At 42.8% G+C, this 490,035-nt stretch overlaps 1 protein-coding gene across 1 annotated transcript; it reads left to right on the top strand.

Annotated features, from left to right (window-relative positions):
- The first annotated feature begins 86,527 nt into the window (after window positions 1-86,527).
- Window positions 86,528-438,679, top strand: B3GALT1 (beta-1,3-galactosyltransferase 1). The gene is made up of 4 exons (XM_044304313.1): window positions 86,528-86,716; window positions 211,406-211,465; window positions 327,874-327,973; window positions 435,614-438,679. Exon 4 carries the CDS (start codon window positions 435,799-435,801, stop codon window positions 436,777-436,779), a length of 981 nt encoding a protein of 326 aa, XP_044160248.1. The 5' UTR covers window positions 86,528-86,716; window positions 211,406-211,465; window positions 327,874-327,973; window positions 435,614-435,798; the 3' UTR covers window positions 436,780-438,679.
- The last annotated feature ends 51,356 nt before the right edge of the window (window positions 438,680-490,035 follow it).

Raw genomic sequence — 490,035 nt, 5'->3', positions numbered from 1 at the left:
CTAGTTTGTGGTCCAATGAGAAGGCTGCAATATCTTTGACTTCCGGAGTAGTGTTGATTGCGAATTTTCGTAATGCAAATTTTTATTGCGAATTTTTCAATTGCCAATCTCCGCAATCAAGAAAATAATGACTGGAGATAACGAATTCTCAAATTCACGAATATAGGGCGAATATTCGCCCAAATATTCTCAAAATATCACAAATTCAAATATTGCCCCTGCCGCTCATCACTAGTAATAACTATGACATTCAAACTACTTCCTTTAGTGACACAAAAACAAAACCTTTGCTATCCTTACTCATCCTTACTTTGTCACCTGTGGACAATCATGTTGTTATCCCAGGGTATCAGTGTAAATTACCTCCCTAGAAGATGGCAATGTAATGACTAAATGCTCACCTGAACCTGAAACTTCAGTAAACAATCACATCAATTAAGAATATGACATTTAATCCTGTATTTCCCTTGGTGTGATTTCTGGAATGTCTATTTTCCACCAAGAAGAGATCATAGTCACCCAAGATACACAGTTGGGTTCTGATGTATCAAGCCAGTGGCATAAATTTCATAATGTTGTTTATGTACACTTGCCACAATGAGTTTGAAACAAAACCATCAAGATCTGATTGAAGTACAGACTTTCAGTTTTAATTCTAGGGATTTTATAAAAAAAAAATATTGCATTAGCCGTTAAGAAGTGCAGCCATTTTTTTTTTACACAATCCTTCAATTTTTTTTTACACAATCCTTCCATTTTTTAAGTAATTAGACTAACTAAAATAATTAGAAATATAGATAATGTTTTTACAATGTAATACTTGGATTCAAATACTTTGCAGTCAATGAGTGTCTGAAGTCTGGAACATACGGATATCACCAAATACCGAGTTGCCTTACTTGAGATGCTTTGTCAGGCCACACTGGACCATGAAATAGAGAGATGACGTAAAAAATCTTTTCTTAACCAATATAGCACGACTGTCACTGTATAGACATAATTTGTAGAGTAATTCTGTATCTAAAGGCAGATCCTGCCACTTTGTGCATCATAAAGCATGTATTTAAATGGATATTTACTCATTTTATATATTTAATATGTTGGCACTAACAAGGGAAAACACAGCTGCCAGGATGCAATGGCTGTTACACTTAAGAACTGAATAAAACGAGGATTTCCACCAAGCACCCTCCTGTGATTCACAGCTTATGACTGTAAGAGAATATTGCTCTTCACTTTACTACTAAGGTGAAGCATCATCTGAGGTGAACCGGTCTGGTTCCAGCTGTAAATAAGATGCATTTGATGTTTTTTCGTTTGGATTTTGAGAAAAACGTGAGGCAAAATCACAAACATCCTCTCTTTATATCCCTTGCTACTGGACATTTACATAAGGTTTTGTTCCCACTACTGTAATTCTGCTAATCTGGACAAAAACACCATAAAAAACACCAGAACCCCCAATGGAAGCCTGACCGGTCTCATTATGAAGGTGGTCATACAGATTAGACTAATGTTAACAGAGCTTGCTGAATTTGGAGGGTCCAACCATTTATTGTCAATGGGGACATCCCAACTTTCTAAATGAAAAAACGGCCTATTATTTTTTTTCTTAGGGAGTTAAGCTAGCATCAGAGGTACCTGGCAGTTACTGACTCTCCTCTCCCGATACAAACTATGTGGACACTCACTTGAGCCGAGTGTGCATGTCTAGGAAGCTGTCTTACATTTAGAACTGGTGCTGGATGCCCAGCTATGGGCCTTTATTAGGGCTGGCGTCTAAAACACCGGTCTTAATAAATGTGCCCCTTACTTTATAATGCTGGAAGCCACGTTCCGGGCATAAGTCAGGCACTGCTAAAGAAGAGTCTGGTTTGTTCATCAGCTACGGCTCCTGCTCCCATCCTCATCCAGTTTTCTTCTAGGGGAACAGGGAACTTATGAATGAGCCAATTCTTCTCTATTACACGTGGCAGGCATTATACGGTAAGTTCTCAGAAACCACTTTAAAATAGCAGATAAGTAACAGACCCTTGAAATCAGCAAGGGCAGCATAAAGTTGATGACTGGTTTACTTTAGGATAATAGTAATAGGTCTCCAATATCAGACTTGCAGGAGTCTGACTACCAACATCCCCTCTGATTCGCTGTTTGAAGAGATGCTGTGTGCCAAAACCAGCAAACAGGAATGGTGGTGCTCCATACATTGTGTAATGAATGGAAGCAGTTCCTGAGAACCCAGACATGGCCACTATGCAAAGTATGTGCAGCGCCCCACTCAGGACACGTGGGAACTGCAAAATTACTGTGAAACAGCATTATCATATTACATGTCATTTTGTATTACAACACCTGATGTATCCCTGTTCATAGGCTGGTCTGGTGTAATTTGTACATCTCACCACTAGATGGGGATAGCACTTAGGTCATAAAAATACTTCAGTCAGGCCTAGTGGAGAGGAGGAAGGTAGAGAAAAGAGAGGAGATGAGAGGAGTAGAGTGAGTTGTTAAGCTGAGGCTACACACCACGGAGTAGTGGGTGAAGCCTGATGCAGAAATGAGGTAGAGCCAGGGTATGAGGGGCAGGAGAGCGTTTTCCTCCTGTGGTCCTCTTAGTTTCCTTATATCCTACAACCAGAGGATAGTGTTGTGTCCCTGGAAGAAATAAGCAAAGAGAGACATCGGTGATAACAGCCACTACCTAAGGCTTAATAGGCACCTTTGCACATGGTGGAGGACAATCTAGCTACAGGCAGCCTCACCATAAATTATAGAAGACAGATTAGCTACCTGTTCAAGGGCTTGGAAGAAACAGAAACAATAGGACTAAGCATACCAATAAGTATTACAGGCAAGTAGGCAACCTCACCAAATTCTACTGGCTTAAAAAGGACATTCAAGCTAAGTTAAACCCAGCCAAACCTATTAACAGTGGATCAACAGAATTCCGCTAAATTGCAAAAGACTGTATTCTGTCTGGATGTATATGCCGCAACTGGAACCAACCTCAGTAAAAGTTGTGAGTTGTATCCTACCACTGTCTACTTCATCCTTCAATACTACTACAACTGGTTGTACCACCATTAACGGTACTGGTGTCACGACAAATAACACCAAGGGACCCAGCCGCCAAAAGCACCCTAAACACCACTGCCATCAAGGGCACCTCAACCTCCATCTAGGCTGGTGCTTCCCTACCACAGAGTGTGCCCCGGATTTTGTGCTGTCTTCCTCAACACTGTGCTGCCGGCCCAGGGAGGCTTTCTGCTAACCGTGAGTAAACCGATGAACTGTGTTATTGTTTGGCCCCTCATCGGCCCACCGTGCACCTCACGTGTCGCCCCTGCGGTTCTGGCTGGCTGCATATGGAGCTGTGCAGTTCCAGGGCCTGGTTTTGGCACACAGTGACTTTTCAAACTGTCGATCAGTGGGTGTGCTAGGAGTTAGACTCCCCTCTCATATCTAATATTAATGACCTATCCTAAGGATACTGTAGTTCCTCAATAATAAAGTCCTGGAAAATGCTATAGCGATACAAACATATCTGGTAAACAGTAAGGCCAATAAAAAGTAAGTCACAACTGGTAAATAGGGAAGTATAGGTAGCTCCAGCTGCAACTAGACCGTTCGACTGGAACATTGTTTCGTCAACATACTGTAGCTCCAAATATTGTACCTAGATAAGTAGAGGACAGAAAGTACTGCAAAGGTATTTCAGCACAGAGTAATGCTACTACAGTACATACAGTATGTTTTTTTGGATGCAGTGATATTATGTGGCTGTAGTATGGCCTTGGTAGTTAATAGTTTTCCAATAACCACAACAGAGCTTAGACTTGTGGCTCCAGGAACACTTAAGATAAATTTACACTGCACAACAGTTTGTTCAATTATTGGGAATGAACGTTACTATGAACACTCGTTTCTAAGAATAGGCTTGAATGAGGAAAACGGTCGTTCATCAGGTGAATTACTAGTTGATGCAGCCCATTAGATCAGCTTTTCTGGATATTTTCTTTTTTCGCCATTTACACTGCACGATCAGCTGCCCAGAAACAATGAACCTGTATGAGTCACAAAATTACTGAATGTACAGTAAATGCACGGCTTTCCTAAACTAGCAAGTAGACGATTATTGGGAAGGAACTTTCCAATAATTTCCTGCTTGCCCGGCACATGCAAATGAGCCTTTATTGCTTTGGTATCTGACCCACTCTGGTGTTTAGAGTGCATGATCCTTGTTTATACTTTTACAAGTATAAACTAGGATCATGGCAATTTTGCGAAACGGGTGCAGACCCATTCATTTAAATGGAGCCGCAAAAGATGTGGACAGCACACAGTGTGCTGTCCACTCCCATGGTTCGGATAGAGCATGTCCTATTCTTGTCTGCAATCATGGACAGGAAAAGGCATTTTCTATTATGGTTGCGGCCATGTGCGGTCCGCAAAACACTTTGGCCATCTGAATGAGGCCTTTTACAAGTGTCAGATGATCCTATCAGCAGATTAGCCAGACGCAGCCAATAAACGTGCGCAGGGGTACTGGCACTCACTGTAATGCCATAGCCATGTTGGTTACTGGTAGGGATGAGCGAACTCGAACTGTATAGTTCGGGTTCGTACCGAATTTTGGGGTGTCCGTGACACGGACCCGAACCCGGACATTTTCGTAAAAGTCCGGGTTCGGGTTCGGTGTTCGTCGCTTTCTTCGCGCTTTTGTGACGCTTTCTTGGCGCTTTTTGAAAGGCTGCAAAGCAGCCAATCAACAAGCGTCATACTACTTGCCCCAAGAGGCCATCACAGTCATGCCTACTATTGGCATGGCTGTGATTGGCCAGAGCACCATGTGACCCAGCCTCTATTTAAGCTGGAGTCACATAGCGCCGCCCGTCACTCTGCTCTGATTAGCGTAGGGAGAGGTTGCGGCTGCGACAGTAGGGCGAGATTAGGCAGATTAACTCCTCCAAAGGACTTGATTAACTGATCGATCTGCAGCTGTGGATCATTGAGCTGCTGATCCTCAATTGCTCACTGTTTTTAGGCTGCCCAGACCGTTTGTCAGTCACATTTTTCTGGGGTGATCGGCGGCCATTTTGTGTCTTGTGGTGCGCCAGCACAAGCTGCGACCAAGTGCATTTAACCCTCAATGGTGTGGTTGTTTTTTGGCTAAAGCCTACATCAGGGTGAAGCTGTCACACCAAGTGCATTTAACCAGCAATAGTCTGTTTATTTTTTGGCCATATACTACATCAGGGGCAAGCTGCGCCTGTCACCAAGTGCATTTAACCCTCAATGGTGCATTTGTTTTTTGGCTAAAGCCTACATCAGGGTGAAGCTGTCACACCAAGTGCATTTAACCAGCAATAGTCTGTTTATTTTTTGGCCATATACTACATCAGGGGCAAGCTGCGCCCGTCACCAAGTGCATTTAACCCTCAGTAGTGTGGTTGGTCAAGCTATCACACCAAGTGCATTTAACCAGCAATAGTCTGTTCATTTTTTGGCCATATACTAAATCAGGGGCAAGCTGCGCCCGTCACCAAGTGCATTTAACCAGCAATAGTCTGTTCATTTTTTGGCCATATACTACATCAGGGGCAAGCTGCGCCCGTCACCAAGTGCATTTAACCCTCAGTAGTGTGGTTGGTCAAGCTGTGACACCAAGTGCATTTAACCAGCAATAGTCTGTTAATTTTTTGGCCATATACTACATCAGGGGCAAGCTGCGCCCATCACCAAGTGCATTTAACCAGCAATAGTGTGGTTATTTTTTGGCCATATCCCAGTCTAATTCTGTCACTAAATCCATACCGGTCACCCAGCGCCTAAATACTAGGCCTCAAATTTATATCCCGCTAAATCTCTCGTTACCGCTGTCCTGTTGTGGCTGGGAAAGTTATTTAGTGTCCGTCAAAGCACATTTTTTGTTCTGGGTTGAAATACAATTCCCAATTTAGCAATTTCATAATTTAGTGGTTTCTGCTGTATCAGAGCTATTTGAAATCTATCCCTAAAAGGGTATATAATATTCAAGGTGCACATAGGGTCATTCAGAATAACTTCACACACCCGCTACTGTGCATTTCCAAGTCTAATTCTGTCACTAAACCCATACCTGTCACCCAGCGCCTAAATACTAGGCCTCAAATTCATATCCAGCTAAATCTGTCGTTAGTGCTGTAGCTGGGCGAGTTATTTAGTGTCCGTTCAAGCACATTTCTTGTTCTGGGTTGAAATACAATTCCCAATTTAGCAATTTCATAATTTAGTGGTTTCTGCTATATCAGAGCTATTTGAAATCTATCCCTAAAAGGGTAGATCATATTGAAGGTGCACATAGGGACATTCAGAATAACTTCACACACCCGCTACTGTGCATTTCCAAGTCTAATTCTGTCACTAAACCCATACCTGTCACCCAGCGCCTAAATACTAGGCCTCAAATTTATATCCAGCTAAATCTGTCCTTAGTGCTGTAGCTGGGCGAGTTATTTAGTGTCCGTTCAAGCACATTTCTTGTTCTGGGTTGAAATACAATTCCCAATTTAGCAATTTCATAATTTAGTGGTTTCTGCTATATCAGAGCTATTTGAAATCTATCCCTAAAAGGGTAGATCATATTGAAGGTGCACATAGGGACATTCAGAATAACTTCACACACCCGCTACTGTGCATTTCCAAGTCTAATTCTGTCACTAAACCCATACCTGTCACCCAGCGCCTAAATACTAGGCCTCAAATTTATATCCAGCTAAATCTGTCCTTAGTGCTGTAGCTGGGCGAGTTATTTAGTGTCCGTTCAAGCACATTTCTTGTTCTGGGTTGAAATACAATTCCCAATTTAGCAATTTCATAATTTAGTGGTTTCTGCTATATCAGAGCTATTTGAAATCTATCCCTAAAAGGGTAGATCATATTGAAGGTGCACATAGGGACATTCAGAATAACTTCACACACCCGCTACTGTGCATTTCCAAGTCTAATTCTGTCACTAAACCCATACCTGTCACCCAGCGCCTAAATACTAGGCCTCAAATTCATATCCAGCTAAATCTGTCGTTAGTGCTGTAGCTGGGCGAGTTATTTAGTGTCCGTTCAAGCACATTTCTTGTTCTGGGTTGAAATACAATTCCCAATTTAGCAATTTCATAATTTAGTGGTTTCTGCTATATCAGAGCTATTTGAAATCTATCCCTAAAAGGGTAGATCATATTGAAGGTGCACATAGGGACATTCAGAATAACTTCACACACCCGCTACTGTGCATTTCCAAGTCTAATTCTGTCACTAAACCCATACCTGTCACCCAGCGCCTAAATACTAGGCCTCAAATTTATATCCAGCTAAATCTGTCCTTAGTGCTGTAGCTGGGCGAGTTATTTAGTGTCCGTTCAAGCACATTTCTTGTTCTGGGTTGAAATACAATTCCCAATTTAGCAATTTCATAATTTAGTGGTTTCTGCTATATCAGAGCTATTTGAAATCTATCCCTAAAAGGGTAGATCATATTGAAGGTGCACATAGGGACATTCAGAATAACTTCACACACCCGCTACTGTGCATTTCCAAGTCTAATTCTGTCACTAAACCCATACCTGTCACCCAGCGCCTAAATACTAGGCCTCAAATTTATATCCAGCTAAATCTGTCCTTAGTGCTGTAGCTGGGCGAGTTATTTAGTGTCCGTTCAAGCACATTTCTTGTTCTGGGTTGAAATACAATTCCCAATTTAGCAATTTCATAATTTAGTGGTTTCTGCTATATCAGAGCTATTTGAAATCTATCCCTAAAAGGGTATATAATATTCAAGGTGCACATTGGGTCATTCAGAATAACTTCACACACACCCGCTACTGTGTATTTCTAAGTCTAATTCTGTCACTAAACCCATACCTGTCACCCAGCGCCTAAATACTAGGCCTCAAATTTATATCCTGCTAAATCTCTCGTTAACGCTGTCCTGTTGTGGCTGGGAAAGTTATTTAGTGTCCGTCAAAGCACATTTTTTGTTCTGGGTTGAAATACAATTCCCAATTTAGCAATTTCATAATTTAGTGGTTTCTGCTATATCAGAGCTATTTGAAATCTATCCCTAAAAGGGTATATAATATTCAAGGTGCACATTGGGTCATTCAGAATAACTTCACACACACCCGCTACTGTGTATTTCCAAGTCTAATTCTGTCACTAAACCCATACCTGTCACCCAGCGCCTAAATACTAGGCCTCAAATTTATATCCCGCTAAATCTCTCGTTAACGCTGTCCTGTTGTGGCTGGGAAAGTTATTTAGTGTCCGTCAAAGCACATTTTTTGTTCTGGGTTGAAATACAATTCCCAATTTAGCAATTTCATAATTTAGTGGTTTCTGCTATATCAGAGCTATTTGAAATCTATCCCTAAAAGGGTATATAATATTCAAGGTGCACATTGGGTCATTCAGAATAACTTCACACACACCCGCTACTGTGTATTTCCAAGTCTAATTCTGTCACTAAACCCATACCTGTCACCCAGCGCCTAAATACTAGGCCTCAAATTTATATCCTGCTAAATCTCTCGTTAACGCTGTCCTGTTGTGGCTGGGAAAGTTATTTAGTGTCCGTCAAAGCACATTTTTTGTTCTGGGTTGAAATACAATTCCCAATTTAGCAATTTCATAATTTAGTGGTTTCTGCTATATCAGAGCTATTTGAAATCTATCCCTAAAAGGGTATATAATATTCAAGGTGCACATTGGGTCATTCAGAATAACTTCACACACACCCGCTACTGTGTATTTCCAAGTCTAATTCTGTCACTAAACCCATACCTGTCACCCAGCGCCTAAATACTAGGCCTCAAATTTATATCCTGCTAAATCTCTCGTTAACGCTGTCCTGTTGTGGCTGGGAAAGTTATTTAGTGTCCGTCAAAGCACATTTTTTGTTCTGGGTTGAAATACAATTCCCAATTTAGCAATTTCATAATTTAGTGGTTTCTGCTATATCAGAGCTATTTGAAATCTATCCCTAAAAGGGTATATAATATTCAAGGTGCACATTGGGTCATTCAGAATAACTTCACACACACACGCTTCTGTGCATTTCCAAGTCTAATTCTGTCACTAAATCCATACCGGTCACCCAGCGCCTAAATACTAGGCCTCAAATTTATATCCCGCTGAATTTGAATACAATACATTGTGCCAAATAATATATTTGTTGTTGTGGTGAACCATAACAATGAGAAAAACATCTAGTAAGGGACGCGGACGTGGACATGGTCGTGGTGGTGTTAGTGGACCCTCTGATGCTGGGAGAGGACGTGGCCGTTCTGCCACATCCACACGTCCTAGTGTACCAACTACCTCAGGTCCCAGTAGCCGCCAGAATTTACAGCGATATATGGTGGGGCCCAATGCCGTTCTAAGGATGGTAAGGCCTGAGCAGGTACAGGCATTAGTCAATTGGGTGGCCGACAGTGGATCCAGCACGTTCACATTATCTCCCACCCAGTCTTCTGCAGAAAGCGCACAGATGGCGCCTGAAAACCAACCCCATCAGTCTGTCACATCACCCCCATGCATACCAGGGAAACTGTCTCAGCCTCAAGTTATGCAGCAGTCTCTTATGCTGTTTGAAGACTCCGCTGGCAGGGTTTCCCAAGGGCATCCACCTAGCCCTTCCCCAGCGGTGAAAGACATAGAATGCACTGACGCACAACCACTTATGTTTCCTGATGATGAGGACATGGGAATACCACCTCAGCATGTCTCTGATGATGACGAAACACAGGTGCCAACTGCTGCGTCTTTCTGCAGTGTGCAGACTGAACAGGAGGTCAGGGATCAAGACTGGGTGGAAGACGATGCAGGGGACGATGAGGTCCTAGACCCCACATGGAATGAAGGTCGTGCCACTGACTTTCACAGTTCGGAGGAAGAGGCAGTGGTGAGACCGAGCCAACAGCGTAGCAAAAGAGGGAGCAGTGGGCAAAAGCAGAACACCCGCCGCCAAGAGACTCCGCCTGCTACTGACCGCCGCCATCTGGGACCGAGCACCCCAAAGGCAGCTTCAAGGAGTTCCCTGGCATGGCACTTCTTCAAACAATGTGCTGACGACAAGACCCGAGTGGTTTGCACGCTGTGCCATCAGAGCCTGAAGCGAGGCATTAACGTTCTGAACCTGAGCACAACCTGCATGACCAGGCACCTGCATGCAAAGCATGAACTGCAGTGGAGTAAACACCTTAAAACCAAGGAAGTCACTCAGGCTCCCCCTGCTACCTCTTCTGCTGCTGCCGCCTCGGCCTATTCTGCTGCTGCCGCCTCGGCCTCTTCCTCCGCCTCTGGAGGAACGTTGGCACCTGCCGCCCAGCAAACAGGGGATGTACCACCAACACCACCACCACCACCTCCGTCACCAAGCGTCTCAACCATGTCACACGCCAGCGTTCAGCTCTCCATCTCACAAACATTTGATAGAAAGCGTAAATTCCCACCTAGCCACCCTCGATCCCTGGCCCTGAATGCCAGCATTTCTAAACTACTGGCCTATGAAATGCTGTCATTTAGGCTGGTGGACACAGACAGCTTCAAACAGCTCATGTCGCTTGCTGTCCCACAGTATGTTGTTCCCAGCCGGCACTACTTCTCCAAGAGAGCCGTGCCTTCCCTGCACAACCAAGTATCCGATAAAATCAAGTGTGCACTGCGCAACGCCATCTGTAGCAAGGTCCACCTAACCACAGATACGTGGACCAGTAAGCACGGCCAGGGACGCTATATCTCCCTAACTGCACACTGGGTAAATGTAGTGGCAGCTGGGCCCCAGGCGGAGAGCTGTTTGGCGCACGTCCTTCCGCCGCCAAGGATCGCAGGGCAACATTCTTTGCCTCCTGTTGCCACCTCCTCCTTCTCGGCTTCCTCCTCCTCTTCTTCCACCTGCTCATCCAGTCAGCCACACACCTTCACCACCAACTTCAGCACAGCCCGGGGTAAACGTCAGCAGGCCATTCTGAAACTCATATGTTTGGGGGACAGGCCCCACACCGCACAGGAGTTGTGGCGGGGTATTGAACAACAGACCGACGAGTGGTTGCTGCCGGTGAGCCTCAAGCCCGGCCTGGTGGTGTGTGATAATGGGCGAAATCTCGTTGCAGCTCTGGGACTAGCCAATTTGACGCACATCCCTTGCTTGGCGCATGTGCTGAATTTGGTGGTGCAGAAGTTCATTCACAACTACCCCGACATGTCAGAGCTGCGGCATAAAGTGCGGGCCGTCTGTTCGCGCTTCTGGCGTTCACATCCTGCTGCTGCTCGCCTGTCTGCGCTACAGCGTAACTTCGGCCTTCCCGCTCACCGCCTCATATGCGACGTGCCCACCAGGTGGAACTCCACCTTGCACATGCTGGACAGACTGTGCGAGCAGCAGCAGGCCATAGTGGAGTTTCAGCTGCAGCACGCACGGGTCAGTCGCACTACAGAACAGCACCACTTCACCACCAATGACTGGGCCTCCATGCGAGACCTGTGTGCCCTGTTGCGCTGTTTCGAGTACTCCACCAACATGGCCAGTGGCGATGACACCGTTATCAGCGTTACAATACCACTTCTATGTCTCCTTGAGAAAACACTTAGGGCGATGATGGAAGAGGAGGTGGCCCAGGAGGAGGAGGAGGAGGAGGAGGAAGAGGGGTCATTTTTTGCACTTTTAGGCCAGTCTCTTCGAAGTGACTCAGAGGGAGGTTTTTGGCAACAGCAGAGGCCAGGTACAAATGTGGCCAGCCAGGGCCCACTACTGGAGGACGAGGAGGACGAGGATGAGGAGGAGGTGGAGGAGGATGAGGATGAAGCATGGTCACAGCGGGGTGGCACCCAACGCAGCTCGGGTCCATCACTGGTGCGTGGCTGGGGGGAAAGGCAGGACGATGACGATACGCCTCCCACAGAGGACAGCTTGTCCTTATCCCTGGGCAGCCTGGCACACATGAGCGACTACATGCTGCAGTGCCTGCGCAACGACAGCAGAGTTGCCCACATTTTAACCTGTGCGGACTACTGGGTTGCCACCCTGCTGGATCCACGCTACAAAGACAATGTGCCCACCTTACTTCCTGCACTGGAGCGTGATAGGAAGATGCGCGAGTACAAGCGCACGTTGGTAGACGCGCTACTGAGAGCATTCCCAAATGTCACAGGGGAACAAGTGGAAGCCCAAGGCCAAGGCAGAGGAGGAGCAAGAGGTCGCCAAGGCAGCTGTGTCACGGCCAGCTCCTCTGAGGGCAGGGTTAGCATGGCAGAGATGTGGAAAACTTTTGTCAACACGCCACAGCTAACTGCACCACCACCTGATACGCAACGTGTTAGCAGGAGGCAACATTTCACTAACATGGTGGAACAGTACGTGTGCACACCCCTCCACGTACTGACTGATGGTTCGGCCCCATTCAACTTCTGGGTCTCTAAATTGTCCACGTGGCCAGAGCTAGCCTTTTATGCCTTGGAGGTGCTGGCCTGCCCGGCAGCCAGCGTTTTGTCTGAACGTGTATTCAGCACGGCAGGGGGCGTCATTACAGACAAACGCAGCCGCCTGTCTACAGCCAATGTGGACAAGCTGACGTTCATAAAAATGAACCAGGCATGGATCCCACAGGACCTGTCCGTCCCTTGTCCAGATTAGACATTAACTACCTCCCCATAACCATATATTATTGGACTCCAGGGCACTTCCTCATTCAATCCTATTTTTATTTTCATTTTACCATTATATTGCGAGGCTACCCAAAGTTGAATGAACCTCTCCTCTGCCTGTGTGCTAGGCCTAAATATATGCCAATGGACTGTTGCAGTGGTGGCTGACATGAAGCCTGATTCTCTGCTATGACATGCAGACTAATTCTCTGCTGACATGAAGCCAGATTGTCTGTTACGGGACCTCTCTCCTCTGCCTGGGTGCTGGGCCTAAATTTATGACAATGGACTGTTGCAGTGGTGGCTGACGTGAAGCCTGATTCTCTGCTATGACATGCAGACTGATTCTCTGCTGACATGAAGCCAGATTGTCTGTTACGGGACCTCTCTGCTCTGCCTGTGTGCTAGGCCTAAATATATGCCAATGGACTGTTGCAGTGGTGGGTGACGTGAAGCCTCATTCTCTGCTATGACATGCAGACTGATTCTCTGCTGACATGAAGCCAGATCGTCTGTTACGGGACCTCTCTGCTCTGCCTGTGTGCTAGGCCTAAATATATGCCAATGGACTGTTGCAGTGGTGGGTGACGTGAAGCCTCATTCTCTGCTATGACATGCAGACTGATTCTCTGCTGTCATGAAGCCAGATTGTCTGTTACGGGACCTCTCTGCTCTGCCTGTGTGCTAGGCCTAAATATATGCCAATGGACTGTTGCAGTGGTGGGTGACGTGAAGCCTCATTCTCTGCTATGACATGCAGACTGATTCTCTGCTGTCATGAAGCCAGATTGTCTGTTACGGGACCTCTCTGCTCTGCCTGTGTGCTAGGCCTAAATATATGCCAATGGACTGTTGCAGTGGTGGGTGACGTGAAGCCTCATTCTCTGCTATGACATGCAGACTGATTCTCTGCTGTCATGAAGCCAGATTGTCTGTTACGGGACCTCTCTGCTCTGCCTGTGTGCTAGGCCTAAATATATGCCAATGGACTGTTGCAGTGGTGGGTGACGTGAAGCCTCATTCTCTGCTATGACATGCAGACTGATTCTCTGCTGACATGAAGCCAGATTGTCTGTTACGGGACCTCTCTGCTCTGCCTGTGTGCTAGGCCTAAATATATGCCAATGGACTGTTGCAGTGGTGGGTGACGTGAAGCCTCATTCTCTGCTATGACATGCAGACTGATTCTCTGCTGTCATGAAGCCAGATTGTCTGTTACGGGACCTCTCTGCTCTGCCTGTGTGCTAGGCCTAAATATATGCCAATGGACTGTTGCAGTGGTGGGTGACGTGAAGCCTCATTCTCTGCTATGACATGCAGACTGATTCTCTGCTGACATGAAGCCAGATTGTCTGTTACGGGACCTCTCTGCTCTGCCTGTGTGCTAGGCCTAAATATATGCCAATGGACTGTTGCAGTGGTGGGTGACGTGAAGCCTCATTCTCTGCTATGACATGCAGACTGATTCTCTGCTGTCATGAAGCCAGATTGTCTGTTACGGGACCTCTCTGCTCTGCCTGTGTGCTAGGCCTAAATATATGCCAATGGACTGTTGCAGTGGTGGGTGACGTGAAGCCTCATTCTCTGCTATGACATGCAGACTGATTCTCTGCTGACATGAAGCCAGATCGTCTGTTACGGGACCTCTCTGCTCTGCCTGTGTGCTAGGCCTAAATATATGCCAATGGACTGTTGCAGTGGTGGGTGACGTGAAGCCTCATTCTCTGCTATGACATGCAGACTGATTCTCTGCTGACATGAAGCCAGATTGTCTGTTACGGGACCTCTCTCCTCTGCCTGTGTGCTAGGCCTAAATATATGCCAATGGACTGTTGCAGTGGTGGCTGACGTGAAGCCTCATTCTCTGCTATGACATGCAGACTAATTCTCTGCTGACATGAAGCCAGATTGTCTGTTACGGGACCTCTCTCCTCTGCCTGGGTGCTGGGCCTAAATTTATGACAATGGACTGTTGCAGTGGTGGCTGACGTGAAGCCTGATTCTCTGCTATGACATGCAGACTGATTCTCTGCTGACATGAAGCCAGATCCTCTGTTACGGGACCTCTCTCCTCTGCCTGTGTGTGTGCTGGGCCTAAATATATGCCAATGGACTGTTGCAGTGGTGGCTGACGTGAAGCCTCATTCTCTGCTATGACATGCAGACTGATTCTCTGCTGACATGAAGCCAGATTCTCTGTTACGGGACCTCTCTCCTCTGCCTGTGTGTGTGCTGGGCCTAAATATATGCCAATGGACTGTTGCAGTGGTGGCTGACGTGAAGCCTCATTCTCTGCTATGACATGCAGACTGATTCTCTGCTGACATGAAGACAGATTCTCTGTTACGGGACCTCCCTCCTCTGCCTGGGTGCTGGGCCTAAATATATGCCAATGGACTGTTGCAGTGGTGGCTGACGTGAAGCCTCATTCTCTGCTATGACATGCAGACTAATTCTCTGCTGACATGAAGACAGATTCTCTGTTACGGGACCTCTCTCCTCTGCCTGTGTGTGTGCTGGGCCTAAATATATGCCAATGGACTGTTGCAGTGGTGGCTGACGTGAAGCCTCATTCTCTGCTATGACATGCAGACTGATTCTCTGCTGACATGAAGCCAGATTCTCTGTTACGGGACCTCTCTCCTCTGCCTGTGTGTGTGCTGGGCCTAAATATATGCCAATGGACTGTTGCAGTGGTGGCTGACGTGAAGCCTCATTCTCTGCTATGACATGCAGACTGATTCTCTGCTGACATGAAGACAGATTCTCTGTTACGGGACCTCCCTCCTCTGCCTGGGTGCTGGGCCTAAATATATGCCAATGGACTGTTGCAGTGGTGGCTGACGTGAAGCCTCATTCTCTGCTATGACATGCAGACTAATTCTCTGCTGACATGAAGACAGATTCTCTGTTACGGGACCTCTCTCCTCTGCCTGTGTGTGTGCTGGGCCTAAATATATGCCAATGGACTGTTGCAGTGGTGGCTGACGTGAAGCCTCATTCTCTGCTATGACATGCAGACTGATTCTCTGCTGACATGAAGCCAGATTCTCTGTTACGGGACCTCTCTCCTCTGCCTGTGTGTGTGCTGGGCCTAAATATATGCCAATGGACTGTTGCAGTGGTGGCTGACGTGAAGCCTCATTCTCTGCTATGACATGCAGACTGATTCTCTGCTGACACGAAGACAGATTCTCTGTTACGGGACCTCCCTCCTCTGCCTGTGTGCTGGGCCTAAATATATGCCAATGGACTGTTGCAGTGGTGGCTGACGTGAAGCCTCATTCTCTGCTATGACATGCAGACTGATTCTCTGCTGACATGAAGCCAGATTCTCTGTTACTGGACCTCTCTCCTCTGCCTGTGTGTGTGCTGGGCCTAAATATATGCCAATGGACTGTTGCAGTGGTGGCTGACGTGAAGCCTCATTCTCTGCTATGACATGCAGACTGATTCTCTGCTGACATGAAGCCAGATTGTCTGTTACGGGACCTCTCTCCTCTGCCTGGGTGCTGGGTAGTGTTGAGCGCGAATATTCGAAAAGCAAATTTTTTTCGCGAATATCGCAACTTCGCGATTTCGCGAATATTTCGAATATAGTGCTATATATTCGTAAAAACGAATATTCGTTTTTTGTTTTTCCCCCCCCCCCCCACAAAATTACAGTACACATATAATTGATTGTTTCCCAAAGGTCCAACAGCTCAGATCTTACTCACATTGCCTAGAAAGTGATTGAGGCGCGAATCTTCGTAAGGCGATTTTATTAGCGCACATGCGAATATCGGCACGTCCCAGAACAGAGGCAAAGGGCTTTGCATTCATACATTAGTGAATTGAGTTGCGAATCTTCGTAAGGCGATTTTATTAGCGCACATGCGAATATCTACACTTGTCCCAGAACAGAGGCAAAGGGCTTTGCATTCATACATTAGTGATTGAATTGAGCTGCGAATCTTCGTAAGGCGATTTTATTAACGCAAATGCAAATATCTACACTTGTCCCCAGAACAGAGAGGCAAAGGCCTGTGCATTCATATAGTATAGCACCATATTCGCGAATACGTAGAACTTCGTAAAATTCGATTTACGAATATTCGTATTTTTTATTTTACTTTCCACCTTACAGATTACATTGATCTGTACTCTGTCAACTACTGTCATCACCCCCCACTGTATCTCGATTGATTCCCAAAAGTCTCACATTCCCTAGAAAGTGATTGAGGTGCGAATCTTCGTAAGGCGATTTTATTAGCGCACATGCGAATATCTACACTTGTCCCAGAACAGAGGCAAAGGGCATTGCATTCATACATTAGTGATTGAATTGAGTTGCGAATCTTCGTAAGGCGATTTCATTAGCGCACATGTGAATTTTGCATAGCATATGTATTATGCGATGCGAAAATTCGAATTATCGCATATGCGAAATAATAACGAATTTGAATAATCGCGAATATTTTACGAATATTCTTTCGAATATTCACAAAATTTCGCGAATTCGAATATGGGACATGCCGCTCAACACTAGTGCTGGGCCTAAATTTATGACAATGGACTGTTGCAGTGGTGGCTGACGTGAAGCCTCATTCTCTGCTATGACATGCAGACTGATTCTCTGCTGACATGAAGCCAGATTCTCTGTTACGGGACCTCTCTCCTCTGCCTGTGTGTGTGCTGGGCCTAAATATATGCCAATGGACTGTTGCAGTGGTGGCTGACGTGAAGCCTCATTCTCTGCTATGACATGCAGACTGATTCTCTGCTGACATGAAGCCAGATTCTCTGTTACGGGACCTCTCTCCTCTGCCTGTGTGTGTGCTGGGCCTAAATATATGCCAATGGACTGTTGCAGTGGTGGCTGACGTGAAGCCTCATTCTCTGCTATGACATGCAGACTGATTCTCTGCTGACATGAAGCCAGATTCTCTGTTACGGGACCTCTCTCCTCTGCCTGTGTGTGTGCTGGGCCTAAATATATGCCAATGGACTGTTGCAGTGGTGGCTGACGTGAAGCCTCATTCTCTGCTATGACATGCAGACTAATTCTCTGCTGACATGAAGACAGATTCTCTGTTACGGGACCTCTCTCCTCTGCCTGGGTGCCGGGGCCTAAATATCTGAGAATGGACTGTTCCAGTGGTGGGTGACGGGAAGCCAGATTCTCTGCTATGGAACCTCTCTCCAATTGATTTTGGTTAATTTTTATTTATTTAATTTTTATTTTAATTCATTTCCCTATCCACATTTGTTTGCAGGGGATTTACCTACATGTTGCTGCCTTTTGCAGCCCTCTAGCTCTTTCCTGGGCTGTTTTACAGCCTTTTTAGTGCCGAAAAGTTCGGGTCCCCATTGACTTCAATGGGGTTCGGGTTCGGGACGAAGTTTGGATCGGGTTCGGATCCCGAACCCGAACATTTCCGGGATGTTCGGCCGAACTTCTCGAACCCGAACATCCAGGTGTTCGCTCAACTCTAGTTACTGGTTTTACAGTGATTGGCTGGCTGGAACGCGTCATCGGGTGCTATATAGCACCGGATGACACGTGGTTCGGCTCAGTCTTAGTCAGGGTGAGCTGCAGCAGAAGGGACAGATAGTGTAGGGACAGGAATTGTTTTTTTTGTTTAGGCAGGGTTTAGTGGTGAAAGGTGTTAGAGATGCAAAAGTCCTTTTAAGGACTATTGTTTTATCTGGCTTCAATATATATTATTAGCGCAACCTGCGCTATATTGCGTGCAATTGTTTGGCCGCTGCTGACAGTGACACAACCTCTGCTACATCTGTTGTGTTACATTTGCGCTGTGAAATTCAGCGCAATTGTTTGGCCGCTGGTGATAGCAACATTACCTGCGCTACATCTCCTGTATAACGTTTGTCCATCCTAAATATCAGTAACATTCAGTCACATTTTTTAGCTGCTGGTGGCAGCGACATAACCTGTGCTACCAGGGCTTCCTCCAGGTTCCTGTGGGCCCTTGGGCGATAAAGTCTCTGTGGGCCCCCTTACACAGTGATAACTCTAAGAGTACAGATAATATAGTAGATATCACCTGCAGTCCAACGTAACAGCACAGATAACACAGTCATGGCTATCTGAGTACAGAAAATGTAGTAGTGTTACCTGCAGTCCTATCTAAAATCACAGATAACACTAGTGCTAATAATGTGGTAGTGTTACCTACGTCCTTAGTGTGCCTCCCTATGTCTCTCCCACGAACTCCATGCTGGCGGCACTGCCTCCTCTTCCATCTTCTTCTTCTTGCCCCACATAGAACGTCCTGATGCAACTGGGTCAAGGCATAGGAACACTGTGGGCATGGTGATGGTGACACACACAGGGAGATAGACACACACACACACACACACACACATGGAGACACACACACACAGACACACACACACAAACAGAGAAACACACACAGGGAGAGATATACACACACACAAGGACAGACTGCGAAGGCCAAATACACACAGGGACAGACACACACACAGGGACAGACACACACACAGGGAAAGACACACACAGACACACACACAGGGACAGAGACACACACACAGGGACAGAGACACACACAGGGACAGACACACACACACAGGGACAGACACACAGACACACACACACACAGGGACAGACACACACGGGAGCAGACACACACACACAGGGACAGACACACACACACGGACAGACACACAGCTAAGGCTCACCACATTCCTGCCAGGCTCCTGTCTGTACAGGAACACAGCTCTCTGCTTCTACGGCTCCTCCCCCACTGCCTGGTCACATGGGCGGATGACATCAGGAAGGTCCTTTAGCCTGGTAGGAAACTCCATCTACACTGTTCTGAGTCCTGGGGCTGCCCACCCCAGCAGTGCACATGACAAAAATTGGCTGCATTACTGGGGTAAGCTGTCCTAGAATTCAGAACAGCCGGTTTAATGAAGACCAGGACACAGCTGCAAGAGTGAGTGGGCACAGTGTGCCCCCAGGGATCAGTGCACTGGTGTGCCGGGTGCTGAAGCCGGCCCTGTGTGCTACATCTCCTGTATAACGTTTGCCTATCCTAAATATCAGTGACATTAACTCTAATTTTTAAGCTGCTGGTGGCAGCGACATTTCCTGTGCTACATCTCCTATATAACGTTTGCCCATCCTAAATATCAGTGACATTCAGTCTAATTTATTTGTGCATACACTACAAAACCTGCACTACTGTACGTGTGACATACTTGCAATCATATATACCATTTAATATACTCAAGGCGAGAAGTAAGGGACAGAAAGTGGCCATGCTGATGATGATGTACGCAGAGGCCGGGTCCTTGGGCACGGAGAAATTGTGCCTGCTGCCAGAGCACAAGAAACACACTCATCCACGATAACTAGCTTCATGTCCCAGTTTGCAGGGCGGCGCAGGACACCACTCTCAACGTCACACCAGTGCGACCAGGTGGTCGGTTGGATTGCAGCAGATAATGCTTTCAGTCAGTTAAGCACCACCCTGTCTTCCACAAAGTCCAGTCTAGTCCAGCCAAGAGTCTGGTTAACAGAATCCTCACCCTGATCCACCTTCCTACCACCATGGAGAGTCTTAGCAAACAAGTAATCCCACACTTGGATATTCCGAGGATCTCTTTTCTTCGCCACTCCTTGATTTGGCCCTCTTGCCAAGCCCACTTGAAATGGTACATGAGGAGATCTTGTGCCCTGATTCCCAAACTCTTGAGCATCCACAGTCATAAGAAGATGACGATGGGCTGCGGCAATTAGCATTTCAAGAGTTGGATGATGATGATGAGACACAGTTGCCAATAAGTCAACTGCAATTAGTGTCTCAAGAGGTTCATGATGAGGATGAGACACAGTTGTCAATAAGTGAGGTTCTTGTTAGGTCAACAAGTCAGTAGGATGACCAGAGTGTGGAAGAGGAGGTGGTGGACGATGAAATCACTGACCCAACCTGGGAAGGTGGCAAGCTGAGCGAGGACAGCAGTACAGAGAGGGAGGGATCCGCAGCACCGTAACTGGCTGGAAGAGGCAGTGGGGTGGCGAAAAGGAGAAGGTGGGCCACACCAAACAGGCCCACAACTGTTTCCCGGAGCACCACCTTGCGGCAATCTCCCTTGCCAAGGGGTAGGTGTTCCGCAGTCTGGCGCTTTTTTGAGGAAAGTGGGGACGATCAAAATAATTGTCATTTGCAAAGTTTGCCGTACCAAAATGAGCAGGGGCATGAACACTAGCAATCTCACCACCACCACCATAATTCGCCACATGGCATCAAAGCACCCTAATAGGTGGGACGCCTGGGTCTGCAATCAGTGTCTGTGGGTCACACCACTGCCTCCTCTTCCCCTGTGTTACTTGCTGGCCAATACTCTGTCCAAGACGCAGGCCCGGATGCCTCCTTGCACCTGGACCTTCGCAAGCACCATCATCTTCCACATCCACTTCTGTGTCCCAGCGCAGCGTACAGATGTTCCTACCCCAGGCCTTTGAACGAACGCGCAAATACACAGCCACCCACCCACAGGCCATAAGACTAAATGAGCACCTTTTCAAATTGCTGGCCCTGGAAATGTTACCATTTAGGTTTGTGGACACCGAGGCTTTCTGCAACCTGATGGCAGTTGCCATCCCTCGTTACTCAGTCCCCAGCAGCCAATATTTTTCATGGTGTGCCGTCCCAGCCTTACACCAGCATGTGTCCCGTATCATCACCCGTGCCCTGACCAACGCAGTTATTTGGAAGGTCCACCTAACGACTGACACACGGACAAGTGCTTTTGGCCAATGACGCTACATTTCCCTAAAGGCACAATGGGTGAACATTGTGGAGGCAGGGAGAGAGTCGTACTCTGGGATGGCACAGGTGCTACCGATGCGAAGGATTGCGGGCCCTACGTCCATCAAGATTTTCTCCACCACCTACATTAATGGCTGCAACCTTCCCTTTTCCAGTCAGCCATAAGTCAGTAGCTGGAAGCAGTGTAGCACTGCAATGGGGAGGCAGCAACAGGCTGTGCTGAAACTTATTTGCTTAGGTGACAAACAGCACACCTCCGCTGAGCTGTGGTAGGGTATAAGGGACCAGACTGAGCTGTGCCTCTCGCCACTCAACCTATAAACAGGCATGGTTGTGTTTGATAATGGCAGTAACTTGGTGGCGTCTTTGGAGCTTGGCAAGCTCACACACATACCATGCCTAGCCCACGTGTTCAATTTAATGGTTCAGTGGTTTCTCAAAACCTAACCCAATTTGCCTGAGCTACTGGTGAAGGTGCGCCGCATGTGTGCCCATTTCCAAAAGTCATCTACAGCTGCCGCGATCTGGCAACGCTACAGCAAAGCTTGTAATTGCCAGCTCACTGACTGTTGTGCGACGTGTGCACGAGCTAGAACTCCACGTTCCACATGTTGGCCAGGCTTTGTGAGCAGCAGAGGGCAGTAGTGTAATACCAGCTGCAACATGGTCGTCGCCTTTCCAGTCAGCTTCCGCTCTTCACAAGCGACGAGTGGCCATGGATGTCCGACCTCTGTGAGGTTTTATGCAACTTTAAGGAATCAACACAGATGGTCAGCGGCGATGCCGCTATTATCAGCGTAACCATCCCACTTCTGTGTCTACTGAAATGCTCGCTGCTTACAATGAAGGCGGACGCTTTGCATGTGGAAGAGGTGGAAATTGGGGAAGACAGTACACAGGGTGATAGCCAAACCACCCTTAGTTTGTCTTCTTAGCGTAAATTGGATGATGATGAGGAGGAGGAGGAAAAGCAGGAGACGGTTGCCTCCGCTACAGAGGGTAGTACCCATAGCAGGTTTATTCCCTCTGTTCAGCGTGGATGGGTCGAAGAGGAGGAAGAGGAGATTGAGAGTCATCCTCCTGATGAGGACAGCAAAGTCTTGTCTGTTGGGACTCTGGCACACATGGCTGACTTTATTTTATGCAGCCTTTCCAGTGACCCTCACGTTATACGCATTTTGGCCAACACCGATTACTGTTCTTACGATTAAGTTCTTGAAAGAGAACTTCTCATCTCTCATTCCTGTGGTGGAGAAGACTAGCAAAATGTTGCAGTAGCAGAAGGTCATTGTGGAAATAATGCTCCAAAAATTTCCAGCTGACAACGCTGGCTGCAGAGTACGTAGTTCCTTGGGCAACCAAGGAGGGGAGACAAGGGGAATACACAGCAGTTCCAACAGAGGCAAGGCAACAATCTCCAAGGCCTGGGGCAGTTTCATGACACCCCGCCAGCACCCTCACCCTGATGCGTGGCCTAGTGTCACAGGGAGAGAAACTTTTTGGAAGATGGTGAAGGAGTACGTAGCAGACCGTGTCAGCGTCCTCAATGATCCCTCTGGGCCTTACAACTATTGGGTGTCCAAGCTGGACATGTGGCACGAACTGGCGCTCTACGCCTTGGAGGTGCTGGCCTGCCCTGCCACCAGCGTTTTGTCAGAGTGGGTATTTAGTGCTGCTGGGGGCATAATAACTGATGAGCGCATCCGCCTGTCAACTGAAAATGCTAACAGGTTGACTCTTATCGAAATGAACAAGGCCTGGATTGCCCCTGACTTCTCTACTCCACCAGAGGAAAGCGGCTGAACATAAAGGCACTTTAAATGTGGCTTTTATGGTGTATTGAATACACTGTATTCCCATGCACCCCTTCCACCACAAAAAAGGGTATATGGTTCAATCTTCCTTTTCTTGTCCTCCTCCTCCTTCATCATATCAACATGCTTATTAGGCTGCCCTCCCTCCTAATGTTTTGAGGGTCAGCTCAGCAGCAGACCCTCACCCCTAATGTTTTAGAGGGTCAGCAGCAGGCCCTCGCCCATAATGTTTTAGATGGTCAGCTCAGCAGCAGACCCTCACCCTTAATTTTTTAGATGGTAAGATCAGCAGCAGGCCCTTGTTCCTAATGTTTTAGATGATCAGCTCAGCAGCAGACCCTCACCCCTAATGTTTTAGATAGTCAGATCAGCAGCAGAACCTCACCACTAATGTTTTAGAAGGTCAGATCAGCAGCAGACTCTCCCCCCTAATTTTTTCGATGGTCAGATCAGCAGCAGATCCTTACCCCCTTTTTTTTTATCGCTCCTAATGTTTTAGATGGTCATATCTGCAGTAGATCCTCACCCCTAATGTTTTAGAAGGTCATATCTGCAGTAGATCCTCACCCCTAATGTTTTAGAAGGTCAGATCAGCAGCAAACCCTCACTCCTAATGTTTTAGAAGGTCACATCAGCAGCAAACCCTTACCTCTAAATTTTTAGATGGTCAGATCAGCAGCAGGTGCTCCCCTTTAATGTTTAAGATGGTCAGCTCAGCAGCAGACCCTCACTCCTAATGTTTTAGAAGGTCAGACCAGCAGCAGACCCTCACCCCTAATGTTTTAGAAGATCAGATCAGCAGCAGACCCTCTCCCCTAATCTATTAGATGGTCAGATCAGCAGCAGGCCCTCGCCACTAATGTATTAGATGGTTAGCTCAGCAGCAGACCCTCACCCCAATGTTTTAGAAGGTCAGATCATCAGCAGACCCTCATCCCTAATGTTTTAGATGGTCAGCTCAGCAGCAGACCCTGACCCCTAATGTTTTAGATGGTTAAATCAACAGCAGGCCCTCACCCCTAATGTTTTAGAGGGTCACCAGCAGGCCTTTGCTCTTAATGTTTTTGAGGGTCACCAGCAGGCCATTAATCATTTTTCAAGGGTGTGTATGATGCCCTCCTTTATGTGTAATAAAGGGTGTATTGTAGTGCCGGTTCCTTGTACTTTTTTGCAGCCCTTTGCACTTAGTGCATAGGCTTTACGAGTGTGAGAGTCCCACTACCTGAACAATTGTACCATAATGTGAATGAGGCCCTCCTTTATGTGATATACAGGTTGTATCAGAGAGCCTCTTCCTTGTAATTTTTGGCAGCACTTGCACTTTTTTATTAAGTAAATATACAGGAAAGAATATTTCCTAACAATTTTTTTCCTCTAAAATCGATTTTATCTTCGGTTTGGTGCATATTATTGTCAGTCTGTAAAAGTGGTGTACTACTCGGACAACATCATTCCCAGCAACGACCTGGTAGTCCAAGAAGCATGCAGATGCTATTCCTGAACCATTTCAGTGGTGTTTCCATCAATGTCTGACCTTTTCCTATGAACCAGACACCCTCTTCTCTTTAGAGAAGGGGGTGGCTGGTTTAATGCTCGGGTTCTCCCATTGGCTTCCATTGTGCTCGGTTGCTCTGCGGAGCACCCAGGCATCCCAAAGTGTTCTACTCGAGCACCCGAGCACTTTGGTGCTCGATCAACACTAGTGATAAAGAAACAAATTTTGTCAGCCATGTTCATAAATTGTAAGGACATAGAGCACAAAAGACAACATGGAACCAGATTTGAAAGTGTTTCCCATCTTTTAAGTCACATTTATAGGATGAAAAGTTGTTAAAAAGCACATCAAGCCATTAGCACCTTCATTTGGAATCTGATTGAGACCTGACAGGTTTTGATATGCTAGCTTCCTCAGGGGTCACAGGGGTTACGGATTCCAAGTTTCACAAAGGTCCCTGTATTGTGTTTCTAAATCAAGCATCAAAGTACAAATTATATCACCGATAAGTTATTTCCCAATAAAACAGTTTATATCTATCTTTGTGCTCAAACCACTTGGAGCCTTCTTTTGTGATAGAGTTCTAAAAATATCCTCCTTCAAGTATTTACTTCAATAGTTGATCGTCTCCTTGATCTTATATTTTACACTTTTATTTATTTTTGTAGGGGAGTCTTTTTTTAAATGTTCTCTAGACTGCAGGGAAAATCATTTTTAATATATCCCCACCATTTATTGGACTTCTCTCCCAGATGGCTTTACACCAAATGGTACTTTGTTGTCTGTGCATGTCTATAGACTATTTTTGGTTTTTACGGGCAACCAAGGACCAAAGGTTCTATCACAAGGTAAGACATGCGAATTTCTGCCTCTGGAAATACTTGTGATAAAGAGAATCTATTTGTTCAGTATCCATCTCTCTCTCCATGCCACTAACCTTCTTTATTGCTTTATGAAATATTTCTGGGGCATCTTTCTTTTACTCAAACTAAGGAACAGATTTTTTGGAACATTTTTAATCCAAGGGGAGAAGTGACAAATCCCACAGGAAGCTGATGTATTTTTTTTTCTCTAAGTTTTTGGGCACTATGTCCTACACTATGAATACTATAAGTGGGTTTGGCAGGTACTGCAGGTTATCCATAAATGGGGACAAACCAACTCTGCTGTCAAATGACCATTACCATTGGGATAAGCTATTTGGAAATTCAGACATCCTATAAAGGTTCTGATTGTATCCAACTTAATATTCATAGACTGGGAAAATGTAAAATTGAAACAGATTGACGTATGGGGTAAACTCCCTATATAGGATAAACTTAATAAAATGATTCTCATTCCACCACTCTCCTATTCAGGGAATAAATCAGATTTTTAGATGTTTTATTGGTGGCAGAGGAGTCCTGAAGATTAAATTAGAAACTCTCCAATTACTAAAGGATGAGAGGGTGTTGGTGGAACCCAATCCATGATCCTATTTTCTGGCTGCTCAGATGCAGTACTTTAAGAGTGTGGCGACTTGGGTAGCAAAATCTACTTTAAATCCTTATGTGTTACATTTCTTGAGACTTTGTTACAGATTACGGCTTTATGGCATGGATTTTTCCCTTTGCACTGAGTAGTAATAATATCATAATATTGGTACCCTCTCAAATGAAGATGGACAGAAATCTTCATCAAGCTCTTCAAGTTTTCGCTTCACTACATCTCTCCTACAAAGTATGAACTTACACTCAGATGCCCTAAATGTCCAGAGAAGCATTAGGCCTACTGCGCATGATATGGACATGCCCTATTATGCAGTTGTTTTGGGAAAAGGTGTACCAATAAACATACCTGGAAAATCAGCTGGAATGTGACCAACATGCTGACTTTCGAAATAACACAACATCTTATGTGTGGACAGGAAGCAAGTTTCTCTATGTATTCCTATGGAAGCCTCAATGTCAGTCTCATAGGAATGACTAGAGAAATAACTGACTTCCTGTCCTGTGTCAGTTGGAGATCAGAGAGTTGGTCACATGACACAGCTGAGGATCATAAGTGGGGTTATAACTCACAAATACAGTCATCAGTGTAAAGATTACCTTCACGACAGATTACATAGATTGTAAGCTCTTGCGAGCAGGGCCCTCATTCCTCTTGTTCTAATTATTGGCTTGTCTGTTGCTATGTTATTTATAACTGTTTGTACATGAAACCCTGAACTGTAAAGTGCTGAAGAATATGTCTTACATTTAGACTATTTTCTATGCTTAAAACAGGTGTAGAAAATGATGAATGAGAAGAGCCCACATCATGCCCACTTTTTTAGACCTGACGTGAGCGGAGAAAAGTTGCAGATTGCATAGCAAAGAACCTTTGCTACAGAAAAACAACTAATATAGGCATATTTCTGTTTAATAAATGACCCCATTAGTTTGATGAAATCAGCGAACTCATAGAAGTCAATAGTATGATTAAAATCTACACAACAAAACATCTTCCACCGATGTCCCTGGGGGCACAAATTTCTTAGCAGAGTGATCAGTAAATTTGATAATCAATGTTAGAGAAAGTGAGCTCCAATCACTTCAGCAATATCATCAGCATCATCGGCAGTTGGTGGACAAACATAGTTTCAGTGCAAATGGATATGCGGCGATGTCCGTTTTGCGCGTTCAGCGCTTTGTCAGGCCAACATAGCAGCAGCATAAAGGTGCCTGCTCAAATACCTGTGTGCACACCCCTAGTATGTCATCACTGGGTGGCGCTCAGCCACGGCGCTCACCTGTGAGGTCATCCTGAGGTGTGTACACCATAGAGTCAATACCTGAATACTAGCATAAAATCAGAAACATAAAGACATACAACTTGATGCTGCTGCTATGTTGGCCCGACGAAGCGCTGAACCTATCTATTTGCACTGCAACTACGTTTGTCCACCAACTGCCGATGATGTTCCTGCATATTTTATCTGAATTTTGGAATTAATAAAGAAGGAATGCAACTAATGGTGAGTGCCACAGATTATTAGCTTTTTCTTAAGCTAAATAAAGAGTAAAGATCTCCCATGCTTGCTTATATTTAGACCATTTTCTACACCTAAAACAGGCTTAGAAAATGATGAATGAGACGGGGCTGCCTGCCGGCCCAACCCCTTCCCGCCCTTGCTAAGCCAGCTTTTCTGGACCTGGCTTGAGTGGGTAAAAGTTGCAGATTGTGGTGCAAAGTTTATTTGCGCCGCCATCTGCGCCAGAAATACGTCTAATATAGGCAAATGGCTGGATAGTAAATGACCTCCACAGTGTCTTTGTTTGAAGATGCCAGTTGTTCCAGTTAGTTTCTTTTGCAAGAAGTATCTCCTACATTAAAATACATTGTTCTTTTGCATCTGATGGTCCTACACTAGACATAGTGTATCCTGTGCTTACTCTGCTTCTATGATTTTCTGACTCCTCATTCATTCTCCCATCTCCATAACATATTACTTATATTGCCCATACTGAGAACAAGGTATTTTTATGCCATCAAAGCAATGTTACTGAAATGCCAATAGATTTTTGCATACACAGCAATGCTGGGGTGTATTATTTACTGTTCTCTTCTAGGATCCCATTACAGTAACATATGAACGCTACGGCTAAAGGTTTGATTTATTTCATTATTTCAGTTTTTTTCAAACTCAGTAATACCTACGTTGCAGTCTCCCAGGACAATATACTGCAGAGACAAAACTGTGACAGAGGAGCCTGAGTTATTCTGGCCTCATAAAATGTTACAAACATATTATTTATTATACTACTTCCAATATAGCTAGTGCATATAGACGCCATGTGTATAAAGCTTATGACGTGTAATTCATTAAGTATTTCCTTGTTTTTCCTTCCAATTTAGGATTTTCTACTGCAATAAGGCCATCAGATCCTACAAGGAAGTGAGAGAAGATGTGAACAGAGAGCCAGGAGTACATTTTAGAATGTTGGGGGTCATTTACTAAAAGCAAAGCACTCCTCTTAATAAATGCACTAGAACTGGAGGAAATGTTTGATGTAGTTTTCTGGCACACACGTTGTTAAAGGGCATCTATCAGCGCTTGGCATCTGAAGGCATCTGTGTTGATCCCATGTTCATATGTGCCCTCATTGCAGAGAAAAATTATGTTTTAAAGGGGTTCTCCGGGAATTAAGAAAATGAAAATACTTAAATATTACTTCATTATAAATATATTCTCCTTACATTAGTCATAATAACTTGTTTTGTCTAGGGAGCAATCATTAGGAGAAACAAAATGGCCGCTGTCTTATTAGTATACACAAAACCTGTCCTAATCACACAGCAGGATAAGTTAGTTCACAACACTGAGGTAAAGAGCTGCCTCATCCTCCTCTCTTACTTGTCAGGGATTGTAATCCCGAACACAGTTGATAAGAACTTCAGCTGAATCTCTATAGGAACGGAGCAGATGTGGCTAATGAGTGCAGTCTCCATTACCATAGCCACACATTACCACAGTTTGTCCTGCCCATCCTCTCTGTACTTCAAGTCTCCTGAACTCCATTCCCACAGAGATTCAGATGAAGATCTTATCAGTTGTATTCAGGATCATACAAGAGGTAGGAGAGGAAGCTGAGGCAGCTCTTTATCTCAGTGTTGTGAAGTAACTTGTCCTGCTGTGTGATAAGGACAGCACAGTCAGAGTCCTGACCTCAACCCTCTTTACAGAACTGTTTCAGTTCAGCAATATTTTTGGGATGACTAGTGTGAATCGCTTTCTTGAGATCATGCCACAGCATCTCAATCGGGTTGAGGTCAGGACTCTGACTGGGCTGCTCCAGAAGGCGTATTTTCTTCTGTTTAAGCCATTCTGTTGTTTATTTACTTCTATGCTTTGGGTCGTTGTTCTGTTGCAACACACATCTTCTGTTGAGCTTCAGCTGGTGGACAGGTGGCCTTAAGTTCTCCTGCAAAATGTCTTGATAAACTTGGGAATTCATTTTTCCTTCGATTATATCAATCCGTCAGTGACTTACGGAATCGGGGTATGCCACTGAGGAAGGGGAAAGCGTCTCCCCGAAACGCGTTTGGCATAAATCTTGGATGAACACCCCGCTTTTCTATGGAATTTAGTGCACTATAAAGAAGAAAAGGAATCTCTTCACCCTGCAACAAAAGACCTCAACACATCATCTACCAGCGCCTGGAAGCTGAAGTCCGTGATCCTCACGTTGGACTAAGACCTTAAGATCAGCTGTGAGAGACACGTGGGACGCGAGTAACTCCGCAGCCGGGACGCTGGCTCACAGAACGGAGGAAAGACTTACCAGCAAGTCCCATTAGACCAACAGCACAGGCGGAGGTAAGCCCACACTCAAGGGTAAAATACTATGAGGCATTGTATCAAGATACGAGAAGGTGAAGTGAACAAACTGTAATAGTCACTCACTAAGGGCTCTTTCACATCTGCGTTATTGTCTTCCGGCATAGAGTTCCGTCGTCGGGGCTCTATGCCGGAAGAATCCTGATCAGGATTATCCTAATGCATTCTGAATGTGAGTGAAATCCGTTTAGGATGCATCAGGATGTCTTCAGTTCCGGAACGGAACGTTTTTTGGCCGGAGAAAATACCGCAGCATGCTGCGCTTTTTGCTCCGGCCAAAAAACTGAAGACTTGCCGCAAGACCGGATCCGGAATGAATGCCCATTGAAAGGCATTGATCCGGATCCGGCCTTAAGCTAAACGTCGTTTCGGCGCCTTGCCGGATCCGACGTTTAGCTTTTTTAGAGTGGTTACCATGGCTGCCGGGACGCTAAAGTCCTGGCAGCCATGGTAAAGTGTAGCGGGGAGCGGGGGAGCAGCATACTTACCATCCGTGCGGCTCCCGGGGCGCTCCAGAGTGACGTCAGGGCGCCCCAGGCGCATGGATGACGTGATCGCATGGCACGTCATCCATGCGCCTGGGGCGCTCTGACGTCACTCTGGAGCGCCTCGGGAGCCGCACGGATGGTAAGTATACCGCTCCCCCGCTCCCCGCTCCTACTATGGCAACCAGGACTTTAATAGCGTCCTGGGTGCCATAGTAACACTGAAAGCATTTTGAAGACGGATCCGTCTTCAAATGCTTTCAGTACACTTGCGTTTTTCCGGATCCGGCGTGTAATTCCGGCAAGTGGAGTACACGCCGGATCCGGACAACGCAAGTGTGAAAGAGGCCTAAGGACTTTTCTCTTCAGCAATTGAATTACAACAAATCAAAACAGTATATATCTGGCACAATAGGAATTAGATACTGTTCACAAAAGGTATCAAGTGCGTAGAAAGTATCAAATATGTGGAGCGCTCTCTGAACACTTATCCCTGGACACAATTTTCACTGACATAGGACTCCAGTAATGCTCAGTGATTTATCAGCATAACGGTGCGATTTTTATATAAAATATAGGATTGATCTATGTCATCATTTTATAATTGGTGCGATTTTTTATAGGATTGGTGTATGTTATTATTTCATGAAGTTTTTAGGAGGAATATCACCTAAGTAAGCGGAGGCTGTCTACGCCATTTTCTCTCCAACAGACCCTCACTGACCTGAACAGGGACCACAATCGTGTCACAGGCTCGGGACCTTTCACAACACTGAGGCCCAAGAGTAGAAGAATGCCACCGCTGGCAAATTATGAACATGTTGACATCTTTTTACAGATGGTCACCAGCGATCTGGAACAGCTGGAACGTAAGGGCACTAGGTCCTTTAATCTTTCCCTGACGGAGATGCAGGCACTTAGGTCTCTGGAAAAGGATCGCAATATCATAATTAAACCATCTGACAAGGGGGGTAACCTTGTTATCCTCGATTGCGATTCCTATGTACATATGTGTCTGGATCTCCTGAAGGATAAAGACGGATACAGGATCCTATCTGTCAATCCAACCCAGTCCTTCCTGTCTGATTTAAAACAAATCCTGATGATTGGTCTCAATGATAAGGTGATTAGCACATCGGAATTTGAATTCCTATTGCCAGAGAAACCCACTATAGCAACTTTCTATGGGCTCCCTAAAATCCACAAGGGGACCACCCCGCTGAGGGGTCGCCCGATTGTATCAGGAATAAGCTCCTTGACCCAGAACTGTGGGGTTTACCTGGACCAGGTGTTGAGGGAGTTCGTTGTGTCCCTCCCGGCATATACGAGGGACACAATGGACTTCCTCAACAAGATTGATGCTCTTAACCTGGACCCAGATTGTATCCTGGGAAGTATCGACGTGGAGTCGCTATATAGCTCGATTCCTCATCAACATGGTCTGTTAGCTATAGGGTATTTCCTTCGCACCAGGGGGATACAATACAACATTCATAATGACTTTATACTAAGGTTATTAGAGTTTACCTTGACTCATAATTATTTCTTATATAACTCAAGATTCTACCACCAGCTCAGGGGGATGGCAATGGGCAGTCCTTGTGCCCCAACATATGCGAACCTCTTCCTGGGCTGGTGGGAGGATACATATGTTTTTCCAGATGTCGCCGTTTGGTGGTCCAGCAACATACAGTTCTGGACCCGATTCATTGACGACATATTTATTGTTTGGAAGGGTGGATCAACAGACTTTAAAAGGTTTGTTGCTGATTTGAATAAAAATGAGATAGGCTTGCGGTTCACCTCTGAATACAACTCATCTGCTATCACCTTTCTAGATGTTAAAGTAACCAAGGTGGGGGATAGACTGTCAACTAACATATATAGGAAGACGACAGCTACCAACTCCCTATTACACTGGAGTAGTTACCACCCGACCCCCCTGAAACGGGGCATCCCTAGAGGTCAATACCTCAGGGTAAGAAGAAACTGCTCCAGCGATGAGGCTTTTCACAGTGAGGCCAGGGCTTTGCAGTCTAGATTTAAAGTCAGAGGATACCCACAACCAGTGTTGAGAGATGCATTTAAGCATGCAGTGACCAAGGACCGCACTGATTTACTAGTCCCCAAAAACAAAACAACGGCTGGTTCTCAGCCATTAAGGATTATTTCCAACTTCGGTGCAGCAAACGATGATATCAAACAAGTCTTAAGGAAATATTGGCCGATCCTTAGAATGGACCCTGACCTTTCAGAGATAATCACCGAACACCCTGCTGTCTCTTATAGACGAGGCAGAAGTCTGAGAGACCGCCTTGTCAGTAGTCATTTTATACCACCCGCTAAAACTGGTACCTGGCTGGACAGAAAACCTGTCGGTATCTTTAAATGTGGCACCTGCAAAGCCTGTGAGTATCTCTCCACTGCCAAAACCATCACTTGCTCAGTGACAGGCCGGTTATTTCACATCCGTGACTTCTTTAACTGTAGATCAAAAGGTGTGGTCTATCTATGTCAGTGCTCTTGCCCCATGGACTATGTGGGTAAGACGATTAGGGAACTGAGGAAAAGAATCCTGAAACACGTCAATGACGTTAAAAACAATGAAGTGACACCGGTTGCCACCCATGTAAATAACGTGCATGGGGGAGACCCGAGGTCACTTCGGTTTTCAGTTCTCGAAGTGATCCCTCCATCTCCACGTGGGGGCGACTGGGACAGGAGGATCCTGCAAAAGGAGAGTCAATGGATCCATAGATTCCGGTCCCAGTCCCCCCGTGGTCTTAATGAAAGATTGACTTTTTCATGTTTCCTCTGATCTCTCTAATCAAAAGGCTATGATATCCTCTATATGTGTCTTTGACCATCTCTTCTTCGTTTTTTGCGTTTAATTATTCAATTAACTAATCAGGTATGTGTTTCCTCTGGTAACGGGTGCCTTTATGTACCCTTGATAAACTCGCCTACCTATTTGAAATCATGAACCTTGTTTGCAGGCCCTCTCACGTGTCCCTGGGGCATCTTGAATCTGTGGTTCCCTGTTCCCCACCCCTTTTCCTTTTCCCTTATGTGTGTGTATGTATATATCCCTCATAGCTTGTGAGGCTCTAGTGTTTGGACTGTCCCTTAAACTGGACCTGGTGCGTAAAGCACCGAATTACTAGTATCAGAAACACAGGAATGACAATAGATTCACTGTGTATATCTCTTCTCCCCTCGATTATAATGACATCGTCCTTTACATTACTGTTTTCCTTTTCCCCATCTCTTGGTCCCTCTGGAATTTGTTGGTGGTTCTACGACCATATTAGGCACGCACACAACATGAGTCATTATACACACGCTATATAATTTAGCAGGTGTATTTATATATGTATAAAAATTGAATATTGACTTTATTCTGAGTGATCTAACTGTCGGACTAAATACAACCCGATCCTGTCATGCCAAATATTAGTATCGATCTTCTCTTAAAGTACAATCTGAGGAGGCAACATAACCTGCTTTGTCTCCTGTACCTGACGTGACGATCAGTAGACAGGAAGTCAGATGCGGTTCAAAGACCGGATATGTCTTGCGTTCCATAACGAACAGACTCTGACCAGAGCCGACTGGAAGCGGACATGTGAGTGTACTGACGTGCGAGCGTGCGTTCCACCGTGGAACGCACGCCTTAAACCATTCACATATCCTGTAGGGTACCTGACACCGGAAGCTGCGGTGGCAGGATGCGTTCCACAGTGGAACGCACGCCCACACCGCATGCCTGCCCTACAGGTGTGAATGAAAACTTTACACATCAGTTGATAACACCTGGGACTAATTGACAGAGGACCTATAAGATGGGGAGGGGTAGTGAGACACAAGCTCTGGACCTTAGGAGGAACAACAGGGGAGGAAACGCCTTGGCAATGACTTTATTGTGAGTAACTTTTGGAGGCCTTGATGAGTCGGCTTAGATGTATCCATTTCCTTTTATTATCTATTCCTTTTATTATCTAGGTTGCCATAATCAACGAGCCGTATATGTTGGCTCATGTCTACTAAATGAGGGACGTATCTGAGGTAGTTTTACTTTTACACTTATGAGATTCGGAAGGTGGTGGTCTCAAATATTGATTATCTCTGGAGACATAGAAACAACCTTATATGTGTTTCTCACTCTTTCAGCTGCACGTATACACCATACGTGGATGCTCGTCTCACACTACTTAATCTGTGCCCCTGTGGCATTCTATATACCACATTTGGACTAACATCAAAACACCTGGATATAGTGAGTTACCCATAAGTGCTGTGTGATTAACGCGGTGGTGGGTACACAATTGTCAGGTGATGAGTTAGTGTTGAATATGTCATGCAATTATATATGTGTGTATTTCTGTTTTTCTTTTTACAGAAATCCACTCTGAAGTCCTGTATGTTTGCATAAAATAACCGCATACACAAGCGGTGCACGATACTCGATGTGCCTCCTCCTCCTCCTAATAATAATATCGTCCAATACCATCAGGTCCATTTCTAATTGATATCTGTGTGACAACAGACACCATCACACTGAGAACGGTGATCAACACCCATTAATACGGCAGTCTTATTATAATATGGGTCTCCGCCCTCTCTTAGTGTGATTTATTAGTTTATATGTTACTTACCTTCTACACAATTTATGTTGATGCATTATCTAGTTAAACCTATAGATCCATTTACCCCCTGATGATCCCACACCGTGGGGGAAACGTGTTGGGGTTCAGTGTATCATTCGTTTGGGGTTCACGTATCAATTGTTGGTGACCACAAACATTTATTTAATAGGGTGTCTTTTAATAAGGGAGTCTAGTGCACCATGTACCTTTTAATGTTTTCACATCAATAGGGGTGTATACATTGTGCACAATATCTGTGTTTGTTTTGTCTTGCTGTCCATGTAGGCTTTCCACTTTCTTCTATCAGCAATACCAATAAGGGATATATCGGAGCTGATAGCCTTAGGCTCAAGGACAGGGAGTCCCCACCATTAGGGGCCGTCCCTGGGCAGAGGGTTTAGTCTAGGGTTCATAAATAAGGATATTGTCCCCACCCATAGCTAACCTACATAGCCTTCTTTGTGGATTTACCTACTATGGACAATCAGTATATGTCTTGAGGTTAAAAATAAAAATTTAAGAGACTGTTATTTGGAAGGGTTAATTCTCTAGCTGGATTTTGCACCCGGGGAGTAGAGCCACAGTAGATCTCATTGCTCAGAGATTCTGGTGGCCGGCTCTTCGTAAGACGGTTGAGGGTTTTGTGACAGCCTGCGAGATCTGCGCTCGTGCCAAGGTCCCTCATTCACGGCCATCGGGGTCTCTCCTCCCGTTACCCATTCCTTCCCATCCTTGGACGCATCTGTCCATGGACTTCATTACGGACCTGCCTCGTTCCTCGGGGAAGACTGTGATTCTGGTGGTAATGGACTGTTTTAGAAAAAATTGCGCATTTCATTCCCTTTCCTGGGTTACCCAATGCTAAGACGTTGGCGCAAGCGTTTGTTGATCACATTGTTAAATTGCATGGCATTCCTTCAGACATTGTTTCTGATAGGGGCACACAATATGTTTCCCGATTCTGGAAGGCCTTTTGTTCTCGCTTGGGGATTCAGTTGTCATTTTCTTCTGCTTTTCACCCACAGTCGAATGGTCATACCGAACGCGTCAATCAGAATCTGGAGACATATCTGCCCTGTTTTGTGACGGAGAATCAGGAGGATTGGTATTCTTTTATGTCCCTTGCTGAGTTTGCTTTAAATAACCATTGCCAGGAGTCCTCTGATAAGTCACCATTTTTTGGTGCATATGAGTTTCATCCACAGTTTGGGACATTCTCTGGAGAGGGGTCTTCTGGTTTACCTGATGAGGAGAGATTTTCCTCGTCTTTGTCATTTATTTGGCAAAAGATTCAGGGTAATCTGGAGAGGATAAGTGAGAGATATAAGCGTGTGGTGGATAAGAGATGTGTGCCTGGTCCGGACCTGAATGTGGGTGATCTGGTGTGGTTGTCTACAAAAAATATCAAACTGAAGGCTCCCTCCTGGAAAATTATTGGGCCTTACAAGATCTTGTCCGTCATCAATCCCATTGCCTTCCGTCTTGATCTTCCTCAGACTTGGAAGAACTATAATGTTTTTCACAGGTCCTTATTAAAACCTTATGTCCAACCCACTGGACCCTCCTCTTTGCTTCCTCCTCCGATTTTTGTTGATGGTAATCTTGAATTCCAGGTCTCTAGGATTGTGGATTCTCGCATTATCCGCGATTCTTTCCAATACCTTGTTCATTGGGAGGGTTATGGTCCTGAGGAGAGGATGTGGGTCCCAGTGGTGGACATTAAGGTCACTCGTCTCATCAAGGCTTTCCCTAGGTCTCATCCTAAGAAGGTGGGTTCTGAGTGTCCGGAGTCCACCCGTAGAGGGAGGGGTACTGTCACTGCCAGTTCTGTGAGAAGGTCTGACAGACATCCTTCTCTACCTCTTGCATGATGTTCTTTGTTTTGGTTTCACTTTCTCATCTCATTTCTTTCTCCCAGGTGTCACCTATTTAGACTAATCCTCTTTCCTTTATATTCTCTCCCATACTGCCTCACTTTGCGGTTTATACTACTTCCTGGATTGAAGTGTTCACTGCTGGAGGCTTCTGCTGCTGCTTGTTCAGATAAGTCCTTTCATGTATTGTGTTTCCTTGCTGGCTTCATTCTAGGTGACACTGACTCCCTCCGTATGAAGTGCAGGGAGCCGGTGGTCGTGTCCCCTCACTATTATAGGGTTTTCAGGTGTCACACAGTCTTAGGTACGTGGGCATACAATCGTCTACCTTTGAGACCCGTGTATGTGCTTAGCAGTCAGGGTGAGCTCTTAGGATTTTATAGGGGTCAACTTCCAGCTATCTGTAACATCATCCGTGACAGGTGGAATGTACCTGCTTCCACAAAATACTGATGAAGTTGTTTGATATTAATGTTTACACAAAATACTGATTGAGGGGAGGGATATAGCTTCCTCTACAAAATACTGATTAAGGGGTTCTATATACCTACTTCCACAAAATACTGATTGAGGGGTGCGATATACCTGCTTCCACCAAATATTGATTGAGGCCTGCATTACACCGGCTTCCACAAAATACTGATTAAGGGGTGCGATATACCTGCTTCCACAAAATACTGATTGAAGGGTGCGATATACCTGTTTTTACAAAATACTGATTAAGGGGTGCAATATGCCTGCTTCCACAAAATACATATTGAGGGGTGCGATATACCTGCTTCCACACAATAGTGATTAAGCAGTTTGCTATACCTGCTTCCACAAAATACAGATTTAGGGGTGCAATATACCTGCTTCCACAAAATACTGATAGAGTGTTGCGATACACCTGCTTCCAGCAAATATTGATTAAGGTGTTCTATATACCTGTTTCCCCAAAATACTGATTGAGGGGTGGGATATATCTGATGACGCCAGATAACGCTCTTGCCCAACGGCTGACTGCCAGCTTGTCGGAACTGCTAGCCCGCCAACTACTGCCATATAAACTGGTGCACTCGGATGCCTTTAGAAAATTTGTTGTCATTGGCACACCACAATGAAAGGTCCCCGGAAGGAAATATTTCTCCCAGAAGCGCATCCCAGAGCTATATGGCTACTTTCAGCGACAATTGAATATATCTCTGGCACACAGTGTTGGTGCCAAAATACATCTGACCACAGACATGTGGTCTATCAAACACGGGCAGAAAAGGTACATAACTTTTACTGCCCACTTGGTGAACCTTCTGACGGCCGTAAAGCATGTAACCCATGGCACCCGTGTGGATTTGGTGTCACCGCAATGGATTGCATGCAGGCCTGCCTTTTCTTCTCCTTCTCTTCCTACTCCATCCTCCGTCTCCTCCTCGGCTGACTCCTCCTTTTTCACTGCTATTGCCTCTTCTGCTGCATCCACCAAGTTCCCCAAAACCTATTTGACGTGCCATGTTGGCATGCTGTGCTGTGGCAGTTGTGCCTGGAAGCCAAGAGCCACATGGGTCCTGCACTGCTTTCAGCTCTGCGGTCACAGGCCGATCAGTGGCTAACCCCGCTCAATTTGACAGTTGGTAAAGTGGTGTGCGACAACTATGCCAATCTGCTAAGCACTGAAACAGGGCAAATGACACAGGGCTTGCTGATGTCCAGCGGTGACACCACCTGCCCGTCAGATGTCTGATTTGTGACAGCCCGACTCACTGGAACTCCACCTTGTATATGCTTGATAGTCTGCTCTAGCAGCAACATGCCGTTAACGACTACCTGTATGAACTCTGCAGCAGCATAAGTTCTGGGAGCTTGATTTCTTTTCAGACTTTTGCAGCCATGTTCGTCCATCACTAGTGGTGAAAGCATTTAGTGGCCTATTTCAGTACAGAAAGAAAAATGTATACACACTTCACTATTGCAGTTATTTGTGGTAAAAGCATTTAGTGGCCTATTTCGGTACAAACAGAAAAATATATTCTCAGTTCACTGTTCCGGTTATTTGTGGTGAAAGCGTTTAGTGGCCTATTTCAGTACAAAATATATATATATATTTGTCTCTTTTAGGGATGTTTTAATTTGCTTTGAATTTATTTACTTCAGCTAAAAGTATTTCAGACAGAGAAGTGCCAGGCCATGGCAGAGGAGTATCAAAGTCCTAAATGTTGTTGGCGCAGGCAGAGGTCGCAGCAGAGCAGTGGCGTAGCGTGGGTTGCAAGCTCCCGGGGAAAGCCAAAACTTGTGCCCCCACGGCTTGAATACAGATAATGTAGTAGATGTTACCTGCAGTCCTATGTAACACCACAGATAACAGTGATAACTCTTGGTGTACAGATAATGTAGTAGATGTCACCTGCAGTCCTATGTAACAACACAGATAACAGTAATAACTCTCTGAGTGCAGATAATGTAGTAGATGTCACCTGCAGACCTGTGTTACACCTCAGATAACACAGTGATAACTCTCTGAGTACAGATAATGTAGTAGATGGGTGTGAGCCCTCAGAATTCAGAACACGTACAGTGTGACCTTAGGCAGGGTAGGCCAAATTCTCAATCTTCTCCCCCAACCCCACATGTGAAACAGATATGGATGGACATAATTATATACAGTAAAATACAGCACCACATACCTGTTACATCCAGTGACAACTCCTGTCATCTAGACTTTTCTCAACGTCTTCATTCAGAGATAAGACCGCCATGATACCTTTTTTCAGCCGCTTCTCGTCTCTGCAGAGTTTCACAGAAATATTTTTAGGTTCCTCACTTTACTATCATCCTCTCCTTCCTGGTGTCTCAACACTGTCATCCTGCTGCCCCCCAATACTGTGCTAGAGCCATACAGATAGTCCCCCATTCCCCATAATATTATTTCCGCTGTATGTTATAATGGCCCCCTCTGTATTAGTATTATTATTAATATAATGGCCCCTTTTTTTTCATTAATATAATGGCCCCCTCTTTATTATCAATATAATGGCCCCCCTCTTTATTAATAATATAATGGCCCCCTCTTTATTATTAATATAATGGCCCACTCTTTGTTATTAATATATTAGCCCCTCTTTATTATTAACGTAATGGCCCCCTCTTTATTATTAATGTATTGGCCCCCCTTTGTTATTAATGTACTGGCCCCCTCTTTGTTATTAATGTATTGGACCCCTCTTTATTATTAATATAATGGCCACTCCACTCTTATTAGTATGATGTCTTCAGTGGTTCTCCTCTTTCTGCTTGTGAGGCATAACGGAGAAGACGGGAGCCATAGGGCCTCATTGAAATTTCTGCTGCCTGGCGCACCCTGCAATTTGGTGCCCGGGGCAACGCCCCCCCCCCCTACGCTATGCCCCTGCCTGCTGCGGCTGCCATCTTCACATTATGTCACCTTGCCACTCTGTGGTGTCCTCCTGATGCTGCCAACTCCACACTATGTAACCTTACCACTCTGTGGGATACTCCTGCTGCTGCCATCACCACATTATGCCACCTTGCCACTTTGTGGTCTCCTCATGCTGCCACCTCCAAACTACGTCCTCTTAATGCAGCTGCTGCTACTGCCATCTCCACACTATGTCACCTTGCCACTCTGTGGTCTCCTCATGCTACTGCCATCTTAACACTGTTACCTTGCCACTCTGTGGTCTCCTGAGGCTGCTGCTGCTATTGACATCTCCACACTATGTCACCTTTCCACTCTGTGGTATCCTCCTGATGCTGCCAACTCCACACTATGTCACCTTGCCACTCTGTGGTATCCTGCTGCTGCTGCCATCTCCACATTATGTCACCTTGCCACTCTGTGGTCTCCTCATGCTGCTGCCAACTCCATACTATGTCACATTGCCAATCTGTGGCTCCTCATACTGCTGCCATAGCCACAATATGTCACGTTGCCACTCTGTGGTCTCCTCATGCTGCTGCCACCTCCAAACTTTGTCACCTTGACACTCTGTGGTCTCCTCATGCTGCTGCCATATCCACACTATGTAACCTTGCCACTCTGTCGCCTCCTGATGCAGTCGCCACCTCCAAACTATGTCACCTGGCCACTCTATGGTCTCCTCATGCTGCTGCCATCTCCACACTATGTCACCTTGCCACTCTTTGGTCTCCTCATGCTGCTGCCAACTCCACAATATGTCACCTTGCCACTCTGTGGTCTCCTCATGCTGCTGCCATATCCACACTATGTTATCTTGCCACTCTGTGGTCTCCTCATGCTGCTGCCATATCCACACTATGTCACCTTGCCACTCTGTGGCCTCCTGATGCTGCCACCACCTCCAAATGATGTCACCTTGTCACTCTCTGGTCTCCTCATGCTGCTGCCAACTCCACAGAATGTCACCTTGCCACTCTGAGGCCTCCGGATGCTGCTGCCATCCCCACACTATGTAACCTTGCAACTCTGTGGTCTCTTAATGCAGCTGCTGCTACTGCCATCTCCACACTATGTCACCTTGCCACTCTGTGGTCTCCTAATGCTGCTGCTATTGACATCTCCACACTATGCCACCTTTCCACTCTGTGGTATCCTCCTGATGCTGCCAACTCCACACTATGTAACCTTGCCACTCTGTGGTATCCTGCTGCTGCTGCCATCTCTACATTATGTCACCTTGCCACTCTGTGGTCTCCTCACGCTGCTGCCAACTCCACACTATGTCACATTGCCAATCTGTAGCTCCTCATACTGCTGCCATATCCACAATATGTCACTATGCCACTCTGTGGCCTCCTGATGCTGCCGCCACCTCCAAACTATGTCACCTTGCCACTCTGTGGTCTCCTCATGCTGCTGCCAACTCCACACTATGTCAGATTGCCAATCGGTCGCTCCTCATACTGCTGCCATATCCACAATATGTCACCTTGCCACTCTGTGGCCTCCTGATGCTGCCGCCACCTCCAAACTATCTCACCTTGCCACTCTGTGGTCTCCTCATGCTGCTGCCAACTCCACACTATGGTATGTCATCTTGCCACTCTGTGGCCTCCTGATGCTGCTGCCATCTCCACGCTATGTCATCTTGCCACTCTGTGGTCTCCTGATGCTGCTACTGCTACTGCCAACTCCACACTATGTCACGTTGCCACTCTGTGGTCTCCTCATGCTGCTGCCAACTCCACACTATGTCACCTTTCCATTCTGTGGTCTCCTCATGCTGCTGCCATATCCATACTATGTCACCTTGCCACTTTGTGGCCTCCAGATTGTGCTGTCACCTCTAAACTATGTCACCTTGCCACTCTGTGGTCTCCTCATGCTGCTGCCATATCCACAGTATGTCACCTTGCCACTCTGTGGTATCCTCCTGATGCTGCCAACTCCACACTATGTCACCTTGCCACTCTGTGGTATCCTGCTGCCATCTCCACATTATGTTACCTTGCCACTCTGTGGCTCCTCATGCTGCTGCCATATCCACAATATGAAAAAAGGAGGGACCCCCCTGCGCTCCTATTGTTTAGATGTTTAGGTCTGCCTGTGAAGGAAGATTCCGCAGCTCGGTGTCTATCAAGGAGCTGTTGTCCTCCTAAAGAATGAATGTAAATCACTAGTGTATCACTCGTGGGTGATATGAGACATCGGCGCTGGAAAAACAAGCTAAACAGCTACTCCCATTAAAGTTCATTTAGGTGAATTGGTATGTATCCCTTGGGAAAAAGGAGGGGGGAATGGTGCGAAAAGGTGGGCTGTGCTGGAATATGTGTAACTACTATATTTGTAAAAAAAAATAGGCAGTGATTGCAAGCGTATATGATAATAATGATGATGCGGTCCGTACCTTATACTACTCCCACTTTATTCTCCTTGTTCTTTCTGGTAATTATGTGGCGCTCTTCTTAGTTCTTTTCTTTTTTCTTTTTTCCTATTTCTTCTTTGTAGCTATCTCTTTAAATGAGAGTGTCCTCCTTGCTCACCTTCTAGCAACCACACTGCCCCGGCCGGAAGCACGCGTGGTGCGAGGGAGCTTGTGATTTGGTTGCCCGGGAAACCACTGTCGGTGACGTCACCGTTGAGAGTACCGGAGCCTCCGTGGGACGCTGCTGCCATCTCCACACTATGTCACCTTGTCACTCTGTGGTCTTCTAATGCTGCTGCTGCTGCTACTGCCATTTCCTCACTATATCTCCTTGCCACTCTGTGGTATCCTCCTGATGCTGTTACTGTCGCCATCTCCAGACTCGGTCATTGTGCCACTCTGTGGCCTCCTGATGCTGCCGCCACCTTCAGACTCTGTCATTGTGCCATGAAATGAAGAAAGAGGACCGGCACTCGCGTTGAATTTTTCTCAATGTAGTTTATTCAGTCACTTATTGTAAAGCATAGTGATGCGTTTCAGCACATACTCGTGCTTTCTTCAGACAACGCAACCATACTGTCATGAAACCATGAACCAGACGTACAACAAGAGATAAGTGGAAATAAGAAGGCTTTATTGAAAATCAAGCTGTAGCAAAAGTCCAAACGGATGGCTAAACCGAAGCAGGGTCTTGCGTAGACAGAGGCCAGGAACCAGGAGGGTAGTCAGACGAAGCCTGGATCAGGAACCAGCAGGGTAGTCAGACGAAGCCAGGATCAGGAACCAACGGGGTAGTCAGACGAGGCCAGGATCAGGAACCAGAAGCAGCAGCAGTCTTAGAAGCATGTGAACACAGGAGGACCAAGCAAGGAACTGAAGCCACAGACCTTCTATATATATGAGCTAGGCATCCAGCTCCTCCCAGTGGGAAGGAGAAGCCGCAGGGATGGGAGGCTACAAGAAACCCAGAAACCAAGATGGCCGCCAGCACATGTCAAACAAAGGAGAACAGTAGAAGGTAAGACCATGACAGTACCTCCCCCTCAAGGGCCCCTCCTCCGCGGAGTAAGGAACGGTTTCTGAGGGAAGCGTGCGTGGAAGGCTCGGAGCAAAGCAGGAGCATGGACATCTGCGGAGGGAACCCAGGAACGCTCCTCTGGACCATAACCACGCCAATGGACCAAAAACTGCAACCGACCGCGGACCAGGCGTGAGTCCAGGATATTGCTCACCTCATATTCCTCACTGATTGCCCACTTGGACCGGACGGGGCCGAGGAACCGAGGAAGTGAAACGATTACACACCAATGGCTTCAACAGGGAGACATGAAACACGTTGGAGATCCGCATGCCAGGAGGAAGCGCAAGGGCATAGGCTACCGGGTTTACCCTGCGAAGCACTCGGAAGGGACCAACAAAGCGAGGCGCCAGCTTGGGAGTGGGCACTCGAAGGTTGAGGTTGCGGGTGGACAACCATACACGGTCTCCGACCTGGTAGGAAGGAGCGGGCGCTCGTCTGCGATCAGCCTGGAGTCTCTGGCGCTGCGCAGAGACCTCAAGGGACCTCTGGATCTGTACCCAAGAAGCACGTAGGACGGAAAGGTGATCCTCCACAGCCGGAGTATCCTGGGGAGAGAATACCTCCGGTAACACGGCAGGTTGGAACCCATAATTGGCCATGAAGGGAGACGTCCCAGAGGAAGAGTTCACCGCCGTGTTCCTGGCAAACTCAGCCCAAGGCAGGAGGTCAACCCAATTGTCTTGGTGATCGGAGACATAGCAACGAAGGAATTGCTCCAAGGCCTGATTGGATCGTTCTGCGGCCCCATTGGACTGAGGGTGGTAGGCCGAGGAGAAAGAGAGATGAATCCCCAACTGGGAGCAAAAGGCGCGCCAGAACCTGGACACAAACTGACTCCCCCGATCCGACACAATCTCCTTGGGCAAACCGTGCAACCGGAAGACCTCCCTGGCGAAAATCGTGGCCAACTCTTGTGCAGAGGGTAACTTCTTGAGAGGAACACAGTGGCACATTTTGGAAAACCGATCCACAATCATGAGAATGACCGTATGGCCTCGGGATGCAGGGAGGTCCACAATGAAATCCATCCCCAGGTGTGACCATGGGCGCTCCCCGGTGGCTATGGGTTGCAAAAGGCCCAACGGAAGGTGCCGAGGGGACTTACTCTGGGCACAAACGGAGCATGCCGCTACATATGCGGCGATGTCGGAACGTAGAGAAGGCCACCAGAACAGACGTGAAACAGCCCAGGACAGCTGATTCTTTCCAGGATGCCCCGCGGCCTTGGAGTTATGGTAGGTTCGCAACAACCGAGTGCGCAACTCCTCAGGCACAAAACACCTGCCGTTGGGTCTCCCAGAGGGAGCACCAGATTGAGCCGCCAAAATCTGCTCACCCAGGGGAGAGGTCAGGCTGGTGCGAATGGCGGCCAGGATCTGATTCGGAGGTATGACCGAAGTCGGAATCGACTCCTCCCCGGACAGCTCGGAGTACTGCCGTGATAAGGCATCCGCTCTGATGTTCTTGGAACCGGGTAGGTAGGAGACCACGTAATTAAAACGTGACAAGAACAGAGCCCATCTGGCCTGACGTGGTGTCAATCTCTTGGCCTCAGAAAGGTAGGTCAGATTCTTGTGGTCCGTCAGGATGAGAACCGGAACCACCGATCCCTCGAGCAAGTGCCTCCATTCTTTAAGGGCCTGCACGATGGCCAATAACTCCCTGTCACCAATCTGATAGTTGCACTCCGCGGAAGACAGTTTCCGGGAGTAAAACCCACAAGGAAGCAGAGGACCCTCTGGTGTTCTACGCTGAGACAGAAGGGCGCCTACTCCCGTCTCAGACGCGTCCACCTCGAGGACAAAGGGCAACCCAGGGTTGGGATGCGACAGAATCGGAGCCGACACAAAGGCGGACTTTAGAGCCTCAAAAGCTCGGATGGCCTCGAGCGGCCAGACCTGGAAATTACTGCCCTTCCTGGTCAGATCCGTGAGAGGCTTGGCTAGCATAGAAAAGTCCCTGATGAACTTCCGATAATAATTGGCGAAGCCCAAAAAGCGCTGCAGGGCACGGAGACCACTGGGCTGGGGCCACTGTAAGACAGCCGAAACCTTCTCAGGATCCATGGAGAACCCCTCAGCGGAAATGATGTAACCTAAGAAGGTTACCTGGGATCGGTGAAATTCGCATTTCTCAAGCTTACCGAACAGCCTGTTCTCTCGTAACCGTTGCAACACTCGTCTGACATCCATAATGTGGGCCTCCATGGATTCAGAATATACCAAGATGTCATCCAAATAGACCACCACACACTGCTGCAACAGGTCACGGAAAACATCGTTGATGAATTCCTGGAAGACTGCGGGCGCATTGCACAACCCAAAGGGCATAACCAAGGATTCATAATGACCGGTCCTGGTGTTAAACGCGGTCTTCCACTCATCGCCCGCCTTGATCCTTACCAGGTTATATGCCGCCCTCAGGTCGAGTTTGGTAAAGACCGTGGCCCCTTTGAGGCGATCGAACAGCTCGGAAATCAAGGGTATCGGGTAAGCGTTCTTGATCGTGATGCGATTGAGACCCCTGTAATCGATGCAAGGCCTCAACTCACCGCCCTTCTTTTTCACAAAGAAAAATCCAGCCCCTGCCGGGGACGAGGATTTGCGAATGTGTCCGCGTGAAAGCGCCTCCCTCACGTACTCCTCCATGGCCTCATTCTCCGCTACCGACAGTGGATAGACTTTGCCACGAGGAGGAACGGCACCAGATTGTAACTCTATGGCACAATCGTATGGGCGGTGCGGAGGTAGGGCAACCGCGCGCACCTTATCGAATACATCCCGGTACTCTTCGTATTCAGGAGGCAACAGAGAGTCCGAGGAAGTACACAGCAACTTGACAGGCCCATGGATGCAACTAGCCCCACACTGCGGTGACCACGAGAGGATCTCGGCCGATCTCCAATCGAAAGTCGGATTATGCTTCTGGAGCCAGGGGTACCCCAAGACCACCGAGTAGTGTGGAGACGAAATCACCTGGAGACAGACCGACTCTCTGTGAACGGCACCAATGGCTATCCCCACTGGAAGGGTCTCATGAGTCACGTGTGGCGGCAGAAGGGGTCTGCCGTCTATCGCCTCAAGAGCCAGTGGGGAACCTCGAGGCTGCAGAGGAATGGAATTGGCGGCAGCGAACACACTATCAATGAACAAACCACCAGCACCAGAGTCCACCAACGCCTGGGTCGTCACCGAGCCCCCGACCCAGGAGAGGACAACAGTGATCAGTGGTTTGTCAACACGGGAAACCGGGGACGAGGAGACTCCACCCAAGATCTGCCCCCGACAGGATCTCAGGTGCGAGCGTTTCCCAGACGGTTCGGACATGCCAACCGAAAATGCCCACCGAGACCACAGTACATGCATCGGCCCTCGCGTCTCCGGAGTACCCTCTCCCCCTCGGACAGGCGAGCAAACCCCAGCTGCATGGGTTCACCCCCAGACAAGTCATCCCCAGGAGGCGTGGGAGGAGAGGGAGGCACGGGTGGGACAGCAAACGTAGGCGCCAATCTGTTAGAAGACCTCCGCAGGCTCTCCTTAAAGGAAGGTCTCTCCCTGAGTCTGGTGTCAATCAAAATCAGGAAAGAAATAAGAGACTCGAGCTCCACTGGTAGGTCCTTAGCTGCAACCTCATCCTTCAAGGCATCCGAGAGACCATGAGAGAAAGCAGCGACCAGAGCCTCATTATTCCAGCCCACCTCTGCTGCCAGGGTACGAAACTCAATGGCGTATTCAGCTACGGATCGTGAACCCTGTCTGATGGACATAAGGAGCTTCGCAGCAGAGGCAGCACGAGCCGGCACATCGAATACCTTCCGAAGAGAAGCAACAAAACCGGAAAACTCGGCAACCACCGGATTGTTGTTCTCCCATAAAGGGCTGGCCCAGGCCAAGGCCTTGTCCGAGAGCAGCGAGATCAAGAAGCCCACCTTTGATCTCTCAGTAGGAAAGGCATGTGGCAGCAACTCGAAATAAATGCCCACCTGGTTAAGGAAACCTCGGCACTGAGTTGGCTCTCCCCCAAAGCGCTGTGGAAGGGGGGCAGAACCGGTCATACCCCGAGACACCGCAGGCGCAGCAACAGGTGTCGGGGTAGACTCTGGCGCAACAACCGGAGCGGCAGTAGGAGCGGGCCCAGGAGAGACAACCGACCCATCGGCAACGGAAGCTAAATGAGCCGTGCGTTCAAGCAGGGTTTGCAACGCCACAGCGAACCGACCCAACAGGTGATCCTGCTGATCAAGTCTGGCAACCAGCGTAGGTAGCGAGGATGGCCCTGTACCGTCAGAATTCATGGCTTGGTCCTAATGTCATGAAACCATGAACCAGACGTACAACAAGAGATAAGTGGAAATAAGAAGGCTTTATTGAAAATCAAGCTGTAGCAAAAGTCCAAACGGATGGCTAAACCGAAGCAGGGTCTTGCGTAGACAGAGGTCAGGAACCAGGAGGGTAGTCAGACGAAGCCTGGATCAGGAACCAGCAGGGTAGTCAGACGAAGCCAGGATCAGGAATCAACGGGGTAGTCAGACGAGGCCAGGATCAGGAACCAGAAGCAGCAGCAGTCTTAGAAGCATGTGAACACAGGAGGACCAAGCAAGGAACTGAAGCCACAGACCTTCTATATATATGAGCTAGGCATCCAGCTCCTCCCAGTGGGAAGGAGAAGCCGCAGGATGGGAGGCTACAAGAAACCCAGAAACCAAGATGGCCGCCAGCACATGTCAAACGAAGGAGAACAGTAGAAGGTAAGACCATGACACATACAAAGCAGTGCCGACCTTTCTCTACAACATATTATCTGTCATTGTGCCATCCTGTGGCCTTCTCATGCTGCTTCCATCTCACCACTATGTCATAAGGCCACTCTGTTGACTTCTCATGCTGTTCCCACCCTCCCCACTTTATGACTGGGCCACTATTTTGCCTTTCGGCCTGGATAATTATTTATTTGACCTTTCTTCTGATCGGACAGAAGGAAGGAAAAATGAGACGCACAACGGATCCTGTCTGTGTAGCAGATGTAAGGCCGGTCCCATCAATATCAGCTTATGATTTGGTAGTCAAAAGCAGGAGTGGGTTCAAAACACAGAAGACATGCAAATATTTAATTAACGTGTCATCTCTGTTTTACATCCACTCCTGTTTTTTTTTTGGGCATTAGCAATACTGATGGATTATTGAGCAAATGCTGACCAAGTGAAGGCGTATGCTTCACAGACTGGATCCATTTTTTGTGGGTTATTGTTCTGATGGATCAGAGGAAGGGCAAATTAATCAGTGACGTGAACACAAACTTACTGCTGACACCCTCTCCACTCTGTCTGTATAAACATATAAACATGTAACAGAACAGGTTCTGTAGACATCTATGTGGAATCCGCTGCTGGCGGTGTAAAAGGAGTGTGCTTCTTCTTGACGCTAACATCGACCTGTTAGGCTGAGTTCATATTTGGTCAGTTTTGGCCCCGTGACTGCCCAAATAAGTGAAGTGTGCAGTGATTCTAAGAGCAGCGCCTGTCATGTGCTTGTCATATGGACTCACAGTATTATTTCACTACCATAGCAGACTTCCTATGCCTGTTACTGCAAGGCACAGTGTTTTACACCCCTATAAAGGCTCTCTTCAGCCTGGAAATAGCTGTTTTTTACCGCGATTCGCAGCAAATAAATTCATATTGAAGCGTATTTTTCTGAAAAATTTGGCAAACCGGCTGAATCAAATTTTTAGAAAAATTTGCTCATCTCTAGCTAAGACCTATGTCCTAAGACCTAGTTTGCAATGTGCAATCTCTAAAACCTAGTAGAACAAAGTAACAGCAGTGCTAGAAAGGTGTTCTTTAGCGTTGAGCGAACTTATGTTTTCAAGTTTGGCGTACAAGGTTCGGGTTCAGGTTATCTAAGAATCCCATTACGGATTCCGCTACCACGGACCATAACGGAATTCAATGACGGCATGCACCACGGAAGCCTATAAGAGGCATTCCGTATTGCATTCCGTCATTATAGAAGTCTATGGCCAAACTTCTATTATGATGGAATGTAATACGGAATGCATCCTATAGGCTTCCGTGGTGCATGCCGTCATAGAATTCTGCTATGGTCCGTGGTAGCGGAATCCATAATAGGATTCTTAGATAACTCGAACCTTTAACGCCGAACTTAAAAAAACACAAGTTCGCTCAACACTAGTGTTCTTCTTCTTTGCCTCCTGCTTGGCTATCTGCAGATACCACATGGCCATCCATCAAAGTCAATGTCTACCCATGTGAAGACCACAAGACCAAGTAGTATTGAACTTTCCAATACCAAAATTACTTAGTTCTAAAATTCAGCAAGGGACAGGTGACAAATCTGACATTCGTTGCATATCCTATTCATACGTCATCAATGTCTATCCCAATATAACTCATTTAATGGAATTCCACATCACCTGCTTCAGTAATTGATGCAGAAAATGAAGTTTCTACAAATATCTTTTACCTGTCCCCTTTCATATTACTTATCTTCTTTCAAATCAATTGACTTTGAAAGGAATAAAAGAACAAAATAACAGAAATGAGTAGAGGAACGTATGAAGACCAATGTCCCTACAATATAGATGATTTGTCAGGATTCAGATGCTGTATCTCCAGGTTCATCTGTGTGAATGATGAAATATCAACGGCAGTAAATATTTACTCATATTATAATCCAAGAACATCTGTGTTTTCCACAGATAATTAGATTTCATATAATATTCTGATATGTTTCATGCAATAGGATGACAGCACATCACTGAAAGGTGCAGACACAAGATAAATTCTATATTTATGCTGAGCGCTTCAGCAGCTCACAGAAGTATTACTATAGTTAGTAAGATTATTGATTACCAGACCTTGATTACTGGTCAATAATTGCAGCAACTGAGTCCCAGTGTCTTGGTTTAATAGATTTTTTTTAGAATAGGTGATGGCAGCCAAGGTCAAGACATTTTGTATACAGTATATCATAGGCAGATTCACTTCAATCTAGCATTGTTCCTTCAGCTGGTACATTGAGTGAACACCTAGTGCAATGACCCCTGAAGAGCCCATGCAGAGGGTGGGAGTGTTAGTGGCCGTAATGAGATAATGTGTTACAGTGTACTACCTAAGGCCGTTGCTCAGTGCACTGAAAAGGTGGTAAAAGGAGTCAGGCCAGAAGTAAAAGAATAAAAGTATCTCTTCACCTAGTGCAAAAAAGGAGATCCAAAAGTAGTTGTATAAAGTGAAATATCTCTTCCCAGATGATGAGGTATGGTGGCTGGAAAAAGGGCAGACAATGGCACCTGTAGTATGATATCTTGCTGATGTCTCTCTTATGAACTTCTGGCTAACAAATGTGTGCTGGCACTTGTGTCTATAGGATCCACTGTGCAAATGCAGGCTTTAGAACTGGTTTGCCCTGGATATGATCTAAGTGATGGGTGTCTGAGCCATAGTCCCTCAGCTGTAGCAGGGTCTGTATAGCTGTAGTAGATGGTCATTCTGCTGACTGTAAACTCCCCCTCCCTGCAGGAAGCAGGACCAGCCCACACTTACCAAGAGAGGAGGAATGGGATGGTCAATCATTCCCATTCGTAATCCCAACCAATGCATACATAAACATGACAAACACAGGGCAAAACGAAAGACTGCAGATACCTCCAGATCTGGGGTACTAGGTAATAGTCACTTTATTATGTAATAGTACCCCAAAAGGGAGTAGTGACTCCTAATAGGTCACTCTAATAGGTAATAGCACCCCAATAGGGAATAGTGCCTTCTAATAATTAATCTAATAGATAATAGCACCCCCAACAGGAAATAGTGCCTTCTACTAGGTAAGAAATGTAGGTCACGGACAAATCTAGTTTCCCCTCGGGAACAGGGAAACAGAAAAAGAAAGAGAGCGCACAATAGTGAAGTATGTTTAACCGGATAAGAATATCATAGTGAGAAATATCCACACTCACCTTATTGAGTTGTGCTCCGGCAGGCACAACTCTACTTAAAGCTTAATAAAAATAAGACTTCTAGACCAGGACTGCAGCCGCAGATTTTGTAGTCTCTTGGGTGGGATGTCCAGTCCCCCAAAAAGAGATTCGTGGTAAAGAAAAGAGGTTCTGCGTCGGCGCGAAATCACTGGTGGAAGCGGTCTTAGGGTTGGATTCTTCTTTTATTCAGAAACAACGCGTTTCGGGGATCAGAGACTCCCCTTCATCAGGTTTCACAAACATATAGCAGGTATTGTGACAAAATCATATTTATAAGTGAATTCATTCAAAAAAACCGCCAAAGGATGCACCTGGGTGACGCCCCTTATGGGAGGAGCTATCTCCAGGTGTCATCCTAAGCATGCCGGTCTTCCCAATATATTTAACCTAAAGTTGGAGTGATTGACTGTATATAATGTTGGGGCTAGAGCCGCTACTTTATTTAAATAAAATTCATAGCCGATTATAAAAACAGAAATGAAGAGTAAGCTACGGTTCCCGGTCATGTGATCGCTAGTATAAGCGTCACATGACTCGGGGATCCGGAAGTGTTATGTTGTTCCAGCGCCGCTCTCATCGGGCGGAAGCAGTAATGTCAGCGCATGCTCTCATAGGCGGTTCGAGCGGCAGCTCGAGTCCATAGCAGGGAGTATCACATGATCGCATGGTGCGGTCATGTGACCTGACATCTTGTAGCACGGCACCGTGGATTTTGTATATTTTGGTTACTATAGCCACAGGGTTGGTTTCTAGGTTTATTGAGAGCGATCTTTATTTTCTATGAACATTGGGCTCATATTTCATAGGTCATACCATAGTTTTTATATGGTTATAAGGCTATTTTCAAACCTATTTTAGGTGCTATGTATATAATGAAATAAAAAAAAAAAAAATATATGATAATAAAAGACATAGCAAAGTGAAGAGTATAAGTAGCAACTGGTAGCTCATAGAATGTCATAAAATTTCATAAGATTCAAGTAACTCATATAAGATTATAATAAAAGATCTATTAAAAAAATTAGGGTCCAGATATATCTATATTATAGACAGTTGAAAAGTAGTGATGAATCTACGTGTACACATATAATGTGTATAAATTCATATAGGTACGGAGATAAAATATAGTTACGGAGACAAAGAAAGCTGTATGTATAACTGTGTGTAAATAAATAATGGAAAAAAAAAATGGAAAAAAAAAAAAAAAAAAAAAAAAAAAAAAGGAAATTAAAATTTATTAAACGATTTATCAAAAAGATTATTGTTTCTTTGTATCTATTCTTTTTAAAGGTTAATTTCAAAGGCCTCATTGAGCCCATACGGATTGAGGCTATTGAGTTTAAAAATCCAATACATCTCCCGACGTCTGATATATTGGACGTCTGTTTGAAGATGTATTGGAATAAACTCAATTGGTGTTATTGTGAACCCTGCAACATTACCATCATGGTGTTCTGCCGCATGTCTAGAGACACTATGTTTCATATATCTTTTCCGAATTTTTGAACGATGAGTATTAAAACGTTTGCGTAGGGTTTGTATTGTGCGGCCAACATATTGTAGGTGACAGGGGCACTCTAATAGATAAATGACAAAATTTGAGTTGCAGGTCAAGTGATATTGGATTTGGAACAGTTCCCCAGTACTCTTGCTATGAAAGGATGATCGTTGATAAATGCTATTACAGCAGAGGCATCTTGAGTTACCACATTTGAAACTTCCAAAGGAAGTTTCAAATGTGGTAACTCAAGATGCCTCTGCTGTAATAGCATTTATCAACGATCATCCTTTCATAGCAAGAGTACTGGGGAACTGTTCCAAATCCAATATCACTTGACCTGCAACTCAAATTTTGTCATTTATCTATTAGAGTGCCCCTGTCACCTACAATATGTTGGCCGCACAATACAAACCCTACGCAAACGTTTTAATACTCATCGTTCAAAAATTCGGAAAAGATATATGAAACATAGTGTCTCTAGACATGCGGCAGAACACCATGATGGTAATGTTGCAGGGTTCACAATAACACCAATTGAGTTTATTCCAATACATCTTCAAACAGACGTCCAATATATCAGACGTCGGGAGATGTATTGGATTTTTAAACTCAATAGCCTCAATCCGTATGGGCTCAATGAGGCCTTTGAAATTAACCTTTAAAAAGAATAGATACAAAGAAACAATAATCTTTTTGATAAATCGTTTAATAAATTTTAATTTCCTTTTTTTTTTTTTTTTTTTTTTTTTTTTTTTTTTCCATTTTTTTTTTCCATTATTTATTTACACACAGTTATACATACAGCTTTCTTTGTCTCCGTAACTATATTTTATCTCCGTACCTATATGAATTTATACACATTATATGTGTACACGTAGATTCATCACTACTTTTCAACTGTCTATAATATAGATATATCTGGACCCTAATTTTTTTAATAGATCTTTTATTATAATCTTATATGAGTTACTTGAATCTTATGAAATTTTATGACATTCTATGAGCTACCAGTTGCTACTTATACTCTTCACTTTGCTATGTCTTTTATTATCATATATTTTTTTTTTTTTTATTTCATTATATACATAGCACCTAAAATAGGTTTGAAAATAGCCTTATAACCATATAAAAACTATGGTATGACCTATGAAATATGAGCCCAATGTTCATAGAAAATAAAGATCGCTCTCAATAAACCTAGAAACCAACCCTGTGGCTATAGTAACCAAAATATACAAAATCCACGGTGCCGTGCTACAAGATGTCAGGTCACATGACCGCACCATGCGATCATGTGATACTCCCTGCTATGGACTCGAGCTGCCGCTCGAACCGCCTATGAGAGCATGCGCTGACATTACTGCTTCCGCCCGATGAGAGCGGCGCTGGAACAACATAACACTTCCGGATCCCCGAGTCATGTGACGCTTATACTAGCGATCACATGACCGGGAACCGTAGCTTACTCTTCATTTCTGTTTTTATAATCGGCTATGAATTTTATTTAAATAAAGTAGCGGCTCTAGCCCCAACATTATATACAGTCAATCACTCCAACTTTAGGTTAAATATATTGGGAAGACCGGCATGCTTAGGATGACACCTGGAGATAGCTCCTCCCATAAGGGGCGTCACCCAGGTGCATCCTTTGGCGGTTTTTTTGAATGAATTCACTTATAAATATGATTTTGTCACAATACCTGCTATATGTTTGTGAAACCTGATGAAGGGGAGTCTCTGATCCCCGAAACGCGTTGTTTCTGAATAAAAGAAGAATCCAACCCTAAGACCGCTTCCACCAGTGATTTCGCGCCGACGCAGAACCTCTTTTCTTTTCTACTAGGTAAGAGTCACTCTTATAGGTAATAGTGCACCTAGTTGAGAATAGTGACCCCCTAATAGGTGTAATAGTCATTCTAATAGGCAATAGTGAAGTAATAGATAATAATGCCCGCAATAAAGAATAGTGCCCCCTAATATGTAACAGTCATTTTAGTAGGTAACAATATCCCAATAGGAAATAGTGCCCCTTAAGGCTACTTTCACACTCGCGTTTTGGCTTTCCGTTTGTGAGATCCGTTCAGGGCTCTCAGTTTAATAGGTAATATTACCCCAATACGTGTAATAGTGCCCTCAATAGATAAATAAATGTGTATAGTGCCAAGACCTCTTATGTAGCAACTGGCACTGACTAGTCTCTTATGCAAATGTGTGATTTGTCTGTGTTGATTGCATGGCGAGTGGTCTCAAGTCGTAATTTACACAGTACCATTACCTTTCATTCCTACGACCTTTTATTTATGACTTTCATTACAAACATTATTAGAACTCAGATTAAAATATTCATCATTATTGAAATCATTAATTTAAATAATTGTCAATTTTTTATTGCTATTGCACATTGCTGATGCAGTAGAGAGAATGAGTTCCTCAATATTGGTTCTTGTCTCAGTGGAGCTTATTATCTCAGAGCATTACATGGCAAGGGTATGTTTCCAAATGGGATTTTTGTAACATCCTCGTTTCCTTTTACATAAAAATGGTGGAAAAATGGCATTATCACTTTTCACAGAATTATCTGGTACCATCTGAAAATGTTTTGGCAAAATGTCACTGTCCAACCTGCATTGACTGTGACAGTGGAGCTGCCAGAGGGCCATATGAGGAAGGACCATACTCAGAGGAAGCTGGATGAGAACAAGAAAGTCTGGGGAAAATAGTGTGTCTACTCTGTGTATCAGCCAGGCTGGTAATGAAGGTAACGTAATTAGCATCCAGCTGAGGAGCTCGGGTAAAGGTGAGCTGGGCTCCTCAATCAGGGGTCCCAGTTTAGGGAAGGAGCAGGTTGTGCAAGGCCTGTGGGAGCCAGGACCCTCTAACCCTGTGTGTGGTATGCACTGAGTGGTGTTTTGGGGGGCTGGGTGGTAGACCCTGATCCTGATAGACAGGGAAAAATACTGTGTAGTTAGTGGCCAGACAGCCGAGGATTTATGTTGTGATGTCTGTAAAAGTGACAATAAAGCTGGTAATGGCCAGTTCACACCCAACTCTGCAGTATTGGAGTGGCTTCTTGAGGTGTGCCAACTGTCTAAGCTGAGAAGACAGAGATCCTGGAGAGCTAACTGAGCCCGAGTTGTCACAGGACGTACAGTAGCATCAATGGAACCCTGCAAAGGTTAAAATGGGGCCCTTATCTAGTGCTAGTTAAAGTGGTTGTCTGGGAGTAAAATATTGAAGAGCTATCCTCAGAATAGGTCATCAAATTCTAATCAGTGGTCCATATCCCAGCCCCTGGCAGATCAGTGGCTCATAGAGTCCGCAGCACTATGGTGAGCACAGCAGCCTCTTCTTAGGCCAGTTATGTCACATTCTTTGTTCATGAGATCTGTGTGCAGCTCAGTCCCATTCAAATGAACGGGCTGGGTTGCAATACCAAGCACAGCCACTAAACAAAGTACGGCTCTGTGCTTCGTATACTGTGAGGAGGCTGCAGTGCTCACTAGGGCCCCGCAACCTCTTCAAACAGCTGATCACGAGGGTGCCAGGATTTGGGCCCCCACTGCTAAGATAATAATGGCCTATCCAGAGGATAGGTGATGAATACACTACAATTGGAAAACCCCTTTAACTTTAGCACATACCTAGCCACCTGTGGATGGAGAACTCGATGCACATTTGTCCAATCTTTCAATGCTCCTTGGGTTAATTCCACACACTATTGTTTGTAGGACCTAATCAACCTTTCAGGTGAGGGACGCAGCCAGCCTTAGTTAGCCCCCCTCTATCCAGGAACCCCGTAGCACCCGCATGGTCAGACTGTATGGTACGTATGCTCTTGCACATTAGATTCTAGATGTTGAAAAATCTGCTAGTAAATGATCTACTATAGGCATATACTGTATATAAACCACTGGGATTCAGATGTTGGTGACATAATGGCATGCTTTTTCCCATGTTAAAATCACATTAATAAAAGGAGAATATTGCTAAGGCTTGCAATACCTCCCCCATTTGTTTCTATTTTCACACTTAACTTTACAGTTTCATTGGATTTCCATACAAGTGATCAATGGAAAGCCTTAATTACCTCACATAACCAATTATTGAACCTGTGGAGTATAACAGCTCCTTAGCCCCTTATGCCCTGTACATTACATATAAAGAATAGCTACCATAATGGTTGGTTTTGCAGTCAGGAATGTAATCTGCCTGGGAAAGTGTGAATGGCGATGTTTTTATACATATACAGTGCCAGGGCCCTCTGAGGGAACAGGCAGTGGCAAAAATGTTGCTGGAGCTGCCAGAAGTAGCAGAAGCCGCAGCAAGAGACCAGAGCTGTACATGGCCTACATATAGAAGTAAGGGCCCCATAGCAAGGATCAAAACCAGTCCCCCCACACAAGACAGAATGGTTTCTGCCTCAACCCTTTTCAATGACCCTTGGGCCATTTTTCCTGCTTAATTTGCTAAAAGTTATGCCTTTAGGGGTAGAGTCCTGACCAAGTTTTCACCTCCAGTAGAAGAGGAGATAATCACAACTAAGAACGAGCCCCCTCTTTCCTTGGGCCCCATAGCAGTGGCATAGTCGGCCGCTATGGTGGTTACGCCCCTTCTGCCACTGTCATTCAGTGGTTGTGTTTTGACCATCAGTCTTAAATATCATCTCAACTCACATCAGACACCCACAGCCAGGAGTTGGTGGGTTACTCTGACACCACACTTAGTTGGCATGGTCCAGGAACAAGCTCTGTGTCCTCACCTCTCCTGAACCTGCCTCTGAGAGTCGAGTGGGAGCTGTTGTTGCGAGCAGTCAGGGACGCGGCCATGAGACTGGTGAGGGTGACATAAGTGAGGAGCAGACAGTAGTGAATGATAATGTAACTGACTGCACGTGAGAGCCAGTTGAACATTGGGCTTTAGCATCATCAGGGGGTGAGGGTGGTAGCTGGCCTGCAAGACAGCGGCATGGTGGCAGCATGTGGCTGAGCCAGCAGGGTGCAAGCGTGGCCCTGAGCCAGCAGGGTGGCAGCAGTGTGAGATCTGGAGCCAAACGTGCCCAGGGGAGACCATCTGCTACTCAGGAGGCTACCTGTCTGGAAACAACCAGTGGTGCATAGCATCATAGAGGCAGTAACAGGCAGTAAGAGGTGAGTCATAGGGGTAAAATGCCATACTCACCAGTGTTGGAATTTTTTTATCAATTCGCCAGAGGACATCAGTGTGGCCGTATGTAGGATCTGTGGGCAGAAGATGAAGGATGCCAATGTTGGCAATACGGCCCTGCATCAACACATGGAGTGTCACCATAAAGTGGCCTGAGAAAACCGTGGTGCATCTCCTATTACCCATTCTTTAGCAGCTGTTTCCTTACCATTGTCTACTGGTCCTGATGGTGCTCCTACTTCTACTCCTCATCACGCATTTCGCTAACAATCGATCACAGAGGCCATTTCAAAATGACAACAGTATGCGTACTTTCATCCAACGGCGCAGGAGCTGAACGTGCTCCTGGCCAAGTTTCTGGTACTAAGTCCTTCCCTTTCCATGTGGTTGACTCTGCCCATTTCAGAGAACTGATTGCTTGTGCAAAGCCAAGGTGGAGAGTCCCAAGCCATCATTACTTCTCTAAAAAAGCTGTACCAAACCTGCATACGTACGTACAGCAGAAGTTGGGCCAGTCCTTGAGCGTGTTGGTGTCTGGTACAGTTCAAGGCAGAGACGACATGTGAAGCTGTAACTATAGTCAGGGCTGATATATGTCCTTTATAGCCCACTGGATAAATATGGTTCCTGCCCAGGCACACCAGCAACTTGGCCTTCACATTCTAATGCTGTGATTTCTGCGCCAATGTCCTCCCCTGCCTCCTCATCCTCAACTTTGTCCTCAGCCTCAACTATAGGCACTGTTCTGGATGGTCCTCCAGCATACCACCTATGCAGAGCACAGCAGTGTCACACTTTTCTGCACCTGGCCAGCCTGAGCGAATAGAGTCACACCAGGGAGGAACTGGTTTGCATTCTTCATGAAGAAATTAAATCCTGGCTGTCTCCTCGCCAACTGAAGATCGGAACAACAGTCATCGATAACGGGAAGAATGGCACAAGTCTTTAATCTAGTTGTAACCTAGTTCCTGAAGTCTTCCACCCAACTACAAGACCTCTTGAAAATGGCTAGGAAACTAGATGTGCATGGACTTCAACCACTCTTACCGTGCTAAACACACCCTCCTTGAGCTGCAAAGGCAGAATAGTGTTCCCCAACATCGCCTCATATGTGACGTTTCCACACAATGGAATATATGAGCAGAGGAAGGCCATGAACAATTTCTTGATGATGCAGGTTTACAGGGGTACTCCCCTGTGTAACTTTGACATTAGCCAGTGGCAGCTCATGCGTGACACTCTCCGTTTTCTCAGGCCCTTTGAGAAGGCCACTTAATATGTCAAATAGAGAAAAGGAATATCCCACGGCGCAAAAAACACCCAGTGGTTGGATTAGAATGAGGGTTCTTATTTATTGAGCAAGCGGTACTAGGTGGTTTTTGCGCCGTAGGATATTCCTTTTCTCTATTTGAACTACTGACTTTCTGAGGGATTCCAGGCAACCCTGAACAGAAGTATTCATCCCGGGCTGCATACCATCCGTTGTGAGGGGCTTGTGCCAACCTGATACATGTCTACATTAGAGTTGTGCCTAATTTAGCACAACTCTACCAGTTGAGCCTCCATTTACTGGAGATACTATTCTTTACCCATTCTAGACGTTATTACCCTATAGTGCGCCATATTTTTTTTTTGTCCTACAGTGGAACGAAGCCTGCTTTTATTACTTAATATGTCAGTCTCCGGTGATGATTCCACTCCTTTATGTCCTGGAGCAGATGCTGATAAATCTGTCTGTCCAGCGGACAGGAGACAGGGCACTTACAACTCACGGCCACCTGAGCCTTGTGGGGACTGAACTGGTGGAGGAGGAGGAGGAGGAAGAAGACATAAATGCCCAGGAAATATATACAGAAATAGGTGATATATCTGCACAAACGACAGGAGAGGATCAGGAGGAGCTGCCCGGCTACTGCACGGCCAATAGTGTGGGATCAGAGTGGGTGTTTAGTGCAGTGGGGGGGGGGGGCATAGTCACCACAAAGGAAACTCACCTGTCAACATAAAAAATAGAGAGGTTCACCTTTAATGAAGATGAATCAGGTGTGGATCGGCCAGGATTTCCACACACCAGTGCCTGATGCATCAGACTCATTCTAGAAATAATGTTCTGACTACAGTGTGCTGCCACACTAGAACTTTGTGACAAAATGTTACTTCTGGCCACGTTCTGCAGCCACTATTCTGATGCTGCTACTTGCCTGATTCCACACACCTGGTGCCTCTGCTGCCATCTTCTCCTACTGCCACCATCTTGTGCTGTTCTGCCACTGCTGTTGCCCCCCATCTCCCCAATCTGTGACTGGGCCACTATGTTGACTCCTCATGCTGTCACCACCGTCACCACTCTGTGACTGTGCCACTGTGTTGACTACTCATGCTGTTGCCACCCTCACCAGTCTGTTCTGGGGACACTAGTATCCCTTTTTGGCCTTGTTGACATCATAGTTTATTTTACCATTCTCCTGATCCATCAGAAAAAAAAAGAAAAACACAATGGATCCTGTCATCTATAATACCTCTATCACATGGTCAGTATTTTGAATCAGGATTTGATCATGTCTTGGAAGCCAAAAGCAGGAGTGGGTCCAAAACACAGAAGCCATGCAAATATTTCTTTCACATGTCATGTCTGTTTTGGAACCACTCCTGTTTTTGCCTCAAATACTGATGTAAAAAATTGTCCAAATACTAACCATGTGATAGAAGCCATTAACCTCCTGATGTCAGAAGCAAATGGCCAAAACTCATTTACATTGAGCATTAGGCCTCTATCACATGGTTAGTATTTTGCATCAGGATTTGATCCTGACTTGGAAGCCAAAAGCAGGAGTGGGTCCAAAACACAGAAGACATTCAAATATTTAATCTTTGTTTTGGACCCACCCCTGTTTTTGCCTTACCAATACTGATCAATTGCTGACCAAATATTGACCACGTGAAGATGGATACTCAAAAGACAGGATTGTTTTGGTTTTTCTTTTTGGTTAATCTTCTGATGGAAAATAAACATTCATGTCAACACAAACTTACTGCTGAAACACTCCCCACTCTGTCATGGGGCCACTACTAGTATCAATAGGTAACAGAACAGGTTCTCTAGCAATCTCTTTGGAAATAACGGATGGTGTAAAATGAGACCCCTCTTTCACTCTATTCACTCTAGTAGAATGAGTGGTTAAGGTTACTTTCACACTAGCATTTCTATTTTCCGGTATTAAGATCTGTCATAGGATCTCAATACCAGAAATAAACGATTCCATTTTGTCCCTATTCATTGATAATGGGGCAAAACGTAACTGAACAGAACGGAATGCTCCAAAATGCATTCCATTGCGTTTGGTTGCAGTCTAGTAGCATAGTAACATAGTGCATAAGGCCGAAAAAAGACATTTGTCCATCCAGTTCGGCCTGTTATCCTGCAAGTTGATCCAGGGGAAGGCAAAAAAAAAACCTGTGAGGTAGAAGCCAATTTTCCTCATATCGGACAGCAAACTGGTTTTCTTTCCCGTCATGGGATTCAGAGCAAGATGGAATGCAAGTCAATGGGGACGGATCCGTTTTCTCTAACACACAATAGAAAACGGATCCATCCCCCATTGACTTTCAATGAAGTTCATGACGGATCCGTCTTGGCTATGTTAAAGATAACACAACCGGATCCGTTCATAATGGATGCAGATGGTTCTATTATCAGTAACAGAAGCAATTTTGCTGGACCCTGCCTGATCCAGCAAAAACGCTAGTGTGAAAGTAGCCTAAAACCATACCTTATCTACCAATCAATGTGGGCACCCTACAAACAGTGAAATGAAACCGCTCTTTCACAATTTAGTAGAATCAGTGGCTAACAGAACAGGTTAACTAGCAATCTATGTGGAAACAGCAGACGATATAAAATCAGGGCCGTCTTTACCAAGGGGCAAAAGGGGCAGCTGCCCCGGGCCCAGTTGCTCCTGGGGGGCCCAAGGCAGCTGCCTCTTGAGCCCTGCTAGCTACTGCCCCGGGTGTCAGGCTGTCAGCTCTACCAGGAGTCCAGGCATCATGATCGTACTGTGTTAAAGTTGTGATTTAGGACCTTAATGACATCATCACCATGTGACCAGTAACCTAGCAATTGCTGGTCACATGGCTATGAGGTCATCACAGGTCCTGTGGAGTGTTGCAGAAGTTAACTGTGGAGCTTTTTTGTGTGAAGATTACATCAGAAAAAGGTGACACTCAGGGGCTGTTATGTTAATATACTGTAAACTACTGTATAGTGGGGTGCTGTATACTGTGGGGGGGGGGCTGTATACTGTGGGTGGGACTGTATACTGTGGGGTGGGACTGTATACTGTGTGGGACTGTATACTGTGTGGCACTGTATACTGTGTGGGACTGTATACTGTGTGGTGGACTGTATACTGTGTGGGACTGTACACTGTGTGGTGGACTGTATACTGTGTGGTGGACTGTATACTGTGTGGTGGGCTGTATACTGTGTAGGACTGTATACTGTGTGGGGTCTGTATACTGTGCGTGGGCTGTATACTGTGTGTGGGCTGTATACTGCATGGGGGCTGTATACTGCATGGGGGCTGTATACTGTGGGGGGACTGTATACTGTGGGGGGGGACTGTATACTGTGGGTGGGACTGTATACTGTGGGGTGGGACTGTATACTGTGTGGGACTGTATACTGTGTGGGACTGTATACTGTGTGGGACTGTATACTGTGTGGTGGACTGTATACTGTGTGGTGGACTGTATACTGTGTAGGACTGTATACTGTGTGTGGGCTGTATACTGTGTGTGGGCTGTATACTGCGTGGGGGCTGTATACTGCGTGGGGGCTGTATACTGCGTGGGGGCTGTATACTGTGTGGTGGGCTGTATACTGTGTGATGGGCTGTATACTGTGTGGAACTGTGTGAGACTGTATACTGTGTGGGACTGTATACTGTGTGGTGGGCTGTATACTGTGTGGTGGACTGTATACTGTTTGGGGGCTGTATACTGTGTGGGGGCTGTATACTGTGGGGAGGCTGTATACTGTGTGGTGGGCTGTATACTGTGGGGGGGCTGTATAGTGTGAGGGTCTGTATAGTGTGGGGGGGCTGTATAGTGGGGGGTGGGGGCTGTATAGTGGGGGGGGGGGCTATACTGCTGTACTGTATACTGTGGGGGTCTGTATAATGTATACTGAGGGTGCGGTATAGTGTGGAGTGCTATACTGCTGTACTGTATAGTGTGGGGGGCTGGTTCGTGTATTGTTTGGTGTGCTGTATACTGTGAGATGTTGTATACTGTGAGGTGCTATATACTGTGGGGTACTGTATAGTGTGGGGTGCTATACTGCATACTGTGTGGTGCTGTATACTACAGGGTGCTATACTGCATACTGTGGGGTGCACTGTAACACTAGGGTGAGCCGAGCCCCGGTCTTCTTCCTGCAGAGCGGTGCCCACTTCCAGCCTGAGCCCAGAGCACTGATCCTGAGCCGCTTCAGAACTGGAAGTATTTACAGTCATTCACTGTACTCTACCAGATGTGTGGATTTTTTGTGTGTGTGTTGTGGTGGAGGGCGTGATTGCCTGCTAAGGTGTGGGAAGGCAGGATCCAGGGGGCCCAAGTAAATTTTTGCCCAGGGTCCAATCAATATTAAAGACGGCCCTGTATAAAATGAGACAGCGCTTTCACTCTATAGCAGAATTTTGTGCCACTGCACAGTTAAGTACATTATACCTGATGCAAACATTGACCTGTAAGGTTGAGTTCACACTTTGGTCAGTTAATTCCAGCAGTTACTGTATCGTGAGACAAAGGCAGGAGCATGAAAAGATCTGCACCTATTCTGTGATTTGGACCTCTAACCAAATAAGTAAAGTGTAAACTGAGCCTAATAATAACGCATGAAACATGCACAGTAACTGTTTCCTTACAAGAAAGAACTAGCTATGCATGTTACTGCAGTGCACAGTGATGTACACTGAGATAAACTCTCCCTGCAGGCTGGGATGTAGCTGAATTAACGCGTTTTGTGACTAATTCGGAACAAATCAAATTGTTTTCGGAAAATTCTGCGAAGCACCCGAATCGAATTGAAAAATTCATTAATCTCTAGTCTTCATGTAAGCACAGTGGCAAAATAGCTGGTAGACAAGCATTCTGTGCCCTCTGCATCAAATGTGTGACAATTGTTTCTCAGATCTCAGTATCCATGTAACAGTGCCAGTCAAAGCATCGGGGGGGGGGGGGGGGGGGGGGGGAACAAACAGAACTATAATATGATTTTAAAATGTCAGCAATAAAAAATTACAAGACGCATAAATAAAGAAGAAAGTTGATGGCTCAAATCCATTTCTAAAGTTTTTTAGATGCATCCCCAGATCTTCTCTACTTGTGGACATCATAGTTATATTGTTTTCCAGAACTTACAAATGCTGATGATCTATCTAATTTGAAAATTCAGCATCGGACAGTATTTAAAGGGGTTGTCCAGCCCTTTTTAAGTGATGGCCTATCCACCCCTGCAGCTGGTTTAGAATGTGATAATGTACATTTCACACACACATTTGACAAATTATGGAGCAGGATATGGCGTGATTTGGCCTGAATAGATTGTAATATACAGCAGGGTGTAATGATATACAATAACATGATTTATTCTTCTGTCCAAAACCATTTGAAGTTTTAAAAGACAATGAGAGAGAGAAGTTATCACCTTAGCTCCCCCTAGTGGTGTCTGCAGACCAACAGAATGTTATCACCCCATGGCTGTGTGAGTGCAAGTAGCTGTTTTGGAGATCTATTTTTTACAAATGGAGCTCCGGTACTTATATAGGGATACAATAAAATTTATCAACATAGAATTTTGGACCCGTTCGGACTCATCTGTCTGCATTTGCTACCGTATCCGTAGTCCATGATGATCTGGATGAATATAACTATAGTGCTGTCCACATAGCTGATTGTTTCAAGCTTTGCTATAATACATGAAGACAGCCAAACATTAATAAAATATGGGATTATCATCAGTAAGCTACGCTGCATCTGTGCCTGCATTCTATGGGGGCCCCTTGGCTTGAAAAAGCTTTTTAACTAAATCTATTATAACCTGGGGTAGCAACAAAGTTAACTGAGTAATACAACCCTAGGGAACAGGTTATAGAATTGGAATGATGATGTGCATATCACGAGAGCATAAGGAAAAATGTATTTAAAGGGCTTCTGTCACTCCACTAAACTCATTTATTTTTTTTTGGTCTCCCTACAATCCTTATGCTGCGATTTCTCAATATATAGGGCTATTACACTGTTTGGTTCAGTAGTTCTATCAAAAAACTGACTTTAATATTATGCAAATTACCTCTCTAGCAGCTGGTTGGGCGGCTACCTGCTGCTAGCAGCCGCATCCTCCATTCATAATGACGCCCCCTCCTCATGTTGATTGACAGGGCCAGCGGACGCGCTCGTCCTCTGACTGGCCCTGTCTGCATTTTAAATCTCGCGCCGGTCTTCAGTTGGTGCAGGCGCACTCAGAGGAGGACGCTCGCTCGGCCGCTCCATCCTCAGTGCGCCTGCGCCGATGACGTCACATGTACACCCGGCGCAAGCGCACTGAGGATGGAGCGGCCGAGCGAGCGTCCTCCTCTGAGACAGGGCCAGTCAGAGGACGAGCGCGTCCGCTGGCCCTGTCAATCAACATGAGGAGGGGGCGTCATTATGAATGGAGGATGCGGCTGCTAGCAGCAGGTAGCCGCCCTACCTGCTGCTAGAGAGGTAATTTGCATAATATAAAAGTCAGTTTTTTTAGAACTACTGAACCAAACAGTGTAATAGCCATATATATTAAGAAATTGCAGCATAAGGATTGTAGGGAGACAAAAAAAATGAGTTTAGTGGAGTGACAGAAGCCCTTTAATATATAATACTATATCACATTGCTTAGAGAAAATGTTTAAGACGGATCTCTTGGATTAAAGGCCCCCGTCACACGGGCGTTGCGGATGAGGGCCGGATGCGTTCAGGGTGCATCGCGGGAAGCCCGCGCGAGTAGGCAGCCATTGCAGTCAGTTTTGTCTGCGATTGCATTCCAATGTTCAGATTTTTCCATGAGAGCGCAATGCGTTTTGCACGCACATGAGAGAAAACTGAATGTGGTACCCGGACCCGAACCCGGACTTGTTCACTGAAGTTCAGGTTTGGGATCGGCGTTCTGTAGATTTTATTATTTTCCATTATAACATGGTTATAAGGGAAAATAATAGCATTCTTTAATACAGAATGCTTAGTATAATGTCAATTGAGGGTTAAAAATAATAAAAACATAACTCAGCTCATCCACTTGATCGTGCAGCCAGCATCGTCTTCTTTCTTCTTCTCTCAGGACCTGCAAAAGGACCTTTGATGACGTAATCGTGCTCACAGCGTGGTGAGCGTGGTGACGTCAGCGCAGGTCCTGCTGAACGAAGATAGAAGGATCTTCTATCTTTATTCAGAAGGACCTGCGTTGACGTCACAGCACTCACCACGTGGTGAGTGCGATTACATCATCAAAGGTCCTTTCGCAGGTCCTGAAAGAAGAAGAAAGAAGACGATGCTGGCTGCGCGATCAAGTGAGGTGAGTTCATTTTTATTTATTTTTAACCCCTCAAGGCACATTTTACTAAGCATTCTGTTTTAAGAATGCTATTATTTTCCCTTATAACAATGTTATAATGTTGCTTGCGGATGCTTGCGATTTCCACACAGCCCTATTCATTTCTATGGGGTCTGTGTTGCGTGAAAAACACAGAATATAGAACATGCTGTGATTTTCAAGCAACTCACAAGTGATGCGTAAAAATCACCGCTCATCTGCACAGCCCCATTGAAGTGAATGGGTCCGGATTCAGTGTGGGTGCAATGCGTTCACCTCACGCATTGCACCTGCGCAGAATTCTTGCCCGTGTGAAAGGGGCCTAAGATTTTTATCACAGAATATTATTCAATTTCAAATAAAAATGAGGCAATGATGACCAGGGCAGTAAAAGAATAAAAGGATAATATGTCTGTGTTGCAGTTTTCAGATATGATGACATCTAGTGGCTAAACAGGTTACACCTCATACTGGTTAAAAAAAATAAATAAAATACGGCATGTTGTAAAACTGAAAGATAAATAGGCCGGCTCTCTAGATACCAAATATTCAATCTATTCCTTCAGGTAATTATTCAATGTTATAAAAAGAATACCAGTACACACAAACAGTGGCTTTTCTTCAATGGAGGCAGACCACTCTACTGCTATGGGGCCTAGAGGGAGGAGAGGCTCAGCACTGAACTCTTTCTTCTGTTCCAGATGTGATTTTCATGCAGTCACCACTGTGGGGGGCTCAATGGAAAAAGATGAATACAGCATCCATTGCAGACAATGGTTCCCAGAAAACACCTATGCACTGAGCTCCCTCTAGTGGTGGCTACAGGCAGAGATTTTTGTATTGTTTGAAAGCTGACATTCCAAGCTTTCAAATAATACCTGAATGACAGCAATATGTTCCGTACAAGACAGGATGCAGTGAATATAGCTGAAAGTAAAAGCAGGTTTTACCCCTAATTATTCCCGACTCGGTTTCTAACAGTGATTTCTTCTCTGTTGCTCTGTTGCTGTTAGTTGGAATGTCAGCTTTCAAACAAAACCAGTTCCATGCTTCTAGCTGCTTCCATCCAGGATATATCAGCCGTTAAAGCAGCCCTCCCCCCCTTCAACTTTTGCCCGAGCTCAGCTCAGCTAGAACAGTTAAAGAGGACCATACATCTGTTTTACTTTTAGGCGCTAAAAACATGTACTTGCGAGGTACCCCCGCTGATGCTGCCACCCCGTTTTTATTTTTTAAACATAGCCCTACGCCCCGCTGCGCCCGCCTGAAGTTCTCGCGCTCAGTATGTAAATACTGAGCATTGAAACAGGGAGGAGACGCCAGGGTTTCTCAATGGGCGTCTCCTTCTCCCTGGCTGTGCCACGATCCAATCACATCGGAGAGCACCACGGCCAGGGAGGAAAAGGTCCTCTTTAAGTACTTTTCCCACAGCGGGAGCGAGCAAAACAGTTAGGTGGGTAAGCTGCATTCTCAGCCACACAGAATCCTACACTGTACTGATGAGGGGCAAGTGCCCTGAAACAGCTGTCTACGGATGGATGTTTGGCTCAGCTATTTTTTTTTGTCATGTTCGAAGGCTTATTATAAAGTCAGACTTTGACTTATAAGGAGCCAATAACAGAAGGTGTCATTAACAAAATAGTTCTCTTTCTCTGGGAGATAACTCTTTGCATATTTTTTCCTCATGGAGCATTGTCAATAAGTCTCCATACACAGCTGGTCTCTTTAACCACCTCCCGACCGCCTAACGCACGGATGCGTCCGGAAGGTGGTTGATCTACTCCTCCTGGACGCATCCGTGCGTCATCTCGCGATAGCCGAGATTTCCTGTGAACACGCGCACACAGGCGCGCGCGCTCACAGGAACGGAAGGTAAGCGAGTGGATCTCCAGCCTGCCAGCGGCGATCGCTCGCTGGCAGGCTGGAGATGTGATTTTTTTAACCCCTAACAGGTATATTAGACGCTGTTTTGATAACAGCGTCTAATATACCTGCTACCTGGTCCTCTGGTGGTCCCTTTTGTTTGGATCGACCACCAGAGGACACAGGCAGCTCTGTAAAGTACCACAAAACACTACACTACACCCCCCCTGTCACTTATTAACCCTTTATGAACCACTGATCACCCCATATAGACTCCCTGATCACCCCCCTGTCATGGATCACCCCCCTGTCATTGATCACCCCCCTGTAAGGCTCCATTCAGAGGTCCGTATGATTTTTACGGATCCACGGATAAATGTATCGTATCCGCAAAACACATGCGGACCTCTGAATGGAGCCTTACAGGGGGGTGATCAATGACAAGGGGGTGATCACGCATATAGACTTCCTGACCACTTCCCTGTCATTGATCACCCCCCTGTCATTGATCACCCCCCTGTAAGGCTCCATTCAGAGGTCCGTATGATTTTTACGGATCCACGGATACATGGATCGGATCCGCAAAACACATGCGGACCTCTGAATGGAGCCTTACAGGGGGGTGATCAATGACAAGGGGGTGATCACGCATATAGACTTCCTGATCACTTCCCTGTCATTGATCACCCCCCTGTCATTGATCACCCCCCTGTAAGGCTCCATTCAAACGTCCGTATGATTTTTACGGATCCACTGATACATGGATCGGATCCGCAAAACACATGCGGACCTCTGAATGGAGCCTTACAGGGGGGTGATCAATAACAGACGGGTGATCACCCATATAGACTCCCTGATCACCTCCGTCATTGATCACCCTCCTGTAAGGCTCCATTCAGACGTCCGTATGATTTTTACGGATCCACTGATACATGGATCGGATCCGCAAAACACATGCGGACGTCTGAATGGAGCCTTACAGGGGGGTGATCAATGACAAGGGGGTGATCACGCATATAGACTTCCTGATCACTTCCCTGTCATTGATCACCCCCTGTCATTGATCACCCCCCTGTAAGGCTCCATTCAGACGTCCGTATGATTTTTACGGATCCACGGATACATGGATCGGATCCGCAAAACACATACAGACGTCTGAATGGAGCCTTACAGGGGGGTGATCAATGACATGGGGGTGATCACCCATATAGACTCCCTGATCACCCCCCTGTCATTGATCACCCCCCTGTAAGGCTCCATTCAGACGTCCGTATGCGTTTTGCGGATCCGATCCATGTATCCGTGGATCCGTAAAAAATCATACGGACGTCTGAATGGAGCCTTACAGGGGGGTGATCAATGACAGGGGGGTGATCAATGACGGGGGGTGATCACCCCATATAGACTCCCTGATCACCCCCCTGTCATTGATCACCCCCTGTAAGGCTCCATTCAGACATTTTTTTGGGCCCAAGTTAGCGGAAATTTTGTGTTTGTTTTTTGTTTTTCTTACCAAGTCTCATATTCCACTAACTTGTGTCAAAAAATAAAATCTCACATGAACTCACCATACCCCTCACGGAATCCAAATGCGTAACATTTTTTAGACATTTATATTCCAGACTTCTTCTCACGCTTTAGGGCCCTAAAATGCCAGGGCAGTATAAACACCCCACATGTGACCCCATTTCGGAAAGAAGACACCCCAAGGTATTCCGTGAGGGGCATATTGAGTCCATGAAAGATTGAAATTTTTGTCCCAAGTTAGCGGAAAGGGAGACTTTGTGAGAAAATACAAAAAAAATTAATTTCCGCTAACTTGTGCCAAAAAAAATAATAATTCTAGGAACTCGCCATGCCCCTCACGGAATACCTTGGGGTGTCTTCTTTCCAAAATAGGGTCACATGTGGGGTATTTATTCTGCCCTGGCATGTTAGGGGCCCGAAAGCGTGAGAAGAAGTCTGGGATCCAAATGTCTAAAAATGCCCTCCTAAAAGGAATTTGGGCCGCTTTGCGCATCTAGGCTGCAAAAAAGTGTCACACATGTGGTATCGCCGTACTCAGGAGAAGTTGGGGAATGTGTTTTGGGGTGTCATTTTACATATACCCATGCTGGGTGATCACCCATATAGACTCCCTGATCACCTCCGTCATTGATCACCCTCCTGTAAGGCTCCATTCAGACGTCCGTATGATTTTTACGGATCCACTGATACATGGATCGGATCCGCAAAACACATGCGGACGTCTGAATGGAGCCTTACAGGGGGGTGATCAATGACAAGGGGGTGATCACGCATATAGACTTCCTGATCACTTCCCTGTCATTGATCACCCCCTGTCATTGATCACCCCCCTGTAAGGCTCCATTCAGACGTCCGTATGATTTTTACGGATCCACGGATACATGGATCGGATCCGCAAAACACATACAGACGTCTGAATGGAGCCTTACAGGGGGGTGATCAATGACATGGGGGTGATCACCCATATAGACTCCCTGATCACCCCCCTGTCATTGATCACCCCCCTGTAAGGCTCCATTCAGACGTCCGTATGCGTTTTGCAGATCCGATCCATGTATCCGTGGATCCGTAAAAAATCATACGGACGTCTGAATGGAGCCTTACAGGGGGGTGATCAATGACAGGGGGGTGATCAATGACGGGGGGTGATCATCCCCATATAGACTCCCTGATCACCCCCCTGTCATTGATCACCCCCTGTAAGGCTCCATTCAGACATTTTTTTGGGCCCAAGTTAGCGGAAATTTTGTGTTTGTTTTTTGTTTTTCTTACCAAGTCTCATATTCCACTAACTTGTGTCAAAAAATAAAATCTCACATGAACTCACCATACCCCTCACGGAATCCAAATGCGTAACATTTTTTAGACATTTATATTCCAGACTTCTTCTCACGCTTTAGGGCCCTAAAATGCCAGGGCAGTATAAACACCCCACATGTGACCCCATTTCGGAAAGAAGACACCCCAAGGTATTCCGTGAGGGGCATATTGAGTCCATGAAAGATTGAAATTTTTGTCCCAAGTTAGCGGAAAGGGAGACTTTGTGAGAAAATACAAAAAAAATTAATTTCCGCTAACTTGTGCCAAAAAAAATAATAATTCTAGGAACTCGCCATGCCCCTCACGGAATACCTTGGGGTGTCTTCTTTCCAAAATAGGGTCACATGTGGGGTATTTATTCTGCCCTGGCATGTTAGGGGCCCGAAAGCGTGAGAAGAAGTCTGGGATCCAAATGTCTAAAAATGCCCTCCTAAAAGGAATTTGGGCCGCTTTGCGCATCTAGGCTGCAAAAAAGTGTCACACATGTGGTATCGCCGTACTCAGGAGAAGTTGGGGAATGTGTTTTGGGGTGTCATTTTACATATACCCATGCTGGGTGATCACCCATATAGACTCCCTGATCACCTCCGTCATTGATCACCCTCCTGTAAGGCTCCATTCAGACGTCCGTATGATTTTTACGGATCCACTGATACATGGATCGGATCCGCAAAACACATGCGGACGTCTGAATGGAGCCTTACAGGGGGGTGATCAATGACAAGGGGGTGATCACGCATATAGACTTCCTGATCACTTCCCTGTCATTGATCACCCCCTGTCATTGATCACCCCCCTGTAAGGCTCCATTCAGACGTCCGTATGATTTTTACGGATCCACGGATACATGGATCGGATCCGCAAAACACATACAGACGTCTGAATGGAGCCTTACAGGGGGGTGATCAATGACATGGGGGTGATCACCCATATAGACTCCCTGATCACCCCCCTGTCATTGATCACCCCCCTGTAAGGCTCCATTCAGACGTCCGTATGCGTTTTGCGGATCCGATCCATGTATCCGTGGATCCGTAAAAAATCATACGGACGTCTGAATGGAGCTTTACAGGGGGGTGATCAATGACAGGGGGGTGATCAATGACGGGGGGTGATCACCCCATATAGACTCCCTGATCACCCCCCTGTCATTGATCACCCCCTGTAAGGCTCCATTCAGACATTTTTTTGGGCCCAAGTTAGCGGAAATTTTGTGTTTGTTTTTTGTTTTTCTTACCAAGTCTCATATTCCACTAACTTGTGTCAAAAAATAAAATCTCACATGAACTCACCATACCCCTCACGGAATCCAAATGCGTAACATTTTTTAGACATTTATATTCCAGACTTCTTCTCACGCTTTAGGGCCCTAAAATGCCAGGGCAGTATAAACACCCCACATGTGACCCCATTTCGGAAAGAAGACACCCCAAGGTATTCCGTGAGGGGCATATTGAGTCCATGAAAGATTGAAATTTTTGTCCCAAGTTAGCGGAAAGGGAGACTTTGTGAGAAAATACAAAAAAAATTAATTTCCGCTAACTTGTGCCAAAAAAAAAATAATTCTAGGAACTCGCCATGCCCCTCACGGAATACCTTGGGGTGTCTTCTTTCCAAAATAGGGTCACATGTGGGGTATTTATTCTGCCCTGGCATGTTAGGGGCCCGAAAGCGTGAGAAGAAGTCTGGGATCCAAATGTCTAAAAATGCCCTCCTAAAAGGAATTTGGGCCGCTTTGCGCATCTAGGCTGCAAAAAAGTGTCACACATGTGGTATCGCCGTACTCAGGAGAAGTTGGGGAATGTGTTTTGGGGTGTCATTTTACATATACCCATGCTGGGTGAGATAAATATCTTGGTCAAATGCCAACTTTGTATAAAAAAATGGGAAAAGTTGTATGGGTATATGTAAAATGACACCCCAAAACACATTCCCCAACTTCTCCTGAGTACGGCGATACCAGATGTGTCACACTTTTTTGCAGCCTAGGTGGGCAAAGGGACCCACATTCCAAAGAGCACCTTTCGGATTTCGCAGGCCATTTTTTACACATTTTGATTGCAAAGTACTTCTCACACATTTGGGCCCCTAAATTGCCAGGGCAGTATAACTACGCCACAAGTGACCCCATTTTGGAAAGAAGACACCCCAAGGTATTCCGTGAGGGGCATGGCGAGTTCCTAAAATGTTTTATTTTTTGTTGCAAGTTAGTGGAATATGAGACTTTGTAAGGAAAAAAATAAAAAATCATCATTTTCCGCTAACTTGTGACAAAAAATAAAAAGTTCTATGAACTCACTATGCCCATCAGCGAATACCTTAGGGTGTCTACTTTCCGAAATGGGGTAATTTGTGGGGTTTTTCTACTGTCTGGGCATTGTAGAACCTCAGGAAACATGACAGGTGCTCAGAAAGTCAGAGCTGCTTCAAAAAGCGGAAATTCACATTTTTGTACCATAGTTTGTAGACGCTATAACTTTTACCCAAACTATTTTTTTTTGCCCAAACATTTTTCTTTATCAAAGACATGTAGAACAATAAATTTAGCGAAAAATTTATATATGGATGTCGTTTTTTTGCAAAATTTTACAGCTAAAAGTGAAAAATTTCATTTTTTTGCTAAAAAATCTTTACATTTCGATTAATAACAAAAAAAGTAAAAATGTCAGCAGCAATAAAATACCACCAAATGAAAGCTCTATTAGTGAGAAGAAAAGGAGGTAAAATTCATTTGGGTGGTAAGTTGCATGACCGAGCAATAAACTGTGAAAGTAGTGTAGTGCAGAAGTGTAAAAAGTGGCCTGGTAATTAAGGGGGTTTTAGCTAGCAGGGCTGAAGTGGTTAAAGTGAACCAGCACCCTGCTTAAGCCAGTTTTGACATGAAAAGGTAAGGCATTCTGTAGAGCCTTTTTACTGCCCATGGAAGTTCTGATGCACTTTAGAAAAAATTATGTGTAAGGATAAATTTAGTGAGATGCAGCACAGATTTAGATACATCGGGTAGGCATTTAATCCATCTTTGTGTTGGATGTTGGAATGGTGGGAAAACATTGTAGCTAGGATGGGGTCATTGGGGACAGTAATTTGGTTGACAGTTTGTTACAAGACAAGACCAAATTACAAAGGCAATCACATGTTCTACATCCATTGTTGGGTCTAACGGGTACTAAATATCCATTTGAGGACCATTAATTTGCTAGTAGCATATTCTTGTTTATGCAGGGAGAAGTACTGCTGCCAGACAATAGTTTTATGTAGTTTTGTACTCCTGATTATGAGATTTCCAAGGAGGAAAGTTAGAAATAAAATATTTTTCATCTGACCTCAGATCAGACCCCCAATCTTCATCAGACCCCAAATCAAACCCCCAATATTTATCAGATCTCAGATTAGAACCCCAATTAGACTCCAAATCTGTATCACACCTCAGATCAAACTCACAATCATCATTAAACTTCAGATCAAACCCCCCAATCTTTATTCGATTCGATAATCAGACCCCCCAATCAGACCACCAGTCTGTATCAGACATCAGATCAGACCCCCCTCAATCCTCATCAGACCTCAGATCAGACATAACATAAATAAATGAACTTACCTCTCCTGCTCCGGACAGCACACTGTTCCTGCGCTCCGCTCCCTGGTCTTCTGCCATCCCTGCTCTGCACTGTGACCTAATGTCGTACAGCATCAGATCATAGCGCGTCCATATACTGGGTGATGTCAGGTCACAGCACGCGGTGCCGGAAGAAGAAGACTGGGGAGCAGGGACTATAGCCGCACCTCCAGCATACTCGATGCTTCTATAATTGAAGAGCTCATTAGTATTTGCTTTATAAGACACACTGACATTTCCCCTTACTTTTGGGAGCAAAAAGTGTCTTATAAAGTGAAAAAATATGATAATCACCCAGCACACTATAAATGGGGCATTTATCAGGATATGGTGTTCAGCAATAAAACTTTTGTTTTCATTTTTCATATGACATCAAACTTTTTTATTCTATGGCTGTAAACATTAATTCAATACTTTTCTAGATTATTCTATTAAAGTGAATAAACATAAGCCAATTATCCCAGTCACCAAGTCGTTTGCCAGTTGTGACAGCTCTTCCAGAAACAATTAAGTATGATCCCTATGAGTGTTGATTGTCTTCAGATTCCTCAACTACTGTATCTACTTGGAGAACAGCAATAGAAGGTATTTGAACATGGTTGCCAAACAGGTGCACACTTCATGGCAGCGTTATAATAATCTACGAATGGGCTCTTTCAAGAAGATAACACCTCAAGAGTAGGCCAGACCTGTAAAGGTTCCAGCATACGTCTGTGCCAGATAGATGTAATTAAGCATCTGCTGGATAAGATAAAAAGAACTATTCAGACTATAAATCAATCAACAGCTAATCTCTATAAAAAAAAAGGTATGGGGAGCTGCAAACCATAATTGAAGGCTTATTTCCAACCACTTCCTTGTTAAATGAGGGTAAAGCTTCATATTATTTTTTGAGGCAATCTAAATTCCCCCCCCCCCCCCCCCCAAAGATTCATGATAATTAATTGTTATTAAAGGGAACCGGTCTCCATGAAAATGTAATCCAATCTGCAGGCGTCTTGTTACAGAGCAGGAGGAGCTGAGCTGTCCGAGCTCTGTGTTTTTCAGGCGTCAACTATAAATACTTAGTATAGACATACAGTTCACCTATAAACTTCCATACCCTTAGTAGTCTGGTTTGGGTACTGCAACCTCGGGTCACCACTGTGAACAATGATTGCCTGCAGCATTCACATCATGTCAACATTTAAGCACATCACTGCAGGAGCCAGGTGAGTAGAGATTGGCGGGAGACCCAGAAAGTGATGGAAAATTATAGATGGTACAGTGATAGATGGTACAATCTCCAATCTCTCCACTACGGCAAACTTTCAAAAGCAAACTGAAGACCCACCTCTTCAGTAAAGCCTACAAATTACAATATTCCTGTTGCCACTATACCACCATATGAGCAGCTTCTACCCTCACCTGTTATCTTCTCCCCTTCCCTTGTAGATTGCAAGTCCTCGTGGGCAGGATCCTTTCTCTCTCTTTCTCACCCTGTAGCTCGCCTATCAGTTTGTTCATATTTATTGCACTTTTTGGGGGGGATTATGTTATGTGCGTAAATACTTCATATGTACTGTACAGGGCATTGGAATTAAAGGCACTTTAATATACTGCTACTATCAATAATAATAATAATAAAAACAATAATAATGTGTTTATGGATATGGCGCATCCTACTGCTGGCCGTGCGACATACTAAAATCTACAGCAACCTCCTAGCTGACATAGGTTACTGCCTGAATTCACGCCAGAAAACTGGCATGAAGGCAGATAAATGTGCAGGACCTGTTGGCCCCTCCCTACCTTGACATGCCCTCTTTTCTTCTCACATCTGAAAAGTATACAATAACAGAGGTTCACTGGGATGACGTAGGTGTATCCCCAAGTGTGAGGTCACTGCTGGGTCAGATGCCAATTAGGGACACATTATTGCTGAGGCCAGTAATTGTCACGGACGGTGTACAGGAAACAAGACAATGCAAGATGCATATATGACTCACTGGATCCAAAGCTAAGGAACCAAGAGGGAGACCCCTGCACAAAACCTGGCACTTTCCCTGGCTGCTCAGCCTATGCAAAAATCCCAGAGGTGGATGGTTGCATATCCACGTACCTCGACTATATAACACCTGAACACCCTACAATAGTGAGGGGACACGACCACCGGCTCCCTACACCAGACACGGAGGGAGTCAGGGTCACCTGGGAACCAGCAAACAGAAAATAACAGATAAATGTACAGCACTTAACTTAGTAGCAGACTGGGAAATAGGATCAGCATGCACACACACTCCAGGAAAAAGTATAAGCCGCCCAGTAATGCATTATGGGGAGGAATTTAAAGGGAAGCAATCAGTCCAACTACATGACAGCTGAGAGAGGCTAACGAGATGAGGAACTGAACAGCACAACAAAGAAAATTCAAGGAGGAGGTTCTGAAAGGCTTCTGTCAGAGCTTCTCAGCTGTCTGGTTGTGACAGTAATTGGCTGCAGTGTCACATGTGACGCCGTCCACATAGAAGTTGACAGATGGGACTGGAAGGCCAGTGAAGACAGATCAGAAGCCAGGAAGCTGGAACAGAGCTATAGGGAGCAAGTTGGTATGGATTTCTCCACAGGTGTCATGGCTGAGGATGGGGAAAACCCTCAGCCGTGCGATGCCAGAAGATGTTAAGCGCTGCTTGGCCAGGACGACAAAATTAGGGAGCAGGTCACCTCCTATCGCGTCCCTAACCTGACCCTGACTCCTAACCATATGAGCCAACCCTGAAGGTGGGAGGGCTCATACACCGGATGCCTTGGGGTCCCTGCTAGCCCTCAGGATTTCCCTGGAACAAGAAGCAGGGTAAGACGACCTGTTCTTCCTAGGCACGGAAGAACAGGAGTCTCACTAGCCAAGCTGCAAAGGGAAAAGAACATAAACAGCCTATGGATATGGCAGGAGGATGAAAAGCACTTCCACACCTACCTGCCACAGACACACAGACTGGATCCCATGCAATACAAGCTAGTGTCCACACCCAAACACAATGACACAAGTTGCCAGAGACAACTGCCTGCTATTACAGCGAGCAGCCTAGCAACCAGCTCCAGCTGCTCTACTGCCACATACTAAATGTTGCCAGCGGCAACCACAAGTGAGGCAACAAACTAGCGGCCCTCACCTGTGATTGAACGAGCAACCAAAACCGCAGGCAACAGCAAGCGGTTCAGGAGTCACGGTCATGGCCATGGCCGTGACAACAGGTACATCTGACTGCAGGGAGTAAATAAAAAAAAAGAAAAGCTGGACAACCCACTTAAAAGTGTTGGCCCATCATGGACAATGGGGTATATCACTAGGATTTCCCCCCATTGTCTGATAGGTGGGGGTCCCATCTCTGGGTCCCGCACCTACACCGAAAACAATGCAGGGAAAGGTGGTGGAGGGTGCACTGCTCATGTGCAGCCACCCTCCATTTATTTCTATGGGGCTTCTGAAAATAGCTGAGCGCTGGCTTGGTTTTTTCCGTCAGCCCCGTAGAAATAAATGGGAGCTGTGGCCACACAAGCACTGTGCACTTCTATTCTATTGTATATGGAGTGCACTTAGCAGTGGCTGGAACCGAGGAAACCCAGTGTCCTCCAGCCACTGCTCTCCCTACTCTGTTCTCGGCATAGCTGCGGGTCCCAAAGTTGGGACACACACTTATTAGACAATGAGGGCATATCCTAGTGAAATGCCCCCATTGTCTATGATGGGCCAACTCTTTAAAGGGATTCTGTCACCAGGTTTGGGGCTATAGAGCTGCAGACAGGGCTGTGTGCTTTTATTTTCTTTAAAATAGGATTTTAGAGATATGTAAATTAGTCTTGTAAGGTGCCCAAGGGTCTGTACGAACCTTCCTGGTGCCCAGCCACGCCCGCCTGTGAAGGAGCCCAGCACCGCCTATGTCCTCCTAATCTCCTCCTTTCGTCCCCGATAGATTGCAGTAATCTCGCGATGGGCGAGCTCGCGCATGCGCAGTGCCGGTATAGTGTTCCTTCCCTGTGCTGGCATCAGCCTCAGGAAAGGAACTGCGCATGCGTGAGCTCGCGCATCGCGAGATTACGGAAATCTATTGGGGACGAAAGGAGGAGATTCGGAGGACATAGGCGGTGCTGGGCTCCTTCACAGGCGGTGTGGCTGGGCACCAGGAAGGTTCGTATAGTCCCTTGGGCACCTTACAAGACTAATTTACTAATCTCTAAAAATCCTTTTTTAAAGAAAATAAAAGCACACAGCCCTATAGGACCGGTATATTGCGGACATGCTAGGGGCGATCTAGCCGTGCATGTCCAGTATCTATAGCCCTAAAACTTGGTGACAGAATCCCTTTAAGTTTTAGCTGTGACATTACTATCTGGAATAGCTGTTTCCTAGTGGAAAGTTATGCCTTGCGACAGGTCCCAAGCTAGTACCCATGTCAAGAGTTAAGGCTCTTTTACATGGGCCAGGATCAAGACTGAATGTTCCTATAAAAACTCTTTCCTGATAAGTGGCCCATATAAAATTGCTACTGATCACCGGACAAATGAGCGAAGGTTCGGTCATCGGGCGATCACATCTTTTAAGCAACACATAAAATCCTTGTCCAGAAACTGTATGGGGACGAACCATCATAGTAAAGATCATTCAGTCCCATACAGCCCTGATCATTGCTTGCTCTCTAGGCCTGTGTAAGAGGGTCTTTACAGCATCATTGGAGGTGTATTTTACTGATAAATGAGTGGATGAGTGTTGCTTTTTCCACACCAATGATTCATCTGTCTTTCCTAGAGCAAACTTCATTATCTACAGTAAAGCTTTTCATTGCTAAGCCCCCAGATTTATTATATCACAATCTAAAAAAAATTAATACATAGCAAAAAATTCCTGATCCTCCTCATATTGAGAACTAAGCCTGGTAAAATTACGATTATGTTGCATTGTTGAAGTTAACATGCTCCTTGTGCCAATATTACATACACTGCAAAGCGATGGAGACCATGAAGATATTCACTGAAGATGCTCAAGTAGTTTATGATTTCCCAAATGAATGAAAAAAATATAAATTATTTGAAAATAAATTTTGCAAGATTAAAAGTTATCATGATTTGCCCAAAAAATAATAATAAATAAATATGATCGGAGTCATAGCTAGGCTTCCCTTTGCCTGGAACAAATAATGAGTTCACTGACCTAGCCTGCAGAGTAAGTTATGGTGCTAACCATAAGGGCTCTTTCACACGAGCGGATGCCATGCGGGTAATCTGCTGCATGAAAGAGAGCCAAGCCCCGTTCTGGACAGCAGAGACACGGAGCATTAACATGAACCGCACACAACTGCTACACAATACAAATGCACTATAATATACTTTCTATGTTAGAAAGTATATTATAACATTGTACAAGGAAGGCAATACATTAGAATATACCTAAAGATAAAATGTAACCTTTAATAATGTTACTATTAAAAGATATCCTTTAAAATGAAAATAAATTATTAAAGTTAAGCAAAAGGCATAGATGTGGTAGGCAATAACAAGTGCTCGGCAGCACTAAATCAGGTGCTCGGCGGCACCAAATAAGAAACCATATGTCCTACCACAATCCAGGGGGGTTCCAGTGCACATCGATGAATCCCGGAGGGAAAGCAAAAAAACATCTATCCCTGGGCTAGATGATGATGATGTGGTATTAAAGGACAGGGTGGGCAAAGAACTGTCCCTGATATTGCCCTACAGGGGGGGTGCTATACCCTCCCTGATAAGAATGACCCCACCCGGAACCTTACCCTATATAAAAATGGCCCTAGTAAGCCCCTAGCCCCTAAGCCCCTGACTTCCAGGTGATCACTATATAGATCTATCTATGTGTTTTTGACTCATTATAAAAGTATATTATAAATATATCACACACCCCTGTGTATCACACCTATCGATAGCACACCTATACCAGTCCTTAAAAGCGCTTTTGTGGCCCTATTAGCTAGCATTTGGTGTCCCTAACAGTCTGTCCCTGCTACCACACAGCAATTTCTCCCTAAACTGGCAAAACATAGAATGTAAAATGGTGGCCAGATCAGGTTTATTTATAAGGTAGGGGGTGTGTCCATGTGCTGAAACGTCTCAATTGGCTGTTCTGTCCCACCTGATGGATGTGTCATGGGTCAAAGTTCTTCACAATGTAAAAGAATATGGCGGGCGCGAATATCTATGTTCGCATGTTCGGCGAATCGCGGACGTGCAAAGTTTGTTGCAAAATGACCTTGCGGGCGAACCGCAAGGCCATCTCTACTGGTGGGTCCACTTCTCCAGCAGACCATTATTACACATAAAATACAGTACCTTTTCACAGTTGAACAATGAGTACAATTAAAAAAAAAAAATCTCACTAACATTTGGCTCGTTTTGTACATTTCCATAGATAACTACTTTTAATAGCCAGAACTGAGACCACCGATCATCAAGTGTGCTTCAGATTTCTAACGGGATATCTAACTCACTGTGTGTAAATGCAATCACTCAATGGGTATTACTGGCAAAATGCAGTACCCCACCTCTGTGCCATGTGACTAAGATAATAATTTTATGGGTTGCGCCCAAAGTGACAAACTACATTCACCTATCCTACCCCGCCTCAGCGGGTCCATCAGAGGCTACTCTCTGCCATATTGATTGTTTGATGCACACAGAGGTGCCATGAAGCAACACACTATATGTGCAGGGTCAGCTCTCCTGAATGTAGAATGCCCAAAGACATAGGTAGGTTTAGAGTAGGTCTTGCCTGATTGAGACCAACTTGGCGTTGGTAGGCGGGCACAGATGTGTTGGCTGAGAATCTCATATTTTATCATATCAGAAGGAGGGCTTAGTCCATACATAATGTTTGCATCTATTGTGTTACTGCATGATTTTCTGTGATTTTTCTTTACATGTACCCATGCACATCCACATATTCATTAATCATATCATGCAGGATGTTTTGTATCTTTTTCTGTGATTTTTGACTCTGTGCCACAGTCTGAAACACCTAGATGTCACTCACTGGGTTGAACCTGCCACCTAACATAAATGCTCTTCTGTGCCTCTGGGGCCTCATGGCCACCATCCTTTAACCCCTTAAGGACCGGGCTCATTATCACCTTAAGGACCAGGCCATTTTTTGCAAATCTGACCAGTGTCACTTTATGTGTGAATAACTTTAAAACGCTTTTACTTATCCAGGCCATTCTGAGAAAGTATTTTCGTCACATATTGTAATTCATGACACTGGTAAAATTGAGTAAAAAAAAATTCATTTTTATTTATAAAAAAATACCAAATTTACCAAATATTTGGAAAAATTAGCAAATTTCCAAGTTTCAATTTCTCTACTTCTATAATACATAGTAATATCTCCAAAAATAGTTATTCATTTACATTCCCCATATGTCTACTTCATGTTTGGATCATTTTGGGAATGCCATTTTATTTTTTGGGGACGTTAGAAGGCATAGAAGTTTAGAAGCAAATCTTGAAATTTTTCCAAAAATTTCCAAAACCCCACTGATCAGCTGAAAAACAGCCTGTTTCAGTTTAATTGTTATTTTCCATTAATTGAATGTTCAAATTTTTTTTGGTCTCACTCTCATTTATTTTTGTTGCATGTTGAAGCTCTACTTGGAACCTTGTTAATATCCAATAATGTAAAATATGTTTTTTTTTTGCCATTTTTCAAGTGTTCTTAAACTTTTGATCAGGACTGTATTTAGGATGTGCAAATGTAACACAACAGATGTAGCAGAGGTTTTGTCACTGTCAGCAGAGGTCAACCAATTGCACGTAATTTAGCGCAGGTTGCACTAATAATATATATTGCAGCCAGATAAAACAATAGTCCTTAACACCTTTCAACACTAAACCCTGTCTAAGAAAAATCAATTACTGTCCCTACATTATCCGTCCCTTTTGCTGCATCTCACCCTGACTAAGGCTAGGTCTACACGGCAACATTTGTCGGGCAACATTTTGTTGCACCAATGTTGCGCAACAATTTTTATAAATGGTAGTCTATGGTGTCGCACTGCGACATGTGACATGCTGCGACTGCGACGCAACAGTCGCAGAAAAATCCATCTCGAATGGATTTTTTGCGACTGTTGCGTCGCAGTAGCAGCATGTTGCATGTTGCAGTGGGACACCATAGACTACCATTATAAAAATTGTCGCGTGACATTGGTGAGTCAAATGTCGTCGTGTAGACATAGCCTAAGACTGAGCCGAACCACGTGTCATCGGGTGCTATGTAGCAGCCGATGACACGTTCCGGCCAGCCAGTCACTGTAATGCAGTAACCAACATGGCTAACATAGCAGCCAAAAAACGTGAAGGGAGGAGACTCGAGCATTGCGCTCGAGCACACCCGATGTTTGGCCATGCTCGAGTCAAAATGGTGTTCGTCCGAGCATGCTCACACAACACTAGTGGGCATGTGTTTTGTGTGCAAACATATGTAGTATGCAAGTTTGTACAGGGAGTGCAGAATTATTAGGCAAGTTGTATTTTTGAGGATTAATTTTATTATTGAACAACAACCATGTTCTCAATGAACCCAAAAAACTCATTAATATCAAAGCTGAATATTTTTGGAAGTAGTTTTTAGTTTGTTTTTAGTTTTAGCTATTTTAGGGGGATATCTGTGTGTGCAGGTGACTATTACTGTACATAATTATTAGGCAACTTAACAAAAAAACAAATATATACCCATTTCAATTATTTATGTTTACCAGTGAAACCAATATAACATCTCAACATTCACAAATATACATTTCTAACATTCAAAAACAAAACAAAAACAAATCAGTGACCAATATAGCCACCTTTCTTTGCAAGGACACTCAAAGGCCTGCCATCCATGGATTCTGTCAGTGTTTTGATCTGTTCACCATCAACATTGCGTGCAGCAGCAACCACAGCCTCCCAGACACTGTTCAGAGAGGTGTACTGTTTTCCCTCCTTGTAAATCTCACATTTGATGATGGACCACAGGTTCTCAATGGGGTTCAGATCAGGTGAACAAGGAGGCCATGTCATTAGATTTTCTTCTTTTATACCCTTTCTTGCCAGCCACGTTGTGGAGTACTTGGACGCGTGTGATGGAGCATTGTCCTGCATGAAAATCATGTTTTTCTTACCTTGCAGACTTCTTCCTGTACCACTGCTTGAAGAAGGTGTCTTCCAGAAACTGGCAGTAGGACTGGGAGTTGAGCTTGACTCCATCCTCAACCCAAAAAGGCCCCACAAGCTCATCTTTGATGATACCAGCCCAAACCAGTACTCCACCTCCACCTTGCTGGCGTCTGAGTCGGACTGGAGCTCTCTGCCCTTTACCAATCCAGCCATCTGACCCATCAAGACTCACTCTCATTTCATCAGTCCATAAAACCTTAGAAAAATCAGTCTTGAGATATTTCTTGGCCCAGTCTTGACGTTTCAGCTTGTGTGTCTTGTTCAGTGGTGGTCGTCTTTCAGCCTTTCTTACCTTGGCCATGTCTCTGAGTATTGCACACCTTGTGCTTTTGGGCACTCCAGTGATGTTGCAGCTCTGAAATATGGCCAAACTGGTGGCAAGTGGCATCTTGGCAGCTGCACGCTTGACTTTTCTCAGTTCATGGGCAGTTATTTTGCGCCTTGGTTTTTCCACACGCTTCTTGCGACCCTGTTGACTATTTTGAATGAAACGCTTGATTGTTCGATGATCACGCTTCAGAAGCTTTGCAATTTTAAGAGTGCTGCATCCCTCTGCAAGATATCTCACTATTTTTGACTTTTCTGAGCCTGTCAAGTCCTTCTTTTGACCCATTTTGCCAAAGGAAAGGAAGTTGCCTAATAATTATGCACACCTGATATAGGGTGTTGATGTCATTAGACCACACCCCTTCTCATTACAGAGATGCACATCACCTAATATGCTTAATTGGTAGTAGGCTTTCAAGCCTATACAGCTTGGAGTAAGACAACATGCATAAAGAGGATGATGTGGTCAAAATACTCATTTGCCTAATAATTCTGCACGTAGTGTATATGTCCATGTTCATGGCCTGCATACACCCCTAATTATAAATCTCTTTCAGTTCTTCACCTATATCTATTTCCGGAAAAGTGATTTTAATAACACAGACTTAATTACAAAATGGTGCAACAACAGACAAGCTGTTTTCACCTTTTATTACTTGTGATAATGCAAGCAGTCATCCATTACAAAGTGCTTCAAGTGCTGCCCTTCCAGTGTATATTAAAGGTTATGTTATACTAGGGGAGTTTGTTATGCGTATGAAGTCACACATGTTTGTGCTTCCAAACTATAGCAAACATCCTTCGCTCTATTGGAAACGCAATTAACTGAGAGCAAATCACAGCACGAGATACACTCTGTGACTAATCTGCAGGAATGATTTTCTTATACCAGGACACCTAGAAAACCTACAGCTGCTGCAGAACCACTTGAGGATCATGACCGGTGTAATCTCATGCCTTACTGCAAGGCGTTCTTATGCAACAGCACTGGATCAGAAACCTAATTACTTTTTTATCATAGCCTAGAGGTATACAGTATGTGGGAGTGTGATGTGTCTTACTAAACATGTGAAATCGAAGGGGGAGAAAAAGAGCATTTATTAAATAGCTGCCACCCACTCCTGCTCTCTCCATCTGTGCACTTGATTTAACCTCTCACTATACAGGGAGTGCAGCAGTGCCCCCCTGTTTAAGACCAGGAGGGGCTTGTGACATCAGGGGCATCGACTTGCCAGGCTCCAGTTTCTCTTTGCACTGAATAAACCTGACTCTGGGCGTATGTGGATTGCAATAGAAGGCTGGGCTTGCGTGCATTGAAGGCAGCCACTGCCTGGATTGGGAGGCCCCTTCTCATTGCTGTTCTCTGCCTCTTGCAGCTGCAGGCAGCAGCATCACTTGCATGTGGATATCAAGCTCTGTGTTTCCCAGGCTGCTGGTGACAACCTCTGCAGTGATTGCTCAGGACATACAAAGGATCCATCCTGCACTGATGGTATGTGCTGCCGGCTTTGTTCCTTATTTCCAAGCAGCTGTGCACCAAGTGCTCCAGCAATGTATGGCGAAAGGATGCTGCATCCTGGTGGGAGCTCCTACATTGTGCTCACTGCATCCATTTCACTTGCTCTCTCTCTATCCCTCTGGTCCTTCTCTGCTAATAATGTCACAGACACAACGGCTGCTACCATTACAGATTTTCTACGCTGGTGACATTAATCAGAAAATGGTAGCTGCTATGTGTCTGGCTTTTTCTTCAGTGCATCCCATCAACTCTGATTTGCTTCCTTGCATACCATGTGTGGATCAAACACTGTTTCTTCAGGGGACAGAGGCTTCAGTTTGCAGGCCATTTCCTGCTAAATATATATTTATATATTAAATATATACATTTAGCCTGGATATGTTTACCAATGCACCTGGCAGGATGCACATCATGCCCATGCTGGGTTCATGTTACCCAATGTAATAATATTTAGAGAGCAAGTTCTAGTCCTGGCTGCCAACTACATATGAGTTGTGACTGTTTGTGGCGATTGTTGCTATTTTAAAGTGATTGTTGGTACTTTATACAATGTTGCTATTGTTTAGATAGATAGATACATAATGAAATAAATGGAATGATAGATAGATAGATAGATAGATAGAGATGATAGATTGATATATTGGAATAACAATCTGATATTGTGTTACTTCTCTCTAGAAGAATGTTGAACATCAAAGAGCAGCTCTGTCATCACAAGTCTGCATTCAGTGTCATTCTATACAATGCTGCCGTTCATATTTTACTGCGACTTGTCTCAAATAGTTCAAGGAGTGTTAATGACAAAAAAGATCAATGTTTGGCATTATGGGTTTGCTATCGTTTACCAAAAGTATCAAATCAAACTTTGAACTTTGTTTTTGGAACAGTTTAGATTAGATGGCTCATGATATTTTTTTTTGCTGTGCAATTTTCTTTAAAGGTGTATCATGGAACTGTAAATATTTTGAAATAACGTGAAACATTAATTCTTCTACTGAAAATGAATATTGGCTATAATGATACAAATGTAACAACAATAATAGTGACATGTAATGATTATCATTCAAAGCCTCGTATGATATTGTTGAATGACCATGGAATATGTTGATGGAATAACTGGAAGAGGTTTCATTCTATCGATATTTAGCCTCTTATTAACCCATCAAGGCAAGATTACTAAATTGTTGCTATATCAGCTGTATATCAAAAATCTACACAAAAGGGATACATTATGCTTATTATTTTTATTTGTATGTTTTATAATTAGTGATCTTGTGTGTGTACACACAAAACCATCTTGTATTAACTGTAGCCTCATATTTGGTGTGGTAGTGGACCGTTTACTCTTGTGTATGATATAATATCCATGTAGGAAATGATCATATTCTCCTAATGTACTATAAGAGTTTAGGCTTCATGATGGTAATGGTGCTATTTTTGGATGACTAAAAAGCCTCACAAGAAAATAAATATCTAGAACTAGAAAGATAAAGGTCAGAGGTGTGAGATAACTCTTTCGCCTGCAGTGCAATAATCAGTTTGTATTTGGGAATACGGCCGAAGCTGCATATAGTACATTGCTGTTGAGGCTTGCAGATCATACCATACATCAGTGTTTCCCAACCAGTGTGCCTCCAGCTGTTGCAAAACTACAACTCCCAGCATGCCCGGACAGTCTTTGGTTGTGCGGGCATGCTGGGAGTTGTAGTTTTGCAACAGCTGGAGGCACACTGGTTGGGAAACACTGCCATACATGATGCAAAATACATGGCTTATATTGTGCAGCATATTCACATTGGGATGTTGTTTGATATTTAGTATGTACATATTTATGGAAAAGAAACACACAATGACAAAAGATAAGTAAAGTAGTTAAATATCAGATAGATAGAGATAGATTTGTGTGAAGATCAAAAAGTAGGTTGCTTCTAAAACAAAAAGTTAGGAAGCTGGAAGTGACCAACTGTGCAGTTACTTCTAGAATCCAGACCATGTTGTCACATAAGCGTTGGAGATCTGCTGCCAGTTGTGAGACTTAATACCAATGAGTGGCTAATACTGTAACTGCCCCTTATGACCGGATTATTAAATGCTGACAGCCTCTTAGTGAGAATGTTAAATAGGAAGTGCTCTGTATGTCACTAGCGTGACTTGGAACATAATATAAGGGGAGACAGTGTTGTGTTGATGGACTGTAATGGCCTAGTGTACCCTATCTGATCCTATAATAGATAGATAGATAGATAGATAGATAAATAAAAATGCAAACAGGCAGCACTCTAAAGCCTTTTTCACACAGGACGTCCCGGAATTTGCTCCGGATGCGTCGCGTGTGCATTGTGGGAAAACAGCACGAGTAGGCACGCAATTGCAGTCAGTTTTGACTGTGATTGCTTTCCGATGTTCAGTTTTTATTGCACGCGCGTGATAAAAAACTGAATGTGGTACCCAGACCCGAACCTAGACTTCTTCACTGAAGTACCGTTTTGGGTTTGGTGTTCTGTAGATTTGATTATTTTCCCTTATAACATGGTCATAAAGGAGAATAATAGCATTCTTAATACAGAATGCTTACTAAAATGTGGCTTGAGGGGTTAAAAAATAAATAAAAATTGAACTCGCCTCATCCTGTTGTTCGCGCAGCTGGCATCGTCTTCGTCTTCTTTCTTTATCTTTCAGGACCTGCAAAAGGACCTTTGATGGACTGCAAAAGGACCTTCTATCTTCATTCAGCAGGACCTACGCTGACGTCACCGTGCTCACCACGCGGTGAGTGTGATTACGTCATCAAAGGTCCTTTTGCAGGTCCTGAAAGAAGAAGCAAGAAGACAATGCCGGCTGCGTGATTAATTGTTTGAGGTGAGTTAATTTTATATATTTTTTTAAACCCCATAAGCCACATTTTAGTAAGCATTCTGTATTAAGAATGCTATTATTTTCCTTTATAACCATGCTATAGGGAAAATAATAAAATAAATGCACTTTAATGAGGTCCGGGGTTACTTTCATCCCTATCATCTCCTAGCAACCATGCGTGAAAATCGCACCGCATCCGCACTTGCTTGCGGATGCTTACGATTTTAACGCAGACCCATTAATTTCTATGGGGCCTGAAAAACGTTGCGTGAAAAACGCAGAATATCAGAACATGCTGTGATTTTCCCGCAAAGCAAAAGTGATGCGTTAAATTACCGCTCATCTGCACAGCCCCATTGAAGTGAATGGGTCCTGGATTCAGTGCGGGTGCAATGCGTTGCACCTCACGCATTGAACCCGCGCGGAATTCTGGCCATTGTAAAAGGGCACTAAAATAATTATAAAAAATAGAAAAGTTAATTCACCCATGTGGACTTGACGTTTTGGCTCAACGTTAGAGCCTTTCTCGTGCACCTGTGTTGTTGTTTTTTATTTTTGTCTTATTCTGGTGCTGCCATTTTTCTGCTTTTAGATAGATAGATAGATAGATAGATAGATAGATTAGATATGAGATATATGATAGAGTAGATGGTGGTGGATAGATAGATAGATAGATAGATAGATAGATAGATAGATTGATAGATAATAGAATGATAGATAGATATGAGATAGATGATAGAGTAGATTATAGGTACATAGATACATAAATGATAGATGTTTTTTTATGTAGAGATGACAGAATTTCTTAAAATTTGGGTCCAATTGGGCTGAATTGCCTTTCCGATTCAATTAAGGTCAAAATCTGACCTGAATTAAAAGCACCTTAATTGCCTGGAAAAATCAGATTTTTCGGTCGAACTTTAGAACTCATTCACTTGTCTCTACTTTTGTGACATGATGTCAAAGTCAAGTTAGAAACTGCTCCATCTATACATAGATAGGCATTATTTATTATCCTGACTTATAGCATATATTCGGCACCACTTTACAGACATTGGAGCTTACCATCTAAGTTACCCTATCAGTACGTCTTTGGAGTATGGGAGGAAACTGGAGGAAACCCATGCAAACATGCTGAGATCATGCAGATGCTGTCCTTGGTTGGATTTGAACTTAGGACCCCAGCACTACAAGGCACCAGATAGATGGATATGAATGTCTAACATCAGTGCTCACATCTATGGTTTTGGAGTTTGACGATTCATATGCAGTAAGTGGAATATTGATTTTGAAAGGTGACACTGACTGGAATCTATGTCCATTACCTATGGAAATGGGATTGTTGCTCACTGAGGCATTTAATGAGGACAAGAAGATAAGTGGTAGGACGTCCAGGCATCATTTTTGAACTGTGCAGTTGTTTACAGACTAAAGTCTATGTATTGTCACTGCTCTGTAAGTAATAAGCAGCTGCACGATTGACAGTGGAAAAAACTCAAGATGCATAAATTTATACATAAATATATACCTTGTAATTACTATTACTAAAGACTTATGGGCGTTATATTGTTGTATTTCTTCAAACTTACATGTTCTGTTTTCTCAGTTCTTATTACAATATAACAACTTTTTCAAAATTTTACAAACCAAGTTAGTTTTTTTCTGGTGCCCCTGTGGTCCTGACCTTTAATTGATAGGTTCCCCATATTCCTAAACAGCACCATCATAATCCATTAATTTCATATGCACTCATTTTGGGTTATGTAAATGTCCAAAAGTCATTTAGCAGGTGCTAGGGCTTATTTATTTTTTTTATCACACCCCAATAAGGAAATACATGAAAAATGCCTACATGGTATATGAGAGACTTATGAACTTCCAAATTCCCTTTATTTTATTAAATGATAATGATATTATATAAAAAAGTGAGCAATGTGCACAAATTGTAATGACTAATCCATTCCTTGACATTTATTATATTGTTTATTGCTCCAACATATCTAAAATAAAATAAATTATCAACCAATATCTTTGGTAACAAAAACCCGACCATTTCATGTCTACAGCTCCTATGCCGACTTATAAGTCTCTAAGGCAGGGATGGCCAATCTGCTGCTCTCCAGCTGTTATAAAACTACAACTTCCACCATGCCCTGCTGTAGGCTGATAGCTAGGTAGTCTGGGCATGCTGGGAGTTGTAGTTTTGCAACAGTTGGAAAGCCCCAGGTTTTCACTGAAATGTGCGTCAGGGTGTGCGGTCTTCCTGAGGAGATATTACCTTTGTAAGGGTATGTGGTTATTTTGATATTTTTATACACTACTTGGCATTTACAGGTAGGGTAGGGTCACTGCCTCTGTTGTATAATACGGCTTGTTTTGCACATTTTTGCACTTTGCACTTTATATGTATTGATGCCCACTCAGCAGGTTTTTAAGTGTCCTCTCCCTATAGCTTCCCTAGTACCACACCCTTAACTTTCATCTCCCAGGGATGTCCTGCATCTAACATTTATACGTTTTCATCTATTTTTTTGTAGGTTTTTACATGTGTCTTAATAAAGTTGCAAGGATTATAGCTAATTAGCCTCAGTGTTCTGTTGTAGGTCATTTTATATTGCTGAGTTAGCTCTGTTTAGAGGGGTTTATGTGGTTTGTCATCTTCTGTTGTTTCATGTAACCCATTCTTTGGTTTAAATATCTGCTGGATGTATGTTAGCAAGACAAGGGGGTAGTGTTGATTAAGCATGATCGGCTGAACACCAGTTCGGCTCGAGCATCTCAATGCTCGGCCCATGGCAGTATTTGGCCGAATACCGCATGTGCTCGAGCGCAATGCTCGAGTCTCCTGCCCGCATGTTTGTTGGCTATGGACAGTGACATTAGCTGCGCTACATCTCCTGTGTAACGTGTGCACATCCAAAAAACATTAGTGGCATCCAGTGTACTTTTTCCGGAGACGGTGTCCGCTGCGGACAGCAACATTATCTGCGGTATATCTCCGGTGTGACACTTCCATATCTCAAATACCTTTTATAATTTTTTTGCGCATACACTAACAAATCCTATGCTACTGTACGTGTTACATACTTTCAAGCATATATAACATTTAAAATGAAGAAGGTGAGCAGTAAAGTAAGGGGAAGTGGCCATGATGCTGATGGTGCATGCATTGGCCATGGCTCTGGGTGTGTTGAAACTGTGCCTGCTGCAAGAGCACAAGAAAATAAATCATCCACGATACTTAGCTTCATGTCCCAGTTTGCAGGGCGGCGCAGGAAAACGCTCTCGTCAGACCAGTACGACCAGGTGGTCGGTTGGATTGCAGCAGATAATGCTTCCAGTGGGGTAAGCATCACCCTGTCTTCCACCAAGTCCAGTCTCAGTAGCCAAGAGTCTGGTCAACACAATCCTCACCCTGATCCTCCTTTCTCCCACCATGGAGAGTCTTGCCAAACAAGGGATATTCCGAGGAGCTCTTTTCAGCACCATTCCTTCATTTGGGCCTCTCGTCAAAATCGCTTGAAGTGGGACATGAGGAGATCTTGTGCACTGATTCCCAAACTCTTGAGCATCCACAGTCAGAAGAAGATGACGGTGGGGAACGGCAATTAGTGTTTCAGGAGGTGGATGATGATGATGAGACACAGTTGCCAATAAGCCAATGGCAATTAGTGTCTCAAGAGGTTGATGATGAGGATGAGACACAGTTGTCAATAACTGAGGTTGTTATTAAGTCAACAAGTCAGAAATATGAGCAGAGTGAGGAAGTGGAAGAGAAGGTGGTGGACAATGAAGTCACTGACCTAACCTGGGAAGGTGGAAAGCTGAGCGAGGACAGCAGTACAGTTCTCCACATGGCATCAAAGCACCGTAATAGGTGGGCCGAATGCCTGGATCTACAATCTGTTTCTGCGGGTCACACCACTGCCACTCCTCTTCCCCTGTGTTACTTGCTGGACAATCCCCTGTCAAAAGCGTAGGTCCAGATGCCTCCGACCCTGCACCTGGACTTTCGCAAGCACCATCGGTGACCACATCCACTTCCGTGTCCCATCACAGCATACAAATGTCCTTAACCCAGGCATTTGAATGCAAGCGCAAACACCCACCCACAGGCCATAGCACTAATTGCGCAACTTTCCAAATTATTGGCCCTGGAAATGTAGCTATTTAGGATTGTGGACACTGAGGCCTTCCGCAGCCCGATGTCGGCAGCCGTCCCTCATTACACAGTCCCCAGCCGCCACCAGCATGTGTCCCGTAACATCACCCGTGCCCTGGCCAACGCAGTTACTGGGAAGGTCCACTGAACCACTGACACATGGACAAGTGCTTTCGGCCAGGGACTCTACATTTCCCTGACAGCACACTGGGTGAACGTTGTGGAGGCCGGGAGCGAGTCGTACCATGGGATGGCACAGGTGCTACTGACTCCAAGGATTGCAGGCCTTAATTCCATCAGGGTTTCCACCACCACCTACCTTAGTGACTTCCACTTCTCCTCTTCCGCCTCCTCCTTCACTCCCACCTCAGAATTATCCTCTTGCAGCACCGGTCAGCCATCAGTCGGTAGCTGGAAGCAGTGTAGCACTGCAGTGGGAAAGCGTCAACAGGCCGTGCCTAAGCTGATCTGCTTAGGTGACAAACAGCACACCCCTGCAGAGCTGTGGCAGGGGATAAGAGACCAGACTGAGCGGAAGCTCTCGCCACTCAAACTAGAAACAGGCATGGTTGTGTCTGATAATGGCCGTAACTTGGTGGCAGCTTTGGAGCTCGGGAAGCTCACACACATCCCATGCCTAGCCCAGGTCTTCAACTTAGTGGTTCAGCGGTTTCTCAAAACCTACCCCAATTTGCCTGAGCTACTGGTGAAGGTGCACCACGGGTGTGCCCATTTCCCCAAGTCATCGACAGCTTCCGCCGGTCTGTTGCGATTACAATTGCCAGCTCACCGTCTGTTGTGCGGCGTGAGCACGTGCTGGAACTCGATGTTCCACATGTTGGCCAGGCTTTGTGAGCAGCAGAGGGCAGTAGTGGAATACCAGCTGCAACATGGTCGTCGCCTTTCCAGTCAGCTTCCGCTTTCACAAGCAAGGAGCGGGCATGAATGTCTGACCTCTGTGAAGTTTTAAGAAACTTTGAGGAATTAACACAGATGGTGAGCGGCGATAACGCTATTATCAGCGTCACCATCCCACTTCTGTGTCTACTCAAACGCTCACTGCTCACAATTAAGGCTCACGCTTTGCATGTGGAAAGTTTGGAAACAGGGGAAGACATTACACAGGGTGATAGCCAGACCACCCTCAGTTCGTCTTCTCAGTGCAAATTGGATGATGAGGAGGAGGAGGAGCAGGAGACTGTTGCCTCCGCTACAGAGGATAGTACCCATGGAAGTTTAACTCCATCTGTTCAGTGTGGGTGGGCAGAAGAGGAGGAAGAGGATGAGGAGATTGAAATTCATCCTCCTGATGAGGACAGCAAAGTCTTGCCTTTTGGGAATCTGGCACACATGGCTGACTTTATGTTAGGCTGCCTTTCCCGTGACCCACGCGTTATACGCATTTTGAACAGCAACACCGATTACTGGTTGTTCACTCTTCTCAACCCCCACTACAAAGAGAACTTCTCATCTCTCATTCCTGTGGTGGAGAGGACTAGCAAAATGGTGCAATACCAGAATGCCCTTATGGAAAAATTGCTCCAAAACTGTCCAGCTGACAACGCTGACGGCAGAGTACGTAGTTCCAAGGAGGGGAGATGACAGGAACACACAGCAGTTCCAACAGAGGCAGGGAAACACTCTCCAAGACCTGGTACATTTTCATGACACCCGGCTAGCACCCTCATCCTGATGCGCAGCCTAGTGTCACAAGGAGGGAACAATTTTGGAAGATGGTGAAGGAGTACGTAGCAGTCCTCAATGATCCCTCAGTGCTTTACAACTATTGGGTGTCCAAGCTGGACAAAGGGCACGAACTGGCGCTCTATGCCTTGGAGATGCTGGCCTGCCCTGCCACCAGCGTTTTGTAAGAGCAGGTATTTAGTGCTGCTGGGGGCATAATAACTGATAAGCGCATCCGCCTGTCATCTGAAAATGCTGACAGGTTAAATCTTATAAAAATGAGATTAAATAGGTAGTGGCTCCACCAACTGGACAGATAGAGAAATGGTGCTCACTCCGCAACACGCCCTATTTGGCTACAAAGTAGAATAAAAATGATGCAGTAATTGAAGGGCACACAAATATCCGGTATCACATGGAGAGAATAACATTTCCCATGAAATTTATTAAAACATATAAAAACAAATAACAAAGTGCATAAAGTACTTGGGCAGTAGTATCACCCTAATAAAGCCGCAACATATGTATCCAAATATCTTAATAACTATCAAGAAATAGTCTACTTAATGATCTATGTTCATCAGCATTTGAATCCTATAATGTTTTTAAGGGTCAGCTCACCAGCAGACCCTCACTTACAATCCTTTAGAGGGACAGCTCACCAGCAGGTCCTTGCATATAATGTTTTAGAGGGTCAGCTCACCTGCAGGCCCTTGCATATAATGTTTTAGAGGGTCAGCTCACCAGCAGGCCCTTACCTACAATCTTCTACAGTGTCAGCTCACCAGCAGGCCCTCAACCATAATGTCTTACAGGGTCAGCCCACCAGCAGGCCCTCACCTACAATCTTTTAGAGGGTCAGCTCACCTGCAGGCCCTTGAATATAATGTTTTTGAGAGTCAGCTCACCAGCAGGCCCTTGCCCATAATTTTTTCAATGGTCAGCTCAGCAGCAGGCACTCACCCATAATTTTTATAATGCTCAGATCAGCAGCAGGCACTTGCCCCTAATGTTTTAGAGAGTCAGCTCTGCAGCAGACCCTCACCCCTAATGTTTTAGATGGTCAGCTCAGCAGCAGGCCCTCGCCTGTAATGTTTTAGAGGGTCACCAGAAGGCCCTTGCTCCTAATGTTTTTGAGGGTCACCAGCAGGCCATTAATAATAATTTTTCAAGGGTGTGTATGATGCCCTCCTTTATGTGTCATAAAGGGTGTATTGGAGTGCCGGTTCCTTGTAATTTTTGAAAGCCCTTTAACTTAGTGCATAGGCTTTATAAGTGTAGGAGTCCCACAACGTGAATGAGGCCCTCCCTTATACTATATACAGGTTTGTATCGGAGTGCCTCTTCCTTGTAATTTTTGGCAGCACTTGCACTTTATATACAAGTAAATATACAGGAAAGAATGTTTCCTTTCAACATCGTTCCCAGCAGCGACCTGGCAGTCCAATATGCATCCAGACATCCTCCCCATGCTGTTCCTGAACCATTTCGGTGGTGTTTCCATCAATTTCTGACCTTTTACTATGAACCAGACACCCTTCCCAATACAGAGCAGGGGGTACCTGGTTTAATGCTCGGGTTCTCCCATTGACTTCCATTGTGTTCGGGTGCTCGGTAGAGCACCCGAGCATCACTAGGTGTTCAACCGGATTACACAGGATTACACAGGATTTGCTTATAGTCTGTAATAGTAAAAACAGAGATCTGCATAGGAGCTGGAGACACAAAATAGTGGGGGATTTTAAATGGAATATTATCTGCAAAATAGCTTTTTTTATTTTACATAATTTTTTACAATAAAAAATGGTTCAAAAGGTGGATATATTCCTTAAACTATTAATGCTCTTAGGCTACTTTGACATTAGCGTTAGCAGTGTCCAGCAGGCTGTACCGGCAGAGGAACAGCCTGCCGGATCCGTACTAACACTTGCACACTTGTGTTGCTGGAAGTCCACTCCGGCCCTATTCACTATAATGACTCCATAGAAAGACACAGTTGCAGCAAATTCGACATTTTCACTGGTATGTGTTGTGTTTAACAGGACCTGTCACATTACATGGCAATATCTGCCACGCCATAGATATTCTGGTACACTGTCAAGGGGGTGTGAACCTAAACATGGAGGGACTCAGAGCTCTAAAATCATACACCCTTGGCAGTGCATGGTCTAAATAGTGTATTGGGAGCTGAAACTAGAAGCACCAATTTCTTGGGAATGGAGGTATAGGAACAAAAAAACTGTGCCGCCATATGTTGCGCTATAGCCAGGTAATGGCAGCTACAGTTCCTGGTTCACATGACAGGTTCATTTCATACGTCATTTTATGGTGTGTTGTGTGTTAAGTGTCAAGTTAAAGTTTGTGACATCTGTATCTAAAAGTATTCATTATTTAATCTGTGTCTTCATTGTGTACAATATCTCTACTATTGATTAGAAAATTATAGATAATCTTCATAGCCACTAATAATATAAAATAAGCCTACGCGAGATCCAGAAAAGCACAGTTGCTTATATTGGATGCCTGATCAGTAGACTGTAATATGGTCACAATAATGAAACATTTTAAGGGATTTTTTGCTTTGGACAATTCTATTTTTATTAGAAGGGTTCCTTAATTTTAAAGGGGTTGTCTGTAGTGCACAGTCATGGGATGGTGAAAAATAACAAAATAAGCATTACATACTCATCAAATCTTGTGCTGTTCTGGCGCCACCATTCTGTTCCTCCCCACCAGTCTTTGCTTACAGGGCTACAGGTCTGACATCACGTGACCACTGTAACCAATCATTGGCTCTATGGTGCACACTGATTGGCTGTGGTCATATGTTGTTGACGTGACATCATCGCTGCAGCCCTGTAAACAAAGATTCCTAGGGAGAACCAGAATGGCAGGCATGGAGCTGTAGATGTTTCAACAGGTAAGTAATGCCTATTTTAATATTTAATATTTTATCATTTTTGGCAATCTCAGACAACCCCTTTAATCTATAGAGGAATTCAGCAAGCATTTATTTTTTCCCTGCAGAGCCAACACAGGGGAAATTAAGCATTGCACATTTTTCATTGGAATCAAAGGGCTGTTCATGTTATACATAGACCCTTCAGACCAAGAGGCACTCTTTATAGCCACTCTTACTAATACAGGGAGTGCAGAATTATTAGGAAAGTTGTATTTTTGAGGATTAATTTTATTATTGAACAACAACCATGTTCTCAATGAACCCAAAAAACTCATTAATATCAAAGCTGAATATTTTTGGAAGTAGTTTTTAGTTTGTTTTTAGTTTTAGCTATTTTAGGGGGATATCTGTGTGTGCAGGTGACTATTACTGTACATAATTATTAGGCAACTTAACAAAAAACAAATATATACCCATTTCAATTATTTATTTTTACCAGTGAAACCAATATAACATCTCAACATTCACAAATATACATTTCTGACATTCAAAAACAAAACAAAAACAAATCAGTGACCAATATAGCCACCTTTCTTTGCAAGGACACTCAAAAGCCTGCCATCCATGGATTCTGTCAGTGTTTTGATCTGTTCACCATCAACATTGCGTGCAGCAGCAACCACAGCCTCCCAGACACTGTTCAGAGAGGTGTACTGTTTTCCCTCCTTGTAAATCTCACATTTGATGATGGACCACAGGTTCTCAATGGGGTTCAGATCAGGTGAACAAGGAGGCCATGTCATTAGATTTTCTTCTTTTATACCCTTTCTTGCCAGCCACGTTGTGGAGTACTTGGACGCGTGTGATGGAGCATTGTCCTGCATGAAAATCATGTTTTTCTTACCTTGCAGACTTCTTCCTGTACCACTGCTTGAAGAAGGTGTCTTCCAGAAACTGGCAGTAGGACTGGGAGTTGAGCTTGACTCCATCCTCAACCCAAAAAGGCCCCACAAGCTCATCTTTGATGATACCAGCCCAAACCAGTACTCCACCTCCACCTTGCTGGCGTCTGAGTCGGACTGGAGCTCTCTGCCCTTTACCAATCCAACCATCTGGCCCATCAAGACTTACTCTCATTTCATCAGTCCATAAAACCTTAGAAAAATCAGTCTTGAGATATTTCTTGGCCCAGTCTTGACGTTTCAGCTTGTGTGTCTTGTTCAGTGGTGGTCGTCTTTCAGCCTTTCTTACCTTGGCCATGTCTCTGAGTATTGCACACCTTGTGCTTTTGGGCACTCCAGTGATGTTGCAGGTCTGAAATATGGCCAAACTGGTGGCAAGTGGCATCTTGGCAGCTGCACGCTTGACTTTTCTCAGTTCATGGGCAGTTATTTTGCGCCTTGGTTTTTCCACATGCTTCTTGCGACCCTGTTGACTATTTTGAATGAAACGCTTGATTGTTCGATGATCACGCTTCAGAAGCTTTGCAATTTTAAGAGTGCTGCATCCCTCTGCAAGATATCTCACTATTTTTGACTTTTCTGAGCCTGTCAAGTCCTTCTTTTGACCCATTTTGCCAAAGGAAAGGAAGTTGCCTAATAATTATGCACACCTGATATAGGGTGTTGATGTCATTAGACCACACCCCTTCTCATTACAGAGATGCACATCACCTGATATGCTTAATTGGTAGTAGGCTTTCGAGCCTATACAGCTTGGAGTAAGACAACATGCATAAAGAGGATGATGTGGTCAAAATACTCATTTGCCTAATAATTCTGCACGTAGTGTAGATTAGGTTTCTGCATGGTGGATCCTTATCAATTAATTCATAATATAGTTTTAGCATATACCAGACAACTTTTTGGATTGTCAAAGTGGGACACTTACCGCTCATTGTGTGAAGGATCCAATCACTGGCTGAGGTGGATCATGGCTGCAGCCAGTGATTGGTTGAGCAACGTTCACAGCTATTTAGTGCCATATTGAGACAGTAGTAGGTGGGGTGCCATGGGGATCCGACAAAGGAATTTTGGCAATATTTCACCATGAATCTTAGTGTCCTGGAGTTCCATGATGTGGGTCAGTTGGCCATGAATCCACGATATCTTAGGAAATGTTTGCTATTCTGGACCCAGTCGATATGAAAGCAGTGGATCTTTACATTTAAGTAGAATTATGCTATATTCCAATATTTCCTGTAGCTTGTTATAACTAGTGATGAGCAGCAGGGATCATATTCGAATTTGCGATATTTCGTGAATACTTTGTAGAATATTCAGCGAATATTCGCAAATTCGTATATTCGTTATATTTTACGATTTTTTACTTCGAAAAATCGACAAAGTAATGATCGTGTACTATGCAAATTTTCGTAATGCGAATTTTATTGCGAATTTTTCAGACAAAAAAGATTATAGCACTATATTAGCTAAATTGCTCCTATATTAGTTTTTTTTTTCGAATATTCGCTATATATTGCTATAACTTAGTTTTTTCGAATATTCGTAATATTCTAAAACAAGAATATATAGCAATATAGCGAATATTCGGAAAAAAAAAATATAGCCTAATTTAGCTAATACAGTGCTATAATCTTCTTTGTCTAATAGTTGTAATTTTTTTCTCATCTGAAGTTTAGATTGGAAAAAAATTACAACTCTAAAAAAAATGATTATAGCACTATATTAGCTAAATTGCTCTATATTAGTTTTTTTTTCAAATATTCGCTATATTGCTAAATATTCTTGTTTTAGAATATTACGAATATTCGAAAAAATTGATATATAGCAATATAGCGAATAATTGAAAAAAAAAATACGAATATAGAGAAATTTAGCTAATATAGTGCTATAATCTTCTTTGTCAAACAGTTGTAAGTTTAAAAATTCGCAAACAACACTACTCCTAAAGTCAAATGTACTGCAGCCTTCTCATTGGCCCACAAGTTAAAAGCAGAGAGGGATCATGTGTACTGATTAAAAAAAATATTGAATATTCGAAATTACGAATATATATATCACTATATTCTAAATATTAGCGAAGTACCTATATTCGAGACAAAAATTCGAAATTCGAATATTCGTGATCAACACTAGTTATAACCATATTGGCACTGCACATTACAGCCAATAATCGCCTAGAGAAGAGCTGATACTATATGCTTTGTATTGACGCCTGCTCTGGTTTGCATGGCTGTGCACGGTAACGTCAGAAATCACTGACTGTAGGTGGGATTCTGTATCTCATAGCAAACACATCTAATAATAGAGCTTTTCACATCACCCTGGAAAGAATCCAATATCTGACAATTGCTTGGAGAAAGAACTGCCATATAAGAAATCATCACGTGCCATTTATTTCAATGTGTCCCCGAAGGAAACTCTGCGTTATAACTGGACTCACAGAGAGATATTGGACAATAACGCAGAATGACTATTTGTACAGCTATTTTACTTTTAATCAGCTTTTATTGAAATGGATAAACCTATCGTAGATAATAATGGTTCAGAAATGAGTCTGCTTTGCTATGCTATGCAAATTATTCATATTGAATTAATAGGCTACAGACTTACATTTTATTTAATTTTTTTTCTTGCTTTCCAAACTAAAAGCATAAACTCAGATATAAAGGGGTTATCTCATCTCATCTTGTCTGCCAAAGCTTTACATGGTAGCTATCCAAAAGGATAGCTATCCATATACTCCATGGTTGGCTTGGACTGCTAAAGGAAGGTCTGAGCCTATGAGGGTAAATGGAGATGAGTTGTCCTACTAGGACTACCCTTTTAAAAGCAAATGTCGGGCAACTCATACATGGCGCCAGTCAATGGGATATATTTATATTCTTATTGTGATCCATGATAGTGTCACGACCTATCGCTGAACCTGTTGAGCCTGGGGTCAGAAAGTTGCAGCGGATGGCTACTCGCTCGGTTTCTTAAGGGATCGCTCCATGACCTAGTGGTGACAATAGATTCCGGTCCAGGTTTCAGTGCTTAGGTTTGCGATCCTTTTTGTCCCATTTAGGAATCTGTAGCTTTTACTTTCAGCTGTTCTCTGTCAGCCACTCCCAGCTACTATATATTCTCCCTTTCTACTTCCCTTGTTGCCAGATATAGACCTTCCTTCCAGATCTTCTATTCTGACCTCAGGTGGACAACTCTTGCTGTGGAGCCATTGGAACTAGAGCTGTTGGATCTCCGGTTCACTCCTGTTGTTGTTGTCTCCCTTCAGGGATTGTTTGTGGTGTTTGTGTTGTTTGTCCTTTCCCTGTTGTTACCCTAGGTGTCAGGGGTGAGGACTGGTGCTCCCACCACTCTACTCATTACCTAGGGCTTTTTCCAGGGTAAGCCAGGGACGTGATCAGCATATGGGTTAGCAGCCCGTCTAGGGACGTCAGGGCAGCCAGGTACCAGTGCCAGGAGAACTAGGGGTCACCATTCCTCCCTCTCCCTAGTGGTACTTTACTCCTCTTGCCTCCCCTCTGCGCCGCACGTTTGTCACCTACCATCTCAGACATAATAGATTGTTCCTTCCATTGACTTCTGAATTTAATGGAAGAAAAAAAATATATATATATAATAATAATAATATATTAGGGCAGACTGGATGAACAAGGTGGTCTTTTCTGCCATCAATCTTCTATTTTTTTTCTATGAAAGAAGTGACTATTGTGTGACAGTGTCAGCGTTGCTATGGTTTCTTTCATCGTGAAATAATTAATGGAGTCATAAAATCTACAGTTAAAATTGCCATATAAACTTGGCCTTGGAGCTCGTAGACACGGCAAGGCCACATGCACTGACCTTGACAGTCTGCATGACCATTAGTCTGTATCATGTTGCCTCTGTGAGTCATCACATTCTCGCCTCCACTTTTAGAGGAGAATATCTCCATAAGGTGGGAAGTGATTGAGCATAACACATTTTCCCCCCTCTATGCATTAAATGTAAAATCTGAACCATGGAGAAATTGTAATGGCCCATAGCAGGCTATTGGAACAGTATTACGGAGACATTCAACACTGATCTGTAAAGCTGTATACAAGGCCTTATTATGTAATTTTTTAAAACATTAGGCACATTCATAATAATTATATTTAGCATCTATCTACTGTATCTATCTATCATCTATCTAGCTCCAGTTCCTGGTCCCAGCTCACATAAGAAATGTCTGGAGATGCCTGCTGGCTGAGCCAATCACTTCCCGCACTGGTCACTGTCCATACTCAGTGACGGGTTGAGCAGGCCTTTCCTGGCATTTCCTGCATTTTGCTCTAGGACCAGAAGACTGAATTTTAGGATGAAGATTTTTTTTTTTCTATGCTGTGTGAGGGGAATTTGTTCACCTTTTTTAGATCCTCTAGGAGACTTGATCATATGATGCACTGCAGTACTTCTGTAGGGCGGAGCATTATACCTGTCAGTTATACATTGACAGGAAGCCTGTTATAAATTTTTTCAGACAAGTAGCCTAGAAGACACTGGCTCAGAGCCTGACATGCTGCTGCACACATCAATGTTTAGGTTGGTAAAATCAGGGCACCCAAAACCCTGCTTCAAGAAATGCCCAGACTTCGTCCAAATCCACCCGCTTATAAGCCTGCTTATGTCCCATTTTGGCCCTGGGACAATTCCAATTTGCTAGGATTGTTTCTAAAATTCAGGACAGTGTCACGGATGGTGTTACAGAAAACTAGAAGACACAAATGAAGATCTGACTAACTTGATCCAAAACTAAGGAATCAAAGGGTAAGCTCTGTAACAGCCCTAGCTCTCTCCCTTACTGCTCAGCCTATGCAAAAATCTCAATGGTAGAAAATTGCATACCCTCGTTTCTCGACTGTATGACACCTGAACACCCTATAATAGTGAGGGGACACGACCACCGGCTCCCTACACTTAATACGGAGGGAGTCAGGGTCACCTAGGATCAAGCAAACAGGAAAACACAAATAAATGAACAGACTTATCTGTAGAAGCATCAGTTGTAGCATCCAGCATGCACACACTACAGGAAGTTGTATAAACCGCAAAGTGATGCAGTATGGGAGGGGATTTAAAGGGATGCAATCAGTGCAACTAGATGACAGCTGAGAGAGGGAAACTAGATGACAAAACAAAAGCAAAACAAAAGAACCTCAAGCAGGAGGTTCTGAATAACGTCTGTCAGAGCTTCTCAGATGTCTGGCGGTGACAGAGAGTTGGCAACTTTGCTTCTGTAGAAGGCATACCCCCCAAAAGAACTATAGTCGGCCTGCCATTGAAGGAATCTCTTACCTTTTGTCTAACCTCTTAAATGTAGCGGTCGCTGTTCAAGGGTTAAACTGCTACTCAGCAGGGGATGTTAAAAATAATTGTATAAATTATGGAAACATGTATATATAAAATAGGTTTCACCTGAAAATAGATAAAATCAATGGTATATGTTGTAAAGGCTCAAAACGTAATTACACTCACTTCACCGGGGAGGTGGCTTGTGAGATAAGCTCAAGACACCCACAAACACGACCTCCCTCGCCTGGGGTATGAGGTAACACCCTCGAAACGCGTTGAGCCGACCTGTGATACCAATAAAGGAATTTACCAGAAGTGCCATCCGTGGACTGACTTTTCTTCCTAAGAGATACTACAAGTGATCCAGGCGAGGGAGGTCGTGTTTGTGGGTGTCTTGAGCTTATCCCACAAACCACCTCCCTGGTGAAGTTAGTGTATTTATGTTTTGAGCCTTTTTGAGCCTTTACAATTTATGTTTTGAGCCTTTTTGAGCCTTTACAATATATACCACTGATTTTATCTATTTTCAGGTGGGAACTTATTTTATATATACATGTTTCCATCATTTATACAATTGTTTTTAACATTCTTTCCAAATTGAACATAGTGATGACCATTAGGTGTTTGATGCTTTTCTTGGTGGCTGGACTTTTCTTTTTTTACTACTACTGTATATGTTTATATGTAGCAGTGATCTCTACACATACTGTCACCATTGGCAGCCTCACACCACCCCTTCTTATCCCACTGTGAATATTCCTCCCTCCTATTGGCACCGTGCAGTTATTCTAAGACCTTTTGGAATTTATTCCAAACAGCTCTTTGATTAGCACTCTGTTTTTATTTTCCTCTGTACCCACTCAGCAGTTGCAGCAGGACCCTGGTTATTTATATCAGCCATGCTCTTGATCTCCTTGGTACAGTACTAGTGCCCGCAAGATCACTATGACTAGAACCAGCAAGCTCTCATGGAGCTTTAATAACATAATATAGACATAGTTGACAACACTCCAAAATTAACAGTGACTTTCCCTAATTTTCATTTAGTCTTGGCAAATTTGAGCTGGCCCCGAAATATGTTGATCTTATGTAGGCCTTGCTCATAAGTAAGCACTCCCACTTGGATTTGGGGGCTGTCCTAGGGGTGAGGTTTACATGCCCCAAATTTACTAACTACAATGTTGGTAAATATGTTTAGATGTGAAATGGGCAGTTACCTTTGATGCTGAGCAGATTGCAATTCTATTAAAGGGGTTGTCCGAGTGTTTTATATCTGATCAGTGGGGGACCAACTCCTGACACCTCTACGGGTCAGCTGTGTGAAGTGGACTCAGTGCTCTGGTGAGTGCCGCAGCGTCTTCTTAGAACAATGACATCACGCTAATCAGCCACGTGGCCTAGGCGCAGCTCAGTCCCATTCAAGTGAATGGGACTGAACTACAATACCAAGCACAGCTGCTATCCAATGTACAGTGCTGTGCTTGGTAAATTGCAAGGAGCTCAAGCCACTCAGTGGTTGCAGGTCTCAAACAGCTCATCTGCAGGGGTGCAATAAGTCAGACCCCCAACGATCACATATTGATGACTTATCCAGGTCATCAGTATAAAACACTCAGACAATAGGGATGAGCGCAAATATTCGAATAGCGAAATATTCGTACGAATATTACAACTTCGTAAATTCGCAAATATTTCGAATATATTAAGATATATTTGTTATGACGAATATTCTTTTTTTTTTCCATCTCAACCCAATAGTCATATTAGTACTACTTTAATATCACTAAATTAGTGCTAGTAATTTTACTACTATACCTAATGAGTTGGCTTGGTAGAATTGTCGAATATAGCGCTATATTCTCAATCTTCGTCTATTCGACCAAGCCAACCCAATAGCATATAGTAGCTTAAAGCCCTTATGCGATGCGATTCACTCGCATATTTAATTGCCGATTTATCGCACAACATAAACTATCTTACATAAAGAGGAAAATTATAAATCGGTAACGATTCTCATTAGTAATGATAATCGTTCCTGATTTATAATTTTCCTCTTTATGTAAGATAGTTTATGTTACGCGATTCACTCGCATATTTAATTGCCGATTTATCGCATAATGAGTCATTACTGATTTATAATATTCCTTTTCCTGTAAGATAGTTTATGTCATGTGATAAATCGGCAATTAAATATGCGAGTGAATCGCGTTGCATAAGGGCTGTATGCTATTGGGTTGGCTTGGTCGAATAGACGAAGATAGTGACTATAGCGCTATATTCGCTATATTCGACATTCAAAAATTCTACCAAGCCAACAGTTACTTACGGTTGGCTTTGTAGAATTGTTGAATATAGCGAATATAGCGCTATATTCTCTATCTTCGTCTATTCGACCAAGCCAACCCAATAGCATACAGCCCTTATGCGACGCGATTAACTTGCATATTTAATTGCCGATTTATCGCATGACATAAACTATCTTACATGAAGAGGAAAATTATAAATCAGTAATTAGAATAATTTAGATAACGATACGTTCGTTCACGCGCACATAATAGCGAGCGACATAGAAAAGAATTTAACGAATATCACAAAATCACGATAACTTCATTTTTAGAATATTACGAATATTCTAAAATACAAAGTTGCAGCAATATAGCGAACTTTCTTATAATACACATAGACATAGTGCCATAGCCAACCAATAGGAAAGTTGCCTTCATGCCTTATACAGTTAAAAAAAAATCGCAATAAAAGAATAATTAAATCGCATATTATTCGCGATAAATAGAATAATGACGAATATTCGATTTCGACGAATATAAAACGAATATTCAATCTAATATTCGCAAAATATCGCAAAATCAAATATGGCCCATCCCGCTCATCACAATCAGACAACCCCTTTAATGGATGGCAAACATTTAAGATTTATTTCATGATAGGAGATGGGATATTACTATTGTTATGTAATGATACCTAAAAGTATACAACTGGATTATACACTTTTCTCATATTGGAGGCCTCTTTAAGACCTTTGCAAAAGTTATTTTTTACATGACAGGAACCCTTTGAGATTAATGTTTATCATATCAGTGATACCTCCCACCAAAGATGGAGTCTCACTGGAATATACTTTATATTTTTTGCAAACATGCACATTGATCATCACTTTAATTATCCATATTTGACAAGCATGCATAGTTTCCAGGGATATTCCCCCTTTTTCTTTAGAAAATTTGTCAGACAAGTATGATTAATAACACAGGCTTAGCTAAACGATTATATAGACTAATTGCATCCAATCTGCTTTTTTCCACTGGTTCAGCTTTTTAGCTAGTCACTGTGAAGTCTCAGAGGTTATAGCAATGAGACCCAGGGACTACTGCGGAAGAATCTGGCCAGTGGATTCAAGGTCACCGCTGATTATGTTTACTAGTGTTGAGGTAAGTGAAAAATTCAAAGCAGAATTCGGACTGAAGTTTAGGAAAACTTCAATTTGCAACGAATCCAAATTTCCCAGCGCTTCGTGGTAATGAATCAGTTTTTCCTAAACTGGCAGCTGCAAGTGTTACAAAGTAAAAGAAGGAGGCTTGGGAAAGCAAGATCATCCAAAGTGCAGTGCAGCCAGCCCATCCGCAAATAGCCACCCCCCTGTGATGGCTCAGCCCTATAAAACCCTCACCCCACACGGTCTCCGCCATTGTCCTATGAGCTGAACATAGGGAGAGACGTGGCAAGCATTCATGCGCTAGGGACAGTGTTGCTGAAAATAATTAATAGAGGAATATTGAAGAGGGAGACTGCAGGGAGACTGCAGGGAGACTTATTCTGCTTCAGTTTAATTTACTTATTCCTACATCAGCTGTAAACTAAGAAATACACCTCTTAGGGGGGCGAGGTCTTAACGATGACCATTCTCATCTTTTGCTGGCTTTCCTTATTCCAAATCACCAATCAAAGTCTCCATGTCATAGAAAAGTCAGCAAGATGTAGAGAGAGGAGGAGCTGAATGTTTCTGATGACATATTCTCATCGATATTAGATGATGTGGAAGAGGAGGATGTAGGGCAGGAGTGCTGGGGTTGGAGAAGTGGGTATGCCAGCGTATTGTTCCCCTACCTAACCAGCCAAACCCTATACCAGTAACAGCCCTTGTTTAAGGGTGCATTAAAGCTACCGCGCGGCCATTAACAATGAAGAAGGACTATACAGCGCGGTCTTCTTTATTACATGAAAGGCAGCTGCAGGCTTATTGGCCGCACAGTTCTTCACCGAAGCATTGCTGCCACTCGGCCGCAGCACGGCCGCTCCGTGTGGCCGTACCCTATGGCAGAGTGGCCTGGGTATACCTGATTTATAGTGATTCGTGAAAATGAATTCAGGACCAATCACATTTTTGGGCTAACTTTGGCTAAGTTGCCGAATTGAATTGTTCAAAACGTCACTCATCTCTAATGTTTACCATGAAGTACATAATTTGCTTGCAGTAACCCTGCAGTATTTACTTCACCAAGTATCACTGCATAGTCACAGCCTTAAAATGAATATCCACTTTCCTGTGATTTCTAAGTCTATTTATCTGTGTGAATTAATTTCATGAGAAATCTTTACATGCCTCCCAAATGGCAAACCCAGTCTTGGATTTCAGCCACTGCCCCACAATCCCAGGGTGGCCAAATTCAACTATATGACAGCTCATTAGGGGAACGGGGCTATGTGAGTACAACATTTTTGTTATATCGTGTCTATTAAAAAATTGGGTGCATCTTAATTTAACAGATTTCCCATTAGGACTGGTGTCTGAAATGTAATCTTACCTTGATAAGCCCTACAGATGTAAATGTTACTATTTTGAGAGCATGTAGCCACCACTAGGGGGAGATAAGGAGTAATAGCATACAGTGATATTGAGTTCAATGGGGCTGCAGGTAGGCAGAGTTTATTATTATTTTTTCTAATAATATGTAGCTCTCTATTTCGTCAAGATGGAGAATAATTTGCTGTATATATTATGAAATGAATCAGCACAGAATTTCAAACCTAGTTATATGAAGGATGTAAACTCACTTTAAGCCATACTTGGCAACTCTCCAGGAACATATATGAGACTCAAGGGAAAAGTGACCTTCAGGACTCCTGGAAGAGTTAGCAAATTTTCTGGGAGCCGGCAGAAGCCCTTGCGTCCAAACACACATTGAGAGGGTGGTGCTGAGGCACATAACAGGGTGTCTTTGATGTGGACATGACTTCCTAAAGGGGGCATGGATGGCCAGGAAAAAAGATGTTTCCAGGATTGGTGAAAAGATTTTTTTGGGCAAGTATGCTTTAAGCTGAGCTTAATAAGTCTTTTGAGAACGGATACATTGTTTCACAGCTACAGTCTTGTATTTAATTTTTAGGGGATGATGTCCCTAGCAAACAATCTATCTGAGGACTAAGCTAAGAGCAGAGAAGTGGCAGGTTTTAAGGGCCCTTATTGTAATAGAAATTATATTTATGTAAGAGAATACTTAGGTAGAGAAGCAGAAATGTATTTTTCCGATTTTCCTATATTGTACAAATTCAGACACATTTCTGTCTGTCACCTGTTTTATATGATATTGTGCCTTGTTCAAGAGGCAGTAATGTCTTAGGATCGAGCTCTGAGAAGAACGTCAAGGCTGCAGCTGCACAAAAAGCTCTTGACAGACAACACCATGTGCGATAACGAATTGTAATCATTTTTAAGATGATGGTATCTATGTAATTGGCGATTTTCAAGTTGATACATGACACTGCTATAGGGACGGAGAAGGTTACATGTGGCAATATAGAGAGACTTTGTTCAGTGGAGAGGCAGAGAAGCTGCTGACCTTTATATTGCAGCGGTGGCTTAATGGCAATCTACACGGAATGAAGCCAGTAAGTATGGCTGAAAGCAGGCAGCTCTTCCTTGACAGATGGTGAGAAGGAGTCAATAATGGTACAATATAAATAAGCTTATATCTGATCAGCACTGCGAAATGAGGAATGGCTGATTGCAAGGGGAGAGGGGTAGTCTTTAGCACCCCAGCTGTTGCAGAGCATTATGGTAAGGCTGTAATACGAAGCCGAACCCAGCTGGCATCTGGAATATGGAAAACATATATTTTCTAGGATAAGATTGAAATACAGATGGGAAAAAGAACAATCTATGTATTCCACCAGGATCTGATTACCTTAGAAAAAACAGTAGAAGGTATAAATCTAAAAACTGTGCCATACTCTGATTCAATCTCTACAAGACCTGTCCTGTAGCAAACATATAGCATATATTTTCCAGTCTACGTAGATAACAGTAGTTAATAGATACTAATGCTAATAATAATATAGTGCAGTACCCCGGAGCAGGGAGTATCTGCAAATGATTTGTTACGTAATATATTGTTGTGTATTGTCATATTATGTAATACAACCAACATAACTATGTACGGTTGGCACAGCCTGGCGTTAACAATCTTGGCTCAGCCCTTGTAGGAGGTTAGATGTGGGTTGGCCCCACCACTAACCTTAAGGCAGTCTAGACTGGAGTTTGTGGAGAAAGGAAGCTGTGACTTATACTCCCTCTCCTTAGGCCAGATAGTCACAGAGACTGAGCGATCTCTGCATGATCTATAGAAGGAAAGAAGGAGTAAGACAAAGAAGAGAGCTAGAAAACTTAGAATCTGCATGCCCAAGCATTGGAGTCAGTATAGTAACCTACTACCAAAAGCTGTTAAGACTTCACTGCAGTGAGGGACACTGTTAAGGCACCCTTCACACCAGGACATGACCTGGCCGGTCGTATCACGAAAACCCTGTATCCCTTAGTGGACACTACAGACGCTATTTCCTGAGTACTGAGTTCTGTTGGAAGATAATTTAGCAAGATAGAAAGAAAAGAGGGCCATAACTACCATCCTTATCTTATTCCATACATCGTTATCTGGGAGAGAATTGCACTGTGTGCAGTTGGAACCGTATCTGCTATAATCAGACTCCTACGGTATTTTTCACACCGTAAAGAGAGACATTTATTCTGCTGAATGTGGCCTGGTTACTCACTCCTGCACCATACGCCCACCATACGCCCACTATTGCACTCTACACACCCACCCTGCCTGACACCCATACAAGCACCTTACATCAGAATCAGGTTGTGCCCTGAGGGAAGAATAGGTGCCCCCTCCTTTCACTGTACTGGCCCTGGGCAGCAATGGTCTAACAAAAAGGCCATGTGACAGATTGTAATAGCTAGAGCCACAACCACTCCCATCCTCTGCTCCTGCTTCTCAGGGGCTAGCTGCAATAACACTAAGTATCTATCTACATGATCTAGATCATCTGATTGCTTATAACGGATTGAAAGTTCTTTCACCATGTGGTTAGTTTGGGTATTTCAATTGAAATGGGTTATTGCTAAGGATGCTGTCTTTATAATAGCCTCTATAACAGCATAGGGCAGCACTATAGAATGCCCATTTGTGTCAGTGATGTGACTAGGCTCACTGCTAGGTAAAAGTCTCCACCTAAAATAGTGATGTGAAGCTCCGTACATCACCGGCCCACAAAAAACAGAGCCTCACGCTACTATAATACCTCCTCTATAACAGCCAAGGGCAGTGCTATAGACCTGTGACATCACCGAGCTCACTGCTAGGCCTAAGTCTCCACCTAGCCTAGTGATGTGAAGCTTGGTACGTCACCGGCTCACAGCAAACAGAGCCTTGCACTAAGCGATGCAGCACAAGGCAAGGGGTGCTCCACTCATAAATAGTAAATTAGTAAAAAGAGGTTATTTAGGGCTGAACCCGGAGAACCCCTTTAAGAATAAATTCTGCCAATGGAGCAATATCTGAGACATGTTTATTGTAGGTTTATTAGTTCTCATGATAAGTAATACTATTCTGATCATTTTGTTAAAAAATAATCTGGAATGCTGCATCCATAGAATCGGCCCATTTTTCATGAAAAAAAATGGGAGATATGGTGTCTCATGAAGGCACCATGCAGCGGCACTCTGGAATGTGTATAGATCCATAACATGGACTGAGACAAAACCAGTGTGCCATTGTACCAAGTCCATGTGGCAATTTCATGACCCACCCAAAAATTACCATATTATGAATTTGTACCAGTTCTGTGTAGTACAGATCCAAAGAGTACGCTGATTTTAAATGCTGTGGGGGACATTTATCAAATCAGAAATGTGAGTTTTTAGGCTTACAAAAGACTAAAGTCATGGCAATTGCAGCGTTTTCTGCAACGTTTGGTTATTTTTTGCAACATTTTGTAATCTGTAAGAGCTAAAAGTGAGAGTAGACCTGTATTGTGACCAGGGGCATTGCTAGGGTCGAAAAAGATCCGGGGCCCAAGCCCCAATGAATATGGTCCAATTCTCTAAGTCCCCCCTCTCCCCACACCACATTTTGCTGTACTTGCTATACATAGAAACATAGAAACATAGAATGTGTTGGCAGATAAGAACTATTTGGCCCATCTAGTCTGCCCAATATACTGAGTACTATGAATAGCCCCTGGCCCTATCTTATATGAAGGATGGCCTTATGCCTATCCCATGCATGTTTAAACTTCTTCACTGTATTTGCAGCTACCACTTCTGCAGGAAGGCTATTCCATGCATCCACTACTCTCTCAGTAAAGTAATACTTCCTGATAGTACTTTTAAAACTTTGCCCCTCTAATTTAAAACTATGTCCTCTTGTAGCAGTTTTTCTTCTTTTAAATATTCTCTCCTCTTTTACCTTGTTGATTCCCTTTATGTATTTAAAAGTTTCTATCATCTCCCCTCTGTCTCGTCTTTCTTCCAAGCTATACATGTTAAGGTCCTTTAATCTTTCCTGGTAAGTTTTATCCTGCAATCCATGTACTAGTTAAGCAGCTCTTCTCTGAACTCTCTCCAAAGTATCAATATCCTTCTGGAGATATAGTCTCCAGTACTGCACACAATACTCCAAATGAGGTCTCACTAGTGCTCTGTAGAGCGGCATGAGCACCTCCCTCTTTCTACTGGTAATGCCTCTCCCTATACACCCAAGCATTCTGCTAGCATTTCCTGCTGCTCTATGACATTGTCTGCCTACCTTTAAGTCTTCTGAAATAATGACCACTTAATCCCTTTCCTCAGATACTGAGGTTAGGACTGTATCACTGATTTTATATTGTGCATTATCTTGCACTTATCAACATTAAATTTTAGTTGCCAGATTTTTGACCATTCCTCTAGTTTTCCTAAATCCTTTTCCATTTGGTGTATCCCTCCAGGAACATCAATCCTGTTACAAATCTTTGTGTCATCAGCAAAAAGACATACCTTACCATTGAGACCTTCTGCAATTTCGCTGATAAAGATATTAAACAATATGGGTCCCAGAACAGATCCCTGAGGTACCCCACTGGTAACAAGACCATGGTCTGAATATACTCCATTGACTACAACCCTCTGTTGTCTGTCCCTCAGCCACTGCCTAATCCATTCAACAATATGGGAGTCCAAGCCCAAAGACTGCAATTTATCGATGAGCCTTCTATGTGGGACAGTATTCTTTCCTAACTGAGGTCCTTTTCCTTCATTTTCCTTTGTAAAAACTAAACAGAAGTATTCATTGAGGCAGTCAGCTAGTTCTTTATCTTCTTTCATATACCTTCCTTCTTTTGTTTTTAATTTTGTAATTCCTTGTTCCTTTTTTCATTTATGTATCTAAAGAATGTCTTATCGCCCTTTTTCCTTGACTGAGCTAATTTCTCTTCTGTCTGTGCTTCAGAAGCTCTTATAACTTGTTTGGTCTCTCTCTGCCTAATCTTATAAATTTGCCTGTCATCCTTGTTTTTTATAATTCCTAAATTCCTTTTTTTTAATGATTTTGGCCACTTCTGCTGAGTACCACAGTAGTCTCTTCCTTATTTTGCTTTTACTGACAAGCCTAATGCAATTTTCTGTTGCCTTCAATAGTGCCACTTTTAAGTAGTCCCATTTCTCCTGGACTCCAATGAAACTGTTCCAATCTGATAGGGACTCGTATACCACTAATCTAATTTTAGAAAAGTCTGTTTTTCTAAAATCTTAAACTTTTGTTTTTGTGTGGTGTGACTCAGTCACTGTACTTATAGTAAACCACACTGACTGGTGATCACTAGATCCCAAGCTTTCCCCTACAGCAGCACATACCTCTCACATCCAGGGCCTCCAGGTGACGTCTTCTCCGATGTAGATATTCTCTGTCATCATCTTCTCCATTTGGTCTGTACAACTTCTTTCAGCCGCACCTTGTCTCTGCAGAGTGTGACACACAGACATCTTAGCTTCACCACTTTTCTGTTATCATCCCCCAACCTGGAGTCCCCACAGTGTTACTATCCTGAAGAAAAATAACTGCCATACAGATAGACCCCCCCCCCCTCCCCATAGTAATAGTGCTCCTCATAGTCCCATCAATAGTAATTCCCTTCTAGAATGCCCTCATTAGTAATACTGCCCCCTACAGTTCCCCCAACAGTGATAATGCTCCCTAAGAGTATCCCCATTAGTAATACTGCCCCCTACAGTGCCCTGAACTGTGATAGCGCTCCCCAAGAGTGCCCCCATTAGTAGAAGAGCCCTCCAGTATTAATAATACCCTCACAGAGCCCCCAGTAGAAATAAGGCCCCCTATTTTTCCCCCAGTGATAATAAAGCTATCTACAGACCTCTCAGTAGTAATAAGGCCCCCATAGTTCTCTTAGTAGAAATAAGGCAGATCTATAAGTCCCTCCTATAGAGCTCTCAGTAGTAATAAGAATGCTTATACTGCCCCCTGGATTTGCAGTGCCCCCTGTAGTTATATTCCTCCCTCCACCATGCAGTTCCATGTAAATAACATCACACCATCTCTCCAGCCCCCTCCTACATACAGTCCCTTGTAAATAACATCACTCCCTCTAGCCCAGGCAACTTTTATTTGCCTGTTGGTTTCCTGACACCTAGGCCTTGGGAAACTGCCTCTTTATGAGCTTTTGTCACACTGCCTGTCCAGGAGCCTGCTCTGCTGTGTTACTGAGTCTTGCCAACACAACACACCTCTATATTCCTGCTGCACTGCCACTGCTGCTGTTGTTCTTGTGGGTCCCTAAAAGCTTGCACTGTGTCTCAGGCTATTGCTGAGCTGAGCCTCACTTCCTGCCAGCCCAGTACTGGTAAGACGAGCGAGGAGTAGCCGAGCCATCCTGACTTCCTGTGCACCCACAGGATAACTAGTAAGAGGAGAAGTGAGGAGGAGCCAGCAGCCAATCAGGTAAGAAGATCCACTGAGGTTGCCGTACTTAGCGCAGCAGTATTGCGCTGGCGCCGCCGGCACCCGGCTGTGTGAGTGTGTCAGCTGAGCTGAGCCAGCCCAGAAATCAGATGTCGTGCCGCAGCTGATGTAAGCGGAGTAGCTACCTTAATAGATGTAATATTGCAGTGTGCAGCACTGCAGCCAGTCACTACCAGTCTCCCGAGTCCCGAGGTTGGGGGCAGCTCTAGTTTGATTTCGGGCACTAACGATACCCCTGATTGTGACTCATTTACGATGTCTGACCTTTGCAAAAATCACAAAAAGGTTTCAACCTACGCCAGGCAACCCCCGGTCTACATTTACACATATACACTTAGCCAAATATAATAATAATGTGCACCAGTTCATAAATTTGGTGCAGGCACAAAAAGCACCTGGATCTGAATACTTTTGTAATTCAGGTCCAGGTGGAGGCACAAAAAGGAAAGCAAGACTTAAAACTGACACATAAACAAATACATGATAAATGCCCCCTGTATTCTTGAATTTTTTTATCCACACTCTGGGAAGAAAAAAAACATAAATTGCCATTAATGCAAGTCAATGACATGGTGAAATGAATATGCTATTTAATGACAGAGTAGAAATAACTGGTGATGTATTATCAGACAATACCCTAATAAAACGCATGGAGCTCAGATGATTAATTGATTGGTTAATTAATGGGTTGGTTGGTTGATTGATTTATATAACAATGGTTGCCATGACAACCACGTGTTGTCTTTACTGTCAGCTAAAATGTCGCTTTATCATATACAGTAATGTTATCTACATAGGCGTTTCTATCAGCCATTTGTTTTTTTTAAGCTTATGGTAAATTGTTAGATTTTCCAGCATTGATGTTATTTGGGCAAAATTAGGCTTTTTCATCTTTTTTTTAAAATCAGTATAGCAACAGATGGAAAACAAATGTCACTTTTCAAATTAGTCATTTCCAGTGTTAAAAGTGAAGGACCTTGCACCCACTAGATGTTCACCTTACATCTACAGTGGCATACCTTTAATGCATGCTGACCACAAGAATGTTACAGAGTTGGGGGGAGGTGGGGTTATGCTGAACTTCTTCTCTTTCTGATGTGACAGCACTGTATTTTTATGCAGCCTCCACTAGATGCAAACAGATTATTACAGATTCCATTTCAATCAATGGTAACTGCATAAATAAATCTGCTCTGAGCTCCCTCTAGTGGTTGCTGCAGGCAGCCAGCTTTGTAATAGATGGGAAGCAGGAGATTTATTAATGGATTTATGTCAGTTTTCTGGCGTAAATGCATCTTTAAATATGGAATCAGCAAGAAGAAGCGCCCTATTTATGAAGCACCTGTTCCACTTTACTGACATAGATGTCAGATAAAGTGGGTGAGGCCAAGGGGGAATTTTTTATTACAGCTTTTGTCATTAAAATGTTGTGCACTTTATTTAAAAAAATGTAAATTCATCAAAAACCTGGGGCATTGAGTTTTGGATTCTGCATAGCCTGGGAGTGATTGATGGACAGATACTGAGAAACTGGGTGGGGCACAGGGCCCATACTAAGTTTTGCTATGTGGCCTTATGAGATCTGTGTACATCTGGCCATCTTTACAGAACATGTGTATGTTATCTCTATTCTCAAAGAAGTTTTCAGAGATTATCTTATTGATGACCTATACTTAGGCAGGGGTCAGACTCTCGCTATTGTTGAAGAACAGCTGTTTTCATAAGCTCCTGTGCCAAAACCAGGTACCAAAACTACACAGTTCCATCCAGGACGCCAGGCCTGGTTATTGCAGCGCTGATCACATTCAAGAAAATGGACGGACTACTGCAGATCTGATCCTGACAACCTATCCTAAAAATAGGTGATCAATAAGTAAACCTGCAAAACCCCTTTAACACAGGTCATATCACTAATAAATTCCAGTAGTCTGTGTAATATTGGATCCCCAAACGGAGTTCCTACTTACAGCCATGAATGGGTGAATCCAACACTCTCATGAACAGTCAGAAAGTTACTCAAATATGGAATCACATCTCACTTATTAAAGGGATTATCCCATGACTAATGTAAAAAATGAAATGACGAATGATGAAAGACATCATATAGTACATGGCAACCTCTTTCCAACAAAGCTAGAACCAGCCCTGTACCTCACATGGATCCAGAGATCTCCCCATGCATTGCTCTGCTAGATTTATATCAAGCTGAAGGCTCAAGGGAGTGTCTTTTCTGCTTCAGCTCAGGGGGCGTGTCTCAGCTCTCCCTATCACAGCTCAGGGGGCGTGTCTCAGCTCTCCCTATCACAGCTCAGGAGGCAGTTGAAGGTTGAAACTGAGCATGTGTGGCCTTCTCAGTGAGCAAGTCAAAGAAATAAGAAAAAAGCAAACTGCAGGTGGCGCCGTACAGATACATTTTATTGAATAACTCAGTGGCTATGCTAAGTTTTTAATTACATGTGATTACAAAAGTATTCAGATCCAGGTGCTGGTTTGAAATCTGTAGAATATTTTTCATGGGACAACCCAAGAAAATTAATATCAAACATAATATAGCACATATAAAATATAATACATGGCAATCTCTATGTGACAAACCTGGAACCAGCCCCGAACCTCACATGGATCCAGAGATCTCCCCATTCATAGCTCCAATTGCTTTGCTAAATTATCTTCAGCCTGGCAGCTCAGGGGGCTTGTCCTTTCTCAGGAGGTGTGTCCTCTCTGCTGCAACTCTTTCTCTCTATGTAGCTTCCACAGATTCTAACAGTAGATATGATTAGTGGCAATTGAAGGATGGAACTGAGCATGTGTGACCAACCAAAGTAGGTGGACGTGAATATTACTATTCAGATTAAATACCAGGATGCACCATTATAAAGAAATAAAGAAAATACCTCACATTTTTGGAACAGGAAATAAATTAGAAAAGTAACTCATTACATTTTACCACAATACGATTTAATAGGGGCACAACCCTTTTACTGAATAAACAAAACATCTCAACATGAAATATTTCCATCAGGCATAATACAATCTAAAGGTGATCTACAGAATTAAAAACTGGAGTAGCAGGAATCCTGGGTCACAGTGATGTCATGAGTTCAAACAAACCAACAAATGTAGACAATTTTAGTTTCTTTGAGGAGTGTTGAATGCGGTGTCTCATCACCATGACTACTGAAATGATACGAGACGCAGGAGATGCAAAGGTTCTCCGTATTCTGCTTATGTTTTCCTTTGTTAACATAGAATAGAGATATATCCTACAACTCGCAAATGAGCGATATGTGGGCATGTAAACTGGAACTAGGTTCATCTGGGAGTCTTTTTTATATATTCAGTTTGATTTTTAATTATCACTATGACACTTGACTATTATGTTCAGATATGAAGTATGTACAGGGGATTTTTGCTATTCATATGACATTTGTATCCATTGAAGCACATGACGTAATACAGCTGACGTTATATCAATTTAATCCATTGAATACCTAGACCTGCTTTTCTGATGAATCCAACACTTTGATTATCATAGAACTTTTTGGTTTGGTTCAACAGGGGCTCGAGTGTTGTGGTACTACGGACATAACAAACGTTTCTGTACAGTATATTGACTGTCAAATACCAACTATGGCAATGAATGGGATAAAATAGCATAAACAAATTCTAAAAAATGTACTGATGGACAATGTGATCTGATCTTCAAGGTATTTATTAGTCACAAAAATTATCTGTTGATACACTTTAGACACGAAAATACTGGCAACGAATCAGGTGATTGCTTTAATCCCCATCCTCTTGAACAATGTAATTCTTTGAAATATGTAACGTGACCCATGTCTTAAAGGATAGCTCCACATCTGATGAGTCTTTGTACAAGACCAATGCCCTGACCAATAACTACGTAGCAGACTGGATGACTAACAAAATCCCCACTAGGGTTGCTATGGTAACCCCGGAATATTGAGTTGCGATGTGGATTTTCTTTCAGGTTTTATTTTTTCTTATTTACTACAGAGGATAAAACCGCGCATAGATGTGAGGATCGTGGACATGTTTTAATATGTAAACAGTAGCGTTGGGCGAACATGCTCGGCCAAACACTAATTTTACTCGCAATGTTCTAGTCTCCTCCCCGCACGTTTGTTGGCTGCTATGCAGCCAATAAACGTGCAGGGACAGATAGTGTCGGGAGTGAAATCCTAATATTTTTATTGAAAAAACTGGTTAGACACCCAAAAGTCCTTTTAGGGCTATAGTTTTATCTGGCAGCAACATATATTTTTAGCGCAACCTGCGTTAAATAGCTTGAAATTGTTTGGCCGCTGCAGACAGCGACATGATCTGCACTACATCTCCTGTGTAACGTGTGCGCAGCCTAAAAATATCTGTGACATCCAGTGGACTTTTTCCGTAGACGGTGTCCGCTGCGGACAGTTACATTACCTGCGCTACATCTCCTGTATAACGTTTGAGTATCCGAAATATCAGTGACATTCAGTCAAATTTTTTTGCTTTTGGTTGCAGTGACATTACCTGCGCTATATCTCCAGTGTAACGTTAGCGCATCAGAAATATCTGACATTCAGTGTAATTTTTTCACCGCTGGTGACAGCGACATTACCTGCGCTACATCTTCTGTATAACGTTTGTCCATCCTAAATATCTGTGACATTAATTCAGGGTAATTTTTCATTAGCCGCTGGTGACAGCGACATTACTTGCGCATCCTAAAATGATCTGTGGCATCCAGTGTACTTTTTTCATAGACGCTGCGGACAGCGACATTATCTGTGCTACATCTCCTGTTTAACGTGTATGCATCCTAAAAATATCTGTGACATACACTTACAAAACCTGCGCTACTGTACGTGTGACATACTTGCAAGCATATATACCATATAATATAAGCAAGGCGAGCAGTAAGGGACGGAAAGCGGCCGTGCTTCTGATGGTGCTCGCAGAGGCCGTGGCCCTGGGCACGTTGAAACTGTGACTGCTGCCAGAGCACAAGAAACACAATCCTCCACCATACTTATCTTCATGTCCCAGTTTGCAGGGTGGCGCAGGACACCTCTCTCGATGTTACACCAGTGCGACCAGGTGGTTGGTTGGATTGCATCAGATAACACCATGCAACAAAAAAAAACCTTTTCGTCTGCTACTGGGCAAAAACTATTTGTCCTATACTATTACAAATGCTAAGTCAGAATTGTTGTAACACGTCACGGAATTTTGCTATGCATAAGTATGCCTAAATGAATTAAGTACTTGGAAAGCATTGACTAATTTTAAACATAACGAGTTTTACTCCAACAATTACCTGATCTACATGAACGTTTGCGTAGTAAACAGTGTATGAAATGTAATAGAATAACAACATTTCAAAAAGTCTTGTTTTTTAGTTTAAAAGTCTTACTTGAGCAAGGCCCAGTACTGTTAAAAGTGCTTCAGGCATCTGCTTTTGCGTTTGTGAACGGTCATATTTTCCCGTTGCAAAAACCAGCAGTAGCCCCCATCATGTTGGGATTCCAGTGGCCTTGATACCTGTTCTCCATTGTAGAAAAAGCTTTATAGAACCGCTCTCCATATTCGTCATTGTCACTTACGTGTCCCAAATTGGGTGGGAAAAAGTGAAGATGGGAATGTAAGAAATGCACTTTCAATGACATTTGGCAGCCAAGTTTGAGGAACGCAAAAAACAGAGCGGTCTTGTGCATGAGGCCTTAATATGTTTAATCTCTGGCAACTCCTAACTATTCTCCAAGCTACACATATTGATGACCTATCTTGAGGATAAACAATATAAGGGTTGTTCAATGAGATATCTACCCCAGAATGTTCTGTCAGTGTTATAGAGCTGAGCTTGTCTGTGCAGGCTGAGACATGTCTGGATATGCAATACACACAGTAGCAGTTCAGTCTGAAGAAAGCACTGGAAGTGACAGGATGGCAAGTGCAGTACAGTGCGGGTCTACAAAGAAAGTGAGGGATTTGGAGCTTTGTTCCATGATTACCGTATTTTTCACCCTATAAGATGCACTTTTCCCCCAAAAAAGGCAGTGCGTCTTATAGGGCAAATGTTGCAGTTTACACTGATACACCACCGACCGCATGCTGCACAGCGTGGTCGGCGGGTGTATCAGTGGGGAGGGAGGAGGGGCTGGCATCTAGTTTTGAATGGCAGCGGGGCCCGGTATAGCCACTGTATTCTATTGCACCTGGCCCCGCTCCCTGTAGTAATCCTATCTATAACTGTAGGCATTGTTTAACTACAATCTTCAATACAATCCATTAATCTTCACCTGCTAACGTCTGTATCAGGCAGGAGGCCGGGCAGGCGGGAGCTGTCACTGGCAGCGTAACTTACTATGTCACGCGCCTGCTCCGCCCACTTTATGAATGAAGCAGGCAGCACAGGGGCATGACATAGTGAGTTGCGCTGCCAGTGACCGCCCCCCCCCCCCCCCCCGCCTGGCCTCCTGCCTGATATGTATGTTAGTAAGTGAAGATTAATGGATTGTAGTGAAGATTATTATAAATAAACAATGCCTACAGTTATAGATAGGATTACTACAGTGAGCCTCCATAACAGTGCCATCCACAGATGCCCCCATAACAGTGCCATCCACAGATGCCCCCATAAAAGTGCCATCCACAGATGCCCCCATAAAACAGCCATCCACAGATGCCCCCATAAAAGTGCCATCCACAGATGCCCCCATAACAGTGCCATCCACAGATGCCCCCATAACAGTGCCATCCACATATCCCCCATAACAGTGCCATCCACATATCCCCCATAACAGTGCCATCCACATATCCCCCATAACAGTGACATCCACATATCCCCCATTACAGTGTCAGCCACATATCCCCCATAACAGTGTCAGTCACAGATCTCCCAGAACAGTGTCAGCCACAGATCCCCCATAACAGTGTCAGCCACAGATCCCCCATAATAGTGTCAGCCACAGACCACCATTAGATCAAAACCCACCAAAAGCACTGTTTTTTTTTTCTTATTTTCCTCTTCAAAAACCTATTATGGGCCGGTGCGTCTTATAGGGCGAAAAATATGGTAAATTGCTTACAAATGAAGAAAATAAGCCTAAAGAAATCCATGAAAGGATGATTCATGTATATGGTGATGATGTACCTTCCTACTAACAAGTAAAGTTTTGGGCCAACAGTTTAAATGGGGTAGGGATCAATTGAAGATGACCCCCATTCAGGGCGACATGTTGAAGCATCTTCAGAGGAAATATGCCGTAAAGTGGAGGCCATGATTTTGGAAGATAGTTTGAAAGATAGATTTTGTCGCCAGTAATTTAGCCAAGAGAATTTAGATATGCTTATAGAAAGTCCAAGAGACTTTTATGTGAGGATTGCCACAGTGAATGATTATTGCCACCAGAGCCACTACCACTCCCCTCATCTGCACCACTCCTCCCAGACCATGGCATAAGCATAGAGACTAAACACCTAAGAAAATAATTCACTCGACAAAATGTTGTCAACGTCAACCTACCACGGCAGAGTAAAAACCCCAATGTACATTTCAGCCTAGCTACTTCCTTGTCACTCAGCACGGTACGGTAATATAGCCAGTGATGCCAAATTATGTCAGTTCTTTGGTGCACATTGTTGTCTAATGCAGATGGACCAATTGTATAATTTATTTTTATTATCGCACCTAAAAAAACTATAACCTTATTGGTTACTATGGACAACGCATTCAGTTTTATACATGTAACAACTTGAACCCATGGAACGTTATATGCATTTATGTCATCAGGGACAACTATGATGATGGATTTAGAATTTAACATAGTAACATAGTATATAAGGCTGAAAAAAGACATGTGTCCATCTAGTTTGGCCTGTTATCCTGCAAGTTGATCCAGAGGAAGGCAAAAAAATGAGGTAGAAGCCGATTTTCCTGATTTAGGGGAAAAAAATCCTTGCCCAATCAGGCAATCAGAATAACTCCCTGGATCAACAACCCCTCTCTAGTAGCATTAGCCTGTAATATAGTCCTGATCAAAAGTTTAAGACCACTTGAAAAATGGCAAGAAATCATATTTAGCATGGCTGGATCTTAACAAGGTTCCAAGTAGAGCTTCAACATGCAACAAGAAGAAATGGGAGTGAGACAAAACATTTTTTGAGCATTCAATTTAATGAAAACAACAAATAAACTGAAACAGGCTGTTTTTCAGCTAATCAAAAGTTTAGCACCACACCTCCCAAAGAAAAAATTAACCCCCCCCCCCCAAAACAGAAATCCAACTTCCAAACATGAACTCATTAATAAGTAGCTCCGCCGTTATTGTTTATCACTTCGAAAATTCGTTTCGGCATGCTTGATGCAAGAATTTCCATAAGGTGAGTGAGAACATTTCTCCAAGTGGTGAAGACGGCCACACGAAGGCCATCTACTGTCTGGAACTTTTGTAAACTTTCCTTGCCATCCATCCCAAAAGACTCTCAAGTGGATTTAGATCAGGGGAACACGCAGGATGGGCCAAAAGAGTGATGTTATTCTCCTGGAAGAAGTCCCTTGTCCTGCGGGTATTGTGTACTGTAGCATTGTCCTGTTGAAAAACCCAGTCGTTACCACACAGACGAGGGCCCTCAGTCATGAGGAATGCTCTCTGCAACATCTGGACATAGCCAGCGGCCGTTTGACGCCCCTGTACTTCCTGAAGCTCCATTGTTCCACTGAAGGAAAAAGCACCCCAGACCATTATGGCACCCCCTCCACTGTGGCGCTTAGAAAACATCTCAGTTGGGATCTGCTTGTCATGCTAGTAACGTTGGAAACCATCAGGACCATCAAGGTTAAATCTTTTTCTCATCAGAGAATAAAACTTTCTTCTACCTTTGAATGTCCCATGTTTGGTGCTCTCCTGCAAAGTCCAAACTGTGGTGTTCAAGGAGACAAGGTATTTGAAGAAGTTTTTTGTTTTTGAAGCCCTTCAGTCTCAGATGCTGTCTGATGGTTATGGGGCTGCAGCCAGCACCAGTATGGGCCTTAAAGGGGTTGTCCAGGTTCAGAGCTGAACCTGGACATCCCTCCATTTTCACCCCGGCAGCCCCCCTGACATGAGCATCGGAGCAGTTCATGCTCCGATGCTCTCCTTTGCCCTGCGCTAAATCGCGCAGGGCAAAGGCATTTTTCTGAGTTCCGGTGACGTACCGGGGCTCTCTATGGGGCTGACAGGAACCCCGGTGACGTCACCGGCACTGATGGGCGGGATTTGGCTCTGCCCTAGCCAGTAAAACGGCTAGGGCAGAGCTAAAGCCCGCCCCTCAGAGCCGGTGACGTCACCGAACACACTGCTGGGCGGAAGTTACCGCCCGGCAGTGTGTTATTTTAAACACAAGAACCTGTGCCCTGCGCGATCTAGCGCAGGGCACGGGAGCGCATCGGAGCATGAGATGCTCCGATGCCAGGCTCAGGAGGGCTGCCGGGGTGAAAATAAGGGTATGTCCAGGTTCAGCTCTGAACCTGGACAACCCCTTTAATTCGGGTCGAGGATCGTCCAGTGTCTTGACGGGCATCCTCCGGCTCAGTGCTGATGAAATTCTTTTGGGTCTTCCACTTTACTTTTTTTGTTCCATAACCCTCAGGATCATTTAGAAATTCCAAATGACTGTCTTACTGCGTCCCACCTCAGCAGCGATGGCGCGCTGTGAGAGACCCTGCTTATGCAGTTCAACAGCCCGACCACGTTCAAAAAGGTTTTTTTTTGCCTTTGCCATCACAACGTGTGACTACCTGACAGAAAATGACAATGAATCCACATCTTTGCACAGATTTGGCCTTTTAAAGGCATGTGGTCCTAAACTTTTGATCAGCTGAATAACAGCCTGTTTCAGTTAAATTGTTATTTTCAATAAATTGAATGCTCAAAAAATGTTTTGTCTCACTCCCATTTCTTCTTGTTGCATGTTAAAGCTCTACTTGGAACCTTGTTAAGATCCAGCCATGCTAAATATGATTTTTTTTGTCATTTTTCAAGTGGTCTTAAACTTTTGATTAGGACTGTATTATTACACTCCAGAAATACATCCAGGCCCCTCTTGAACTCCCCATCACCACCTCCTCAGGCAGAGAGTTCCATAGTCTCACTGCTCTTACCATAAAGAATCCTCTTCTATGTTTGTGTAGAAACCTCCAATAATGATATATCTAAGCAATTTACAGGAAAACTCTCATCTGGTCATTAAGAGAAAACAGGCAGAGCTATAGAGAATAGGGACTATTTAGTGGAATGCCAGTTCTATGAGGATTATCAGGTTTGAAATATTGTTTCTGTTTAGAATGTGCAACCATATGAAGTGTCTAGAAAAGCTATTATCTATGAAAAAGCTGCATTACTGTTCACCATATTGTATCACACCATGATGGAAATCTGTTACTCTGTTACAGAAACTTGACAGGTATTGTATTCCGTTATCAGGCAGTCAATCATAGTATTGTCTTCTAATATAAGATGTTGATTAGATAGATAGATAGATAGATATAGATAATTGACAAGTAGATGATTAGATAGATAGATAGATAGATAATTATTATGTAGATGGTAGATTAGATAGACAGATAAATAGATAGATAATATGTTGATGATTGATTAGATAATAAATCTAAAGAACGAGACAGCACTCCAAATTCAAGTGAAAAGGTGATGACCCAAGTTATTTCCCAGGCAGCGTTTTGGCCTACTCAATGAAGCCGAAACGTTGCCTGGGAAATAAATTGGGTCATCACCTTTTCACTTGAATTTGGAGTGCTGCCTCGTTCTTTGGATTTATTATCTAATCAATCATCGACATATCCATTATCTATCTATTATCTATTTATCTGTCTCTCTAATCGATCATCTACTTATTATCTATCTATCATCAATTATCTATCTATCATCTACTTATTAATTATCTATGTATCTATCTAATCTATCATCTACTTGTCAATTATCTATATCTATCTATCTATCTATCTATCTAATTAACATCTTATATTAGAAGACAATACTATGATTGACTGCCTGATAACAGAATACAATACCTGTCAAGTTTCTAGTGGAAGAGACACCTGTCTTCCCTGACGAGTTGCACCCTGTTCACACCTTCAAACTGTGCTGCTGCTTCATCTGTGTTTGCGATTAGATAGATAGAAAAATAGATAGATAGATAATTGATATGTAGATGATAGATTAGATAGATAATAGATAATTGATAAGTAGAAAATTATTAAGTAGATAATAGATTAGATAGATAGAAAGATAGATAATAGATAGCTAGATATAGAAAATTGATAAGTAGATAATAGATTAGATAGATTGATAGATAATTCATAAGTGGATGATAGATTAGATACATAGATAGATAGATACTACATTTCTATTAGTTGTGACTGCGAGCAGCAAATGAAAAAAAAAAGAATAATTTATAGGGAAGCTGTCAAATTGAGCATGGTGTCAGCTGAAGGTAGCAGGTTATAGAACAGGAAAAGCTGAGCAGATTGGTATATTGCTCTATGGCAAAAGATTCAGTATAGCTTATATTGTTCTAATTTAAATCCCTGCTCTTTCTATGCTTGGAGTCCAGTGGGCGGTTCCTACTTAGTGATCAAGGGTGGATTGGCCATAGACCCTACAGGGAAATGTCCTGTTGGGCCAATGCCCAGAGGGCCACTTAAACCCTCTTCTTGGCCAAAAGTCAGGTACAAAAAGATTTTATGCTTTCAGCATTATTTAGTTTAGACAGTATTTTGTGCTTCACAGTGGTATCTGGGGTCACTTTTAGTTTTTTCCAGGGCCACTTTAAGTTCCCAGTCGGCCCCTGTCAGTGATTGACAGCCTTTTCTGTGTAACGGCGTACAGTGGTGGCTGAGCTCCTCCTGCTCTGTAACACGCTGCCCACAGATACAGTGGATTTGGATCTCTGTCCCAGAAAAACAACGCTCGGACCACTTTAAATGCGCATTAAGAAATTAATCAGTGCAAAATTATTGGGAAAAAATATCATGTTTGCTATACTGTCATCGAGTTGCTGATGACAGATGTTTTTTCCTATTTAGTATTGCTATTGTGTACTTTGAATGTATAATGGTCCCTCTAAATCTCAATGGATCTTGAAGTAGGTCCAGGTAATAAATGTAGTTGATCTGTATAAGCATGGTATGTGCTCACTTTTTCTAATGTATGTCTTATTACAATAATGCTGCTGAGAGCAGCTGGGAGGATGGTGCAGAGAGCTAGGAAAGTCAGCATTTTCTCCATGGAGCTCTGTCCCTCCAATGTGTAAAGTGCTGCTAAATATACAATTTCTTCCCTAAGTGCTCAGGAGAGCCATGACACAGTGAGTCTGCACAATGATTAGCTGCAGAGTTATAAAACTCCCTTACCTTACATTAACTGTCTGCTATATGTGTGAGCTGTGTGCAGGCTTTCCAGTGTATTTCTATGAGATGTAGCATCACACTGCTCTCTCCTGCCTCCAGCTAGTAAAAGATGACTGGGTAACATTTAGCAAAAGCAATATTCAGGATGAAGCTACATCTCATAGGAATACAATACAATGATCCTCAGCAGTCATATGTCACTGATTCATAATTTTCTGCCCCTTAGATTGGACTAAGAACAGAGCAAATGCCTGGATAGCAGACAACCTATAAACAGCACATAAACTAAAAAAGCTTTACAAAAATCTTCCAATTATTAATTATCCCCCCTTCCCGACTGATGCCTAATGTCGATGATTGGCAAAAACGCCAATCACAAATATTTAAACCCTCAGATGCCATGGTCAATTGTGACCACAGGATCTCAGGCAGCTTTCTCTGGGAGTTCTGTGATCCTAGGGCCTGTACGGCTTCCCTGCACGGAGATGAGGGAAGCCATTCATTTTTTTAAATAGTCTGCAAGGCTAAAAGAGAAGCAGTTCCTATTGAGCCTTGTAAGTGATAGTACTCCATAGGAAAATAGCACAATTCTCTCACACTGCAATATTATTTAATTGCAGTGTGAGGAACAACAGGTCTAAGGATCGCATTTATAAGGCCTCTTAGGGGGCCTAATAAAAGTGTAAAAAAATAAAAACTAGAGAAAAGTAAAAAAAAATCTAAAAATTCAAATCACTCTTTTTTCCCCATAATAAAAATGAATGAATAAAAATAAATAAGCATCATAGGCAACCCAAAATGCATAATCTATTAAAATACAAATGTGTTTATCCCGTACAGTGAATGCCGTAACACAAAATAAATCGAAATGGCCGATTTACAGTTGTTTGTCGCTTCGCCTCCCAAATGTTGAATTGAAAAGTGATTAAAAAGTCAACAACCAACTCCAAAATGGTATCAATAAAAAGTATAGATCATTTTGCAAAACAATGAGCTCTCACACAGCTCTGTAGATGTAACTATAACAAGTTATGGAGGTCAAATACAGAAATGCAAAGAAAAAATAAAGTTTTTTCAAAGTTTTTATTTCTTTTTTTTTAGTATTAAAACCCAAGATATGGTATCACTGTAAACAGAATTGTATTACATTCTTTAACTGTAATGGCACTTTGTTAATATTTTTTATGGGGTGGGGGTTCTGGTAATTAATAGGGGGGGCTTCTGGCACGGTTCGTGGGGCTACTCTGACTTGATTTTTTTATAGGGTCATTCTGTTGGTTTGGCAGACATTTATGAGCTGTTTATGGCCAGCTCTAGACTTTTTAGAAGCAGTTTACTAACAAGTCTAAGTGACAAGATGACATGGCATATGTGCCCTCACTGGTTTGTGTCGAGGGTTCGCTGGAGGGCAAGGAGCTTAATTAGCAAGCTTGTATTCGTGCATAATTACACTAATTAAAGGTGGTCTCTTGATTGACAGCCTTGATTGATTGCATTTAAATATCTATAAGTCTTTAGACCAATTTGTATTAATAAAATTATCTGTTGTTACTTTGTACGGCACCTTAGTCAATATGTGCAATAATTTGCCAGTCTCCAAGTGAGAAAAATTGTAGCAGTAAATAGTTAGATACATATTGTTACAACTTACTGCATTATTAAAATGTTCCCCAAGTGTCTCCTATGTGTCTAACATTAACAGCCATCTATCTTCATGCCTCTGTATATTACTACCCCATGGCCAACGCAATTGTATCATATTTATGAACATTTACTTTTATTCAATTTCCGGCCACTGTATATACTAAGATCTACAGTGTGAGATGACCAAATATGAAATGAGACTCGATTATTTCACGATATTGTGTTATGGAATGTCCATCCTGTATATATATATATATATATGTGTGTGTGTGGCCACCCAGTGGTTGTGTTGGGGGTTTTGCTAGCATGTTGCAATATTGCATTGTTTTCATGAGAATTCCTTAAAGGGTATCTGTCACCACATACCATACCTGCAAATAAAGCCTACTAACTTTGTAGATGTGCGCTTGGTGGCTGAATCCAACACACTAAAATCCATGGCAAGGCAACGCAGCACACTCCAGCACGGATCCACCGTGAGTTCATACTCAGGATAATCCAAGCGGGAAAAAAAGGACTGGATCCAACAAGTAAAAATCCCAAATCTTCTTTATTCCATATCAAATATAAAAAAATGCACATAGTCAATGACTAGCAGTCTGACGTGTTTTGGTCGAAAGACCTTACTCATTGTCTATGAGGTGTTTTTTTTATCCTGTTGGGGCAGTTTATGGTGTTGCACTGAGGTATTTTGCTCTGCAGTATGGTATTGCTGCTTGTGTTATCCCTACCTTCTGTCAATTTGGAGCTGGCTGGGCCACTTTTAGTTTTTTCCCTAGGGCCATCATCAATATCATATCAGTGATGGTCCAACACCCCCACAATCAGCTGTCCAGGGAGGCAGCAATGCCAGAAACTATACAATATACAGACAGCTCTGTACATTGGGTAGTGGTTATGCCAGGTAACTTCAGGTCAGCTCCCAAAAAAGTGAATACATTGGCGTCAGGAACTTCACAACGTACATTGAGGCTGCCCAAAACAGCTGATGCCAGGTGTGTAACTCTCACTACTACCATATTGATGATCCATCTGTAGCCCGGCCAACCCTTTTTACTGAGGATTTTTTATTGCTCATACATATTCGCTTTTGGAATTAAGCAAATCAAAATAAAAAAGAAACATAAAAAGTGCGAACTTACTAATTCAGGAATCCAATGGTCTCACCTCCCTTACACCAATTAGGTGCAGTGACAGCTGTTTATTGATGGATTTAGTGTTACATCCTTCACTCTTCAACACTTGAGTTTAAAGGATGTGGGGTTGTCTGGTATAAATCTGTCATACAAGTCAAGGACGACAAAAATAGCTCCGACAGTTATTGAAGTTAATAGCGCTTCTGATCGGTTTCCACTTGTTAACCTTACATAACCTCGCTCCCATACACCAGATTACTTCATCAAATACAGCAGACTTAAAAGCAGACTTCTGAGATACACTCCAAGATTGCAGAGTTTAACCCCTTAAGGACCGGGCTCATTTTCACCTTAAGGACCGGGCCATTTTTTGCAAATCTGACCAGTGTCACTTTAAGTGCTCATAACTTTCAAACGCTTTGACTTACCCAGGCCGTTCTGAGATTGTTTTTTCGTCACATATTGTACTTCATGACACTGCTAAAATTGGGTCAAAAAAGTTAGTTTTTTTGCATAAAAAAATACATTTTTTACCAAAAATTTTGAAAAATTAGCAAATTTCAAAGTTTCAGTTTCTCTACTTCTGTAATACATAGTAATACCCCCAAAAATTGTGATGACTTTACATTCCCCATATGTCTACTTCATGTTTGTAGCATTTTGGGAATGATATTTTATTTTTTGGGGATGTTACAAGGCTTAGAAGTTTAGAAGCAAATTTTGAAATTTTTGAGAAATCTTCAAAATCCCACTTTTTATGGACCAGTTCAGGTTTGAAGTCATATTGTGAGGCTTAGATAATAGAAACCTCCCAAAAATGACCCCATTCTAGAAACTACACCCCTCAAGGTATTCAAAACTGTTTTTTCAAACTTTATTAACCCTTTAGGTGTTCCACAAGAGTTAATGGCAGATGGAGAAACAATTTTGAAATTTCTATTTTTTGGAAAATTTTCCAATATAATAAATTTTTTCCAGGAGTAAAATAAGGGTTAACTGCCAAACAACACTCAAAATGGGTTGCCCTGATTCTGTAGTTTGCAAAAACACCCCATATGTGGTCGTAAACTACTGTTTGGCCGAACGGTAGCACATAGAAGGAGGGGAACACCATATGGGTTTTGGAAGGCAGATTTTGCAGGACTGGTTTTGTTTATACCATGTCCCATTTGAAGCCCCCTGTTGCACCCCTAGAATAGAAATTTCAAAAAAGTGACTCCATCTAAGAAAGTACACCCCTCAAGGTATTCAAAACTGGGTTTACAAACTTTGTTAACCCTTTAGGTGTTCCACAAGAGTTAATGGCAGATGGAGAAACAATTATGAAATTTCAATTTTTTGGAAAATTTTCCAATATAATCAATTTTTTCTAGGAGTAAAACAAGGGTTAACTGCCAAACAACACTCAAAATGGGTTGCCCTGATTCTGTAGTTTGCAAAAACACCCCATATGTGGTCGTAAACTACTGTTTGGCCGAACGGTAGCACATAGAAGGAGGGGAACACCATATGGGTTTTGGAAGGCAGATTTTGCAGGACTGGTTTTGTTTATACCATGTCCCATTTGAAGCCCCCTGTTGCACCCCTAGAATAGAAATTTCAAAAAAGTGACTCCATCTAAGAAAGTACACCCCTCAAGGTATTCAAAACTGGGTTTACAAACTTTGTTAACCCTTTAGGTGTTCCACAAGAGTTAATGGCAGATGGAGAAACAATTATGAAATTTCAATTTTTTGGAAAATTTTCCAATATAATCAATTTTTTCTAGGAGTAAAACAAGGGTTAACTGCCAAACAACACTCAAAATGGGTTGCCCTGATTCTGTAGTTTGCAAAAACACCCCATATGTGGTCGTAAACTACTGTTTGGCCGAACGGTAGCACATAGAAGGAGGGGAACACCATATGGGTTTTGGAAGGCAGATTTTGCAGGACTGGTTTTGTTTATACCATGTCCCATTTGAAGCCCCCTGTTGCACCCCTAGAATAGAAATTTCAAAAAAGTGACTCCATCTAAGAAAGTACACCCCTCAAGGTATTCAAAACTGGGTTTACAAACTTTGTTAACCCTTTAGGTGTTCCACAAGAGTTAATGGCAGATGGAGAAACAATTATGAAATTTCAATTTTTTGGAAAATTTTCCAATATAATCAATTTTTTCTAGGAGTAAAACAAGGGTTAACTGCCAAACAACACTCAAAATGGGTTGCCCTGATTCTGTAGTTTGCAGAAACACCCCATATGTGGTGGTAAACTACTATTTGGCTAAACGGCAGGACATAGAAGAAGGGGAACGCCATATGGTTTTTGGAAGGCAGATTTTGCTGGACTGGTTTATTTACACCATGTACCCTTTCAAGCCCCCTGATGCACCCCTAGAGTAGAAACTCCATAAAAGTGACCCCATCTAGGAAACTACGGGATAAGGTGGTTGTTGTTTTGGGACTATTTTTGGGGTAAATTTGATATTTGGTTGCTCTATATTACTCTTTTTTGAGGCAATGTAACAAAAAAATTAAAATCTAAAATTGTTTCTACATTCGCTATTTAGTTTTGTGGAACACCTAAAGGGTTAACATAGTTTGTAAAGTAACTTTTGAATACCTTGAGGGGTGTAGTTTCTTAGATGGGGTCACTTTTTTGGAGTTTCTAGTCTGGGCTACATCAGGGGGGGCTTCTAATGGGACATGGTGTCAAAAAAAAAACTGTCCATCAAAATCTGCCTTCCAGAAACCGTATGGCGTTCCCTTCGTTCTATGCCCTGCCGTGCGGCTATATAGCCATTTACGACCACATATGGGGTGTTTCTGCAAACGACAGAATCGGGGCAATAAATATTTAGTTTTGTTTGGCTGTTAACCCTTGCTTTATTACCGGCAAAATGGATTTAAATTGAAATTTTGCCCAAAAATAGGTGTTTTGGCACCGTTTTTATTTTATATTTTTAACACCGTTCATCCGAGGCGTTTGGTCAAAAGTTATTTTTATAGCGACGACTTTTACGCACGCGACGATGCCCAATATGTATGGCTCTCAGACTTTGGAGACACTAAGCAGGCATCCTAAAACTGCGGCCCTCCAGATGTTGTAAAACTACAATTCCCACCATGCCCTGCTGATGGCTGTAGGTTGTCTGGGCATGCTGGGAGTTATAGTTTTACAACATCTGGAGGGCCGCAGTTTGAGGATGCCTGCACTAAAACTAATATTTTTGGGGGAAAGAAAAATAGTTTTCGTGTCTCCAAAGTCTGAGAGCCATAGTGTTTTATGTTCTCTAGTGAACTGTTGGGGATTATAAAAATTTAGTACTCCATGGAAGTGTGATACTCCCTGAAGCAATCGATAACGCAGAGGCCCGGATGATCGGGGCACGTGTCGCACTGAGTGGTGGTGTCCTTCCGTATCCCCCTCCTGCGACACACTCTGCACTTTTTTTGGGTTCGTCCCTTCTTTCCAGTATGGGGGACCACACCTGGAAAGTGTTGGCCAGGGACGATCCGGGCGCCTCCAGTTCCCGAGGTACTCCGGCCTGCTCTTTCCCGGTCCGAAAAGATCAGGTCCTTGAGGACTGCCTCATAGAATTGGAGGAATGTCCCTGTGCTGCCAGCGCTTCGGGATAGTACAAAAGAGTTGTACATGGCAACCTGCACCAAGTAGACCGCAACTTTTTTGTACCATGCCCGGGTTTTGCGCATGGCGTTATATGGCGTGAGGACTTGATCCGAGAGATCAACTCCTCCCATATACCGATTGTAGTCGACGATACAATCGGGCTTGAGGACCGTTGCCGCGGTACCTCGCACAGGGACTGGGGTGGTGCCGTTACCGTGGATTGTGGACAGCATAAGGACATCCCTCTTGTCCTTATACCTGACCAGCAACAGGTTTCCACTGGTAAGTGCACGGGTCTCACCCCTGGGGATAGGTACCTGGAGGGGGTAGGCAGGGAGGCCGCGCTGATTTTTCCGCACGGTCCCACAAGCGAACGTAGATCTGGCGGCAAGGGACCTGAACAAGGGAATGCTGGTATAAAAGTTATCCACGTACAAGTGGTAACCATTATCCAGCAGTGGGTACATAAGGTCCCACACGAGTTTCCCGCTAACACCCAGAGTGGGGGGACATTCTGGGGGTTGAATACGGGAATCTCGCCCCTCGTACACACGAAATTTGTAAGTGTACCCTGAGGTACTCTCACAAATTTTGTATAGCTTCACGCCATACCTCGCTCGCTTTGTGGGAATATATTGGCGGAAACTGAGTCTCCCCTTGAACGCAATGAGCGACTCATCAACCGCGACCTCCCTTCCAGGTACGTAGGCCTGCTGAAATGTGGCCCCAAAGTGATCGATGACAGGCCGTATCTTATACAGCCGGTCATAGGCAGGATCACCTCGGGGTGGACATGCTGCATTATCGGAATAATGCAGACATTTCCGGATGGCCTCAAACCGGGAGCGTGTCATGACCATACTGTACAGTGGGGTCTGGTACAGGACGTCCCCACTCCAGTATTGCCTGACACTGGGTTTTTGGACTAGACCCATATGCAGCACGAGGCCCCAAAATGTCCTCATTTCGGCTGCACTGACCGGCGTCCAGCCACCGGGTCTAGCCAAAACTGAGCCTGGGTTTTGAGCGACGAACTGTTGGGCGTACAGATTCGTCTGCTCCACCATCAAATTCACCAGTGGGTTACTGAAAAAAAAACTAAAATAGTCAATTTCAGTAAACCCCACTGTGGGAATCTGGATTCCAGGATTGCCAGCGAAATCCGGAATCTCAGGCTCAAAGTCCACTGGGGGACACCAGCTAAGTTCATCGGCAGGGGTCTCCGGTGAACTTATTTGGTGGGCCGGGAAACCAGTACGAACCCCAGGGCGGCTCGTACTAGGGTGGGCCACAGGATCCCTAGCATGTGCGGCCCCTGGCTCCGCCTGGCGGCGTCTCCGCCGCCTTGGTGGCTCATCGTCATCCGATGATGATGAGGAGGATGCTGATGATAAGAGGAATGTGGGGTCATCCTCATCCTCACTGGGGCTCTCGGAGTCGGAGGCAATCTGGGCATATGCCTCCTCGGCCGAGAACACCCGGCGGGCCATGGGTGTGTGTGCGTGTAGGTGTGCGTGTGTGTAAAACTTTATTATATGTGCGTGTGTGTGGGGGCAACGGGTGTTCGCGTACTAAAAAAAGGAAAAAAGGGCAAGTGTTAGGAAAAAAAAAAAGTTGCTGATTAGCGGTACAACGCTGATCAGCGGTGGGGCAGGCGATGCGCTAACAGTGGACGGACGCTAAAAAGTGCCGACCAGTCAGCGAACGCAGAAAAAAAAGTGGTGGTGAGGGGGCTAGTGGTGGTGGTGGGGGGGGGGGGGGTTGGGGGGAGTGGTGGGGGGATGGGTGGAGGGGGTGGGGGGGCTGGTGGTGGTGGGGGGCTGGTAGGGGGGGGCAAGTGGCAGGGGGGGGTCTGGGGTCTGATAGATGGATCAAAAAAAGTTTTGTGTAAAAGTTAAAAGTTTTTTTTTTTTTTTTTTTTTCCTAACTAACTTTTCCCTTCTTTCCCTGCCTAACGATGCCTCTCCCTCACTGACCCTAACCTACCTGGGTGGCGATGGGTGCAGGAGGGTGATGGATGGCGATTAGGGGGACACAGGAGCTGGTGCTGGACGATGCTGCCGGGTGCTCGTGCAGAACAGGAAGAGGAGGGGAGAGAGGAGCGCAGGAAGTTTGAATCTCGCGCCTCTCTCCCCTGCACCAATCAGCACCCTGGACAGCAGTGTTCAGCACCAGGGCCAGCACCGCCTCCTCAAATCCTCGGACTGCGATTGGTGGTGTATAATTACGCCACCGATCGCAGTCTTTTTCCGGTTCATCGGGTCACCGGACACCCGAATGGACCGGAAACGCAGAAAACCGCAGGTCTGAATTGACCTGCGGTTTTCTGCGATCGCCGATACGGGGGGGTCAAATGACCCCCCCCTGCGTTGTTACGGGATGCCGGCTGAATGATTTCAGCCGAAATCCCGTTCCGATTAACCCCCGCGGCGCCGGAATGCCGATTTTAAGTCAGGACGTACCGGTACGCCCTTGGTCCTTAAGGACTCGGGAAATAGGGCGTACCGGTACGCCCTGTGTCCTTAAGGGGTTAAGGACAGGGTTGATTTCATTTATCATTCACAAACTTCTTAATAAATTATGAGAAAAACATATTTTAGCTGAAAATAATTTTTTACTGTAGTCTTAGGTTTTAATATTTATGTGTTTTTTTTGGTTTTTTGTTTTACATTGATTGAACATACTTAACTATTTCTAATGGAATAATAAAAAACAACACTAAAACCAGCAGAAAGATGAAACAGCAAGATAAGAGAAATTACTCGGCATTCTTTTATCCCGTCAAAGTAGTGCTCAAATACTGTACATCTAATGTTCTATTTAATTAGATAAATTTGCATATCCTAACCACGGAATATCCTTTTAATAAATTGATATACTTGATAATGCAACAACCTTGTGACTGGATTAAATTAAATGTAATTTGCTTAGAACTGGTAGTTCTTGATATTGCAGTTGATTCCCATTCAAGTGAAGGGGGCTGAACAGCAATAACAGACACAGCACATGGACAGATGAAGGAAAACCTGAACAACCCGTCATGGGTTTCTAAGAGATTCAGTCACTCCACAGTGATTTGCAGTTATCTTGTTTTGGAAGCTCATAACTACTGACTTCTACTCAGTTAAACCTCTGAAGCTTGCCTATGACATGTTAGAAGATCATTTGGGCCAGATTTCCCCTGTAAGTAGGTAGTAATAGGGGTACTGCCGTGATAAAGAAAACCCTCCTCTTAAATCTTCCCTGAAAAACCCTAAACAAGCCCTATTCTTCACATTTCGCTGGTAAAAAGTAGCTCTTGATGGAAAATAATGACATTGCAGCATTGGTAGCCCACCAGAAATTTGTTAGCAAGTGTATTGATAATGAGAGTTGTCATCATTTCTCCATCTCTACTTTGGTTGCTTTTCTGCGGGCTCAAGTGAAATATAGGGGGTCATTTACTAACCAGAAATAGGCCTATATTTGGCCTATTTATGGTGCAGATTGGGGTGCAAAGATCCTAAGCGCAGAATCTGGAACTTTTCCCCACTCACGACAGGTCTAAAAAAAAAGGGCTTGGCGTGAATAGGGAAAGGTTTAGGTGTAGGAAATTATCTACATGTAAGACAGCTAGGAAGCTGTCTTACATTTAGAAGTGGTGGTGGATCTGCCAAAGTTATGTAGAGGCCGCCGCCTCTGCATAACTCCGGAGTATCCACCGCCAACTATAGGGGATATTAAGACCGGCGTCTAAATTGCTGGTCTTAGGACATAGTCCTTCCACTTTCTTCAGAAAAGTCAAGTTCTTTGATGATAGCAATCAAGGACATGTCTATAATGAAAGGCCAGATTAAGGTTAGAGGTGCCCATATTTCCGTTTTGGACCCAGTACCCCACCCCTATTGCAGTGATAGAAAAGTCTATAGGCGCAATGCAGATGGCCAAGCCAGAAACCACCTTGGAGGGTAAGATATGTGACCACCTCTCCTCTACCAAACAGTAATAGGAAGATTAGAGATGGAGCCACATTTACTCCTGATTATATGGCCCTTAGCATCTGCAGATGGTATGGGAGCTATGGAGAGATAGGCCTGACTTATGTTGGCACTGCCCACTGCCTTTATGGGCAGTTTTAACCTCTGTAGATTGCTTTATCTCCAAAAGGACATAGGAGAGGTCATCAACATAAGATTGGTGAGAGTCCAACTCCCAGCACCATTGCCGATCACTTTTTTAAAGAGACTGTACTGCTCTGGTGAGTTCTGCGGCCTCCTCACAGCATACCAAGCACAGCCCCATACATTGTATAGCTGCTTGCTATTGCAGCCCAAGCCCATTCAGTTGAATAGGACTGAGCTACACATAGACCATTGAAACTGATGTCACTGACCTACTCAGCAGGGGTGCCCCCACTGATCTTATTTTGATGTCCTATACTGAGTTCTACTGCTGGAAAAACCCCTATAAAGTTTCAGAAAAGCTTCTAGTAGGAACTTCACACTGCACTGGTGGCTTCCATCCCTAATGTAACGTTGCAAGGATAATAATAAGACTGATAAATAAGTGAGAATAAAACATCCATAGGAATGTCCCCAGACGCTTAACATCTCCATTCAACAATTTCTTCTTGAAATCTTACCTGCCTTATCTGTTACTCTGCCTCTTGAGCATCTCCCAGTGTGTTGTGATTCAATGTTTTCTTGGTGTTAAAATTCATGGTTTTTCTAATCTTTTTTGTCAGGTTACCATGGACACGTCATATATCAAATACTTGTATCTCCAAAACTAAGGATCAGCTTGGAATACTATACAAACATAATTCTAAAGAGCACAAGGGCATTGTGGATTATAAATATTGCAGAATACTGTTAGTTAGAAAGGCAAGTTTAGTCACATACTGCTAACACTTCATTTAACTGTGTACTTAATTTTACTTTTATTCTTCTCTAGTATATATTGCTATTGTGGCCAAATGTGAGAGCTATGTGCAACTTACTGACCTTCTTAGTCTGAAACACCAGGACTGTGAGGTCATGGTCAGGTGAATAACATGAATTTGATGCTCGATGCAAAGTGGGCGCAATGAAGTTACAAACATCTGATGCAGAGTCAATGGGTGAAACAACACCTAATGTACAGTGGAACAACAGGTCAACAAAGAGGCATTCACACAAACGGAGCTCCAGCCACCTACAGGTCATCTCAGGGAGAACAGTTTTTCTAATGTTAGAGGTGTCACAGCTATAGCAGTGGTGGCTGCTTCATAGTGCAGATAAGCAAAGGTTTTTGGCTTTATGTCAGCTGAATTGTGAAGAGTCTTTTCTAAGGCTGGTAGTTAATGCTACAACCTCCCCATCCTTTGATTACTATTTCAGTCACAATGTGGTTGGTGTTGCCAGAGTAAAATATGGCCAGGATTAGACTAGTCCACCAGAGGATCCTTTCATGTGCACAGGCTCTGAAACCATAATGGACCCAAAGATCCTAGAGAAAAAGACCCATTTGGTTGCCTTTGGAACCAATCACTTGTCCAAAAGGTATATTTCTTTGATTCAAAACCTATAAATCCTTATTGATGATGAGATGAGTTGGATCTCCAGTCCAAGACTAAATCTGTCTGAACAAACCTAGCACCCTCAAAGTCCCTTCTACCATTATTACACCTAGCTACTGTCTCTAATGGCTAGCGAAGAATGTCACCTGTGTATTTTATTATTTCAGGTCCTTTGATATTGTGCCTTAATAATATTGCTATGTAACTTATGTATTGTTATTAAATGCACTGTGCCTGGTTATCTAGAAGGTGGCAGTGTATCTGGCAAAGAGAGATCTTAAGTTAGAATGGAGCTTACCATTCCACTCCCCTCCCCCTTTGTGTAGAAGTGGGCTAGTACTACATCCTACCAAGCGAGGGGTTGCAGCAGGCTATAGAGAAGTTGATAAAAGAATTGGAAAGAGACAAAACATGGCGCAGTGAGGGGAGCGTCCCTTCCTCCTGCAGCAGGAGTCTTCCAGGAGAAGTAGCTCCTAGAGCACCAGACTCCATGCAGTTCATTGAGTATTACGAGGTGGTCAATGGCCAAAGGCACTCCACTCAAAGGTACCGGAACTTCCAGAAAGTCTAGTAACTAGACTGAAACTAGAGATTAGCACAGCAAAGAGAAAAAGCAAGGTATCCAAGTTTGCCTGCCAGTTTATCCCAACACCTGCTGAAAACAAGATATACAGTTGCAAGAAAAAGTATGTGAACCCTTTGGAATGATATGAATTTCTGCACAAATTGGTCATAAAATGTGATCTGATCTTCATCTAAGTCACAACAATAGACAATCACAGTCTGCTTAAACTAATAACACACAAAGAATTAAATGTTACCATATTTTTATTGAACACACCATGTAAACATTCATAGTGCAGGTGGAAAAAGTATGTGAACCCTTGGATTTAATAACTGGTTAAACCTCCTTTGGCAGCAATAACTTTAACCAAATGTTTTCTGTAGTTGCAGATCAGACGTGCACAACAGTCAGGAGTAATTCTTGACCATTCCTCTTTGCAGAACGGTTTCAGTTCAGCAATATTCTTGGGATGTCTGGTGTGAATCGCTTTCTTGAGGTCATGCCACAGCATCTCAATCGGGTTGAGGTCAGGACTCTGACTGGGCCACTCCAGAAGGCGTATTTTCTTCTGTTTAAGCCATTCTGTTGTTGATTTACTTCTATGCTTTCGGTCGTTGTCCTGTTGCAACACCCATCTTCTGTTGAGCTTCAGCTGGTGGACAGATGGCCTTAAGTTCTCCTGCAAAATGTCTTGATAAACTTGGGAATTAATTTTTCCTTCGATGATAGCAATCCGTCCAGGCCCTGACGCAGCAAAGCAGCCCCAAATCATGATGCTCCCACCACCATACTTCACATTTGGGATGAGGTTTTGATGTTGGTGTGCTGTGCCTCTTTTTCTCCACACACAGTGTTGTGTGTTACTTCCAAACAACTCAACTTTCGTTTTATCTGTCCACAGAATATTTTGCCAGTACTGCTGTGGAGCATTCAGGTGCCAGGTGCTCTTTTGCAAACTGTAAATGTGCAGCAATGTTTTTTTTGGACAGCAGTGGCTTCCTCTGTGGTATCCGCCCATGAAATCCATTCTTGTTTAGTGTTTTACGTATCGAAGATTCGCTAACAGGGATGTTAGCATATGCCAGAGACTTTTGTAAGTCTTTAGCTGACACTCTAGGATTCTTCTTCACCTCATTGAGCAGTCTGCACTGTGCTCTTGCAGTCATCTTTACAGGACGGCCACTCCTAGGGAGAGTAGCAGCAGTGCTGAACTTTCTCCATTTATAGACAATTTGTCTTACCGTGGACTGATGAACAGCAAGGCTTTTGGAAATACTTTTATAACCCTTTCCAGCTTTATGCGAGTCAACAATTCTTAATCGTAGGTCTTCTGAGAGCTCTTTTGTGCGAGGCATCATTCACATCAGGCAATGCTTCTTGTGAAAAGCAAACCCAGAACTGGTGTGTGTTTTTTATAGGGCAGGGCACTTGTAACCAACACATCCAATCTCATCTCATTGATTGGACTCCAGTTGGCTGACACCTCACTCCAATTAGTTCTTGGAGATGTCATTAGTCTAGGGGTTCACATACTTTTTACACCTGCACTGTGAATGTTTACATGGTGTGTTCAATAAAAATATGGTAACATTTAATTATTTGTGTGTTATTAGTTTAAGCAGACTGTGATTGTCTATTGTTGTGACTTAGATGAAGATCAGATCACATTTTATGACCAATTTGTGCAGAAATCCATATCATTCCAAAGGGTTCACATACTTTTTCTTGCAACTGTAGATCAAGTATCATCTAGATGCAAGTTTATTCAAGTAAAACTGTTGAGATTTACCTCGCCTGGACTCAACTTATTCTCCAACAACTTCAACTCTCATCTTTTAATGCTACGGAGGCTAACCCCGGGGGAGCAACTTTACCAAGGTAGGAGCACCGTGCCATGAAACCATCAGGCCACATCACCATTCGGCATTCCTAACACCAGGACCCAATCAGCCCTGGGGGCAGCACATTGCACAAGCAAAAGTCAAACAAGTGCAGAAGATGGGACAAGATGTCCTTGATTCCTAGCATCGACTCTGAAAATAACACCTCTGTGATCCTGTCTTCCCGCCTTACTCTCTCATTGCTGGTCTTAACAATAGAATTATTTCCATTTAAAGGGCCTCTAATTAGGCAGGGAGCAGGGGGCTGTGTAAAATAAAAAAATACCTTAGGGGGCATTCACATGACCTCAAACATTTTGCAGTCCGCAAATTGCAGATCTGCAAAACATTGGAATCGGCCGTGCGTGTTCTGCATTACGGATCAGCATGTCTGTCCCGCAAGACAATAATAGGACATGTTCTATCTTTTTTGCCTTGCTGGGGAACGGACGCGTGGATGTGGACAGCACATGGTTTGCTGTACGCATCTTTTGCACCCCTGTTGAAATGAATGGGCCTGCGTCTGATCCGCAAAAAATGAAGATCAGATGGGGCCAAAACCACATTCGTGTGTATGAGGTTTTTGAGATATCTATGTATGACTGAACAGTATGTCATCAATGAAGATCTTCTCAGCCAATAAACTGTACCTTCTGTGATGGTGGCTTCTCACTAGGATCATTATCATTGCTGTGATAAAGGGGATTTCTTTATCTGTTTTGTAAATTTGAATCCACTTTCTATCTCATTGTTTGGTCAGAATTATCGATTTTTGAACAATGTAAGCATATTTCAGGAGAATTATTTTGGGTTGTCTCATAATAAAGATGTAGATCCTGTTTTTGTCAATTTGAATCCACTTTGTATCTCATTGTTTGCTCAGAATTATCAATTTTTGAACAATGTAAGCATATTTCCAGAGAATTATTTTGGGTTGTCTCATAGTGAAACTATCTCTCTATGCGCCCTATTAGGGCATATCGATGTCATGGAGAGCAGTCCTCCATTTATGAGCCAGAGTGGCGTCCACTTTTGTGGACTCTGCCTATCCATGTACTACATAGAAAACTACTCATCTGAATGCCCATCACATAATGCTGTACTGATATACAGTATTACAAAAGGGACTGAGCAAAAGCACAGCCTCTGTGTGTTGGTACCCATCTAAAAAAAAAAAAAAATAGTAATTTTAGAATTAGAGACAGAACATGAATATGCTTTTAAATTAGGAATTTATTATGGCCACTAACTAAAAGGTGAGAGCTTTCTATTGCCGCTCAGATCACGTATCTAGACAAATGCCTGAAGAAGACCGTATTACGGCCAGAAACATTATATTTAGTGCATTCACTTTGGCGATGGCTATAATACATTTCCAACTTGCGCCCATATTAATGTCTCTAATTCTGGAATTGCATGTAGTGCTACATATCACCTGCCATTGTTTTCTCTGGCAAAATCAGCTGTCTACTTGTAAGTCCTCGGAGCCAGATCCACAGTGGTCACTGGAATCAAAAGGGCTCCAGTAGTAAATATGTAATGAGACAACCTCTTTGAGGCGTTTTCAAGTATTTCTGGCTCCAAATGAAGTCTACTATGCTTTGTAACAGATATATTGTTGATACATATACACTATAGATACTGTGCATCATACAATGCAAATTATCATATGACTTACAATACGACTTATTGATTGATTTGCATTTATTACACATTGATGCATAGTACAAAAAATATTTTTATTCTTCAATACTTTATGTAAAAAAATCCAAACCTAGCCAGGTTTATATCCATGTAGCTCTTCGATCATTTTAGCTACCAGCAAAGATCTATTTTTAACTTTGCTCGGTGAAATGATTAATACTTAATTAATACTGAGCTAGAGCATAATTAAAATAATAAAACACCTCAAATTAACACTTAACAAATCCTGTGTAACATCAAATAATAAAAAGAAAGGAAAAAAATAGAAACCTCGTCCTTTCACTAAATGATCAAAATATCTTTATATGCAAATAGCTCCTAAGAAGTTGAATGATATTGTATTCCGAAGATGTGCTGGAATGGATCCAGTGACTATATATTGTATGTACTGTATACTGTACAGTTTTATGTAACAATGTGTATAATATTTAGAATAGCATACAGTAGCAGGATACAAAAATCTGACATAATGAGCTAGCCGGAGTCTCAGTGTGCTTAAAAAGGCTAACTTTAATGAAAGGGATTTTCCAGGTACATTAAAATGTACAAAACTTTGATTAACACAGATGTAAAATTTTGAAAATAGTGTAATTTAAAGGCTTTAAATGAAATTAGACAAGAAAGTCTAATTTGCAAGAAACAGTGCTGCTCTTTTCCATGACTGCTATTGCAACTGAACTCTACACCTGTGAATGATGCGAAGCTGCAATACCAGAGCTCTTTGGGCTACCTTTGGGTAAATGGAAGACTGCGAATATAACAAATCAGATGTAGATCCTCTGTGTCACTTGAGCGGATTTGACTTGGGGCTACTTCTAAGGGAGTTATCTAAGTGGCTCCTCGGGTCTTCACCCTTTAAACCCTGTACAGAGATCTGGATTCCACTGCAGGGGAAGCACCAGGCCACTACCTCTTGCAGTAGTTTCTGTTTAGTAACTGGTGACTAGTGATGAGCAGCATGAGCAATATTCGAATTTGCAATATTTCCTGAATTTATTCGCCATAAATTTGAAAATTCGATAATTCATGATCTCCAGTGATTATTTTCTTGATTGTGAAAATCGGCAATCAGAAAATTTGCGATAAAAAATTTGCAATACGAAAATTCGCAATCAACACTACTCCTAAAGTCAAAGATATTGCAGCTTTCTCATTGGCCCGCAAGCAAGAAGCAGTGAGGGATCATGGGTACCGATGAAAAAAAATCTTGAATATTTGTGATTACGAGAATATAGCACTATATTCTAGATATTCGCGAATTTTCGAAGTGACAATATTCACGATAAAAATTTGTAATTAGAATATTTGCGATCAACACTACTGGTGACCCACTGGGGTAAAGAGACACCAGTGTGGAGCACAAAGGGATTAGGCAATACAATAGTCAGGGACAGGCTGAGATTAGGGCAGGCAGAGTACATGCAATCGGATGAACAGGCTTAGGTCAGGGCAGGCAGAGTATGTGCAATCTAATAAAACAGTTTGAGGCCAGGGCGGGGAGCCCAGAGTCAGTACAAGATAAGGCAAGGTTCAGATAAGGCAGCAGGTCTATTTCAGTGAGGCAGAAGCCAGTACACAGAAAATGCAGACAATGCCAGACACCTTTGCAGGACACTAGCAAGCTAGAACATATTCCTCAGGCAACCTAAAACAGGGGAAGGCATCTAAAATACTATAGCATGACCAGCCATAGGCCAGAGAAGGAGAGGCTCATGCTAGCCCTTGAACAACTGGAGGAAGCACGCACACACAGCCTATGGACAGCAAGGGGCATAACTTGTAAGAAGCAGGTGTCAGTCTGTAGATGGGAGGCACGACACTACTCCAGCCTCCAAAACCGTTGAGCTGGGCAGGGAGAGGAAGAAACAAGTAGGACCAGAATGACTGAACCCTGGGACCATGGAGTGGGTGAGCAAGGTGGAGAGAGACGAGTGGTGGTGGGGATGGACTGCTGCCAAAACAATGAATATGGTTTACCCCTTCAGGACCTTGAGATTTTCCGTGTTTGCGTTTTCATTTTATTTTACTCCCGAAATTTCTATTTTTCCCTTCACATAGCCATATAAGAGTTTGTTTTTTTGCAGGACAAGTTGTACTTTCTAATGGCACCATATAATAATGCGTAGGATGTAGAAGGAATTAGAAAGAAAATTCCAAATGGGGTGGAATTGGAAAAAATATGCTATTCTGACAGTTTTATGAGTTTCTTCTTTAAGACGTTCCCTATACAGTAAAACTGACCTCTTACCATCATTCTGCAGGTCAGTCTGATTACAGTATTTGCACATTTTATTCTTTTTTATTATGTTTTAATATAAAAAAAAATTAACTTTAAAAAGAAGTTTTGTTCTTTCTACTCTATAATATGCTAACATGCTGCCTGCTGCTTGCACTGCATTTCATGGTGAGAGGCTCTCTAGTCTCTATAAGCCTGTTTTCCAGTGGAGCTATAATGTGGTAGCCACACATAGCTAAAGGGCCATACTGTACCTCTATGTGCCTCTAATTTTATATGGAGGCTCTTTTCCAGTCAGAAGGGGAATTATCTTAAATGTAAAAGCTAGCTAATGAAAATTGTGAAACTCATCGATCTATAAATGTCAAGCTCATTTCAATTAACACCTGAAGTAAATGTTGGTTATGTAATTTGCAAATTGCCTAAGTTTCTGAGGTACAAAATACTTAAAGTTAATAATAGTTCTCTGCAGTTTTATTACCTGACCTTTCTGGATAAGTAAATGTAGGTTTTAAATTTACATATTATTGAGATATTTAACACTGCTTAAACTTCCAGCAGCATAAAACGGATCATTCAGAGTGATTGACTGTGATTTTAACTGATCCAGAAAATATAAAACTGTAAAGTTAGGCTCAAATCCACAATGGAGGTTTCATTAGGAGCCGACACAGCAGATCCAGGCAAAAATGCAAAGCAAAATACCACTGTATGAACCTATATTCTGTTTGGCAGAATGGCGGGAACCATGGCAGAAACCCGATGGACCTTATTATAGTCAATGTAGTCGTTCGGCATATGCGGGTGTTTATAGTTTATTAATTTTTTTCTGTTCTTTCATCGGAACAGAAAAATGGAAAATGTGCTGCAAGACTTACAGCTATCCATCTGGCTGGCTGTATATGTTCAGATTTTGTCCAGATTTTTTTTTTTTTTTTGCACTTTTGAAGCTAAAAGCAAAACTAGATTCATGAAAGAGGCTAAATCGATTCTGCCTGTGAGGCTGTTTCCACATTCAGACTTTTAGTTGAAATTGTTTTAAGTCAAAGCTATGGTAGAAGTGGATCATGAACTGCAGACAAATATGAAAACGCTGTCTTCTCCTCATTTTGAATCCACTCCTTTTTTTTTGGGCATCAACAAACCTAAGCGTGTAAGCTCAGCCTCAAGGTGAGACTATGTTCACTTTGCCATCATTGATTTCTATTGTTCTGCTCCATCCTAGGAGGCAGAACATCGAAAGTGACAGAATTTCCTGATCTGGCACAAAACTGAAACTAACTGTGTCCAACAGATGCCTGGCATTTTACCCTACAAATCAGTGTAGCATGCTGCACTATTTTGTCCTGCTTTTTTTGGAATCTGCAATGGAGGCTCTCCAACAAATCTGCAATGAACCCTAACCGTGCGTCCACACTTTCAGGTGTTTTGTTTCAGTTTTTTAAGTCAAAACCAGGAGTGGCTTGAAAAAGTGGACAAGTTGTATCTGCCCTTAATACTTTCTCACCTAATTTTGGCTTTAAGAACTGCATCAAAAATCCTTAACGTGTGGCAGCAGCCGAAGCATCCAGTTCTTCTGTTGTGTTTCCATAGATTTCTAAATTCTAAGAATTTGTTCACCTGGTCAACCATGCTTTTAAGTATGAAGTATACTTATTATTATTATTATTATTGTTATTATTAATAATAATTACTAGTACTTAATTGAGAAGTCAAAACAGCTTTCCCTCATAATGTATTTTACTCATGTAATCATTTCACGAATGGTTGCCAAAATTCTTGCTTTTCTTGTAGGGTCTGTTGACAGCCCTTTGTTAGCCAAATGGTTTCAATAACCATTTATATTTTTCGCCTCCATCGGGCTGGTGAGACTATGCATATTTCAGAGAACACAAGTAATCGTCTTTGATATGTGATTTATTTAGCATTTATTTCTGATATCAAAAATCTACATCACAACCTCTTAGTACTTCACTTATAATAAAGTGTCCTAAAGCAAATGTGACCACTGAGGCCAGTAATTGACTGCAGAAGTCACAAGACCACGCCACTTACTGGTCAGATGTGGTCCAGAAATCCAGGGACGGCAGTCAAGTGTTTTTTTGTTTTTTAATGACAGTTTATCACCATTGGCTCCTAGACTGGAAAAGTCCTTATTAGAAGTTGTCTGTTCAGGTCGATTGTGCCCAGGAGTACATAACTAAAATAGGTCTAGCCCTATTTTCATACAGCTCATGAAACTGTGTACTGCATGATGGTGCAACCCAGTCTTATTTATGGGTGCATTTATATTTATTTTAATCTCTATTCTCAATCTGCCATCTGCATGGAGGATGACGGGGTGAGTTCACATCCTCATAATCGACTTCAAAGCAATGAGCTCAGAATTTACAGCATCAAAACTTTTTCTATCATATATTGCGCGGCTGTGAGACACTTACAGTTTGTTGTGACATTATTCTTCATAAACATCATTAATCTTATTCTGTACAATAACAGCTCTGAACATTGGAAAGTAGTCAAAGTGTCAGCTTGGTTATGAATACTAACAAGAAGCCATTTTGCAGTCTGTCACCCCATGTTGTGCTCTTTCCTGTTTAATTTTTCCGTGGTATGCTGATTAGCGCTTCATTGAGCAGCTCACTGAAGTAAGCAATACCTATAAGGCTAACTTCACAGATGCACCGCAGGTCTGTTATTCTATTCTGATAAAGGGAGAGAATTCAGGAATCCAGGCATACGCTGGACACCGCCAGCGCCCGACAGATCCCATTGACTATAATTGGGTCCATCAGGTTTCTGGCACGGATATTATTCTGCCAGACAATATACGGCTGCGTGCAGCATTGTGTTGTCCTTAAATGGCAAAATCTGCTGGAAACTCTGTCAGAGATGTGAACCTAGCTTAACCCCACAGTGCATGTAAGGCGGATGTTGTCTCTTTAAAGATGACGCCTGCTCCGGAGCGGAACAAGCGCCATACAGGGAGTGCAGAATTATTAGGAAAGTTGTATTTTTGAGGATTAATTTTATTATTGAACAACAACCATGTTCTCAATGAACCCAAAAAACTCATTAATATCAAAGCTGAATATTTTTGGAAGTAGTTTTTAGTTTGTTTTTAGTTTTAGCTATTTTAGGGGGATATCTGTGTGTGCAGGTGACTATTACTGTGCATAATTATTAGGCAACTTAACAAAAACCAAATATATACCCATTTCAATTATTTATTTTTACCAGTGAAACCAATATAACATCTCAACATTCACAAATATACATTTCTGACATTCAAAAACAAAACAAAAACAAATCAGTGACCAATATAGCCACCTTCCTTTGCAAGGACACTCAAAAACCTGCCATCCATGGATTCTGTCAGTGTTTTGATCTGTTCACCATCAACATTGCGTGCAGCAGCAACCACTGCCTCACAGACACTGTTCAGAGAGGTGGACTGTTTTCCCTCCTTGTAAATCTCACATTTGATGATGGACCACAGGTTCTCAATGGGGTTCAGATCAGGTGAACAAGGAGGCCATGTCATTAGATTTTCTTATTTTATACCCTTTCTTGCCAGCCACGCTGTGGAGTACTTGGACGCGTGTGATGGAGCATTGTCCTGCATGAAAATCATGTTTTTCTTGAAGGATGCAGACTTCTTCCTGTACCACTGCTTGAAGAAGGTGTCTTCCAGAAACTGGCAGTAGGACTGGGAGTTGAGCTTGACTCCATCCTCAACCCGAAAAGGCCCCACAAGCTCATCTTTGATGATACCAGCCCAAACCAGTACTCCACCTCCAACTTGCTGGCGTCTGAGTCGGACTGGAGCTCTCTGCCCTTTACCAATCCAGCCACGGGCCCATCCATCTGTCCCATCAAGACTCACTCTCATTTCATCAGTACATAAAACCTTCGAAAAATCAGTCTTGAGATATTTCTTGGCCCAGTCTTGATGTTTCAGCTTGTGTGTCTTGTTCAGTGGTGGTCGTCTTTCAGCCTTTCTTACCTTGGCCATGTCTCTGAGTATTGCACACCTTGTGCTTTTGGGCACTCCAGTGATGTTGCAGCTCTGAAATATGGCCAAACTGGTGGCAAGTGGCATCTTGGCAGCTGCACGCTTGACTTTTCTCAGTTCATGGGCAGTTATTTTGCGCCTTGGTTTTTCCACACGCTTCTTGCGACCCTGTTGACTATTTTGAATGAAACGCTTGATTGTTCGATGATCACGCTTCAGAAGCTTTGCAATTTTAAGAGTGCTGCATCCCTCTGCAAGATATCTCACTATTTTTGACTTTTCTGAGCCTGTCAAGTCCTTCTTTTGACCCATTTTGCCAAAGGAAAGGAAGTTGCCTAATAATTATGCACACCTGATATAGGGTGTTGATGTCATTAGACCACACCCCTTCTCATTACAGAGATGCACATCACCTAATATGCTTAATTGGTAGTAGGCTTTCGAGCCTATACAGCTTGGAGTAAGACAACATGCATAAAGAGGATGATGTGGTCAAAATACTTATTTGCCTAATAATTCTGCACTCCCTGTAGTCGCCGAGTGGTTGCTGTTTCACAAATCAGCGATAACACAGATCACAGACATTTAACCCCCCAAGTGTGACCGCGGCATCTGAGCAATGGAAACCCAGGAGCACTGCAGTCTCGGGGCTTAAACGGATCCCCCTAATGGCGATCAGGGTAGCTGTTCATTCACTGTGGCAGGCTTGGCCCCTTTGAAGGATCCGAGGCTGCCACTAGTATATTATTATGTAGAAAGTGCCTGTGGCAGGGGTGCATAGGAGCATGGTGAATCTGTCCTACACTTATAGACCTTACACACATAGGGCCAGATTTATCATGACTCTGACAACTCACTCCACTTTCACATATGGCTAAAGTCAGTTTTAGCCAAGTCAGATTTATGATCGGCCCTTTAAGACTGTAATAAATGTGGTTTGACGGTATCAGTTTATCCGTCAGTAAGCAGCTTTACAAAAGTCGCACATCTTTACGAAAAAGTCGCACGTTTTATGAAAAAGTCGCATGTTCTATTAAAAAGTCTCATAAGATAAGCATGGTCCTCACTGGAGTGACTTTTTTGCGACTTTTTAAATAGTCCCAATAGTAAATCTGTCTAGAGATTCATTTACATAAGAAAACACGCACACTTTCAGAAAACTGTGTGCAGAGCAGAAAAAAGTCGCAAATTTGTGCGCAGTTTTAGCGTTTGGGACTTTTTTGGGGACTTTTTCACTCCATTATTCTGACCTGAGCTAATGATAAATCTGGCCCATAAACGTACTTATATAGACACATGCGAGTTCATTGGAGAGAAGCAATCTGATCATCGCATGTTCAAGTTCCCTAGGGGAACTTTTAAACAGTGTAAAAGATTAAAAAAAAGTCTTTAGATATATAAAATAAAATATATGAACATTAAAATCACCCACCTTTCCGCATAAAAATAAAAAAATAAAAAAAACATCATAGTCTTGCCATGTCCCGAAACCCCCGTACTGTTAAAATATAAAAGTTTGTATCCCATACAGTAAATGTCATGAATGAAAAAAATAATCAAAATGGCTGATTCACAATTTTTTCGTTGCTACACCTCCCCAAAAACGTAATAAAAAGTTAACAAGGTCAGACACCCCAAAATGGTATCAAAGAAAAGTACAAATCACCTCATAAAACAAAGGCCCTCACACACCTCCGTATACGTGAAAAAAAAAGCCTTATAGAGATTAGAATATGGCAATGAAAAGTAAAAAAATATAATTATTTCTAAAGTTTTTATTAAGTGTTGTATTAAAACACAAGAAAAAAAAAATACAAATGTGGTATCACTGAAATTGTACTGACCCAGACATTGAAGGGCATGGGTCAGTTTTACTGCATAGGGAACGCCGTAAAAACTAAATCCATAAAACTGTGGTGAAATTGAATTTTTTTTTCCAATTCCACCCCATTTGTAATATTGTTCCAGCTTCCTACTACTTCCTGTGCAATATTAAATGGCTACATTAGAAAAAGGCACTTGTGCTGCAAAAAACAAGCCTTCATATATCTATGTAACCGAAAAAAAAAAAAAAGTTTTTGGCTCCAAGAAGACAGGAAGTGAAAAAAAATAAAAAGTTGAAAATTGCCAAAGGGTTAAAGCAGCGCTTGAATGTGATTTTCTATTAGTAAGCTAAAGTCCAGCATTCAAAATTGCAGGGAACAGATATAGATAACATATATAGTAGACTCCAAAGTCCCTTTTCCATAGACTGAGGATCAGGGCAGTTACTGTATCTGGGACAAACATTTATGCACATGTTGATACCCGATAACTGCCTTTGCAAAAGTGCTGCTGATTACTTGATGAACAAGCACTCGTTTGTTTAGTGATCGCCTCTTTCATGTGGCACCTAAAATTCCTGTTTGTCAGCAGCATATTGCCCCACGTAAACAGGGATAGGGATGAGCTACTGAAAAACAATGAATCTGTACGTTGACGAGCAGTCGCAGTAGTGTTCATAGGGCATGACTTCTACATATAGATGCAGCTTTGCAAGAGCTGAACGATCAGTCAACGATCAAGAAAGAGAGTTTAATTTTCATCCATTATCCTGCACATTGGCTCATGAAAATAAATAAAAAGCTTAGCAAACATACACCCAGTCAATGATAAGTAAACACAAGTCAAAAACATTCCGCCATCATAAGTAGAGATGAGTGAAGTTTTGATAAATTCGATTCGGCAGCTTTGACGAATTTTGAAAATAAATCTGATTTATTATGAATTAGGCCTCATGTGGACCAATTCACTTGAATGGGCCCGCAATCCAGATAATATGGTACGGTGCAGAATAGAGTGCTTCCATGGGTTTTCTGTCCATGTCTCCGCACCGCAAAAAAGTAGTGCATTAACTACTTTTTTGCAATGCGGGCCCTCTGATGTGGATCGCGGGCCCCAGAGGTGGACTAGGAACATAAAGTGGCCTTGGAAAAATATTAAAAGTAGCCCCATGTTGTAGGCGGGTCAAAATTAATAGAAGAGGGGGGCAGCAATTCCGTAACGCAGAACAAAATACTGTCCTAGCAGAACCAAGTGGAGCACGAAATACTGCCTCAGTAGAACCAGATAGGTTGAGAGAATCAGATCTTTATGTACATACCTAGCTGGCGGCCAATAGGAGGGCATCGGTACGCTGGGAAATTTCTCTGTAGGGTCTATGGCCAGTCTGCCCATGGCGGACCCAATTCAAATGAATGGGTCCACATTCACAGGCGGTGGGCACGCGGTCGGTTTGTGTACATGAGCCTTTAATTCAGCACAAATTGCTATGTTAAACCCCCATTCAGCCTATCACTCAATGGGACTGTTTATAACTGCTGCTTAGACAGAAGTGCACCCATCTAACCGCTGTTAATAACTGTAATACACTAGTGCAATATGGCCTTTTGGATTAAACAATTTACTCACCTCATCCACTGGCTAGCACATAGGCAGTCCGCTCCTCTCTTGAATTGAAAAGACTTGGCGAAGGACCTGCATTAAGCGTGATGACGTCACTGCGCAATCCCAGCGTGATCGAGTGGTGATGTCTTTTTCACGCAAGAGGGGAGTGGACTGCCTGTGTGCGAGCAAGTGGATGAGGTGAGTATTTTCTTTTCCGTCTCCTTATAACAACCTCTTATAAAACCATTGTGTGATCTAAAATGCCTTTTAATACTGAAAATGCATGTATACCGGACTGGCTGTAGAGACAATACTAAATACTGCTGCACAGTCCAATCCACATCCAATATCCAATTAAATCGAATGACGATTTAATGCGAATGTGTTAAATTGTGGATCATTTGTCTTTTAAACAGGTTGTAACTATAAATCTTGTGTTTGGTGATGCTAAAGGATTTATTACATTGTGACTGGTACAATATTTTTTCAATCATCTTAACAATTGATTTTTGTCTGTAGCTGTCTTGAACCTTGGAAAATAGGAAAGAAATTATAACCCTAGCTGCTTAAAGTCTCCTGAAAAATATTCTACATTTTTTAAAACTAACACCTGGATCTGAATACTTTTGTAATGGCATGTAATTACAAATTTAGTATAGCCACTGAGTAATTCACTGATATGTATCTGTATAGCGCCACCTGCTGTTTGCTCTTTTTCTTGGTTCTCTGTCCTGCTCACTGAGATGGAAGCACATGCTCACTTCCATCCTTCAACTGCCACCAACTGTGGTAGAAAGGACACGCCACTTGAGAAAGTGCTAGCTGCTAGCTTGAAATAAATCTTTAAGTGCAAATGGAGCAATGAGGAGATCTCTAGATCCATATGAGGCAAAGGGCTAGTTCTAAGTTTGATAGAAAGAGATTGTTGCGTCTGATTTTTCATTTTTGCCAAGATCCCTATATACAATGGCTGTAGAAGTTAAGGTAGAAGATCATTTTTGTAAAATTTGGGGTTCGTTTGTCATAAAAAAAATGGAATCGGAAAGCTTGAACATCTGATTTTTGTTTTTGAGGGATGTTTTCCATAAAGAATTCAACACCAGCTGTTCTCCTGTATGCTACTTGTCAAAGTCTAATTTTTCTCACCACAATAAAGCAGGAAATTCAGAGAGACATTCGGACTGATTGCTTGTCTCCTTTCTGCGCTCATATCCAATTGTAAAAGTGATTCATTAAAAAAAATATATGAAATATTTAATAGTAATCTGTTGTCAGATTTAAATAGTTCTATAACCAATATCTAGAAATAGAATGAATCGAAGGAACGAAAAAAAAAAAATCATTCTTCATATAGTAAAAACGTACACATGAATGTTTTTGTCCATTCCTCTTTTGTAAAGGTGCGGAATCAGAGGTGCTGATTTTGATGGGAGAAGCCAATGGGGCTGTCCTCCAATGGCAGATGCTGGAAGTGGACATGTTGGATTTCAGAGGTGTCTGGCAGTGATTTATTTTCTTCACCCCTTTGAAAAAAACATGCAGACTTGGACATATATGGATCCTGTGGAACTGCATTTGGCCACTAGGTATTGTACTGTATCCCTACTGTAGGATAAGATAGAGAATCACACACTTTCTCAGACATTTTGGAGTCTATAGAAAGAAATCTTTAATTACCCATGTTAAACTTCTCCCATTTTCATCTTTACATGTTTTCCAGTTGTGTTTTTTCTTTGATTATTTGTGTGCCCTACAAGAGCAATCACAGTGTAGGGCAATGTTGTTAGTGCAGGATGGTGTAGGAATATATGTGTGGGAGAGACATTTGGAGTAGCCGAAGGGTAATAATATAGTCACTGGAGAAGTTATACAGAGTCTATGTAGGAGCACACCGCCAACATTGAGCTGTCCTTGCAACTGTCCAGATTCTAGAGTTCCTAAGCACAAACAGAACCAATGCCAGTAGATTGTAGTGTTGATCACGAATATTCGAATTGCGAATATCGGCACTTCGAGATTTTGCGAATATTTCGAATATCGCTAAATATATTCGTAATTGCGAATATTAGATTTTTGTGAAAATACCAGTTTATGCGAATTTGTATGCGAAAATTTGTATGCGAATTTTACGCGAATTTTCGCAATCAAGAAAATAATGCCTGGAGATCATGAATTCGCGAATTCGCGAATATATGGCGAATATTCGTCCCAAATATTCGCGAAATATTGCGAATTCGAATATTGCCCCTGCCGCTCATCACTAGTAGATTGACCCAGGCATTGCAAAGGGTGTCTACCTGTCACTAGTGCTGTGCAAATTCCTTGAAATTCATTTTGGGTCCGATTCAAATAAATCTGTATGTGGATTCGATTTGGGTATTGTGAGACAGTGAGAGGTTTGGTCTGGGAAAACAGGTATTTTCCTCCCAGGTAAGGTCAAATACTGGACCGGATTTTAAATGCCGATCCGGGTTTTGGCAACACCTGGCTACCCTTAAATAGGCAGCTGGGCTCAGAAGCCATGTCTCTGTGTTGGGATCTTGGAGCCTTGTGTCTGTATGAAGGCTTGCTACCTCTTTGGGGTGAAAACAGGTTGGTGCTGCTATCAGCAAGGACTCTTTGAGGCAGAATTGCCGCATGGTGTGAATTACCACCAACACCGCAAGGTGACATTTTATTTGAATATGACTGGTTGTTTTGTCACTTGCCTAAAGTGTGAATAAAACACTGAACTGTTTGATCCAAAGAACTTGTTGTTGCCTCTATACTGCGTCCGCTAATCTTGTCTACCAGAGAGAGTCCCCACAGTACTAATGAATGCAACCTGAATCAAAAGTGCTCCGATGTTCCTGAAAAGTCATGAATGACACTCTGAGGTCTCCTTAGATTGTATACAACCCCTTTCAAGCTCTTTAACGCCAAGACAGCATTAGTAATGTCAGAGCAACAGTGAGATATATGAATATGAGTAACCGGATGGGAGCGGTGGTAAAAAAAACAGCCTGGTTAATAACATATTCAAGTGTTAGATTTTATTTTTTTCATCCCTTTTTGGTGGCAGCTGTCTTTTTCTGTTTCCTGACCACTGTTTTGAATAATCCGTATGAATCGAAGTGCAAACAATTCAGGCTTGCCTTGAATCTGAATGTTTGGGAAATTCAAGACAAATTTGATTCATTTAGAACCAATTTCCTTATATTTGTCACCACTGAACATCTACCCTGAGGAAGGAATATCCATATAATAGTCCATATACTGTCTACGCTATGCATTGCAACTGCAAACTTTCCCTTATATAGCTTCCATTTGTTTCAATGTAGTTGACAACCTGGTTACAGTGGCATACAAAAGTTTGGGCAACCCTGGTAAAAATTACTGTTACTGTGAACAGTTAAGCAACTTGAAGATTAAATTATCTTGAAAAGTTAAAGATTATACATTCCCTTTGTATTTTATGCAAAAGGCATTTATTTTTATTTTTTCAAAATAACAAAATAACTTGACAGAAGATAAGGTCCCCTTTATACTTCTAAGCATCGGTTAGAGATCATCACTAACAAGCATTAGTAGGAGTGCTCATTAGCGATAATCTGACGGTGTAAAGGTGCCACAGATTACCCAATGAACGAGTGAAACGCTTGTTCATTGCCTAATACGATTGTTGGTGCGGTCACCTAAGATCATGGCATCTGAACAGCCTCTGCTCCCTGCAAATAATGATTCTACATGGAGATGAACAATGGCATTAGTGATCACTCCTACTTATACTGTGGAGGAGATCGCTGCATGTAAAGAGTAAAATAAATTAAGATTTGGACCAATGGTTCAAGATGAACTTAAAGTTAATAAACAAAATGTCAATACACCATCTATTTATGGTGCAGCAGAGGTTAATTGTATGTAATTATTTATAATTATTATAATTTATGTATTTGCAGTCACAGGGCTTAAGCAGGTCAACAGACTAACTAGTGGCAGGCCGGCACAATGGTCAATTAATGAACACAATATAATATTGCATTTCATTTATTTGATTGCAACACAGTTGACTGCATTATAAGGCACATAGAAATTAACACTGAATATCATCATTAAAATTGCTTAGTAAACACCAAAAATCAAAACTCAATGAATCTTATATGAATGGAACTTTTCCATGTTTATTATGCAAGATATCGACAACTTGGTATACATACTATGAAGTTCATGGGTGACAACTTCCCAGTGACTGGTCACTTATGTGAAAACGCAGTTTAAAGTATTCTTATTTCCTGCCCTTCCTTGTTTGCAACCTCTCTACATTCTTGTCTTTGATTTATGGTACAGTTTATGTTGTGGTAGATGGAGCAAGTTAATCTCTCTTTCTCTTTGCTGTTCTTCTTAAAGGGGTCGTCCAAAATTTTACTATCGTTGACCTATCCTAAGGATAGGCCATCAACAAGTGATCAGCAGGGGCTGCCACTAAGCCCTGACCCCCTGCCACCAAGTTCTTTTGCATTAGGTCTAGTGACAACTAAGTTGGTTACCCTTTCACTTCAACGGGAGCAATGATGCAATAACCAGTCCCATCCATTACACAGTGGAGGAAACAGTGTAGTCCCAGCACTGGCTTCCTGAGCAACTGCAAAACCTGTTCAGTGGGGAAGCAGGGTTTTGGATGAGATATTGATTAGAGCTTGATGGCCTATCCAGAGGATGGCCAATCAATAGCAAAATCTTGGAATACCCCTTTAAGTAATGAAGTAGATCAAAATAATATCATAGCAAATTTAAGCCCAACCACATTAACAGATGCACAAATTAATTTATTAAATAACGGACTAAAATTTGCACCTACAGCTAAGTTAAATATATTTGACATGTACATTGGAATGGAGAAGTTCATTCGGAAACTATGTTTGAAAAAAGTATCATTTAAAAACCCTATAAGAGAGAACACAAAAAGTGATATAGATAATAGATACAGTCCTGATCAAAAGCTTAAGACCACTTGAAAAATGGCAAAAAATCATATTTAGCATGGCTGAATCTTAACAAGGTTCCAAGTAGACCTTCAACATGCAACAAGAAGAAATGGGAGTGAGACAAAACATTTTTTGAGCCTTCAATTTAATAAAAACAATGAATAAACTGAAACAGACAGTTTTTCAGCTGATCAAAAGTTTAGGACCACATTTCTTTAAAAGGCCAAATCTGTGCAAAGATGTGGATTCATTGTCATTTTCTGTCAGGTAGTCACACGTTGTGATGGCAAAGGCAAAAATACTCTCCCTTTTTGAACGTGGTCGGGTTGTTAAACTGCATAAGGAGGGTCTCTCACAGCGCGCCATCGCTGCTGAGGTGGGACCAGTAAGACAGTCATTTGGAATTTCTTAAATTCTTAAATGATCCTGAGAGTTATGGAACAAAAAAGTCAAGTGGAAGACCCAAAAAAATTCATCAGCACTGAGCCGGAGGATCCAATTCGCTGTCCGTCAAGACACTGGACGATCCTCAACCCAAATTAAGGCCCTTACTTGTGCTGACTGCAGCCCCATAACCATCAGATGGCATCTGAGACTGAAGGGCTTCAAAAACAAAAAACGTCTTCAAAGACCTCATCTCCTTGAACGCCACAGAACTGCTTGTTTGGACTTTGCAAGAGAGCACCAAACATTGGACAGAAAGTAAGTTTTATTCTCTGAAAAGAAGAAATGTACCCTGATGGTCCTGATGGTTTCCAACGTTACTGGCATGACAAGCAGATCCCACCTGAGATGTTTTCTACGCGCCACAGTGGAGGGGGCACCATAATGGTCTGGGGTGCTTTTTCCTTCAGTGGAACAATGGAGCTTCAGGAAGTGCAGGGGCGTCAAACGGCCGCTGGCTATATCCAGATGTTGCAGAGAGCATTCCTCATGACTGAGGGCCCTCGTCTGTGTGGTAACGACTGGGTTTTTCAACAGGACAACGCTACAGTACACAATGCCCACAGGACAAGGGACTTCTTCCAGGAGAATAACATCACTCTTTTAGCCCATCCTGCGTGTTCCCCTGATCTAAATCCAGTTGAGAACCTTTGGGGATGGATGGCAAGGGAAGTTTACAAAAATGGACAACAGTTCCAGACAGTAGATGGCCTTCGTGCGGCCGTCTTCACCACTTGGAGAAATGTTCCCACTCACTTCATGGAAACGCTTGCATCAAGCATGCCGAAACGAATTTTGGAAGTGATAAACAATAATGGCGGAGCTACTCATTACTGAGTTCATGTTTGGAAGTTGGATTTCTGTTTCGGGGGTTTATTTATTTTTTTGGGAGGTGTGGTCCTAAACTTTTGATCAGCTGAAAAACAGCCTGTTTCAGTTTATTCGTTGTTTTCATTAAATTGAATGCTCAAAAAATGTTTTGTCTCACTCCCATTTCTTCTTGTTGCATGTTGAAGCTCTACTTGGAACCTTGTTAAGATCCAGCCATGCTAAATATAATTTTTTGCCATTTTTCAAGTGGTCTTAAACTTTTGATCAGGACTGTATATACATACAAATTTGAAAGCTAAATCAAAAAAATGTCAGCCAAGAAATCTAAACATTTCAGAAAAATGTAGAGTTTGAAATAAGGAAAATAAAAAGTAATAATACAAAAAAGAACAATCTTACTGTACATGGGCTATTAAACAACCACAGAAGAAAATATAGTAATGCGCCCTGAAGATAAGGGGGGGCTATTGTTATCTTGGAGGCGGAGCAATACAGTAAGGAGTGTAGAACACAACTATCAGATGAATTCACATACACAAAACTAAAGGGAGATCCAACTGAAGAATTCAATTGAATATTGGAGGAATATTGTAAGAAAGGATTAATACAAAAAATATTTGCAAGAATATGGGTTTATTCTATATACATAACGAAAATTACCTGTATTCTATAACATACCCAAGATTCAAAAATGTATGAAAAATCCACCGGGAAGCCCTATTATTTTGGGGATAGGTTCCCTTACATCAAACCTGTCCCAATACATAGATAAACTATTACAACCTATAGTAAAAAAAAATACCAAAGCATATTTAAAGGATACAACACAGATTATACAAGTTATTGAGAACCTCAAATTTGAACTAAACCATTATCGACCACAAACAGAGAATAGCAGTGATAAAATCACAATTGAAAAAGAGCGGTCAATTGCATACAGAACAAATAGACTACTTATCAGAAGGAGTTCAATTTATTCTAACTCACAATTATTTTTATTTTGAGGTGGACTATTATCTTCAAATCAGAGGTACCGCCATGGGCACCAGGTTTGCCCCCTGTTACGCCAATTTATTCATGGCAGAATGGAAATATTAAAATATCACCCCTAAACTGGGGGAAGACCTAGTGCTATGGTATAGATACATTGATGATATTATTTTTATTTGGCAGAAAAGTGAATCAGAACGTCATTTTTAGAAGAAATCAACAGAAATTAAAATAATTTACAATTCACATCTAATATTGAACCGTCACGGATTGAATTTTAGGATCTGTCAATTACAATAGATAAGGATAAATTAATTTGTAGTACTTATCAGAAGCCTGTGACGAAAAACAGCTATATCCTTTTTTCTAGCTGTTATATTCTGAGATGGCTTCTCAATGTGCCTACAGGGCAGTTTCGCCGTATCAAGCGAAATTGCACCACTAACGAGAAGTTTGAAGAAGAATCTCAAATAATGAAAGAACTATTTTTGAAAAAGGATTATCCATCTAGAATTTTATCCTTAGTTAAAGTTAGGACAATGAACAGACACACACATGAAATCAGAGTTTCTAACCTGCAGTTCCACCAACGTGATTTATATCATCCAATGCCTCTGCCACAAACAGCATATTGGGAGGACGAAAAGAACTTTGAAAAAGAGGATAGCTGAACATTTAACTAATATAAGGAACGGATATGAGAAGTACTCATTGTCAAAGCATTTTAAGGAATATCATAAAAATCCAAAGGGTCTTAAATTTGCAGCTATAGAAAAGGTGGAAAGACACTGGATAGGAGGAGACCATATCTTCAGAATGTCAAGGCAGGACTCGAAGAGAATCTTTAGTTTCGATACACTTCTCCCTGCAGGCCTTAATTCTGATTTAGAACAGTTCGGCTTTCTGTAGATGGATGGGTGCCCTTCAACGACGGTGGATCGCAGTTCTCTTTCGCTATTGAGCACTGCGATCCCCCCTTGGTGAGAGGCCCCCATCTTCTTGCAATAAACTGGAAAACTGTAAAATAATATTAGATGAAAAATATAATTGATTGGAGAAGGATGATTAATAATTAATGAAAAAGGTCTTTTGTGTATATTTTTGGGAGTTTCTTTATATATGATGGTATTTTTTATATATTATGGTATTATTATTATAATTATTGTATTTTCATAATTCTAATTAATTCAGATTGTCGCAAGAGTATCTAAAAGAGGATATGATTTATATTTTCTGGTCAATATTTTTAGTGAGAGGTTGATAGATAAAAATAATCTATAATAATTATTTCCTGCATTAAAAAGCAATAATGGAGAAAAAAATGGAGCAATTCTAATCATTTTAAGATCCATTCCAGCTTTTTTAAGAGATTTATTGGATGGCTATATAAAGGGAGGAGGATCCCAGCAGGTTCTATCACTGATGAAGGAGTGAGTGTACACTCCGAAATGCGTTTGGTGTTCCAGAACCTGCCTGCAAATGTTAATTCACCCACAGACATCTGGTGATTGAACAGGTGTCGAGATACCGGAGCTACCGTGAAGTTCCCAAAGCACTCCCGCTTTCTCTGACACAATCTGGCACAATAGAAAACGGATCCGTCTTGGCTATTTTAAAGATAATACAAACTGATCCATTATGAACGGATGCAGACGGTTGTATTATCTAAACGGATCTGTCTGTGCAGATCCATGACGGATCCGCACCAAACGCGAGTGTGAAAGTAGCCTTATTTATTTGTCTTGCCAAAAAATCAGATTTTCTACTGTTAGCTCAATTTTAAATAGATACTGTACTGTAAATCTTTGAATAAAACTGCACTCCTTGAGGAGCTGCGTGTAGTGACATTTTATTGAATCCTAGACTACCCTGTCCTATAAATGATTGTTAAAAGCCTTCCACTTAGAGGAGATTTCTTTTACAGGGGTTATGCTAATTATTGCAGTATTTACTTTGCATCTGTATAGCACTATCACAGCCACACTAATCAACTCTTGACAGAAGAAGTGAGAAATTGCACCACAAGGATACGGTTTAATTAGCTTGTAGATCTGAAGCAGATACATTTTAGCTCACTAATTTCAAATTGGAATATCTGCTCTTTCACCTACAGTATGTGTTGACAAAAAAAGCATATTTCTCTTATATGTTGTATTATATGTGTCTCCAGCATTGGATAGTCTAGAAATTCTCATTCTAAACCATATTTTGCCTATGCACAAAAAAGGGTTACCAATCAGAATGACCTCATTTAACCCATTAGTGACCACCAATATATATTTTTATTACAAACTGGGCTTAGGCCTTAGGCTAGTTTTCCGTCTTTTTATGGCCTAATCTAAGTTCTGCACAGATGTCCGGTGCAGCAGAGAGCAGGAGCTTGGCTCTCACATGACAGTTGAGCTCCTTCTTTGATGGCCTGCATCGTTAGAAGCACTGATCCAGGCTGTTTAACCCCATGGTCAATAGCGACCGCAGCATCTAAGTGGTTTAGAGAGAGAAGATCACTCTCTCAGGCATCGGCACCTCCACAAACAAGTTAAAGTCTTAATATGGCATGTGGGTGCTTACTGAAGGCCTCCACGTCTGACCTCAGTGTATGCCCAGGCTCAGGGGCGTAGCTAAAAGCTCATGGGCCCTAGTGCAAGAGTTCAGCTTGGGCCCCCCTTTCCCTCAGTGCTTGTTGGAAAGGGGCAGGGGAGCACATATCCTTCCTGCTGCCAGAGGCAAACATGCCAAATTCTTGACCTAACCCCTTCCCTCCAGCCAGAGGTGTAAATTGACCAGCATGCACTTTCTATAATGCCAGTGTCTTCTTATGTGGCAGAAGGGTCTTTGGGCCCCTCAGGCTCCTGGGCCCAGTAGCGACTGCTACCTCTGCACCCCCTATAGCTACGCCCCTGCCCAGGCTGTATTAGGTTGCACCAGGCTAAGAATATCAGTATCCTACTGATAGCAAAATACATTGTACTGCAGAAGCAGTACAGTGTATTATAGAAGAGATCGTCCCCCTAAGAGACTAATAAATTGTAAAAATAAAAGTAAAATAAAGTTTTATTAAGCAAAAAATACACTTTTTTTCAATGATTTCAATGGGAAAAATTGCAAAAAGAAAAACATCTTCACGTATTTGATATCATCACATCTGTAATGTCCTGCACTACATAATTATCATTAAATTTATCCTATACAGTGATCACTGTAAATACCAGAATTGCTATTTTTAATTATGTACCCCAAAATTTTGCCAATAAAAATTTAAACTTGTACCGCAAAAAAGAAACCCTCATATGACATTGATAAAAAAAATAGTTATAGCTCTTGTAATGCAACAGTGAATAAATGAATAAAAATTGCTTGGTCACTGAGGCCCAAAACATGCTGTCACTAAGGGTTTAAAGATTCCTTTGCTTATAAAAGGAATGTATTACGAATAGGGATGAGCGAACTCGAACTGTATAGTTCGGGTTCGTACCGAATTTTGGGGTGTCCGTGACACGGACCCGAACCCGGACATTTTCGTAAAAGTCCGGGTTCGGGTTCGGTGTTCGTCGCTTTCTTCGCGCTTTTGTGACGCTTTCTTGGCGCTTTTTGAAAGGCTGCAAAGCAGCCAATCAACAAGCGTCATACTACTTGCCCCAAGAGGCCATCACAGCCATGCCTACTATTGGCATGGCTGTGATTGGCCAGAGCACCATGTGACCCAGCCTCTATTTAAGCTGGAGTCACATAGCGCCGCCCGTCACTCTGCTCTGATTAGCGTAGGGAGAGGTTGCGGCTGCGACAGTAGGGCGAGATTAGGCAGATTAACTCCTCCAAAGGACTTGATTAACTGATCGATCTGCAGCTGTGGATCATTGAGCTGCTGATCCTCAATTGCTCACTGTTTTTAGGCTGCCCAGACCGTTTGTCAGTCACATTTTTCTGGGGTGATCGGCGGCCATTTTGTGTCTTGTGGTGCGCCAGCACAAGCTGCGACCAAGTGCATTTAACCCTCAATGGTGTGGTTGTTTTTTGGCTAAAGCCTACATCAGGGTGAAGCTGTCACACCAAGTGCATTTAACCAGCAATAGTCTGTTCATTTTTTGGCCATATACTAAATCAGGGGCAAGCTGCGCCTGTCACCAAGTGCATTTAACCCTCAATGGTGTGGTTGTTTTTGGCTAAAGCCTACATCAGGGTGAAGCTGTCACACCAAGTGCATTTAACCAGCAATAGTCTGTTTATTTTTTGGCCATATCCCAGTCTAATTCTGTCACTAAATCCATACCGGTCACCCAGCGCCTAAATACTAGGCCTCAAATTTATATCCCGCTAAATCTGTCCTTAGTGCTGTAGCTGGGCGAGTTATTTAGTGTCCGTTCAAGCACATTTCTTGTTCTGGGTTGAAATACAATTCCCAATTTAGCAATTTCATAATTTAGTGGTTTCTGCTATATCAGAGCTATTTGAAATCTATCCCTAAAAGGGTATATAATATTCAAGGTGCACATTGGGTCATTGAGAATAACTTCACACACACCCGCTACTGTGTATTTCCAAGTCTAATTCTGGCACTAAACCCATACCTGTCACCCAGCGCCTAAATACTAGGCCTCAAATTTATATCCAGCTAAATCTGTCCCTAGTGCTGTAGCTGGGCGAGTTATTTAGTGTCCGTTCAAGCACATTTCTTGTTCTGGGTTGAAATACAATTCCCAATTTAGCAATTTCATAATTTAGTGGTTTCTGCTATATCAGAGCTATTTGAAATCTATCCCTAAAAGGGTATATAATATTCAAGGTGCACATTGGGTCATTCAGAATAACTTCACACACACCCGCTACTGTGTATTTCCAAGTCTAATTCTGGCACTAAACCCATACCTGTCACCCAGCGCCTAAATACTAGGCCTCAAATTTATATCCCGCTAAATCTGTCCTTAGTGCTGTAGCTGGGCGAGTTATTTAGTGTCCGTTCAAGCACATTTCTTGTTCTGGGTTGAAATACAATTCCCAATTTAGCAATTTCATAATTTAGTGGTTTCTGCTATATCAGAGCTATTTGAAATCTATCCCTAAAAGGGTATATAATATTCAAGGTGCACATTGGGTCATTCAGAATAACTTCACACACACCCGCTACTGTGTATTTCCAAGTCTAATTCTGGCACTAAACCCATACCTGTCACCCAGCGCCTAAATACTAGGCCTCAAATTTATATCCCGCTAAATCTGTCCTTAGTGCTGTAGCTGGGCGAGTTATTTAGTGTCCGTTCAAGCACATTTCTTGTTCTGGGTTGAAATACAATTCCCAATTTAGCAATTTCATAATTTAGTGGTTTCTGCTATATCAGAGCTATTTGAAATCTATCCCTAAAAGGGTATATAATATTCAAGGTGCACATTGGGTCATTCAGAATAACTTCACACACACCCGCTACTGTGTATTTCCAAGTCTAATTCTGGCACTAAACCCATACCTGTCACCCAGCGCCTAAATACTAGGCCTCAAATTTATATCCCGCTAAATCTGTCCTTAGTGCTGTAGCTGGGCGAGTTATTTAGTGTCCGTTCAAGCACATTTCTTGTTCTGGGTTGAAATACAATTCCCAATTTAGCAATTTCATAATTTAGTGGTTTCTGCTATATCAGAGCTATTTGAAATCTATCCCTAAAAGGGTATATAATATTCAAGGTGCACATTGGGTCATTCAGAATAACTTCACACACACCCGCTACTGTGTATTTCCAAGTCTAATTCTGTCACTAAACCCATACCTGTCACGCAGCGCCTAAATACTAGGCCTCAAATTTATATCCAGCTAAATCTGTCCTTAGTGCTGTAGCTGGGCGAGTTATTTAGTGTCCGTTCAAGCACATTTCTTGTTCTGGGTTGAAATACAATTCCCAATTTAGCAATTTCATAATTTAGTGGTTTCTGCTATATCAGAGCTATTTGAAATCTATCCCTAAAAGGGTATATAATATTCAAGGTGCACATTGGGTCATTCAGAATAACTTCACACACACCCGCTACTGTGTATTTCCAAGTCTAATTCTGTCACTAAACCCATACCTGTCACCCAGCGCCTAAATACTAGGCCTCAAATTTATATCCAGCTAAATCTGTCCCTAGTGCTGTAGCTGGGCGAGTTATTTAGTGTCCGTTCAAGCACATTTCTTGTTCTGGGTTGAAATACAATTCCCAATTTAGCAATTTCATAATTTAGTGGTTTCTGCTATATCAGAGCTATTTGAAATCTATCCCTAAAAGGGTATATAATATTCAAGGTGCACATTGGGTCATTCAGAATAACTTCACACACACCCGCTACTGTGTATTTCCAAGTCTAATTCTGTCACTAAACCCATACCTGTCACGCAGCGCCTAAATACTAGGCCTCAAATTTAAATCCAGCTAAATCTGTCCTTAGTGCTGTAGCTGGGCGAGTTATTTAGTGTCCGTTCAAGCACATTTCTTGTTCTGGGTTGAAATACAATTCCCAATTTAGCAATTTCATAATTTAGTGGTTTCTGCTATATCAGAGCTATTTGAAATCTATCCCTAAAAGGGTATATAATATTCAAGGTGCACATTGGGTCATTCAGAATAACTTCACACACACCCGCTACTGTGTATTTCCAAGTCTAATTCTGTCACTAAACCCATACCTGTCACCCAGCGCCTAAATACTAGGCCTCAAATTTATATCCAGCTAAATCTGTCCTTAGTGCTGTAGCTGGGCGAGTTATTTAGTGTCCGTTCAAGCACATTTCTTGTTCTGGGTTGAAATACAATTCCCAATTTAGCAATTTCATAATTTAGTGGTTTCTGCTATATCAGAGCTATTTGAAATCTATCCCTAAAAGGGTATATAATATTCAAGGTGCACATTGGGTCATTCAGAATAACTTCACACACACCCGCTACTCCGCTACTGTGTATTTCCAAGTCTAATTCTGTCACTAAACCCATACCTGTCACCCAGCGCCTAAATACTAGGCCTCAAATTTATATCCAGCTAAATCTGTCCCTAGTGCTGTAGCTGGGCGAGTTATTTAGTGTCCGTTCAAGCACATTTCTTGTTCTGGGTTGAAATACAATTCCCAATTTAGCAATTTCATAATTTAGTGGTTTCTGCTATATCAGAGCTATTTGAAATCTATCCCTAAAAGGGTATATAATATTCAAGGTGCACATTGGGTCATTCAGAATAACTTCACACACACCCGCTACTGTGTATTTCCAAGTCTAATTCTGTCACTAAACCCATACCTGTCACGCAGCGCCTAAATACTAGGCCTCAAATTTATATCCAGCTAAATCTGTCCTTAGTGCTGTAGCTGGGCGAGTTATTTAGTGTCCGTTCAAGCACATTTCTTGTTCTGGGTTGAAATACAATTCCCAATTTAGCAATTTCATAATTTAGTGGTTTCTGCTATATCAGAGCTATTTGAAATCTATCCCTAAAAGGGTATATAATATTCAAGGTGCACATTGGGTCATTCAGAATAACTTCACACACACCCGCTACTGTGTATTTCCAAGTCTAATTCTGTCACTAAACCCATACCTGTCACGCAGCGCCTAAATACTAGGCCTCAAATTTATATCCAGCTAAATCTGTCCTTAGTGCTGTAGCTGGGCGAGTTATTTAGTGTCCGTTCAAGCACATTTCTTGTTCTGGGTTGAAATACAATTCCCAATTTAGCAATTTCATAATTTAGTGGTTTCTGCTATATCAGAGCTATTTGAAATCTATCCCTAAAAGGGTATATAATATTCAAGGTGCACATTGGGTCATTCAGAATAACTTCACACACACCCGCTACTCCGCTACTGTGTATTTCCAAGTCTAATTCTGTCACTAAACCCATACCTGTCACCCAGCGCCTAAATACTAGGCCTCAAATTTATATCCAGCTAAATCTGTCCCTAGTGCTGTAGCTGGGCGAGTTATTTAGTGTCCGTTCAAGCACATTTCTTGTTCTGGGTTGAAATACAATTCCCAATTTAGCAATTTCATAATTTAGTGGTTTCTGCTATATCAGAGCTATTTGAAATCTATCCCTAAAAGGGTATATAATATTCAAGGTGCACATTGGGTCATTCAGAATAACTTCACACACCCGCTACTGTGTATTTCCAAGTCTAATTCTGTCACTAAACCCATACCTGTCACGCAGCGCCTAAATACTAGGCCTCAAATTTATATCCAGCTAAATCTGTCCTTAGTGCTGTAGCTGGGCGAGTTATTTAGTGTCCGTTCAAGCACATTTCTTGTTCTGGGTTGAAATACAATTCCCAATTTAGCAATTTCATAATTTAGTGGTTTCTGCTATATCAGAGCTATTTGAAATCTATCCCTAAAAGGGTATATAATATTCAAGGTGCACATTGGGTCATTCAGAATAACTTCACACACACCCGCTACTGTGTATTTCCAAGTCTAATTCTGTCACTAAACCCATACCTGTCACCCAGCGCCTAAATACTAGGCCTCAAATTTATATCCAGCTAAATCTGTCCTTAGTGCTGTAGCTGGGCGAGTTATTTAGTGTCCGTTCAAGCACATTTCTTGTTCTGGGTTGAAATACAATTCCCAATTTAGCAATTTCATAATTTAGTGGTTTCTGCTATATCAGAGCTATTTGAAATCTATCCCTAAAAGGGTATATAATATTCAAGGTGCACATTGGGTCATTCAGAATAACTTCACACACACCCGCTACTGTGTATTTCCAAGTCTAATTCTGTCACTAAACCCATACCTGTCACGCAGCGCCTAAATACTAGGCCTCAAATTTATATCCAGCTAAATCTGTCCCTAGTGCTGTAGCTGGGCGAGTTATTTAGTGTCCGTTCAAGCACATTTCTTGTTCTGGGTTGAAATACAATTCCCAATTTAGCAATTTCATAATTTAGTGGTTTCTGCTATATCAGAGCTATTTGAAATCTATCCCTAAAAGGGTATATAATATTCAAGGTGCACATAGGGTCATTCAGAATAACTTCACACACACGCTTCTGTGCATTTCCAAGTCTAATTCTGTCACTAAATCCATACCGGTCACCCAGCGCCTAAATACTAGGCCTCAAATTTATATCCCGCTGAATTTGAATACAATACATTGGGCCAAATAATATATTTGTTGTTGTGGTGAACCATAACAATGAGAAAAACATCTAGTAAGGGACGCGGACGTGGACATGGTCGTGGTGGTGTTAGTGGACCCTCTGGTGCTGGGAGAGGACGTGGCCGTTCTGCCACATCCACACGTCCTAGTGTACCAACTACCTCAGGTCCCAGTAGCCGCCAGAATTTACAGCGATATATGGTGGGGCCCAATGCCGTTCTAAGGATGGTAAGGCCTGAGCAGGTACAGGCATTAGTCAATTGGGTGGCCGACAGTGGATCCAGCACGTTCACATTATCTCCCACCCAGTCTTCTGCAGAAAGCGCACAGATGGCGCCTGAAAACCAACCCCATCAGTCTGTCACATCACCCCCATGCATACCAGGGAAACTGTCTCAGCCTCAAGTTATGCAGCAGTCTCTTATGCTGTTTGAAGACTCCGCTGGCAGGGTTTCCCAAGGGCATCCACCTAGCCCTTCCCCAGCGGTGAAAGACATAGAATGCACTGACGCACAACCACTTATGTTTCCTGATGATGAGGACATGGGAATACCACCTCAGCATGTCTCTGATGATGACGAAACACAGGTGCCAACTGCTGCGTCTTTCTGCAGTGTGCAGACTGAACAGGAGGTCAGGGATCAAGACTGGGTGGAAGACGATGCAGGGGACGATGAGGTCCTAGACCCCACATGGAATGAAGGTCGTGCCACTGACTTTCACAGTTCGGAGGAAGAGGCAGTGGTGAGACCGAGCCAACAGCGTAGCAAAAGAGGGAGCAGTGGGCAAAAGCAGAACACCCGCCGCCAAGAGACTCCGCCTGCTACTGACCGCCGCCATCTGGGACCGAGCACCCCAAAGGCAGCTTCAAGGAGTTCCCTGGCATGGCACTTCTTCAAACAATGTGCTGACGACAAGACCCGAGTGGTTTGCACGCTGTGCCATCAGAGCCTGAAGCGAGGCATTAACGTTCTGAACCTGAGCACAACCTGCATGACCAGGCACCTGCATGCAAAGCATGAACTGCAGTGGAGTAAACACCTTAAAACCAAGGAAGTCACTCAGGCTCCCCCTGCTACCTCTTCTGCTGCTGCCGCCTCGGCCTATTCTGCTGCTGCCGCCTCGGCCTCTTCCTCCGCCTCTGGAGGAACGTTGGCACCTGCCGCCCAGCAAACAGGGGATGTACCACCAACACCACCACCACCACCTCCGTCACCAAGCGTCTCAACCATGTCACACGCCAGCGTTCAGCTCTCCATCTCACAAACATTTGATAGAAAGCGTAAATTCCCACCTAGCCACCCTCGATCCCTGGCCCTGAATGCCAGCATTTCTAAACTACTGGCCTATGAAATGCTGTCATTTAGGCTGGTGGACACAGACAGCTTCAAACAGCTCATGTCGCTTGCTGTCCCACAGTATGTTGTTCCCAGCCGGCACTACTTCTCCAAGAGAGCCGTGCCTTCCCTGCACAACCAAGTATCCGATAAAATCAAGTGTGCACTGCGCAACGCCATCTGTGGCAAGGTCCACCTAACCACAGATACGTGGACCAGTAAGCACGGCCAGGGACGCTATATCTCCCTAACTGCACACTGGGTAAATGTAGTGGCAGCTGGGCCCCAGGCGGAGAGCTGTTTGGCGCACGTCCTTCCGCCGCCAAGGATCGCAGGGCAACATTCTTTGCCTCCTGTTGCCACCTCCTCCTTCTCGGCTTCCTCCTCCTCTTCTTCCACCTGCTCATCCAGTCAGCCACACACCTTCACCACCAACTTCAGCACAGCCCGGGGTAAACGTCAGCAGGCCATTCTGAAACTCATATGTTTGGGGGACAGGCCCCACACCGCACAGGAGTTGTGGCGGGGTATAGAACAACAGACCGACGAGTGGTTGCTGCCGGTGAGCCTCAAGCCCGGCCTGGTGGTGTGTGATAATGGGCGAAATCTCGTTGCAGCTCTGGGACTAGCCAATTTGACGCACATCCCTTGCTTGGCGCATGTGCTGAATTTGGTGGTGCAGAAGTTCATTCACAACTACCCCGACATGTCAGAGCTGCTGCATAAAGTGCGGGCCGTCTGTTCGCGCTTCCGGCGTTCACATCCTGCTGCTGCTCGCCTGTCTGCGCTACAGCGTAACTTCGGCCTTCCCGCTCACCGCCTCATATGCGACGTGCCCACCAGGTGGAACTCCACCTTGCACATGCTGGACAGACTGTGCGAGCAGCAGCAGGCCATAGTGGAGTTTCAGCTGCAGCACGCACGGGTCAGTCGCACTACAGAACAGCACCACTTCACCACCAATGACTGGGCCTCCATGCGAGACCTGTGTGCCCTGTTGCGCTGTTTCGAGTACTCCACCAACATGGCCAGTGGCGATGACACCGTTATCAGCGTTACAATACCACTTCTATGTCTCCTTGAGAAAACACTTAGGGCGATGATGGAAGAGGAGGTGGCCCAGGAGGAGGAGGAGGAGGAGGAGGAAGAGGGGTCATTTTTAGCACTTTCAGGCCAGTCTCTTCGAAGTGACTCAGAGGGAGGTTTTTGGCAACAGCAGAGGCCAGGTACAAATGTGGCCAGCCAGGGCCCACTACTGGAGGACGAGGAGGACGAGGATGAGGAGGAGGTGGAGGAGGATGAGGATGAAGCATGGTCACAGCGGGGTGGCACCCAACGCAGCTCGGGTCCATCACTGGTGCGTGGCTGGGGGGAAAGGCAGGACGATGACGATACGCCTCCCACAGAGGACAGCTTGTCCTTATCCCTGGGCAGCCTGGCACACATGAGCGACTACATGCTGCAGTGCCTGCGCAACGACAGCAGAGTTGCCCACATTTTAACCTGTGCGGACTACTGGGTTGCCACCCTGCTGGATCCACGCTACAAAGACAATGTGCCCACCTTACTTCCTGCACTGGAGCGTGATAGGAAGATGCGCGAGTACAAGCGCACGTTGGTAGACGCGCTACTGAGAGCATTCCCAAATGTCACAGGGGAACAAGTGGAAGCCCAAGGCCAAGGCAGAGGAGGAGCAAGAGGTCGCCAAGGCAGCTGTGTCACGGCCAGCTCCTCTGAGGGCAGGGTTAGCATGGCAGAGATGTGGAAAACTTTTGTCAACACGCCACAGCTAACTGCACCACCACCTGATACGCAACGTGTTAGCAGGAGGCAACATTTCACTAACATGGTGGAACAGTACGTGTGCACACCCCTCCACGTACTGACTGATGGTTCGGCCCCATTCAACTTCTGGGTCTCTAAATTGTCCACGTGGCCAGAGCTAGCCTTTTATGCCTTGGAGGTGCTGGCCTGCCCGGCAGCCAGCGTTTTGTCTGAACGTGTATTCAGCACGGCAGGGGGCGTCATTACAGACAAACGCAGCCGCCTGTCTACAGCCAATGTGGACAAGCTGACGTTCATAAAAATGAACCAGGCATGGATCCCACAGGACCTGTCCGTCCCTTGTCCAGATTAGACATTAACTACCTCCCCATAACCATATATTATTGGACTCCAGGGCACTTCCTCATTCAATCCTATTTTTATTTTCATTTTACCATTATATTGCGATGCTACCCAAAGTTGAATGAACCTCTCCTCTGCCTGTGTGCTAGGCCTAAATATATGCCAATGGACTGTTGCAGTGGTGGCTGACATGAAGCCTGATTCTCTGCTATGACATGCAGACTGATTCTCTGCTGACATGAAGCCAGATTGTCTGTTACGGGACCTCTCTGCTCTGCCTGTGTGCTAGGCCTAAATATATGCCAATGGACTGTTGCAGTGGTGGGTGACGTGAAGCCTCATTCTCTGCTATGACATGCAGACTGATTCTCTGCTGACATGAAGCCAGATTGTCTGTTACGGGACCTCTCTCCTCTGCCTGTGTGCTAGGCCTAAATATATGCCAATGGACTGTTGCAGTGGTGGCTGACGTGAAGCCTCATTCTCTGCTATGACATGCAGACTAATTCTCTGCTGACATGAAGCCAGATTGTCTGTTACGGGACCTCTCTCCTCTGCCTGGGTGCTGGGCCTAAATTTATGACAATGGACTGTTGCAGTGGTGGCTGACGTGAAGCCTCATTCTCTGCTATGACATGCAGACTGATTCTCTGCTGACATGAAGCCAGATCCTCTTTTACGGGACCTCTCTCCTCTGCCTGGGTGCTGGGCCTAAATTTATGACAATGGACTGTTGCAGTGGTGGCTGACGTGAAGCCTCATTCTCTGCTATGACATGCAGACTCATTCTCTGCTGACATGAAGCCAGATCCTCTGTTACGGGACCTCTCTCCTCTGCCTGGGTGCTGGGCCTAAATTTATGACAATGGACTGTTGCAGTGGTGGCTGACGTGAAGCCTGATTCTCTGCTATGACATGCAGACTGATTCTCTGCTGACATGAAGCCAGATTGTCTGTTACGGGACCTCTCTGCTCTGCCTGTGTGCTAGGCCTAAATATATGCCAATGGACTGTTGCAGTGGTGGGTGACGTGAAGCCTGATTCTCTGCTATGATATGAAGACTGATTCTCTGCTGACATGAAGCCAGATTGTCTGTTACGGGACCTTTCTCCTCTGCCTGGGTTCTGGGCCTAAATTTATGAAAATTGACTCTTACAGTGGTGGGTGACGTGAAGCCTGATTCTCTGCTATGATATGAAGACTGATTCTCTGCTGACATGAAGCCAGATTGTCTGTTACGGGACCTTTCTCCTCTGCCTGGGTTCTGGGCCTAAATTTATGAAAATTGACTCTTACAGTGGTGGGTGACGTGAAGCCTGATTCTCTGCTATGATATGAAGACTGATTCTCTGCTGACATGAAGCCAGATTCTCTGTTACGGGACCTCTCTCCTCTGCCTGGGTGCTGGGCCTAAATTTATGACAATGGACTGTTGCAGTGGTGGCTGACGTGAAGCCTGATTCTCTGCTATGACATGCAGACTGATTCTCTGCTGACATGAAGCCAGATCCTCTGTTACGGGACCTCTCTCCTCTGCCTGTGTGTGCTGGGCCTAAATATATGCCAATGGACTGTTGCAGTGGTGGCTGACGTGAAGCCTCATTCTCTGCTATGACATGCAGACTGATTCTCTGCTGACATGAAGCCAGATTGTCTGTTACGGGACCTCTCTGCTCTGCCTGTGTGCTAGGCCTAAATATATGCCAATGGACTGTTGCAGTGGTGGGTGACGTGAAGCCTGATTCTCTGCTATGATATGAAGACTGATTCTCTGCTGACATGAAGCCAGATTGTCTGTTACGGGACCTTTCTCCTCTGCCTGGGTTCTGGGCCTAAATTTATGAAAATTGACTCTTACAGTGGTGGGTGACGTGAAGCCTGATTCTCTGCTATGATATGAAGACTGATTCTCTGCTGACATGAAGCCAGATTGTCTGTTACGGGACCTTTCTCCTCTGCCTGGGTTCTGGGCCTAAATTTATGAAAATTGACTCTTACAGTGGTGGGTGACGTGAATCCTGATTCTCTGCTATGATATGAAGACTGATTCTCTGCTGACATGAAGCCAGATTCTCTGTTACGGGACCTCTCTCCTCTGCCTGGGTGCTGGGCCTAAATTTATGACAATGGACTGTTGCAGTGGTGGCTGACGTGAAGCCTGATTCTCTGCTATGACATGCAGACTGATTCTCTGCTGACATGAAGCCAGATCCTCTGTTACGGGACCTCTCTCCTCTGCCTGTGTGTGTGCTGGGCCTAAATATATGCCAATGGACTGTTGCAGTGGTGGCTGACGTGAAGCCTCATTCTCTGCTATGACATGCAGACTGATTCTCTGCTGACATGAAGCCAGATCCTCTGTTACGGGACCTCTCTCCTCTGCCTGGGTGCTGGGCCTAAATTTATGACAATGGACTGTTGCAGTGGTGGCTGACGTGAAGCCTGATTCTCTGCTATGACATGCAGACTGATTCTCTGCTGTCATGAAGCCAGATTGTCTGTTACGGGACCTCTCTGCTCTGCCTGTGTGCTAGGCCTAAATATATGCCAATGGACTGTTGCAGTGGTGGCTGACGTGAAGCCTCATTCTCTGCTATGACATGCAGACTGATTCTCTGCTGACATGAAGCCAGATCCTCTGTTACGGGACCTCTCTCCTCTGCCTGTGTGTGTGCTGGGCCTAAATATATGCCAATGGACTGTTGCAGTGGTGGCTGACGTGAAGCCTCATTCTCTGCTATGACATGCAGACTAATTCTCTGCTGACATGAAGACAGATTCTCTGTTACGGGACCTCCCTCCTCTGCCTGGGTGCTGGGCCTAAATATATGCCAATGGACTGTTGCAGTGGTGGCTGACGTGAAGCCTCATTCTCTGCTATGACATGCAGACTAATTCTCTGCTGACATGAAGACAGATTCTCTGTTACGGGACCTCCCTCCTCTGCCTGGGTGCTGGGCCTAAATATATGCCAATGGACTGTTGCAGTGGTGGCTGACGTGAAGCCTCATTCTCTGCTATGACATGCAGACTGATTCTCTGCTGACATGAAGCCAGATTCTCTGTTACGGGACCTCTCTCCTCTGCCTGTGTGTGTGCTGGGCCTAAATATATGCCAATGGACTGTTGCAGTGGTGGCTGACGTGAAGCCTCATTCTCTGCTATGACATGCAGACTAATTCTCTGCTGACATGAAGCCAGATTCTCTGTTACGGGACCTCTCTCCTCTGCCTGTGTGTGTGCTGGGCCTAAATATATGCCAATGGACTGTTGCAGTGGTGGCTGACGTGAAGCCTCATTCTCTGCTATGACATGCAGACTAATTCTCTGCTGACATGAAGACAGATTCTCTGTTACGGGACCTCCCTCCTCTGCCTGGGTGCTGGGCCTAAATATATGCCAATGGACTGTTGCAGTGGTGGCTGACGTGAAGCCTCATTCTCTGCTATGACATGCAGACTGATTCTCTGCTGACATGAAGCCAGATTGTCTGTTACAGGGACCTCTCTCCTCTGCCTGGGTGCTGGGTAGTGTTGAGCGCGAATATTCGAAAAGCAAATTTTTTTTCGCGAATATCGCAACTTCGCGATTTCGCGAATATTTCGAATATAGTGCTATATATTCGTAAAAACGAATATTCGTTTTTTGTTTTTTCCCCCCCCCCACACAAAATTACAGTACACATATAATTGATTGTTTCCCAAAGGTCCAACAGCTCAGATCTTACTCACATTGCCTAGAAAGTGATTGAGGCGCGAATCTTCGTAAGGCGATTTTATTAGCGCACATGCGAATATCGGCACGTCCCAGAACAGAGGCAAAGGGCTTTGCATTCATACATTAGTGAATTGAGTTGCGAATCTTCGTAAGGCGATTTTATTAGCGCACATGCGAATATCTACACTTGTCCCAGAACAGAGGCAAAGGGCTTTGCATTCATACATTAGTGATTGAATTGAGCTGCGAATCTTCGTAAGGCGATTTTATTAACGCAAATGCAAATATCTACACTTGTCCCCAGAACAGAGAGGCAAAGGCCTGTGCATTCATATAGTATAGCACCATATTCGCGAATACGTAGAACTTCGTAAAATTCGATTAACGAAAATTCGTATTTTTTATTTTACTTTCCACCTTACAGATTACATTGATCTGTACTCTGTCAACTACTGTCATCACCCCCCACTGTATCTCGATTGATTCCCAAAAGTCTCACATTCCCTAGAAAGTGATTGAGGTGCGAATCTTCGTAAGGCGATTTTATTAGCGCACATGCGAATATCTACACTTGTCCCAGAACAGAGGCAAAGGGCATTGCATTCATACATTAGTGATTGAATTGAGTTGCGAATCTTCGTAAGGCGATTTCATTAGCGCACATGTGAATTTTGCATAGCATATGTATTATGCGATGCGAAAATTCGAATTATCACATATGCGAAATAATAACGAATTTGAATAATCGCGAATATTTTACGAATATTCTTTCGAATATTCACAAAATTTCGCGAATTCGAATATGGGACATGCCGCTCAACACTAGTGCTGGGCCTAAATTTATGCCAATGGACTGTTGCAGTGGTGGCTGACGTGAAGCCTCATTCTCTGCTATGACATGCAGACTGATTCTCTGCTGACATGAAGCCAGATTGTCTGTTACGGGACCTCTCTCCTCTGCCTGGGTGCTGGGCCTAAATATATGCCAATGGACTGTTGCAGTGGTGGCTGACGTGAAGCCTCATTCTCTGCTATGACATGCAGACTAATTCTCTGCTGACATGAAGACAGATTCTCTGTTACGGGACCTCTCTCCTCTGCCTGGGTGCCGGGGCCTAAATATCTGAGAATGGACTGTTCCAGTGGTGGGTGACGGGAAGCCAGATTCTCTGCTATGGAACCTCTCTCCAATTGATTTTGGTTAATTTTTATTTATTTAATTTTTATTTTAATTAATTTCCCTATCCACATTTGTTTGCAGGGGATTTACCTACATGTTGCTGCCTTTTGCAGCCCTCTAGCTCTTTCCTGGGCTGTTTTACAGCCTTTTTAGTGCCGAAAAGTTCGGGTCCCCATTGACTTCAATGGGGTTCGGGTTCGGGACGAAGTTCGGATCGGGTTCGGATCCCGAACCCGAACATTTCCGGGATGTTCGGCCGAACTTCTCGAACCCGAACATCCAGGTGTTCGCTCAACTCTAATTACGAATTCAATTTTACTATAGTTCAATTAAAAATGTAGAGAGAAATGATTTGTTTGTTTTATTTTAAAATGTTTATTATTTTTTATATTTAATTTATTAAAACTTTCTGCTGTAGAGGGCACACATATACTTCCAGAATTTTCTGTATAGATGGGGTAATGGGACTAAATAGACAAAAATGTGTCTCAAGGAAGTAATAGAAATCAGCTTTTTCCTACAGAGATAATGGAGTGGCAGAGAGTCTGCATACAGATCCTTATCTGTGTGTATACTGTATAGTGTTGCTATTCTGTATTATTTAGGTCTACAATTGAACAAAAGAGCTGTTATCGGTCTTTATTTCACCTCACACTCTAATGATAAAGAGATGACTCTACTGAGTCTGTCCAAGTCTACACTTTAGACCTGAAAAAAACAAAACTGGAAATATAAGTCTATTATGTGTGTGTCACGACCGTAGACAGGGAAACGCAGAAATTGTGAGCCCTAACTGGAACCAACCCGCTGTCCCTGCTTACTTGCAGTGCAAGACCTAAGCCACAAGTCTGCAACTGGTCAACCGTCCTTATGCTGGTTAAGTGCAGGCTGCAAGTCCAAACACCCATAGTAAAAACTGCAGGGACCTGTTCACACAGCCAGAACCCAAACAGTCAAACACACGGAGAAGGGTCATACAGAAATGGGTCAAAGCCGGGAGGATACCATATCCCAGGATGGATGGTAGTCAAAAATAGCCAAGCCAAAGGTCAAAACCAGATGGGTATCAATGTACAAAATCACTAAACAAAGGGAGAACAAAAGACAAGCCGAAGTCAAATACAAAGCAATTATCCAAAACACGCACAGGAGCAGCAGGAGCACAGCAAGGGTATACCTATAACTGGCAAGGGTGTATTACCAGCAGGGGATTTAAATAAAGCGCCAGGGACTTGGCACCCCATTGGACCAAAATACAAATAGTCCTGAGACAGGCAGGCTGAGCAGTCAGCCTGCATCATAAGCATACATATGATACCTATGATTCATCAATCTCCCCCAGCGAACAAGTGCTGGGAGGAACAGAACGAGCGCTTCGTTGCTATGGTCACCCTCGCATCACCGGGGATGGAGGGATGACTTAGGTGAGGCGCGAGTTGCTGAAGCCCAGCCAGGTAAGTGACTGTGTGCTCCATTTTTGTTCTTAACTTAAGAAAATAAAAACACCACCATGTATTACATATGTTTTTATTACAAACATGATCTAAGTTGCCTTCAACAGTCATGCTTTGCTGGTTAGTGTTGAGCGCGAATATTCGAATTGCGAATTTTTTTCTCGAATATCGCAATTTCGAGATTTCGCGAATATTTAGAATATCGTTCTATATATTCGCGAATTCGAATATTCGTTTTTTTTTTATTATTATATTTTTTTCTTTCCCACTTCTCTAAAGTTGTTCTTACCTGTCCTTTGGATTCCTGGCTTCCTGGCTGCGTTTTCAACTTACTGCTATATTCCATATTAGCTAAATTACAATCTAATCTATATGTGTATTTTACGAAATTTCGCAAATTGCGATGCGAGTAATATAATACGAAATAATCGCATGAAGATTTCAACTTAGCACTGCTATATTCCATATTCTAGCCTAATATGGAATATAGCTGTGCTAAGTTAGCACTGCTCTATTCCACACTAGGCTAGAATATGGAATATAGCAGTGCTAAGTTGAAATCTTCATGCGATTATTTCGTATTATATTACTCGCATCGCAATTTCGACTTTTGCAAATGTTCTTAATATTGCTCTAACTTCGTCTCTTAGAATATTACGAATATTCTAAAAGACGAAGTTAGAGCAATATTACGAAATTTCGTAAAATACACATATAGATTGTAATTTAGCTAATATAGTGCTATAATCCCTTTTTTTCCCTCTAATTTTTTTTTGCCTCTTCTGAACTTAAGTTTTGTAAAATATGTACACTATTAAAAAATATTACTATAGCAGTATATTAGCTTAAATACAATCTATGTGTATTTTACGAAATTTCGTAATATTGCTCTAACTTCGTCTTTTAGAATATTCGTAATATTCTAAGAGACGAAGTTAGAGCAATATTAAGAACATTTGCAAAAGTCGAAATTGCGATGCGAGTAATGTAATACGAAATAATCGCATGAAGATTTCAACTTAGCACTGCTATATTCCATATTCTAGCCTAGTGTGGAATAGAGCAGTGCTAATTTAGCACAGCTATATTCCATATTAGGCTAGAATATGGAATATAGCAGTGCTAAGTTGAAATCTTCATGCGATTATTTCGTATTATATTACTCGCATCGCAATTTCGGCTTTTGAAAATGTTCTTAATATTGCTCTAACTTCGTCTCTTAGAATATTACGAATATTCTAAAAGACGAAGTTAGAGCAATATTACAAAATTTCGTAAAATACACATAGATTGTATTTAAGCTAATATACTGCTATAGTAATATTTTTTAATAGTGTACATATTTTACAAAACTTAAGTTCAGAAGAGGCAAAAAAAAATTAGAGGAAAAAAAGGGATTATAGCACTATATTAGCTAAATTACAATCTATATGTGTATTTTACGAAATTTCGTAATATTGCTCTAACTTCGTCTTTTAGAATATTCGTAATATTCTAAGAGACGAAGTTAGAGCAAATCACGAAATTTCGTAAAATACGCATATTAGCCTAGCCATAGTCAATTAGCATAGGAATGTTGCCTTATACTATCAAGATAAATAATCGCAATACGCGAAAAAAAATTCGGATATTATTCGCGATAATTGAAATAATTACGAATATTCGATTTCGACGAATATAACACGAATATTCATTCGAATATTCGCGAAATATCGCGAAATCGAATATGGCACCTCCCGCTCATCACTATTGCTGGTATCCATTGTGTCCTTGATCTGGCAGAGGGTTTGGCTTCCATTATTCCTGGAAGCTACATGCAGATGTGAACAAAGCCTTTTCTGTAGGTTCTCACATTTTACAGACTGCCTAAACCACCGTCTGATAATTCAGAATATTTAATAATCTGGAGCTGAATAAATTTCACAGTACTTTTCAATTTATTTTTGCATTTCACAAGTTTTGATTCAGGAATCAAGCAGTACTAGCGGGCAGCCCAGACCACCTCCAATTGTTTTCAAATGGAGGTCGCATGAAATCCCACTAGTTAACAAAAGGTCTAACAATGTCACATTTTCATAACAAAAACAATAAACTATCAATTCTGGCTTCATGAATATTCATTGTTTTAATGCAGTTAACAACCATATGGCATGATGTTATGAGATAAATAATGTATCTAGAACACATAGTGACCCTGATTTTATCAAGATATTTTTCATAAATAAGTAGGTGCCCAAAGGCAAATGATGCCTCTTTGAAACGGTCAGGTTCATTTTATTTCTAGCAGACAAAAGATTTATGTATTAAAATGATTTACAACTCAACCGATAAGAGAGGTCCTCCAGGACTGAGATATTGATAGGATAGGTCATCAATAGAGATGAGCGAAGTATTTAAAAATTTGATTCGGCTGCTTTGCCAAATTTTACAGTTATTTGGAAGTAGCGGGTGCAATGACAGGGGCCGTCATTGTACCCCTCAGATGCCGCGTTCGTACATGATTGCGGCATCTGATAATAAAAACAGAGTGTCAAATAAAAAAATAAGAAATACCTACCTGATCCATTTGCTGGCTGCCGCCATCTCGCTTGAAGGGCTGACGTGAAATCTCATGGCGTCATCAGGCTGGCTGGCGTGGTGACGTCATACATTACCGCACACAGGATTTCAGCCGAGATCTTCAAGCAAGATTGCAGCAGCTGGCTCGTCGCGAGCAAATGGATCAGGTAAGTGTTATTTTTTTATTTTATTTTTTTTACACTATTTTAGGTTAAATCGATTTGCTACCACGAAGCACGAGGAAATTCAACTTCGCGGCAAATCAAATTTATCCTCAAATTTGGATCGAAGTCCACGATTCGCTCATCACTAATCATCAATATCAGATTGATGGGGTTCCGACTTCTAGTCACCTGAATGGAGTAATCGGCTCCAACCACTACATAGTGGATCAAACTACCCTTTGGAGAAAAGTTGATGAGCAATTTTGTAACCATTGAAAAATATTCAACATGGTTCCATACACTGGCGTACCGCACATATAGGCAGACTAGGCAGTTGCTATGGGGCCCGTAAGTGTGAAGGATCCAGCCAGGCTGAATGGCTCCGCCCCATTTCCGACCTAAATGCACAGCTCCCTTCCTCCTGGCCCCTGTAGCTGCTGCCATCTGCCCAAGATACCGAGTTGGTTAATAAGCAGTGAGATGCTGTGTTCCCTGCTTATTGACCAGCGGAACTTTCGGGACCATGACCTGACCTGTCCTCCAGTCTTCACTCTGCTTCTTCACTGCCTGATGCGTCCAGTATCATTACAATCATTACAGCAGCAGAGCTCAATTACAGAGAGGGGCCCGGCAACTTCAGCAGAGCTTCACTGCTCTAACCTCCTCCTGACCAGTGACCTGCAGAGGTAGGGATTAACTCTTCCAGGGACCAAACTGAGCCGGTACTGAACCAGTGAGCTCACTACAATATTTACAGGTGACTGCTGTGTCTGCTGGCTTGGTGTGACACATATGTGTAGCAGGGACAGGGTTAGTAGGAGTGCTGGTGTGTGTTTATATACTGTGTATGTATATGTATATACAGTCAGGTCCATAAATATACAGTCAGATTCAGGGATTTGAAATGAAACAAACAAGATGTGCGTTAACTGCAGACTGTCAGCTTTAATTTGAGGGTATTTACATCCAAATCAGGTGAACGGTGTAGGAATTACAACACTTGGCATATGTGCCTCCCACTTGTTAAGGTACCAAAAGTAATGGGACAGAATAATAATCATAACTCAAACTTTCACTTTTTAATACTTGACTGCAAATCCGCTGGGTTTCATCCCTGGTGATGCTCTGCCAGGCCTCTACTGCAACTGTCTTCAGTTCCTGCTTGTTCTTGGGGCATTTTCCTTTCAGTTTTGTCTTCAGCAAGTAAAATACATGCTCAATCGGATTCAGGTCAGGTGATTGACTTGGCCATTGCATAACATTCCACTTCTTTCTCTTAAAAAACTATTTGGTTGCTTTTGCAGTATGCTTTGGGTTATTGTCCATCTTCACTGTGAAGCGCCGTCCAATGAGTTCTGAAGCATTCGGCTGAATATGAGCAGATAATATTGCCCAAAACACTTCAGAATTCATCCTGCTGCTTTTGTCAGCAGTCACATCATCAATAAATACAAGAGAACCAGTTCCATTGGCAGCCATACATGCCCGCACCATGACACTACCACCACCATGCTTCACTGATGAGGTGGTATGCTTAGGATCATGAGCAGTTTCTTTCCTTCTCCAAACTCTTCTCTTCCCATCACTCTGGTACACTCTTGGTCTCATCTGTCCATAGGATGTTGTTCCAGAACTGTGAAGGCTTTTTTAGATGTCGTTTGGCAAACTTTAATCTGACCTTCCTGTTTTTGAGGCTTTACATCTTGTGGTGAACCCTCTGTATTCACTCTGGTGAAGTCTTCTCTTGATTGTTGACTTTGACACACATACACCTACCTCCTGGAGAGTGTTCTTGATCTGGCCAACTGTTGTGAAGGGTGTTTTCTTCACCAGGGAAAGAATTCTTCGGTTATACACCACAGTTGTTTTCCATGGTCTTCCGGGTATTTTGGTGTTGCTGAGCTCACCGGTGCGTTCCTTATTTTTAAGACTGTTACAAGCAGTTGTTTTGACCACACCTAATGTTTTTGCTATCTCTCTGATGGGTTTGTTTTGTTTTTCAGCCTAATGATGGCTTGCTTCACTGATAGTGACAGCTCTTTGGATCTCATCTTGAGAGTTGACAGCAACAGATTTTAAAATGCAAATAGCACACTTGAAATTAACTCTGGACCTTTTATCTGCTCATTGTAATTGGGATAATGAGGGAATAACACACCCGGCCATGGAACAGCTGAGAAGCCAATTGTCCCATTACTTTTGGTCCCTTAACAAGTGGGAGGCACATATGCAAACTGTTGTAATTCCTGCACCGTTCACCTGATTTGGATGTAAATACCCTCAAATTAAAGCTGACAGTCTGCAGTTAAAGCATATCCTGTTCATTTCATTTCAAATCCATTGTGGTGGTGTATAGAGCCAAAAATGTTAGAATTGTGTCGATGTCCCAATATTTATATATATATATATATATATATATATATACATACACACTGCTTACTGACTACACAGCAGCTTCCATATGATTCCTACCACTCACAGACACATGATTGAAATTCAGGGAATTCAGTCTTTCCCCTCATTGCCCTATTACAAATAGCGTATTTCTAATTGGGCAATAAGAGACAGAGACCGAACCCTCTATATATATTTTTATAGATATAGAGAGAAAGAATGAGATCTCTCTCTATATATACTGTAGATAGATAGATATATAGATAGATAGATTTATCAAACTGGTGTAAAGTGGAACTGTCTTAGTTGCCCATAGCAACCGATCAGATTCCACCTTTCATTTTGGAGAGCTCCTTTGGAAAATGAAAGGAGGAAACTGATTGGTTGCCAAGGGCAACTAAGCCAGTTCTATTTTACACCATTTTTTTTAATAGTTTCCTGCTCTGTATATACCCGACAAGATGTGTAGCACTGTGATCACCTTTTAGTGTCAGCTATATAGCTGATACATTGCTCAAACTGACAGGTGTGAACTAGATCCAGTTCTGCCATTTAAACCCTTTGGGGGGGTGGGTCCAATTCGGAGTTTTGCTATGGGGCCCCTATGTACGCCCCTGGTTGCCTACTACTTTTTTCAAAATAGAAACATTAAATAAGATTTTTTTTGTAGACGTTGTCAGTTTTTGAAAAAGGTCTCTAAGTATTATGACCCTCTTACAAGTTCCCCAAAAATAATTCATTTTGCAGCCTCTTAAATTCAATTCATCCACTCTCATTTGTTACACACTTCTGGTTTACTGGGCCGCTAGCCTACATCTACCAGCTTTCTTAGCACCAAATCCTCTTAGCACAGTTGATATGCCCAACACTTCCACCAAGTACCTTTGAGCAAGTTCCATTTTCCTGAACGAGAGGTTTTGGTTACAGTGTCCCTTTCCGGCTTAGGTTATTAAATGTGTTATGTGGGGATATAGGGGGCACCATACATCTTAACAAAGAAGAGTGAATTGATTCTAAAGGAATTGGATTCAAAGTTTTGGTTATTTGATTTCTGAAAATTTTGGGGACAAAGAGAATTAATAAAAAATAAATAAAAAAAAAAGATGAAAAACAAAACAGAAAAAAATTACCTCAAAGTGTAATTTCCAAACTTTCAGACCATTTGGAGCACTTTTGAATCTGGTAGACTCAACTCAGGACTGTATTGAACCCAAATCAAAATTGGAGTGATTCTATCATCTCTAATCTTTGCAACATTTATATGCTTTAAGACATTTATTTTTTTACAAATAAGTTACATAAATAAAGGCTGAACTAAAAGACACTAAAACATGAATTATTACTATTTATATTACAATAACTGTTGAGTTAATGTAGTGGAGTTTGATCCAAATTTGCCACGAATCCGAATTTTTGGGCGCTTTGTGGTAAAGAATCAATTTTAACTGAAATGGTGGTAAAAAAGTTAATAAATAAAAACTTACCTCATCCGTTTGATCACGGAGAGGCTGTCCCGGTTATCATGATTTAAGAACATAAATCATGTGGTCAGATTTTTAAAAACTTCGCTCCTCACTAATTATAATCACTAAAAGTATCATACTTGCTTATTTTGCTCTTAATTATACATATATTTCGTTTTTGCTTTTTACATAGCGAATTCCAGTAAAGTGGACCTCAATAAAAGTCAATACTGTAAGATTTGTTTGCTTGGCTGGTCTAGTATGGAATACATTTGTGAGATAAACCTACATAGCAATTTGCTAGATATTGGAGTCTGTATAATTACTAATTGACTTTAGAGCCTCAGGTAATGGGAAGACAGAGTGCTTTTAAAGTAGATTATTTGTCTATAGCCAAATTTGCTGAAAAGTTAAAATCTAAAGCATTACAAATGATAATACACAGGATGTTTTAAAAATGTCATCCCCTAAAACAGGTCATGTGAGGTCATGTGAAAGCTAGGAGGAACATCACGATATTTAAAGAGGATCCGTCATTATAAAATGCTGTGCAATCTGATGGCTGCTTGTTATAGAGCAGGAGGATCTGAGCAGATTTATATATATATATATATATATATATATACACAGTGCCTTGCAAAAGTATTCACCCCCCTTGACTTTTTTCATATTTTGGTGCCTTACAACCTGGAATTAACATGGATTGTTTGAGGATTTGCATCATTGAATTTACAGAACATGCCCACAGCTTTGAAGATGTTTATTTTTTTTTATTGTGAAGCAAACAACAAATAGGACAAAACACCAGAAAAAGTCCATGTGCATAACTATTCACCCCCCTAAAGTCAATACTTTGTAGTGCCACCTTTTGCGACAATCACAGCTCCACGTTGCTTTGGATAAGTCTCTATGAGCTTGCCACATCTTACCACTGGGATTTTTGCCCATTCCTCCTTGCAAAACTGCTCCAGCTCCTACAAGTTGGATGGTTTGCGCTTGTGAACAGCAATCTTTAAGTTTGACCACCGATTTCCTATTGGATTGAGATCTGGGCTTTGACTAGGTCATTCCAACACATTTACACATTTACCCTTAAACCAGTCAAGTGTTGCTTTAACACTTGTTTGGGGCCATTGTCCTGCTGGAAGGTGAACCTCCGTCCTAGCCTCAAATCACTCACAGAGAGGTACATGTTTTTTATTTTATTTTTTCAAAAACTTTATTAAAAAATAAATATCTGTTACAGTCATATCAGTGTAGCGATGATAGGGAGGGTCTTCCCTTTACAGAGAGGTATTCATGTAACAGAAAACAAACATAAAACAGTATGTCAACACTGAGGATGTATATTAACAATGCTTTGTTCTATGCATCTACTATTCGGGCCCAGTGGGCAGAGGATGGAGAAGAGTACCAAAAAGACTGTTTACTAAGTCTGAGTATATAATGACCACCAATATGATTGAATGAATACATATCTTGTAATATTATATTAGGGGAGACCTCTAAATGATCTCCAATTTTCCCAGATAGGTCTAAATTTGTGATGGGATCTGTTTTCCCAAGCCGCAATTTCCTCAAATCTGTGGATAGAGTCTATCTTATTGAACCAGTGTTCAAGAGATGGCAGATCAGGAGACAGCCAATGTGTGGGGATTAGGAGTCTGGCAGTTATGAGTAAAATCCTAAAAAGAGGGGGTATTTTTGTTTTGTGGTCTTGCGGCAAACTCAATAAGGCTAATGTAGGAGAGGGGGTGATGTTGGAGTTGCAAATTTTGTTGCAATTAATAAATATACTATTCCACCAGCTAAGGATAGGAGGACAAGTCCACCAAATATGGAGCATAGTTCCACGCGCCTCTCCACATCTCCAACAGACGTCCGATCCATTTCTATCATATCGGCAGGTGATATCAGGTATTTTGTACCATCTAGTTAATATTTTATATCCATTTTCCTGGATTCTGGTGCATCTAGAGGATGTATGAGGCGTTTTGAATAGGAGTGTTTGGTCTTCTGGCGAAAATATGGTATTTAACTCCTTTTCCCATTGACATATAAAGGAAGATTTTGGAGGTAAGATGGGTGTACTAAGATATTCGTAAAGTGAGGACATGGGTTTCTGGGGGGAAGAATGGTTGTGGATAAGGCTCTCGAACCAGGTTAGAGGTCTGAGTGAAGAATCTAGTGGGATGTTTTTGTTTATGTAGGCAAGTAGAAAGGCTAACACGTGAGGCTGGGATTTAATTCCTGGGAGGGAGGAGATAATGGAGTCTTGAACTATTTTGTCTGTCTTGTTTTTTGAAAAAATGGAAAGAATAGACACCTCAGAGAATCAAATGTTATGGGGGACGCTTTGTCTGAGTTCCAGAGGGGCCAAACCGATAACATCTCTGACTTGGATCAGGGGTGAGGGAGATGGAAAACCCCATTTAGAGCTTTGAAGCCATTTCCAGGCCTCAAGGGTTGCCATCGCCAAAATGTTATATTTGTGAGATGCGAAGATGTTGTGATAAGGGTCCACCAATAAGGCTCTTAAAGTCGGGAGATATTTAGGGGTTTCCATGGTGACCCATGATTTTTGTTTGGGGCATCTGAACCAGTCAAGGGTTCTGGAAAGGAGTATGGCCCTATTGTATAATAGGGGATTTGGGAGGCCTATTCCACCAAAGGTTCTAGGTCTCTGTAGGGTATTGATATTGATTCTTGCCCTTTTACCATTCCATATAAAAGAGCGAATGGCTTGTTCCAAGGAATGGAAAAAGGAGTTAGGGACAGGGATAGGGAGGACCTGGAGAAGATAATTTAGTCTGGGTAGGACCAGTGACATGACCATATTTTTACGACCAAACCAAGAGAGTAAAGGGGGGTTTAGGGATTCTAGCTGGTCTTTAATGGCGTTGAGTAGAGGGGGAAAATTTAGTTTATATAATAATGAGGGATCTGGGTGGATTTTTACTCCTAAATATGTGATATGTGGCGAGTCCCAATTAAAAGGTGAGGAATAAAGTAATTTAGACCTAAGCTTGGAGTTGAGCCCTATACTGAGAATGTGGGATTTTTTCATATTTATTTTAAAGTTGGAGAGGAAACTAAAATTATCCAAAATAGTATATATGCGCTGAAGGGATTTTTCAGGATTGGAGGACATTATTAGGAGGTCGTCAGCGAAAGTTGCTATTTTATGTTCTTGATCCCCTAATTTAAGACCTGCAATCTCTGTCTCTGATCGTATTAGGGTGAGAAGGGGTTCAATTGTTAAGACAAAGATTAGGGGGGAGAGGGGGCAACCCTGTCTAGTCCCATTTTTTATGGGAAAGGGTTGTGAAGTGGTGTCATTAATCACCACTGACGCCGAGGCATTGGTGTACATAGCTTTGATAGAACGTGTAAAAGCTAAAGGAATACCCAATTGTAACATAGTGCTGTACATGAAGTTCCAGTGTATTCGGTCGAATGCTTTTTCGGCGTCAGTGCTGATCAGGACTAAGGGAAGGTGGAATTTTGAGGCGTGAAGTATGGCATTTATTACTCTTGCTGTATTATCCTTTCCCTCTCTACCCTTAACAAAACCAGTCTGGTCCCTATGTACAAGCTTGGGTAATAGTGGTGCGAGACGGTTCGCCAAATGTTTGGCCAGTAGTTTTAAATCAATGTTTAGAAGGGATATAAGGCGGTAGTTACTACAGTCGCTGGGGTCCTTTCCTTCTTTGGGTATAATAGTGATGTTAGCTTTTGTCATCTCTTGAGAAAGAGGATCACCTAGTAATGATTGGTTACATACATTAAGCAGGTGAGGGAGGAGGGTGGTTTGAAAAGAGCGGTAGTAGAAGGCTGGGAATCCATCTGGACCGGGGGCTTTCCCTTTAGGAAGCTGTTTAATTGCCAGAAGGAGTTCGTCACTAGTGAATGGGGAGTTTAGGGCCTTTGACTGATTACTGTCAATTTGGGGCAATTTAATAGAGCAGAGGAAAATATCTATTCAAGTTCTGATGTGTATGATCCTATGGTGTCACTTTTCTGGGGAGGTAAGTTATATAGGGAACTATAGAAAGATTAGAATCTCTGAGGTATGTCTTGAGTGCTAGTGAGTAAGGTATTATCACTATTGCGAATTTTACAAATAAAGTTTTGGGCCTTTCTTTTTTTGATTCTAGACATCATACATTTAGACACCTTGTCCCCATGGGCGAAGTATTTATATTGTGAATGAAGGAAATATTTAGCAGTTTGGGTGTTTAGATGGTTTTTGAGTTCGTTCCTTAATATTACTAACTTGGATAAATGAGAGTCCAGCAGGGATCTCTTATGGAGAGCCTCTATATCTTTAATTTCCTTCAGGAGGGAGTTGATGCGGGCAAGTCTCAATTTTTTATATATGAGCCTAGACTTATCAGGTGTCCCCTGATAACGGCTTTGTGGGTGTCCCAAAGGGTACATGGGTGGATGTCCGGAGTGTTGTTGGTTGAGAAAAATTCATTCAGCCATTTATGGACTTTTTCTATATTTTCTGGGGTTTGGATTAGCTGTTCATTTAATTTCCAGTGGAACATTTTTAGAGGTCTATTAGGTGTGAGTATGTGTATCCATAACGGGGCGTGATCAGATAGGCTGATAGGGCCTATTTGGGCCTTGGTGCATAAATGGATATGCTCAGATGAGACAAACAGATAATCCAAGCGCTGATATGAACCATGTGGATTGGAAAAAAAGGTATAGTCCCTATCGTTGGGATGCAAGGTTCTCCAGACGTCAACCAGGCGCCGGTCATATAGAAGTTTTCTCAGTTTTCTTAGAGCTTTATTAGAGATAGCAGACCTTTGAGAAGAGGAGTCGACCGGGGGGACCAAAGTAAGATTGAGGTCACCTCCCATAATAGTCACACCCTCTCTAAAGTGGTCAAACGTCTGAAGAGTTCTGTTGAGCCATGTAGCCTGGTTGACGTTTGAAGCATATACATTAATAAATGTATAAACCTGATTCGCTATATTACCCTTAAGGATTATAAATCTACCTTCAGGGTCTTGAATATGATCTAAGTAGGTAAACGGTGTATTCCTACTGAAACCTATACTGACTCCTTTAGAAGCCGATGATTCAGAACCACAATGATACCAATTGGAGAAGTATGCATGGGAGAGGTTAGGGTAATGGTTAAGTCTAAAATGTGTCTCCTGGAGGAGAACTACGGAGCAGCCCCTTTTTTTTTAAATCAGAGAGAACTTGACAGCGTTTGGAAGGGGCATAAAAGCCCTTTACATTGTATGAGGTAATTTGTAAATCCGCCATTAGTTTATAAATTAGAGGGTACTGCTCCATTGCTCCTTACTCCAGAAGGCATATATTCAAGGTTCTCTACACGGCTCAAATAAGACACATAGTTCTCCCTCCCTCTGTGGGGAATCAAGTAATCTATAGTATAAATTACATCCTGAAATAAAAAGAAAGAGTTAACAGAAAGAACAACAAGTAACAGTATTAGCAAAGCTAATTTGAGAGTAGGCATGGTGTGCCTGGGGTTGGTATGGGGGGGAAAGAAGAAAGAAGTAACATGTTAGTTGTCACCAAATGCGTATAGGGCTGGCGGGTAAGAAATAATCAGTTGTCCATAGGAAGTCTTCTGGGTGCTGTTCTTCTGGGATTCCTAGGGCTCTTCTGACGCTTAGGAGTGCGTTGACGTTCCCATATGCCAGGGTGAGGGATTTCGGGTAGATTTCCCAAATCTTGGATGGGGTCCCAGTTTTCGATCCTTAGGGGCTCTATCTGGAGATGGTCGTAGATTGAGTCCAGATCGGTGTAGTTGGATATAGATAGTCTGCGTCCTTCAAACATAAAGGAAAGGCCAAAAGGAAAGGACCATCTGTAGGGGATCCTGTGTTCTCTGAGCCAGTTTGTTAGTGGTCTCAGGGCTTTTCTCTTTTCAAGGGTGGACTGGGCTAAGTCTTGGAATATTTGTATATCATGGCCGTCCCAGGTTACTTTGCCGGATTGACGGGCCTTGTATATAACTGCTTCCTTCACAGGGAAGCTGAGAAATTTGCATATTATGTCCCTTGGAGGGGCTGAGGCAGCGAGTTTGGGCCTTAGGGCTCGGTGTGCCCTTTCAAGTATAACTTCATGTGCAGTTTCTGGCCCTAGCAGGGACATGCATATTTGCACCACTGTGCTGGGAATGTCTCCTGTTTCAACAGACTCAGGGACACCTCTAAAACGCAAGTTATTGCGCCTACCTCTATTCTCCTGATCTTCCAGGGAGCTGCAGAGGTAATTCATCTTCAGTTGTATAGCCTGGAAGCGCTGTGAAACTTCAGTCTGGTGCTGGATGATGATTTCCTGTGTGTTTTCTAGTGTTTCCACTCGGCTGCCAACCTGTGAGATTTCCTGCTTGATAGCAGCAAGATCGGAGCTCAAAGGTTCAAGTGCTGAAGCCAGTGAGGAGGAGAGGATCTCTTTTAGGAAGGTGCGTGAGATAGGTAGGTTGTCAGCTTCCTCCTCACCTCCGGTGGCTTGATCTAGTAGCTCAGCTTGTTTGGAGCGCGGGGCGCGGGACGGGGTCGGCGCCATCTTAGCGTCTCCAGAGACATGCAGTGCCGCCGCTTTCTTAATTAATTTATCCATCTCCCCTGGGGATGGAGCGCTTCTGTCTTGTGCTGTGTGGTCACCAGGTCTGGAACCTCCGATTTTGACCATGTTCAGAGCGCCAGCTTGTAGTGAAAAGGCTTCTGTGGTGACACTGAACACGGAGATGCAGCCTCAAGCGTCCATGCTGTTTCGGCGCTAGCTCCGCCCCCAGAGGTACATGTTTTGCTCAAGAATATCCCTGTATTTAGCACCATCTTTCCCTCAACTCTGACCAGTTTCCCAGTCCCGGCTGCTGAAAAACATCCCCACAGCATGATGCTGCCACCACCATGTTTCACTGGTGTTCTTCTGGTGATGTGATGTGTTGGGTTTGCTCCAGACATAGTGTTTTCTTTGATGGCTGAAAAGTTACATTTTAGTCTCATCAAACCAGAGCACTTTCCTCCATACATTTTGGGAGTCTCCTACATACCTTTTAACAAACGTGCCTTTTTGTTTTTTATTGAAAGTAATGGCTTTCTTTTGGCCACTCTGCCATAAAGCCCAACTCTATGGAGCGTACGGTTTATTGTCGTCCTGTGTACAGATCCTCCAGTCTCTGCTGTGGAACTCTGCTGCTCCTCCAGGGTTATGCCCTCCTTGCCCGGTCTGTGGGTTTTGGTAGGCGGCCGTCTCTTGGCAGGTTTGGTGTTGTGCCATGCTTTTTTCATTTGGTTATGATAGATTTGATGGTGCTCCTGGGGATCATCAAAGATTTGGATATTTTTTTATAACCTAACCCTGACTTGTACTTCTCAACAACATTGTCCCTTACTTGTTTGGTCAGTGATGCCTCTTGCTTAGGTGTTGCAGCCTCTGGGGCATTTCAAAAAAGGTATATATATGTAATGACAGATCATGTGACACTTAGATTGCACACAGGTGGACATCATTTCACTAATTATGTGACTTCTGAAGGTAATTGGTTGCACCAGAGCTTTTTATGGGCTTCCTAACAAAGGGGGTGAATACATACGCACATGCCAATTTTATGTTTTCTATTTCTAAACAAAAGTTTTATTTATACAATTTTCTCATCTCCCTTTATCAACTTAGACTATTGTGTTCTGATCCATCACATAAAATTCAGATTTACAAAACGTTGAACTTAAGGCTGTAATGTAACAAAATACGAAAAAAAAGTCAAGGGTGGTGAATACTTTTGCAAGGCACTGTATATATATATATATATATATATATATATATAACAAGAAAAGTGAGCGGCACTCCAAAAAGTAAAGTGGTGAATCCTTTATTCACACCAGTAGTGCAACGTTTCGGCTCTGATCGCGAGCCTTTATTCGGAATTTTATGTGATGGATCAGAACACAATAGTGCCATAAATTATATTTAATCCATAATTACAGGACCAACCTGGGCAAGGTTAATTAAACACGTATTTACAGAAGCCTATACAGGCAATGAAAACCTATCTTGGCCCGGGTCAAATTAATACTTCACTTTTATTAGATACATTGTTAAAAAGTGTCACTATTCATTGTGAATCACATTTGAAGAAAGCACACAGACAAAAACACACAAAATAACTACTGTGGTGTTAAAAACACAGTTGTGGCCCACCGCAAAAGAATACTGTATGTCATCACATAGAGGCGATATATTGGGTCGCTAACTCTAAAGTTGAGGACAGCAGTATCAATTCTGTATATCCACAAGGAATGATATTGATTTGGGATACTAGTGAATTATTTGTCCAATCCACTACTTTGCCAGCATGCAGGGCTCTTGACAAATTGCTGCCCGTTACCCCTGAGGAAGCCAGCGAGACTGGCGAAACATGTCGGGGGGCAGTTCTAGGTTTTAACTAGCAGTTATGTGGCCCTCACTTGATAATCATCAGTAGTGACCCGTCTCACGTAAATGACTGGTCACATCTGTATGAGGACAGCAGTCTTGCCAGCTCTGTGTATACCATCTGAACTGTACCAACAGTACTAATTGGCGGTGGTTTCTAGTCAAATACAGCACACATCAGTCTGATTGCACTGACATTATCTGGTCAGGCCAATGTCAATATCTTTAGGCCACATTAGTATAGCGATCGCCTCTGGTTAGTGTGAAACTGCACCATGATAATGTCCCAAGTCTGTTGAAGGTAGATGCAATAAATCCTCCTCAACAGACGGTAGCATTAGTCAATTGCCACCTTCTGTGCTGCTAACTAGATTCGTTGGTAGCAGGGTTTTTGGGACGTTAGAATATACCCAATTGACACCAAGCAGTCTTTTGGTTTGTTTAGAACAGGCCTAGTTGTATAGTGGGTGGATGCAATAAATCCCCCGATACATCTGGTGTGTCACAAATCGTTGATTTGTTGCCTATGGGTACTAAACAATTGGTGTTGTCATGAACACGCTAACTTGCGGTCACATATCTTGCTAATGGACAAATAGCGAGTGTGTCTTGGTCACAGCTATTTCTTTGGCACTATTAGGTCCATCCACCTTTTAGTCCAGGGCGTATTTGTCAAGAGCCCTGCATGCTGGCAAAGTAGTGGATTGGACAAATAATTCACTAGTATCCCAAATCAATATCATTCCTTGTGGATATACAGAATTTATACTGCTGTCCTCAACTTTAGAGTTAGCGACCCAATATATCGCCTCTATGTGATGACATACAGTATTCTTTTGCGGTGGGCCACAACTGTGTTTTTAACACCACAGTATTTATTTTGTGTGTTTTTGTCTGTGTGCTTTCTTCAAATGTGATTCACAATGAATAGTGACACTTTTTAACAATAAATTATATTTATACAGTGATCCATATGGTTGAAGTTATAAAAGTACATATACAGGGATGAATTTATCATGAGGGGAATATTTTAAACCAGTTTTGCTTGAGTTTGCATTGGAGTATTATATGCCACATTTATCATATGTCACAGATAGTGTGAGACAAATTGATCAAACAATCTTTAAACCTAACCTTGGAAAGTGACTCCAGTTTTCTTACTCCACCCTCTTCCTGGACTGAGATTCTGACTTTTCTTGCAACTTAAAAAAAAAAGTCTAAATGAAAAAATCTGGATCGAAACTTATTAACACGCCCACTTTTCAAAAATGGAGTCAGTGGTGCCCAATTTTGTGACTTTTCAAAGGCAGAATTCTGGAGTAAAGGCATCATAAAGTAAGGGCCACTGTGTGCATATTTTTAGACTCTATTCCACAACCAGCAAAAACCATTGGAGAGATTTACTTCTAAATATCCAAAAATCTGCAGGTGAGTATTATATTAAAGGCCATTTTTCCCTTTTTGTCAGGTGTTTCAGCTTGTAAAATCTTAGGACATGAGTTTTGTAATCCCTCATTTATGTCTTTCACAGTAGAGGCTATTACCAGCTCTGTTATGGAGCTACATAACATTTTACCTGTCACTGGTGAGAAAAACATAGTTTCTTTTGTGAGTTTTACAATCACGACTGCCTGGTAACCAGCATGTTCGGCAGAGAAGATGAAGAATGGATGGAGCATATGTGCCCTGCTTTGTGCTGCTGTTTCAAGTGATACTTTAGATATTTTAGTCTTTTAAATGGCAATAATCTATGAGACATATTCTCTTACATCAATATATATATATCAGAGAAAGCCTATTGAGAAATAGGAAGTGTTAGTAGTGGGAATATATACATTATTTTATACCTTTTCCTTCCTGTTCAGCAAAGCTTAGTATTTGTGCTGCTCAACACCCTAGAGGCATACATTTTGTAGAAGCTACTGTATACAAGTAGCTTAATCCACCAAATAAATATACACTTAATGACAAATAAAAACTTACTGCACCCAAGAAGTAGCTGTTGGAATGGAATTAAACTTTCTATGTGTGAATGAAATTATGATATTTGAAAAGAGGCTTGTCTCTAACCTGGATGAGATATGGTTGGGCATGGAGGCATACAGGTTCCATATGGTATCCTGTGGCACATTTGACCACAGATGTTACAGCTAGGCCTGTAGATCCTGCACAATCATAGGTTGCTGAAGCTGGAGTTCTAGCTGGTCCCATAGATGCTTGATTGGCGATAAGTCTGGCGTTCAGACAGGCCCAGAAAGTGATTCAATCTGTCAAATACATTCCTAGGAAATCCTTGCTGTGTGGGCGAGCATTATCCTGCTGAAAAAAGCAGTTGGCAGTTCTGCCATAAGAGGCAACTCATGTGACTGCTGGATGTCCTGCAAATTAGTCTGAGTTGGTAGTGTCCCTTGTATCACTGACCATCTGTTGTATCTGATGGTTCCCCAGATGATTACTACAACAGTTGGGGCAGTGTGTCAATCTGAAACAAAGGCAGGATTGAAGCACTCACCACCAAGCCTTCATTCTCAAACCTGAATATCATGAGATCCCAAAAAGGACTAATGTCAGCCAGATACATAACGGTTTTTCTGATGACAGAAACCCTTGAAGAAGACCTAGAAATGGTCTGGACAGTGGACATCAAAATTCTGGGAGCTGCTTGTCGGTGGATTAAACAATCCTCTTAACTGGTGATCTGTCTGGGTCATATGGAGCATGTTCTCTGTGTGTGCCCTCATATAACCACTGCTCCCAACACCTCCTACCAGCACTTTTATACCCTCTTGTGGCAAGACCCAGTGTCTAATCAGACCACAACTTTTGCTTACTAGAATTACATCACTGGATCCACCAGTCAATGTAACCCGCAAGAACGAAAGACCCCTACAAAATTTCAATAAAAAAACTGAATTGTCCAGGTTGTGCCACAGGTATTTTTTGTTTTTTAACCAAGTTTGCATGGAAAAGATGCTTTATACAAAAGTTGGACAGAAAAATATTACTGCCAGCAAGAAGAACACATGTGAATCTTTGACCAGCCTGGTATTCTATTTTAAATGGATCAATGATCCCTGATAAGACCCTACTCACTGAGCAAAGTTCAGAGAAGGACTTTGGGAGAAACACCATTCAAAGGTTTCTACACTTTGGTGACACTTATAGTGATGTTGCATTCACAGAGCACTACAGTTGGCAAACAAGAATTGTCAAGACTCGAAAATACTAATGCTCTTATGGTTCCAAAACATGACATTTCCTAATGAGAAATGTATATATTATTGCTTCTAGAGGCTTGCTCCTTTGTACATAATCCCAATGATTCAAAAGGCTGCAACATCCAGATATGTGGTAAAAACAACAGTCTATTTTTCCACGTGCCACATTTGGCATATTCATGCTTTAAAAATGCTTTGGCAACAAATAAAATAAACTATTTTTTTACTTATCTGGATGTTGTGGTCTTCTTTTTCATTGAAATTATTCATTTTCTCATTACGCATGTTAGCTCATGACTAGAGATGAGCGAATCGAAGCTGACGAAGTGGAATTTGATCCGAATTTCAGGAAAAATTCGAATTTCCTCGCGCTTCGTGGTAACAAATCCATTTTTCCTAAAATTGTGGCTACACGTATGAGGACGGAGGACATGGGGCAAGGAACTCTGGGAAGATGGGATCACCTAGATTGACATGCATGCATGCAGCCAATCAACAGCCAGCCAGCACTGTGATGTCACAGCCCTATAAATACGGCAGCCATTTTAGATTCTGCCATTTTCCAGCATTCTGAGTGCAGGGACAGACGTGGGAAGGCGCTAGGGACAGCAATTGGAAAAACTTAATTGTGAAATAAAAAAATAAAAAAATGAATTATAAGTGCAGGGAAAGGATAGGGAGGAATCAATTCACAGCATCTTAGTACAGGGCGAGATGTCAGAAGGCGCTAAGGACAGTGATAGGAAAGCGATATGCAAGTGCAGGGAAAGAATATTTGGGGATCCAATTAGCCATTATACAGCTATGTCATTCCAGCTATTTGTTCTTGGGGTCCAACTGCTATGTTGAAAAGCCTTTAGTGGCTTATATCTGTGGAAAAATAAAAATATATACACACTTCACTTCTGCAGTTTTTTCTGGTGGAAGCGTATTGGGGCGTATTTCAGTATACAAAATATATATATATACGCACTGCAGTTCTTTCTGGCGAAAGCATATAGGGGCGTATTTCAGTAAAAAAAGAAAAATATATACGCACTGCACTGTTGCAGTTATTTATGGTGAAAGCGTATGGGGGAGTATTTCAGTAAAAAATTAAAAATATATACGCACTGCACTGTTACAGTTTTTTTCTGGTGAAAGCGTATAAGGGCATATTTCATTAAGAAAATAATAATCTATATGCACTTTACTGATTAGTTTTTCATGGTGAAAGCGTTTGATGGCCTATTTCAGTACCATATAGAAAAATCTATATGCACTTAACTGCTTAATTTTTTCCTGGTAAAAGCCTATAGGGGCATTTTTCTTTAACAAAAATAAAAATCTATACACAGTTCACTGCTTAATGTCTTCCCGGTGAAAGCTTATAGGGGCTTATTTCAGTACTACAACAAAAATATATTCGTCGCTTTTAGGGGTGTTTTAATTTGCTTTAAATTTATTTAGTTCAGCAAAAAGAATGTTCGGCAGAGAAGTACCAGGTCATGTACAGAGGAGTGGCAGAGGTGAAATGTTTCTGGTGCAGGCAGAGGTCTCAGCAGAATAGGGGGCTGTGGCAGCAGGAGTCACAGCGAGAGGCCTGAGCTCCCGGTGTCATCTAGCGGTCATGTCTTAACCAACAACCCAGCGGTTCTTGATTGGTTAACTCGGTTGGCCACTTTATCCCAAGTGACATCGGACACCCCCAGCCAACAGTCGTGGGTTCGTCAGACACAACTCTTAGTTGGCATGGCCCTGGAGCAGGCCCTGTGCCCTCACCTGTCCTCAGCATGTCTCTGTCCTTTGCTGTTCCCTCACCCACAGAAGTATTGTATGTTGTGGGCTCAGCTCCATTATACAGCGAGGATGCGCTACTAGAGAACAGTCAGCAGCTACTGCCCAGCTCCTGACCCAGAGACGGTTGAGGAGGACATCAGTGACGTGCAGACACTACTCAATGATGATGAAGCTGATCGCACTTGGGAGCCAGGTGAAGAAGGGGCTTCGTCGTCATCAGGAGAAGAGGGTGCCAGCTTGCCCGTGAGGCAGCGGCTGAGCCAGCAAGTCGCTAGCATGGCTAGGAGTCAGCATGGTGGCAGCAGTGGGAATTTGGGAGCCAAATGGCCATGGGATAGACCACCCACTTTGCAGCAGCCTGCCAGGAAAGGAGTGGTGCATTGGTTCACAGAAGCAACGGCAGTAGCAGTTTTTCAGTGCATACTGTTGGGGGTAAAATCACCTATTCGGCGGTCTGGCAGTATTTTGTGAAGCCGCCAGAGGTGAAGGTGGCCATATGTAGAATTTGTGGCAGAAGCTGAAGCGTGGCCCCGCGTCAACATATGCAGCGTCGCCACCAAGTGGCCTGGGAGAACCGTGGCTCTGATGTGGTGGTCCAGCCTACCGCAGCAACCGCTGCATCACCCAGTGGCACGCCGCACCCGATTTCAGGCAGTCAAGGCTCCAGCACCTCAGCCGAAGGGAGATGTCTGTCAACCCATCGTCTGCTGGCCGATGCTCCTGCTCCTCCTCCTAATCCTCGTCAGTCATTCCGTCAGCAATCGATCACCGAAGCGATTGCCAAGAGACAACAGTATGCGTGCACGCATCCAGCGGTGCAGAAGCTGAACGTGCTACTGTCAAAGTTGCTGGTACTACAGTCTCTCCCTTTCCAAGTGGTGGACTCTGCACCTTTCAGAGAACTGATGGTTTGTGCCGAGCCGAGGTGGAGAGTCCCAAGCCGTCATTTCTTTGCGAAAAAGGCAGTACCAGCCCTGCACAAATATGTAAAACAGAAGGTGGGCCAGTACTTCAGCCTGTCGGAGTCTGCGAAAATGCACGGCAGCGCAAACATGTGCAGCTGTAACTATGGTCAGGGACAATACATGTCCTTTACGGCCCACTGGGTGAATGTGGTTCCTGAACAGCCACACCAGCAACTTGGCCAGGTCACGCCATTAGTCCTGTGACAATGTCCGCCTTTGCCCCCTCATCCTCCACCCTGTCCTCAGCCTCCACTGCAAGGACAAGTCACAGTGCCCCTCCAGCATATCACATGTGCAAGGAATGGCGGTGTCACGCTGTTGTGCACCTGGTTTGCCTTGGTGAACGGAGTCACACAGCGGAGGAACTACTCCGTGTGATTCATCAAGAAATCGAATCCTAAATTCGGAAAGGGCACTAGCTCACAGTACTAGGAATCGACCACTAGGCAGCTGATTATAAGTATGTTCTTCTGCGAGTCGAAATACATACCTATGGTGAATGTGTCCGTGCCTGCGTGCACGAGTAATATCTGTGTTTTATTGCTTGTACACTGCCTATGTTTCCGAAATAAAAATTGTTAAAAAAAAAAAAAAAAAGAAATCGAATCCTGGCTTTCCCTGCGACAACTGAAAATCGGAAACCATGCTGACCAACAATGGAAGAACATGGTGTCAGCGCTGCGTCAAGGAAGGCTGACCAATGTGCCCTGCATGGCACACGTATTCAATCTGGTTGTCAAGCGGTTCCTGAAGTCTTCCACCCATCTGCAAGACATCCTAAAAATGGCAAGGAAACTTTGATTGCACTTCAGCCAGTCGTACACCACAAAACACACCCTGCTTGAGCTGCAGTGGCAGAACGGCATCCCCCAACATAGGCTGAAAAGCGACGTTTCCAACCATTGGAATTCTACCCTCCATATGTTGGACCGACTATACGAACAGAGAATGGCCATCAACGATTTCTTGATGATGCAAGCTGAAAGGAGTACTCTTCTGTATAACTTTGATGTCAGCCAGGGGCATAGCTAAAAGCTCATGGGCCCTAGTGCAAGAGTTCAGCTTGGGCCCCCCTTCTTTCAGTGCTTGTTGGAAAGGGGCAGGGGAGCACATAGCCTTCCTGCTGCCTGAGGCAAACATTGAAAGGGCACCCCCTCAAGCCAAATTATTGACCTATCCCCTTCCCTCCAGCCAGAGGTGTAAATTGACCAACATGTGCTTTCTATAATTCCACTGTCCTATGTGGCACAAGGGTCTTTGGGCCCCTCTGGCTCCTGGGCCCGGTAGCGACTGCTACCTTTGCACCCTTTATAGCTACGCCCCTGATGTCAGCCAGTGGCAGCTCATGCATGACACCTGCCGTTTTCTCAGGCCCTTTGAGGACGCCACGTTATTTGTCAGTTGCCAGGACTACAGGATGAACGACGTCATTCCACTGCTTCATGTCCTGACACAGATGGTGATAACAATGGCTGGTCAGGGCACTGGAGACATGGCACCTAGATCTCACGTCCACATGAGCCCTGTGGGGGCTGGACTGGAGTAGGACTTTAATGCACAAGCAATGTGTAGCCAAATGGGTGTTTTTTATACTCAGGTGACAGGAGAGGAGGAGCAGGAGCAGCCAGAGGAGCTACAGGGTGATGAGGAAGATGAAACAGAGGACCCAGACACACCGTGTCAGTATGCAGTGGAGATGGAGGCAGGGAGTCCCTCTGAGTCACTTGCACAAATGGCCCGATTCACAAAGACAGCTGAATTGTCACCATTCGGCAGAGGGATTACTTCTGGCTCTCCACCTTGTTGGACCCTCACTACCGGTCTAAAATGGGGGCCTTTTTTATACCCACTGAAAGGGAGGGCAAACTGAAGTACTACAGAGACATCCTATGAAGTCAGTTTTACACTACCTATCTATACCAGTGTCTATCCTTTTGCAGGTCTGACCGGGGGGGGGGGGCCTCTGCGCTCACGTTCCACTGCCATGGCGGCTGGGGAGGGGTGGGGTGGCAGGAGCACTACTAGCTCCATCAGCAGCAGCCTGAGTAACTTTATTCACCCGCATACTGAAGAAAATACTAACCAGCAGCAGCAAGTAGACCTACTTGGACATCACCCTGCAAACCCACATTGAATATCCGCTGGACTACGGGACAGCCAAACTGGATTTGTGGCCACAACTAGCAGAGTTTGCCCTGGAAAAGCTGTCCTGTCCGTCCAGTAGTGTGGCATCAGAACGGGTGTTTAGTACAGCGGGGACCAAAGTTAAAATGTGGAGAGAATGACCTTTGTCAAGATGAATCAGGCATGGATCAGCCAGGATTTCCACCCACCAATGATCCTGATCCTGATGCTGCTGTCATATCCCTACTATGTCACCTTGCCACTCTATGGTATCCTGATGCTGCTGCTGCCATATCTACACTATGTCACCTTGCCACTCGGTGGCCTTCTCCTGATGCTGCCAACTCCATACTCTGTCATTGTGCATCTCGGTGGCCTCCTCATACTGCTTTCAGCTCCAGACCCTACCATTGGGCCACTCTGTGGTCTCCTCATGCTGCTTGAACCTCACCACTATATCATAGGTCCACTCTGTGGACTTCTCATGCTGTACCCACCCTCCCCACTTCATGACTGGTCCACTATTTTGGCTTTCGGCCTGGCTGACATCATCATTTATTTGACCTTTCTTCTGATCTGTCAGAAGGAAGGAAAAATTAGATGCACAAAGGATCCTGTCTGTGTAGCAGGTGTAAGGCCTGTTTGTTCCCATCAGAATTGGCTTATGATTTGGTAGCCAAAAGCAGGAGTGGGTACAAAACACAGAAGACATGCAAATATTCCTTTCACAGAAGACATGCAAATATTCCTTTCTTGAGTGAAGGCGTATGCTCCATAGACAGGATCCGTTTTTTGTAGGTTATTGTTCTGACGGATCAGAGAAAGGGCAAATTAATCAGTGACGTCAACACAAACTTACTGCCGATACCCTCTCCACTCTGTCAGGGGGGCTCTACTTGTATAAACATTTAATAGAACAGGTTTCTGTAGACATCTATATGGAATCGGCTGATGAGGGTGTAAAAGGACTGAGCTTTTTCTTGACGCTAACATCGACCTATAAGGCTGAGTTGATACTTCAGTTATTTGGTCAGTTTTGGCCCCATGATTGCCCAAATAAGTGAAGTATGCAGTGATTCTTAGAGTGATGCCTGTTATCTGCATGTCATACTGACTCACAGTATTGTTTAACTACCTGTGATGTCAGCTTCTTCCCCTGCTCTGATAACGTTCCGGGGACAAGCCTGAGGGAGCAGGAGGAGCAGGTCTGTGCACGGAACATTACTGTGAAGGCTGTGCTGTTTGGAGTGATAAGCCATGCCCCCTGCATCGCCTGATCTGCAGGTTGAGTTGTCTGCCCTGTGTTTCCCCTCCCACTGAATTCTTTAGCAAAGTTTACCCCTTCTACCATCATCAGCACAGACTCAGGGTTGGAGGCTCTGCCTCAGGGACTGAGCAGCTGCAGCATTTTCACTTCTCCAGGCACTAAGAAGATAAATGCTGTGCACAGGATCTTCCCTCCCTCCTCACCCTGCAAACACAGCACTGACAAAGACCAAAACATTGTATGCTATACCACAAGGTTAAAAGTGATCCCATGTTTGCGCATTGAACTTTTCCTGTGGTATTTGTTGACACCCACAAATAATCATGAGAAAAACCTCAGAGATTGTTGTTACACGCCTCCACAGCTCTGCAACTGCATGTCAACAAAGGGCCAGAACAGAATTAGGGAAATTAATAAGTATAACTTTTTTTTTTTGCAGAAAACTTGATTATCTTATGTATATATTGCTGACCATCAGATTTACAGTGCTTTATGTTTTTATAAAACTCGGATAACCCCTTTAAGTATGTTATTCCATAAGTGTGTGCTGCAATTCATAAAACAAATATAATACGCTGACCAAGGGAATTCCTTCCAGCCTACCCATAGTCTTTAGTTTAAAAATGAGCAAAAGAGACCCAAAGGAATTTCAAGTAAAGAATTCAAACCAAAGCCTGCGTTATAGAGATACATTATTAATAATCGTGGTATTATTAGTCCTACATGCATATTCTCCATGTAGACTTTAGGAAAAGAGAAAGTTGAAATAGGTTTTACATACATTAATGAACATTAATTAACTAAAGAAAAGAAATTCACAGTTGGCTAACCGTTAACTGTTTAATATTGCAGGAATAGCTCATAGGAATATTTACTATCCAGAAATATGCCTATATTAGGCGTATTTCTTGAGAAGATTGCGGTGCAAAGGTTATTTGTGCCGCAATCTGTGACTTTTCCCTGCTCACGCCAGGTCTAAAAAAGTGGATTTGATCAGGTGGCGAATGGGACGGGCTGGCAAGCTCATCTCATTCATCATTTTCTACGCCTGGTCTAGGTGTAGAAAATGGTCTAAATGTAAGACAGCTCGGAAGTAAAAGGTACAAATATTGAGAAAGTGGAATAAACTATCCCAGCTGACTCTAGTCGAATAGAGGATGCAAAAGGTATTCGGCACATTTAGATATTTATGCTTGCAGTGTTCTCTATTTACTCCCCATTTATTTTACAGGTACACGTTTTCCATCAAAAAATTCAATTTTCTGCTCATGGAATCCTTCAGAATGTGTGCCTGAAGAACACTATCTGCTGTGATTTTATTTAGGGAGTTATAACTCTTTTGAACTTAGCAGTAGCATTTATTCCATAATATTTCCATAAAAAATCTGAGTAGGATAGATCTTTTGTAAACCAGACACTGCTTTCTTTGAAAAGGTGTGGGAGTAAGCAACACTTGCAGAGCTTGTCACAAAACAGAATTGTTTTTCTAAGAAACACAACATTTTATAGTACACGGTCACGCTCAAATAGTAATGGCATGCAGTCCGATATACATCTTGGTGGTATTGCGTTTTGTTGCTTTTTATATACAGTAGAAATACCTGCTGGCATACTCTCATTGTATACTATTTTTCATAGTTGCTATTATTTCTTGTAAAATGGGTAGTTTTCTCCTTATGATTTATATTGTTAAAACTTAGAAGGTTACCTCAAAAATATTCTGATCACATCGTATCTCACTGCTAGCATCACAAGTAGAGATGAGTGAACCGATTCTTTAGAACAGAAATTCAGCCTTAATTTTTCTTATGATTCTGAGGCAAATTTATCAATCTCGCCTGTTTTTTAGGTGTGAGCTTAGATTGGCGTACTTCATTTACCTGTCTTTCTTTTGCTGAGTATTTATTGAAAGTCGCACAGTAGTTGAAGAATTACACTAGGTGTATTTTTATTAGTCTGACCTCTTGTTTTTCCGTTAGACAGATTCACATTCACTTAGACTTGTCTAATTTACTTGCGCAAGAAAAATGTTGCATCTTTGCAGAGAAATGTTGCATGTCTCCTGGAAATATGACTTTTAATGCAAAAAAGTTGTGCTTCACCTCTGGAAACAGAAAAAGAAAAGGACGCCAGCCCTGGGGGGAGGAGTCGAAATTTGACTGTTTTTGCAACAAATTCAGGCTCAGCAGCGAAATTTTTTTTATTTACTAGGGATGAGCGAACCTTTGGAAGTTTGGGTTTGCGGGGTTCGGCCGAACTTTAGGTTAAAGTTTAGGTTCGGGACCCCGAACTTGCCCCCGAACCCCATTGAAGTCACTTTATTATTTTCCGTTATAGCATGTTTATATCATAAAATAATAGCATTCTTAAGACGGAATGTAAAAGAATCTGGCCATTTAGGGGTTAAAAAAAATCTCACCTCATCCACTTGATCACGCTGCAGCAGTCTCTGCTATCTTTATTCAGCAGGACCTGCCAAAGGACCACATTCTGTTTTAGCAGCAGTCTTGAATGCAGTAATTATAGGCTTATTTGCTTTCCATCACATAGGTATAGTAGTCCTCTCCTACTGTCCAAAATAATGCTGATTCCTGATCTACAGTAGTACTGCCATTAACTGTGTTTTCCCCATGTATACTTGTATGTAGACCCCTTAATTGTTCACTTTGTCAAACATAATAGACATTCTAGACTAAATTATATCATAGAAAGGTTATCCTAGAATAGGAGTTCAGTCATACAGTAGGTACATAGTCTCTACCATGTTCCTCCTGAGATTCATTTGGAAAAACCCCTTTACAGAGAATATGTCATCAGAATATTTGATTTAATAATTTTTTGTTAAACTAATTAGTAATTTTATTCCAAAAATCCATGCTATATAAAAAAAATCCTGAAATCCTACACTTTTATCTCTCTCCACTGAGTTTCACAACAGACCAAGGCTTCGGTAGAGATCACTTCTCTGCAGTCATCTCATTATTAGTTATGAGCGGCAGGGGCAATATTCAAATTTGTGATATTTCGCAAATATTATGTAGAATATTCATCATATATTCGCGAATTCGAGAATTTGCGATTATATTCTTGATTGTGAAAATCGGCAATGTTATTTGCGCGTATTGCGTGCGCAATCCAGGCGTAGGGTCACTTATGCTACATTTTTCAAGCTGGTATAATAAAATAAAAATATTATAAATAATAATATATGCTAGCATCTGACTTTAATTAGAAAAGAAAAGTATAAGTTATACATTCCTTTTAATTAGGTCGGTAACTTCATGAATTCTTCCCCTACTTCTTGTATGGAGTACAAAGTAAGACCATATTTAAACATAAAATACACTACTTTGTATCTGTAACTAATGGTGTGTGAAAGGTAAACCTGCGGTCAGGCAGAAAGTGTTGTAGGCTTAGATTTTGGGCTTTGAGGGACATCAATTTAGATATAAAATCCGGAGCCCTTCAAGAAGCTCTTAAAATAACCTTGGCAAGGCAACTAAGCCACAGTAAACATTTTAAGAAGAGCACCAGGGGGTGAGATACTTGAAAGCTATTTCATGCATCATATATCCAGTGCCATTGATAATGGTGGTTTCATTGTACTGTTGGTCCCAGACCAAATGCCCCTTTTCTAAATGTGGCCACGAACTAATCCTTGCCTTTTCTTAGACAGTAGAACAACAGAAGGAGAGGAAGCTATTTCATGGATCATCTATCCAAATGCTTGTCTAGTGGAGAGGTCCCTCTAGTGATGGGCTTAGAGCAAATGTCGCTTTTTCATTATGGCTGTCAGTTTTCCATTCAGATTGGGATGCTGTAGAACACAATTTTAAAATGCTTCATGTTGCAATGGGCTTGTAACATTACAGGATGACATTGAACTATGAATAATTTTGTTAAGACATCTGTATTAGCATTCAAACAGCTAACATCTATTCGCCACTGTGATAAAGAGAAAAGGGATTGTTATGCTTTGTTTGATTTGACACTTCTTGTCTTAAAACAGTATGCAATAAGCTCCTAAACTCCCCCATGTGGGGGATGCTGGAAGCTGGAATTTAATGATTACACATGGTGATTGGAACTACTTCCAGGGCACTTGGTAGCTCATTTGCATTTAACATTAAAGTTTTATATTTTTTTCCGAAAGTAACTATATCAAAATACCAAAGGTATCAAAGGTATATTTCTATTCCATGGAATTGTGATGGCTTTGTTAGGCATAAATGATCTGAACTAAGAATAACCTAATAAATGGTGATGAGCGGCAGGTATATATATTCGTTATATTCAACTTTTTTTTTCTCGAAAAGTCGGCAAGGTAATGATCACGTAATATGCAAATATTATACGATCAATACAGGCGTGGGTCAAAAACAAATATATAGCACCATAGAATTTAGTGCTATATATATGGCCTCATGCACACAACCGTTTTTGTGTTGCGTTCCGCAAAGTGTTGCGTTCCGGTGATCCGTTTCCGTTTTTGTTTCCGTGTGTGTTCCTTTATTTTTGGAGGATCACCAGACATGAAGGAAAGTAAAAAAAAGACGCGGATGACAATCCTGTGTGCCTCCACGTTTTTTCACTGACCCATTGACTTAAATGGGTCCGCGAACCGTTTTCCGTGAAAAAAAATAGGACAGGTTATATTTTTTCAATGGACTGGAACCACGGATCACGGACGACAAACGGTGCATTAGCCGAGTTTTCAACGGACCCATTGAAAGTCAATGGGTCCACAGAAAATCACGAAAAACTGAATATAGGACACGGAAACAACGGTCGTGTGCATGAGGCCTTACCGGTAGTTTTTTTAAAATATTCATAATTTTTTTTCCCCTCTGAAGTCATAATTCCTCCCTGATTACGTTACTTAAGCAAGGAGGAATCATGACTTCAGATTGAAAAAAATCACGAATATTCTAAAAAAACGAATATATAGAGCAATATAGCTAATATAGTGCTATACTTGTTTTTAAGAATATTCGTAATATTCTAAATCAAGAATATATAGCAATATAGCGAATATTCTAAAAATAACTAATATAGAGCAATTTAGCTAATATGAGGCTATAATCTTTTTTTTAATAGTTGTTATTTTTTTCCAATCTGAACTTCAGATGAGAAAAAAATGACGACTATTAGACAAAGAAGATTATAGCTCTATATTAGCTAAATTGCTCTACATTTGTTTTTTTGAATCTTCGCTATATTGCTATATATTCTTGTTTTCGAATATTCCGAATATTCGAAAAAACGAATATATAGCACTATATCAAATATATATATTTTTTAGAATATTCGTCTTTTTTTTTTCAATCTTTACAGTTGTTCCACTTCGGCATACTCCTCCCCAACAAGCGTCCCCGTCACCATGGGAACACCTGGGGGTTAGAATATAAGATTGGATCTGAGTTTTCACGATCTCAGTAAGATCGTGAAAACTCAGATCCAAGGGTATATTCTAACCCCCAGGCGTTCCCATGGTGACATGGACGCTTGTCGGGGAGGAGTATGCCGAAGTGGAACAACTATAAATTTTTTAAAAAAAGCGTCGCCGTCCCCGACAAGTGCCCCATCCCCATATATTCGATAAAGGGCTATATATTCATTTTTTGGAATATTCGTCATTTTTCCCATCTAAAGTGATGATTCCTCCCTGCTTAAGTTGCTTGTGAGCCAATGATTCATTCGCCCACAAGCATGAAGCAGGGAGGAATCATGTTAAAAAATGACAAATATTCGATATAGAGAATATATAGCACTATATTCGAAATATTCGTGAATTCTCGAAGTTGCGCTATTTAAGATAAATATTCGTAATTTGAATATTCGCGCTCAACACTACTAATAATAAGAGTTTTAAACTGGAAAATTGCATTCAATAGTTTTTTTAGCATTTACTTAAGTTCTCTATGATTTATAATAGAACGTGTATGGTATGTTGGGGTATCATGACTATTAAGATGTACAGTATTACAGATATCAGGTAAGTATGATATTACAGGGTGAGATATTAAGCCATAGCCGGGCAAAAAATAAATTCTAAATTTTTTGCCTAAGTACATCCAAATATGATAGGGAAGTTTTATCATAAGTAATCATAACAAGGGCAGTAAGACAATTTTTAACTCCTGTGTACATGAAAAAAGTATATATATATTTACAGTATTAATGTGTGTGTGTATATATATATATATATATATATATATATATATATAGTTGTTCAGTTAATTATATTATGTATTATATAATATATGTATTATTAGATTTATAATAATATCTGAATATTAATATCAATGGTGTAACTAGTGCTTTAGCAGACACAGTAATCATAGGATATCAATCTGTGATCTTATCTTTTCTCACGGGTTTAGTTAGCTACTGTATGTTCATAGCATGAAACTGAATCAGCCTTGAGGTCAATAGTGAGACATAATTGCAGTTGTAGATGGCCATGGTTTTCTTCTTCTGTGGGAGTACTGTGTCACAACCTATAATAAACCTGTGACCACTATATAACACATGCATGAGCTTGTAAATATATACAGCACAGTTCACACATACATAAAACTGTCTACGTCAGTTCTGTTAGCGAGAGTTGCTGTTGCCTCATTTAGGTTAATTCTTGAGTGACCTCATTCAATGAGTTAGATTTACCAGTAGAAAAGATCATGGGTTGTTTGAATTGCTCTTTTAAATTTTGTTAATTTTATGCCTTGATATTTTTGTATAATATTAAAGTTTTTTTCTTTTTCTTATAGTTTATTTGCTGGATTGAAGATGACAGATGAAAAGAGTGCATAATGATTCCAACATCTCCGGTATGTCCTGTGAAATATAATAAAATTATCCAGTTCGGCTGGAGCATTGCTATGCTCGGCACATCGCGGATTTCAGCCGAACACCACATGTGCTCGATGCTCGAGTCAGTGTATTTAAATCTAATTTAGCCTCTATTTCTATGCAGAAGATCGCTGTACAGTGAGGGAATCTCTCAGTGTGAGTCCACGGCTTAGGAGTCCCTGCTATGACTCCATATATAGCTATGTCCATATATGGGGTCAGTGCTTGGGGACACCCCAGTGTATTTAAATAAAATTTAGCCTGAATTTCAGAAAAGTTTCTGCCGGGATTCAAACTCACAACCTTTTGCATTAGAGGCAAGGCACTTAACCACTCAGCTATAATAGCTGCATAGCCAGTTACTTAAAAAAAAAGAAAGAGACTTCTACTGTACTGTACTTCTACTAAGACCTATACAGTAGAAGTCTCATTTTTTATTATTATTTTTAAAGCAACTGGCTATGCAGCTATATAGTGTAGTGGTTAAAGTTCTGGGCTATGATGCAGAAGCTGTGATTTCAAATCCAGTCAGAAACCTTTTCAGAAATAGAGGTTAAATTCGATTTACATATTACATTTTTTTTTTTGTAATTGTAAAAAATGTATGGCACAAAATAAATGTGTAATTACTAGAAAAAATAAAATAATATATATATATATATACCGTATATATATATATATGTATATATATATATATATATATATATATATATAGAGAGAGAGAGAGAGAGAGAGAGAGAGAGAGAGAGAGATAAAATCATACTTCTGATATATATGAATGCATAATATATGGGAAACTACTACTGATGTTTTAGCCATAATATATTGACATATATGATAATATATTATATATTCTAAATATATAATAATATGTGTAAATATATTATGGCTAAAACATATATATGTTTAAATTAAGTTTAGCCTCTATTTTGGATAAAGTTTGTGACAGGATTTGAACTCACAGCTTTAGCATCACAGCCTATAACGTTAACCACTACACTATATAGCTGCATAGCTTGTCGCTGAAAAAACAAAAACAAAAACAAAATTTGACTTCTTCTGTATAGGTCTCAGTAGAAGTACAGTACAGTAGAAGTCTCATATTTTTTTAAGTAACTGGCTATGCAGCTATTATAGCTGCGTGGTTAAGTGCCTGCCTCTAATACAGAAGGTTGTGAGTTGGAATCCTAGCAGAAACTTTTCTGAAATACAGGCTAAATTAGCTTTAAATACACTGGGGTGTCCCCAAGCACTGACTCCATATATGGACATAGCTATATATGGAGTCAAAGCAGGGACTCCTAGGCCAAACTAGAGTCCCGACACCCTCCCCTCTTCAGAGCAGGGAGTGCCTGGTGTTATCCCATTGACTTCCCGAGCATCGCCAAGTGTTTTACTCGAGCACACAAGCACTTTGGTGCTCGCTCAACACTATTATCTATCTTTATTATGTATTATCTGTTCTACATTTATATACCATATTTTTTGTCCTATAAGACTTACCTGCACATAAGACGCACCTAGGTTTTTGAGGAGGAAAATAAGAAAAAAAATATTTTAACCAAAAGGTGTGCTTTTGGTGGGTTTTGAACTTATGGTGGTCTGTGGATGACACTATTATGGGGGATCTGTGGATGACACTGTTATGGAGGGGATCTGTGGATGACACTGTTATGGAGGGGATCTGAGGATGACACTGTTATGGAGGGGATCTGTGGATGATGCACTGTTATGGGGATCTGTGGATGATGCACTGCTATGGGGATCTGTGGATGGTGCTGTTATTGGGATCTGTGGATGACACTGCTATGGGAGGATCTGTGGATGACACTGTTATGGGGATCTGTAGATGACGCTGTTATTGGGGGTATCTGTGGATGACACTGTTATGGGGATATGGATGGCGCTGTTATGGGGGATCTGTGGATAACACTGTTATGGGGGGGATCTGTGGATAACACTGTTATGGGGGGGATCTGTGGATGACACTGTTATGGGGGGATCTGTGGATGACACTGTTATGGGGGATCTGTGGATGACACTGTTATTGGGGAACTGTGGATGACACTGTTATGGGAAGGATCTGTGGATAACATTGCTATGGGGGGATCTGTGGATGACACTTATATAGCATCTTATGCCATCACGTGCCTGCTCCATTAATAAAGTGGGAGGAGCATGCACGTGACGAAGTGCGTGACCGGCCAGCCTGCCTGCCTGCTATGGTAGTTTCATAGTGAGTACTACAGTGGATTGTGATACTGGACCCCACGGCGATTTCTACAGCAGTTGCCGGCCTCCCGCTCCTCCTCCCTCCCCACTGATACATCACAGGCCGCGCTGTGCCCACTGATACATCACAGGCCGCACTGTGCAGCATCGCGGCTGGCGATGTATCGTGTTAGCAGAGTAAAAATGGCAGGATTCGCCTCATAAGACGCAGGGGCATTTTTCCCCCACATTTGCATCTTATGGGGCGAAAAATATGGTAGCTATGCAGTCTCAAACATTTGTATTTACTTAATTCTTTCCATTGTTAACACGTTACAAGATTCAATTTCATTGGAGCGGTAAAGTTTCCGAGAGCTTTTCTTTCTTATAACAGTTAGTTTTCCTTAGTGCTTTTTAAAGGTCACAGGAAATTCAAGTCCTGATTCATATGAGCGCCTGTGACATAATCACAGATCTGGTGTTCCAAAGCAAAGTACATACATCACAATGAAGTTGTTTTATGGACAAAGGCCATGCAGAATTAGTGGATCATAAAAACATTCAGTTGTTATTCTTAATGGGGGGACAAAGAGTTAAGAAATCACAAGTATAACAAATAAAACGTGTGTCTTCCATAAATAATAAATCATTGGGGCACATTGGTTTGGTGACAAAAACATTACATTCTTGCTGACATCATTTAGCTCACAGATAATTTCCTGAAGTGCATAATTTGTAACAAACAGGCTCTGTTCAGATTGTGCTTGAACTTTCTGTTGGTGGATTTCACAATGTATTACTTTGATAGACATCTTGTTATATACAACAGTATACATAGATATGCATTGGCATATATCGCGTATCGACATGTAAAAAAAGTATACTTTTTGAAACTGGATGCTTCTGCATAGGAAACTATTGTCAACTACAGTTCTCTATACAGATTTTTTATTTTTTTTGCCAAACAAGTTCTGAGCCTGAGGACTAGATATGTACTGGTTTTCTGTAAATGTAAAGGTAAACTGTTATCTTCACGTTTACCAAAGGCAGAGATCTCAAAGATGAGGAACTGAAACACAAAGTAAATTGTAAAGTTGCAGAACATTTCATTGTTCAGTGATGAGGTTTAATTTTCATAAAACTGAAGGACTCTTTTAAATTGATTTTTGGGTGTACATCTGACGACAGAGTATGTGCTGCAGATTCAGTAGCATCAAAGTGAAGGAGATTTTACTAAATCTTATCTACATGCTGCAACAAAAATCTGCAGCAGAAATTGACCTGTGATGTGAATTTTAAATCTACAGAATACAAATTTATGTTGTCTATTTTCATCATGAATTTCACCCCTTGCAATGCATAGGGTTGAAATCTACCGAAAATGCAGCAAAAATACTAGAGAAATTTCCATTTAAGGCAATGTTCACAGCACATGTTTGTCTTACATTTCACGTATACAAAAAACATATACTTTAAATGGATGCCCTTGACAGACGTCATACAGTGGCATCTGTCACCAGACTCTGCAGAATGGAAAAGTGTAGTGTACTACGCTTATGTATCCTTTTTTATCTCAAACATATAAGTTACATGTAGGGCAAATATTTGATGTGACCCTAGACTAACACAAGCAGATTTTTGCCATGAATTGTTGTCGAAAGTGCCCCAAGAAAAATCTGCTGTAGAAAGTCCCTTCAGGAAAATCCACCCCATATAGCCTTATGCTAAGGGCATAACACCCTGGTGTGACTGGCCAAATTGTGACCATGCCACACCTACCTGTGGCAACCCATGGCTGAGAAATTGATTACTATGGATAGCTATAGGTTGCCCTCATGTGGCCAACAGCACCATGAAGTTGTACTGGAAATAAGTGAATTTCTTAAAATGCATTTAATCTTTTTTATGTTTTTTCTATCTCTCTCCTACACTTTTAAGCAATAGCTAATAATGTCAGAGTGACACCGACATACACAATATAGCTATGGGTAAACAGATGGTTGACTGTGTGAAACGACTGTTTAGAAAACACACTGCACTGTTGGAGTTATAAATTATTATTATTATATTAATGTTTATTATTATATCAAATTATAAATGAAAGCAAAATTGACACATTTTTGGTAATTGACAGAGGGGCAATTAAACATGCCCTGCTATGAACACATTGGTATTTATGAACTAAAATCCACTGAATTGTAAAATGATAAACAGTAGCAAAATTGCAATTGGATTTTGGAAAGAAAAAGTTGCAATTGTGCAGCCTATACAGTGAAATACATGCTGTTGGTGGTGCTGAGAATATGCCTATAAAGCGTTTATGAACTGCAAAAGCTTTAGGTTTTGGGGAGAAAAATCTAAATAAATATATATTCTTTAAAATCACTACACTATTACCTGAAAGACCCTAACATGGTTGGCTTGTGTCTGCCAGAGACATAGCAGACACGACCTCTCATATCAATGGCTGACCTCACCATGGCATCTAGGCTTTACAACTAGCAGACAGCCTAATAGACCGGCCAATATCCTGCATCTTGATTTGCTGTCAGGCTGCCTGTAATGCATTATGCGCAAGCCTGCCGGACAGCGCCTCTCCCAAGGTTATGTGATACTCCATCTTCATCCTCCCTGCTCTTTTTCCCTCTAGTGTAAAAGTAAAATGGTAAGTGTTTTACATAAATCGTCTGAAGCGAACCACCAATAATTTTGAATTGGTCTTAATGAAGATTTTTTTGTGAAATTTGTGACAAATCCCCGATCTTTTATAACCAATATTCTCATATCTAGGTTTTACTCTAACCCTGTTTTATAAATATACCTTATAGTTTGTGTTGGTCCCATCTTCCTTGCTACATGGTGGTGATTTGCTGTGCAGGAACCTCCATAGAAGCTGCATTGCTAGCAAACAATGGAGTGATAATTAGCCCAAGGGTTGTGGAAAGGGTATGGAAGGACAAATACCAGGCTCTTCCTTACCAGGAGCCACTCTCTATCTATGATCACAGCACATGTTTTTTTTTCCACTGTGTTACATCTCAGGAAATGAAAGTGGAAATGATGAAAATAGGAAATCTAGCCAATCAGAGGTCAATGGCACAAGTGGCAACTTGTAGGAAGCCATTCAATAATATTTGACTTATAGGAAGTGGTAACTTTTTGGATGACGGTAATACACTCGTTCTCTGGCACTCTCACAGTTTATGAGCCCTGCAGTGATGATGATCATTTCAGTGAATATTCACTGACAGCAGAGGGAGACTTTACTGAATATATCAGAGCATCCTTGGGGAAAGCTGCCAACATATCAATTGAGAAAGTTTACAGGAAAAGTAGGGAATGTCCCAGCAACAACCAAAACCTGAGCCGTAAAGATGAAATATACAGAAGCACTGAATGTTTAATCTGGAGATAAGGTTGGCGACCTCAAATAAATGAGCAACGCATGAACAGCAAGAAGGAGCTATATATATAAAGACTTGGCACATTGAAGTATGTAATTACCAGAAAGCAATTTGTAAAGTTGTATGCATCCTAATTAGCATAATGTAGAGCTAGTGGTTTCTAAAGCATACACTGCCGAAATTGCTGAGTTATAAGCCATGTAAAAGAATGTTTTCTAAAAGGCATCAACGTCTACATTCATTCTTCGTAGCAGAGGAATAACATCATTATCCAATTTAGCTATCTCATATAAATTATGTGGACGGCAGTCATAGATGGGAATGTATCTTTGTTTTAAAGCAAAATTATCATAGCATTTAATGATGAGTTAAACAGTTAAAATTTCAGCCTTTTACAGATGAAGCAGGACTAAATTTATGCTGGAGTAGGCTTTAAAGGGGTTTCCAAGACTTTAGAACTGATGACCTATCCTCTGGATAGGTTATCAGTATTTGATCGCTGGGGGTCTGACACCCGGCACCCCCACGATTAGCTGTTTGAGAAGGCAGCGGCACTTACAGTAACGTTGTGGCCTTATCCAGTCTTGCCTAGGCCATGTGACGACATATTCATTGGTCACGTAGCCTAGGCGCAGCTCAACACCAATTCAATTGACTGTGCAATACCAAGCACCGCCGCTTTACAATATACAGCGATGTGTGCTTGGTAAGTATGGAGAAGGTGCTGCACTCACAGGAGTGCCTGTGAGCTGATCGGTGGCAGTCCCGGGTGTCGGACCACCACCAATCAGATACTGATGACCTATTCAGAGGATAGGTCATGAGCATAAAAGTCTTGGAAAACCCTTTTAAACTGCAAAGACCTAATGTGCATACCATAGACATAGACTATGTGGCTGCTCTGAGGCCCTTGGAGAGATTGGTTCCAACCACGGCTTGTGCCATCCCCTTTGTTAGTGAGTGTCAAGAGCCTTTTTAAGACTCTCCTATCCAGAGGAGCTCCATTGTTAGCTAGCAAAATGATAGTGAAATGGTCTAAGGAGCAATTAATGGAGAAACAGGCACCATGCCACCTGAAGAACGAGGCCTCGTAGCGAATGCAGATCACCCAACACATACACAGCCATCCTCCATTCACTGCTATGGGATTCGGGAGTCTCATAGCAGTGAATGGAAAGAATACTGCACTAGCGCCGTGTGGTCTGTATTCACTGCATGCTCCTTCTTGTGAGTGAGATCTCCCAGACACCCAGAAGAACAGGCAAGTGTCCCACACAGAGCCGAAAAGCAGGACTCATGGAAATCATGGAAATATGCATGATGAGTCACAGAAAGAGGGCGGCTGTGTAGTGAAGAGGCATGCCCATTAAAAGGTTATTTATTAAAAGTTGGCAAGTATGCTTAAAGGTAGAGCTCAGAGAAATATTCCCGAAGAGCCGTTTTATTTGCTGTATATTGGATGGCGTCTACAGCTCATTCACAGGCATCTTACACCTAAAGGAAATTAAGGCAGTACACACTTTCAGCAAGTGACTTCTTCTGTTACTATGGTAACTAGTGTCACAATTTGCAGAGTCTTGTATGTATGTATATATTTTTTCTCTTAGTAATACAGTCGTTCAAATATTGGAAGCTTTCCAAGCACAGTACATGTCATTCCATTTGAGGGAAGCAACTGATAACCATCTTGTCATATAAAGTCATATTTACAACAGAGGGGTCCAGCAATATAAATTACTGTCTAGAACCAGTTCCACAATGCACATGATCCAACGTCACACATCAGACCTGTGTATAGGAGGAAAAAACTGGTTGTGACAAATGGAGGCTACTGTCAGCAGAAACAAACACAGAAATCACCGGCCCAACTCATAATGGCCCCCATTCAGTGGCGTGCCCAGGGTGTTTGGCACCCGGGGCGTGTCCTTTCTCTGGCACCACCCCCAATACTTGACCACATACCTCTTAGACCCAGGGACATCTCCTGTCATGTAGACGTTCTCTTTCCTCTTCTCCTCCGTTAGACCGCCATGACAAATTCTTTCAGCCACATCTCGTTTATACAGAGTTTGTAACACAGATACGTTAGATTTCTAAATTTTTCCATCAACCTCCCCATCCTGGTGTCCCCACAGTGTCATCCTGCTGCCACTCCCAATACTATGCCCACTGTGCTCCCCAATGTCCCAGGTACTATACTGCTGAAAAAATTGTGACCCCAGTAGACATAATTGGGGTCATTCATCAAACTGGTTTAAAGTAGAACTGGATTTCCAAAAGAGCTGTCAAATATGAAAGGTGGAATCTGATTGGCTGCTATGGGCAACTAAGCCAGTTCTACTTTACACCAGTTTGATAAATTACCCCAAAATGTCCCTATAGTGTCTACAGCAGCTATAATGCCCCCTAGAGTGCCCCCAGTAATAATAACAGCCTATATTGTGCTCCAGGTAATAATCCCTGTATAATGTCCCCAGAAATAATAGAATGGCCCCTACAGTGCCTTCCCAATAGCAACATCCCCCACGCTGCCCCCACACGGTAATTTCCCCCACACTGCCCCCACACAGTAATTTCCCCCACACTGTCCCCCAAAAAGTAGTGTCCCCCACACAGTAGTGTCCCCCACACAGTAGTGTTCCCCACACTTCCCCCCATACAGTAGTGTCCCCCACATTTCCCCCATACAGTAGTGTCCCCCACATAGTAGTGTCCCCCACACTGTAGTGTTCCCCATGCTGCCCCCACACAGTAGTGTCCCCCACACTGCCCCCCACATAGTAGTGTCCCCCCACATTCCCCATATAGTAATTTACCCCCACATAGTAATCCCTCCCATAATAATTTGCCCCCACACAGTATCCCACCATATTCCCCCCCATGTCCTCCTGTGTGCACCCCTCTAATGTCCCCCAAAGTTGGCACATAAAATAAAATAAAAAAATTTGCCCCCACACAGAATACCACCATATTTCCCCCCTACCTGCGCTTGCCCACTGTGCTGCTGAGTCCCAGCACAGGCTTGCGCAATGACGTCATCACACGCACCTGCGCCGGTATTTTACTACCCCATATGGTGGTGATCGGCGGCGGGGTAGGGAACTATGTGCTCTGCTCCCTGACCCATCACAGTATGTGGGTGTCAGCGCTTCAGCGATGAGCGCTTCTATCTGTATTGATGGAAGCGATCATTGCTTCTGGGCCTGCTGGCACCCCCGTGAGAGCCGGCACCCGGGGCAGACCGCCCCCCCTGGGCATGCCACTGCCCCCATTGGATGGTACCAGGCCTTTATTAAAGTGTGGTGGTGTGAGATGTGCCAAAATTATCACAATGTTTCTAGTGTAACTTGGCTGGCTCATGTGCCCAAATATCAAAGCTACGCCAGCTAAGAGCCTGAGTATCTTTCAGGCATTACTTGCACCAGGAAACTGACATAAGTAATGTTAAATATGTAGGACCATTCTTGCCCCACCTCTTCTCAACCATGCCCTACCCAAGTGGAGAGTGTGGCAGAGAAAGTGTAAAAAATGTTGGCACCGGAATTCTAGCACAGGAGGGCATAATACATCTTCTTCTGTTTAATTTTAAAATCTAACATCCTGTTCTGATGAATTTTGTGATAAATCTATATTGTTCTGACTAGATAAATATGATTCTGGCTATAAGCCAGTTCTGAGCCAGGCCTCCTAGAATTGGCATACCCTGCCTATAGTAGTTATTCCATAGCCTTTAAGTAGTGCTTGAGATGATCAACATGTCCGACCTTACTTTTACAGGTGTCTTCTAAAGATGACATTGCCAACTCTGTTGTTAATAGTCATACCGTGTCTGTTGGCATAACTAGGACATTCCACGTGCCCTATTAGGGTATATAAGACCTCTGTACAAATGGATGTAGTCAAAGTTATCTTGACTGGCTTAATGCAGCAAAATCATATTACAGTAATACAAGGATATTGAGAGCATTGCGAGTACAAGCTTGTGTTACTAGCAGATGTGAACAGATCGATTCTAAACTAATCAAATTTGACCCGAGTTTTCAAAAAATTCATGTCAAATCAAAATAGAGATTTGATTCATGGAGAATTTTCAGATCAGAAGAGCGGAAAGATAAATAAGGAGGATCACATGACCCCAGGCGGTGTGTGTGTATATATACCGGCAAGCATTTTCTTCCAAAAAGAGAACATTGTTCAGAACATTTTTGAAAATTATAACATAAAAAAACCTAGATCAGAAGTTTTTAAAGAAGCTGTTTGTTACCACCAGCAGTCGCTTGTTTACCCATAGCTATACACGTCTCTGTCACTAATATTAATAATGCCGTCTTGGCATTAAAAAAGCTTGAAATGAGTTTTGTACAGTCCTAGGAGACCTCAGAGAGTCATAAACAACCTTTGAGAGTAATTGGAGTGCTTTTGATTAGGGTAGAACTTATTCATACCCAAATCAAATCTGCTGACCAATTCATTAGAATCGGACCCGAAACAAATTTCAAGAAATTCACTTATTACCACTTAGTGGGAAAGTGTGGTGTGTCTTAGATGTGACATTGTCCTCCACAAATTTGGTCCTTTTTTTAGGTAAGCTAAGCCATCAAATAGGTGGCGTAAATCTAGTCTAAAGGTGTGCCAAATTTATCCAGTATCAACCACTGTGATAGACCTGATACAGGAACTCATCGGTGGCTCACATGCTACTTGGGTAACACATTACCATTGTGGTCACTATTTTGGCTGCAGCAGCATATGCAACCCCATCCTTTATGAAAGTTGACAAGTGGGAACCGGAGCGTGGTGGACTGAAGGAGCCAGTACATATGCTTCCCTCTACAGATCTGTGGGGGTGGTTCAAAAGTTTTTGAAAGCTGTAAAACTCCTTTAAGACTGTCTGTAAAAGTTTACACCGTCTTACTTGTAGTAAATCTTCCCCTTTATTTGCCTTTAGGTCTTATATTCTTGATTTTCTGATGTAAAATATTTCAACAGTATATTGACATAGCATCGGTGTTAAGATTATTCAGACCCTGTTCGATTCTCATTACCAAGTTGCGATGTACAAGGAGGAATGTAGGAAATCCAACTGTTTCTATAGAGCTCCCTGCCCTACTTTATCCTATCATTAGCGGTGATGGAGCAGAGTGCAGGTCTGAGGGCACACTTTAAGAAAAATTGAATCCCCTAGAATAAAGTAGTCTCTTACCATCATAGAAAGAGAAATTTGAAGACAGTATGTGAGAAGATCGATGAACATAGACGTAAATAGCATGTACATGTGAAAATCAATATCAAGAAGTAAGTTGTCTTCTTACAAATCGAGGTTATAAAACAGAGCATCTAACATCTTAGAAATAACATATAAGGACCTTCTCTCAAGATCAGAGGTGTATGTAGAATAATACATCTACAGTGTGATAGGTGAATATTAGAGCAATTATATTTGCCATTTATAGGGTGCAGCTGAACAGATGCCCGACATTGACTCCCATTAAAAGGGTTGTCTCACTTCAGCAAATGGCATTGATCATGTAGAGAAAGTTAATACAAGCCTCTTACTAATGTATTGTGATTGTCCATATTGCTTCCTTTGCTGGCTGGATTTATTTTTTGCCATTACATTATACACTGCTCATTTCCAGGGGTTACGAGCACCTCTGCAGCACAGATACGAGGTGGCCCAGAGGGGCCAACACTTTTTCCTATAGTGTGCGAGTACGACCACCACAGCTGAATTGCAGGGTGGTCATAACCATGAAAACAAGCAGCGTATAATGTGATGGAAAAATGAATCATGCCAGCAAAGGAGGCAATATGGACAATCACAATACATTAGCAAGTGCCTTTGTCTTTATCTACATAATAAATGTCAGTTGCCGAAGTGAGACAACCCCTTTAAGGGCATAGCCACACGATCAGGTCTCTGCATGCAGTTTTGGAAGCCAAAAACAGGAGTGAATTTAAAAAGAGCAGAAGTTGTATTTGTCCTTTACACTTTCTCTGCTTTTTACTCCTGATTTTGGCTTCCAAAACCGTATGCAGAAAACTGACCCTGTGGTCGCATCTTAAAAATAAATGTATATAATGTAGTTTGCTTTTTGCTTGTACACAGTTTCATTGAGAAGTATAGGTGCTTATGTTTGCACTTCAGTTGTTGCTGCAGTATCCCATTGTACAGTGTAATCACCCGTATAGAAAATCTATTACAAAAGGGCACCCTTTGGTTAATAAGTCTGTGGGAATGTTGGTGCATTGAATTGAAGATTGACCATGTCTTTTCTTTATTGCTTTGTGTAAGCCTAATATACAGTATGTTTTGCTTTCTTTTTTATTTCTGTTATTGGATTTTTATGTTTTCTTTTTTTTTTCTTGTTGCTTTTTGACATTTCTTTACATTTTTTAATGCTTATATTGTTCTCTTTTTTGTGTGTGATTGTTTTGTCATGGAACATGAAAAAAATAAAATAATAATAACACAGAAACAAAAAAGATTGACGGTGAATTACACCAACGTTGGTGGGATCCCATCAATCTAAAGTGTGTGGGCAGCATAACATACAGTCGCGACACACCAGTCATGACCAGGTGACTTATGGGCCACTGTTGTCTCGTGCAATGTAAGTGCATTGAGTAGCAAATAACTGGTAGCGAGTACAGCGGCAACAGAGAACTTTACTGAAGAATAGCAGGTTAACGCAGCGGCCAAGTCAGTAGCAGTGTTCAAGCCAACTTATCACAGACAACAGTTCATCCACTAGAGAGGCAAAGACTTAAACATCACACAGTCCAAGTTACATTACAACAGTGGTGGTGCCGATGTGGTGCAGGTACAATATTGCACCTTCTTCGTTTCAGGGGTTGGTGGCTATATCATGTAGAGTCTCCTGAAGACCTGCTGAAGTCCTAATGGTATGTATCATACAGAATATCTCTATGACCTACTTGTAGGCCAGGCCCCATCCCTACCTCATTTTACTGTTTCATTAGCTGTGTGGTTTTTGCCACATGGGCAGCAGGAGAATACAGACTACACGTCCTTAGCACCAGTTGGCAGATACCTCGTGGTAATTACATGGGATAAATGCCCAACAAGACTCTTGCCCTCTCAGGGCAGGAAGGAAATTCCCCATTTAGAATGTTTCTACTGGCCCAAGTGAGGAGCACAGAATACCCAACCTGTGCTCTGTCAGGCTGCAGAGGGCCAATGCCATGTACCTCCCCACAAAAAATTGAGTCTTGGGTCTTATCTAACCTATGTTATATTGAAAATATAACAAATATTAAGTACTTACAAATAGGCAACCACCACATTTCACATAAGGCAATTTGCAAACTGTACAGTATAAATATCAGTGTCTATAAACATTTATAAACAAGTGGGTAATCGGGTATATAGAAGACTATCCTCCGTGATTACAAAAATGCAGAATCTGATTGCAGTTACAGTACTGTTGTCTTTTGCAACCAATATTTTAAGGGAGTATTCTAACTACTACAAATGATCTCCATCCACTGGACAGGGGACAAGTATCTGATTGTTTGGAGGCTGACCTGCTGGTCTTCAGAACAAACATACACCCTGCTGCTTCATTCATTCTCTCTGGGACTGCCAGAGATAGTCGACTACAGCATTAGGCTATCTTCAGCAGTCCCGTAGAGAAAGAATGGATTGCAGGGTGCATTCTCGACAGGACCTCCATTCTCAGGTTCAGTGTGGATCTCAGCAGTTGGACCTCCAACAATTAGTTAATTATCCTTTATCCGGTGGATAGGGGGTAAGTTGTAGTAACTAGAATACCCTTTCAGTGATAGATTCCTATAGCAGCTTCTACAAAAAAAATCATGTAAGAAGGTGCTTATACTGAGCCGAGTAAAACTGTGCATTGTGGTGCTTCTTACTAAAGTAAACCTCTGCGAAGTCTTACATTATGAATATTGCATGCATATTTTTAGAACGGTAATGGGACAATATGGCTCTTAAAAGTAACTTGACCTGCAGTTAATGCAATGAAAAGATCAGGTTATGCCCTTGCACCTCATAGGAATTTCATCTGATAGAGCAGCAAATAAACCGCGGCAGTTATTATATTAGAAATATGCATGCACAGAGGACTACAGCCTGCATAGAAATACTAAATGAGATGGAAAATGTACATGATGATCTGCAGCTATAGTACAAAGAAATTAATTTTCCACAGATCATTGACTCCCATATTTGTGGTGTTAGATGTCTGCTTTCAAATAACCTCCTCTCCAATACATTTAAAGGGCATCTGTCGGCAGATTTGTACCTATTGTACTGGCTGACCTGTTACATGTGCACTTGGCAGATGAAGACATCTGTGTTGGTCCCATGTTCATATGTGTCTGCCTTGCTGAGAAAAATGATGTTTTAATATATGCAAATGAGCCTCTAGGAGCAACAGGGGCATTGCCGTTACACCTAGAGGCTAAGCTCTTTCTGCAACAGCCGCACCCTCTCCACTGTGATTGCCAGGATTAGGCAGTGAAAACTTCATCATGCCTGACCCTGTCAATTACAGTGCAGAGGGTGTGGCAGTTGCAGAGAAATCAGAGCATCTATTTGCAATGGCAATGTCCCAGTTGATCCTAGTGGAAGGTCCCTGCTCAGGAGTACTCTCTCCATTAGATGTCATTAATAATCATGTTAGAAATTGCTTACAGTCTGGATGACTAAAACTGGTTCCATGATACCCAACACTGCTATTAATTTGTTTTATAAAATAAAAATTCTAGAAAATTCTATTTTAATATCCAGAATTGGTGACTCTTCTAATGTTACATACGTATACTTATAAACTGATGGCATATCGATGGGATATGTCACCACTTAATGATCGTTGGGGATCTGTCCCCTGGGACCCTCACCAATGCTGAGCATCAAGGTGCCACAGAACTGGTTTAAGCTACTTTCACACTTGCGTTTACATTTTTCGGTATTGAGATCCATCATAGGATCTCAATACCGGAGAAAAATACTTCCGTTTTGCCCCCATTGACAATTGTCAATGGGGACAAAATGTAACTGTACAGAATGGAATGCTCCAAAATGCATTCCGTTTGGTTGCGTTCCCATACCGGAGAGCAAACCACAGTTTTCTTTCCTTCCTGGGATGCGGAGCAAAAGGGAACAGATGCATTTTCTCAGACACAATAGAAAACGGATCCATCCCCCATTGACTTTTAATGGTGTTCATGACAGATCCGTCATTGCTATGTTAAATAAAATACAACTGGATCTGTTCATAACGGATGCAGATGGTTGTATTATCAGTAATGGAATCATTTTTAATTATCCATAGCCGAATCAGGCAAAAATGCAATTGTGAAAGTAGCCTTAGTGCCGTATCCCCACCCACTGTGAAGGGAACTGCATTTCCACATTCTTTATATCCCCAAGAACATAAAGATAGGGCAGTTGCAATCGGGGGAAAGTTGGGAGGACCCCATATACATTCGATAATCAGTCAATCCCACTGAATTTCAGGAGGCTCAGCCGAATGTTAGGCAAATTAGTAAATCTGCATTGTAACTTTTGTTTTTCAATGGTTTTTCATCTTTATTCATTCTTACTCTGAACACATTCAGCTCCAAAAATTATCTTAATATATTTTCTTGCTGCAAATCATAAAATTTTATCTACGATCGTTATGGACCTTTAGTTTACTGCATTAGATTTCAGAATTTCCATCGTACATTGGCTAAGGGGCACTGTTGTTCTACCTGCGGTGCTATATTTCTACATTCATTAAAAGTCTATTGCAGGGACATGTTAAGTAGATCTACGGGGTCTATTCTCAATTAGTATACCTTGAAATTATGTGTGTGACATTAGCTGAAAAAGACCATTTCACCCATGGCTGCTTATGGAACAGGCAATTTACGCTCAAGTGTTCCCCTAGAGTAAGGCAGTATGAGGATTTATTGTGGTCTGATGATATGTCTAACTGCCCTTGTAAATTACAATTAAGCATAAGAAAATGTATAAATCTATAATGGTTTTCATAACTGAACTACAGATAAAAAATTCTGTTTCTGTCTTAGGTAGTGTTGGGCGAATTGAGCTTCGGATCTGCGATTTTAATGTTGCCTCCCTACAGCATTAAAATGTATTGTCTATGTAGAACCAAAAAAATCGCTCAAGACTTCGGTGAATTAAGTTGGTATTCATTACTGCATCTCTAAAAACATTTAAAATCAGGAATCTGAAGTTGGGTTTGGCATCAGCTGGTACCTTGGTACCAAACTTGACTTTGGATTCCTAATTTTAAATGTTTTTAAAGATGCAGAAATTAATACGGAATTAATTTATGGAAGTCTCACGCGACTTCCGGTGAAATGAAGTTTGCCTATATGGAGTCAATACATTTTTATGCTGTATGGAGACAGGTCTCTGACAGCATTAAAACCAAAGTGTTTGAACAAATCGACTTCGGATCTCTGATCCAAAGCTCGATTCGCTCAAGCCTGGTCTTAGGCTAAGACAGGCTTAGTTCTTTTTTACAAAAAATTTTGGAAAGTATAAACTGCAATGGTCAGATGTACAAGCAGCGTAAGGCTACTTTCACACTAGCGTTCGATCCGATCCGTTCTAAACGCTCATATTAATGCAGACGGTGGCTCCGTTCAGAACGGATCCGTCTGCATTATAACTTAGAAAAATTTTCTAAGTGTGAAAGTAGCCTGAGCGGATCCGTTCAGACTTTACATTGAAAGTCAATGGGGGACGGATCCGCTTGAAGATTGAGCCATATGGTGTCATCTTCAAGCGGATTCGTCCCCATTGACTTACATTGTAAGTCGGAACGGATCCGCTCGCCTCCGCACGGCCAGGCGGACACCCGAACGCTGCTCGCAGCGTTCAGGTGTCCGCTCACTGAGCAGAGCGGAGGCTGAGCGCTGGCAGGCGGATGCATTCTCAGTGGATCCGCCTCCACTGAGAATGCATTAGGGCCAGACGGCTGCGTTCAGGGCCGCTTGTGAGCCCCTTCAAACGGAGCTCACGAGCGGACACCTGAACGCAGGTGTGAAAGTAGCCTAAATCCGTTAATGATGTCATGCACCAAACCCCCTCGGCATGGATCATGTATTGTTATGAGGTCAGGCAGGCTTTTCAAAGAGGCCACCAAATTTGTCAGTGGGGACAACTGCGGCATCAATAATGTCATCCCCTGATATTTATCTTAGAGCATACGCTGACAAGGGACAACGGAAGAAGAACAGCTTATACATTTTGCTGGCCACCATGTAGCTGTTGGGAACCCAAACAGAGAAAGTCCTATGGAGGAGGAAGTGAAGGATGATGATGCAGAGCTATCACTGGAGGAGGAGAATGAGGCGCAAGAGGCAGAGGAGTCACATGTTCAGGAGAAAAAAGCTGATGAAGATGATGACAACAACTCCAGCCATGATGACCAATCAATTCATTTGAGGGCGGAGCCGGAGATAACTGAATACTCAGGCATGCTGGAGAGAATGGCAAGCTGTATGCTTGCTTTCTTATGTAATGACATGCGTATCCTTAACATCGACTAGTCTGACCATGCTTTTAGACCAACACTATCAAAGCAAAATGGTGAAATGTTTTCCTGTTGGCGAAAGGGATGCAAAATTACTTTATCAGGAAACAGTGTACACAGGTTGCTGTAGCATATCTGTAGAAGTATCCTTGAAATTATTACAATCTCTTTGTCAAATAAAAAGGAAGACTAAAGGAGGAGACAAGCGCTCTTTGAACTGCATCAATGTAAATGAGATGCTGGGTCAACGGCAACTCTCGAGTTAGGAATTAATTCCTTAGTACAGTAGTTTAAAGTGTTGTTCTGGGCGCTCCTGGACACTTATCTCTTTGAATCATGTGATCATTATTAGAAATGCCATGTTTTGTGAATAATTTATGGAATTTGAAACAGTTTCTGTGGTGCTTTATATGGGAAGTGAAATAAAATGTTTAACATGATCTGCAAGTTTAAAGAAAGTGCGCTTGGCTCTGAAATGATAAATTGCCTCAGCTCATAACATTACTTCTAAGACTGATGAGAAAAACTGATTTCATTTATAATCTTTACCCGCTCAAGGTTTTTTCTCAAGAGAGAGAAAAAAGTCCATGCCCTCCGAAGGATTAAAAATAGATTAAATCAGAATATCATTATAAAAGCTCATATGGCGCACCCTGCATTCGAATGACCTGGTGAGCAACAAAGGAGATTGTGAGATTTTAACAATAGAAATGGTTATAAAAGTAACATTATACCACTGGCCCCCAAAGGTAAATGTCTAACAGGGCCCTCACCTACCAGATGACATTTATAATACTGATGTCTTCTTATATTTCGGATGGGCCCCCTTTAGCACCAAGGTTGGAGTTTGCAGCTTATAGCAGACAGAACATTGCTGTACCTCTTTCCAAATATTGATATTCTCTTAAAACCAGATGCCCCACTACGTGCCGATGTGTACATCCCAAACTTCTACAATTTGGGCATTTCTAAGATGCAGCAAAAACACTTCCTTTTGTGCTGTGCACTGCCATCTCATGTCAAGTGGGATCCACCCACTCCACCTATCTCCTGGTCTACTACACCTCCAACCCCCAGCTGTTCACTCCGAGTACACCTTAGGGCTCTTTCACACTTGCATTCTTTTGTTCCGGCATAGAGTTCCGTCGTCGGGGCTCTATGTCGGAAGAATCCTGATCAGGATTATCCCCATGCATTCTGAATGGAGAGAAATCCGTTTAGGATGCATCAGGATGTCTTCAGTTCAGGACCCGAAAGTTTTTTGGCCGGAGAAAATACCGCAGCATGCTGCGCTTTTTGCTCCGGCCAAAAATCCTGTACACTTGCCGCAAGGCCGGATCCGGAATTAATGCTCCCCCGCTCCCCACTACTACTATGACAACCAGGAAATTAATAGCGTCCTGGCTGCCATAGTAACACTGAACGCATTTTGAAGACGGATCCGTCTTCAAATGCTTTCAGTTCACTTGCGTTTTTCCGGATCCGGCGTGTAATTTCGGCAAATGGAGTACACGACGGATCCGGACAACGCAAGTGTGAAAGAGGCCTTAGTCGTCTGAAAGAATCCACCCACACAGCCTCTTATGGACAAGCTGTGGATTCCATCTCCCTGACTTCCCCTCCCACTGAATTGTCACATGATTATCACAGTCATTGCACTGAGCAATCGGTCGCATGACGTGAGGCATGCATGTGACATCAGTGGAAGTATAATGATAAATGGACAAAGAATAGGCGGCTCACTATCTGGTGATACTGGAGTTGGTGCTCGTGTCCAAATCTGGCTCACCCAGTCAGAAGAAAGAGAAATATACAATAATCAATGTGTTTAGGACAAGCACACAATATATGAAATCACGGATCACCTCTTACGGTTTACCTCGCACAGATTTATTTCCAAATTCTATATCACAAATAAAACTACCTTAAAATATACAATGCAATAAAATAAAATAACATGAGAATAGCACCATAGAACCATAAAATCCCCTCTGCAGTAGTGTTGAGCGCGAATATTCGTATTATGAATTTTTATTGCGAATATCGGCACTTCGAGAATTCGCGAATATTTAGAATATAGTGCTATATATTCGTAATGACAAATATTATTTTATTTTATTTTTAACACAGTACACATCAGGTAATCATCCCTCCCTTCTTCTAGCTTGGGGGCCAATGAGAAGGCTTTGTCACAGATCAGCAATATCCCTAGCAACCAATTGAAAAGTTGCCTACCCCTTGCTATATAAGAACCTCCCCAGCAGCTATTTTCTATAGTTTATTATAGTTATGAGAGAGACAGCAGTGTCATTGCTGTGCTCTGTGCTTTGTTGTATTACATTAGACAGTTAACGTATATATATAATTCAGATAGTTAGAGGGAGATAGTCAGTGTAGGTTAGATTGATCTATAGTGTAGGTTCCAGTGCAGGGTGTTAGGTAGTGTGATAGGTTCTGCTGTCCATACATGCATGCTACAGACATAGTGCTTGTGATGTCACAAGTTGCATGTATTGCAAAAAAATATGCGGATCATTAATTGACGAAAAATTCTATCTGCATATAAAGCTATTCTAATGTTCTGCCGTGCCAACCAATTTCTCCAGTCTCAGGAAACTTATACCAGCTTGAAAAATGTAGCATAAGTGACCCACGCCTGTATTTCACACGCATTGCGATGAATATTACATTGCCGACTTTCGCAATCAAGAATATCATTTCGAATTCGCGAATTCGTGAATATATGATGCATATTCTACAAAATATTCGTGAAATATCGCAAATTCGAATATTGCCCCTGCCGCTCATCACTACTCTGCAATACAGCCAATTGCACTTCACGCAGGTATTACCCAATCTATACAATTCAGTTCATATATTTCAACCTTACGGCCGTCTTAATGTTTGTATCATTTCCCAAAGGTTCAATTATTTTCCAGAAGTTGGGTTAGTTTGTGGTGAACATTGGCAATATACACTCACATGGAGGAGGTTTAATAAGAGTCCATTGCCAACAATCTCCACACTTATTATATGATTCCAATATCAGACATCCACTTTTAACATGTGGGAATAGTATTAGACATCCACCTTACTGCGTCTTATTTATATCCAGGACACGCTCTCCATTCCATCATATAAGCAATGAATTCGAAGGGTTTACTTACAGTCCTTGTCTGCCTGACTCCAATTGTGGCGTCTCACGTGGATGGAAGAACAGACTCGCCTATGTCCCAGTTATGGGTTTGCCGGGCAGTTGAATAAACAGGTGTACTGTGAACTGACTCGGGCTCAGCGTCCCACGTGGATCCTCAGCGTCCCACGTGTTCTGTTGGATAGCTGTGTTCACTTGCGCTGCAGGTGTCTTTATCAAAGCTTCTCAAGAATGCTCCCCTGAAGCTGTTTAGGCATAACTTCCTTCTTCAATATATTGCCTTTTTAAAGTCCCAGGTATACTTTATCTACACTAAACGCGTTTCGGAGCGCATACTTGCTCCTTCCTCAGTGGCCAAGTATACCTGTATGTGTGGATCTTTTTATAAATCCATGTCCTCCACAATTTCAGGAGTGGATTCCTATATATTGTGGAGTTGGAATACATTAAATCAGAGATGGATTTCTATATACTATTGATGTTATCTTGCTCGAGGTAACATCTAAAAATAGTCACCAATTCCATTTGTGCTCCACAAATATGGGTTATTGCAGTTTACTCATGCAGTTTCATTGCGTTATTATTGCGTTTTTGCTCCTGTGTATCTTTGTATATCAATGATATTAACCCTATATACACGGTTTATACTTCCATTCTCAATAAAATTATGTCAGATTACTATTGCGCTTCCATTGCGTTATTCCTGCATTTTTCTTGTAACTCCTATATTTTTCTGGGGATCATTATGAATATATGTAAGTACCCTAAATATAACAAACCAACATAAAAACAATTATTAAAATGATTCCAACATGTTCTGAATACAGAGGATGCCCTTTGCCAAGGAAAACAGGGGTGCTGAATCAAACAGAACCACTGTTATCCATCTGCAGAAAACCTAATGATTCAAGTTCAGCATTTAAACCACCCGGTTGGAGAGTATCGAAATCAAAAATCTTCCTTGACTCTTGTTGCAGGCATTCTCGATATATGGTCCCCTCCCCTCCAATGCCTTTCTACCTTCTTAAAAGCTGTGAAAATTAAACCTGTAGGATCTTGATTGTGGACATTTTTAAAATGCTTAGATAAGGCATGTTTTTCATATCCCTTCTTTATATTGGAGATATGTTCCGATAATCTTACTTTAAGTAACCTCTTCGTCCGCCCTATATATTGTTTGCCACATGGGCATTGTATCACATACAGTACATTAGTGGAATTACAGGTGAGGAGATCTCTTACTTCCATCTTAAAAGCATTTTGGGTAGAATGTATTGTAGTGGTTTTCCCTGGGAAGGTTGTGTTTTTACAATTAATGAATTTTCCGCACCTATAAAATCTCTTTAACTTGCTCCATTGCTGAAAAACACCCTTCCTCTTTTTTTCTACTTTAATTGTTGGTGCCACCCTAAGGCCCAGATTAGGGGCCCTAGTGTATATAATCTGGGGATTGTTAGTAATAAGGGGGCCTATTATTTTGTCCTCCAAAATGTGGTGCCAGTGTCTTTTGATAATATGTTCCACTTTTTTGTAATGTGTACTAAATGGTAGGATAATATGTGGAGTTTCCTCCTTTTTATTTAAGGTATCCCCTCTGTTGCTATTCTTATGTCTATTTTTACTTTCAAAAAAAGGATGCTCTATTCATTTCTCTCACTTTTGATAAAGATGTATTAACCACATGTGGGAGGTATTCTTTAATTAAAAATAGTTCCTTCATAACCTGTGCTTCCTCTTCAAATTGCTCTTCCTTAGTACAATTTTGTTTTAGCCTCCTAAACTGTCCTAACGGGATATTAAGCAACCACCTAGGTAGGTGGCAGCTAGTGTATAGGTTATAACTGTTCCTAGATGTTGATTGTACTGTAAGCCTCCCGTTTTTTTTTGTTTTTTTATTAATTAAGTCGAAAAACTCAGTTTGTATATTATTCACATTAGCTGTAAATTTCAGATTAAAGGGATTATCATTAATTTCTTCCAAAAATCCAAAAGTCCCCTTTCATCTTTTTTCCAGACAAAAATGATGTCATCAATTAATCTATGCCAGAGCACCAGGTCTGTTCCCAGCCTTGGGCCGATGCATATATCTTCCCAATTCGCCATAAAAAGATTGGTGTAGCTGGGGGCAAACCTGGTGCCCATGGCAGTCCCCTTTGTCTGGAGGTAATATTCAGACTCAAAGAAGAAATAATTATAAGACTATATAAACCTCACTCCTTCAGCCAGATAATCTATCTGTTCTGTACACAATTTACAGTTGGTTTTTTTTTTGTTGTATTTTCATTGCTGTGATTCCCTGTTCGTGATCAATCACAGTGTACAGGGAATTCATGTCAAGTGTGCCAATAATCCACTGAGAATCAAAGTCCAGTTTTTCCAAAATTTCTATAATCTGTGTTGTATCTTTATATGTGATTTGGTATTTTTTACCACTGGCTGCAATAGTCTATCAATATATTGCGACAAATTTCTGTTAGTGACCCAATGCCTGAAATTATGGGGCGACCAGGAGGATGTTGTAAGCTTTTATGCACTTTAGGGAAGCAGTAAATTACAGGTAATCTCTGTTAAGTTCTTGTTATAAATTCATACTCTTGCTTTAATAATATGTTGTAATCTAATAATTTCTTACAATAATCAAGAAGCTCCGAATGAAAGTATTTGACTGGGTCTCTCTCCAGCTTTTTATAGGTGCTTTCAATTGTCTTTTTACACTCTTTCCTGTACTGTTCTGCCTCCAATATATCCCCCCCCATTTATATGCTGGACGGATTACTAGATTTTCCTGTTCCTGTAATTGCTTAATAGCATATCTCTCTTGTCTCGTCAGATTATTTCTAATGGTGGTATTTTCCTTTATTTTTTGGATATCCGATTCTACACAGTGATGGAACACTGCAATTTCCTGGCTTATTTCTTGCCTTGGGAATTTTTTTGAGGCCTCCTTCAATTCTGTAAGAAATTTCTCCACGCCAATATACAGTGGATATAAAAAGTATACACACCCCTGTTAAAATGTCAGGTTTCTGTGCTGTAAAAAATAATGCAAAGATAAATCATTTCAGAACTTTTTCCACCTTTAATGTGACCTATAATCTGAGGGAAGAAAAAATATAAAAATTAAATAATATGGTTGCATAAGTGTGCACACCCTTAAACTAATACGTTGTTGAAGCACCTTTTGATTTTATAACAGCACTCAGTCTTTTTGGGTATGAGTCTATCAGCATGGCACATTTTGACTTGGCAAGATTTGCCCACTCTTCTTTGCAAAAACACTCCACATCTGTTAGATTGCGAGGGCATCTCCTGGGCACAGCTCTCTTCAGATCACTCCACAGATCTTCAATTGGATTCAGGTCTGGGCTCTGGCTGGGCCATTCCAACACTTTAATCTTCTTCTAGTGAAGCCATTCCTTTGTTGATTTGGATGTATGCTTTGGGTCGTTGTCATGCTGAAAGATGAAATTCCTCTTCATGTTCAGCTTTCTAGCAGAAGCCTGCAAGGTTTTGTGCCAATATTGACTGGTATTTGGAACTGTTCATAATTCCCACTAGCTTAACTAAGGCCCCAGTTCCAGCTAAAGAAAAACAGCCCCTTGGCATGATGCTGCCACCACCATGCTTCACTGTGGGTATGGTGTTCTTTTGGTGATGTGCAGTCTTGATTTTGGGGCAAACATATCTTTTGGAATTATGGCCAAAAAGTTCAACCTTGGTTTCATCAGACCATAACACCTTTTCCCACATGCTTTTGGGAGATTTCAGGATGTGTTTTTGCAAAATGTAGCCTGGCTTAAATATTTTTCTTCATAAGAAAAGGCTTTTATCTTGCCACTCTACCCCATAGCCCAGACATATGAAGAATACGGGAGATTGTTGTCACATGTACCACACAGCCAGTACTTGCCAGATATTCCTGCAGCTCCTTTAATGTTGCTGTAGGACTCTTGGTAGCCTCCCAGACCAGTTTTCTTCTTGTCTTTTCACCAATTTTGAAGGGACGTCCAGTTCTTGGTAATGTCACTGTTGTGCCATATTTTCTCCCATTGATGATGACTGTCTTCACTGTGTTCCATGGTATATCTAATGCCTTGGAAATTCTTTTGTACCCTTCTCCTGACTTATACCTTTTAACAATGAGATCCCTCTGATGCTTTGGAAGCTCTCTGTGGACCATGACTTTTGCTGTGGGATGCGACTAAGAGAAATTTCAGGAAAGACCAACTAGAGCAGCTGAACTTTATTTGGGGTTAATCAGAGGCACTTTAAATGTTTTGGTTTTTTGTTTTCTTCCCTCCACCTAAACGGTTTCAGTTTATTTTTCAATTGAGTTGTACAGTTTATAGGTCACATTAAAGGTGGAAAAAGTTCTGAAATGATTTATCTTTGTCTCATTTCTTTGAGAAAACCTGACATTTTAACAGGGGTGTGTAGACTTTTTATATCCACTGTACATATCAAACTTATTAAGCATGGATGTTGGTGCAAATTTTAATCCTTTATTAAGTACCCTGATCTGTGCATCTGACAATTTAATTGGACTTAAATTAATAATAACATCCTATCCTTTCATTTCCTGTGGTAACTTCTTTCTTTTTCCCTTTCCGTGTGTCACTCCTTTGTGATATTGTTTCTCTAAGTTGATTTGTATCTGTGTCTGTGTAGGTATTACCTGATTGTGACCTTTGTGCATATGGTGTTCTGTGTTGTTGCTGAGTTCAGGAGTGTAGGTGCCTGTGCCTGAGGTTGTACTGGTGCCCAATTGGTGAAGGTGAATGATAACATCTCTGTGATTCCTGTGACTTTTGTTGTGTCCTCATGCTGTGATGAGGAGGAGTCCCATCTAAAAAATGGTGATTGGATAGTGTTTCATATTTATTTGTGACAGGGATGTTATATTTCCTTTGTGTAACTTCCTCCTCTCTTCTTTGTGTATGCCCTTCTATAACCCCATACTGATGTGTTTGTTGTTCCTTTCTTAAATGCGTTCTTTTATTGTTTTTATATATTTTTTATCTTTTTACTCAAAATCTCCTGTTCCGTTCTGCCTAAGCTCCTACACAGTCTCTCTTGCCATATATTATATTCTTCGTCCTTTGGGACCATTGTCTAATATTGTCTTTTTTTGTTCTATTTTCTCTGTTATTTATTCTAATATTTGCACCCTTCTTTTCACAATTAATCTAGTCAGAGCTATTGACTATGTTAGTAATAGAGCATCCCAATTCTTCAGTGAACTCTGTACTCCACAAATCTTGTGCCGGGGTCTTGGTTAATAATAGCTTCTTCGGAACTTTACCTTGTTCTATATATTGATTCAAGGTTTTGATCTCCCACCTTTGGCGTAATTGTTTCTGGAGGAGGATTTCTACTTTCTTAAATATATCTGACATAGATCTCTCATTCAGTATTTCTGATTCTAATCTTTAATACTTAAATTACCATAAATTATTCTACCTTTAATCTTTTGGTTTCTAAGTGATTCCATATATCCATTATTACACAGGAGGAGCTCAGCCTTATATGGGTGAATATTATAAAATCTTGATAAATGGACAAAGAATAGGCAGCTCACTATCTGGTGATACTGGAGAAACCGTAAAAGGTGATTCGTGATTTCATATATTGTGTGCCTGTCCTAAACACATTTAGTGAAGTATAATGATATCCTGAATGTGGGCAACGTGGCCTGATCTCGCGAACTGGACTGTAGGAAAAGGGCAAGTACATTGAAAATTTTCCTGGATCTCGTACTGTGGGCATAAGGCTGAATAATAGTTCCTTTAAGTTTAAAGGTGAGTTTTCATAGTTCCTTTATGACCATTAAGGTACTCTGATTTCCCATCAATGTTCAAGAAAAGTGCAACCAAATGCTATGTCTCAGTTAAGCCCACAATGTAACAGGTGAATCCCACAGCACAGCATCTCAACCAGCCTATATCAACTCAGTTTATTATTATAGAAACCATCAGGTGGCCGAGATGACTTCTACTTCTGTAGTGTAGTGTTGGCTGCGAATATTCGAATATAGTGATATATATTCGTAATTTCAAATATTCTAGATTTTTTTTTTCATCAGTACCCTCCCTTATTGCTTGTGGGCCAATGAGAAGGCTGCAATGTCTGTGTCTGAGCTTAGCAACATCCCTAGCAACCAATAGGAAAGTTGCCTACCCCTTACTATATAAGAACCTCCCCAACAGCCATTTTCTGCAGTCTTTTAAAGTTCTGAGAAAGAGAGCAGTGACATTACTGTGCTCTGTGCTTTCCACACTACATTAGCTAGATAGTTAGCTTTTATATATATATATATATATATATATATATATATTTAATTATATATTTAATACAGATACCGGTAGTTAGTGGGAGATAGTCAGTGTAGCTTATATCCTGATATAATGTAGCTGTTGCAGTGCAGGGTGTTAGGTAGTCTGATGTCCATATATACAAGCACACCTGCTAAAATGTGAAGTTTCACGTATTGCGCCAAAATATTTAAATCATAAGTGCTGATTAGCGCAATCGTGAATATATTGGAGCTCTCTATCTGCATATAAAGCCATTTTTAATGTTCTGCCGTGCCAACCATGTTCTCCAGTCTCAGGAAACTTCTAGCAGCTTGGAAAATGTAGCAAAAAAGACCCACACCTGTATCTCGTGCACATTCCACGAATATTACATTGCCGATTTTTCATAATCAAGATAATAATCTCGAATTCGCTAATATATGACGAATATTCGCCCAAATATTCATGAAATATTGCAAATTTGAATAAAGCCCCCGCCGCTCATCACTACTATATAGGAAGGGCAGCCAATATCTTCTTTCTTCAGGGACACTTATAATAAATCATATTGAGCATCCTATTGTCTACCTCTAGGTGAGCTGGTAGTATTTTCATGCAGCTGTGCAGTGGCCCCTAGAATGAATTTTAATGGTGGGTGCTAGGGACCCTAGTCTGACACTGGTCTCAGTCACCAGGTGTCATATATATTCTAATCTTATTATCTATCAAACCCAGGAGCAAGTCACAAATATTAAGTAATTGGAAAATAAGTATTGAGCACCAGAGACTACATTTCAGAGGAAATAGCACACAACTCACTAAAACACACACTCTTGAGAACTCATACAAACTACTACTGTGATAGCGTACCATTCCTGCAAGATTCACATACCTGGACCCCTTCCCCAAATAGGTTTTGTAACCTACAACCATATTTGTAGTGTTGGACAGAAATTATACATTGGTATCCTCAAAGCTTACAGGAATTTATTACCTCATTCTCCCTACCCACATAAACAATGTGATTGAGACATTTCCAAAATGCGATTGATAACTATAGCCTGTTGAGAACTGACTATTCACCCAGTTAAGCCAGTTCACTCTGCAATAATAAGGGTCAATAACCCCAAAACAGCTGTCTTCTGATGAGATACTGGCTTAGCTATTATCCAAGTTATGACTCAAGGTCTGTTTAAAGTAGCTCTGTCACCAGATCACCACTATTACGCAGGCACATGGCCTGGTAGGGGTGGTCCTGCAGTTTAGAATAATACCTTTCCCCTCACTGTCAGCACCATGGTTATTGATAAAGTCATACTTTTATTCCTTTGCAGGCAGGCAATTTCAAGCACCAGGAGGTGGGCTTTTTCAGTACAAGCACCGCTATGCAGCACCTACTGACATCTAAACACAACCTCTTCCCCTTGATTGACAGCACTAAAGTACGACTTTGACTTGGCATAGTGCTGTGAATCAAGGGGTGGGGTTGTTTAGACATTTGTCGACTTATGATCGCTACCTTACATCTGGTGGCATCAGAGGTTCAGCTTTCTTTTCTTTTTGGAAAGAGACCTAATTTGAACATGCCAAAAGGTTTTCCAGAATCGTTATTTGATGGGGAATACAATTATTTACTAAAACAGACATGTCAGGACAGCCGACCAAACCTCTTCAAGTCCTATCTATGAAAACCAACTAGATTTTCCAGAGATATCTCTAGGATCTGTTTCTAAAAGTTTTGCAACCTGCCACAATCTGTAAAGAGTTATTATTAGTGCTGGGCGAGTATGCTCAGCCGAACACCATTTTGACTCGAGTATACTCCCCGGACATTTGTTGGCTGCTACACAGCCAATAAAGGTGCGGGGCAGTGCTAGCACTCACTGTAATGCCGTAGCCATATTAGTTACTAACATTACAGTGATTGGCTGGCCGAAATAAGTCATCGGGTGCTATATAGCACCTGATGACACGTGGTTCGGCTCAGTCTTAGTCAGGGAGAGTAGCAGCAGAAAGGAAAGATAGTGTAGGGACAGGATTTTTTTTTTTAGGCAGGGATTACTGTTGAAATGTGTACTATTGTTTTATCTGGCTGCAATATTGCAATTGTTTGGCCACTGCTGACAGTGACACAACCTCTACTACATCTATTGTGTTACATTTGCGCATCCTAAATATCTGTGACATTCAGCGCAATTGTTTGGCCGCTGGTGACAGCAACAATACCTGCGCTATATCTCCTGCATAACGTTTTCGCATCCTAAATATCTGTGACATTCAGTGTAATTTTTTTGTCTCTGGTGACAGCAACATTACCTGCGCTACATCTCCTGTATAACATTTGCGCATTCTAAATATCTGTGAAATTCAGTGTAATTTTTTCTTAGCTGCTGGTGACAGCGATATTATCTGCGCTACATCTCTTGTATAATGTTTGCGCATTCTAAATATCTGTGACATTAAGTGCAATTTTTTCTTAGCCGCTGGTAACAGCAACATTACCTGCGCTGCATCTCCTTTATAACGTTTGCACATCCTAAATATCTGGGACATTCAGTGTAATTGTTTCGCCGCTGATAACAGCGAAATTACCTGTGCTACATCTCCTGTATAACGTTTGCGCATCCTAAATATCTCTGACATTCATTGTCATCTTTTCTTAGCCGCTGGTGACAGCGACATTACCTACGCTACATCTCCTGTATAACGTTTGTGCATCCTAAATATCAGTGACATTCAGTCTAATTTATTTGCGCATACACTTACAAAACCTGCACTACTGTATGTGTGACATACTTGCAAGCATAAATACCATTTAATATGCTCAAGGCGAACAGTAAGGGATGGGGAAGTGGCTGTGCTGCTGATGGTGCACGCAGAAGTCGTGGTCCTGGACAAGGTGAAACTGTACCTGCTGCCAGAGCACAAGAAAACACACTCATCCATGATACCTAGCTTCATGTACCAGTTGTCAGGGCAGGCGCAGGACACCACTCTCAATGTCACACCAATGCGACCAGGTGGTCAGTTGGATTACAGCAGATAATGCTTCGTCGGTTAAGCACCACCTTGTTTTCCACAAAGTCCATACTCACCCTGATCCTCCTTCCTCCTACCATGGAGAGTCTTGGCAAACAAGTGATCCCACACTCAGATATTCCGAAGAGCTTTTTTCAGCACCATTCCTTGATTTGGGCCTCCCGCCAAGCCAACTTGAAGAGGGACATGAGGAGGTCTTGTGCACTGATTCCCAAACTCTTGAGCATCCACAGTCAGAAGAAGATAATGGTGGGGAACGGCAATTAGTTTTTCACTGAGGTGGATGATGATGATGAGACACGGTTACCAATAAGTCAACGGCAATTAGTGTCTCAAGAATTTGATGAGACACAGCTGTCAATAAGTGAGGTTCTTGCTAGGTCAACAAGTCAGGAGGATGACCAGAGTGAGGAAGTAGAAGAGAAGGTAGTGGACAATGAAAACACTGACCCAACCTGGAAAGGTGGCAAGGCAGAGGGGGAGGGATCCGCAGCACCGCAACAGGCTGGAAGTGGAAGTGGCAGTGGGGTGGCAAAAGGGAGAAGGCGGGCCACATCAAAAAGGCCCGCAACTGTTCGTCGGAGCACCCCCTTGCGGCAATATCCCTTGCCAAGGGCTAGGTGTTCCACAGCCTTGCGCTTTTTTGAGGAAAGTGCAGACGATAAAAGAATTGTCATTTGCAACCTGTGCCGTACCAAAATGAGCAGTGGCATCAACACTAGCAACCTCACCACCACCAGCATGATGCTCCAGATGGCATCAAAGTACCTTAATAGGTGGGCCAAATGCCTGGGACCACAAGCAATGTCTGCAGGTCACACCACTACCTAATCTTCCCCTGTGTTATGTGCTGGCCAAACTCCTGTCCAAGATGCAGGCCCGGATGCCTCCTGCCCTGCACCTGGACCTTCGCAAGCACCATCAGCGACCACATCCACTTCTGTGTCCCAGCGCATTGTTCAGATGTCCATACCCCAGGCCTTAGAACGAAAAGCGCAATTACCCAGCCACCCACCCACAGGCCACAGCACTAAATGCTCACCTTTCCAAATTGTTGGCCCTGGAAATGTTGCCATTTAGGCTTGTGGATACTGAGGATTTCCGCAGCCTGATGGCAGCGGCCACCCCTCATTACTCAGTCCCCAGTCACCACTATTTTTCAATTTTTCCCGGTGTGCCATCCCGCCTTACACCAGCATGTGTCCTGTAACATCACCCGTGCCCCGACCAACGCAGTTATTGGGAAGGTCCACTTAACGACTGACACATGGACAAGTGTGGAGGCCGGGAGCGAGTCGTACCCTGGGATGGCACAGGTGCTACCGACTCCAAGGATTGCGGGCCCTACTTCTATCAGGATTTCCTCCACCACCTACATTAGTAGCTGCACCCCCCCCCCTTCTCCTCCTCCGCCTCCTCCTCCACTTCCACCTCTGAATTATCATCTTGCAGTACTAGTCAGCCATCAGTCAGTAGCTGGAATCAGTGTAGCACTGCAGTGGGGAAGCAGCAAAAGGCCGTGCTGAAACTAATTTGCTTAGGTGACAAACGGCACAATACCGCAGAGCTGTGGCAGGGTATAAGGGACCAGACTGAGCTGTGGTTCTCTCGCCACTCAACCTACAACCAGGCATGGTTGTGTCTGATAATGGTCGTAACTTGTTGGCGACTTTGGAGCTCGGCAAGCTCACACACATACCATGCGTAGCCCACTTGTTCAAGCTAGTGGTTCAGCGGTTTCTTAAAATCTACCCCAATTTGCCTGAGCTACTGGTGAAGCAGTGGAATACCAGCTGCAACATGGTCTTCTCCTTTCCAGTCAGCTTCCGCTCTTCACAAGTGACAATTGGGCATGAATGTCTGACTTCTGTGAGTTTTTTCATAACTTTGAAGAATCAACACAGATGGTGAGCGGCGATGCCGCTATTATCAGCATAACCATCCCACTTTTGTGTCTACTGAAACGCTCACTGCTCACAATGAAGGCAGAGGCTTTGCATGTGGAAGAGGTGGAAATGGGGGAAGACAGTACATAGGGTGATAGCCAGACCACCCTCAGTTCGTCTTCTCAGCACGAATTGGAAGAGGAGGAGGAGCAGGAGACAATTGACTCCGCTAGAGAGAGTTGTATCCATTTCATGTTTATTCCATCTGTTCAGCATGGATGAACTGAAGAGGAGGAAGAAGATGAGGAGATTGAGAGTCATCCTCCTGATGAGGACAGCGAAGTCTTGTCTGTTGGGACTCTGGCACACATGGCTGACTTTGTTAGGCTGCCTTTCCCGTGACCCTCGCGTTATATGCATTTACTGCAGTTCCAACAGAGGCAGGGCAACACTCTCCAAGGCCTGGGACAGTTTCATGACACTCTGCCAGCACCCTAACCCTGATGCGAGGCCTAGTGTCACAAGGAGGGAAAAGTTTTGGAAGATGGTGAATGAGTACATAGCAGACCGTGTCAGCGTCCTCAGTGATCCCTCTGTGCCTTACAACTATTGGGTATCCAAGCTGGACACATGGCACGAACTGGCGCTCTACACCTTGGAGGTGCTGGCCTGCCCTGTCTCCAGCATTTTGTCAGAGCAGGTATTTAGTGCTGCTGGGGGCAAAATAACTGATAAGCGTATCCGCTTGTCCACTGGCAATGCTGACAGTTTGACTCTTATCAAAAATGAACAAAGCCTGGATTGCCCCTGACTTCTCTATTCCACCAGAGTAAAGCGGCTGAACATAATGTGGCACTTTAAATGTGGCTTTTATGGTGTATTGAATACACTGTATTTCCATGCACCCCTTCCACCACTAAAAAGGGTATATGGTTCAATCTTCATTTTCGCATCCTCCTCCTCCATCATATCAACATGCTTATTATGTCCTCACTTCTAATGTTTTAGAGGGTCACCAGCAGGCCATCAATCGTCATTTTTCAAGGCTGTGTATGATGCCCTACTTTATGTTTAATAAAGGGTGTAATGGATTGCCAGTTCCTTGCAATTTTTGGCAGCCCTTTCACTTAGTGCATAGGCTTTAAGAGTGTAGGAGTCCCACTACCTGAACAAGTGTACCACAATGTGAATGAGGCCCTCCTTTATGTGATATACAGGTTGTATCGGAGTTCCTCTTCCTTGTAATTTTTGGAAGTACTTGCACTTTATATACTTATACAAGTAAATATACAGGAAAGAATGTTTCCTAACAATTTTTCCTCTAAAATTGATTTTATCTTTGGTTTTGTGCATATTATTGTCAGTCTGTAACAGTAGAGTACTATTTGGACAACATCGTTCCCAGCAGCAACCTGGGAGTCCAAGATGCATCCAGACATCCTCCCCATGCTGTTACCAGTAGTGTTTTCATCAATTTCTGACCTTTTCCTCTGAACCAGACACCCTCCCCTCTTCAGAGCAGGGGGTGCCTGGTTTAATGATCTGGGTTCCCATTGACTTCCATTGTGCTCGTGTGCTCTGTTGAATACCTGAGTATCCAAAAGTGTTCTACTCAAGCACCAGAGCACCCGAGCACTAGTTATTATGCTTTTAAAAATGTAAAAGATAAAATGACAAGTGGATTGAATTTGGGGAAAAGAAACAACAGGCAGTGTATTCTCTGCAATCTCTTCTGCAAGTTCACACCTGTAATTGCTAGTTATAATTCTAAATATAAGTGATTTATTCAGCGCCATTACTATTTATGTGTGGTGCGAATGTGTAGGTGTTCTGGGAAAATCAGCTTTGAAAGTTAATGTATGGAATTTTCCTGTAGATCAGTGTAGCAACAGGAGCCAAGAAAGAATCATAACAAAGCATTATTATGGCATTATCATTTGTATGAAAGCAGGAAAGTAAAGAAACAATAAAATGAAAGGCTGAAATAACAGCCTGAATTGTTTTTTAAGAACCTGACCTCAAAGAGTCACAGGACTCTTATTGATAGATCCTGTATGTTCCAATTAGAAAGATCAAACACCCGAGCAATCTCTACGCCTGAACTAAGACAATAGAAGTTAATTGAGTGCTTGGTTTAGCCTGGGTTTGCCATTGCTGTGCTTTTATTTCATCAAGTCTGCATTGTATGGAGGAAGGTTCTGTTTTACACTGACAGAAGGCTTTATCTGTTTGATGTCATTAATTAAAATACACCATGGCCTTGATCTAACAACACAAAATTGTGGTGCACCTTTCAAGATCTAGGTCCCCTTAGTTGAGCCCCAAAATAATCTTAATAATAGTTGCAATCACGTTGCTATCAGTGTTGGACGAGCCGCAGAACAGGAGGAGCAGTGAGTAGGATTGGCGTGCTAGTGGCTCTGGCCACAATAATTTTTCACAGTGGCAATCCTCACACCGATACACCCTGGGGCCAGGGCAGTGATAGAAGAGTGCACCTTTTCTTCCCTCGGGACACACCCTAATCTTGGGACTCCTGCCTGATAGGTAGTTGGGGTTCCCTTAGTGTTATGAATGTTGTACAGGTGTGAAGCAGAAGGTGTAGGTGCTGTGGCCGGCGAATGGTGCTGGAGTCAGGCCAGTTCTAGAAGATAAACAACTCTCTCTTTAGTAAAGTGCAGAAGTGGAGTTGTAGTACTTCCAACAATATCAAGGAACAATTCCAAGGTAAGTCACAGTGCAGTCTTCCAATAGCTGTACAGTATATAGTCAAACAGCAACAATGATGATAATAGGAGTAATAGTCCCTGAACTTCTTCTAAACACTTTGCAACCTTTCCAAGGTAGACATGCAAAACTCTCAAAAATAAGTATAACATTCCCACAGCGGGGAGCAAATCCTACAAATGGTCAGCCAAGCTTTTATAGTAAAAAGTGTAAAAGGTGCTGTTAACTGTTAATACTGGAACACATTAAATGAGTTCGGGCCCCAAAGCAGATGCTTCCCCTGAAGTTACGCCCCTGTAAGTACCCTTTTCTGGAGTACCACACTTCCAGCAGTTGATATAAAATCTTTCAAAGATGTGCCCCTTTGTGTCCAGGTCATAAAAATGAATCAAGCTATTTCCATGTATTTTAGGCTTAGCCTTACTGAACAATCTTCTTGTCGGGTCAAATTATTTGAAAATAATTTATATCCATAGAAAATGTCTAGAACCTATCAAGATAATACCTTGCAATCTGCAAACTCTGCTTCTCTTCTTCTTTTTAGTTGAAATGCACCGGTGTGCACAGCTGTCTTCTAATGAGCAAATCCAAATGGATCGAGATATTAATGATTTTCTATCACTTCTCACAATTTAATATCCACTGGGTCACAACGTGCTTTGTAAAGTACAGCCATGGGTCTAATTGAAGAATAAATCTAAGGAAGAATCACTTAACAATATAGATTTTTTTTTTCCTCCAAATAACTTGTCAGCTGTTAACTGATAGGAAAAAATTGCTAATGTCCTGAAGAAATTTTTTAAAAGTCATAGATTTTAAGTTAAATCAAATCAAGGATATATGAATTGCTTTGTTTTAGCAAATTCAACTGTTTCCCAAGACCATAAAAAGGGTAATGCTCCAAAGATATAAATGACGAAACCATTAAAATATCATCAAGTCCAGTCCAGGTATTTTGACCATCACATTTCTAAAGAACCATTTTTATAAACCCTCCATTTATTAAATCCTTAAAAAACAAAAAAAAGGTGCTCTTTAATTTGCAGATGATCATCTATAAGTATTATCCTATTTTCCCTGCAGAGGGCACTGATATTACATGATTCCTAATCAAAACACATGGTCATGGTGGGTCCTCCAAAGTGAGGGTCTCTGTTTTATAAACCTCCATCTACAGTATCCATAGGCCTTAATAGGGCCTATGAACACTATCCTGATGATGCTATCAGCTTCTTTTTGTTTGGTCTGACCACTAGGCTCCTACTAATCAATATAACAAGGGGGCTAATGAGCGCTATTTTATTAAAGGAGATGTCCAAGATTTTTATATTGATGATGACTAGAGATGAGTGAATAATTAAAAAATTTGATTCGCTGGTTCGCCAAATTTTTCGGAAAAAAGTTGATTTGATCCGAATATATTTGCAGCAAATTACATTTAAAAATTGCTATTTCCTGGCTGCTAAGAGCCTTTATAGTGGTGTAGAACACTGTGCCTTGCAGTAACATGCAGAGGGAGTGAGCTGGGGTTGTGAAATAATACTGTGAGTCCTTATTACATGCATATGATAGGCGTCGCTCTTAGAATCACTGCACACTTCACTTATTTGGGCAGTTACGGGTCAAAACTGACCAAATAACTCAAGTATGAACTCAGCCTTACAGGTCGTTGTTAGTGTCAAGAAGAAGCGCACACATTTTACACCGCCGTCAGCTGATTCCACATATTAAATGCTTACAGAAGTAGAGCCCCCAGTTAGAGTGGAGAGGGTGTCGGCAGTAAGCTTGTGTTGACGTCACTGATTTATTTGCCCTTCCTCTGATCCATCAGAACAATAACCCGCAAAAAACTGATCCTGTCTGTGGAGCATCCGCCTTCACTCGGTCAGCATTTGCTAATGCCAAAAAAAAACAGGAGTGGATCTAAAACAGAGATGACAAGTGAATGGAATATTTGCATGTCTTCTGTGTTTTGTACCCACTCCTGCTTTGGATACCAAATCATAAGCCAATTCTGATTTGACCATACAGGCCTTGCAGCTGCTACACAGACAGGATCCGTTGTGCGTCTCATTTTTCCTTCCTTCTGACAGATCAGAAGAAAGGTCAAATAATGATGATGTCAGCCAGGCCGAAAGCCTAAATAGTGGACCAGTCATGAAGTGGGGAGGGTGGGAACAGCATGAGAAGTCCACAGAGTGGACCTATAACATAGTGGTGAGGTGCAAGCAGCATGAGAAGACCACAGAGTGGCCCAATGACAGGGTTTGGAGGTGGAAGAGTCTGGAGTTTGCAGCAATATGAGGAGGCCACCGAGTGGCACAATGACACAGTCTGGAGTTGACAGCATCAGGAGAAGGCCACCGAGTGGCACAATAACCGAGTCTGGAGGTGGCAGCAGCATCAGGAGGTTGTCATTGTTTTCATGTACTTTTTGTATATTTGTTGTTTCATAATATATGTTTTACTCACACTTTCAGACGTCACATGACCTTACACGACGTCATTCGGTCCATACAGCAAAAGGAGTTTTTCAGTCACCCATCAATATTACTGAAAAAAAACAACTTTGAAATAGTGACACAATGACAGAGTCTGGAGGTGGTGGATGCAGCATCACCATCATGAGAAGGCCACTGAGTGGCACAATGACTGAGTCTGTAGATGGCAGCAGTATGATGAGGCCACCAAGTGGCAAGGTGACATAGTTTGGAGGTCGCGGCAGCATCCGGAGACCACAGAGTGGCAAGGTGACATAGTGTGAAGATGGCAGCAGCATGAGGAAGCCACAGAGTGGCAAGGTGACATAGTGTGGGTATGGCAGAAGCAGCATTATGATACCACAGAGTGGCAAGGTGACATAGTGTGGATATGGCAGCAGCAGCATCAGGAGGCCGAAGAGCGGCAAGGTGACATACTGTGGACGTTGGTGGCAATACCAGTACCCGCTGAAGATGGTGGGTGAAAGAAGGAGCACTTGGCATCAGATGTGTGGCATCAGTCGGGTAACAGCATCAGGAGCTGAGGCAGGTAGCTAGAAGAAACCAATCTCTTTTGTCAAATTGTTGGTTTGGCACCATGGATAATCTAGTCGGATGCATCAGGCATTGGTGTGTGGAAATCCTGGCTGATCCACTCCTGATTCATCTTGATGCAGTGTCCGACTATGTGCTATATGTGGCCACTTTATAATGTTGCTAAATGTCATTTCAAATGTATTGTGGTATCATACTGTAATTCCCCTTTAGGCAGTGCCATTTACCTTTATTCACCCCTAGGTGATGCTGGCACCACTTGTATATATAGCTGGGGGGGGGGGGAGGGTCAAGTCAGTGTGTAAGTTGAGGATGAGAATGAAGAGAGGAGGAAGTTAATGGAGGAGGTGGAAATGTGTTTTTCCACCGAAATAATTCACAAAAGATTTTGCCACATATAACTGCAGAGCTGAGCGCTGCATGAAATTTGTTTTTCCACCAAAATAATTCACAAAAGATTTTACTCCATATAACTGCAGCGCTGAACGCTGAATGAAATTAGTTTTTCCACCGAAATAATTCACTAAAGATTTTACCACATATAACTGCAGCGCTTAACGCTGAATGCATTTTTTTTCCACCGAAATAAGTCACAAAAGATTTTACCACATATAACTGCAGCGCTGAACACTGAATGAAATTTGTTTTTCCACCAAAATAATTCACAAAATATTTTAACGCATATACATGCAGTGCTGCACGCTGAATAAAATTTATTTTTCCACCAAAATACTTCAATAAATATTTTACCACATATAACGGATCACGGAGATGTAAAGGGTCTTCGGATTCCCCCCGCACTATACGGATGTCTCAGAAATGAACTTCTGCTCCCAACAGCAGCTCCTGGAAAGGTCATGGAGCTTCCCGGTCATCCGGCATCTATTCGCTCCACTGTAGGATTATTTTGAAAGTGTGTAGAAGCCACACGGGCCCCCTTGCTGCAGATTTATCATGGAGACATCATGGAGATTTCACCGCATATAACGGCAGTGCTGACCGCTGAATAAATTTAGTTTTTTGACTGAAATACTTCAATAAAGATTTTACCAAATATACCCGCCGAACTGACCTGACTGCTACCGCCGCTACTTCCATGAACCCCTGCACCACTATTTCCCAGGTACGTAGGCTGCTGCGAAGTAGGTGCTCTACCCCAGGAACATTTGGCTCCCAACCTCCAACCCCTGCCACCCTGCTGACTCCCAGCCATGCTTTCAACACATATAACTGCCAACATGAAATGAGAATGTATTTTTCTTTTTGTACTGAAATACGTCAATAAACGCTTTCAGCAGAAATAAATGCACCAGTGAAGAGCGTATATATTTTTCTTTCTGTACTGAAATAGGCCACTGAACGCTTTTGCCACAAATAATTGCACCAGTGAAATGCGTATATATTTTAATTTATTTACTGTAATACGCCCCTATACGCTTTCAACAGAAAAAACTGCAGAACTGAACAGAGCATATATTTTTCTTGTTGGACTGAAATACGCCACTATACGCTTTCACCAGAAATAACTGCAGAAATGCACTGAGAATATATTTTTCTTTTTTTACTGACATACGCCCCTATATGCTTTCACCAGAAATAACTGGAACAGTGCAGTGCATATATATTTGTCTTTTTTTTACTGAAATACGCCCCTATATGCTTTCAACAAAAATAACTGCAACAGTGCAGTGCGTATATATTTGTCTTTTTTTTACTGAAATACGCCACTATATGCTTTCAACAAAAATAACTGCAACAGTGCAGTGAGTATATATTTTTCTTTTTCTAATGAAATACGCCCCTATACGCTTTCATCAGAAATAACTGCAGAAGTGACCTGAAAATATATATTTCTTGTTGGAATGAAATTGGCCACTATACGCTTTAACCAGAAAACAATTAAATAGTGAAGTGCGTATATACTGTAACTTTCTGGTAGTACTAAAATACGCCCCTATACGCTTTCACCAGAAATAACTGCAACAGTGTGTATATATTTTTCTTTTTTTAATGAAATACACCCCTATACGCTTTCAACAGAAATAAATGCAACAATGCAGTGCATATACAGGTCCTTCTCAAAAAATTAGCATATTGTGATAAAGTTCATTATTATCTGTAATGTACTGATAAACATTAGACTTTCATATATTTTAGATTCACTACACACCAACTGAAGTAGTTCAAGCCTTTTATTGTTTTAATATTGATGATTTTGGCATACAGCTCATGAAAACCCAAATTTCCTATCTCAAAAAATTAGCATATTTCATCCGACCAATAAAAGAAAAGTGTTTTTAATACAAAAAAAGTCAACCTTCAAATAATTATGTTCAGTTATGCACTCAATACTTGGTCGGGAATCCTTTTGCAGAAATGACTGCTTCAATGCGGCGTGGCATGGAGGCAATCAGCCTGTGGCACTGCTGAGGTGTTATGGAGGCCCAGGATGCTTCGATAGCGGCCTTAAGCCTATCCAGAGTGTTGGGTCTTGTGTCTCTCAACTTTCTCTTCCTAATATCCCACAGATTCTCTATGGGGTTCAGGTCAGGAGAGTTGGCAGGCCAATTGAGCACAGTAATACCATGGTCAGTAAACCATTTACCAGTGGTGTAGGCACTGTGAGCAGGTGCCAGGTCGTGCTGAAAAATGAAATCTTCATCTCCATAAAGCTTTTCAGCAGATGGAAGCATGAAGTGCTCCAAAATCTCCTGCTAGCTAGCTGCATTGACCCTGCCCTTGATAAAACACAGTGGACCAACACCAGCAGCTGACATGGCACCCCAGACCATCACTGACTGTGGGTACTTGACACTGGACTTCAGGCATTTTGGCATTTCCCTATCCCCAGTCTTCCTCCAGACTCTGGCACCTTGATTTCCGAATGACATGCAACAGTCCAGTGCTGCTTCTCTGTAGCCCAGGTCAGGCGCTGCTGCCGCTGTTTCTGGTTCAAAAGTGGCTTGACCTGGGGAATGCGGCACCTGTAGCCCATTTCCTGCACACGCCTGTACACGGGGGCTCTGGATGTTTCTACTCCAGACTCAGTCCACTGCTTCCGCAGGTCCCCCAAGGTCTGGAATCGGTCCTTCTCCACAATCTTCCTCAGGGTCCGGTCACCTCTTCTCGTTGTGCAGCGTTTTCTGCCACACTTTTTCCTTCCCACAGACTTCCCACTGAGGTGCCTTGATACAGCACTCTGGGAACAGCCTATTCGTTCAGAAATTTCTTTCTGTGTCTTACCCTCTTGCTTGAGGGTGTCAATGATGGCTTTCTGGACAGCAGTCAGGTTGGCAGTCTTACCCATGACTGCGGTTTTGAGTAATGAACCAAGCTGGGAGTTTTTAAAAGCCTCAGGAATCTTTTGCAGGTGTTTAGAGTTAATTAGTTGATTCAGATGATTAGGTTCATTGCTCGTTTAGAGAACCTTTTCATGATATGCTAATTTTTTTAGATAGGAATTTGGGGTTTTCATGAGCTGTATGCCAAAATCATCAATATTAAAACAATAAAAGGCTTGAACTACTTCAGTTGGTGTGTAATGAATCTAAAATATATGAAAGTCTAATGTTTATCAGTACATTACAGAAAATAATGAACTTTATCACAATATGCTAATTTTTTGAGAAGGACCTGTATATATATATTTTTTTTTACTGAAATTCACCCCTATACGCTTTCACCAGAAATAACTGCAGAAGGGAAATGCATATATTTTTCTCTTTTACTGAATTACGCCCCTTTAAACTTTCAGCAGAAATAACTGCAGAAGTAAACTTTTGAGAAACAGCACCATTTTCATCCATGGGTTGTGTCTGGTGTTTCAATTTAGCCAAATTTACTACTACTTTAGGATGCTGACAGTCATTTATACAGATACTATTCTGAACCACCAAGTCATAGAGTTGTAAACTGCTATGTAACCACCCTGTTTTTCAGATGCTGATATTCATTCTCATCTAGGGCCATCACGAGACAGATATACAGTCAGAGGCATCATTAGACACATTTCAACATTGTCAACCATGCTTGATCAATATTTTGTCACCGCATAGAGATTCAATCACAGGGCTTGAAGACCTGCAATATTTATCAGTCATATTCACACTGCCAAACAAAGTGGCATTGAGATATCATTATTAGTCTGGTTAGGATTTATTTTCTTGACTGCTTCTTCCCCGATGTTGCGCCAGTTGTTAATCTCTGCGCTCCGAATTTAGTAATTGCATGTTGGAACTATATCAATTTTATTTCAATAATTATCCTTGCATTCATCAGCTTGTGACAGATACAATAATTTAATAAAGCAGATTTCATTTACATTATTCCCAAAGAATGCTGCAGCAAATTACACTAAGGCCATATACGTCTTTATACAGATTGTTAACAGTATGTTAATTATATCTAACAAGTTAATAGTGCTTCCATATAAACACAGGAAAAGCAGGTGTTTGTGTTTAGTCCTCTGAAACTCATAAAACAGCGGGCGGACCTAGGAATTTACTCAGATTCTATGGCGCAATTTGTTAAGAGTTTATTTGAAGTGGGCAATATAATTATCTCTAACAACAACCCTCAATTTTCTAGGATTGTCATTAGGTTTTCATGTAAGTTCGGGGGTCACAAAATTGTAATTGTAATTGAGATTGTAAACCCCAGCTTCTGCTTATACAAAATCATACAATTATGGTATGTACAGATTAAACTCGAAAAATTTGAATATCGTGCAAAGTTCATTTATTTCAGTAATGAAACTTAAAAGGTGAAACTAACATATGAGATCAAGCCTTTATTTATTATAATTTGGATGATTATGGCTTACAGCTTATGAAACCCCAAAGTCACAATTTTAAGGTACCCTTTGCTCAAGGGGGTATGGATTAATTAGCTGACTAGAGTGTGACACCTTGAGCCTAAAATATTGAACCTTTTCACAAAATTCAAATTTTAAGCTACATTAATGCAATTCCTTATAATTAGCATTACTGAAATAAATAGACTTTTGCACGATATTCTAATTTTTCGAGTTTCACCTGTATTTAAACATTGAAAACATTTGGACCATATTTATTAAAGTGGTTTCCTGGGAATAGAATATTGATGACCTATCCTAACGATGAGTGAATAATATCTGATCATTGGGGCTCTGACCCCTGCCACTACCAATTAACTGTTTTCCGAGGCCACCGTGCTGTGGTGACTGCTAAAGCCTATTCACAGCATAGTGCCATACATTGTATAGTGGCTGTGCTTTATACTGCAGCTCAGGCCAATCCTCTTCAATAGGACTGAGCTGCACATAGGCCATGTGATAGATGAACATGACGTCACTGATCTAGGAAGAGGCTGCAGCTCTTATTAAATCACTGCAGCCCCTTCAAACAGCTGATCAGCGGCGGTGTTGTCAACATGACGTCCCTGCTTCAGCCAGGTTAATAGAGACCGGGAAAACCACAATGGTAGTACGAGATCTGTGAGGAAAGTACTTACCTAGTCTTTATTTAAGGTGGATTCCGGCGTTTGTCTGCTTTCTATTCTGAAACCGGACAATCAGTTTAGTTTCTGGCTGTAAAATGTCCTGAAATATTCAATTTTCACATGAGTCAGTGAAGACTGAAGAACACATAACAGGTAGATATGTATGTCCTGCTTTTTGCCTCTCATTTTTCAGCTTTGCTGTATAGAGTGGGATAGAGTAAACAGAGTCATCCGTTTATCATTAGTCACAAAACATTTAATGACCACTCTACTATATTTTTGGATGCCTAGATAAGACAGGATAGCTATACACTATTCTCAAAGAAAAGGATCAGAATGCAGCTCCCATGCCCTTCCTAATCTCTGGGGGAGAGCTGTACTTCATCTTTTCCTGGAGAGTGATGCTTACATATATTGATAATACTCAAACACTCAGTTTTTATTCCCATGGGCAATTCCGGAAGGATTCATGTGGCTCTGTTTTACTGTGGATTCTGGGTTACAGGAATAAATAGGCTTAACAATGGCTAAATGAATACATTATTTACTGAATAAAATGATAAGTGACAGTGATACGTGACATATACAGACACCAGGAGTTATATCATAGTTACACATGTTTAAAAAAGACACAAGTCCAACTTTTTCATATAAAGGAATATAAATATACATATATAAAGGTATATAACTTAAATTGTGACCTTGCTCCAATCAGATCTTGGTAAGTTCTGGGCCAATGCCCAAGATGTTGCATAACAAAAAGATAAGGTACCATGTTCAAAAGATGTCTTAATTAGAGCTAACCCTCTATGATAAGCAGGGAGTATGTATACCCTCCTGTGCATGTGGAGCACAGAATATTCCCAAAAATGTAATTAGGAATGGGTTATAGTTCAGGTCAATGCTAGGTACCAGTTTTGGTATCTTGATATCTTCTAACTATTGTGAATAGTCTTTAGGTGGAGGAACCACTAAATTAACCCTTCCATAAACATCCTTTTCCCCCAAATATGTTTTAAAAACAGATTAAAAAAGGTAATAAACACATTTCTTATCTATCTAATGAATGAAACTAAAAATGACATACACAAGACAAGACAATCCCTTTACCTATTAATACTGTGTATAGATTAAAAGCCCAGGAACATATATTAGTGTATTATAAAAGAGAAAAACACTTTAAGAAAAAAAAGCTAGTGCTATCAGGGAGTTTGGGGAGGTCTGCAGAGCTCTGCTTTGTCTTTTCACCCATTAGCAGCAGCCATTGACCTCAATTTTGTATGAGATGAAAAGAAAAGCTCTATCATATAATTATGTTTAATTATAGAGGTAGACAAAAATTTCAGATAAATACTGCATTTATTCCGTGACTTCGTACACCGTATGGAAATAACCTTTTTCCTATCCTGATGCCTTGTAACGACTGTAATTAACTGGTCTTGCAAATAAAAGGCACAAAACTGACAACATACGATTCTGCTCCGAGAGTTATAATTTCTGCATAGCATGGTGTGCGATCAGAAATGTAACCTGTCACAGAACAATAAGTTTATGTCATAAGGAGTGTGCAGAAGTCTATACCTATAAGAAATGCATTGGGCTGGATGGGTACACCACTTGTTACCACTTGTATGACACAACCCTTTTATGACCTCTACCATATGCAGCAAGCTGTATAGCAGCACATAAAAGTCTCCTATGGCTCCATGCCACAGAGCTTCATGGAAATTGCAAGGAATGCATGCCACGATTTGGTGTTCCATGGAGTGTTTCATGTCTAAGATGAACTTCCCCTCAAGCAAAGTTTATTGTGGACTAATACCTCCATACTATGCCATGCAATGGAGTATTCCATGATTGAAAATCGGAGGCATATAAAGGTACAATAGGACCTCATAGAAGTCTGTGGGTGTTGTGTTACAGCTCCATAATATTAGAAGGTTGTATGAAGCTTTGATATAGCCAAACAGTTATGAGTGTAAGTTTCACCAGATGTACAGTAGAAAATGGATACATTTGGCTCATTATTGAACAAGACATTTTAGTCAAGAAATCCTACTCCAGTTTTTCTTTTCATCCCCCTACTGGAGTGAAATTGTCTTGTTTTTTTGCAACATTTTAATGTTAAAATCTGAATTTAACATACTAACTGAAACAAATTAACACAGCTAACCCCCTCTACTTTCCCACCCATTTTTTAAAACTTCAGTAAGTGGTATAAAAAATGCTAAATTTTGGGAAACGTTTGTACAAATGCAACCAAAAAGTCACAAAGCCTATTATGCAACTTTTTAAAGCCTCCTAAAGACTTTCCTTCTGCTCCTGGTTGGCTCTATGTATTTCAGCTACAAATTAGTGCCTTAAACTATTTAAAAGGAACGTATAAGCACAACACTCAGATTGATGTCTCCTAGCACAGGCACGGAGAGGTCAGGGTATGACTTAGTGTTAGGAAACATCAATCAAAGGAGAAGGGCAGGATTTGAGTATGTCAACCTTGGCTTCTTACACGATGGTGCCAGCCTCCTTGACTTCAAACCATAGATTAGCATAAAACAGGGTTGTTGAATAAAAATTATTTTTGCTGCACTCAGTGAGCAGAAGAACAATGTAAGATCCACATTCAGAGACAGCATGAGCTCACTGTAAAGGTACTCCAGGCTGTCTGTAGGCCGGTTGTGTGCTGACAGGCTCTCTTTAAAATGAACCTGTCGCGTTAGTTTCATGCTGTAGAAATCTACTCTGAAACACTGCAGATGAAGTAAGCCTGGCGGGAAGAAGCAGGACAGAAACTTCCCAGCAGACTATTTTCCCTGTGCCTATGTCTTTTGCAAAATAGTTTTTTTCTTCTGAAATACTGCAGTGTTTCAGAATAAAATGTCATTCTTTGTAATGCCAGTATGTTATAAAGCTATCACAGGCTCCCTATAAGTTTTAATTAACAGTGGGTCTAAAAATCTTAACGCTAACAATAAAATGAAGAATCCCCCCAGTTGCAGATTTGGTGTGGATAGTCAAGCACGTTAGTTTTATGGAGGCAGTTGACAGGAGTTCCCTACAGAAATTTCACATGTTCTTTTGGTAAGCGAGTAGGATGAGACTTGAATGTGCAACTATACAGTATATACGCTCCTTTAAAGAACTCCATTGAGCTCTGTGTGATCTTTTAGCCTTTTTCAAACATCTTAAAATATCTTTGTTTCTAGTTGTTTTAATAAATTGAGCAAGTTGTTTTCTTCCATAAATTGGAGATTGTACCAACGTCCCTTTATAACATTAAAAAGTGCTCCTTTGGATTTGTGGTGTGGTTCTCTAGGGAACAAAAAATGTAGAAATGTAGAGAACATAACAAAAAAGGGTCTTAGCGTTCTGTAAAAATAAGAAGATAGTGTCTTAAAGTCGCTAAGATCTCCCAAGGTATTTGTTTTATGTTACTTCCATATAAAATTGAGCTGCAGCTGTAAAAGCAGCTGTCAAGAGGATACACAAATGTCTTCATTAATAACTAAACTGTTGAAGGTAATAACATAAGTGAGCATGCTTCATAGGAACATCTACAAGCTGAATGACTTTAATGCTGTACTTAATCATGATGAACTATAAGTCCTACTAGGTTCCATCAATGCGGCACAGCTATATGGATGCAGAGGTTGCAGTAACACCCAGGCCCTGGTGCCTTTTGTGGTCCAGAATTTCCTCTGCCATATACATCACCAGTATTATAAAAGGCACAGTTGAGATCCAGGAGCTTCAAGTTATGTAAATAAGAACTATGATTTAGATGTCAGGCATGATGGCATAGGCGCATGAGAGGAAGTCCTTGTCTTCAGGGTGGGAGAGTCCAGTCAATGTTTTATTTGATGTATACATCTAGACAGGGTTCTCCTTTTCTGATGGAATAATTCATAACATTATGAAAGGGGGTAGCTGTTTTTAGGGTCATGCTTACATGTTTCAAGGGTCAAAGACAAGCAAATGTTCGATGTCTACTATGTATCACCATGTTCAAGTAATGTAACATATACTGGAGAATTGGGGCCTTCAGTCTGTTGACCGAAGTCAACCATGTCTGATCACTGTTTCTACCAACATCTCCTGTTTGAAGGCAGCTGGGAAGCAACTATAGGCATTAAATTGTCATCGATTTCTGCTGAAGCTGACATTAATTTTAAAGTGTAAAGGCAAATACGAGATATCAGTTGTCTGGAAGAATGAGGGAGATTTATAAAGATTTGTGAAACGTCAAGTTGTCCATTGCCATTTGAAAACTGCCATGGATGACTTGTGCTACACTTTACCTTTGTACCAATTTTGATAACTTTCCCTACTGTGACTGGAAAAATGTGTTGACTGTATTTTTACTCAACCTTTTGATACCACTCCTAGAGATAAAACATTTCTGAATGCCCATTTATTGCCTTTAACCCCTTATTGCCCAGCATCGTACATGTACAGCGCAACTGGACGTGACTTAACGCCCAGCGCTGTACATGTACGGCGCGCTGATCGGGCGGGTGCAGGAGCTGATAGCCGGACCCCTGCTGTATGCGCCGGCATCAGTGAAGGGAGGAAGCAGCGATCGGGTCCGTGCGCTGCTGTGATGGGGACCCGATGCCTTCCTTAGGCATCGTGGCTGCCTTCCGTGTGAGCCTGTCAGATCCAACTCCCTGAATCTCACAAGCAAGCAGGCTGTAAGTGTATCACCTTACATCACAAAAAGTGTAATAGCAAGCGGTCAAAAAGTCATATGCACCCCAAAATAGTGCCAATCAAACCATCATCTCATTCCACATCAGGGCAATAAATATTGACTTTTTTTTACTGTTAACCCTTGCTTTGTTACTGGAAAAAATGGATTCAAATGGAAAATCTGCCAAGAAAGTGAAATTCAGAAATTTCATCTACATTTTCCTTTAACTCTTGCGAAACACCTAAAGGGTTACTAAAGTTTTTGAAATCAGTTTTGAATACCTTGATGAGTGTAGTTTCTAAAATGGGGCTATTTATGGGCCCCACAAAGTGACTTCAGACCTGAATTGGTCCTTAAAAAGTGGGTTTTGGAAATTTTCATAAAAATTTTAATATTTCTAAATCTTCTAAACTTCTAAGCCTTCTACTGTCCCAAAAAAAAGAAAATGTAATTTACAAAATGATCTAAACATGAAGTAGACATATGGGGAATGTAAAGTAATAACTATTTTAGGAGGTATCACTATATGTTTTAAAAGCAGAGAAATAGAAATTTAGAAAATTGCTAATTTTTCAAAATTTTGGGTAAATATGGTATTTTTGATAAATAAAAATGAAATATTTTGACTCAAATTTACCACTGTCATGAAGTACTATATGTGACAAGAAAAAATTCTCAGAATGGCTTGGATAAGTAAAAGCGTTTTTAAAGTTATCACCACATAAAGTGACACATATCAGATTTGAAAAAAATGGCCTGGTCCTTAAGGTGAAAAATGGCAGGGTCCTGAAGGGGTTAAACACACAGAACAACAAATAAATATCAGAATGGCAATCCACTTGTACACAGTGCAATGCTCGTGTTCACTACATGCTTGATAGCACTGAAATTATTCATATAAGTAAACTCATCTATAAGATATGGATAAGTCAGAATGTATTCTGGGCAATGTTTCAGAACTGCATTTCTTATGACGATTGTTCAGCCTGAGGAAATGGCTCTTGTTACATATAAAGAATATTAGTTGGGACGAAGCGGTTTGTTTTAGAAAATGCAGATAAACAAACATATTACATTTACAAAATATGCTTTTTGTCAGTCTATCTATACTGGTGATCTTTATTACTGTGTAGTGTTGTTTTAATGTATAGAGTAGAAACAGGCAACATATGAGTGAATGCACCACAGACAGCACAATGTGGAATCATATTTTCCTAATGACAATGACGAATCCAGCCTATATCTAAACAGCATGGCTGAGAACAAAAAAGACAGGTTCCTCATGGGAGGGTCCACAACAGCCTATCTGGAGCAGATTGGTTTAGAATACCAGCACCCAGTTAAAAAAAATAACAATGAATGTGAGCGCTATTAACCATTGTATGTGCAATGCTATCCAAAATAAACCATTATTCCTTGCTTGCAATGTAATATTTTAAAGAGGTTAGATCCCCTGCTTCCTCTATTTACATGTCTATGTGATTCCACCATGTTAGCAGGCAGGCCAGTCACTGGACATTGCAGTGATCTGATGACCATAATGACACAACCATAATGAGCAGTAACTGGCTAGCCCACTCACATGATCATCGAAGGCCCCATGTCATCACATAGACATAAAAATAGGTAAATGTGTTAAGAATTTTTTTGTCTCCAAGGAAATCCCTTCTGATGAGGCATTGATAAGATCGAATCAGGCCTGAAATGACTCACCAGCATACTAAAGGATCCTCCAATGGGTCCAGACCCTGACACAATAGTCGGCCTAAAAGTCCAGCAGAAGACAACCACATTTGAGTTCACTGAGGAGTAGGGATGAGCGAACCCGTGAAAAGTTCGGGTTCGCCGTGTTCAGCTGAACTTTAGGTCAAAGTTTGGGTTCGGGACCTGAACTTGACCCTGAACCTGGACCCCATTAAAGTCAATGGGGACCCGAACTTCACTTTATTATTTTCCACTATAACATAGTTATAACGGAAAATAATAGCATTCTTAAGACAGAATGCTAAATAAAATGGCCATGGAGGGGTTAAACATAATAAAAAACTCACCTCATCCATTTGATCGCGCAGCCTTGATCTCGTAGGTCTTCTTTTTTCAGGACGTCACTGCATGTCCTGCGGAATGAAGATAGAAGATTCTTTGTCATCGCCGGTCTTTTCTCAGGTCCTGAAGAAAGAAGACCTGCGCGATCAAGGCTGAGCGATCAAGTGAATGAGGTGAGTTTTTTATTTGATTATTTCTAACCCCTCCATGGCCACTTTATTTAGCATACTGTCTTAAGAATGCTATTATTTTCTGTTATAAACATGTTATAGCGGAAAATAATAAAATCACCAGAACACTGAACCCGAACTTCAGTGAAAAAGTTCGAATTCGGGTCCGGGTACCCGAACTCGCAAGGTTCGGTACGAACCCTAACTTTGCAGTTCGGGTTCGCTCAACCCTACTGAGGTTCCAACAACTTGCCACAATTGTCTACATTTTTTAGGATGATTCACAAATAACTTGTGTGGGTAGTGATGACAACAAGGTTTATCACTAATTAAAAGTCTTTGTGTAACAGACAATAGGTTTGGACCCAGTGTGCCAACTAACCAGTTTGATTTTAGGCTAAATCTAAGGATATTGTCCTGAAATTCACCCTTTAACCCCCACATAGAGGAGTTTGGACTTTGTTGCAACCAACGAGGCTGCTACCTTCTGGACTAGTCCTGGTGTAGTTTGCAGCTGACCAACTGAGTCAGAGAAAGAGATTTGAAGCACCAAGGAATCCTGTTAAAGGTGATGTCTGAACACAGTCAAAGATCAGGGCAGCCTGAGTGCGTGCATATTCCAGATGGTTCCAGATAATTCTGATTTTTAGCCATTTCACAGTCAAGTCAGGTAGTCAGACAAGAGATCACACCTCAAAGCTCAGGCAAAGAGATGGAACCACAGCCCAGTTAACTAGGATGGCTGATAAGCACCTTAGTCAGCGGTTGGACAGGCAGCAAGAGAGAGGGACTAATTCTAGCAGCTCTAGTCCCAATACACGAAGGATGAATGAAGCGACAACTGCGCCTGCTCAGGAAACCAGTACAGCGGCGGACATGGGCTGCCAGTAGTGTTGCTTGAGTACCAAAGTGCTCAGGTATTCTGATGCTCGAGTAGAACACCTTGGGATGCTTGTGTGCTCTACTGAGCACCCGAGCACAATGGAAGTCAATGGGAGAACGAGAGCATTAAACCAGGCACCCCCTGCTCTGAATAGGGGAGGGTGTCTGGTTCACAGATAAAGGTCAAAAATTGATGGAAACACAACTGAAATGGTTTGGGAACAGCATGGGGAGGATGTCTGAATGCATCTTGGACTCCCAGGTCGCTGTTGGGAATGAGGTTGTCCGAGTAGTACGCCACTTTTACAGACTGACAATAATACGCACAAAACCGAAGATAAAATCGATATTAGAGGAAAAATTGTTAGGAAACATTCTTTCCTGTATATTTACTTGTATATAAAGTGCAAGTGCTGCCAAAAATTACAAGGAAGAGGCACTCCGATACAACCTGTATATCACATATTGGAGGGCCTTATACACATTGTGGTACAATTGTTCAGATAGTGGGACTCCTACACTCATAAAGCCTATGCACTAAGTGAAAGGGTTGCCAAAAATTACAAGGAACCAGCACTCCAATACATCCTTTATTACACATAAAGGAGGGCATCATACACACCCTTGAAAAATTATGATTGATGGCCTCTAAAACATTAGGGGCGAGGGCCTACGGCTTATCTGACCATCTAAAACATTAGGGGTGAGAGCCTGCTGCTGATCTGACAATCTAAAACATTAGGGGTAAGGGTCTGCTGCTGAGCTGACCCTCTAAAACATTAGGGGCGAGTGCCTGCTGCTGATCTGACCATCTAAAACATTAAGGGAGAGGGCCTGCTGCTGATCTGACCATCTAAAACATTATGGGCTAGGGCCTACTGGTGACCCTTTAAAACATTAGGGGTGAGGGTCTGCTGCTGAGCTGAAACATTAGGAGCGAGGGCAGCCTAATAAGCATGTTGATATGATGGTGGAGGACGAGAAAAGGAAGATTGAACTATATACCCTTTTTTGTGGTGGAAGGGGTGCATGGGAATACATTGTATTCAGTACACCATAAAAGCCACATTTAAAGTGCCTTTATGTTCAGCCACTTTCCTCCGGTGGAGTAGAGAAGTCAGGGGCAATCCAGGCCTTGTTCATTTTGATAAGAGTCAACCTGTCAGCATTTTCAGTTGACAGGCGGATGCGCTTATCAGTCATTATGCCCCCAGCAGCACTAAATACACGCTCTGACAAAACGCTGGCGGCAGAGCAGGCCAGCACCTCCAAGGCGTAGAGTGCCAGTTCGTGCCATGTGTCCAGCTTGGACACCCAATAGTTGTAAGGCACAGAGGGATCACTAAGGACACTGACACGGTCTGCTACATACTCCTTCACCGTCTTCCAAAACCTTTCCCTCCTTGTGACACTAGGCCACGCATTAGGGTGAGGGTGCTGGCGGGGTGTAATTAAACTGTCCCAGGCCTTGGAGAGTGTTGCCCTGCCTCTGTTAGAACTGTGTTCCCCTCGTCTCCCTTCCTCGGTTACACAAGGAACTATGTACTCTGCCACCAGATTAGTCAGCTGGAAATTTTTGGAGCAATTTTTCCACAAGGACCTTAAGGTACTGGACCATTTTGCTAGTCCTCTCCACCACAGGAATGAGAGATGAGAAGTTCTCTTTGTAGCGGGGGTCGAGAAGGGTGAACAACCAGTAATCGGTGTTGGCCAAAATGCATAACGCAAGGGTCATGGGAAAGGCAGCATAACATAAAGTCAGCCATGTGTGTCAGAGTCTCAACAGACAAGGCTTCACTGTCCTCATCAGGAGGATGACTCTTAATCTCCTCATCTTTTTCCAGGCCCATCCACACTGAACAAATGGAATAAACCTGCTATGGGTACTACCCTCTGTAGCGGAGGAAACCATCTCCTGCTCCTCCTCCTCCACCTCATCATTATCAAATTTGTGCTGAGAAAAAGAACTGAGACTGGTCTGGCTATCACCCTGTGTACTATCTTCCCTCATTTCCACCTCTTCCACATGCAAAGCGCCCGCCTTTTTTGTGAGCAGTGAGCGTTTCAGTAGACACAGTGGGATGGTTATGCTGATAATAGCGGCATCGCCGCTCACCATCTGTGTTGATTCCTCAAAGTTGCGTAAAACCTCATAGAGGTCAGACATCCATGCCCACTCATCGCTTGTGAAAAGCCTAAACTGACTCGAAAGGCAATAACCATGTTGCAGCTGGTACTCCACTACTTCCCTCTGCTACTCACAAAGCCTGGCCAGCATGTGGAACGTGGAGTTTTATCGCGTGCTCATGTCGCAGAACAGACGGTGAGCTGGCAATTGCAAGCGCTGCTGAAGCGTTGCCAGCCGAGGCACACCTTCACCAGTAGCTCAGGCAAATTGTGCTAGGTTCTGAGAAACTGCTGAACCACTAAGTTGAACACGTGGGCTAGTCATGGTATGTGAGTAAACTTGCTGAGCTCTAAAGCCGCCACCAAGTTACGGCCATTATGAGACACAACCATGGCTGGTTGTAGGTTGAGTGGCGAGAGAACCACAGCTCAATTTGGTCCCTTATACCCTGCCACAGCTCTGTGGTGGTGTTCTGTTTGTCACCTAAGCAAATTAGTTTCAGCACAGCCTGTTGCCGCTTCCCCACTGCAGTGCTACACTGCTACCAGCTACTGACTGATGGCTGACTGGTGCTGCAAGATGATAATTCAGAGGTGAAAGTGGAGGTGGAGGAGGAGATGGGGGGTTGCAGTCACTAATGTAGGTGGTGAGGGAAATCCTGATGGAAGTAGGGCCAGCAATCCTTGGCGTTGGTAGCACCTGTGCCATCCCAGGGTACAACTCGCTTCCGGCCTCCACAACGTTCCCTCAGTGTGCCGTCAGGGAAATGTAGCGTCCCTGGCCAAAAGCACTTGTCCATGTGTCAGTCGTTAAGTGGACCTTCCCAATAACTGCGTTGGTCAGGGCACGGGTGATGTTACGGGACACATGCTGGTGTAAGGCAGGGACAGCACACAGGGAAAAATAGTGGCGGCTGGGGACTAACGAGGGAAGGCCACCGCCATCAGGCTGCAGAAAGCCTCAGTGTCCACAAGCCTAAATGGCAACATTTCCAGGGCCAGCAATTTGGAAAGGTGCGCATTTAGTGCTATGGACTGTGGGGCTGGATGGCTGGGTATTTGTGCTTTCGTTCAAAGGCCTGGGGTATGGACATCTGTACGCTGCGCTGGGACACAGAAGTGAATGTGCTGGCTGATAGTGCTTGCGAAGGTCCAGGTGCAGGGCGGGAGGCATCCGGGCCTGCGTCTTGGACAGGGGGTTGGCCAGCACGTAACACAGGGGAAAAGGAGGTAGTGGTGTGACCCGCAGACACTGATTGTGGACCCAGGCGTTCGTCCCACCTATTAGGGTGCTTTGATGCCACGTGGCGGATCATGCTGGTGGTGGTGAAATTGCTAGTGTTCATGCCCCTGCTCATTTTGGTACGGCACAGGTTGCAAATGGCAATTCTTTTATCGTCCGCACTTTCCTCAAAAAAGCGCCAAACTGCTGAACACTTACCCCTTGACAAGGGAGATTGCCGCAAGGGGGTGCTCCGGGGAACAGTTGCGGACCTGTTTGCTGTGGCCCGCCTACTCCCTTTTGCCTCTTCCTGCGGTGCTGCAGATCCCTCCCCCTCTGTACTGCTGTCCTCGCTCGGCTTGCCACCTTCCCAGGTTGGGTTAGTGATTTTATTGTCCACCACCTCTTTTTCTACTTCCTCACTTTTGTCACCCTCCTGACTTGTTGACCTAACAAGAACCTTACTTATTGACAACTGTGTCTAATCCTCATCATCAACCTCTTGAGACACTAATTGCCGTTGACTTTTTGGCAACTGTGTCTCATCCTCATCATCCACCTTGTGAAACACTAATTGCCATTCCCCACCATCATCTTCTTTTGACTATGGATGCTCAAGAGTTTGGGAATCAGTGCACAAAATCTCCTCATGTCTCTCTTTAAGCGGGCTTGGCGAGAGGCCCAAATCAAGGAATGGAGCTGAAAATATTTTCTCGAAATGAGAATCAGGGTGAGGATTCTGTTGACCAGACTCTTGGCTACTGAGACTGGAATTTGTGAAAGACAGGAGGGTGCTTAACCGACTGGAAGCATTATCTGCTGCAATCCAACCGACCACCCGGTCGCACTGGTGTGACTTTGAGAGTGGTGTCCTGCGCCGCTCTGGAAACTGGGACATGAAGTTAGGTATTGTGGATGAGTGTGTTTCTTGTGCTCTGGCACAAGCACAGTTTTACTGTGCCCAGGGCCAAAGCCTCTGCGTGCACCATCAGCAGCATGGCCTCTTCCCTGTCCCTTACTGCTCGCCTTGAGCATATTAACTGGTATATATGCTTGCAAATATGTCACACGTACAGTAGCGCAGGTTTTGTAAGTTTATTCGCAAATAAATGACACTGAATGTCACAGATATTTAGGATGTGCAAAATTCATTTATTTCAGTAATGCAACTTAAAAGGTGAAACTAATACCGTATTTTTTGCCCTATAAGACGCAACGGCCCATAAGACGCACCTAGGTTTTTGGGGAGGAAAATAAGAAAAAATATATGTTTAACCAAAAGGTTTGCTTTTGGTGGGTTTGGAACTATAGGTGGTCTGTGGATGGCACTATTACTGGGGATCTGTGGATGGCACTGTTATGGGGGGATCTGTGAAGGACACTTATGGGGGCTTCTGTGGATGACGGACACTGTTATGGGGGGATCTGTGGATGCCGGAAACTGTTATGGGGGGATCTGTGGATGACGGACACTGTTATGGGGGGATCTGTGGATGACAGACACTGTTATGGGGGGATCTGTGATGGACACTGTTATGGGGGATCTGTGGCTTGCACTGTTACAGGGGGGATTTGTGGCTGGCACTGTTACAGGGGGGATCTGTGGCTGGCACTGTTTCAGGGGGGATTTGTGGATGGCACTGTTACAGGGGGGATCTGTGGATGGCACTGTTACAGGGGGGATCTGTGGATGGCACTGTTAGATATGTGCCATCCACAGACCCCCCACCCCATAACAGTGCCATCCACAGACCCCCCAGCCCATAACAGTGCCATCCACAGACCCCCCACCCCTTAACTGTGCCATCCACGGATGTTCTCTATAAAACTGTCATCCACAGATTCCCCCCCCCCCCCCGCCGCTCCAGTATACAAATATAAACTTATTCAATTAAAAGTGATTAAACATGCCTCCTCACTCCTAATATTACTGAACATCCTACCAGCTTCTGTACAATGCAGGCAGGCAGGCCGGACGGCCGGCGTGTCACTCACTGACGTCACTTGCCTGTGCCGCCTGCTTCATTCATAAAGTAGGCGGCGCAGGCACGTGACATCATGGAGTGACGCTGCCGCCCGCCCGCCTGCCTGCATTCTACAGAAGCGTTTAGGATGTACAGTAATATTAGGAGTGGGGGGGGGCATGTGCAATAACGTTATATTGAATAAGACATTTTATATTTGTATTGTGCAGCACTGGAGCGACGGGCCGGCCTCTAGCTCCTCCTCCCAGTCCCTCCCTGCTCGCTCGTACATCGCAGGCAGCGATGTAAAAATGTCAGCATTTACCCCATAAGACGCAGGGGCATTTTTCCCCCATTTTGTGGGGGGGAAAATGCTTCTTATGGGGCGAAAAATACGGTATATGATATAGACTCATTACATGCAAAGCGAGATATTTTAAGCCTTTATTTGTTATAATTTGGATGATTATGGCTTACAGTTTATGAAACTTTAAAGTCACAATCTCAGCTTCTCTTTGCTCAGGGGGTATGGATTAATTAGTTGACTAGAGTGTGACACTTTGAGCCTAGAATATTGAATCTTTTCACAATATTCAAATTTTAATTTGCATTAATGCAACTCCTTTTAGGTTGCATTACTGAAATAAATGCACAATATTTTAATTTTTTGAGTTTAACCTGTACATGATAAATGCCACTTGCGGAAGTGACACAAACCCAGCCTCTTTAAGTATCACTTGCAAAAGTTTGTACAGATTTAACCACTGATATTTTGATGTTAACGCAAGCAAATACATGTTACAGCAATACCACAAATCCCATTAAAGCCACCATCCTGTTGGAACTAGCGTCAAAATACCACTTGACTCATTTGTATTTCTTCAATGCTAAAGAAAGAACATCATCACTGCGAAAAGAGTAACAAATATTTCTTTATTACCTCTAACTAGAAAGCCTTTTAAAAAATTAATAGAATCCACAGGATATTTTAAAATTGTAATGAAAGATGTTCCATAAAAAGTCATTTCTTTTAAACCTTGCACAATAAAAGTCTGATTTCCATACAAACCTGCAGTTATTTGTGATTTGAGAGTGCACTGCCAAATGAAATTGCAGAGTAAGTAAAAATGTTCCATTAAGTATGAATGTATTTCAGCCGGCTTTAATGTTCTACACTGTAAAAAATGGATTTAACAAATTTTTTTTACAAAACAGGTATTTTATTCCTAGTTTGTATGAATCTGTGTAATAAGGTTGTGTAAATGAATTGTCATTTTCTTTTGGAGATTATAAACAATGAAAGTCTTTGTTTATAATTTTTTGGAGATTGTGATGTGTGGACCTATTCACAATGGGCTGGCACTCAGAATTCAAAACCAAAAAGACATGAACCCTCAGTCATGCACCTCCCCAATGGCCATTTACTAGAACAACTCAGTGCAATAATTCAGGGGGTTACTTTAAATGGGTTGGTCACCTTTTGGATAGGTTTTGGCAGACCCCCCTCCAGGCCAGACCTGCAAAGAGAAGCATACTTACCTGCTCCATGCCAAGAGAAGCATACTTACCTGCTCCATGCCACTGGGTTCCTTCCAACTCCTTTGTTCCCCTTCCTTGACTGCCTCACTGAGATCTCCAGCTGTCAACATCCGCTTTAACACAGCTTCAGCCAATCACTCCCCGCAATTTTGGCTATGCTCAGTGATTGCCTGCAGTGGCGTCAAACTGGGTTTTCACAGCAGGGGACCCAAGCGAGACAGCCAAGAATGGGGAGCAAATGAGTCGGGGGGCCCAGTGGTGGGGAACAAATGGGTATGCTTCTCTTTTGCAGGTCACTTTCCCTTCAGTCCCCCCAATATACAATCCCATGTAAATAACATCACACCCTCCCCAGACACCTACAACATACAGTCCCATGTAAATAATATCACCCCCTCCCCCAGCTGTCTCCAACATGCAATCCCATGTAAACAACATCACCCCCTCAACATTCAGTCCTATGTAAATAACATCACTCTCTCCCGCAGTCGCCTTCAGCATGGATCCCCATGTAAACATTGCCCCCTCAACATTCAGTCCCATGTAAATAACATCACTCCCTCCCACAGCAGCCATCAACATACAGTCCTATGTAAATAACATCACTCTCTCCCATAGCCACTTTCAACATACAGTCCCATATAAATAACATCACCCCCAGCCACCTCCAACTAACAGTCCCTTGTAAATAACATGACTCCCTCCCTTGGTCCCTTATAATATTAAGTCCCATGTAAATAATGTTACCCCCTCCCACAGCCTCCTTCAACATACAGTCCCTTGTAAATAACATAATCCCCAGCCACCTCCAACACTTCCCATATAACTGACATCACCTTGCCTCAGCCACCTACAACATGTAGTCCCATGTAAATAACATCACCACTACTCAACATTCAGTCCCATGTAAATAACACCACTCCCTCCCACAACAGCCATCAGCATATAGTCCCATTTTAATAACATCACTCCCTCCCACAGCCACCTCCGACACACAGTCTCATGTAAATAACGTGACTCCCTCCCTTAGCCCCTCCAACATTCAGTCCCATGTAAATAACACCACTCCCTCCCACAGCAGCCATAAACATATAGTCCCATTTTAATAACATCACTCCCTCTCACAGCCACCTCAACACACAGTCCCATGTAAATAACGTGACTCCCTCCCTTAGCCCCTCCAACATTCAGTCCCATGTAAATAACATCACTTCCTCCCACAGCCTCCATTAACATATAGTTCTGTGTAAATAACATTACTCCCTCCAACAGCCGCCTTCAACATACAGTCCCATGTAAATAACATCATCCCCTCCTTGGCCACCTCCAACACACAGTCCCTTGTAACTAACATCACCTTGCCCAAGTCACTTTCAACATGCAGTCCCATGTAAATAACATCACCCCCTTAACATTCAGTCCCATGTAAATAACATCCCTACCACAGCCCTAACACAGTCCCAGTTAAATAACCACAACTCCTAGCATTACTCTGCCTCTCACACTGAGAATCTAGAACAATATATACGCATTTCACTTCTGCAGTTATTTCTGGTGAAAGCATATAGGGGCGTATTACAGCAAAAAAAGAAAAATATATACGCACTGCACTGTTGCAGTTATTTCTGTTGAAAGCGTATAGTTGTGTATTTAAGTACTTCAAGAAATATATATACGAACTTCAATCAGACTCTTTAAATTTTTTCTGGTCAAAGCGTATAGTGGCCTATTTCTGTCAAACAAGAAATATATATTCTCAGTTCACTTCTGCAGTTATTTCTGGCAGAGGCCTGAATGTTTCTGGCGCAAGCAGAGGTCGCAGCAGAGTAAGGGACAGCATGAGTCACAGCGAGAGGCCTGAGCTCCCGGTGTCATCTAGCGGTCGTGTCTTGACTAGCAACCCAGTGGTTCTTAATTGGTTAACTCGGTCATCCACGTCATCCCAAGTGACATCAGACACCCCCAGCCAACAGTCAGTGGGTTCATCAGACACAACCTTTAGTTGGCATGGCCCGGGAGCAGGCCCTATGCCCTCACCTGTCCTCAACCTGACTCTAGCCTTTTCTGTTCCCTCACCACGAGAAGTACTACATACGGTGGGCTCAGTTCCACTTTTCACAGAGGAAGAGCTACTAGAGGACAGTCAGCAGCTACTGCCAGGCCAAGATTTCGAGGAGACATCCGACGCTTCCTCTGCTAGGTGGGCAAGTAGTGATGAGGAGAGTGGCACGGGAGCTTGTGTTGCGAGCGGTCAGGCTCCTGACCCAGAGACTGTTGAGGAGGACATCAGTGATCTGCAGACACTACTCGATGATGATGAAGCCGATCGCACTTGGGAGCCGGGTGAAGAAGGGGCTTCATCATCATCAGGAGAAGAGGGTGGCAGCTTGCCCGTGAGCCAGCGGCGGACCCAGCAAGTCGCTAGCACTGCCGGAAGTCAGCAGGGTGACAGCAGTGGGAGGTCAGGATCCAATGAGCATGGGGTAGGCCACCAGTTTTGCAGCAGCCTACCTGCCTGCGGTAGCAGTCAGCCAGTGAGTAGTGTTGGGGGAAAAATCAGGTACTCGTGGTGTGGCAGTTTTTTGTGAAGCCACCAGAGGAGGTCAACATGGCCATATAGTTGTTTGTAATGGCTCATCTAACTATTGATACCAGTATTGGATGAGTCCTGTCTAGTGGATCCAAACAACTGAATGGATCCAACCAGACATGACCCAAAAAGAAAAAAGAAAACACTATAGAAGGCGCCACTCCCAAGAGTATGGAGGAGATAAATAGGGTAAGTAATCAATCACCCCTTTAATCAGGTGACGATACAGAATAATCTCCTTAGCAGGAAGTTAGTAATTCTGAGTATTAGAGTACTCACTTCACAGGGGGGGTAGTCACAGGATAAAGCTCAAGACACCCGTGACCAACTGCCCCCCTAGCCAGGATCGCATATCAGATGATAACGATTGATGGCCGCCAAACGATGAGGCTTCTGATCAATAGCAGTTTATTATATTGGAAAAATACAAAATATCCCAACGCGTTTCGGAGGTCTCATAACCCTCCTTATTTCACTACTTCACAGCAGCTGGATTTGAGTCCACGTCTAAATCCACTTATCTAGAGACTCTCTTGATTTATGCCACTTGCCTGTTAACTAGCGCCCCTTTCCAGTGCTGAGGGTCCCATCCCTAGTTCATTCATTGCCTTGCATGCTTAAGCTGATGTCTGGACCGAGGAGAAACTTTAGACTGCTGGACACAAATCCTGTTTGTATTGTAGTCCTTTCTGCAGCCCAGTCCACCGCCCGGAACCTCCGCCAACACCGACAACAGGGATCCCGACAGGCAGCGCGTCACCGAACCACAGCGTCACGGCGCCAGCCAATGGAGCAACGGGATAGATTGGCTGTCAGGGCTCCGGTCTCCTCCTCTATCCCGTTGCTCCATTGGCTGGCGCCGTGACGCTGTGGTTCGGTGACGCGCTGCCTGTCGGGATCCCTGTTGTCGGTGTTGGCGGAAGTTCCGGGCGGTGGACTTGGCTGCAGAAAGGACTACAATACAAACAGGATTTGTGTCCAGCAGTCTAAAGTTTCTCCTCGGTCCAGACATCAGCTTAAGCATGCAAGGCAATGAATGAACTAGGGATGGGACCCTCAGCACTGGAAAGGGGCGCTAGTTAGCAGGCAAGTGGCATAAATCAAGAGAGTCTCTAGATAAGTGGATTTAGACGTGGACTCAAATCCAGCTGTTGTGAAGTAGTGAAATAAGGAGGGTTATGAGACCTCCGAAACGCGTTGGGATATTTTGTATTTTTCCAATATAATAAACTGCTATTGATCAGAAGCCTCATCGTTTGGCGGCCATCAATCGTTATCATCTGATATGCGATCCTGGCTAGGGGGGCAGTTGGTCACGGGTGTCTTGAGCTTTATCCTGTGACTAACCCCCCCTGTGAAGTGAGTACTCTAATCCTCAGAATTACTAACTTCCTGCTAAGGAGATTATTCTGTATCGTCACCTGATTAAAGGGGTGATTGATTACTTACCCTATTTATCTCCTCCATACTCTTGGGAGTGGCGCCTTCTATAGTGTTTTCTTTTTTCTTTTTGGGTCACGTCTGGTTGGATCCATTCAGTTGTTTGGATCCACTAGACAGGACTCATCCAATACTGGTATTTGTTTGTTGGGATTGGAAATTTCTTTTCACTTCCCTCTAACACTTGTGCTGCCTTCCCACAATAGTTACCTAACGGCACTTAGACGGTGGTGCTATCTTATTTTATTTCCTTATTTACACCAGCATCTTCTCCCTTCCTCTGGCGCCTGTTCCCCAGGGCTAACAACCTGTGGTGGAACCACTCAACCTCTTTTTTCTCTTCTCCTATTTGTCATCTAACTATTGCACATGGAATTGGGTGCCCCAACCATTATAGACACACCCAGTCTATAAGGTAAAAAGTGAATATAAAATGTAGTATGGTTGTGCACACCTCATTTGGAGGGATTCATCTGATGTAATAGTATAGAACAGGTTCCTATAGTATAGTAGTAATAAATAATTTTATTTTACATATAATAAAAAGGAAAAAACAATAATATCTGATGTATATAGGGTTTGTTTCAAGGGTGTCAGAGATATCCAACAACGGGGACCGTGGTAATAGGTCTCCGTAATGGATTAGGTAATTGGGTCTCCGTAATGGATATCTCGGATAGTCTTCAAATAGTCATATACCACCCTGATGGTTCAGGGGGATATATCTATACCAAAAAAGTAAAAGCTCATCAAATAAGTAAAGTGCGAACATTAGTCAAAGTTCATCAAATAGGTTAAAGTGCAGACATCATTCCAATTGGGATGCAATTCATCCAGTAAAAAGCAAACAATTCATCCACAATAGGGCTATAATAAGTCAAAGTACAGGATTCAGTCCACCTGTTAAAACATCTGTTAAAAGATCATTCGCAAAAAGAACCTTATATATTAAGGTGCAAAGGTAATTCCACCTATAAGAAGGATAATTCCACCTGTAAAAAAAAAAAAAAAAAGGAGAGGTTAGTTCCACCTGTAAAAAAGATTTCTCCAGCAAATAGTTCATCCACAGTGTGACCGCAATGGGTTAAAATGCAAGAGATTAACAAATTAATTGTTCATCCAGCAGGTAGTTTGTCTACTATTAAACCGTATTGTCTATTGCAGTAAATAGCTGTGAGTGCTCCCGATTATGCTACAATGTATCATTTCATTTCTACAGATAGGATAACATATAACATTGTAAAATGAATCTATAGGAATCAATATCTCACTCAATGCGGATTCCTTATATACTCCTCCACTTTTCATAGACCGGCTTTTTTAGTCATGTAAGTGATAGGGCTAGATAGTAAATCCCTTACTCATGGTTAGTTGTTCCAGCAAGCAAATAGCCCGGTGGTATCGCAAGAGATGGAAGGTTGGGAGATTTCCTTCAATGTAATAGATGTATGCCGCAGATTATACTGTTGGCATCACAATGTTTGGAGCAACACTCTGGTGATATTGGTGTCTGTGGCCGCGGCGTCCCACGTGCCTACAGAATTCACGGTGCCTGCGTATTCCGGTGTGTCCTCGCAGTCTGGAGAAATTGCAGGGTCCAAATGCTAGTTTGTTTCATGTTCATTGCGGTTAATGTCAAGTACCGCATATGGGGAAAAGAAGTTAGAGCGCTATTGAGAACAAGGAGGTCCAATGGTAGTAAATGACGTCTGGCTGGGGGTCCTCTCTCACCATACGTGTTTCAGAGATCTCAGTCTCCTTCCTCATGGCCATATGTAGAATATGTGGGCAGAAGATAAAGCGTGGGCAGGGTGCCAATGTTGGCACCACGGCCCTGCGTCAACATATGCAGCGTCATCATAAAGTGGCCTGGGAGAACGGTGGCTCTGATGTGGTGATCCAGCCTGCCGTAGCTACCGATATATCACCCAGTGGCACGCACCAAGTTTCAGCCAGTCAAGGCTCCACCACCTCAGCTGAAGGGAGCTGTCTGTCAATCCCATCTTCTGCTGGTCACGATGCTCCTGTTCCTACCCCTCATCAATAATTCCGTCAGCAATCAATCACCAAAGCGATTACCAAGAGACAGCAGTATGCGAGCACGCATCCAACGGTGCAGAAGCTGAACGTGCTCTTGTCCAAGTTGCTGGTGCTGAGGTCCCTCCCTTTCCAAGTGGTGGACTCTTTCAAAGAACTGATGGCTTGTGACAAGCCGAGGTGGAGAGTCCCAAGCCGTCATTTCATTGCGAAAAAGGCAGTACCTGCCATGCACACACATGTACAACAGAAGGTTGGCCAGTCCTTGAGCCTGTCGGTGTCTGCCAAAGTGCACGGCAGTGCCGACGTGTGGAGCTATAACTACGGTCAGGGACAATACATGTCCTTTACGGCCCACTGGGTGAATATGGTTCCTGCACAGCCACACCAGCAACTTGGCCAGGTCCTGTGACACTGTCCGCCTTTGCCTCCTCATCCTCCACCATGTCCGCAGCCTCCACTGCAAGGACAAGACACAGTGCCCCTCCAGCATACCACATGTGCAGGGCACGGCAGTGTCGCGCTGTTCTGCACCTGGTTTGCCTTGGCGAACGGAGTCACACAGGGGAGGAACTTCTCCATATCCTTCAGCAAGAAATAGAATCCTGGCTTTCTCCGTGACAACTGAAAATCAGAACCATGCTGACCGACAACAGGAAGAACATGGTGTCAGCGCTGCGTCAAGGAAGGCTGAGCCATGTGCCCTGCATGGCACACGTGTTCAATCTGGTTGTCAAGCCGTTCTTGAAGTCTTTCACCCATCTGCAAGACAGCCTAAAAATGGCCAGGAAACTTTGCATGCAGTTCAGCCACTTATACACTGCAAAACACACCCTCCTTGAGATGCAGCGGCAGAACGGCATCCCCTACATAGGCTGATATGCGACATTTCCACCCGTTGGAATTCCACCCTCCATATGTTGGACCGACTATACGAACAGAGAAAGGCCATCAACGATTTATTGATGATGCAAGCGGATTAGAGTACTCCACTGTGTAACTTCAATGTCAGCCAGTGGCAGCTCATGCGTGACACCTGCCAGTTACTCAGGCCCTTTGAGGAGGCCACGTTATTTGTTAGTCACCAGGACTACGGAATGAACAACGTCATTCCACTGCTTCATGTCCTAGAACAGATGCTGGCAACAATGGCTGGTCACATGAGCCCTGTGGGGGCTGAACTGGAAGAGGAGGAGGAGGGGGAGGGGGACATTGGAGCACAGGCAATGTATAGCCAAATAGGTGTTTTTTCTACTCAGCTGACAGGACAGGAGGAGCAGGAGAAGCCAGAGGAGCTACAGGACGATGAGGAACAAAAGACAGAGGACCCAGACACACTGTGGCAGTATGCAGTGGAGATGGAGGCAGGGAGTCCCTCCGAGTCACTTGCACAAATAGCATGATGCATGCTCACTTGCTTGAATCCGAAAGACAAGAACACATATGCAAAAATTTGTATATTTTATTAAATCATCACATAAGGACAACAATAAAGACAGTAATGGATAAAATTGATGAACACAATTGCAGTAATGAAATGGCACTGTGGGCCGGCGCAACACCAAGGTTCCAGATGGTGGATTTATCCCCCAAGCATGTGTCCACTCTTGGTCTAATTAAGCCTAATGGCTAAAATGTCTGAGATAAACCATCTCATAAACCAGACCATAGAGTGGCATCAGCTTAAAATATAAGTAACACCATGCTAGTCTTGTTCTCAGCATAGATGGGTGCAATGTGCAGCAGAATACTCAACATCAGTGGTATAATAAATCACAAGTGACACCTAGCACCCAGATACGCTACCAGCATGAGAACATATACATACATATATCAATAATAACATTCACAGGGGAACCAACCTGGAGACCTGAGTGAGCGCACCCCTGACGCGCGTTTCGCACAGCTTCCTCACTTGCTTGCGTAGTGACAGCCGAATTGTCACCATTCGGCAGAGGGATGACTTCTGGCTATCCACCTTGTTGGACCCTTGCTACCAGTCCAGAATGGGGGCCTGTTTTACACCCTCCAAGAGGGAGAACAAATTGAACTACTACACAGACATCCTATGTAGTCATTTGGCCACTGCCTATCTGCGCCATCGTCCATCCTCTCGCAGGTCTGATCGGGGGGGCCCTCTGCTCTCACGTTCCACTGCCATGGCTACTGGGGAGGAATGGGGTGGCAGAAGCAGTACCAGCTCATCAGCAGCAGCCTGAGTCTACAGTCACTGATGAGTAGCTTTCTTCACCCGCATAGTGAAGAAACTACTCACCAGCAGCAGCTAGATGTAGAGCAGAACTTGAACCAACAGGTGGTGGCATACTTGAACAGCACCCTGCCGCCCCACATTGAAGAACCGCTGGACTACTGGGTAGCCAAACTGGATTTGTGGCTGCAACTAGCAGAGTTTGCCCCGGAAAAGCTGTCCTGCCCAGCCAGTAGTATGGCATCAGATCGGGTGGTTAGTGGCCCCAGCACCGACATTGTGCCTATACACCAGGCCTGATGAAGGGCTACATATAGCCTGAAAAGTTGCCTGGATTTATTACACACCATTATGACCTGCTAAATAAAAATCACTGATTATCTCACCTTCAGTTTTGGAGTGCTGTCTAATTGTATACCTCTATTGATGCAAGTATTCCTGAGGTGGAGCTGGGAACGAATCAAGGTGAGCACCCAGAGAAAGCCAGCTAATAGATGTGTGCTGTCATCATTTGAATTGCGCCATCTCTACACTATGTCACCTTGCCACTCTGTGGTGTCCGGATGCTGCTGCCATATCCACACTATGTCACCTTGCCACTCTGTCACCTCCTGATGCTGCCGCCACCTCCAAACTATGTCACCTTGCCACTCTGTGATCTCCTCATGTTGCTGCCATCTCCACACTATGTCACCTTACCACTCTGTGGCATCCTAATACTGCTGCCAACCCCAGATTCTGTCATTGAGCCACTCAGTGGCCTCCTCATACCTCATACTGCTGCCAACTCCAGACTCGTTCATTGTGCCACTCTGTGGCCTACTCATGCTGCTGCCACCTCCAGACTATGTCGTTGTGCCACTCTGTGGCCTACTCATGCTGCTGCCACCTCCAGACTCGGTCATTGTGCCACTCTGTGGCCTCCTCATAGTGCTGCCAACTCCAGACCCTGTCATTCGGACACTCTGTGGTCTCTTCATGCTCCACCTCACCACTATATCATAGGTCCACTCTGTGGACTTCTCATGCTGTTCTCACCCTCCCCACTTTATGACTGGGCCACTATTTTGCCTATCGGTCTGGCTGACATCATGATTTACATGATTTATTTGACCTTTCTTCTGATCTGTCAGAAGGAAGAAAAAGGGAGACTCACAACGGATCCTGTCTGTGTAGCAGCTGTAAGGCCTGTATGGTCCCATAAGAATTGGCTTATGATTGGTAGCCAAAAGCAGGAGTGGCTACAAAACACAGATGACATGAAAATATTCCATTCACGTGTCATCTCTGTTTTACATCCACTCCAGTTATTTTGGGGCATTCGCAATACTGATGGATTAGTGAGCAAATGCTGACCGAGTGTAGGTGTATGCTCCACAGAAAGGATCTGTTTTTTGTGGGTTATTGTTCTGACGGATCAGAGGAAGGGAAAATTAATCAGTGACGTCAACACAAACTTACTGCTGACACTCTCACCACTCGGGGGGCTCTACTTGTATAAGCGTTTAATAGAACAGGTTCTGTAGACATCTATGTGGAATCAGCTGGTAACGATGTAAAAGGAGTGCGCTTCTTCTTGGCGCTAACATTGGCCTGTAAGGCTGAGTTCATACTTGAGTTATTTGCTCAGTTTTGGCCCCGTGACTGCCCTAATAAATGAAGTGTGCAGTGATTCTCAGAGCGACGCCTGTCATCTGCATGTCATACGGACTCACAGTATTATTTCACTACCACAGCAGACTCCCTTTGCGTGTTACTGCAAGGCACAGTGTTCTGCACCACTATAAAGGCTCTCAGCAGCCAGGAAATAGCTGTTTTTTAACGTAATTTGCCGCAAATATATTTAGATCGAACCAAATTTTTCCCCAAAAATTAGGCGGACCGGCAAATCGAATTTTTGAAAATTCGCTCATCTCTAGTGTCAATAGACAGCCGAATTAGGACCCCCATATGTGACAATTAGAGAGCGAGTATGCTCTGTGATGGGAGTAGAGGGACTGATATCATGCACAGTCCATAATATTCTCCCCATGTGAACATGTAGTGTTTGACAGCAAAATACAGATTATGGGGGTCATTTATTGAGACCAATGTTTTATACGCCCAACTTAATAAGCTCCTGTGCTGGCAGTGGATCCATCAAAGTTATGTAGACACGCTGTCCTCTACATAACTTTGGCGTATCCAGTGCTGGTCTAAATGTAAACCAGCTCCCTTGCTGGCTTAAATTTACACCATTTTCTACACCTAAAACAGGCATAGACAATGATGAATGAGACCAGCTCATCCCCTTCCCCAACCACTTTATTTGACCTGGCGTGGGAGAAGTCGCAGATTGCAGCGCAAATAACCTTTGCGTTGCAATCTGTGCCAGAAATATGTCTAATATAGGTGTATTTCTGATTGTAAATGACCCCCTTTGTCTATTCCTGTGCAGTACTGCCCCCACTGGCCCCTCTCTCCTCCCCTGACTGGTTGACATCTCAGCTGGCTGAAGGAACGGAGGGCTAGCATATATCGGTCTGTATTTCAGCTAAAAATCAGGTCATGAATGAAAGCTGCTGGTATATGCAGCTTTCACCGAGACTTGTTTCTAACGGCTCTAACCTGACTTGACTATCAGTAGCAACGACATATGATAGATAGATATAGATAGTTTTATGCTACATATTCTAATATTAATAAATAATATACATTCTTACCTTTCTTTTTAATATTTAATGAGCATTAGAACTTGATTTTTCTGTTGAATGTATTTGTGGTTAATTCTCTTTCCCTGGTTTATTTAAGCCATGTATTAGTCGGTTGGACATTTTATAATCCTGTATAATTAGGCAACATGGAAAATGCTCAAGTGTGATTACTGTGCGCAGAAACCAACGAGCCAGATTCCTGATTCAAATATGCTGAATGTCTTCCTCGGTGTAACTAGAGCATACACGCCGTAAATGCAGACTTTACAGTGTATGAAACTGGCTGGCTAAACAAAATGTTTCAAGACCCGACCCGTCGCCCCCTACAACCCAGTGCTGGCAAATTTCTTTCACTCTCTCTTTTATAATAGGGCTAGAGTCACAGATTTTAGGATGTTATTGCTAGAGGTGACTTGGGTTACATGTAAAATGCAAATATGTTTGTTCAAGCAAATGCCAATGCTGTTTTCACAAAGCAGAAAATGTTTGCAATAGCAAATAATCCGCAGTCTTTACAATGCATTATTTTGGATGCTTCACAAGCTTTTCAATGGCATTATCATTTCAAAAATGCCAGTTAAAAATGTCATAGATTGGGAAACTGAAACATCTCATAAAGAAAACAGGTTTTAGTCAATAATTAAAAGACAATAAAGTTTCCCAACTGGAGGAACAGTTATACTGGACTTAGTATTAACCAATGGACCTGACAGAACAACAAAGGTGCAGGTTGGGGAACAACTGGGAAATAGTGACCGTAATATCATAAACTTCCAGTTGTCATTAAAACAGGTGTTTTTTCAGGGAGGTGCAAAAGTGCTGAACTTCCAAAAAGCTAATTTTGAGCACCTTAGAAAGGCCATTAGCCTCACTGACTGGGACCACTTCCTCAAAAAAAAAATATATATATATATTTTTTCAAAGCATCCTAAACTTTATTTGTGAAAGGTACATACATAGCTTATGGGAATAAAAGGATCAGAAACAGGAAAAAAAAATCTGTGTGAATAAATAGAAATGTAAATGAGGACAATAAATAACAAAAAGAACCCGGAGTCTCCACTCTCACCAATAGCAGAGACATGGGAGAAGCATTCTCTCTGATTGGTTTGTCTGTGTAGACTAACCTTTCCATCTGAGCCCTGCTGTGTGCCCATAAAAAGATTTATGACCACATATTGGGTGTTTCTGTAAACTGCAGAAGCAGGGTAATAGATGTTGAGGTTTGTTTTGCTGTTACCAGTTGCTTTGTTACAGGAAAATGGATTAAAATGGAAAATCTGCAAAAAAAAATAAAAAAAAATAAAAAATTGCCTCCATTTTGCTTTATTTCCTGTGAAACACCTAAAGGGTTAACAAAATTTGTAAAAAATCTATTTAAAAAAACTGAGGGGGTTAGTTTTTATAATGCAGCCATTTTGGGTGGTTTCTTTTATGTAAGCCCCTTAAAGTCACCTCAGAATTTAATTGGCCATTAACAACACGGTTTTTGAAACTTTTTAGTAAATTTTTTAAATTATATCCAAAATTCGAATGGGAAGTAGACATAGGGGAAGTTAATCCACTTCAATGGAGCGAGATATATCAAAATATTAAGAAGGCCTCTCTCTCACGCCAACATCGGCTGACATAATGGGGAACATTAATAACTATTTTGCAACTAATTGCTTGTCTTAAAATCTGAAAAATTCCAATTTAGAAAATTGCACATTTTTCCAAAATGTTTGTAAATTTAGGATTTTTTATACATAAAGGTATAACATATCAACTCAAATTAACCACTAACATGAAGTACGAAGAGTCGTAATAAAGCAGTCTTTGAATCGCTTGGATCAGTAAAAGTGTTCCAGAGTTATAACCAGATAAAGTGACACATGTCAGATTTGACAAATAGAGCTTTGACAAACTGGCTTCTTCTGGAAGGGGTTAAATTATGAAAAGTTGGTTGTTATTTTCTGTTCCGTTGTTAATGGGGTTGTCCACTTTAGAGATCTCTATTTGGTAAAATAGTTCCCAAAGTATAATATGCTGGGAATTCCGATAATTAGTAATCTGTCTGAGAACGAAGCAGGAAGTGTTTTAAGTGCTACTACAGGAGAAAATAATTTCTACACAGTTCCTATTGAAATTAGTGGGCTGTATATATGTAATGAATGTGTATATATATAATATCTCTCTATATATATAGATATATAGATAAAAAAAACGGACAACACATCCAGTAGAAAACCAAAGAAAATGTATTGAGCCACAGTGGCACAGTGAGGCGACGTTTCGGCTCAAAACACAGAGCCTTCTCAAGGAGAAAGGCTCTGTGTTTTGAGCCGAAACGTCGCCTCACTGTGCCACTGTGGCTTAATACATTTTCTTTGGTTTTCTACTGGATGTGCTGCCCGTTTTCATCTACATTTTATGGGTAAGCAGTGACAACCCTGGACATAGCACCTGTTATCTTATATTGTGAATTGGTGCTGCCACATTTTTTCCTTTTATATAGATATATAGCTATAGATATATAATGTAGTTATATAATGAATGAATGAACCTGCTGAGTTCCTCTAGAGTGAGGGATTCTCATTGAAGCCATTCTCTGCTCCAGGTTCTAAATTCCTGAGTTCTTTAGTGGACATTTTCATATTGATGGTCTATTCTCAGGTTAGGTCATCAATGTCTAGTGGACCAACCGATTAGCTTTTTGATGAGCTGTGCACCAATGATGTCATGTTTATCGGTCACATGGCCTAGGCCTGTTATGGCTAACCTCCGACACTCCAGCTGTGGTTAAATTACAACTCCTAAGATGCACATTTGCTTGGTTGTTCTCAAAACTCCACAGAAATGAATGGAGCATGCTGGGAGTTGTAGTTTTACCACAGCTGGAGTACCGGAGGTTAGCCATCACTGGCCTAGTCGGATCAGTTCCATTCAAGTTAATGGGCCTAGTCAGCAATGCCAAGCAAAACCACTGTACAATGTATGGTACTTTGCTTGTAAAGCTGCAAAAAGGCTGTGGTGCTCACTGGAACAGTTGATCAATTGGGTTGCCGGGACTTGGATTACCCTCAATCTGACATTGATGACCTATTGATGGAAAGGATTATTTACTATAAGAGCAGTGAGACTATTGAGCTCTATTACCAGAGGAGATTGTGATGGTAAATTCACTAAAAGAGTTCAAGAGGGGCCTAGATGCAGTTTTGGAGTGTAATAATATTACAGGCTATAGCTACTAGAATTCTGGAAAAAGGTCATTGAGCGATGGAACATTGAGCGATTGAGTTACCCTGATTGCCTGATTGGAGTTGGGAGGCAATTTTTCCTCTAAAATGAGGGAAATTTGCTTCTACCTCACATAGTTTTTTGCCTCTCTCTGGATCAACTTTGCAGGATAACAGGCTAAACTGTATGGACAAACTATGTTACTGTCACGGCTGAGAATGGGGGAAACCCTCAGCCGTGTGATGCTAAAAGATGTCCGGTCGCTACTCGGCCAGGGCAACAGAATTAGGGAGCAGGTCACCTCCTATTGCGTCCCTAACACTGACCCTGTCTCCTGTCCGTATGAGCCGACCCTGATGGTAGGGGGGCTCATACTCTGGAACCTAATAGTCCCTACAAGCCCTCAGGATCGCCCTGAACTAAGGAGCAGGATAAGACGACCTGTTCCTCCTCGGCACGGAGGAACAAGAGTCTCACTGGCCAAGCAGCATGGCGAAGGGAAATATAAACAGATCTATGAATATGACAGGTGAACCCAACAGTTCCACACTAACCTGTCACAGCCTTGCTGACTGGAACCCGTGCTCAGAAAACGCTGTCCATACAAACATAAGACAAACAGCACACGCATAAGAACACTCAGGAACCAGGACATCCATAGCTGCACTAAAACCAAAGACATAGGACATCAACTAAACATCAGGGTTATGGATTTTATGACCGGAAGGGTGGCCCTTACTGGAAGGATGGTAACAGGATACCAGGAGGACGACTCCAGCAACATGCCTGGAGTACTCCCCCCAAGCTTCTGCCATCCAGCAGGAAGTTAAATAACCCAAGCGGCCACACGCACACTCAGGACACACAAGGAGAGGGAATTAACCCTTCCAAGACTAACCAGGGAAGTGAAACCACTTAAAGGGGAAGTGTCCAAAAACACAACACACTGCAGCTGTTACCGCAGGCAACGACATGGGTGGCAACCATGTCCTGGGAGTCCGCCAGAAGGCCGAGACACTGCCACCACATGTACATAAACCAAACGTTGCCACGGGCAGCTACAGTGAAGGGAAATGTCACAGTGCACACCTAACATAAGACCTCGTGCACACCAGACATACAAAGTGCATACATAAACACACAAGCCAAGTGCAACCGCATGCACTTACAGCAAGCTGCCTAGCCACAGCTCAGGCTGCTATGCTGCAACCGTACAACATAACTTGTTGCCCGTGGCAACCACAAGTGAGGCAGCACACTAGCGGCCCTCACCTGTGATTGAACACCTACATACAAACCGCAGGCAACAGCATGCGGTTCAAGAGTCACGACCATGACCATGGCCGTGACAGTTACTTCTTGATTGGTGGTGACTTGATTTCTAGGACCCTCAACAATTCTCTGAATGATAGAGCACTGATCTAGAGTTCAAGGGAGAATGTTTTGTATGGATGTATGGATTAGACCTGTGTTTGTAGACAGATGTAATATGTGCAGAATATACAATATAGAATCACTTCTTAATTTTATTGTATAATGTTCTGGTATGATTGAAACGATTAGCTGGAGGCCAACAAATATTTTCTTCTGTTAAATACGGTTAGGACCTTCCGTATGTATTTCTAGTTATGCAAAATCTTCACAAGACATTTTTCTTGGTAACAAAATTAATCTTTTATTTTTTTTTCTATTTAACCAAGCTGAAGATGTTCCGCTTATTGACATGTAGGATTATTCAATGTTCTGCTCGTGTATGATACCATAATCTGAGATTTACCACACTGCATTTTGCTTAGATAAGATATAAAATCCCTTATCGTTTTCTGAAATACTTAGAGGATTTTTACATGTTGAGCTTTTGCATTTATTAGAAAATAGATTTTATTTTAAATTGCTGTCATTGTTAAGCTCGCCAGGGACACCAAGTGTGAAACTATGAACATCAAGTAAAATGTATAGGTATATACTGTGCACTATATACACTCACCTAAAGAATTATTAGGAACACCATACTAATACGGTGTTGGACCCCTTTTGCCTTCAGAACTGCCTTAATTCTACGTGGCATTGATTCAACAAGGTGCTGATAGCATTCTTTAGAAATGTTGGCCCATATTGATAGGATAGCATCTTGCAGTTGATGGAGATTTGAGGGATGCACATCCAGGGCACAAAGCTCCCGTTCCACCACATCCCTAAAGATGCTCTATTGGTTGAGATCTGGTGACTGTGGGGCCATTTTAGTACAGTGAACTCATTGTCATGTTCAAGAAACCAATTTGAAATGATTCGAGCTTTGTGACATGGTGCATTATCCTGCTGGAAGTAGCCATCAGAGGATGGGTACATGGTGGTCATGAAGGGATGGACATGGTCAGAAACAATGCTCAGGTAGCCCGTGGCATTTAAACGATGGCCAATTGGCACTAAGGGGCCTAAAGTGTGCCCAGAAAACATCCCCCACACCATTACACCACCACCACCAGCCTGCACAGTGGTAACAAGGCATGATGGATACATGTTCTCATTCTGTTTACGCCAAATTCGGACTCTACCATTTGAATGTCTCAACAGAAATCGAGACTCATCAGACCAGGCAACATTTTTCCAGTCTTCAACAGTCCAATTTTGGTGAGCTCGTGCAAATTGTAGCCTCTTTTTTCCTATTTGTAGTGGAGATGAGTGGTACCCGGTGGGGTCTTCTGCTGTTGTAGCCCATCCGCCTCAAGGTTGTGCGTGTTGTGGTTTCACAAATGCTTTGCTGCATACCTCGGTTGTAACAAGTGGTTATTTCAGTCAACGTTGCTCTTCTATCAGCTTGAATCAGTCGGCCCATTCTCCTCTGACCTCTAGCATCAACAAGGCATTTTCGCCCACAGGACTGCCGCATACTGGATGTTTTTCCCTTTTCACACCATTCTTTGTAAATCCTAGAAATGGTTGTGCGTGAAAATCCCAGTAACTGAGCAGATTGTGAAATACTTAGACCTGCCCGTCTGGCACCAACAACCATGCCACGCTCAAAATTGCTTAAATCATCTTTCTTTCCCATTCTGACATTCAGTTTGGAGTTCAGGAGATTGTCTGGACCAGGACCACCCCCCTAAATGCATTGAAGCAACTGCCATGTGATTGGTTGACTAGATAATTGCATTAATGAGAAATAGAACAGGTGTTCCTAATAATTCTTTAGGTGAGTGTATATGGAGAGAGAGAGATTTTTTGTATGCGGTGCAAATTTATTTTATTGGTTAAGTACAGTTTAGTACAGTTGTAGTAAAAGAGCTTAAAAGAGAATAGAATAGGCTGCAAAGCAAAAAATAAATCTATAGCTTGCCCCCATGTCATGATGGTAGATCCTGACAACTGCTAACCCAATATATGCCTTTCCTTTGGGGGAGAAAAAAAAGTCGAGTAAGCCATGGACCATTTTTTCTTAGTCAAGTTTCTTAACCTCTTCTAACCGAGAGGTTTTTTTTTTTGTGAGAAGTGGGAAAAAAATTGCAAAGGTGGTGGAATTGGAAAAAAATGCTTTAAGCATTTTTTTTTTTATGGCGTTCATTATGCGGCAAAACTAACTTATGATCTTAATTCTTCAGGTCAGTACAAATCCGGCTGGTGCCAGAACATGACCGTTAATGTTTGCTTTCATATTTTTTTTTTTAGAGTGCTCAGATGCCATGGTCAAATGTGTCCGCCACTGGTGGTAACAGCAGGCGCCCTATAGTGGATGGGTCTGTGTTTGCTGCTGTGACATTTATTCAGCGATCCTGGTTTCCAATCTCCCACATTAAGCGTTTACCAATTCCTCTGCAGTGGGATGGATTAGTGTGAAGATGGAACAGTGGGTCCACCTCCATCATAAGATCTCGCTTGAGAGCCTGTTTCACTTTAGTACAGGGCATGCCGTCTATGTGTTTTAAATCTTTTTCAATATAAATATTCTTAGGCATTTAGGTACTGTCTTTCTCACAATCCACTAATAGCTAAATGAATTTGGGAGAAAGTGGGATTGGACAAGAGCCAGAAGCTTTACATTAGAATATACAAGTACATTTGGCTGAGCCTGGTGTGCCAGTTTATGGAGATGGAAGAGATAACTGTTGGCTAAACAAACGTCCATGGCCTCTTGTGATCTTCAGGGAAAGAAAAGAGGACTATGAATTATGGTGCTTAATTCAAGTATGACCCCTGATGTGGGAATAGTGACGAGAAGTTGTCTGAGCAACGCATTTCAAGACTGCATCAGTCCCTTTATCAGGTAGTGTTCAATATGTCAAAAATCCAAACATTGAGTGGTTTAAAAAAATGTTTTGGCAGTAACACTGTCAGGGAAAAGAACCTAGGAATTTTGGTGAACCGCAAATTAAGCTGTAGAAACCAGTGTCAGGCAGCTGCTGCCAAGGCCAATAAGATAATGGGTTGCATCAAAAGGGGCATAGATGCCCGTGATGAGAACATAGTCCTACCACTTTACAAATCACTGGTCAGACCACACATGGAGTACTGTGTACAGTTCTGGGCTCCTGTGAACAAGGCAGACATAGCAGAGCTGGAGAGGGTCCAGAGGAGGGCAACTAAAGTAATAACTGGAATGGGGCAACTACAGTACCCTGAAAGATTATCAACATTAGGGTTATTCACTTTAGAAAAAAGACGACTGAGGGGAGATCTAATAACTATGTATAAATATATCAGGGGTCAGTACAGAGATCTCTCCCATCATCTATTCATTCCCAGGACTGTGACGAGGGGACATCCTCTGCGTCTAGAGGAAAGAAGGTTTGTACACAAACATAGAAGAGGATTCTTTACGGTAGGAGCAGTGAGACTTTGGAATTCTCTGCCTGAGGAGGTGGTGATGGTGAGTGCACTAATAGAGTTCAAGAGGGGCCTGGATGTATTTTTGGAGTGTAATAATATTACAGGCTACAGCTACTAGAGAGGGGTCGGTGATCCAGGGAGTTATTCTGATTGCCTGATTGGAGTCGGGAAGGAATTTTCTCCCCTAACGTGAGGAAAATTGGCTTCTACCTCACAGTTTTTTTTTTGCCTTCCTCTGGATCAACTTGCAGGATGACAGGCCGAACTGGATGGACAAATGTCTTTTTTTCAGCCTTAAAGACTATATTAATATGTTACTAAAAAGGGGACAGAGTTGAGTTTGGAACTACCCTTCGCAGGTTTCCTCAATGGTAGCAAAAAAAAAATGAACTCATGAAAATCACAATCTGGTTTAGAAAAAAGGGGTAGCTTTGACTTGTAGTTAGTATTTGAGAGGTAAACCTCCTCTTCCGAATGTCCAATTGTCCAAGTTTTAAAGAAAAGCTATAGTTTCAACAGTGTTTGCAAATTTTTTTTGTTACATACTTTATTACAGAAAAAATGCATATTTGTCCCCTTATCAGCCACTCCTCCAACCCCTGCCTCCTGCATTGATTATTGTCTACCAATTCATGGGTCAAACCTGTCTTTAGAGAGGCAGAGATAGAGATAGATTAACAGCCTACTGAGGGATCAGGTTACAGAAGACTATGGAGAGGGAAAGTGGGAGACGCAGATGTAGGCAGAGAGAGGTAGAGAATCAATGAGACACCTGTATATTAGAGAACTGATGAAAATGCAGTATACAAATCATATACTGGTCAGAAGCAAGTGTTATTTCTCATGTTCACATTTAATTGCCTATTCTGAAAAGTCACCTAAGGCTACTTTCATGCTTGCATTGTTAATTCCGGTGTTGAGATCCTGCAGAGGATCTCAATACTGGAATTAAATGGATCTGTTTTGATTTTGCACATCAGGATGCATCCGTTCCGTTAGGATGCGGTTGCGTGAAATCAAAACAAAAAAAAAATGAACCAGTCACTATTATTAAGCGCCTAAAAAAAGGATCCGCTACCATTGACTTACATTGTCTTCAGTGACAGATATTTTTTTTCCCGTTTTTGTGACCAGACACAAATCTGCAGCTTGCAGAGGTTTTGTGTCTGGTCACAAAACGGAATGCTGATAGAACGGAAGACATCCTCATGCTGAATCTCAATACCAGAAAACAACAACGCAAGTGTGAAAGTAGCCTAAGACACATAAAAGCAAGAACCTCCTGAACTAGATAGTCATTATATGGGAGAGCAGAATAAGCCAGAAGCTCTTACAGTTCTGAGCATGGAGTGATTTTTGGTATAACAATTCAATTTTGTTGATATGTTAGATGTTGATGTACTGAAGAACAATCATGGTGAAGATAGAAGCCAAGTCAACTAGAAGGGGCACAAAGACTCTGACTGTTTCTGTATCTGGCACTAAATGGACATTTGCATGCTTCACTCATTTCTCCTCAGAGACTACGGATAATAAGTACAGAACATTTCTACTTTCATATCATTTTGTTTGCTGTAAGCATACATTACTCATCCTTGTTCTCGAGAGCAAATTGCAGCAATTTTCCGAAATTCAAAAATTCAGATATATACAGTATATTTCTTATGCTAAGATTACATGTTTTACATTCTTACATTACTTTAGGTCGCTTTGTAGCCTCGTGTTTATCTTTTTTTTTTTTCTTACCTGGAGACATTTTGAGAACCCAAAATGCAGGGGATTTATGTCAAGCTTCGGTCACATTAGGCTTCGGTTTGTATAATTCTCTGATTTTTATTGCTTCTTGCTGGAAAATTAGGCACAGTGAGAAATGATTTAAAACACTTCTTTAATAATTCTAAAGCACATCTTGTAATTCTCCAGCATTCTAATTACAACCAAAATTGGTTTTCTCTAGAGCCCCTCTCAATTAGTAAGATGGTCTCAGTTAAAATACTTCAACTTTAAAAAAGTATCCTAAGTACAAGGATTATAGAATATGTCTTGAAAGCAAGATACAAGTTAAACACTTGTCACATGCATGTCTTTGATGACAGTCCTAGGAACAGGGGCAGACTAACCATATGTGCAAACTGTAGGATTGTTGCACAGGGTCTTATGCTTTAAGACAGGACATTGTCACCTTAGGGGTACCCATCAGACTGGGTTGTGCACAAATCACCAGCAAAATCTCAATGTATAAAATGTAAATTTCATCCCTCTACATTGAAAGTAATGAAATCTGGGTAGATCCATTGCATGTCAATTTACTATGCTGTGGATTTCACCCCTTTGCTAACGTAAACATAACCTTTACTACTACAATTAAAAAGATCCCAGTAAAATAACCAAGAAAAATTCCTGAAAAACCCTACAATTTCCCAATTCCACCCTACCTTATGCCTCTTTCACACTGGCGTGTGCGGCCCTTGGTGGTTCTGCGGGCCGCAAAATGCGGGCCGCAATGCACGAGCACAGTCCGTGGGGCAGCCGCAGCCGCAGCCGCAGCCGCAGCCGCAGCCGCAGCCGCAGCCGCAGCCGCAGCCGCAGCCGCAGCCGCAGCCGCAGCCGCAGATCGCGGACCCATTTACTTGAATGGGTCCGCTATCCGGCCGTTGCGCAAAAAGATAGGACATGTTCTATCTTTTTGTGGAACGGAAGTGCGGGACGAAACCCCACGTAAGCACTCCGTAATGCTTCCGTAGGGTTCCGTTCCGTACTGCACCATTCCGCATCTCCGGATTTGCAGGACCCATTCAAGTGAATGGGTCCGCATCCATGATGCGGAATGCCCACGGAACGGCACCCGTGTATTGCGGCCCGTATTCTGCGGGCCGCACACGCCAGTGTGAAAGAGGCCTTAGATAGGAACTGCCCTCCTGACAAGGATGATCCCACATCTTTGTTGTCCCTAAAAAAAAAACTGTGCACATTAGGATACCCAGGTAATGAAGTGGGGTCTCAAAAAAGTGATTATATTTATGTATACTAATATACCTATGTACACATAAAACGGGAAGGTAGGATTTTAATTGTTCTGATGTCTCAGGATATTAGCTTATGGGCCAAGGCTTTTCTACTCCAGGGTGTCCTTGGGTTCATCAGGGGCTATTACTATAGAGAAAAAAATGAGGGATCGTGGGCAAATTGAGACAACCTTAGATATCACAACCCTGGCACTCCTGGGAAGGCTGGCTTCTCACATTGAGTTGAGCTTCTTATTGGCAACTGTCCCTGATATTGGGGAAACCCTTTAGAATGGACATCTACTAGGGTGATTACTGGATCATTGTCATCCTGGGCAAGATAAGTACTTAGGGCTTATACTGATGGTGCTGCTGCATATACTGTATCTGGCACCCAAGGTGTTCTCTGCTATGGGTATCTCACACATCTACACTGGGGGCAATGTATGACTTTTATTACTCTATCTATATGTACATCACACGTTAAACCTGGTATATTTCTCTATTGTCTCAATATTGCCCTAGTTTTGTGTCTTGCTCCATCAAGTCCTTGAGATATTTATCTTAATGGGGGAAGGGGTTAATATCCAAAGATGTCTTAATTCACCCATTATCACCCATTAATATCCAAAGATGTCTCAAAACACCCTATTATATTAAGAGCCCCTGATGATTCCAGGATAAGACTCCTTGGGGGAAAAACGCATTGGGCCAATAGCTAATATCCTGACACATCAGAACAATAAAAATCGTACCTTCTCGTTTCATGTGTACATAGGTATATTACTATACATAAATATAAGCACTTTTTTGAGATCCCACTTCCTTACCTGGATACCCCAGTGTGCACAGAGTTTTCTAGGGACAACAAAGGAGTCAGTAGGATTGTCCTTGTCAGGATGGCAGTACTGCTTTTAGGTAGGATGGAATAAGTTTTTTCTGGGGTTTTCTTGGTTATATTTTTGGGATCTTTTTTTAAGTGTAGTAATAAGGTTAGATTTTCTGGGAAGTTTTTTGTTTTCTGTAATATAGGTCCCTCTACTGAGAATACCATTTCACAACGTTCTTTTCTCATATTGCATTTTGATAGCATGTGTTGTGACCGTGTCTGATAAAAAGCAGTAGCATAACAGGCACAAGCCTGTAATCAAGCTGTACCACGCACACAGTATATGCATACACTGTATAGCCGTTTTATTTATCATTTTTATTTAATTGGCAGTCCCTCACACGGGACACCATGTCAATCCTTATGCACTTTACATGATGACATCATCCACACCTGCGTGAGGACATCATCCATGCTCCTTCTAGCACATATCAATTCCACATCCCCCCCCCTTCATCCTCCTCTGGCTGCCCAAGAGGCATTACAGGCCCTTCCTGCATTTCATTTACCAGGATGGTCTAATTGTGTCTCCCTCTAGGCCCACAATATAGTCTTTTCTTTCATCTGCCTCTCCGCCATCATTCATCTCCCATATATTATTTAATTTCTTTATACACTTACTATTTCCTGGCTACAACTCTGGTCTTCTGTACTCCTCTATATACATTTGACACCTTTCTCGGTTTGTTATTATTCCGTCTCCTTTTACTATTCCTACTATGTATAATTGTTTGGTTGGGCTTCACACATATTATTTATTATACCATACATTCTTTACACAGATGCGCCTTGATAAAGGTCACTCTGACAAAAATGTTGTCATTTGCCATATCTGGATACATTTTGTTGAATAAGCTGGAGTATACCAATATGAGAAAACTCAATCTATTACTTATTTTGTTATATTGCAAGAAAATAAAGACAGCGTATTTCACCTTATATGAAGTGTGCCCTGGATTTTTTGCCTACAGTGACATAGTTAAAGAACCCTTCCAATGGCAACTTATGAATACTGCATTGTGTGGCTCCACATAGTCATCCTTGTTTCATAGTTCAGACAGCTTGTTGGCATGTTCTTTCCTGCAACAAATCAATTTTTTTCTCTATATGGACAGCCAGCCAGCTTTTTTTTTTTTTTTTGTAAAACTAAAAACCTCAAGTTTCTATAGTGCATAGGCTTATTTCCAGCACCCCAATAGCATACATTTTGCTGGAAACAGTGACCAATTGACCTTTTAAAAAAAATAATTGATTTACCATTTGTAATTGGGCATTTTCAGCGCACTAAACTGAGTCAATGAGCCCAAGTTAGTGAGTGTGTTGTATTACTTTAAAGGGCTTCTACAGTTTTTTTTTAACTAATGATCTATCCTCAGGATAGATCATCAGCATTTGATTGGCGGGGGTCCGACACCCGGGACCCCTGCCGATCAGCTGTCTGAGAAGGCAGCAGAGCTGGCAGTAGCGCTGCGGCCTCCTCGCTGTTTACCGCAGGCCCAGTGACGTCACGACTAGTATCAATGGCCTGGGTGGGGATAAGCTCTGTTCACTTGAATGGAGCTTAGCCATTGGATACTAGTCGTGACATCACTGGGCCTGTGGTAAACAGTGAGAAGGCCGCAGCACTACTGCCAGCGCCGCTACCTTCTCAAACAGCTGATCAGCAGGGGTCCACTGCTGATCAGATGCTGATGATCTATCCAGAGGATAGATCATTAGTTTTAAAAAACTGCAGAACCCCTTTAAGATTCTGTTCAGTTACAGCAAAAGCACTTTACTGCATTTCTATATACCCATGTTAGTGAATGTGTTTTACCACTAAAACTGTTTTAGTGAATGTATTGTATTACTTGAAGCAGCAGTGTAACTAGAAAAGAATGGGCTCCATAGAATATTTTTTCCAGTAGGCCAAAGTTCTTCCTGGGTTTTGTTAGGCACAAATTATTATTGGGGACAAAGAGGATGACATTGTGAACTGTATGGCTCACTCCTCCTTTCAGTCACATAATCCTGATATTGAGATCGACTCTGAATCTGACACTATGTCTTGGATCCAGTGGTCACAGCATTCCTCCTGCTTCTCCTACTTGTGGCCCTAGAAAAACCTTTTAGCTGCATCTTCTCTGTCTTCACTGCCCCTTTTAGTAGGGGTGCCTTCTTTTTTCCTAACATGTAACAAAACCCCATGCACTATGGAAGATGCTCAAGATAGTCTCCCTGTTGATAACTTGTGTGAGAAGCCTCAGTGTGAGCATTTGGACTGCTATGTGGAGTCGGTTTAGATGTATACCAGGATTCCAAGCATAGCTGTGTTGGTGGTGTTGATGGTAGTGGTAGTAGTGGCACTCAGATCAAATATAGAGCAGGGAATCCTGAGGTGGTCCAAGTAGCCCACAATTACATATCACAGTGTAATAAAAGTAACAGGGAGGTTGAGGACTATGATTATTAATGTGCATTGGCTAGTACCTTGGAGCCAGATCAGGGTGTCAAGGAGGAAGTGACACCAGAGGAGCAGGGTGGTGGCTGCTGTGGCATAAAGAGCAAAATCAATGTAAGGCAAAAACCTCTAAGAGAACTGGCAGGGCCAGATCTGCTTCTATTGTGGTCCACTCTAGTACTGGTGATGCCGCTGAAACTGTGGGCGCAGGATGAAAACATGCCAGACCTAGGCTAAACTTGACTGCCGCTAGCTCTCTGCAAATATCTCTTCTATGACTTTTTCTCTCCCCATGGTTGGCTCACAAAACCACAGCCATGCGCAAGATCTGGAGGATTAAATTAAACTGTTGTCTTTCAAACACTAGGTCTCTTTTACATAATCTGGAGCTTTTACTTAGTACCTCCCAACTCTGGTTCATACAGAAATGTAGAAGGAACCAAAACATACTGTATGTATGAACAGTGAGGTCCTAGTAAGGCATATGGACAAGGTTGTCCCCTATCCCTTGAACAAACTTTGAGATGCACCATTTTCTGTCTTCATACACATTCACACAGTGTGCAGTCTGACATTCAACATAAACCTTTCCTGTCTTCCAAATAAGAGGACTGTTCTTTCTAGTCTACCTTGTTTATTGATAAAACAAGATTGTTGATTGGCAAAACAGGATTGTTTGGTAAAACTACAAGAATACGATACCAAGTATAAGTATAAAGCATGGATAGCATGTACTATAACATTTGCATTAACACTGAAGTATATGATAAAATGGCTGCCTGTACATAAGAATACATATCTAGTTAACAGTAGCAACAACTCCCTGAGTAACAATTACAACTAGCTGAACAGCTCTGCATAACATATATCCCTGAAGCAAAGGTAGATCTATCACCAGATATGTTTTTACAAGGATGATGGAATTTAAGAAGGAGATATTCAAAAGGACAGGTCTGCTGAAGTGTCCTGGAGACTGGAGGCTTCTCTTTCCGAGGATGCTTTTCACTCCCACAATGCAGTGCACCACCCACAATGCAGTAGTCTTTGTAACAGAAAAACACAGTGTAATACAACTTAACTCCGCTAGATGGTGCCATAACCAAACTAACCACTTCAGGAATACCATCACTCTGGCAGAATGAACTATAATTATTTTCTAACCCTGCTGGGCAAAACACACCACTTTATTCAGCACATTTTGCTAACTTTTTTATTGACTTTTATAGATTGTTTTCTCATATTTTCATATTAGAAACACTAAGTAAACTGATATATGCTTTATCCTAATAAAATAACAAAAGGAACACAGTAAATTTGTAATCAAGTAGTCAAAGGATTATAAGAAATCTAATGAGTAGACAACAGGAGGGCAATGATTTTAACTTAACCGGCTATTCTGCTTTTTACTATAGTGCCGTTAATAGTAATAATTGTATAATCATTATCACAGCTTGAGTATAATCACATCTAAATATTGTATATCAAATGCAAACCAACAGTAAAATGGCTCCTTTCCAATAAGAGGGGGCTCTCTGCCGGTAATGTACTCTTGCAGATAGTTTTGTTACTTCAGTCAGAGTTTGGTTCATTCAGAGTTCAGTCTATAAGAAAAGATGAAAGAAACAAGTTATATTGTTCCTTTAGCTTCTGAACACATTTACATAATTCTATTATACTTGAGTTTATTTGCTTTGCAGAATTTCCCTTGGGGTACATATGGACAGTCCTTAGAGTGCTTGATTATGGTAAATATTTGGCATTACCACACTAAGGTTATTGCATTTTAGATATAAATTATTTATTGTATATACCACATTAGATGAAAAGCTTTCTTCATTTTGCTCTGTCCTTCTAAGGCTTTGATCACATCACCACTGGGCATTCTCCAGTACCATCATAAAAATTTAAAAACAATGCAATCAAAAAATGAATCCATCACATAATGGGCACCAGTGGTGCCCAATGGACAGATTTGGATTATAATGGAATTTAATGGATTTCTGCCATGGTGTCTGTCATTACACTGGATACAAACTATTTTACAAGGTGTTTTTATGGAATCAGCAACTTAACAAAGCCTTAACAATGCAAATGTGAACATACCTAATACCTGACAGCTACTGTATCTCTCCTGACTGCCCCATACAAATACATGTTTGGGTCAGAAGAGCATGTACAGTATGTGTCAATAAGGAAAGCAGAGAGAGCTGCTGCCAGACACTTCTGGTGGTGGCTTATCTCTTGGTGGAACAGAAGAATATTCTCTTAGCCTGATTACTCTCTTCGCAGACATCATCCGTTGGGAAAGAGATGGGAGCTCCCCATGCACGTTACACATTTTATTGTATGAAAGTTCTAAGGCCATTGTTGACAGAAATATATAATAGCACAATCACTGTTATATACAGTATATTATATACTCTCCTTAGAGAGTACTGTATTTACATCAGATAAATTGCTAAGGTCTACCATCCAACCAATGTTGGATACCTTTTAGCCTGCTGCCAGATTTTCTTACCAACCATGATGAATGTAAGACATGTCACTACCATCAGCCTTAACGTCAAATTCCTTTCACTATCATCATTTTTTTGAATATATAAGCAGGGATAGGATTATTATGAATAAGATTGTAGGAAAAAATCATCTCTGACTAATGCTAGTTATATTATTAACAACATAAATATGATTTCGGGAGGAATATTTATGCTTATAAAATGAATTTTGAAAAAAAGGCGTACAATTTTCATAAAAAGTATTTCCATGATATCTGCCATTGTAATTGTGATAATAACTACTGAAAGTTACTTCTACAAAACAGGAAATCATTAACATAATTAGTGAAAAAATTGCATTATTAAATGTAGATGGTGGCATGAAAAATTAAAAAAAATCTTAAAATCTTAAAAACATATTTCTGATTACTTATTTCCTTTAAGTGCAGTATTTCATGACACATCATGAGTGCAGATTTTGTGTTTAACCTTATATTAAGTGTTCGGAAATAAAAAGTCTAAATTAGCATTATGAAGATATTATATGTCATGGTTCCCATTGTCATTGTCTGAACTAGTCTAAATGTTCTCAAAAAGATACAAAAACTCATAGGTTTATCAGAGAGCTGAACTATCAGCTGCCAAGAGTGGAGTCTTTTTGAAAAATTGGACTTATTATTGCACATATCTATAAAGCAGTTTAGCTATTATACTAGATTTGTTCTTGTGATGAGTTGTACCTTTATCTTTTTTCATAGCATGTGACCACATTTAAATTGTATGTACAGGAGCCTTTATTACATCCCATTTTAGGTCCATAGGCATCAATAAACCCCCCTTCATTTGTGAGATCAGACCCTGATGTTAGGCAACAGGCAGGGGCGGACACAGACAGCAGAGGACCCCTGTGCAAAGTATGTACCTGGGCCCCCCCCCCCCCAAAAAAAAACCCACCCACACAGATATAAATATATACGTGCAAAATAAAAAATACATCTTGATAATATGGGTCAATATGTTTATATTTTTTTTCATACTAGGTCACGCCTCTAATTCCTCACAAGGCCAGCACATAGTAGTAACGCCCACACTATGCCCCCTTCACAGCACTTATGCCCAGATATGTGCCCCCTTTCACAGTAGTTATATCCAGATATGTGCCCCTCACAGTAGCTATGCCCAGATATGTGCCCCTCACAGTAGCTATGCCCAGATATGTGCCCCTCACAGTAGCTATGCCCAGATATGTGCCCCTCACAGTAGCTATGCCCAGATATGTGCCCCTCACAGTAGCTATGCCCAGATATGTGCCCCTCACAGTAGTTATACCAGATATGTGCCCCTCACAGTAGTTATACCAGATATGTGCCCCTTCACAGTAGCTATGCCAGATATGTGCCCCTCACAGTAGTTATACCAGATATGTGCCCCTTCACAGTAGCTATGCCAGATATGTGCCCCTTCACAGTAGCTATGCCAGATATGTGCCCCTCACAGTAGTTATACCAGATATGTGCCCCTCACAGTAGTTATACCAGATATGTGCCCATGACAGTAGTTATGACAAGATATGTGCCCCTTCACATTAGCTATGCCCAGATATGTGCCCCTCACAGTAGTTATACCAGATATGTGCCCCTCACAGTAATTATGACAAGATATGTGCCCCTCACAGTAGCTATGCCAGATATGTGCCCCTCACAGTAGTTATACCAGATATGTTCCCCTCACAGTACTTATGACAAGATATGTGCCCCTTCACAGTACTTATATCCAGATATGTGCCCCTCACAGTAGGTATGCCCAGATATGTGCCTCTCACAGTAGTTATATCCAGATATCTGCCCCTTTACAGTAGTTATGGCCAGATATGTGCCCCTTCACAGTAGCTATGACCAGATATGTGCCCCTTCACAGTAGCTATGCCCAGATATGTGCCTCTCACAGTAGTTATATCCAGATATGTGCCCCTTCACAGTAGCTATGACCAGATATGTGCCCCTTCACAGTACTGATATCTAGATATGTGCCCCCTAGGGGTGGAAACAGAAAGCAGAGGGTCTGCCCCCCCCCCTTCCCCTAGTCCCCCCGCAACCACACATACAGAAATAAACATAGGCCATAGGCAAAGATTAATACACAGTGATGTGTGACAGCAGAAGGCACACCAGATTGTCAGCTCCTCCCGATCCTTCAGGGGAGGAAGGGGTGATCAAGGGCATCAAAGATGGTGGAGACCGTTCAGATCCTGTGGTCCATATTAATGCCCCCTTAATGCCCTCACACAGTAATTATTGCCCATTTGTGCCAGCACACAGTAGTAATATCCACATTGTGCCCTGTCACAGTAGTTATGCCAGATATGTGCCCCATACAGTACTATGCCCTGATATGTGCCCCCTCACACAGACCCATTGAAATGAATGGGTTTGGATTCAGTCTTGATGATATGCATTTGCTGCACACATCGCATCCAGTAGGAAAATTCGCTATTGAAAGAGGATTTAATCTGACATCACACGTGGAGGGCACCGCTGCATGCCATTTGTCGACACCAGACAAAGCAACCATGCGACTCTCAGCAAGTATCGTACATGGACCCTTCTGATTTGATAATTGTTGGGTCTCAGAAATGTTTTTGCTCTTTCTCCGTGTCTGATCAGAAGAACCTGAGGGGGTCATTTATTATCCCAAAATACGCCTATATTTCAGGTGCAGTCGCCGCAATCTGCGACTTTGCCCCGCTCTCGCCATGTCTAAATGAGTAGACATGGAAGGGGAGGGGCCGACAGGCCTGTATCAGTCACCATTTTCTACGCCTGGTTTAGGGGTAGAAAATGATCTACATCTAGAACTGGAACATGTAGAACTGGCGAAGGATCCACCAAGGGTTATGTAGAGGCCGGCGCCTCTCCATAACTTCGGCGGAAGCACCGCCAGATATAAGGGTTATTAAGATCAGGGTCTAAAACACTGGTCTTAATAAATGACCCCCTGAGCAACACTTTTAACCAATTTACACGACACAAACCATATGCATTTTGTGATCTGCAAATTACGGATAACGTCCATGTGCCATCTACCTTTTTTTTGCAGACCCATTAACTAGCCTGCATGTTGGGGACCAGTATAGGACATGTCACATTTTCTATCCTTTGGGGAACAGACATACGGATGCAGAAAGCAAATTACTTCTATATTCTTTTCATATCCGTATGTCCGTTCTGCACAAAACAGAAAATGTGACACGTCCTATACTTCTCTACAAAATGCGGACTGCAGAGCCATTTAAGTCAATGGGTCTGCAAAAATATGCGGATCGCACATGGACCACATCCATATCTTGACGATCCACGGACCGCAAAAAACATGAGTGTGGGCCAGGGCCAGTTACAGGAGGGCCAGAGGGGGCAGGGGTGATGGGTGGGGTAAAACAAATAACATACCAAGTGTCAAGTTCAGTGTCTGGCAGGGACAGTGGGCACAGGGGCCACCTCCAGTCCTCACTTACTTTCTCCTGAGTTGCTGGTTTGCTGCAGGCCTCACACATTAAGCACCAACTCTGAGGTGCTGAACAGCTAGGAGAGGACCAGATGTGGGTGAAGCGACCGATGGATGTGACCACCATCAGTAGACAGGGGCGGAGCTACCGCCATCAGTAGACGGGGGCGGAGCTACCCTCATCAGTAGACGGGGGCAGAGCTACTGTCATCACTAGATGGGGGCGGAGCTACCGACAGCGTGAAGTGGCTCAGCACAGGCCTGCCACAGGAGGCAGGGCGATCACAGATACAGCTCAGGACGGGCTGCCCAGGCCCTGCTGCGCAGAGCTGTGGACGGCACAGCGCGTCCTCAGACTCAAGACAGTGAGCGGCAGATTGCCATGGGGGCCCCTTCTACATGCTGGATGGAGTTATGAATGGTGGAGCTGGGAGCGGGCGGCTCTCTGCTTCACCATTAGAATAATCACCTGTCTGTGCCTCCTGTGGAGGGCCCCCTCCGACGCTGGGCCCCTGTGCAGCTGAACCGGCTGCACAGGCGGTATGTCTGCCCCTGGCAAGAGGTATTGGCTTTCAATCCTGTTCTAGTTCATCCCAAAGGTGTTGGCTCGGGATAAGGCTCTGTTGAAACTAGTCAAGTGCTTCCACACCAAACTTACCCAATCATAGCTTTATGGACCTTGCTGTGTGCACTGAGGCACAATCATGCTGAAACAAAGTTGGAAGCGTACAATAGTCCAAAAAATCTTGGTACACTGAATCATTAAGGCCTCTTTCCCACGGGCGAGATTTCCGCGCGGGTGAAATGCGTGACATGAACGCATTGCACCCGCACTGAATCCGGACCCATTAATTTCTATGGGACTGTGCACATGAGCGGTGATTTTCACGCATCACTTGTGTGTTGCATGAAGATCGCAGCATGTTCTATATTCTGCGTTTGTCACGCAACGCAGGCCCTATAGAAGTGAATGGGGCTGCGTGAAAATCGCAAGCATCCGCAAGCAAGTGCGGATGCGGTGCGATTTTCACGCACGGTTGCTAGGAGACGATCGGGATGGAGAGCCGATCATTATTATTTTCCCTTATAACATGGTTATAAGGGAAAATAATAGCATTCTTAATACAGAATGCATAGTACAATAGTGCTGGAGGGGTTAAAAAAAATAAAAATAATTTAACTTACCTTAATCCACTTGCTCGCGCAGCCGGCATCTTTTCTGTCTTCATCTTTGCTGTGCACAGGAAAAGGACCTGTGGTGACGTCACTCCGGTCATCACATGGTCCACCACATGATCCATCATCACCATGGTAAAAGATCATGTGATTGACAATGTGATGACCGGAGTGACATCACCACAGGTCCTTTTCCTGTACACAGCAAAGAAGAAGACAGAAGAGATGCCAACTGCGCAAACATGTGGATGAGGTGAGTTAAATTATTATTATTTTTTTTAACCCCTCCAGCGCTATTGTACTATGCATTCTGTATTAAGAATGCTATTATTTTCCCTTATAACCATGTTATAAGGGAAAATAATACAATCTACACAACCCCGATCCCAAACCCGAACTTCTGTGAAGAAGTTCGGGTTTGGGTACCAAACATGCCGATTTTTCTCACGTGCGTGCAAAACACATTACAATGTTTTGCACTCGCGCGAAAAAATCGTGCATGTTCCCGCAACGCACCCGAACCTTTTCCCGCAACGCCCGTGTGAAACCAGCCTAAGATTTCTCTTCACTGGAACTGAGGCTAAGTTCAACTCCTGAAATACAACCCCATAGCATTATCTCTCCTTCACCAAATTTTTGGGTTCACATAATGCAGACAGTCAGGTAACGTTCTCCTGGCATTCACCAAACTCAGGTTCGTCCATCAGACTGTAAGGTATAGAACCAAGATTTACCACTCCACAGAACATGTTTTTCACTATTAGAGTCTGGTGGTATCTTAGTAGGTCTGTTTCACACTTGCATTGTGTCTTTCTGGTTTTGAGATCCGGCAGAGGATCTCAAAATCGGAATTAAACGGATCTTTGCCATTTAATACATCTGGATGCATCCGTTTTGGCCAGATCTGGTTGTATTAAATATAAACGGAACAAACTGGATCCGGTATGAAAGTGGTGCCATATCCGTTTTTATGTTAATGTTGTTCCCATTGACAATGAATGGGTACAAAACTGATCAGTTTTGGCCTGGTTTTGAAATCCTCTGCTGAATCTTAAAACCGGAAAGCCACAACGCAAGTGTGAAACAGGCCTTATTGTACCATACTCAAATTGAGGGAGCTCTCTAGAAATACCCATTCTCCAATTAAAGATTGTAAAGGCAGACTGCATGGCTAGGTGCTTGATTTTATACACCTGGGTCTAAATAAAACACCCAAATCAGTGATTAAGAGGTGCGTCTTTGTAGTATAGATATATTTTAGAGATGAGTGAACCGGACAAGAAATTTGATTCAGGTTGATTCATACCCCTTGAACTTTTAAACATTTTATACCTTACACCCACAAACTTAAAGGGGTTGTCTTACTTCAGCAAATAACATTTATTAAAGTTAATACAAGCCACTTACTAATGTATTGTGATTGTCTATGTTGCCTATTTTGCTTGCAGGATTCATCTTTCCATCATGTGATACACTGCTCGTTTCAATGGTTACGACCACCCAGCAATCCATCAGTGGTGTTGGTCATGCTTTCATGCTATAGGGAAAAGCACCAGCCTTTGTGCCCTCCCACAGTCTCAGCCACCAGAGAGGCTGACTCTTTTTCCTATAGTGTGCAAACACGTCCACCACTGATGGATTGTAGGGTGGTCATAACCATGGAAATGAGCAGTGGATAATGTGATAGAAAAAGGAATAAATCCAGCAAAGGAAGCAATATGGATAATCACAATATATTAGTAAGTGGCTTGTATTAACTTTCACTACATGATGCCTTGTGCTGAAGTGATACAACCCCTTTAAATGTATTTTATTGGGATGTAGCAAGTATGTGTGACATAAAAAGAAAATCATACACGGTTTTCAAAATTTTCTAATAAATAAAAATTCTTTTCATTTCACACATACTTGCTACTTTGTGTTGGTTTGTCGCATAAAATCTCAATAAAATACATTTACGTTTGTGGGTGTTATGTGAAAAAAATTTGAAAAGTTTAAGGGGTATGAATACTTTTTCAAAGCACTGTGCGTGTGTGTATACTGTGTATATAAATATAGTTGTATTATACAGTATATAGATGTGATGCTGCTGCTTGGATAGTTGATTTGGATTGTCAGTCTGTTTCAGTACAATCTGGGTGCTGGATGTAAGTAGAAATTATGACCTTGCAGTATGCTTGTCTTTCTTAATTAACTCTGCTGTGTTCATATGAGAGGTCAGTACAGCGTAACACAAAAAAACAGGTGAACGCTGTGAACTGCTGCCCTCTCACATAAAAGTTATGCCACTGACTCCTGTATTTTTAGCCAGACACATTTATGCACTCAGCAGTTTTCATGAAGAGAGAGAAGAGGCTTAGAGCAATTTAAACTAAGAAATCTCCAGCTTTATTCAGACATTTCACTGAAAATAAAAAATTAATGGAGCTCTTCCTGAAGAGGCTCGGATATTGTGTCCGACTACTTTTGAAACCAGGCAGGATGTTACATAAGTAGTGTTGAGAGAATCGACGTGTCCTGAAGTAGACTTTGATCTCAATTTCAGGGAAAATTTGACTCGCTGCAAATCCGAATTTCCTCATCCTTTTTGGTAACAAATAGATTTTACCTGAAATGGTGTAAAAAAAAATTCATACTCACCTCATCCATTTGAAGAGCCCACTGCCACCATCTTGATTGGAGATCCCGCACAAAATCTTGCGCGGCGATGTATGATGCCACCACGCCGGCTGATGTGATGATGTCAAGGTTTTGTGCTGGATCGTCAATCAAGTTGGCGGCGGTGGGCTCTTTGTGATCAAATGGATGAGGTAATTATGATTTTATTTCATTTTTTTATTATAGACCTTAATATTAATGTCAGATGCCACGATCAGAGGTAAACGCGGCATCTGAGGGATACAATAAAGGGGAGCAGCATAATCCGCATTCCCTGTCATTGCACCTACTACTTACAAAGAAATGCTTGTTGTGACAAAGTAATTTGTCACAAAGCAAGTTTTTGGGTAAAATTCGGCAAAGCAGCCGAATTGAATTTTCAAGAACTTCACTCATCTCTATACATAAGGATCCTGTTAGATGGTATTGCCAACCATGAGCACAAGAACTTATACAGTGACACATAATGTCCCTATAGGCATTTTAGCACAACTGTCAATGACTAAACTCCCTAGTCTAATTGTGCTATATTCTTAAAATAAATAATAAAATATCTAAATCTATGTTTTTATTCTGCACTCATTTATTATAGATTTTCAAATTTTGCAAACAAATAAGATTACTTTTAGTATACAGTAATACAGCAGAAGAGGAAATTATAAACAGAGATGGTGCCAAAAGTCCATAAAACAATCCTGTACCGGGCTGGAAAAGGTAATAAGTCCACAATTTAAAGTAAAAACCTACTAAATGAGTGAGCATTGAGCTTGGGCTTGCCATATTAAAAGGGTTGAGAAGTGTCTAGGCAGAAATTGCACTTAGGATGAGGATAGGTCATCAGTAAAAATATATTGGAAAACCCTTTTAAATGTTAATACTAACCACAATTAAATATTTGTCTTTGATGTATCCTCTTTTGTCTAGCTGTTAAAAAGTCAATTTGCTAATTTCTAAACTTTGTAAATACTGTTGGTTCAAAATTATTTTTTAGAGATGATTGAAGTTTACAAAAACTCGATTCGGCTGCTTCACCGAATTTTACAAATTACTTTGTAAGTAGCGGGCGCAATGAATGGGAACTGTGATTGCGCTGCCCCCGTCATTGAACCCCTTAGCTGCCGTGTTCATCGCTGATCGTGACATCTGAGAAAAATAGTGAGGGCTTTCAGTGGTTAACCAGTTACAAAAAAATAATACTCACCTTATCCATTTGAGCGCAGAGGCCACTGCGGCTATCTTGATTGAAGAACGCATGCAAAATCTCATACGGTGGATGATTAAGTCATCATGCTGGCCGGCATGGTGATGTCATACGTCACTGCACACGAACTCTTTGCGCTCAAATGGATAAGGTTGAGTATATATTTTTTTAGCCTCTATTTCAGTGAAATTTGATTACCACAAAGCAGAAGGAAATTTTGCCTGATATTCAGATCCAAGTTCACTTCGGATACTTCAATTCTCTCAACACTAATCTCAATCCATATACTCAGTAGAAATTAAGAAACTTATCTATAATGCATAATTCTAATTATAAATATTGTATAAAATAACTAAACATTTTTTATAAAGGACTCATATTCCCTGTAAAATAAATAATTCTACTAACAGCCAAAGATTGATGTCATGAAATAGAAGGCATCTCCTATAGGCATGTTTTATCCTGAATGCAAACCATCTAAAGCTTTAATGCTGGCTGATGATATCATAGATTTACACACATTTTGTGCAGATCTCTACTAGGTGTAGGTTGTTGCTTTCTTATGTTTTTAAATGAGTATGAAATATTGAAGTAATCTTCATGAATAATAAATTTGATGTTGTTGCTTTTAGACATATCCATTATACATTTGAAATATTCCTGTTGTACTTTATACAAACTGCCAAAAATAACTCCCTTAAAATATTAATTATGCTAAAAGGGTAAGCAGTAAGAATAATAAAATCTTTACGCCAGTATCACTGTGTCTTTCTGTATATTTTCATATGCAGCGAGCCACTTAGGAGCCAGCGCAGAAGATGGGAGTGGTAGTGGCCCTGATGAGTTGTTGTACAATGTACTCCCTCAGGCTGTCGCTCCCTGGAGTACAGTGCAGTGAGAGGCGGTGTGAGGGAATCTGGCAGACATAAGAAAACATCAAACATCTTTCTTTACTGAGTGCAAAAGATAGTCTACGATACCATCCAGCAATTTGTAGGTACAAGGTGCTGTTGATGGGGTATGGTGGCTGGTTAGATGACAATTGATGACATTCAGAAGTATGCTAGCTGGCAAAGTCTCTCTTGTTCAGGCTTTCAGGGTTGCCTGAACTGGGTTACTGTGACGGGTGTCTTAACTCGTTCTCCTTCACCTTGAGCAGTTTCTGTAAAGCTGTGGTAGCTGGTCACTCTGCTGACTAGAATGCCATAAGGGTTGAGCGAACCCAAACTGCAAAGTTCGGGTTCGTACCGAACTTTGCGAGTTCGGGTACCCGGACCCGGACTTTTTCACTGAAGTTCGGGTTCGGTGTTCGGGTGATTATTTTTTTTTTTCGTTATAACATGGTTATAACGGAAAATAATAGCATTCTTAAGACAGAATGCTAAATATAATGACCATGGAGGGGTTAAAAATAATAAAAAAACAACTCATAGCATCGCTATGCTCGGCAAATCGAACAATGTGTGTGCTCGAGCGCAATGCTTAAGTCTCCTCCCCGCACGTTTATTGGCTGCTTACTGCTGGCCGAAACGCGTCATCGGGTGCTATATAGCACCCGATGACACATGTTCGTCTCAGTCAGGGAGAGCTGTGCTGAAGAAGGGACAGATAGTGTAGGGAGTGAAATAGTAATAATTTATAGAAAAAGTTGTTAGAGACCCAAAAGTCCTTTTAAGGACTATTGTTGTATCTGGCAGCAAAATAATTATTACTGCAACCTGCGCTAAATTGCATGGAATTGTTAGAGAGACCCAAAAATCCCTTTAAGGACTACTGTTATATCTGGCAGCATTATATATTATTAACACAACCTGCGCTAAATAGCTTGCAATTGTTTGGCCGCTGCAGACAGTGACATTATCTGCGCTACATCTCCTGTGTAACGTGTGCGCAGCCTAAAAATATCTGTGACATCCAGTGTACTTTTTCCGTAGACGGTGTCCGCTGCGGACAGTTACATCACCTGCGCTACATCTCCTGTATAACGTTTGCCCATCCTAAATATCAGTGACATTAATTCAGTGTAACTTTTTATTAGCTGCTGGTGACAGCGACATTACTTGCGCTATACCTCCTGTATAACGTTTGTGTATCCTAAAATTATCTGTGACATTCAGCAACATTATCTGTGCTGCATCTCCTGTTTAACATGTGCGCATATTTTGTGGAAGCGGATATATAGAACCCCATAATCAATATTTGGTGGAAGCAGGTATATCGCACCCATCAATCTGTATTTTGTGGAAGCAGGGATATCGCACCCCTCAGTCAGTATTTTCTGGAAGTAGGTGTATCACAGGCCTCAATCTGTATTTGGTGGAAGCAGGTATATAGAACCCCTTAATCAATATTTGGTGGAAGCAGGTGTATCGCACCCCTCAATCAGTATTTTGTGGAAGCAGGTTTTTAGAACCCCTTAATCAATATTTGGTGGAAGCAGGTATATCGCACCCCTCAATTTATATTTTGTGGAAGCAGGGATATCAAACCCCTTAATCAGTATTTTGTGGAAGCAGGTATATAGAACCCCTTAATCAATATTTGGTAGAAGCAGGTATATCACACCCCTCAATTAGTATTTTGTGGAAGCAGGGATATAAAACCCCTTAATCAGTATTTTGCGGAAGCAGGTATATCGTGCCCCTCAATCAGCATTTTATGGAAGCAGGTATATCAATCCCCTTAACCACTTAAGGACTTATGACGTAGCTGTACATCATGGGTCTGATCCCTTAACATGGCGCCCGCTCGCGCATGCGGCGGGCGCCTTATCCGTGGGGTCTCTGCTATTTTAAATAGCAGGGACCCACGGCACATGTATGCGATCAGTCATAAGGCTGATCGCATACAATTACCTATCAGATGCCATGGTCAAATGGGACCACAGCATCTGCGCTGACCGGAATCGGAAGTCGCGCACTTCTGGTCTGGTAACAGCGTTCCCCGGCTTCTGAGTCAATTAGATGTATATATCAATACAGCTCACTAGGTGGCAGCCTTGTATTGATATAGTGCAATTGAAGTCTATTTATCCATCACTGAATACTATGGGCATTCAAATGATTGCCAGTTATTGTCACCCAAGGTGACAAAAGTAAAAAAAAGTTTTTACAAATATAAAAAAAATTTAAGATTAAATCACCCCCCTTTCCTTAAAAAATAAATAAATACTTAACCAATAAAAAAATAAACATTATGGGCATCGCCGCGTGCGAAAATGCCCAATACTATTAAAATATAACAATATTAATGGCATACGGCAAATGGAGTAGCGGGGAAAAAAATAAAAACAGCCTTTTTGCCATTTTTTGTCACTTCAATAATTTTTTCATAAAAAGTGATCAAAAAGTCGCACACACTTAAAAATAGTATCACTGAAAAGAACAGATCGTCCAGCAAAAAATGAGTCAGAATATGGCTTTGAAAAAAAAAAATTTCCTCAAAGGTTTAAAATAAAAATTGTATTAAAAATGCAAGAAAAATTATTCAAGTGTAGTATCGATGGAACTGTACTGACCTGGAGAATAAAGATAACAGGTCAATTTTACCGCATAGTGTACAGTGTAAAAAAAAAAATATAGAAAAACTTTTATCAGAATTTTTTTTTTCAAATTCTACCCCATTTTGTTTTTTTTTCCCCGCTCCATACTACATGGTATGCAACTGTAAATGGTGCCATTAGAAAGTACAACCTGTCCCGCAAAAAATAAGCCCTCTTAAGGCTATGTGTCACTACCAGAGCTTTGAGACGTTCTCAAAGCTCTGTGTCTCCACCCCTGTGATGATGTCACTTAGGGTTGGAGGTTTTCTCACTGTTCTGTTTCTCCGCCCCTGTGATGAGGTCTTACTCTCAGCTGTCTCTCCTGCGTTTGATTTCTCTGCCTTTAAATCACCCCTCCTCCTATTGCAGGGCGTGGATTATATTTCTCCTTTCAGTTGTAGCTCTGCCTTGAGTATCTTCACTCCTTTAGCTACTAGTTCTCTGGACCTGTGTTCTGCTGCTGCAAGCACTCCGGATATTGCCAGCGGTCCTTGGATCCGTCTTCTCTACGGCTGCAGCTCCATCAGCTAAGTGTGCAGACTTTGTTATGTACCTGGTGATTTCCTGACTGGATCTGAGGTGGCCCCGGTTCCCTCCTTATTCTGTGCAGGGCATCGGAGGCCGTGCCCCTTCCACTATTGTAGGGGTTACAGGGCTCATCAGTCTAAGGTACGCGGGCATGCCTCGTTCCACCATTTGGATCCGGGCATGTGCTTTAGCAGCATAGGGAGAGTGTTGAGGGTCTGACAGGGGTCACCCTTTCTCTTCCCTAGTTTGGGTCCGGTCAGTAGCTCTTTTTACTGTGTATACTCTTGTTACCCTTAAACAGCCGTGACATTATAATCCACCAAAACCGTCCTTGTTGACATGGATCCGCTTTCTGACCTGGTTGACCGCATGCAGGGTCTTTCTTTGGAAGTAGCGGATCTCCGTCAATCTCTGACTCAGCTACAAGCATTGGGCTCTGCTCCGGCTCATGGAGTCTGTTGCGAGCCAAAGGTCTCACTTCCGGAAACGTTCTCCGGGGGCAGTGAGAATTTTGTTCGCTTCAGAGAGGCATGTAAACTCCATTTTTGTTTGTGTCCCCACTCCTCTGGTAATGAGGAACAGAGGGTGAGGATTGTCATCTCCCTGCTCAGAGGTAATGCTCAGACTTGGGCTTTTTCGCTGCCATCAGGGGATCCTTCCCTGCGATCCGTGGAGAGGTTTTTTGTGTCCCTGGGGCAGATATATGATGACCCGGATCGTGTTGCTCTGGCAGAATCGAACTTACGTGTTCTATGCCAGAACAAACTGTCTGCGGAGCTTTATTGTTCTGAATTTCGGAGATGGGCAGCTGATTCAGGCTGGAATGATGCTGCACTCCGAAGTCAGTTCTGTCATGGTCTCTCAGAGGGTTTGAAAGATGCCTTTGCTTTCCATGAGAGACCAACATCCTTAGAGTCTGCCATGTCATTGGCGGTACGCCTTGACAGGCGTCTAAGGGAAAGAAACAAGACCTCTCCGTCCAGCCATTGTCAGTCTAGGGGCAATGGTGCGGACTCATTCAGTATGCAGGGGTCTCATCCTGTCTCGCTCCCCTCTGAGGAGGAGCCCATGCAGCTAGGCCGACTTGCCCCTGATAAAAGAGGATTTAGTCCTCAGAATATGGTGTGTTTTTGTTGTGGGGGCATAGGTCATTTGGCAAATGTTTGTCCGTCTAGGAGATTCCTGAACTGTACTAAGAGCGATAATAAGAGAAAAACCTCAAGAGGTGGATCATCAAGTTCTGCTTCATCTGCTACTTTGGGCAAAGTTGATGTGGGAATTGATGCTTTTCCTCTGACCTGCAGTTCCCGTTTTCTCCTGTCTGCCAGGGTGGCGCTAGAGAGCAAGGTCATTCCTTGTGAGATTTTTGTCGATAGTGGAGCGGCCGTCAATCTTATTGACACTCAATTTGTAGCTTTGCATGGGTTTCAGGTTTGTACATTAGAAAAGGATATACCTGTTTTTGCTATTGACTCTGCCCCACTCTCGCAGAGATCTCTGAAAGGCATTGTTCACAATATCCGGCTAGCTGTAGGTGACACTCATGTGGAGGAGATATCTTGTTTTGTCCTTAACGGATTGCCTTCTCCTCTAGTTTTGGGGCTACCCTGGCTCACTAGACATAACCCCACTATTGATTGGCAAGGAAGGCAAATAAATGAGTGGAGTGACTTTTGTAGAGAGAATTGTCTCACAGCCACTCTTGCTGAGGTGTCTACTAAAACTCTGCCATCATTTCTCTCTGATTTCTCGGATGTGTTTTCCGAGAGCGGTGTTCAGGAGCTACCTCCTCACCGGGAGTTTGACTGTCCCATTAACCTCATTCCCGGCGCCAAGCTGCCAAAGGCACGCCTCTACAATCTCTCACAACCGGAGAGACTCGCAATGCGAACCTATATCTCTGAGAGTCTCGAGAAGGGGCATATTCGTCCCTCAAAGTCGCCTGTTGCCGCGGGTTTTTTTTTTTGTTAAAAAAAAAGATGGCTCTCTGAGACCTTGCTTAGATTTTAGGGAGCTGAACCGTATCACGATTCGCGATCCCTATCCCCTTCCTCTGATCCCGGACCTCTTCAACCAAATTGTTGGGGCCAAGGTGTTTTCCAAATTGGATCTGAGAGGCGCGTACAACCTGGTCAGGGTCAGAGAGGGGGATGAATGGAAAACGGCCTTTAATACCCCTAACGGGCATTTCGAGAATCTCGTTATGCCTTTCGGCCTGATGAATGCTCCGGCCGTCTTTCAGCATTTTGTTAATAGTATTTTCTATCATTTAATGGGGAAATTTGTATTGGTGTATCTTGATGATATTTTGATTTTTTCCCCTGATGTTCAGACTCATCAGGATCATCTTTTTCAGGTCCTGCAGATACTGCGGGAAAATAAACTGTATGCCAAGCTGGAGAAATGTCTTTTTATGGTATCAGAGATTCAATTTCTGGGTTTTCTCCTCTCTGCTTCTGGTTTTCGCATGGATCCGGAGAAGGTCCGTGCTGTGCTGGAGTGGGAGCTTCCTGAAAATCAGAAGGCATTGATGCGCTTTCTGGGTTCTGCTAACTACTACAGAAAGTTCATTTTGAATTATTCCTCTATTGTCAAACCCCTTACTGACATGACAAAAAAGGGGACGGATTTTTCCTCTTGGTCGGAGGAGGCGCTTGCAGCCTTTTCTAAGATTAAAGAGAGTTTTGCGTCTGCTCCCATCTTGCTGCATCCCGATGTTTCCTTACCTTTTATTGTTGAGGTGGATGCTTCCGAGGTGGGTGTGGGTGCAGTTTTGTCCCAGGGCCCCTCTCCTGCCAAATGGCGACCTTGTGCCTTTTTCTCTAGAAAACTCTCCCCGGCAGAGAGAAACTATGATGTGGGAGATAGGGAGTTGTTGGCCATCAAGTTGGCTTTCGAGGAATGGCGCCATTGGTTGGAGGGGGCCAGGCACCCGATCACCGTTTTTACCGACCATAAGAATCTGGCGTACCTGGAGTCGGCCAGGCGTATGAATCCGAGACAGGCCAGATGGTCTCTGTTCTTCTCCAGATTTAATTTTGTTGTTACTTTCCGCCCTGAGATCAAGAATGTGAAGGCTGATGCTCTCTCTCGCTGTTTTCCGGGAGGAGGAAACTCCGAGGACCCGGGTCCCATTTTGGCGGAGGGGGTAGTTGTTTCTGCTCTATATTCCGATTTGGAGGCCGAGGTCCAGGCTGCCCAGTCTGAGGCACCTGCCCGTTGTCCTTCCGGGAAGTTGTTCGTGCCTCCTGAGCTACGTCACAAACTCTTTAAGGAACATCATGATACAGTTCTTGCTGGTCACCCCGGGAGTAGAGCCACGGTAGATCTCATTGCTCGGAGATTTTGGTGGCCGGCTCTTCGTAAGTCTGTGGAGGGTTTTGTGGCGGCTTGTGAGACGTGCGCTCGCGCTAAGGTCCCTCGTTCACGACCTTCAGGTTCCCTTCTCCCGTTACCCATACCTTCCCGTCCTTGGACACACCTGTCCATGGACTTTATCACGGATCTTCCTCGTTCCTCGGGGAAGTCGGTGATCCTGGTGGTCGTGGACCGTTTTAGCAAGATGGCTCATTTCGTTCCTTTCCCTGGTTTACACAATGCTAAAACGTTGGCGCAAGCTTTTGTCGATCATATTGTTAAATTGCACGGCATTCCCTCTGAGATTGTTTCCGATAGAGGCACGCAGTTTGTGTCCAGGTTCTGGAAGGCTTTCTGTTCTCGCCTGGGGGTTCGGCTGTCCTTCTCTTCTGCTTTTCACCCGCAGTCGAATGGTCAGACTGAGCGCCTCAATCAGAATCTGGAGACATATTTGCGCTGTTTTGTGGCAGAGAACCAGGAGGATTGGTGTTCATTTCTCCCTCTTGCTGAGTTTGCTTTGAACAACCGTCGTCAGGAATCTTCTGATAAGTCACCATTTTTTGGTGCATATGGGTTCCATCCGCAGTTTGGGACATTCTCGGGAGGGGCTCTTTCTGGTTTACCTGAGGAGGAGAGATTTTCCTCGTCTTTGTCTACCATTTGGCAAAAGATTCAGAGTAATCTCAGAAAGATGAGTGAGAAGTATAAGCGTGTGGCTGATAAGAGACGTGTGCCTGGTCCGGACCTGAATGTGGGTGATCTGGTGTGGTTGTCTACAAGAAATATTAAACTGAAGGTTCCCTCCTGGAAATTGGGCCCCAAGTTTATTGGGCCTTATAAAATTTTGTCAGTCATCAATCCTGTTGCCTTCCGCCTTGATCTTCCACGGGTTTGGAAGATACATAATGTTTTTCACAGATCTCTCTTAAAACCATATGTCCAGCCCACGGTACCCTCCTCTTTGCCTCCTCCTCTGATTTTGGTTGATGGCAATCTGGAGTTTGAGGTTTCCAGAATTGTGGACTCTCGCATTGTCCGCGGTTCTCTTCATTACCTCGTTCATTGGAAGGGTTATGGTCCTGAGGAGAGGATGTGGGTTCCGATGTCGGACATTAAAGCCACTCGCCTTATCAGGGCATTTCATAGGGCTCATCCTGGGAAGGTGGGTCCTGGGTGTCCGGAGTCCACCCGTAGAAGGGGGGGTACTGTCACTACCAGAGCTTTGAGACGTTCTCAAAGCTCTGTGTCTCCACCCCTGTGATGATGTCACTTAGGGTTGGAGGTTTTCTCACTGTTCTGTTTCTCCGCCCCTGTGATGAGGTCTTACTCTCAGCTGTCTCTCCTGCGTTTGATTTCTCTGCCTTTAAATCACCCCTCCTCCTATTGCAGGGCGTGGATTATATTTCTCCTTTCAGTTGTAGCTCTGCCTTGAGTATCTTCACTCCTTTAGCTACTAGTTCTCTGGACCTGTGTTCTGCTGCTGCAAGCACTCCGGATATTGCCAGCGGTCCTTGGATCCGTCTTCTCTACGGCTGCAGCTCCATCAGCTAAGTGTGCAGACTTTGTTATGTACCTGGTGATTTCCTGACTGGATCTGAGGTGGCCCCGGTTCCCTCCTTATTCTGTGCAGGGCATCGGAGGCCGTGCCCCTTCCACTATTGTAGGGGTTACAGGGCTCATCAGTCTAAGGTACGCGGGCATGCCTCGTTCCACCATTTGGATCCGGGCATGTGCTTTAGCAGCATAGGGAGAGTGTTGAGGGTCTGACAGGGGTCACCCTTTCTCTTCCCTAGTTTGGGTCCGGTCAGTAGCTCTTTTTACTGTGTATACTCTTGTTACCCTTAAACAGCCGTGACACTATGTGAATGGAAAAATAAAAAAGTTAGGACTATGGGAAGGAGGGGAGTGAAAAACAAAAAAGCAAATATTGTAAAATCCCAGGGTCCTGAAGGGGTTAATCAGTATTTTGTGGAAGCAGATATATATAACCCCTTAATCAATATTTGCTGGAAGCAGGTATATCGCACCCCTCAATCTGTATTTTGTGGAAGCAGGGATATCAAACCCATTAATCAATATTTTGTGGAAGCAGGTATATCGCACCCTTCAATCTGTATTTTGTGGGAGCAGGTATATAGAACCCCATAATCAATATTTTGTGGAAGCAGGTATATCACACCCCTCAATCAGTTTTATTTGGGGCAACAGGTATATCACACTAGTTGCAATTAGTTATTTCAATAGCGTTTGTCCCTCTTTATAGCTGCAGTATCGCAGCAGAACCGCACACAACTGCTGCACAATACAAATGCACTATAATATAGTTTTATGTTGGAAAGTATATTATAAGTATATAACACCCCTCAGTATATCACATCTATCGATAGAACACCTATACCAGTCCTTAAAATGACTTTCGTGGCCCTATTAGTTAGCATTTTGTGTCCCTAACAGTCTGTCCCTGCTCCACACAGCAACCTCTCCCTACACTGGCAAAACACAGAATGTAAAATGGCTGCCAGATCGGGTTCTGTTATAGGGTGGGGGTGTGTCCATGTGCTGAAACGTCTCAATTGGCTGTCATGTACCACCTGATGGTTGTGTCATGGATCAAAGTTTGGCGCAATGCAAAAGAATATGGCGCATACGAACATCGCCATATGTTTGCTTGTTCGGCAAATTGCGAACGAGCAAAGTTTGCAGCGAAACGACCGCCGGGCAAACCGCAAGGCCATCTCTAGTGTCAGTCTATTACGAAGCTCCATGGCCAGGGTGAAATCCTCAAAATTCTTGAATTATTTTAAAATATAGATAATGATATAAACTTGTTTTTTTAATTACGTTTTTCTTTTTTAAACATTTTCTTGTTTAAAGATCAGGAATCATTCAGAACAGCTGACTTGTGGAAGTGGGCATATACATTTTATAGCTCTGGAGAACTGACTGAAAGTGTTTTTTTAATTTTTTTAATTGGGTCTATAAACCCATGTCTAAAGGGAAAAGCTTTCCTTATAATTGTTCATTACTGGATGGTTTGGCATGCTAAGTGTATTCTGCAGCTGTATGTTATGCTTATTACAATGCACAGACAATTAGGTTTTGAAAATCATCAGCTAATTAATTTTTCTTTCCGCTAGTATGTGGCTACCTGAATGAAAACAGAGAATAATATACAGTATATGGATTTTCATTTGGGTTCATTGGGGTTTCATCGTGATCTCTGTCGCTTTGACACCAAGAATAATACTACTGTGTATGCATGGGGACTGACATGGCGACCATTCAGATGGACGGGGGTGCATGTCATACCAGGAAGGCTTGAGTCCACTAGTATGGGGAGTAGATTTACATCATGTCCTGCACCTGAGTTCCCATTCTGGATCAGACTATTTATGGGCACATATGGTCTTGCCTTTTGCTCCTTTAAAATAAAGCTACCTTTTTTTGCCTTATTTCATAGTGATGAGCGGCATAGGCAATATTTAAATTTGTGATATTTTGCAAATTTTTGGCTTAATATTTGCCATAAATTTGCAAATTCGAGAATTCGTGATCTCCAGTCATTATTTACTTGATTGCGAAAATCGGCAATGTAATATATTCGCAATAAAAATTCGCAATAAAAATTCGCAATTAGAATATTCGCGATCAACAATAAGGGGTAGACAACTTTCCTATTGGTTGCTAGGGTTGTTGCTAAGTGCCGATATTTGCAATAAATTCACGATAAATTCGGGATTAGAATATCCGCAATCAACACTATTCGCAAATATTTGCGAATTCTCAAAGTGACGATATTCGCGATTTGAATATTCGTGCTCAACACTAATTTCATGCCATTGCATTTGTCAAATGTGCTGTCTGTTGTTGAATTGTGTACTGTCACTCAAGAATGATCTCCACTATTTATGTTATCAGAAAAGATTTACAGTCGGAGGTGGACTGGAAACTTAAAAGGGCCCTGGAAAAAAAATAAAAATTAATGTGGCCTAATGTTGTAAGTCGGCACATATTGACAGAAAGCGAGCAACACTGGGTCTAAATAAATATGACTTGAATCACAAGAGCCCAATTACTTGGAAGAAATGTTTCGCTCTTTTTGTCCCCCTCTTCACCCCCTCTTCTCTTTCTCTCTCTCTCTCTCTCTATCTTTCTCATTCTCTCCCTCCCTCTCTATTCTTTCAAAATAAATTACAACAAATTTGAATTCTTTCAAACCAAAACTTTTTGGAACATTTTTGGTTGAATTCCTGAATTTTAGAATCAATTTGCTAATCTCTAATGGTGATTTAGACCATAACATTTTTGCTACAAAATGTCTAAACAATACCAGAGTATATACAGTGTTTTAATGAGGATGCAGAAGCGGAGGAGCTGAAGGAGATGGACTTGTTGCATCAAGAAGTGAGAAAGTGACAAAGGAGTAATCTATACATGGTAGCTCAGTATTTAGCATAGTTGCTTTGCAGTCCTGGGGTTCTCGGTTTGATTGCAACTAAGATTTGCAACATCTGCAAGGAGATTGTATGTTCTCCCCATGTTTGTCTAGTCTGGTTTTCTTTCATATAAATCTTTATATATTTGTAGCCCAAACACACATCTAGGTTCAGTGATGGAAATGTCTTGTGTATACATACTAATAAGGGGAAGACAAGCAAGGTGGTTACTGACCAGGGGGTCAGCTCTTATCCAACACTTGCAGATAAGTGAAATAATTAGAGACGTACAGCCTATCGAGAATGAAACTTTATTTATTAAAATTATCATTTAGTATAGTCAAGTGCATCTAAAGTCAAGTGTGGAACCTGAGTAACAACATAATTCTGTTTTTGCAGGTTTTTTTTCTTTTGGTGAATTTTGTGAATGTTGAAGAGATGAATGGCTAAGTAGTTATGAATTGTACTGAGACCTGCATCTAAGCCAGGTCAAAGCACATATAATACATAAGATTCCTGTATAATCTGTGGGAAATCACATTATAGATTAAATATAACATAAACAATTAGCACTATTTATATAATTATATATCAACACAAGCAGTAAAAAAAAAACATTCAGCAAGCGGCTATGATTTTCTTTGTCATCACCCTGTAAACCCCCACCCCCCTTATCAGAACCTTTGGGATAAAACAGTCATATTAGACCCCCTGTCCACCTGACCCTCATTTTAACAAGCATTAACCCTTTCTAACCAATTTTCTGTTTTTGTGTTTTCATTTTTTACTCCGTCTTCCCAGAGCCATAACTTTTTTCTTTTTTTCTTTCACTTTGCCGTATCAGGGCTTGTTTTTTTGTGGAACAAGTTGTACTTTCTAATGGCACCATTTGCTGCTGCATACTATATTGTGAGATCCTGGAAAAATAAATTCCAAATGGTGTGGAATTGGAAAAGAAAAGAATTAAACCTGTCTTATAGTTTTTATTTTTACGACATTCCCTATGTGGTAAAACTAACCCATGCCCTTCATTCTCCAGGTCAGTATGATTAGAGAGACACCGCATTTATATAGTAGTTTTTCTTGTGTTTTAATACTTAAAAAATAAAATCATTGGGAAAAAATATTTTTTCTATGCATTGCCATATTCTGACCCCCATAAATTTTTTTTTTTACCTCCGTATATGACTTTTTGATCACTTTTATTCCATTTTTGGGGAGAAAAGTGATGAAAAAACTGGTAATTCGGCCATTTTGATATTTTTTTTTCTATTACCCCTTTCGCCATATGAGATAAATGTTTTTAAATGTAATTTTAATTTTCGGACATGGCAGTGCCTATGATGTTTATTTTTTTATTTTGTTTTATATTATTAAATACTTTTTTTTCCACTTTTTAAAAGTTCCCCTCGGGAACTTCAACATGAGATATATCAAATCCCTTCTCTCATAAACTTCAATGCATTACCTTTGAAGTCTATGCAAATTTTGTTATGTTCCTACTAAGGCCTCTTTCACACGACCGTTTTTTTTTTCCGTTTTGCGGGCCGTTTTTTGCGGTCCGTATACGGTCCGTATACGGAACCATTCATTTCAATGGTTCCGCAAAAAAAACGGAATGTACTCCGTGTGCATTCCGTTTCCGTTTTTCCGTTCCGTTTAAAGATAGAACATGTCCTATATTTGGCCGCAAATCACGTTCCGTGGCTCCATTAAAGTCTATGGGTCCGCAAAAAAACGGAATGCATACGGAAATGCATCCGTATGTCTTCCGTATCCGTTCCGTTTTTTGCGGAACCATCTATTGAAAATGTTATGCCCAGCCCAAATTTTAATATGAAATTACTGTATACTGTATTTGCCATACGGAAAAACGGAACGGAACAACGGAACGGAAACGGAACCACAACGGAAGCAAAAAACGGAACAACGGATCCGTGAAAAACGGACCGCAAAACACTGAAATGGACATACTGTCGTGTGAAAGAGGCCTAAGGATGAGCGAACTGGTTCGAGATTCAGTCCAAACTTCTCAAACAGTTCGGATTCAGTTGAACCCAAATTTTTTGTTTTGGGAGAGGGAGGAAGAAAGAGAGAGAGAGATTAGCATTTTTCTCTGTTTTGGAAGAAAAGCTAATTTGAACATCTTAACCAGAAAGCCAATCATATACAAATTAACTTACCTGACAAAAAAAGAAAAGAGGGGATTATCCTATCTAAGGGGTACCCGCTAATAGGGGAAAAACCTCTGACTGGAAAGTCTCAAATTTTTCAAGATTCCTTGATTACTAAGTTGTCAGGGTCATTGAGATGTTGTATGCAACAACTCTCTGGATGTCCGCTGTCTAATTACTGTGGTGATTCTTTTATTTCGCTGACATTTTTGAAGTCAAGCATTTTGTCACTTAACATGCTACCATCTGCTGTCTGGTTATTCCAGTTTACATCTATAATTTCTCCTGACACCACAAGCGTTTTCAGTACAGCGCACATGGAATAACCGGATAACAGAGAGCCTTCAGGGGGTGCAAACAATCTAGCTCCAGCAGTATGTTGGCATGTACGCCAATTCCTGTAACATAAGGGTTGTGTGCTTTATAAACGCTGGAAGAAAAGTGCAGAATAATTTATGAATCCTCATTTTACGAATGGTTTAAATTAGTAAATGCAACTAAAACTTTTTTATTTTAACTTGTTTTTTTATGATGGCTTTGATGCTGGTTTAGCCATCCAAATTTGAAAGATTTCTAAAGAAGAATATTAAGATGGCAGATTTGTCTTCTTTAACTCTTCAAAAAGACACTTTATACAAGGTCAGCTGGGCTGCCCCAAATGGGCATAAAGAGCTATTTAGAAATGGAATTTTTGAGGTGTATACATTGCATATAGCATTCCTCTGAAAGGACAAGTGGCATCATTTTGTTAAGAATGCCCCAGCAATGATAAGACCAGTTGACTGTCAGAGATTTTCTCATGTTACCTGCAACTGTTACCTTCCTTTCAGCTATATGGAAGGCATAGTATTGTTGCGGAAACTGTATGGCCTGAGCCCTTGGCCCTCTAACTCATTGACTGACATATTTTGGATACCCTTGCTTAAAGTGTTTCTATCTCATGACAGACGTACGTCAAAATAATGTATTCTTCAATCTATAATCTACCACCTATAATGTTATATGTTAGTGTTATAGTCACAATACAGATTATTTTCCTTTATTATATGCCAAAAGTCTCTTGAACTGTTCTTGTTCCACTGACACAGCCAAAACTAAACTTAAAGGGGTTGTCTCACCTTGCTAGGATATGCCACCAATGTCAGGTGCTGGTGCCATCTCTGGAACCCAAAGCGGAGCACTCAATGTTTGGATGAGTTCACTGTGCATGCAGAGCCACCCTTCATTGATTTCTATGGGAGCACCCAAAACAATCTAGCGGCACACTCAGCTATTTTTGGAAGTCTCATTGAAATGGATAGAGAGCACACCGCAAAGTATGGCCGCTGCTCTATTCACTTCTATGGAACTGCCAGCAAATAGCTGAGTCACTCCCATAGAAATTAACAGAGGGTGGCTGGGCATGCTTAGTCTGTTCCTGTTTTCTTTGGGGGCTTCATTCTAGAGATGGTGTTGGTCCCAGAGGTGGAACCAGCACCTATCTGACATTGTTGACCTATGCTAGCAATATGCCACTAATATTCCAAGAGAAACAACTCCTTTAAGTAAGCTCTGCTTCCTCATTTAGTCCCAGCGGTCACGTGACCGATGGGGGTGTCTAGAGCAGGGGCAGGAGCAAAGCTGCAGGGTCTAAGGAGACCCTGATCAGCTCTGCCTGTGTGTCATGCCCCCACAGGGGGCTGTTTCCCACTGTAACTAGGGCTCCTGTGGATGCACCAGTTACAGTGAAAACAGTAAAAAAAGGAAAAAAGGAAAAAAAAGGCAGTGTCCTCCAGTGGTCTTTTAATGACCTCCTGGGGAGCATATTATGTGCCAAAAAGAAATTAAAATATAAGTAAAAATTTTTTTTAAAACCATAGTTGTCCCGTTCTCTCAAACCTATACATGTTATATATGAAAACGATTATCGCAAAATAGGGAACCCATTGCAATGTTACATTTTTGTGTTAGTCTTAATATTTAAGAAATAAAAAGCTATAATTAAAAAAAAATACTTTTTAATAATAATTAGTAGTTTTCTTCCAAATTAAACCTAAAAAAATAAAAAATAATTCTAATAAAAAGTCCCAGTGCCAAGTAAAAAAATAAAAATCACAAAAAATTTTTTTGTAGTCAAATAAATAAAAAAGCTACGGTCACTAAACCACCACGTGCACAAAATCACAAAAAGTTGCCTGGACATTCAGGCCTTTTTGGGCTCGGTCATGAAAGGGTTAATAACCTCATTGATAGCATGCCAAGGCATGTAAGAGCATGTATTTCTGCATGTGGCGCTCCTACTTGATACTGAATAAATCGAGATGTTTTGAATATTTTATTTCCATTTTTTATGATTTGCATATCATTGACATGTCTATCAATTCTTTAAGTTCCAAAATTCCATGACTTTTCATTCTTGGTGTTGCAGTTTCAATGATGAGGAGTGTATATGGAGAAATTTGCCTTGGGAAATAAAATATGTATGCAAAATCCTTTTTAAAATTTGAGTGACAGGTGTAATTGAATTCTGTGGATACATTGACTTAGGCGATATTAACTAACAGCTGCCATCTTCCAACTGCATTTTCTTAGAAATCCCAATAATAGACCTTTTGTTTTTGGTTATCGGAGAAATACATATGGCAGGAGACTCCTATGGATCGTTCAGACATGACAGACTGGTCACATGGGAACATGCAGACTTTGCAAAATCTCTTTAATTCCCCTAAGCATCCTCTGTTATAAGTTACCAGCAGCTCCGACTACTGATGAACAATCATCAACTCATAGGGAGAAGATCAAAAAAGCGATTTTCTGAGCCTTACTGTTTGGAGCAAATCCACTAGAACAATGAGACACTGTACTTTTGCTGTCATTTAAGCTGACTTGCAGCTGCTGTGGGAGATGTAAGTAAAGCTTTTCTCATCTGTTAAGAGATTCTTTCCTTGTTAGATGGAAGTAGATAGATTTTCCAATAAGCAGCAGTTATATCTTAAATGCAATTCTGTAGTAATTAGTCATTCCATGCAGTGGCATTTCTTAGATAATGAAGGTTCAGAATAAAATTATATTCCTCAAATCTTCACATTGAATGATCTCATTCATTGTCATTCACTTTTCATTATGAGCTCATATAGTACTAGATATGATCCTTCAGTAATAGCAACAACATGTTAGGGTGTGTTTTCATCAGCGTTAGGAATTATGTTATAGTGTTCCGTTATAACAGAGTTATAACTGAATATAACGAAATTTTAGGACGGAATGTGCAGTGGCCGGGTTTGAGGTTGCCTCAACGCTACCCTGGGTCCCCCGGACACCGTCGAGGTGTCACCACGTGTTGCTGCTCTCCGGAAGTTATGAGAAGGTGTGGTGCATCCCAATGGGAAATAAGTCCAGAGAGTCATGGTCTGCAGTAAATCAGGGTGCTTCTTTATTGGAGGAATTCAGGTACAAAACAATACAAGCGAGGCATTGGGCTGGCTTCTCCAGTCTCCTCCCTGGCAGAAGAGGTTTGATGCTGAGGAAAGGCCTGAGCTAGTTGTCCCTCTTTCTTTTCAGAAGGCTGGTACCCTGTTCCAAGGTTGGTGATCCAAGGTCTGTGGCCGCTCAGTAGTCTGGCAGAGTCTCCGCCCTGGCAGAAGTAGGGTTTGATGCTGAGGAAAGGCCTGAGCTAGCTGTCCCTTTCTCTCTCAGAAGGCTGGCATCCTGGTCAAGGGCCCACGGTCTGTAGCTCAGTAGTCTGAGTGGCTCCTTGGTCACAGGGCTAGTGACCCATGGTCTGTGGCTCAGCGGCCCCATCTCAGCGTCTTCTTCTGATCACTCATTCAGGCTGGCATGAGTCTCCCCTCTAAGCACTGGTCCCTAACTGCAGCACACTAGCGGCTCTGACTGCTCTCCTTATATACAGCTTTTGCTAGACTAGAACCTTCTAGTGGGAGGGGTGAAGTGGAGAAACTCAGCACAAACAGATACATTGTTTCAGCTCCCGTCTGGTATAGATTTACATACAGAGCAGGTTTTCCAAACAAAAACAAGTTTCCAGACATAACATAGCTAAAGCCAGACATTTAAAAGGTCAGGCTGTCTGCTTTGTGGTGGTAAACAAGTCTGAATTTTTTCCCTCCAAAACATGGTATTCTTTAAACACTATGGCAGCTGTGGAAAATTACCAGCTTCTCAATCAAAGCCATAACAGGTTCTCAGTATTCATTAACCCTTTCCACAGAGCCATGTAAATACAGTGAACAGAATATATATATATATATATATATATATATCGCAACATATAAAATGCAGGTACACGGTATTAAACAGTATAAGGCTACTTTTACACTAGCTTTTTTTGCGGATCCGTCATGGATCTGCAAAAATGCTTCCGTTACAATAATACAACCCCATGCATCCGTCATGAACGTATCCGGTTGTATTATGTCTTCTATAGCCATGACGGATCCGTCTTGAACACGATTGAAAGTCAATGGGGGTTGATCCGCTTTCTATTGCGCCAGATTGTGTCAGAGAAAACGCATCCGTCCCCATTGACTTGCATTGTGTGTCAGGACAGATCCGTTTGGCTCTGTATTCCAGGATGGACAAAAAAAACACTGCAGGCAGCGTTTTGGTGTCCGCCCCCCAGAGCAGAATGGTGACGGAACGGAGGCAAACTGATGCATTCTGAGGGGATCCTTTTCTATTCAGAAAGCATTAGGGCCAAACTGATCCATTTTGGACCGCTTCTGAGAGCCCTGAGTGAATCTCACAAACGGAAAGCCAAAACGTTAGTGTGAAAGTAGCCTAAGTTAACCCTTTCAAGAGAAATAAATTAAGAAGTTTTAACTTTGCATAGGGGATATAGGCAAATGTCCACGAATGTCCAAATGTCAAAGTACTCACTGCTCTAGGGCACTACAAATGCAAAATGGAAGCCTTCAAGAGGCATTCTGTTTTGCTCCATCATAATATATTTGTATGGACACATATAACGGTTCTGTTTTTTTCCGTTATGCATGATGGAGCCGTGCAATCTACTGCAGTAAAATCCTTGGGTTCATCAGCAAAAATCTGGATCTGTAAGATCAGTCACAGTACTTCTTCCATTGCAAATTAAAGTCATGACGCTCTAGTGTGATAAGAACCTTATGCACAAATATTAGCAGAAACAGAAAATTGGGTTGAAATCCAATTATATGTTTTCCAAACCTTAATGTAGTTAAGAAATCCATAGAGGACAGAAAAAAGGGCCTCATCTATCTCAGTTGTTTTGCTAGCTATAGTTAAGCTCTCATACACACGAGCGTAATGGCTTAGTGCCCATGCTGTGAACCAAAAATAGCGTGCACTCCTTTTGCAGATTGAATTGGTCCGTGAGCTACAAAACATGGCCAAATATAGAACATGTTCTATCTTTTTGAGGTGTGGAGGCATGGGCCACAAAGCCCACAGAAACACTTTGTAGTCCTACTGTGGGTTTCTGATCTGTGCCTCTGTTCTGTGAAACATACGTGAAATCCTATCTTCGGTCGTATCTGGTGGATCGCGGACCCATTCAAGTCAATAGGTCCACATCCGCAGCACAGAGTGTATTACGGACCTGCTTTTTGCAGCCCACAATTCCAAGTATGGGAAGTCTATCTATGATGTCCAAATGCACATGAGCAACAAATGGGTAGAGATATGTTTGAAAAAAGCACTTCATTTTAAACTTTAACAATCATTTTCAGGATATAACAGAAGCTCAGGCGCATCCCCTCTGCACTGTTAGTGTGCCTATATAGACATATATCACTGGCAATTAGTGTTGTGTCTATTTTATGCCATGTGGAAATGCTGCATCTGTGTCCAGAAGACCAAAGGAATAAAGCTCAGCATATAAAGCAGTTGTGTATGAGGCAGCGTTGTGTAAAAATCTTGGCATTGCCTCATTACACAACATAAAGGGATGTTCTCCTGAAAATGCAATTAACATTTATTTCTTTTATTATGGCTTGGTTGTGTTGCATGTTAATGGTCACTGAAAATACAGTCAATTATTGTGTGGAAAAGAACAGTTTGCTGTGCACCATTAAACACTATCAAGGTGCAGTAAGTAGGTACCGTAATCACTATTATTTTATGTGTACAGTAGACATGTCTATTCTCAATAGATTATTCTTAACCCTGCATGTAGTTTTCCAGGAATATAATATCCTTGTCATTGAAGACCCCATTGTAAAGCAGGCTACTGAGCATACAGTACTAAATAATGGAAGCTGTGAATTATCTTGGGTGCACAGCAAACACTCTGCTGTTTTTAGGTGGATGAAAAGAGGAACACATCCAATTAACCATAGTACAGCCAATAACTGCATTTCAAGCTACTGTACCTGCTTTTAAAGGGCATCTGTCAGCAGATTTGTACCTATTACACTGACTGACCGACCCGTTACATGTGCACTTGGCGGCTGAAGGCATTTAAGTTGGTCCCATGTACATATGTGCCCGCATTGCTGAGAAAAGCTTCTACAAGCAACGGGGGTGTTGCCGTTACACCTAGAGGTTCAACTGCCATGCCCTCTACAGTTTAATTGACAAGATCAGGCTCTAAAAACGTCATCACGCCAGCCTGGTCCTGTCAATCATAGTGCAGAGGGTTCATCAGTTGCAGAGAGAGCAGAGCCTCTAGGTGTAATGGCAACGCCCCCGTTGCTCCTAGAGGCTCATTTGCATATATTGAAACATTAGTGTTCTCAGCAATGCGGGCACATATGAACATGGGACCAACACAGGTGTCTTCAACAGGTCAGCCAGTTTCATAGGTGCAAATCTGTGGACAGATGCCCTTTGATCTTATACTAAAGATAGTATTATTAGCATTAATTTATATAGCATCATAAAATTCCATGTCAGAAGTGATGACGCACAAAAAATTTACCAAAGTTTTTGGTTCTCATTTTAATGGTTTACTTAAAATGTATACAGTAGGTTGAAATGCAGTTACTGAAAAACGCGGATCTGCAAAAAATAGGGATGACGTCCGTGTTACATAAAAAATAAATAAAATTGTGGCTTTATTTTAACAATGCCTATTATTGTCTGCAAAACGGACAAGAATAGGACATGTCCTATCTCTTTTGCCCCTTGCAGACGAGCGTTCCTCCCGCAGCGAGTCGGCATCGCAGCACCCGGTCTGACCTCTCAGCAATGACAGGATTCACATAGCATTATATTGATTTATGATACTATGTAACCCTTACAGTTCTGGAATGTATTGGATAACACTGGCAGCATTATGCCAGACTTATCCAATACATTACAGAACTGTAAGGGTTACATAGCATCATAAATCAATATAATGCTATGTGACCCCCGACAGCACTGGGAGGTCAGGCCGGGAGCTGTGATGCGGACTCGCTGCGGGAGGAACGCTCGTCTGCAAGTGGCCTTTTTGCGGAGCTACAGACATACGGATGCGGACAGCACACAGTGTGCTGTCCTCATTTTTTGCGGACCCGTTGAGATGAATGCGGATCGGATGCGGACCGAAAATACGGTCGTGTGAATGGGGCCTAAAGGTGATGAATGTAAACTGAGATGAGAGGTTGTGTGAGGAGGGATTACATTAGAGGAGTTATCCCATGATTGGCATCACACAGCAGATGACAATAACTTTCTAATAATGCTAGAACCAGCCCTGTACCTCACATGGGTCCAAATTAATTGCGCCAATTGCTCTGCTAGATTCTCTTCACACTGGCAGCTCAGGGGTCCTTTCTCAGCAGACATTTTCTTTCTGCTGTAGCTCTCTCCCTGTCACAACTCAGGGGGCATGTCCTTTCTGTTGCTGCTCTCTCCCTGTATCTGTCACAGGCTTTTGGCAGTTAAAGGATGGAAGACAAATTTGATTTGCTGCAAAGCCGAATTTCCTCGTGCTTCGTGAATGAATCGATTTCACCTGAAATGGCAGTAAAAAATATATATATATACTCACCTCCTCCATTTGAGCACAAAGAGTCCGCCTCGGCCATCTTGCTGGCTGATGTCATCACGTGTCACGTGAGAGTTCACGCTGGATTTCAAGCAAGATGGCCGCAGCGGCCTCTTCGCTCTCAAGTGGATGAGGTAAGTATGATTTTTTATTTTTTTTTGTTGATCAACTCCTGAACCCCGATCCGCGATTAAAGAGGCATCTGAGAGGTTCAATAACGGGAGTGGGGCAATCGCCGTTGCCTGTCATTGCACTCGCTATTTGCAAAGAAATGCGCTTTATGATGAAGTAATTCATCACAAAGCGAATTTTATTGTAAAATTCGTTGACTCAGCCAAATCACATTTTTAAGAACTTGGCTCATCTCTACCTGTGGCTTCTGTTTATAACAGAAAATGGACTCCAATAACTTACGTATAATGAAGTCTGTCAAGAATCGTGCTGCATTCATCGCTATTCTTCCCTTCGGCTCTGAGTATTGAAAGCAAATATTAACAAAGCCTAAAGTTATAGTAATTAATTTCACATTTAGATGTGTATTAAACCGTACTAAGCGATGCCAGTAAATTCTGTGATATGTATACAATCATAGATCTTATTGTTGTAGCATCATTTCTCTTACAGATGAATGTCGACCTCCGGCCAAGAGGATAGAGTGGAAACCTACATGTGTAAATGTTCACGTGTCTTCACGGATGACATCAGATAAGTCAAGACGGATTCAGTAAGTAAAATATGGTTGAATAAATGTATTTCACCATTATACAGTTTATTCCAAATGTTAGTTAACCCCCCACTCGCACGTGCAGCAGGCGTCATGGCCGGCAGACCAGTGAGTAATTACCTTGACGACCAACAATGCCGATCGCGGTAATTAAAGCCTTTAGAATTCGTGATAAAGTAAAATCATGGCATCTTTCAATATTAAAAAGGTTCAATGTTCTAGGCTCAAAGTGTCACACTCTAGTCAGCTAATTAATCCTTTCCCCCTGAGCAAAGGGGACCTCAAAATTGTGACTTTGGGGTTTCATAAGCTGTAAGCCATAATCCTCCAAATTATAACAAATAAAGGCCTGAAATATCTCGCTTTGCATGTAATCAGTCTGTCTGATATGTTAGTTTCACCTTTTAAGTTGCATTACTGAAATAAAAGAACTTTGCATGATATTAAAATTTTTCAAGTTTCACCTGTAAGCCCTTCACATCCTGTTAGACTATGTTCCCATCATATTCTTTATTTACCTTTATTTACCTTTCACATTACATGTATCCAATATATACAGGGAGTGCAGAATTATTAGGCAAGTTGTATTTTTGAGGATTAATTTTATTATTGAACAACAACCATGTTCTCAATGAACCCAAAAAAACTCATTAATATCAAAGCTGAATATTTTTGGAAGTAGTTTTTAGTTTGTTTTTAGTTTTAGCTATTTTAGGGGGATATCTGTGTGTGCAGGTGACTATTACTGTACATAATTATTAGGCAACTTAACAAAAAACAAATATATACCCATTTCAATTATTTATTTTTACCAGTGAAACCAATATAACATCTCAACATTCACAAATATACATTTCTGACATTCAAAAACAAAACAAAAACAAATCAGTGACCAATATAGCCACCTTTTTTTGCAAGGACACTCAAAAGCCTGCCATCCATGGATTCTGTCAGTGTTTTGATCTGTTCACCATCAACATTGCGTGCAGCAGCAACCACAGCCTCCCAGACACTGTTCAGAGAGGTGTACTGTTTTCCCCCCTTGTAAATCTCACATTTGATGATGGACCACAGGTTCTCAATGGGGTTCAGATCAGGTGAACAAGGAGGCCATGTCATTAGATTTTCTTCTTTTATACCCTTTCTTGCCAGCCACGTTGTGGAGTACTTGGACGCGTGTGATGGAGCATTGTCCTGCATGAAAATCATGTTTTTCTTACCTTGCAGACTTCTTCCTGTACCACTGCTTGAAGAAGGTGTCTTCCAGAAACTGGCAGTAGGACTGGGAGTTGAGCTTGACTCCATCCTCAACCCAAAAAGGCCCCACAAGCTCATCTTTGATGATACCAGCCCAAACCAGTACTCCACCTCCACCTTGCTGGCGTCTGAGTCGGACTGGAGCTCTCTGCCCTTTACCAATCCAGCCATCTGGCCCATCAAGACTCACTCTCATTTCATCAGTCCAAAAAACCTTAGAAAAATTAGTCTTGAGATATTTCTTGGCCCAGTCTTGACGTTTCAGCTTGTGTGTCTTGTTCAGTGGTGGTCGTCTTTCAGCCTTTCTTACCTTGGCCATGTCTCTGAGTATTGCACACCTTGTGCTTTTGGGCACTCCAGTGATGTTGCAGCTCTGAAATATGGCCAAACTGGTGGCAAGTGGCATCTTGGCAGCTGCACGCTTGACTTTTCTCAGTTCATGGGCAGTTATTTTGCGCCTTGGTTTTTCCACACGCTTCTTGCGACCCTGTTGACTATTTTGAATGAAACGCTTGATTGTTCGATGATCACGCTTCAGAAGCTTTGCAATTTTAAGAGTGCTGCATCCCTCTGCAAGATATCTCACTATTTTTGACTTTTCTGAGCCTGTCAAGTCCTTCTTTTGACCCATTTTGCCAAAGGAAAGGAAGTTGCCTAATAATTATGCACACCTGATATAGGGTGTTGATGTCATTAGACCACACCCCTTCTCGTTACAGAGATGCACATCACCTAATATGCTTAATTGGTAGTAGGCTTTCGAGCCTATACAGCTTGGAGTAAGACAACATGCATAAAGAGGATGATGTGGTCAAAATACTCATCTGCCTAATAATTCTGCACGTAGTGTATGTTACATGCTAAACGTGCCCCTAGCCTTTTATTGGCAGAGGAATTACTGTTTCCTAGCAAACTGCAAAGTATGGAAAGTATGGAATACCATAGGAGACTTTGCTATTTCAAGCTAATGGAGTCCAGTAAAAAAATGTAAACTTTAAAGGGGTTGTCCGCATTTTTTTTCTAGTAACTTCCTAGTCCCGGATAAAATAATTGCACTTACATTTAGGCCCCTTTCACACGGGCGAGTATTCCGCGAGTATCCCGCACTGAATCCTGACCCATTCATTTCTATGGGTCTGTGTACATGAGCGGTGATTTTCACGCATCACTTGTGCGTTGCGTGAAAATCGCAGCATGCTCTATATTCTGCGTTTTTCACGTAACGCAGACCCCACAGAAGTGAATAGGGTTGCGTGAAAATCGCAAGCATCCGCAAGCAAGTGCGGATGCGGTGCGATTTTCACGCACGGTTGCTAGGAGACGATCGGGATGGAGACCCGATCATTATAACATGGTTATAAGGGAAAATAATAGCATTCTGAATACAGTATGCATAGTAAAATAGCGCTGGAGGGGTAAAAAAATAAAAAATAATTAACTCACCTTAATCCACTTGCTTGCGCAGCCGGCATCTCTTCTGTCTTGATCTTAGCACATGATCTTTTACCATGGTGATGGATCATGTGATGACCGGAGTGACGTCAGCAAAGGTCCTTGTTGCTACACACAGCTAAGATGAAGACAGAAGGAGATGCCGGCTACACGATCAAGTGGACTAAGATGAGTTAAATTATTATTTATTTATTTTTAACCCCTCCAGCGCTATTGTACTATGCATTCTGTATTCAGAATGCTATTATTTTCCCTTATAACCATGTTATAAGGGAAAATAATGCAATCTACAGAACACCGATCCCAGACCCGAACTGTTTGGGTACCAAACATGCGCGATTTTTCTCACGCGCGTGCAAAACGCATGACAATGCTTTGCACTCGCACGGAAAAATCGCGGGTGTTCCCGCAATGCACCCGCACATGTTTCCGCAACGGCCGCGTGAAAGAGGCCTTAACGTTTCCCGGCCCCTCTGATCCAGCACCATAACCTGTTCCCATCCTCTGCAGCCTGTGACATATTGTTGTCTTCTATTATATTCACAGCGTGCACTGCTCATTCACTCTGCCTTTCAGATTCCCAATGTAAACAGGGCTTGTTTTATTAATAGAATAACACCTTAAAATTGATATGTAGAAAATGTGTTTCTGTGGGTTAAATAAGCCTTTGATAATGTAAGGGTAGCCAAAATTGGCAAAGATAAACCTTGGGGTTCAACAGATTACCTATTACCTAAGAGTCACTTCATTGAAGAATTCTTTATTTTTTTTTTGCATTGAGAGACCAAGCATTTCCATAGCTGCAATTAGACTGTGTCCACTACACGTTTCCATTATGCTTACTACATTTTTTGTTAGGGTACTTTCATACTAGCGTTTTTCTTTCCATCCTAGGGGCTCAATACCAGAAATAAACTGATCAGTTTTATCCCCATGCATTCTGAATGGAGAGAAATCCGTTCAGGATGCATCAGGATGTCTTCAGTTCAGCCTTTTTGACTTTTCAGGACAGAGATAATACCGCAGCATGCTGCAGTTTTATCTCCGTCCAAAATTCCGAAACACTTGCTGGAACGGCATTCATTTACATTAAAATGTATTAGTGCCGGATCTGCATGCGCAGACCTTTTAAAATGTGAAAATAAATTATACAGATCTGTTTGTCCGTGTGACAAATAGACAGGCGGATCCGTTCTTGCAATGCATTTGTGAGACAGATCTGCGTCCGGATCCGTCTACAAATGCTGTCCGTTTGCATGCAGATTGCCTGACGACGATCACTCTGCCGCAAGTGTGAAAGTACCCTAAATTCAGCTCGTAATATTTAAAATTTGAGAAAATTTTACATTTTTTCGAACAGGGCTTATTTCCCTTAAAAGACCATTTCTTATCACATTAGCTACCGCCTTGGGTTTCTATAAGTATTAGGTATCTCAATAAAGTCTGTTACAAGCAAAAAAGCCCAATTACACATCTGGAAAATTACCTGCTTTCCCGCTTTGTTCAGCGATAACAGGGAACATTGTGACATATTAATTCCAATTTGCTCATTAAATCATTTCCAAGGTCCTCATCTCCGTGTGCATTATGCAGCATCATTTATAAAAATGAGAAGAATTCCTTTTTGAAGAACTCTTTGTTACTTCTACAACTGGAGCTGGTATCCTGCTTGGTTGATATAATGGCTCTGTTTATTGTGTGATATGCATTTTCATAGTATCTCAGCTCGTTTGCATAATCGTTCCATATTGTTTTTGAGTTGCTTCTCGGGAATGACAGAGACTCTCAAGAACTCTTGCACTTTAGCACTCGTTCTTATGCAAATGTGGACGTGTCCGTCGATTAAGTTGACATTTACAAAATGCATCAACCAGCGGTGGCGTGATTTTTTTTTCCCCAAAATAGCAAGATAAATACATCCTGTCTTCTTTAATACTGTCTAGGCACTGATTGCCAAGCACTGATGGCTGGTAATATGACCATGCGAAGACGAAAGGATAGGCATTAGTCATAGCCCTCTGTACAGATCAGTTGGAAAGAGCTTATATTAGGCAATTGAAATGATGACACTTTCTAGGAGTTCTTCCTAGCTCCTCGAGAGAAGAAAATGTAGCAAACCATATATCCTGGAGTGAAAACAAATATAGGAAGCTGAAGAAACATATCACTGCTTGATACAATAGCAATTTTATATTATTAAATTCCATTACGGACAATTTAATCTCCAAATGACCATATGAACAGCATTTGTCCTGTCTTCTGCGGAAATCATTAGGCTTTTCAATGACGTTCTTGATTTCTCTAACATCATCTTATTACTATCTTCTCATTAACTTGTCTGTAACAATAGTGGTTCATGGCCGCTGCTGTACTGTGAGCACAGGCACCGACTTCCAGTGTGTGAATTAAGCCTCATTCACACGTCAGTGTTTTGGTCAGTGATTTCCATCAGTGATTGGGAGCCAAAACCAGGATTGGAGCCTCCACAGACATAACAGGGAAAGATCTGCACCTGTTCTGTATTTAGAGCTGCACCTGGTCTTGGCTCACAATCACTGATGGAAATCACTGACCGAAACACTGACGTGTGAATGAGACTTAGGCCTCATGCACACGGCCGTTGCCCAGCCGTGGCCCTATTGCGGGTCCGCAATACACGGGCACCGGCCGTATGCCCCCCGCATCATGGATGCGGACGCATTCACATTTTTTTTGCGGTGTGAACGGATCACGGACCCATTAAAGTTGCTGTCCCCATCGCATGGAACGGCTGCACAACGGCCGTGTGCATGAGGCCTAAAGCCTAGGTCTTCAGCACTGCTCTGGTTATTCATTCTCTGCTCTGTGAGCTGCTGCTTGGCTGTGTCCAATTGCTAATCAGCTGTTCCTCTATATAAATAGATATACAGGGTGGGCCATTTATATGCATACACCTTAATAAAATGGGAATGGTTGGTGATATTAATTTCCTGTTTGTGGCACATTAGTATATGTGAAAGGGGAAACTTTTCAAGCTGGGTGGTGACCATGGCGGCCATTTTGAAGCCGTCGATTTTGAATCCAACTTTAGTTTTTTCAATAGGAAGAGGGTCATGTGACACATGAAACTTATTGGGAATTTCACACGAAAAACAATGGTGTGCTTGGTTTTAACGTAACTTTATTCTTTCATGAGTTATTTACAAGTTTCTGACCACTTATAAAATGTGTTTAATGTGCTGCCCATTGTGTTGGATTATCAATGCAACCCTCTTCTCCCACTCTTCACACACTGATAGCAACACCGCAGGAGAAATGCTAGCACAGGCTTCCAGTATCCATAGTTTCAGGTGCTGCACATATATGCTGTGAAGATACGAGATGTGCAGCACCTGAAACTACGGATACTGGAAGCCTGTGCTAGAATTTCTCCTGCGGTGTTGCTATCAGTGTGTGAAGAGTGGGAGAAGAGGGTTATGTGCATGGCACAATATACAAATTATTGCTGTTGTGGTCTGCAATCTCCTGAAAATGCCCCTTTCGTATGATAATTATATAAAGGGACCACATGGGGCCAATAGTTGACCAATATATACATTTTAACTAATAAATTAAGTTATACTTACCTTAATCCCTTGCATCCTGAAACTATGTATAAAGAGTACCTCGTGGTGCAGCAGGTGACTGGCAGTTAAATCCAACAAATTGTTATGGTCATAGGAGAATCCCGGAGTGAAAAAGAAGAAAGCCCCCCACCCCCTAGTTGCAAACCTACTTATCCAACCCCAACCACTCTCCTGCCCTACAGATGGAAGAACCCTTTTTCGGCCATCATCACTTTTTTCCACATCATCTAATACCGATGATATGTCATCAGAAACATCCACTCCTCTCTTTCATCTTGCTGACTTTTCTTGGACATGGAGACGGCAAAGGATAATTTGGAAGCAGTAAAGCCAGCAAAAGATGAGGATGATCATCTTTGAGACTTGTCCCCCCCCTAAGGGTTTTATAAAAAAAATTTGACTCTACTATATACTACTTTCATAGTCAACAACATAAAAAGGGAGGGACTGTAGTACCAGTAACTGTCACGTACGGGTGTGGGAGGGAAACACCACACCGAAAATAGGAGGGAAATGGGTAAGGGAATAAGGCCTAGAAGCTAGGGAAATGAGATGGACACCTCCTAGAAAACCTTAAACAAAGTCCTGACTAACTACCAGCATGAACAGACCAAAGAGGTAGGTGAGTTCATACACAGGAATACCTAGTGTCCTAACTCACCCTATAGTATCCTGGTACTAATGTCAGGACTGAGACAACCTGGTCCTCCAAAAGGAAGGACGAACAGGAGTCTCCCTCAGGCCTTAATACAAATGACAGGGAAATGTAGCACACAAAAAAAAATACAAAAGGGAAAGAAAACACTTAACTTCAAGGACCAGGAACTCAGCCGAGATCCACACGCCAGCTATCCACATCTCCAACAGAAGCTATAAACTGCATAGCATAGTGGGAGAAACAACAATAAATAGAGAAGGTTAAATGACCATAAAAGAAGGTGTGGCAAGCACCAGAAACAACACAGACATCATTTAATCCAAACGGAAAACATGTCAGATCAAACCACGTGTTGCCAGTCTCACCAATCTCCTGCCATCTGTCGCGGGAACGTCCGTGACAGTAACTTGGCCGGGTCCACGTTTAGCTTCTGTGCCATTGTATGAGCTCACACATACTGTTGTATTTTTGTAATCACCTCGGTGATTGCTGTCAAAACCAGTAAGGAGGAGAAGAGGGAGGAGCAATAGATGACTTTGAAGTCGATGGAAAGGAATGACAACTTCCTTCTGCTGACCTTGATGAGTCCTGACTGTTGGATAGGGGGTGATGGCCAGTGGGAGATGCAGAAGTTCCTTTGGAGGGCCCAAGCAACTGTCTGTTGGCCACAGTGTACAGTAAATTAGTAACTATTCATGTGTCAGCAGTTAAACAAGATGCAGACGGCGATATATTAGACCGTCCATTAATACTGAAGCACAATAATTCTACATATAAACTAAAATATTAATGGAGATTGTGTCAGCACTTTAACAAGAAGCATGCAGCAATATATTACACCGCCCTTTAATACTGAGGCTCAGTAATTCTATTTTTAAACTAAAAGATTAATGGGGATTGTGTCAGCAGTTGAACAATAAGCATGCAGCAATATATTACACAGCTTTTTGATACCGAGGCACAGTAATTCTATGTATAAACTAAAAGATTAACTGGGATTGTGTCAGCAGTTCAACAAGATGCACACTGCGATTACACTCAACCTGCATTGTCCCTGGAGTCTCTTTATGCTCTCCCTATACTCTCCCACAGTGTCTAAAAACTCTCTCTATGATCTCCCTACACCTTGCCTGCACTGTCCCTGCAGTCTCCCTATCCAATACTCTACAATTAAAAGCTTTTGGCAACACTGTCCCTAGGGCTTGTTCCATCTCTCCCTAACCTCAGCTCACAGTGAAATGGCAGAGACCACGCGGGTTGAGGCTATTTATAGGGCTTTGACATCACAGGGGATGGCTATTTACTGATTGGCTAGTTGCATGGCATTATGATTCATATCACATTGCTTTCACTTTGTAACACATATAGCCACCATTTTAGAAGAAATCTGATTCGTTACCACAAAGCCATAGGAAATTTGGCTTTGTGGCAAATCAAATTTTTCCTAAACTTTGGATCAAATTCCACTTTGGATTCTTTGTTTCACTCAGCACTGGTGACTATGTAACTATTATAGATGTGTTTTCTATTGTCACATGTTGTGCAAAGGAACCTCATTCTAAGAAGCAGGAGACTGATCCCTTCATGTCCGTTACATCTAGACCTGTGTTCAGAGCAGACATCTTCAGTCAGTTCTCTCTGTCCAGCATTAGTATTGTAAAACTGAATGCGCCCTCTTTTTCTTTCTTCCATCCCTAGTATTTTATTTCATGTCATTTCTTGAGGATTAATGGCAGAATATTAGATCGGATGCCTGTTCAGGGAGATAAGAGTCAGGCATCAGGATTTTACCAGATTATTTTACATCGTGCACAGTACATGTTCCAACGCTGTAATCATTTTCACCATATTGTTATCCCATTCTTAATGTAATCCATTGCATTTCAGATTATGAAAGGCAGCGTCTCACCTAAGGAATGCAACTTTGAAATACAGATTTAGAATGAGAGCTGATTAGCTGTCTATACAGCGTGGATAGCACTCATCTGTTCTACTTCAGTGACATTATAATGCTTTTTGCTAGGTGATCACTTGCTGATCGGATGGTCATGTCCGCGGATTCTTCTACTGACCTCTACAATAACGGGTTTGCCTTGCAATGAAGCTCCTTCTAGTTTTACTCCTGTGCAAGTGCTGTCCAGGTTCTGTGAGTCAGCCCCTTTCACTTCAATGGGGTTGTTCTCTGTATAACTCTGTACAGAGAAATGTCAAAGATGCTTCGTTGCTGCTGTAACAGTGGGGGGTCTCTGTTGTTGGTTAGCAAGCGAGGACATATCCTAGCTGTAATCAGGCAGAACTTTACAGCTGAAATATGGCATCAGCAGGCAAGCCATAGGTTAAAGACCACTCTTACGTATATAGTTCTAAAAATGATTATAATTTAGAGATGAGCGAATTGAATCCCATGAAGTGGAATTCGATCTGAATTACAGGATAAATTCGATTAGTCTAGAAGCCGAATTTCCTCGTGCTTCGTGTCAGCGAATCGATTTAACCTGAAATATTATAAAAAAACTAAAAATCAAACTTACCTCCTCCATTTGCTTGTGACGGGACACTAGCCTCCATCTTGCTTGAAGATCTCGGCTGAAATCCCGTGCAGGGCAAGATTACTTCATCACGCTGGCCGGCATAATGATGTCATACGTCACTATGCCAGCCGGCGTAATTACATAATCTCGCACCGCACAGGATTTAGGCTTAGATCCTCAAGCAAGATAACGGCGGCCGGCCCGTCGCGAGCAAATGGAGGCAGTAAGTTTGATTTTGTAAGTTTGAATTATTGTTAATTTTACACTCAGATGCCACGATCATGTATGAGCGTGGCATCTGAGAGGTACAATGATGGGCGCGGCGCTATTGCAGCATCATGAAGCGAATTTTTTTGTAAAATTCGGCGAAGCAGCCAAATTTAATTTTCTAAAATTTTCTCATCTCTAATTATAATACTTTCACGTGCATATATGTTATTATTATTATATTTAAAAAGTGTTTATTTATTTATATTACTCACTTATATAACATTACTACATTCCGCAGACATTAGCATTACGCTGTTCCCTATGAGGCTCACAATTCGAGATGAACGAATTTTCGGTTTGCCGAATTTTCCGAAACTATTCGATTTCAATTTATTTGCGGCGAATAACGTTAAAAAAACTGCTATTTCTTGGCTGCAGAGAGCTTGTATTGTGGTGTAGAACACTGTGCCTTGCAGTAACATGCTGTGGTAGGGAAACCATACTGTGAGTCAGTATGACACGCAGATGACAAGCGTTGCTCTTAGAATCACTGCACACTTCACTTATTTGGTCAGTTACGGGGTCAAAACTGACCAAATAACTCAAGTATGAACTCAACCTTACAGGTCTTTTTTAGCGTCAAGAAGAAGCACACTCCTTTGACACCGTCATCAGCTGATTCCACATAGATGTCTACAGAACCTGTTCTATTAAATTCTTATACAAGTAGAGCCCCCCTGACAGAGTGGATAGGGTGTCAGCAGTAAGTTTGTGTTGACTTCACTGGTTATTTTGCCCTTCCTCTGATCCATCAGAACAATAACCCCCAAAAAACTGATCCTGTCTGTTGAGTATCCGCCTTTACTCGGTCAGCATTTGGTCAGTAATCCATCAGAAGAAGCGCATACACGCGCGAAACGGCTGTCGCTTACTTGCTGCTGTACCTGCAACCCTTGCACCCCCCTCCTGCCATGGAATAAAGTTACCTGCCTATCATCGGTGAGTGCCGCTCATTTTGTTCTCTTTTTCCTTTTATTATATATGCTCACTGCAGCTACAAGCGGAGCACCTCCGTGAGGCACTACTCCTCGGCAGTCGCATCCTGACAATTTTAGGTTTGTTGTAGTGCCACTGGTTATCTGCTCTACATTTTACATGAATCCATCAGTATTGCTAATGCCAAAAAAAGCAGGAGTGGATCCAAAACAGAGATGACACGTGAATGGAATATTTGCATGTCTTCTGTGTTTTGTACCCACTCCTGCTTTGGGCTACCAAATCATAAACCAATTCTGATGAGACCATACAGGCCTTACAGCTGCTACACAGACAGGATTTTTTGTGCGTCTAATTTTTCCTTCCTTCTGACAGATCAGAAGAAGGGTCAAATAAATGGTGATGTCATCCAGGCCAAAAAGGCAAAATAGTGGCCAAGTCATGGAGTGGGGAGGGTGGGAGAACAGCTTGAGAAGTCCACAGAGTGGCCCAATGACATAGTAGTGAGGTGGAAGCAGCATGAGGAGACCACAGAGTGGCCCAGTGACATAGTGGTGAGGTGGCAGCAGCATGAGGAGGCCACAGAGTGGCACAATGACAGAGTGTGGAGGTGTTAGCAGCAGCATGAGGAGGCCACAGAGTGGCAAGGTGACATAATGTTGTGGTAGCAGCAGCAGCATGAGAGGCCACAGGGTGGCCCAGTGACATAGAGTTAAGGTGGCAGCAGCATGAGGAGGCCACCGAGTGGCACAATGACAGAGTTTGAGGTGGCAGCAGCAGCATGAAGAGGCCACAGAATGGCTAGGTGACATAGTCTGGAGGTGGCAGCAGCATGAGGAGACCACAGAGTGTCAAGGTGACATAGTGTGGAGGTAGCAGCAGCACGAGGAGAGCACAGAGTGACACGGTGACAGAGTGGGGAGGTGGGTGGCAATAACAGTACCCACTGATTATGGTGGGTATAAGAAGGAGCACTTGGAATCATATGTGTGGCATTAGGCGGGTGGCAGCATCATAATAGTAGCTGAGGCATGTAGCCAGAAGAAACCGGTCTCTTTTGTCAAAGTTTGGGAGAGGCAGCATGGATGATCTAATCTGATGCATCAGGCATTGGTGGGTGGAAATCCTGGCTGATCCACACCTGATTCATCTTGACAAAGGTTAGGCTCTCCACATTTCTCCTTGGGATAACTATGGCCCCCGCCACACAAAACACCCGCTCTGATGCCACACTACTGGCTGGGAAGGACAGCTTTTCCAGGGAAAACTGTGCCAGTTGTGGCCACAAATCCAGTTTGGTTGCCCAGTAGTCCAGCAGATCTTCCATGACGGGTGACAGAGTGCATTCCAAGTATGCCATCACCTGCTGGTTCAGGTCCTGCTCTATGTCTAGCTGTTAGTGAGTAGTTTCTTCACTAGGCGGGTGAAGAAATCTGCTCATCAGTGACTCTAGACTCAGGCTGCTGCTGATGGAGCTGGTACTGCTCCTGCCCCCCCCCCTTCCCCCCAGCAGCCATGGCAGTGGAACATAAGCACAGCGGGTGTAAAAAAAGGCCCCCATTCTGGACCGGTAGTGAGGGTCTAACATGGTGGAGAGCCAGTAGTCATCCCTCTGTCAAATGGTGACAATTTGGCTGTCACTACGCAAGCAAATGGCTGGCATTGGGCCATTTGCGCAAGTGACTCGGAGGGATTCCCTGCCTTTATCTCCACTGCATACTGCCACGGTGTGCCTCGGTCATCTGTCTTGTCTTTCTCATCTACCTCTTGCTCCTCCGGCTGCTCCTGCTCCTCCTCTCCTGTCATCTGTGTAGAAAAACCACCCATTTTGCTGCACATTGCTTGTGGTCCAATGTCCTCCTCCTTCTCCTCTAGTTCAGCCCCCACAGGGCTCATGTGGCAGTGAGATCTAGGCGCCACGTCTCCAGTCCCTTGACCAGCCAGATTTACCAGCATCTTTTCCAGTATATGAATCACTGGAATGACGTTGTTCATCCCGTAGTCCTGGAGTCTGACAAATAAAGTGGCCTCCTCAAAGGGCACAAGCAAACGGCAGGTGTCACACATGAGCTGCCACTGGCTAACATCAAAGGGGAGTAACATAGAAACATAGAAACATAGAATGTGTCGGCAGATAAGAACCATTTGGCCCATCTAGTCTGCCCAATATATCTGAATCCTATGAATAGTCCCTGGCCCTATCTTATATGAAGGATAGCCTTATGCCTATCCCATGCATGCTTAAACTCCTTCACTGTATTTGCAGCTACCACTTCTGCAGGAAGGCTATTCCATGCATCCACTACTCTCTCAGTAAAGTAATACTTCCTTATATTACTTTTAAACCTTTGGCCCTCTAATTTAAAACTGTGTCCTCTTGTGGTAGTTTTTCTTCTTTTAAATATGCTCTCCTCCTTTACCGAGTTGATTCCCTTTATGTATTTAAAAGTTTCTATCATATCCCCTCTGTCTCTTCTTTCTTCCAAGCTATACATATTAAGGTCCTTTAACCTTTCCTGGTAAGTTTTATCCTGCAATCCATGTACTAGTTTAGTAGCTCTGTCCGCTTGGATCATCAAGAAATCGTTTATGGCCTTTCTCTGTTCATATTGTCGGTCCAACATATGGAGGGTGGAATTCCAACGGGTGGAAACGTCGCATATCAGCCTACGCTGGAGGACGCCATTCTGCCGGTGCAGCTCAAGGAGGGTGTGCTTGGCGGTGTACGAGTGGCTGAAGTGCATGCAAAGTTTCCTGGCCATTTTTAGGATGGGAGCTGCTGCACATACATGCCCATGAGCACTCCCATGGTTCCGGCCACCGAAGAGGCCGGTGATTTTTTCTATAGTCTGCAAGTGCGACCACTGCTGTCGGATAATGAGCTGTGTATAATGCGATGGAAACATGAATCCAGCCAGCAAAGTAGGCATTTTTTCCCAGGCTGTGAGCTCTGCGATGCGATTGGCCAGCGCTACAGCAGAACAAGGGCATGGGGATGGGGGTGCTGTTTCAATTTTTGCCTCAGGCAGCATAAAGGCTACGTGCTCCCCTGCCCCTGGCCACAAAGCACTGAGTGAAAGGGGGCCCAAGATGAACTCTTGTACCAGGGCCCATGAGCCTTTAGCTACGCCCCTGCTGACTGTAGTCAGCCATTACTGAAAATGTTCTTGCTTTTGTTCACATATATATCTCGGTTGTAAAGTCTTTCTGTGTTGTTGTAAGATAGTGTTGAGCGCGAATATTCGAATTGCAAAAATTTTTCTCGAATATCGCAATTTCGAGATTTCGCGAATATTTAGAATATCGTTCTATATATTCGCGAAATCGAATATTTGTTTTTTTTTGTTTTTTTTTATTATTATATTTTTTTCTTTCCCACTTCCCTAAAGTTGTTCTTACCTGTCCTTTGGATTCCTGGCTTCCTGGCTGCTCCAGTCAGTGGCGTTTTCAACTTACTGCTATATTCCATATTAGCTAAATTACAATCTAATCTATATGTGTATTTTACGAAATTTCGCAATAGTCGAAATTGCGATGCGAGTAATATAACACGAAATAATCGCATGAAGATTTCAACTTAGCACTGCTGTATTCCATATTCTAGCCTAATATGGAATATAGCTGTGCTAAGTTAGCACTGCTATATTCCATATTAGGCTAGAATATGGAATATAGCAGTGCTAAGTTGAAATCTTCATGCGATTATTTCGTGTTATATTACTCGCATCGCAATTTCGACTTTTGCAAATGTTCTTAATATTGCTCTAACTTCGTCTTTTAGAATATTCGTAATATTCTAAAAGACGAAGTTAGAGCAATATTACGAAATTTCGTAAAATACACATAGATTGTATTTAAGCTAATATACTGCTATAGTAATATTTTTTAATAGTGTACATATTTTACAAAACTTAAGTTCAGAAGAGGCAAAAAAAAATTAGAGGAAAAAAAAGGGATTATAGCATTATTAGCTAAATTACAATCTATATGTGTATTTTACGAAATTTCGTAATATTGCTCTAACTTCTTCTTTTAGAATATTCGTAATATTCTAAGAGACGAAGTTAGAGCAATATCACGAAATTTCGTAAAATACACATATTAGCCTAGCCATAGTCAATTAGCATAGGAACGTTGCCTTATACTATCAAGATAAATAATCGCAATACGCGAAAAATAAATCGCATATTATTCGCGATAATTGGAATAATTACGAATATTCGATTTCGACGAATATAACACGAATATTCATTCGAATATTCGCGAAATATCGCGAAATCGAATATGGCACCTCCCGCTCATCACTATTGTAAGAGTGAGAAGTCTTGCCGCCAGTGCTGATGTTAGCAGCAATGTTATATAATGCTGTACTATTTTACTGGGTATATATTGATACACTGTTATGTGCTACAACTGTATTGTACATGGGCAGTGACTTTCCTTTTCTAATAAAAAATATAGTACCGCATATAAATATACTTGTCCCACCATTTTGGACTAAGTGGGAAAAAAACAATGCTCTTGGGAAATGTTCATGTCGGTCACTGCAGTGGTGAGCACATATGGCATGGTCGATAGGGATTTTCTACTGGAATAAAATGTGATTATGTGATAAAAAGGCAATTTACCCATCACAAGGTGTTTAATGCACAGCTTACAGCCCTGATGGAGTCCATATGGCAGACCTGAGGCCTTACCAGGTCTGTGACACTATCAGTATGACTGCAAGCCACAATGTGGAGACTTTTCTGGGTGATGATAAATCTGTGTGAACGCAGGAGATACTGCATACATATACAGTAATTGCCCTTGCATCAGGGAGGTGTTGACAGCACTTAAACTAAACAGGGAAAAATGGATAGCCGCTACTACTACAGCAGCCACTGAACCGAGCGAGTACCCTTGCGACTTTTGTATGCCATACAATTGGGGTACAGTATTTGATAAATACCCTCCGTAGAGGGTAAAAATCCTCTGCAGTTCATATAGCAACCACTGGGCCACCACATGCAGACAAATATAACATATACCTCACTCAACAGAGTGTTAAAAATGTCTTTTTTTCCAAAACTGGTCATCTTGCACCAAACATCTCAGACCATGTCTAGCCAAAAACGAGAAGTAAGGAAGGACAAATCTATAGTTGATTGTATCTAGAGATGAGCAAAGTATTGGAAAATTCAATTTGGTTGTTTCGCCAAATTTTACAAAACAAATTGGCTTTGTGACAAATTACTTTGTCACAAAGTGCATTTCTTTGTAAGTAGTGGGTGCAATGACAGGGCCCGGTGATTGTGCCGCTCCCCGTCATTGTACCCCTCATATGCCGCATTCATAGTTGATCGCAACATCTGACATTAATATTAGGGCTCATGCACACAACCACATGTATTTCATGGAAACGGATGACGTCCGTGTGCATTCCGTATTTTGCGGAACGGAACAGCTGGCCCCTAATAGAACATTTCTATTCATGTCCGTAATGTGAACAATAATAGGACATGCTCTATTTTTTTGCCGAATGGAAATACGGACATACGGAAACGGAATGCACACGGAGTAACTTCAGTTTTTTTTTTCAGACCAATTGAAATGAATGGTTCCGAATACAGTGCGCAAAAAAAATGGAACGGACATGGAAAGAAAATACGTTTCTGTGCATGAGCCCTTAAAGTGTAAAATAAAAAATAAAAAAAATCATACTTACCTCATCCATTTCATCGCGAAGAGTCGGCATCCAGAATCTTCATTGAAGATCCAGTGAAAAATCGTGCATGTCCCGTGATGACATCACCAGGTCGGCCGGTTTGGTGATATCATATACGTCACCATGCACAGGATTTTGCACAGGATCTTCAATCAAGATGGTGGTGGCCAGCTCTTCACGTGCAAAAGGATGAGGTAAGTATGATTTTTATTTTTATTTTAATGCCATATCAGGGAAATTGTATTCGTTACCACAAAGCACAAGGAAATTTAGCTTTGCCGCAAATCAAATAATCAAAGCCTGTTCAACACTATATGGGGCGTAGCTATAGGAGGCGCAGAGGTAGCAGTCGCTACCGGGCCCAGGAGCCTGAGGGGGCCCAAAGACCCTTGTGGTGCATAAGAAGACACCAGTATTATAGAAAGTGCATGCTGGTCAAGTTACACCTCTGGCTCAAGGGGGTGCCGTTTCAATTTTTGCCTCGGGCAGCACGAAGGCCTTGTGCTTCCTGCCCCTGGCCACAAAGCACTGAGGGAAGGGGGGCCCCAAGCTTAACTCTTGCACCAGGGCCCATGAGCCATTAGCTACGCCCCTGATTGTATCCATAGGATAATCAACCCTTTTAAAAGCATTGCAGGCTTTCTGGCACTCGCTGCTGATCATTAACATGTCATTGAGCTGACATCACTTAGACACAGCCCGTATCCCCCGCAGCCATCATTTTTCAATGATGTGACCAAACATACAGTAGATAATGAGTTTCATGAAGCATTTCCAGTAAACTGGGAACTTTCATTTTCTAGTCAAGAACATTTTTTCTCCCATGAAGAGTAACGACGGCTGCTATAAATATTTAAACCACCTGTTTTGCCTACGCGGATGATTAACGTGAATTTCTGCTTTAATCATATTCATGAAAAAGACTATTCGGGCAGCAATGTTCTAGAAATGGCAACAAGCTGCACAGGAACTATGTTAAATTATAGCGTGTTTTTATACCTCCCCTGGAAAGCCATGTGATTTGCTGTAGTCTTGTTTTACCGGCACATGCAGAGTTAGACTTGCTGTGGTGATGATGTAACTTTAATATTATGCACCATATTCATTATTTGAATGTCAGTTACTTTTAACCATGAAGAAGAAGAAAAATTGCATTTGTTGAGTTGCAACTAGTTCTCCAGCTATCTGGAAACAAGAGTGTTGAAAAGAAACTCTTATCAACTGGGAAACATCTGCCCATCCTTGGACCACTTACATATCACATTAGCAGAAACATACATGGGTAAATCTTACGGTTGATGCTCTTACTGTAATCCATGTGTTTCTGTTGTCTACCATAGCTGTTCAATCCTAAAATCTTGCAGTTTTCCCGCTTGCCAACAAGGACCCTTTTATATTGGCTGAAGACTGGGCACATTATGGGGAATGGAACATTCATACAAATGTTAGTTCCCAATAATTGACCTCTGTGAATGTGCGGCTGATCACCCGACAAAAAAGTAAATGCTTGATTGTCAAGTGATTGCATATTCCATGTGGCATCAAAAATATTTGCTTATTTGCATTATGTCGCCCTTTGTGAACAAGGATGTGCTGCCAACAAAGAATGGAACTGATTGTAGTAACGTTCAGTCATCCCCATACAGTAGTGATGATTATTACATGTAAATGCAGCTACTGAGTGCAGTTATCAGCAATCAACATTCTTCATTCCTGATCATTGCTTGCTCTATCTGACCATGTAAAAGGATCCTAAGCCAAATTTTCCCTGGATATTTAAGGCTCTTTATCCAGGCAGTGAGTGCCTGAGCATTAGGTTCCCTAGTGACCAGAAAAGGTGTTTGATAGTCTAGTGATTTTGCAATTTACCTGCATTTATCTTGCGTTATGTCCTGCCTGTGTTTCTGTCATGTTCCAATCTGGTTGCCATGCTGCCTGTGTGCCCCTGCACTACTGCTTCAGTTCAGTTCTGTTTGTATTTCAGTTCTATACGCAGTCTGTCTTCCCAATCTGTGCTCTAGAGAAGTTCCCAGCCTGCCTGCCTTTTGTGTGCTTCATCACTACCCTGAAAACAGGTCTGTCTGTGTGTAACCTCAACCAAGCTTACTGTGCACTGCCTGGATCTCAATAGCCAGTTATCAAGCCTTAGTGACTGTTTAGCCTGTACCTGTGGTTTTCCTGCATTTCTGGTGCATTTTCTATATCCCGTGGTTGCACCTTGATTATCCCAGGAGGTAGCAGTCTAGTTCCTAACCCACAGCAAAGTCCAGATCCCTGGGAATACCAGGGAAACACCATAATAAAGCCCTTAGGGTTAGCCCTACACCAAACTGGTTAGTTGGCACAGTGGGTTCATACTCACTGAGCCCTTGTCAGCAGACATCACAGGCAGGTATAAAATGAAAAAGAAGACCTCTTTATAGCTAACAACAGGACCAACAATTCACTGTAGGTGCTGTTCACAACGTATCTGCTCCCCCTCCCTGCACATAGACGTCTGCACTGGTCGCAGAGTATGTCTAGAAAACCCGCCCATAGTTGTCTATAAACATCTCCAGCCCATTGTGCCTATGGTCCATGGTGGCAGCTATAAAGCATGTCACTAAACGATGATAACAGCAGCTCAGACAAGATGGCTGCCCCACGTAATCATGTACAAAAAATAGAATAAAAAAAATCTATAATCAGACAATCAGAAAACCAGATTAGAAAGAATAATATTTTTCGCTTTCTGTCTGTTCTTTTGTTTAAATATAGGTGATACGTTTCTTTTAAGCATTCAATGCAACCCAATGTGGATCATGCACATGGACATGTTGCGTATCCAACTTCGTACAAGGTCTGAGCTGTACCGATCTGTGGAGTGATAGTATACCTCCATATGCCTCTGATTTTAGATAGAGGAATGCATAATCTAACAGGAAACACAATTTTGGTGCGTTTAGTCAGTTACATCTTTCCTAGCTGACTGGCCAAAGGGACTACAGGCCATGTCTCTAATTAGCGTCCTTATTCAAAACGATCTTTCTGGTGACATATTCTTTATAGACACTGGTAAACGTCCGCATCACCAGCCACAAGCATTTCATAGCAGGCTATTATGTATCAGGAGCTCATTAGAGTACAGTAATCAAAGCTTGGACTCGGCCAGGAGGCTGTGAGCACAGCTTTAATTGCCTTCACAGTCCCTACATTTACGAGAATGCCAGTGGAATGTTTCTGTTACTTTAGCTAAAATACAAAATTGCCAATAATCTGCAGCGGCCTGTGTTACAATTAGACGAGAGCTGTAGAAGATCTAATCCACATCTAATGATATCTTGGCAAGAGGAAACTCACTTCATCATTAAGCAGTTTATGGAAATGGGATATGTGATTTGTTTACTAGCTCGCATTTCGCGGTATAATAAGATTGTTTTCATTGTGCATTGTTGCGACCCGGGGAATGTTAGTAACTTAGTAAATGAGATTTTTTTTTATCTAAGCTTCCAAGTGATTGTACAGGAAAAATAGTAATTGTTCCGCTGCTTTATCTAAAAAAGAACTCATAACTACTTAAAGGGAAACTCCAGACAAACAGGAAGTAGACTGCAACTTTGTATCTGTATATGTCTGAAAAATGCACTATTCTTGTCCTTTTTACAAACAAGGTTAGAACTGTTCTATAGATGACAGGACGTGCCGTTCTGCAAAATGTGAAACGCACATGGCCGGTATCCGTGTTTAGCAGATTCGTAATTTGCAGACCGCAAAAAAGGCTACAGCCATGTGCATGAGCCCTTATTGTCAGCACAGCGCACAATGAGAGTTGAGTACATGGGTGTGAGGGGTTGGGCCTAAAGGGAGTATTGAGAGGAGGGTACTGATCCTTACGTGTTATATGTGAAAGACTAGGGATGGGGGATCGTACTGTCACTACTCTGTAAGGGAGCTGAGGGGGAAGCTCTGCTCTGACTACACAGTGATCGGCGTGTAGTCAGGGGGAGGAGTCAGCATGCTTACCGTAACTTCTTACCCCTTACTGATGAGTCTATTCAATGGGCACATAGGGGGACAAATCAGACATGTCAGTTGTGTGGCTTCAAAAAGTCTCAAGTCATGGAGATTGGTTTTCTGCGATATTTGATCTATTTTTACATTTGGTGAGCCTTGACACTTGTGGTCTATGGCTCATCTACTATGTGCAACTTTTGTAACAGTCGCAACCTACGCCAGACAACCCCCTGGTCTACTTTTATAAATATATATAGGTGTAAACGACATTACACTCACGCCAGATATATTATTAAGGTGCACCTGTTCCTAAAATTTGGTGCAGGCACAAAAAGCAAAGCCAGACTTAAAAATGACACAAAAACAGCCACAAATGAAAAAGGTTACTCATACTGTATTAATAAGATCAGGGGCGTAGCTATAGGGGGTGCAAAGGTAGCAGTCGCTACCGGGCCCAGGAGCCTGAGGGGCCCAAAGACCCTTGTGCCACATAAGATACTGGTATTACAGAAATTGCATGCTGGTCAAGGTTCACCTCTGGCTGGAGGGATGGGGTTAGGTCAAGAATTTGGCATTGGGGGGTGGGGGGGTCTACTGTTTAAATTTTTTGCCTCAGGCAGCATGAAGGCTATGTGCTTCTCTAGCCACAAAACACTGAGGGAAGGGGGGGCCCAAGCTGAACCCTTGGACCAGGGCCCATGAGCCTTTAGCTACGCTTCTGATTAAGGTTTACCACTGAATGAGGCTTTCACTATGAACTGCATATACAAGAACGTTATGGATACTGTTTCTTTAAAAGTATCCGTCACCTGTACTAATAATATTATAGAAGTAAGGTTTTGATCATTGTGAAGTATAAAAGAAACTTGATATTTCAAACCTTTCTTTGAAGTTTCTCTGACTTCCAGAAGAGAATAATGGTATACATTTTTACAACTGGCAGACAGACCCTCGTTGCTTAAGATGATTTAAGTGACAGATAGATGAAAGTGGCGGTTCTGTACAATGAAGGAACATTTCTAAATGTTAAAAATGATCACCTTTCTTTCCCCGGTATCATATGTCTATACATTAGTATGTTACCGCTCTATTGCACTCTTACAGAGGACTTGATGACACAAAACGCAGTGCAATCTGCCTGCAGCATGTTATCGAGCAGGAGGAGCTGCGCAGATCGATATATATATTTTTATAGTAAAATCTGTAATTTATATCTCTGCTCTTTCTGACTTCCTTGTTCATGTGGGAAGTGTTATCAGTGATTGATAGCAATATCTGTGTAATCATGTATACAGAGATAGCTGTCAGTTACTGATAACACCTCCCTCATAAACAATGAAATCAGAAATAACTGAGATTTGGGGCTCATGCACACAAACATATGTATTTTGCGGTCCGCAAAACTCGGATCCAAAAAAAATACAGATGACATCTGTGTGACATCCGTATTGCATATGTTTTTGTTTGCGGATCCATTGTAACAAAATAGGACATGTTCTATATTTTTTGCGGAACGGCCATGTGGACATAAGGAAAAGGAATGCACACGGAGTCATTTCCCTTTTTTTTTGTCGGACCCATTGAAGTGAATGGTTTTGCATATGGGCCGCAAAAAAACGGAATGGACACAGAAAAAATACACATTCGTGTGCATGAGCCCTTAAATGTATAAATTGCATATTTTCCTGCAAAACTATATGCATGTACAATCTGCTCAGCCCTCCTGCTGTATAGCCCGCTTCCTGCAGATTGCACTGCATTTCGTTGTGACAGGTCCTCGTTAACAATGACAGATCCCCTCCTTCTTAAAGGGATTTTTTGGTATTTAGATACTGATGACTTAGGCCTCATGCACACGGCCATTGCACGGCCTTGGCTGAATTGCGGCCCGCAAACAGCGGGTCCGCAATATGAAGGCACAGGCCGGGTGCTCCTCGCATCACGGATGCAGACCTATTTACTTGAATGGGTCCGCACTATTGAGTGCTTCTGTGGTGTTTCTCTCCGTGCCTCCGCACCGCAAAAAAATAGAACATGTTCAAATTTTTTACGGTGAGGACGGATCATAGACCCTTTCAAGTTGAATGGGTCTTGATCCGTCCCGGCCGCCGCACAGACATTGCCCGTGCATTGGGGACTGAAAATTGCTGTCCCCATTGCACGGTACGGCTGCATAACAGCCATGTGCATGAGGCCTTATCCTCAGGATAGGCCATCAATATCAGATTGGTGGGGACCGATACCCTGCACCCCCACCAATCAGCTTCTACTGGGCAGGCTCTGGAAGCTCAATCCACTGTGTAGTTTCCAGCATCGGCATATTGCAGCTCATCTAGCACTCACTTAAATTGGAGCTGAGCTGCAGTACCCTGGCACGGCCACTACATAGCTGGTGGAGCCTTGTATGCCATCCGGTGTATCGTTTTGGGCACCAGCAGCTGCTTAAAACACTTTATCAGTGGGGATGTGAAGCCTGAGACCCCCACTGATCTGATATTGATGAGTTATCCTGGGGATAGGCTATCAATATCTAATTATGGCAAAACCCTGTTTAGTCCTCTTGCACACGACCGTATGGCTTTTTCAGTATTTTGAGGTCCGTTTTTCATGGATCCGCTGTTCAGTTTTTTGTTTTCATTGTGTTTCCGTTCCGTTGTTCCGCAAAAAGTCTCTGCATGGTTTCCATATGCGGATCGCAAATGGAAACATAACATTTTTATCATTAGTGTAATGTACAGTAATGTTTTTTAACAGTATACATATGGACAAAGTGGGCATGGATCCGCAAAAAACGGATGATATACGGATATGTTTCGTATGCATTCTGTATTTATTTTTTTTGCGAACCCATTCACTTGAATGGAGCCATGGATCGTTATTTGCGGGCAATAATAGGACAAGTTCTATCTTTCAGTGGAACGCAAATAAGGAAATACGGAAATGGAATGCATACGGAGTACATTATATTTTTTTCTGAACCATTGAAATGAATAGTTCCGCATACGGACCGCAAACGGAATCCGCAAAAACGGAACAGAAACGTGTGCAAGAGGCCTTAAAGAGATTCTCCAGCCCTATGAAATGGATAGTCACAATGTGGCAGTTCTGACTCTTGCCACTGCGGCTGGAAGCAATGAAGGGGTCATAGCACCCACTGGAGCCACACTACCCCTTCAATCGGGATGACAGGGGTGCCAACAGAAGCAAGGCATTAGCGAACGTCTTTACCCAAAAACTATCCTAATACAAAGAAGTCCTTCTGGTGTCATCTCACGACGGAGTCAAGTTTTTAAAATTCTAAATATAAAGTAACTGCAGTAGTGATCCTCTCAATATAACATAAACAGCCATGAACCATCCACTTTTATTGAAATGCGGCATCTTTTAGATCTAAAATTTTTCCAGTGTTTTTTTATATATATATATATATATATATATATATGTACAGGATGGATATACAAAATCTCACAAAATGCAAAAAAGTCACAAGAATGCCTATAATAAAATGCTACTAAAATGTTTCAAATGTAAAATAAAGGTATGTGACTGAGCTCTATCAGTTGCTCACGACCTTCAGTTTTTAGTTGTTGTAGTACAGACATCATGCCCGAACAAGCTCTGCAGACCTCCCCGCTGCAGACCATTGCTATACATATTCCTCTACCTTTATTCATTTCATCTTTGACATATGCAACAAAAAAAGTCAGGATAAAAAAACTGAACATTTTAATTAATGCTAAGATCCAGCTATTTAGTGTGTTTCCAGCTGTGAGCCGACGCATAGCAGGAAACAGAATAACTTAATCAAAAGCTTGGCAAATCCTACACATTTTAGTAATCTTAAGGATTTAGCACACGCTGCGTACCCCGCAGTGCTATCCCACATAATACCACAAGATAGATTCCGTGTGGCCATTTTACAGCCATTATTTTCTAATGCCCGCAGCCCAGACACACAGATGAATATTGAACTAATGTTGAATGACTGTGGTGACAAGTGCTTGTGGACGCCTATATAGTATTGTAGATAGAAAAACATGAATGGTCCTCAAAATAGTCCAATACTATAGAGCAGGGATGGCCAACCTGCGGCCCTCCAGCAGTAAAACTACAACTCCCACCATGCCCTATTGTAGGCTGATAGCTGTAGGCAGTCTGGGCATGCTGGGAGTTGTAGTTTTGCAATAGCTGGAGAGCCTCAGGTTGGCCATCCCTGCTATAGAGGGCTTGGCACACAATGATGGTTAAATAAAGCAAGTAAGGCCCTTGTATATGTCTTTGTAGCAATTATATTTATATTTTACGAGCATTTTTTGAGTCACACATGTTTTTTTCAAGCATTTTATTGTTCTTCAAAATGCCTGAAAAGCAGTGGTGAACTTAAAGTGGCCCTGGAAAAAAAAAATTAAATTGGCCCATTTTGTAGTCCGGTCCAGGCAGGGCATGCAATACTATATTGCAGCACATTATACCACCCCAACAGAGCCAAATACCACAGTCCATCACAAGATACTGTCAGCAGCACAAAATACATCCCCAAAAACTTTCACTGGCCGGCCGTGAGGAGGGCTCACCGGGCATCGGCCCACCGGGAAATTTCCCTGTAAGGTCTATGGCCAATCCACCCGTGCTGAAAAGAACGCAATACAAAGAGCATGCCATATTTTGTACTGAAAGCCATAGTGCCAAAATATGAACCATAAAAAGGTCACAGAAAAAAGCCTTTTGGCTTTCAGCAAGCATCTTCTAGAACTAGGACTCATATTTTTTATAGACTGGATAAGGGTGACAATGGATGTCATATATCTTGACTAGGGTTGAGCAAATCGAAGTATCTAAAATAGACTTAGATCCGAATTTCAGGAAAAATTGGATTCGCCACAAAGCCAAAATTTACTCATGCTTCGTGGTAATGAATCAATTTTCCCTGAAATGGCGTTAAAAAAAATGGCATACTCACCTCATCTGTTTGAGCATGAATAGAGCACCGCAGCCATCTTGATTGAAGATCCCAGGTGAAATCTCGTGCGCTGTGATGTATGACTTTACCACACCAACCAGCGTGATGGCGTCATCACACACCGCATGAAATTTTGCATGTTGTCTTCACTCAAGATGGCCACTGCAGCCTCTTTGCGCTCAAATGGATAAGGTGAGTATTTTTTTTTAAGGTTAACTTCTGAAAGCCCTTACTAATATTTTCTGATTCTGCGGTCAGAGATGAATGCGGCATCTGAGGGGTTCAATGACGAGGGGGGGGGGGGCGACACAATTGATGTTCCCCGTCATTGCGCCCACTACTTACAAAGAAATGTGCTTTGTAACTAAGTAATTCATCATGAAGCAAATATCTTTGTAAAATCCGACAAAGCAGCCGAATCAAATTTTTCAAAACTTCGCTCAGCACTAATCTGGACTTCTCCAAAGCACTTGACACTGTACCACATAAAAGGTTAGTATATAAAATGAGAATGCTCGGACTGGGAGAAAACGTCTGTATGTGGGTAAGTAACTGGCTCAATGATAGAAAACAGAGGGTGGTTATTAACTGTACACACTCAGATTGGGTCACTGTCACTAGTGGGGTACCTCAGGGGTCAGTATTGGGCCCTATTCTCTTCAATATATGTATTAATGATATTGTAGAAGGCTTGCATAGTAAAATATAAATTTTTGCAGATGAGACTAAACTGTGTAAAGTAATTGACACGGAAGAGGACTGTGTACTATAGAGGACACTATACTGTATATATATACACTACAGAGGACAGTATTAGGCCTCATGCACACGACTGTTGTTTCATTCCGTGTCCGTTGTTCCGTTTTTCATGATTTTCTGCAGACCCATTGACTTTCAATGGGTCCGTTGAAAACTCAGCTAATGCACCATTTGTCCGTGATCCGTGGTTTCAGTCCATCCAAAAAATATAACCTGTCCTACGGTTCGTGAACCCATTCAAGTCAATGGGTCCGTGAAAAAACGCGGAGGCACATAAGATTGTCATCCGCATCCACTTCCGTTTTTTTCCTATTATTTGCATGGCAAACTTGACTTAGATTTTTTTTTACTTTCCTTCATGTCTGGAGATCCTCCAAAAATAAAGGAAGACACACGGAAACAAAAACGGACACGGATCACGGAACAACGGAACCCCTTTTTGCGGACCGCAAAAAAATACTGTCGTGTGTATGAGGCCTTACTGCTACAGATGGATCTGGATAGATTAGAGGCTTGGGTAGAGAAGTGGCGGATGAGGTTTAAAGCCTCATAGATAATACGAGTGTATTACTGTACAGCAGCGGGCGCACGGCGTCATAGGAATCCAGGCCGGTATCTCACAGTCCGTGTTCCACGGACATGTGCATGAGGCTTAACACTGACAAATAAAAGGTTTATGCACATGGGAAGGAATAATGCAAGTCACCCGTACATACTAAATGGTAAAACACTGGGTAAGGCCTAGTTCACACGAACGTATGGCTTTTATAGTTTTTTGCGGTCCGTTTTTCACGGATCCGTTGTTCCGTTTTTGAGTTCCGTTGTGTTTCCGTTTCCATTCCGTTCTTCCGTTCCGTTTTTCCGTATGCCATGTACAGTTTACAGTAATTACATAGGAAAAATTGGGCTGGCCATAACATTTTCAATAGATGGTTCAGAAAAAACGGAACGGAAACGGAAGACATACGGATGCATTTCCGTATGTGTTCCGTTTTTTTTGCGGATCCATTGACTTGAATGGAGCCACGACCCGTGATTTACGGCCAAATATAGGACAAGCTCTATCTTTCAACGGAACGGAAAAACGGAAAAACGGAAACGGAAGGCATACGGAACACATTCCGTTTTTTTTGCGGAACCATTGAAATGAATGGTTCCGTATACGGACCGTATACGGAACACAAAAAAACGGCCCGTACACCCGCAAAAAAAACGTTCGTGTGAACTAGGCCTAACACTGACATGGAAAAGGACCTAGGAATTTTAGTGAACAGCAAACTAAGCTGTAAAAACCAGTGTCAGGCAACTCTCTGCCTGAGGAGGTGGTGATGGTGAGTACAATAAAGGAATTCAAGAGGGGCCTGGATGTATTTCTGGAGCGTAATAATATTACAGGCTATAGCTACTAGATTTTTTGGATTCGGGGAGGATTTTTTTTTTTCCTTTAAAATGAAGAAAATTGACTTCTACTTGATAAGGGTTTTTTGCCTTCCTCTAGATCAGGCATCTCAAACTGCGGCCCTGCAGCTGTTGCATAACTACAACTCCCACAATGCCCTGCTGTAGACTGATACCTGTAGGCTGTCCGGGCATGCTGGGAGTTGTAGTTTTGCAACAGCTGGAGGGCCGCAGTTTGAGATCCCTGCTCTAGATCATCTGTGCAGGATTACAGACTGAACTGGATGGATGGATGTCTTTTTTCAACCTTTCAAACTATATTACTATGTGCCTGACCCTAAAAACGCTAAAATGCCACAAGCCAATATGTGCTTTTGCTATAGACTTTTAACTAAGATTAATATTAACGTAACTGAAAATCAGTGCAAAAAAGCCCTGAATGGTGGTTTACACTGAACCACTATTCTAATTGACTATTAATGGTATAATGGTTGTTGTGGTTTGGTATTATTGCTACCCTATATAGAGGTATTATTATCACTGTTGGTCTTTGTTTAATGACTGTCACTATAGTATAAAGTGTTTGACTATGTTATTGGGACCATATTTCAGCATTTTGGGCTCCACTTTTGCCCAGGGCTCCACCTTGACTAAAATCAACTCTATGGACATTTAATAAAGCAGAGCTGTGTTACAGCCACTATTATAGCCTGCGAGATTGGTAAAAAAAAAAAGCAATTAAGATAACAGACAGGTTTACGTTATTAAAAGGCGCTTCTCAGGACTTTCCATTTCAGATATGCAATAATGTGACATTTTCAGTACCTAATGTATGTGTGTGTTGTCTGTTTAGAAAGTTAATCACCCATTGCTCATATGTCTAGTAGATTTCACAGAGCGTTACCGCTTTTACCATCTGTGGTTGTTGTACATTATATTTTACTGGATAATGCTTCATAATAAAATGTGATATAACTTTTTACTGCACTGCAACAAATTAAACAATCTGAATAGAGAATATTGTCTAGATTTAATATCCAAAGAAGTGCTAGCAACATGCAAGATGCCTTCAGAGGATGGATTCTCATGAGATATAGGTTCTTCTATCAGATCAGCACTGCTGCACTTTGCTTCTGACTGGGGTTTCTTAAGGGTGTATTAGAGACCCCGATGCTGCAAGCGATTGTCGGGAAGAAAGTTTCCCTCCCGACAGTTGCCAGATAGCTAGCAGAAGACATCATTGCTATTACATGCAGCAATGTCCTCTGCAGCATTGGAAGGAGCGATCCCTGTGCCATCGCTCGTCCCCATGCAGGACAGGGTTGTGCTGGCGGCAGATCGCTATTGCACAGCACGATCTGCCGCCGGCAAATCCAGATCTTTCAGCACGCTGAAAGACCTGAATTGCCCGATGAATGAGAAATCGGGCAATCAAAGGCAATATTAGACTACCAGATGATCGCTAACGAGTGTTCATAGGAACGCTCGTTGACGATTATCAAGCAGAAAAGCGGCCCGTCTAATATACCGTTAAGAAATAAAGAACTTTTCCAGCACAGGGAATACAGGACAATCCAAAATGTTTTCATCTTATTTAAAAATAGTAATAGTAATGGAGATCAATTTTGGTGGTCCATTGTTAATGTTAGAGCCTGGGCTTACTGGAGGATCTTCAGGAGCGTCACCTCGGCCATCTGACTTTTTGCTGCTATCAAACAGCAGCAGTATTGGCATCACTCCACAAAAATGGTGCAAAAAATGCAGTTCTATGAAAATGTGACAAGTCCAACAGATGTCACAAACTTTAAAGTGGTTTTCCTGAAGGACAGTATTGATGACATATCCTCAGGATAGATCATCCATATCAGATCAGTAGGGGTCTTGCACCCGGCATTCAAGCCGATCAGATATTCGATAAGGTGGCGGCGCTGAGAAGAGCACTGCAGCCTCATTACAGCATACTAAGCAAATCTCCATACAGCTCCATATAGTGGTTGTGTTTGGTACTGCAGCCCTGTCGCATTCACTTGAATGGGACATAACTACTACTACTATAAGCCATGTGACCAATGAACATAGTGTCACTGGCCTAGGGAGAGGCCACAGCGGATCAGTGGAGATGATGGGAGTCAGACTCCCACTGACCTAATTTTGATTTGCTAACCTAAAGGTAAACCCTCAATATTTTGTGTAAAGAAAAAGATTGCTATATCTGTACTGTGTTATAGTGTGCAACTACTCTCTGATGGTGAAGCCCTGGGGCATTGGGGTATATATTAAAATATTCACTCACTACTTCATTAGGTCCCTGAGGGGTATGTTCTCTGACTAGTTTCATAGTTTGCAGCACATAGTCTAGGAGGGGCACAAGTACTGAGTGCTGTGCGTAGGAGGTAGTGAAAATTCACGCCACCCTTAGAAGCTCCTAATTCTTACTCATGTAGGTATAGAAGATGGCATCTTCAGCACATGTATGCTTACCAGTAGTTCAGAAGTGTTACCTCCCGATGCGCCTTCCAATGTTGGATAGGTTCCATGGGACCATCAGAAGAAACGATTCCCACCTTCCATCTATAAAGAACATGTACACATTCACTTTCATTTGTTATCTTTGTTATCATTGTACACACAGGGCTGAACATCAGTAATATCTAATAGGTCGATTATACAGCAATTTATAGGAAATATACACTAGTCACACAAGTAATTGCCTCTAAAGTCAGCTTAAAATGGTGTTCTTTTCTACTGGGCATTTATGACCTATTATTGTGCCAGAGACTGGGCCCACGGGAGGTTGCTCTGGTACTCTGGTGGGCCAATCAGACCATGGCTTCATATGCTTGACTACAAGTGTAAGTAGCTGCTAGAAGATACTGCCACTGTTAAAAGTCAAGTTGACTTAGCAATTAGGAAGTTGCGATAAAAAGCAATCTCTGTGCCTAAGGGATTGTTAAAAGAACAATAGCAAAACTAAAGAAACATAATATTCCAAAATGTGCAGATTTTTTCTACAGCCAACTTAGTCCTTACAATATATGGTTATGGTACGATGGAAAAAACGGCACTGTATGAATTATAGTATTATAGTTCATTATTTTTATTTTACTTTGCCATTTCTCTGGCGCCGTTGTACAGTAAGCAAATGAAATATATTGCACAGTACTGAGTAATTAGCACTCTAATGAGTCAGCTGATTTATTTTTACTGAGGGTGATGTCACGCAGGATTCTCGTGGAAGTTAATAGAACAAGCAGTACAAAATTCAATGAGTGAAAATTACAATATCTTTATTTATATACCCAAATCCACCAGAACCTTAAGTTATAGTTCATCTGCTAAAGTTATATATAAAGCATCTTACAATATTAAACTTAACAGGGTTGTAAAATTGTAAAAAGAACTAACAGGCAGTGGCTTAACTATAAATGACTGGGCCCCACAGCAAATTTTTGAATGGGGCCACCCCAGCAACATCTTCACAGCCTCCCCTCCTGTGGCTAGTCAAGGTCAATCTCAGACGAGGCCTTTTTCCTGCAAGGTCACTTTTATATAATGTAATTTTATAATACTGCCAGACAATAAAATGTTGTAGTCCTTTTCCTAGGTGGACCGCTTCTGAGTTCCGGCCCCAAAGCAGCAGCTTCCCATGCTTGACCCTATAGCTACGCGCCTGCTGACAGGGTCCATGCCCATAGCCATAAGGCATAAAACCATTCCCTGTATCTTGCAGTTTGATTTGTAGCAGAAAGAAAGTGTTTTGTCTCATTGTTCCAGCAAAATGACAATACACAGATTTTGCTGGAGAAACTCTTAAACTGAGTACAATCCGAGAAGTCTGCCCTGGTGTTTCAGTTTTAGCCTCCGTTGAGGCTTCCTCTTCTATAGAGATCACTTCTGAGCAGTCATCTCATTAAGGCATAGACAGCATAACAATGTGCTAAAAAGCTGGAGAGCACAGAATCACAACATTCACAATAGGTGATTGTCACAGCTCACCTCCTCCCCCTCCCTGCACAATTACCTGGGTCCAGATCTCAGAATGTAGCCACAACACTCTCCAATAGAAGCCAGTGGGTAGATGAGCAAATCGATTCTATAGAATCAAAATTTCTCTCAATTTTTTACAAAAATTTGGTTTCTATCGAATCAGAATTTCACGTTATTTGATTTGGGAGAAAGTTTTGGAAAGAGGGAAAGGTGGAGAGACAGAGCTAGAGACAATTAGGGAGATTGAAGTACTGTTGATTAAGGTAGAACTAATTCAGGTCAGAATTGAATCAGAGGCCCAAAATTCACTCATTAATAGTCATCTCCAATTAGAATCTCATATGATCCATGTGGCAAATCATTGAACTGTTGTAAGGAGAGCAGAGCAGCAGCTGCCCCCCAAATCATGTACTTAAAGTAAAATTTAAAAAAATCTATAATCAGCAAATAAAAACAGATTAGAACATATTATGCTTCCCTATCTGGTTTTGTTTTATAAGAAAATAGCTAGCTGATACAATCCCTATACAAGGGTTATTCCTTGCCATTATCCAACTATGTCAATGCAAAAAGAAAACATTCTATGGTAATTGTCACGCTTTTAGCTTTAGTGCTCACCCTTCTGCAACCCTAGTCTTTTCACTTTCTGTGGATGGACAGCACCTAGTCACATGTGACCATGAAGCACCTGCATTTTCCAGGAGTGCATTGCAGTAAACTCTTGTAAAACCTGCATAGAAAATAGCCCCTCACAGAAAACCCCAGCAATTAAAGTAATATAATGATAGCGCTATAGTGCACTATGCCTCCCCATTTATTTCTGTCTAGAGAAAGATATAGCTATATATTTCTATTAATCATGGAATAAATGAATGAAAGGACACTTCATTTGGTCCATTATAAGATAAGCATGTGGGATCAGGGAAGCTACTAAGTATGTTGTTTCATCACTGAATGCAAAAGAAGGTAGAGCAGAACTTTGGTCACAGGAGGAACAGCAGGGGATGCTTCCAGAAAGAAAAACGTAATGTACAATATAAGAACAATAATTTGACTGCATGCATATTGCAATAATACTTTATTTGAAATGCCCTATTCATTGCATAGTAATACTTTTCATGGGATAACCCCTTTAGGTTTGCACACACCAGAAAGCCACCATGAGCTTCTGGCTATGATAATAAACTTGTATGGAAACATTGTAAAATATATGTATCACCTTGTTCAGTCAAGATGAGAAACGTAAGCCAGTTGGTATAATAAAGGCAATTTTAGCTCATCAGCTCCAGGCAACTGAAACATATTGCTCATAAAGATCACGCCAACATGTTTTATATGCCAAATAACCCATGACTGGTTGCACTGCATTTCAGTAAGACATACCATTACATTTCCCAAAGGCTTTGCATGTGGCCTGTTGAGGAAAATGTGTTGCAGTGCCTCATAATACTTTATGCGTACTCAAGATGATGAGATAAAATAGTTGCGGATTAAATGACAAAATAGTTTTAATTAAAAATACAGTTGTCTCGAGTGCACCGGAGAAGTGACTTTGCCATGAAGGAGGTCAGTACATCAACACTTTTAGCGCTGAAAGGGATTGCAGAGCAATAAAATCCAATCCTCCATAGCAGTGAAGGGATTATGAAGAGTTTCATGTCTCTAATCCCTTCAGTGTCCTGCAAGACCCTCTAGCACTGAAGGGATTAAGAACACAGTTTTGAAGAGTGAACAGTGAAACAAAGATTATCGAGGGTCAAGGATAAAGGTAAAACATAAAACTAGCCAAGGTGTCTACGTAAATGTCATGGAAAGGCTGAGAGACAGAAAACAGAAGAGAGCGCATTGCTTGCAGCCAAATTTATCTAACTTTTATATAGTCATGAAACTGCTTTGGGACAGTCATAATTGAGAAAATGTCTGCAGCTGGAACTTAATCAATAAAAGTTCAGACAACAGGGTATACTTGTGATTAAAGATTGATATTAATGGTAGACAAATACAGCAGGATGTGGGTCAATATTTCTAGAAATATATTTACAATATTTAAAGATGATACATTTAAAAAGTAAATGTAACTTCTTATTTTTCCATAAAGGAATAATACAGGTGACTATAAGAAACCTTGTAACATATGTCATCAGAGAAAGATGCTTCCTTCTGCTCTTATCAAGCTCCTCCTCTTCTGTCCTGGCATCTTCCCTCATTCTCAATTTACCACTCAGATCCAGATTTAGTGAAGATGGATGGACTGCCTACTGGAGGATTAGGTTATATAGAAGTTTATGGAGAGGGGAGGGGAAGGAGCAGGAAGGAGGGGCTGCTGCAGACAGGCAGAGGCAGAGAGACAGACACAGACAGACTGCTGCTAGCTTGTATGTGATTTACTGCTAAATTAACATCTAAATTGTTTAGTTCTGCTATGTAATGTCCTTCATTACTGCTGCTGCTTCTCAGGGCAATCTATAGAGAGTTAGGGAGTAGATTCACCTGTTCTCCATGTCCTGTGTATGGGCTGATGTGATGAGCAACTAGTCTTATCCATTATCCATTGCAGACAGGTTGCAGAGCGAACAACTGCTAAAAACTGCAGATACAAGTCATATAATGGCAAAAAATAGTGTTATTCCTCATGTATACACCCTCATGGTAGCTTATTCTGAAAAATCACCTGAAACAACAGTTACACTTTAAAGGCATTGTTCACCTTTGTGTAGACCCCACAGCATGGCCGGACCCTCGGTGATAATCATACTTACCTGATCTTCGCTGCTGGGTTCCAGCTTTATGAGTGCCCTTCCAGCTCTACAGATCCCAGATCTCCCTGCGTCAAGATCCAGTTTGACGATGGGTCATGCGACCGTTGCAGCCAATGACTGACCGAAGCTTTGATGTGTTACCCATGCGTCACGTTACTGGTTCATGTAAGCAAATGTAATTTGAAGCTGGTGAGATAGAGACATCAGAACACATTAGTGGGGGTCTGAGGACCGAATGCACTACAGGAGAGTAACAAATGTATTATGTATTTAGTAATATATTACTGAGGCAAAAGCATAGAACATAAAACCTGCAATCAACCATGTTCCATTTATGATACTGGTGACACTTTATGTGGCAGTGGAGCTTTTTGCGCCATCAAACACCAAGGATCAGGTGAAACTGCATTCATTGCACACACTATAGCCATGCCCCCTTGTTTCCTATGGTGGCCATACATACTCTTTGCCCATACAGCTATTTCTCCTAAATTCTGATACTGGGGAGAGGAGAAGGCCACTGCCAGAATCCTCTGTTGAAGGCTTATCTCCTGGAAGAACAAAAGAAACAGGTGTTAAATTTCAACACATCCGATCCTTCTTTCTCCCGACATCATCTACTTGAAACTTACTACACATATTAGATTTTGGTCGGTGCGTTATACTAACATTAGTCTAGCAGAGCCTTCATGCTTTACCAGGACATTAACCAATTAACCAATTAATTTACTGATAAAATGTCCATCACAAAAAAAAAAGCTTATTCTAAGTGTCTTCTGGAGCACAGAACCATGAAGAAGTTTCTCCTTTTTTTATACGGTGAACTGAGTGTACCTTCATGAGAAATAGTAATACATAACTTTTATTTTTCTCGTTAAAATAAATGAGACAAAGTTAGTGTAAACAATTCTTCTGAACGCACTGCTGTGAGAATTGCTTTTGGAAAGAGGAAGGGGGAATTTGTATGGTCTTGTGCCCTACTCAAATGTTGATGATTTACAGTTGGGGGTAGCTTCTCTAGGTACGTATTGTGTAGAGTGCTCCCTACTGTCTTCTCAGCTCAGCCTAATTATTTCTGACCCTCATCATCTAGTCTAGAGCGGGGGGATTGGCTGACTGGCTGTAGTCGGAGCACTCGCCCTGAAAAGAGCGAACCCCACCCGCAGGAACCTCGGGCCTGACCTAGTCATCCCTCTCCTTCAACTTCCTACAAGCACCACCCAACGCGTTTCGCCATACTTAAATGGCTCATCATTGAGCGATCTGTGCTTTGCAGAGCGTCTGTGCAATGGCAGCTTGCTATTGGAATTTGCCTCATTTTATTATCTAAACACCACCTACCTCATATGGAAGACACTGAAACTTCATCTAGTAGTCAGATCCGAATTATTGGTTCATACGACAATGCACATCTACAAATCAGACAAACGCTCACAAATTTTGGGACACCTTTGTGCTGACCCAGACCTTAAAGAGTTAATTGGAAGATACCCTCAGATCACTTATAGAAAGGGACGGAGTTAAAGGGACAGGCTTTTAAACAGCCACTTCCAAACCCCACAATCAACGTGGAATTGGTTGTCTAGAAGGCCACTAGGAATGTTTAGATGTGGAAAATGCCCGGCCTGTAGCCAGGTAAATACAACTAAAAAGTTCAGGAGCTCGCACACAGGGTTGGAATATGAGATCCGCGACTTTATAAATTGTATAACTGCGGGTGTAGTGTACCTGGCTCAGTGCAGCTGCCCTCTAGACTACGTAGGGAAAACAAAGAGGGAATTTACATATCGCATGAGAGACCATTTTAATGACATTGCCAATGAAAAAGATACTTTAGTAGCAAGACATGTAATCCAAGTGCATAGGGGTGATGCATCTTGCCTGAAATTTGTGGGCATCCAACACATCCCTCAACCAAAAAGAGGAGGTGACTGGGATAACAAGATCTTGAGGGCTGAGGCGAAATGGATATTTAAGCTCAAATCGGTTACGCCAAACGGCCTAAATGAATACCTTTCATTCAAGCCATTCTTACAATAGAAGACCTATAAGTTCAACATGATTTATCCCCAGGTGATGAATCCCCTGTCCAGAGGTGAAGCCTATGGTGTATACCAATCGGCTCTACCTAGGATTAGTGACAGGGATCCGCCCCCTGCGTCGGGAGGAGATAAGATCTGACTTATGAGCTTTCGTATCTTAGAAATACCTGAGACGCAAAAAATGCCGCCCCCCCCTTCTTTTGCCATCTTGTGTCAAACAAATGAAATAAGGGGTCACTCAGACCACATTGCGATACTATGTTTAGGGGCAGCTACACCTAAATTATATGTAGCAGATACACTACCTACAGGCAGTATAATCGCTTTGTTTACACCAACAAGATTTACTAATCTAGCTTATTCAGTCTATATGGGTTAACAAATATGCTTCAGTCCACTACAAGTATCGGTTTGTTCAAGTAACCCCAAATAGGTATCCTAGCCTATAAATATGTCCCTATAAAGTGTTGGTCATGGTGATCAGAAGACAAAGTATCCACTGTATACATCTATCTCCCACACTGATGATCGCCATAAATATTGCATACAAACGACTAAGCAGTTCTCAAGCAATTCTTGAGTATAGATCGCTACCTGTAGCTACCTGTACGTGTCAGTAGTTTGACAGCGCTGACAAAAACAGGAAGTGAGCGGCGAGGTTCATAGCCGGGGACACGTTTTTAGATCCCCATTGCAACAGTCCCGCCCCTCAGAGTGCGTCACACCCAGAAGGCAGAGCTGGGCGGGCTGAGGCAGCAGAGCGCTGCCTACTGGCCCTCCTCCGCTCCCTAGGGATTGGTGAGCGCCGTGTGAGGTGGGTGGTGTTCGGATAATAAAAGTGGGAAAATTCCAATAGCGAGCTGCCACTGCCTTTATTAACAAAGAAACTCTGCCACTGCACAGACGCTCTGCAAAGCAGAGATCGCTCCCTGATGAGCCATTTAAGTATGGCGAAACGCGTTGGTGGTGCTTGTAGATAGTTGAAGGAGAGCGATGACTAGGTCAGGCCCGAGGTTCCTGTGGCTGGGGGTCGCTCTTTTCCGGGGGCGAGTGCTCCGACTACAGCTAGTCGGCCAATCCCCACCGCTCTAGACTAGACGATGACGGTAAGAAATAATTAGGCTGAGCTGAGAAGACAGTAGGGAGCACTCTACGCAATACTTACCCATAGAAGCTACCCTCACCGTAAACCATCAACATTTGAGTAGGGCACAAGACCGTTTAAATTCCCCCTCCTCCTTCCAAAAGCAATGCGCACAGAAGTGCGTTCAGAAGATTTTTTACACTAACTTTATCTCATTTATTTTAATGAGAAAAATAAAAGTTACGTATTACTATTTCTCATGAAGGTACACTCAGTTCACCGGATAAAAAATTGTCGAGACCACTGAGTAATCAGATAGGCTGTCAGGTACGACAGCCTATCTCACATTGTGTTATATGACCTTTAACTACTTCTTGCAAATGGATGTACTATTACAACCTAATTTTGATCATCTGTGGTTGGCAGCCATCACAATCATGGCTTGTAAGTGTCTGACAGAGGACTGGATTGACAAGACTGCAGGATATAACGCCGACAGGCAATAATGCTTTGGAATACTAAGTATTGCAAAGCATTAAAAAAGAGCAAAAGATTACAGCTTTAAGTCCTCTAGTAGAAGTTATAAAGCTGGAATCATACATGCAGATTGCAGGGCTTTTTTTTTTTTTTGCAAAACTGAAACCCACCCTTGCAAGATAGCAGGGAGCCATGAATTGCTATGGCAGTCTGGAGCATAAAGGGACTATCCCATGATTAATGTAAAAAATTTAAAAATCATATATAATCTAGTACCCAACAACCTCTTTCCAACAAATCTAGAACCAGCCCTTGTACCTCACAAGGATCCAGAGATCTCACCATTCATTGCTCAAATTGGTGTGCTTTATTCAAGCTGGCAGCTTAGGAGTCGTGCACTTTCTCAGTGGGCATGTCCTTTCTGCTGCAGCTGGTGGCAGTTGAAGGATGGAACTGAGCATGTCCTTCTGTATCCATGAGCAGGACAGAGAAAATAGAAAAAGAGCAAACAGCAGGTGGCGCTATACAGATAGATATCTTCGAATAATACATACATTTTTATTTACATACAATTACAAACATATTTAGTTCTAGGTGCTGGTTTGCAAAACCGTAGAATATTTCTCGTGAGACAACCCCTTTAATAGAATTAATTATTGTAATTTTACCATTGCATGGTATAAGGAATCAATTGATCAAACCCCTTTGGGAGACTAAAGAGTTAAAGATTAAAAACAAAAATAAAACAAAAATAATTAAAAGTTCAAATTAGCCAAAAAATAAATGAAAAATAAAATAAACATAATTCGTATGACTGTGTCCAAAAATGGCCATAGGTAAACACCACGATGGAAAAAGAAATCAAAATGGATAAAACTACTTTTTTGTCTCTTTGCCTCTTTCCCCCCAAAAAAGAAAAACTGAATAAAAAATTATCAAAATTATCAAAATATCCAAAAATACAATCTTTAGATTTTCCCCACAAAAATAGGTCCTTGCATAGCTTCATAGACTGAAATGTAAAAAACTTCTGGGTGTCAGAATATGACATGCAAAAAGAAAAAAACTATATATAATTTTTTTTCAGCATCCCAAAACATCAAATTAAGTCCTCTAAGTCTATGTGGATGAAAAAATATAATGTTATGGCTTTTTGGTAAAGCAAGAAGGTAATATTAAAATTGCTAACTGACAGAAATGAGTTAAAGGGGTCAATTTAAGTTCTTGTACCTGAGAGCAATAATTACCTGAAGCATGCACGACTTCTTGGAATTGCAAACGATAAATTGTCTTTCTTATGGCAACGATGGCTGCTCACAAAAACACAAAAACAACACAGGAGCTTATAAATTGAACAAATTGGTTATAAACTTGATCTGACCTTTTGGAAAAGGCATTTGCTTTGTACAGACCATACTGGGAGATATAATCCAGTGGCAGACAGCAGGATCATTGCTGTATGTTTTGTGCTGTGTAATGAGACAATGTGATGAAAAGCCTATCCCAGCAGAGAATACACACCTGCTGCTACTGAGCTCCCAGCGAAACAAACACAGCCGATGCAGGATGAAGAATTAGAAACCTCTGCCCGCTCCTCTGGGTTCTATGTGCTTTCATTTACCGTAAATCAATTTTATTGTTCAAATATTTCTACAGGTCTTATACCCTGGTAATAACATTACGCATCATCATCTTCTGAGTTGTGCTTCTCTTTGGCAGGAGCGTAACTACCAAAGCGGCAGACCATGCGATTTTAATGGGACCTGGGTAAGAGGGGGCCCAGTCTTAGGTGGGATTATCCCCACTTCTACTAGAGGTAAAAACTTGGTCAGGACTCTACCCTCTAAAGGAACAACTTTTAGCAAATGAGGCAGTGGAAAAATGGCCCAAGGGTCATTGAAAAGGGTTTAGGCGGAAACCCTTCTGTGCTGTGTGGGGGGCCTGGTTTGATCCTTGCAATGGGGCCCTTACTTCTTTATGTATGCCACTGGGCCCTGGGAGAATTTAAAAGTGGGGTCCCAAATGCTCAAATATAGTACCAACCAGTACAAATAATATAGTCACATTTTGTAAATTTAGAAAGCAGTGGGAAGAGCTACAGGGCTGATCTCTTGCACTTCTAGTCGTGTTATTAGGGTTTTATAAGATCAGACGCACAAGCCCAAAATTTTAGGTTAAAGAGGTTGTGTTATTAAGACAACTTATCCCCTACACAAGAACAGGGGCCCTTTCTCCCCAGGTCGAATGGAGCAGCAGCCACGAATACAAGCTGCTGCGCCATTTTGCGATATGGGGTTGTTGGAGGTAGCCAAACGCTTTTACTCTGCTATCTCCAGCAGTCCAGTAGAGTTAAATGGAAATGTATGTGTCACTCCATTCAAACTGGAAGCACTGGCCCCTGTTCTCATGACTGGAGCCAAATTTTTATTTTTTTATTTTTTATATCCACAAGTGCATACAAACATACAGCTATCAAGATGTAAACATACAATAACATACACATACAATGTAAAAAAATAACAGTACACGGAACCATTCATTTCAATGGTTCCACAAAAAAAACGGAATGTACTCCGTATGCATTCTGTTTCCGTATTTCCATTTTTCCATTCCATTGAAAGATAGAACATGTCCTATTATTGCCCGCAAATCACGTTCCGTGGCTCCATTCAAGTCATTGGGTCCGCAAAAAAAACAGAATACATACGTATTTCTTCCGTATCCGTTCCTTTTTTGCGGAACCATCTATTGAAAATTTTATGCCCAGCCCAATTTTTTCTTTTAATTACTGTATACTGTATATACCATACGGAAAAACGGAACGGAAAAATGGAACAGAAACGGAAACACAACAGAAACAAAAAAACGGAAGAACCGATCCGTGAAAAACGGACCGCAAAACACTGAAAAAGCCATACGGTCATGAGAAAGAGGCCTTCAGATGAGATAATGTATGGCGAAAAATGGGCCAAATGTTTGATGCATGATTCTAGCATAAAGTAAGCGAACAAGTAGGTGGCATGAACTTAAACTAATTAGTCTAAAGGTGTCCCAGGTTTATCGGACACTTTGATAAATCTCTGTTTTAGACTGTCTAGGTAGGCTAAGTTTACACAAATTATTTGACAGAATGATTAGGTCTGCCCCTTTACGTTTTCTGACCATCATCATAACTTGTTACATTAGGTTTAAACAATAAATTTTCATAAAAGATTAAACATATAGATTGAGCTCCATGTTTTAGCTATTTCAATATAATTTCCTCTACTTAATGAGGTGCCCTTACTCATCTTCCATCACCTCATCCTTCCCAATTTTGAGTAATTGTTTTTCCACCGGCTATGTGGTTGACCAAACATCTAAAGAACCTCAAAATATTTGTAACTTCAAATGTGACTGTCACGGGGCACCAAAGGCGCACTCGGTCCCCCATCAGCCACAGGCCTGCTGCTTAGCTTCAGGAGTGAGGAACTGTGTTTGGCCTCATTCCCAGCTGGGAGGCTCCCTGCGCCTAGGTTTGCCTTGAGTGCCGAGCTGATCACTCGGTGCTCGACTTGTCTGTCTGTCGGTCATGTGACACTGGCCACATCACATGACCCTCAGACCCCACTATCAATACAGGTTGCCTGTTATTTCTAGGTTCCTGGCTATTTATTGGACTACTGAATACTACCTGATCCTGTTCCCTGATGATCCTTTGCCTGCTCCTCCTGTACTGCGCATCTCTCCTGGTATCCTGACCCCGGCTTCCATCTGACGATTCTTTGCGGACTCCTGTTGTACTTCATTTCTGACCTCGGCTTCTCCTGACTATACTCTGCTCATTCCTTAGTACTGCATAGCTCTCTAGGTATTGACCCGGTCTGTTAACATTCCGTTATTTGTCTTGTCTGTCTTCCCAGCACGTATCCTAAGTTAGGGACTGTCGTCCAGTTGTCCCCTGTCATTAGAGCTTGCGAGGTAAGTAGGCAGGGCCAGGGGTGAGGGTGGAGCACAGTGGTCACTATCCTCCCCCCTGTGTGTAGTGTACGTGACCATCACAGTGACTAATAGACATTGTAGGAGCTGATAGACTTGTTTAGGGAGAGATGCTTGCTAAAAGAAAATTACAAGAGCTAAGAAGATCATCATAAAAGCTACTGCTTGTTACCATTGAGCTCTGTGGTAATGTATTTTCCATTCTTCTGTCTTTCCGAGAGTGTAGTGCTGGGTCCTGAACTGCAGCTCTCATCAGTCTCATCGGATCACTTGCTCTACACTTGAAGCAGAGAAGGTTAAAAGTATAAAAATCCGTCTCTGCCACCAACTCCTTGACAATGGATTGATTTAAGGATTCCCTAGTGGTCATACTTTATGTGCATTCAAATTCCAACTACAGCTGTTAACTGGAAATTGAGGTTTGTAGAGGGAATAATGGCTTTCTGATAGTCTCATCAGTGACTTAAATCCATATTAGGTCTGATGCTTTACGGATTCATGCTTAAAATACATTAATGGAAAATAATAGAAGAAAAAGTAATGGAGGGGATTTAGCCCATCAAATGGACTCATTTGATCAAGATCAGTAGGATCTTTATGGACTTCATTTATTAAGAACAAAATCACAGTTAATGAATACTATTTTTGTTCTTAGCTCTAGAACTAGCCCAATTTGCACATTTTATTATAGCTGATCCACAGCTTCCAAGGGGAAGGTACATCTGTACTTGGTTTTTTTTGAATCTCATCCTTTCAGGACAGTGCAGTAGACATAACAAAGAGTAGCTGTTAGACCCAGCCGGTTTGTCTAATAAAATGACTATTACTATGTATTCTTTTTTGTTTCTTAGACTTTATTTGAGCACTTGACTTACCATAAGAGACTTTTTCCACTTTTGAGCAGGTGTTCACAAGTTCTGCTATGCCCATTGTAGGTTACTGATTAATTCATCTAAACAAGACTTTCTAGCCACAGCATCAAAGTCTTCTTTATTTTATGTCGTCATCGCGCTTCCTGAGCCAGTACAGAGTGGGACACAGGCCGGAAGAGGCCTGCATCGCATCGCTGCAGCCTGATGGAGGTAAGTATAAGTGTTTATTTTTTTATATGGTACTACTTACTGGTACATGATTGGGGGGCATCTATGGGGGCACTTGTTACTGGCACATGATTGGGGGGCATCTATGGGGGCACTTGTTACTGGCACATGATTGGGGGCATCTATGGTGGAACTTGTTACTGGCACATGATTGGGGGGCATCTATGGGGGAACTTGTTACTGGCACATTATTGGGGGGCATCTATGGGGGAACTTGTTACTGGCACATTATTGTGGGGCATCTATGGGGGAACTTGTTACTGGCACATGATTGGGGGCATCTAAGGGGGCACTTCTCACTGGCACATTATTGGGGGCATCAATGGGGGCACATATTACTGGCACATTATTGGGTGGCACTATGGAAGCATCTATGGGGGCATTTCTTCCTGTCACATTATTGGGGGCACTATGGGGGCATCTACTGAAGCCACAAAGAAGGGGTATTTTATATGGGGGCTTTGTATAGGGGCATTTTATACTGGGGCACATTATGTTGGATACTATGGGGAAGGGGAGAGAGGAGTTCTATGGGCTCATCTATCAGGGGCACTAAGAAGGGGTATTTTATACTTGAAAATTATGGGGGACACTGAGGGCATCTACTGGGGTGCTATATATGGGGCATTTTATACTGGTACGTTATGGGGGGCACTAGGAAGAAGGGGGAGAGGAGCAATATGGGGGCATTTACTGGGGGCACTATAGGGGTATTTTATACTGGGACATTATGGGGCACTATAGGGACATTAGTTAAACTGGGGGCATTAAAAGGGGGTATTTTTTGCACTGGCACATTGTAAGGAGACTTATTACTACTGGGGGGCATTATGATGGGCTTTATTACTACTGGGGGTCTATGGGGAACATGATTACTAGTATGGGCACTTTGGGAGCATTATTACTTCTGGGGCACAGTGGGGACATGTTACAAAAGTCGCAATTTACCAGTGGGAATGTCGCAAATATGCTTCAAAAGTCGCAAATATGTTTCAAAAGTCACAAGTGTGGTCTGGGGAGGGGGTTGGCTGAAATGACACATTTTAGTTTTAAAAAGTTTCATTTTAGTGCTATTGGTGTTAAAATGTCACAAGTCAAGAGAAATAGTCAAGTTGATATTTTTAAAAGTCACATTTTACAAGCGGTGTGCACCTTTTGATATATGAGGTGAAACAACCATTTTTGTGCACCCGTCTAACGGCCGTTAAAAACAGGTACACTTTACCCATGAGGGGTACAATTAAAAAAACTCACCTCATCCACTTGCTCATGGTGCAGCAGTCTCCTCTCTTCATTGAGCAGGACCTGCGATATGCGTGGTAATGTCAGTGAAGAGAGAAGAGACTGCTGCAGCGCGAGCAAGTGAATTAGGTGAGGTTTTTAGGTTTTTTTAAAATCAAAAAAAATTATTGTGGGCCAATATGGAGACATTATTTAAACCATGGGGGAAATTATTTAAGATGGGGCCCTACATTGGGGGCATTATTAAAGCTGGGGGGGACTTGATTTTACCAGGGGGCCTACATGGGGGACACTATTAATGCTGGGGGCACTATAAAAAAATTATTGGAAGACACCTTGGAAGACATTCTTTTAGCTGGGGCCAAAATAGGGGGCATTATTAAAGCTGGGGGCAGCAAAAAAAATAATCTTACACTATGGGGGAAATTATTTTAGCTGGGGGCCTACATGAAGGCATTATTAAAGCTGGGGGCAGCAAACAAAAAAAAATCCTACACTATGGGGGACATTATTTTAGCTGGGGGCCTACCATCATGTGGGTGTTCTCAGAAGGGTGGGTCTAGAAATAACTGCCAATCAAATTCATCTATTTCTCAACGTACATGAAAAACTGATGCAAAACGGACATTAAAAACAGACATACAGCCAGAAAATGGATGCACACACTGATGCAAAATGGCCATGAAAAACTGACAGTGTGTCCGTTTTTAATGGACCTTTTTCTTCACTGTCGTGTGCATGTAGCCTAATATTTATGTCAGATGTCGCGATCAGCACCGAACGCTGCATCTGAGGGGTACAATGACAGGGAGAGGTGCAATTGCCGTTCCCTGTCATTGCACCCACTACTTACAGAAAGATGCGCTTTGAAAAAGTTCTCTACCAGAGTTCTCTGGATCCAGCATAGCTGCAAAGACTGTAATTGGATTTGGCGCAAATCTGGCTGCTCCCCGGCATATATCACTGCACACAAAAATCCCCACCTGGCCGGATCCCCACCTGTTTCCATCATAGTCAAGTAGCCCTGGCGTTGAACGGCAGTATCCGGCTATACTGGATCTGGAGAATTCGGATAGGCTGTTGCTATGCCAGAACAGCCTGCGGAATTGCTTTAACGCTGGTATGAAAGTTGCCTAAGGGTACTTTCACACTTGCTTTTTTCTTTTACGGCAGAGAGTTCCATCCTAGGGGCTCTATACTGGAAAAGAACTGATCAGGCATATACTCATGCATTCTGAATGTAGAGCAATCCGTTCAGGATGCATCAGGATGTCTTCAGTTCAGTTATTTTGACTGATCAGGATAAAGATAAAACCGCAGCATGCTACGGTTTTATCTCCGGCCAAAAAAACTGAAAACTTGCCTGAATGCCAGCATTTTTTTCCTTCTGGAATGTATTAGTGCCGGATCCGTCCTTCCGGTCTGCGCATGCGCAGATCAGTAAATAATTAAAAAAAATCAAAACTGATCCGTTTGTCATACGGATCCGTTCTTGCAATGCATTTGTAGACGGATCAGGATCCTGATCAGTCTTAAAGAGGACCTTTCACCAGAATAAAACTTCTAAACGAACTATACAGGCATGTAGAGCGGCGCCCAGGGACCCCCCTGCAATTACTGTTATACCTGGGCGCCGCTCCATTCTCCTGGTATAGGCTCCGGTATCTTCACAGTTAGGCTCCACCCAGGGGAACCTGCCGACGCCTCCTTCTCTCATGCTGCAGCGCTGGCCAATCGCAGCGCTCAGCTCATAGCCTGAGAGGCTTTTTTCTCTCTCTCAGGCTATGAGCTGAGCGCTGCGATTGGCCAGCGCTACAGCCTGGGAGAATGAGCCGACGGCAGGTTCTCCTGGATGGAGCCTAACTATGAAGATACCGGAGGCAATAACGGGAGAACGGAGCGGCGCCCAGGTATAACAGTAAGTGCAGGGGGGTCCCTGGGCGCCGCTCTACATGCCTGTATAGTTCGTTTAGAAGTTTTATTCTGGTGAAAGGTCCTCTTTAAAATGCAATCAGTTGGCATACGTTCTGCCAGATCAGGCAGGCAGTTTCGGCGACGGAACTGCCTGCCGGATTCCTCTGCCGCAAGTGTGAAAGTTGCCTAAGTCTGGATAGAAGCTGTATGAGACTTTTAATGGAAGACTATTTACAGTGTTGCTTTTTCTTTTAGATTCATTGTAGCTACAAAATAATTGGCAACAGTCCTGTACTACCCTGTAAATAATCATTTTGCAAAGTGTCTTAGGCTCCAGAGTGGTTTAAAGGGGAAAGTGAGGAAACTGCTGCAGTTTTTGAATTTTCCACGAGGTTAAGTATCCCAGCACCATGGAGAGCACTCCCATTGATTAGGTAAACAGCAACAGAACGCTGGTTTCTTAGGAAGTTCAGACACTGTATACAGAGACTTATGTGCGGCAACATGTAGACTGCTCATACAGATGGCTGGTTCTGTATCTGTATTTCTCCTCTGTTATTTCATTGCTTGTACTAGATGGTCGCCAGGTCACAGTCTGTTGCATTCAATTTCTGGTTTTATCCAATCATGCGACGTATCATCGCCAATCTTTGTATATTGTGTAAAGATAGTAATACTGAGGCTAATGGAGTATTTGCAGATGTAGCACTCTTCAAGCCTACAGTCACATCACCTTGTTCTCATTAATTACCAATTGTCATATCTCCCGACGGAAAGTCGGCTCATCTATAAAGCGAGTTACAAGACCTTACCGTATCATTGTGAATGGCGGGCTGTATTGATGCGTCTCATGCATTAGGAGATATCTACCGTACGCTTTGTACTGGAAGAGGTTAGGAGGGTGGTGGGTCATTACGTGCTCACGGCATTGCTGAGTGCACACACTAACATCTTGTATTCGTTCAGTTAATGGACGTGTTCATGATGATAATTTATGCAATAATGGGTGCATCATCAACCAACTCACTGGAGGCAGCAAACCATTATCACTGGCGGAATAAATGTGTCTTTACGCGTTATGGGCATAGGGGGGGAGAACATAGCTGTACCATAAATGACTCCATGTTTAACATGGGATTGATGATGTATCATATATCTTGTATGAGGAAAAGTTTTGCAACGTTCTAATGTACCCTTCAGGGGGAATTTATTATGAGGGGAATTTTTTAATAGAATTTTGCATGAGTCTGCATTGCTGTAATTTGCACATATAGCGCATCTTTAAAGGGGTTGTTCACCCATGGGGACCTTTTCTACAGATGACCTAGACCGTGCCTAGACCCACGCTGGTATTCAAACTTATAGACCAAACATGTGTCAACATCAGTAGGTTAACACGTTAACTACAGTAGCGTTGATCGAATCGGTCCGAATTCGATTTGAATTTCAGGCTAAATTCGATTTGCTGCGAAACCGAATCTCCTTGTGCTTTGCTGTAGTGAATCGATTTAACCTGAAATAGTGTAAAAAAATAAAATGAAAAATAACACTGACCTGATCAATTTGCTTGTGACGGGATGCCCGCCACCATCTTGATTTAAGATCTCAGCCAAAATCCTGTGTGTAGCGACGTATGACGTCACCACGCCGGCCTGTGTCATTACATCATTGCAGCCAGACCTTCAATCAAGATGGCGACCCATCGCGAGCAAATACATTAGGTCAGTATGATTCTAATTTTTTTTTACACTGCATTTTTACATGTACAGTATTAACGCGGCATCTGAGGGGTACAATGACGGGGGGGCGTCGCAATCGCTGCTCGCTGTCATTGCATCCACTACTTAAATTTTTTTTTGTCACAAAGCAGATTTTTTTGTAAAATTTGCCAAAGCAGTCAAAATCGAATTTTATTAAACTTCTCTCATCTCTAGCAGTGTAACAAGCTTTATACATTGTTAAACTAAACCAGTGTGATGAGCTGATGTATTAATGTACCAGGGCTTACTTTAACACCTGCTGCAACTGAACCTGATCCTTCCTACTGGGTTCTGGCTCCATTTCTGACCCACCTGATCTGAAGGTCCCAGGTCAAGGTCCCAGGTCAACATCCAGCTTAATGTGGGTTATATGAGCCTGGCAGCCAATGACTGGCCACAGAGGTCCTGTTTCACCCATGCATCATGTCACTGGGTCACCTGACGCGTGGGTAATGTGTTTCTGTTGCGGCCAGTTATTGGCCTCAGTGGTCATATGACATCTGTTTTGATGTGGGGAGACCCAAGACCTGTGGAGCAGGCTTACAGCGATACAGACGGAATCCGGCGGCAGGGATCCTGTAGGTGTGATTGCTACTGTGGGTCCGGCCATGCTGTGCAGTCTGAAGAACAACCCCTTGAAATATGTCTAGAGCTGTAACTTCAGTTCTAATTCCACTCCCCGACTGAAGTGAAATGGTGATATTAATGCGACTTAAATTATTTTTTTAATCTAGTGTACACCTCATCCATATACCCATGTTCATCGACGAGACCAGTGTGAAATCACAAAAAGTGCAAATGTTTACACAGATAAGCCCAAAGACTCATACAGCCCTATTCTGTGACTTTTTGAAGCCAGTGTTTTGGAATGCAGGGCTTGATAAATAGTGTTGAGCACGAATATTCAAAAAGCAAATTTTTTCGCAAATATCGGCACTTTGGGAATTTGCTAATATTTAGAATATAGTGCTATATATTCGTAATGACGAATATTTGTGGGGGGTTTTTGTGTTTTTTTACACAGTACATATCAGTTTTCACCCCTCCCTTCTTCTAGCTTGTGGGCCAATGAGAAGGCTTTGTCATAGCTTAGCAACATCCCTAGCAACCAATAGAAAAGTTGCCTACCCCACGCCCGTATTTCGCTCACATTACGCGAATAACACATTGCCGATTTTTGCAATCAAGAATATAATCTCAAATTCACGAATTTATGACAAATGTTCTACAAAATATTCGTGAAATATCGCAAATTCGAATATTGCCTCTGCCGCTCATAACATGTTTAAACTCATCACCATTTGTAAGATTTTTGTTTGCTGTCAGTGAATAGCAACATTCTCATTTGCATGCAGAAATTGAAAATCTATATGAATCTAATTCTCCACATGACTAAGGGTTAGCTAATTGTTTCCAGCCTAGACAATATATGTTTTTTAGTTTTGTTTTTTATCCAGCAAGATATATTATACCTCCAGGGAGGGATACCTCATATAAAACCCTTTCTAGAGAGATTTCTGTCATTAATGGTTTTTTTTTCCCCTTGTAGACTATTGACTACAGTAAAAAAAAATATTGATTCAATAATTGGATCTCACTGTGTACAAATACTTTAGCTAGGTGGTCCAAATATAACATAAACATACCCTAAGATTGGCTTAAAGAGATGCTGTCACCTCTCCTGACATGTCTTTTTTGGTAACTACTTGCCTTTCCCCATGTAATAGAAAATCTGGATCATTTATTCTTCTGACTCTATGCTGTGCCATTGCTTTATTATTCCCGCTGGAAGTTATGAATGAATTATTAGCAGTTTGCAATGAAGGTCCAGGTGAGAGTTACCAGCTGAGGGTGTGTCCCTACACAAGCTGACACTATGTAATCAATGCTGCCATTGTCAGACTGCCCAGGGACACCCCCCAACTGGTATCACCCACCTGGACCTGCCTTGCATACTGCTAGTAAGCAATTCATTAAGAAGCATCTTTTCTTAGAACTTTGTGCTGTCTCTCTGTTATTCCTCCTGTAAATGTATGACTAAATTGACTAAATTATTCCTAGTCAATAAGGTGTGTCAATAAATAGTGATGAGCAAAGTATTCAAAAATTCAATTCGGCTGTTTTGACGAATTTTACAAAAAAGTTTGCTCCGTAACAGCATTTTTTTGCAAGTAGTGGGTGCAATGACAGGGAGTGGTGATTGTGCTGCCCCCGTCACTGCACTGCTCAGATGCCGCATTCATAGATGATAAAAACAAAAATGAAATCATACTTACCTGATCCATTTGCTTGTTATGGGCCAGCCGCCATCTTGATTGAAGATCTAGTGCGGTCCGTGATGACGTGCAGGGGATTTCGTGCAAGATCTTCAATCAAGATGGAGACGGCCGGCCCCTTGCAAGCAAATGGATCAGGTTTTTTTGTTTGTTCGTTTTTTACACTATTTCAGGTAAAATTGATTTGCTACCACGAAGCACGGGGGAAATTCGGCTTTGCAGTGTGGGGGTCAGCTCAATAGTGGTAGGCACAGCAGTCAGAGACTAGTGACACAATGGCACAGCTTCACACAGGGATTTGCCTGTTTTCTTTATTTTCATCCACAAGCAAAATCTAAGGCCTTTACATTCAGGCAAAAATACAAAATAAATTCCTGCTAGGCTGAGCACTAACTAAACATAAAATCACCCTTTCTATACGGGCGGCCTACTACCAGCCACACGACACAATTCAAAATAGGCTCACAGGGCCAGATTTATCATTACTCTGATAGCTCACTCCACTTTCATATATGGCTAAAGTCAGTTTTAGCCAAGTCAGATTTATGATCGGCCCTTTAAGACTGTGATAAATGTGATAGACGGTAGCAGTTTATCAGTCTGTAAGCAACTTTACAAAAGTCGCACATCTTTACGAAAAAGTTGCACGTTTTTATGAAAAAGTCGCATATTCTATTAAAAAGTCTCATAAGATAAGCATGGTCCCCACTGGAGTGAAATTGCAACTTTTTTGAGACTTTTTAAATAGTCCCAATAGTAAATCTGTCTAGAGATTCATTTACATAAGAAAACACGCCCACTTTCAGAAAACTGGCGAGCATCGTGCAGAGCAGAAAAAAGTCGCAAATTTGTGCGCAGTTTTAGCTTTTGGGGACTTTTTCACTCCATTATTCTGACCTGAGCTGATGATAAATCTGGCCCACAGTGTCCTTTTTATTGTTTGAGCAGACTTCAGCAGCAATGGTGAAAGCCAGTCAGTTCAACTAGTCCCCCACCCAGACATGCTCATAGTGCAAACCTTTATAGCCCAGAAATGAGCTGAGCTCCATCACCTTGCTGGGAGCTCTATAGGAAACCTGTTCTGGACAGGAAGGGAATGAGGAGCCCGCTGCCAACCTGCATTCTCATTCCATTAAAATCCAGGCCCGACAACACCATTTACCAAAGTCCTCAGCAAACTATGTTTTGCTAAGGCAGACCATATTTCCTGGATTTCTGATATCTCACCCAGCTTTCCTAGTTGAGATATCCACCTCCTGTAGCCTAGTACATGGTATATGAAAGAAACCTAGGGGAAATATAACGATTCTTCTCTACTACTTTTCCAGTCACTGTCACACAGCAGCGAATCAAATTCGGATCGAAGTAAGCCTTGTGGACTTCGATTCGCTCAACACTATCCATAAACAGTAGGACACAATCCAGTCAATTAACTTGCAAGCCACATTCATCCCTTTTTTTAAAAATGCTTACTTATGAAGTTGGTCATGAAAAATCTTGGCACCAAATAGGAAAAATTACACTAATAAATGCACCCGACTGTTTTTAATATGTTTTTCATTTTCTTGGAAAGATTTTGCAGAAAAGCTTTATTCTTTTCCCTGTCTTACGATTTGGCGTAATTATACACTGCCTGTCCCAAACAAAAAAAAAGTTGCCACCTGGATTTAACTAAGCAAATAGTTATGAGCCTCCTATTGGATAATTACTGCCTGGGCGATTATCTTTCAGCTGGCAAGTTTTTAACCCCAACTGGTGCAATGAGTTGCTTCTCATTTCTTAAACAACCATGTCGAAAGACACATCTCGTGGTCGTGGAAAAGATGTTAGTCTGTTTGAGAAGGGTCAAATCATTGGCATGCATCAAGCAGAGAAAACATCTAAGGAGATTGCAGAAACTACTAAAATTGGGTTAAGAACTGTCCAACGCATTATTAAAAACTGGAAGGATAGTGGGGACCCATCGTATTCGAGGAAGAAATGTGGCGGGAATAAAATCATGAATGATCGTGACTGGCGATCACTTAAACGTTTGGTGAAATGAAATCGAAGAAAAATAACAGTAGAACTCAGGGCTATGTTTAATAGTGAAAGCACGAGCATTTCTACATGCACAATGCGAAGGGAACTCAAGGGATTGGGACTGAACAGCTGGGGACTAATTAGTGAGGCAAACCAGAAAGAAAAGCTTCAATTTGCTAGGGAACATAAAGATTGGACTCTGAAGCAGGCCCGGTACAAGGATTTTTGCCAACACAAGCAAAGGTACATTTTGGTGCCCCCCCACCAGAACTCGGTGGGGGTGATGTAAAAAGGAGGGGGTGATGCGACATGCAGGGGGGAAATGTGACATGGAGGGGGAGAAATGTAACATTTCTCCCCCTCCATGTCACATCACCCCCTTTGTGTCACATTTCTTTCCCGCCCCCATGGCACATAATCCCACCAATGTCACATTTCTCCCCCTCCCTGTCACATAACCCCCCTATGTCACATTTATCCCCCTCCATGCCACAATTCTTCCCCCATGGCACATCTTCCCCCCAATGTCACATTATTCCCCATGTCACATTTCTCCCCCCATGTCACAGTTGTCCCCCTCCATGTCACAGTTGTCCCCCCTCCATGTCACATTATTGCGACATGCAGGGGGGAAATGTGACATGGAGGGGGAGAAATGTAACATTTCTCCCCCTCCATGTCACATCACCCCCTTTGTGTCACATTTCTTTCCCGCCCCCATGGCACATAATCCCACCAATGTCACATTTCTCCCCCTCCCTGTCACATAACCCCCCTATGTCACATTTATCCCCCTCCATGCCACAATTCTTCCCCCATGGCACATCTTCCCCCCAATGTCACATTATTCCCCATGTCACATTTCTCCCCCCATGTCACAGTTGTCCCCCTCCATGTCACAGTTGTCCCCCCTCCATGTCACATTATTCCCCCTCCATGTCACATTTCTCCCCCCCCCATGTCACATCATACCACCCCCATGGCACATTTGTCCCCCCCCCCATGTCATATCACCCCCCCTCCATTAATATTGTGTAAAAATTTACATTATGCTCACCTGGACCTGGTCCCGTCTGCAGCAGCTCCACTTCTCCTCTGTGTGGTCCTGGTATCTTCTCTCTGGGCTCCCAACAAGACTTTGAGGACCTTTCCCACTCAGCCAATCAGTGACCGCAGCGGTGTAACGTGTAAGGCCAGTAATTGGCTCAGCGGGAAATCACTGCCCTGACACATGACACAGCTGCGGCCACTGATTGGCTAAGTGGGAAAGGTCCTCAAACAACTTTTCGGAACTTGGGAGCCCAGAGAGAAGATATCAGGACTACCACACAGAGGAGAACAGCCACAGGCGGCCGGCGGTGTGCAATTGATTAATAAAAAAAATTTCATTTTTCCACCGCCCCCCTTTTCTGCGCCCTAAGGCAGCCACTTGGTCTGCCTTATTATAGCGCCGGGCCTGCTCTGGAGCAATGGAAGAAGGTCATGTGGTCTGAGTCAAGATTTACCCTGTTCCAGAGTGATGGGCGCATCAGGGTAAGAAGAGCGGCAGATGAAGTGATGCACTTATCATGCCTAGTGCCTCCTGTACAAGCCTGTGGGGGCAGTGCTATGATCTGGGGTTGCTGCAGTTGGTCAGGTCTAGGTTCAGCAACAGTATGTGCTCCAAGAATGAGGTCAGCCGACTACCTGAACAAACTGAATGATCAGGTTATTCCATCAATGCCAGGATTCATCATAAAATTGTGAAAGATTGGTTCAGGGAGCATGATACATAATTTTCTCACATGGATTGGCTACCAGAGTCCAGACCTTAACCCCATTGAGAATCTTTGGGATGTGCTGGAGAAGAAAAATTAATGCAACACTGGATGGAAATAAATCTTGTGACATTGCAGAAGCTTATCGAAACAATGCCACAGCGAATGCGTGCCGTAATCAAAGCTAAAGACGGTCCAACAAAATATTTTTGGTGGTGACTTTTTGGGGGGGACGGGCAGCGTAGTTTTGAATATTCTAATGCACGCGCCCTTTTATTTTGGTAGGTCAAACAGTGTTGGATAATTGAGCAAATTCCGCCTTCATTATAAAGTTGAAGTAATAAAACAGAGCCGCAACGAGAATTGTTCTCTCTTATCAGGGGATGGTAAAGCTGAAAAATATGTCTCTACTTTTGACAGCCTCTTGACAACACCTTTCCTTCGAACGCTGAGGCGAGTCAGCCGGCTGTCAGCAGTAATGAAGTGTTAATGATTTGCAGTTTAGGCACATTGTCTGGAACAATTGAAATGAACAAGTGTCTGGGAATCCAGTGTCACACGTCCTCGCAGCAAATATTCCCACCTCAAATGTATTTTTCTTGTTAGCTATTTTAGTGTTTCTAAAGACTCTTCTACAAATGATACTATTGTTAGCGAAACCTGCCATTTTGGAGGAACCTTCTGACAATCTGTGTATATGGACTTCCAACTCTCCGCAGACTTGTGATGAAGGGGGAGAGAAGGATCGTCATGTCAAATTTCAGCACCTGATCATCTTGTTTTTCTAGGACAGTGATGGCGAACCTTTTACAGACCGAGTGCCCAAACTGCAACCCAAAACCCACTTATGTATCGCAAAGTGCTAACACGGCAATGTAACCTGACTACTGCAGTTCAATCTAGTATATCTTCCATGTACTTTATCATTTAGCTATAATAGCCTGCCTACATTCAATGTGCTGCCTGTGCCGTACATAGCACACCCTGTGCTAATGAATGGCAGGAAAACTCTAAGGCATATTGGTACAACGGGCTCTGAGTGCCACCTCTGGCACCCATGCCATAGGTTAGCCACCACTGCCCTAGGAGATAAGCCATCATCAAACGCCAAAGCAAGTGTGTCATTTGTCAAGGTCTAGTGGGTCTAGTAGGATTGTTTCCCCACCCTCTCATTAACAGTCATATCAAAATTAGAAAAACTCAAAACGTAATTTTTGTTGTTGTAGATTATGACATAATCAAGCGTACACCCATTAGTAACGTAAAGAGGTTATGCCTTGATTAACCCATTTAGGATTGGCGATATTCGGTTTATTTTTATTTTATTTTTTATTGTTTACTCCCTGTCTTCCCAAAGCCATAACTTTTTTTTTTTTTTTTTCCATTCACATAGCCGCATGGGGTCTTGTTTTTTTTTTTTCTGTACAAGTTGTGCATACTAATGACTCCATTTACAGTTGTATATAATGTAGTTAGAAGTGGGAAAAATTAAAATGGTGTGGAATTATAAAAAAAAGACTCAAAAGGTCAGTATGATTATAACAATACCACAAATGTATATTTTTTTCTTGCATTTTACTACTGAAGAAAATAAAACTGGAGAAAAACTAATTTTTTCTTTGTATTACCATAGTCTGACCCCCCACAACTTTTTTATTTTATGTGTACAGAGCTGTTTGAGGGTTCATTTTTCTGTGAAGCAATCTGTACTTTTGATTATATACCAATATATGGTGTGTATGACTTTTTGATCACTTTTTATTCAATTTGTTGTGGGAGGCAAAGCGAACAAAAACTGTGAATTGGCCATTTTGAGTTTTTTTCTGTTTCGTAGTTTGCCGTATGGAATAAATACTTTTGTATTTTCAGGCTTTTTTACACTTGGCGATACCCATGTTTATTTTTTTAATTGTTTATGTATTTCGATTTTGGGGAAAGGAAGTGATTTAATATTTATTTATTTATTTTTATTTATTTTTGTACAGTTTTTAATAGTTCCCCTTGCTTCTCTCATAGACTAAAATGCATGAAAATTTTACTAGGCTTTTATGGAGCCTTTCACAGGCAGGCTCTCCATAGATGCCTATTGGACCGAGGCATACACCATTAGGCTCCCCCCTTCCTCGCTAGGGGGAGTCGGTGCACAGCCGGGATCGAGTGTGCACTCCCAGTTTTTAACCTCACAGATGCCATGATTGCATTTGACCACCACATCTGACACATACATTAACTCTTGGTGCCTGCTGTTTAAAACAGTATTCACCCGGCAGCCATGGAGTCCGCTGCACTCGAAAGCAGGCACCACCTTTAAATACCTGACCACCTACATAAATGTAATCTTTTGGGAAGGGGTTAATGTAAACAATGAAAACAAGGCACGTACATGGCAATACCTTTCTAACAAAGCTAAAACCAGCCCTGTACCTCACATGGGTTCAGAGATCTCCCCATACATTGCTCCTCTGCTAAATTAACTTCAGTCTGCCATCTCAGGGGGTGTGTCCTTTCTGCTGCAGCTCTCTCCCGGTAACTGCCACAGCTTCTAAGAGATCATATGGCTGGTGTCAGTTGACGATTTAAACTAAGCACGTTCGACCAGCTCAGTGAGAAGGACAAAAACTAAGGTGTGCTGCTACACGGTTAAAATCTATATAGTTTAATTAATATGATATTCTATATTTGGTCATATGCTCACATCTAGTGGCCGTTTTTGGTAATGCGCTTGTTTTTCTGTTTGCGATATGTCATTCATTTCATTGCTCCACCCCTTCTTCTGTTTACCTCACTTCCTGTTTCTCCATACTGCTCCAGACATTGAACAGGTACACATGTATTCTCATGTAATCTTACAAAAGCATCATCTTTTGACCGCACAATACCAGAATCCATCTGTTCTGCTGTACTGTGTTATCTGGCTTACAGAATAAAGCAACTTACATGGAAAAACTCAGTGTTGGTAAGCTCAAGCTATCTGATAAGGATTGTCCGCAGTGATTATATCTGCTTATACAGGCCAGGCATAGAGGTCTCACTAGGGATAAATCGCTATTACAACAGTCTGACTCAGAATATAAGGAAAAGAACAAACAACAGGTGGCACTATACAGATACATATTCTTGAACAGCTCACTGGCTATAATACATTTTTAATTCCATGCAATTACAAAAGTGTTGAGATCCAAGTGCTGGTTTGAAAAATGTAGAATTTGCTTCATGATAGTGTTGATCGAGCACCAAAGTGCTCGGGTGCTCTGGAGCTCGAGTAGAACAATTTGGGATGCTCAGGTGCTCTACCGAGCACCGGAGCACAATGGAAATCACTGGGAGAACCCGAGCATTAAACCAGGCACCCCCTGCTCTGAAGAGGGGAGGGTGTCTGGTTCACAGGAAAATGTCAGAAATTGATGGAAACACCACTGAAATTCAGCATGGGGACGATGTCTGGATGCATCTTGGACTTCCAGGTCGCTGCTGAGAACGATGTTGTCCGAGTAGTACACCACTTTTACAGACAATAATACGCACAAAACCGAAGATAAAATCGATTTTAGAGAAGAAATTGTTAGGAAACATTCTTTTCTATATATTTACTTATATATAAAGTGCAAGTGTTAAGATCAAAACTACAAGAGCCACTCAGATGCAACCTGTATATCACATAAAGGAGGGCCTCATTCACATTGTGGTACAATTGTATAGGTAGTGGGATTCCTACACTTATAAAGCCTATGCACTAAGTGAAAGGGCTGCCAAAAATTACAAGGAACCGGCTCTCCAATACATCCTTTATTACACATAAAGGAGGGCATCATACACACCCTTGAAAAATTATGATTGATGGCCTGCTGGTGACCCTCAAAAACATTAGGAGCAAGGGCCTGATGGTGACCCTCAAAAACATTAGGAGCAAGGGCCTGTTGTTGATCCTCAAAAACATTAGGGATGAAGGTCTGCTGCTGAGCTGACCCTCTAAAACAGGGATGGCCAACCTGAGGCTCTCCAGCTGTTGTAAAATTACAACTTCCATCATGCCCAGACAGTCTACAGCTATCAGCCTACAGCAGGGCATGGTGGAAGTTGCAGTTTTGCAACAGCTGGAGAGCCTCAGGTTGGCCATGCCTGCTATAAAACATTAGGGGTGAGGGTCTGCTGCTGAGCTGACCCTCTAAAACATTAGGGGCGAGGGCCTGCTGCTGATCTATCTAAAACATTAGGGGTGAGGGTCTGCTGCTGAGCTGAACCTCTAAAACATTAAGGGTGAGGGCCTGCTGCTAATCTGACCATCGAAAACATAAGGGGTGAGGGTCTGCTGCTGAGATGACCCTCTAAAACATTAGGGGCGAGGGCCTGCTGCTGTTTTGACCATCTAAAACATTAGGGGTGAGGGCCTGCTGCTGATCTGACCATCTAAAACATTAGGGGTGACGGTCTGCAGCTGAGCTTATATCTAAAACATTAGGGGTGAGGGTCTGCTGCTGATCTGACCCTCTAAAACATTAGGGGCGAGGCCTGCTGCTGATCTGACCATCTAAAACATTAGGGGTGAGGGTCTGCTGCTGATCTGACCATTTAAAACATTATGGGCGAGGGCCTGCTGATGACCCTCTAAAACATTAGGGGGAGGCAGCCTAATAAGCATGATGATGATGGAGGAGGAGGAGGACGAGAAAAGGAAGATTGAACCATATACCCTTTTTTGTGGTGGAAGGGGTGCATGGGAATACATTGTATTCAATACACTATAAAAGCCACATTTAAAGTGCCTTAATGTGCAGCCCCTTTCCATGGTGGAGTACAGAAGTCAGGGGCAATCCAGGCCTTGTTCATTTTGATAAGAGTCAACCTGTAAGCATTTTCAGTTGACAGGCAGATGCGCTTATCAGTAATTATGCCCCCAGCAGCACTAAATACCGGCACTGACAAAACGCTGGCGCCAGGGCAGGCCAGCACCTCCAAGGTGTAGAGCGCCAGTTCGTGCCACGTGTCCAGCTTGGACACCTAATAATTTTAAGGCACAGAGGGATCACTGAAGACACTGACACGGTCTGCTACATACTCGTTCATCTTCCAAAACTTTTAACTCCTTGTGACACTAGGCCGCTCATTAGGGTGAGGGTGCTGGCGGGTTGTCATGAAACTGTCCCAAGCCTTGGAGAGTGTTGCCCTGCCTCTGTTGGAACTGTTGTGTTCCCCTCATCTCCTCTACTCGCTTGCCCAAGGAAATACGTACTCTGCCACCAGCGTTGTCAGCTAGACATTTTGGGAGCAACTTTTCCACAAGGATCTTCTGGTATTGCACCATTTTGCTCGTCCTCTCCACCACAGGAATGAGAGATGAGAAGTTCTCTTTGTAGCGGGGGTCGAGAAGGGTGAACAACCAGTAATTGGTGTTAGCCAAAATGTGTATAAAGCAAGGGTCATCAGGAGGATGACTCTCAATCTCCTCATCCTCTTCCTCCTCTTCAGCTCATCTACGCTGAACAGATGGAATAAACCTCCTATTGGTACTACCCTCTGTAGCGAAGGCAACCGTCTCCTGTTCCTCCTCATCATCATCATCATCCTGGTCTGGCTATCGCCCTTTGTACTGTCATCCCCCATTTCCACCTCTTCTACATGCAAAGCGTCCTAATTCATTGTGAGCAGCGAGCGTTTCAGTAGACACAGAAGTGGGATGGTTACGCTGATAATCTCTGTTGATTCCTCAAAGTTGCGTAAAACTCACAGAGGTTAGACAGCCATGCCCACTCTTCGCTTGTAAAGAGCGGAAACTCACTGGAAAGGCGACGACCATGTTGCAGCTGGTATTCTACTACTGCCCTCTGCTGCACACAAAGCCTGGTCAACATGTGGAATGTGGAGTTCCAGCCCGTGCTCACGTTGCACAACAGTCGGTGAGCTGGCAATTGCAAGCGCTGCTTCAGCGTTGCCAGAACGGTGGCAGCTGTAGATGACTTTCGGAAATGGGCACACACGCGGCGCACCTTCACCAGTAGCTCAGGCAAATTGGGGTAGGTTTTGAGAAACCGCTGAACCACTAAGTTGAACACGTAGGCTAGGCATGGTATGTGTGTTAGCTTGTCAAGCTCCAAAGCCGCCACCAAGTTACGGCCATTATCAGACACAACCATGCCTGGTTGTAGATTGAGCAGTGAGAGCCACAGCTCAGTCTGGTCCTTTTTACCCTGCCACAGCTCTGCGGCGGTGTGCTGTTTGTCAGCTAAGCAAATTAGTTTCAGCGCGGCCTGTTGCCGCTTTCCCACTGCAGTGCTACACTGCTTCCAGCTACTGACTGATGGCTGACTGGTGCTGCAAGATGGGAATTCAGAGGTGAAAGTGGAGGAGGAGGTGGAGGAGGAGAAGGGGTGTTGCAGCCACTAATGTAGGTGGTGGTGGTAATCCTTATGGAAGTAGGGCCCGCAATGCTTGGCGTCAGTAGAACCTGTGCCATTCCAGGGTACGACTAGCTCCCGGCCTCCACAACGTTCACCCAGTGTGCCATCAGTTAAATGTAGCGCACCTGACCCAAAGCACTTGTCAAGTGTCAGTCGTTAAGTGGACCTTCCCAATAACTGTGTTGGTCAGGGCACGGGTGATGTTACGGGACACATGCTGGTGTAAGGCAGGGAAGGCACACCGGGAAAAATTGTGGCGGCTGGAAAGCCTCAGTGTCCACAAGCCTAAATGGCAACATTTCCAGCGCCTGCAATTTGGAAAGGTGTGCATTTAGTGCGATGGCCTGTGGGTGGGTGGCTGGGTATATGCGCTTTCGTTAAAAGGCCTGGGGTATGGACATCTGTACGCTGCACTGGGACACAGAAGTGGATGTGCTAGCTGATGGTTCTTCCGAAGGTCCAGGTGCAGGGAGGGAGGCATCCGGCCTGCGTCTTGGACAGGCGATTAGCCAGCACGTAACACAGGAGGAAGAGGTGTGACCCGTAGATACGTTGTGGACCCAGGCGTTCAGCCCACCTATTAGGGTGCTTTGATGCCATGTGGCGGATCATGCTGGTGGTGGTGAGGTTGCTAGTGTTTATGCCTCTGCTCATTTTGGTACGGCACAGGTTGCAAATGACAATTCTTTTACCGTCCGCACTTTCCCCAAAAAAGCACCAGACTGCAGAACACCTACCCCTCGGCAAGGGAGATTGCCGCAAGGGGGTGCTCCGTGGAATAGTTGCAGGCCTGTTTGGTGTGGCCCGCCTTCTCCCTTTTGCCACCCCACTGCCTCTTCAAGCCTGCTGCTGTGCTGCGGATTCCTCCACCTCTGTACAACTGTGCTTGCTCGGCTAGCCACCTTCCCAGGTTAGGTTAGTGATTTTATTGTCCACCACCTCCTCTTCCACTTCTTCACTCTGGTCATCCTTCTGAATTGTTGACCTAACAAGAACTCTACTTATTCACAACTGTGTCTCATCCTCATCATCAATCTCTTGAGACACTAATTGCCGTTGACTTATTGCCAACTGTGTCTCATCATAATCATCCAGCGTGTGAAACACTAATTGCCGTTCTCCACCATCATCTTCTTATGACTGTGGATACTCAAGAGTTTGGGAATCAGTGCACAAGATCTCCTCATGTCCCTCTTTGGGTGGGCTTGGCAAGAGGCCCAAAACAAGGAATGGCGATGAAAAGAGCTCCTCGGAATATCCGAGTGTGGGATCACTTATTTGCCAAGACTCTCCCTGGTGGGAGGAAGGAGGATCAGGGTGAGGATTCTGTTCATTAAACTCTTGGCTACTGAGACTGGACTTTGTGGAAGACAGGGTGGTGCTTAACCAACTGGAAGCATTATCTGCTGCAATCCAACCGACCACCTGGTAGCACTGGTCTGATTTCGAGAATGGTGTCCTGCGCCACCCTGCAAACTAGGACATAAAGCTAGGTATCGTGGATGAGTGTGTTTCTTGTGCTCTGGCAGCAGGCACAGTTTCACCGCGCCCAGGACCACGGCCTCTGCGTGCTCCATCAACAGCACAGTTACTTCCCCATCCCTTCCTGCTCATATTGAGCAAATTAAATGATATATATGCTTGCAAGTATGTCACACATACAGTAGTGCAGGTTTTGTAAGTGTATGCGCAAATAAATTAGACTGAATTTAGGATGCACAACCGTTATACAGGAGATGTAGCGCAGGTAATGTCGAGGTCACCAGCGGCTAAGACAAAATTGCACTCAATGTCACAGATATTTAGTAAGCGCAAACGTTATACAGGAAATGTAGCGCAGGTAATGTCGCTGTCAGCATCTGCGAATAAATAACACTGAATGTCACAAATATTTAGGAAGCGCAAATGTTATACAGGAGATGTAGCACAGGTAATGTCGCTGTCAGCAGTGGCCAAACAATTGCGCTGAATGTCACAGATATTTAGGATGCGCAAACGTTATACAGGAGATGTAGCGCAGGTAATGTCGCTGTCAGCAGCGGCCAAACAATTGCGCTGAATGTCACAGATATTTAGGATGCGCAAATGTAGCACAACAGATGTCGCAGAGGTTGTGTCACTGTGAGCAGCGGCCAAACAATTGCATCTAATTTAGCGCAGGTTGCACTAATAATATATCCAAATGTGAAATAGTCCAAGCACTCGCATACGGGCTTATGGAATGAATATCCTTAATGTAAATAAAAACATTTAATAAACACCAGAGTACGATACAATATAAAAGCTAGAAGCAAAAGCAAAAATGAAACTCAGATAATGAAACTCCGATTAGGGGGGCTTGGTTGGAGACAGTGGCGTACCTACCATATAGGCAGACCACGCAGCTGCTATGGGGCCCTTGAGGAAGGGGGGCCCGCAGTGGAGGAGAGTCCCCGCCCCATCTATCTTCCTGTCTCCCGTCTGCTAGCCCCGCCTCCTAGCTCCGCCTCCCGTCGGATAGCTCCGCCTCCCGCCTGTTAGCTCCATTATGCCTGATTCCTCTCTGGATTGCCACTACCCCACCAGTAATGAAGTAAGTGACCACTTGTAGGTGAGGACAGTGCAGAGGTATGTGTGTGTGTCACTCAGCTTTCCCAGGCTATTCCTCTGCACATATGCCATTCAGAACAGGAGGAAAGCTGGGTGCTATTATGTAATGTGACTCAGCTTTCCTGATGTCCTGCATGGCACAAGTGCAGAGGCAGGAGAAGATATGAGGGGAGGTGGGAGTAGTGTCACTCAGCTTTCTCAGACTGTTCTCATGTCTCTCCACATGTGCCATGCAGGACAGCAGAAAAGCTGGGTGCTGTTACATCATGTAATGTCACTCAGATTTCCTGCTATCCTGCAAGGCATAAATGCAAATAATAAGAACATGGAAAGGCAGGGGGTAGGGGTTCACCCAGCTTTCCCAGAGACTCCTGTCTCTGCACATGTGTCATGCAGGATAGCGAGTAATGACAGTGTCTCCCAGCTGTCCTACATGACACAGAGGATGGGGGAGGGGGGCACTCGCTTCCTCAAACATTTCTCATGTCTATGCGCATGTGCCATGCTGGACAGCAGTAAAGTTGGGTGGTATTACATCATGTAACGCCCCAGATTCTTGTCAATATATGCTGAACACCGCCGGGACCTATAAGATCCCATTCTCTATAAGGCTACTTTCACACTTGCGGCAGGACGGATCCGACAGACTGTTCACCATGTCAGATCCGTCCTGCGGCTATTTTGCCGGACCGCCGCTCCATCCCCATTGACTATAAAGGGGTGGCGGAGCTCTGGCGCAGCATGGCGGTGCACGGCGAAAGCCGCCGAACTAAAAGGTACTGCATGTCTGACTTTAGTCCGGCGACTTTCGCCGTGCACCGCCGTGCTGCGCCGGAGCTCCACCACCGTCCCCTATTATAGTCAATAGGGACGAAGTGGCGGTCCGGCGGCACTGCGAAAAAGCCGCAGGATGGATCCGAAATGGTGAACAGCCTGTCTGATCCGTCCTGCCGCAAGTGTGAAAGTAGCCTAATGGGTCTGTTGGGTTCCGACATGAGTACTGCCATTTTGTAGAACAAAATACTTCTGCATGAGGTGGGGCAGGGGAGAAGTTAGGGAGGGTAGTGAGAGGAGCCAGGGCGCATAGTAGGAGGGACTAGGTACGGGCATGGGGGCCCAATTTAAATTCTTGCTATGGGGCCCAATGATTTCTGTGTACGCCCCTGGTTGGAGATATACTCTATATAGAGTGCTTGTGCGTGAAAGTGTATTTCCTAGGACAATAATAATAAAATGTCCTGAAGACGATGGGTGAAGTCCATACAACTTCGACAATGTGCCGAGCATCGCGATGTTCGAGTCAAAATGGTGTTCGGCCGAGCATGCTCGCCCAACCTTATTCATGACACAACCTGTTTTAGGACCAGTAGCATTTTTTTCTCCCTCTGTGTTTCATAACTTTCTATATTTTTTCAATTTAAATGTATGAAACTTTTGCAGGATGAGAGGGATAGATTAAAAAACACCCTACACCTATTTCTGTGCTGCCCCTGAATCGTGCAGCCCTAAACAGGAGCCAGTTTGCCCTGGTTTGTCATTCCAGTTTGTTTTGTAAAACTAAATGAAAATAGGTATGTGAATCCATTATAACAAATTGATTCATCTCATTAGCAAGAGTTCTTCACCTTTGAGTGGCTGTCCCCACAGATGAAGAAGCTGGACACCTCGCCCCGGCCCTGCCAATCTGGGTCCTGCACCGCTTCTCCGGTTAGTGATGCCGAGTTCAAAAACTCAAATTCAGCTTAGGGAGCAGGAACTGCTAATGGGACAAATCAATTTGTTAGAATTGATTCTCTCTTTCCTAATTAAAAACAATCATTTATGGTGAAAGTCATTGAGAGAAAATGCCTTTTCTGACTGACAGAAACCTTTTTCATCTGTCGGAAATATATTAGATATTCCTTTCTAGTGATGGTTGTTATCTCTTTTACTGCAGCGCGTAACGGATATCACTAGAGAAGAGCTCCACAGGTCTCACGCTTAAAAATCCATTATGGACAGGATAGTGACATTGTAAAATCAATAGCGGGGGAAAACGCTTCTGTTTTGTCTCCATTCATTGTCAATGGGGACAAAACTAAACTGAATGCATTCCGTTTCGTTTGGTTGCATCCCCATCGCGGACAGTATAACGCTGCAAGCAGCTTTTCTCTGTCCTCAATGAGGTGCGGATCAAGACGGATCCGTCCTGACACTCAATGCAAGTCAATGGGGATGGATCCGTTTAACTCTGACACAATAGAAAACGGATCCGTCCCCCATTGACTTTCAATGGAGTTCATGACGGATCCGTCTTGGCAATGTTAAAGATAATACAACTGGATCTGTTCATAACAAATGCAGACAGTTGTATTATCATGATGGAAGTGTTTTTGCTGATACAAGACGAATCCAGCTGGTGTGAAAAATGCTGGTGGGAAAGTAGCCTTAATTAGACAATGTGATTCGGACACTGGTAAACATTTGGAACATGGTGTCAATAAAAGCCCTAGTGATTAGATGAACAAGCTCTCTTCTTTTTTTTCCTTTTCTGAAAAAAAGACAGACATATGTCAAGCAAGTATGCTGTTTGATTGATGGAGGAGAAGAGGATAGATAACAAGCACAGAAGTCCAAGTTACACTCCCCCTGGGGACACGTACAGTTACACAGGGAGAGATAGTTCATGTCTCTCCTCTCTTCAGCCTTTCAGCGCTCACTTTCGCCCTTAATCAGACATCTTCCCTGGAAGACATCTCAGAGGGCTGATAAAACCCTTCATATCCCAGGCTGTGTATCACTAGAGATGTGATTTTGGTCTTGTTTAAAAGCTAATAATCTAAGCTTTTAAACAATATTACAGTGCTAGCTGCAATACTTTGAGAGATACAGCATTTAAAGATCTGGTCGGGAGTGGAGACTGCAGGTATTGCAGCTGTCCCTCTGACCCATTTATAAGGGCTGTCACTTGTGATGTTTTGTGACTAGTGTTGCAATCTTGTTTTAAAGCTTAGATTGTCAGCTTTAAAACAAGATGAAGAGTGCATCACTAGTCACAATACATCAGAAGTTAAATTGGGACTATAGCCTAATCACAGCCTAAGATACAGTCCTCAGAACTGGCTCACATTCTGCAGCCATACTGCCTGACAGGTGTTAGCTGAGTATAATGAGTGGAGGCTTGTTACATGGCCTGCGCCACTCCATGCAAAGTCTATGGCAACTGATGGAGACAGCCTAGTACAGCACTTATTTTTTTCTGTAGTTGTGCGACAAAGAAGAATGGGAGTTTTTGGACCCTTATTCTGGTGATCACCCAGGGTGCCAATGTTGGGCAACGGGCCCATATACTGCTTTCCATGGAGTGTCTGCTGTCTCCGTCCTTCCCTGTGTGTATGATATCTACAAAATTAAGGTTGTATTATTCTCTATGAACTGGTTGGTGATAGCTCCAGCTCTGAATCTTTATTATATCCATTTGAAAGTTTAAAGGCGGAAATGTAACTTTACTTGGTGAATGTAATTGTATCAATCAGAAATTCATTACTATTCATGGACAATGAGATAAGGCATCTGGGCAGTAATAGTTTATGAATTTTTATCAGCACTTTTGCTGCACTTAGAGCTCCTTTGTCGGATCTCCTGGGAGATTTTTTATGTACCTAGCAGAACATATATCTCTATAAAATATTGATACTTTAATTACGTTTATGATAGATATTACTGTTGTATTCAAGGCTTCAAGGCCAGATCATAGAATTCATCCCTAGCAGTTATTCCTCTTGAAATAGGTCTTAGAAAATAGAAAGATGCTGAATTGTTCTGCTGATGTTGATGTTACATTGTATACATTTATGCTAACCTACAGTACTGTAAACATGCAGTTACCTTTTGCCTCACATCTCAGTATTTGTTGACTAGGCATTCTCCTAGCTCTACTGTCTTCTCAGTGATCTGTACACTACCCAGCATTTAGAGCATGCACCCTGTCAGTCCCCTGGCATAGATGTGGGAAAGGCAGCCCAGTTAGCTGCTATGGACTTAAAGGGACACTGACAGGCCCAATTAGCAAATTTAGGTATATATATATGTCAGTACAGGTCTTCTAAAGTCTATTAAAATCATCTAAGTATCCCCCCTGTCCACCTTATAAATACCGAAATATAACGTTTTATAACCTGCTTGTCCGGTCACCAATCTGCCCAAGGGGCGGCGTTTCATGTCAAAATGCGCCCAGCCAGCCACTCCCAACTGCCATTCTGAAGCCCCGCCCAGCTCATCAATATTCACTTCGCTGGGCGGCGGCTACAACTCTCCCGACTCACAATCCTGCGCATGGCCCATTCAATCCTCTGGGCACGTTCTCCGTCCAATCTTCAGCACATGCGCCCGGCCGGGGTCACATCGCGCCTGCGTACAGAGTGCTGCAGCCTCTGCTTTATGCGCATGCGCCGGGCACTTGAGTCGGGAGAGTTGTAGCCGACGCCCAGCTAAGTGAATATTGATGAGCTGGGAGGGGCTTCAGAACGGCAGTTGGGAGCGGCTGGCTGGGCGCATTTTGACATGAAACGCCGCCCCTTGGGCAGATTGGTTACCGGGCAAGGCAGGTTATAAAACTTTATATTTCGGTATTTATAAGGTGGACAGGGGGGATACTTAGATGATTTTAATAGACTTTAGAAGACCTGTACTGACATATATATACCTAAATATGCTAATTGGGCCTGTCAGTGTCCCTTTAATCTTTATGCATATGAGTGTATTTTTCATTCATGTGTTATCAGCATTTTTTTTACAGGTGGCACACTGGCCCCTGTATTTCCATGGAGCCAGGCAGATGTGGATTTTTGGTAGACCTGTGCGGCTGTGTGACCACAAATTAGGCTACATACTTTCACACTAGCTTTTTTGCTGGATCCAGCAGGGTTCAGAAAAAACGCTTCCGTAACTGATAACCATCTACATCCGTTATGAATGGATCCGGTTGTATTATCTTTAACATAGCCAAGACGGATCCGTCATGAACTCCTTTGAAAGTCAATGGGGGACGGATCCGTCTTCTATTGTGTCAGATGGTGCGGTTTGCTCTCCGGTATGAGAAGGGAATGCATTTTGGAGAATTCCGTTCTGTTCAGTTATGTTTTGTCCCTATTGACAATGAATAGGGACAAAATAGAAGCGTTTTTTTTCGGTATTGAGACCCTATGATGGATCTCAATACCGGAAAATATTAACGCTAGGCCACATCCAGCGCATGCTTCTCTACTCTGCCATAAGACCCCGCTGAAGAAGGTCGTAATGACCGAAACGTCCGGGATATTTTGTCTGATATGGCTTAATACTTATGATGTATAAATGATAAATGAACTACTCTGGATGTATACAAATGATAATTTGCAAAAAAAGAATTAAATGTGAAAATTTCTTTTGCACAAATCTTTTGGAGTTCCGTAGATTAACTCTAAACTTGGAGGGTTAACAGTATATATAGATTGGATTAGACATTTCAAGAAGGGGTTGCCTTTTTGTATTTTCCTACTTTCCCTTTGTATTTGCCTGACAAGTGTGTTATTGCACACTTGCTATACTTACCTCCATTTTGATGGGACAACATCACAAACCAGACCACAAAAGGGACAGCGTTTATACAGAAGAGGTTTAAAAGTCCAAATTTATTTTTAAAGGGGTTGTGTCATCTCACACATTGGTTGCATATCACTAGGCCATGCCACCAATGTCAAATAGGTAGGACCTCTCCTATCTCCAGAACAGGCTCCCCAAAGTGAAGGCGAGCACACCGCTTAAGCATAGCCACCTTCCATTCTCCACTATGGGAGTCCCACAAATAGACAAGAACAGGCTATTTCCAGCAGTCCCATTGATGGCTGTGCATGAAAATGTGCTTCCCTTTCACTTCTACAGGACTCCCTAACTCTTATAGAAGTAAATAGGGAACACCAATCCCTCAATACAGTCTTGACTTTGGATCAAGACCATGATCTTAATACATAAAGGGACAAAGAGACTTGATAGTTGATGTAATAACTCCATGTTTTTCTCATTTTTATTATTTTTTAAATAACTTTAACTGGAGAATTTCTTAAATAATTATTAATTACAACAGGAGACAGAGCTGCAAGCACGTGGACATATCTTTCACCCTGTTGCAATGATGTGGCTCATATGCCTCTAAATTCAAGGACCTGATAAATAAACATAGCTGAATATGACATACATGATGCAAAGCAAAGTAGGTGTTATTTAAACCAACATGTAGCATGTGAAAAAAAATAACCCGGTGCCCAGCTTTTTATATATCAGTAGTAAGTCTTTAGATTGTCTTTAGTGAATGGTGAGTCTCAGGCCATTATGAGTCTTGAAGACCATAGTGAAGATGAATACATACGTTGATTCTGACATGAATGTGTAAATGCCCAGGGTTGGATTGTTTAACCTCCGGTGGGCCACGTATCTAAAGCAGATTGGGTCCTGAAGATCCAGCAGAAAAAAAACTCTTGGAGATACCTTTGGAGCCAATCACTTGCCACTATGGTCTACTTTATTGATTTAAAACCTATTAGACTTCACTGCTCATATAAGGCTTGGGCCCAGAGAATAATTTTCTCTGGTGGGCCCAATAATTTCACCTGGTGGGATCACTGTGATCTTCAGGAGTGGCTGTGTGGCAGCCATAGAGCAGTTACATACAGTACAGACCAAAAGTTTGGACACACCTTCTCATTCAAAGAGTTTTCTTTATTTTCATGACTATGGAAATTGTAGATTCACACTGAAGGCATCAAAACTATGAATTAACACATGTGGAATTATATACATAACAAAAAAGTGTGAAACAACTAAAAATATGTCATATTCTAGGTTCTTCAAAGTGGCCACCTTTTGCTTTGATTACTGCTTTGCACACTCTTGGCATTCTCTTGATGAGCTTCAAGAGGTAGTCACCTGAAATGCTCTTCCAACAGTCTTGAAGGACTTCCCAGAGATGCTTAGCACTTGTTGTCCCTTTTGCCTTCACTCTGCGGTCCAGCTCACCCCAAACCATCTCGATTGGGTTTAGGTCCGGTGACTGTGGAGGCCAGGTCATCTGGCGCAGCACCCCATCACTCTCCTTCATGGTCAAATAGCCCTTACACAGCCTGGAGATGTGTTTGGGGTCATTATCCTGTTGAAAAATAAATGATGGTCCAACTAAACGCAAACCGGATGGAATAGCATGCCCCCGCAAGATGCTGTGGTAGCCAGGCTGGTTCAGTATGCCTTCAATTTTGAATAAATCCCCAACAGTGTCACTAGCAAAGCACCCCCACACCATCACACCTCCTCCTCCATGCTTCACAGTGGGAACCAGGCATGTAGAGTTCATCCATTCACCTTTTCTGCGTCGCACAAAGACACAGTGGTTGGAACCAAAGATCTCAAATTTAGACTCATCAGACCAAAGCACAGATTTCCACTGGTCTAATGTCCATTCCTTGTGTTCTTTAGCCCAAACAAGTCTCTTCTGCTTGTTGCCTGTCCTTAGCAGTGGTTTCCTAGCAGATATTCTACCATGAAGGCCTGATTCACACAGTCTCCTCTTAACAGTTGTTCTAGAGATGTGTCTGCTGCTAGAACTCTGTGTGGCATTGACCTGGTCTCTAATCTGAGCTGCTGTTAACCTGCGATTTCTGAGGCTGGTGACTCGGATGAACTTATCCTCCGCAGCAGAGGTGACTCTTGGTCTTCCTTTCCTGGGGTGGTCCGCATGTGAGCCAGTTTCTTTGTAGTGCTTGATGGTTTTTGTGACTGCACTTGGGGACACTTTCAAATTTTTCCCAATTTTTCGGACTGACTGACCTTCATTTCTTAAAGTAATGATGGCCACTCGTTTTTCTTTACTTAGCTGCTTTTTTCTTGCCATAATACAAATTCTAACAGTCTATTCAGTAGGACTATCAGCTGTGTATCCACCTGACTTCTCCACAACGCAACTGATGGTCCCAACCCCATTTATAAGGCAAGAAATCCCACTTATTAAACCTGACAGGGCACACCTGTGAAGTGAAAACCATTTCAGGTGACTACCTCTTGAAGATCATCAAGAGAATGCCAAGAGTGTGCAAAGCAGTAATCAAAGCAAAAGGTGGCTACTTTGAAGAACCTAGAATATTACATATTTTCAGTTGTTTCACACTTTTTTGTTATGTATATCATTCCACATGTGTTAATTTATAGTTTTGATGCCTGCAGTGTGAATCTACAATTTTTATAGTCAGGAAAATAAAGAAAACTCTTTGAATGAGAAGGTGTGTCCAAACTTTTGGTCTGTACTGTACGTACGTATACAGTATGCGCGTATGTATCGACGTTCACATTATCCAAAATGCTGATACTTCACCAATTAGTTCCAAAATGTTACAATGTCTGTAATGACGCCCCCTGCTGTGCTGAATACACGTTCAGACAAAACGCTGGCCGCCGGGCAGGCCAGCTCCTCCAAGGCATAAAAGGCTAGCTCTGGCCACGTGGACAATTTAGAGACCCAGAAGTTGAATGGGGCCGAACCATCAGTCAGTACGTGGAGGGGTGTGCACACGTACTGTTCCACCATGTTAGTGAAATGTTGCCTCCTGCTAACACGTTGCGTATCAGGTGGTGGTGCAGTTAGCTGTGGCGTGTTGACAAAACTTTTCCACATCTCTGCCATGCTAACCCTGCCCTCAGAGGAGCTGGCTGTGACACAGCTGCCTTGGCGACCTCTTGCTTCTCCTCTGCCTTGGCCTTGGGCTTCCACTTGTTCCCCTGTGACATTTGGGAATGCTCTCAGTAGCGCGTCTACCAACGTGCGCTTGTACTCGCGCATCTTCCTATCACGCTCCAGTGCAGGAAGTAAGGTGGGCACATTGTCTCTGTACCGTGGATCCAGCAGGGTGGCAACCCAGTAGTCCGCACACGTTAAAATGTGGGCAACTCTGCTGTCGTTGCGCAGGCACTGCAGCATGTAGTCACTCATGTGTGCCAGGCTGCCCAGGGGTAAGGACAAGCTGTCCTCTGTGGGAGGCGTATCGTCATCGTCCTGCATTTCCCCCCAGCCACGCACCAGTGATGGGCCCGAGCTGCATTGGGTGCCACCCCGCTGTGACCATGCTTCATCCTCATCCATCTCCACCTCCTCCTCATCCTCATCCCCCTGGCTGGCCACATTTGTACCTGGCCTCTGCTGTTGCAAAAAACCTCCCTCTGAGTCACTTCGAAGAGACTGGCCTGAAAGTGCTAAAAATGACCCCTCTTCCTCCTCCTCCTCCTCCTGGGCCACCTCCTCTTCCATCATCGCCCTAAGTGTTTTCTCATGGAGACATAGAAGTGGTATTGTAACGCTGATAACGGCGTCATCGCCACTGGCCATGTTGGTGGAGTACTCGAAACAGCGCAACAGGGCACACAGGTCTCGCATGGAGGCCCAGTCATTGGTGGTGAAGTGGTGCTGTTCCGTAGTGCGACTGACCTGTGCGTGCTGCAGCTGAAACTCCACTATGGCCTGCTGCTGCTCGCACAGTCTGTCCTGCATGTGCAAGGTGGAGTTCCACCTGGTGGGCACGTCGCATATGAGGCGGTGAGCGGGAAGGCCGAAGTTACGCTGTAGCGCAGACAGGCGAGCAGAGGCAGGATGTGAACGCCAGAAGCGCGAACTGACGGCCCGCACTTTATGCAGCAGCTCTGACATGTCGGGGTAGTTGTGAATGAACTTCTGCACCACCAAATTCAGCACATGCGCCAAGCAAGGGATGTGCGTCAAACCGGCTAGTCCCAGAGCTGCAACGAGATTTCGCCCATTATCGCACACCACCAGGCCGGGCTTGAGGCTCACCGGCAGCAACCACTCGTCGGTCTGTTGTTCTATACCTCGCCACAACTCCTGTGCGGTGTGGGGCCTGTCCCCCAAACATATGAGTTTCAGAATGGCCTGCTGACGTTTACCCCGGGCTGTGCTGAAGTTGGTGGTGAAGGTGTGTGGCTGACTGGATGAGCAGGTGGAAGAAGAGGAGGAGGAAGCTGAGTAGGAGGAGGTGGCAACAGGAGGCAAAGAATGTTGCCCTGCGATCCTTGGCGGCGGAAGGACGTGCGCCAAACAGCTCTCCGCCTGGGGCCCAGCTGCCACTACATTTACCCAGTGTGCAGTTAGGGAGATATAGCGTCCCTGGCCATGCTTACTGGTCCACGTATCTGTGGTTAGGTGGACCTTGCCAAAGATGGCGTTGCGCAGTGCACACTTGATTTTATCGGATACTTGGTTGTGCAGGGAAGGCACGGCTCTCTTGGAGAAGTAGTGCCGGCTAGGAACAACATACTGTGAGACAGCAAGCGACATGAGCTGTTTGAAGCTGTCTGTGTCCACCAGCCTAAATAACAGCATTTCATAGGCCAGTAGTTTAGAAATGCTGGCATTCAGGGCCAGGGATCGAGGGTGGCTAGATGGGAATTTACGCTTTCTCTCAAATGTTTGTGAGATGGAGAGCTGAACGCTGCCGTGTGACATGGTTGAGATGCTTGGTGACGGAGGTGGTGATGGTGTTTGTGGTACATCCCCTGTTTGCTGGGCGGCAGGTGCCAACGTTCCTCCAGAGGCGGAGGAAGAGGCCGAGGCGGCAGCAGCAGAAGAGGCCAGAGAGGCCGAGGCGGCAGCAGCAGAAGAGGTAGCAGGGGGAGCCTGAGTGACTTCCTTGTTTTTAAGGTGTTTACTCCACTGCAGTTCATGCTTTGCATGCAGGTGCCTGGTCATGCAGGTTGTGCTAAGGTTCAGAATGTTAATGCCTCGCTTCAGGCTCTGATGGCATAGCGTGCAAACCACTCGGGTCTTGTCGTCAGCACATTGTTTGAAGAAGTGCCATGCCAGGGAACTCCTTGAAGCTGCCTTTGGGGTGCTCGGTCCCAGATGGCGGCGGTCAGTAGCAGGCGGAGTCTCTTGGCGGCGGGTGTTCTGCTTTTGCCCACTGCTCCCTCTTTTGCTACGCTGTTGGCTCGGTCTCACCACTGCCTCTTCCTCCGAACTGTGAAAGTCAGTGGCACGACCTTCATTCCATGTGGGGTCTAGGACCTCATCGTCCCCTGCATCGTCTTCCACCCAGTCTTGATCCCTGACCTCCTGTTCAGTCTGCACACTGCAGAAAGACGCAGCAGTTGGCACCTGTGTTTCGTCATCATCAGAGACTTGCTGAGGTGGTATTCCCATGTCCTCATCATCAGGAAACATAAGTGGTTGTGCGTCAGTGCATTCTATGTCTTCCACCGCTGGGGAAGGGCTAGGTGGATGCCCTTGGGAAACCCTGCCAGCAGAGTCTTCAAACAGCATAAGAGACTGCTGCATAACTTGAGGCTCAGACAGTTTCCCTGATATGCATGGGGGTGATGTGACAGACTGATGGGGTTGGTTTTCAGGCGCCATCTGTGCGCTTTCTGCAGAAGACTGGGTGGGAGATAATGTCAACGTGCTGGATCCACTGTCGGCCACCCAATTGACTAATGCCTGTACCTGCTCAGGCCTTACCATCCTTAGAACGGCATTGGGCCCCACCATATATCGCTGTAAATTCTGGCGGCTACTGGGACCTGAGGTAGTTGGTACACTAGGACGTGTGGATGTGGCAGAACGGCCACGTCCTCTCCCAGCACCAGAGGGTCCACTAACACCACCACGACCATGTCCACGTTCCTTACTAGATGTTTTCCTCATTGTTATCGTTCACCACAACAACAAAAATATTATTTGGCCCAATGTATTGAATTCAAATTCAGGCCTTTTTTTACAGACACCTAACACTATCTGGCTATCTATTTAGGTACCGTATTACACTAATACAGGCACAGCAGTAACCACAGATTTAGCTGACTATGAATTTGAGGCCTAGTATTTAGGCGCTGGGTGACAGGTATACGTTTTACGGACAGAATTAGACTGGGATATGCACAGTAGCGTGTGTGTGAAGTTATTGAGAATGACCCTATCAGCACCTTGATTCTGATATACCCTTTTAGGGATGTATTTAAAGTAGGCCTGATACAGCAGAAACAACTAAATTAGGAAATTGCTAAATTGGGAATTGTATTCCAACCCAGAACAAAAAATGTGCTTTGACGGACACTAAATAACTTGCCCAGCCACAACAGTACAGCAGTAACGACAGATTTAGCTGGATATAAATTTGAGGCCTAGTATTTAGGCGCTGGGTGACAGGTATAGGTTTACTGACAGAATTAGACTTGGAAATGCACAGTAGCGTGTGTGTGAAGTTATTCAGAATGACCCTATGTGCACCTTGAATCTGATATACCCTTTTAGGGGTAGATTTCAAATAGCTCTGATACAGCAAAACCACTAAATTAGGAAATTGCTAAATTGGGAATTGTATTTCAACCCAGAACAAAAAATGTGCTTTGACGGACACTAAATAACTTGACCAGCCACACCAGTAACGACAGATTTAGCTGGATATAAACTTGAGGCCTAGTATTTAGGCGCTGGGTGACAGGTATACGTTTACTGGCAGAATTAGACTGGGATATGGCCAAAAAATAACCACACTATTGATGGTTAAATGCACTTGGTGTGACAGCTTGACCAACCACACTACTGAGGGTTAAATGCACTTGGTGACAGGCGCAGCTTGCCCCTGATGTAGTATATGGCCAAAAAATAAACAGACTATTGCTGGTTAAATGCACTTGGTGTGACAGCTTCACCCTGATGTAGGATTTAGCCAAAAAAACAACCACACCATTGAGGGTTAAATGCACTTGGTGACAGCTTGCCCCTGATGTAGTATATGGCCAAAAAATAAACAGACTATTGCTGGTTAAATGCACTTGGTGTGACAGCTTCACCCTGATGTAGGATTTAGCCAAAAAAACAACCACACCATTGAGGGTTAATTGCACTTGGTGGCAGCTTGTGCTGGCGCAACACAAGACACAGAATGGACGCCGATCACCCCAGAAAAAAGTGACTGAAAAACGCTCTGGGCAGCCTAAAAACAGTGAGCAATTCAATAGCAGCAGTTCAATCATCCACAGCTGCAGATCGATCATTGGATGGAGTCTTTTGGAGGAGTTAATCAGCCTAATCTCGCCCTACTGTCACAGCTGCAACCTCTCCCTACGCTAATCAGAGCAGAGTGACGGGCGGCGCTATGTGACTCCAGCTTATATAGAGGCTGGGTCACATGGTGCTCTGGCCAATCACAGCCATGCCAATAGTAGGCATGGCTGTGACGGCCTCTTGGGACAAGTAGTATGACGCTTGTTGATTGGCTGCTTTGCAGCCTTTCAAAAAGCGCCAAGAAAGCGTCACAAAAGCGCCAAGAAAGCGACGAACACCGAACCCGAACCCGGACTTTTACGAAAATGTCCGGGTTCGGGTCCGTGTCACAGACACCCCAAAATTCGGTACGAACCCGAACTATACAGTTCGGGTTCGCTCATCCCTAGTAACAAGTTATTTTACCGAAAGCTTCCCATTGGCTTGAAAAGAATGCAGCTCAAAATATATTGACTGGCAACAGGTCACCTCCTATATCATTACTGAACTGACATCATTCCTCCTTTCTTCTCCTCCACTGTTCTGAGTAAGTCCGACCTCCAACTGCGAACCATAAGTATATTTATTATTTCAATCTAATTACTCACTGTTATCTATATAAACCCCCATTAAACAATTATGAATACCTGGCGCCAACTGCCAAAGTCTAGGTTGGTAATTAGACAATTAGGTCAATTAGGTATCAACTCTCAGAAATGATTGCACAATAAATCTCTATAAACCTAAAATGTCTTGCTATAGAATTTTTGATATGCTTAACAAGTGATGCATTACTAATGAGATTCATACTTTAGCGTGCCTTCCTCGGGGGTCATATTTCATCAGCGCCAGATATTTAATAAAGTTGTTTGGAAACAAAGTACAGATTAAATATTTTTATTGACTGAAACTAATTGTAGAGTTTTATTAGACCAACTGTTACATGAGAGGAGCCTTATGAGGAAGGAAGATTGATGCGCACCAAATCCTTCAAGACCTACGTCTCAAGCAGGGCCGATTTAATGCAATCCGCACAGTTTACTTAATCTTCTGTAACAAATGCTTCTGATAATTATAATGGAGAGAAACAAGACGGAGGTTACGAATGAAGAGGAGCCATGAGCACACATAGAAACGGAAACTTAAGCAGCAGGATTTCATTTCTCTTAAAAATGGAGGAAATAAAGTAGAGTTTTTTAAAGTTCTTTATTGAACATCGATGTAGAAAATGAACTCTGTATCTGGGAAGATGCTGCATTATCTGGTTGTCATGGAACCATGAACCAGACGTACAACAAGAGATAAGTGGAAAATAAGAAGGTTTTATTGAAGAGCAAGCCGTAGCAAAGTCCGAACGGATGGCTAAACCGAAGCAGGGTCTTGCGGAGACAGAGGTCAGGAACCAGAAGGGTAGTCAGACGAAGCCAGGAACAGGAACCAACGGGGTAGTCAGACGAAGCCGGAATCAGGAACCAACGGGGTAGTCAGACGAAGCCGGAATCAGGAACCAACGGGGTAGTCAGACGAGGCCAGGATCAGGAACCAGAAGCAGCAGCAGTCTTGGAAGCATGTGAACACAGGAGGACCAAGCAAGGAACTGAAGCCACAGACCTCCTATATATATGAGCTAGGCATCCAGCTCCTCCCAGTGGGAAGGAGGAGCCGCAGGGTGGGAGGCTACAAGAAAACCCAGAAACCAAGATGGCCGCCAGCACATGTCAAACGAAGGGAACAGCAAGGAGGTAAGACCATGACAGTGGTTTATTATCACACAGCGGCATCCTGGCCAAAAAAATCTGCATGTACAGGCAAGAGGCAAAAGATGAATTTCTGTAGTTTATTTCTAATCTACAGTAAGTAGAAAATCCAAGTAAATTACTTTTCTCTGCATCTACAACTTTATATTCCTTATCCTAGCTATATTGAGCTGTGAAGCACTTTGACAGAGCCGGCATTGTTGGGTGACAAATTAGTAACTAATAGACACTGCACTATATTTTATTGATTGAATGCCAATGGATAAGCTATTTAGAAAATCATGTATTCCCCCCTTCATGGCCCAAAAAATGAGCTGACAAATTAGGAAGGTCTACTTTCACATTTGCGGCACAGCTCTATGACAGGCTGTTCAGGCAGAGAGCAGCCTGCTGGAGTTCTATGGATCCAACATTGCTGGATGCTATCGGAATGGCCACCAGCCCCATTAACTACATATAATGGTGTCTGTGGGAGATATGCCCAAAAAATATGCCAAAAAAAAAACACTGCAAGCAACATTTTTTCCCGGCTGATGCCCATCATTCTATGCTGGAACAGCCTGCCAGAGAGCTGTGCTGCAAATGTGAAAGTAACCTTATAAAATTAAAAAGAAGCCTTACTCACCTACTGAACCCCCCACTGTCCCAGCAGCACCTCTCCAGCCTTCCAGCCAGTCTATTGCAACTCCCTTAACTGGAATTCTACATGGAACTGGTGTTGCTAGGAAAATTATTATAGCGATTTCACTATCTTCCATTGTTTGTACAAGAGATGTGGTCATGCAGTGAGGACCCTTGGTCTAGTGATTAATAACAGTTCCTGCTTTTTTTTTTTTTACCCAAAAAAAAAGTGCCACTGTTGTCTATAGTCTGTGACTGGTATTGCAGCTCTCATTTAAGTGAATGGGGCTGAAGTGCAATATCAATATTTCTGGAAGATGCAAACTTTTTTTTCAAATCCTGATCAGCCTGTTTACTCTGGTGAGCGCATTACAATACCAGGACTGGCACATAATAAAGAATATTTATTAATCTTCATTCTGAGATGGAACGCACTAGAAGCTGATTGTATTACATGATACACACACTGATTATACACTAGTATGTGAGGATGTTATAATGATATGCAAGCTGGGACTGGTAGTTAAAGGTCAGCATCAACATGAAAACGGGAAAGTTATTATCATTGGTAAAATCGGGCTGCAAGCAGACATCTCTCATACTGTATTGTATTATATGTGAGGCTGAGATGCTGACATTAAATGTCAACATAGAGAATGAATATTAAAGCAGATGAAAGGGTATTACTTGTTTTATTGCAGACTTGTACATAGACAGGTTCATCATATTTATAGCACGCTTCTGAACAAGCAGAGCGGTACACGGAGGAATAGGCAGCAATGTATAAATCAAGTGCCTTATTGTCACAAGACATTTTCTCATGCACTTTAGACCTGTGGTGTGAACTGGGTATAATAACATACAGACTGTATTTCAATAAACCTATGACGCACAGTGCTTCGGTTGATATACATCTATCTGACCTGACTTTAAAGGGGTTTTCTGGGATTTAAAAATGTATAACCTGCCCTCAGGATAGGTCATCAATATCAGATCGGTGTGGGTCTGATTCCTGGCACCCTTGCCAATCAACTGTTACGGGTTAAGGGCTGTGGTGCTGTGGCCTCTTCCATAGCCTTTAACGTCATGTTCATTGGTCACATGACCTTTGTGCCGCTGAGTCCTATTCAAGCACCACCGCCTCTTTAAAAAAATTTATTGGTGGTGGTGCCAGGAGTCTGACCTGCGTCCAATGGATATAGATGGTCTACTCTAAGGGTTGGTCATCAATATTCAAGAAAACCCCTTTAATGTAAATGCCTCCAAGGTTAGGCCTTATTTCACCTTGGGCATATGTTCAGCTTGGTTTCCCTCCCCACAAAGTAAACCAGAACTGTTACAGATTCTGATATACATGCTAAACCTGTCTATAGACCTCTGGCTGGCCAGTGTTCAGATGCAGCAATCACCACTGGCATGGTGTGATAGGATATTATGCTTTTTTTCAAGGCGTTGATTGCTACATCTGTACATAAAAGGGTATGGAATAACATAGGCTATGTTATTCAATTCCATGCAGTCCAGTAAAACAAAAAGTATACATTAAACATTTGAACGCACAGTATTTGTCGCAAACTTTTCAATAGTTTATGATAATATGTCTGTTAGAATCTTTTCAAATCATGTCTGCAGTGTACATTTACACTGCAGCAAGAAAGTCACTAGAAAATACCTTAAATGGACCCATGAGTCCCCATTACACCAAAAGATTGTCACGGATGGTGTAACAGAAAACAAGAAGTTACAAATAAGGATCCGACTGGCTTGATCCGAAACTAAGGAACAAAAAGGGTGGCCCCTATTTAAGCCCTGAAACTATTCCTGTCTTCTCAGCCCATGCAAAGATCTCTATGATAGAAAATAGCATGCCCTCGTGTCTCGACTGTATGACACCTGAACACCCTATAATAGTGAGGGGACACGGCCACCGGCTCGCTACACTTAATACGGAGGGAGTCAGGGTCACCTAGGATCAAGCAAACAGGAAAACACAAATCAATGAACAGACTTATCTGTAGAAGGATCAGTTGTAGCATCCAGCATGTACACACTCCAGGAAGTTGTATAAACCGCAAAGTGATGCAGTATGGGAAGGGATTTAAAGGCATGCAATCAGTGCAACTACATGACAGCTGAGAGAGGCTAACGAGATGACAAAACAAAAGCAAAACAAAAGAACCTCAAGCAGGAGGTTCTGAAGAACGTCTGTCAGAGCTTCTCAGATGTCTGGTGGTGACAAAGATTGTCTGGCCTCCATTCAGTGGTATCTGTTTTCTTTGATGCATGGTATAGTGCAACAGACTGCACTATTCCATACAGACCATCTACATGTGTGATTCTCACATAGTCACATTGTGCTATCCCAGCCATGGCTCTTATTTAGAATTCATCAGAATTGCATTGTGTTCTGGCTGATAACCACAATGTTTAGTGTACTTTGTAGCCATTTAGAGGCCATTGTTATATTTGGTTCATGTAAGTTATCTATGTTATAATTCATTACGTCATTCATCTTGTGTCCTGCAGTCTTTTCCTGTTTGTCAGACATGTATCACCGAGCAGGAGAGAGCATTTTCTTTTGATCTCTATCATCATTTCTTAAGGTACATACAATAAATTACCTAAAGGCATATCCATTGAAATTCCCTTACTGTAATTCTACATGCAACTGGTGTTGCTAGGGAAATGAGTATAGCGATTTCACTATCTTCCATTGCTTGTACAAGAGATTGCAACTCACACTCATCAGAGATTTCTCTCATGTACCTTAAAGGCAGAATGCACTCTACAGAAAAAAATAATGAAGAATTCTATACGGTAAGAGCAGGCGGAGATTTTAAAACCCATGCTACAGTAATATACAAAGTACATTCATACATTTTAGAGCTTTATTTGCTGAAAGTAAAATAGCCTTTTGAATATAGTACTCTTAAAGTATAAAGTACATTGACACCCATTTACCCCTGAACCATTGAGCAGAAGTATGCTGTCATACTTCTCAGCAGTTTTTTTTTATGAATTCTCTTGCATTATCCAATTTTAATGTTCTGCCTTTACAGAGAGTTTCATACCTTTTTTGTGACATGCATCATTAAAACTTTCCACTCAACCTTTAGAATTGCACCTAAACATCTCCTGCTTTATGTACAGGTATTAAGAAGTTTTAGCTTAATAGACACTGATTCAGGACTTTGGAGACACTGGCTTTTGTCTAACTTGAAAGTGGGACTGGTCGCTAGTAGTTTCTATTCATCAATGCATCAAATGTCATAGAAAGTTCCAGCAGGATTGCAAATAGATTGGCAGAATAAAGATGAAATTCATGGATCAAATCTTTTATTATTGTCACACTTGGCTTGGTTACTTGTAATCATCTCGTGCTTAAGATGGACCTGTCACCTTACTATAAGCTGCTGTAGGATTTGTGAAAGGAATTTTAAAATATTACATGGACTTTGTGCCAGAACATCTCCTTTGATATAGATTATAAGATTTTCATCTTTCTCGGTTTGTGTCTTTTAAATTCCTTCTATGATGTTAGAAACTTATGGGGTCATTTATTAAGACCGGCGTTTTAACCCCTGCGCTGTTGGTGGATTTGCCGAATTTGTTTAACTTTAGCGCATTCACCGCCAGTTTAATTCTATGCCAGCTCCCTTGCTGCCGTAGATTTAGAACATTTTCTGCGCCTAAAACAGGCGTAGAAAATGATAAATGAGACGAGTCTGGCAGCCCGTCCCCTTCTCCGTCCACTACACACACCCATTTTTAGACCTGGCGTGAGCGAGGAAAAGTCACAGATTGCGGCACAAAGGTTAAACTGGCGTATATAACTTAGTAAATGATCCTCTTAATCTTTTTGTTTTGCTTATTTACTGCATTGCAGCAATTTGTATACTGGGGCCATCCAATCTGAATGGAAGAGTCATAGCTTGGGCATCGGGGGCAGAGGTCTAGGGGTGAACATGTACAATATATTGATTTACATGGTAAGATAGACCCGTCCAGTATGCTGTGAACTATCTGTAGACATACATAAGAAAATGTTATGGGGGGTAAGAAGAGGAAAGAATACAAACATTTTGAAGGTTTTTTCTAATGTATTTAACAGGTCACTTTTACCGCATAGGGAACGCTGTAAAAACAAAACCCGTAAAATAGTGGAAATGAATTTTTTTTCCATTTCTACCGTATTTTCAATTTTTTCCAGCTTCTCACTTCATCGTTTGTAAGGCTACTTTCACATTAGCGTTTTTCTTTTCCGGCGCTGAGTTCCGTCCTAGGGGCTCAAATCCGGAAAAGAACTGATCAGTTTTATCCTAATGCATTCTGAATGGAGAGTCCGTCCCTCAGGATGCATCAGGATGTCTTCTGTTCAGTCTTTTTGACTGATCAGGCTTTTCAGAAAAACGTAGCATGCAGCATTTTTACCTCCGGACAAAAATCCTGAACACTTTGACTGAACGCCTTTTTCCCATTGACTTGCATTAACGCCGGATCCGGCGCCGTGTGTTCAGTCAAAACGGATCCGGCTTTTGCATGTTAAACCCGAAAAATCAGAAAAAAAGTCCATAAATGGCGGATCCGTTTTTTCCAATGCATTTTTCCATTGTGATCGAAAGCCTGATCAGGATTCAAATGTAATCAGTTTTCACACGTTTTTCCAGATCTGGCGGGCAGTTCCGGTGTCGGAATTGAACGCCGGATTCAAACAACGCTAGTGTGAAAGTAGCCTAATATAAAATGGCACTATTATAAAGTGAAATGTGACCCGCAAAAAAAAAATACCTCATACATCTTTGTGAATTTAATTTTTTTGAAAAAATATTTATGGCTCTGGGAAGGCAGAGAATAAAAAATGAAATAATAAAAAATAAAAAAATGGAAAATAACAAGGTAAGAAAGGGGTTATAATTGTATAAAGACAGCAAAAAAATAATGATTCAGAAAGCACCAAAGTGTTAGTATAGTAGAAGGGAAAATCCATGGCTTTCACATCTATGTTTTTGCTTGATCCGTCATGGATCAGCAAAAACGCTTCCGTTAGGGTAATACATCCTGGCTGCATCCATTATGCATCCTCATTATGTTCTGAAAAATAAAAATCTATGCAAAGAGATGGTTATGACTGGAACTCTGAGTACTTTCAAGTCGCTCTAATCTTTAAAAAACATACACAACCTAAAATGGCTATAGTCTACAGAGTGAAGAGTAATCATCTAGATGAGACCCATTTGGAGCTAATCACTTGCCATTAAGTTCTTTGCTTCAAAACCTATTAGACCTTATTAATGATATAGAGGTTGGGCCCTGAGAATAATTTCCTCTGGTGTGCCCAAGGAACCTCAGTCGGACACTGACCGGGACATATTGAGGGGAACCTGTCAATAAGTGATCAATCTTCAATAAGGAACCTGAATGTGTTTTTTTCCCAAATTGAGCAGCCCCTATAAGTTAATGTTATTGTCCCATTGCATCACCTTCTTATATTCTTTCTTTCATATATGTCTAAGGGCCATCCAGAAGATGGAGCTCAGTTATACTTTCTACATCTGCAACCCCTTGAGTTATACCACTGCTGATAGATCTTGTGGCCCACCATCAAACACCATTCAATATTAAGAAAAAAAGTTTAAATTCCAAAAACAAAAACCTAATAATAAATTAATAAATATTTCAGCTTTGGTTACAAGACCTCTATAACCCTTTTTATACCAGTTTTTCAAAAAGTGGCCACACAGACTAGATTAATGTCATCTCATGTGTTAATGTGTTAATTAGAAACTCAGCCAACGTTCATTTGGCAGATGGAGAAAAAAAGGATGAGGCATCAATGAGCTGATCCTTCTATATCCTATTCTGCATCCTATTCCCAGGGGAGATAAGCCGCCACCAAAAGTGTCTGGAATCAGGTTATTCTCCTCTTCCTATTCAATATAGGAAAGTCAGGAGGAATCAGTGTCAGCAAAACAAGCGTGATGATAGCTATTGCATATGTATGGCAAGCTTAAAGGGGTTATCTGGGTAAAAATAATGATGACCGATCATTAGGGTAGGTCATCATTATCAAATTGGTGGGGACCTAGGTCCCTGAACCCCCACCGACCAACTGTTTCAGGTAGATGGTATGCTCACCGGAGCTCTGGTGAGTGCAGCGGCCTCCCAGAAGCTTTCCAAGCACAGCACCTTACATTGTATAGTGGCTGTGCTTGGTATTGCAGCTCAGCTCTGTTGACTTGAATGGGGCCATGTGACCAATATACAGTGATGTCTCATGGCCTAGGAAGAGGCCCAGCACTCATGGAGCACCTGGCATTTAACAGTTGATCGGTGGGGGTCTTGGGAGTCGGACCCCTACCTATCTGATATTGAAGTCCTTTATTCCCGAATAAACTCTTTAAGCCATGAAGTTGACCAAGAGAAGGAACGACCCAGCTTCGGCTAGACTTTCCTGCTTTTCTACGAGTCTGCATATTTCCTCAATACACAGTCACATCAATGACTTGAAACAAATGAATAGGGGACAGTGCAGAAATTTCGCCATTCTTCTTATCTCAGAATGGTGGGGTATGCGAGCACCAACAGGGGGCAGCACAAGGCTGTGGGTCCTCAACTCTATGTATGTCACTACACGGTGCGCAGCAAGAGTGTATTTGCAGGCATCCTTTAGCTTTGACAAACCTTTTGTTAAAATTTTAAAAGCAGAACCGTATTAACCTGAGCCCGACCCACTCAAGCTTTCCAAAGCCTGCAGAAAAGCACGGCAGGGGATCGGCCTCAGCGGACAACCTCATCATTAAGCAGCGTGACTGTGCTGTGTAATTTAGTTCTGTACTGCTGGCCAGGCCAATCATTTACTGACTATGAAACTGCAGACATCTGCACGCACTGCCATAAAATGACGAGAACGGCAATGTGTATTGGGTCAGGAAAAAGCTCGGTCTATGTTTTATTTACGTCTTCCATGTTGATTTCGTACATGCAATCAACGTAAATTGGAAACGCCATAAACATGCAAAGTGGATGAAATGAAACATTATTAGAGCAGCGCATTCTGCCGCCTCTCAACAGTCAGCGCAGCTGCGACGTGGATGTGTGCCGGATGCAAACTATGCCTAGCGTTACCTGTGGGGATTAGGAATGCACAACACCAAAAATCCAGAGCGGTACAAGCTCCGGGATCGATGAGGATCAGGCTCTTAGGAAGGCTTGTCCTTGAGATTGAGAAGATGCTGCTTCTTTTAACCTTTTCTGTTCTGAGTGAAACTAGTAAATCTATATATTATCAATCTACGGTAGAAATGTAGCAGAGCTGAATTCTTATTTATTAGATGGTTTCGGAACTGTATTGTTTGTGATTTATTACATACAGTCCAATATAACATCACATACAACCCATTGTAAATGTGCTAAATGACAAATTCAGTTATGAATTCTGTATATCTATATTATTTTTACTAATACTGGTTGTAAAGGAGGACATATGTTTTAAAAGTCATCAATATCTGATCGGTGGGGGTCCGACACCCCGCCGATCAGCTGTTTGAACAGACTGTGGCGCTCTGGCGAGCACAGTATCCTCCTCACAGCTTACAGCGCCATACATTATATAAGTGGCTGTGCTCGGTATCACAGCCCAGACGCATTCACTTGAACAGGACTGAGCTGCGCCTAGGTCATGTGACCAATGAATGTAAAGTAACTGGCCTAAGAAGAGGCGAAAATTCTCACTGGAGCGCCGTGGCCTCTTTGAGCAGCAGTTCGATGGGCGGTAAGGATAGACCATCAATATCAAAATCCTGATAAACCCCATTAAAACCGCCATTCTCTTTAACAAACAATTTTATCTGATTGCTTCAGTGCATCTAAAATATAAAATTAGAGGCATTTACCAGATCACGTCTAATTTTCCATCTGCAAAAAAAAAAAAAGGATCCATGAGAAATGGTTGGCTTCTGAGTGCATCACTTTTTTAATTAAATTTATTTTCTGATCTGCAACATTAAAGGGGTTATCTTGGAAAAGATAATGATGACTTATCCTCATAATATGTCATCATTAGTACATCAGCGGGGTCCAAGTCCTGGCATCTCTCGCCGATCGGCTGTTTCAGGGAGTCGCTGCACTCGCTGAAGCAATGCAGGCTCCTGGCAGATTTCCAAGGACAGTGCCAAACATCGTATAGTATAGTGGCTGTGCTTGGTATTGCCTCCCAGCTCCATTCACTTGGGCTAAGCTGCAACTAGTTCATGTGACCCATGTACGGTGATGTCACTGGCCTCGGAAGAGTTTGCAGAGCTCAAGGCCTCTTCCAACAGCTGATTGGTGGGGCTCCCGGGTGTCACGCCCCTGCAGATCTGATGCTGATGACCTATCCTGAGGAGAAGTCATAAATATATTTTCCTGGATAACCCATTTAAAGGAGTTTTCTAAGAAATGTATACATCTGATTGGTGGAGGTTCAATGCCCGGGACCCCCGCCAATCAGCTGTTTGCGATGGCACAGGCGCTGATCGGCGCAGTTCATCCTCATTGAAGTGAATGGAGCTGAGCTGCGATACCAAGCACAGTCACTACACAATGTTCACCTCTGTGCCTGGTAACCAGTGAGTGGGACACTGGGGCTCCTTTGTTGAACTGATCAGCAACGGTGCCCAGAATCAGTCCTCCAACAATCAGATAATGATGATCTAACCTCAGGAAAAGGCTACCAGTACTAAAGTCCCAGAAAATCGTTTTGCAAATGATTACAAATATCTTATCATTGTCTTCAGCAACTAAGCAGACCTATGTGTCACCAAGATTACAGTCTAGAAATAAACCCTTTATAGTCAGATCCTTTGTTTACAGTCTATGCTCCCCTATTGTACAGATACGCCAGGGGTTATCTTGACTTAGCTTGACCTGTCTGCACAGCTTACTTTGTATTGGACAGGACAGAACGGACAGTCATGGTGCAGCGAATATGTGCTTAACAATTACTACATCTATATATTTAGAATGTTGTAGTATTCATTAAGCCCCAATTTTCCCACTGCCTCATTTGCTAAAAATTGTTCCTTTAGAGGGTGGAGTCTTGATTAAGTTTTGACCTCCATTAGAAGAGGAGATGATGCCAACTAAGACTGGGCCCCCTCTTTCTCTGGGCCCCATAGCAGTCGCATGGTCTGCCGCTATGGTAGTTACGCCCCTGGCTCCAACTTGTAATTGACAAAGGGAACTCCAACCACTAAAAAGATTCAATATTCCCCATGAAATAACAATTTTGGAGCATCATTTTGTATAACTCTATGTTGTGCTATTCCTCTGTTATTCCTTCTTAATATGTTTGAATAATTGGAAACATGGGCATTACCTTCCCCTTCACAAAAGCGATAATAAAAAAAAAAGCCTCCAAAGGTGTCCATAGCCTTTAAGCAGCCTCCAGGGCCGCATCTGCCATGAGTTGAGTTGAGAATTTCGTCTCAGGTGGTGGACAAGCTGCTTCTGAGGGGGCAGTAGTTTGTGGTGGAGAATGAGAGCCTACAGCTCCTGTCACCACCATTCAGGCCAGTAGGCCTGAAGCCTATGAAGCAGTAGAACAGCACAAGAGGTCAAGATGATCTTGATGCAGGCGTTCGTGATCATAGCAGGAAGTCACATCGAGACCACCTGTGCCAAGACGCAGAACTTAGGCCACAGGCCGAAAGAGGCCTGTGTCCTGCATCGCAGAGAGCTGCAGGGAAAAGGAGTCAGGTGATTTTTTTATTTTTTTTATTTACATGTTGGCATTACTGGGGGCACTACAGCACACTAGGAGGCAATAAAATACAGGGGCACTAAAGGGGGGCACTGCAGCACTACAGGGAACAATATAATACAAGGGGTACTACAGCACTATTAGGGACAATATAATACAGGGGCACTTTGGGGGCGCGCACTACTAGGGCCACAATTGGGGGATACTACAGTGAAGCAATTATAATAAAGGCCATAGCACTACAGTGGGGTCATCATAATACAGGCTAGAGCCCTACAAAGTTCATTATAATACAGTGAGCACTAAAGGGGTCATTATAATACAGGCAGAACACTACAGATAACATTATAATATAAGCTTTATAATATAAGTACTACATGGGAGATTATAATACAGGGGACACTATGGGGACATTAAATACAGGCAGGAGCACTACAGAGGAGGGATTATATTTTAGGGGGTATTATAATACAGGCTGCACTACAGGGGGAGGGGGTCATGATTACTACAGTGGGCACTGCTGGATGGGGGTAAAGTGTCATTTTTATTTATTACAGTATGTAGTGCCGTATTCTCCTGTAAATTTTGTAGTGCTGCATGTAAAGTTTTCCAAGTATGTCTTTAACAGTAGGGCTGGAGAGGAGGGATTGGATTGTGAATTTGGCATGGGGGTGGTGGGGCAGGCGCCATTTCATTTTTCACCTCAGGGAGCAGAAAAGCTAAGCACCCCCTGCACCCACTATAATACTATCATAGTTTTTACACCCTTTGTGTGCAGGGCCAGCGCAACCATATAGGCGAACTAGGCGTTTGCCTAGGTCACCGGCCTGCTGGGGGCGCCCTGGTGGGCACCCCCCTGACTGGGGCTGCAGCCCTGGGCGAGCTGCTCTTGAGCCGCCCCCAGCGCCGTTACAGGGGGGCCAGGAGGTGGAGGTCCTTCTTAAATATGGCAGAGCAGGCATCTGCTTACCCTGATGGCAGGTGCCTGCTCTGCCAGTAAATTACCGGAGGAGAGGAGGCGGGCGGCAAGGGAGGCTGTTCTAGCAGCTCCCCACTCCTCCCTCGTGCGCCCTCTGTGATGCCGGAATATGACGTCATTCCGGCCCCGGAATACTAAACGGCACGCTGGAGGACTGAGGAGCTGCACCACACTGGACCCCAGGGAGCTGAGTGTTTAAGTGTTTCACTGAGTGAGTGTCTGCCTGTGTATTTATGTCAGTGAGTGAGTGTATGTATGTCTGTTTTTCTGTCAGTAAATGTATGTGTGTCTGTCATTGAGTGTCTGTGTGTGTATGTCAGTGAGTGAGTGTATGTCAGTGAGTGAGTGTATGTCAGTGAGTGTGGAAGTCTGTTGGTCAGTAAGTGTCTGTGGGTTTGTCAGTGAGTATATGTGTGTGTTTGTCTGCCAGTAAGTGAGTGTCTGTCAGTGAGTTTCTGTGTGTTTGTTTCAGTGGGTAGGTGTATGTCAGTGAGTGAGTGTCTGTCAGTGAGTGAGTGTGTGTCTGTCAGTGAGTGAGTGTGTGTCTGTCTGTCAGTGAGTGTATGTATGTCTGTCAGTGAGTATGTCTGTCAGTGAGTTTCTATGTATGTAATTTAGTGAGTGTCTGAGTGCATGTCTGTCTGTCAGTAAGTGTATATCTGTCTTCCAGTGAGTGTATGTGTGTCTGTCAGTGAGTTTCTGTGTGCGTCATTCAGTGAGTGTCTGAGTGCGTGTCTATCCGTCAGTGTGTGTGTGTGTCTGTCAGTGAGTGAGTGACATGAGGGGGTGGCAAAATGGATCTTTGCCTAGGGCGGCAAAAATCCTTGCACCGGCCCTGTTTGTGTGTCTCTATGCCTGAAAATATATCTTTGTACGTACAGTATGTTTCTTCTGGGTCATTTACGTGAAGTATTATCATATCACCGCCCTTCAGAACAATATAGAAAAGAGATACAGACATAAAAACACCTAATGAGCCAAACAATGTTAAAAATTCCTTATTGGCCACCAAATGTGTATTGAATGAGTGATATTATTGCAATCTTCTTATTATCCAACTATGGCTAATACAAGAATAAATAAATCAGGGAGCACCGCTGTAAATCAAGCAAATGCTGGAGTGCCAGCGGCTGAAGGGCGATCCCTCAAGCCCAAAAATACAAAAAATAAAGAAACTCTGCAGCACTTCCGTGTTTATTCACCCGGTATCATGCAACTATAGCTAATGTTACAAAACAATAATTTGTCAACATGAAGGACGCTTGGAGACAACCAAAATGCTTACTTATCCAAAGCTTAAACATGTATTTGCTTTTTACTTTTCTCCCCCAAAAAGACAATAAAAACTCCCAATATCTATTCATGAGAAATATTTCATACAGTCTGGCCAAAATTGCTAGGTCATTAAAAGATACTATGGTGCAATGATGCTTTGGCAGGTGTGGGGGTAGAAAGCATCATGTTCGGCCAGTCATAAACTGACATGGTTGCTTTTCTCTAGATCTTTTTTTTAAGTAAAAATGGAGTCAAATGTTATTTTAGAGATGATGAGAATAGAATGGAAGCGAAAAAAGTGTTCTGCTATCTGCAGCCACTAGGGGGAGATTAAGAGCTGACTGCATACTGTTTTGTATAATTTGTATACAGTAAGCTCCTAAGCTCCCCCTATTGGTCGCTGCAGAGAGTCACAACTGTATTATTGATAGGGGAGATATTATTACTGTCTTAAAAGATTAGTCAGGCAGTAACTGTTGGTGCAATTTGATGCATTTTAAGGCTCATCTAAGTCATGTCCCTTCTCTAGACACCCTTCATCTAAAAGCAGAAGAAGTAGTATAAGCACTATACATTATAAAGTACCTAAAAATAATATATAATGTACCTCTGGTCAAGTAAAGCAGATCACAATTCCTTCAGAACCACGTAACCAGTGTAATAACCTGAGACACAAATCAGCCTTTCATGTGCAGCAGACAACCATCACCTATAATTCTGCGCGTTTCAGGCTCATTCAACATGCAATGGGCCAATGTACATTTGAGATGGGCCATGAAAGTATCTGCCATCTTTACCGATCAGCATAACGAGGTAGAAATCCCAAGGTAATGCAGCAGAGTTGTGAGTGTATCTGTGTGTTTGATTAACCCAGGACGTGCACTATGTTCAAAACGTGTAGAGCAACATCTGGGTTTATATCCTGGGACTTCAGAAGGAAAAAATTGAATTGTGTTCTCAGGGAAAGATCTTAATGGGAATTTTTCATTTCACAAAGTGTATTACTTCCGCAAGACTGAATCATTTAATTTAAGTTTACACTTGGCTCCGTGGGAAGACCATTGTGTGCCCGCTCTTTATCTCCTTATGTTTCTCTGATAAGTGGAAGCACAATCAGCGGCACATCCTTGGAGCCTTACAAGCCTTGGAATATATAATCTTTATTCTAAAGTAGCTAAAAACATAACTGGAGGAGCAGGTGGCGGCAGAAGTGCCTTCCTTTATGTGTATGGGACAGAAGTTACATAAATATATTTCCTGTTTATCCCTGATTTAAATGAGTGTTATGAGTTCAGCAAAGATAGGATATGCTTTGCATAATGGAAATTTATATTATTTTCTAACATTCTTCATGTATCAATTCCTATGGGCTAGGATCTCTGCTTGCACTCATTCAATAGGAAGAGTCAGACCCCCGATCTTCATCACACCTCAGATCAGACCCTGAATCTTCAGCAGACCTTAGATCAGACTCCAATCTTAATCAGATCCCCCAAATCAGACCCTCAAACTTCATCAGTCCCCCAATTTTCATCAGACCTTAGATCAGACCCTAAATCTTCATCAGACCTCAGATCAGACTCCAATCTTCATCAGACCTCAGATCAGACCCCAATCTTTATCAGACCTCAGATTAGAGCCCCCAATCTTCATCACACCTCAGATCAGACCCTGAATCTTTAGCAGACCTTAGATCAGACTCCAATCTTAATCAGATCCCCCAAATCAGACCCTCAAACTTCATCAGTCCCCCAATTTTCATCAGACCTTAGATCAGACCCTAAATCTTCATCAGACCTCAGATCAGACCCCAATCTTTATTAGACCTCAGATTAGAGCCCCCAATCTTCATCAGATACCCCAAAAAAAAAATCTGACCCCCAATCTTCATCAGACCTCAGACCTTGGGAAATCCAGTTCTCTTCTAGTTGTGCTACACTGTGACCTGACATCGCACCACATCAGGTCATAATATGCACTTATATGTCCTGATCCTGTATGCTGTCAGGAAACAACATGGTCCTTGGAGAAGACCAGGGACTGATGAGTAATACCAGGGCTAGCAACGCTACACTCACCGCTCCCTGTTCCCAAAGTACTAATGAGCACTTCCATAGTGAAATCACTCATTAGTATTCACTTGCACTGCCATTTTCCTCCTCTTTTGGAGGAAATAAAGTGCGTCTTATGGAGGAAAAAATAATGTAACTATATGGAGGACAGAGGTTGCAGTTGCACCTAGACCTGAGAAACCCCGAATGGTCTTAATGCTCCATTTGAAGATAACAATACCATTAGGTCACTTTCACACAGTCAATGTTTGATCAGTGACTATGAGCCAAAACCAGAAGCAGAGCCTACACAGAGATAAGGTATAATGGAAGGTATATACCTGTTCTGTGTTTTTCTCCCACACCTGGTTTTGGCTCAAAAAGCCTTAAAGAGGTTGTGACAGATACAGGTATAGAATATGAAATGGTAATTTCCTGCAGTGGCTTACAGTAGGTAAAGAAGCTCAACATTGTGCTTACCCTTCATAGATACACATACGTTTTATTATTTGAGCAGAGTCTTTCAGCGTAACTATAGAAAAGTTCTCTTTTCTGTCACTTTATTAACATATTGCAGCGTTTTCCAGAAAAGCTGATACAGTACGTCAATTATTCATAAGCGCTGTGCAATAAAAACAGGTCAAACGAGTCGTGTGCAATCATTCTCTTAATGACCTTTTTATGCATTTGCATAATCCTAGCAACAGTATTCATAAATATATGAATGTGCGGAGATAAAGCAATTAAATCTGACAGTTGTTTTAAATTGTTGATTCATCTACAGAAATTTCAGATCACACAACATAAAAGCATGGCAGCACAATCTTAAAGGGCATGTTCACCTTTGAAAACATGTTTTGTTGCTCCTTTGCATCTAAAAGCAGTTAAAGGTTCCAGTTAAAGGAACTGATGTTAGTATGAATGCTCGCTCCTAATAATTGACCCATGTGAAGGTGCCACCGATCACCCAATGATGAGCAAACACTTGTTCATTCCTGATGTTGATACCAAAATCATTGTTTCTGGGCAGCAGATTGTCCTCCATACACAGGGATCTGCTGCTCAGAACAATGATTCTCTATGGGGGCAAGCAATAGCAGGGCAATCACTCGTCCCCATACAGAAAATGAGACAAGTAAATGCTCTTACCTCCTCTGACAAGCAGACGATCATCAAGAACGGACAGTTCATTTTCACTAACTGCCTGCGCACTCGGGCCGTGTAAGTAGGGTAGGCCACTTTATTGCAACTTTATACCAAGGACTATTACCAAGTATTTTATGTCACTTACTAATTTTGTATATCTTTATTAGTGTTGATCGATTCGTGGACTTCGATCCGAATTTCAGGATAAATTCGATTCAACGCAAAGCAGAATTTCCTCGTGCTTTGCGGTAGCGAATCGATTTAACCTGAAATAGTGTAAAAATAAATAAATAAATCATACTTATCTGATCCATTTGCTCTCAACTGGCCACCCTCCGCCATCTTGATTGAAGATCTTGGCCGAAATCCCGTGTGTGGCGATGTATGAAGTGACCACGCCGGCCGGCGTGATGACGTCATTGCAGCCCGCGCAAAAGATTCTGCGACAGACCTTCGATTAAGATGGAGGCGGGCGGCCCATCGTGAGCAAATCGATCAGGAAAGTATAATATACACATCTGCACATAAAAAACTAAAAATAACAAAAAACAAAAATAACAATAAATATTAAAAAGAAAAAACGTACAGTGGCAATACCAAGAGAAGTGTATGTATGATAGATCTGCTGATAACGTAGTGTTAGATAATAGTTATCATCCATACAATTATCGAAACACTGCCACACTGGGTGCCATAATTGTATAATAGTCCTATAAATGTGATTATAGGAATAACACGATTTGTTACTCCCACACAGTTCTATATAGAGATACTGTATCCTTCAAATATAATGACACATTTATATATGTTGGTACATAATTGGTTACATCCACAGAAACTTTGCCTCCTTGTAGGGATAATTGTCTCCTTCAGAGAAAGTTTGACGTCAGTGATAACTGTGAGTCTGTTAGTTAGTTTGCCACATTAGATGCACAAATGTTGCTATCAAATGTCACTTGATTAGTATTGTGTCCATTGTATCTGCAGTTTGCTCAATGGTAATAGTGGAGGTGCTGTATCTCATTAAACAGTGAGAACTACCAGTTAATAGCAACCGCTAGCCGTGGCGTCCCACGTGGTGGTTAATGCCCTCCGATCTCTGTTACCTCCTTCCCACAGCCTACTCGACTCATGTTACCTTCACTCCCAGCAGTGTTCTCCGCAATCCCCAAAGACGGTACCTTGCGCCCCACATGACTCCGTAGGTTGGTGCTTTGAGTCCCACGCAGGGCTGGGACAAGGTCCACCACCAACAGAGGCTGAGCTGCCCAAGTGCGCCCCCCCCCCCCCCCCACCATTTAGATATGTATGTTTGTTATTAATCATCAAGATGTAGAGTGCCTGTCTTAAACATACTCTTATATATCCAATACATTGACAGGGTGAGTCAACTTGACAAGAGCACCATATCTATAAGCAACAAGGGGATAAGCCCCTATATTTTTTCTAGTTTAATTCTTCACAAAGCAGATTTTTTTGTAAAATTTGGCGAAGCAGCTAAATCGAATTTCAAGATCTGGACCATTTTTGACAGTTATTGAAGTCAAGATCCCCCCAATCAGCCTGCCTCATGTCAGGTCCAGACAGCGCTCCTGTGTATAACATGGCTGCAGTTGAATGGGGCATGTGACCAAAAAAAACAAATGTACTGAGGGTCATTTTCTTACATTTTTAAGGGACTACTATGGTGTAAAAAAAAGTCACAAATTATGGAGCATACCACATTTGCACCATAATTTGCAACTTTTCGAGCTTCCCAACACTTTATTAAACTAGCAGGAAAAAGGGATGGGTCTTGGTGGGGACGGGCTTCACATGATCCACTGTATTTACTATAACTTACTCTAGACACTGTCATAAATTATAGCTGAAGTCTACCCCAGCTCCTAGCTGGTGTAGACTTCAGTACCTGGCACACTGACTGCTAGAGATAAGACTAATTTAGGCTACTTTCACACTAGCGTTCGATCGGATGCGTTCTGAACGGATCCGATCATAATAATGCAGACGGAGGCTCCATTCAGAACGGATCCGTCTGCATTATTTTAGCATATAACAGCTAAGTGTGAAAATAGCCTAGTACGGATCCGTCCAGACTTTCAATGTAAAGTCAATGGGGGACGGATCCGCCTGAAGATTGAGCCATATTGTGGCATCTTAAACCGGATCCGTCCCCATTGACTTACATTGTAAGTCTGGACGGATCCGCACGCCTCCGCACGGCCAGGCGGACACCCGAACGCTGCAAGCAGCGTTCAGCTGTCCGCCTGTCCGTGCGGAGGCGAGCGGAGCGGAGGCTGAACGCCGCCAGACTGATGCAGTCTGAGCGGATCCGCTCCATTCAGACTGCATCAGGGCTGGACGGCTGCGTTCGGGTCCGCTCGTGAGCCCCTTCAAACGGAGCTCACGAGCGGACCGACGAACGCTAGTGTGAAAGTAGCCTTAGCATCTACCTCTTCATAAATTAGGCACCTCTCACCCTGGCGAACAGGGGTCAAGACTGCCGTATGGGAATGCCAGTCTTGATAAATGTCACCCACTGTGTTTCAATTGAGGACGCATGATCGATGACATTTTGGCCACATGCCCTTCTTCTTCAGCCATACTTTAGGCTGGAAAGCCATTCAGACCTGACCAAGCAAGGTCTGCAGTAGGGTGGGGGTGGCCACAATGATTGTTAAAATGATTGCTAGAAATAATAGGAGTCCCAGATCATCACTGATAAAGCACCTGAAGATGCGTTACGTTAGAAAGTGTACCTCTGGAGTGTCACACAGCTGTGTCTCCCTCTTCATGATTAAATGTGGCGGTAGACGGAACCAGCAGATCGGGATCAAGGCAACCAAACAATGCCGGACTGAAGCTATACTGGAGAGGTGTCTTACATCTTCTTGCCTTGGCAATGGTACCTCCAATTGCAAGGCTGTTTGATCTCCCGTCATCACATTTCAATTCCAGCAGGAGACACAATCGGGAGAAACTTTAGAGGTGCATTTTAACCATTGCTAAACCCTACAGCTGTCTGAGTAAGGGAGCTTTTTTTAGGGTCTGTAAGTATTTCATTAGAGATATACATTGGGAGAGATTTCCTTATGCATATCTCTGACAGAAGGGTATTTGTAGGCATAGATTGGCATATGTCTACCATTGCCTACAGTTTTTAAAAAAAAAGTATATTTTTTAGCAGTCTCCTACTGTATAGGAAAGTGCAGTCTGCTATACCAACAAACACTTGTCCAGCAAATGAAATCTTATGATACATTTGATGTACATGCTTGGAGTTTCTCCATACGTCACATACAGGTCTTAGCCACAGTGTGCACAGAGCCTAAAAGGGGTTATCCGAGTTATAAATAATTCTTAGAATGTGCCTTATAACATACCACATAATACTTTTGTAATGTACTGTTTTCAGCTATATCAGGTTTCTTCAGGGCTGCTGTGGGTCACGAGACCCCCAACGTCATCCAGCCAGCTCCCTCTGCTGGCGTTTTGTGTACAGGCTTATCCCTACCTTACGGAGTGGCCTGGCTCTGTACACGAAACATCAGAGCCTTGTGTGCCCGCCCCCTCCCTCTGCTTTTGGCCGCTGGCCGGCTCCTGTGAGGGATTGTGCATGCGTGATCCTTACCAATGCTGGCAGCCTTGAGAAAATAGCATCACGCTCATTCACTGGAGTGCCTGCCCCCCCCCCCCCTCCCTCTGAGTCTGGCTGTCGGCTGGCTCCTGTGAGGGATCATGCATGCGTGATCCTTACCAGTGCCGGCAGCCTTGTGAAAAGATTCCCTAGACTGGTGTGTCCGCTCCCTCCCTGTGATCCACCAGTGTGCCTGTTCCACTGCCTCCGTGTCTGGCTGCCGGCCGACTCCTGCGCGATCCTTACCAGTGCCGGCAGCCTTATGAAATTAGCATTGCCCTATTCCACTGGTCATCAGAACCAAAAGCCACCCCCAGGAACAAAACAAAGTACAGCTATACTTATATATTACATATAAAGCTATATCTAAGCTATACCTAAGCTATATCTAAGATGTACCTAAGCTATATCTAAGCTATACCTAAGCTATATCTAAGCTATATCTAAGCTATACCTAAGCTATATCTAAGCTATATCTAAGCTATATCTAAGCTATACCTAAGCTATACCTAAGCTATATCTAAGCTATATCTAAGCTATCTCTAAGCTATACCTAAGCTATATCTAAGCTATATTTAAGCTACAGCTTAGATATAGATTAGAGATAGAGATAGATAGATCTATATATATATCATCTCTCTATATATATATATATATATATATATATATGTGGGAATATATACAGTACAGAGCAAAAGTTTGGACACAACTTCTCATTCAAAGAGTTTTCTTTATTTTCATGACTATGAAAATTGTAGATTCACACTTGTGAGACAGTGACAGGTCTCACTCAGGTTAGAGGCAAGGAAGGGGTGGATAGTTCGGTCCACACCCCTGTTCCACCACAGGTGAGAGAAGCTGGAGGTAATCAGCCTAGCACAAAGCACCTCCCAGAGTGTCAGAAAGGGGGTAGTGTGTTACCTGTGGACAGAGGCCTGGAGGCTCTGTCTGTGTGATCTCAGCTGGGCAAGGCTGAGGGACCACAAGGCTGTGAGATAGCCTGGAGTTGGGGGACACAGCGACGCCTGGGAGGGTCGCAGGGCCATAGTCAGGCAGACTACTGAGCCCCAATCCCCCACAAGAAATACTGAACTGGAGACAGTGGGCGTACTGTGCTCTGTACAGCCAGGAGGCTGGGGGACATTGGCTGACAAAGCCGCATGAGTTCACAGGGTGTGAACTGGGCCCTAGGTGAGTCAGGAAACTTTATGTTTAGTTAGAGCCTGGACGGGCGAGTGTTTATTATTTTGTCATTTTATTGTTGCTGGTGTTGAACAATAAATACACGGTTTGGACCTGAAACTTGGTGTCCTAAAGGCGTATCTGTGAGAATGACCCCCGGAGAAGGGCTAACCCCCCCACACACTGAAGGCATCAAAACTATGAATTAACACATGTGGAATTATATCTATAACAAAAAAAGTGTGAAACAACTTAAAATATGTCATATTCTAGGTTCTTCAAAGTAGACACCTTTTGCTTTGATTACTGCTTTGCACACTCTTGGCATTCTCTTGATGAGCTTCAAGAGGTAGTCACCTGAAATGGTCTTCCAACAGTCTTGAAGGAGTTCCCAGAGTTGCTTAGCACTTGTTGGCCCTTTTGCCTTCACTCTGCGGTCCAGCTCACCCCAATGAGAAGGTGTGTCCAAACTTTTGGTCTGTACTGTACATATATGATATATCTACATCTTTATCTCTCTCTCTCTCTCTCTATATATATATATATATATATATATATAGATAGATAGATAGATAGATAGATAGATCTGCAATGTGACAGGAAGATCTTCTGCCTGTGTGGGCTAGGAGATGATCATGTGACTGTGTTTGTATGCAAGGTTAGGTTGTGCAGTGCAGGGGGCGGGGAAGGGCAGATTATTCACACCCACAAATATTCATGAGGCAGAGCTCAGGCATTGCTGGTACACCCCCCCCACAGCTTTGCTGCAGCATGTAAACAAAGCAAGAATAACAGAACCATGCAAAGGTGTAAGTATGGTTTTTCTCTTAAGAAGTCAAACTTCTATACAGTATATGTATATTTTTCCATAACTCGGTTAACCCCTTTAATCCTCCTCAATATAACCTTGTTGCATATTTGTGGAAACAACAAGCAAATAAAGTGGAGAAATAGATGATTCTATTCAAGAAGTTGTTATTTACCTTTATATACAATCGAAGACCTTGAGAGTTTGTTCAAAAAATTTTATTTCATAAATTGTGTATACAAAAACAACACTAAAACTCCTTTATACGTTTCCTGAACGTGGGCGGTCATCCTAAAACAGAACAAAGCAATAAACTGCATAAAGTCTACAGCTAGATACCATATAATTAAGATACACTAAAATATAAAGAAAAAAACAACATAAAAGGAAATTGCAACATTGTATTTTATTCATCTGTTTACAAAGAACCTTTGGTCTTTTGCTGTTCCCAGAGAATAAGGTAGCAATATCAAGAGCGATATGAATTGCTATTAGCGTGCGGTAGCACAATAGATCAATACTCCCTCGCTTTGTATTTATGGATGTAAGATTGTTATCACAGATTAATTCTGTTCATGTGACTCTAGAGGTTGGAAATTGTATGCAGCCCTTGCAGTTTCACCATAAATAATAGTGTGCCCATAACTAAAACTCAGCTACAGATACAATGCAAATCCCACCTGGTGTGCCGCAATGGTAAATAACTATTGTGTAAAGCTAAAGTCAGTGAATCACTATTGAAAATCTTCTGTAATGTATGCACGTTGCTTCCAGGTCATGAATATAATGATAAATAAATTGTTCCATAGTATTTCTACTAGCGTGTGGGGTTTAAGGGAGAGAAGCAGGAGGGGAAGAAAGCTCAATTATTAGACGGCACCGCTCTTCTTTACAGCGTGTGTCCATAGAGACACATAGCTCTGCGTAGATGCTGTTTGTGCAAAATGGAAACTGAATAGCGATTTGATTTGTTTATATATATTTATATATTGTTGAATATTTTTCATCATTATTTTAAACCATTCAACCTGTTAGAAAGCTACATGATGTAAATGGTAGTGAAGGTAATCTTCTTAGGGCCCTTGCAGACGAGCGTTGGTCACGCTGCGAGTCCATATCGCAGCTCCCGGCCTGAACTCCCAGCGCTGCAGGGGGGGTCACATACCATTATATTGATTTATGATGTTATGTAACCCTTACAGTTCTGGAATGTATTGGATAACACTGGCAGAATGCATTCAGTGTTATCCAATACATTCTAGAACTGTAAGGGTTACATAGCATCATAAATCAATATAATGCTATGTGACCCCCGGCAGCGCTGGGAGTTCAGGCCGGGAGCTGCGATGTGGACTCGCAGCGTGACCAAGGCTCGTCTGCAAGGGCCCTTAGGCTACTTTCTCACTTGCGCTTACATTGTCCGGTATTGAGATCCGTCATAGGATCTCAATACCGGAGAGAAATGCTTCCATTTTGTCCTCATTCATTGTCAATGGGGACAAAACGTAACTGAACAGAACGGAAATCCCCAAAAAGCATTCCGTTCCGTTTGGTTGCGTTCCCATACCAGTGATGTTTTCATTCCGTCATGAGAAGCAGAGCAAAACGGTTCCACATTACCCACAATGCAAGTCAATGGGGACGGATCTGTTTCCTCTGACACAATAGAAAATGGATCCGTCCCCCATTGACTTTCAATGGAGTTCAAGACAGATCTGTCATGGCTATGTTAAAGATAATACAACCGGAGCCATTTATAACAGATTCAGATGGTTGTATTATTAATATTATTATTTTATGCACTCATATAGCACTACTATATTCCACAGCGCTTTACAGACATTAGCATCCAACTGTCCCCAATGGGGCTCACAATCTAAGGTCCCTATCAGTATGTCTTTGGAGTGTGGGAGGAAAGCGGAGAACCCGGAGGAAAGCCACGCAAACATGGGGAGAACATACAAACTCAATGCAGATGTTGCACTTGGTCAGATTTGAACCTAGGACCCCAGCGCTGCAAGGCACCAGTGCTAACTGCTAACCACTGAGCCACCGTGCTTTTTGATGAGCCCTGTCGGATTCAGCAAAAACACTAGTGTGAAAGTAGCCTTACCAGTGACTGCAATTGTAAGTTATAACCTCCCTTCTGATCCTCAGCTGTGTCACTCTGACTCTCCAACTAAGTAGGAACAGGTTTCTCAATTCATTCCTTTGAGACTGACATTGAGGCTCCCATAGGAATACATAAAGAAACTGACTTCCTGTCCACATACAGTATAAGATGCTGTGTTATTTGGAAAGTCAGAGTGTTAGTCACATGACACAGCTAAGGATCAGAAGGGAGTGTAACAGCGACCTCTGTGCGGCACTGTTCCCCCACTCATCACTGCGGACCCGGGCGCCATGCTCAGCTGTGATCTCTACTTCCAGCCTCTGTTGCAGCTCTGGACTCTGCCTGTGCGGTTGGTATTACCTATGTCGATTCCGCTCCACAACTTCCATTTAACCTGGACACTGCTTGTACTTGGCTGCTGATGTGGTAGTACGCATCACTCCCTGGGCGGGGCTGAGTCATGTCATGTGATCTCGTTAACCTACCCTGGCTCTCCTGCAGGTATTTAAGTGGCTCAGCCCTTTACCCAGAAGCCTCAGAGTCAAGGTCCTAATCTTGTGCTAAAGAGCTTGCTTACCACTCGTGTTCCTGACTTCATACTTCATTCCTGGACTTCGTTTATTGTCTGGTCCCTGCCTGCTTGCATCGCCTCTCCTATTACCGATCCGGATTGTCTGACCTTGTTTCTGTACCGCCTGCCTTGACCCATTGCTTGTTCTGACTATGTCTCTGCCTTTTCCTCCGGTTCCTGTCTTGTTGCTCCTGGTAACGACCCTGCCTATCTGACCACGTCTCTGTACTGTCGGTACCTTTGCAGGTACCTCCTGGCCTGTCTGGACCAGTTGCCACTGACTGGTTTACACTCTGGAGTAGCCCCTGACAATTACCGACGGTCAAGCCTACCCTCACCATCTGAGGCTCTAGTGAAATCCGGGTAGTTGCTTAGTTACTCCCCTCCAGAGTATTGCTAGTCAGTGGCACAGTGGGTTCACATCTGCTGATCTGTAACAAGGAGGTTATAACTCACAAATACAGACACTGGTGAGAAGATTACCTTCACTGCAATTTACAACATGTACCTAACCTTCCTATTTTTTTGTACCTATGACACTGGCTGACCCGTTACATGGGCATTTGGCAGCTTAAGGCGTCTGTGTTGGTCCCATGTTCACATGTGACCGCATTGCTGAGAAAAATGATGTTTTAATATATGCAAATGAGCCTCTAGGAGCAACGGGGGGGTGTCATTACCCCTAGAGGCTCTGCTCTCTCTGCAACTGCTGTGTCCTCTCCACTTTGACAGGGCCAAGCAGTGTAAACATCATGATGTCTGACCTTAACTTCTCCTAAAGTCAATTAAAGTGGAGAGGGTGCAGCAGTTGCAGAGAAAGTAGAGCCTCTAGGTGTAACAGCAACACCCCCATTGCTCCTAGAGGCTCATTTGCATATATTTAAACATCATATTTCTCGGCAATGTAGGCACATATCAACATGGGACCAACACAGATGTCTTCAGCTGCCAAGTGCACATGTAACAGGTCAGCCAGTGTCATAGGTACAAAAAAAATTAATGTCGCAGCAGCCGTATGGATGGTGCCCAATGCACGGAACAGCTGTGTGAATGAACCCTAAGCCTGTACAGGTTTTCAGATTCTGGATGTGAACATCAATGTTCCCATTCACTGACAGCAAATATAGTATAACAGAAAGTAAAAGACTGCCATATCACATTTAGATGGCACCCACAATATCATGAACTTTTCAACAATCACAGCACATTAAACCACTGATCAAATTGATTTGGTTTTGTGTCTTATTTTCTCTTGATATAAGTACGTGTAGGATTTAGCTGCAAAGTTAGATACAGTCAGCATCATCCTAATCTATGGCAAAGTAGAGTCAGGGTCGTGTTGTACCCTTTCAATGATAAAAAGATAAACTGTAAGTCGATACGAGGTTAAGGATGTCAATAGAAAGAGCAGACCAAGATTTATTAATTCCAAGACCTGCAGAACCAGGGACATTATTAGATGTAGCTGGTCTGGAGGATTTGTTTCCCTTTCCTGTGGATCAAACAGCTCGGCTTAAGCAAAGTTGATGGACAAGTGTCTTATTTTTCAGCTTAAGTTACAATGTAACCATAAGATATAACGAACATTAGGAGAAATCCTATCTTCGCTGTGTCGGGGACATCCATGGGCCATCACAGTCTAGTAGTTTGTCTTTCATCGACAGATTATTGAGTTTTAGATGAGTTACATATTTCAGCCGCGGCACATTCCACATACACAGTAAACTGGTGGAAATGGTGCCGTCCAGATGAGGTCCTTCCAGACTCCTGAAGATAACTATCCCAGCTTAATGATGAGGGTTTAACATTTTAAGAAGTTCTGAAATGTCATTATCGTACACAATCACATAGCTTTTACTCCTCTTCTGAAGCTAATCATAATTCCTAGCCATGGCTCCTTGTCCATCCCAGTCTAAGTCCCTTAGAAGCTTCTCTCATTTGTACTTAAGTATCTACTAATCCTTTATATAACAATTAATGGCACAGAGGAATTTTACAGTATGTCCGGTCAAAAGTCAGACTGGTGACATACCTTGATTGCTGCCTTCGCCTTTGATTTCAGAGCCTTCTTTAGGTCTCTTTGTGTTTCAGTTCCCCCACAATCATCCCCATTCCTTTCCATGACAGGGTCAGTCTGTCTCTAGCAGCATTATCCTGGGACACTTAAAGGGGTTGTCTCACTTCAGCAAATAGTATTTATTATGTGTTCATCAGTGGCGTAACTAGAGTGCTATGGGCCCCATTGAAAACTTTAGATCGAGGCCACCCCCCCCCCCCACGCTGTTCCCGGGCGCACCCGCTGTGTCTGCAATTGTCACACCCCTGGTCCATGATCGCCCAGTAATGCCCCCTATAATGTCTCTCACTGACTAACGTAGGCCTGATGCTGGAGGCCTAGAGACTGGAGAAGTGCAGGTGAGATGAGCGCTCTCACGGGGCCCAGCAGTAAATGAGGGGCCGCATTACAGGTGAGCGCAGTGAGGCCCCTCCCCCCCACCAGTTGCGGTCGGATCCTCTGGGACCGCGATCATTACGCCCCTAGTGTTCATACAAGGCACTTACTAATGTATGGTTATTGTCCATATTGCCTCCTTTGCTGGCTGGATTCATTTTTCCATCACATTATACACTGCTCGTTTCCATGGTTATGATCACCCTGCAATCCATCAGCGATAGGCATGTTTGTACACTATAGGAAAAAGCGCCGGCCTCTATGGTGGCCGGGACCGTGGGAGTGCACATAGGCTAGTGCTTTTTTTTTATAGTGTGCAACCATAACCACCGTTGCTGGATTGCAGGGTGGTCGTAACCATGGAAACAATCAGTGTATAATGTGAATCAAGCCAACACAGGAAGCAATATGGACAAACACATTAATAAGTGTCTTGTATTAACTTTCTCTACATAATAAATGCCATTTTCTGAAGTGAGACAACCCCTTTAAGTTTTAAACCAATTTTATTTGGTGTATATCAATCGGTAATTTTTTACGTTCCCCATATTCTAGTACATCACTTACTGTCTTTTGACTGCCTTTGTTTTACATGTCGTAAGTTTTTCTGGTTTTGTGAATGCATAACAAAATACAATTTTAAAGATGACCTGTCCACGCTGGTGACATGCTTGTTTTAGTCAATGCTCACATCCTCCATAATATAACAATTCTGGAGGATCTTAGAATGTGGTCCCATTGTTATTCCTCCTGTCCGGTATGAATTACCTGTTACAGTCTGACGCTGTCCCATCAGTGCTGCCAGTGTCTGCAGTATAGGGACATGCCCTACTGGCAAGGGGAATGGTCATTCCCAGTAGTGTTGATCGCGAATATTTTAATCGCCAATTTTAATCGCGAATATCGGCACTTTGAGAATTCGCAAAGATGCCGAATATAGTGCTATATATTCGTAATCGTTTTTTTTTTTCATCAGTGACCTCCCTTTCTGCTTGTAGGCCAATGAGAAGGCTGCAATGTCTTTGTCTGAGCTTAGCAACATCCCTAGCAACCAATAGGAAAGTTGCCTACCCCTTACTATATAAGAACCTCCCCAGAAGCCATTTTTTGAAGTTCTGAGAGAGAGAGAGCAGTGACATTGCTGTGCTCTGTGCTTTCATCTGGATCCTATTCCTTATCCAATTACATTAGATAGTTAGTTAGCTCATATATATAATACAGATAGTTAGTGGGAGATAGTCAGTGTAGATTAGATAGTGATATAGTGTAGCTGATAGGTTCCAGTGCAGGGTGTTAGGTAGTGTGATAGGAATTACTGTTTCTCTGCTGTCCATACATACATGCTACAGACATAGTGCTGTGATGTCACAACAATACTCAGTGCACCAATCAGTAATATCTACCCCGACCTGATAAAATGTGAAGTTGCATGTATTGCGCAAAAAATTTGCACATCTTTGGTGCCAATTTGCGCAATCGCGAAAATAATGACTGGAGATCACGAATTCTAGAATTTGCTAATTTATTGCAAATATTATGCAAAAAAATAGCAAAATATTGCGAAAACGAATATTGCCTATGCCGCTCATCACTAATTCCCAGTAGTCTATTTATTCACTCATTTCCAAGAGAAATAATAGAGGAATGGCACATGGGAAAAACCGTTTAACCCCTTAGTGACCACCCATACGTGTTTTTACGGCGGTCACTAAGGGGCCTTAGGCTGGGCTGCCGCGTTTTTACGGCGGCCCGGTCTAAGCGCTGCACAGATCCCCCGTGCAGCGGGGAGCACGGACCCGGCTCTCACATGAGAGCCGGGACCCTGCTCTAACAGCCCGGACCGGCAGAAGTGCCGATCTGGGCTGTTTAACCCTTTACATGCCGGGCGCAACGGCGCCCGCTGCATGTAAAGTGGTGACAGAGGGAGCGGACTCCCTCTGTCTCCCATCAGCACCCCGAAAATGCGATAGCGGGGTGCTGATGTGTTCGGAAGCTTACCTTGCTTCCGATCAGGGCCCCGAGCCTGTGTTCAGTTCTCTCCAGCAGGCTGTGCCTCTCTGGCGCAGCCTGCTGGTCAAGGTTTGAATAGCATTGCTATTGAAATGTAATGCTTTATAGAGATAATGCATTACATTTTAAAAGCAATCAAAATACTGTATATTATAGTCCCCTTGTGGGACTTTTAAGTAGTAAAAAAAATAGAAAAAAATATACATTTATTAAATAAAAAAATTTCCATAAAATAAAAAAATATGCTTTTTTTTTCATTGAAAATACGCTTTTCAATGAAAAAAATGGCAAAAAGTAAATATCCCCCATATGTTTGGTATTGCCGCGTCCGTAACGACCCGGACTACATAAATAATACATAAATTATCCCCTATGGTGAATGCCGTAAAAAATAAAAATAAAAAAAAGACAGAATTTCTAATTTATTCTTAGTTTCCACCGAAAAAAAACGTAATAACAAGCGATCAAAAAGCGCCATTTACTCCAAAATGATACCAATGAAAAATAAAAGTTGTCCCTCAAAAATCAAGCCCTCACACAACTCCATAGAAAAAGAAAAAAAAAAGTTATGGATCTTGTGAAGTGGCAATGCAAAATAATTTTTTTGGTTAATAAAAGGGGTTTTATTGGAAAAAAAAGTAGTAAAACGTAAAGAAAATTATAAGTATTTAGTATCACTGTAATCGTACTGACCCAGAGAATAAAGATATTATGTTATTTGTACCGAAAAATGAACGCCGTAAAATTTATAACGTAAAAACACAGTGGCAGTATTGCTATTTTCCCCCATCTCCCTCCCAGAAAGAGTTAATAAAAGTTAATCAAAAAGTTATGTGTACCCTAAAATGGTGCCATTAAAAACTACTGTCCCGTAAAAAACAAGCCCTCATAAAGCTATATAGACGAAAAAATAAAGTTATAGCTCTTGGAACGAGACCATGAAAAAAGGAAGAAAAACGCTTGGTCATAAAGGCCCAAACAGGCTTGGTCACTAAGGGGTTAAAGGGGTTTTCTGGGATTTTAATATTGATGACCAATCCTATATTCACATGTATAGGAAGCTGCCGACCCATTAAAATGAATGGGACGGCTTGCCGCTGCGATGTCGATGGCGAGCAGGCAAACAATGAAGGGAAGGCTGCACTCGCACGGAGCACAGGCTTCTCTTCAACCAGCTGATTGGCTGCAGTGCCGGGTGTCGGACCCTCACCGAACTCATATTAATGACCTATCCTCAGGATCTGGGAAAACCCGTTTAACTCAATTTACTTTTGAAATAAACATAAGTGTCCTGTTATCTTTGTATCTAAACTATTTTGTCTTTTTTTTCTGCATTACAGTGTGAACAATGAATTTACGGAAATGACAACAGAACGAGATCGAATTAACAGGGGATTTTAGACCATTTTCTTCTGTATTTTAAAAATGTCTCTCAACTGATGTGTTCCACCTGTTGGACAAGAAAATGATCAAGGCACCAGGGAGACACTTCATATGAAGCATCGTCTAGAAGACTGCAGAAGCTATGGCCTCGAAGGTGTCATGTTTGTACATTCTGACAGTGGTGTGTTGGGCCAGCGCTCTTTGGTACTTAAGTGTCACCCGTCCGACATCCAATTACACAGGTTACCGGCTGAACAAGATAGTCATATCTCAAAAAAACATTTCCTTTGGCAACATTAGAACTCGACCTATAAACCCTCATTCCTTTGAATTTGTGATTAATGAACCCGAAAAATGTGAAAATAACGGGAGTCCTTTTCTGGTCATTCTGATAAGCACAACCCATAAAGAGTTTGATGCAAGGCAAGCCATTCGCGAAACTTGGGGCAATGAAAGCAACTTCAAGGGGATTAAAATTGTTACACTTTTCCTTCTTGGCAAAAATGCCGACCCTGTTTTGAATCAGATGGTGGAGCAAGAGAGTCAAATATTTCATGATATCGTTGTAGAAGACTTTATAGACTCCTATCATAACTTGACTCTCAAAACCATGATGGGCATGAGATGGGTGGCCACCTTCTGCTCCAAGGCAAAATATGTCATGAAAACGGATAGCGATATTTTTGTAAATATGGACAACCTGATATACAAACTACTGAAACCAACCACCAAACCTAGAAGGAGATACTTCACCGGTTACGTCATCAACGGAGGACCTATAAGGGATGTCCGCAGCAAATGGTATATGCCGAGAGACTTGTACCCAGAAAGCAACTACCCACCATTTTGTTCGGGAACTGGATATATATTCTCTGCTGATGTGGCAGAGCTCATTTATAAAACTTCCCTCCATACAAGACTTTTACACCTGGAGGACGTGTATGTTGGCTTATGCTTACGAAAACTGGGTATACACCCATTTCAAAACAGTGGTTTTAATCACTGGAAAATGGCCTACAGCCTGTGTCGCTACCGTAGGGTCATTACAGTACATCAGATTGGCCCTGAGGAAATGCACAGGATTTGGAATGACATGTCAAGCAAAAAGCATCTGCGTTGTTAAATTTTTTTAGAGTGTTGTTTATTGTTACCAGGACACTTGAGTAAAGGCCGGTTGCAAAAAATAAATAGATAACAAAATAAATAAAAAACACAAAAAGTAACTTTTATACAACTTTTTCACTTTTGCTGGCCAATAGAGACTTTGAGACACCGGTTTCTCATCAAATGTTAAAAAAATATATATACTTTGTGGATAGTTCTTTCTCTGATGACTTGAAAATACAATCTGGATTCCACACAACATCACGATCCGAGTATCATTTCAAGGCGTGCACTATCATCAAGTATTCGGAATTTAACTTTTATGTAGCCATTGGTGTCCCCGTGTGACACTGAAAATATTTTTTTACTGGACATATGTGACCGTCCAGAGAATGTTCAATATGCTTAGCTCAGAATCGAAATATGTGGAGATACATTGTGCTATTGTACTTTTAACTGTTTTTCCAATTCTGTATGCAGCATTTTAGAAAAATAGACCTTAAAGGAGTTATCCCATGATAAATGTAAAAAAATGAACAACCTCTTTCTAACAAAGCTATAACTGGCCCTGTACCTCACATGGATCCAGAGATCGATCTCCCCATTCATTGCTTCAATTGCTCTGCTAGGTTTATTTTAACCTGGCAGCTCAGGGTGGCGTGTCCTTTCTGAGAGGGCAGCTGCAGCTGGTGGCAGGTGAAGGATGGAATTGAGCATGTGCTTCCATCTCAGGGAGCAGGACAGAGAAATTAGAAAAAAGAGCAAACAGCAGATGGCGCTATACAAATAGATTTATTTGAATAACTCAAAATCTATAATGCATTTTTAATTCCATGCTATTACAAAAGTATTCAAATCCAGGTGCTGGTTTGAAAACTGTAGAATATTTTTCGTGGGACAACCCCTTTAAAATATTATATTCTCCCCTAATACACAATAGTGCTAACGAATGCATCAAGAAATACTATAGTATTACATATAAGTTGTACTGTATATGTTTCAAGGGCATAAACAAAAAACATCAAGTCCCCAAACTCAGAACTTTACCATTTCTTTATAATATGTATTTAGAAGGTTAACATCAGTGTTTTTCACCCTCGGCCAAACCGACCATGCATGTCTATGGTGAGTTCATTGGGAATAGCAGTTTGGCAAAATGCTATTGAACATATATGACCACATGTATGAGGTCTCTGTGGAAATCTTTTATTGCTTCGTTGATGGCTCAGTCAAAAAAAAAAAGGGCAACATGCTGGAGACCGAACCCATTATAAGTAAAGGGGTCGCTCAATCACAGCTCTTCATATTTTTTGTTTTTCTGCTCCTATGAAGGAGTGAAACAGACATTTTAAAAGAAATATGAACAAGTCTTACTTTACATAAAGGGCATAATAACCAATATATAAAGCAAATCAAATACAATAGATTTGCATTTGAAAGTGCACGGCAGATTTATTATTATTTTTTACAAATAACTAATATTTTGTTTCTAAAGTATCCCCATAGCATAGCTACTATAGCACGTCTAAGCCATGTAAAACAATTGTATCTCTAATATCTCTCTTAATTCTAAGTGGCAAATATCAAAATACTGTATTTTATTACAAGCAAATACTTGCAAATTTACACATATTTTTCAACAGTATTAATACCATTGGTAAAGTGGACATGCACATGACTCCTTTCTCCTTAGATTTATACTTTGCTCAAATGTAGGAACAGTGGGGGACATTGTATCATATCATATGCCAGTCTTGATCTCCCTGCGCTGAAGTAAGATGCGCCTAATTTATTAAAAGGCATATGACTCTTAATAAATTAGTCGTATCTCTAGCACTCTGTGGACTAGAAATTCAAGGAGACTTAAAGGGGTTATCCCATGAATAATGTAAAAAATCTGACATCATATAATACATGACAATCTCTATTGAAGCTAGAACCTGTCCCTCACATGGATCCAGAGATCTCCCCATTCATTGCTCTTCTAGAGTTATATCAAGCTGATAGCTGAAGGGGAGTGTCTTTTCTGCTGCAGCTCAGGGGGCGTGTCTCAGCTCTCCCTATCACAGCTCAGGGGGGCGTGTCTCAGCTCTCCCTATCACAGCTCAGGTGGCAGTTGAAGGATGAAACTGAGCATGTGCGGCCTTCTCAGTGAGCAGGACAAAGAAATAAGAAAAAGAGCAAAGAGAAGATAGCACTATACAGATACATGTTATGCAAAGTTTTTAGTAACATGCAAATCCAAAAGTAGTTAGATCCAGAAGCCGGTTTGAAAATTGTTGAATATTTTTCATGGGACAATCCCTTTAAGCCAGTTGATGGTGCAAATTAAAGAAAATCAGTTGGGAAGCCTAATCCCATCCCGCTAAGGCCCACTTAGGAAAAGTAACAAGTAGCTGCAAAAGTTGCAAGTTATGGCGCAATTGTGGTGTAAATTTTTTAGAAAAGCTCCCCCAGTGTGTCAGTAAGGATTTGACAATAGTATTGACTGTTCAAGTAAAAAAAAAAAAATGTAAAGGGTTGTCAGCTTTGGACTATTCTTGTTAGAAGGGTCTTCCAAAAATAAGCTGATCACAGAATGTGCCATTGCTGGGATCCCCAGTGTTCAGATGTAATCTGTGGGAGAAGCTGGCAACAAGTGTTCAATTATCCTGCAGTGCCCCCACAGGGCATAGCAAGAATTACATAGTGTTCACTGAAACCAGTGTGCTTTCTTTGTCATATGCTGACCTTCTGAGTCAAGCTATGCTCTCTGCAGTCATTCTCCTAGAATAAGGGTCCTTAATGGGAGACTCTCCTCATTTGACTTAGAATGTACTACCAGAGTAAAGGTGAGTTAATTTTCTAAAAAAAAATGTTGGGTTCTAAATTGACCCCAAAAAATCTGTTTGGGTATAAATTGATTGCTTTAAATGCCTAGAAAATATCTTTCTCTTTTCTCTCCCTCTTCCTAACTCTCTCTCAAAAATGTTTCCTGAATTAAATGTCAAAAATTGTTATCATAATGAATCAGAATATTGGAAAAGATTTGGATCAAATTAAATTTCTCTAGAATCAATTCGCTCAGTTCTATCATCTCTATAATAGAGTACTTAAAAATGTGTTTTTTTACGCATAATCTTAATCATCCATGCAGTAAAATACATGCACAAGGATATCTGGCAGATGGCAGAGAGTATATCACAAATTAAAGCACAGGGCTTAAAAAAGTAACATGCATGGAATTTGAGGCAGCCCTATAAAACAACATGCATGTACACTGGGGAAGACCTAGATATCATGGTGTACCCATCTCAGGATATGATACTTGTTGCCTCCACTCATATCAAAACCTTGTGGCAGATAATGGTGGCTCAACCTCCAGGCCAACTGCACCTTTAACCAATCTACCAGCCCATGTGTTTCACAGTGGCAGTCAGTGTCCATCTGTAATATCCAGTATCAGACTGGCCAACCACAGCACCAGAGGAACCTTTGGTGGGCCCAGGCTCTGATACGATCATGGGCCCCAAAGGTCCAAGATAAAGAAAAAACATTTGGAGTTGCCTTTGAGACTAATCACTTACCATTAGGGTCTATTTCTTTGAATCAAAGCCTATTAGACTTTATTGATGATATGGAAGTTGGCCACCCAAGGGCCATTTCTTCTTGGTGGGTCCAATGAGCTCCAGTCCAACACTGTGAATACACAGAATGTGAGCCCTTTAAAATCATTTTCTCTGGTTGGCCCAAGGAACTCCAGTCCAACGCTGGTACCAGTTTGCAAATCTTACAGATGTTTCCTTCTTTGCCTTTGCTGTTGGCTCAATATATCCTGTGATGTGTGGCATTAGATGACCACCTTTGAGAAAAAAAATATTATTATCCGATAGGCTGTAATGAGATATATATGCTATATGTGTCTATGTGTGGCCATTCAGTGGTTGTGATTTAAGTTGCAGTTTGTCAAGGGTTTTGTTAGCATCTCACAATATTACATAGAATTTTATCAAATTCAAACAGTGGTCAAGCAGTCAGATACGTACAGTATTTATAGATTTGCCTTATTCCAGTATTACAGTTTAAACCGGAATCCTTTTGAATCGGCTGCTGTGAAGAAGAGATGAAAAAATAAACCAAGAGTTTATTCTATAGTGTACGTGGATCCTCCTGCCCATGTGCTTCATAGCAGCAGTGGGTGTTATCTTTATGCCTTTGTTATGTACTGTATGCCTTTCATATGTCTTATCCATAATGCCTCTTCAGTCTATAGTTTTAACCATGGTATACTGCCCAACCATTGGAAATTTAAGACATATTTATGTCACTTTATGCCAACATTTCTAGATCAGAGAGCATTCTCTTACATTGCTAAGCCAAGACCGAAATGGTGGTCAGGCCACAAAATAAAATGCTGTAAAGTAAATATGTATGCCTTATTCCAGTATTACATATTAGACACTCTTTATATCAAGGTGCTGGAGAAACAAGATAAACACAACAGAATAGAGCAGTTTAAAGGGCATCTGTCAGCAGTTTTGTACCTATGACACTGGCTGACCCGTTACATGTGCGCTTGGCAGCTGAAGAAATCTGTGTTGGTCCCATGTTCATATGTGTCCGCATTGCTGAGAAAAATTATGTTTTATTATATGTAAATGAGCCTCTAGGTGCAACGGGGGCGTTACCATTACACCTAGAGGCTCAGCTCTCTCTGAAACTGCCTCACCTTCTCCACTTTCATTGACAGGGTCAGGCAGTGATCACACCTGGTCCTGTCAATAAAAGTGCTGCATCAGTTGCAGAGAGAGCAGAGCCTCTAGGTGTAATGGCAATGCCCCCGTTGCTCCTAGAAGCTCATTTGCATATATTAAAACATCATTTTTCTCAGCAATGCGGGCACATAGGAACATGGGACCAACACAGATGTCTTCAGCTGCCAAGCGCACATGTAACAGGTCAGTCAGTGTCATAGGTACAAAACTGCTGACAGATGCCCTTTAATGTTTACTCATAGCCTTCATAACTGCCATGCTCACATACTGATGACATTAGAGTTACTTTCTAATATTCCCAGGATTGGAAAAACATGGCTGCTTTCTTCTAAAACCGTGCCACACCACTTCACAGATCATGTGCGGCATGGCATTTCATAGCCCCATTGACAAGGGGTTATCCTATAATTCATGTAAAAGCTCTTTCTAACAAAGCTACAACCAGCCCTGTACCTCACAAATATCCCAAGCTTTTCCCATGTATTGCTTCATTTGCTCTGCTACATTTATTTTAGGCTTACAGGTCGGGGGGCTTGTCCCTTCTGCTAGAGCTATCGCTCTATGACAGCTGGGGGGGTGGCCTTTAAGTTGCAGCTCTCTCCCTATCACATCTTAGGGGGTGTCTCCTTTCTCAGGGGGTGTCTCCTTTCTCAGGGGGTGTCTCCTTTCTCAAGGGGCCTTTCATTTCTGCTGCAGCTCTCTCTATTACAGCTCTTTCCCTTTAACTGTCACGGCTTCTAACAGGTGATACAACTAGTGGCAGTTGATTGATGGAAGTGAGCATGTGCGACCGCATGAAGAGGACTGACAAATAAGAAAAAGAACAAACTGCAGATGGTATTATGCAGATAGATTTTATTTAATAAAATTTGAATTCCCTACAGTTACACAAGTATTCCGATTCAGGCGCTGTTTTGAAAAATAAAGAATATTTTTTTATGGGACAAACCCTTTAATTGAACACCAGACAGACTCTTTGGATAGACTTGGTTCTGTTTCTGAAAGAAAGCAGCCACATTTTTCTTACACTGCTTAAACAGAAGAAAGACTTTTCCTATAACAGCCACTTTTTTATAGTTAGATTTTTTTTTATGTGTGAGTTAAGTAATATGTAAAACATCCTAGAATTATCCAGACAGCTTTACAGAGTTCAGTCCAGACTAGAAGTAAGGTGAGAATAGGCAACGCTCTTCTTGTATATTTTCTTTCTGCTGCCTGTATATTTGTATATAATAATCAAGGTGTAATGTAATTAGGATATTTTTATGTTATCTGTTGTACATAATGTGGTTTGCAAACCGTTTTTTATTGCATGTGGTTCTTTTCAGAACTGTGCTGGAGGCGCCTTAAGTCGGGGATCCTATTACGGTTTCCCTACGTGAGTGAAAATTTACTCAAAACATAATTTTTTGTACTCAGTGGAGACAATGCTTCCATTCATATCACTATTTTGTATCTTTCAACTTAAAATTTAGAAGAGGACCGGTGACCACTCCTGACATGTCTGTTACTAAATACTTGTATTCCACATGAAATGGCAATTCTGGGACATTTATTCCTATGACTCTCTGCTGTGCCGTTCTATTATTCCTGCTAGAAGTTTATGGATAAAGGCACAGATGGCTGTTACTAGTTGGGGAAGGAATGTCTCTGCACAGTCTGACAATTGACTTCCCAGAAGGAAGTGAGACTCAGATTTCTACACATTTTCATAAGCATTAATGTTGTTTACTTTTAATGGGGTTGTCCGGGATCACATAAAAAAAAACATGATATCTCGCCATGATTCAAGGTCCCCCTATTGTTTTCCTGTATCTTTACCACTTCTCCAGTGCTCCTACGGTCCTCCACTGATTGTTTACATGTTTGTGTATGTGCTGTAACTTCCTGCCGCACTGCCTTGTGGGTCTCAGCGCACCATTGCGTCATTCAGACTGTCCATAATATTAGTCACCACTCCTCCATGCATCTTGCCCCTCATTGATATTCCTCCTCCTGCTTTATAGATAACTCTGCGCAGTGCCCAGTGACGTCACCAGACCAGCAGGGCGTTACATATACGGTAGCTCCCTGTTACCTCCCTTCATGTGCTCTGCATAATTATCATGTGTGCCAGAGGGGCATTACTTAGCGCTGCATGTTGCCGCCTACTAACCGCCCTCACTGCGCTCTGAATAATGTCTGTGGCTGCCGGTGACGTCAACGGGCTCCTTGCGAAGCGGATGAAGAGGCTTCGCTCTCCACGAAGGGACCCGGTACGTCACCGACTTGTAGAAAATCTGCACTTCCGGCACAGAATTTTCAGATTAGAAAACGGGCATGACAAAAGGAAAATAAAGGTAACACACGCATATAGGAACTATTTAGGTGACTAAAGTTAATTTAAACAAATGTCACCAATCCCGGACAACACCTTTAAGAATTCATCTAAACCCTTTTTAAAACTGTCCACTGCTCCTGCTGTGACCACGTCCTGAGGAAGTCTATTCCACAGATTCACAGTTCGTATAGTAAAGAAGCTTTGACGCTTCTGGAGACTGAACTTTTTCTTCTCCAGTCGGAGGCAGTGCCCCTTGTCTTTTGAGGGCATTTCACATGGAACAGTTTTTCACTGTATTTTTGTATGGCCCATTTATAGACTTGTACAGGTTAATCATGTCCCCCCTTAGATGTCTCTTCTCAAGATTCAAAAAATGTAATTCTTTTAATCTTTCTTCATAACTAAGACCCTCCATGCCCCTTATCAGTTTAGTTGCTCCCCTCTGTACCTTTTCTAGCTCCAGGGCATCCTTTCTATGGACTGGTGCCCAGAACTGAACTGCATATTCCAGATGAGGCTGCACCAGCGCTGTGTAAAGTGGTAGTATTACATCCCTGCCCCGCGAGTCCATGCCTCGTTTAATGCATGACAATATCCTGGTGGCCTTAGAAGCAGCTGTACCTTTATCCATAAACTTTTAGCAGGAATAATAGAACAACGGCATTGCAAAGAGTCATAAGAAAAGATGCTTCAGAATTGTTATTACATGGAAAATGCAAGTAGTAGTTAAAACATGCATGTTAGAAGCGGTGACAGGTCCTCTTTAACTCGTCACAGTTTTTTTTTCATTGCATATGTTTTTTGACCGTTTGCCGAATTTTTCTGCTTTATAAGTTACATAGCAAATAGAATTCTCTTATATTTCATCTACTATGCATTTCATTGTTTTATGTTATTTTTTTATTTCTGTAAATCACATCATAAAAGCAGTTTGGTTATGTTAAAGAGGTTGGCCCATCTCCTACATTGGGGGCATATCATTAGGACATGCCCCCAATCTCTGATAGATGCGGGTCCCACCTCTGGGATCCGCACCTATTTCTAAAATGAAGCCTGCAAAGTGAAGGAGAGCAGACCGCGCATGCGCAGCCACCCTCCATTCATTTCTATAGGATTGCCAAAAATAGCCAAGTGTGCTGAGTGGAAGTCCTATAGAAATGAATGGGAAGCGCACAGCGCATAGCACACAGCGCAAATACGGCCATCTTTCCGGTCACTTCTATGGAGCGAGTGTTGGGCTGTTTTGGGCAGTCCCATAGAAATGAATGGAGGAAGGCCACGCCGTGGTCCGCTGTCTTCGTCTTTGTTTTAGAGATAGGTGCTGGTCCCAGCGGTGGGACCCTCAGCTATCAGACATTGGGGGCATATGATACAACCCCTTTAACACCAAGAAAATGTGCTAAATAATATCTTAAACTAATAAAACTTCAGCAATCAGGATGTGCAAAAAATCATTTTTTTATTTTAATTTTTTTGCTATTTACAGCAGCTACAACTTTTTTACACAGTATAAGAAAAACTAAATAATTGTCTTTCTCAACTGCAAAGAGCAAACACAATGTAAACGTTTACAGCTGTACAGTATGCTGAAAAATATATGACGTTCAATATCAACTTGTCAGAGCTGTAAATAATATTTCAGCTAAATGTCTGTAAAGTGCAATTTTTTTGATGTTAATGTATCATATGGTGTTTTGTGCAGTTACCAGTCTCGCTGCTAATGAAAATATTCTATTTTGTATTATTGTCATGAAAAGGGAAGAGAAAAAAAAATATAGAAATCATGCACAGTCACATCCAATCCTCCCTATGAAGCTATGAAGTACAGAAGCACGAGTTCAGTGTACAGACAAATCCGGATGATAAGGATTGTTATTCTGTATTACGTTAGATTTTTTTTTAATAATAAAAAAAAAAATTAAAGAATAAAACAGCTGTGATTATTGATTGTTTTGGGGTTTTGATATAATATTTTTGCCATTTTTTCTTTTTTACAGATGCATAACTTCTTTCTCATAATCCTTTTACCATGCCATGTATGAAAAACCCTGTATGTATTAATGAATATCACCACAGCATTGTGCTTTTCAAGAGATGCTATATGATAAACCTTTCATGTGTTTAAGTATAGTATAAGGAATTGGGCTGATAACAGAGCCTTACAAAACATAAATATGAGACTTGAAGTGGACTAAACAGTTTATGTGTCTTTTATGCATTTAGTATGCGTCTTTTCTCACCACTTCCAGTGTCCATACTACTTCTACTCCTGATAAGCCTTGTCTCCAAATGAAGTCAAGGCTGAACTACACCCAGCTTCTGACAGAAATCTTGGTCCTCGATATTCCCAGAGGTGGGTCCTCCAGAATGGGAGGACATAGGGGAAAGCTTAAAACTTGTTTCACAGAATTTTAATCACACTGTTGTACAATTCAATATTCTGCACAAAATATATGTGACACCTATGTGGTTATATAGGAGAGGACTTAGAGCCTCCTCTGACTGCCCACGCTGTGGCGACTCCGAGGCAGATCATTTACATCTGTTTTGGGACTGCCCAATGGTGGGCAGCTATTGGAGATCGGTCCAAATTACCCTGGCTCGTAAACTTAATATTGTCGTTCCTCTGTCTCCCAGGATATGGGTTCTGGGAGACCTATCGGAGGTTAACTACCAGCCTATAAAAAGCCAACTATTGATTAAGGTTATGTTCTTGGCCAGGCTTCTGGTCTCTAGGCTATGATTTTGCTCTTCCGCTCCAGATTGTAGTAACTGGTTGACCCTGGTCGAGAAAGTGAAAAGCTACGAGAGGATTTTGTATAAACAAAGAGGATCTTATTCAAAGTGGGGTAAACTCTGGGAAGACTGGGACATGGTTAATTAATCAATCCGGAAATGCCCCTTTTTATCATATATTCTTTTTATTTTTTATTTATTCATTTATTTTATTTTTATTTATTTTTCCCTTTTTTTTTTTACTTATTTATTTTCATATATATATATATATATATATATATATATATATACATATATATATATATATATATATATATAATTTTTATTTATTTATTTATTTATTTTTTTCCTGCAAGGTGGGGGGGGGGTGGGTTGGGGATGATCTTATTAGTCCGGTATTTCTGTATGCATTGTAATTGGCAAAGGATGTGAAGTTACTCCAGGAACGCTGGAGGATAGCGGGACTCGCCGGCACTGAACAATGGCCAAAGTTTTTTTTTTTGGTTAAATCAGGGCACTGTGCGCTCTGTGGGCGGAGACCCGGGGCTCGGGACCCTGGGCGGCCCGGGGGCGGGGTGCGACCCAAAATGCGGTTCTCTCTGTTGATATGCGGTTTGACTGTAGGCAGTGATACGATACATGTTGTATGGGTGTTATTAGGGGACAGGGCCGGTCCTTGGTGGTGTTTCTATCCACATTTCTTTTAAAATCCCGGTGATTGCCGAGTGATACTCGACCTGAGTCCCCTTGCACCTGAGATACTGGTGTGATTGTATGCGAGGTATGGTTAATCTGGGCATTAACTTTCAATCTTAACTATCTGGGGATGAGGCACCAAAATATGCATGTGGGTTTTTTTCTTTCTCCACTGCGGTAGAAGACTGCTGGACCCCCTAGGTTGCCTCAAGAAATGTTTTCGATCAAAGATCGTTGTAAGCCCGCTATGCATGGTTAATGTGAGTACCAGATGAATGGGTCTAAGATTGTTAATCCTGTCTTTCTTCACCCATATTTGGGAGAGGACGCGTGGGGTGTGCGCTCGTTCCCCGGTGGCCGCCCTTCATAGACACTAACATCTTAAGTTAGATGTTGTATGCGTTTGCCTGATTGGGCTGCCGATGTCGGGGGAGCCCCGCTCTCCTCTTAGCAAGTGAGATCTCCATTTGACCTGTATTATCCCCATAAGTATGGGTAATTGAAGAAATTATTATTAACTATGTTTATAAATCAGAAACTTACGGACTTCAGGATCTTATAATAGCATAAATGTTATATGGATATGTATTTTTGTATTACAAATAAAATGTTTAAATTGGAACTACACCCAGCTTTCCTTCGTTTCCACATCTCTGTCGGTGGCTGAGGAACACAATCTCCTTTAGGGATCAGCAGCAGATGTTAGAAGCCTTTCCAGGGCTTCTCTCTCTCTTCTCTGGAAGGATTTTTCTGGGTTGAAAAGTGGTATTCCCATCTCGGAGATGGGGGCATATTTCCAGTTTAAATAAATGTATTTTTCTTTAAACAATAGAATGATATTAAGTTTCATTATATCTTCATCACATATGAAATCTTCAGAACCTTGAGAAATATTTTTGGGATAATTTAAAGGGAAGTTCCCACCTCTGGGACCCACACCTATCTCATAAACTGAGTCGGCAAAGTGAAGGAGGGTCCACCACACATGTGCGACCGCACTCCATTCATTTATATAGGTCCACCGAAAATAGCCGAGCCAGCGCTCGTCATCCAAACCTTGCTAGCATGCACAGTTAGCACATATGACTTTATCACAAAACAAAGTGAATATACACTCACCTAAAGAATTATTAGGAACACCATACTAATACGGTGTTGGACCCCCTTTTGCATTCAGAACTGCCTTAATTCTACGTGGCATTGATTCAACAAGGTGCTGATAGCATTCTTTAGAAAGTTGGCCCATATTGATAGGATAGCATCTTGCAGTTGATGGAGATTTGAGGGATGCACATCCAGGGCACGAAGCTCCCGTTCCACCACATCCCAAAGATGCTCTATTGGGTTGAGATCTGGTGACTGTGGGGGCCATTTTAGTACAGTGAACTCATTGTCATGTTTAAGAAACCAATTTGAAATGATTTGAGCTTTGTGACATGGTGCATTATCCTGCTGGAAGTAGAGGATGGGTACATGGTGGTCATGAAGGGATGGACATGGTCAGAAACAATGCTCATGTAGCCCATGGCATTTAAACGATGGCCAATTGGCACTAAGGGGCCTAAAGTGTGCCCAAAAAACATCCCCCACACCATTACACCACCACCAGCCTGCACAGTGTTAACAAGGCATGATGGATACATGTTCTCATTCTGTTTACGCCAAATTCGGACTCTACCATTTGAATGTCTCAACAGAAATCGAGACTCATCAGACCAGGCAACATTTTTCCAGTCTTCAACAGTCCAATTTTGGTGAGCTCGTGCAAATTGTAGCCTCTTTTTCCTATTTGTAGTGGAGATGAGTGGTACCCGGTGGGGTCTTCTGCTGTTGTAGCCCATCCGCCTCAAGGTTGTGCGTGTTGTGGCTTCACAAATGCTTTGCTGCATACCTCGGTTGTAACAAGTGGTTATTTCAGTCAACGTTGCTCTTCTATCAGCTTGAATCAGTCGGCCCATTCTCCTCTGACTGTCATGGTCTTACCTTCTCACTGTTCTCCTTCGTTTGACATGTGCTGGCGGCCATCTTGGTTTCTGGGTTTCTTGTAGCCTCCCACCCTGCGGCTTCTCCTTCCCACTGGGAGGAGCTGGATGCCTAGCTCATATATATAGGAGGTCTGTGGCTTCAGTTCCTTGCTTGGTCCTCCTGTGTTCACATGCTTCTAAGACTGCTGCTGCTTCTGGTTCCTGATCCTGGCCTCGTCTGACTACCCCGTTGGTTCCTGATCCTGGCTTCGTCTGACTACCCCGTTGGTTCCTGATCCTGGCTTCGTCTGACTACCCTTCTGGTTCCTGACCTCTGTCTACGCAAGACCCTGCTTCGGTTTAGCCATCCGTTTGGACTTTTGCTTACGGCTTGATTTTCAATAAAGCCTTCTTATTTTCCACTTATCTCTTGTTGTACGTCTGGTTCATGGTTCCTTGACATTAGGACCAAGCCATGAATTCTGACGGTACAGGGCCATCCTCGCTACCTACGCTGGTTGCCAGACTTGATCAGCAGGATCACCTGTTGGGTCGGTTCGCTGTGGCGTTGCAAACCCTGCTTGAACACACGGCTCATTTCGCTTCCGTTGCCGATGGGTCGGTTGTCGCTCCTGGGCCCGCTCCTACTGCCGCTCCGGTTGTTGCGCCAGAGTCTACCCCGACACCTGTTGCTGCGCCTGCGGTGTCTCGGGGTATGACCGGTTCTGCCCCCCTTCCACAGCGCTTTGGGGGAGAGCCAACTCAGTGCCGAGGTTTCCTTAACCAGGTGGGCATTTATTTCGAGTTGCTGCCACATGCCTTTCCTACTGAGAGATCAAAGGTGGGCTTCTTGATCTCGCTGCTCTCGGACAAGGCCTTGGCCTGGGCCAGCCCTTTATGGGAGAACAACAATCCGGTGGTTGCCGAGTTTTCCGGTTTTTTTGCTTCTCTTCGGAAGGTATTCGATGTGCCGGCTCGTGCTGCCTCTGCTGCGGAGCTCCTTATGTCCATCAGACAGGGTTCACGATCCGTAGCTGAATACGCCATTGAGTTTCGTACCCTGGCAGCAGAGGTGGGCTGGAATAATGAGGCTCTGGTCGCTGCTTTCTCTCATGGTCTCTCGGATGCCTTGAAGGATGAGGTTGCAGCTAAGGACCTACCAGTGGAGCTCGAGTCTCTTATTTCTTTCCTGATTTTGATTGACACCAGACTCAGGGAGAGACCTTCCTTTAAGGAGAGCCTGCGGAGGTCTTCTAACAGATTGGCGCCTACGTTTGCTGTCCCACCCGTGCCTCCCTCTCCTCCCACGCCTCCTGGGGATGACTTGTCTGGGGGTAAACCCATGCAGCTGGGGTTTGCTCGCCTGTCCGAGGGGGAGAGGGTACTCCGGAGACGCGAGGGCCGATGCATGTACTGTGGTCTCGGTGGGCATTTTCGGTTGGCATGTCCGAACCGTCCGGGAAACGCTCGCACCTGAGATCCTGTCGGGGGCAGATCTTGGGTGGAGTCTCCTCGTCCCCGGTTTCCCGTGTTGACAAACCACTGATCACTGTTGTCCTCTCCTGGGTCGGGGGCTCGGTGACGACCCAGGCGTTGGTGGACTCTGGTGCTGGTGGTTTGTTCATTGATAGTGTGTTCGCTGCCGCCAATTCCATTCCTCTGCAGCCTCGAGGTTCCCCACTGGCTCTTGAGGCGATAGACGGCAGACCCCTTCTGCCGCCACACGTGACTCATGAGACCCTTCCAGTGGGGATAGCCATTGGTGCCGTTCACAGAGAGTCGGTCTGTTTCCAGGTGATTTCGTCTCCACACTACTCGGTGGTCTTGGGGTACCCCTGGCTCCAGAAGCATAATCCGACTTTCGATTGGAGATCGGCCGAGATCCTCTCGTGGTCACCGCAGTGTGGGGCTAGTTGCATCCATGGGCCTGTCAAGTTGCTGTGTACTTCCTCGGACTCTCTGTTGCCTCCTGAATACGAAGAGTACCGGGATGTATTCGATAAGGTGCGCGCGGTTGCCCTACCTCCGCACCGCCCATACGATTGTGCCATAGAGTTACAATCTGGTGCCGTTCCTCCTCGTGGCAAAGTCTATCCACTGTCGGTAGCGGAGAATGAGGCCATGGAGGAGTACATGAGGGAGGCGCTTTCGCGCGGACACATTCGCAAATCCTCGTCCCCGGCAGGGGCTGGATTTTTCTTTGTGAAAAAGAAGGGCGGTGAGTTGAGGCCTTGCATCGATTACAGGGGTCTCAATCGCATCACGATCAAGAACGCTTACCCGATACCCTTGATTTCCGAGCTGTTCGATCGCCTCAAAGGGGCCACGGTCTTTACCAAACTCGACCTGAGGGCGGCATATAACCTGGTAAGGATCAAGGCGGGCGATGAGTGGAAGACCGCGTTTAACACCAGGACCGGTCATTATGAATCCTTGGTTATGCCCTTTGGGTTGTGCAATGCGCCCGCAGTCTTCCAGGAATTCATCAACGATGTTTTCCGTGACCTGTTGCAGCAGTGTGTGGTGGTCTATTTGGATGACATCTTGGTATATTCTGAATCCATGGAGGCCCACATTATGGATGTCAGATGAGTGTTGCAACGGTTACGAGAGAACAGGCTGTTCGGTAAGCTTGAGAAATGCGAATTTCACCGATCCCAGGTAACCTTCTTAGGTTACATCATTTCCGCTGAGGGGTTCTCCATGGATCCTGAGAAGGTTTCGGCTGTCTTACAGTGGCCCCAGCCCAGTGGTCTTCGTGCCCTGCAGAGCTTTTTGGGCTTCGCCAATTATCGGAAGTTCATCAGGGACTTTTCTATGCTAGCCAAGCCGCTCACGGATCTGACCAGGAAGGGCAGTAATTTCCAGGTCTGGCCGCTCGAGGCCATCCGAGCGTTTGAGGCTCTAAAGTCCGCCTTTGTGTCGGCTCCGATTCTGTCGCATCCCAACCCTGGGTTGCCCTTTGTCCTCGAGGTGGACGCGTCTGAGACGGGAGTAGGCGCCCTCCTGTCTCAGCGTAGAACACCAGAGGGTCCTCTGCTTCCTTGTGGGTTTTACTCCCGGAAACTGTCTTCCGCGGAGTGCAACTATCAGATTGGTGACAGGGAGTTATTGGCCATCGTGCAGGCCCTTAAAGAATGGAGGCACTTGCTCGAGGGTTCGGTGGTTCCGGTTCTCATCCTGACGGACCACAAGAATCTGACCTACCTTTCTGAGGCCAAGAGATTGACACCACGTCAGGCCAGATGGGCTCTGTTCTTGTCACGTTTTAATTACGTGGTCTCCTACCTACCCGGTTCCAAGAACATCAGAGCGGATGCCTTATCACGGCAGTACTCCGAGCTGTCCGGGGAGGAGTCGATTCCGACTTCGGTCATACCTCCGAATCAGATCCTGGCCGCCATTCGCACCAGCCTGACCTCTCCCCTGGGTGAGCAGATTTTGGCGCCTCAATCTGGTGCTCCCTCTGGGAGACCCAACGGCAGGTGTTTTGTGCCTGAGGAGTTGCGCACTCGGTTGTTGCGAACCTACCATAACTCCAAGGCCGCGGGGCATCCTGGAAAGAATCAGCTGTCCTGGGCTGTTTCACGTCTGTTCTGGTGGCCTTCTCTACGTTCCGACATCGCCGCATATGTAGCGGCATGCTCCGTTTGTGCCCAGAGTAAGTCCCCTCGGCACCTTCCGTTGGGCCTGTTGCAACCCATAGCCACCGGGGAGCGCCCATGGTCACACCTGGGGATGGATTTCATTGTGGACCTCCCTGCATCCCGAGGCCATACGGTCATTCTCATGATTGTGGATCGGTTTTCCAAAATGTGCCACTGTGTTCCTCTCAAGAAGTTACCCTCTGCACAAGAGTTGGCCACGATTTTCGCCAGGGAGGTCTTCCGGTTGCACGGTTTGCCCAAGGAGATTGTGTCGGATCGGGGGAGTCAGTTTGTGTCCAGGTTCTGGTGCGCCTTTTGCTCCCAGTTGGGGATTCATCTCTCTTTCTCCTCGGCCTACCACCCTCAGTCCAATGGGGCCGCAGAACGATCCAATCAGGCCTTGGAGCAATTCCTTCGTTGCTATGTCTCCGATCACCAAGACAATTGGGTTGACCTCCTGCCTTGGGCTGAGTTTGCCAGGAACACGGCAGTGAACTCTTCCTCTGGGACGTCTCCCTTCATGGCCAATTATGGGTTCCAACCTGCCGTGTTACCGGAGGTATTCTCTCCCCAGGATATTCCGGCTGTGGAGGATCACCTTTCCGTCCTACGTGCTTCTTGGGTACAGATCCAGAGGTCCCTTGAGGTCTCTGCGCAGCGCCAGAGACTCCAGGCTGATCGCAGACGAGCGCCCGCTCCTTCCTACCAGGTCGGAGACCGTGTATGGTTGTCCACCCGCAACCTCAACCTTCGAGTGCCCACTCCCAAGCTGGCGCCTCGCTTTGTTGGTCCCTTCCGAGTGCTTCGCAGGGTAAACCCGGTAGCCTATGCCCTTGCGCTTCCTCCTGGCATGCGGATCTCCAACGTGTTTCATGTCTCCCTGTTGAAGCCATTGGTGTGTAATCGTTTCACTTCCTCGGTTCCTCGGCCCCGTCCGGTCCAAGTGGGCAATCGTGAGGAATATGAGGTGAGCAATATCCTGGACTCGCGCCTGGTCCGCGGTCGGTTGCAGTTTTTGGTCCATTGGCGTGGTTATGGTCCAGAGGAGCGTTCCTGGGTTCCCTCCGCAGATGTCCATGCTCCTGCTTTGCTCCGAGCCTTCCACGCACGCTTCCCTCAGAAACCGTTCCTTACTCCGCGGAGGAGGGGCCCTTGAGGGGGAGGTACTGTCATGGTCTTACCTTCTCACTGTTCTCCTTCGTTTGACATGTGCTGGCGGCCATCTTGGTTTCTGGGTTTCTTGTAGCCTCCCACCCTGCGGCTTCTCCTTCCCACTGGGAGGAGCTGGATGCCTAGCTCATATATATAGGAGGTCTGTGGCTTCAGTTCCTTGCTTGGTCCTCCTGTGTTCACATGCTTCTAAGACTGCTGCTGCTTCTGGTTCCTGATCCTGGCCTCGTCTGACTACCCCGTTGGTTCCTGATCCTGGCTTCGTCTGACTACCCCGTTGGTTCCTGATCCTGGCTTCGTCTGACTACCCTTCTGGTTCCTGACCTCTGTCTACGCAAGACCCTGCTTCGGTTTAGCCATCCATTTGGACTTTTGCTTACGGCTTGATTTTCAATAAAGCCTTCTTATTTTCCACTTATCTCTTGTTGTACGTCTGGTTCATGGTTCCTTGACACTGACCTCTAGCATCCACAAGGCATTTTCGCCCACAAGACTGTCACATACTGGATGTTTTTCCCTTTTCACACCATAGATTTTCACACATATACAGTCCTCAGACCCCAAAGTAACTACAATCACTACAACAAATACAGACCTCACACCATTCTTTGTAAACCCTAGAAATGGTTGTGCGTGAAAATCCCAGTAACTGAGCAGATTGTGAAATACTCAGACCGGCCCGTCTGGCACCAACAACCATGCCACGCTCAAAATTGCTTAAAACACCTTTCTTTCCCATTCTGACATTCAGTTTGGAGTTCAGGAGATGGTCTTGACCAGGACTACAACCCTACATGCATTGAAGCAACTGCCATGTGATTGGCTGACTAGATAATCGCATTAATGAGAAATAGAACAGGTGTTCCTAATAATTCTTTAGGTGAGTGTAGACCCCAGGCCAGATCTCAAAGTGTGTTTAAATGTAAAACCCAGAGAATATACAGTCCTCAGACCCCAAAGTAACTACAATCACTACAACAAATACAGACCTCAGACCAAGCCCACTTTTTTAGAACCAAAAATCATGGATGGCCCAAAATTGTTTTACAGACATACACTCGGACTCTTTTTAAAGACTATGGCCCCACATCACATCACCAACATAATTACCATGAATTATTAAGATCCCAATATTAATGAGACTGTCCAGTATTTTAAACAACTGGCAGCACCATGTAAAATAAACTCCTGAACAGCATCTTTAATTCAAACCCCTTCCACAGACCTATGTTCAGTGTCCATATATACAGAATATATATAAACAGAATAAGAGCAGACACTGAGAATTACACCCAGTATACAGGAAAGTAGTAGTGGTACTGTGTGGTACTATACACAGGGGTGCACTGCCAATGAGGCGAGTTGAGGCACCACCAGCTAGGGACAAGTGGAGGGCAGCGGAAAGGCTTTAATTGTTGAAGCGTTTATCTCTGCATATTCAGCTATATTGCTGTTCTCAGGAGAGTGATACAGTGAATGCTGAGACGAGGCATGGGAACGATGTCTCTCTGCCCTAACATTTGATGTAATAGGCTTTAGTCCTAGATCCTATAGCCTTTCAGAGGCCGGTGTCATCATTATCGCGCTGCCTGAGCCGGGCTGCATAGAGCTCAGGGCACAGACTAGAAGAGGTCAGTGTCCTGCACCACATTTATGACAGCAGAATGGAGGTAAGTATTTGAGTTTAATATTTTTATTTGGCAGCATGCTGTTGGGCCACATTGGCGGGGTGTCATTATTTTGTAACTGAGGGAGGCATAATGGGGACATTGGGGGCTCTAAAAAGGAGCGTTTTTGTACTGGAACACATTATTTGGGGGCCACTAAGGGGACATTCGTTAGATTGGGGGCACTAAAAGGGGGTAATTTTATGTACTATAAGGGAGCATGTTTTCTACTGGCACATATAAGGGGGTATTTTTTGTACTGGCACACATTATAAGGGAGCATTTTGTTACTGTCACACATTATAAGGGGGTTTATTTTGTACAAGCAGACATTATAGGGGGAATTATTACTACTGGGGGACTACGAGGAACATGGACACTATGAGGCGTTATTACTTTTCAGACAAAAAAAGGGACATTATTACTATTGGGGGCACCGTTACCACATAGTGCACTCTACAAAGGGGGAATGCTGGCACAGTATCAGCTTAGCACAATTATTTTTGGAAGACACGGTTTACAGCACTATAAGTCTGGCCAGGTTATTATCAAGGGTGTCAGAACCATCGTCCCTCACCTGCAGCAGGATCTGTTAAGCTGTGGCTTGCTGTTCACTCTGCTGACTATATCACACTGGAGCTTCTAAGATATACTGGTGTCCTGGTAGTATCTCTGTAGTCTCTCTGGAGTAGTGGTCTCACAGGAAAATTGGTTCTCTTGCTGGTCCCTAAGATCCTAGGGGTAGGAAAAATTGGACATGCTTCCTTCCTTATCACTGTCCTATCAGGAACCTGGACCAGCCCACTTAAGAACGTATGAACAGGGTGATTATTCCTGTACCTGCCAACCCTACCTCTTCATGCAAGTGTATTTACATAGCATAACACATTACTAAGCATAACATAACGTTTGCTGATACCCCCAGGTACTACAAATTATAAGGAACTTATTGTAAGAAGTTTCACTCTTGCTTCAGTGTTTTATCACTGGAATCATAATGCAATATAACCATATCTCTTTTTGTAAGTAAAAAGATTCCAAACTCCTGTAGATTATAGAGGGAAGTGAGAATACTATTTCCGTGCGCTTATCATTATGGATAGGATACATATGCAAAGATCCTTTTTTTTTTTTTTTTTTAAAGACAACCTCGCCTGTCAGCCATATCAGTGCTATAGAACAAGGAGATGCAGATCATTTTTTTACAGGAAACACCCACTGAACTCAGAGCTTGCAGCATCACAGAGACAACAGATCTGGAGAATAAAATAACCTGAACCTCTTTAGGTAGACATACATATAGAAAAATGTTTATATGACAAATGTGCAAATTATGAAATATGTTTATGCAAATATAATCTGTGCGTGATGTGCGTTGAGTACTTCATTTCAGGGACAAAATAAGAACATTACAAGTAATATAATTCCCTGCAGCAAATGTCAAACTGTAAGCCGGTGTGAGAAAGCAGTGCTGATTGCTATATTTCATTATATCTAATAGAAATAGGCAGATAGTTCTGTAGGATGTGACATGTGGTTTAGGATGTCCACATATATTGAGTGAAGGTTTGGGAAATAATAGGAGTGGATAAAACCTTTGTTCCAGGTATAGGATAGAGTCTGGCCCCAGTGACTACGAGAGGGTATGAGAGATGCGTCAGAAAAGTGAGCGCATGCGCATGCCAGCATGTAGATGATGTTAGAAGAGAGAAAGCGAGACAGCATGTGATGTGACCGATCCGTGAACGGAGTCAGTTAGCAGTGGTAACCAGGTGCAGTAGCTGGCTGCAGGAGCTGTCTCTTGGTTGAGCTAAGAGGGTTGGATAAAGGTACCCAGTGTGAGGACCGGTTGCTAAGAAATTATGCCCAAAAAAGCTACAGTTGCTAAGTTGGATTCCAGAAGGGCTTGGGACGTAATTGGGAACACATAGGGACATTTGTCAAGACTGGATTTCCCATACAAGAGTCTTGATCCCCCTGAGCCGAGTGAGATGCACCTAATTTATTACACATCACATGCCTATTATCTTTGCCACTCTGTGCGCCATAAATTAAAATTTACGCCAATCCTGCTATAACTTATGCCAGTTTCTGGCACAAGTTGTAGTAAATTCCAGCAGACTCGCCCCTAGCACTAAACCCCTCCCCCATTCTCACCAAAAGTGGCAAAAAACTAAAAAAGTTATAAATTATGGGAAAAATATGGCTCCTGTGTAAAGTGTGCGCATCCAAAAAATATCTGTGACATCCAGTGTACTTTTTCCGTAGACTGTGTCTGCTGCAGACAGTGACATTACCAGTGCCACATCTCCAGTGTAACGTGTGTGTATTATAAAAATATCTGTGACATCCAGTGTACTTTTTCCATAGACGTGTCCGCAGCGGACAGTGACATTAGCTGCGCCACATCTCCAGTATAAAGTGTGCGCATACAAAAAATATCGGTGACATCAGGTGTACTTTTTCCATAGACGGTGTCTGCTGCGGACAGTGAGATTACCTGCGCCACATCTGCAGTGTAACGTGTGGGCTGAAAAAATTCATCTATGACATACAGTGTACTTTTTTAATAGACGGTGTCCGCTTCTGACAGTGACATAACCAGTGCCACATCTCCAGTGTAATGTGTGCGCATAAATTTTTTATCTGTGACATACAGTGTACTTTTTCCATAGACGCTGCAGACAGTGACATTACCGGTGGTACCTCTCCTGTATAACGTTTCCTCATCCAAAAAACCTGTGACAATCCCTGTAATTTTTTATTAGCCGCTGGTGACAGCATTGACATTATCTGCGTGATATCTCCTGTGTGACGTTTCAACATCCTAAATACCTTTTTAAATTTGTTTATGCATACACTTCCAAATCCTACGCTACTGTATATGCGACAGACCTTCAAACATATATACCATTTAATATTCTCAAGGCGAGCAGTAAGGGACAGGGAAGTGGCCGTGATGCTAATGGTGCACGCAGAGGCCATGGCCCTGGGTGTGTTGAAACTGTCCCTGCTGCCAGAGCACAAGAAAAACAATCATCCACGATACCTAGCTTCATGTCCCAGTTTGCAGGGCGGTGCAGGACACTACTCTTGAAGTCAGACCAGTGCGACCAGGTGGTCGGTTGGATTGCAGCTCAGTAGACAAGAATCTGCTCAACACAATCCTCACCCTGATCCTACTTCCTCCCACCATGGAGAGTCTGGGCAAACAAGTGATCCCACACTCGTATATTTCGAGGACAAGCATGCTTGAAGAGGGACAGAACTTGTGCCCTAATTCACAAACTCTTGAGCATCCCCAGTCACAAGAAGATGACAGTAGGGAACGGCAATTACTGTTTAATGAGGTTGATGATGATGAGACACAGTTGCCATTAAGTCAATGGCAATTACTGTCTCAAGAGGTTGATGAAGAGGATGATACACAGTTGTCAATCATTGAGGTTGTGGTTAATTCAACAAGTCAGGAGGATGAGCAGAGTAAGGAAGTGGAAGAGGAGGTGGTGGACGTTGAAGTGACTGACCCAACCTGGGAAGGTAGAAAGCTGAGTGAGGACAGCAGTACAGAGGGGGAGGGATCTTCAGCACTGCAGCAGGCTGGAAGAGGCAGTGGGGTGGCAAAAGGGAGAAGGCGAGACACACCAAACAGGCCCGCAACTCTTCCACAGAGCAACTCCTTGCGGAAATCTCCCTTGCCAAGGGGTAGGTGTGTCACAGTATGGCGCTTTCTTTAGGAGAGTGCGGACAACAAACACCACTGCCTCCTCTTCCCCTGTGTTACGTGCTGGCCAATTCCCTGTCAAAGGCGCAGGCCCGGATGCCTCCTGCCCTGCGCCTGGACCTTCGCAAGCACCATCAGCGACCACATCCTCTTCCGTGTCCCAGCGCATCGTCCAAATGTCCTTAACCCAGGCTTTTGAACGCAAGCGCAAATACCCAGCCACCCACCTACAGGCCATAGCACTAAATGTGCAGCTTTCCAATTTTCTGGCCCTAGAAATGTTGCCATTTAGGCTTGGGGACACTGAGGCCTTCCGCAGCCTGATGTTGGTGGCCGTCTTGCGTTACGGATTCCCCAGCTGCCACAATTTTTCAAGGTGTGCCGTGCCTGCCTTACACCAAAATGTGTCCCGTAACATTACACGTGCGCTGACCAATGCAGTTACTGGGAAGGTCCACTTAACCACGGACACATGGACAAGTGCATTCAGCCAGGGACGCTACATTTCCCTGATGGCACACTTGGTGAATGTTGTGGAGGCCGGGAGCAAGTCGTACCCTGGGATGGCACAGGTGCTACTGACGCCAAGGATTGCGGGCCCTACGTCCATCAGCCATCAGTCGGTAGCTAGAAGCAGTATAGCACTGCAGTGGGGAAGCGGCAACAGGCCAGGCTGAAGCTGATATGGTTAGGGGACAAACATCACACTGCCTCAGAGCTGTGGCAGGGGATAAGAGACCAGACTTAGCTGTGGCTCTCGCCACTCAACCTAGAACCAGACATGGTTTTGTCTGATAATGGCCGTAACTTGGTGGTGGCTTTGGAGCTCGGCAAGCTCACACACATCCCATGCCTAGCCCATGTCTTAAACTTAGTGGTTCAGCGGTTTCTCAAAACCTACCCCAAGTTGCCTGAGCTACTGGTGAAGGTGCGCCACGTGTGTGCACATTTCCGCAAGTCATCGACAGCTTCAACCAGTCTGTCAACACTGCAGCAGCGCTGGAAATTGCCAGCACACCGGCTGTTGTGCGACGTGAGCACCTGCTGGAACTCAACGTTCCACATGTTGGCCAGGCTTTGTGAGCAGCAGAGGGCAGTAGTGGAAAACCAGCTGCAACATGGTCATCACCTTTCCAGTCAGCTTCCGCTATTCACAATCAAGGAGTGGGCATGAATGTCTGACCTCTGTGAGGTTTTAAGAAACTTTGAGAAATCAACACAGATAGTGAGCGGCGATAACGCTATTATCAGCGTAACCATCCCACTTCTGTGTCTACTCAAACGCTCGCTGCTTACAATTAAGGCCGGCACTTTGCATGTGGAAGAGGTGGAAATGGGGGAAGACATTACACAGGGTGATAGCCAGATCACCCTCAGTTTGTCTTCTCAGCGCGAATTGGAGAAGGAGGAGAAGCAGGAGAAGTTGCATCAGCTACAGAGGGTAGTACCGATGGAAGTTTAATTCCATCTGTTCTGCGTGGGTGGGCAGAAGAGGAGGAAGAGGATGAGGAGATTGAGAGTCATTCTCCTGAGGACGACAGCGAAGTCTTGCCTTTTGGTAGTCTAGACAACACGGGTTACTGGTTGTTCACACTTCTCGACCCTCGCTACAAAGAGAACTTCTCATCTCTCATTGCTCTGGTGGAGAGGATGAGCAAAACGGTGCAATACCAGAAGGTCCTTGTTGAAAAATTGCTCCAAAAATTTCCATCTGACAACGCTGGCGGCAGAGTCCGTAGTTCCTTGGGCAACCGAGGAGGGGAGACAAGGGGAACACACAGCAGTTCCAACAGAGGCAGGGCAACACTCTCCAAAGCCTGAGACAGTTTCATGACACCCCGGTAGCACCCTGGAAGATGGTGAAGGAGTACATAGCAGACCGTGTCAGCGTCCTCAATGATCCCTCAGTGCCTTACAACTACTGGGTGTCCAAGCTGGACACGTGGCACAAACTGGTGCTCTACGCCTTGGAGGTGCTGCCCTGCCCTGCCGCCAGCATTTTGTCTGAGCGGGTATTTAGTGCTGCTGGTGGCATTATAACAGATAAGCGTATCCACCTGTCAACTGAAAATGCTGACAGGTTGACTCTTATAAAAATGAACAAGGCCTGGATTGCCCCTGACTTCTCGACTCCACCAGAGGTTAGGTGTCCCTAACAGTCTGTCCCTGCTCCACACAGCAACTTCTCCTTACACTGGCAAAAGACTGAATGTAAAATGGCGGCCAGATCAGGTTTATTTATAAGGTAGGGGGTATGTCCATGTGCTGAAACGTCTCAATTGGCTGTCCTGTACCACCTGATGGATGTATCATGGGTCAAAGTTCTTCACAATGTAAAAGAATATGGTGCGGCAGACATCTCAATATGTTCGCATGTACGGCAAATCGCGAACGAGCAAAGTTTGCCGCGAAAAGACCGCCAGGTGAACCACAAGGCCATCTCTAATCAGCAGGCCATAAATCATAATTTTTAAAGGGTGACTATGATGCCCTCCTTTATGTGTAACAAAGGGTGTATTGTAGTGCCGGTTCCTTGTAATTTTTGGCAGCCCTTTCACTTAGTGCATAGGCTTTATGAGTGTAGGAGTCCCACTACCTGAACAATTGTACCACAATGTGAATGAGGCCCTCCTTTATGTGATATACAGGTTGTATCGGAGTGACTCTTGCTTGTAATTTTTGGCAGCACTTGCACTTTTTATACAAGTAAATATATAGGAAAGAATTTTTCCTAACAATTTTTTCGCTAAAATCAATTTTATCTTTGTTTTTGGGCGTATTATTGTCAGCCTGTAAAAGTGGCATACTACTCGGACAACATTGTTCCCAGCAGCGACCTGGGAGCCCAAGATGCATCCAGACATCCTTCCCATGCTGTTCCCGAACCATTTCGTTGGTGTTTCTATCAATATCTGACCTTTTTCTATAAACCAGGCACCCTCCCCTCTTCAGAGCAGGGGGTACCTGGTTTACTGCTCGGGTTCTCCCATTGAGAACCCGAGCACATTGGTGCTCGATCAACACTACAGTTGCAATAAAAAGTATGTAATCCCTTTGGAATTATATGGATTTCTGCACAAATTGGTCATAAAATGTGATGTGATCTTCATCTAAGTCACAACAATAGAGTATGACAGTCTACTTAAACTAATAACACACAAATAATTAAATGCTACCATGTTTTTATTTAACACACCATGTAAACATTCACAGTGCAGATGGAAAAAGTATGTAAATCCTTGGATTTAATAACTGGTTGAACCTCTTTTGGCAGCAATAACTTCAATCAAAAATTTCCTGTAGTTGCTGATCAGACGTGCACAACAGTCAGGAGTAATTCTTGACCATTCCTCTTTACAGGACTATCTGTTAAGAATAAATCAAGGCGACTGGACTTACTGTAGATTTCTTGAAAACATTTCACTCGTTCAAGAAATCTACAGTAAGTCCAGTTGCCCTGATTTATTCTTTACAGATATACCATGACCTGGATAAATGAGAACCTTCACAAACATCTTTACAGAACTGTTTCTGTTCAGCAATATTCTTGGGATGTCTGGTGTGAATCGCTTTCTTGAGGTCATGCCACAGCATCTCAATCAGGTTGAGGACAGGACTCTGACTGGGCCACTCCAGAAGCCGTATTTTCTTCTGTTTAAGCCATTCTGTTGTTGATTTACTTCTATGCTTTGGGTCGTTGTCCTGTTGCAACATCCATCTTCCGTTGAGCTTCAGCTGGTGGACAGATGGCCTTAAGTTCTCCTGCAAAATGTCTTGAAAAACTTGGGAATTCATTTTTCCTTTGATGATAGCAATCCATCCAGGCCCTGACGCAGCAAAGCAGCCCCAAACCATGATGCCCCCACAACCATACTTCACAATTGGGATGAGGTTTTGATGTTGGTGTGCTATGCCTCTTTTTTCCCACACATAGTGTTCTTCCAAACAACTCAACTTTTGTTTCATCTATCCACAGAATATTTTGCCAGTACTGCTGTGGAACATCCAGGTGCTCTTGTGCAAACTGGAAACATACAGCAAAGTTTTTTTTGGACAGCAGTGGCTTCCTCTGTGGTATCCTTCCATGAAATCCATTCTTGTTTAGTGTTTTATGTATCGTAGATTTGCTAACAGGGATGTTAGCATATGTTAAAGACTTTTGTAAGTCTTTAGCTGACACTCTAGGTTTCTTCTTCACCTCATTGAGCAGTCTGCGCTGTGCTCTTGCAGTCATCTTTACAGGATGGCCACTACTAGGGAGGTCGCAGCAGTGCGAACGTTCTCCATTTATAGACAATTTGTCTTACCGTGGACTGATGAACAGCAAGGCTTTTGGAGATACTTTTATAACCCTTTTCAGCTTTATGCAAGTCAACAGTTCTTAATCGTAGGTCTTCTGAGAGCTCTTTTGTGCGAGGCATCATTCACATCAGGCAATGCTTCTTGTGAAATGCAAACCCAGAACTGGTGTGTGTGTTTTTTAAAGGGAAGGGCAGCTGTAACCAACACCTCCAATCTCATGGCATTGATTGGACTCCAGTTGGCTGACACCTCAGTCCAATTAGCTCTTGAAGATGTCATTAGTCTAGGGGTTCACATACTTTTTACACCTGCACTGTGAATGTTTCCATGGTGTGTTCAATAAAAACATGGTAACATTTAATTCTTTGTGTGTTATTAGTTTAAGCAGACTGTGATTGTCTATTGTTGTGACTTAGATGAAGATCAGATCACATTTTATGACCAATTTGTGCAGAAATCCATATAATTCCAAAGGGTTCACATACTTTTTCTTGCAACTGTATATGTTAATAGTTTAGTGTAATAGTGTCATAGTTAATGTGGAGTCTCTCAGTACAGTGATAAAATCAGGAAATGAGAATACCTGTGATTTGGCTTGTTAGTACAGTAATACAACCCCCAGAACCAAAGACAGTTACATTCATCCCCCGTCTACAAGCTTTATCTTGATTTCCCTTTGCGGATCCTCATTAGTCCTGTTAAAGATGGGCCATGTTCATACATCTATTATTAGGAATATTAGGTCATTTAATGGGCCAGTCTGACCCTATGAATAGGAAATTATATGTGTAGCCAAGATAATGACTTAGGCTACTTTCACACTTGTGTTTAACTTTTCGGATATTGAGATCCAGCAGAGGATATCAGTACTGGAGAAAAACTCTTCCAATTTGTCCTCATTAATTGTCAATGGGGACAAAACGTAACTGAACAGAACGGAATGCTTCAAAAATGTATTCAATTCTATTTAGTTGCATTCTCATACCGGAGAGCAAACCACAGCATGCTGCAGTTTTCTTTCCGTCATGGGATGTGGAGCAAAACGGACCCGGCATGACACAGAATGTAAGTCAATGGTGCTGTTTTCTCGAACACAATATAATGTTTTGGTTTTAGTGCCAGATAGATATAATACAACCGGATCCATTCATAATGGATGCAGCTGGATGGCTGTATTATCAGTAACAGAAGCGTTTTTTGCTGATCTTTGCTATATCAGGCAAAAACACTACTATATTTGAGAAGATAAACAGAAAACTATTCACAATGTAAAAGTAGCATGAATTGCGTAGTATGTATTGAAGTAGACTCAGTTAACGATTAAGTTTTCATAATTTAAGAGTGTGTCCAGAATCAAAGTAAACTAGACTTGAATTAACTTCCTGAATCAGATCCAAGGCTGATAAATCAAGTCCTTTTATAGGGTCAAACATAGGCACTAAATATCATCGAATTAGAGGGTCAAGTGAACAATTCACAGTTTATGAGCCATTTTATCAATCTTTACTCTTTGCTAGAAATGGCCAAATCAATTACTCAAATTGGAAGCTCATAGGTGGTGAATTAAATGTCCAAATTGGATAAAGATTTTCAACTAGAGTTGTCCGTCATAGCCGCCTCTACACATATATAAAAGCAGGGCACTCTGTACTCCTTGCAGTGATATTTTGTATTCTATGGGATCTATATGAAATCCTAAAGGAAGGCCATATTACATGCATAACATCATGAAACACCAATGAATCATATTTTCACTGTGTAAGTGTGCGTTCAGATACCAGTAATTTTCGTGCACAAGATGCAAGACTCCAAAAATACAGTGATCCTGCAAGATACAATGGCCTCAGGATACAATATTTTCAGCATACAATGGTCTTTTGTGACCCATCATAAGTTGAAACCAGACTTAACATACACTGTCTCCTGACTGTTTATATGTAAGGACTTGTTTTATCTGTCTTAGTTATCAGTCTTTTTTTCTTAAATCTTCATTTTCTCTTATCTTGGATGACATTTTGGGACTTTGGAACCGATTACTCAAGTTACAATGGTTTCAACATACAATGGTTTTCCTGGAACCAATTAATATTGTAACTTGAGGGACCACTGTACTGTTAAAAAAAAAATCTTCTGGTGCAATCATGTTAACCTGGAAGCTGTACATAAAGGTCTGTCATTGTTCTTAGAAGCAATGCTCTTCAGTGGAGAACATGCACTTTTTTTTTATTCAGTCTCCAACAGTGAAGAGAAGCTTACATTTATACATTTATTTTGTCTAGTAACATATTTGGTGACAATTACTTGGTCAAGAAGAGCACTTCTTTGTAATTAGCAGGTGTGAAGAGGGGATTTTTGCTTCTTGGAAAATGGAGATTTATGTATATCTCCGTTTTCCATCCCTTCTATTCTATTCCTAGCAAATTGCCTTTGTTTCCCATACAACCCGAATATCCTGTGTATAATTACACCTCTTCCAGTCCTTCATATACCCCAGGAGCAACACACAACCCTCGCAGATACTTATATATATAAATAGTTTACTGATAACATAGAGATGACAAAGCAATGGACAATATACATAGAGATACAGATAACACAATACATAGAGGACACCACCACACACAGCCACCTCAGTTTCTGTCCACCCTGAATGCTAAGCAAATGCGGCTAATAATGTGTATGTATATACAGTATATCCAGAGTCCACCAATATACAGTCTACTGGATCTACTCTTCAACCAACTCACCTCCAGTACCGGACCATTAGTACATGTACATATAGAGACTCATGCATAAACAGAATTGCAGACTGCTAATATCTATATGTACACATATAAAGTCTACTGGGATATTATACTTATATACATACCCACATACGCACACATATAACTTAACTTGCTCCTGCATCCATCGGTGTCCAGGAAGAGAAGCCCCCGCCTCACTCCTAACTTTCACCTATATCTTGCTGTGTCCCAGCCCCCCCCCCACCATGGACTCCACCCTGTGACCACCCAAATATCTTCCCCCATCTCTTAGTCAAGAGGATGTTGTTCAACTGCCTAGGATATGCTAACAAGGGACACAATGCTACTGGAATACCACTGGGTCCAATTATTAGGCATATTTGCGTGGTCATCAGGATGAGGTTATGGCTGAAAGCCATATTTCCTTAACAAGGTGCAATGATGGGGAACAACGATTGCACCCCCCCTTCCCCCATTATTAAACCCCTCAGATGCCACGTTCATTGCTGATTGCGGCATCTGAGAATAATAGTAAGGTCTTTCAGGGGTTAATCTGGTAAAAAAATAATAATACTCACCTTATCTATGGCGTTACTGGTAAGCTGATTGGTTTCCTATAAAAACTTGCTCTCATGTATGGTTCCTAAGTGAGGGAACTAGATTGAAAACTGCATAGAGATACATTGCATGACCCATACTACAAATTTTCATGGTCAGAAGTCGAAGAATGCTAAATGGGGAGCATGGAGGATTGCTAAATACTTTCCATATGCATACACAATGTTCCCTGTATTCATCTATAACTAACCTACTCTGGGTAACTCTGGACCTGCTTTTCAGACATATTTCATTTGTGTTCCTGGACTCTCATGAGCTACTTTACCATAATGAACTCAGCTTTTCCCAGTTCTTCCCTCGTGGGTGGCAAGTTTGTTGATCAAAATGATCACAAAATGTTAATAGGAGGAGAAGAACAACCTGAAGCTCATGTCATATTTCTCACCAACTGGTGATACAAGTGTTCGACCCCTTTGTTGATGTCCTCAATTGGTGCAAACCAGCAAGAGTGGATGTTTTTGCTATATATGCCCTGGCTGTATGTAATACATGGCAATACTGGTTGTTTCCTTTCTTATTCAGGCTCTGGATTACTGGAAAGAACCATTTAGATCGTAGGTCTTCCCACTTTGCTTAATCCATTCCTGGTGCATTCAGAAGTAATGGCTGGACTTTCTGAATGTACTCAAGGCTCGATATAATTATTGAAAGATAAAAAGGACTTTTACAGTACCATGAATTTATAGAAAGCACCCATTGTAACTTTACAAAGACAGAAATGTAAGCAGAGGTCAATGTTCTCGCTTATCTACACGCTAATTTCTCCTTTGTATTGGCTTCCAGTTATTCAATTCACAGCAAAAAAGAATAATCTTTACAGCTTTTCAGCGAAGGTAAATGAAAAGCCACGTGCGTCCGATCACCTCACTCCCCTAGTTGAGCATTAGAGTTCCTAAATTGCTTCATTCTTTTCTTCTTTTCAGCTGAGAGTTTCCTCCTGTGCTGTACCAATTCTGTGAAGAAACCATTTGTGTGAATCACAGGTCAATAGATTGAAAAAAAATATATAAAACACAATAACATTTTCACTTCATAGATATGACTGTTTTGCGAACAGGTGCATTTCTAAATCCAGTAACGTAGGAGAAAGGCAGCAATAATAGTCTATATATGTGTAAAGACACAATATAACCTATCTTCTCTGCTGAATCTTAAGTGCTTTGTCTGTGAAAAAAAAAAGTAGTTTTCTGATGATATTCATAGCGCAATAGCTTTTCTCCAAATGCCAGGAATTCTAAATGTTAAGGAAGGAGGGAATGAAATATAAATACAACGGTATCATATTATTAAGAGGTTTTATTTGTATAGTTTCTACACAGTTTTAGGATCATTCATGTACCAAAAGGTGATTGATCCGGTTCCTCCTGAGGTTTGGGCAAATACTGACCAAGATGTTGGCCTTATCTCTTGTACACCATATAAGGGGATTGAGTCTATGTTGATGGAATTCCTAGAGGCAGGGGATATTGAGGAAATTATTTCCCCCTATAATACACCTATCAACCTAGTAAGAAAGGCTGATAATACCTTTAGGTTTGTCCAGGATCTTAGAGCGGTAAATGCATAGATCATACCCATAGCCCCTGTGGTTCCAGATGTACCACCTCTGCTATCAGCTATTCTTGCCCATGCAGAGTTTTTCTCTGTTATTGATTTAAAGAATGCATTTTTTCTGTCCCAGTGGACAAGGAGACACGGCCACTCTTTGCCTTCACATTTAAATTTCGCCAGCATACTTGGTGTAGAATGCCTCAGGGTTATGTAGACTCCCCAGTAGTCTACTCCATTGTCCTCCAAGTTACACTGCGCCCTTGGACTGCCCCTCATGGTTCTGTCCTTCTACAATATGTGGACGATCTCCTCATATGTAGTTCTACTCGGGAGGCCTGCCAGGCAGACTGTGTTAGTTTATTACTGTGGTTATGTGAATGTGGTCACAAAGTTTCTAGGAAGAAATTTAAATGGTGTATGGAAAGTGTTGAGTATTTGGGCTTTGTTCTCGGTAAAGGTGAGAAGAAAATCAGCCATGCCAGAATTACCGCTGTACTGGGTCTGCCCCGCCCACAAACCAAGAAAGACATGTTGACCTTTCTTGGCATGATTGGTTACTGCCGCCAATGGATTGCTGATTGTTCCTACTATGATAATATTCTGAGACAAGCCACTAATACTGAGATGCCTGACTTCATTAAATGGCCTGATGAAATGTTACAAGCTTTTAGTCATTTGAAATGTGCAATGGTTTCAAGTCCTGGTTTGGGCCTACCCGACTATGGCGTGATGTTTTACTTATTTGCCAGGGACAATTGTAACACCATGGCGGGAGTCCTGGCGCAAGATCATGGAGGCAAATTCTGCCCTGTTGCTTTTTTCTCAAAAGTGGTTCCCGTACAGGTTCAGGGCATGCCTGCGTGTCTCAGGAGTTTGGCAGCCTGTGCTATGGTCACTGAGATAGCCACGCCTATAACCCTAGGTCATCCCACCACTCTGCATACCTCACACAATGTTCAGGCCCTATTAAAGAACATACATACACAACAAAGTGGATATAAAGTTTTGTTGCTATCTAATCCTTAACTTCATATCAAATACTCAGCACCCACATTCGGTCCAATGGCTATACTGAATGCCCTACTTGGCTACAAGGGAGAGCAGGATGATTTGCCTCCTCCCCATGCATGTACTGAACATACCTCACCTAGGCCTGACTTACAGTCCACACCCATTGAAGGAGCACCTGATATTGTTGTGGATGGATCCTGTTCCCGCCCTAATGACAACACTTATCATGCAGGATACGCTGTGGTTCAAATCCCTGATGTTATTCTAGAATCGAATACTATACCTTTTCAGTCAGCCCAAGCAGCTGAACTGATTGCCCTCACTAGAGCTTGTTGTCTTTTTGAGGGGAGAGATGTAAATTTATACACAGATTCCAAATATGCCTTTGGGGTTGTACATGATCATGGGGTAATCTGGCAGAGGAGAGGCTTCATAGCTGCAGATGGGAGGCAAATCTCACATTCCACCCTAGTACATGATCTCCTGGCCGCCATCCAATTACCAAGCAAAGTTGCTATTATCTATTGTAAGGCACATGCTGGTCTCCAAACGCACATAGCTAAAAGGAATGCCTTAGCTGATCTGGCAGCAAAAGAGGCTGCTATTAGAACGGCAGCAACAGTTCAAATGCCCTTTGACCTTACCCTTACTGACAATCTATTGCTAAGCCTCCAGGATTTGGCTACCAGTAGTGACAAGATAGAATGGCAGTCGGTAGGTGCAGTACAAGACCCTGATACGGGTCTTATCTGCAAAGAGGGGAAACCATGTATTCCAGTTGCAAGCACCCCGATTTTAATTGCACTATATCATGGTCTTGGCCATAGGGCAGCACAGGCAACCACTGACCTCATTCAGAGACATTTTTTTAAACCAAGTCTTAGATTAAAGGTACAATCTTATGTTTCACGATGTATTATATGTCTCAGAAACAAGCCAAATAATTTAAAGAAGGCCCAACACCAGCATCTGAATTACCCGACTTCACCATTCACTCACTTACAAATTGACTTCACCCATATCCCAAAGACAGGAAGAAAGCAGGAGTATGCCCTTCTAATTGTGGATATGTTCTCTAGATGGTTGGAGGTTTTTCCTACTACCAATGAAACCACACAAATTGTGGTAAAAATTTGGTTACAAGAGATCATCCTTAGATGGGGGTGTCCTGTTCAAATTAACTCAGATAATGGCCCAGCTTTTTCGTCCAGGGTATGTAAGGAGCTTTCCAAAGCCCTTAGGATTGACTGGAAGTTCCACCTCCCTTATCACCCACAGAATTCCGGAGTAGTAGAAAGGATGAATAGAACAATTAAAGAAAAAATTACTGGAGGCACGTTCACTAATTGGAAAAAGTTCTTGCCTATAGCCCTAGCAGAAATTAGGATGCAGCCTAATAGGAATACTGGTTATTCACCATTTGAGGTCATAATGGGAAGACCCTTCCCCACCCCTTGGGTCCAAAGGCCCCCGTGATATAAAAAGGGGATCTAGAAGTAGTACAGGCAGAATATGTAAGGAAACTTGTAGAAATTCATGCTAGCAGAGTGAAAAGGGTCCCTGAGGCTTCTTCTCCAGTGACAGACAAAGACAAACAGGGTGAAGCAGGTGTGAAATCCCTGAACAAAGAGGGGAGCTAGGCTGAAGATGATGACCCCACAATATTCTGGGAGATTTGTTTGTCTGCTGATAATTATTAATCTTTGTGTTTTCTTGCCAGTCTGGCTTATTACTACATGTATTTATCACTCAGAGGAGATGAGTTTCTTCTGCGGTGCACCAAATAATCAGTCAGTATATAAAAGAGCTCAGGAGCAAGATCCCTTTGCTCCCGTCCCCTTTTATTCTAAACAGAATAGTATAGTCAGGATGGCAAATGCCCTAAATGTTAGTTCATTGTGCCTTAAAGACTTACAGAGCCCACAGGATCTTATACAAAGATGTGTTATTGCTGTGCCTACACCCGTTGAATCCCTCCTTGAAGTCTGGTTGATGGCTAACAATAAACAATCTTTTATTCCCTTGTATGACTTCTGTGGGGAGTGTCAGAAATTAGGAAATAGCAGGGATAATATTAGAATGATTACTATTAATGTGACTACAGCAGAGACTTGTTTTACCTTTTCCCAGGATATGATTTTATATTGTGATAGTAGAGACATAAAAAGAGGATTACCTAAGAATAGTGTATATGATTATATTGACAACACCTGTAAAAAGAATAGTAGGCTTGCTAGCTCCCTGAATAATTCCATGAGTTGTAATAAGACCATTGTGACTCCCAGTTTTATCTATAATATAATGCTCCCTAAGGGATGGTTTTTGTTTGTGGTAAAAGCACTTACAATTACATTCCTGCTAATTTTATTGGAGGTCCCTGCACGTTATCCAGGCGGACTTTGGCCCTTCCCAGTCAACCCCCTATCAGGAGAGCTTACAGATCGGTTACCAAGACTTTATCAGAAAACTGTGACTCTACTTTACCCCTTCTCAGCCGTGCAGAATGTACAAGTTTGGGCGCCATTAGGAGTGCCTGGACTGGCTATATATAATACTCGTACTATAAATTCTATTGCATGTGACTTGGCTAAATCTCTGAATCATACCTCTATCGCCTTATCAGACATGCTTTTTGATCTACAAGGCATAAGAGGAGCAGTGCTAGAAACTAGATTTGCTATGGATTATCTGTTACTTAAACATAATATAGGATGTCAAGATTTTAAAGGAATGTGTTGCTTTAATTTATCTGACCATTCCAGATCAATCCAGTCCCATATTCAAGCGTTACATGAAATTGCCAATAATATCAAGAAGGATGTTGATTCATCCTCTTGGTGGGACTGGTTATTGAGCTGGCTGACAGATTTGAGTTGGCTAAAAACATTATTTATCTGTATTAGGGTCCATTCACACATCCGTGTGTGTTTTGCGGATCCACGGATCCATGGATCCGCAAAACATGGACAGCGGCAATGTGCGTCAGGCCTCATGCACACGACCGTTGTGTGCATCCGTGGCCGTTGTGCCATTTTCCTTTTTTTTTCGCTGACCCATTGACTTTCAATGGGTCCCTGGAAAAATCGGAAAATGCACCATTTTGCAGCCGAGACCGTGATCCGTGTTTCCTGTCCGTCAAAAAAATATGACCTGTCCTATTTTTTTGACGGACAATGGTTCACGGACCCATTCAAGTCAATGGGTCCGTGAAAGAACACGGATGCACATAAGATTGGCATCCGTGTTCGTGATCCGTGGCCGTAGGTTACTTTCATACAGACGGATCCGAAGATCCGTCTCCATAAAAGCTTTTTCAGAGGTGAGTTTTCACTTCGTGAAAACTCAGATCCGACAGTATATTCTAACACAGAGGCGTTCCCATAGTGATGGGGACGCTTCTAGTTAGAATATACAACGAACTGTGTACATGACTGCCCCCTGTAGTTAACTCATTGGTAGCCAGTGGGCCCCCCTCCCTCCCCTGTAGTTAACTTGTTGGTAGCCAGTGGGCCCCCCTCCCTCCCCTGTAGTTAACTCATTGGTGGCCAGTGGGCCCCCCTCCCTCCCCTGTAGTTTACTTGTTGGTAGCCAGTGGGCCCCCCCTCTCCCCTGTAGTTAACTCATTGGTGGCCAGTGGGCCCCACCTCCCTCCCCTGTAGTTAACTTGTTGGTAGCCAGCCCCCCCTCCCTCCCCTGTAGTTAACTCATTGTTGTCCAGTGGGCCCCCCCTCCCTCCGCTGTAGATAACTCGTTGGCCAGTGGGCCCTCTCCTCTCCCTCCCCCTCCTAATTAAAATCGCCCGCCCTATCATTGGTGGCAGTGGTGAGTACTGATCGGAGTCCCAGTGTAATCGCTGGGGCTCCGATCGGTAACCATGGCAACCGGGACGCTACTGCAGATCCGGTTGCCATGGTAGCTTAGCAATTTGTAGAAGCTTCATACTTACCTGAAGAGCTGTGATGTCTGTGACCGGCCGGGAGCTCCTCCTACTGGTAAGTGACAGGTCTGTGCTATAGGCAATGCGCCGCACAGACCTTTCACTTACCAGTAGGAGGAGCTCCCGGCCGGTCACAGACATCGCAGCTCTTCAGGTAAGTATGAAGCTTCAACAAATTGCTAAGCTACCATGGCAACCGGGACTGCAGTAGCGTCCCGGTTGCCATGGCTACCGATCGAGCCCCAGCGATTACACTGGGACTCCGATCGGTACTCTCCACCAATGATAGGGGGGGGGGGGGCGATTTTAATTAGGAGGGAGGGGAGAGGGCCCACTGGCCACCAATGAGTTAACTACAAGGGAGGGAAGGGGGGGCCCACTGGACACCAATGAGTTAACTACAGGGGAGGGAGGGTGGCCCACTGGACACCAATGAGTTAACTACAGGGGAGGGAGGGGGGGCCCACTGGACACCAATGAGTTAACTACAGGGGAGGGAGGGGGGGGGGGCGGCCGCAATGGCCACCAATGAGTTAACTACAGGGGAGGCAGGGGGGGGGGCGGCCGCACTGGCCACCAATGAGTTAACTACAGGGGAGGGAGGGGGGGGCGGCCGCACTGGCCACCAATGAGTTAAAAACAAGGGGGGGGGTCTGCCCACTGCTGCCTGGGGGTCTGGACCTGACTGCAGTGGGCAAATGCTCACATTCAATGGCGTCTGGCACATTGGAGAGGTGTTCTGTTCAGGGACGAGTCCCGGTTTTCACTGTTCAGGGCAGATGGTAGTCAGCGTGTGTGGCATAGTGTGGGTGAACGTTATGCTGACGTCAATGCTGTGAATCGAGTGGCCCATGGTGGCGGTGGGGTTATGGCATGGGCAGGCGTATGTTATGGACAACGAACACAGGTGCATTTTTTTTATGGCATTTTGAATGCACAGAGATACTGTGATGAGATCCTGAGGCCCATTGTTGTGCCATTCATCCACGAACATCACCTCATGTTGCAGCATGATAATGCACGGCCCCATATTGCAAGGATCTGTACATAATTCCTGGAAGCTGAAAACATCCCAGTTCTAAACTTATAATGATCTCAATATTATTACCATTATTTATTATTAAAGCACTACTCATTCAATGGTGCTATACCTATGAAAAGGGGTGCACATACATAATACAGACAATTGCAATAAGCATGAAGAAGATTTTACAGGTACTATATTAAAGAGGTTCTACATTTTTTTTTAAACTGATGATCTATCCTCTGGATAGATCATCAGCATCTGATTGGCGGGGGTCCGACACCCGGGACCCGTGCTGATCAGCTTTTTGAGAAGGCAGCGGCGCTGGCAGTAGCGCCGCGGCCTTCTCGCTATTTGCCGCAGGACCAGTGACGTGCCGACTAGTATCACTGGCCTGGGCGCGGCTAAGCTCCATTCAAGTGACCCCCACTAATCAGATGCTTATGATCTATCCAGAGGATAGATCATCAGTTTAAAAAAACTGCAGAACCCCTTTAAGCTCAATTCAAAATTATATAATCTACCCCTCAGCCTGTATATTATATTATCTCCCCCCTCAACCTATATGTTATATATTTTATTATCTTCCTCCTCAGCCTGCATATAATAGCATCTCTTCCCCTCCAGTTTGAACAGCATACAGACCTGGAGTGGATGATATATAATATACAGATGATGGTGATATGGTGGTGAGATTATATATATATATATATATATATATATAAACACAGATAGTGCAGCAGCACAGTCAGAGTTGGTGGACTGGGTGCAAATCCCCACAGAGGTAGGCTCTTCCTCCACGATATACAAAGATGAAATAACGAGGCAGCACTTCCAGCTTTAAGTGTACGGGTGTAGACCCCAAACTTTAATCCAAGCGACGTTTCGGCCTGCTCAATGAGGCCTTTATCAAGCTACGTCGCTTGGATTAAAGTTTGGGGTCTACACCCGTACACTTAAAGCTGGAAGTGCTGCCTCGTTATTTCATCTTTATATATATATATATATATATATATATATATAGGAAAAGAAACCACTGGCAGCACCACCCTCAAATAGTATAAGGGAAAAAAACAGGTGCAATATCCAAGTATGGTAACAGGTGCTTACCCACTTATAGAAAGTAAAAAAATCGGACTGCACTCCAAGCGTATCTTCTCAAAAGATGTTTTTAATCACCCATGTGGTGGCAAAATCGACGTTTCGGCTCAAGCATGAGCCTTTTTCAAGCAAGAGCCTTGAAAAAGGCTCATGAGCCTTGAAAAAGGCTTATGTTTGAGCCGAAATTTCGCTTTTGCCACCACATGGGTGATTAAAAACATCTTTTGAGAAGATACGCTTGGAGTGCAGTCCGATTTTTTTTACTTTATATATATATATATATATATATATATTAATAGAAACTAGGGGGGTGCTATAATATCTAATATACAGGCTGAGGGGCAGAGATTATGTCCCCTCAGACTGAATATTGGAAACTACATAATCTGCCCTTGACTTTAACCTGTATATTATAACAATGCCTCCCATCCAGCCTGTATATTATCGCACTGCTCCTCAGGGTACACTCCATTCCAACATTTTTAGTCTTCCAGCTGCTGTTCATTGCAGCATTGTGCATATAGCTGTGATCCCCAGGGGCCCATCCAGGGTTGTAGCCCGACATCTAGGATCGGACTGGCCCACAGGGGTACAGGTGAATCCTCCGGTGGGCCTCTATGCAAGGTGGGCCCCTAGCTTACCACCCCCTGCACAAGTGGCACATAACACAGTAGACTTACTGCACTACATACAGATATTCAATGTACAGCACCTCCACCAGCCTATGTTCATGGAAAAAACTTGATAGATTATTAAAAAAAACTCCCCAGTTTATTATTAACTGAGAAGACTTCTAGGTATAGAGGAACGCTAGCCGGTATCCTCTTTTCCCCAGGACCTACCTTCTCAGGACTGCCGACATCTCTGGTCAGTGACCCCTGCTAGGCCCATACCAAGACTGCAGCTGATAGACAGTATAGCCAACAAGAGTGAGGCCTCCGTGAAGCAGGAGTTGACAATAAATGAGAAGGAATGAAGCAGAAGGCCGAGGGCTTGTAAAAGTGCCAGAAGGTCTAGCACTCTTAATCTGTTGTGTTAGCTCCACCCACAGAGAAACCCTGCAGTGTGCCACAGGGGAGCATATGAGTGGATGTGGCCGAATGGGAATAGTAGTAGTATTCCCAGTTCTGACACTCAATGGGCTCACCTTCTAGGGACCTGCTGCCTGATGAGGGTTGAGGTGCCCTAGGTGTTCAAGGTTTTGAGATGCAAGGCAGGGTCATGGTTCGTGACGCCAACATTTTGCAGTGTAGTAGTGCAGGAGACAATGAGGAGGCAGTTGTACAGGAATTTTTTACTGAAGATTCCAATGCAAACAGATCTGGACAGATTTTTGGCATGCAATGGACTGGCAGATGTTCACAAATGCAATTTCCACAGATGTTACAGGTTTCACAGCTGCACTGTTAGTGAATAGGCCAAAGTGTCTCTTTATTTGATCTTCCTAACTCTTCACTTCACTAGCTGACTTGTACTTAATTCTAATTATGCAAAGGGTATACACTTTACTTTAAGCAATGCAACCAACAGGACAGTTCCCCCTAACAGATTATCAGTCCAGGCCTGTTCACCTGTATAATGTTCATTTGAAACTGGCCATAGAAGCATTTCAACCATGTCATCTCTTATGCCTTAGTACAGGGTGGGCCATTTATATGGATACACCTTAATAAAATGGGAATGGTTGGTGCTATTAACTTCCTGTTTGTGACACATTAGTATATGTGAGGGGGGAAACTTTTCAAGATGGGTGGTGACCATGGCGGCCATTTTGAAGTCATGTGACACATCAAACTTATTGGGAATTTCACAAGAAAAACAATGATGTGCTTGGTTTTAATGTAACTTTATTCTTTCATGAGTTATTTACAAGTTTCTGACGACTTATAAAATGTGTTCAATGTGCTGCCCATTGTGTTGGATTGCACAATCAAGTAGGCTAATGATTGTTGTTTATGGAGCTGAAACCATGGCAAGAAAGGGCAAGATTGTTCTTTTGTTAGTGCGCAAGAAAAAAAGTGCACATTACTTTCACTGTTGAAAACAATGGCAGTCAGAATAGAGGCACATTTCTATGTTGATTCCAAAATGGCTTCAGAATCTGCATGAAAAAAACGTTCTATGAATAAGCCCTCAAAGGGTCATCTGTAAATGAGAATCTACATAGATTTTTCCAGCAGGTCTACTACAATGAAGTAGGCTATAGGGCTATGTTTACAGATCATGGCCAAAGAAAGCCCCAACTTTGTGTCGTCATGGGGATTGACAAGTTTCTAAATGATTGCAGCTAAAGCCTTTTTAATGGTTATCTAGTGAAACGGCGATTAAAAATGAAAGTGCTCTTAGCACTATGAGTATGAGGACAAGCGTTCGCTATTCAGATCGCTCAACCTCATACAACTGCATTGTTTTGTGGGCCACATTTCGTCACATTTGAGATTCCAGTAACCACTAAACCTATTACAGGACTATTGCAACAGTCAAGCTTGTTGGCTCACATCCTTGTTCACATTACACCTGTGCCTGACTGCTTTCCTTCCACCATCCTAATGTAGGGAGCCACGCATACCACTCATGGTCCTGAAACAGCCTCAGTTTATTGCTAAAGTGGTTGCACTCTCTGGGCAATCTATTTGCTGTAACAATCTCTTGATGATCACATTGATCCCAGCAGCTGGTGCCTTTCAAAATAAGGCGTTATCTAGGGGGGATCCATCAGCTACTGTTCAAAATGTCTTCCTGTTATTAAATTAGGAAAAAAGACAAGGTCTGCTTTGATGCCAAAGACTCAGCAAAGGTACTTACTGTACATGAGGATCAAAATGCTATACTTGACAAGTCATTAGCCACTTACCAGCCCCTGTAGGTGATACTTTTGATGTGGGTTAAAACAAAGCATTATTAACCCACATTGCTTATTCTGCACCTAAATTTTAAGGAGTGCTCTAACTGAACAAGGGACTGTCGGTCTTCTATCATCATGCCCTGGCGCCTGAGGCATTCCTATCAGATTTCTAGTTCTAGCAAGAAACATTTTCTATGTAGAGTTGCAATGTCAATATGGTTTACTTTTCCATCTAATCAAGCATGATAAAATGCACTTAACAGTTCAATATTCTTCTACATGTTATTGAAATCATTTATCATATGACTAAAATTATTTTCTGCCACAAATTAAAGCAACGCCCAACCTGGGGCACAGCAGTGATATTGGCAAGGTCAAGCTGAATAGCGGCAGACACAATTCAGTACAGAACATTTCTGCTGCTTCTTTCCTCGTACATTACTCTGTCCCCCTGAAGATATAAAGCTTTTTGTTTACTCTGTTATTAACTTATTAGTTTGTAAAACAAATAATATTCGCCGTTTTCTCAAGATTATTATATAGGTATTTCAAGTGAATTATTGTATAGTTAAAAGTCTGGTTGTGAAGGGTGGAGAGATGTTCTCAGAATTAGATGATAAGCTGACATCCTCTGGTAATGGACCACCATTTTCTGTCTATTATGCAAGTTATCTCTGATGGAGCCTAGCTGGTCCAATGGTAACTACCTTATCCAAAAGGGGCTGCTGGTAATACCCTGTGATGCTATCTGATGTGGACCTTACTGTGTAGTCTGAATGGAAAATATTTACCACAATAATCCGATCTTTGAAGCATTTCTAAGGTCTAAAGAACATTAGAAACATTTTCTGTCATTCTAATAAAATTTTAGGTTACAAGGGTTGTCCTGTCTGTACCGTTGACATAAAAAACACCACTCACCTGCTCCACTGCTCGATTCCCAGCCACTTCTGGTCCCCGCAGGACCAGGAAGAGGCTTGGTCTTGTGACCACTGCAGCCAATCACAGGCCTCAGGGGTCACATCAGCTTGGACGTTTGAATACATGTTGAAGCTAGAAAATATGCCACTTACTTCAAAGACTTGAATTAATACAGGTTCCCCAATCATCCTCTGTTTGCAGCAGTCTTGGCACCTCCATTGGTCTTAAAAAAACACATGGTTTCCTGTGTGAGCCTGGGACTTTTGTTATGTAATCCCTGGCTAACAACCAAGCCAGCTCTATTATCTATGTATCGGGCATGACAGAAGAGGAGGCTGGCTCTATTCTCTATGTATCAGACATGACAGAATAGTAGTCTGGCTCTATGTATTGGCCATGACAGAAGAGGAGGCTGGCTTAGTTAATGATTTGAGTCTGTCAGTCGGACCCCTTGTCACACATAGCACTGGTCCTGTGCCGGCATAGGAGACTCTTTCTTATGAAGAGACCAAGCTGGAAGTGGACCTGGTCTGGCAGTGGTAGATCAGGGCACCTTTGTTGTTTATATTCGTAAATAGTATATTTTCTAGTTTAAACATGTATAATTTTGTTTCCTTTAAAGTACACGTCAGCAGAATCTACTGTATTAAAACAGCTATATTGCCCGGGAGGGTTGATCTTGCTGATTACTATGATACCTGTCTTGTGAAAATCTGTTGCAGCGTTCCTGAGGAAAAATACTTTTATTCTTTATTTAGTTATTTCCTTATCTCCTCGGTGCACTGAACCCTTCATTTGCATAAATAATACAAGTATTTTTTCTCAAATGCCACAACCAATTTTTACAAGATAGGTATCCTTTTTATCAGCAGGATCAACTCTACCAGTCATTGTGCCTTCGTTAATTGGGCTGATCCTGTTAACTGGTGCTCTTTAAGAGAACTCATGTGTTTACTTAAAGTCTTATGGAAAAATGTATATATGAAGAAAGCTGTTAATCAGTGATGAGGGGAGGAAGAGCTAGGAACTCATGAACAGGAGGGCTTCTGAGCTCATACAGTGTATTGACTCAAGTGCTTGGCTTGTGCCAGAGCTGCTTAATACTAATTTTGGCAAACCAGCTCTGGGTCCGTTCAAGTCTCTGTCACCATTTTATGATGCCCTCGGGAGAACTGGTGACATATATTCCCTTGAAAACCTATAATATGATGTACAGTACCAGCCAAAGCTTTGGGCACACCATTTCATCCCATGTTTTTTTTTTTTTTTTCACACTGTAGACGTTCCATGAAAGAACACAGGAAGTTAATTAGTAAGCAAAAAGTGTTAAAAAGACCAGAAAATGTTTAACATTTTAGATTCTTCAAAGTAGCCCCGTTTGGTGACAGCTTTGCAAACTCTTGGTATTCTCTATTCAGCTTCATGTAGTAGTCTTCTGAAATGATTTTCAACTAACAGGTATGCATTGTCAAGAGCTCATTTTGGAATTTAATGCATGCAGAATGTGTTTGAGACCATTGTTGTGTTGTGCAGAGGTAGGGTTGGTACACAGTTCCATACAGTGTTTAGCCCTATTCTACTTTTCTCATGATTGTGGTAAAAACCACTCAACTAAGTAAAGAGAAACAACATCCCATAATTAAGAAATGAAGATCAGTCAATCTGGAAAATGTGCAGAACTTTAAAGGTATCCTCAAGTGCAGTCATGAAAGCCTTCAAACACTGTGATGAAACTGGCTCTCATGACAACCACACCAAGAAAGAAAGAACAAGAGTTACTTCTGCTGCAGAGGATAAGTTCATTAGCATTACCAGCCTCAGAAACTGCAAATTAACAGCACCTCATATTAGCACCTATATAAATGCTTTACAGAGATCAAGTACCAGGCACATCTCAATGTCCACTGTTCAGAGGAGACTTTGAGAATCAGGCCTTTATGGTCGAATTTCTGCAAAGAAGCCACTACTGAGGAACAAGAAGAAGAAGATCATTGCTTGGGCCAAGAAACACAAGGAATGGACATTAGACCAATGGAAATCTGTACTTGGGTCAAAGTCAAAATTTTATATTTTTTATTCCAACCACCATGTATTTGTGTGATGAATAAAAAGTGAGCAGATGAATTCTACATGGGTGGTTCCCACCATTAAGAATGGAGGAGGATGCGTGATGGTGTGGGGGTGCTTGGCAAGTGAAACTGTTGGTGATTTATTCAAAATTCAAAAAACAAAATCAAAAACCCATGGCATGAAAAGGTGTGTCAAAAACTCTTAACTGGTACAGGACACCAACAGTACATTGTGTCAAAGGACAAACTCAGCTTTGCCACATCATCCAGCAATCATCTCTGTTCTACATGCAGCATCTGGACAGTGTCAGCACTCATACTGTTTTATCCTTCAGGTCCTCTATTGCAAAATAAAGAGACAGACAACGTGTATAGTAGATTTTAATTCTTTTCACTGTATCTGTCATCTCCGCCCCTCCTTTGTGTAAACAGTACAATAGAATGGAATCACATTGGAAATGGTTTCAACACAGCAACAGTGGATGGGTTATAAATAACAGGTCTATTTCAGTACTGTATAATTAATGACTGTAGTCACCAGGAAAGGAAATGCAGCTCCGCTAGAGTCACCTACCATAGGTTCTAATCAGAGAAATCAATAACAACACTTCCCTCACGTTTTATTGCACCCCAATGTCTATTGGTTCTCGCCGCACACATTGCATGTACACATATCGTACCGCTGCCATTTACATTGGTTAACATTTACAAAGTATTCTTATATATTATTTTACAAATAAAGCTAATATTTATTTTTGCATAATATTTTCTAATGTAGACAATACCATATAAAGGTTCCAAAATAGATGTGACCACCTAAAAGGATAAGGATGGGGGCATGTCTTAATCATTTGGCCCAAATTATAGTTGAGAAAATGTTAAAAGTGAATGTCTACCCTTTTGCAATTTTACTCTAAATATATCAGAAATTCGATGCAAATTTTTTTGCATATTTTCAAAAGGTACTGGAGCTAGTTTTTTTTTATGACATAGAGCTTGAAATCCCTTGCACAGACTCAACGTTTGAGCCTTTGGTCATAGGTGTACACTTCTGACATGGATGGAAGGCTCTGATGTAAGCCAATGAATAAGCATAGAGTGGCATACATTGGCCATGGTATCCCACTGTAAATAACAGGTGAATGGATCCCTTTGGATATGTCAAATGTACATGCCAAAATTATTTTTTTACTGTATAAGGTAAACGTAGGGTCCGGACACAATGTGCACAGTCTAAAATGACTGCCTGGAGAAACCACTAGAGGGAGCGTAAGAGTTTACTGCACACTGTTATTACTGTGTTCAATGTATACACAGTATGAAGTAAGCTTCAAAGCTCCCTCTAATGGTTACTCCAGGCATAAAGAATTTCTATCTCTATGCAAGGGATTTGGTGCTCTCTATTAAACCAAGCTACAGCAGCTATAACAATATATTAAGAAATTAAATAACACAAAATACTGGATCTAAAAAGGACATCAGATAAAAATAGAGATTCACTTTATGGTAAAGACTGAAGAAAACAATATCAGTATTAAAGCTCACTAACCACCGCTTGATACAAATTATTAATAAATATAAATACAGTACAGTATCTGAGTTGCCCTCTTATGTAAATTTGAGAGAATAATTCTGTATATTTAATCTATTTCCTTGAAATCTGGGAATGAATATTATTGCCAGAGAAGTTATTATCTCATGTTTTCCAAGACTGCTAAAAGGCCAATTTGCCTAGTTATGGAGTGATATATCTGCTGTCCCATACCTCAGCATAACTAGAAAATATGCCTCTCAGACCTCTGGGTGGTGAGCCGCTGTAAAAGAGGCCATATTGGTGGTCCCCAGGGTGGATTTGATTTAAATCATAGTTTTCTACATAAAGACTAATTCTTGCTGGTATAATTTATAATATGCAAGTAGATGAAAATTTTTAGAATAACAACTTTTAATATTTGTTTGATTAGGTTGATTCTGTATTCATAGGTTTGTAGAAGTTAGGATTAAGGTGTTTTTCTCAACTCTGTTCATGTTATAAAATTTTTGCTGTGAAGAAGAGGCATGTGATCTCTGCTGAGTCAAATTCAGTTTTGAGAACTGCAAAAGTAAACCAAGCATCTGTGATATCTTGTAGGCAGAAAAACTGCCCAATAATCTTACAAAAACCTCTGGAAGAGCATGACATTGTGAATGGATTAATGGAATTTATTTACCCAAAAAAATATACAGCCTTATTCTACATAATTAAAAAACAAATCTTTATTTCATGATGAAATAACCTTTGGATGGTAATATATTTTCCTCAAAAAGCATATTATATAAAATAAAATCTGATTTAAAAAAAAAAAAAATCGATTTAAATAAAAAAAAAATCAGATTTTTTTAGATTTTTTTTTAAATCATTAATTTTTATCCACCCTGGTTGTGCCTCAGTTTTCTCAGAATTTTTTTTTAACAATTTGAAAGAAAGGGATGAATCAATAGGAAATGTTTGACTTTGCGGTTTTGCAATAGACTAGTAGAATTTTTTTTATTATCATTTGTGCTATTCAACCAATATATCTATACTTTTCCCTTGCTGTACATTATAACCTATGTGATATCAATAAGAAAGTCAAGTAAGGTATAATGTGAAGGAAAAATCATCGAAAGAGCATTGTAAGCTATCAGGCTATTAATTATCTCTATATGACGCTTTATAACTTGCCTTATAAGGGCTCACTGAACTATGTGAATGGTTAACATGCGTGTTTTGTAACCCATGAAACCCTTGACATTTGCCTTAAGTAATTCAATTTGTGATCAATCATCCAAAACTAATATGTATTTGGTCGCAGCATATTTGAGCTATTTTTGCTTTCCAGCTAAGGCATTTCTTTGGATGTAAAGTTGTAGGTCTTCATTACATTGAATGGTTGGTGGTCAATCAATTTTTAGTTCTTGTTAACTAAAAAAAAATCTGATTCGTCTAAGCTGTATTCACTTTGATCCCATCATGGTAGTGCTATATCATCTATTGCATATTATCAAGGTTATTTGCTAAAGTCAGGGGGTTCTGAAGCACACAAATTTAAAGGAGCCCGCTAATGGTGTTGATGTACTCCACCACAGGTATGACAGAAGCCCATTGTGCTTGTTTGACTTTGGTCATCGTTTTTTGGAAAAATCCAACCCGAGCTGGGTCATTCGCTCAATGATTTGAGAGATATTTCTCAAGATGTGTTTTTTTTTAAATCTGTATATCTACTGGGAACACATGCAATAACTCTATAGAATAGTAATAAAATAAAATAGATTTTAAGACAATTTTTTGGGGGAATAGTCTTGTAGAACATTTTTGGTGCAGGGCACTATAGCATAGAAAATGAAGCTAAGAAGGATTTGTTAACTGGTGGTCAATATGTTTTTTCAACATTCTCTTAGACAAGAATTTAATGGGATAAGGGAATGTAATATATAATAATATTATATATAAATGTATTATTGGAATTTATAAACACTTTAAGCAGTGATATGCTGGGCCACATTTATTAATTTCAATGCACCTAGATTCTGGTGTAAATTGCACCAAAATGTGGAGTAACTTGGCACATCTTGGTTTTCAAAAATTATTAGAAGATAACCAGGCTGATCTGCTCTAGAACTAGGTCTGCACCAAACAATCCTGGGCAGATGCCAGGGCCTAAGAAAATCAGGGTAAACAAAATCCTTACTTATCAAGTTTGGCTCGCCCAAGGGTCCCAGTAAACCTAGAGCAAGCCTTTGATGCCGCCACTTGGTGCTTGCATACAATAGTTATTAGGGAACACGAGGGGTTTTCAACCTCTGGCACTTCAGTTGTTGTGAAACTACAACTCCCAGCATGCCTTATTCAAGTTTATAGGACTTCCAAAAACAGCCAATCAGGTGTGCATGATGGGAGTTGTAGTTTCACAACAGCTGGAGTGCATCAGGTTGCTGACCCCTGTGCTAGCGAATATTTGGAAATGCCTAATGTCACCAGTTTTTCCCTTTCATCCTCAAAACAAGCATCTGGAATCTTTTCATGTCCTGCTAGCTGGAAAATACTCAGAATGTCTATCTAAAAGAATAAGCATTAAAATGACCTTCTGCGTGCAACAACTTGCAAAGTCTATTAGTGAAGTGACAATTGTTTTACAGCTTTTATATGTTATCTATAAACCATATTATTTCAATTTAACAATATAATACATTTTAAAAGGGTTAACTCATATTCAAGAGTCCCCATGCCTCAACAGCTGGTCATTCTAAACCCCAAATAGGGTCTTTAGCCTAATCCTAGTGCAAAATATATTGCAATATGTAGGTGTCTCCGGTTAATGGCATTTTCCATAATTAGAAACCGGGAACTGCTTTTTTCATAGAAACAGTGCCTAGTGCCCCGCCAGTCTATGAGTTGTGCCAGGTATTGTAGCTCATCCCTATTAAAGTAAACAGGGCTGAACTGCAATACCATGCACAGTCCAAAGACAGAGAGCAGAGAACACGTCTCAATTTATTTTAGAGATCCCCTGTCACCATGAAAATGCAGTGCAATCTGCAGGCAGCAAGTTACAGAGCAGGAGAAACTGAGCAGATCGATATATATATATATATATATATATTGTGAGGCAGTGACAGGCCTCATGGCTGCTAGGGGAGATTTATGGCAGAAGTTTCCATGTCTTCCCTGGCAATCATCAGATCTGAGGCAGCTCCAGGTGCCACAATCAGTCTGGGATAAGAGCCCAGCACAGACTGTCAGTCAAGAGGAGAGAGTCTTTGTGCAACAGAGTCCTGCTGGAGGCTCTGTACAAGTGGTCTCAGCTGGGCTGGTTGAGGGGCCACGCAGCTAGGTGCTAGCCAGAACGATTGGGGGACGCCGTGACACCTGGGCTCAAGGGTCACAAGGCCACAGCCGGGAGGACTGCTGGGCCACAATCCCCCAAAGGGACTCATATTTGGACTGACATTGCTACAGCCTGGGGGGCTGGTGTACAAGCGGCTGAGGAAGCCAGACCTGACACCGTGTCTAAACACTGTTGTATAGGTGAGTCAGGGATTAAGTAAAATGTTTAGTTAGAGACAAGCCGGGCGAGTGTTTATTGTTTTGTATTATTTGTGCTGTGTCTGAAGACTGTCCCAGCTGTCACCATAGTCTCATGTCCGGTGAGGACTACCTGACAGTCTAGAGAGGAATTTGCAGCTGCTGAGCGATCCAGATGTCATGCAGAGCAAAAAAGGTATGAGAAAAGATGTTTGGAAGCCAGGGTTGCTCAACTTGAGCAAGAGTTAGACAATCGGACAGGGGGACCTGGACCACCAGAGAGAAATTGTATCTAAGATGGAGAAGAAACAGAAAAAGTTTGACCACCTCCTTGCTGAAGAGAATAACACCTTGGCCTGACGTGCTGAAGAACATGACCGAGTGGAGACTGATGCTCGGGAGAAGGAGACCAAGGCTCTCTCTCTGGCTAGGGCCCTTGAAGAAATGCTTGGGTCTCAAGATGAATTGGAGAGGCTGAGCAATCAAATTAGAGCAAAGATGGAGGATCTCATGATCTCAAAGGATGACGTCGGGAAGAACGTCTATGAGAAGTCTAAGCGTACTCTCGAGCAGCAGGTGGAAGAAATAAAGACTCAGCTTGAAGAGTTAGAGGCAAGAGCTTCTCGAGATGTCAGGTTGGCTCAAGCAAAGATAAATGAGAAACCTGAAGAGAAGAGTCCTCTAAAAGATGCCAAGAAGCGAGAGCCTGGTAAGAATGGGTCTGGAGATGGTGACACTGCGCTGCCTGCCGAGGCGGAGAAGATGGAAGATGGTTCTGAGAAACCAATTAATGCAGCTGATATGGATGCTGAATCCAAGAGACTTGTGATACTGAGTAGCCAGGACCTGGTCATGAAAGACATACCCTCTGCTGTCAATGCCTTCCAGAAAGCCTGCGGTCTGCTGGGGAAGAAATACGAGGAGATGGGTGACCAGTATGCGGATCCTGTCTACTACTATGGGCTAGCTCTCCTGAATCCTGCCCGAAAGGAGAACAATATCCTGGGTGAGCTTATGGAGAAAATAACAGAAGACAACAAGTCTGGCAAAGACCCCAGTGTCCCGGGTGCCTCCTGCCTCGATGAGAAAGAGGGGGGGGGGGGAGTTAAGAGGGCAAGTATATGTGCCATGTCCGAGAAGGCTGTCAAAGAGACTGGAGACTCCAAGAAGACAAAGGCTGAAGAAGTTAAGGTCGATGTGTTGGTGGACATGAAGCCCCAGGTGCTGCAGAGGCCAAAGTTAAGACAAAGGGAGTGGCAGCCGAAGGGGAAAAAGCCACTAAAGAAGCAGAGGTCTCTAAAACTGCCACCAAAGCTGGGGAAACCACTGCTGGAAAGAAGGAAGTGAACCAGTTGCACGTAGCGGGGGCAAGCATGCTCTGCTTAAGGAGCCCCGCAAAACAAAGGAGAAAGTGTCTGGACACGACCATGACCGGGAACAGTTCAGTCAAGAGCTTCAGCAGTCTAGGAAAGGACATGAGGAGCATGTGCGGATTCCAAATGTGGAGAGAAAAACAAAAACAAAAAGAGAAAAGCCATTGGTGCGAAAGCACATCATCCTCACTCGTGAAAGAGAGTACCGGATCATGAGATAGGCAAGAGAATCCCGTAGGTCTTATCTGCTCCGTAATAAACTCATACAGGTGACAAACCAAGAGCTATTGTCCTGGGTCTGGCAGAATAAGGGGAAGAGTGTAGGACAGGTCGATGCCCTCTCACGAGCATCTTGGTTTGATGCTAGTGTTCACCTCTACGGGGTTGAACAAAGAGGGGGGGGATATGTGAGGCAGTGACAGGCCTCATGGCTGCCAGGGAGATTTATGGTAGAAGTTTCCATGTCTTCCCTGGCAATCATCAGATCTGAGGAAGTCCCAGGTGCCACAATGAATCTGGGATAAGAGCCCAGCCCAGACTGTTAGCCCAGACTGTCAGTCATGACGGCTGGGCTACAATCCCCCAAAGGGACTCGTATTTGGACTGACACTGCTACAGCCTGGGGGGCTGGTGTACAAGCGGCTGAGGAATCCAGACCTGACACCGTGTCTAAACACCGTTGTATAGGTGAGTCAGGGATTAAGTAAAATGTTTAGTTAGAGCCCAGCCAGATGAGTGTTTATTGTTTTGTATTATTTGTGCTGTGTCTGAAGACTGTCCAATAAATGCACTGTTTGGACATGCAACACGGTTGTCCGTGGTAAGTCTGAGAGAATGACCCCCGAAAAAGAGCTGATCCCTTACAATATATATATATTTTTTTTTTTTTTTCATTGATTTATTTATTTTTATGGGAAAAGCTTCAATAGAACTTGTAATCTATTCATTGTAAGCCCTGCTCATTTTGGGCTGTAGAGTCCAGTGGGCAGTTTTATCAGCAATGAACAACCTTCCCCGTATCAATTTGCATGCAAAGAAACCTGTTAGCCACTGAATGGACCGGCACTGGTCTCCTCATCAAAAATATCAAAGAATAAATACCAAATTATCATTTCCAATGAAATTATATATCAATCTACTAAGTTTCTCCTTCTCTATAGCATGCTGTCTGTAGATTGCATTGCATTTTCACTGTTACGGGTTCCTTTTATTTAAAGCAGTATTGTAGTCCTGCCACCAGAAGCTACACGTCATTCTACAGTGTTTGTAGATGTGTCTTCATCAGCAGCATAACTGAACCCAACTACCAGGGTGATAATTATGGCTGTTAATAATTAAGGAGGATAATATCTGTAATATTCTATATATAACAATCAATCTTCCTGAGTATTCACTTGGAAAATCTCTAATATTTGCAATAAAGGATCCAGTAAAACTGAATAAAGGCAGTGCTGGGCACATTCTTACAATGTCTTCAGGGCACCCACATGTGCAATGGGCCTCTGCAGACAGCCATCTTATATTTACCATTTTTAACAGACAGTGCTAAGAGAAAAGGCACCTTATGTGTCACATGCTTAGCACATCTTTGTATACAGTGGCATACAAAAGTTTCAGCATCCCTGTTCAAAATTACTGATACTGTGAAATGTTAAGCAAGGTACTAAACATACAGGGTGCCCAAAGTTTAGCTTCGGGCCCTTTTCCTTTTTTGTTATTTTGAAAATGTAAAACATGAGAATGAAAAAAATGTTTTTGCTTAAAATACAAAGGGAATGTGTCATTTTTAACTTTATGCCTTTTGGAGATCATTTCATCTTCAACTTGCTTAACTGTTCACAGTAACAGTCATTTTGACCAGGGGTGCCCAAACCTTTGCATTCTACTATATGGGCTACTATAGTATAGTAGCCATCCATACAAACATCCATACAACTGTAGTCCAATATCAAGGACTGGTCACTCCGAATCTATAGTGCATGCAAGATTATTAGTATATCGGTATTTCGGTCACATATTATCAACAACTTTATATTGTCCAACACTAAACAATAATG

The sequence above is a fragment of the Bufo gargarizans genome, chromosome 8 (assembly GCF_014858855.1).
Source record: "Bufo gargarizans isolate SCDJY-AF-19 chromosome 8, ASM1485885v1, whole genome shotgun sequence".
Taxonomy (NCBI): Eukaryota; Metazoa; Chordata; class Amphibia; order Anura; family Bufonidae; genus Bufo; species Bufo gargarizans.
Note: the sequence above shows the minus strand (reverse complement) of the source record. Positions and strands in the feature narration are given on the sequence as shown.

What these genes read in the sequence shown, in the direction of transcription:
- B3GALT1 (XM_044304313.1), top strand. Translation starts at nt 435,799, where the DNA reads ATGGCCTCGAAGGTGTCATGTTTGTACATTCTGACAGTGGTGTGTTGG.